General features: G+C 46.9%; 2 protein-coding genes across 2 annotated transcripts; one reads left to right on the top strand and one right to left on the bottom strand.

Moving 5' to 3' along the window:
* Positions 1-272,746: 272,746 nt before the first annotated feature.
* LOC146775972 (uncharacterized) lies at positions 272,747-274,506 on the bottom strand. The gene is made up of 2 exons (XM_085637069.1): positions 273,776-274,506; positions 272,747-272,810 (listed from the first exon to the last, which is right to left on the bottom strand). Exons 1-2 carry the CDS (start codon positions 274,504-274,506, stop codon positions 272,747-272,749), a joined length of 795 nt encoding a protein of 264 aa, XP_085493195.1.
* Positions 274,507-313,936: 39,430 nt separating this feature from the next.
* CDH5 (cadherin 5) lies at positions 313,937-540,697 on the top strand. Its single transcript, XM_085639594.1, has 12 exons — positions 313,937-314,087; positions 419,222-419,429; positions 441,875-442,163; positions 442,261-442,377; positions 443,335-443,502; positions 483,459-483,646; positions 492,370-492,614; positions 505,153-505,292; positions 510,662-510,786; positions 519,377-519,485; positions 523,818-524,063; positions 535,257-540,697. The coding sequence occupies exons 2-12, from the start codon at positions 419,244-419,246 to the stop codon at positions 535,745-535,747; spliced, it is 2,304 nt and encodes a 767-aa protein (XP_085495720.1). The 5' UTR covers positions 313,937-314,087; positions 419,222-419,243; the 3' UTR covers positions 535,748-540,697.
* Positions 540,698-576,716: the final 36,019 nt, after the last annotated feature.

Genomic DNA, 576,716 nt, shown 5'->3' with positions numbered 1-576,716 from the left:
CTCCTTAAGCATTAGCCAGCTAGAATAAATTTCAGCCTATCATTCGTGAATCAGCACAATATCTAATACCAGCAGTCAGCCATAACTTCTTCAGTCTGGACCCGAATGCAAAAAATTCTGTTTACTTAGACAGAATCGTAATTGATATGAATGAATTGTATTTATCTTTAAACTGACAAGTCCACAGGAAAGACATATAAAATGCCTCACCTTAAACCTACAGTGAATCTTCCCACTGGCATACTGTCAACAAACAATGTTGCAGTCTGTAATTTAGCTCCCTCCTGAGATTGCTCACAGCAGCATTAAAGGGCACGGTGTCAATCAAAATCATTTTAATTAGCAAAAGCAAATTCTATCCTCAGCTGCTGTCTGCCTAAACTACTGGCCTCTCAGCCATGTGTACACTAAACAGATAGCCAGGCTCCCTGGAAAACTCCAGTCAACATCCTCTCCCTGTCGGTTCAGGAGCTGCTTGTGTTTCCTTGAGAGAAATGTAATTGTAATGCCTGTCCCTGGAGAAGACTTTAAAAAATGTTCACTCATTAGTTGCTTAGCCTTCCTGAATAATTAATGAATTAACACGTTGGAAGAGCGATTCATCACTAGTCTGCATTCCATGAAATATGAAATAATATCATTAGAGCACAGTCTGTTGTGTGAGGGGGGATCCACAGAAAACAGTCCTGCAGCTCGTGGTAGAGAGGGGCATTTCACTGTGAATCTCTATAATGCATGATCTTCGGATCTAGATGCGTGGAGGGATGTTCTGTTTGTGTTTAATGTTTAATGGGCTGGACCGCCAGGAAATGTATGTAAATAACTAGAAATGTGTCTGCGTTGAACAGATGGTGCATCGAGCAATGTACTTGTTGTACAAGCCCGATGTAAACTAGATACATTTTCCACTATAGGCGAATAAACTACTTAAATAAACATTGGAAAAATCTAAGGCCAGACCTGCTCTTTTATTTTTATTGCAAGGATATGCCACAAAAAATAAAGACGAAGAAAAAATATGCTTCCTCCTAATATGGCGGCCATATTCCTCCAATACAAATGTTGCCCTTACAAAAATGAACACATAATCTTAAAAGCACGGTACGGGTGCTTCCAGTTTTTCATTTAGAGCAGGTATAAAAACCGTTTTTAGTTTTAATGCACATCGCAGAAGCATATTATCCTTATTGCTGCAAACAAGGGTACTATTGGCTTTGAACTACTGTAGCCAGATGAAATACTTCACACACACAATGATGACTAAAAAAATGATAAAGCATGGAAAGAAAAAAATACTGTCACAGTAAAGTTTTGTGCATCCACCGCTGGCAATGAAGTGCCCTTCTTTTTAGATGGATGTGCGTATGTGGTCAGGCAAAATGCTGTCACTTACAGCGCAAGAGCTCAAATGGCTCATGCTACCTGCTGCGGTGGGCAAAGCAAAATGTGACCTACAGTTGGGGAGAGGAGTTGGCCTAACCACTAGGGTGCTCGACCTCGTACCTGGGGAACTGGGTTCGAGTCTCGGTAATGACGCTAAACATCCTGTGATTCTGGGCAAATCACTTAATCTCCCCGTGCCTAACAAAAAATGAATGTGTGTCCTCATGTAACGTAACTGGTGCTTTGTAAAGCGCTCTGAAACCTGATTGGATTCGGGTCAAGTTGCGCTATATAAAACTCTGCAAAAAAAAATAATACAGTTTTATAAACCAATAGATGAAAGACATTTATGTAGCTTTTATTTATAAAGTTTTTGATTACAGGAGACTGGTACAACAGCTAATGCTCACTGTGGGCAATATCTAAAGAGAGCTCTGGCATTTTTATGCTTTTAACTCATTCTTTGCAGTTTTAGTGCTCACTATTTTGAAATATTAAATGCCCATTTCCCAAAGATATGTTTGCACATGCAGATCTACTCTAAGTATGGGCGGTGAACTCCGCTCCGTTCGCGGAGTATGTGAAGTTTTCCGCAATCCGCTTTATCGGGAGCTCGCAGAGTTTTTTCCCCTCACTCGTGTTAGTCAACGTCAAGTTGGCGAGTGAGAACGAGGAAAATCCACCTCCCAGCGAGATTTTTCTTTGTTTGCGATCGTCAACATCAGGTTGCCGAGCACGAGCGTGGAAAATCAACCTCCCGGCGAGATTTCTCAACGCGGGCAATCAGATTTCTCATTGCATGTGGTTGGTATGCTTGCGACAGCTGGCACTGAGGAACCGTCCGTTCACGTTGAGAAATCTGACGCTCAAGTAAAAATCTGCTTGAGCGGCAGAAAGAAGGCAGTGCCTGCTTGCGCTGTGCATGGTGCCGTTTGCGATGATTGCTCAGTGTGGACAAGCACCTGGCACTGAATATCACCATGAACGGCATTTATCTAACGCACTTCGCCGCTTGCGGAGCTCCACGTAGCGCGGCGGAGTTACGCGAATCTCCGTGAACTCCGCCCAGGCTTATTCTACTCATTTGCAGATCTACTACTACGCCTAGGAGTAAATCTATCCATTTCCGAGAGTAGGTTCACACTTGAATGTAGAATCCCCACCCCACCAAATGAGTAGGTGTGGACTCCAACAACTGAATTTAAGAGTGTAAAGTTACTATTAGCAATTTTCCACCTGTTTGTGGAGATCACCAAAACCGGAGCGGAAATCTCCCTATAGGAAAATATAGGAACATTTAATCAATTTTATTAGGTGAAAGAATCATATTTTAATGTAAAATAAAAATGCGAATTTTTTTTAAACAACTATAACTAACATAGGACTACTTTGAAAAAAATATACAACCCACTACCTCCTAAAATGTACTCCAAATGAAATGGTAAATTCATGTAATTTCTTAATCAATTATAAAAATACTAATTGTTATTATTATTAATTAATTTTTCATTCACTTTTTAATCAATATTTGAGAAGAATACTCTACAATTAAATCACCCCCCCCTAAAAAATATTTGTCTTTTTATCAAATTTGTAACAAACTAAGCTATAATCAGGTTTCTAATTAAACTAAGTTAAAAACAATATATTTAAATGTATGTCTAATATCAAATTAAACAAATAATAACATTTAACATAATTATACTTAATATTCTTAGAATTTTAGAATTCGTTTAATTTACATTATTTCCTACCTGGTGTTAGTGTTATATTCTGCCCCCATTATTTTCTATATTGTCTATGTTGCCATACGTTTATGTGAGTTTATGTTTCATATTAGCATGTCTCTCCTTAAACCCCTCCTTAAACTTCCCTATACCCCACCCATTTTGTAATAATTATTCTACATTTCCCCACCCTTCCCAATTTCCTACTAAATTCTATACTTACATGTGCAGAAATCACCACCACCAGGGTAGAGATCTCTGTATAGAAAAAGTAGAAGAGGTGGAGATCTCGGGCTATAGGTTTGTAAAGTACATTTTGTAGTAAATGAAAGATGAGGTTGTTCTATTGGAGAACTATGTTATGTACTCCAGAATGTCTTTTTTTTTTTTTTTACAATTTTATTTAGCAGTTTGCAATGGCATAAGGAATCAAAAACCAAAAGAACAAACATGACACACTTTAGGCAGGCATCGTAAATAGGAGTAGAATAAGACATTGTGGTGAGACGAGATATACATCTATGTTGTAATTTATGGACATAAGTACATAAGTAGACAATTAAACCAGCAAGAAGGCATTTCCAGTTGGCCTGTAAGGAATAGGCCCAACCTCCCACCCCCAGTCCCTCGGTAGTCGGCGACAAAAGCAGAATGACATTTTTTTATTAATCAGACCATATATGTTGCTGAAAGTAACGTAATACATGGGAGTAGCATGCATCTAATATATAGTTCTAATTAGTTTGCTAACAAAAGGCATGTGATAGAAAAGCTGCTACACACACACACACCCCAATAGGAAATCCATAGACTTGTTAAAACATATAAGGGCACCACAAAACACAAATGCATATAATAAAACAGACATGGCAGTGACAAGTTTACTGTGACGCTGCCAGGCCACATATCAGGACCTCACTTATCACCAAAGGTTTCCAACATGCAGTATACTAAAACCACATATTCTTCCTGTTAAAATACAGGTCTGCTTGTAATTACTGTGCACAGTTTTGAACGCTATGACACAGTAAATGGAAATGCTAGACAACATAACATATCCCTCCTTCCATATTTTTTCTTCACGTTTATCACTGAAACCCTACTGCATACACAATGTTAGAATACTAATTAATGGGGGCACAGCAGTTCTCTGTGGAAGCTTGCAGTTCACAGGGTGAGGTGGTGAATTATTAACAGCTATGCGTAAGTCCAGCAATGCTTTGTCAGTTCCACAGGGAGTTCATTAATTGTAGCCTCATCCTGGATTCTGAGTTTACCTGGGCAATGCTTCATCCTGATTAATCTGTCTGGATTCAAAGCCATGGAAGACAACTGAAGCAAGTGAAATAAATATGCTCTTGAAGCGGTAAAAAAGTGACGTGATCTGCAAAGACTAAAGCCAACAAATGTGTACAGTGCTGCAATGTAAGCCTTGTCTGTGTCCTTGTGCCATGTAAGAAGTGTTCAGAAAGGCCTACATGCTCTTTAAAATGAGCAGGGAGTTGTAGGATACAAGACCATAGTCCCAACCACAGGACTTCACGCCTGAAAACTGGTGAATGCCTAATTTCTCCATACCTGTGATTCCTCCTGTTGGAATAGAAATGCTTTTAGCTGCATTCGTTATGCATTGTATGACTTAAGTTAACATTTGCTGCACCATTTTGTATTCAGCCGCAATTTTGAGCTATGTTCGAAACTAACTTCTGTCTCACTTTGTCTGCCTCAGCAAAAAGTAGGTGCAATATTTTCCTTGTATTTCTCCAAGGTTGAGCTTCACTGCACTAATGAATAGACTGTTTGTCATCACATACCTTTCTTACTAGATAGGCCTGCTCCCACCCTTAGAGAGGTGGGCACAGGCAGAGTAACCTTGATGCTGAGATAGCATGTACCCAGTCCCAGGATTGCGGCTCATCCTTCTTTATCTCCTTTGTTCACCAGCTACCAACTGGAAAATTGCAGTCTTGGCGTGTCTTTAGTGATTCTGAAGGTGTACATTATGGGGCCGATTCCGATCCGGGTCAGAAAGCTCTCCGACCGAGCCAGATCCGGAGTGTTTTCCAACCGAGCCGGAGTCCTGCAGTCCGACCGAGCGAGTACGATGCGGCCGTATGCTGCTGGACTCGGATCGGTCAGACTCCCATAGAAGTCAATGGGAGCCGGTCGTACGACGCGTAAATGGGCTCCCATTGATTGAATGGGTACGTCTCGTAAAAGGGCGCCCCCTACTGTGGGTATGCGTCGGTGCCATCCGCAACGTACATGCCTGTGTTGAGGGGACCCTTGGGTCTCCCCCTGTGTCTGAGTCATAGGGCTGCGGGTGACCGGGGGTCCAACGCGGACCCCCAAAGGCAACTTCCCGGACGTTTTGCAAGCCGGACACTCTGGCTCGCACCGGCAGTTCGACGTGTGCATCGTTCTGGCTCGGTCGTAAATCGCATCCATTGCACGCCGCGGTTAGCTTACAACCGAGATGTACGGAGCAGTTCGGACCCGGAAACGACTCGGTCGGTGAATTTCACGTAGCTCGCATCGTACTTGCTCGCTCGTACAGCTGTACGAGTCGGGCGGAAAAGACGCGTATGGTTCGTAGTTTTTCCAGCCGGATCGCGTTCGGTGTCCTTCCGACCCGGATGGCAATCGGCCCCTATGTGTTACCATGTTGGCAGAAGTCAGTCCCTCTGCAGCAATCCAAGGAGGCTGGTCAGACCGGACTCCACTCGAGTGTATGTCTAATAAATACCTTTGGTGTGTATTCTCTACAGTCTGACCGACTCATCATTTGTATGGAAGGCTGAGAGGTGGTTGCAAGTGACCAGGGTGACCCTAAATGGGTCACTTCCTTCACCCGTCTCATTTATCAGTAGATAAACTGCATGATTTCTATTGTGAAGCCTCAGTCAGCTTTGCTACTAGAACCCACTAGTTTGTAGCCCACCCATCTTAATTGCATCAGAAATTCTTACCCACTTCTAGCAAGTCTTCTGGCATTAGTTTGTCTTGTCCAAGCCTACTGTGCAGGTCATTCCTGGCCAAGGCGGGAAAGAATGCAACATGTGCATTTCAGAAAAATAATAAGAATGCTGATTATTCTTTATGCCGCCATAGATTGGTGGAACTCTTTTTATTCATATTTTCACCAAGGGTCCTCCTGCTGTGATAGCAAGAGTGCTTTCTGCCAAACATCACTGCCACAATGGTGGTAAAATCCAACTATGCTGAGCTGGAAACTGTCAGGCCCGGCAGAGGCAGGACATCCGCTGTCCAAGCAGCTTGGAGGTCAACTACTGGGATCGTAAAGGACCCTAATACTTTTTTTCAGGTAATTTTGAAATGGATATAATTAACTAAACTAACACATAAGTATACCAGATTTTTCTGGAACATTACTTCTTAATATCATTCAAAATCAATAACCATGCAAGTATACTTGATAGAAATGTGTGCCCAAACCAAAAGACTGTGGGGTTTATTTAATATTATTTCATGCAGGGCAGCAAGGGATCTTGCTGTGCTGTGTTGCCTCAAAGGAGAGAGCACAAATGTGGCACATCTTCCAAGATAAGGTGAACTGCTGCTCCATCCTAGCCCTGTTGGACCTTCTGCTGCCTAGCGCCAACATAGGCAGCCTTGCGCCATGATGCAAGGGTGCCTACATTACAGGGCAGATTGTTTTTGTGAATGAAAAGATACCTTCCTGCACAAGAGCAATCCAAAGAAGTATATTCTTCTTACTATACGTGATGCAAAATGCATTAAGTATAGAAAGAAAAAATAAAGAGGAGAAAATAGCAAGCCCGTGCTTCACCCATGGAACGCATGCCACCTCAAAATGTAACGTAATGCAGTACAAGCGGCTGCGTTGCGTTACATTTCTTTACAAAGCTATGCAAGGTGGTGCAAATCGCCCCTCGTGTAGCTTTGTAAATCTTACTGAGAACTCTGAGGTCCCTGGGACCACTGCCTACCCCTAAACAAATATTTTTGCATGCACTCACATTTTCGCATGCACTCACAAAGGGGAAGGGGTCGCCTGGGGACCCCTTCCCATTTGCGAGTGGTTTACCACCCTTTTGTTAAGGGTGGTAAACTGCGACTGTTTTGCGACCGCAATTGTGGTTGCAAAACAGTCATACATAGGTTCACAAGTCGCTATTAGGAAGGGACGACCTTGGAATGCCCCTTTCTAATAGTGAGTCGCAAAACCTATTTTGTGAGTCGCAAATCAATTTGTGAGCCTAAAAATAGGTTTTGTTCATGGACCATAGGCTTTTTGCATGCGCAAACGGGTCTAAAACCCATTTGCGCATGCAAAAATCCGTTGTACATCTGGCCCACATATCCCAGTATTGAGGCATTCAACGAACTCTCATAAATAACATCTATTCCCTGCAATGGGACATCTAAAGTGCTCTCACAATGCACAAGTCCAGGCTGCTGAACTAGAAAGTGGTATGGTTCAAGGGGGACTTTGGGCACAAAGCTGCATTTCAATGCACAATATTCACATGTATTGGGAAGCATGCCACCGGGGCCTTCGGTCCACTGATTGAGAGCCCCTCACTTGGGTTTTGTAAGTGTGTCATTTACACTAAAACGTTGCAAAAAATAGCATCAAAGTTCGGCCATTTCTCTGAACTGTCGTCCTACATTGGCTAGAAGCCATGTGCATTATAGGGAGTTGAATTATCAGGATATGCAAATTTCATACTGTGTATCTTTCCACAAAATAGAGTTAGTACTTTTCTCCACTGAACTACAAAGTAGATTGTCAGCTGAAATTCACAAACTAAAATCTACTTGGAAGGAGCAGGTTGGAAAAATTAAAAGTTACACAAATATCATTGCTTTAGTACGAAGTTAAAAGATTATTACAATGTTTAAAAAGACTTAACATAACCAGGTTCGAGTCCCGACGTCGGCTCAATACTCTGTGATTCTGGGCAAATTACTTAATCTCCCCCTGCCTAAACTAAGGAATGCGTAATGTAAATAGTCCTCAGGTAAAGTGATGTTGTGCCATATCGCTGACAGTGACTTGCAATGCAGTCAAATTGGGCACTATCATAATATATATTCCATGCGTGTTTAGTGTGGCGGATCCCGTTATAGCTGGATGAATTTTTCGGCCTCCAGTGGTGCCTCAATTCAGCAAAGCAGGACAGAGGATGTCCTTTGACTTTTCCAAATCTTGTAACTCTAACAACAGGTACAAGCAAGATTGATTGGGGAGCAGACCTAAATGGATCCATAGCCCAGGGCAGTTGGAAGAATCAGGAAACGCACTATTAAATTGAAAGGAATTAACTGCAGTACACACTGCTCTTCTGTTTATCCATCCTCTTGTTCACCACCAGGCTGTTTGTAAATAGACAGAGAATCAGGTCCAACTTCAACCACCAAGGGGTATGCATCACTCTCTGTTTCTCCTTTCCTTGAAGATATGCCTGTGAGACGAAGAGAATCTTTCTCTTTTGAAGTATATCTTCCGGGGAAGGAGATTTGCTGGCCAGTTGGAAGTTCCCTTTCCTCTGCATCCCTTTATCGGTGTTCTCTCGTCTTTCGAGAAAACATGAAGAGGTTTGATTTGTCGTGGCTGGATCTATTCGCCACAGAGGAGAAAGCTCTCCTACCACAGTTTTGCAGTCTCAATCCTTGAACTCAAGCATGGGCACTAAATGCTTTATCAATCTTCTGGCCCTCTGGACACCTATACTGATTTTCTCCTTTCCAGTCAATTCCAAGACTATTGAGGAGGATTCAGGTGGATCAAAAGGAGGTCCACTTGGTAGTCATGTCATGTTATGTTTAATTCTATAGAGCACTCATTACCCGTGAGGGTATCCAGGCATTTTACAGGTGAGTAGGCTATGCCCTCCCTGGGGAAGATTACTCTAAGAGGTAGGTTTTCAGCTTCTTGCGGAACTGTAGAAACGATGTGGAGGCTCTAATGTGCTGTGGCAGGTCGTTCGAGGCTTTGGGGGAGATGCGAAAAAAGGCGCAACCTCTAGTTCTATTCTTGTGTAGATGTTGTACCTGTGCTAATCAATGTCTGACAGATCTGAGGTGTCTTGATCGGTGGTGGCAGTGTTTGTGGCTACTGAGGTAGGCGGGTCCTATGTTGTTTAATGCATTGAAAGTGTGAGAGTAGTTTGAATTGAGTGTGCTTGTGTATGGGGACCCAGTGAAGTTCATTAAGGTGTGAAGAGATGTGGGTGCAGTGAGGGAGGTTGCGTCTTACTGATGTGTTTGGATGGTTTGGAGCCTGTTACTGTTTTACTGGTATTCTCTGGAAGTCACTTGAAGATTTTCCGTAGCATCCTCATGATGTGGAAGCAGGTGGAGGTCACTGCATTTTCCTGGGATGTTGTAACAGGTCTCGGTCCGGAGGGATACTAAGCAACAATGAGACCAAGGATGAGGTGAAAACAAAAGATTTATTGTCTCTTAAATCAGAGTCTTGTGCACTAGGGCCCTCCTCAGGTTGGGGGCACTTTGGGATTTGCCTCCTTGCACCCAGGGAAACGAGGGAAGGAAGGCCGTCCTGACTTCTCCACACGGGAGCTCCCCTCTCTTGTTCCGGCTGCTCTCTCACCCGATTGGACGGACGACGTAAACGTCATAGGCCACGCCTCCGGGGATTCCTCCGAAGGAGATTCCTTAAAGGGCTCCACTCTTGCCTGCATGTAAGGCAAAACCGTGTCAGGGGGCCAATCAGTTCTTCTATCGTCAGTGGACGCCTGACACATGCCCCCCCGAGGTTTCCTGTTCGGGGGAACGAGGATAACGAGACAGGTAGTCGGCATTGCCCTGTTCCCTGCCTTTTCGATGAAGCACCTGGAAGCGATAAGGCTGAAGGGACAGGAACCACCTAAGGACCCGTTCATTGGAGTCTTTATTCTGCTGGAGCCAGGTGAGCGGAGCATGATCCGTGTATAACAGAAAAAAGCGTCCCTCTAGATAGTACCTTAGCTTATCTATACTCCAGTTGATGGCTAAGTACTCCTTTTCTATTATAGGGTATGCTCTCTCTCTGGGGAAGAGTTTTCTGCTGAAGTATAGAACAGGCCTTTCCAACCCTTCGTCGTCCAACTGACAGAGAACCGCTCCTATTCCCATCCCTGAGGCGTCCGTCTGTAAGATGAAGGTTTTCTGGACATCTGGTGTCAGTAAAAAAGGGGAAGTGGTTGAGGTGTCCTTCAGGGTCTGAAAAGTTGCTAGTTTGTCTCTGGTTGGGGACCTGAGGCGACTGGGGCCAGAGTGTTTCTTTAGCAGGTCTGTAAGGGGGGTGGCAGTGTCTGAAAACTGGGGGATGAAGCGTGGGTAGTAACTGACCAAACCCAAAAAAGCCCTTAGTTCCTTTTTTATGGTGGGATAAGGGGTGTCTTGGATAGCCCTCACCTTCTCGCTTTGGGGTTCGATCAAGCCCTTCCCCAACAAGTACCCCAGGTTTTTTACCTTCTGGTAGGCGAATCTGGATTTTCTAGTGTTAATGTGTAGATTCTCATTTCTTAGCTCGGAGAGAACGGCCGATAGATGGCACAGATGTTCTTCCCAGGTTTTGCTAAATACAACAATATTGTCTAGATATGCCGACTAATATTCCTGGTGATTTTTTAGAAGGGTGGCCATTAGCAATTGGTAGCTAGCTGGGGCACCATGTAGGCCGAATGGCAGCACCGTAAACTGAAAGAAACCCTCCGGGGTGGAAAAGGCAGTTTTCTCTTGATCCCGGGGGTAAAGGGGGATCTGCCAGTAGCCCTTGGTGAGGTCGATGGTGGTGATGAAACGAGCCTCACCAAGGCGCTCAATCAATTCGTCCACCCGCAGAAGGGAATATCCGTCCTGCTTGGATATTCGATTCACCGCCCTGAAGTCAATGCAGAACCGGGTACTCCCATCCGATTTTGGGACTAGGACGATTGGCGAGCACCAGTTGTTTTAGAGGGCACCACCACCCCCAGGGCTAACATGTCAGCTACTTCTTTCTTTAGGGCCGCCCTGCGTGCCTTGGGGACCCGATACGGTCTTTGTTTGACTACAACCCCCTCAGTGGTGGGTATTGTATGGGTTGCTAAAGAGGTTCTGCCGGGCTGATCTGCGAATATGTCGGAATACGAGTGCAAGAGGTCCCTTATTTCTGTTGTTTCCTGGGGCTCTAGATCTGGGCTTAGAAGGGTGTCCCCTACCGTGGTCTTGGTTGGTGAGGAAAGAGACACTGTACAGGGTGTATTGGGGACAGGGCCTAACCATCATTTTCACAGATTCATGTGATACATCTGTGTATTCCCAGGGGAGAGACGCAACACATAAGTGGTATTTCCGACCCTGCGTACTATCTCATATGGCCCCTGCCACTCTTTTCTAAGTTTGTGGGTGGAGGAAGGGAGGAAAAGTAGGACCCAGTCCCCTGGCTTAAGCTCTCTCCATTTCTTGCCTTTATCATACTGATATTTTTGTTGAGTCCGTGCCTTTTCTAGATTCTCCTGGGCTAGGGACCTCAGCTTGTGCAGCCGCGACTTTACCTGATTTGTCTACTCCAGTAAGGCTTGGGCTTCATTCATCCCCTGTTCCTTCCAACTTTCCTTCGTAATTTCAAGGAGCGTATATGGCTTTCTTCCGAACATTAGTTCGAAGGGAGAGACCCCCAGGCTGCTCTGAACAGCGCTGCGTATTACAAACAGGGCCAGGGGAAGCAACTGATCCCAGTTCTTCCCGTCCCCACTCAACAACTTTTTTAAGGTGAGCTTTAGGTTTCCATTGTACCGTTCCACAAAGCCATCAGTTTGGGGGTGGTACACAGATGTTCATATGTGTTTGATACCCAACTGTTCGCAGAACTCCTTCATAAGGCGGGAGACGAAGGGGGTACACTGGTCTGTCACAAGCTCTCGTGGGAACCCCATCCAAGAAAACACCTCTATCACCCTCTGTGCTATCGTGGTGGTGGTGGCTGTTTGTAGTGGAAGTGCTTCAGGGTAACGTGTAGTGTAATCAACTAACACAAGAACATATTGGTGACCTTTGCTGGACTTCGGGAGTGGTCCTATGAGGTCCATGCCTACTCTTTCAAAAGGACGACCTATAATAGGAAGAGGCTGCAATGAGATCTTTGTTGGAACATAAGGATTCCTTCTCTGAAATATCGCACAATCCTGGTAATATTTCTTAGTCTGGAGGTATATGCCGGGCCAATAAAAGCAACTAAGGATCGCCTGACTGGTTTTCTCCACCCCTACATGACCTGCGAGGAGATGGGAATGTGCAAAAAAAAAAGGATTTGCTCCCTAAAACTAGTGGGGACTAGCAACTGGGGTTCCACCCCTTCCTTTGCAAGACGATAGAGGAGCCCCTTTTGTTCCACGAAACAAGGGTAAGTGGGTCTGGGGTTATCTCTTGTTTCCTGCGCCCCTTGCCAGGCGTTTCTGAGAGAGGCATTGTTTAGCTGGGCCGCCCTGAAGTTGTTATCGATAGCCCAGGGTTTGGAGGACAGAAGGGTATTATGAGGACCGGTGTCTGCCACACCCACCTGTAAAGCATTAGACATAAGGGCAAAGCAATGGTTATCAACGCCCAGAATCAGGGCCTCAGGAAGGGTAGGGAGAACATCTACAATGGCCGTGATGCTTCTGCCGGACTTAAGTGCAAACGGTCAACTGAGCTGTCGGATACTCTCTGATGTCCCCGTGCACACAGCAGATGTTGACTGTTCTCTTAGGTATAAAAGCCGAGGTGGAGACTATCTCTTTCCTGGCCAGCGAATGCTTGCACCCCGAATCTAAAAGGGCTGTTACTTCTTTCTGATTTACCAGAAGACTCACATAATAGATGTGCCCGTCTCTTGGGCGAAGAGGACGAATCGGGGAGCATAACTGACGTCCATGGGTTCATCTTCCACCTTGTCCTTTCTTTTCCTGAAAAAACGGGCTATGTGGCCCCACTCACCACATTCGAAACACTGAGAGCCAGACGTAGCTGAGCTATCTGGCCTTCCAGTCCGGTTTCTGAAAGGATCCAGGGGTACCCTTGTCGTTTTTCAGTCATGTTTTTTCGGAGGGGCCCCCTTCTGGGGTTTCTCTGGCTACTTTATTAAGGGGCGACTTTGTGCCCGTGAATAGGAGGTGCCATTTCAATGGCATGCTCCAAAGTCAGACCCACGTGTTGTCTCAGCCACCTTTGGGGACCATAGGGCAGGGCCTTGAGGTATTGCTCCAGATATATTTTACTCATTACTTCTTCCATGTTGGATTCCTGGGGTTTTAGCCAATGATCAGCAGCGTCCTTGATCTTATAGAATAGTGTTTTGGGAGTGTCACCTGCGAGGCCCCGTTCTTGTCTGAACTTGAGACAGAGGGTCTCGTCGTCCACGCCTAGGCAGTCCAGTACGTATTGCTTTACGGTGCCATAGGTTGACGTACCATCTTTGTTGATGACCTGGTACGCCGCTTGGGCTTCGGCTGTGAGCCGAGGGGCCAAGTAGAAAGGCCAGCGATCCGTAGGCCATCCGCTGGCCCGAGCAGCCCTCTTGAAGTTCAGGAAGAAGGAAATAGGGTCCTCCCCTGGTACGTACTTCTGTAACGGGATTACTGTACCCGGGGGAGTGGGGCTTCTTCCTTGTCCGATACCCGCGAGAAGGTGGCTCTGGCCCTCCGCCAGCTTGACCATCTGGTCGGCCTGTAGCTGAATGGCAGCCGTAAAGGCAGCTCTGTCCATCTCGGCCTGACTGGATCTTTTCTCGATAGCCCACTCCAGCTTGGCCTGGCCTTCTTTTAGCTGGTATACCAAGTACTCCATTCTGTATCGATGGGGCTATGCCCACATTCTCCACCACTTTGTAATGGGTCACTGTCCGGAGGGATACTAAGCAACAATGAGACCAAGGATGAGGTGAAAACAAAAGATTTATTGTCTCCTAAATCAGAGTCTTGTGCTCTAGGGCCCTCCTCGGGTTGGGGCCACTTTTGGATTTACCTCCTTGCACCCAGGGAAACGAGGGAAGGAAGGCCGTTCTGACTTCTCCACATGTCCGTGGTTCAGGTACCGAAAGTAGTCCAAAACCCAAAAGGCAAAGGAAATAAAAACTGCGGTCAGTGGGAAGGCGACTTCCTTCCTTATACTAGGGAGCGGGGAGTGAGGGATGAATCACCACCACGAACACCGTTACCGTGTGATCCCAATAGTGACCTCCCTCTCATTTGTTACCTCCCCTACCCGTGCCCTGGAAACCCCTGTAGCGTCGCCCGTAACTTGTCAAGCCACCCTCCTACTGGAGGGTGGCGGGGCGGAACACGGTCTCGTTGGCCTCCTGGCTTGACGTCTTCTTCGAGGGCAGGGCTTCCTCTCTCAGTTCCTCTCCGGTCGTCTGGGCACTCCAACTTCCACGCCTCCAACTCTCCTCTTCGTTGGGATTCACCTTAGACATACGTGCGGGGGCTCGCTGCTGTCTCACCCGATTGGACGGACGACGAAAATGTCATAGGCCACGCCTCCGGGGATTCCTCCGAAGGAGATTCCTTATAGGGCTCCACTCCTGCCTGCATGTAAGGCAAAACCGCGTCAGAGGGCCAATCAGTTCTTCTATCGTCAGTGGACTCCTGAAAGATGTCATGTCAAGTTTGTCATATTGATCATTCCTAGATTCCTGGCATGCATGTTGGGTACTGACCTGCTGGCCACCAGGAAGAATCTCATGCAGAAGTCTTTTTTCTGATGATCACCACTTCAGTTTTGTCTGTGTTGAGCTTTAGGCAAATGAGTGTCATCTGCATGTAAAAGAATTGCATGCGATCTGATGACACCAATGGGGTCATGTAGCTATTGAGCAGGGGCGGACTGAGAGATTATTCTTTAGAGACTCCGCAGATTAAGGTCTTGGATTCTCAATTGTAGGGTGGCAGGCTAATTATTTGTTTTCTTCTCATAAGGAAGGAGCAGATCCTGTTGAGTGCAGGTCCTTTGATACCTACTTCATGAAGTCTTCTAATGATGGATCCGTGGGAACGTATCGAAGGCTGCAGAGGCAAGCATGATGAGGGGCACTGTTTCTCTTCAGTCAAGAATCATCTGCGATGAGAGCAGTTTTGGTGCTGTGGTTGGCTCTAAAACCTGATTTGGTGGCAACCAGTAGTTGATCCTTGCCCAGGTGGTGGTGGGTGAGTTGCTTGTTGATGATTTTCTCCATTACTTTGGCTGGGTAGGGAAGGACGGAGATTGGGTGGTAATTTGCTAGCTGGGCAGTGTCAGCTGAAGTTTTCTTCTGTAGTACATTTACCCTTCCTTTTACCTGGTCTACAGGAATATTGCCATGGTGATGGGGGAGTTCAAGATGCATGTGAGAAATTAGCTGATTGGGGAGGCGCCCATGTTGATGATGTGGTGGGGAAAGGGGTCTATCGGTGCCATGGAGTGCATGGTTCTCATGTTGTTGGCTGTCTCTTCCATGGTGACTGTTTTCCAAGAGGTCAGGGTTTTTCCAAGGTCGTGGATGGGTACGCTGGTAGTGAGGTTGGTGGAGGGTGGTGGTCCAGCTGTGGGTCAAAATTTTTGTTGATAGTTTTTATTTTATTGCTAAAAAATGTGCTTGGTTGGAGCAGAGATCGTACAAGGCAGTAATGTTGTTTGTGGTGGAAGCTAGTGCGGCAAAGCTTTTGATAATCACGATGATCTCTAGAATCTGGTGGTACTGTTCTCTATGTGTTCTACTATGGCCTTCTTTTTGGTTTTCAAATAGGCCAGTGGAAGTATCCCACTGACGCTTTGAAGGTGTCTCTGTCTGCTTTTCTGCTTCTTTGCGATTTCTTCTTCATCTTCTTTCCAGTTGTTTGCAGTGTTGCTGTTTTTGTGGTGTGTCTGGGAGTCAGAGCAGTCAATGATCCGTTTATCTAGTTATTTGACATAAAAAAATAGGTTGCTAGTAGGGTTGAGCTGGTTCATGTGCAGGGTGTGGGAACATTTTGATTCCATGAGTCTACTTCACTTGCATCTAGCCTGGCTGGTGGTGGTGGGTTTAGTTTGCCGAGGGATGTTGATTTGGAATTGGAAGATGGCGTGGTCAGGACAGGTGAGAGGCATAGTAGCCATGATTTTGATGTAGTCGAAAGGCAGGGTAGAGGATGTGTCTGGCAGAGTGTGCCGGCCTGGTGACATTATGAGTTAGTCCAAGGTTTCCCAGCCTTTCATGGAGAATGGCCAATCTTTGGTCGTTCCAATCCTCCAGGTGGAAATTGAGGACTCCAAGGAGGATGTAGGCTTTTGCATTGATGGTTAGGGAAGCGGCAAAGTTTGTGATATTGTCGGTGAAGCTGGTTCTGGGTCAAGACAGCTGTTAACAAGGGTTTCATTCAGGGTAAAGGTTGGCGAGATTCACAGTTTAAAGTGTATCCTCCATTTAGGAGGTTGCATTCCCAGTGGCTTCGGTGAAGCTGATAGTTCCTTTGAAGATGATTGCAACTCCTCCTTGTGGTTTGTGTTGTCGATCCTGTTGTGCCATCTTGTATCCTTCTTGCTATTGTGATGTCACCCTCTGACTTGGCAGTCAGGCATGTTTCTGTGCGGAAGATAATGTCCAGAGCTTCGTGGATCAGGACGTTGCATATTTCTGTGGTGTGTTTGCAGAGTGAGTGGGTGTTGAGAAGCACGCATGATAGTTTGTTGTGTTTGCTAGAAAGCATGGGGGTTGTATTATCTTTGGGTTTTGTATTTGAGGGTGATGGTGAATTGTGTGGTGGGTGTGTTCCTGCATGTGTAGTGACAGTGGGTGCAAGTTAAAGCTACATCCGTAGGGAGGGAGGGAGAGGTGCAGGAGGTGGGAAACAGAAGCGCAGTAAGGGACAGCAAAGACATGGTACAAAGGAAAAGGAGGTAAAACAGCAGAAGGACCAAGAGCATACAAAAAGGCAAAAGGTGCAAAGAATGAAAGGCAAAATGAGCAAAATGCTACGAAGTGCAAAGATTCCGTGGAAAATAAGCAGTGCAGAGGCAAACAGAGACAAAAAACAGTGAGTGAAAATTGAGCTGCCTGAAGGCAACAGAGTGAATGGGAAACAAGCAGAGCAGAGGCAAAAGAGTGAGTGGAAAATTAGCTGAAAAGAAGAAATAGAGCAAAGAGTGAGACGCACAAAAAATAAAGGATACAGAATCACAAAGAGAAGGCGAAAAGGAGATCAGAAAGAGAGAGTAAAAGTACCAAAGTGACAGAGAGGAGCACGAGCCACCAGTCTCAGGATTAGTAGAGGAGGGTGCTTCAAGGTGCAGGGGCTGGGTCCGTGAGGGCCTAGAATAGTCCGAGGACTAGTCCAGGTGAGACCAGAAGACAGGTCTTTAGTACCTGCTTATAGCTGCTATTTGTGCAATGTTGAGTCTTTGTGTACAGACCGAGTTTTGCCCAGCCTCCTGTGATCCCAATAAAAGGCTTGATTTTTTGAAGAATGGGTTTCTTTAAGGCCTGGCAGTAACTACTATTAGAGCTAGGGGTGGCATTTTTTAAAAGTTTTCCTAGATAAGAGTTGTCAGCTCTTTTTTCTACCTACGTTTTCCTCCATGTTCCATTGTACGGAGGAGATTGTTTTAGAAGTCTTTTATCCCAATCCTTTTATGAATGAGGAAACAAGAGGACACATCCTGGATGTTTTTTAATTCTTTTTTTATATAGCACGAAATGGACCTGAAGATATCAGAGCGCTTTACATGAGCATCAGTTGCGTTACAGAGGGACACATTCATTTTATTAGGCACTGGGAGATAAAGTGATTTGCCCAGAATCACAAGATGTTGAGCGTTCCTGTGGAGACTCAAACCTGGGTCCCCAGCTGTGAGGCCAACCGCTCCAGCCGTTAGGCCACAGGGGTGTTCACAGAGTAATGTTCATTTATTTTGATAGGACTGCTTCCTTCAGTAATACTATCCTTTGGTCTTTTGAGGAGGAGTCGGAGTCCTTCTTCCGCCACACTTTCAAGATGAATCAAAATATTGATTTCCAAAGCCTATGAGCTTGAAGGTAAGGAACTTCCTAGTCAGGTACATGGAAGGTCCACTATCGGGATGCCTGAATTCTACACCATATTTAAAGGTGCATCCATGTAGGACATCAGCTGTGTAGTGACATGGTCAGCTCCTCAAACGTTCACGTTAAATTGAGGGTAAAAGAATCTCTGCAGACTTTTGTCAGGAACAAGCTTTAATATATTCAAAGGTGTTTCAATAAAATTGTGGGGCCGATTACGATGGAGGTTAGAAAGCCTTCGACCTTCAGTCAGAGGTTTTCCGACCCCCATAATCGGTTTCAATTCCAACGGGGTGATTATGTATCAGCCTGTTGGAATTGAAACCAGCCAGTAATTCCGGCTGGATGCCGACAGGCTCAAGCAGCCAATCGGAACCAGCTCGTAATCCCAAAGAGTGGGCCTTTGCATCCATGGGATTACGATGCATGGTTTCCAGCCCGTCCAACATGGAAACCATGTCGGAAAGCGTGCTTGGGGGCCCCCAGCAGAGCCCCCTTGCATGTGTGGTCTCCAGTTAGGGCCCGAGGGGGCTCCTATGGTGCCCCCCTGTTGATCCCTGCACCTCGTACAGGCATGAGGTGCCTGCCATGTGGTGCAGGGATGAATGGTACCTCCAATTTCCCTATTGGAGCATGTATTATGGCCGGTTCACAGCATAATGCATCCTTCCATAGAGAAATGTTGGAATGAGACAGATAGTGTTCGGTCGCATCTTAATTAGGCAATCAGGACTGCCGACAGGTCAGTCGGTCCAAGGACCAAGATGGTTTCGGGCGGACTTAGGTCTACTCGACATCGTAATTAGAGTATACAAAATGGGGTAACCCGTAGGACCACAGGACCCGGGTAGACAATGGTACAAGAAAAATGGTCACAGGGGCTAGCTGCTTATAGTATTATGTTCATAGAACTGAATTCAAAACTCTTAAGTCATTTAAAACGTCACAACACAGAGGGATGATTCACTGTGATTTAATATTGCATCACAGACACAATCAATCAAAACATGAAAATGAACTTAATCAACATTGGTATGTATTAGTGCTCACAGCAAAAAGGAAGGGAGTGAGTGCTCAGGGAATGTTGAGTGATTGTGCAAAGGTACGGAAAGGCAATGTGGATTCAATACATCCAAATAATTTAGAACCAATCAGGTCTTCAAACAGACGAAACAAAGTACAACATAAACATAACAATCTAGGCCCAGATAAACATATCTGTTGCCCATGTTTAATATAGATATAAATATGCCGTAATTAGGTCCTGTGTGTTCTTTCCTTTATATTTCCAGCAATAATATCAATTAAATCAACTTTCAGCTTGAGTATTTTCTCGAGTAAGAATTGTACAAGGAAGATGAGCAAGGAGGTATTGACCCGGTTACTTACCGGTAATCTTCATTACTCCATGTTCAGGTATTCCTTGACACAGTCCTGAGTCCCTCCTTCCTATCTTTTCCCCAGACCGATTGATTGATTTTTGTTTTTCTTGGGCTTGTTAATTACAGTGCACACAGGAAGTTCTTTATTTGACTGCTTCTGTGTAACAGCAACAATATTGGGGAAGTGTTTTATGTCGATCTAGGTAAATAATGTTTGTGGAGCTGAAAGATTAACTCTTTGTAAGGATTGTGCAGACAAAGACTTCTACCTGGAGTTATAAAAATTACTGGTAAATAACATTGTCAGCAGCAACTGGTCTTTTAATTTCCTACTTTATTTGGAGATTTATTTTCCTTCCGGAGATAGCAAAAGCCAACTTTTTTTTGTTCAAATATTTTCGAAAGTACTTTTACAAAACTGACACAAAGAAAAGTGCAATGTATAGAAAAAAGATGGTCTCGATTCACAAAGTTAAACGTAGACATTTGGTCTAAACTTAGACCAAACATCTAAGTTTACTACTTTGGGAATTCACAAAGGACATTTACGAATACTATCTTTATGTCCGCACTCGGGCGGAGATCCGACCAAACGTCTACGTTTACCTTTGTGAATCATGCCCATAAAGTGTACATGGAGTATCTATTATTTACTGTTGTATTTCAGAAACATTTAAGCAGAAATATTATTTGGCTTTTCATTTGCACATATACTGAAGTGGACTAAATAAATAACCATATCCGAATGGGCTAAATGTGAAAATGGTTATAAAATAACACCAATGAACCATAATAACACTAATGAACCAGATAGATATTAATTCATGGGAACACAAGTATTGCTTAACACATGATATGTTAAACAGAAAAGGTGACATGTTGAAGGAGTCTACCAACGAGACTCTGACGGACGCTGGGATCTTTGTCCCCTTTCTTGTTTTCTCCTCGTTGGCTCCATTGTACGTCCTTTCCTCTGATTCAAAAATGTATCCATTTAGTCGCCCAATTATGGAGGAAGAACAGCCCTTTGCGACCCCACGTTTTGGTCAGGGTGGTTCTGGTTGTTCTAGTTAGTCTTTTAAGAGTAACATTGTTTTTCTGGTAATTGTCCTGATCTTTCTGATAACAGTACTTGGAATAGTGTGGTTCCTTAAGGAGAAATATCCCATGCACTCCTTGATTGGCACAACGCCCATTCCCCCTGAGCACGTGTTTGTTACTTTGGCCCCTCACAAGGGTGAGCATAGAAAAACATATGTTGATAACGTTTTCTTGCAGATGCTCTACCAGGCACACCATACATCACATGTTACTAATTGCTGGGTGTGCCTTCAATTTTTAAATGTAACCATGGCCCGCTTTTCAATAGGAATGTAAAGACTTTCTCACTCATCTAAATGTCAAGCAAGCATCAGAAGAACACACCTCTATATACCCTGAGACGCATAGCCTCTTCATCGCTGAACTCATTGAACTTACAATGCTTTTTGAGTGAATCAATTCGTTTTACAAAATTCTCCATTGTTTCACCAGCTCCTTGCCTTTTCTGACTGAAATGTACCTTTCATAGTCAAGATTCAGCATTGGCTTGAACTTGATGTTTAACTGTTCATTGATTTGATGGTCCACCACTTCATCACCTTGTGATATTTTCTTTATTACTTATTTTACTCCTTCACTTGCTAAATTCTTTACACATTTAATGATCTTTTTATCATTTGCTTCTTCCAGCACATGAATGAAATCATCGAAGGTCCATCTGTCGCCAACATTTTGCTTTTTGGCAGTATCAAAGGGTGGCAGTAGTTTCAGGAAGGCATCAGCATCATAATCTGTGGAATTTTCTGCTATTAGGAGTGGAGTTTGCTCAGGCAGCGTCTTCTGCCCACTTGGACTGGCACCTTCGTCAGGCACTAGAGCATGTTGACCTTTGGGTTATTGCGCCCACTCTCCAGGTGTAAGGCGCTGTCTTCTTTGACAGTGAGTGGTGGCTTTGTTTCTTGCATGGGCTCTTCAACCTTCTCACCTCTTTACATTGTATTTGGTTTCGACTGCCTTTACCTTTTCTTTGCGTCAGCAATGTTTTCTCTTTTAGCGCGTTCTTGCACTCAGCTATCACAGCCTTTGGTGCTTCTCTGTACCTGGTTGTCACTGCTTTTAGCATTGTTGTACTGTATGAATGATCACTATGTGTTATGTTGTGGCACAGTACCTCTTCTAGCCAACGAAAAAAAAGCTTTCTGTAAGGCTTTCACTTTCTTCAGAGGCCTTGTACTGACTGGAGTGGTACTTTGACTCCATGTACGTCAACTGTCGATTTTAACTTCAACTGAGGCACACGTGGCCCACGCTCGCAGTTTGTTGGACCATGGCAAACTCTCCAGGAGAGAACTCTCGGGTCTTCGGGTCACGGGTATTATGTAATCCCCTATCTTGTCGCCAGTTGTAGTGTCCTACTCCAGTCCGGGTACTTGCAAATGATCATACCACACACAGAGCTTGGTGTTACACGTCCCTATTCATCAGCGTGTAACCTTGAACTGATCATTCTCAGTTAAGAATTATATCACCCACATCCATGGACTTACGTCACTGCTTTACGGAGTCCGTCAGGAACCAAAAGGGTCCCATCATCTCTAAATCACACAACACTACACCAAGTACAACTTGAAATATAGCTGGAGGCTACAACACCTGGACACCAAATAATTTGCCTTCTATTACCCTCCCCTTCACTACTACTCAAGAATAGACTACATACTTATCTCAGGTAACTATGCACACTTAATAGACCAAACTGCAATTGCACCAAGACTTCTCTTAGCTCTCCCTCTGCAACAGTCCGTCAAGATCAGGTATCAACCCTAAACCATAAAACAAGCCTGGAACATTAAATGATGACATTTTAGCAAATTCCAAAAATATAGAGACTGTAAATACTACCATCTCAAATTATCTAAAGGAAAACCTGTCCTGGATATAAGCCCAACACTTAGATAGGAGGCCTTCAATATAACAGTCAGGGGCAAATTAATAAAAATCAGGCCAGGAATGAATACAAATAGTAATTCCGAAAAAAAATTATTAGAAAAAAAGATCAGAAACCTTCAAGACCAATACATTAACCAGAGAGCCAATGCCACTCTAAATGCACTTATAAAAAAATGAATACAACAAACTACTCAGTTCTACAGCCAGAATTTGGATAAACAAACATAAAAGTTTAAAATTATGTGAGGCCTATAAAGCAGACAAAATGATGGCATTCTACTTAAAATACAATCAGAACAAAACAAATATTCCTTCAAACGAACTTCGAAAGATAGCAGACATCTTTAAGTTTTTCTATGAAATGCTGCACTCGAATGACAGTTCCATTAAAAAAGAGGATTGTGATAAATACTTAAGTAAACTTAATTTGCCATACAAAAAGACAAAGATATAGATGTAGATCCAATAACCTCAGCAAACAAATGTACCCAGAGCTTTGAAATGAACACGAGTGAATCTAGCCTCCAAGAGCAGAGCTTGTACAGAAAAACTCAGTCTCAGAGACAAACTCATGAGAATATGTTCCTCAAATCTATCTAGGTTTTATAAATTATCAGATTGTATCAACTCAATAGCCACAAGAAGGGTGAGAGACATTTTGGCACCATGTATTTTCAATTCAATTTGAAAAACTTTATTCGACAATTGAGTCATGAAAGTATCGTACATCAAGCAGGATCATTAACATAATTTATAAAGAAAATATGACAAGATAAACTCAACACATGATTTCCCACTTGAAACTCCCTAGATTGCGAAATATTCCATGATTATAAATTGTTGATAATTCCTACACATACAATTAAAATAAAATAGTTCATTTTTAAGCAGCAATATGACTATATTAGTTCATCCTCAGCAAAAATTGGTCAGAGCCACAAAAAGATTAAGACAAAAAAATTTTTGCATGTGAGAATGGACAAGTAAAATTATCATAAAATGGTTAAAACATGACTACTTTAGGGTGCCTTATCGTTAGTCACATTCATATTAGAGTGTCTATATCGTATAATCCAGGCCCACTTGATATATTTAGCCATTGCTTTTGCAATTGTCGGGTTTGGATCTGAGCGCAAGATTCTTAGCGCCTCCTCATACCTTCGAATGCCTATGAGACGACAGACGGGTAATACCCACTTTTTACGGGGATGCTCCATAGAGGGGGCAGAAAAAGATAAAATGACTAAGAGACTCGATCGTGTCTCTGCATTTGGGACATTTATCCTGGGACCCATTAGCCCACTTGCACGTAAATGTGCAAATAGGTAGGGTTCCTATCCTAAACTGGAAATACAGTTTACGATCAATTGGTTCTTCGATCATGCCCCAAAATTGTTCCTGACCAGGATTGGCCTTAATCTCCAGGTATCTAGATGTTAACTGGGATGCTCTCCCCCTGGAAGTATTTTCAAAAATGGTCAAAGTGTCACCTATCCATTGTGCTGCACACTTTTCTGATTCTGCCCCCATAAGCTACAGCATGGTTGCTTTGCTTACAGAAATGTGAAGGAGCTAATTTATTTAAAAAGAGTACCAGCCCAAGAATAGGTATACCATTATACCTTCTGTACTTAATTATTAATATTATTTCATTTCTATTTGATTCACACTTTTATTGTAAACCTCAAAAACAGTAGTACTTTGCTTTTATCAAGATTTACATCTTGGCGGACAGGATACTCTGTTCCATATGGGATGGATATTCTGTCCACCATCTTACAAGTGCATTAAATCCTCTGGTACAAAATGATGGGCAGTGTATATATCCATTTTGAGGATCCCCTCTTCAACCTGAGTCAAATCAAATGTTATCTCCATCTGCAAACTGCAGAGTGACAAGTGCGGTTTACTCCTACCTAGTGAATTTTTTCACATTTCTAAATGCTAGATGAAAATCATATAACTATATAAATAATAACAATAGTGCAAGAAAAAAGCTTTGATTCAGTCCCTGATTTAGATCTTGGTGGAAGGGTTCCTCCGTTAGAACGGTGCAGGATAGCCCGTCCCCGAAATATAAATACCATAGGTTACAATGGGATTTATATTTTGCCGGATGGGATATCCATCACCGTTGTGACAAAATAACCTGCCTGCCAAAATCTAAATTAGGCCCTTAGACCATTTCTAGTGATTATATAGGAGGTTAAATCTTTGTTTGAGCCCATTAAAACCCACAACCATGTGTCTGTTTGTAAGGCAGTCAAGAGTTTCTGCAAGGCAGTCAGGATGGCCAAATTATCCAACTTTCACCACAATGTTGATCAAACTAAGGAGTCAAATGCTGTGGAGAAACAATAAAAGCAACACAAATTGATTGATTTTAAATAAAATTGCCTTTATCATCTAAAGAGTGCACTGCTTCAATTTTGTCAAGAACTGATTGACCCTTGCAAAATCTTGATTGCTCTACAGGTAAAACTGCAAGAAACTAAGAAGGATTTACAGAACAATTTTCCTCTGGCTCAAGGAAGGCAATTTTCCTATAATTTTTTTGGGTGACATTTAGAACCATTTTTATGAACGGGCGTAGAATGTCCCTTACATAATCATCGATCATTTCTAATTTGTAGCATTTTTGATAAAGTAGGATTAAAAGTGTTACCAAATGTTAAGGGTCATATTTCATTACTAAAACTAGAATCCATTAAGGCCTTTTAGCTGTTGACCATCTGGGTCTTCTGAATATATGATGTAACCCCAGACGAAGATGGAGGTGATACGAAAAGTGTAAAAGGGCAAATGTATAGATCATCATAAACCCTTATGCACATAATAGACACCAATAATACATTTCATACATTATGATTAAGGGGAGGATACTGCAGATCTCAAACTTTGGCACTCGTCAATAGTGCAATCAATTACCAGTATCAACAAGAGTCATTTATAATTTCAGTTTCATGGGGGGGAACACCATATTTTATCATTTCTCTTTTTTTAACTGTTTCCTATGTATAGCCAAATCTTTGTTTTTCTAGAACAGTGCATGCACCAATCTCTTTATAGGTGAGGCACTGCAAGCAATTATATTTATTGAACTTCTGACATAATTACAGCACCACAATATATATCCTTATCTCCCTTCCGATCAAATTCCTGTTATATGTTCCCTTAAATGACATCAAATAATCATCAACTCTAGAAAGAATTACATCCAATATATTAAAGGGTTTATCAGTATGTGCAGACATTTCTATCTTAGTCAAAGTATGGACTATATTTTGAACATTTATTTGGAAATTGGATGATATCTAAAATCGATGATTAGAAATATGTTCAACTTCATTCCCCCAATAGATTCCAACTCATATCTCTTAGGAATGATGTAACACTATCCACATTATTAATGTTAGGGAATGGGCAGAATTGGCGGAGTTTCATTCTGCAGAATTACAGTAAAATTCAGTAGAATTCATACGAAAAGGCAGAGTCGTGTCTATGGCCACCCCTCAGCGGTTCCGAACCCCTTGTCTTTGTCGCTGAGACTTCAGAAGACATTGTGAACTCTGCTGGATTCATCGCCAATGAATCTAACCAAATGCTTTAAGGATCATATTACGCACTTGTTTTGCACCACTCTACAGGCAGTATAATAATACTTTATTGCGTGATTTGAAAAAAAAACATTGCAAGTACAAAATTAAAATGTCAAGAAAATTTAATTTAAAAGAGACTAGTTTAGTCCTGTAAGCTGAGAGATGTGATGTTGTGCCTCTGTAGAGGGGTGACGCTTCGGTGGTTGGAAGGCCTTGGGGGTCAGGAAAGGGATTACTTGGGCCTAGAGATATGGAGCACACATACAATAATGAGCCACACCAATTGCTCTCTCTGTGGCGCCAGCTCGAGCACTGACGTCACCTTTATTTATACCCCTGGCCCGGGCCCGGCCCAGAGGGTTGCTGGTTGATAGATTGTTTGGATGCGGCCGGGTGGCTCACTACATCGCTCCCAACCAATCAGGATGAACACAACAACATAAAATAATAAACGAATAAAACAAACTAAAACAACTAACAGCGAACACAGATCTTTTGTTGTATGACAGTTCATTCATACAACCCAGTAATCAGCACATGAAGTCTCTCAACTTGTGACTCGGAAGTGGATTGGCTCTCAACCGATATGGATATCTCCTTTCAGGCAATTTGGCATTTACTCAGAGCAGACACTTCCATTGGTTCTCCTCCTTTCTCCTCTGTCTCCATCCCAGCACCTGCCGTTCCGTCTTCCACTCTTGTCAACTGCTGCTCTTCTTCTTCAGGTGCTCTTTTAGGCATGTTCCCTTTCTCCATTCCCTGGTTGCCCTCTTCCTCATAACACGGTAGCTTCTTAAACCATGACAAGTTCCTTGCCAGCGTCCTGTCGCCTCGCTTGTCCCTGACCATGGTTCCCTGCACGTCGACCACTTCCCACGGCTCTGCTCAAAGGGGGTTCTGAACTTCCATCCTGGGTGTCCATCTTTCACCACCACTCTGTCGCCGGGGCACAGATGTACCCCCTTCGCTCTTCTCGTCTGACTGGCATTGTCATTCTTCTTCTTTCTTCTTGTCTGCATCACTTCCCTATCCAATTCGCTGGGGACCCATTGTTCACTCGCCGGCACCACGTCTCTAACTTCTCTCTTCATTATTATCACTGGGTGAGCACCAGGTTGCGATGTGCGGTGTTTGCCGGTAGGCCCTCAGGAAACGATGTAAACACGTCTCCAGATCCTCCTTCTGGTCCATGCCAATCCTTAGTGCCTTGCTGATCGTCCTCATAAACCTCTCTACTTCACCTTTGGCATGGGGCCGCTGGGGAGTCAACTTCCGGTGCCAGATGTTGTAGAGCTGCAGATACTCTTTAAACTCTTGGCTGTGAAATGGTGGCCCGTTGTCTGTGTGTATTTCCGTCTGTGTCCCTAACAGTGTAAACGTCTTTTCCATTGCTGCCTTTATGGATTCAAATACTGTAGACCTCACCACATCTATCACAGGGAACTTTGAATAAATGTCCACCATCACCAAGGTGAACCTCCCATTCGGGAAGCTTCCAAGATCTATGCTTCCATTTGACCATGGTTTCCTACTGGGTGATTTCGTTGTTATGGGGGTGCAGGCCTTTCGCCTCCAGTGATGATGCATGCATGACAGCCCTTGACTTTCTCCTCAACCATCCTGTCCACCCCTGGAAACCATACTTTGGCTCTCAACAGTGCCTTCATTTTCTCAATCCCTTGATGACCTTGGTGAGCCAGGTCCACTGTCCTCTGCCACAGCTCCGACGGCAACAATATTCTCACGCTTCTGAGCATTTGTCCTTCCCCCACTTTCACTTAGCTCATCACGACATCTCCAGACACCCATTTTGGCCTCCTTCTCTGTCAGTCCGTTCACACCTTCTAGATAATTCTTCCACTTGTGGTCATGCAGGGCCATCCTGACGGTTGTGAGGCATGCGTCTGCTCCGGTGGTTTCCACGATCTCCTCCAGTGACAGGGCACGAGGACATGCCGCCTCCGTGATGTGCTTGACAAACATCTCTTTCCCCCTGTCCACCTCACTTTGCTAACTTGGTTTCCTTGCCAGGGGGGTGACGAGACAAATAATCTGCCAGATTGTTGACATCAGGTCTGTTCATGATGTCAAAATTATAGTGTTCAATTTACCACCCACCTCTCGATGCGGGCGCTTGCTTCTTGCAGTCCCTCCAAACAATGGCACCAGTGGTATGTGGTCAGTGACCACCCGGAACCTGTGCCCGCTGAGATAGATGTCAAAATGCTGGCATGCCCACCTGATGGCCAATGTCTCCCTTTCGATTTGAGCCTATCTCGATTCCACTGCAGTCAATGTTCTACTGGCGTATGCTATAGGCACCATTTCCTCACTTGCATTTTGCTGAAGAAGCACCACCCCTAAACCAACCGGGCTAGCATCCACTACCAGCTCCGTTGCGTGTCCAGGCTTGAAATAGGACACCGTTGCCCCTTGCAACATTGCACCTTTCACCTCGTAAAATGTGTTTGCTTCCTCGCACGTCCACTGCCACTTCACGTCCTTCTTGGTGAGCGCTCTTAATGGCTCTGATATAGTCTCCAGATGAGGGGTGAAATGGCTGCAATAATTAGCCATGCCTTGTGTTAATAAATAATATATAATTCAGTGCAGGTGCTACTTGCGAGGGTACTTTTACTCTCACTTTGTGTGTTTTTTGTGAAGGCATTTCCTTCTAATTATAAGTTGTGTATGAAAAAGTTTTTACAGCATGTCTGATAGAGAAACCCTAACATACACAGAGGAGTATATCGCTAAGCTCATACAAGACCAGGGTGCATCGAACTTCCTGTTGGGTGAGAATAACATCACACTAAACTCCTCCCTCAATGAAAAACTAGCTAAGATAGAGAGACTAGAGAAAAAACGAATTTGCTCCCGCCTCCATGGCCACATTCTGACCAAATATTTGCAGGCAAACATTATACCAAAGGGACTCCAGGTTCGCAACGAACCAGCTATCTTTATTGATGTCCCTAAATTTAGAGAAGGTTTTAGCTTTGTGGCGAGCAATTGCTCTAGGCACTGGATGGTGCTAGGGATAGAAACTGCAATCGAGTACGTTAAAAAACTCATACAAGATATTGCTATTCTCAAACAAGAGATCCTAGATGATAACGCACTCTCAGGTGCAAAAGAGGCCCTAGAAAGAGCGGAAAAAACTTTGGCTGAGTTCAACACCATCACACTCAGTAAGAAACTTGATAAACTCTCTAAAGATATCCGCAACCACGACAAAAAATTCACTTACCCGTACCTGTCTGATGATTACTACCAACAGGATAGCCAGGGTTTCTACACAAATAAAAGTGGGCAGGGCCCAAGACGCTTTACCAATTTCTCTGACTCCTCAGTTGGAAGTGGGTCTGATTCAGACTCAGAGAGACCTAGCACTAGTTACCAAAATAACCAGGGTGCTCATTTTTTAGGGGAAGGACAGAGACCTCAAGGCAGGGGCAGGGGGACAGGCCAAGTATGGGACTGCCCAAGGGGATGGAACAAAGGGAGGTACAACCCTCAGAACAACCAGCAGTTCAACCCCCAGTTCAATCCCCAGTTCAATCCACAGTTAAACCCCCAGTTCAATCCCCAGAACCAACAGCCCAACCAGCAGGGCAACCCCAGGGTCCGTTTTGGTCCGGAGACACTTGGAGAGATATCCACTCGCAGACAGACCTACAGATGGTAAGGGTGGCCCCTCCCACTCAACTTGAAAAACTGGACCCCATCATCAATTTATCCAATCATCAGATTTCCAGAGTTGAAAGACAATTACTGGAAAAAGGACTTTCATTTGTACCTACGAATCGACCCGACGCTTTCAAGACAAAACTTGAGCTACAAAGATTTTTCAGGAAGATCAGACTCAAATACTACTTCAACAAACATACATACAACCCTCTGCCAACAGCCACCCATTTCAAACCAGCTTCTACATTTACCCCTGCGGCCTATCTAATGAACCAAAGAATTCTGGCATACGAACAAGTGGTACTACAAGAAACCATGGACTTGATTGAGAACAAGAACTATATCAATTACAATATTACGAAAGTAGAGAGACTTTCTTTGACATCCCTCAGCAACAATCGGGCATTGTGATTAAGAGCGCAGACAAAGGTGGCGCTGTGGTGGTACAGAATACCACTGATTATGTGGATGAAATCAAACAACAACTGAGTTTTCAAGACAGCTATCTCCCCATAAGCAGAGATCCCACGGGTGAGATCAGGAACCTCATACAAGCTTTAATAGAGGATGGCATGCATCAAGGATTTCTAAGCAAACAAGAAGGAGAATTACTTATCCAGAAGGAACCCAGGTTACCAACTATCTATACCCTACCCAAGGTACACAAGCGCCTCAACAAACCACTTGGTAGACCGATAGTTTCTGGCTGTGGCTCAATCCTGGAACCCCTGAATCAATTTCTGGATCACTTTCTTCAGCCTTTTGTACTAGATACTAAGTCATATGTACGTGACACGACCCACGTGATCCAACTCCTGGAGGGACAGCCATTTGATGCCAACACCCAGTGGCTGGTCACGTTGGACGTAGCCTCACTTTATACATCTAAACCACAACAAGCTGCATTAAGGGTTGTAAGGGACTCGCTCGACAGGCGCCCTAGACCGCACTGGATCCCTACAGAATTCTTGACAACCATGTTGGAAATAGCCATGCAGAAGAACTATTTTGTTTTCCTTAAACAATTCTACAATCAATGCAAAGGAGTTGCCATGGGTGCTACATATGCACCAAGTCTGGCAAATATATTCATGGACTCCTATGAAGAAGAACATCTATACAGCTTGACCAACCCTTTTCTGGAGAACATTGAGGTCTGGAAGCGATATATCGACGATGTCATCATGGTCTGGACTAGATCAACAACTGCACTAGATGAGTTTCTGGCTTGGATCAATCAGAGGACTATGGATATTCAATTTACCATGACTAAAAACAATGCCAGCATTGATTTTCTAGACCTTACTCTGAAAGTCGAGGATGACCTTATCTTTTGTGACTTATACCGGAAACCAGCTGAAAGAAATACGCTCCTCAAATATCAGTCTCAATACCCCCGGAACTTAAGGGACAACCTCCCCTTTGGGCAATACCTGAGACTCAGGAGGAACTGCACACGCAGGGTGGACTTCTTCAGGGAAACGGACATCCTGACCACACGACTAAAAGAAAGAGGTTACCCTCTTGGACTACTCAGAAGAGCACGGAAACGAGCCTGGTACAGTCCGCGAGATGAGTTGCTAAGACCTGGTGTTAAGGAGAAGACGTCAAAGGGCCTGGTGTGCGTTACCACTTTCAATTCCAAAAGCAATGCGATCAAGAAAATTGTAAAGAAGTATTGGAATTTGGTTGCCAGTGATCTACCTACCAATTCTGAACCAGTGTTTGCTTTTAAAAGTGGCAGAAACTTGAAAGACAATCTGGTAAAAGCCTATTTGGAGACTCCAAAAGCACCAGACATCAGGGACCAGCTGGGACTACCGCCACTGATCGGACATCACAAAAGTGGGAGTTGCAAAGCCTGCCCCCTTACCATCGAAGGCGTGTCTTTTACACACATCCACAAAACCCACAAACTTCCAGCACTCACCAATTGTAACAGCATGAATGTTGTATATGCCATTATATGTCCTTGTATAAAAGTTTACGTGGGTCAAACATCCCAGAAGGTAAAAACGAGGATACTGCAACATATGAGCAGGGTGAGATGCAATGCCCCAGGAGCACCCCTAGTTGAACATTTTTCAAACAAATTGCACACAGCTACTAGTCTTAAATGGCTTGTACTTGAGAGGATACTGCCCAGTCCCAGGGGTGGTTCCATTGTTCAAGCTCTCAGGTACAAAGAGTGCAAATGGATACATTTACTTAATTCAGTAACCGAGGGGTTCAATGAACAGGAGGAGACTTCGAGACAGATGGGCCAACTTTAGTTGGCTCTCCCCAGTCCCGTTTTTTAAGGATAACTGTATACATTACATAAGGGGACCCTTACTTTATGTTTGTAACCACCCACATTCAGTAACCCCCAATAGTACCAATGTCTTTTAAAAACATGTCTTTGTTATGTTAAACTTATTTTAGTGTTAAATGTTTCTTTTTGCATGTCCAAAAAACCACAGTGTTGCTTATTATTTAATTACTATTAATACTATTGTAATTTCGAAACCTTTGCCTCTATCATTTATTGTGCTTTTTAATGATATTCTTGTTACTCATGCATGAATCACTGTATCTTTCATTGCATCAGTCAAACGGCGCCACTGAGAGCAAATACTTTTCCCAAGCCTCTATAAATCAGGCATGATTGTGTGATCCGCACCCTCATTTAGAATCGATGAAGTGTGTTTTTACAAAAAGCTGTTTTTTCCTGAATACATGCATTTGCTTTGCAGAGCTTAATTGATTCCCTTCAGCTGCTTTCAGGTGAAAACTTCCCTAGCGCCAGTGAAACCTCGCTGGTTGCTTCCTTTGAACACACCTGTCAATCATCATGAAGCTCACGGTGGGAGCCCAACCCAGCTTGCCTGCGGAGGCCCCTCCTTTAGAATCAATTGTTTCTAAGCAATATTGTATTACTATGAATACTTTACCCAACCCATTATTTGCGCCAGCGAATTTCGGGTTTGACTACATAATTCGTAATTTTGTCCTTTGCTGCTTTTGCACGCATTTACATGGCAGCACATAATTGATTGTTTTTTAGCTACAGTTCAGCTGCAGCCTTTTGACTTGCCAGTGAGTCCTTGTGATGCTTCCTTTGAACACACTTGTCAATCATCATTAAGCTCCCAGCTGGAGCCTTGGCCTAGAGTATTTAAGAGCTCATTTCTCACTTGCTCCACAACCAGGAAGCAGTGTTTCGTGAGGACTCTGTGTTACCAGTTCAAGAAAAATAATCATTCTTTGGTGAGTTTTACAATTGCCCCCTGACTATACCTTTTTTCAAAATCACTCTCCTGTTTTAGTGATTAATTTCCCCTCATCTTGTGTTCCTTTAGATCTTCTGTGCAATTCAAATCACAGTTGGTAAGATTTTAGATTTATTCCATACTATTGTGTTTTACTCACATCTGAGTCACCACTTATAATACCTTTCTATTTCACAGACATCCTGTTAGAATAAACCATACCCCTCCAATCAATTTGCCTTGACCGCCCTTGAAATTTTAGGGTGAGTCTATGTAATTCAAATTCAATTCTTAATTTAATTACTGTCAAACAGTAGGAACTTGAACACTCTTTATTGTAATACTCCTTCCCATAGGCCTCCTCCTCCACAGTCCTGATGAAGACCCGCTTGTGACACTCCACCAAGCGCCCATAGGGTTGAAACGTCGACGATCTATTGTGGCACAGATTGCAGAACATAGTTGTTACCAACTATTTAATTTGTTTAATTTACTTTTTACTGCGTTTTGAATCTGGCCTTTCAAAAACAAACAATATCCTCCCACCCTCACCTCACTGCACTATGTATTTATATCACCACTGAGCACCACTATCTCACTATTTTGTATCACTATATGAATTTGGAAGTATAAAATTCTGCAATGTGTTTTTGTTTATCGAATGTTATCAATTCTGATACATAAATCAATGAAAATCCTTTCTCTGTGTTCTTGCTCCTCTTCCCCCTTTTGTTCAAGAAATGTTTTTGCTTTCAGAAATGTATTATATGTTATGCTGAAGTAACTACGGCTAACTACAATACGCATTGTTTCTACCCAAGGGAACCATTGTTCTTTATACTTGAAAGCTCTGCATCTCCGTTTGGTTCTGCGGCACCCTTGCAGCTCTGATCGCCTCCACTTTCGCGGAATCGACCTGAAGCCCTGCCTTGGAAAATGGTTATCCAAAGAATTCAACTTTATTCATGTAGAACGCACCCTTCTCTTTGTGCAGTGTTAAGCCTTGGTCTACCAGCTTTTTCAGTGTTACTCTTAGACGTTCATGATGTTCCTCTAGCGACTTCGAGAATATGAGCACATCGTCGCTGACATTATTCACTCCCACTAGTCCTGACAATGCCTCACGGATCACATCCTGAAAGACCTCCGCCACCGAGGATATGCCGAAACTGAGTCTTTTGAATCGTCGCAACCCCACGTGCTTGGAGAATGTGGTGATGTAGCGGCCGGTCTCATCTAACAATAGCTGGTGGTAGCCAGAGTTAAGATCCACTTTCGAGAACCATTGTGCTCCATTAATGTCCACCACTATTTCATCAATTGTGGGCATTATGTGACGTTCCTTCCTTATTGCTTTGTTAGGTAAACACATATCCACACACAGGGGTGGGTCCCGAGACCTTCTCAATCACCCCCACTTTCTCGAGCTTCTCCAATTCAGCCTCGACCTGTGGCCTCAGATGGAATGGCACCCTCCTGTGGCTGAGCGCCAAGGGCTTGATCGTTTTGTCGATATGTAATTTGACCATCACACCCTTCAGACAGTCCAGGCCTGCGAACAGTGTGGGGAACTCGCCCATGATTTCATCTGCATGTAACTGGTGCACCCGCCTTGCAAACACCACCAGACCGAGATCTTCAACTGAGTGACATCCCAGCAGCGTTCCGGCACTGTTTTGCATTACGTAGAACCTCGTCTTCGCCGATATCTCTCCATGCGTTATCTCCACCTCAATAACCCCTTGAAAAGGGATCGGAGTGTCTCCGCCATACGTGAAGATTCTCGCTTTTGTCGGTCGCAGTGGTGGTTAGGGCCTGAGTTGCCTGTAGAGGTCAGCATCCAGTATGTTCACCGATGCCCCAGTGTCTATGAGTTCCGTCATCGTGTTTTACCCAATGTTTACCTGGCACATTGGAGGAGGGCACTTTTTTTGTTTGTTCTTCAGGTGTAGGATATGACAAGCACCACATCCTCCTCGTCATTGTCTGTGATCCTCATCCTCCTGCATAGATTGTGCACTTCCTCTTCATCCTCCACTGCCTTGACCACTTGTCTCTGGTACCCAGGCTTTCTCGTCGTCCCTTTGCCTGTGGGTGTCTTTGCTGCACTCCTGCACGCTTTGGCAAAATGCCCCATCTTGCCACACCTCAAACAAGGTTTTCCTTGGGCAGGACAACCCCTTGGTGGATGACTGTCTAGTCCGCAACTACTGCAGCCTCTTCCTCCTGAGCGTGCACCTCCAGCTGCACTAACTCTGCCGGATCCCTTCCGGATAGCTTCCACCCTTTCTTACTTGACCATGATAGGTTGCGCTTGCCAACTCGGACTCCATTTCCCCTGTCCTTGCATCCGTTAGCTTGTGTAATCTTCCCAGCACCAAGATATCATCCAGCAAAATGCCTGGCTGTCGCAAAATCAGCTTCCTCAGGTCCGACGACTTACAACCCTGACTCAGCTGTGCCCTGATCTCCAGCTGCTTGTCGATTCCCATGCAGGAACTTGGTAACCTTCTCAAGCTGGCAAAGAACATATCCACTGGCTCCTCATCCCATTGCTTAGCCTGCCTCAGCTTGAAGTGCTCAAAATCAGGGTTTACCTGTGGGTCAAAATAGTGGTCCAATTCTCTCACCGCTTTCTCGTAGTCATTTCTGGCACCAGTATCAGGCAAGTCTTGGAATTGAAGGACAGAGTGGTGCAGGTCACCAATTAAAGGACGAGTGGTGCAGGCCAGGACAGACAGTATGACTGTAAAGTTATATTTAGTGAGGCATGGGGGAACAAAGTCTGTTTCTCGGTGCTGAATATTGGCGGAAATACTCAATTGGGCGAGCAAACTGTGATAGCAATCTCGGCCATTCACATTCGAGAGTATCGAACACAATAGCAGACAGGTTGAGCAGGGTTATACCTTCGCAAGAGTTCTGTCAGAACCCCTTAGTGTTTTCTCAAATTTGACAGACATGGTAAGATTCAATAATATGCCTTTTTGTTGCTCCTCAGAACTCCCTTCTGAAGCTTTTCTATGCATGGGCGAGAGAGAAAGGCAAGTGGGGAGTGAATTCTCTTCTTGTTCTTAAGCCAGGGGGCTATTTTATGCATTTCCTCCCTTTTCTATGACTCTCAGGTTTCAAATGAGGGTCTGAGCACAGAAAACCTTTAATTATGATGGTACCATGCTGGCCAGACTGCTGCTGATATCTCTCCCAATAATGATGAGGGTTTGTCATGAGATGCTTCTTCCAATCTCCCGGTTACCTTTGTTATCTCCTCCTCTACATCATAGCACCCTAGAGAGGATCAAGCTGACTATCAGGAAGGCCAGACGGAATCTTCACGGAGGCAGAATGAAGCTGAATTCCCAATGCCCACCTCCCGGAGCTAGCTGCGTTGACTCAACTGCTCCAGGCAGGGGGAAAGGGGAAGTGGACAGAAAAGAGACACTCGTGCAAAACTGGCTCCCTCTTCGTCTTTCAGTAGTTGCCCAGGAAGACCTAATGCACAGAAGGGAACAAAATTCCATTCAACATTCTAACTGGTATTATTAGACAATGTGCTTTCCCCTGGACCTTTACCCTACCAGTTCCTCTGCAGGAGCTATGCCTCTCTTTATTTTTCCCAGTTCGATGATCACTGGTTTTGTTCTACAGGAAGACCTAATACACACATAAAAGAACTGGTTAGGTCTTATTCATTTCTTCAATTCTTATACTCTTCTTACCCTTGTGCCCTCTTACCAATTCTCCCAGCCTTCCTAGCCACTCTGGTTGACAAACAGACTGGAACAGAAGTTTTAGTCTAAGCTGCTTCCTAGGTGAAGAATGCTGTTCACTGTGTCCTTCTTGCGTTACTTGGATTACGCGCAAAAAGGGACAGGGTAGGGTAGACAGAGGAAGGTAAGAGTAGGTAAGTCGCAAGGAGGGTTAGGGTAGAGGCAACAGATGAAGAACGGTTTTCATTGACTGAAGTTCAGGTTCGCTCAAGTCTCTCTGCTATCTGCTTACTTGTGTGGTAGTTCTGGTGCTCTCAAATCTCTCCGGTATCGGCTTACTTGTGTGGAGTTATCTTCAAATACTGCAGCCGGTCTCCTTCACTCGACGGTAAGCCTACCGGAGTAAGGAGACCCTGGAATTACCTCAAATATCTTCGGAGACGGCGGTGTCAAGTTACTCTCCCACTCTGGGTTCAATCTCTACTTGACCAAGGATTATATTGGCTCAGACTCATTCAGAATTACACTCTCTCTAATGTCTCTACTACGCCTAGAGACCTGCTATGACCAAAATACATGAAATTGCTGAGGGAAACTTCGAGTCGAGGAGCGAGAACTAAAGCTACCTCACTCGACTGTGACTAAATTGAAGTGCGCGGCAAAACGCGCTCCGTGAGCAAACGAAGTCTCCTCTCTCGCGAGACTTCGTAACTTCATTAGTTAGTAAGGAAAATTGAGCGGCCATCTTAGAACGGAGTCCATAGCCTTTAGACACTAGTCCAGTAATTGCAGAGGGAAGGTTTCACCAACACCCGATGCTGTCCCACTGTCTTAAGCCTTGTGATAATGACATTCAGATCCTTCCTGACACTGACGGCCTGGAGCTTAAAAGGGAAGAGCTCAAAAAGAGGGGTCTTTCTGAAGTTTTCGTCTTAATATTTCGATCTTCCACAAGAACTTCTAGTGTAAGAACGTATGCAAAGCATTCGGATACTTTCAATAAATGGTGTGGATCTAGATGTTTTGCTTCCTCTGGAGGCAGATTTAGATCAAATCTTACCTTCATTCAGGTTCCATTAGGATTAAATGTTTCCAAATTGAAAATCCAATGGGCAGTAACTAGACCATTCAGAAGTGCCTGGTATAATCTGTCTTGTGAACAGAGGTTAGATCAGAGATTGTTTAGAGGGTTTAATAGAATAAGACGCGCCTTAACGCCGGAATTCACCTTTCACCCTACCATATTACCTGGAACTGCTGTGAGGGGAAAGTCACCCCCAGCGGGGGAATCCTGGTTATTCTCTTTTTGCACCGACGCCGTGAGGGGAACGGCCCAGATGGAAACAACACCACCCAGCATTCTACGCTCCCGGCGCTGCGGGGGACGTCACCTCGGCTGGCCGGAACGGCACAAAAGCCACCGGGTGCCACCGCAGCGCGGGATGCTCGCGGGCAGCGCCCGGGCGAAGCCCGGGCCAAGGGCGGGCCTGTCCTTGTCCATCACTGACCGGAGCGGACTGGACTGGGCTCACCCCCTAAATTCTGTGTTGGGGTCGTGATCTCGCCACTGTATCACACGACGCTGTTACGAGGGGAAGTTACTCAGGAGGTCATAGACCAGGAACTGTGAGTTGGTTGAGTGGGGAACGGTTGCCGGCGATCTATCCAACCCTTCCCCCTGTCCCAGCCTTGGGTTGGTGTATTACCCTTGCATTGTGTTATCACAGGGGAAGGTTGGTCTTCCTCTGCCCCGAAATATGTCTAAAAAGAGGATGGGTGATAAGGCGGCGGGGGGCACCCTTGACGATTACTTAATACGAGCTGAGTCAGCATTGAATCTTGAAATTTTAGCGGTGGAGCGTAGACTCTCTCTTGACCCTGTTTCTTCCTCTCTTCCTTGTGCACAGATACAGATGGCTTCACCTGGCTCGGGTCGTCTTAGCACAGTTGATGGTTCCACCCTTCCCCCTTTGCCTAATTTTGCCACTCTCACTGTTCAGAAGTCTTTGGTTACGGATCAGGCACATGATGATAATCAGAGTCCGGCTAGGGTCACTACAAGAGGGAGGTTGGCACACAAAGGGAATAAAAAAAAAGAAACTACCAGCAACACTAAAAAAGGACAAGGATCCAGTAAGCCCGTTGCTGAGTTATCTCATTCCGAGTCTAGTGGGATCATGGTTGATGGCCGTAATTCTGATCACAACTCCACTTCCTTGAACCAGGTCCAGTTCCAGCCTTTTTTGGACTCACTTCTCGTAGACCTTAAGGACCATTTTTCACGTCTCCTTGCCCCCGTCCTCCATAAATTGGATCAGGTAGCCGGTAGGTTGGAGACTCTGGAAGCTAGACTTGCCGGCAACAAGCTCCAAGCTACAGGGCCTCTTATACGATCCAATGGGGCGTCATTAGAGGGAGCGTCCAATGAGGCTGGTAGTGTTAGCTCAACTCGGCCAGTAGGAGCCTTGCCACCTTTACCGTATATGGGGGATGCGAGGGGCTATGATCCAGGCCTGGATGTGGCTATTGCCAGGGGTACTACCAATAATTGTGATGTGCAAAGTTGCCCTCCCCAGAGTAATAGGGCAGGTATTGAGGAGGGGGTAGTTGGGGTTTCTACATTGCCCATAAATCTACATCTTCCCCCCCAAGCCACCCCATATTCTGTAGTCTTGGCTAATGTTCCACCACTTTTGGAAGGAACATTCGAACATTGGTCAAATCTTAAGAATAAATCTCTGTACTTTCTGAGCTCTAAAATTGGGAATTGTAAGGCCCTGTTTGATGATTTTAATATGGTTAGGCGTATTAACTGGATTGGCCAGTCTAACAAGTCCCTACATGGGGACTGTGTGGTATTGAGCTTTAAGTCCCCAGCTTTGGTAAGTTATATAATGGAAGTCACTCATCACCTTCCCTCAGCACCTAACTCGATTAAAATTTTACCTTTGGGCTTTTTCTATAGGCCAGGCTTTTTACAGCCTATGCGGGCTAATTGTGTTTTTCCAACCTTTCCTGCAAGGCCCAATTTGCCCATAGTGACTTCCAATCGTTTTGATATCCTCTCATCATTGGAGGACAACGATTGATGTATGGCTGGTGTTTTATGTTCTCCCTCGCCAGCCCCCGGGTCCTTGGGTCCTACCTGCAATCAGTGCCTAGATACTACTATTGGGTCTCCTCCCCCTATTGGTTTTCTTTCCATGCCTAATGTAGATGGTACCAATCTATCATCCCCTGTTGCAACTCACACCCCCCTGGTTGTTCTAGGACCAGTAGTGGGCTCGGGGGTCGTTAATTCTTTTCTAAAAATTGGCTCATGGAACATTGCAGGATTGGGGTCAAGGCTTGATACTCCTGACTGGCCTAATTTCATTGATGAGTCTGAGATTTGGGCATTTCAAGAGACCTGGGCAGTGACTCCCTATTTCCACACAGGTTTTTTAAATTTCTCTAAGCCTGCTGTTAAGGCTCTTAGGGGCAGACCCATGGGTGGTCTAACCACTTGGGTGCGTCAATGCGAAGGTGTCACGGTGTCAGAGGTCCCCATTGACAGTCCGGACAATTTGATCACTAGGCTTCAGTCCCGAAATGGCCTTAACCTCCTTATAATTAACATCTATGTAAGGGGCCTCCCTGGAGGCAAATGTTCCCCCACCTGTCAACTTTTGGAAAAAGTTTTGGGGTCTGAACCAAAATTTGTCAACAAGGTCGTGGCAGGTGATTTTAATGTTTGTTTTGAGCCCTTGGGGGTTGATAGTGGGGACTATACCGAAGATGAAGATACCTCATGGGGTGTTCCCCTGTTGGAATTGGAACCTATAAGTAAATGGTCCCAAGCTGCACTGTTTATGAAAGGCCTGTGTTTAAACCAAGGCATGAGAGCAGCTAATGGGCGAACTAAATCAGATAGGTTGGGGAGGATGACTTTTGATAATGGCAGAACAGGGAGCCGAATTGACTACATTTTAGTCAATTTGGAATTTTGGTCGCTCATTGACGAAATGGTGGTAGTATGTAGAGTTGAGAGCGATCACAATCCTCTTGTGCTGAGTATTAATGATAACAGCTTTGTAATCCCTCAATCTACTCTTGAGGGCTGCATCCCTATTGATGTTATCCCCACAAATGATCTAAGAAGGGTGAGATGGCCGAAAATCGCCACCTGTGAAACGTCACGGGTCGCTATTAGGGAACTAATATCCAGCACTACGGCCACACTTATTCAGATGAAGTCTCACTGCGTGAGTATGAATAACATTCGGGATATTCACAACGCGCTCTTTGCCGAATTGAAAACATTTTTTGTTAAGTCCCACTCATCTTCCGGTAAAGGTAATGCACTGAGACCACGTACCTGGTTTAATAAGGATTGTAGGCAGGCCCAAAGTTCCCTGTTACAGGCCATTAAAACTGGCTCTCCCCCCACCATACGTAAGTGTAGATCTGTATATAAAACTGCCCAACTTAAGGCCAAACAAATCTGGGATGAGGACCGCTGGAGGGATTTATATCAGGCTTGTCACAATCGTAATATGGTCCAATTCTGGTATCTACTTAAATGGGGTAACAGCCCTTCGGACATTCGTCCCACTAACCAAGTGGAGCCGCAACAGTGGGTTGCGTACTTCGAGGAGCAATTTAAGGTCGGTGATAGGATGGCTAATCATTTCTTACGTCCATTTGGAGCTGAAAACCCTTTAGAATTTTCTCCTGGTGAAGTGAAGTTGGTGTTAAGATCCATCAAGAATGGTAAGGCCCCGGGTCCAGATTGCATTCCTGCTGACCTATTTATTCAGGAGCAGGATGCTTGGATCCCGTACCTGACTTTGTTGGCTAATGCTTTGGCGGGTGGTGCTGCTGTCCCAGACTCGTGGCAGAGATATTGCCGATCTATAAGAAAGGCGATCGCTCTGCCCCAGGCAATTATAGACCCGTTAGTCTTATTGACGCAGTTCAAAAAATTATAGCCCGCCTTGTACTGGGTCGTATTCAAACTTGGATGTCTGATTTTGATGTGCTGTCTCCCCTCCAGGCGGGGTTTCGCTCACATATTGGGACCCTGGACCAAGTTTTTAGGGTTGTACTCCTTTATTGGAAGGAAGTTGTTTTGGGTGGTGGCAAGCTTTACGCGGCCTTTGTGGACCTTAGGTCCGCGTTTGACCTTGTGCCGAGGGACAAGTTATGGGAAGTTCTTTTGGGGATGGGCATGCCTAAAGAACTGGTATCCCTCCTGGTTACTATTCATGAAAACACGTATGCCCGGGTTCGTTGGGGCAAACCAGGGGAGGTGACGGACAAATTTAAAGTGTCTAATGGTGTCCGTCAGGGGTGCGTGCTCGCTCCAACATTGTTCTCTCTTTTTATTAATAGGGTTACAAATTATTTTGCTAACACCCCTACTGATGCCCCTTCTTTGGCTGGTGTGAAGATTCCCCTTCTCATGTTCGCTGACGACACTCTTCTGGTCTCGAAGACGAGGCAGGGCTTGCAGTTAGCCCTGTCTCGCTTTGAGACCTTTTGCCACGAACATGAGTTGGAAATCAATGTTGGGAAAACCAAGTTTATGGTTTTCCGTGGATCTCGCCGTATCAAGGCGCAGGTGCACCTGGATGGAGTTAGTCTGGATCAAACGGCTGTGTTTACTTATTTAGGGGTTACCTTCAGTGAGACATGCAGCTGGTCTCACCAGCTGGATCTCCTCACCCTCAAACACGCCCAATTAGGTGGAGCTTTGTTGAAAGAGCATAAACTATCTCTCACTAAACCTTTAGCTCCCCTAATGAAGATCTATGGCTTTAAGATTCTGCCAGCCATCTTATATGGCGCTGAGATCTGGGGTTTCAGTAACCTATCTAAGTTGACAACAGCCCAGAATAAATTTCTGCGGTCAGCTATTGGTCTTCCACAATCCACTCCGCGAATCCCCTTATTATATGATCTGGGAATCCAGCCTATAGAGGATTTGGCAGGCTACAGACCCCTGGCGTTCTGGCGCCGTTTGTGGACCACACCTGAACTATCAATCTATGCTAATGCCCTCCTGGAGGTCAAAGGGTTGGTGGGTTCGCATAGGATTCCTTGGTTGTCTGGTATTAAATCCATGTTGACAGATCTTGGAATGGGCGACTTATGGACCCACCCAGACACTGCAGCATTTCCGTCGAAAAATGCCCTTAAGGTGGTGTAACGCCCTGAACGTCTCAGGATCGTTTAACAGACACGATAATGAGGACGCAACCACTTGTGAAGGGTTAGTTATTTAATGAAGGCAAAAATAATACAAAGAATAAACAAAAGTTATAGTCACTGGAATCCTCCAGGCTAAGTACGTTACCAGCCCACAGCACGGATGGTCCTAACCGTCCTCTGCATATACGCCGATCCCGGCGTATGCCAACAGAGGGCAGAAATGAAATGGCCGACAATGCCAATCGGTAGGCTGTGAGGGGCACGAAGAGTGTTGGGGAGAATCGAGGAGTCAGGGAAACACCCAGCCGGGGTCTCTACCTGAAGGGAGCAGCCGCTCAACCTCTTCCTCAGACTGCACCGGGACGCGGAGTCACCTCCTGGTGATGCGTCACCGATACCCCAATCAAAAGCAAGAAGACTGAACCGAGAGCAGCCGCTCGATCGATCCTGTGGACTTCCGAGTCTGTAACGCGGCAAACACCTCCTGGTGTGCGTTACAGCTGGCAGTCCCTGTATCTCTGGTCGGGCTGGGAGTTACGACTCCAACCAGCAAAAGCGCCACTGCGCTTTGACTCAGCCGAGTCAAAAAGCGAAGCTCAATGGTTGACCGGTAGAGCTTCCGGGTCCTTCACAGGTGACGATGGGGCAAGACACGGCCCAGGGAGTAACGACTCGACCTACCTCCGTTCTTGCCTTACTGGAGCACCACTCCGGAACACTGCTCTTCACGAAGCAGGTACGTCGGTGTAAACACAATATCCGACAGCGTTGTACCTCCCGGTTCCTCCCTTTATAGGGCGTGTTTTCCTTGAGTTATGTAACAGCTCTCCTGTTTACATAAGGGCGTGTATTCCTTGAGTTATGTAACAGCTCTCCTGTTTACATAAGGGCGTGTATTCCTTGAGTTATGTAACAGCTCTCCTGTTTACATAAGGGCGTGTTTTCCTTGAGTTATGTAACAGCTCTCCTGTGTACATAGCCTCTCAACCGCTAAGCATCCTGGGAGATGTAGTCCGTTTTCGCTGGTTACCGTTTTCCTCCCCTCGCATGACAGGAATACTTGACAGTACATCCTCCCTCTCAGCGGCTCCCCACGGGTCCAGCGCTGGCAGGAAAACGCCGATGGAACAAGGAGACCAAGCGCGGAGCATGAACCCCTTCAGCCGGTTCCCATGATTGCTCCTCCGGGCCATAGCCTTTCCACGCAACCAGGTACCACAGCTTCCCCCTGTGCCATTTGGACGCCCGTATGCCCGACACTTCATACTCCACCTCCGACTCCACGCATACCGGCCTAGGTGTCCCAGACGGCTTGGAGGGTGCTGGTTTGAGCAATGATACATGAAAGACAGGGTGTATCCGCAACGACTGGGGCAAGCACACCTTCACGTTCACGGGACCCATACATTTGGTAATTCGATAGAGGCCCATGTACTTGGGATGGAACACACTGTTCTTTCGAAACCTCATGTTTCTTGTGGATATCCAGACGTAGTCTCCAGTGCAGTACAGTGGCCCGGGCCTTCTCTTTCTGTCTGCCGCAGCCTTGTATCTTCTCTTGGCCTCTATTAGGACAGCCCTTGAGCGCATCAACGTGTCTTTTATGTGTGCCGACCCTGTCCGCTGTGGCGGGAATCCTGTCCTCTCTGAACGGATGTAGAAATGTCAAGAACCTGGGATGTTGGCCATAGTTGCTATAGAACGGAGATGACTGTGTGGAGCTGTGAGTGGCGTTGTTATAGGCTATCTCTGCAACCCATAGCAAGTCGACCCATTCTTCCCTGCCCTGGTCCACAAAACATCGCAGATACTGTTTGAGCTGTGGAAATGTGGATTTTCCTGATCAGTTATGTCCCCTATCTTGGACCCCAACGGTTCTATGTGCATGTCACAAGTACATGTATGTTCCCTCCAGTTCCAGTTTCCAAGACGCAAACATATGTGCGTCCACCGTCAACATGTTCTCTGTCAGATCCGCCATGAATGGGCTGGATATTCGATTCCTAAGTATGAGAGGCCACCGACTTTATATGGCTAAGTTACTCCATTTTTACAGTTCAGGCAAGTAGGCCCGATTCTGTCCTCAAAGCCTTTCCCTGCTCTCTGCCTCTGACAGCTTCAGCTTGAGCTCGCATCTGTATCCATGAACTTTGTCCTACTCCCTGTGCGGCTAACGGTGCCTGCCTCGGCCAGTTTCGCCTGCCTGCCAAGAAGCTGTATTTCACCTTCGAATTATCTACTTTGCTCTTCAGCCGATGCATTCCTGTCTAGTGATTTAGGTAAACATCTCCTTTAGCTCACAAGCAAAGGACTCGGCCTTTCCGTTCTCCTGCAAGTAATTCATAGCCCTGTTGCCATGGAAAGTTTTCTGCCCCTCGCATCTCATATAGGCACTTAGACGCTTGTACACGCACACACAGTCAGTATAGAATAGATTCTGCCCGAGAGTCCTTCCTTGTGGATAACATAGTTCTCTAAACATAGGATGTTAGATATGATTTGGGATTAGGTTGACTTGACCCCCCAGACTTCTCGTCTCCACATGTAGAGCTAAATGTCAAGTCCCCTTCACCCCCTAGTTGCACGTCAATCACACGTCATGCTGCTGCGCGCGCATCTATGTTAAGTATTATCTTATAGATCCACCTATGTATGATAATCAGAGCCAATCATGTTTCTTTTTGCTCCTTATTACGCCTAGTTTCGATTACATACTTACTATGTCATTTCTCTTATCAATTGTTACGCCTTCTACATTCGTTTCATTGTAATGTATGACCTATAAAAGTTACTTCTTGTCAATAAAGTATTGTACTTCACTTCCTGAACCCTCGTGGTGACGGAACCTGAAGGCCGCCACTCGAGTCGGCCATTTTGGAATAAAGCCCATTCAGAAAACCTCTTATACCACGGATTCTGCCTCTTATTATTCTGAGCTATTTTACTTTATTTTAGATTCCGTATGAAATTCAGTCTAGGTAAAAAGAATATTTACCACATAATGGCGCCCGAACAGGGACACTTTCTCATCTCACGCGCCGGCGGTGCGTTGCAGGCCCGGTCTCCTGCCACAGCTGGACGGACCATAACGCGTACCAGCAGGATTTCCTGTAGCTCCCTCCGGTCAAGCGGGGGCGACTGAGGCTGCGATCAACCCAGACGAGGCGGTGAGAAGTGCGAAGTATCCCGACCAGAGCCTAGCTGAGAGAGCAAGATCCGAGGTATACAGAGGCCCACCAGGTTTTCGAAGTCCCGATGTCCAGAGGGTCCACTGTCCGCAGTCATCAAGTCCCGTCCATTCTCTGAGGCCTTCCGTTTCAAGGAGCTACTCGGTGAGTACCATCGCCGGGGAGGCGTGTTGACGCGCACATAGGTTGTGCCGGTCAAGACGGATTTGGGTACACAAATCCGGTCTGCACTGTTTAGCAGTGTATATGTACTGTTTTAGCAGTATATCAAGTATTCCGAAGTATTCAGTTATTGTCAAGAATTCAGCTTGGTGATTAGTTATACAGACTGTCATCATTGTCGGTCGTTTTTTTTTAAATGGTTAATGTTTAAATGTTTAAAGTGTTCAAATGTCTTGCATATTGTGGTATGAATGATTGTTCATTGTTCACTATTGTGTTTTTTTCCGTATTAAGTGAGTTCAAGAGTAAGTATCAGATCAGTTGTCAATATGCCGCTCTTCTCGAAGTTAAGACAGATTACTACCAGAAAAGGGGTGCTTGAAGAAGCAGTTCCTATTCCTCCTAGGGACACTCCAGGGCATTTTATGTATCACAAGCATGGCTTAGATGCCATATTATTTCTTGATTTATGGGTAGATTATACCAAGGGATTGCCAGAAAGTCAAAGGTGGCCCGCAGCGGGAACCTGGGATGCAGAGTGCATCATGAAAGTGGAGGAAGAGTTATGGAAAAGAAAAGTCAGACAGTCACAGAAAGACGCTGTTGAGTTATGGCGTAAAGAATCTCATAGACGTACAGAAAAAGCACGTAGACAAGAAGAGAGGAGTAAAGAAAGTTCAAAGGAAGTTCAAGAAAATCTATTAATTGAGGAAGGTATCCGAGTGAAATCAGAACAAATAGATAGACAAAGAAATGCTCTTATGAACGGTATGTATCCCCTTCTAGCCGAAGGACTACCTAAGGCTGTTCCAGAGATGCCAAAAGACTTGCCACCCCCATTATTCCCAATTAAGGTACATCCTAAAGGGCATCCCAGAACCGCAGAAGATGTTTTTCTTTCCTCATATCTAGATGACGCAGCTCCCGAGTATGCTAACCCCGCACCACATAGATCGTCTGGCGGAGGGGTTCAACGTCAGGATCAGGTATCTGTCCCCGTGCAACAGCAAGTCCCGACACAAGCTCCGGCAAGCACATCTGTTTCATCTGTCCCCGCAATCGATTCTACAGTGGTATCGACACCTATAGTTGCTGTGTCACGTTCGACGAATCCATTCACACCCGACACCCCAGATGGGGCCACGGGAGGTGCTAGCAACACTTTTACGCCACCTAGAATAAATAAACTTGTTTTTCAAGAGTCAGCGCATTCACGTACACCCAAATTCGTAAGTGAACGTGCGCTTAAGGAACTCCTTATAGATTGTAGATATGACCCGGTGGTCGGTAAAGAGGACGAAATGGTCCTGGCATCATTACGTATTAGACGAGCCGCAGAGTATTTAGCGAGGTTACCAGGAATGACTACGCATCTAGATAAAATATATCATTTTGTTCAAACAGGGCGAGATCCAGAATGTATTAACAGAGCTATGGAATTCCAGAAAGTAGAGATACAGGGGGAACTGTTACGTTTCCTCATAAACTGTGTGATCAGAAATCAAGACCGTCCGGGGGTAGACCCGAATGCAATGCTTATTCTTACAAGATGGAGCCAGAATATATCAGAAGGGAGACATGATAAGAAAAACTGTATAATAGCCATGTGCCGAAAAATCCGTAAAGAAATAGAACGTATTCATGAAGAAAGATTGGAAACAGACGAGTTCGAGCAAGATGAAGTGTCCGAATCAGGGAATTCCGCAAGACAGTCAGAGACCATAGCCTACGTAGGCAGAGGAAGATCCTGTAATAATACTAGATGTTTTTCTGATCCCATACACTCTGTATGTCCAAATAATAGCAGAACGTATCCGACGCCTGTAATAAATCTGAAGTCTCCTGAACATTTGTTTCAAGCCGCAGATAAAATACTACGAGAACGAAGGGGTTACCACCTCCTCGACTCCATGGATGAGCAAGAATTAGCCAGATCAGCCGTTCACTGGATTGACAGTCCTGAAAAATACGGTGATGAGACCGTAGCACACACGTTTTTTAACCTCAGTGCAGATGAACAACGCTTAGCTGGAATCTATATGATTCAGCAACTCCTTATATTATATAAGAGCCAACATGCTGACCCTGGTCCTTTACCTGATATATTAACGGAACTACTCACGAACAGATGGAGAGGTTCTAGTAACAAGTTAATTAAAGAAATATTAGTGTCACGTAAACAGTATGTCCTTTTTGTAAGTCCGGATTCTTTCTCGCTGCCCCGCAAAGAAAGAACGCCGTATTATATGGATAGACAAAACCCCTTACGAGAAGTACACCCAATAAAAGGCGAAGACAATCAGTTTCACCGTGTATTTGTATACACACCCATATCAAAAATTGAATTGTTAGAAATGAAGAAAGTAGTACCCAGTCATGACAAAGACCCAGCGGGTTTCCACCGAGAAATTAAGGACATGTTACTGATGGGAGAATATACCTATCCTGATATTATGACGATATTAAAGGTGCTCTTACCTGCTGGCATTTATGAAAAACTGAAAGAAAAAGAGTGGGAAGTGGGAGAGCAAAAGATAGATTGGACAGCATTAGAAACGGAAGAAAAGGCCCGAACTGCAGGTTCAGGGCTCGGGGATAAAGTCAAAGCATTACCAGGTTTACTAGTACAAGTACTGCCACGTTTATTAACTACGAAAAAGGAAGATTGGGGTGCAATCACGGCCTGTAAACAAAAGCATGATGAAGACACAAGTGATTATTATGCCCGATTTGAAAAATGTTTTGGAATAAATAGTGGTATAAAAACAAGTAGTGAGTCGTATCCACATTTATTTGTGACAAAATTAGTAGAAAATGCATTACCTCCAGTAAAGAATAGAATATTGAAATTCGAGAGTACCTGGCAAAGTAACACTCCGTCACAAATGCTACAAATGTTACAGTATCATCACAATAGAATTAGAGATGAACAAGAGCACGAACAAAGACGCATGAAAGATACAAAAATGAAAATGCTAGTGTCTCAGACAGTACCAGCTGAAGGACATAAAAAGGGTATGACACATTCCGATTCAGTAGGACCGGTAAAAGGGACATGCAATTATTGCAAAAAGCCAGGTCATTACGTACACGATTGTCCAGTTTTAAAACATAATATCGCCATAGGTAAAACACAAGAAAGATCACGGCCACTCAGACAAGATCAGAATGAACAAGGAGCTATGCCACACTCCCAGGCCATGCCAGCCGCACAACAGCCAATACAGTTTGTGCCAGCTGCACCACCGTTGTCTGCTGCTGCCACACAGACCACAACACGACAAATGTATCAGACTGCACAGTATGAATATCCTGAGTATCAGCGTTACGCATGAACCAGCCTAGAGAGGGAAGTTGACTTACCCCTTATCGAGATTCCTGTAGATCAAGAAGGACCTTATGTACATAGTAAATTATTAGGTCAAGATAGAAAATTCTTACTCGACACAGGGGCAAGTCGAACAACTATAAAACGTAGTGAAGTTCCAGGGGCACCCCTCTCAGGCTCTCAGAATATCTCCCTTGGTTTTTCAGGAAAACCTATTGTTAATGAAGTATCACAGCCTCTTCCACTTACGATAGGACCTTTGACCCGAACTACAGATTTATTGCTTACTAAATCATGTCCAGAAAACCTGTTAGGAATAAAAACACTGAAAGCTCTAGGAGCTATAATATGTTGTTCTCCGGAAGGAGTAAGGTTGTTTTTACGTGATTTTAAAGGTCACTATGTGTCTAGAGACATGGATCCCCGACTACAGACTTTACCAGCGCATCTATGGGCACAAGGCCCTACTGATGTTGGTTGCATGAACATTACACCATACCGAGTCACATTGAAAGCAGGAGTGGTACTACCACGAATGCGACAATACAAGTTACCGCAAGATGCTGTAGTGGCTTTGCTGAAAATCATTGATGAGCTAATTGTCCAAGGAGTAGTTGTAGAAACAGACTCCAATGTATGTAATTCACCGATAATTCCGATTCTTAAACGAACTGATCCTACTGCTCCGCCAGTATACCGATTGGTTATTGATTTGCGTGAACTAAACAAGTGCATTGTGCCACAATTTCCTGTGGTCCCCGATATATCATCATTATTGACAGCAATTGATTCCGAAGCAACATTCTTTACTGTAATTGATCTCAAGAATGCCTTTTTCAGCGTCCCAATAGATCCGGAAAGCCAATATTTGTTCGGATTCAGTTTAAATGGGCGCAGCTTTAAATTCTCACGCGCTCCCCAAGGATTCACAGAAAGCCCCAGCATCTACAGCCAAGCACTGAAACGAGAACTTGACAGTATCCACATGCCAGTCAATACTGCACTGCTTCAATATGTCGATGATCTGCTGATCACCGCGAGAAGCGAACGCGAATGTGAAAAGGCTTCTCTGACAGTTTTACATTTTCTAGCCGACAAGGGGCACAAGGTGTCTCCTTCTAAGCTGCAATTCTGTGTCCAGCGAGTTATTTATCTTGGTCACTCGCTGTCCAAGGAGGGAAGGCAGCTTACACCAGATCGCATCCAGTTAATTGCTAACATGTCAATACCCCAGACACAAAAGGAGGTGCGGGCTTTCATAGGCCTCACTTCATATTGTAGGCAGTGGATCCCTCAGTACGCATTTCTAGCAAAACCACTCATTCAGTTAACCACACAGGAGGCAGCCACATCGACTGTCCTCCCTTGGACTCAGGAACATACACAAGCTTTTGAAAGCTTAAAGAAAGCTTTATGTCAAGCACCTGTTTTAGCAACACAATGTTATAGCAAACATTTTACACTCTTTGTTACAGAACGCGAAGGTACTGCCTTGTCAGTACTCACTCAGGAACAAGCAGGATCACGCAAGCCATGTGCTTATTTTTCCAGTACATTAGATCCCGTAGCTCAGGCTTTGCCCGCGTGCCTGAAATCAGTGGCAGCAACAGCTTTAGCAATCAGACAAAGCGATGCCATAGTGTTAGGACATCCATTGACAGTACAAGTACCACATGCAGTAGAAGTTCTTGTGAACCGAACACAAACACAACACTTGACCATAGCAAGACTTACCGGTTATGAACTGACATTGTTTCAGCCACACATAGAGATCCGACGTTGTAATACATTGAATCCTGCTACATTGTTACCTGTAATTGGAACAGACCCACTAGCTCATGATTGTGTTGAAATTATTGAAATAAAGACGAAACCTAGACAAGACTTGACAGACGTTCCATTGTTAGATCCAGACCTGACGTTGTATGTAGATGGATCGTGCATGAGAACAAGTACAGGAGATTTAGTAGCCGCGTATGCAGTCACAACAGACACTGAAGTTATTGAGACAAACTGTATAGATACTTTGTCAGCCCAAGCAGCAGAACTTATTGCTCTAACACAAGCCTGTATTCAAGCCACAAATAAGAAAGTTAATGTATACACTGACTCACGTTATGCATTCGGAGTTGTACACGACTTCGGCGTGCTGTGGCGAGAGAGAGGTTATTTAACCTCCCATGGTGCCCACATTCAGCACGGATCCCTCATTCATGCCTTATTAGATGCAATACATCTACCCACTGCTATATCGATTATGAAATGTAAAGCACACACGAAGGTTACTGATATCATTTCTCAAGGCAATGATTTAGCTGACAGAACAGCTAAACAAACTGCTCAGACTCGCACATTAGACATGACAAAGCCAATAGTTCAGACACCAACACAGTGTATGACAATTAAGGATCCCGCACTTGACGTAATTGACATACAGACACATGCTACTGCAGAAGAATTAAAGAAATGGACTGAACTAGGAGGGATCCAGACAGATCAGGGATGGATGACGAAGGAGAAATCTGTATGGTTTCTTCCTGACTCTATGGTCCAAGCCATTATAGCTACAATTCACAGTCCGGCGCATTTAGGGGAGAAAGCTATGCTAGATAGCATTCAACACATTTGGTTCAATAAACATTTACGAGCAGCAGCTAAACAAAAAGTCCGTACCTGTATGGTATGTTGTCAGTTCAACCCAGGAAAAAGTGTTCCCGTAGAACAGGGTGGATTTCAGACTCCTGATCATCCTTTTGAAGTGCTCCAAATGGATTATATCCAGATGGAACGATGTCGAGGATTCAAATATGTTCTTGTAGTTGTCTGCGCTCTCTCCCGATGGACTGAGGCGTACCCAGTATCAGATTACACGGCCCCGACTACTGCCAAACAGTTAGTTCGAGAATTCTTCCCACGGTACGGTTTACCACGTGTTGTATATTCAGATAACGGCCAGCCTTTCTCATCCGAATTAATGAAACATGTCTCACTTTTGTTGGGATATCAGTGGAAATTCCACTGTGTCCGACACCCCGAGGCAGCAGGTCTCGTGGAACGACATAATCAAATTTTGAAAATCAGATTGTCTAAAATATGTAAGGAGAAAGGTGTTGACTGGATAGTAGCCTTACCAGTTGCACTATTTTACATAAGAATGGTAGCACACTCTCGAACAGGGCTATCCCCGTATGAGGTGATCTTCGGAAGACCACCAAATATGTGGGGGACGCCTATACCACGTAAAATAACTGATGTTAATTGTAATATGCTGACAGATTACTTGGCTTCCTTGATGTCTGCACTACAATCTTGTCGTTCACAGGTAGCTGCAGCCTTTCCTGACAACACTGAGGTGAAACCCCATGACGTTGCTCCGGGTGATCTGGTGTTTGTGAGGAATTTCGATCGAAAGACCCAGTTGGAGCCCAGGTGGAAAGCACCGAAGCTAGTCCTGCTGACCACAAGAACAGCCGTGAAAGTTGAGGGCCGCAAGGGCTGGATACATTCCAGCCACATCAAGAAATTTCATGGACTATCCTCGGATATAGACACTGTGCCCTGCACTCCCTCACAGACTGATTCAAAACTTCCCTTTGTTGAGCAAAATGACTCTCAGAACTATAAATTAAAGCTTAGGCCCAAACAGTCGAGCAATTTGATTGTTTAAGTCCTCTCCAAGGTGAAGCGGTTGAATTGTCTCTGACATGTATCCCTTGGACCTGAGTAGAGAAAATACCCGAGAAATGTTGAAACGACAGGCGTATTGTAAATCACTGCGTAGCTACTGTATGAGGACATTATTAATTCTGTTTTTATTGAGTCTTTTAATAATTATTACGAGTGTGATTTTGCACATATATCATCCTATTTCTAGACATGTTTATAATGTTGCTGCCGAACATTCTTTTAGTGACCTACCGCCACATGAATTATCTTATAGACTTGCGCTGCGCAATAACACTTTCATTAGTATGTTACATCATTCCCATCAGACTAGTAATGCCACCAATTGTTGGGTGTGTGGCCGACTCCCTCCCTATCAGAATAACAAAGGAGTTCTGCCTTTCTTTCCACATCCGTTCACACACAATGGCTCCTGTGGAGCATGGTTTAGTTTAATAAATTCCATAGACCCAGACACAGCAGTTTATCAACAACATTGGATATGGGGAAATCTGAATCTAGTTTTATTCAAAGTCTGTCACCCTAATAAGGAGGGTCACCCCAGTAGAACAGGAACTGATCTAGAAAATGAAGTGTATAAATTAGGTAATTTTACACCTAATCTTATGATTCTGAATGTCAAATCCGAAGTTGAACTAATTCTGCCCACTATGTCAGTATTTCCAGTTAAAGGTGAATTATGCGTAAGAAAAGTTGGTTCCATACATATGGGCCATAGCAAATGCGTTACTACAGTAGAATATAGTGATCAAGGTAAATCTTCATTTAGAGCTTCTCGCCATTCTTACTTTATATGTGGTCAGACGGCATATATGCGTCTGCCTCTAGATTGGGATGGTACCTGTTACATAGCATTCCTTTTGCCACCTGTTTTCCTAGCTCCTCCTGATTATTATCGAAATGTTCATTTAGTACACAATAGAGAGCGAAGAGATCTCCCAGTTGTCGATTATACTGAGACGGCATGGGACAAGTATGTAGATTTCAATAAAGGTATCTTTCCCTATATAGGTACAATATCAAATAGTAAGCTGATACGTAGACTAACCAAGACTCTTGAAGCTGTAGTAAACGAGACTATAGCCGCCCTAGGCAATCTGACAGAGGAACAATCAGTGATGAGAATTGTTGTTCTCCAGAATCGTCTTGTCCTTGACGTCATCCTGGCCGATAGGGGCGGAGCTTGCAGGGTCATCGGATCCAGCTGCTGCATATTCATACCAGAAAATTCGCCATCTGTATATAAAGCTATAACACGCCTTCATAAGATTGTGAGCCAGATACACGAGAATCCAGGCACTTGGACGTGGTCCGGGTGGTTTTGGAGTGTGATATCAGCCTGGGGATGGAGAGTTCTATCCTTCCTAGGTATTGGCCTTCTTATGCTCTTCAGTTGTTGTTTATGCCTGCAATGTGGACCAGCGATTTGTGGTCTGTGTGCCACATCGTGCATTCCATATCAAGGTTTTCGTTCAAAATGCCGGAAGAAGAAGGAAGAAGAAATGATGCTCCATGAGCAAATCGATGGAATAATGAAGATTGATATCTCTTGAAGGGCAAGTAGGGGACAAGGAGGGAATGTGGAAATGTGGATTTTCCTGATCAGTTATGTCCCCTATCTTGGACCCCAACGGTTCTATGTGCATGTCACAAGTACATGTATGTTCCCTCCAGTTCCAGTTTCCAAGACGCAAACATATGTGCGTCCACCGTCAACATGTTCTCTGTCAGATCCGCCATGAATGGGCTGGATATTCGATTCCTAAGTATGAGAGGCCACCGACTTTATATGGCTAAGTTACTCCATTTTTACAGTTCAGGCAAGTAGGCCCGATTCTGTCCTCAAAGCCTTTCCCTGCTCTCTGCCTCTGACAGCTTCAGCTTGAGCTCGCATCTGTATCCATGAACTTTGTCCTACTCCCTGTGCGGCTAACGGTGCCTGCCTCGGCCAGTTTCGCCTGCCTGCCAAGAAGCTGTATTTCACCTTCGAATTATCTACTTTGCTCTTCAGCCGATGCATTCCTGTCTAGTGATTTAGGTAAACATCTCCTTTAGCTCACAAGCAAAGGACTCGGCCTTTCCGTTCTCCTGCAAGTAATTCATAGCCCTGTTGCCATGGAAAGTTTTCTGCCCCTCGCATCTCATATAGGCACTTAGACGCTTGTACACGCACACACAGTCAGTATAGAATAGATTCTGCCCGAGAGTCCTTCCTTGTGGATAACATAGTTCTCTAAACATAGGATGTTAGATATGATTTGGGATTAGGTTGACTTGACCCCCCAGACTTCTCGTCTCCACATGTAGAGCTAAATGTCAAGTCCCCTTCACCCCCTAGTTGCACGTCAATCACACGTCATGCTGCTGCGCGCGCATCTATGTTAAGTATTATCTTATAGATCCACCTATGTATGATAATCAGAGCCAATCATGTTTCTTTTTGCTCCTTATTACGCCTAGTTTCGATTACATACTTACTATGTCATTTCTCTTATCAATTGTTACGCCTTCTACATTCGTTTCATTGTAATTTATGACCTATAAAAGTTACTTCTTGTCAATAAAGTATTGTACTTCACTTCCTGAACCCTCGTGGTGACGGAACCTGAAGGCCGCCACTCGAGTCGGCCATTTTGGAATAAAGCCCATTCAGAAAACCTCTTATACCACGGATTCTGCCTCTTATTATTCTGAGCTATTTTACTTTATTTTAGATTCCGTATGAAATTCAGTCTAGGTAAAAAGAATATTTACCACAGAGCGTTTGGTTCAGGCGCTCGGTTTGGCCGTCTGTTTGAGGGTGGTAGCTGGTGGACAGGGCGGTCTTAACATGCAGCGCAGTGCACCAAGTCTTCCAGACTTGCGCAGTAAACTGCGACCCCCGGTCCGACACGATCACCCCAGGTAATCCATGCAGTCGTACCACATTCTTTAGGAGTAGTGACGCCAATTCCCCGGCCGTAGGGACTCTCTTGCAGGGGATGAAGTGCCCCATTTTCGTCAAGTAATCCACCACCACCAGTATTGCCGTCATCCCCTGGTCTACCGGTAGGCCCACCACGAAGTCCAGTGATATGCTATCCCATGGTCTATCCGGGGTCGGAAGTGGATGTAAGAGCCCTTGGGTTCGGCCATGGTCGGCCTTCATGGTAGCATACGTAGGACACTCCTGTCCCCACCTCCTGACATCCACTCTCATGGTTGGCCACCAGAAATGCCGTCCCATGCTAGCCACCGTTTTTTCAAAGCCCAAATGACCTGCGCATGGAGAGTCATGGCACCAGATGAATGCTTGTTTCCTTAGCCTAGGCGTGGGTATCAATAGGCACCTGCCCTTCAGGGGTATCCCGTCCTTCAGCTGCCATTCTCTGTGACTGAGGAGCCACCTCCGCCATGCGAATGACATGATCCCTCTCTTTATTCCCCTCAGGAAAGTATCGGGTTGGATAACCCCCAATACCATCCTCGGGGAAATGATGGAACGCTCGGTCGCAGGCAATGGTTCCTTAACTGCAGATTGACGGGACAGGGCGTCCGCCTTCCGGTTTTCCGTCCCCGGCCGATACGTGATGCGGAAGTTGAACCCCGCAAAGAAGATCATCCACCGCAGCTGCCTGGGAGAAAGGTGTCTTGTGGCCGTCATGAACTGTAGGTTCCGATGGTCCGTGTACACCGATACCACATGTCTTGCCCCCATCAACCAATGCCTCCATTCGGTGAAGGCGTCCTTGATTGCGAGAAGCTCCTTCTCCGCAATTTGGTAGTTGCGTTCGGCGTCGTTGAGTTTGCGGGACATGTATGCAACGGGATGAAGCACCCCTGTGTCGTGGTTGCGTTGGGACAAGATAGCCCCCAGCGCCACATCCGATGCGTCCGCTTCCACCACGTAGGGGAGATCCGGATCGGGGTGAGCCAACACCGGCGCCTTACCAAAGGCGCTTTTCAGGGCCTCAAAGGCTTTGTTCGCTGCAGGGGACCAGACAAACTCCTTGGACTTCCTCAGTAGCTGTGTGATTGGGGCCACCAATCCTGAAAATCCATCTATAAACCGCCTGTAAAAGTTGGCGAAGCCAATGAAACTTTGGACGTCCTTCACGTTTTGGGGCACCGGCCATTCTTTCACCACCTTGATCTTTCGTTCTGCCATCTCCTGTCCCTCTGGACTCAGCATCACTCCGAGGAATTCCACGGATGTGACGTGGAAGTCACACTTGCTGAGTTTACAAACAGCATGTTTTCCCTCAGCTTTTGGAGCACAGCTTTGACGTGGTGTACGTGCTCCTCCACACTGGACGAATAGATGAGGATGTCGTCGATATATACGACCACGTAGATATCCAACTCCTCTCTGAATACCTCATTCAAAAAGTACTGAAAGGCTGCCGGGGCGTTGCACAGACCGAACGGCATGACGAGGTACTCAAAAAGGCCGAACCTGGTCTTAAAGGCGGTCTTCCACTCGTCTCCGTCCCTCATGCGCACCAGATGGTATGCCCCTTTCAAATCCAACTTGGTGTAGATACGAGCTTTCTTGACCTGTTCCAGAAGTACACTGATGAGAGGCAAGGGGTACCGATTTTTTATGGTTATCGCATTCAATGCCCTAAAGTCCACACAGGCTCTCAGCTCCCCATTAGCCTTCGGGATGAAGAAGAGTGGCGAGGCGGCCAGAGACTTGGACGGGCGGATGAATCCTAGCTTGAGGAGTTTCTCCAGGTACCCCCGGAGATGCACGTTTTCAGGCTCCGTCAGGGCATACAGCCTGCCGCTGGGAACGCTGGCCCCTGGCACCAGGTCGATCTGGCAGTCAAACTGTCTATGTGGTGGTAGCACTTCCGCCTTCACCTCATCAAATACATCCTCAAAACTGTGATAAGCCTGGGGGAGAGCCACATCTTTTTCTGCCGCTGTAGCCACTGTCTGACTCCCGCTCTCATCTGCGTCAAGGGATTCCGTTCTTATTCCACAATGCAGGATGCAATACGGTGACGTCATTTCGATGCGATGTGTTGGCCAATCCACAGAGGGGTTGTGTTTCTGTAGCCACGGCAATCCCAATATGACGCCATATTGGGGCGCTCGGATGATGTTAAAATCGATTTGTTCCAAATGGTTCCTCCCATATCTCATCGGAAGGACCCCTGTGTGCTGCCCGATGGGCCCCGTCACCAATCGCCTTCCGTCTACAGCATAGACGTCTTCGGGTACAGCTTTGGGAAGAAGCACTAGCCCTAGCCTGCATGCCTCGTTGTGGTCCATAAACATGCCAGTGGCCCCTGAATCCACCATGGCCACAACGGGTATCCACTGGTCATGCACTCCCACGTGCACCGTGATAAACAGGTGTCGTTGTCCCTTAGTGACCGAGTTGGAAAGTGAAGGGATGGATGAGTGACTCCGAGATGCCCCTTCTTTGGTCTGGGAGTCCTCTAGTTTTCCGCCGGTATGTCCACCACGGCTGTTACCGACCGGTTGGCCCGATAACGTGACGTCTTCGGTTTGGCAGGGCATTCACGTACGTAGTGGCCTTTTTTGCCACAATATAGGCACAATCCTTGTTTATGGCGTGACTCTTTCTCCGTGGCTGTGAGGCTCGCTCGTATTGCGCCGATGTCCATGGGTTCTCCCTTGGATGCGGTGGAAGTTTCAGGACTTCCCACCGTCACATAGGATGGAAGGGATTTTCCTTTTCTCCCATGATCCCCCTTTCTTTCACTTAGCCTATGTTCCAGCCGTAATACCAGGTTGATAAGGCCCTCACATGTCTTGGGTTGAGGGTCAATATGAGCCACGGCGTCCTTGAGCTCATCGCACAGCCCGTGATGGAAGAGCGCCATCTGTTTCGCAACAGGCCACTTGGTTTCCGCAACCAGCCTTCGGAACGCGTTGAGATACTGCACCAGGTCGTTGGATCCCTGTCTCAACTCAAGCATTTCACGGTCCGCCGTGTACGAGTCAGCCCTTCTGTCGAATACCTTCAGGAATTCCTCGCGAAAAGCACCCCAATCACATAAGATGGGGTCGTCCCTGCTCACCAGAGGTACGGCCCATTGTGCCGCGTTTCCAGCCAAATAGGAAATAAGGAAAGCCACACGAGCCTGACTCGTGGGGAACGCCTTTGGTTTGCACGATAAATGTAGCGCCACTTGTGTGAGGAATACCTGCACTGTGTTAGGATCCCCACTGTACCTCTCTGGTGTTGCCAAGGGGATGGCTACCGGCATTTCCACTACTACCGCAGGGGTCTGGTTCGTGAGGGAGGTGCTGGGCGTGAGCGGGTCCAATTGGATAGTATCCAGTCTGGCTTTTACATCGGCTGTTTCTTGCCTAGAGGCAGCCACTTCAACTTGCACGGTTGCTAAAGCAGCCAGCACATCATCAAGTGTTGCCATGTCTGTTATCGACCGGGAGACAGTTAGTGTTATTTAAGGTCGGATATTTTGTAACGCCCTGAACGTCTCAGGATCGTTTAACAGACACGATAATGAGGACGCAATCACTTGTGAAGGGTTAGTTATTTAATGAAGGCAAAAATAATACAAAGAATAAACAAAAGTTATAGTCACTGGAATCCTCCAGGCTAAGTACGTTACCAGCCCACAGCACGGATGGTCCTAACCGTCCTCTGCATATACGCCGATCCCGGCGTATGCCAACAGAGGGCAGAAATGAAATGGCCGACAATGCCAATCGGTAGGCTGTGAGGGGCACGAAGAGTGTTGGGGAGAATCGAGGAGTCAGGGAAACACCCAGCCGGGGTCTCTACCTGAAGGGAGCAGCCGCTCAACCTCTTCCTCAGACTGCACCGGGACGCGGAGTCACCTCCTGATACCCCAATCAAAAGCAAGAAGACTGAACCGAGAGCAGCCGCTCGATCGATCCTGTGGACTTCCGAGTCTGTAACGCGGCAAACACCTCCTGGTGTGCGTTACAGCTGGCAGTCCCTGTATCTCTGGTCGGGCTGGGAGTTACGACTCCAACCAGCAAAAGCGCCACTGCGCTTTGACTCAGCCGAGTCAAAAAGCGAAGCTCAATGGTTGACCGGTAGAGCTTCCGGGTCCTTCACAGGTGACGATGGGGCAAGACACGGCCCAGGGAGTAACGACTCGACCTACCTCCGTTCTTGCCTTACTGGAGCACCACTCCGGATCACTGCTCTTCACGAAGCAGGTACGTCGGTGTAAACACAATATCCGACAGCGTTGTACCTCCCGGTTCCTCCCTTTATAGGGCGTGTTTTCCTTGAGTTATGTAACAGCTCTCCTGTTTACATAAGGGCGTGTATTCCTTGAGTTATGTAACAGCTCTCCTGTTTACATAAGGGCGTGTATTCCTTGAGTTATGTAACAGCTCTCCTGTTTACATAAGGGCGTGTATTCCTTGAGTTATGTAACAGCTCTCCTGTTTACATAAGGGCGTGTTTTCCTTGAGTTATGTAACAGCTCTCCTGTTTACATAACCTCTCAACCGCTAAGCATCCTGGGAGATGTAGTCCGTTTTCGCTGGTTACCGTTTTCCTCCCCTCGCATGACAGGAATACTTGACAGGTGGCCTATTGGGGTTTTATTAAGAATAAGAGATATGCTTCCCCCCAAGGGTCTTCAATGTCTGTTTTATTTTTATCTTTTAAGGATGAGTCTGTCTATGAAAGCTACTGGGATACCATTTTGAAGCATTTTCATCGCAAATTGTACCACCAGTTTAGAGCGGGTGCCCTACCACTGCGAGGTCTCACTAAAAGCTGGAGTCCTCTTGGTAGTGACAAGTGCCCCTTTTGTGTAGATATGATTGAATCCTTGGATCATTTTCTCTTTTGCTGCCCAACCTATTTACTCCCCCGTCGTGTTTGGCTTCGACCTGTTTGCAGACTAATGAGCACTCGTTCTGCACAGGTCGCTGGTAGGATCTTGAAAACTGACACAACAGAACCCATAGTAATAGGCGTTGCCAAATTTATTAGTTGGGCATGGGTTCTTAGGGCATTGAAACTTAGATCAGGACCTGTGTTATAAGACCCTATTTGTCACCAATATGCACTTTATTTGGATTATGAAGTTAAACGGCGTGTCCCTCATTGAATTTTATTTTGTTGTGATTACTTTTTAATTCATTAATTCATATTATTATGTCTTAAGATTTTAGAAGTTTTATCTTGTATTGTGTAATATGATTTTTTTTTTTCTATACAGGAATTGTCTCTTTTTAAATTGTATATTATGTCTTTTATGATGTGAATCGAATAAAGACTAATTGACTGACTGACAGAATAAGATCGGAGACAGAGCCATTGCCCCCTTCCTGGGATTTACATAGGATGTTGCAAGCTCTCAAGGATCATCCCTTTGAGCCACTGGAACTGAGGGACACTAGAATTCTAACTTTGAAGACTTTCCTTTTTCTGGCTATTACTTCTGCCAGAAAACTAGGGGAATTGAGTCCTTATTCCTATAAACACCAGTCCCCTAAGGTTTTCGAGGATACAATTATCTTTTTATTGGGTTCTCCATCGTGCAAAAGTTAACTCATTTCACAGAGATCAGGAGGTAGTTCTCAGAGTATTTTTCCCTCTCCTACAGAATCCGAGTAAATGAACCTACACTTATGAGACATAAGAAGAGCAATTCCCTGTTATATGTTCAGTAGCCAACAAGGGAACTAAACCTACTGTACTAACCCTTAGTAGATGTTTTAGTTCTTTGATTACCTTAGCCTGTATGGAAGCTGGGTTTCCTTCCCCACTGGGAGTTCAGGGTAGCTCAGCTAGAGGAATGTCAGCTTTCCAAGAGATATGCAGAGTAGCGACCACATCTTACCCGTCCACATTTGTGAAGCCATTTAGAACAATGCAGGAGATGGGTTTGAATTTTTGATTCAAAAGGTGTCTCCTCTATAGAATGAATTTGAGGGGAATGTGTGATTTATGAAATTCTGGGCATTCAAATTTCAGATGTCCTTGTTTTTGCATGGGTAAATCTAATATAGTAATTAATTTAAATGAAGGGGATGAAGAGGTGATGCTTCAATTACTTACTAGCACTTGCATTACTGTGAGTAATTTCCCTTATTTTAATTCATTACCTCCCTCCTCCCTGTTCTCCAGGCCAACGGATTTGTCTGTGGCTTAATATGTACATGTTGGAAGTTATGGGGAGAGGGTCTTTATATTAAAAGAATGCTGATTGGTGGTGTCTGGGAGGCATGGCCACCTCATATAGTAATGTAGTAAAGTGAGGGAAGAATTAAGAGTAATGCAATTACTGGCAAGTAATTGATACATTATTAGAAAAGGGTACATTTTGCTTGGTGAAATAGACGCATTAATAAATACAAATACATTCATAACTTGGGCATATTGACATGGCAACACATGCTCCTTCAGGATGTCCTTGCCTGCCGCCACAGAAGCACAGTATCAAAATTTCATGAACAGAAAGAATTGCAAGAGGCAAAAAGAAAAACATATTCTTAATAAATGTATTTTCCAAGCACAAATCAGCCAACATGTGTTTTACAATAAAAATGTTTGTTGGCAACTTAACTTCTTAATGCAACGTATTACTTAGTTTCTAGATGGTTTACATGATATGCATTTCCATTTCCATTTAATACTTGTATTCAATAAAATAGCAAGGCCTCCCTCGGGATGGCCTTGTGGAGAATGAATAGCAAAAGAAGAAATAAAAAAGCCAAAGCCAAGTTTATTGTAAACATGGTAGTGAAATACTTTTGCAAATTGACCGATTAACATATAAGTAATGAAAGGGTGTCTACAAGATGCCCTTCTCCCATACCTATACATCATGACTGCCAAACGTTTATAAGTCCAGGTAGCGGTTTTTCTTTTGACCCTCTCATGGGAAACATGCTCTCACTTATTGTGGGGTTGGTGGGAATGACTTTGCCATTGCCCAGCACCTTCTGAGTACTGGTAAACGTGCAAATGTGGCAACAGATGCTTCCTTTTGGAGAGCATCAATAATAAGTAGGTGGTATCACTAGTGACATCACATGCATGTGAATGGGCATTGAAAAGATTTCCTAACCCCTCCCAGGTACTTCCAATGATCAAGTTGGTGTGAAGGTCTGTAGGAGGAGCTATGAGTAGCTATTACTGCCCCCAGCTCTCTCCAGCCATGACCACCTGCTCAAGACACTTTTTTCTGTTGTTGGGAGGCAGAGAGCTGAAGGAGTGGGTAGAAGAATCAAACCAGTTCCTCACACTTTACCTCCACCACTTCTCCTGCCCAACCAACAGAAGAAATGAACCACGAGATGTTGATTGTAAAGATCTAGATTGCGATTGTTACAAGTTCCTCCCTGTGCGATACCCACTTCAGCTACATACAGCATTTTCACCTCACAAGGGTTATTTGTCCATGGAGCATTGTGAGGACAAGCACTGTTTGGATTTCAAAGCCTAAGAAAATTTCCAAACAGTTTGAGACTCCTTTCTGGGGTAGATACACATGGTTCTGTGCCCGAAAAAGAGGACAGAAAGTGTGTGGATTTTTTCTTAGGATATGAAAAAATCCAAATAGTGTCTTGTCTTGTAGTTCCTAGGACCCCTCAGGACCTGCGCGCTTTGGATGACATAAACTGAGGGCTTGGTGTGGAGACTGACTCTGGACACCAACACAGGATTAGTCAGCCGTTTGACCAGCTAGCTCTACAGTGTCACTACCATCCCCCTGTACTCTACAGTGGTGTGTGTAGTTTCTGGCTACCACTGAACATGACAACCCTGATTCTTCAGATATCGTGGAAAACAATACAGTATCTTTCGCTCAGTCACTGGTGCTTACTTGTTCCCAGAATACACATAGAATGACAATTGGAACGTTTTCAATAATTATTTATTGGTCAAGCGTCAGTTTAGTATGAAACATATTCACTGGGACAACGAAAAAAAGGAGCAGACAAATGTGATCGCTAGTACAAATATTGTAAATAGCAGATACATTTCTACCATAGTGCTAATAAGATGAATAAAAGCAGATTATATAAATCAATAGCATTGGTGTACTTCTACAATGCGTAGCCTACCTAAGTGTACATAGCCTAGATATGTAGGTGAAGCAAGTGTATGTAAATGCTAGGTGTGACGAGGCACTACCCTGTGAGACTGAGACACCGGACATAGTAAATGAAGGATTTCCTCCTTACCTTTCTCCCTGTCCCCTCCTCTATTTTCAGAGCATGACTACGGAGCAGCACTGTTTCTTTAAGGCCGTTTCCTCAAGGGATTCCTCCCCCGTTCACGTGACTAGGTCAGGTGACCTGGTCGACTTCAAAGCGGAAGAAGCAGGAAGTGTTCGGGTGGAGCATCGGAATGCAGAAACCGGAACCGAGGGAAGACGGACGGTGTGTGAAGACCTTATTTGTGACCCCTAGGCTGGGAGCCCTGATGGCATCCGTCGTCGAGGAGAAGCCCATACCGGAAGAAGGACGTCGGAACCCTTTCCAAGGAGAAGACGCAGAGGGGGAGCCGGACCCTATCTGGCGATGTGCAGAGACGAGCCACGACCCAGGGTGGTTGTGGCTTCACAAGGTACGGGGACACCTGGAGACAGTGTGGAGCAGGGCGGCCGGGGGCACTAAGGGAGGGGTGATAGGGGGGAAAGTGATGCAAGGACGCACTACTCCATGCTAACCCCATACTGCGCATAAACGCTGCCGCAAGCAAAACACTGGTGTTGGGTCACGGGGCTACCTCCCGTCACTTCCCTCCCCTGGAGCACTCCTTAGAAGCGAAACTGTCTCCTTACGGGGTGTTTTTTTTTGTTTTTTCCCCCTATGTTCTCCTGTTGACCTCAGCAAGGCCATAAACCCCCCCCCCCCGACAACCCTGAAGAAGGAGATAAGGTGGAAGTCTCCCCACTCTCTGACGGAAGAGAGAGAAGAAGACGCCTGATCACGACGAAGGCTCCCTACAATTGACGTGCATAAAGGCCATAACGCCACTTGTGTTTAAGTAAATAAAGAAACATGCACTAACTGTATCCTCGTGTCCCTATCTGCTTCTCCACGGTGCCACACGTGGTGTCAGAAGGTCAGAAGTGGGATAGTGCACCTCATAGCTCGCAGGCATGGAGAACCTAATCCAGCAGTTGATCCGTGGCCAAGAGAAGATGGAGTGGGCTGTTGAGAAACAAATGAACTCAGCCCAGGCAAAAAGGGAGATGTTTAAATGCACTATGGCCCATCAGGCAGAACATATACAAAAGTTAGCCGACGACCGCCTGGAGCTGATAACCCAGCTACAGATAAGCACAGGGAATGGTCCAAATGTGTAGCTCCAAAAATATCTGCCCGGCGATGAGCCAGACGCATTTTTGTTTTACTTTGAGAGGGCTGCTAGGGCATCAGAATGGCCGGAAGTTAAATGTCCTTTCTTTTTGGCCCCTCTTCTCACAGGGGTGGCCCAGGCTGCCTACCGGGTGGCTAATCCCAATGGCCATACCCCTTACCAAGAGATAAAGGGCATCATCCTAGACCACCTGGGAATGGACGCCGAGGCCTACGGGGTCCGGTTTAGAAAGGAGCGAGGAACCTCTGCTGATAATCCAAAAACCCTATATTTTAAGTTAAAAACCGCCGCAGAGAAGTGGCTGAAGCCGTAAACCAACACAAAGGAGGAGATCATGTCCATGATCTTATTGGAGCAATATATGGAAGCCCTTCCCTTCCCCATCCAGTGGTGGCTCAAGCAACACACAAGTCTAACGACAGAGCAAGCCGTCGAAATGGCCACCTCCTTCTATAGGGCCCAACCCCGTTCCTTACCATGGGACTCAGACAAAGCCAAACGTCCTCCTCGTTCCTCTAGAAGAAGCGATAGAAAACCCTTGAAGTCCAACCCTGACCCTTTGAAGCCCCGCCATTTCTGTCCTGATCCAGTTCCCATCAGAAACCCACAATGTTTTGAGTGTGGTAAATGTGGTCATATCGCCAGGAACTGTCCACGAAAAAAACCCCAGGATGAACCAATGGATATAAGCTGCATACCCCGGTCCATACTCTTTACCGAAGAAATGGGACCCAGTTTTTATGTACGTGTATTTGTGCGGGGAGTACAAGCGAGGGCTTTGCTTGACTCAGGCTGCCGCCAGTTGGTGGTACTACAGTCTCAAGTAGATCCTTTTCCCACCTCGACGGGAGAAACTGTACCTATTAGATGCATACATGGGGACATTCGCACCTATCGCTTGATCAGTCTGGCTATCTCTCTACCGAATGGTCAGACATTAGAGGCTAGGCTTGGGGTCTTACCCTCTCTCCCTGAGCAGATGATCATAGGACAAGACAACCCGTTATTGTTGTCGCTGCTGAGAGACAGAATGCAGCCCCTAAGACTTCAAATTCCAGCACACCCTTCTCTCCTCACTCAGGCCCCCGGCTCTCAGAAAGAAGTTTTAGATATAGTCAGACAAACAACCCTACCATACAGGTCGCCTGTGACCATGCCCAGCAATACATTCTCATGCCTAATCCAGTTTACCCCCTTTTTAAGATTAGAAACCAGCTCCTGTATAGGATCGGGAACCCTGGAGACACTCCCCAACTGGTGGTACCACAGGCAAAAGACCATACAGATGTTGCTACAACACTTTTACTGGCCCGGGATCTTTTCACACGCCACTAGATTCTGCCAAGAATGTGAGGTATGCCAAAGGAAAAACCCATACAAACCTCCGGCCGTTCCTCTACAACCGCTTCCTGTTGTGGGAACACCATTTGAGAGAATAGGCATGGACCTCATTGGTCCTCTACCATGAACCAAGAAGGGCAATCTCTATGCCTTAGTCATTGTGGACTATGCCACATGGTACCCCGAGGTTTTTCCTTTACGTGCGCCCACCACTCAGAATATCAGTGACAAATTGCTTGAGCTGTTCTCCCGGGTTGGTTTCCACCCGTGAGATTCTCACTGACCAGTGAACCCCCTTTGTCTCTAAGTTAATGGCATCGATTTGTAAGTCACTTGACATATCACATATCAAAGCCTCTCTTTACCACCCCCAAACGGACGGGTTGTGTGAGCGGTACAACGCCACCCTGAAGTTTACCTTGAAGAAACTATTGAGTGTAGAGGGCAAGGAATGGGATATGTTACTCCCGCTGGCTCTATACGTCGTCAAAAGTAAAACCCAAGCCAGTCTCGGCTGTTCCCCTTTTCAACTCCTTTAGGGTCGAGAACCTCGTAGCCTGTCAGAAATCACCAAAGAGGTCTGGGAACGAGAAAAAGAAGAGGAGACCAAATCATTCGTTGATTATACCCAAAGCCTATGTACCTGTCTTCACAACTTAAGGGAGCTCGCTGAAGCTAACTTAGAGAAGGCTCAGATTAAACAACAGGTAATTTACGATAAAGGGAAAAAGTGGCGACATCTAAAAGTAGGGGTTTGGGTATTAGTCCTCATGCCGTCCACCCTAACAAAAGCAAAATTGAGTTGGCAAGGCCCGTACAAGATTGTGCACAAAGTAGGGCTAACCTCTTACCAGATACAGGCCACACCTAAAAGAACCCAACTATATCACATTAACCTCCAAAAAAAAGTGGCTAGGACCACTTCCCAAAGACCTACACACAGTCAACCCATTGTCAGAACATGATACCACCCTACATCAGCTGTCAACCAGGAACTAAAATCAGAACAGGAGAAAACCCTACAGGGCACACTACGTCCTTTCACTTCCTTGTTCTCTGATCTCCCAGGGCGGACCTCTCTGGCCGAACACTTCATCCAAACCCAGCCAGAGAAAATCATCAAACAAAAACCCTACCAAATACCTGCTGCTCGTAGAGAGGCAATAAGACAAGAGGTGAAAAGCATTTCCGCCCTGGGAGTGATAAAACCCTCACAGAGCGAATGGTTCTCGCCGATTGTGTTAGTACCTAAACTGGACGGCTCCGTCCGGTTTTGTATTGACTTCAGAGCTGTCAATTCAATCTCTAAATGTGACTCCTATCCCCTCCGGTATGTAGATGAATTGATTGAGAAATTAAGTGAGGCCCAGTACATCACGACCCTTGACCACACAAAAGGTTACTGGCAGGTGTCCCTTAGACCACAGGACCAAGACAAAATGGCCTTTTATACACCCACAGGCTTGTATGAGTTTACTGTGTTGCCTTCTGGTTTACACGGGGCACCTGCCACATTTCAGAGGCTCATGAATAGGGTATTGGCAAACCACCTGCTACACTCATCCGCATATCTTGATGAGATTGTCATCTATAGCCACACCTGGGATCTACATCTCCAGCATTGCCGTCAAGTCCTTCAGGCTCTTCAGTCGGCAGGCCTACACATAAACGCGAAGATGTCAAGAGCATGGTTCCAGAAGGTTAAATATCTGGGGTTCCTCCTTGGGAACGGGCACATTGAACCCCAAGAGGAAAAAGTGAAAGCAATAGCTCAAACCCTTTGCCTGCCACAAAAAAAGAAGTCAGGGCTTTTTTAGGTCTTCTGGGTTATTATAGACGTTTTTTTCCCCAATACTCTGAAACGAAATGGCCACCCCCCTTACCAATCTGTTGCAAAAAAACCTCAAGACCAAAGACCTCCAACACCCCCCGCCTGAAACAGAGAAAGCATTCCATGATCTAAAAGCAGCTATTACCTCTGCTCCGATACTGTAGTGACCCGATTTCTCCAAGCCTTTCTTGTTGCAAACTGATGCTTCCGAACACGGGGTGGGGGCGGTTCTGTCACAAACATCCCCTGAAGGGGTTGAACACCCGATCCTCTTCATCAACCGCAAACTATAGCCTTGGGAACAGTGGTACCCAAATATTGAAAAAGAGCATCTCACAATTAAGTGGGCGGTGGACAAATTGAGATATTACCTGGAGGGCTCCCACTTCCTCCTGTATACCGATCGTGCCCCTCTTCTCAGGATGAGCCGGAACAAGGGGAACAACCCATGAATTCTGCGCTGGTTCCTCTCCCTGCAGCCCTTCTCTTTTGACATTCTCCACCGTAAGGGTTCTGACAATGGGAATGCAAACTTTCTTTCATGTATTTCACTGTTCCCCGATCGTGAACAGGCTGGGGTAGGGGTGTGTAACGAGGTGTGACCCTGTGAGACTGAGACACCGGACATAGTAAAGGAAAGATTTCCTCCTTACCTCTCTCCATGTCCCCTATATTCAGAGCATGACTCCGGAGCAGCACTGTTTCTTTAAGGCCGTTTCCTCAAGGGACTCCTCTCCCGTTCACGTGACTAGGTCAGGTGACCTGGTCGACTTCAAAGCAGAAGAAGCAGGAAGTGTTCGGCGTTGAGGTGGAGCATCTGGAACGCAGAAACCGGAACCGAGGGAAGACGGACTTCTTTGTGACCCCTGGGTTGGGAGACCTGATGGCATCCATTGTCGAGGAGAAACCCGTACCGGAAGGAGGACGTCGGAACCCTTCCCGAGGAGAAGACGCAGGGGGGGACCTGGACCCTATCCGGCGACGCGCAGAGACAAGACGCGGCACAGGGTGGTCGTGGCTTCACAAGGTACGGGGACACTTGGAGACAGTGTGGCGCAGGGCGGCTGGGGGCACTAAGGGTGGGGTGATAGGAGGGAAAGCGACACAAGGATGCACTGTGCCGTGCTAACCCCTTACTGCGCATAAACGCTGCTGCCGCTGAAGCTGCTGGCAAAACACTGGTGTTGGGTCACGGTGCTACCTCCCGTCACTTCCCTCCCCTGGAGCACTCCTGAGAAGCAAACCGTCTCCTTACGGGGTGTTTTTTCCCCCTATGTTCTCCTGTTGACCTTGGCGAGGCCATTAGCCCCCCCCCCTCCGACAACCCTGAAGGAGGAGATAAGGTGGAAGTCTCCCCACTCTCTGACGGAAGAGAGAGAAGAAGACGCCTGATCACGACAAAGGCTCCCTATAATCGACGTGCATAAAGGCCAAAACTCCACTTGTGCTTGAATAAATAAAGAAACATGCACTAACTCTATCCCCGTGTCCCTGTCTGCTTCTCCACCGTGCCACACTAGGGTATGTCCTAATGGGGCCAAGAATCCGCCAGGGAAATTCTAACCCCTCACCTGATGGTTCTGAATGAAGGACCCCGTCTCTGCGTTGAGGAAGACACCCCGCAAGGGATATCAGGTCTCTGCTTATCGAAGGATTAGCCTGCAGAGTCTCGGTCCAGCCTGGAAGGAATTCTCCTCTGTTTTGTAAGGGTGAGTGAGGGTCTTTTATACTCAAGTAGTCACTCCAGGGTTTCTTCTAGAATCAATATGTTTTGAAAATATTCACTAATCCTCTGCTAATCCTTTTCTAAACAAACATGATCATGTACAGCTGGTTGTTGGCCATGGATGAAAAAAAGTGGTGATCCTTATACAGAATAAATCTGCTGTGCCTGGGGACATGTTTATGTACATACGTCAGGGACAGGAATTAAGATAGGGTACTGAAAGCCTGGTTGTCAAAGACACAGAACTAAGCTACTAGGTAAAAGGTCACCTGTGTAAGAACATTATGTCATTTGGATGGGACAAAATGTATGTAATCGGTATGTACATGATGGACTATCTTAAAGGACATGACACCCACTCCTCGTCAAAAATTCAACAAGGTCAGCTAGGTAATGATAGAAAATGCTAAAAATAAATGGCATAACATAATTTATAATATAACTTACTAAAAGCACTTAAAAAGCTTTAAACTTTAAAAAATGTCCATAGAAGTAAGGTCTATATCTAAAGCATTCTTCCCTAAAAATAAGCTTTTAGCCACTACACAGAGAAGAGAAGAAAACAAAGTCAGTTCGACCTTCAATTTGGTAAATGTTTAAAAATTGTCCCAACGGTTCCCAGCACAGGAGAGGCCTGATTGTTTAAGAATTCTGCGCCGAAGTCTCAACATTACTGAATATGTCATCTGCAGGAGGCAGACCTTCCAGCACCTCCAGTATGGGATCAAGTGAGCAGAAGGGGTCATCACTAGTTCCCGCGGCAGCCGTTGGTGAAAAATTAGATGCCTGTGTGCCTGAGACTGATGCCTGCACATCCGTATTGGAGCCGATCTCCGTTCCAACAGGAGCTGAAGTGTCCCGTTGAGGCTCTAGGAACGCCATCATCAACACAGGAATACGCTGTGGACAACTGTACATATGAGCCCGCACAGGCGCCAGGTGGATGTCTATGTCTGGCGGCGCAACCGATGGAAGTGTCAGACAGAGGTCCAACACACTTCCAAATCCGCAAAAGAGGCAGTGGAATACTGGCAGAATGCAGTCAAGCCAGGCCGGTCTGAAAGACAGGAACCAATGCTTACTCAGCTCTGCAAGCCGAGGTGTATCCAGGAAGAACACCAATCGTTCACAAAACGTTCGCTCCAGAAGTGCTCTCTCCATGTCTCGAGTGATGATGACATCCATTGCGAAGCCATAGAATTGTTGTTTACTTCCAATGGCAGGTTGAGCAGAACCATCAGTATAAATGATGTATTCATACTGACCTAGAGGAAAGATTTCATTCTGGAGAAGGTATTTTTGTTCATACTGCAGGCTTGTTTTGCTCAGTGTAGGATCGTATCTGTATTCTACCTCTGTTGCAGTAAGATAATTAGCCCATTGTATCCATCGTGGATGCAGTGCCTTTGCATTTGGAATGCTGGCTTAGGTAACAGCTTCTAAGGTCAGTATCGGGGTTCCAACAACAATGCGTTTCCCCAGCGCTAGTGCCCTTTCTCTCCCCACAGCAGTTTGTACTGCATCAGTATTTTTTCTGTTGCTGCAAATCTATTTTCAGCATTTGTGTTCAAATGAGATTTGTATGCGAATGGAACTGTCTCACCTTCATTGAACGTGATGTAGGTATACCCTGATAACCCGGGGACAACCTGTATTACCAGATTGCGGATGTTTACTTGTGTATGCAAGTGTTTTGAAGCTATCATGTCAGCTTCAACTGAACATGGAGTGTCTGTATGTTTTTGAGTCTACTTGTTTGCTGTGAAATCTGGTCTGATTAGGTCGGGGAAAGGTTTTACTCTTTCTGCGTACTCTTGAATGTATTTTCTACCGAAATTTAGAAATACAAAAATGGGTTGTAAACCCTTCAGAGTCTTTGGAGGCAGGATTAGCGCGCATTTTTCTAAAAAGTTCATGGCAAGGCTTTTGCCTACACTTGAAAGCTCATATCCCAAAAATAGAACACTGAGTTTGGTGGTTTTTGTAGTTCAATTGGTAGCCCAAATTGGCGAAACAAAGAATCATGTTGTTCACCCTGCACAAGTGTTCAAGTAATTCATTGTCCGTCAGATAATTGTCATCTACGAAGGACACTGCCTCTTAATCGCAAGTTTGTAATAGCTCTAACACTCTTGCCGAAAATAACCCAGGGCTGTTCTTATAGCCCTGGGGCAGACGACAAAATTGATGCAGAGGGCAGAAAATCCTGTCACATATCTGCTTTCAGGAGCTATATTTTGGCAGAAGAATCCATTCGAGATATCGAGTGTTGTTTTGTATTTCTTCCGCACAATGTTATTCATTAATGCCGCCTTGTGTGCGTTCTGAACTGCAAATGTTTTTGTGAATGTGTTCAAATGTCTGTGATCCAAAACCAAACAATAAGTGTTGACAGGTTTCATTACGGGAAACAAAGGGTTGTTCATTGAGGAGGTGCAAGTTTCAATCACACCTTGGTATTCAAGTTGGTCTAGGATATCTTTGACCTGTTTCTTCGCCTCATTTTTAATAGGGTTCTTTCTCTGAGGAGTTGGAGTAGTTTTAAATGGGATTTTGTGGTGTTTGGATTCTACGTCCCACCCTACATGGTTGCGGTATAATGCCGGAGCTAGCGCTTGCGCCCAATCCTGCACGTATGAGTGTTTGAAGGAAACAGGAACGAGGTCAGAAAAAGCAGGCAAAATTATGCTTTCACCTTTTGGGTAATCCATTACAAATTCAGGCAGCCAATCTTTTTCTGCTAGCAGGATGTCATACCCAAATGTCAAATTTTCCCAAAAGAGACCTTTAATTTTTCTTGATGTCCCCCCTCTATTTGGATAGTAATTTTGTAGTCAATTATGTGGGACACTCACTCTTGTATCAGGTGTTTCCACCGTGATATATTTGTTCAATACTGCTGTAACCAGAAATTTCTTCAGGTTCTGGCGAGCTATTGTTACTTCTGCCGCGCTGTCTAGCATCGTTAGAGCCCATTCCCCGTTCAGAAGCTGAGCACTCAGTAACCTGGGCCTGTCTGATTTTTAAACCAGCTACTTTCTTCTTTTTGAATTGAGTCTTTGTTTTAGGTTGTTCTTCCTGTTTGATAATGAAATCTGAATTTCAACGAGTTTCCCTTTTTACCCTTAGGTCAATCTTCTGTTTTTTGTTCTGACCGTCCTTGCCTCTCCAAGCTTTTTAATGAACCCTGAAAGGAACGAAAGGAACGTGTATCAGTATCCTGATACCTGTCAGGTTTCCTAAGGTTATCACGATTCCTAAGGTTAGACCTCTTTTCAGAGGTCTCCCTTGGGGAGACACACCCCTTGATCATGAAGTGTTTCCTTTATTATTATTTTTGGATTTATTATTATGATCCAATTTCTTTCTAGAAGAAGTGGGTGCTTGCTTTGAGTTATCCTTGTCAGAAGTACTCACCACTTGTGGTTTCCCTGGTTTGGCTCCCAAACTATCTCTACCTAGTGAGGCACTGGTTTATTCTATACTTTTTGGTAAGGCACACTCCTGATTAGCAGGAGCTGTTTCCCTTAGGCGTTGGCATATAGCCACAGCTGCTGCTTCCCCCTTGATATTGCTCAGCATAATTGCTAAGACTTGGTCAAAATTACCCATCAGTTTCATCCCCAAGTCTAAGGCAGGTCCTGCCCCGTACTCCTTTTGTATCTGATTCAATACTTCAGGAATAACTGATATCGTTGGGGTACCGTGTATTCTAATGTAGACTGCAGCGCAGATTGTTCCCCATGTGGTACAATCCTCAAGTGAGGGAGCCATTCCCATTGGCAAGCAAATTGTTAACATTCTGTGTTTTTCCTGCAGACCCGTATGGGGAAATACTGCTTCGCACTGTGCTATTTTTTTAGCAATCCAGAATGGTACTTGATCCGTCTGTGATGGGAACGCATCCATTATTGCTTTTATTGTCTGTGGATTAATTATTGGTGTGTGTTGGGTCTGGACTGTGCCAGGTGGAGCAGCTCTTGCAGGTTGTAATGTGAGTGTTTGCATGACGAACTGGACAAAATGTCTGTATAGCCTGTCTCCTTCTTTGTAAAGTGCACGCACTTCCCCTACAGGATGTGGAGTGTATGCCACTAAAACCGGCCATGTCGCTCCTCCTATGCTGAGCGGACCGAATCTTACAACCGAAGTTGTGTGTTTGAGGGCACCTTTAAACCAGTTTTTATGCTGCTGGTAAGTTAACAGGACATCAGTGTCCTCGTATGGGATGTATTCATCCGGTGGATCCACTTCAATGTTTTCATGGAACAATAGTGTCTGTGTATCTGCAGGTGGGAATTTCACCCAGAAATAGAATACCTCTGATCTGAACACCTTGTGTGCCTCAATCACGAAGGTAACATGGCCACCTGTTGCAGGTATGCCATGTTCTAACAATGTCATAGTTACTGCCTATAGACAGTTTTCTGTGATGTTAAGAGCATTAACAAATTTGTCTCCTTCCGAACTTCCACTCCTAGTTTCAGGTTCAGTCATTTTAAAAGGTGAAGAAAGTAAAGGTTTAAGAGGTAGGGTTTAGCACAATATGGAAACCTTCAATCCTTACAAGCTTGTCTAAACCTTCAGCCAATACACAGGGTGTACCTACTCAGCAGAAGCGGATAATCCTTCCCACTTGAGACGTCTCTGAAAAATTTGAGTAGGGCTGTCTGAGAAAGTACAACTTAACTACTCAGATTTTACTCTTAATATAAGAACCAAACCAACGTTGGCGGCGCCATGTTGTGAAGTTCCTAGGACCCCCCAAGACGTGCGCGTTTTGGAGGACCTAAACTGAGGACTTGGTGTGCAGACAGACTCTGGACACCAACACAGGATTAGTCAGCCATTAGACCAGCTAGCTCTACAGTGGCACTACCACCCCCCTGTACAGTGGTGTATGTAGTTTCTGGCAACCACTGAACATGACAACCCTGATTCCTTAGGTATCATGGAAAGCTATCTTGTATATTTCGCTCAGTCACTCATGCTTATTTTTTCTCAGAATACACATAGAATGATGTGAGCCTTAAAAGTGCAGGACCAAGGGAGCGTCAAAGCCCGTTCCTGCATGGCATAGACTATGCAGTCCATGATGTGCAGGGACAGGGGTGCATGCACAGAGGGGGGCACAACATGTGCCCCCCTGCATGCAAACCCATGCACAGGGGCACCAGGGGGCCCCGTAGGGCCTCCTTACTTTCCTGACCACCACACTTTTCATGGCTAGCTCACCAACATGAAAATTGTGGAGGTCTGGAAAGTCGTAATATGCTTGTCAGTGCCGCAGTGTCACCAACAGCATATTGCTGCCCCAGACCACCATGTCCCTGCTGAGGGGTCATGGATCAACAGCAGTTGCGGTGGTCCCATGGCAGTCCAACTGTCAAAGTTGCAATACAGTGGTCGGGCCACGGGTCAAGCGTCAGTCTAGTATGAAACATATTCGTTGCAACAATCAAAAGACAGGAGCAGACAAATGTGATCGCTAGTACTAATATCGTAAATTGCAGATACATTTCTACCATAGTGATAGTAAGATGAATAAAAGCAGATTACGTAAAATAATATCATTGGCGTACTCCTACCTAAGTGTACTTAGCCTAAATATGTAGGTGAAACAGGTGTATGTAAATGCTAGGGTATGTCCTCACCTCACCTGACGGTTTTGAATGAAGGAGCCCGTCTCTGCATCGTGGATGGCACCCCGTAATGGATGTAAGGTCTCTGCTAATCGAAGGATCAGCCTGCAGAGTCTCGGTCTAGCCTGGAAGGAATTCTCCTCTGTTTTGTAAGGGGGAGTGAGGATCTTTTATGCTAAAGTGGTCACTCCAGGGTTCCTTCTAAAATCAATATGTTTTGAAAACATTCGCTAATCCTCTGCTAATCCTTTTCTAAACAAACATGATCATGTACAGCTGGCTGTTGGCCATGGATGAAAAAAATGGTGACCCTTATACAGAATAAATCTGCAGTGCCTGGGGACATGTTTACGTACGATAGGGTACCGAGAGCCTGGTGGTCAAAGAGACAGAAGTAAGCTACTAGGTAAAAGGTCACCTATGTAAGACCGTTATGTCGTGTTGATGGGACAAAATGTATGTAATTGGTATGTACATGATGGGACTATCCTAAAGGACAAGACAGTCTGACTACAGTCTGGTGCAGAGACATATATTTCTATTTCTGTGGAAGGTAAACAATGTTTTAGGTTATTTTAAATCCTAATCCAAACAGAGTCTGGCTCTTTGCTGGCGCACAGATATGTGCTCTAGGAAATCCTTGTTGGGAATTAGACGTGTGTTTCTGAGCCCCACCAAGCAGACAAACTCGGTTTGGATTTTTTCTTAGCCTAAGAAAAAGTCCAAACAGCTTCTGGCTCCTTGCTAACACATGGACACACAGGTCTGAGACTGAGTCAACCAGCACCTAAGGTAACCTATCAACCCCAGAAATTTCTAAACACCAGATACTTTGAGGAGTCCTGGGCAGGATGCTTTGTGTAGAAACCTCCAAAATGATGGACAAATTCCTGACCAGAGGTACCCAAAACGCCTCATTAGGGAATCGTTCAAATGTGCCTCATTTTATGACAGAGACGCCCAATTAAGATCACAACCTATGACATCAGTGACCCAACTTGTTTGCATCACAAAACACTCAACGATGAATGAAACTGTGAGAAAAATTATCAATTCCAACTGGCACATCCTCAATATTCCCTTGACACAGGAAATCAAATTGCCAAAACCTTTATATGCGCACCACCGCAATAAAAACATCAAAGACCTCATTGTTCATTCACGCTTTACCACAGGCCCAGGCTTTGTACAAAAGACCATTGATGAGGTGGGGCCCATCAAGGGTAGCTTGAAATGCAACCAATGCAGAGCCTGCAACAGTGTAATTGAAGGAGATCTGCTTACCCATAATGAGTACACTGTAAAAGCCAACAAATTTACAAACTGCAAAACCAAGAATTTGATTTATCCACTGCTATGCCCATGCGACCTAGGTTATGTTGGCGAGAATTTTCGCGCCTTGACGACACGCTTAACAGAACATCGTTCAGTGATACAAACATCCAAATTAACTGCACTATTATTTAAGCACTACCTTGAGAAAAAACATCATCATAATGAAATAAGATGGCATGTGCTGGAAAAAATTGACGCAATGCAAGAACCTATGAGCACAGACATATGCAAATGATGTGAAGTCTTTTGGATTTTTGTTCTAAACACGTACAAAAAAGGATTGAACAATGAGATCCCGTGGTAGAATGCAATTAGATATAACACCTAGTCTTAGAGCACACCCAGCCTCTAGTTAGTTTCTCTTCATCTGTACTCAGTGCTCCCTTTCCTTAGTATCTGCATTACAGCATCTTGTGCCAGAGCTTCTTTCCACTCTTCGGCATTGCGTCCCATTTGCCCATGATATTTAAGAAGTCAGTGGTGCCGCCTCTTCTGTAATATTACACACACAGGCTCAGCACCCCATCTTTACAGCTGATCCATTTTCACTTTTTCATTTTTTAGAGTCATTCCTGTTTTTAATAATGCTACATGGCTCTATTCACTTCAGGAACATGTTTCCCCCATGTTTGTGTGCTCTCATTTCCATTTTGAGCAAGCCCCCTTACTTGATCAACAGATTCGCCAACACAAATTCTCCTACAAAACTTTCTATAGTACTCCTCCACCGGGCTACTTCCTAGTACTGTGAGAACCTGTCCCTTTAATCGGGATGTTCTCTGTCAGCCTGACGTAAGCATCTGCTCTTTAAATAGCCCTATCGACTAGAACTACCTTGAGTCTCAAGACATATCCGCCGACGACTTGACCGGTCACCAAGTAAGTTCTTTGCGGCAGCAGCGCCCATTGATCTAGCCCTGTTTGGCACTGGGGCACACCGAGCAGTCCTCTGCCCCAGCCATGCCATTTACGAGAGCTCCCCCTCCCCCTTCCAGAACGTGTTCATCTTTCCGTTGGCTATGAACCTACCTGTTACGCGGTTATATTATCTCTGGCCTCTGGCGTTCTAGAGTTTCGCTACATACAACAGCTTTCCCCACTACACTGGAGCATTTCTATGCCAGTCCCATACAAGCCACATTATTTGCTTTTCTTGGACCCTCACGTTCCCCCACTTTTGTGTTTTTGGATTTTAGGGAAGAAGCATCCTTGCTGGCTCGAACCCTCCAAACCAGTATACCCTAGGTTTGATGACCACTCGCCTTGTCCCCGCATCCAGGGATTTAGCACAATGTATTAAAAAAATACATTTTGTAAGACATCAGGTCTCATTATATGCCCATTCCCATGTTCTCGTCCAGGTGAGTTGTTAATTCATCTCGACATATGACTCCTTAAGATACCCGATGGCCTTGAGTACTTGTGTGAGCCACCGCGGCATGTTTATACATCCCTTTTGGGTTTCAGGGACCGGTTCCAGAATCTTTGATTTGGCCTGACATTACCCAGTCCCTGGCACACTTGTAGGTATTTGTGATTGCATAAAATGTCCTTCCTGACACTCTTTTCCTTTTTATCCACCCTGTATTTCTTTTCCCTGTTTTTAACTCAAACTGTTTCATTGCTGTTTTTATACCATTTCCTTGCACATGCCTATACCTTTGAGGCAGCCCCATGAGGCCATCCTTCTCCTGGTGCCATTCGGTCTACGTGAGTAATACTGTACCTTGTAGGAATCACAAACTAGACTATTTAATTTCCCTCTAGTTAAATATGACATTTGCATGCCATACAAGTTCTGATCTCTTATTCCAGTCTCTAATTCTTCATTTTCTTTATCTCATCTGATATTCACGATACTACAATTCTCCCTTTAATCTGTTCACTGCTCGGGTGATTTTTTTGGTTCATTAGATTTCTGCCTCAGTATGGTGCACCCAAAATTTCAAGCTTTCGAGAGAGATGGTTTTACTTAATGTACCTTGTACTTCACTTTGTAGATAATATTTTAATGTGGTTTCCTGATGAAGGCAGCACGCTCGCCGAAACGGGTGTCGACTACTCCAAGAACCTTCGCCACATTCTCTGCTTTTGATTGTGTACCATTGACAACTGTTTTTGTTTCAGTGTGCCTAAATACTTGTAGGTATTGTTTCTATGTCTTGTGATACCGATTTGATTTAGATGAATGTTTCTCTGTACATTAATTGCTATCCAGACCTGTAAACCAATTTTGAAAGCTGGAAATTACCCATAGGCATCAAATCCTGTGTAATAACCATTGACATAATTAACTGTTATTGTCTTTATGATCATTGTATTGTGTGATACATTTTTTGCCACTTTTAAAATATTTTTTGAAAAGAATAAAAATACATATTTTTCCAACTCTTACTGGGACATTAACTTGTCCCTCAATTAGTTCCTTGATCTAGGTCTGTTTTTATTCCTATTTGACCAAACTGCTGCCTAGTGATTGTGATTTACAATTTAAGCTACCAGATGTTCTCACCCAGAATTCCTGCAAATGTTAAACACTTTAAAAAATAATTTTTTCACATTTCTGTAATGGAAAGTTCTAGAGTTTGTGAGGAACAGCAAAACTCTGATCATCATATATTTCCATAGATTTACCCCAAAAAACAGTGTGAAGTCAATTTAGTGTCAAAGTGGTCTTCACCTATTCACACTTTGGCCTATTCCTGTCCCACACAATAGGCCCACCCAAATATGTGGGCTAAGATTTTACTCAAAAGTGTGGGAACACTGAAAGGTGTGACCTTTGGTTTGTGCCTGGCGATCTGGAGTTTGCTTTAACTAGCGGTGGGCGGAATTTGCGAAATTAACTTTCGCAAATTATCGCGAAAATGTTTGAAATTATCGCAAACAAGCGGAAATATCGCGAAAATGCGGAATTTTTTTTCCCGCATGTTCGCGAGATTTTCTGCATGGTTGCGGGTCGCCAACTTACCCATGTGGTTGCTTGCGGGCGCGGCCATCTTGTTTTGAGTTGTCCCGCGGTGCATGATCGCGAGAAGAAAGACGTGATCGCGCGACGCATGACGTCACTGCGGGCGCGAACTGTCGCGAGACAGCGCAAATGGCTAAAAACAATACAAAATCTCATGGAGAACGCGACCAGATCAAGAAAACTTGTCGGCGAACGCAGGGATTCAGGTAAGGCGATCGCGCGCACGCGAGAATGTATTATTTTACAGCGCGAGCAAGAAACAAATTATCGCCAAGCTGTGGAAACCGGAAATTTTGACATTTTCGCGCTCTCCGCGGAACGCGAAAATGTCAAATTATCGCAATTTCCGCGAACTGAACGAAATTTTCACCCAGGCCTAGCTTTAACACAAAAGTAATGAAATTGTGTTTTTTAACCATACTTTAACATCTTCAAGACACTTTAGTAACTAAAACATGTGCATATTCACGCAAGCTCCATCACCATAGATTCCCCCTTCTCTGACATGTCTAAGGTTGGTAGGTTCACCTTTCAGATTGTCGACCCCAGGCACAAATTATGCAGACATACTCAAAAAATCTGCCTACTTAATTATATGTTCTGGCATCTAGTGTGTACTTCACAACTTAATCCCAAGAAAGCCCCACAGATCGTATGACCCCACGCACAGAAGGCCTAGGAGAATATTGATTTGCATTCAAACCTGGCATTAATAGGTTCCTGTAGGAGAGAAAACTGAAGGAAACTACCATATTTTTGGAAAACAATGCTGAAAATCTGACAAATATCTTGTTCAGCAGTGAAGCCAATGATATTCTGGCACACAGCAATAGAAACCATATCATGTGTTGATGTTGAACATATATAGCTATGGAATGTTTCTATTTAGCTCGGGTGATAGCTGCAACCAAAGGTCAGGTACCCTATACTAACATTTGCTTGCAGCTGCTTTCCAAATTTACAAAATACATTGCACCCACTTTATTGCCTACAAGAACCCTACACCCTCGGAAACCCCATCCATATCTAGTGTTCACAGGATCAGGAGACCCAGAGTAATAAAGATGGTGGTCAAGGACTTGAATGTTGGCCACCCACTGAAAGAAACCCTTGAATTTGTAGATGTTAAAAGGGTTGACAAAGTTAGGGGATAAGCCGTGGTACCTATTTGTTCCTGTGAGTTATTGCCAAGCAATAAACAGATGACCTAAACTGGCATTTTGGTTGCAGTTGCTTTCCAACGTTCTCAAATATACTGTACCCAGTTTATTGCTTATAGTCCTTGAGAACCTATAGAAAAACCATATGTCTGTTATTCTTACATTCAGGAGACCCAGAGGAACAAGGGAGTTACATTAATGTTTAAATTAAAAAGAAGTAAAAATATTTTATAATTAAATAATTATTAGGCACTATATTTAGATATTTGAACATTAAATTACATTCATTTTATTTGTAACTATTGAAAGAATTGTATTTAATTCAGTTTAGCATTATATTCTATGTTTTTTTAAAGTCCATACCTCCATTATTTTCTATGGACAGGTATTGCAATACCTGTGGCTGGCCATCTGTGTGCTGGATTACGCCTGCTTTATTTTTGCAGTAGTACTTTAGAAGGGCAGTGTATGAATAGTAATCTGCAGTGCGTTTCGTAGTACTATTGTAGTAATACAAACTTACTAACAAATGTAGTTTGTGCATCAGGCCCACAGTGTTAGACCTGTCAGCCTCAGTGTAGTCTTCCCTCAAACTTTTTCCATACACCCCACCTATTTTTGCTGATCTCACTTTTGGTGCCCTTAGGACTCTTATTGTGCCACCCTCTGATGTAGCCCTGCAAACATTCCTCAGGCCCGCCATTGCATTATTAACTGCCATTTTGTCCTGGCAAAATAAACTTTTTGGCAGGCCTAAACCTTCCTTTTTAATACATATGTCACCCCTAGGGTAGGCCCTGATCCGCCCAGAGGGCAGGGTGCAGTGTATTTAAAATTTTGGACATGAACTTTTAAGATTTACAAGTCCTGGCAGTGAAAAACTCCTAAATTCATTTTTTGCTACTGCAAGGCCTTCCTCTCCCTTATGATGGCATTGAGTGACTTTATTACATTTAGGGGTCGATTCCGATCCTGTAAAAAGGACCTATGAATCGTCGTACGGAGCGTTTTCTCTGTACGACTCGCACCCGGTAAACTGTCCCTACAACCTAGGAAGTACGATTCGTACAGAAAGCCTATTTCCGTACGAATCGTACAAAAGACCGTATGTGGAAAAAATACCTACGATACTGATCCGGAACAGCTTGTACGCGACATCCAGACGTATTCAGGCAGCGGTTTCTGGCCGAGCAAGTACGAATCGTCCTTATGTCACTTTTTTTACGGGAGTCAAACACAGCCGGAAAAGCAGAGTTCGACGCGAACCGCTACGCAACGGAGCCCCGGTATGCGACGTACACACCATGAACCCCATCGTACGTGTCATCCCGGTCCTCTTGGCCTACGACTTGGTGCACCGCACGCGACGCACATGCCGCAGAAGGTGAGAACAACACCCAGGGGCCAGGGGGGGTGAGGGGCAGGAAACATACCCCATACACAAACCAAAACTTATAATATGTTGGCCATACATTACCACCAGGCTCTGGTCACTTGGGGGGGCTTGTCCAGCAACCCCTGCGTACCGCAACAACGGAAGTGGATGTGTACAGTGCATACCACACGTACCCCTACAGCACTATTACAACAGTGGTACGGACCGTACCCACGCATGAATGCGTGGGTACGGTGCATACCACACATACCCCTAAGGCACTATTACAACTCAGGTATGGACCGTACCCACGCTTGAATGCGTGGGAACGGTGCGTACCACACGTACCCCTACGGCACCATTACAACTCAGGTATGGACCGTACCCACGCATGAATGTGTACGGTGCATACCACACATACCACCGCCGGATCCAGCACCAGATATCCTGCCACCTCTTGCGGACCTGTGGCAGCTGCCGACTACGCTCCCCTACAGTTCTCACTGCCCTGACGACGTTGTTCCAGATCACCCCCTTCTCGTAGGCAGTTACCTGTCAGGATGACAAAGTGACACAACATCAATACACCTGCTCCATGTCCCAGAGACACACATTAGAACATCTTTGAAATGTTGAACAGGGCATAGGATGCGGACATGAATTGCCTCATTCACAACAAGAAATAGCTCTGTGTGCAAGCGCCAATGCACTACATGGCATTGAAAGTCAACATGTGGCATGAGGGGTGCAACACACTCACTGATCATGCCACACACTGTGCAGCACATGCAACAGCAGGCTGATGGCCAGCACGTGCCAAGCAGTCACATGTCCCACTCCACTGACGCACCCTCAGCAGACTAGACAGACACACCCAGGCACAGATCACTCGCCTGTCATCGACAACAGCGGATACAACCCTCACTCTGCACATGTGCCATTTGCCAGTGGGGAGTCACAGGTGTTGTGCTAGCTCTGCAAGTCAGACACAAAGCACGGCTTACTTGTCACATCAGATGGGTAGATCTGTTGCCTCCACCATGCAGCTGTGGTGCAACACTTCACATAGACACTCACCCACATGACAAGGAACATTCACACACATCAATGTGTGCGAGGCCGTACACATCATTTGGACACTCTCACCACAGGTCCACTCAACTCATACACATGTGTGGGTCCAGTCACCTGTCACACCGGGGGGACCACTGAATCACCTCAGGACAACAGGAAGAAAAGCCACCAAGGATTTGCCAGGCTGAATGTGTCATGCACTATGCAGTGAAAGTCACTGTAAGCACTATGCAAGTGAGGAGTGCACACAGGAACTACATCATGCTCTGCATGAGAGCCATAAGCATGACCCCCCCCCCCCCGGGACACACTCTAAACAACATTGCATGTGTGTCCCACCTGGACACTATATTGACTGTCACACAACAGGTGCATAGGCAAAGGTAGTGGAGTCAGCACTCACCTGCTCCCCTGCTCTCCCATACAGGCAGGTGTACTGTGGGAGGAGGACATCCAGCAAGGCCTCATTCTCCTCCAGGGTGAATGGCTGGGCCCTCTCCACAGCACGTGACATGGCCTGAGGAAGCAGAGACAGCAGCAGTGTTGTTGACTCTTGAGCTGTGCAGGCAAGTGCCCTCTCATGGGTTCTGGCTGCCTTATATCTGTCTTGCTGAGGGGCATTAATTCTGAGGAGTACATAGTGATTGGTCTGAATCATTTGCATTGTACGTTTACTCCAATCCCTTTAAACATACACCAGTGACAGCATTTGGATCGTTCAAACTTTGAGCATCATTTCAAGTCAACAACCACTTCGCAACATTGTATTTTGTGGCCAACTGACTTTTCCAGGACACCTGATGGACAAATTTCAACTGAAAACTCGGTATCCATGACAAGCAGCATGCATTTATGGCCTAACACTTGTCCCTTATGTGTCCCCTATGTAATTTTGAAATCCACACACAAGTACTGTGCGTTTCACATGTACCCCTACGGCACCCGTTGTACAGTGCGTTTGACCCGTACGTGTACGCACTAGTAGGATGGCACAGTCAACACCCGCACCTGTCTCCTGATGCCAGGGACTGGGACACTCCATCAACTGACCTGTCACGATCAGCGTGCCCCTTTGGGAGTATGTCAGGTATGTGTCATGTGTTCCCATGAGCTTGATGTCAGTGTCCCGTCAACTGCATCTGCTGTTGGTGCAGTTGGTCCACCTTCCTTGGGGGACCCTCAGATGCAGGCCTTGACGATGCTTGTGACGCTCTGTCGGACAAATCCTCCTCCTCCTCCCTCCCTGTGGCTGGTGGTGGTCTGTGCCTGGTGGCACAGGGAGGGTTGACCATGTTGTCGGCGATCCGATGGAGTGAATGGCTTATGTCCATTTGCACCGCCAGGAGGTCAGCCAGTCTTGCCTCCATCCGTCCTTGGTGTTCTTGTTGACTGGCGTGTTGCTCGGCCTGCTGGTTCTTGATCTCTGTGAGGGTCACCACTACCTGGCTGAACTCCCTGGTGTCACGCCGGTATGCCTCCATGATGTTGTGGATGTGTGACATACCGGTCCCTTCAGCTGGCTGGTCAGGTTCTTGCCTCTGCCATCCTCCACTCCCACCACCCCTGCCCACACGAGCCTGGCCAGCTGTTGTGGGCACATCGGGTCTACGGGACCCCTGAGGGATGGCAGTGGCGGTGTTGTCTGCCTTCTCCTGGGTGCCCGCCGCACCTTGTCCCTCCTGGTCAGACTGGCTCAGTTGTTCACTGCAGGCAGGGCTCCTCGGTGTCTCCTGGGATGTGGCAGGAATGGGGGTGGTGGTTGGCACAGATGTTCCTGAACCAGGTTCTGCAGGGGCTTGGACACCAGAGGGTCCAGGTCGGTCGGGGTTATCCGCGGAGTGTTGAGAGGCGTCGCTGCCAGTGGGCTCAGGTTCCTCCAGAGCCTGTGACTGTGATTCTTCCCCCCCATTGTTGGGGGGATATTCATCACGTTGCCCTGTGTGTGAGAGACAGACAATGTTAATGCTGTTTCATGCAACATGCCTGTTTCATACACATTCAAGTTGGCACTGTTCCTCCAGGTAGTTGTATGTGCCTAGCATTCTCCTCAATGTTCACTTGTGGATGGGTATGTTGCGGGGGACAGTTTGATATGTTCTCCTGAGTCTTTGATATGTCGATTTGTGGCTTGGATGCTTCTTCGGCTATGTATTGGTCTTGTTGTGTTGCATGTCCATTGTGACAGTGGGTAAATCCATTGCCTGTCCTGGTGGTGTCTGCTTGTGTAAGGGGTGTGTGTGACAGGGCCTGCTGGTGGGTGTAGTGTGATTTGGCCCTGGGGCTCCCAGGTGATGTAGCTGTCCCCCCATTGAGCATGCTACCATGACAGTGAGTTCCTGTCCTAGATATCTGACCTTGTTGTCTTGGTGTTTGTGTTTGCACTAGTCACAGGAGGGCCTTGTGCTGCCTACACCAGGGCCAAGTGTGAGCTATCTTGTCAGTACTTTCCCAATCCCTGTGCATTGCGCATGGTGCATGGGTATGTAGCTGGGCCATATGGGATGAGGGCAATTGTGTCTGATTTATGATTCAAACATGCGTGTTGTGCCACCCACCCTCCCAGCACACCGGACATCCATTCTTGGGTTGGTGCTTCATGTAGCATGGGACATAGCATGGCCTTGCTTTCTCAATGGGGCATACACATGTTATTGGCATTAGCGTAGCTTTTGACTGTGGTTCTGGCCAGTGATGGCTTGGGGGTAGTTGCGTGCATTTGGTGTAGTTGGGGTGTGGATGCCATTACCCCCATGTTACGTAAGTTGTTTGTGTACTCACCAGGCTCTGCAACTCCTTGGAGTCCATGTACTCCCACCGGCGGAAGCATGGCCATCACCTTCTCCTCCCAGGGATGGTAATGTACTGGTCTGCGGGGCGCACCACCTCCAGTGATGTTGCTCTGGGCGTAGTCCTCATTCATTTTGCGCTTGACCGCCCTCCACAGATCGTACCACCTGGCTTGGCATTCATTCCTGGTCCTTCTGATGGGTGCAACAGCATTCACCCTATCGACAATCCTCTGCCACAGGCATGATTTTTCAGCTATGCTGGTCTGTCTGACCAATATTCCAAACAGCTGTGGCTCGACTCTGATGACTTCATTGACAAGGATCTCCAGCCCCTCCCTTGTGAACTTTGGATTCTTGTCTGTGGGCATGGTGTAGGGTGAGGGTGTGGATGGTTGTGGGTGTGTGGGTCTGAATGTGACGGTGTGGGTGTGAATGTGTAGAGGGGGTATGTGTGAAGGAGGTTGTGTGAAGGTGTATATGTTAAGGTGGATGGGTGCTGTTGTTGTTGTGCTCTGTAGCTGCAGTGAGTCTGTTGCAAAGGCTCATGGTTTGTGTGTGTGGGCCCTTTTTATTGGTCCATTTGTGGGTGTGGCTCGGTTTGAATTTTTGGTGGGTGTGTTATAAGGGGTGGTTATGAGTTTGCCCCTCTGTTTGCCTGTTTGGATGTGTCCAGGTCAGTCCTTTCCATTTTTGTGCAGTGTAGATGTGTTTTGTGGTGTTGTGCGAGTCGAATAGACCCTCCTTGTGCTGTTTTACTGTGTCCGTGGTTCAGTACGGTACAGGGGTACGAGTCGTACAGACACACACCCCCATGCCTTTGTGTATGTATGGTGCATACACCGTCATCGCTATGTACGGTGCGTACACCGCCATCGCTTATGTACGGTGCGTACACCGCCGTCGCTTATGTACGGTGCAAACACCCCCATCGCTATGTACGGTGCGTACACCCCATTGCTATGTACGGTGCGTACACCGCCATCGCTTATGTACGGTGCGTACACCGCCATTGCTATGTACGGTGCGTACACCGCCATCGCTTATGTACGGTGCGTACACCGCCATTGCTTTGTACGGTGCGTACACCGCCATTGCTTATGTACGGTGCGAACACCGCCATCGCTTATGTACGGTGCAAACAACCCCATCGCTTATGTATGGTGCGAACACCCCCATCGCTATGTACGGTGTGTACACCGCCATCGCTTATGTACGGTGCGTACACCCACATTGCTATGTACGGTGCGTACCCCACCATCGCTTATGAATGGTGCGAACACCCCCATCGCTATGTCCGGTGCGTACACCCCCACAGCTATGTACGGTGCGTACACCGCCATCGCTTATGTACGGTGCGTACACCCCCATTGCTATGTACGGTGCGTACACCCCCATTGCTATGTACGGTGCGTACACCCCCATTGCTATGTACGGTGCGTACACCCCCATTGCTATGTACGGTGCGTACAACCCCATTGCTATGTATGGTGCGTACACCGCCATCGCTTATGTACGGTGCGAACACCCCCATCGCTATGTACGGTGCGTACACCCCCATTGCTATGTACGGTGCGTACAACCCCATTGCCATGTACGGTGCGTACACCGCCATTGCTTATGTACGGTGCGTACACCGACATTGCTACTGTACGGTGCGTACACAGACATTGCATATGTACAAGTCATTCCCCGTGTACGGGACGGATGTTTTCCGTACAAATCGTAAATCGGAAAGCCAGTCCGGATCGTACTAGTACGGTCGGACTGCATTTTTACGATTCGTACGGAAAAGTGTCCGGGTACGTCTCGTACAACTTTTCCCGATCCGATTCGTACGGATAGGGCTGATCCGCAAGTACTTTTTCCCGTACGAATCGTACTTCACGGGTCGGACGTGACTTGTACGATTCGTACGGAAAAAAATACGGATACGAGTCGTACGGGAAAAAAAAATACAGGATCAGAATCGGCCCCTTAATAAGTGATAACTTTCAATTGGGAACAGGAGAACAGCTCAAGGTTGGTTTCTTAAGAATTGTAATTACAAGCCCTCTTTAACGGTTAAGCCCAAATTTTAGTTATAATTCTGAAAATCCCACTTTTGAAAAGTTGTAGTTTTCTTGTCCCAATCATTTGGTGTCTGCTGTTTGTTTCCTAGGTAATATGACTAATCATAGTTGGCAGATGGACTTTTTGTATTGTTCCCAGATGGTAAGTCAAAGAGAAGCTAGGTGCAGGCAGGATTGGCCACTCTGAGATAACAAGAGGGAGTAGCTGTCACCTACCACACTTGCACACTGTGGTCAATGTGGGGGAAAAAAAGTAGGGAAACTGTGGGCGGAGGATCAGAGGGCGGGTATAACCCAAGGATTGGCTCAGTGGGCGGGGCCAGAGGTGTGGCCAGAATGCACAAATATCCCAATTTTTAGTATTTGTTTGGCATTTCACTGCCCAGTTTAATCAACCAATGGATACACATGATTATATAAGGCTATAATGAGTTATTGACATTAAAACACATTCACAAAGTGGGATATGCTTCTAATCACAGAATGTCCCAAATATGATAAAATGTGGAAACACAAGCCATTTGTCGCAGTGTCATGGAGTTTATCATCAGCACTTCTCCCTTTTTCCACAACAGCAGTTCAAACATGAATGGCAAAATATCCTAGTTTGCAAATTTTTTCTATAGAACTATGGCTCTGCCATATTTGCCTCCTAATGCAAGATCTGACCATTTAAACTAATAAATTGTTTATAGCTCAAACATATCAAAAATTAATAGAAAGTGTGACTTGTTTTGCTGCGGAGTGGATGGCTTATTGCAAAGGTTGACTGATCACCTTTCTCACTGTTGCATTTGTATGTTACACTGGTACTAATAAGGCAAAATCTTTCCAAAGACTGTTAGCATGTGTACACATGTCAAAATAATAAAATATCAGAAAATATACTGCATTACGCTGCAGCCTTTTTTAAAATGCATAATTTAGTCAACACTGTGGCATAATTTTGTCCTCCTTTGCTGCATATTTAATTCCAGTGGCCCCACAGCAAGCAGCACATGTTAAAAGTGCTTGTGAATGAAGCAGAACTACTGTGAAGTTTGCGAACTTAATTTGGTGTGCGTACAAATTCTGCATTGCCAATCCCTGGTCAGTTGCAGCTACTACTTCTGAAACAAGGCCAATGGAGCTACCAATGGGTGAGGCAGACTGGCCTCAAGGGCAGGGCCGGCCTTAGCACTGGTGGTGCCATGTGCTTTAATGTTTGTTGGTGCCCCCCAATGACCACCTCCTCCACAGATTCCCTCACTACCACCCTTTAACAGTGCTCCTCAAGTCTCCATAACCACACTTTCTCTTAGATGCATTTAATTTGATTTACAGCGCCACTCATACCAGTGTAGGGTGTCAGAGCACTTTACATCACATACATGACACAGAGACAATCATTCATACATGTGTAAATCACTGTATAGAAAATGTTACATAAGACTAAGGACTACAAGGTGTAGGAGTCACATGACAACCATACTACTAGGCCGTATAGTTTAATAGTGATTGGTCTGGAGAAACAAACTCAGAATTTTAAAACGTAATACCATGGTTGGAGGTTCTCTTTAATAATCAGAATTGATTTCTGTCCAAAAGAACACTTGCTGCAACATTAGGATAATCAAAGACTGAGGGGGAAAACATAACGCTCTAATTTATACCCTGCAGTTTGTATGCAGCTCTTAGATCAAAGTTAATAGCTCACTGTTGTATGTTAGGATTTTAACTTATAAACAAGTAACCAAAGTATCTCTCTGACAAAAGCAGTAGCCCACTGACCTATTTATATTATGTACACTTTGTGATCTGTGTAGGAAGGTGGAATCTGACTGCATGGTTGCCCCCACTTTTTTCCTGGTCTTTTGCTGGTTTCGACTTAGTCTGGCTGGGATCCTGCTATTCAGGACCCCAGCCTATCTGCTTTCTCCCTTACAAGTACTATAGGTACACTCCAGATTGGATTCTGGGGTACCCTTATAAGTCCCTAGTATATGGTATACTATGTACCAAGGGCATAGGTACCCCAGAGGCCTACCAGGGGCTGCAGCATGTATTATGCCACCCCTGGGAAGCCTTCTAAAATGACACCACAGGTCTGCTACTGCAGCCTGGGTAAGGTGGTGCATGCACCCCTTACTGAGATATAGGTTCACTATATCTCTCCATATCACTGGACATATAAACCTATCAGTCACCCCTATGGCAGGCCTTACCAATCCTGAAGGCAGGGTGCTGGGTTTTATGTGAGACGGTGCCCATGCATGAGCAGAGCCCCTCTGCAGCCTTCGGAACCTTTATTCTGGGGTTGTTTGTGATGCAGCCAAACCATACACTCTTAAGTGCATTATAACCAACCGGTAAATGCTAACTTTGGGATGGCTGCACGGAAACATGTCGTATTTGGTGTCAAACACTTTGGAATCATACCCCCACACCAGTAACTGGTGTGGGAGTATGATCCCACCCTTCTAGAGGGAGGGACATGACAGCACCGGTATACCCGGTACCAGCTAACAGAGCCCTGGCATCACAAAATGGATGCTGCCAGCCACAGACATGAGTCTGCCCTCCTGCTGCTGGATGAAACTCCGGCAGGGAAGGCCTGGACAATAGGTTTCCTGTCACAGGGAGGTGTCACCACCTCCCAGAAAGGCTTTAGTGTATTGGGGCTGGTTGGGTGCACTCCAAGAGTGTTTTGAAGTTCAGCACTAGGGGCACATTTGGTGTCCCTGTGCATAGTTCAGCTCAAACCGGTTGCAGGGGCTACCAGCCCCTGCTCTGGTGCGAAACTGGACAAAGGAAATGGGTGTAGCCACCCCTCTTTCCTGACCCTCCCATAGGTGGGTCCCTAGAGTTTGTCCCACCCCTTCCTTGGGTATAAGAAAGGAACCCCTGGCTACAGGACTGTAGATTACACCTGGACGAAACTCTGATACTGAATCCTGGAACTTCGACGATCTAAATTGAACTAGATGAATGAAGAATCTCCCTTGGAGTAAAGGAGTTACTCCTCTGCAAGGCAGGCACCAAAGACACATCTGACCGGTTTGCAGCTCCGATGCTCCCGCCAGACTCCGAAGAATTTTGCAACACAGGAGGTGGGTTTCCGTGGTCTTAGAGGTCGATCAGTGCCCACAGCAAGTCTGAGGCCCGTATTCCTCGTGGTGACCGTGCAAACAGAACCCCTGGACACCACGCCACTTTGCAGAAGCATCGGCTTTCCAACGACTCCTGCAGGTGAGCTTTGGATTACTTATAGCCCTGACGCCGAGCAGCACTTGCACGTTAGATTGTCCGCCTACACTCCACGAGTGTTCCGTGAGCTGGCCCTTTGTGTTTTCTCTCGAGGTCCCTACGCGATCCCTAGTCAGTCAACTGGTTGGTCCCTGTGAAGGCAACTTTACCTCTAATTAGACTTACCTGATTGCTCCAGACGTGCCCGGACTCTCCATTGCTTGGGGAGTCCCCAGGACCTTGCTGGTCCGCACCGAAGTATCTTTTCTCTTCCTGCGTGGGTTGCTTTTGCCAAGGCTTGTTGTGTTCAATACGAGCACCGACACCGCAGCACTCAACATCCTTTGTCGGACAACTCAAATCCAGCTTCTGGTTGTAGTCGACGCCACCTGGTCCTCGTGGCTGCAGAGTCAAGCTTCGCCTCTTCGCACCTGAATCACCCAACATCGGTGGGCTTTTGTCTACCGTGCCCCTGGCCACTGGCAAGTGACCCAGACTCTGTCCCCTCTGCTTTCAGGTTCTTCTGATCTTCGATCCAGGCTTGGATCACACCGGACACTCTTCTCCTTCCCGGCATCAGCACTTTGCAGCAGATCGCCATTGAAATCAACGATGATCCCAGATACCATTTGACACCTATGTACCCGGCTTCCCTGGGTGAGGTAACTCGAGTGCTCAAGTGCTCCCGTGGGTGCTGGCCCTAGAACCCCCTAAGTCTAAAGGGGTTTGCTCAAAGTCCTCTCCTAAGTGTCCTTAACTTCTAAAATTCCAACCGCGACTTTCCCATAAAATAGTACGGGGCTCGCGCCTGTGTTCTCACACTGCACACGTCCCCCGTGGGTCTCCTGTGTCACTACCTTGGGTGGTTCCTTGGTGTCCCAGCGATTCTACGTGCTTTAGGCACTGTCTAGTCAATTTGTGGTTCTTATACCACTTTCTTAATATATGGTTTGGTCCGCCCATAGGGCCCATTGTATATTATGCTATTTACTGTTGTTTGACTCACTTTGCTCTCCTGAGGCACAGCCGGGAGTAGCGCTCTTCGCTGTATTTCTTTTAAAAATTGTGTATTGTGTGTATTTTTACCTGTGTGCTGGCACTCACCCCTGGCATATCTCCTCCAGTTGGCTCGGACACCCCCCGCACAGCGTAGCTTTCACTGCCTCGGGTGAGGTGTTTGAACTGCTCTTGCCGCCATTCCGCTGCGAGCCTTAGGCCACGCCCACTCCTAACCCTCTCCTTCACTGGTATATAATATGTGTCACCCCCGGCAGCGCAGCGGACGAGCGCAGCGGGCGCGACGAATGCGCGCCGAAGGCGTGCCTAAGGCAAGCCCGTCTGCGCCCGTCCGCGGCCGGCAGGGGCCCGGGGCCCATCACTCTGCCCTAATCACTTCCTACGCCCCTAGGGACTTGATTGCACTACACTCTCACTGGCCGCTAGATCTCTCCAGCCATTCAAAACTCCTCCAACTGGGGATTCTCAACGCTCGTAGTGTTTTTCCAGAGCTCAGGGCCCTTCCATCCTCCATCACCCCTGAGCGCACTGCCTCCTTCCCATCCTCTATCACCCGGCCTGCCCAGTCACCTGTCAACATGGAGCTAGCAGTTGTATACCTCAACACCCGGTCTCTTATCAGCCACCAACATGATATATACCACCTTCTGGACTCAGACCGCCCCGACATCCTGTTCCTAACTGAGACCTGGTTGAATGAGGACTCCTCCCCCGACATCCTGGCAGCTATTCCTCCAGGGTTTTATATTCTCCAAGCCAACCGACCAGCTGGCAAATCCGGAGGCGGCGTAGCCGCTATTATCAAACTCTCTCTCAGATTCTCCTCCCTCTCTCTACTCACCATTCCCCAGGCTGGCTGCCTGGTTATCAGACTCGAATCCTCGGTGTCCCCGCTTACCTGTGTTCTGGTATACCGCCCCCCTCAACCCATGCCCAATTTCCCCTCCCTCTTTGGCGATCTTCTATCCCAGCTTACACTCAATAACTCCAAACTCCTGGTTTTAGGAGACTTTAATTATTGGCCATCTGACCCACATGAAAGCCCCCACTCTCTGGCCTTCACCGATTTATTAAGCAGCCTCAATGGCCGTCAGCACGTCCACACAGCTACCCATTCTAAAGGCCACACCCTAGATCAGGTCTGGACTTACAATCTTGAAATCATATCACTCACGATCCTCCCCTGCCCCTGGTCGGACCATTCCTTAACCTCTTTCCTTCTTCTGGTCCCCCCACCGCCCCCTCGCAGTCGAGGCGCTAGCCTCCTGGCTCGTAACTGGAATAAAGCCAACCTTGACCTTTTTCTCTCATCCCTAACATCCACGGCTCCACCCGGCCTAGGCCCTCCAGACTCTCAGGAAGCCGCATTCGTCGATTGGTTGGAATCTGCCAGCAACATAGTCGCCCCCTTAAGTCTATCCGAACTAAGCGCCCTCATGACGCTCATCGCTGGTTCTCCGACAGCCTCAAATCCCTCAAACTGGGACTTCGCCAAGCTGAGCGTCGCTGGCGTCGAAACTACGACCCCTTAGAAAAAGTCCATTTCCTCAAACTATCCGGAGAATACAAACATGCAATCTCAACTGCAAAATCTGTCTATTTTTCCACAAAAATTCTCAACTCTGTGAAAAAATCTAAAGACATTTTTGCGATTGTGGAGGAACTTTCACACCCGGATAGAGTGACCATCAAACCCCTCCCCTCTCAGGCACTCTGCGATTCCCTTAACCAATTTTTCATAGACAAAATCAGTAAAATCAAAAACAGTATTTCCTCCAGGTCCCCAGCAATGTCCCCCCCAGAGGCCGCTCCCTTTTTCAACTCTCGCTCCCTGACACAGCTCCCTCCTATATCCGATGAAGTCTTTTTCCCCCTGCTCCACAAAGTCTCATCCGGTTCCCCCACAGACTGCTGCCCCCCGGCAATTCTCCGGACCGCTTTTTTGACCTGCCCTGGCCCCCCACTGGCCCTCCTGAACAACTCTTTGTTGCTCGGTGTGGTCCCCAGCCAGTTCAAGAACGCCGAAGTGATCCCCATATTAAAAAAAACCAACGCCGACCCCACGGTCCTGGGCAACTTCCGCCCCATTTCCCTCCTGCCTTACCTGAGCAAGGTACTCGAGACGCATGTGACCAGCGTCCTCAGCTCCTTTATCGAGGACTCCAATTTTTTAGACTCCCAGCAAGCTGGGTTTAGACCTGCCCACTCGACAGAGTCGGTTATCCTCTCTGTCATGGAGGAACTCCGCAGAGGCGCTGACTCCAACATCAGTCAAGCCCTGGTGCTCTTAGATCTGTCAGCGGCCTTTGACACGGTCGATCACACCATATTAGTCGACCGTGTCAAAGAGGCAGGCATCAGCGGGACGGCCCTTAACTGGGTTTGTTCCTTCCTTGCAGACCGCCATCAATCGGTCCGTCTCTTTCTGTTTACGGCAAATCAGACGAGAGTCACCTGCGGTGTTCCGCAGGGTTCATCCCTGTCACCCCTTCTCTTTAACCTTTATCTCACCCCCCTGATCCGCTCCCTCCGCGGTAGGAATGTCACTGCATTTAACTCTGCAGATGACATACAGCTCGTCTTCAATCTCGACTCCTCGGACGTAGCGGCTCAAGATTTCCAGTCCACCCTTTGCCATATCAGTAATTGGATGAGCACTCACCATCTTAAACTCAATCCCGACAAGACGGAGCTCGTTCTTGTCGGAGGCCCTTCCAATCCCTGGAATTCCACCTTCTGGCCCTCTTCCCTCGGCCCTCCCCCCCACCCTGCTGATAAAGTGAAAAGCCTCGGGGTCTACATCTCCCAAGACCTCTCAATGCTGCATCAGGTCAGTGCCACTGTGTCCTCCTGCTTCTTCCAGCTCCGGAAGATCCGGAAAATTGCCCACTTTCTGACCACTGAAGCCCTCACCTTGGTACTACTGGCACTAGTCATCTCTCGAATTGACTACGCCAACGCCCTGTACGTTGGCATCCCACAATACCAAATCAACAGATTACAACTGATTCAGAATCAAGCAGCTCGCCTTATTTACCACCAACCCAAACATAACCACGTCCGTCCTCTCCTCAAGGCCCTCCACTGGCTTCCTATTTCGGAGCGCTGCAAGTTTAAACTTGGTTGCCTGACCCATAAATCTCTGGCAGGCACCGGTCCCTCCTTTATTTCCTCCCTCTTGCATTCTTATACCCCCTCTAGGAATCTCCGCTCCTCTCATCTTGCGCTCCTTCAGACTCCCCGCTTCAAGCGCAAAAAACACGGTGGTCTCAGATTCTCCTTTTTGGCACCCTCCTTCTGGAACTCTCTACCGCTGGAACTGAGACTTTCTCCCTCTCATCCTCACTTCAGGTCCCTTCTAAAAACCTACCTTTTTCTCGGTATTTATTCATAAATTTCTCCTTCCTCGCTTTCTGCTTCTGCCTCTGGTTGAATAAAGTGAATAGCGCCAAGAAACCGTCCGGTGAATGTCGTGTTTTATAAGTAATTTTTACATTACATTACATTACATTACTGTATTATTGTGTATCTTGGACTCTAATCTCATAAAGAGATTAGTAGTGAGTGTTTAGAAATAAATACATATATTTTATATATACCTTGTGTGGATCTCCTTTCATTTAGTAATTCAAGAGGTTATAATCTGGTAAACCAAGCTGCTTTACACTCCTTCAAGACTTAGACTGGAGGCTGCTCTCCATAGCTACCACTAGGATAGCTTTCAATAAAGGTTGTCTTTAAACCCATCATCAATAAGGGTTGTTTGGACTGCTACAAGGTGCCCACTATAGCTAGTGGACGGCATATACCAGGTCAACTTCTGGAGAAGTGTAGCTCACTGGTTAGAGGAGGCATACCCTGAAGCAGAGATCAGACCCGGGACCTGGGTTCGATTCCCGACGCGGCAGGGTCCAGAGCCCAATCGTCCACGGACTCGATAATTCTCGCTTCGGTGCCCACTCTAAGCACGAGTTCACACTATGCAGCTCTGGGCAACAAGCCTGCTTAATCTCCACAACGGCCCCCCGCGGCGGGATGCCTGGCTTTCACCTTGGGGATGCCCAGTACGGGTTATCTTACAGGGAAAAACCAGGACGGGTTCCCAATGCAAGCGCCAAGATGCCCGTAGGGTGATAGCTGCGCTCTATAAGTACATCAATCAATCAATCAATCAATCAATCAACTTCTCACAATCTGTATGGTACATGTTCTTTGCAGCAGGCACATTAACCCTCTGAGCTACCTTTCCATGAATCAAAACTTCCACTAGACACCAGAGTCATCATGACATTTTTATTGTTGCCGAAATTTGCTTGAGGCCAGGAAGGAGGCAGCAAGCGCTTTTAAAACCTTAATATACTTGCAAACATAATGCCTCCACCCAAAGTCAGCACCCGGTGCGGTCACACTGGTTGCACTGCCCTAGAGCTGGCCCTTCTCAAGTGACCTGTGACCTCTGTGACAGTCACTGTCGCTCTAGGGTGTGCTGCTTCATAGGCCTGTCTGCAAGACTGGAGGTGAACTTCAGTATGGATTGTGGTGGACAAACCTTGAAGGTTAACCCAGACTTGCCACTGCTAGGGTCCACCTGCTGGTGCAAAGACACCGGGGCTTCTAAGTTCTTGCGCAGCCTTTTAAGGTCTAGCATAGGAATGTGCTCTCTCAGGAGAGTAATCTGGTGGACTGGTTATTGAGGCTGAACCTGGTTTCCCTGTTACAATTTCAGTAGCTCTGGCCATAGTGCCACATCCTCTTCCCCCACTGAACACCATACTGCCCCACTGAGAAAAACTCACACTGCCTTCAACTACAACCCAATTGCTGCCGGCTATAAATACCTGGATGAGGCTCAATTTAAATGACGCACTAGACAAGAGCAATATGCGGCCTACAAAAGAAAGTTCCAACATCCTGGAAAAAGCAAACCCTCATAGGGAATCCAAAATTTAGCAAACCATGTGAAATGTAAGCAGGATTAACATGGTTACCTTAACGCTTTTCCACTCACTATTAAGAAATCAGTGAGTGCTTTTGCCTGAAAAATTAAGGACATGACTACAGGGCCCTGAATGGACCCATTTCAATGTCCATTGCTTATATCTTACAAAACGTAAGCAGTATGGTAAAAAGACCACATCCCTGGACGCAGAGTCGCAGTACACATTTTGTTTTCCAATCCACACTTTGCAGTACCTCCAGGATTGGTGCACTAGTTGGAAGCCCAGGGAAAACAAAGACAAGAAAACAAAAATAGCGCTTCACTGGCAAACTCTGTAAAAGTGGCGCTAATGTGTTTGGGTGTGAATAAAATCAATCTGGTCAGTTTGCTACCACTCTGTCTTACTTTAGTTATTTTTCCAAATTTGTAACCTTTTATTCCAGATGCTGCACTTCGGAATTAAAATACGACATTTCCAGCAAAAATTATTTTCTTTTTTGGATCCATTTCACAGGGGAGCAAATAAAAGAAAGGAGAGGAAAGAGTGTGAAAACCCTGACTTGAAATCTCGGTTTTCTGTAAGAGAAGAACTGCTAGACAGAAAGAGAGGCAAGAAGGAAAGAGTGGGGGGGGGGTGGAAGCTGAAGCAACAGAGCATAAGTGGACACTGTATTTTTCTTCTCTGGGTAAGAAGGAAAAGACAGTCCTGTTACTTCTCTGTCGCCAGTCCTCGAACGCCAGGAACGCCAAGCTTTATTTATAGGCGGTGGTGATTTCTTGCGTCCTGGGTTGCATTTTCAAAATAAAAAAGTAGGGGAACGGAATCCCTGGAATTGAAGAAGTAGGGGCACGCCGTGCCCTGCCGATCCCCCCACTTCGACCACTGCTTGCACATCACAAAGGGCCTGACTGTGCACTCTCACAAAGGGATTTGATGCTAGTATATTTTGAGCCCATATAATCTGGGGCCAGGGCAGGGAGGCAGGGAATTCCAAGCACCTCTGAGGAGGTGGAAAGCTCTAGAAGCTTTTCCTGCGTCAAAGTGGGCACCAGGTATAAATAGTGGCACTGAGATCCCAACTCTTCTGCACTCATGTGGACCTGTGGAAGGCTCAGAGGAAGGAATGATGTGCTGCTCTCCTGCAAGAAGGACTGCCACTCTGCTGTTCTGCTGCCCTCTTGCATGAGTGAGAAGGGCTGGACTTGTATTTTGAACCCAGGACCACTAGAGTGCCGCCAAGGGCTAGTTGGATAGCCTTCTGATCAGAAGCCCCAGGCACTGAACAGGCTTCCTCCTTCTTCAACCCAGCACCTGGACTCTGCCAGCTATTAGTACTACCCTCCCTAATGGTGTCACTTCAATCCTGGACCCCTGGAAGTGGCCCTGAAGGTGCTCTGCCAGCCCAACTATGGTACAAGAAGAACTGAAGCATGGCAGCCACTGTGCGATCCATCATTGCACCAAAACTCTGCATCGGGACTGCTGTGTGCCCCGTCCCCGATGCAGGGCTTCGCATCGCCGTCAATAGCCCCCCAGAAACCGCCACCACATGACGCATCCTCACCACAGGCCTGTGCATCGGAAGCCCCTCGTCAACACCATCCCTGTCAATGACACAGGACTCCACATCACAAGCCTTGCTGCTTTTTCAGAACCAGCCAGTGCGTAGTGCATCTTGACATAGGACTTCGCATCACAAGCTCGTCGTCAACTGCATTCTCGATGTTGCAGGACCTCACATCGCAACTTAGTAGCTCCGTAGCTCCTAGGAATCACTCCTCTACAGTTAGGATTTAAGGTACTTTTGTTCAGCAGGCCTAACTAGGTCTCTGCAGCTGGCCAGTTCTCTGACCAGGGAACAAGACAGTTGGCGCTTTGTAATTTTGGTGCTATTTTCACTTAAATCTTTAAAATTGCATATTTCTGCTTCTACTTTTTGGATTTTTATTGTTTTGGTCTTAAATAATGCATTAAGCGTTACCCTATTTTTCTAAATTGGTGTGGGATTTCTTCTTGTGGTGTGTTTCACTCTATTACTGTTTGAATTGCTGCATAAATACTTTGCACATTGCCTCTAAGTTAAGCCTGACTGCTTTGTGCCAAACTCCCAGAAGGTTAAGCACAGGTTGATTTAGGCTTTGCTTGTGACTTCCCTGGACAAGGACTGTGGTTGCAGCTTGAGTAGGGTTTCACCCCCCAACCGGTAACCCAATTTCTTACAAACAGTTTTATACTTTCCATGTAGTCTTGAGCTTGATATTTATCTTATAATGCACAGTGCACCAAAAACAGTGATGCTGCCATAAATTAGTGAATTTCGTTAATATTATATAATTGATTGTACAGACTACATTTCCTAGGAAACCCCACACATATTTGGTAGTGCCCAACTCGAAACATTCATGTCAATATTTTCTAGGTGGGCAAAATAGGATTTATTCTTGTGCACATGGCGTTGACGACTAATTCCAAAAGGGCTTTCATTAAGATGTATCAAAGCAGCATCAGAGAAGCCCTGATGTATCGCATTCACATTACAGACTTCTGCAAAGTATTTCAGGTATTGTCTTTTTCTTGCTTCACCAAGAGAATATCTACCCCCCTTGGTTGCAGTAAATCAATGTTTGAAAAGAATAAATCAGTAATAAAGATTAAATTAAATTCAACTCCTGGAATAAGTGCAGCAGGGCCTTATGCAAATTTAATTACCTCAGTGTCAGAATAAGACACACATTTTCCAACAACATAGAGGAAATCATGCATTTGGGAAACCAAGAATTAACCCCTTCGCTGCTAGGCCGTTTCCCCTCCTGTGCTAAGCCTTTTTTGGGCTATTTGGGGTAGTGCGCGCTTAGGCCCCTGTAACTTTTTGACCACATTAGGTATCCACGCCAAATTTGCGTCCTTTTCTTCCAACATCATGGGGATTCTAAAGGTACCCAGGGAATGTGGATTCTCCTAGAGGGTTCCCAGAAATTAGTCAAAATACAGCAACATTTTGTTTTTTTTGTGAAAAATGGGAAAAATGGGCTGCATATGAAAGCGTCTGGGTTTTTCTCTGCAATTGGTATCAAAAAAGGGTTTGTGGGGCTGAAATCACAATTTCTCCAGCTTTTAGGGAATCACAGAATTTTGTCAGAAAACCAACATTTTTTACACAGTTTTGGCATTTTTCTGGGACATACCCTATTTTTGCTGTTTTTTGTGCTTTCAACCTCCTTCCAGTTAATGGTAGAAATGGGTACAAAAGCAATAATGGATCCTGGAAAGCTATACATTTTTGAAAAGTAGACAAAATTCTGAATTCAGCAAGGGTTCATTTGTGTAGATCCATCAAGGTTTCTTTATAGAAACTACCAGTTAAATATACGAAAAATAAAAAATTAAAAATCAGTTGAAAAAAGCAGCCTTTTGAGTCAACGTTTTCTCCTGTAACTTCTTCTAATTATGACATCTCCTTGAAAGCAATGTACCGTTACATCCGCTGGACCTTCCTGGTTGTGGGGATATATAGGACTTGTAGGTTCACCAAGAGCCCAACGAACCCAGAGTAAAAAACTGAGCAGCATTTTGTAATGGTTTTTTATTATGTTCCGGGTATATAGCAATTATTGTGGGAAAATGTATACATGGAAAAATCGGTATGAAAGACACCTATGTATTTCTGAAATGGGAACAAATTACAGAGTTTAGAAACAGTGCATATTTGCACATTTTCAAAATTGGGAATACTCATACTAGCATGAGAATTATTGGTCATTTTTCAAAATGACTTTTTTTTTTACACAATGTCTTTCATTTGGAAGGGAGAAATGCATCAGAAATCAATAGCTAATAACAGTTGCTCTACAAATCTGAACTACCCTAAGTCTCCCGATAAAAATGGTACCTCACTTGTGTGGGTAGGCATAGTGCCCACGACAGGATGTGGCTCAAAACCTAACGTAAACACACCACATTTTCTCAATGAAAAAGTACACATTTTTTGCGAAGAGTCTAGCTAGTGCCCGCGACAGGAAACGGCGCAAAACGCAACGTGGTCACACCTCAATTTTGCAGTGAAAAATGACCCTTTTTTGGCAAAGTGACTAGCTGTAGTTTTTGAACCCTAGCTCTGCCAACACCTAGGGAAACCTAGCAAACCTGTATATTTTTGAATACTAGACACCCAGGGGAATCCAGGATGGGGTGACTTGAGTGCCTCCCACCAGGGTCTGTTACCCAGAATCCCTTGCAAACCTAAAAAATTGTCAAAAAAACACATTTTCCCCACATTTCTATGATGGAAAGTTCTGGAATCTAGGTAGATCCACAAATTTCCACCCACCCCGCGTCCCCCAAAGTCCTACGAGAAAAATGGTACCTCACTTGTGCGGGTCGGCCTAGTGCCCGCGACAGGAAACGGCACAAAACGCAACGTGGTCACACCTCAATTTTGCAGTGAAAAATGACCCTTTTTTGGCAAAGTGACTAGGTGTAGTTTTTGAACCCTAGCTCTGCCGGCACCTAGGGAAACCTAGCAAACCTATATATTTTTGAAAACTAGACACCCAGGGGAATCCAGGATGGGGTGACTTGAGTGCCGCCCACCAGGGTCTGTTACCCAGAATCCCTTGCAAACCTAAAAAATCGTCAAAAAAACAAATTTTCCCCACATTTCTATGATGGAAAGTTCTGGAATCTGCGTGGATCCACAAATTTCCACCCACCCCGCGTTCCGCAAAGTCCTGCGAGAAAAATGGTACCTCACTTGTGCGGGTCGCCCTAATGCCCGCGACAGGAAACGGCGCAAAACGCAACGTGGTCACATCTCAATTTTGCAGTGAAAAATGACCCTTTTTTGGCAAAGTGACTAGCTGTAGTTTTTGAACCCTAGTTCTGCCGGCACGTAGGGAAACCTACTAAACCCACACATTTCTGAAAACTAGACACCCGGGGGCTTCCAGGGAATTATGGCTTGCATGCATCCCCCTGCAAACCTCAATTTTAGCTGAAAAAATCACTTTTTTCACACATTTTGGTGTGGGAAAGTTGTGGCATCACCGGGCTCACACAAATTTACCACCACCCAGCGTTCCCCCAGGTCTCCCGGTAAAAATGGTACCTCACTTGTGTGGGAGGCCCAAGTACCCGCGACAGGCAAGGGCCCAAAACGTAGTAAGGCGACATCAAAATGGCCTATCGCAAAACCACCTGGTTTTGCAAGGGGGGTCACTTGGGTTTTTTGCCCGGTGCTCGGCAGCCATCTAGGGAAACCTACCAAACCCATACATTTCTGAAAACTAGAAACCCGGGGGCTTCCAGGGAGGTATGGCTTGCATGGATCCCCCAACGTTTCCTTACCCAGAATCCCCTGCAAACCTCAATTTTAGCTGAAAAAAATCACGTTTTTCACACGTTTTGGTGTGGGAAAGTTGTGGCATCACTGGGATCACAGAAATTTACCACCACCCAGCGTTCCCCCAGGTCTCCCGGTAAAAATGGTGCCTCACTTGTGTGGGAGGCCCAAGTACCCGCGACAGGCAGGGGCCCAAAACGTAGTGAGGCGACGTCAAAATGGCCTATCGCAAAACCACCTGGTTTTGCAAGGGGGGTCGCTTGGGTTTTTGGCCCGGTGCTCGGCGGCCATCTAGGGAAACCTACCAAACCCATACATTTCTGAAAACTAGACACCCGGGGGCTTCCAGGGCGGTATGGCTTGCATGGATCCCCCAACGTTTCCTTACCCAGAATCCCCTGCAAACCTCAATTTTAGCTGAAAAAAATCACTTTTTTCACACGTTTTGGTGTGGGAAAGTTGTGGCATTACCGGGCTCACAGAAATTTACCACCACCCAGCGTTCCCCCAGGTCTCCCGGTAAAAATGGTGCCTCACTTGTGTGGGAGGCCCAAGTACCCGCGACAGGCAAGGGCCCAAAACGTAGTGAGACGACATCAAAATGGCCTATCGCAAAACCACCTGGTTTTGCAAGGGGGTCACTTGGGTTTTTGGCCCGGTGCTCGGCGGCCATCTAGGGAAACCTACCAAACCCATACATTTCTGAAAACTAGACACCCGGGGGCTTCCAGGGAGGTATAGCTTGTGTGGATTTCCCAACGTTTCCTTACCCAGAATCCCCTGCAAACCTCAATTTTAGCTGAAAAAAATCACTTTTTTCATAAGTTTTGGTGTGGGAAAGTTGTGGCATCACCGGGCTCACACAAATTTACCACCACCCAGCGTTCCCCCAGGTCTCCTGGTAAAAATGGTGCCTCACTTGTGTGGGAGGCCCAAGTACCCGCGACAGGCAAGGGCCCAAAACGTAGTAAGGCGACATCAAAATGGCCTATCGCAAAACCACCTGGTTTTGCAAGGGGGGTCACTTGGGTTTTTGGCCCAGTGCTCGGCGGCCATCTAGGGAAACCTACCAAACCCATGCATTTCTGAAAACTAGACACCCGGGGGCTTCCAGGGAGGTATGGCTTGCATGGATCCCCCAACGTTTCCTTACCCAGAATCCCCTGCAAACCTCAATTTTAGCTGAAAAAATCACTTTTTTCACACGTATTGGTGTGGGACAGTTGTGGCATCACTGGGCTCACACAAATTTACCACCACCCAGCGTTCCCCCAGGTCTCCCGGTAAAAATGGTGCCTCACTTTTGTGGGAGGCCCAAGTACCCGCGACAGGCAAGGGCCCAAAACAAAGTGAGGCGACATCAAAATGGCCGATCGCAAAACCACCTGGTTTTGCAAGGGGGGTCACTTGGGTTTTTGGCCCAGTGCTCGGTGGCCATCTAGAGAAACCTACCAAACCCATACATTTCTGAAAACTAGACACCCGGAGGCTTCCAGGGAGGTATGGCTTGTGTGGATCCCCCAACGTTTCCTTACCCAGAATCGCCTGCAAACCTCAATTTTAGCTGAAAAAATCACTTTTTTCACACGTTTTGGTGTGGGAAAGTTGTGGCATCACCGGGCTCACACAAATTTACCACCACCCAGCGTTCCCCCAGGTCTCCCGGTAAAAATGGGGCCTCACTTGTGTGGGACGCCCAAGTACCCGCGACAGGCAAGGGCCCAAAACGTGGTAAGGCGACATCAAAATGGCCTATTGCAAAACCACCTGGTTCTGAAAGGGGGGTCATTTGGGTTTTTGGCCCTGTGCTCGGCGGCCATCTAGGGAAACCTACCAGACCCATACATTTCTGAAAACTAGACACCCGGGGGCTTCCAAAGAGGTATGGCTTGCATGGATCCCCCAACGTTTCCTTACCCAGAATCCCCTGCAAACCTCAAATTTAGCTGAAAAAATCAGTTTTATCACACGTTTTGGTGTGGTTAAGCTGTGGCATCAACGGGCTCACACAAATTTACCACCACCCAGCGTTCCCCAAGGTCTCCCGGTAAAAATGGTGCCTCACTTGTGTGGGAGGCCCAAGTACCCGCTACAGGCAAGGGCCCCAAACGTAGTGAGGCGACATCAAAATGGCCTATCGCAAAACCACCTGGTTTTGCAAGGGGGGTCACTTGGGTTTTTGGCCCGGTCCTCGGCGGCCATCTAGGGAAATGTTAGAAATGAGGGGGCTCTGGTTGACGCAGGTGTGAACCCACAGCAAGCAGGCACCCTTTACTTCTTGTCAGGGCGAAGGATGACTCCCCAGAATAACCTCTGCTCACCCTCTAGGTGCGTGGCGGGTGCAGTCTAGGCTAAGTCTCAGGCGTACACGGTTAAGCAAATGCAAATGCAATTACACATACAGTAAACCCCTTGCATGCACCACAAACAGACACCAATCAGGAAGTATATAAAAATAAGCTTTTATGTAGATTCAGCAGATTCAAATACAAGGCCCAGTAACGTTGACTGACGGGGCCACAATTCTTAGGAATACGGTAAAGTCTCTTTGTTACGGAAAGTTCTTTGGGCGGGCACAAGGTAACTGTGGGCCTCAGCGCACTTCGTGATGAGGGGGCGATCGGGAAGCACACGGCAGATGACAGGGAAATCAGAACATTGCGGACCCTGGATCCGATGTGAGCTCGCGGTCAAGTTCGTAAGTACAGTACCTTGTTTCTTGACGCAAAGGCGGGTGCGGGATTTCAGCGGCTCTTCGACAGAAGAGCGAGGCGGCGTCAGGGGCTCCCACACTTCACGATGGGTGTCTGATCTTCAGGCTCACGACAAGAGCGGGGTGTTGCAGGTGGCGGGTGAACAAAGCGGGGCAGCCGGGCACACAGGTTACGTCCGGGCCGTCCGAGGCTTGGAGATGCTCACAACGCCGATTCCGGCGGGAGGGTGAAGGTGCGCAGCGAGCCTCCGGCGAGCGAGGTGACAGGGGCAGCCCTGCACAGCGTAGGGGGAGCGGCTCCGATCGAGCGAGGCTCTTCCCAAGGCGGGGGCGGCTAAGCAGTCCTGGTCACGGCTCAGGGAGGGACTGGGGTACAAGGGTCACAGCTCCGGCGAGGGAAAGGACACCACAGCCCAGCGGCAGGCGAGTGAAGATCAGGTAGAGCCCAATGGTCCTGGGGCTCAGTTCAGGGGGCAAGCTCCGTTCCAAGCCCTTGGAGATCGTTTTGGAAAAGCACAAGTCTTGAAAGTAAAGATAAAGCAAAGTCTTCAGCAACAGTTTCTCTTCTCCCCCTTGGCAGCAAGGTCACCACTGTAGGCCAATCCCCCAGGACAGGGACAGTCTTCCTCCTACAGCTTTCCCGGTGCCTCCTCCTCAGGCAGAGATTCTTCTTGGTCAAAAGCGGATCTAGTTTCTTAGGAGCAGGGCTCCTCCATTTATACAGCAAATCTTTTGTTCTCCCAGGCCAGGGGGTCCCTTGCCTAGTCCAGTCCGGTTTCTGAGCACTTTGTTTACACGACGTAGGCTTCTTCTTTCAGAGTGCAGGGCAGAGTCCTCAGACGCTCCACAGGGGGCGGAGCCGGCATTGAGGTGGCAGAGCACTGTCCTATTCAGAGCCTAGGAGCACTCCTCCCACCCATCTACCTGTCGATCGTCCTATTCACCACCAGGCTACCTAGCCCTGCCCATCTGGGTTCCCCCAGCCCTGTCACTCACACCAGCCAGACATCAGATACACATCACGCAGTGGCGGGCTGAAATGTTTAGGCAAGCAAAGGCCAGCTTTCTGAAAGCGGCATTTGCAAACCCGGAATATTAAAATAAACCTTGGGAAAAGATGTACCTTATTATTCCGAGTTCAGGCATACTAAACTCGATCTTCTACCATGTTCCCTGGGTCGGTTAGGATCATAGGGTGTAATAATCCAGGCCGCCCATACTGGCCTATGAGAACAGGGTAGCCTTGCAGTAGTGAACAACAAGATGGCGGTAATTCACTACTAGGACATGCCACGCATCTAGGCGTGTCCTACCTTAGGCTCACAACGCACCCTGCCCGTGGGCTGCCCAGAGGGGTGACTAACATGCAGCTAAGGGAAGGTTTCAGGGACCGGCAAGTGTGGGCACTTGCTAGTCAGCATGTCAGTACCAGACTGCACGCAGGTTCTGCGATGGCAGACCTTAGACATATTGTACCGGCCGCTTCTGTGGGTGGCACAACCCGTGCTGCAAGCCCACCAGCGGTGTTTGCATTTACATGCCCTGGCGCTCCTGGCGCACTTTACTGGGGTCTGACAGTAAATCAAACAATCCAATCATGGAATCCAACCAACATATACAATTTACATAGGGAGCACTCGCACCGCGACACTGGTTGGCAGTGGCACAGCGCGCTGAGCGGCCAACACCATAAAAACACATGAGGCACAGCGACAAAAAGAGGAAGGGAGACTCACACCAATGTGCCAGGTCTAACAGGAAACCTACCAAACCCATACATTTCTGAAAACTAGACACCCGGGGGCTTCCAGGGAGGCATGGCTTGCATGGATCCCCCAACGTTTCCATACCCAGAATCCCCTGCAAACCTCAATTTTAGCTGAAAAAAACACTTTTTTCACACGTTTTGCTGTGGGAAAGTTGTGGCATCACCGGGCTCACACAAATTTGCCACCAACCAGCGTTCCCCCAGGTCTCCCGGTAAAAATGGTGCCTCACTTGTGTGGGAGGCCCAAGTACCCGTGACAGGCAAGGGCCCAAAACAAAGTGAGGCGACATCAAAATGGCCTATCGCAAAACCACCTGGTTTTGCAAGGGGGGTCACTTGGGTTTTTGGCCCAGTGCTCGGTGGCCATCTAGAGAAACCTACCAAACCCATACATTTCTGAAAACTAGACACCCGAGGGCTTCCAGGGAGGTATGGCTTGTGTGGATTCCCCAAAGTTTCCTTACCCAGAATCCCCTGCAAACCTCAATTTTAGCTGAAAAAATCACTTTTTTCACACGTTTTGGTGTGGGAAAGTTGTGGCATCACCGGGCTCACACAAATTTACCACCACCCAGCGTTCCCCCAGGTCTCCCGGTAAAAATGGTGCCTCACTTGTGTGGGACGCCCAAGTACCCGCGACAGGCAAGGGCCCAAAACGTAGTAAGGCGACATCAAAATGGCCTATCGCAAAACCACCTGGTTATGCAAGGGGGGTCACTTGGGTTTTTGGCCCTGTGCTCGGCGGCCATCTAGGGAAACCTACCAGACCCATACATTTCTGAAAACTAGACACCCGGGGGCTTCCAGGGAGGTATGGCTTGCATGGATTTCCCAACGTTTCCTTACCCAGAATCCCCTGCAAACCTCAAATTTAGCTGAAAAAAACACTTTTTTCACACGTTTTGGTGTCGGAAAGTTGTGGCATCACCGGGCTCACACAAATTTGCCATCACCCAGCGTTCCCCCAGGTCTCCCGGTAAAAATGGTGCCTCACTTGTGTGGGAGGCCCAAGTACCCACGACAGGCAAGGGCCCAAAACGTAGTGAGGCGACATCAAAATGGCCGATCGCAAAACCACCTGGTTTTGCAAGGGGGGTCACTTGGGTTTTTGACCCTGTGCTCGGCGGCCATCTTGGGAAACCGACCAAACCCATACATTTCTGAAAACTATACACCCCGGGGCTTCCAGGGAGGTACGGCTTGCATGGATCCCCCAACGTTTCCTTACCCAGAATCCCCTGCAAACCTCAATTTTAGCTGAAAAAAACACTTTTTTCACACGTTTTGGTGTGGGTAAGTTGTGGCATCACCGGGCTCACACAAATTTACCACCACCCAGCGTTCCCCCAGGTCTCCCGGTAAAAATGGTGCCTCACTTGTGTGGGAGGCCCAAGTACCCGCGACAGGCAAGGGCCCAAAACGTAGTGAGGCGACATCAAAATGGCCTATCGCAAAACCACCTGGTTTTGCAAGGGGGGTCACTTGGGTTTTTGGCCCAGTGCTCGGCGGCCATCTAGGGAAACCTACCAAACCCATACATTTCTGAAAACTAGACACCCGGGGGCTTCCAGGGCGGTATGGCTTGCATGGATCCCCCAACGTTTCCTTACCCAGAATCCCCTGCAAACCTCAATTTTAGCTGAAAAAAAACACTTTTTTCACACGTTTTGGTGTGGGTAAGTTGTGGCATCACCGGGCTCACACAAATTTACCACCACCCAGCGTTCCCCCAGGTCTCCCGGTAAAAATGGTGCCTCACTTGTGTGGGAGGCCCAAGTACCCGCGACAGGCAAGGGCCCAAAACGTAGTGAGGCGACATCAAAATGGCCTATCGCAAAACCACCTGGTTATGCAAGGGGGGTCACTTGGGTTTTTGGCCCTGTGCTCAGCGGCCATCTAGGGAAACCTACCAGACCCATACATTTCTGAAAACTAGACAACCAGGGGCTTCCAGGGAGGTATGGCTTGCATGGATTTCCCAACGTTTCCTTACCCAGAATCCCCTGCAAACCTCAAATTTAGCTGAAAAAAAACACTTTTTTCACACGTTTTGGTGTGGGAAAGTTGTGGCATCACTGGGCTCACACAAATTTACCACCACCCAGCGTTCCCCCAGGTCTCCCGGTAAAAATGGTGCCTCACTTGTGTGGGACGCCCAAGTACCCGCGACAGGCAAGGGCCCAAAACGTAGTAAGGCGACATCAAAATGGCCTATCGCAAAACCACCTGGTAAGGGGGGTCACTTGGGTTTTTGGCCCTGTGCTCGGCGGCCATCCAGGGAAACCTACCAGACCCATACATTTCTGAAAACTAGACACCCGGGGGCTTCCAGGGAGGTATGGCTTGCATGGATTTCCCAACGTTTCCTTACCCAGAATCCCCTGCAAACCTCAAATTTAGCTGAAAAAAACACTTTTTTCACACGTTTTGGTGTCGGAAAGTTGTGGCATCACCGGGCTCACACAAATTTGCCATCACCCAGCGTTCCCCCAGGTCTCCCGGTAAAAATGGTGCCTCACTTGTGTGGGAGGCCCAAGTACCCACGACAGGCAAGGGCCCAAAACGTAGTGAGGCGACATCAAAATGGCCTATCGCAAAACCACCTGGTTTTGCAAGGGGGGTCACTTGGGTTTTTGGCCCTGTGCTCGGCGGCCATCTTGGGAAACCGACCAAACCCATACATTTCTGAAAACTATACACCCCGGGGCTTCCAGGGAGGTATGGCTTGCATGGATCCCCCAACGTTTCCTTACCCAGAATCCCCTGCAAACCTCAATTTTAGCTGAAAAAAAACACTTTTTTCACACGTTTTGGTGTGGGTAAGTTGTGGCATCACCGGGCTCACACAAATTTACCACCACCCAGCGTTCCCCCAGGTCTCCCGGTAAAAATGGTGCCTCACTTGTGTGGGAGGCCCAAGTACCCGCGACAGGCAAGGGCCCAAAACGTAGTGAGGCGACATCAAAATGGCCTATCGCAAAACCAACTGGTTTTGCAAGGGGGGTCACTTGGGTTTTTGGCCCAGTGCTCGGCGGCTATCTAGGGAAACCTACTAAACCCATACATTTCTGAAAACTAGACACCCGGGGGCTTTTAGGGAGGTACGGCTTGCATGGATCCCCCAACGTTTCCTTACCCAGAATCCCCTGCAAACCTCAATTTTAGCTGAAAAAAAACACTTTTTTCACACGTTTTGGTGTGGGTAAGTTGTGGCATCACCGGGCTCACACAAATTTACCACCACACAGCGTTCCCCCAGGTCTCCCGGTAAAAATGGTGCCTCACTTGTGTGGGAGGCCCAAGTACCCGCGACAGGCAAGGGCCCAAAACGTAGTGAGGCGACATCAAAATGGCCTATCGCAAAACCACCTGGTTATGCAAGGGGGGTCACTTGGGTTTTTGGCCCTGTGCTCAGCGGCCATCTAGGGAAACCTACCAGACCCATACATTTCTGAAAACTAGACAACCAGGGGCTTCCAGGGAGGTATGGCTTGCATGGATTTCCCAACGTTTCCTTACCCAGAATCCCCTGCAAACCTCAAATTTAGCTGAAAAAAAACACTTTTTTCACACGTTTTGGTGTGGGAAAGTTGTGGCATCACCGGGCTCACACAAATTTACCACCACCCAGCGTTCCCCCAGGTCTCCCGGTAAAAATGGTGCCTCACTTGTGTGGGACGCCCAAGTACCCGCGACAGGCAAGGGCCCAAAACGTAGTAAGGCGACATCAAAATGGCATATCGCAAAACCACCTGGTTATGCAAGGGGGGTCACTTGGGTTTTTGGCCCTGTGCTCGGCGGCCATCTAGGGAAACCTACCAGACCCATACATTTCTGAAAACTAGACACCCGGGGGCTTCCAGGGAGGTATGGCTTGCATGGATTTCCCAACGTTTCCTTACCCAGAATCCCCTGCAAACCTCAAATTTAGCTGAAAAAAACACTTTTTTCACACGTTTTGGTGTCGGAAAGTTGTGGCATCACCAGGCTCACACAAATTTGCCATCACCCAGCGTTCCCCCAGGTCTCCCGGTAAAAATGGTGCCTCACTTGTGTGGGAGGCCCAAGTACCCACGACAGGCAAGGGCCCAAAACGTAGTGAGGCGACATCAAAATGGCCTATCGCAAAACCACCTGGTTTTGCAAGGGGGGTCACTTGGGTTTTTGGCCCTGTGCTCGGCGGCCATCTTGGGAAACCGACCAAACCCATACATTTCTGAAAACTATACACCCCGGGGCTTCCAGGGAGGTACGGCTTGCATGGATCCCCCAACGTTTCCTTACCCAGAATCCCCTGCAAACCTCAATTTTAGCTGAAAAAAAACACTTTTTTCACACGTTTTGGTGTGGGTAAGTTGTGGCATCACCGGGCTCACACAAATTTACCACCACCCAGCGTTCCCCCAGGTCTCCCGGTAAAAATGGTGCCTCACTTGTGTGGGAGGCCCAAGTACCCGCGACAGGGAAGGGCCCAAAACGTAGTGAGGCGACATCAAAATGGCCTATCGCAAAACCAACTGGTTTTGCAAGGGGGGGTCACTTGGGTTTTTGGCCCAGTGCTCGGCGGCTATCTAGGGAAACCTACTAAACCCATACATTTCTGAAAACTAGACACCCGGGGGCTTTTAGGGAGGTATGGCTTGCATGGATCCTCCAACGTTTGCTTACCGAGAATCCCCTGCAAACCTCAATTTTAGCTGAAAAAATCACTTTTAACACACGTTTTGGTGTGGTTAAGTTGTGGCATCAACGGGCTCACACAAATTTACCACCACCCAGAGTTCCCCCAGGTCTCCCGGTAAAAATGGTGCCTCACTTGTGTGGGACGCCCAAGTACCCGCGACAGGCAAGGGCCCAAAACGTAGTAAGGCGACATCAAAATGGCATATCGCAAAACCACCTGGTTATGCAAGGGGGGTCACTTGGGTTTTTGGCCCTGTGCTCGGCGGCCATCTAGGGAAACCTACCAGACCCATACATTTCTGAAAACTAGACACCCGGGGGCTTCCAGGGAGGTATGGCTTGCATGGATTTCCCAACGTTTCCTTACCCAGAATCCCCTGCAAACCTCAAATTTAGCTGAAAAAAACACTTTTTTCACACGTTTTGGTGTCGGAAAGTTGTGGCATCACCGGGCTCACACAAATTTGCCATCACCCAGCGTTCCCCCAGGTCTCCCGGTAAAAATGGTGCCTCACTTGTGTGGGAGGCCCAAGTACCCACGACAGGCAAGGGCCCAAAACGTAGTGAGGCGACATCAAAATGGCCTATCGCAAAACCACCTGGTTTTGCAAGGGGGGTCACTTGGGTTTTTGGCCCTGTGCTCGGCGGCCATCTTGGGAAACCGACCAAACCCATACATTTCTGAAAACTATACACCCCGGGGCTTCCAGGGAGGTACGGCTTGCATGGATCCCCCAACGTTTCCTTACCCAGAATCCCCTGCAAACCTCAATTTTAGCTGAAAAAAAACACTTTTTTCACACGTTTTGGTGTGGGTAAGTTGTGGCATCACCGGGCTCACACAAATTTACCACCACCCAGCGTTCCCCCAGGTCTCCCGGTAAAAATGGTGCCTCACTTGTGTGGGAGGCCCAAGTACCCGCGACAGGCAAGGGCCCAAAACGTAGTGAGGCGACATCAAAATGGCCTATCGCAAAACCAACTGGTTTTGCAAGGGGGGGTCACTTGGGTTTTTGGCCCAGTGCTCGGCGGCTATCTAGGGAAACCTACTAAACCCATACATTTCTGAAAACTAGACACCCGGGGGCTTTTAGGGAGGTATGGCTTGCATGGATCCTCCAACGTTTGCTTACCGAGAATCCCCTGCAAACCTCAATTTTAGCTGAAAAAATCACTTTTAACACACGTTTTGGTGTGGTTAAGTTGTGGCATCAACGGGCTCACACAAATTTACCACCACCCAGAGTTCCCCCAGGTCTCCCGGTAAAAATGGTGCCTCACTTGTGTGGGAGGCCAAGTACCCGCGACAGGCAAGGGCCCAAAACGTAGTGAGGCGACATCAAAATGGCCTATCGCAAAACCACCTGGTTTTGCAAGGGGGGTCACTTGGGTTTTTGGCCCGGTTCTCGGCGGCCATCTAGGGAAAGCTACCGAACCCATACATTTCTGAAAACTAGACACCTGGGGGCTTCCAGGGAGGTATGGCTTGCATGGGTCCCCCAACGTTTCCTTACCCAGAATTCCCTGCAAACCTCAATTTTAGCTGAAAAAATCACTTTTTTCACAGGTTTTGGTGTGGGAAAGCTGTGGCATCACCGGGCTCACACAAATTTGCCACCACCCAGCGTTCCCCCAGGTCTCCCGGTAAAAATGGTGCCTCACTTGTGTGGGAGGCCCAAGTACCCGCAACAGGCAAGGGCCCAAAATGTAGTGAGGCGTCATCAAAAAGACCTATCGCAAAACCACCTGGTTTTGCAAGGGGGGTCACTTTGGTTTTTGGCCCAGTGCTCGGCGGCCATCTAGAGAAACCTACCAAACCTATACATTTCTGAAAACTAGACACCCGGGGGCTTCCAGGGCGGTATGGCTTGCATGGATCCCCCAACGTTTCCTTACCCAGAATCCCCTGCAAACCTCAATTTTAGCTGAAAAAAAATCACTTTTGTCACACGTTTTGGTGTGGGAAAGTTGTGGCATCACCGGGCTCACACAAATTTACCACCACCCAGCATTATCCCAGGTCTCCCGGTAAAAATGGTGCCTCACTAGTGTGGGAGGCCCAAGTACCCGCGACAGGCAAGGGCCCAAAACGTAGTGAGGCGACATCAAAATGGCCTATCGCAAAACCACCTGGTTTTGCAAGGGGGGTCACTTGGGTTTTTGGCCCAGTGCTCGGCGGCCATCTAGGGAAACATACCAAACCCATACATTTCTGAAAACTAGACACCCGGGGGCTTCCAGGGAGGTATGGCTTGTGTGGATCCCCCAACGTTTCCTTACCCAGAATCCCCTGCAAACCTCAATTTTAGCTGAAAAAAGCACTTTTTTCACAAATTTTGGTGTGGGAAAGTTGTGGCATCACCGGGCTCACACAAATTTACCACCACCCAGTGTTCCCCCAGGTCTCCCGGTAAAAATGGTGCTTCACTTGTGTGGGAGGCCCAAGTACCCGCGACAGGCAAGGGCCCAAAACTTAATAAGGCGACATCAAAATGGCCTATCGCAAAACCACCTGGTTTTGCAAGGGGGGTCACTTCGGTTTTTGGCCCGGTGCTCGGCGGCCATCTAGGGAAACCTACCAAACCCATACATTTCTAAAAACTAGACACCCGGGGGCTTCCAGGGAGGTATGGCTTGCATGGATCCCCCAACGTTTCCTTACCCAGAATCCCCTGCAAACCTCAATTTTAGCTGAAAAAATCACTTTGTTCACACGTTTTGGTGTGGGAAAGTTGTGGCATCACCGGGCTCACACAAATTTACCACCACCCAGCGTTCCCCCAGGTCTCCCGGTAAAAATGGTGCCTCACTTGTGTGGGACGCCCAAGTACCCGCGACAGGCAAGGGCCCAAAACGTAGTAAGGCGACATCAAAATGGCCTATCGCAAAACCACCTGGTTATGCAAGGGGGGTCACTTGGGTTTTTGGCCCTGTGCTAGGCGGCCATCTAGGGAAACCTACCAGACCCATACATTTCTGAAAACTAGACAACCAGGGGCTTCCAGGGAGGTATGGCTTGCATGGATTTCCCAACGTTTCCTTACCCAGAATCCCCTGCAAACCTCAAATTTAGCTGAAAAAAACACTTTTTTCACACGTTTTGGTGTCGGAAAGTTGTGGCATCACCGGGCTCACACAAATTTGCCACCACCCAGCGTTCCCCCAGGTCTCCCGGTAAAAATGGTGCCTCACTTGTGTGGGAGGCCCAAGTACCCACGACAGGCAAGGGCCCAAAACATAGTGAGGCAACATCAAAATGGCCTATCGCAAAACCACCTGGCTTTGCAAGGGGGGTCACTTGGGTTTTTGGCCCTGTGCTCGGCGGCCATCTTGGGAAACCGACCAAACCCATACATTTCTGAAAACTAGACACCCCGGGGCTTCCAGGGAGGTATGGCTTGCATGGATCCCCCAACGTTTCCTTACCCAGAATCCCCTGCAAACCTCAATTTTAGCTGAAAAAAATCACTTTTTTCACACGTTTTGGTGTGGGTAAGTTGTGGCATCACCGGGCTCACACAAATTTACCACCACCCAGCGTTCCCCCAGGTCTCCCGGTAAAAATGGTGCCTCACTTGTGTGGGAGACCCAAGTACCCGCGACAGGCAAGGGCCCAAAACGTAGTGAGGCGACATCAAAATGGCCTATCGCAAAACCACCTGGTTTTGCAAGGGGGGTCACTTGGGTTTTTGGCCCAGTGCTCGGCGGCCATCTAGGGAAACCTACCAAACTCATACATTTCTGAAAACTAGACACCCAGGGGCTTCCAGGGAATTATGGCTTGCATGGATCCCCCAACGTTTCCTTACCCAGAATCCCCTGCAAACCTCAATTTTAGCTGAAAAAAACACTTTTTTCACACGTTTTGGTGTGGGAAAGTTGTGGCATCACCGGGCTCACACAAATTTACCACCACCCAGCATTTCCCCAGGTCTCCCGGTAAAAATGGGGCCTCACTTGTGTGGGAGGCCCAAGTACCCGTGACAGGCAAGGGCCCAAAACGTAGTGAGGCGACATCAAAATGGCCTATCGCAAAACCAACTGGTTTTGCAAGGGGGGGTCACTTGGGTTTTTGGCCCAGTGCTCGGCGGCCATCTAGGGAAACTGTTAGACCTGGCACCTTGGCGTGAGTCTCCCTTCCTCTTTTTTTTCGCTGTGCCTCATGTGTTTTTATGGTGTTGGCCGCTCAGCGCGCTGTGCCACTGCCAACCAGTGTCACGGTGCGAGTGCTCCCTATGTAAATTATATATGTTGGTTGGATTCCATGATTGGATTGTTTGATTTACTATCAGACCCCAGTAAAGTGCGCCAGGAGCGCCAGGGCATGTAAAGGCAAACACCGCTGGTGGGCTTGCAGCACAAGTTGTGCCACCCACAGATGCGGCCGGTAAAATACGTCTAAGGTCTGCCATCGCAGAACCTGCGTGCAGTCTGGTACTGACATGCTGACCGGCAGGTGCCCACACTTGCCAGTCCCTAAAACCTTCCCTTAGCTGCATGTTAGTCACCCCTCTGGTAGGCCCACGGGCAGGGTGCGTTGTAAGCCTAGGGTAGGACAAGCCCAGATGCGTGGCATGTCCTAGTAGTGAATTACCGCCATCTTGTTGTTCACTACTGCAAGGCTACCCTGTTCTCATAGGCCAGTATGGGCGGCCCGGATTATTACACCCTATGATCCTAACCGACCCAGGGAACATGGTAGAAGATCGAGTTTAGTATGCCTGAACTCGGAATAATAAGGTACATCTTTTCGCAAGGTTTATTTTAATATTCCGGGTTTGCAAATGTCACTTTTAGAAAGTTGGCCTTTGCTTGCCTAAACCTTTCAGCCGCCTCTGCGTGTTGTGTATCTGATGTCTGGCTGGTGTGAGTGACAGGGCTGGGGGAACCCAGATGGGCAGGGCTAGGCAGCCTGGTATGAATAGGACGATCAACAGGTAGATGGGTGGGAGGAGTGCTCCTAGGTTCTGAATAGGACAGTGCTCCGCTACCTCGATGCCGGCTCCACCCCCTGTGGAGCGTCTGATGAGTCTGCCCTGCACTCTGAAAGGAGAAGCCTGCATCACGTAAACAAAGTGCTCAGAAACCGGACTGAACTAGGCAAGGGCCCCCCTGGCCTGGGAGAACAAAAGATTTGTGGTATAAATGGAGGAGCCCTGCTCCTAAGAAACTAGATCCGCTTTTGACCAAGAAGAATCTCTGCCTGAGGAGGAGGCACCGGGAAAGCTGTAGGAGGAAGACTGTCCCTATCCTGGGGGATTGGCCTGCAGTGGTGACCTTGCTGCCAAAGGAGAGAAGAGAAACTGTTGCTGAAGACTTTTACTTTACTTTTACTTTCAAGACTTGTGCTTTTCCAAAACGATCTCCAAGGGCTTGGAACTGAGCTTGCCCCCTGAACTGAGCCCCAGGACCATTGGGCTCTACCTGATCTTCACTCGCCTGCTGCTGGACTGTGGTGTCCTTTCCCTCGCCGGAGCTGTGACCCTCGTGCCCAGTCCCTCCCTGAGCCGTGACCAGGACTGCTTAGCCGCCCCCGCCTTGGGAAGAGCCTCGCTCGATCGGAGCCGCTCCCCCTACGCTGTGCTGGGCTGCCCCGTCACCTCGCTCGTGGAGGCTCGCTGTGCACCTTCACCCTCCCGCCGGAATCGGCGTTTTGTGAGCATCTCCAAGCCTCGGACGGCCCGGACGCATCGGCGTGCCCGGCTGCCCCGCTTTGTTCACCCGCCACCTGCAACACCCCGCTCCTGTCGTGAGCCTGAAGATCAGACCCCCCATCGTGAAGTGTGGGAGCCCCGGACGCCGCCTCGCTCTTCTGTCGAAGAGCCGCTGAAATCCCGCACCCGCCTTTGCGTCAAGAAACAAGGTACTGTACTTACGAACTCGACCGCGAGCTCGCATCGGATCCAGGGTCCGCAACGTTCTTATTTCCCTGTCATCTGCTGTGTGCTCCCCGGGCGCTGCCTCAGCACGAAGTGCGCTGAGGCCTACAGTTACCTTGTGCCCGCCTAAAGAACTTTCCGTAAAACCAAGAGAACTTGACCGTATTTCCAAGAATTGTGGCCCCATCAGTCCAACGTTACTGGGCCTTGTATTTGAATCTGCTGAAACTACATAAAAGCTTATTTTTATATACCTCCTGATTGGTGTCCGTTTGTGGTGCATGCAAGGGGTTTACTGTATGTGTAATTGCATTTGCTTAACCGTGTACGCCTGAGACTTAGCCTAGACTGCTCGCGCCACGCACCTAGAGGGTGAGCAGGGGTTATTCTGGGGAGTCATCCTTCGCCCTGACCAGAATTAAAGGGTCCCTGCTTGTTGTGGGTTCACACCTGCGTCAACCAGAGCCCCCTCATTTCTAACATTGGTGGCAGCGGTGGGATTTACGGATTTGCATTTGTGGTTTGCGTGTAGTGAATCACTGATCACCACGTAGTGAGAGCAGACCAGTAACACAGCCACAAGGCTAGCATTTGTTTTTGTTTTGCCAAGAGTCTCCGTTGTTAGAGCCATGCCTGGTTCACTTTCCGCCGGAAGGGCGGCTTCCATAATCTCTGGATTTGAAGACGTAGATTGGGAAGAAGACGCGCTTCTGAATCGTACCAATGAAGACTTGAAAGGTCTTTGCTCCAAGTTCAGGATTGCCCAAACTGGATTGAAAAAGAAGGAACAATGTGTGAAGGCGCTGAGGGCCTGGTATGAGTCAAAGGCCCCAGAGAATCAGGTGGAAGTGGTTCCACCAGAAAGTGTCCATGAGTTTGGCAGGTGCCTGTCGCCAGAAGAGTTGGCAGACAGGGCCGCAACCCGGGCACACGAGGTGGAAATGGCAAAACTTCATGGGCAGATGGATATGGAAAAACAAAGATTAGCCATGGAAGAAAAGAAACTACAATTAGAGCATGACATGAAGCTGAGGGAGCTGGAGCTGAAAGCAAAAAGTTTGGAGCTTAATCCCTCTGGTGGCAGCACACCGCCAGTACCGGCGGAACCAAGAGTTTATATTCCCAAGGATGTAGTGAAGGAGTTCTTCAGGAATGACGACATCGGGCAGTGGTTCAGAGCCTACGAGGTAGCCATGTCTTCCCACCGGGTCCCTGAGAAAGATTGGGGAGCGGGGTTGTGGGGAAGGTTCCTGAGTGAAGGGCGGGACACACTGTTAGATTTACCTGTTGATGTTCGTAATTCTTATGGCCATATGAAGGAAGCATTGATGGCTAGGTATGGGTTGACCCCTGAGTTATATAGACAGAGGTTCAGGGGTTGCACTAAGATTCCCAATAGTACGTATGTGGAGTATGTGACTTTCTTTTGCAGAGCGCTGGATGGTTGGGTAAAGGGTAGTAAGGTAAATGATTATCAAGGGCTTCTTGATTTAATGGCATGGGAGCACTTGTCCAGTAATTGTTTTCCTGAGCTACGCCAGCACCTGATCGATAGTAAGCTGACTAACCCGAGGAAGCTTGCTGAGGAGGCGGACCGCTGGGTCAGTACCAGGGTCCACAAGGGTACCGTGGGAGATTCCGCCAAAGGTGGGCAGGGTCCCCAGCAGAAGAGTGGGGGGGACAGGGGTAAACAGAAGCAGTTCCAAAAAGGGCCCCAAAATAGTCCCCAAGGGAACCAAGGGAAGGGTTCTCAGCCTCCCCCACCCCAGAAACCGACCGGGGCCCGACAGGTCCTCCTGTTCCAAAGGGGCCCGTAAGATGTTACAGGTGTAACAATTTGGGGCATTTTGCCTCTGATGTAAAGTGTCCATTGTTTGGTAAACCAGCACCCACTGGTGCTCCACCCCGGCAGGTGACTAGTGTAGCCTTGGGGGAGGAGAGGGATGTCCAAGGTGGGTGGGGTCCCGCAGAGATGTCCCTGGTCTCGCTAGGAGACCGTGAAGTGGTCCCTCCAACCCAGCTGCCTGAGAACACTAAGAAGTACAGGCAGTGGGTGACCATAAATGGCCATAGAGTGGAAGCTCTTAGAGATACAGGAGCCAGTGTGACAGCTGTCCGGTGTCACCTGGTGTCTCAGGAGCAGGTGGTCCCCAATGCATTCTATCCCGTTGTTGCCGCTGACAACACAGAGAGACACTGCAAGGTGGCTCAGGTTCCCTTTGAGTGGGGGGGGGTCTCTGGTACTCTTCAGGTAGCTGTGAGGCCCGCCATGCCTGTAGACTGTTTGTTAGGGAACGATTTGGAGAGCTCACCTTGGGCTAAGGTGGAGCGGAGTGCTCACCTGGAGATGTTGGGTATGCCGGATTGGGCGTGTGTCACCACACGGTCCATGGCAGCCAGTAGAGGTACTCAAGAGGTCCTGGAGCCTGAGAGGGAGGCCCAGGAACCGGCCTCAGAGAGAAGGGGCAAGGGGCGTGGGAAGCCGGCCCCTGAAGTTCCCACGGTCCAGGAGGAAGCAGACCTTGAGGGGGATGCCCTGGAGCCTACAGGGGAGCAGATAGCTGAACTGGGAGACCTGCCGGAGCTGACCCATTGGCAGCAGGAAGGGGGTCCCACCAGGGAGGACTTTTGCAAGGCACAGAAGGAGTGCCCTTCTCTCGTGGGTATGCGGCAGCAGGCTGCAGACCAGGCCGCAGGTGATCAGTCAGGATCACATTTCGTTTACTGGGAGAACGACCTCCTATATACAGAGCCTAAGGTTGCTGAGCCTGGGTCAGCCCGTGCGCTGGTGGTACCCCAGGACTTCAGAGCCTTCCTACTGGGGCTGGCTCACGATGTGCCATTGGCAGGGCATTTGGGGCAGGACAAGACCTTTGAAAGGCTTGTCACCCACTTTTATTGGCCTCAAATGCGCAGGAGTTCAGATACTCACTGCAGGACATGCCAGACTTGCCAGGCAAGTGGAAAGAGTGGAAGGAAGCAGAAGGCTCCACTCCAGCCATTCCCTGTGGTCGGTACCCCATTCCAGCGAGTGGGGATTGACATTGTAGGGCCACTGGACCCCAGGACAGCGATGGGCAATAGGTTCATCCTGGTCCTGGTGGACCATGCCACCCGGTACCCGGAAGCCATTCCTCTAAGGACAGTGACGGCCCCCGTGGTGGGACGTGCACTGATGGGAATTTTCTCCCGAGTGGGATTCCCTCTAGAGGTGGTGTCTGACCGAGGTACCAATTTCATGTCCAAGTACATGAAATCTCTTTGGCAAGAGTGTGGTGTAACCTACAAGTTCACCACCCCTTACCACCCCCAAGGAAACGGGTTGGTTGAGAGATTCAACCGAACCCTCAAAGGCATGATAATGGGCCTAGAAGGAGCCATGAGGCGTAAGTGGGACGTCCTCTTACCATGCCTTCTCTTCGCTTACCGTGAGGTGCCACAGAAGTCTCTGGGGTTCAGTCCCTTTGAGCTTCTGTATGGTCACCCAGTCAGAGGACCTCTAAGTCTGGTTAAAGAAGGCTGGGAGCAATCTCCCAGAAAGCCTCCCCAGAATGTATATAGCTACATGCTGGCCTTCAGGAATCAGACTAGGCGTTTCAGGCAACTTGCTGAGGCAAATCTGGAAGCCAGCCAGGAGGAGATGAAGCGGTGGTACGACCAGAATGCCACTCTGGTAGAGCTTCAGCCTGGACAGAAAGTATGGGTCTTGGCCCCCGTAGAGCCGTGTGCGCTCCAGGATAAGTGGACCGGTCCCTTTGAGGTGGTGGAGCTCAAGAGTCCTGTTACCTACGTGGTGGACCTGAAGTCTCCTAGGAACCCCTTAAGGGTCCTACATGTCAACCGCCTCAAGCCCCACTTGGAGAGGTCCCAAGTGGGCATGCTCTTGGCAACAGATGCTGGAATGGAAGAGGAGACAGAACCTCTTCCTGACCTCCTGTCAGCCAAGGAGCAAGATGGGTCAGTGGATGGTGTCATCCTCTCTTCCACCCTGACCCCTGAGCAACAGAATGATTGTCGCCAGTTGCTGGGACAGTTTTCTGACCTGTTTTCCCTGGTCCCTGGTGTCACTGATTGGTGCGTCCATGATGTGGACACTGGGGATAGTCCACCTGTGCGGCACAAGGCCTACAGGGTGACTGACAGGGTGAGGGCATGCATCAAGGAGGAGGTCTCCAAGATGTTTGCACTCGGGGTAATTGAGTCTTCTAGCAGTCCTTGGGCCAGCCCCGTGGTCTTGGTCCCGAAGGCTGCAGCGCCGGGAGCCACACCCGAACTCCGGTTCTGTGTGGACTACAGAGGACTCAATTCAGTCACTAGGACCGACGCACACCCCATCCCCAGAGCTGATGAGCTCATCGATCGGCTAGGGGCTGCCAACTACCTCAGCACGTTTGATTTAACGTCTGGGTATTGGCAGATCGCCTTGACCGAGGGGGCCAAAGAGAGGTCAGCATTTTCCACCCCAGATGGGCACTACCAGTTCCGGGTTATGCCATTTGGGATGAAGAATGCCCCTGCCACCTTCCAGAGGTTGGTCAACCAGGTGTTGGCTGGGCTGGATTCGTTCAGTGCAGCCTACCTGGATGACATCGCAGTGTTCAGCTCCACTTGGGAGGAACACTTGCGTCACCTCTGGGAAGTATTGATGGCGCTGCGCAAGGCAGGCCTCACGATCAAGGCGAGTAAGTGCCAGATCGGGCAGGGTTCCGTGGTGTACTTGGGACACCAAGTTGGGAGTGGCCAGGTGGCACCCCTTCAGCCCAAGATAGAAACCATCCTGAATTGGGAGGCGCCCAAAACCCAGACGGAGGTGAGAGCCTTCCTAGGTCTCACCGGGTACTACAGGAGGTTTGTCAAGGGGTATGGCAACATGGTTGCCCCCTTGACAGCGCTGACTTCGAAGAAGCAGCCCAGGAAAGTGATCTGGACTGACACCTGTCAGAAAGCTTTTGAGGCCTTGAAAACTGCTATGTGCACGGCGCCCGTGCTCTTGGCTCCCAACTTCTCCAAAGAGTTTATCGTTCAGACAGACGCTTCAGAGCATGGTGTGGGGGCTGTTCTTTCACAGATTAATGAGGAGGGCCTAGATCAACCCGTAGCCTTTCTTAGCAGGAGGTTACTTCCACGGGAACAAAGGTGGAGTGCTATTGAGCGTGAGGCATTTGCTGTGGTCTGGGCGCTGAAGAAGCTAAGACCCTACTTGTTTGGGTCTCACTTCCGGGTTCAGACGGACCACAGGCCCCTCAGATGGTTGATGCATATGAGGGGTGAGAATCCAAAGCTGTTGAGGTGGTCCATCTCCCTACAGGGTATGGATTTCACGGTGGAACATCGCCCTGGTACAGATCACGCCAATGCTGACGGTCTGTCCAGATTTTTCCGCCTTAGTGATGAGGAACTCCCTGGGGTAGGGTAGTTCTCCCCACTTTTCAGCTGGAGGGGACACGTGTTAGACCTGGCACCTTGGCGTGAGTCTCCCTTCCTCTTTTTTTTCGCTGTGCCTCATGTGTTTTTATGGTGTTGGCCGCTCAGCGCGCTGTGCCACTGCCAACCAGTGTCACGGTGCGAGTGCTCCCTATGTAAATTATATATGTTGGTTGGATTCCATGATTGGATTGTTTGATTTACTATCAGACCCCAGTAAAGTGCGCCAGGAGCGCCAGGGCATGTAAAGGCAAACACCGCTGGTGGGCTTGCAGCACAAGTTGTGCCACCCACAGATGCGGCCGGTAAAATACGTCTAAGGTCTGCCATCGCAGAACCTGCGTGCAGTCTGGTACTGACATGCTGACCGGCAGGTGCCCACACTTGCCAGTCCCTAAAACCTTCCCTTAGCTGCATGTTAGTCACCCCTCTGGTAGGCCCACGGGCAGGGTGCGTTGTAAGCCTAGGGTAGGACAAGCCCAGATGCGTGGCATGTCCTAGTAGTGAATTACCGCCATCTTGTTGTTCACTACTGCAAGGCTACCCTGTTCTCATAGGCCAGTATGGGCGGCCCGGATTATTACACCCTATGATCCTAACCGACCCAGGGAACATGGTAGAAGATCGAGTTTAGTATGCCTGAACTCGGAATAATAAGGTACATCTTTTCGCAAGGTTTATTTTAATATTCCGGGTTTGCAAATGTCACTTTTAGAAAGTTGGCCTTTGCTTGCCTAAACCTTTCAGCCGCCTCTGCGTGTTGTGTATCTGATGTCTGGCTGGTGTGAGTGACAGGGCTGGGGGAACCCAGATGGGCAGGGCTAGGCAGCCTGGTATGAATAGGACGATCAACAGGTAGATGGGTGGGAGGAGTGCTCCTAGGTTCTGAATAGGACAGTGCTCCGCTACCTCGATGCCGGCTCCACCCCCTGTGGAGCGTCTGATGAGTCTGCCCTGCACTCTGAAAGGAGAAGCCTGCATCACGTAAACAAAGTGCTCAGAAACCGGACTGAACTAGGCAAGGGCCCCCCTGGCCTGGGAGAACAAAAGATTTGTGGTATAAATGGAGGAGCCCTGCTCCTAAGAAACTAGATCCGCTTTTGACCAAGAAGAATCTCTGCCTGAGGAGGAGGCACCGGGAAAGCTGTAGGAGGAAGACTGTCCCTATCCTGGGGGATTGGCCTGCAGTGGTGACCTTGCTGCCAAAGGAGAGAAGAGAAACTGTTGCTGAAGACTTTTACTTTACTTTTACTTTCAAGACTTGTGCTTTTCCAAAACGATCTCCAAGGGCTTGGAACTGAGCTTGCCCCCTGAACTGAGCCCCAGGACCATTGGGCTCTACCTGATCTTCACTCGCCTGCTGCTGGACTGTGGTGTCCTTTCCCTCGCCGGAGCTGTGACCCTCGTGCCCAGTCCCTCCCTGAGCCGTGACCAGGACTGCTTAGCCGCCCCCGCCTTGGGAAGAGCCTCGCTCGATCGGAGCCGCTCCCCCTACGCTGTGCTGGGCTGCCCCGTCACCTCGCTCGTGGAGGCTCGCTGTGCACCTTCACCCTCCCGCCGGAATCGGCGTTTTGTGAGCATCTCCAAGCCTCGGACGGCCCGGACGCATCGGCGTGCCCGGCTGCCCCGCTTTGTTCACCCGCCACCTGCAACACCCCGCTCCTGTCGTGAGCCTGAAGATCAGACCCCCCATCGTGAAGTGTGGGAGCCCCGGACGCCGCCTCGCTCTTCTGTCGAAGAGCCGCTGAAATCCCGCACCCGCCTTTGCGTCAAGAAACAAGGTACTGTACTTACGAACTCGACCGCGAGCTCGCATCGGATCCAGGGTCCGCAACGTTCTTATTTCCCTGTCATCTGCTGTGTGCTCCCCGGGCGCTGCCTCAGCACGAAGTGCGCTGAGGCCTACAGTTACCTTGTGCCCGCCTAAAGAACTTTCCGTAAAACCAAGAGAACTTGACCGTATTTCCAAGAATTGTGGCCCCATCAGTCCAACGTTACTGGGCCTTGTATTTGAATCTGCTGAAACTACATAAAAGCTTATTTTTATATACCTCCTGATTGGTGTCCGTTTGTGGTGCATGCAAAGGGTTTACTGTATGTGTAATTGCATTTGCTTAACCGTGTACGCCTGAGACTTAGCCTAGACTGCTCGCGCCACGCACCTAGAGGGTGAGCAGGGGTTATTCTGGGGAGTCATCCTTCGCCCTGACCAGAAGTAAAGGGTCCCTGCTTGTTGTGGGTTCACACCTGCGTCAACCAGAGCCCCCTCATTTCTAACAGAAACCTACTAAACCCATACATTCCTGAAAACTAGACACCCGGGGGCTTTTAGGGAGGTATGGCTTGCATGGATCCTCCAACGTTTGCTTACCCAGAATCCCCTGCAAACCTCAATTTTAGCTGAAAAAATCACTTTTAACACACGTTTTGGTGTGGTTAAGTTGTGGCATCAACGGGCTCACACAAATTTACCACCACCCAGAGTTCCCCCAGGTCTCCCGGTAAAAATGGTGCCTCACTTGTGTGGGAGGCCAAGTACCCGCGACAGGCAAGGGCCCAAAACGTAGTGAGGCGACATCAAAATGGCCTATCGCAAAACCACCTGGTTTTGCAAGGGGGGTCACTTGGGTTTTTGGCCCGGTTCTCGGCGGCCATCTAGGGAAAGCTACCAAACCCATACATTTCTGAAAACTAGACACCTGGGGGCTTCCAGGGAGGTATGGCTTGCATGGGTCCCCCAACGTTTCCTTACCCAGAATTCCCTGCAAACCTCAATTTTAGCTGAAAAAATCACTTTTTTCACACGTTTTGGTGTGGGAAAGCTGTGGCATCACCGGGCTCACACAAATTTGCCACCACCCAGCGTTCCCCCAGGTCTCCCGGTAAAAATGGTGCCTCACTTGTGTGGGAGGCCAAGTACCTGCGACAGGCAAGGGCCCAAAACGTAGTGAGGCGACATCAAAATGGCCTATCGCAAAACCACCTGGTTTTGCAAGGGGGGTCACTTGGGTTTTTGGCCCGGTCCTCGATGGCCATCTAGGGAAATGTTAGAAATGAGGGGGCTCTGGTTGACGCAGGTGTGAAACCACAACAAGCAGGGACCCTTTACTTCTTGTCAGGGCGAAGGATGACTCCCCAGAATAACACCTGCTCACCCTCTAGGTGCGTGGCGCGATCAGTCTAGGCTAAGTCTCAGGCGTACACGGTTAAGCAAATGCAATTACACATACAGTAAACCCCTTGCATGCACCACAAATGGACACCAATCAGGAAGTATATAAAAATAAGCTTTTATGTAGATTCAGCAGATTCAAATACAAGGCCCAGTAACGTTGACTGACAAGGCCACAATTCTTAGGAATACGGTAAAGTCTCTTTGTTATGGAAAGTTCTTTACGCGGGCACAAGGTAACTGGGCCTCAGCGCACTCCGGGCTGAAGCGGCGACCAGGAAGCACACGGCAGATGACAGGGAAATCAGAACGTTGCGGACCCTGGATCCGATGCAAGCTCGTGGTCGAGTTTGTAAGTACAGTACCTTGTTTCTTGATGCAAAGGCGGGTGCGGGATTTCAGCGGCTCTTCGACAGAAGGGCGAGGCGGCGTCCGGGGCTCCCACACTTCACGATGGGGGTCTGATCTTCAGGCTCACGACAAGAGCGGGTTTTGCAGGTGGCGGGTGAACAAAGCGGGGCAGCTCGGCACGCAGAGTACGTTCGGGCCGTCCGAGGCTTGGAGATGCTCACAACGCCGATTCCGGCGGGAGGGTGAAGGTGCACAGCGAGCCTCCAACGAGCGAGGTGACAGGGGCAGCCCAGCACAGCGTAGGGGGAGCGGCTCCGATCGAGCGAGGCTCTTCCCAAGGCGGGGGCGGCTAAGCAGTCCTGGTCACGGCTCAGGGAGGGACTGGGGCACGAGGGTCACAGCTCCGGCGAGGGAAAGGACACCACAGTCCAGCAGCAGGCGAGTGAAGATCAGGTAGAGCCCAATGGTCCTGGGGCTCAGTTCAGGGGGCAAGCTCAGTTCCAAGCACTTGGAGATCGTTTTGGAAAAGCACAAGTCTTGAAAGTAAAAATAAAGCAAAGTCTTCAGCAACAGTTTCTCTTCTCCCCTTTGGCAGCAAGGTCACCACTGCAGGCCAATCCCCCAGGATAGGGACAGTCTTCCTCCTACAGCTTTTCCGGTGCCTCTTCCTCAGGCAGAGATTCTTCTTGGTCAAAAGCGGATCTAGTTTCTTAGGAGCAGGGCTCCTACATTTATACAGCAAATCTTTTGTTCTCCCAGGCCAGGGGGGCCCTTGCCTAGTCCAGTCCGGTTTCTGAGCACTTTCTTTACGCGATGCAGGCTTCTTCTTTCAGAGTGCAGGGCAGAGTCATCAGACGCTCCACATGGGGTGGAGCCGGCATTGAGGTAGCAGAGCACTGTCCTATTCAGAGCCTAGGAGCATTCCTCCCACCCATCTACCTGTCGATCGTCCTATTCACCACCAGGCTACCTAGCCCTGCCCATCTGGGTTCCCCCAGCCCTGTCACTCACATCAGCCAGACATCAGATACACATCACGCAGAGGCGGCTGAAATGTTTAGGCAAGCAAAGGCCAACTTTCTAAAAGCGGCATTTGCAAACCCGGAATATTAAAATAAACCTTGCGAAAAGATGTACTTTATTATTCCGAGTTCAGGCATACTAAACTCGATCTCCTACCATGTTCCCTGTGTTGGCTAGGATCATAGGGTGTAACAATCCAGGCCGCCCATACTGGCCTATGAGAACAGGGTAGCCTTGCAGTAGTGAACAACAAGATGGCGGTCATTCACTACTAGGACATGCCACGCATCCAGGCTTGTCCTACCTTAGGCTTACAACGCACCCTGCCCGTGGGCCTACCAGAGGGGTGACTAACATGCAGCTAAGGGAAGGTTTTAGGGACCGGCAAGTGTGGGCACTTGCCAGTCAGCATGTCAGTACCAGACTGCACGCAGGTTCTGCGATGGCAGACCTTAGACATATTTTACCGGCCGCTTCTGTGGGTGGCACAACCAGTGCTGCAAGCCCACCAAAGGTGTTTGCATTTACATGCCCTGGCGCTCCTGGCGCACTTTACTGGGGTCTGATAGTAAACCAAACAATCCAATCATGGCATCCAACCAACATATACAAGTTACAAGGGAGCACTCGCACCGCGACACTGGTTGGCAGTGGCACAGCGCGCTGAGCGGCCAACACCATAAAAGCACATGAGGCACAGCGACAAAAAGAGGAAGGGAGACTCACGCCAAGGTGCCAGGTCTAACAGGAAACCTACCAAACCCATACATTTCTGAAAACTAGACACCCGGGGGCTTCCAGGGAATTATGGCTTGCATGGATCCCCCAACGTTTCCTTACCCAGAATCCCCTGCACACCTCAATTTTAGCTGAAAAAATCACTTTTTTCACACGTTTTGGTGTGGGAAAGTTGTGGCATCACCGGGCTCACACAAATTTACCACCACCCAGCATTCCCCTAGGTCTCCCGGTAAAAATGGTGCCTCACTTGTGTGGGAGGCCCAAGTACCCGCGACAGGCAAGGGCCCAAAACGTAGTAAGGCGACATCAAAATGGCCTATTGCAAAACCACCTGGTTTTGCAAGGGGGGTCACTTGGGTTTTTGGCCCAGTGCTCGGCGGCCATCTAGGGAAACCTACCAAACCCATACATTTCTGAAAACTAGAAACCCGGGGGCTTCCAGGGAATTATGGCTTGCATGGATCCCCCAACGTTTCCTTACCCAGAATCCCCTACAAACCTCAATTTTAGCTGAAAAAAATCACTTTTTTCACACGTTTTTGTGTGGGAAAGTTGTGGCACCACCGGGCTCACACAAATTTACCACCACCCAGCGTTCCCCCAGGTCTCCTGGTAAAAATGGTGCCTCACTTGTGTGGCAGGCCCAAGTACCCACGACAGGCAAGGGCCCAAAACTTAGTGAGGCGACATCAAAATGGCCTATCGCAAAACCACCTGGTTTTGCAAGGGGGGTCACTTGGGTTTTTGGCCGGGTGCTCGGCGGCCATCTAGGGAAACCTACCAAACCCATACATTTCTGAAAACTAGAAACCCGGGGGCTTACAGGGAGGTATGGCTTGCATGGATCCCCCAACGTTTCCTTACCCAGAATCCCCTGCAAACCTCAATTTTAGCTGAAAAAAATCACTTTTTTCACAAGTTTTGGTGTGGGAAAGTTGTGGCATCACCGGGCTCACAGAAATTTACCACCACCCAGCGTTCCCCCAGGTCTCCCGGTAAAAATAGTGCCTCACTTGTGTGGGAGGCCCAAGTACCCGTGACAGGCAAGGGCCCAAAACGTAGTGAGGCGACATCAAAATGGCCTATCGCAAAACCAACTGGTTTTGCAAGGGGGGTCACTTGGGTTTTTGGCCCAGTGCTCGGCGACCATCAAGGGAAACATACTAAACCCATACATTTCTGAAAACTAGACACCCGGGGTCTTCCAGGGAGGTATGGCTTGCATGGATCCCCCAACGTTTCCTTACCCAGAATCCCCTGCAAACCTCAATTTTAGCTGAAAAAATCACTTTTAACACACGTTTTGGTGTGGTTAAGTTGTGGCATCAACGGGCTCACACAAATTTACCACCACCCAGAGTTCCCCCAGGTCTCCCGGTAAAAATGGTGCCTCACTTGTGTGGGAGGCCAAGTACCCGCGACAGGCAAGGGCCCAAAACGTAGTGAGGCAACATCAAAATGGCCTATCGCAAAACCACCTGGTTTTGCAAGAGGGGTCACTTGGGTTTTTGGCCCGGTCCTCGGCGGCCATCTAGGGAAACCTACCAAACCCATACATTTCTGAAAACTAGACACCCAGGGGCTTCCAGGGAGGCATTGCTTGCATGGATCCCCCAACGTTTCTGTACCCAGAATCCCCTGCAAACAGCAATTTTAGCTGAAAAAAACACTTTTTTCACACGTTTTGGTGTGAGAAAGTTGTGGCATCACCGGGCTCACAGAAATTTACCACCACCCAGCGTTCCCCCAGGTCTCCCGGTAAAAATAGTGTCTCACTTGTGTGGGAGGCCCAAGTACCCGCGACAGGCAAGGGCCCAAAACGTAGTGAGGCGACGTCAAAATGGCCTATCGCAAACCACCTGGTTTTGCAAGGGGGGTCACTTGGGTTTTTGGCCCGGTGCTCAGCGGCCATCTAGGGAAACCTACCAAACCCATACATTTCTGAAAACTAGACACCCGGGGGCTTCCAGGGCGGTATGGCTTACATGGATCCCCCAACGTTTCCTTACCCAGAATCCCCTGCAAACCTCAATTTTAGCTGAAAAAAATCACTTTTTTCACACGTTTTGGTGTGGGTAAGTTGTGGCATCACCGGGCTCACACAAATTTACCACCACCCAGCGTTCCCCCAGGTCTCCCGGTAAAAATGGTGCCTCACTGGTGTGGGAGGCCATGTACCCGCGAAAGGAAAGGGCCCAAAACGTAGTGGGGCGACATCAAAATGGCCTATCGCAAAACCACCTGGTTTTGCAAGGGGAGTCACTTGGGTTTTTTGCCCGGTCCTCGGCGTCCATCTAGGGAAACCTACCAAACCCATACATTTCTGAAAACTAGACACCCGGGGGCTTCCAGGGAGGTATGGCTTGCATGGATCCCCCAACGTTTCCTTACCCAGAATCCCCTGCAAACCTCAATTTTAGCTGAAAAAAATCACTTTTATCACACGTTTTGGTGTGGTTAAGTTGTGGCATCAACGGGCTCACACAAATTTACCACCACCCAGAGTTCCCCCAGGTCTCCCGGTAAAAATGGTGCCTCACTTGTGTGGGAGGCCAAGTACCCGCGACAGGCAAGGGCCCAAAACGTAGTGAGGCGACATCAAAATGGCCTATCGCAAAACCACCTGGTTTTGCAAGGGGGGTCACTTGGGTTTTTGGCCCGGTTCTCGGCGGCCATCTAGGGAAAGCTACCAAACCCATACATTTCTGAAAACTAGACACCTGGGGGCTTCCAGGAAGGTATGGCTTGCATGGGTCTCCCAACGTTTCCTTACCCAGAATTCCCTCCAAACCTCAATTTTAGCTGAAAAAATCACTTTTTTCACACGTTTTGGTGTGGGAAAGCTGTGGCATCACCGGGCTCACACAAATTTGCCACCACCCAGCGTTCCCCCAGGTCTCCCGGTAAAAATGGTGCCTCACTTGTGTGGGAGGCCAAGTACCCGCGACAGGCAAGGGCCCAAAACGTAGTGAGGCGACATCAAAATGGCCTATCGCAAAACCACCTGGTTTTGCAAGGGGGGTCACTTGGGTTTTTGGCCCGGTCCTCGATGGCCATCTAGGGAAATGTTAGAAATGAGGGGGCTCTGGTTGACGCAGGTGTGAAACCACAACAAGCAGGGACCCTTTACTTCTTGTCAGGGCGAAGGATGACTCCCCAGAATAACACCTGCTCACCCTCTAGGTGCGTGGCGCGATCAGTCTAGGCTAAGTCTCAGGCGTACACGGTTAAGCAAATGCAATTACACATACAGTAAACCCCTTGCATGCACCACAAATGGACACCAATCAGGAAGTATATAAAAATAAGCTTTTATGTAGATTCAGCAGATTCAAATACAAGGCCCAGTAACGTTGACTGACAAGGCCACAATTCTTAGGAATACGGTAAAGTCTCTTTGTTATGGAAAGTTCTTTACGCGGGCACAAGGTAACTGGGCCTCAGCGCACTCCGGGCTGAAGCGGCGACCAGGAAGCACACGGCAGATGACAGGGAAATCAGAACGTTGCGGACCCTGGATCCGATGCAAGCTCGTGGTCGAGTTTGTAAGTACAGTACCTTGTTTCTTGATGCAAAGGCGGGTGCGGGATTTCAGCGGCTCTTCGACAGAAGGGCGAGGCGGCGTCCGGGGCTCCCACACTTCACGATGGGGGTCTGATCTTCAGGCTCACGACAAGAGCGGGTTTTGCAGGTGGCGGGTGAACAAAGCGGGGCAGCTCGGCACGCAGAGTACGTTCGGGCCGTCCGAGGCTTGGAGATGCTCACAACGCCGATTCCGGCGGGAGGGTGAAGGTGCACAGCGAGCCTCCAACGAGCGAGGTGACAGGGGCAGCCCAGCACAGCGTAGGGGGAGCGGCTCCGATCGAGCGAGGCTCTTCCCAAGGCGGGGGCGGCTAAGCAGTCCTGGTCACGGCTCAGGGAGGGACTGGGGCACGAGGGTCACAGCTCCGGCGAGGGAAAGGACACCACAGTCCAGCAGCAGGCGAGTGAAGATCAGGTAGAGCCCAATGGTCCTGGGGCTCAGTTCAGGGGGCAAGCTCAGTTCCAAGCCCTTGGAGATCGTTTTGGAAAAGCACAAGTCTTGAAAGTAAAAATAAAGCAAAGTCTTCAGCAACAGTTTCTCTTCTCCCCTTTGGCAGCAAGGTCACCACTGCAGGCCAATCCCCCAGGATAGGGACAGTCTTCCTCCTACAGCTTTTCCGGTGCCTCTTCCTCAGGCAGAGATTCTTCTTGGTCAAAAGCGGATCTAGTTTCTTAGGAGCAGGGCTCCTACATTTATACAGCAAATCTTTTGTTCTCCCAGGCCAGGGGGGCCCTTGCCTAGTCCAGTCCGGTTTCTGAGCACTTTCTTTACGCGATGCAGGCTTCTTCTTTCAGAGTGCAGGGCAGAGTCATCAGACGCTCCACAGGGGGTGGAGCCGGCATTGAGGTAGCAGAGCACTGTCCTATTCAGAGCCTAGGAGCATTCCTCCCACCCATCTACCTGTCGATCGTCCTATTCACCACCAGGCTACCTAGCCCTGCCCATCTGGGTTCCCCCAGCCCTGTCACTCACATCAGCCAGACATCAGATACACATCACGCAGAGGCGGCTGAAATGTTTAGGCAAGCAAAGGCCAACTTTCTAAAAGCGGCATTTGCAAACCCGGAATATTAAAATAAACCTTGCGAAAAGATGTACTTTATTATTCCGAGTTCAGGCATACTAAACTCGATCTCCTACCATGTTCCCTGTGTCGGCTAGGATCATAGGGTGTAACAATCCAGGCCGCCCATACTGGCCTATGAGAACAGGGTAGCCTTGCAGTAGTGAACAACAAGATGGCGGTCATTCACTACTAGGACATGCCACGCATCCAGGCTTGTCCTACCTTAGGCTTACAACGCACCCTGCCCGTGGGCCTACCAGAGGGGTGACTAACATGCAGCTAAGGGAAGGTTTTAGGGACCGGCAAGTGTGGGCACTTGCCAGTCAGCATGTCAGTACCAGACTGCACGCAGGTTCTGCGATGGCAGACCTTAGACATATTTTACCGGCCGCTTCTGTGGGTGGCACAACCAGTGCTGCAAGCCCACCAAAGGTGTTTGCATTTACATGCCCTGGCGCTCCTGGCGCACTTTACTGGGGTCTGATAGTAAACCAAACAATCCAATCATGGCATCCAACCAACATATACAAGTTACAAGGGAGCACTCGCACCGCGACACTGGTTGGCAGTGGCACAGCGCGCTGAGCGGCCAACACCATAAAAGCACATGAGGCACAGCGACAAAAAGAGGAAGGGAGACTCACGCCAAGGTGCCAGGTCTAACAGGAAACCTACCAAACCCATACATTTCTGAAAACTAGACACCCGGGGGCTTCCAGGGAATTATGGCTTGCATGGATCCCCCAACGTTTCCTTACCCAGAATCCCCTGCACACCTCAATTTTAGCTGAAAAAATCACTTTTTTCACACGTTTTGGTGTGGGAAAGTTGTGGCATCACCGGGCTCACACAAATTTACCACCACCCAGCGTTCCCCCAGGTCTCCCGGTAAAAATGGTGCCTCACTGGTGTGGGAGGCCATGTACCCGCGAAAGGAAAGGGCCCAAAACGTAGTGAGGCGACATCAAAATGGCCTATCGCAAAACCACCTGGTTTTGCAAGGGGAGTCACTTGGGTTTTTTGCCCGGTCCTCGGCGTCCATCTAGGGAAACCTACCAAACCCATACATTTCTGAAAACTAGACACCCGGGGGCTTCCAGGGAGGTATGGCTTGCATGGATCCCCCAACGTTTCCTTACCCAGAATCCCCTGCAAACCTCAATTTTAGCTGAAAAAAATCACTTTTATCACACGTTTTGGTGTGGTTAAGTTGTGGCATCAATGGGCTCACACAAATTTACCACCACCCAGAGTTTCCCCAGGTCTCCCGGTAAAAATGGTGCCTCACTTGTGTGGGAGGCCAAGTACCCGCGACAGGCAAGGGCCCAAAACGTAGTGAGGCGACATCAAAATGGCCTATCGCAAAACCACCTGGTTTTGCAAGGGGGGTCACTTGGGTTTTTGGCCCGGTTCTCGGCGGCCATCTAGGGAAAGCTACCAAACCCATACATTTCTGAAAACTAGACACCTGGGGGCTTCCAGGGAGGTATGGCTTGCATGGGTCCCCCAACGTTTCCTTACCCAGAATTCCCTGCAAACCTCAATTTTAGCTGAAAAAATCACTTTTTTCAAACGTTTTGGTGTGGGAAAGCTGTGGCATCACCGGGCTCACACAAATTTGCCACCACCCAGCGTTCCCCCAGGTCTCCCGGTAAAAATGGTGCCTCACTTGTGTGGGAGGCCAAGTACCCGCGACAGGCAAGGGCCCAAAACGTAGTGAGGCGACATCAAAATGGCCTATCGCAAAACCACCTGGTTTTGCAAGGGGGGTCACTTGGGTTTTTGGCCCGGTCCTCGATGGCCATCTAGGGAAATGTTAGAAATGAGGGGGCTCTGGTTGACGCAGGTGTGAAACCACAACAAGCAGGGACCCTTTACTTCTTGTCAGGGCGAAGGATGACTCCCCAGAATAACACCTGCTCACCCTCTAGGTGCGTGGCGCGATCAGTCTAGGCTAAGTCTCAGGCGTACACGGTTAAGCAAATGCAATTACACATACAGTAAACCCCTTGCATGCACCACAAATGGACACCAATCAGGAAGTATATAAAAATAAGCTTTTATGTAGATTCAGCAGATTCAAATACAAGGCCCAGTAACGTTGACTGACAAGGCCACAATTCTTAGGAATACGGTAAAGTCTCTTTGTTATGGAAAGTTCTTTACGCGGGCACAAGGTAACTGGGCCTCAGCGCACTCCGGGCTGAAGCGGCGACCAGGAAGCACACGGCAGATGACAGGGAAATCAGAACGTTGCGGACCCTGGATCCGATGCATGCTCGTGGTCGAGTTTGTAAGTACAGTACCTTGTTTCTTGATGCAAAGGCGGGTGCGGGATTTCAGCGGCTCTTCGACAGAAGGGCGAGGCGGCGTCCGGGGCTCCCACACTTCACGATGGGGGTCTGATCTTCAGGCTCACGACAAGAGCGGGTTTTGCAGGTGGCGGGTGAACAAAGCGGGGCAGCTCGGCACGCAGAGTACGTTCGGGCCGTCCGAGGCTTGGAGATGCTCACAACGCCGATTCCGGCGGGAGGGTGAAGGTGCACAGCGAGCCTCCAACGAGCGAGGTGACAGGGGCAGCCCAGCACAGCGTAGGGGGAGCGGCTCCAATCGAGCGAGGCTCTTCCCAAGGCGGGGGCGGCTAAGCAGTCCTGGTCATGGCTCAGGGAGGGACTGGGGCACGAGGGTCACAGCTCCGGCGAGGGAAAGGACACCACAGTCCAGCAGCAGGCGAGTGAAGATCAGGTAGAGCCCAATGGTCCTGGGGCTCAGTTCAGGGGGCAAGCTCAGTTCCAAGCCCTTGGAGATCGTTTTGGAAAAGCACAAGTCTTGAAAGTAAAAATAAAGCAAAGTCTTCAGCAACAGTTTCTCTTCTCCCCTTTGGCAGCAAGGTCACCACTGCAGGCCAATCCCCCAGGATAGGGACAGTCTTCCTCCTACAGCTTTTCCGGTGCCTCTTCCTCAGGCAGAGATTCTTCTTGGTCAAAAGCGGATCTAGTTTCTTAGGAGCAGGGCTCCTACATTTATACAGCAAATCTTTTGTTCTCCCAGGCCAGGGGGGCCCTTGCCTTGTCCAGTCCGGTTTCTGAGCACTTTCTTTACGCGATGCAGGCTTCTTCTTTCAGAGTGCAGGGCAGAGTCATCAGACGCTCCACAGGGGGTGGAGCCGGCATTGAGGTAGCAGAGCACTGTCCTATTCAGAGCCTAGGAGCATTCCTCCCACCCATCTACCTGTCGATCGTCCTATTCACCACCAGGCTACCTAGCCCTGCCCATCTGGGTTCCCCCAGCCCTGTCACTCACATCAGCCAGACATCAGATACACATCACGCAGAGGCGGCTGAAATGTTTAGGCAAGCAAAGGCCAACTTTCTAAAAGCGGCATTTGCAAACCCGGAATATTAAAATAAACCTTGCGAAAAGATGTACTTTATTATTCCGAGTTCAGGCATACTAAACTCGATCTCCTACCATGTTCCCTGTGTCGGCTAGGATCATAGGGTGTAACAATCCAGGCCGCCCATACTGGCCTATGAGAACAGGGTAGCCTTGCAGTAGTGAACAACAAGATGGCGGTCATTCACTACTAGGACATGCCACGCATCCAGGCTTGTCCTACCTTAGGCTTACAACGCACCCTGCCCGTGGGCCTACCAGAGGGGTGACTAACATGCAGCTAAGGGAAGGTTTTAGGGACCGGCAAGTGTGGGCACTTGCCAGTCAGCATGTCAGTACCAGACTGCACGCAGGTTCTGCGATGGCAGACCTTAGACATATTTTACCGGCCGCTTCTGTGGGTGGCACAACCAGTGCTGCAAGCCCACCAAAGGTGTTTGCATTTACATGCCCTGGCGCTCCTGGCGCACTTTACTGGGGTCTGATAGTAAACCAAACAATCCAATCATGGCATCCAACCAACATATACAAGTTACAAGGGAGCACTCGCACCGCGACACTGGTTGGCAGTGGCACAGCGCGCTGAGCGGCCAACACCATAAAAGCACATGAGGCACAGCGACAAAAAGAGGAAGGGAGACTCACGCCAAGGTGCCAGGTCTAACAGGAAACCTACCAAACCCATACATTTCTGAAAACTAGACACCCGGGGGCTTCCAGGGAATTATGGCTTGCATGGATCCCCCAACGTTTCCTTACCCAGAATCCCCTGCACACCTCAATTTTAGCTGAAAAAATCACTTTTTTCACACGTTTTGGTGTGGGAAAGTTGTGGCATCACCGGGCTCACACAAATTTACCACCACCCAGCATTCCCCTAGGTCTCCCGGTAAAAATGGTGCCTCACTTGTGTGGGAGGCCCAAGTACCCGCGACAGGCAAGGGCCCAAAACGTAGTAAGGCGACATCAAAATGGCCTATCGCAAAACCACCTGGTTTTGCAAGGGGGGTCACTTGGGTTTTTGGCCCAGTGCTCGGCGGCCATCTAGGGAAACCTACCAAACCCATACATTTCTGAAAACTAGAAACCCGGGGGCTTCCAGGGAATTATGGCTTGCATGGATCCCCCAACGTTTCCTTACCCAGAATCCCCTACAAACCTCAATTTTAGCTGAAAAAAATCACTTTTTTCACACGTTTTTGTGTGGGAAAGTTGTGGCACCACCGGGCTCACACAAATTTACCACCACCCAGCGTTCCCCCAGGTCTCCTGGTAAAAATGGTGCCTCACTTGTGTGGCAGGCCCAAGTACCCACGACAGGCAAGGGCCCAAAACTTAGTGAGGCGACATCAAAATGGCCTATCGCAAAACCACCTGGTTTTGCAAGGGGGGTCACTTGGGTTTTTGGCCGGGTGCTCGGCGGCCATCTAGGGAAATGTTAGAAATGAGGGGGCTCCGGTTGATGCAGGTGTGAACCCACAACAAGCAGGGACCCTTTACTTCTTGTCAGGGCGAAGGATGACTCCCCAGAATAACCCCTGCTCACCCTCTAGGTGCGTGGCGCGAGCAGTCTAGGCTAAGTCTCAGGCGTACACGGTTAAGCAAATGCAATACACATACAGTAAACCCCTTGCATGCACCACAAACGAACACCAATCAGGTAGTATATGAAAATAAGCTTTTATGTAGTTTCAGCAGATTCAATTACAGGGCCCAGTAACGTTGAACTGATGGGGCCACAATTCTTAGGAATACAGTCAAGTCTCTTTGTTACGGAAAGTTCTTTAGGCGGGCACAAGGTAACTGTAGGCCTCAGCGCACTCCGGGCTGAAGCGGCGACCAGGAAGCACACGGCAGATGACAGGGAAATCAGAACGTTGCGGACCCTGGATCCGATGCGAGCTCGTGGTCGAGTTTGTAAGTACAGTACCTTGTTTCTTGATGCAAAGGCGGGTGCGGGATTTCAGCGGCTCTTCGACAGAAGGGCGAGGCGGCGTCCGGGGCTCCCACACTTCACGATGGGGGTCTGATCTTCAGGCTCACGACAAGAGCGGGTGTTGCAGGTGGCGGGTGAACAAAGCGGGGCAGCCGGGCACGCAGAGTACGTTCGGGCCGTCCGAGGCTTGGAGATGCTCACAACGCCGATTCCGGCGGGAGGGTGAAGGTGCACAGCGAGCCTCCAACGAGCGAGGTGACAGGGGCAGCCCAGCACAGCGTAGGGGGAGTGGCTCCGATCGAGCGAGGCTCTTCCCAAGGCGGGGGCGGCTAAGCAGTCCTGGTCACGGTTCAGGGAGGGACTGGGGCACGAGGGTCACAGCTCCGGCGAGGGAAAGGACTCCACAGTCCAGCAGCAGGCGAGTGAAGATCAGGTAGAGCCCAATGGTCCTGGGGCTCAGTTCAGGGGGCAAGCTCAGTTCCAAGCCCTTGGAGATCGTTTTGGAAAAGCACAAGTCTTGAAAGTAAAAATAAAGCAAAGTCTTCAGCAACAGTTTCTCTTCTCCCCTTTGGCAGCAAGGTCACCACTGCAGGCCAATGCCCCAGGATAGGGACAGTCTTCCTCCTACAGCTTTTCCGGTGCCTCCTCCTCAGGCAGAGATTCTTCTTGGTCAAAAGCGGATCTAGTTTCTTAGGAGCAGGGCTCCTACATTTATACAGCAAATCTTTTGTTCTCCCAGGCCAGGGGGGCCCTTGCCTAGTCCAGTCCGGTTTCTGAGCACTTTCTTTACGCGATGCAGGCTTCTTCTTTCAGAGTGCAGGGCAGAGTCATCAGACGCTCCACAGGGGGCGGAGCCGGCATTGAGGTAGCAGAGCACTGTCCTATTCAGAGCCTATGAGCACTCCTCCCACCCATCTACCTGTCGATCGTCCTATTCACCACCAGGCTACCTAGCCCTGCCCATCTGGGTTCCCCCAGCCCTGTCACTCACATCAACCAGACATCAGATACACATCACGCAGAGGCGGCTGAAATGTTTAGGCAAGCAAAGGCCAACTTTCTAAAAGCGGCATTTGCAAACCCGGAATATTAAAATAAACCTTGCGAAAAGATGTACTTTATTATTCCGAGTTCAGGCATACTAATCTCGATCTCCTACCATGTTCCCTGGGTCGGCTAGGATCATAGGGTGTAACAATCCAGGCCGCCCATACTGGCCTATGAGAACAGGGTAGCCTTGCAGTAGTGAACAACAAGATGGCGGTCATTCACTACTAGGACATGCCACGCATCCAGGCTTGTCCTACCTTAGGCTTACAACGCACCCTGCCCGTGGGCCTACCAGAGGGGTGACTAACATGCAGCTAAGGGAAGGTTTTAGGGACCGGCAAGTGTGGGCACTTGCCAGTCAGCATGTCAGTACCAGACTGCACGCAGGTTCTGCGATGGCAGACCTTAGACATATTTTACCGGCCGCTTCTGTGGGTGGCACAACCAGTGCTGCAAGCCCACCAGCGGTGTTTGCATTTACATGCCCTGGCGCTCGTGGCACACTTTACTGGGGTCTGATAGTAAACCAAACAATCCAATCATGGCATCCAACCAACATATACAAGTTACAAGGGAGCACTCGCACCGCGACACTGGTTGGCAGTGGCACAGCGCGCTGAGCTGCCAACACCATAAAAGCACATGAGGCACAGCGACAAAAAGAGGAAGGGAGACTCACGCCAAGGTGCCAGGTCTAACAGGAAACCTACCAAACCCATACATTTCTGAAAACTAGACACCCGGGGGCTTCCAGGGAATTATGGCTTGCATGGATCCCCCAACGTTTCCTTACCCAGAATCCCCTGCACACCTCAATTTTAGCTGAAAAAAAATCACTTTTTTCACACGTTTTGGTGTGGGAAAGTTGTGGCATCACCGGGCTCACACAAATTTACCACCACCCAGCATTCCCCCAGGTCTCCCGGTAAAAATGGTGCCTCACTTGTGTGGGAGGCCCAAGTACCCGCGACAGGCAAGGGCCCAAAACGTAGTAAGGCGACATCAAAATGGCCTATCGCAAAACCACCTGGTTTTGCAAGGGGGTTCACTTGGGTTTTTGGCCCGGTGCTCGGCGGCCATCTAGGGAAACCTACCAAACCCATACATTTCTGAAAACTAGAAACCCGGGGGCTTACAGGGAGGTATGGCTTGCATGGATCCCCCAACGTTTCCTTACCCAGAATCCCCTGCAAACCTCAATTTTAGCTGAAAAAAATCACTTTTTTCACAAGTTTTGGTGTGGGAAAGTTGTGGCATCACCGGGCTCACAGAAATTTACCACCACCCAGCGTTCCCCCAGGTCTCCCGGTAAAAATAGTGCCTCACTTGTGTGGGAGGCCCAAGTACCCGTGACAGGCAAGGGCCCAAAACGTAGTGAGGCGACATCAAAATGGCCTATCGCAAAACCAACTGGTTTTGCAAGGGGGGTCACTTGGGTTTTTGGCCCAGTGCTCGGCGGCCATCAAGGGAAACATACTAAACCCATACATTTCTGAAAACTAGACACCCGGGGTCTTCCAGGGAGGTATGGCTTGCATGGATCCCCCAACGTTTCCTTACCCAGAATCCCCTGCAAACCTCAATTTTAGCTGAAAAAATCACTTTTAACACACGTTTTGGTGTGGTTAAGTTGTGGCATCAACGGGCTCACACAAATTTACCACCACCCAGAGTTCCCCCAGGTCTCCCGGTAAAAATGGTGCCTCACTTGTGTGGGAGGCCAAGTACCCGCGACAGGCAAGGGCCCAAAACGTAGTGAGGCAACATCAAAATGGCCTATCGCAAAACCACCTGGTTTTGCAAGAGGGGTCACTTGGGTTTTTGGCCCGGTCCTCGGCGGCCATCTAGGGAAACCTACCAAACCCATACATTTCTGAAAACTAGACACCCAGGGGCTTCCAGGGAGGCATTGCTTGCATGGATCCCCCAACGTTTCTGTACCCAGAATCCCCTGCAAACAGCAATTTTAGCTGAAAAAAACACTTTTTTAACACGTTTTGGTGTGAGAAAGTTGTGGCATCACCGGACTCACAGAAATTTACCACCACCCAGCGTTCCCCCAGGTCTCCCGGTAAAAATAGTGTCTCACTTGTGTGGGAGGCCCAAGTACCCGCGACAGGCAAGGGCCCAAAACGTAGTGAGGCGACGTCAAAATGGCCTATCGCAAACCACCTGGTTTTGCAAGGGGGGTCACTTGGGTTTTTGGCCCGGTGCTCGGCGGCCATCTAGGGAAACCTACCAAACCCATACATTTCTGAAAACTAGACACCCGGGGGCTTCCAGGGCGGTATGGCTTACATGGATCCCCCAACGTTTCCTTACCCAGAATCCCCTGCAAACCTCAATTTTAGCTGAAAAAAATCACTTTTTTCACACGTTTTGGTGTGGGTAAGTTGTGGCATCACCGGGCTCACACAAATTTACCACCACCCAGCGTTCCCCCAGGTCTCCCGGTAAAAATGGTGCCTCACTGGTGTGGGAGGCCATGTACCCGCGAAAGGAAAGGGCCCAAAACGTAGTGAGGCGACATCAAAATGGCCTATCGCAAAACCACCTGGTTTTGCAAGGGGAGTCACTTGGGTTTTTTGCCCGGTCCTCGGCGTCCATCTAGGGAAACCTACCAAACCCATACATTTCTGAAAACTAGACACCCGGGGGCTTCCAGGGAGGTATGGCTTGCATGGATCCCCCAACGTTTCCTTACCCAGAATCCCCTGCAAACCTCAATTTTAGCTGAAAAAAATCACTTTTATCACACGTTTTGGTGTGGTTAAGTTGTGGCATCAACGGGCTCACACAAATTTACCACCACCCAGCGTTCCCCCAGGTCTCCTGGTAAAAATAGTGCCTCACTTGTGTGGGAGGCCAAGTACCCGCGACAGGCAAGGGCCCAAAACGTAGTGAGGCGACATCAAAATGGCCTATCGCAAAACCACCTGGTTTTGCAAGTGGGGTCACTTGGGTTTTTGGCCCGGTCCTCGGCGGCCATCTAGGGAAACCTACCAAACCCATACATTTCTGAAAACTAGACACCCAGGAGCTTCCAGGGAGGCATTGCTTGCATGGATCCCCCAACGTTTCTGTACCCAGAATCCCCTGCAAACCGCAATTTTAGCTGAAAAAAACACTTTTTTCACACGTTTTGGTGTGGGAAAGTTGTGGCATCACCGGGCTCACACAAATTTGCCACCACCCAGGGTTCCCCAGGTCTCCCGGTAAAAATGGTGCCTCACTTGTGTGGGAGGCCCAAGTACCCGCGACAGGCAAGGGCCCAAAACGTAGTGAGGCGACATCAAAATGGCCTATCGCAAAACCAACTGGTTTTGCAAGGGGGGTCACTTGGGTTTTTGGCCCAGTGCTCGGCGGCCATCTAGGAAAACCTACCAAACCCATACATTTCTGAAAACTAGACAACCGGGGGCTTCCAGGGAGGTATGGCTTGCATGGATCCCCCAACGTACCTTACCCAGAATCCCCTGCAAACCTCAATTTTAGCTGAAAAAATCACTTTTTTCACACTTTTTGGTTTGGGAAAGTTGTGGCATCACTGGGCTCACACAAATTTACCACCACCCAGCATTCCCCCAGCTCTCCCGGTAAAAATGGTGCCTCACTTGTGTGGGATGCCCAAGTACCCGCGACATGCAAGGGCCCAAAACGTAGTGAGGCGACATCAAAATGGCCTAACGCAAAACCACCTGGTTTTGCAAGGGGGGGGGGTCACTTCGGTTTTTGGCCTGGTGCTCGGCGGCCATCTAGGGAAACCTACCAAAACCATACATTTCTAAAAACTAGACACCCGGGGGCTTCCAGGGAGGTATGGCTTGTATGTATCCCCCAACGTTTCCTTACCCAGAATCCCCTGCAAACCTCAATTTTAGCTGAAAAAATCACTTTTTTCACACGTTTTGGTGTGGGAAAGTTGTGGCATCACCGGGCTCACACAAATTTACCACCACCCAGCGTTCCCCCAGGTCTCCCGGTAAAAATGGTGCCGCACTTGTGTGGGAGGCCCAAGTACCCTCGACAGGCAAGAGCCCAAAACGTAGTGAGGCGACATCAAAAGGGCCTATCGCAAAACCACCTGGTTTTCCAAGGGGGGTCACTTGGGTTTTTGGCCCGGTGCTCGGCGGCCATCTAGAGAAACCTACCAAACCCATACATTTCTGAAAACTAGACACCCGGGGGCTTCCAGGGAGGTATGGCTTGTGTGGATCCCCCAATGTTTCCTCACCCAGAATCCTCTGCAAACCTCAATTTTAGCTGAAAAAATCACTTTTTTCACACGTTTTGGTGTGGGAAAGTTGTGGCATCACCGGGCTCACACAAATTTACCACCACCCAGCGTTCCCCCAGGTCTCCCGGTAAAAATGGTGCCTCACTTGTGTGGGAGGCCCAAGTACCCGCGACAGGCAAGGGCCCAAAACGTAGTAAGGCGACATCAAAATGGCCTATCGCAAAACCACCTGGTTTTGCAAGGGGGGTCACTTGGGTTTTTGGCCCTGTGCTCGGCGGCCATCTAGGGAAACCTACCAAACCCATACATTTCTGAAAACTAGACACCCAGGGGCTTCCAGGGAGGTATGGTTTGCATGGATCCCCCAACGTTTCCTTACCCAGAATCCCCTGCAAACCTCAATTTTTGCTGAAAAAATCACTTTTTTCACACGTTTTGGTGTGGGTAAGTTGTGGCATCACCGGGCTCACACAAATTTACCACCACCCAGCGTTCCCCCAGGACTCCCGGTAAAAATGGTGCCTCAATTGTGTGGGAGGCCCAAGTAACCGCGACAGGCAAGGGCCCAAAAGGTAGTGAGGCGACTTCAAAATGGCCTATCGCAAAACCACCTGGTTTTGCAAGGGGGGTCACTTGGGTTTTTGGCCCGGTCCTCGGCGGCCATCTAGGGAAACCTACCAAACCCATACATTTCTGAAAACTAGACTCCTGGGGGCTTCCAGGGAGGTATGGCTTGCATGGATCCCCCAACGTTTCCTTACCCAGAATCCCCTGCAAACCTCAATTTTTGCTGAAAAACCACTTTTTTCACACGTTTTGGTGTGGGTAAGTTGTGGCATCACCGGGCTCACACAAATTTACCACCACCCAGCGTTCCCCCAGGACTCCCGGTAAAAATGGTGCCTCAATTGTGTGGGAGGCCCAAGTAACCGCGACAGGCAAGGGCCCAAAACGTAGTGAGGCGACTTCAAAATGGCCTATCGCAAAACCACCTGGTTTTGCAAGGGGGGTCACTTGGGTTTTTGGCCCGGTCCTCGGCGGCCATCTAGGGAAACCTACCAAACCCATAAATTTCTGAAAACTAGACTCCTGGGGGCTTCCAGGGAGGTATGGCTTGCATGGATCCCCCAACGTTTCCTTACCCAGAATCCCCTGCAAACCTCAATTTTTGCTGAAAAACCACTTTTTTCACACGTTTTGGTGTGGGTAAGTTGTGGCATCACCTGGCTCACACAAATTTGCCACCACCCAGCGTTCCCCCATGTCTCCCGGTAAAAATGGTGCCTCACTTGTGTGGAAGGCCCAAGTACCCGCGACAGGCAAGGGCCCAAAACGTAGTGAGGCGACATCAAAATGGCCTATCGCAAAACCACCTGGTTTTGCAAGGAGTGTCACTTGGGTTTTTGGCCCAGTGCTCGGCGGCCATCTAGAGAAATCTACCAAACCCATCCCATACATTTCTGAAAACTAGACACCCGGGAGCTTCCAGGGAGGTATGGCTTGTGTGGATCCCCCAACGTTTGCTTACCCAGAATCCCCTGCAAACCTCAATTTTAGCTGAAAAAATCACTTTTTTCACACGTTTTGGTGTGGGAAAGTTGTGGCATCACCGGGCTCACAGAAATTTACCACCACCCAGCGTTCCCCCAGGTCTCCCAATAAAAATGGTGCCTCACTTGTGTGGGAGGACAAAGTACCCGCGACAGGCAAGGGCCCAAAACGTAGTAAGGCGACATCAAAATGGCCTATCGCAAAACCACCTGGTTTTGCAAGGGGGGTCACCTGGGTTTTTGGCACTGTGCTCGGCGGCCATCTAGGGAAACCTACCAAACCCATACATTTCTGAAAACTAGACACCCGGGGGCTTCCAGGGAGGTATGGCTTGCATGGATCCCCCAACGTTTCCTTACCCAGAATCCCCTGCAAACCTCAATTTTTGCTGAAAAAATCACTTTTTTCACACGTTTTGGTGTGGGTAAGTTGTGGCATCACCGGGCTCACACAAATTTACCACCACCCAGCGTTCCCCCAGGACTCCCGGTAAAAATGGTGCCTCAATTGTGTGGGAGGCCCAAGTACCCGCGACAGGCAAGGGCCCAAAACGTAGTGAGGCGACTTCAAAATGGCCTATCGCAAAACCACCTGGTTTTGCAAGGGGGGTCACTTGGGTTTTTGGCCCGGTCCTCGGCGGCCATCTAGGGAAACCTACCAAACCCATACATTTCTGAAAACTAGACTCCCGGGGGCTTCCAGGGAGGTATGGCTTGCATGGATCCCCCAACGTTTCCTTACCCAGAATCCCCTGCAAACCTCAATTTTAGCTGAGAAAATCACTTTTTTCACACGTTTGGCTGTGGGAAAGTTGTGGCATCACCTGGCTCACACAAATTTGCCACCACCCAGCGTTCCCCCATGTCTCCCGGTAAAAATGGTGCCTCACTTGTGTGGAAGGCCCAATTACCCGTGACAGGCAAGGGCCCAAAACGTAGTGAGGCGACATCAAAATGGCCTATCGCAAAACCACCTGGTTTTGCAAGGGGTGTCACTTGGGTTTTTGGCCCAGTGCTCGGCGGCCATCTAGAGAAACCTACCAAACCCATCCCATACATTTCTGAAAACTAGACACCCGGGAGCTTCCACGGAGGTATGGCTTGTGTGGATCCCCCAACGTTTGCTTACCCAGAATCCCCTGCAAACCTCAATTTTAGCTGAAAAAATCACTTTTTTCACACGTTTTGGTGTGGGAAAGTTGTGGCATCACCGGGCTCACAGAAATTTACCACCACCCAGCGTTCCCCCAGGTCTCCCGATAAAAATGGGGCCTCACTTGTGTGGGAGGACCAAGTACCCGCGACAGGCAAGGGCCCAAAACGTAGTAAGGCGACATCAAAATGGCCTATCGCAAAACCACCTGGTTTTGCAAGGGGGGTCACCTGGGTTTTTGGCACTGTGCTCGGCGGCCATCTAGGGAAACCTACCAAACCCATACATTTCTGAAAACTAGACAACCGGGGGCTTCCAGGGAGGTATGGCTTGTATGGATCCCCCAACGTTTCCTTACCCAGAATGCCCTGCAAACCTCAATTTTAGCTGAAAAAATCACTTTTATCACACGTTTTGGTGTGGTTAAGTTGTGGCATCAATGGGCTCACACAAATTTACCCCCACCCAGCATTCCCCCAGGTCTCCCAGGAAAAATGGTGCCTCACTAGTGTGGGAGGCCCAAGTACCCGCGACAGGCAAGGGCCCAAAACGTAGTGAGGCGACATCAAAATGGCCTATCGCAAAACCACCTGGTTTTGCAAGGGGGGTCACTTGGGTTTTGGCCCGGTGCTCGGCGGCCATCTAGGGAAACCTACCAAACCCATACATTTCTGAAAACTAGACACCCGGGGGCTTCCAGGGAATTATGGCTTGCATGGATCCCCCAACGTTTCCTTACCCAGAATCCCCTGCAAACCTCAATTTTAGCTGAAAAAATCACTTTTTTCACAAGTTTTGGTGTGGGAAAGTTGTGGCATCACCGGGCTCACACAAATTTACCACCACCCAGCGTTCCCCCAGGTCTCCCGGTAAACATGGGGCCTCACTTGTGTGGGACGCCCAAGTACCCGCGACAGGCAAGGGCCCAAAACGTAGTAAGGCGACATCCAAATGGCCTATCGCAAAACTACCTGGTTTTGCAAGGGGGGTAACTTGGGTTTTTGGCCCTGTGCTCGGCGGCCATCTAGGGAAACCTACCAAAACCATACATTTCTGAAAACTAGAAACCCGGGGGCTTCCAGGGAGGTATGGTTTGCATGGATCCCCCAACGTTTCCTTACCCAGAATCCCCTGCAAACCTCAATTTTAGATGAAAAAATCACTTTTATCACACGTTTTGGTGTGGTTTAGTTGTGGCATCAACGGGCTCACACAAATTTACCACCACCCAGCGTTCCCCCAGGTCTCCCGGTAAAAATGGTGCCTCACTTGTGTGGGAGGCCATGTACCCGCGACAGGAAAGGGCCCAAAACGTAGTGAGGCGACATCAAAATGGCCTATCGCAAAACCACCTGGTTTTGCAAGGGGGGTCACTTGGGTTTTTTGCCCGGTCCTCGGCGGCCATCTAGGGAAACCTACCAAACCTATACATTTCTAAAAACTAGACACCCGGGGGCTTCCAGGGAGGTATGGCTTGCATGGATCCCCCAACGTTTCCTTACCCAGAATCCCCTGCAAACCTCAATTTTAGCTGAAAAAAATCACTTTTATCACACATTTTGGTGTGGTTAAGTTGTGGCATCAACGGGCTCACACAAATTTACCACCACCCAGCGTTCCCCCAGGTCTCCTGGTAAAAATAGTGCCTCACTTGTGTGGGAGGCCAAGTACCCGCGACAGGCAAGGGCCCAAAACGTAGTGAGGCGACATCAAAATGGCCTATGGCAAAACCACCTGGTTTTGCAAGGGGGGTCACTTGGGTTTTTGGCACGGTGCTCGGCGGCCATCTAGGGAAACCTACCAAACCCATACATTTCTGAAAACTAGACACCCGGGGGCTTCCAGGGAATTATGGCTTGCATGGATCCCCCAACGTTTCCTTACCCAGAATCCCCTGCAAACCTCAATTTTAGCTGAAAAAATTACTTTTTCACAAGTTTTGGTGTGGGAAAGTTGTGGCATCACCGGGCTCACACAAATTTACCACCACCCAGCGTTCCCCCAGGTCTCCCGGTAAACATGGTGCCTCACTTGTGTGGGACGCCCAAGTACCCGCGACAGGCAAGGGCCCAAAACGTAGTAAGGCGACATCAAAATGGCCTATCGCAAAACCACCTGGTTTTGCAAGAGGGGTCACTTGGGTTTTTGGCCCGGTCCTCGGCGGCCATCTAGGGAAACCTACCAAACCCATACATTTCTGAAAACTAGACACCCAGGGGCTTCCAGGGAGGCATTGCTTGCATGGATCCCCCAACGTTTCCGTACCCAGAATCCCCTGCAAACCGCAATTTTAGCTGAAAAAACCATTTTTTCACACGTTTTGGTGTGGGAAAGTTGTGGCATCACCGGGCTCACACAAATTTGCCACGACCCAGGGTTCCCCCAGGTCTCCCGGTAAAAATGGTGCCTCACTTGTGTGGGAGGCCCAAGTACCCGCGACAGGCAAGGGCCCAAAACGTAGTGAGGTGAAATCAAAATGGCCTATCGCAAAACCACCTGGTTTTGCAAGAGGGGTCACTTGGGTTTTTGGCCCGGTCCTCGGCGGCCATCTAGGGAAACCTACCAAACCCATACATTTCTGAAAACTAGACTCCCGGGGGCTTCCAGGGAGGTATGGCTTGCATGGATCCCCCAACGTTTCCTTACCCAGAATGCCCTGCAAACCTCAATTTTAGCTGAAAAAATCACTTTTATCACACGTTTTGGTGTGGTTAAGTTGTGGCATCAATGGGCTCACACAAATTTACCACCACCCAGCGTACCCCCAGGTCTCCCGGGAAAAATGGTGCCTCACTAGTGTGGGAGGCCCAAGTACCCGCGACAAGCAAGGGCCCAAAACGTAGTGAGGCGACATCAAAATGGCCTATCGCAAAACCACCTGGTTTTGCAAGGGGGGTCACTTGGGTTTTTGGCCCGGTGCTCGGCGGCCATCTAGGGAAACCTACCAAACCCATACATTTCTGAAAACTAGACACCCGGGGGCTTCCAGGGAATTATGGCTTGCATGGATCTCCCAACGTTTCCTTACCCAGAATCCCCTGCAAACCTCAATTTTAGCTGAAAAAATCACTTTTTTCACAAGTTTTGGTGTGGGAAAGTTGTGGCATCACCGGGCTCACACAAATTTACCACCACCCAGCGTTCCCCCAGGTCTCCCGGTAAACATGGGGCCTCACTTGTGTGGGACGCCCAAGTACCCGCGACAGGCAAGGGCCCAAAACGTAGTAAGGCGACATCAAAATGGCCTATCGCAAAACTACCTGGTTTTGCAAGGGGGGTAACTTGGGTTTTTGGCCCTGTGCTCGGCGGCCATCTAGGGAAACCTACCAAAACCATACATTTCTGAAAACTAGACACCCGGGGGCTTCCAGGGAGGTATGGTTTGCATGGATCCCCCAACGTTTCCTTACCCAGAATCCCCTGCAAACCTCAATTTTAGATGAAAAAATCACTTTTATCACACGTTTTGGTGTGGTTAAGTTGTGGCATCAACGGGCTCACACAAATTTACCACCACCCAGCGTTCCCCCAGGTCTCCCGGTAAAAATGGTGCCTCACTTGTGTGGGAGGCCATGTACCCGCGACAGGAAAGGGCCCAAAACGTAGTGAGGCGACATCAAAATGGCCTATCGCAAAACCACCTGGTTTTGCAAGGGGGGTCACTTGGGTTTTTTGCCCGGTCCTCGGCGGCCATCTAGGGAAACCTACCAAACCTATACATTTCTAAAAACTAGACACCCGGGGGCTTCCAGGGAGGTATGGCTTGCATGGATCCCCCAACGTTTCCTTACCCAGAATCCCCTGCAAACCTCAATTTTAGCTGAAAAAAATCACTTTTATCACACATTTTGGTGTGGTTAAGTTGTGGCATCACCTGGCTCACACAAATTTGCCACCACCCAGCGTTCCCCCATGTCTCCCGGTAAAAATCGTGCCTCACTTGTGTGGAAGGCCCAATTACCCGTGACAGGCAAGGGCCCAAAACGTAGTGAGGCGACATCAAAATGGCCTATCGCAAAACCACCTGGTTTTGCAAGGGGTGTCACTTGGGTTTTTGGCCCAGTGCTCGGCGGCCATCTAGAGAAACCTACCAAACCCATCCCATACATTTCTGAAAACTAGACACCCGGGAGCTTCCAGGGAGGTATGGCTTGTGTGGATCCCCCAACGTTTGCTTACCCAGAATCCCCTGCAAACCTCAATTTTAGCTGAAAAAATAACTTTTTTCACACGTTTTGGTGTGGGAAAGTTGTCGCATCACCGGGCTCACAGAAATTTACCACCACCCAGCGTTCCCCCGGGTCTCCCGATACAAATGGTGCCTCACTTGTGTGGGAGGACCAAGTACCCGCGACAGGCAAGGGCCCAAAACGTAGTAAGGCGATATCAAAATGGCCTATCGCAAAACCACCTGGTTTTGCAAGGGGGGTCACCTGGGTTTTTGGCACTGTGCTCGGCGGCCATTTAGGGAAACCTACCAAACCCATACATTTCTGAAAACTAGACAACCGGGGGCTTCCAGGGAGGTATGGCTTGCATGGATCCCCCAACGATTCCGTACCCAGAATCCCCTGCAAACAGCAATTTTAGCTGAAAAAAACACTTTTTTCACACGTTTTGGTGTGGTTAAGTTGTGGCATCAATGGGCTCACACAAATTTACCACCACCCAGCGTTCCCCCAGGTCTCCCAGGAAAAATGGTGCCTCACTAGTGTGGGAGGCCCAAGTACCCGCGACAGGCAAGGGCCCAAAACGTAGTGAGGCGACATCAAAATGGCCTATCGCAAAACCACCTGGTTTTGCAAGGGGGGTCACTTGGGTTTTTGGCCCGGTGCTCGGCGGCCATCTAGGGAAACCTACCAAACCCATACATTTCTGAAAACTAGACACCCGGGGGCTTCCAGGGAATTATGGCTTGCATGGATCCCCCAACGTTTCCTTACCCAGAATCCCCTGCAAACCTCAATTTTAGCTGAAAAAATCACTTTTTTCACAAGTTTTGGTGTGGGAAAGTTGTGGCATCACCGGGCTCAAACAAATTTACCACCACCCAGCGTTCCCCCAGGTCTCCCGGTAAACATGGTGCCTCACTTGTGTGGGACGCCCAAGTACCCGCGACAGGCAAGGGCCCAAAACGTAGTAAGGCGACATCAAAATGGCCTATCGCAAAACTACCTGGTTTTGCAAGGGGGGTAACTTGGGTTTTTGGCCCTGTGCTCAGCGGCCATCTAGGGAAACCTACCAAACCCATACATTTCTGAAAACTAGACACCCGGGGGCTTCCAGGGAGGTATGGCGTGCATGGATCCCCCAACGTTTCCTTACCCAGAATCCCCTGCAAACCTCAATTTTAGATGAAAAAATCACTTTTATCACACGTTTTGGTGTGGTTAAGTTGTGGCATCAACGGGCTCACACAAATTTACCACCACCCAGCGTTCCCCCAGGTCTCCCGGTAAAAATGGTGCCTCACTTGTGTGGGAGGCCATGTACCCGCGACAGGAAAGGGCCCAAAACGTAGTGAGGCGACATCAAAATGGCCTATCGCAAAACCACCTGGTTTTGCAAGAGGGGTCACTTAGGTTTTTGGCCCGGTCCTCGGCGGCCATCTAGGGAACCCTACCAAACCCATACATTTCTGAAAACTAGACACCCAGGGGCTTCCAGGGAGGCATTGCTTGCATGGATCCCCCAACATTTCCGTACCCAGAATCCCCTGCAAACCGCAATTTTAGCTGAAAAAAACACTTTTTCACATGTTTTGGTGTGGTTAATTTGTGGCATCAATGGGCTCACACAAATTTACCACCACCCAGCGTTCCCCCAGGTCTCCCGGGAAAAATGGTGCCTCACTAGTGTGGGAGGCCCAAGTACCCGCGACAGGCAAGGGCCCAAAACGTAGTGAGGCGACATCAAAATGGCCTATCGCAAAACCACCTGGTTTTGCAAGGGGGGTCACTTGGGTTTTTGGCCCGGTGCTCGGCGGCCATCTAGGGAAACCTACCAAACCCATACATTTCCGAAAACTAGACACCCGGGGGCTTCCAGGGAATTATGGCTTGCATGGATCCCCCAACGTTTCCTTACCCAGAATCCCCTGCAAACCTCAATTTTAGCTGAAAAAATTACTTTTTTCACAAGTTTTGGTGTGGGAAAGTTGTGGCATCACCGGGCTCACACAAATTTACCACCACCCAGCGTTCCCCCAGGTCTCCCAGTAAACATGGTGCCTCACTTGTGTGGGACGCCCAAGTACCCGCGACAGGCAAGGGCCCAAAACGTAGTAAGGCGACATCAAAATGGCCTATCCCAAAACCACCTGGTTTTGCAAGAGGGGTCACTTGGGTTTTTGGCCCGGTCCTCGGCGGCCATCTAGGGAAACCTACCAAACCCATACATTTCTGAAAACTAGACACCCAGGGGCTTCCAGGGAGGCATTGCTTGCATGGATCCCCCAACGTTTCCGTACCCAGAATCCCCTGCAAACCGCAATTTTAGCTGAAAAAACCACTTTTTTCACACGTTTTGGTGTGGGTAAGTTGTGGCATCACCGGGCTCACACAAATTTACCACCACCCAGCGTTCCCCCAGGACTCCCGGTAAAAATGGTGCCTCACTTGTGTGGGAGGCCCAAGTACCCGCGACAGGCAAGGGCCCAAAACGTAGTGAGGTGAAATCAAAATGGCCTATCGCAAAACCACCTGGTTTTGCAAGAGGGGTCACTTGGGTTTTTGCCCGGTCCTCGGCGGCCATCTAGGGAAACCTACCAAACCCATACATTTCTGAAAACTAGACTCCCGGGGGCTTCCAGGGAGGTATGGCTTGCATGGATCCCCCAACGTTTCCTTACCCAGAATGCCCTGCAAACCTCAATTTTAGCTGAAAAAATCACTTTTATCACACGTTTTGGTGTGGTTAAGTTGTGGCATCAATGGGCTCACACAAATTTACCACCACCCAGCGTACCCCCAGGTCTCCCGGGAAAAATGGTGCCTCACTAGTGTGGGAGGCCCAAGTACCCGCGACAGGCAAGGGCCCAAAACGTAGTGAGGCGACATCAAAATGGCCTATCGCAAAACCACCTGGTTTTGCAAGGGGGGTCACTTGGGTTTTTGGCCCGGTGCTCGGCGGCCATCTAGGGAAACCTACCAAACCCATACATTTCTGAAAACTAGACACCCGGGAGCTTCCAGGGAATTATGGGTTGCATGGATCCCCCAACGTTTCCTTACCCAGAATCCCCTGCAAACCTCAATTTTAGCTGAAAAAATCACTTTTTTCACAAGTTTTGGTGTGGGAAAGTTGTGGCATCACCGGGCTCACACAAATTTACCACCACCCAGCGTTCCCCCAGGTCTCCCGGTAAACATGGTGCCTCACTTGTGTGGGACGCCCAAGTACCCGCGACAGGCAAGGGCCCAAAACGTAGTAAGGCGACATCAAAATGGCCTATCGCAAAACCACCTGGTTTTGCAAGGGGGGTCACCTGGGTTTTTGGCACTGTGCTCGGCGGCCATCTAGGGAAACCTACCAAACCCATACATTTCTGAAAACTAGACACCCGGGGGCTTCCAGGGAGGTATGGCTTGCATGGATCCCCCAACGTTTCCTTACCCAGAATCCCCTGCAAACCTCACTTTTTGCTGAAAAAATCACTTTTTTCACACGTTTTGGTGTGGGTAAGTTGTGGCATCACCGGGCTCACACAAATTTACCACCACCCAGTGTTCCCCCAGGACTCCCGGTAAAAATGGTGCCTCAATTGTGTGGGAGGCCCAAGTACCCGCGACAGGCAAGGGCCCAAAACGTAGTGAGGCAACTTCAAAATGGCCTATCGCAAAACCACCTGGTTTTGCAAGGGGGGTCACTTGGGTTTTTGGCCCGGTCCTCGGCGGCCATCTAGGGAAACCTACCAAACCCATACATTTCTGAAAACTAGACACCCGGGGGCTTCCAGGGAGGTATGGCGTGCATGGATCCCCCAACGTTTCCTTACCCAGAATCCCCTGCAAACCTCAATTTTAGCTGAGAAAATCACTTTTTTCACACGTTTGGCTGTGGGAAAGTTGTGGCATCACCTGGCTCACACAAATTTGCCACCACCCAGCGTTCCCCCATGTCTCCCGGTAAAAATGGTGCCTCACTTGTGTGGAAGGCCCAAGTACCCGCGACAGGCAAGGGCCCAAAACGTAGTGAGGCGACATCAAAATGGCCTATCGCAAAACCACCTGGTTTTGCAAGGGGTGTCACTTGGGTTTTTGGCCCAGTGCTCGGCGGCCATCTAGAGAAACCTACCAAACCCATCCCATACATTTCTGAAAACTAGATACCCGGGAGCTTCCAGGGAGGTATGGCTTGTGTGGATCCCCCAACGTTTGCTTACCCAGAATCCCCTGCAAACCTCAATTTTAGCTGAAAAAAATCACTTTTTTCACACGTTTTGGTGTGGGAAAGTTGTGGCATCACCGGGCTCACAGAAATTTACCACCACCCAGCGTTCCCCCAGGTCTCCCGATAAAAATGGTGCCTCGCTTGTGTGGGAGGACCAAGTACCCGCGACAGGCAAGGGCCCAAAACGTAGTAAGGCGACATCAAAATGGCCTATCGCAAAACCACCTGGTTTTGCAAGGGGGGTCACCTGGGTTTTTGGCACTGTGCTCGGCGGCCATCTAGGGAAACCTACCAAACCCATACATTTCTGAAAACTAGACAACCAGGGGCTTCCAGGGAGGTATGGCTTGCATGGATCCCCCAACGTTTCCTTACCCAGAATGCCCTGCAAACCTCAATTTTAGCTGAAAAAATCACTTTTATCACACGTTTTGGTGGTGTTAAGTTGTGGCATCAATGGGCTCACACAAATTTACCACCACCCAGCGTTCCCCCAGGTCTCCCGGGAAAAATGGTGCCTCATTTGTGTGGGAGGCCCAAGTACCCGCGACAGGCAAGGGCCCAAAACGTAGTGAGGCGACATCAAAATGGCCTATCGCAAAACCACCTGGTTTTGCAAGGGGGGTCACTTGGGTTTTTGGCCCGGTGCTCGGCGGCCATCTAGGGAAACCTACCAAACCCATACATTTCTGAAAACTAGACACCCGGGGGCTTCCAGGGAATTATAGCTTGCATGGATCCCCCAACGTTTCCTTACCCAGAATCCCCTGCAAACCTCAATTTTTGCTGAAAAAATCCCCTTTTTTCACACGTTTTGGTGTGGGAAAGTTGTGGCATCACTGGGCTCACACAAATTTACCACTACCCAGCGTTCCCCCAGGTCTCCCGGTAAAAATGGTGCCTCACTTGTGTGGGAGGCCCAAGTACCCGCGACAGGCAAGGGCCCAAAACGTAGTGAGGCGACATCAAAATGGCCTATCGCAAAACCACCTGGTTTTCCAAGGGGGGTCACTTGGGTTTTTGGCCCAGTGCTCGGCGGCCATCTAGGAAAACCTACCAAACCCATACATTTCTGAAAACTAGACACACGGGGGCTTCCAGGGAGGTATGGCTTGCATGGATCCCCCAACCTTTCCTTCTCAGAATCCCCTGCAAACCTCAATTTTAGATGAAAAAATCACTTTTATCACACGTTTTGGTGTGGTTAAGTTGTGGCATCAACGGGCTCACACAAATTTACCACCACCCAGCGTTCCCCCAGGTCTCCCGGTAAAAATGGTGCCTCACTTGTGTGGGAGGCCATGTACCCGCGACAGGAAAGGGCCCAAAACGTAGTGAGGCGACATCAAAATGGCCTATCGCAAAACCACCTGGTTTTGCAAGAGGGGTCACTTAGGTTTTTGGCCCAGTCCTCGGCGGCCATCTAGGGAAACCTACCAAACCCATACATTTCTGAAAACTAGACAACCGGGGGCTTCCAGGGAGGTATGGCTTGCATGGATCCCCCAAAGTACCTTACCCAGAATCCCCTGCAAATCTCAATTTTAGCTGAAAAAATCACTTTTTTCACACGTTTTGGTGTGGGAAAGTTGTGGCATCACTGGGCTCACACATTTACCACCACCCAGCATTCCCCCAGCTCTCCCAGTAAAAATGGTGCCTCACTTGTGTGGGAGGCCCAAGTACCCGCGACATGCAAGGGCCCAAAACGTAGTGAGGCGACATCAAAATGGCCTATCGCAAAACCACCTGGTTTTGCAAGGGGGGGTCACTTCGGTTTTTGGCCCGGTGCTCGGCGGCCATCTAGGGAAACCTACCAAAACCATACATTTCTAAAAACTAGACACCCGGGGGCTTCCAGGGAAGCATTGCTTGCATGGATCCCCCAACGTTTCCGTACCCAGAATCCCCTGCAAACCGCAATTTTAGCTGAAAAAAACACTTTTATCACACGTTTTGGTGTGGTTAAGTTGTGGCATCAATGGGCTCACACAAATTTACCACCACCCAGCGTTCCCCCAGGTCTCCCGATAAAAATGGTGCCTCGCTTGTGTGGGAGGACCAAGTACCCGCGACAGGCAAGGGCCCAAAACGTAGTAAGGCGACATCAAAATGGCCTATCGCAAAACCACCTGGTTTTGCAAGGGGGGTCACCTGGGTTTTTGGCACTGTGCTCGGCGGCCATCTAGGGAAACCTACCAAACCCATACATTTCTGAAAACTAGACAACCGGGGGCTTCCAGGGAGGTATGGCTTGCATGGATCCCCCAACGTTTCCTTACCCAGAATGCCCTGCAAACCTCAATTTTAGCTGAAAAAATCACTTTTATCACACGTTTTGGTGGTGTTAAGTTGTGGCATCAATGGGCTCACACAAATTTACCACCACCCAGCCTTCCCCCAGGTCTCCCGGGAAAAATGGTGCCTCATTTGTGTGGGAGGCCCAAGTACCCGCGACAGGCAAGGGCCCAAAACGTAGTGAGGCGACATCAAAATGGCCTATCGCAAAACCACCTGGTTTTGCAAGGGGGGTCACCTGGGTTTTTGGCACTGTGCTCGGCGGCCATCTAGGGAAACCTACCAAACCCATACATTTCTGAAAACTAGACACCCGGGGGCTTCCAGGGAGGTATGGCTTGCATGGATCCCCCAACGTTTCCTTACCCAGAATCCCCTGCAAACCTCACTTTTTGCTGAAAAAATCACTTTTTTCACACGTTTTGGTGTGGGTAAGTTGTGGCATCACCGGGCTCACACAAATTTACCACCACCCAGTGTTCCCCCAGGACTCCCGGTAAAAATGGTGCCTCAATTGTGTGGGAGGCCCAAGTACCCGCGACAGGCAAGGGCCCAAAACGTAGTGAGGCAACTTCAAAATGGCCTATCGCAAAACCACCTGGTTTTGCAAGGGGGGTCACTTGGGTTTTTGGCCCGGTCCTCGGCGGCCATCTAGGGAAACCTACCAAACCCATACATTTCTGAAAACTAGACACCCGGGGGCTTCCAGGGAGGTATGGCGTGCATGGATCCCCCAACGTTTCCTTACCCAGAATCCCCTGCAAACCTCAATTTTAGCTGAGAAAATCACTTTTTTCACACGTTTGGCTGTGGGAAAGTTGTGGCATCACCTGGCTCACACAAATTTGCCACCACCCAGCGTTCCCCCATGTCTCCCGGTAAAAATGGTGCCTCACTTGTGTGGAAGGCCCAAGTACCCGCGACAGGCAAGGGCCCAAAACGTAGTGAGGCGACATCAAAATGGCCTATCGCAAAACCACCTGGTTTTGCAAGGGGTGTCACTTGGGTTTTTGGCCCAGTGCTCGGCGGCCATCTAGAGAAACCTACCAAACCCATCCCATACATTTCTGAAAACTAGATACCCGGGAGCTTCCAGGGAGGTATGGCTTGTGTGGATCCCCCAACGTTTGCTTACCCAGAATCCCCTGCAAACCTCAATTTTAGCTGAAAAAAATCACTTTTTTCACACGTTTTGGTGTGGGAAAGTTGTGGCATCACCGGGCTCACAGAAATTTACCACCACCCAGCGTTCCCCCAGGTCTCCCGATAAAAATGGTGCCTCGCTTGTGTGGGAGGACCAAGTACCCGCGACAGGCAAGGGCCCAAAACGTAGTAAGGCGACATCAAAATGGCCTATCGCAAAACCACCTGGTTTTGCAAGGGGGGTCACCTGGGTTTTTGGCACTGTGCTCGGCGGCCATCTAGGGAAACCTACCAAACCCATACATTTCTGAAAACTAGACAACCAGGGGCTTCCAGGGAGGTATGGCTTGCATGGATCCCCCAACGTTTCCTTACCCAGAATGCCCTGCAAACCTCAATTTTAGCTGAAAAAATCACTTTTATCACACGTTTTGGTGGTGTTAAGTTGTGGCATCAATGGGCTCACACAAATTTACCACCACCCAGCGTTCCCCCAGGTCTCCCGGGAAAAATGGTGCCTCATTTGTGTGGGAGGCCCAAGTACCCGCGACAGGCAAGGGCCCAAAACGTAGTGAGGCGACATCAAAATGGCCTATCGCAAAACCACCTGGTTTTGCAAGGGGGGTCACTTGGGTTTTTGGCCCGGTGCTCGGCGGCCATCTAGGGAAACCTACCAAACCCATACATTTCTGAAAACTAGACACCCGGGGGCTTCCAGGGAATTATAGCTTGCATGGATCCCCCAACGTTTCCTTACCCAGAATCCCCTGCAAACCTCAATTTTTGCTGAAAAAATCCCCTTTTTTCACACGTTTTGGTGTGGGAAAGTTGTGGCATCACTGGGCTCACACAAATTTACCACTACCCAGCGTTCCCCCAGGTCTCCCGGTAAAAATGGTGCCTCACTTGTGTGGGAGGCCCAAGTACCCGCGACAGGCAAGGGCCCAAAACGTAGTGAGGCGACATCAAAATGGCCTATCGCAAAACCACCTGGTTTTCCAAGGGGGGTCACTTGGGTTTTTGGCCCAGTGCTCGGCGGCCATCTAGGAAAACCTACCAAACCCATACATTTCTGAAAACTAGACACACGGGGGCTTCCAGGGAGGTATGGCTTGCATGGATCCCCCAACCTTTCCTTCTCAGAATCCCCTGCAAACCTCAATTTTAGATGAAAAAATCACTTTTATCACACGTTTTGGTGTGGTTAAGTTGTGGCATCAACGGGCTCACACAAATTTACCACCACCCAGCGTTCCCCCAGGTCTCCCGGTAAAAATGGTGCCTCACTTGTGTGGGAGGCCATGTACCCGCGACAGGAAAGGGCCCAAAACGTAGTGAGGCGACATCAAAATGGCCTATCGCAAAACCACCTGGTTTTGCAAGAGGGGTCACTTAGGTTTTTGGCCCAGTCCTCGGCGGCCATCTAGGGAAACCTACCAAACCCATACATTTCTGAAAACTAGACAACCGGGGGCTTCCAGGGAGGTATGGCTTGCATGGATCCCCCAAAGTACCTTACCCAGAATCCCCTGCAAATCTCAATTTTAGCTGAAAAAATCACTTTTTTCACACGTTTTGGTGTGGGAAAGTTGTGGCATCACTGGGCTCACACATTTACCACCACCCAGCATTCCCCCAGCTCTCCCGGTAAAAATGGTGCCTCACTTGTGTGGGAGGCCCAAGTACCCGCGACATGCAAGGGCCCAAAACGTAGTGAGGCGACATCAAAATGGCCTATCGCAAAACCACCTGGTTTTGCAAGGGGGGGTCACTTCGGTTTTTGGCCCGGTGCTCGGCGGCCATCTAGGGAAACCTACCAAAACCATACATTTCTAAAAACTAGACACCCGGGGGCTTCCAGGGAAGCATTGCTTGCATGGATCCCCCAACGTTTCCGTACCCAGAATCCCCTGCAAACCGCAATTTTAGCTGAAAAAAACACTTTTATCACACGTTTTGGTGTGGTTAAGTTGTGGCATCAATGGGCTCACACAAATTTACCACCACCCAGCGTTCCCCCAGGTCTCCCGATAAAAATGGTGCCTCGCTTGTGTGGGAGGACCAAGTACCCGCGACAGGCAAGGGCCCAAAACGTAGTAAGGCGACATCAAAATGGCCTATCGCAAAACCACCTGGTTTTGCAAGGGGGGTCACCTGGGTTTTTGGCACTGTGCTCGGCGGCCATCTAGGGAAACCTACCAAACCCATACATTTCTGAAAACTAGACAACCGGGGGCTTCCAGGGAGGTATGGCTTGCATGGATCCCCCAACGTTTCCTTACCCAGAATGCCCTGCAAACCTCAATTTTAGCTGAAAAAATCACTTTTATCACACGTTTTGGTGGTGTTAAGTTGTGGCATCAATGGGCTCACACAAATTTACCACCACCCAGCCTTCCCCCAGGTCTCCCGGGAAAAATGGTGCCTCATTTGTGTGGGAGGCCCAAGTACCCGCGACAGGCAAGGGCCCAAAACGTAGTGAGGCGACATCAAAATGGCCTATCGCAAAACCACCTGGTTTTGCAAGGGGGGTCACTTGGGTTTTTGGCCCGGTGCTCGGCGGCCATCTAGGGAAACCTACCAAACCCATACATTTCCGAAAACTAGACACCCGGGGGCTTCCAGGGAATTATGGCTTGCATGGATCCCCCAACGTTTCCTTACCCAGAATCCCCTGCAAACCTCAATTTTAGCTGAAAAAATAACTTTTTTCACAAGTTTTGGTGTGGGAAAGTTGTGGCATCACCGGGCTCACACAAATTTACCACCACCCAGCGTTCCCCCAGGTCTCCCAGTAAACATGGTGCCTCACTTGTGTGGGACGCCCAAGTACCCGCGACAGGCAAGGGCCCAAAACGTAGTAAGGCGACATCAAAATGGCCTATCCCAAAACCACCTGGTTTTGCAAGAGGGGTCACTTGGGTTTTTGGCCCGGTCCTCGGCGGCCATCTAGGGAAACCTACCAAACCCATACATTTCTGAAAACTAGACACCCGGGGGCTTCCAGGGAGGTATGGCGTGCATGGATCCCCCAACGTTTCCTTACCCAGAATCCCCTGCAAACCTCAATTTTAGCTGAGAAAATCACTTTTTTCACACGTTTGGCTGTGGGAAAGTTGTGGCATCACCTGGCTCACACAAATTTGCCACCACCCAGCGTTCCCCCATGTCTCCCGGTAAAAATGGTGCCTCACTTGTGTGGAAGGCCCAAGTACCCGCGACAGGCAAGGGCCCAAAACGTAGTGAGGCGACATCAAAATGGCCTATCGCAAAACCACCTGGTTTTGCAAGGGGTGTCACTTGGGTTTTTGGCCCAGTGCTCGGCGGCCATCTAGAGAAACCTACCAAACCCATCCCATACATTTCTGAAAACTAGATACCCGGGAGCTTCCAGGGAGGTATGGCTTGTGTGGATCCCCCAACGTTTGCTTACCCAGAATCCCCTGCAAACCTCAATTTTAGCTGAAAAAATCACTTTTTTCACACGTTTTGGTGTGGGAAAGTTGTGGCATCACCGGGCTCACAGAAATTTACCACCACCCAGCGTTCCCCCAGGTCTCCCGATAAAAATGGTGCCTCGCTTGTGTGGGAGGACCAAGTACCCGCGACAGGCAAGGGCCCAAAACGTAGTAAGGCGACATCAAAATGGCCTATCGCAAAACCACCTGGTTTTGCAAGGGGGGTCACCTGGGTTTTTGGCACTGTGCTCGGCGGCCATCTAGGGAAACCTACCAAACCCATACATTTCTGAAAACTAGACAACCGGGGGCTTCCAGGGAGGTATGGCTTGCATGGATCCCCCAACGTTTCCTTACCCAGAATCCCCTGCAAACCTCAATTTTAGCTGAAAAAATTACTTTTTTCACAAGTTTTGGTGTGGGAAAGTTGTGGCATCACCGGGCTCACACAAATTTACCACCACCCAGCGTTCCCCCAGGTCTCCCAGTAAACATGGTGCCTCACTTGTGTGGGACGCCCAAGTACCCGCGACAGGCAAGGGCCCAAAACGTAGTAGGGCGACATCAAAATGGCCTATCCCAAAACCACCTGGTTTTGCAAGAGGGGTCACTTGGGTTTTTGGCCCGGTCCTCGGCGGCCATCTAGGGAAACCTACCAAACCCATACATTTCTGAAAACTAGACACCCAGGGGCTTCCAGGGAGGCATTGCTTGCATGGATCCCCCAACGTTTCCGTACCCAGAATCCCCTGCAAACCGCAATTTTAGCTGAAAAAACCACTTTTTTCACACGTTTTGGTGTGGGTAAGTTGTGGCATCACCGGGCTCACACAAATTTACCACCACCCAGCGTTTCCCCAGGACTCCCGGTAAAAATGGTGCCTCACTTGTGTGGGAGGCCCAAGTACCCGCGACAGGCAAGGGCCCAAAACGTAGTGAGGTGAAATCAAAATGGCCTATCGCAAAACCACCTGGTTTTGCAAGAGGGGTCACTTGGGTTTTTGCCCGGTCCTCGGCGGCCATCTAGGGAAACCTACCAAACCCATACATTTCTGAAAACTAGACTCCCGGGGGCTTCCAGGGAGGTATGGCTTGCATGGATCCCCCAACGTTTCCTTACCCAGAATGCCCTGCAAACCTCAATTTTAGCTGAAAAAATCACTTTTATCACACGTTTTGGTGTGGTTAAGTTGTGGCATCAATGGGCTCACACAAATTTACCACCACCCAGCGTACCCCCAGGTCTCCCGGGAAAAATGGTGCCTCACTAGTGTGGGAGGCCCAAGTACCCGCGACAGGCAAGGGCCCAAAACGTAGTGAGGCGACATCAAAATGGCCTATCGCAAAACCACCTGGTTTTGCAAGGGGGGTCACTTGGGTTTTTGGCCCGGTGCTCGGCGGCCATCTAGGGAAACCTACCAAACCCATACATTTCTGAAAACTAGACACCCGGGGGCTTCCAGGGAATTATGGGTTGCATGGATCCCCCAACGTTTCCTTACCCAGAATCCCCTGCAAACCTCAATTTTAGCTGAAAAAATCACTTTTTTCACAAGTTTTGGTGTGGGAAAGTTGTGGCATCACCGGGCTCACACAAATTTACCACCACCCAGCGTTCCCCCAGGTCTCCCGGTACACATGGTGCCTCACTTGTGTGGGACGCCCAAGTACCCGCGACAGGCAAGGGCCCAAAACGTAGTAAGGCGACATCAAAATAGCCTATCGCAAAACCACCTGGTTTTGCAAGGGGGGTCACCTGGGTTTTTGGCACTGTGCTCGGCGGCCATCTAGGGAAACCTACCAAACCCATACATTTCTGAAAACTAGACACCCGGGGGCTTCCAGGGAGGTATGGCTTGCATGGATCCCCCAACGTTTCCTTACCCAGAATCCCCTGCAAACCTCAATTTTTGCTGAAAAAATCACTTTTTTCACACGTTTTGGTGTGGGTAAGTTGTGGCATCACCGGGCTCACACAAATTTACCACCACCCAGTGTTCCCCCAGGACTCCCGGTAAAAATGGTGCCTCAATTGTGTGGGAGGCCCAAGTACCCGCGACAGGCAAGGGCCCAAAACGTAGTGAGGCAACTTCAAAATGGCCTATCGCAAAACCACCTGGTTTTGCAAGGGGGGTCACTTGGGTTTTTGGCCCGGTCCTCGGCGGCCATCTAGGGAAACCTACCAAACCCATACATTTCTGAAAACTAGACACCCGGGGGCTTCCAGGGAGGTATGGCGTGCATGGATCCCCCAACGTTTCCTTACCCAGAATCCCCTGCAAACCTCAATTTTAGCTGAGAAAATCACTTTTTTCACACGTTTGGCTGTGGGAAAGTTGTGGCATCACCTGGCTCACACAAATTTGCCACCACCCAGCGTTCCCCCATGTCTCCCGGTAAAAATGGTGCCTCACTTGTGTGGAAGGCCCAAGTACCCGCGACAGGCAAGGGCCCAAAACGTAGTGAGGCGACATCAAAATGGCCTATCGCAAAACCACCTGGTTTTGCAAGGGGTGTCACTTGGGTTTTTGGCCCAGTGCTCGGCGGCCATCTAGAGAAACCTACCAAACCCATCCCATACATTTCTGAAAACTAGATACCCGGGAGCTTCCAGGGAGGTATGGCTTGTGTGGATCCCCCAACGTTTGCTTACCCAGAATCCCCTGCAAACCTCAATTTTAGCTGAAAAAATCACTTTTTTCACACGTTTTGGTGTGGGAAAGTTGTGGCATCACCGGGCTCACAGAAATTTACCACCACCCAGCGTTCCCCCAGGTCTCCCGATAAAAATGGTGCCTCGCTTGTGTGGGAGGACCAAGTACCCGCGACAGGCAAGGGCCCAAAACGTAGTAAGGCGACATCAAAATGGCCTATCGCAAAACCACCTGGTTTTGCAAGGGGGGTCACCTGGGTTTTTGGCACTGTGCTCGGCGGCCATCTAGGGAAACCTACCAAACCCATACATTTCTGAAAACTAGACAACCAGGGGCTTCCAGGGAGGTATGGCTTGCATGGATCCCCCAACGTTTCCTTACCCAGAATGCCCTGCAAACCTCAATTTTAGCTGAAAAAATCACTTTTATCACACGTTTTGGTGGTGTTAAGTTGTGGCATCAATGGGCTCACACAAATTTACCACCACCCAGCGTTCCCCCAGGTCTCCCGGGAAAAATGGTGCCTCATTTGTGTGGGAGGCCCAAGTACCCGCGACAGGCAAGGGCCCAAAACGTAGTGAGGCGACATCAAAATGGCCTATCGCAAAACCACCTGGTTTTGCAAGGGGGGTCACTTGGGTTTTTGGCCCGGTGCTCGGCGGCCATCTAGGGAAACCTACCAAACCCATACATTTCTGAAAACTAGACACCCGGGGGCTTCCAGGGAATTATAGCTTGCATGGATCCCCCAACGTTTCCTTACCCAGAATCCCCTGCAAACCTCAATTTTTGCTGAAAAAATCCCCTTTTTTCACACGTTTTGGTGTGGGAAAGTTGTGGCATCACCGGGCTCACACAAATTTACCACTACCCAGCGTTCCCCCAGGTCTCCCGGTAAAAATGGTGCCTCACTTGTGTGGGAGGCCCAAGTACCCGCGACAGGCAAGGGCCCAAAACGTAGTGAGGCGACATCAAAATGGCCTATCGCAAAACCACCTGGTTTTCCAAGGGGGGTCACTTGGGTTTTTGGCCCAGTGCTCGGCGGCCATCTAGGAAAACCTACCAAACCCATACATTTCTGAAAACTAGACACACGGGGGCTTCCAGGGAGGTATGGCTTGCATGGATCCCCCAACCTTTCCTTCTCAGAATCCCCTGCAAACCTCAATTTTAGATGAAAAAATCACTTTTATCACACGTTTTGGTGTGGTTAAGTTGTGGCATCAACGGGCTCACACAAATTTACCACCACCCAGCGTTCCCCCAGGTCTCCCGGTAAAAATGGTGCCTCACTTGTGTGGGAGGCCATGAACCCGCGACAGGAAAGGGCCCAAAACGTAGTGAGGCGACATCAAAATGGCCTATCGCAAAACCACCTGGTTTTGCAAGAGGGGTCACTTAGGTTTTTGGCCCAGTCCTCGGCGGCCATCTAGGGAAACCTACCAAACCCATACATTTCTGAAAACTAGACAACCGGGGGCTTCCAGGGAGGTATGGCTTGCATGGATCCCCCAAAGTACCTTACCCAGAATCCCCTGCAAATCTCAATTTTAGCTGAAAAAATCACTTTTTTCACACGTTTTGGTGTGGGAAAGTTGTGGCATCACTGGGCTCACACATTTACCACCACCCAGCATTCCCCCAGCTCTCCCGGTAAAAATGGTGCCTCACTTGTGTGGGAGGCCCAAGTACCCGCGACATGCAAGGGCCCAAAACGTAGTGAGGCGACATCAAAATGGCCTATCGCAAAACCACCTGGTTTTGCAAGGGGGGGTCACTTCGGTTTTTGGCCCGGTGCTCGGCGGCCATCTAGGGAAACCTACCAAAACCATACATTTCTAAAAACTAGACACCCGGGGGCTTCCAGGGAGGTATGGCTTGTATGGATCCCCCAACGTTTGCTTACCCAGAATCCCCTGCAAACCTCAATTTTAGCTGAAAAAATCACTTTTTTCACATGTTTTGGTGTGGGAAAGTTGTGGCATCACCGGGCTCACACAAATTTACCACCACCCAGCGTTCCCCCAGGTCTCCCGGTAAAAATGGTGCCTCACTTGTGTGGGAGGCCCAAGTACCCTCGACAGGCAAGAGCCCAAAACGTAGTGAGGCGACATCAAAAGGGCCTATCGCAAAAGCACCTGGTTTTCCAAGGGGGGTCACTTGGGTTTTTGGCCCGGTGCTCGGTGGCCATCTAGAGAAACCTACTAAACCCATACATTTCTGAAAACTAGACACCCGGGGGCTTCCAGGGAGGTATGGCTTGTGTGGATCCCCCAATGTTTCCTCACCCAGAATCCTCTGCAAACCTCAATTTTAGCTGAAAAAATCACTTTTTTCACACGTTTTGGTTTGGGAAAGTTGTGGCATCACCGGGCTCACACAAATTTACCACCACCCAGCGTTCCCCCAGGTCTCCCGGTAAAAATGGTGCCTCGCTTGTGTGGGAGGCCCAAGTACCCGCGACAGGCAAGGGCCCAAAATGTAGTAAGGCGACATCAAAATGGCCTATCGCAAAACCGCCTGGTTTTGCAAGGGGGGTCACTTGGGTTTTTGGCCCTGTGCTCGGCGGCCATCTAGGGAAACCTACCAAACCCATACATTTCTGAAAACTAGACACCCAGGGACTTCCAGGGAGGTATGGCTTGCATGGATCCCCCAACGTTTCCTTACCCAGAATCCCCTGCAAACCTCAATTTTTGCTGAAAAAATCACTTTTTTCACACGTTTTGGTGTGGGTAAGTTGTGGCATCACCGGGCTCACACAAATTTACCACCACCCAGCGTTCCCCCAGGACTCCCGGTAAAAATGGTGCCTCAATTGTGTGGGAGGCCTGTTAGACCTGGCACCTTGGCGTGAGTTTCCCTTCCACTTTTTGATGGTGTGCCTCGACTGTTTTGCTGGTGTTGTCCGCTCAGGGCACTGCGCCACGGCTAATCCGTGCCGCAGTGCAAGTGCTCCCTAGGTAAAGTGTACCTGTAATTGATGTCCATGATTGGTTCATTGGATTCACTGTCAGTCCCCAGTAAAGTGCACCAGGGGTGCCAGGGCTTGTGAATGCCAATGCTGCTGGTGGGCTTGCAGCGCTGGTTGCGCCACCCACAGAAGCGGCCTTGTAAAATGTGTCTAGGGTCTGCCACCGCAGACCCTGTGCGCGGTCCGGGACCGTCGCGCTGACTGCGCAAGTGCCCCCACTTGCCAGTCCCTAAACCTTCCCTTACCTACATATTAGCCACCCCTCTGGTAGGCCCAAGGGCAGGGTGCATTGTAGGCATAAGGTAAGACATGCCCTGGTGTGTGTGGCATGTCTTAGTAGTGAATTACAGCCCTTGTCGTTTTTCACTATTGAAGGCTACCTGCTCTCCATAGGCCAGAATGGGCTGCTGGGATCACGCCAACGCTGTGACCCCAGTGGACTCAGAGAGCATGGTAGAAGTGTCAAGTTTAGTATGCCTGAACTCAGGATGATAAAATACTTCTTGTAGTCAAGTCTATTTTAATATCCTGGGTTTGTAAATACTACTTTTAGAAAGTTAGTATTTACTGACCTGACCATCTCAGTCCGCCTCTGCTGTGTGTATGTGTTCTGCCTGGCAACAGTAAGGAGCAGGGTTGGGGAATCCCCAGAGACAGGTTGGCTGCCAGGTGGTGGGTAGAGAGATTACACCTGGATGGGTGGGAGGAGTACACCTTGACTCTTGAATAGACCTGTGCTCTGCCACCACAAAGCCGGCCTCTCCCCCTGTGGGGCGGCTGATGTCTCTGCCCTGCTGCTGAAAGGAAAGAGCAGAGTCACCATAACAAAGTGCTCCAGAACTGGACTGAGCCAGGCCTAGGCCCCCTGGCGCTAAAGAACAAAAGAATCATGGTATAAAAGTAGGAGCCTGGCTCCTAAGAAATCAGAATCCTGTTTACCACAAAGAACCTCTGCCCGACTAGAAGGAGAAGAAGACGCCGGAGGAGCTGGCCTGCTGCTTGCCTTGCTGAGAGAGGAGAGGAAGAGACTTACTGAAAAGACTTTGCTACTTTGTGCTTGAACATTCTCCAAGGGCTTGATCTGAGCTTGCCCCCTGAACTGAACCCCAGGAACAGTGGGTTCTCTGTGCTTCTTGCTCGTCCTCCAATTCGAGCCGTGTGTGCATCCCGCTGGAAAAGAGACTGCGCCCCTCATCGCCCCTCCTAGGGCCGTGACACTCAGAAGCTTGCCTGCCTCCAACCCGTGAGAGCCCCGCTCCGTCCGGAGCCGCTCTCTGTTCCCGGGCCAGGCCGCCTGCATCCCTGTCACCGCCTGCTACTGGAGCGCGCTGACCGCGCTATCACCCCTCCCGCCGGAAGCCGTCCGACGACTGTGATCTACGCCGGGTCATCCAGCTGCACTGACTGTGCCCTGTGACCCCGCTTCGCTATCCCCGGACATCTCAGGCCGCGCCGCCCCCGCTGTGGAGACCCTCCTGCGCCGCCGTGCCAAAGGGTCGCGGGCCGCGCCTGCCTACTTGCCCACACCTGCTGATTGAGGACCCAAGAACACTCCCCAAGCTGAGAGTCGCACCGACCTGTGCCGACTCTCCACATCACGAAAGAAGTTCCAGTATCGGGCTCGGGGCCCGCAACGCCTTATTTCCCCGTTCGCAGGAGCCGATCTCTGTGAGTACTGGAACTACGAGTAAAGAGACTACGAACTATCCATTTGAAGCTACGAACAACGAACATTTGCCCGCTTTACAACCTGGTGGCATAGCGAAAACGTTATTGGTCTTGTGATAAGTCTGCTGAGATATATATACCTTATTTTTACATAAAGAATCGTATTTTTATATATATCCAAGTCTGGTGTCTGTTTCTGGGGGGATTGATGTATTTACTGTGTGTATGATTGTAAGTGCTTAACCAACAACGCCTGAGGAATCGCCTTGGCTGCTCACGCCACGCACCTAGAGGGTGAGCAAGGGTCATTCGCGAGGGGTTATCCTGCGCCCTGACGTGGAGGAGAGGGTTCCTGCTTGACACAAGGGCAACCTTGCGCCAACCAGAGATCCCCGACTCTAACAAGGCCCAAGTACCCGCGACAGGCAAGGGCCCAAAACGTAGTGAGGCGACATCAAAATGGCCTATCGCAAAACCACCTGGTTTTGCAAGGAGTGTCACTTGGGTTTTTGGCCCAGTGTTTGGCGGCCATCTAGAGAAATCTACCACACCCATCCCATACATTTCTGAAAACTAGACACCCAGGAGCTTCCAGGGAGGTATGGCTTGTGTGGATCCCCCAACGTTTGCTTACCCAGAATCCCCTGCAAACCTCAATTTTAGCTGAAAAAATCACTTTTTTCACACGTTTTGGTGTGGGAAAGTTGTGGCATCACCGGGCTCACAGAAATTTACCACCACCCAGCGTTCCCCCAGGTCTCCCAATAAAAATGGTGCCTCACTTGTGTGGGAGGACCAAGTACCCGCGACAGGCAAGGGCCCAAAACGTAGTGAGGCGACATCAAAATGGCCTATCGCAAAACCACCTGGTTTTGCAAGAGGGGTCACTTGGGTTTTTGGCCGGGTCCTCGGCGGCCATCTAGGGAAACCTACCAAACCCATACATTTCTGAAAACTAGACACCCAGGGGCTTCCAGGGAGGTATGGCTTGCATGGATCCCCCAACGTTTCCTTACCCAGAATCCCCTGCAAACCTCAATTTTTGCTGAAAAAATCACTTTTTTCACACGTTTTGGTGTGGGTAAGTTGTGGCATCACCGGGCTCACACAAATTTACCACCACCCAGCGTTCCCCCAGGACTCCCGGTAAAAATGGTGCCTCAATTGTGTGGGAGGCCCAAGTACCCGCGACAGGCAAGGGCCCAAAACGTAGTGAGGCGACTTCAAAATGGCCTATCGCAAAACCACCTGGTTTTGCAAGGGGGGTCACTTGGGTTTTTGGCCCGGTCCTCGGCGGCCATCTAGGGAAACCTACCAAACCCATACATTTCTGAAAACTAGACTCCTGGGGGCTTCCAGGGAGGTATGGCTTGCATGGATCCCCCAACGTTTCCTTACCCAGAATCCCCTGCAAACCTCAATTTTAGCTGAGAAAATCACTTTTTTCACACGTTTGGCTGTGGGAAAGTTGTGGCATCACCTGGCTCACACAAATTTGCCACCACCCAGCGTTCCCCCATGTCTCCCGGTAAAAATGGTGCCTCACTTGTGTGGAAGGCCCAATTACCCGCGACAGGCAAGGGCCCAAAACGTAGTGAGGCGACATCAAAATGGCCTATCGCAAAACCACCTTGTTTTGCAAGGGGGGTCACTTGGGTTTTTGGCCCAGTGCTCGGCGGCCATCTAGAGAAACCTACCAAACCCATCCCATACATTTCTGAAAACTAGACACCCGGGAGCTTCCAGGGAGGTATGGCTTGTGTGGATCCCCCAATGTTTGCTTACCCAGAATCCCCTGCAAACCTCAATTTTAGCTGAAAAAATCACTTTTTTCACACGTTTTGGTGTGAGAAAGTTGTGGCATCACCGGGCTCACAGAAATTTACCACCACCCAGCGTTCCCCCAGGTCTCCCGATAAAAATGGTGCCTCCCTTGTGTGGGAGGACCAAGTACCCGCGACAGGCAAGGGCCCAAAACGTAGTAAGGCGACATCAAAATGGCCTATCCCAAAACCACCTGGTTTTGCAAGGGGGGTCACCTGGGTTTTTGGCACTGTGCTCGGCGGCCATCTAGGGAAACCTACCAAACCCATACATTTCTGAAAACTAGACAACCAGGGGCTTCCAGGGAGGTATGGCTTGCATGGATCCCCCAACGTTTCCTTACCCAGAATGCCCTGCAAACCTCAATTTTAGCTGAAAAAATCACTTTTATCACACGTTTTGGTGTGGTTAAGCTGTGGCATCAATGGGCTCACACAAATTTACCACCACCCAGCGTTCCCCCAGGTCTTCCGGGAAAAATGGTGCCTCATTTGTGTGGGAGGCCCAAGTACCCGCGACAGGCAAGGGCCCAAAACGTAGTGAGGCGACATCAAAATGGCCTATCGCAAAACCACCTGGTTTTGCAAGGGGGGTCACTTGGGTTTTTGGCCCGGTGCTCGGCGGCCATCTAGGGAAACCTACCAAACCCATACATTTCTGAAAACTAGACACCCGGGGGCTTCCAGGGAATTATAGCTTGCATGGATCCCCCAACGTTTCCTTACCCAGAATACCCTGCAACCCTCAATTTTAGCTGAAAAAATCACTTTTTTCACAAGTTTTGGTGTGGGAAAGTTGTGGCATCACCGGGCTCACACAAATTTACCACCACCCAGCATTCCCCCAGGTCTCCCGGTAAACATGGTGCCTCACTTGTGTGGGACGCCCAAGTACCCGCGACAGGCAAGGGCCCAAAACGTAGTAAGGCGACATCAAAATGGCCTATCGCAAGACCACCTGGTTTTGCAAGAGGGGTCACTTGGGTTTTTGGCCCAGTCCTCGGCGGCCATCTAGGGAAACCTACCAAACCCATACATTTCTGAAAACTAGACACCCAGGGGCTTCCAGGGAAGCATTGCTTGCATGGATCCCCCAACGTTTCCGTGCCCAGAATCCCCTGCAAACCGCAATTTTAGCTGAAAAAAACACTTTTATCACACGTTTTGGTGTGGTTAAGTTGTGGCATCAATGGGCTCACACAAATTTACCACCACCCAGCGTTCCCCCAGGTCTCCCAGGAAAAATGGTGCCTCACTAGTGTGGGAGGCCCAAGTACCCGCGACAGGCAAGGGCCCAAAACATAGTGAGGCGACATCAAAATGGCCTATCGCAAAACCACCTGGTTTTGCAAGGGGGGTCACTTGGGTTTTTGGCCCGGTGCTCGGCGGCCATCTAGGGAAACCTACCAAACCCATACATTTCTGAAAACTAGACACCCGGGGGCTTCCAGGGAATTATGGCTTGCATGGATCCCCCAATGTTTCCTTACCCAGAATCCCCTGCAAACCTCAATTTTAGCTGAAAAAATCACTTTTTTCACAAGTTTTGGTGTGGGAAAGTTGTGGCATCACCGGGCTCACACAAATTTACCACCACCCAGCGTTCCCCCAGGACTCCCGGTAAAAATGGTGCCTCAATTGTGTGGGAGGCCCAAGTACCCGCGACAGGCAAGGGCCCAAAACGTAGTGAGGCGACTTCAAAATGGCCTATCGCAAAACCACCTGGTTTTGCAAGGGGGGTCACTTGGGTTTTTGGCCCGGTCCTCGGCGGCCATCTAGGGAAACCTACCAAACCGATACATTTCTGAAAACTAGACTCCTGGGGGCTTCCAGGGAGGTATGGCTTGCATGGATCCCCCAACGTTTCCTTACCCAGAATCCCCTGCAAACCTCAATTTTAGCTGAGAAAATCACTTTTTTCACACGTTTGGCTGTGGGAAAGTTGTGGCATCACCTGGCTCACACAAATTTGCCACCACCCAGCGTTCCCCCATGTCTCCCGGTAAAAATGGTGCCTCACTTGTGTGGAAGGCCCAAGTACCCGCGACAGGCAAGGGCCCAAAACGTAGTGAGGCGACATCAAAATGGCCTATCGCAAAACCACCTGGTTTTGCAAGGAGTGTCACTTGGGTTTTTGGCCCAGTGTTTGGCGGCCATCTAGAGAAATCTACCAAACCCATCCCATACATTTCTGAAAACTAGACACCCGGGAGCTTCCAGGGAGGTATGGCTTGTGTGGATCCCCCAACGTTTGCTTACCCAGAATCCCCTGCAAACCTCAATTTTAGCTGAAAAAATCACTTTTTTCACACGTTTTGGTGTGGGAAAGTTGTGGCATCACCGGGCTCACAGAAATTTACCACCACCCAGCGTTCCCCCAGGTCTCCCAATAAAAATGGTGCCTCACTTGTGTGGGAGGACCAAGTACCCGCGACAGGCAAGGGCCCAAAACGTAGTGAGGCGACATCAAAATGGCCTATCGCAAAACCACCTGGTTTTGCAAGAGGGGTCACTTGGGTTTTTGGCCCGGTCCTCGGCGGCCATCTAGGGAAACCTACCAAACCCATACATTTCTGAAAACTAGACACCCAGGGGCTTCCAGGGAGGTATGGCTTGCATGGATCCCCCAACGTTTCCTTACCCAGAATCCCCTGCAAACCTCAATTTTTGCTGAAAAAATCACTTTTTTCACACGTTTTGGTGTGGGTAAGTTGTGGCATCACCGGGCTCACACAAATTTACCACCACCCAGCGTTCCCCCAGGACTCCCGGTAAAAATGGTGCCTCAATTGTGTGGGAGGCCCAAGTACCCGCGACAGGCAAGGGCCCAAAACGTAGTGAGGCGACTTCAAAATGGCCTATCGCAAAACCACCTGGTTTTGCAAGGGGGGTCACTTGGGTTTTTGGCCCGGTCCTCGGCGGCCATCTAGGGAAACCTACAAAACCCATACATTTCTGAAAACAAGACACCCGGGAGCTTCCAGGGAGGTATGGCTTGTGTGGATCCCCCAATGTTTGCTTACCCAGAATCCCCTGCAAACCTCAATTTTAGCTGAAAAAATCACTTTTTTCACACGTTTTGGTGTGAGAAAGTTGTGGCATCACCGGGCTCACAGAAATTTACCACCACCCAGCGTTCCCCCAGGTCTCCCGATAAAAATGGTGCCTCACTTGTGTGGGAGGACCAAGTACCCGCGACAGGCAAGGGCCCAAAACGTAGTAAGGCGACATCAAAATGGCCTATCGCAAAACCACCTGGTTTTGCAAGGGGGGTCACCTGGGTTTTTGGCACTGTGCTCGGCGGCCATCTAGGGAAACCTACCAAACCCATACATTTCTGAAAACTAGACAACCGGGGGCTTCCAGGGAGGTATGGCTTGCATGGATCCCCCAACGTTTCCTTACCCAGAATGCCCTGCAAACCACAATTTTAGCTGAAAAAATCACTTTTATCACACGTTTTGGTGTGGTTAAGTTGTGGCATCAATGGGCTCACACAAATTTACCACCACCCAGTGTTCCCCCAGGTCTCCCGGGAAAAATGGTGCCTCATTTGTGTGGGAGGCCCAAGTACCCGCGACAGGCAAGGGCCCAAAACGTAGTGAGGCGACATCAAAATGGCCTATCGCAAAACCACCTGGTTTTGCAAGGGGGGTCACTTGGGTTTTTGGCCCGGTGCTCGGCGGCCATCTAGGGAAACCTACCAAACCCATACATTTCTGAAAACTAGACACCCGGGGGCTTCCAGGGAATTATAGCTTGCATGGATCCCCAACGTTTCCTTACCCAGAATACCCTGCAACCCTCAATTTTAGCTGAAAAAATCACTTTTTTCACAAGTTTTGGTGTGGGAAAGTTGTGGCATCACCGGGCTCACACAAATTTACCACCACCCAGCATTCCCCCAGGTCTCCCGGTAAACATGGTGCCTCACTTGTGTGGGACGCCCAAGTACCCGCGACAGGCAAGGGCCCAAAACGTAGTAAGGCGACATCAAAATGGCCTATCGCAAGACCAGCTGGTTTTGCAAGAGGGGTCACTTGGGTTTTTGGCCCAGTCCTCGGCGGCCATCTAGGGAAACCTACCAAACCCATACATTTCTGAAAACTAGACACCCAGGGGCTTCCAGGGAAGCATTGCTTGCATGGATCCCCCAACGTTTCCGTACCCAGAATCCCCTGCAAACCGCAATTTTAGCTGAAAAAAACACTTTTATCACACGTTTTGGTGTGGTTAAGTTGTGGCATCAATGGGCTCACACAAATTTACCACCACCCAGCGTTCCCCCAGGAAAAATGGTGCCTCACTAGTGTGGGAGGCCCAAGTACCCGCGACAGGCAAGGGCCCAAAACGTAGTGAGGCGACATCAAAATGGCCTATCGCAAAACCACCTGGTTTTGCAAGGGGGGTCACTTGGGTTTTTGGCCCGGTGCTCGGCGGCCATCTAGGGAAACCTACCAAACCCATACATTTCTGAAAACTAGACACCCGGGGGCTTCCAGGGAATTATGGCTTGCATGGATCCCCCAACGTTTCCTTACCCAGAATCCCCTGCAAACCTCAATTTTAGCTGAAAAAATCACTTTTTTCACAAGTTTTGGTGTGGGAAAGTTGTGGCATCACCGGGCTCACACAAATTTACCACCACCCAGCGTTCCCCCAGGTCTCCCGGTAAACATGGTGCCTCACTTGTGTGGGACGCCCAAGTACCCGCGACAGGCAAGGGCCCAAAACGTAGTAAGGCGACATCAAAATGGCCTATCGCAAAACCACCTGGTTTTGCAAGGGGGGTAACTTGGGTTTTTGGCCCTGTGCTCGGCGGCCATCTAGGGAAACCTACCAAACCCATACATTTCTGAAAACTAGACACCCGGGGGCTTCCAGGGAGGTATGGCTTGCATGGATCCCCCAACGTTTCCTTACCCAGAATCCCCTGCAAACCTCAATTTTAGATGAAAAAATCACTTTTATCACACGTTTTGGTGTGGTTAAGTTGTGGCATCAACGGGCTCACACAAATTTACCACCACCCAGCGTTCCCCCAGGTCTCCCGGTAAAAATGGTGCCTCACTTGTGTGGGAGGCCATGTACCCGCGACAGGAAAGGGCCCAAAACGTAGTGAGGCGACATCAAAATGGCCTATCGCAAAACCACGTGGTTTTGCAAGAGGGGTCACTTAGGTTTTTGGCCCGGTCCTCGGCGGCCATCTAGGGAAACCTACCAAACCCATACATTTCTGAAAACTAGACACCCAGGGGCTTCCAGGGAGGCACTGCTTGCATGGATCCCCCAACGTTTCCGTACCCAGAATCCCCTGCAAACCGCAATTTTAGCTGAAAAAAACACTTTTTTCACACAAGTTTTGGTGTGGTTAAGTTGTGGCATCAATGGGCTCACACAAATTTACCACCACCCAGCGTTCCCCCAGGTCTCCCGGGAAAAATGTTGCCTCACTAGTGTGGGAGGCCCAAGTACCCGCGACAGGCAAGGGCCCAAAACGTAGTGAGGCGACATCAAAATGGCCTATCGCAAAACCACCTGGTTTTGCAAGAGGGGTCACTTGGGTTTTTGGCCCGGTCCTCGGCGGCCATCTAGGGAAACCTACCAAACCCATACATTTCTGAAAACTAGACACCCAGGGGCTTCCAGGGAGGCATTGCTTGCATGGATCCCCCAACGTTTCCGTACCCAGAATCCCCTGCAAACCGCAATTTTAGCTGAAAAAAACACTTTTATCACACGTTTTGGTGTGGTTAAGTTGTGGCATCAATGGGCTCACACAAATTTACCACCACCCAGCGTTCCCCCAGGTCTCCCGGGAAAAATGGTGCCTCATTTGTGTGGGAGGCCCAAGTACCCGCGACAGGCAAGGGCCCAAAACGTAGTGAGGCGACATCAAAATGGCCTATCGCAAAACCACCTGGTTTTGCAAGAGGGTCACTTGGGTTTTTGGCCCAGTGCTTGGCGGCCATCTAGGGAAACCTACCAAACCCATACATTTCTGAAAACTAGACACCCGGGGGCTTCCAGGGAATTATGGCTTGCATGGATCCCCCAACGTTTCCTTACCCAGAATCCCCTGCAAACCTCAATTTTAGCTGAAAAAAACACTTTTTTCACACGTTTTGGTGTGGGAAAGTTGTGGCATCACTGGGCTCACACAAATTTGCCACCACCCAGCGTTCTCCCAGGTCTCCCGGTAAAAATGGTGCCTCACTTGTGTGGGAGACCCAAGTACCCACGACAGTCAAGGGCCCAAAACGTAGTGAGGCGACATCAAAATGGCCTATCGCAAAACCACCTGGTTTTGCAAGGGGGGTCACTTGGGTTTTTTGCCCGGTGCTCGGCAGCCATCTAGGGAAACCTAACAAACCCATACATTTCTGAAAACTAGACACCCGGGGGCTTCCAGGGAGGTATGACTTGTGTGGATCCCCCAACATTTCCTTACCCAGAATCCCCTGCAAACCTCAATTTTAGCTGAAAAAATCACTTTTTTCACACATTTTGGTGTGGAAAAGTTGTGGCATCACCGGGCTCACACAAATTTACCACCACCCAGTGTTCCCTCAGGTCTCCCGGTAAAAATGGTGCCTCACTTGTGTGGGAGGCCCAAGTACCCGCGACAGGCAAGGGCCTAAAACGTAGTGAGGCGACATCAAAATGGCCTATCGCAAAACCACCTGGTTTTGCAAGGGGGGTCCCTTGTGTTTTTGGCCCGGTGCTTGGCGGTCATCTAGGGAAACATACCAAACCCATACATTTCTGAAAACTAGACACCCGGGGGCTTCCAGGGAGGTATTGCTTGCATGGATCCCCCAAAGTTTCCTTACCCAGAATCCCCTGCAAACCTCAATTTTAGCTGAAAAAAAACACTTTTTTCACACGTTTTAGTGTGGGAAAGTTGTGGCATCACCGGGCTCACACAAATTTACCACCACCCAGCATTCCCCCAGGTCTCCCAGTAAAAATGGTGCCTCACTTGTGTGGGAGGCCCAAGTACCCGCGACAGGCAAGGGCCCAAAACGTAGTGAGGCGACATCAAAATGGCCTATCGCAAAACCACCTGGTTTTGCAAGGGGGGTCACTTGGGTTTTTGGCCCGGTGCTCGGCGGCCATCTAGGGAAACCTACCAAACCCATACATTTCTGAAAACTAGACACCCGGGGGCTTCCAGGGAGGTATGGCTTGCATGGATCCCCCACGGTTTCCTTACCCAGAATCCCCTGCAAACCTCAATTTTAGCTAAAAAAAAAATCACTTTTTTCACACATTTTGGTGTGGTAAAGTTGTGGCATCACCGGGCTCACACAAATTTACCACCACCCAGCGTTCCCCCAGGTCTCCCGGTAAAAATGGTGCCTCACTTGTGTGGGAGGCCCAAGTACCCGCGACAGGCAAGGGCCCAAAACGTAGTGAGGCGACATCAAAATGGCCTATCGCAAAACCACCTGGTTTTGCAAGGGAGGTCACCTGGGTTTTTGGCACTGTGCTCGGCGGCCATCTAGGGAAACCTACCAAACCCATACATTTCTGAAAACTAGACACCCGGGGGCTTCCAGGGAGGTATGGCTTGCATGGATCCCCCAACGTTTCCTTACCCAGAATCCCCTGCAAACCTCAATTTTTGCTGAAAAAATCACTTTTTTCACACGTTTTGGTGTGGGTAAGTTGTGGCATCACCGGGCTCACACAAATTTACCACCACCCAGCGTTCCCCCAGGACTCCCGGTAAAAATGGTGCCTCAATTGTGTGGGAGGCCCAAGTACCCGCGACAGGCAAGGGCCCAAAACGTAGTGAGGCGACTTCAAAATGGCCTATCGCAAAACCACCTGGTTTTGCAAGGGGGGTCACTTGGGTTTTTGGCCCGCTCCTCGGCGGCCATCTAGGGAAACCTACCAAACCCATACATTTCTGAAAACTAGACTCCCGGGGGCTTCCAGGGAGGCATGGCTTGCATGGATCCCCCAACGTTTCCTTACCCAGAATCCCCTGCAAACCTCAATTTTAGCTGAGAAAATCACTTTTTTCACACGTTTGGCTGTGGGAAAGTTGTGGCATCACCTGGCTCACACAAATTTGCCACCACCCAGCGTTCCCCCATGTCTCCCGGTAAAAATGGTGCCTCACTTATGTGGAAGGCCCAATTACCCGTGACAGGCAAGGGCCCAAAATGTAGTGAGGCGACATCAAAATGGCCTATCGCAAAACCACCTGGTTTTGCAAGGGGTGTCACTTGGGTTTTTGGCCCAGTGCTCGGCGGCCATCTAGAGAAACTTACCAAACCCATCCCATACATTTCTGAAAACTAGACACCCGGGAGCTTCCAGGGAGGTATGGCTTGTGTGGATCCCCCAATGTTTGCTTACCCAGAATCCCCTGCAAACCTCAATTTTAGCTGAAAAAATCACTTTTTTCACACGTTTTGGTGTGGGAAAGTTGTGGCATCACCGGGCTCACAGAAATTTACCACCACCCAGCGTTCCCCCAGGTCTCCCGATAAAAATGGTGCCTCACTTGTGTGGGAGGACCAAGTACCCGCGACAGGCAAGGGCCCAAAACGTAGTAAGGCGACATCAAAATGGCCTATCGCAAAACCACCTGGTTTTGCAAGGGGGGTCACCTGGGTTTTTGGCACTGTGCTCGGCGGCCATCTAGGGAAACCTACCAAACCCATACATTTCTGAAAACTAGACAACCGGGGGCGTCCAGGGAGGTATGGCTTGCATGGATCCCCCAACGTTTCCTTACCCAGAATGCCCTGCAAACCTCAATTTTAGCTGAAAAAATCACTTTTATCACACGTTTTGGTGTGGTTAAGTTGTGGCATCAATGGGCTCACACAAATTTACCACCACCCAGCGTTCCCCCAGGTCTCCCGGGAAAAATGGTGCCTCATTTGTGTGGGAGGCCCAAGTACCCGCGACAGGCAAGGGCCCAAAACGTAGTGAGGCGACATCAAAATGGCCTATCGCAAAACCACCTGGTTTTGCAAGGGGGGTCACTTGGGTTTTTGGCCCGGTGCTCGGCGGCCATCTAGGGAAACCTACCAAACCCATACATTTCTGAAAACTAGACACCCGGGGGCTTCCAGGGAATTATAGCTTGCATGGATCCCCCAACGTTTCCTTACCCAGAATACCCTGCAACCCTCAATTTTAGCTAAAAAATCACTTTTTTCACAAGTTTTGGTGTGGGAAAGTTGTGGCATCACCGGGCTCACACAAATTTACCACCACCCAGCATTCCCCCAGGTCTCCCGGTAAACATGGTGCCTCACTTGTGTGGGACGCCCAAGTACCCGCGACAGGCAAGGGCCCAAAACGTAGTAAGGCGACATCAAAATGGCCTCTCGCAAGACCACCTGGTTTTGCAAGAGGGGTCACTTGGGTTTTTGGCCCAGTCCTCGGAGGCCATCTAGGGAAACCTACCAAACCCATACATTTCTGAAAACTAGACACCCAGGGGCTTCTAGGGAAGCATTGCTTGCATGGATCCCCCAACGTTTCCGTACCCAGAATCCCCTGCAAACCGCAATTTTAGCTGAAAAAAACACTTTTATCACACGTTTTGGTGTGGTTAAGTTGTGGCATCAATGGGCTCACACAAATTTACCACCACCCAGCGTTCCCCCAGGTCTCCCGGGAAAAATTTTGCCTCACTAGTGTGGGAGGCCCAAGTACCCGCGACAGGCAAGGGCCCAAAACGTAGTGAGGCGACATCAAAATGGCCTATCGCAAAACCACCTGGTTTTGCAAGGGGGGTCACATGGGTTTTTGGTCCGGTGCTCGGCGGCCATCTAGGGAAACCTACCAAACCCATACATTTCTGAAAACTAGACACCCGGGGGCTTCCAGGGAATTATGGCTTGCATGGATCCCCCAACGTTTCCTTACCCAGAATCCCCTGCAAACCTCAATTTTAGCTGAAAAAATCACTTTTTTCACAAGTTTTGGTGTGGGAAAGTTGTGGCATCACCGGGCTCACACAAATTTAAAACCACCCAGCGTTCCCCCAGGTCTCCCGGTAAACATGATGCCTCACTTGTGTGGGACGGCCAAGTACCCGCGACAGGCAAGGGCCCAAAACGTAGTGAGGTGAAATCAAAATGGCCTATCGCAAAACCACCTGGTTTTGCAAGAGGGGTCACTTGGGTTTTTGGCCCGGTCCTCGGCGGCCATCTAGGGAAACCTACCAAACCCATACATTTCTGAAAACTAGACTCCAGGGGGCTTCCAGGGAGGTATGGCTTGCATGGATCCCCCAACGTTTCCTTACCCAGAATGCCCTGCAAACCTCAATTTTAGCTGAAAAAATCACTTTTATCACACGTTTTGGTGTGGTTAAGTTGTGGCATCAATGGGCTCACACAAATTTACCACCACCCAGCATACCCCCAGGACTCCCGGGAAAAATGGTGCCTCACTAGTGTGGGAGGCCCAAGTACCCGCGACAGGCAAGGGCCCAAAACGTAGTGAGGCGACATCAAAATGGTCTATCGCAAAACCACCTGGTTTTGCAAGGGGGGTCACTTGGGTTTTTGGCCCGGTGCTCGGCGGCCATCTAGGGAAACCTACCAAACCCATACATTTCTGAAAACTAGACACCCGGGGGCTTCCAGGGAATTATGGCTTGCATGGATCCCCCAACGTTTCCTTACCCAGAATCCCCTGCAAACCTCAATTTTAGCTGAAAAAAATCACTTTTTTCACACGTTTTGGTGTGGGAAAGTTGTGGCATCAACGGGCTCATACAAATTTACCACCACCCAGCGTTCCCCCAGGTCTCCCGGTAAAAATGGTGCCTCTCTTGTGTGGGAGGCCATGTACCCGCGACAGGAAAGGGCCCAAAACGTAGTGAGAGCGACATCAAAATGGCCTATCACAAAACCAACTGGTTTTGCAAGGGGGGTCACTTGGGTTTTTGGCTCAGTGTTCGGCGGCCATCTAGGGAAACCTACCAAACCCATACATTTCTGAAAACTAGACACCCGGGGGCTTCCAGGGAATTATGGCTTGCATGGATCCCCCAACGTTTCCTTACCCAGAATCCCCTGCAAACCTCACTTTTAGCTGAAAAAAAAAACAATTTCACACGTTTTGGTGTGGGAAAGTTGTGGCATCACCGGGCTCACACAAATTTGCCACCACCCAACGTTCCCCCAGGTCTCCCGGAAAAAATGGTGCCTATCTTGTGTGGGAGGCCCAAGTACCCGTGACAGGCAAGGGCCCAAAACGTAGTGAGGCGACATCAAAATGGCCAATCGCAAAACCAACTGGTTTTGCAAGGGGGGTCACTTTGGTTTTGGGCCCAGTGCTCGGCGGCCATCTAGGGAAACCTACTAAACCCATACATTTCTGAAAACTAGACACCCAGGGGCTTCCAGGGAGGTAAGGCTTGCATGGATCCCCCGACATTTCCTTACCCAGAATCCCCTGCAAACCTCAATTTTAGCAGAAAAAAATCACTTTTAACACACGTTTTGGTGTGGTTAAGTTGTGGCATCAACGGGCTCACACAAATTTACCACCACCCAGAGTTCCCCCAGGTCTCCCGGTAAAAATGGTGCCTCACTTGTGTGGGAGGCCAAGTACCCACGACAGGCAAGGGCCCAAAACGTAGTGAGGCGACTTCAAAATGGCCTATCGCAAAACCACCTGGTTTTGCAAGAGGGGTCACTTGGGTTTTTGGCCCGGTCCTCGGCGGCCATCTAGGGAAACCTACCGAACCCATACATTTCTGAAAACTAGACACCCAGGGGCTTCCAGGGAGGCATTGCTTGCATGGATCCCCCAACGTTTCCGTACCCAGAATCCCCTGCAAACCGCAATTTTAGCTGAAAAAAACACTTTTTTCACACGTTTTGGTGTGGGAAAGTTGTGGCATCACCCGGCTCACACAAATTTGCCACCACCCAGGGTTCCCCCAGGTCTCCCGGTAAAAATGGTGCCTCACTTGTGTGGGAGACCCAAGTACCCGCGACAGGCAAGGGCCCAAAACGTAGTGAGAGCGACATCAAAATGGCCTATCGCAAAACCAACTGGTTTTGCAAGGGGGGTCACTTGGGTTTTTGGCCCAGTGCTTGGCGGCCATCTAGGGAAACCTACCAAACCCATACATTTCTGAAAACTAGACACCCGGGGGCTTCCAGGGAATTATGGCTTGCATGGATCCCCCAACGTTTCCTTACCCAGAATCCCCTGCAAACCTCAATTTTAGCTGAAAAAAACACTTTTTTCACACGTTTTGGTGTGGGAAAGTTGTGGCATCACCGGGCTCACACAAATTTGCCACCACCCAGCGTTCTCCCAGGTCTCCCGGTAAAAATGGTGCCTCACTTGTGTGGGAGACCCAAGTACCCACGACAGTCAAGGGCCCAAAACGTAGTGAGGCGACATCAAAATGGCCTATCGCAAAACCACCTGGTTTTGCAAGGGGGGTCACTTGGGTTTTTTGCCCGGTGCTCGGCAGCCATCTAGGGAAACCTAACAAACCCATACATTTCTGAAAACTAGACACCCGGGGGCTTCCAGGGAGGTATGTCTTGTGTGGATCCCCCAACATTTCCTTACCCAGAATCCCCTGCAAACCTCAATTTTAGCTGAAAAAATCACTTTTTTCACACATTTTGGTGTGGAAAAGTTGTGGCATCACCGGGCTCACACAAATTTACCACCACCCAGTGTTCCCTCAGGTCTCCCGGTAAAAATGGTGCCTCACTTGTGTGGGAGGCCCAAGTACCCGCGACAGGCAAGGGCCTAAAACGTAGTGAGGCGACATCAAAATGGCCTATCGCAAAACCACCTGGTTTTGCAAGGGGGGTCCCTTGTGTTTTTGGCCCGGTGCTTGGCGGTCATCTAGGGAAACATACCAAACCCATACATTTCTGAAAACTAGACACCCGGGGGCTTCCAGGGAGGTATTGCTTGCATGGATCCCCCAAAGTTTCCTTACCCAGAATCCCCTGCAAACCTCAATTTTAGCTGAAAAAAATCACTTTTTTCACACGTTTTAGTGTGGGAAAGTTGTGGCATCACCGGGCTCACACAAATTTACCACCACCCAGCATTCCCCCAGGTCTCCCAGTAAAAATGGTGCCTCACTTGTGTGGGAGGCCCAAGTACCCGCGACAGGCAAGGGCCCAAAACGTAGTGAGGCGACATCAAAATGGCCTATCGCAAAACCACCTGGTTTTGCAAGGGGGGTCACTTGGGTTTTTGGCCCGGTGCTCGGCGGCCATCTAGGGAAACCTACCAAACCCATACATTTCTGAAAACTAGACACCCGGGGGCTTCCAGGGAGGTATGGCTTGCATGGATCCCCCACGGTTTCCTTACCCAGAATCCCCTGCAAACCTCAATTTTAGCTAAAAAAAAAAATCACTTTTTTCACACGTTTTGGTGTGGGAAAGTTGTGGCATCACCGGGCTCACACAAATTTACCACCACCCAGCGTTCCCCCAGGTCTCCGGGTAAAAATGGTTCCTCACTTGTGTGGGAGGCCCAAGTACCCGCGACAGGCAAGGGCCCAAAACGTAGTGAGGCGACAACAAAATGGCCTATCGCAAAACCATCTGGTTTTGCAAGGGGGGTCACTTCGGTTTTGGCCCGATGCTCGGCGGCTATCTAGAGAAACCTACCAAACCCATATATTTCTGAAAACTAGACACCCGGGGGCTTCCAGGGAGGTATGGCTTGCATGGATCCCCTAAAGTTTCCTTATCCAGAATCCCCTGCAAACCTCAATTTTAGCTGAAAAAATCACTTTTTTCACACATTTTGGTGTGGTAAAGTTGTGGCATCACCGGGCTCACACAAATTTACCACCACCCAGCGTTCCCCCAGGTCTCCCGGTAAAAATGGTGCCTCACTTGTGTGGGAGGCCCAAGTACCCGCGACAGGCAAGGGCCCAAAACGTAGTGAGGCGACATCAAAATGGCCTATCGCAAAACCACCTGGTTTTGCAAGGGAGGTCACCTGGGTTTTTGGCACTGTGCTCGGCGGCCATCTAGGGAAACCTACCAAACCCATACATTTCTGAAAACTAGACACCCGGGGGCTTCCAGGGAGGTATGGCTTGCATGGATCCCCCAACGTTTCCTTACCCAGAATCCCCTGCAAACCTCAATTTTAGCTGAAAAAATCACTTTTTTCACACGTTTTGGTGTGGGTAAGTTGTGGCATCACCGGGCTCACACAAATTTACCACCACCCAGCGTTCCCCCAGGACTCCCGGTAAAAATGGTGCCTCAATTGTGTGGGAGGCCCAAGTACCCGCGACAGGCAAGGGCCCAAAACGTAGTGAGGCGACTTCAAAATGGCCTATCGCAAAATCACCTGGTTTTGCAAGGGGGGTCACTTGGGTTTTTGGCCCGGTCCTCGGCGGCCATCTAGGGAAACCTACCAAACCCATACATTTCTGAAAACTAGACTCCCGGGGGCTTCCAGGGAGGCATGGCTTGCATGGATCCCCCAACGTTTCCTTACCCAGAATCCCCTGCAAACCTCAATTTTAGCTGAGAAAATCACTTTTTTCACACGTTTGGCTGTGGGAAAGTTGTGGCATCACCTGGCTCACACAAATTTGCCACCACCCAGCGTTCCCCCATGTCTCCCGGTAAAAATGGTGCCTCACTTGTGTGGAAGGCCCAATTACCCGTGACAGGCAAGGGCCCAAAACGTAGTAAGGCGACATCAAAATGGCCTATCGCAAAACCACCTGGTTTTGCAAGGGGGGTCACCTGGGTTTTTGGCACTGTGCTCGGCGGCCATCTAGGGAAACCTACCAAACCCATACATTTCTGAAAACTAGACAACCGGGGGCTTCCAGGGAGGTATGGCTTGCATGGATCCCCCAACGTTTCCTTACCCAGAATGCCCTGCAAACCTCAATTTTAGCTGAAAAAAATCACTTTTATCACACGTTTTGGTGTGGTTAAGTTGTGGCATCAATGGGCTCACACAAATTTACCACCACCCAGCGTTCCCCCAGGTCTCCCGGGAAAAATGGTGCCTCATTTGTGTGGGAGGCCCAAGTACCCGCGACAGGCAAGGGCCCAAAACGTAGTGAGGCGACATCAAAATGGCCTATCGCAAAACCACCTGGTTTTGCAAGGGGGGTCACTTGGGTTTTTGGCCCGGTGCTCGGCGGCCATCTAGGGAAACCTACCAAATCCATACATTTCTGAAAACTAGACACCCGGGGGCTTCCAGGGAATTATAGCTTGCATGGATCCCCCAACGTTTCCTTACCCAGAATACCCTGCAACCCTCAATTTTAGCTGAAAAAATCACTTTTTTCACAAGTTTTGGTGTGGGAAAGTTGTGGCATCACCGGGCTCACACAAATTTACCACCACCCAGCATTCCCCCAGGTCTCCCGGTAAACATGGTGCCTCACTTGTGTGGGACGCCCAAGTACCCGCGACAGGCAAGGGCCCAAAACGTAGTAAGGCGACATCAAAATGGCCTATCGCAAGACCACCTGGTTTTGCAAGAGGGGTCACTTGGGTTTTTGGCCCAGTCCTCGGCGGCCATCTAGGGAAACCTACCAAACCCATACATTTCTGAAAACTAGACACCCAGGGGCTTCCAGGGAAGCATTGCTTGCATGGATCCCCCAACGTTTCCGTACCCAGAATCCCATGCAAACCGCAATTTTAGCTGAAAAAAACACTTTTATCACACGTTTTGGTGTGGTTAAGTTGTGGCATCAATGGGCTCACACAAATTTACCACCACCCAGCGTTCCCCCAGGTCTCCCAGGAAAAATGGTGCCTCACTAGTGTGGGAGGCCCAAGTACCCGCGACAGGCAAGGGCCCAAAACGTAGTGAGGCGACATCAAAATGGCCTATCGCAAAACCACCTGGTTTTGCAAGGGGGGTCACCTGGGTTTTTGGCACTGTGCTCGGCGGCCATCTAGGGAAACCTACCAAACCCATAAATTTCTGAAAACTAGACAACCGGGGGCTTCCAGGGAGGTATGGCTTGCATGGATCCCCCAACGTTTCCTTACCCAGAATCCCCTGCAAACCTCAATTTTAGCTGAAAAAATCACTTTTTTCACAAGTTTTGGTGTGGGAAAGTTGTGGCATCACCGGGCTCACACAAATTTACCACCACCCAGCGTTCCCCCAGGTCTCCCGGTAAACATGGTGCCTCACTTGTGTGGGACGCCCAAGTACCCGCGACAGGCAAGGGCCCAAAACGTAGTAAGGCGACATCAAAATGGCCTATCGCAAAACCACCTGGTTTTGCAAGGGGGGTAACTTGGGTTTTTGGCCCTGTGCTCGGCGGCCATCTAGGTAAACCTACCAAACCCATACATTTCTGAAAACTAGACACCCGGGGGCTTCCAGGGAGGTATGGCTTGCATGGATCCCCAACGTTTCCTTACCCAGAATCCCCTGCAAACCTCAATTTTAGATGAAAAAATCACTTTTATCACACGTTTTGGTGTGGTTAAGTTGTGGCATCAACGGGCTCACACAAATTTACCACCACCCAGCGTTCCCCCAGGTCTCCCGGTAAAAATGGTGCCTCACTTGTGTGGGAGGCCATGTACCCGCGACAGGAAAGGGCCCAAAACGTAGTGAGGCGACATCAAAATGGCCTATCGCAAAACCACCTGGTTTTGCAAGAGGGGTCACTTAGGTTTTTGGCCCGGTCCTCGGCGGCCATCTAGGGAAACCTACCAAACCCATACATTTCTGAAAACTAGACACCCAGGGGCTTCCAGGGAGGCACTGCTTGCATGGATCCCCCAACGTTTCCGTACCCAGAATCCCCTGCAAACCGCAATTTTAGCTGAAAAAAACACTTTTTTCACACGTTTTGGTGTGGTTAAGTTGTGGCATCAATGGGCTCACACAAATTTACCACCACCCAGCATTCCCCCAGGTCTCCCGGGAAAAATGTTGCCTCACTAGTGTGGGAGGCCCAAGTACCCGCGACAGGCAAGGGCCCAAAACGTAGTGAGGCGACATCAAAATGGCCTATCGCAAAACCACCTGGTTTTGCAAGGGGGGTCACTTGGGTTTTTGGCCCGGTGCTCGGCGGCCATCTAGGGAAACCTACCAAACCCATACATTTCTGAAAACTAGACACCCGGGGGCTTCCAGGGAATTATGGCTTGCATGGATCCCCCAACGTTTCCTTACCCAGAATCCCCTGCAAACCTCAATTTTTGCTGAAAAAATCACTTTTTTCACAAGTTTTGGTGTGGGAAAGTTGTGGCATCACCGGGCTCACACAAATTTACCACCACCCAGCGTTCCCCCAGGTCTCCCGGTAAACATGATGCCTCACTTGTGTGGGACGCCCAAGTACCCGCGACAGGCAAGGGCCCAAAACGTAGTGAGGTGAAATCAAAATGGCCTATCGCAAAACCACCTGGTTTTGCAAGAGGGGTCACTTGGGTTTTTGGCCCGGTCCTCGGCGGCCATCTAGGGAAACCTACCAAACCCATACATTTCTGAAAACTAGACACCCGGGGGCTTCCAGGGAATTATGGCTTGCATGGATCCCCCAACGTTTCCTTACCCAGAATCCCCTGCAAACCTCAATTTTAGCTGAAAAAATCACTTTTTTCACAAGTTTTGGTGTGGGAAAGTTGTGGCATCACCGGGCTCACACAAATTTACCACCACCCAGCGTTCCCCCAGGTCTCCCGGTAAACATGGTGCCTCACTTGTGTGGGAAGCCCAAGTACCCGCGACAGGCAAGGGCCCAAAACGTAGTAAGGCAACATCAAAATGGCCTATCGCAAAACCACCTGGTTTTGCAAGGGGGGTAACTTGGGTTTTTTGCCCTGTGCTCGGCGGCCATCTAGGGAAACCTACCAAACCCATACATTTCTGAAAACTAGACACCCGGGGGCTTCCAGAGAGGTATGGCTTGCATGGATCCCCCAACGTTTCCTTACCCAGAATCCCCTGCAAACCTCAATTTTAGCTGAAAAAAATCACTTTTTTCACACGTTTTGGTGTGGGAAAGTTGTGGCATCAACGGGCTCACACAAATTTACCACCACCCAGCGTTCCCCCAGGTCTCCCGGTAAAAATGGTGCCTCACTTGTGTGGGAGGCCATGTACCCGCGACAGGAAAGGGCCCAAAACGTAGTGAGAGCGACATCAAAATGGCCTATCGCAAAACCAACTGGCTTTGCAAGGGGGGTCACTTGGGTTTTTGGCTCAGTGCTCGGCGGCCATCTAGGGAAACCTACCAAACCCATACATTTCTGAAAACTAGACACCCGGGGGCTTCCAGGGAATTATGGCTTGCATGGATCCCCCAACGTTTCCTTACCCAGAATCCCCTGCAAACCTCACTTTTAGCTGGAAAAAAAAAAATTTCACACGTTTTGGTGTGGGAAAGTTGTGGCATCACCGGGCTCACACAAATTTGCCACCACCCAACGTTCCCCCAGGTCTCCCGGAAAAAATGGTGCCTATCTTGTGTGGGAGGCCCAAGTACCCGTGACAGGCAAGGGCCCAAAACGTAGTGAGGCGACATCAAAATGGCCAATCGCAAAACCAACTGGTTTTGCAAGGGGGGTCACTTTGGTTTTTGGCCCAGTGCTCGGCGGCCATCTAGGGAAACCTACTAAACCCATACATTTCTGAAAACTAGACACCCAGGGGCTTCCAGGGAGGTAAGGCTTGCATGGATCCCTCGACATTTCCTTACCCAGAATCCCCTGCAAACCTCAATTTTAGCAGAAAAAAAATCACTTTTAACACACGTTTTGGTGTGGTTAAGTTGTGGCATCAACGGGCTCACACAAATTTACCACCACCCAGAGTTCCCCCAGGTCTCCCGGTAAAAATGGTGCCTCACTTGTGTGGGAGGCCAAGTACCCACGACAGGCAAGGGCCCAAAACGTAGTGAGGCGACATCAAAATGGCCTATCGCAAAACCACCTGGTTTTGCAAGAGGGGTCACTTGGGTTTTTGGCCCGGTCCTCGACGGCCATCTAGGGAAACCTACCGAACCCATACATTTCTGAAAACTAGACACCCAGGGGCTTCCAGGGAGGCATTGCTTGCATGGATCCCCCAACGTTTCCGTACCCAGAATCCCCTGCAAACCGCAATTTTAGCTGAAAAAAACACTTTTTTCACACGTTTTGGTGTGGGAAAGTTGTGGCATCACCCGGCTCACACAAATTTGCCACCACCCAGGGTTCCCCCAGGTCTCCCGGTAAAAATGGTGCCTCACTTGTGTGGGAGGCCCAAGTACCCGCGACAGACAAGGGCCCAAAACGTAGTGAGAGCGACATCAAAATGGCCTATCGCAAAACCAACTGGTTTTGCAAGGGGGGTCACTTGGGTTTTTGGCCCAGTGCTCGGCGGCCATCTAAGGAAACCTACCAAACCCATACATTTCTGAAAACTAGACACCCGGGGGCTTCCAGGGAGGTATGTCTTGTGTGGATCCCCCAACGTTTCCTTACCCAGAATCCCCTGCAAACCTTAATTTTAGCTGAAAAAATCACTTTTTTCACACATTTTGGTGTGGAAAAGTTGTGGCATCACCGGGCTCACACAAATTTGCCACCACCCAGCGTTCTCCCAGGTCTCCCGGTAAAAATGGTGCCTCACTTGTGTGGGAGACCCAAGTACCCACGACAGTCAAGGGCCCAAAACGTAGTGAGGCGACATCAAAATGGCCTATCGCAAAACCACCTGGTTTTGCAAGGGGGGTCACTTGGGTTTTTTGCCCGGTGCTCGGCAGCCATCTAGGGAAACCTAACAAACCCATACATTTCTGAAAACTAGACACCCGGGGGCTTCCAGGGAGGTATGTCTTGTGTGGATCCCCCAACGTTTCCTTACCCAGAATCCCCTGCAAACCTTAATTTTAGCTGAAAAAATCACTTTTTTCACACATTTTGGTGTGGAAAAGTTGTGGCATCACCGGGCTCACACAAATTTACCACCACCCAGTGTTCCCTCAGGTCTCCCGGTAAAAATGGTGCCTCACTTGTGTGGGAGGCCCAAGTACCCGCGACAGGCAAGGGCCTAAAACGTAGTGAGGCGACATCAAAATGGCCTATCGCAAAACCACCTGGTTTTGCAAGGGGGGTCCCTTGTGTTTTTGGCCCGGTGCTTGGCGGTCATCTAGGGAAACATACCAAACCCATACATTTCTGAAAACTAGACACCCGGGGGCTTCCAGGGAGGTATTGCTTGCATGGATCCCCCAAAGTTTCCTTACCCAGAATCCCCTGCAAACCTCAATTTTAGCTGAAAAAAATTACTTTTTTCACACGTTTTAGTGTGGGAAAGTTGTGGCATCACCGGACTCACACAAATTTACCACCACCCAGCATTCCCCCAGGTCTCCCAGTAAAAATGGTGCCTCACTTGTGTGGGAGGCCCAAGTACCCGCGACAGGCAAGGGCCCAAAACGTAGTGAGGCGACATCAAAATGGCCTATCGCAAAACCACCTGGTTTTGCAAGGGGGGTCACTTGGGTTTTTGGCCCGGTGCTCGGCGGCCATCTAGGGAAACCTACCAAACCCATACATTTCTGAAAACTAGACACCCGGGGGCTTCCAGGGAGGTATGGCTTGCATGGATCCCCCACGGTTTCCTTACCCAGAATCCCCTGCAAACCTCAATTTTAGCTAAAATAAAAATCACTTTTTTCACACGTTTTGGTGTGGGAAAGTTGTGGCATCACCGGGCTCACACAAATTTACCACCACCCAGCATTCCCCCAGGTCTCCCGGGAAAAATGTTGCCTCACTAGTGTGGGAGGCCCAAGTACCCGCGACAGGCAAGGGCCCAAAACGTAGTGAGGCGACATCAAAATGGCCTATCGCAAAACCACCTGGTTTTGCAAGGGGGGTCACTTGGGTTTTTGGCCCGGTGCTCGGCGGCCATCTAGGGAAACCTACCAAACCCATACATTTCTGAAAACTAGACACCCGGGGGCTTCCAGGGAATTATGGCTTGCATGGATCCCCCAACGTTTCCTTACCCAGAATCCCCTGCAAACCTCAATTTTTGCTGAAAAAATCACTTTTTTCACAAGTTTTGGTGTGGGAAAGTTGTGGCATCACCGGGCTCACACAAATTTACCACCACCCAGCGTTCCCCCAGGTCTCCCGGTAAACATGATGCCTCACTTGTGTGGGACGCCCAAGTACCCGCGACAGGCAAGGGCCCAAAACGTAGTGAGGTGAAATCAAAATGGCCTATCGCAAAACCACCTGGTTTTGCAAGAGGGGTCACTTGGGTTTTTGGCCCGGTCCTCGGCGGCCATCTAGGGAAACCTACCAAACCCATACATTTCTGAAAACTAGACACCCGGGGGCTTCCAGGGAATTATGGCTTGCATGGATCCCCCAACGTTTCCTTACCCAGAATCCCCTGCAAACCTCAATTTTAGCTGAAAAAATCACTTTTTTCACAAGTTTTGGTGTGGGAAAGTTGTGGCATCACCGGGCTCACACAAATTTACCACCACCCAGCGTTCCCCCAGGTCTCCCGGTAAACATGGTGCCTCACTTGTGTGGGAAGCCCAAGTACCCGCGACAGGCAAGGGCCCAAAACGTAGTAAGGCAACATCAAAATGGCCTATCGCAAAACCACCTGGTTTTGCAAGGGGGGTAACTTGGGTTTTTTGCCCTGTGCTCGGCGGCCATCTAGGGAAACCTACCAAACCCATACATTTCTGAAAACTAGACACCCGGGGGCTTCCAGAGAGGTATGGCTTGCATGGATCCCCCAACGTTTCCTTACCCAGAATCCCCTGCAAACCTCAATTTTAGCTGAAAAAAATCACTTTTTTCACACGTTTTGGTGTGGGAAAGTTGTGGCATCAACGGGCTCACACAAATTTACCACCACCCAGCGTTCCCCCAGGTCTCCCGGTAAAAATGGTGCCTCACTTGTGTGGGAGGCCATGTACCCGCGACAGGAAAGGGCCCAAAACGTAGTGAGAGCGACATCAAAATGGCCTATCGCAAAACCAACTGGCTTTGCAAGGGGGGTCACTTGGGTTTTTGGCTCAGTGCTCGGCGGCCATCTAGGGAAACCTACCAAACCCATACATTTCTGAAAACTAGACACCCGGGGGCTTCCAGGGAATTATGGCTTGCATGGATCCCCCAACGTTTCCTTACCCAGAATCCCCTGCAAACCTCACTTTTAGCTGGAAAAAAAAAATTTCACACGTTTTGGTGTGGGAAAGTTGTGGCATCACCGGGCTCACACAAATTTGCCACCACCCAACGTTCCCCCAGGTCTCCCGGAAAAAATGGTGCCTATCTTGTGTGGGAGGCCCAAGTACCCGTGACAGGCAAGGGCCCAAAACGTAGTGAGGCGACATCAAAATGGCCAATCGCAAAACCAACTGGTTTTGCAAGGGGGGTCACTTTGGTTTTTGGCCCAGTGCTCGGCGGCCATCTAGGGAAACCTACTAAACCCATACATTTCTGAAAACTAGACACCCAGGGGCTTCCAGGGAGGTAAGGCTTGCATGGATCCCCCGACATTTCCTTACCCAGAATCCCCTGCAAACCTCAATTTTAGCAGAAAAAAAATCACTTTTAACACACGTTTTGGTGTGGTTAAGTTGTGGCATCAACGGGCTCACACAAATTTACCACCACCCAGAGTTCCCCCAGGTCTCCCGGTAAAAATGGTGCCTCACTTGTGTGGGAGGCCAAGTACCCACGACAGGCAAGGGCCCAAAACGTAGTGAGGCGACATCAAAATGGCCTATCGCAAAACCACCTGGTTTTGCAAGAGGGGTCACTTGGGTTTTTGGCCCGGTCCTCGACGGCCATCTAGGGAAACCTACCGAACCCATACATTTCTGAAAACTAGACACCCAGGGGCTTCCAGGGAGGCATTGCTTGCATGGATCCCCCAACGTTTCCGTACCCAGAATCCCCTGCAAACCGCAATTTTAGCTGAAAAAAACACTTTTTTCACACGTTTTGGTGTGGGAAAGTTGTGGCATCACCCGGCTCACACAAATTTGCCACCACCCAGGGTTCCCCCAGGTCTCCCGGTAAAAATGGTGCCTCACTTGTGTGGGAGGCCCAAGTACCCGCGACAGACAAGGGCCCAAAACGTAGTGAGAGCGACATCAAAATGGCCTATCGCAAAACCAACTGGTTTTGCAAGGGGGGTCACTTGGGTTTTTGGCCCAGTGCTCGGCGGCCATCTAAGGAAACCTACCAAACCCATACATTTCTGAAAACTAGACACCCGGGGGCTTCCAGGGAGGTATGTCTTGTGTGGATCCCCCAACGTTTCCTTACCCAGAATCCCCTGCAAACCTTAATTTTAGCTGAAAAAATCACTTTTTTCACACATTTTGGTGTGGAAAAGTTGTGGCATCACCGGGCTCACACAAATTTGCCACCACCCAGCGTTCTCCCAGGTCTCCCGGTAAAAATGGTGCCTCACTTGTGTGGGAGACCCAAGTACCCACGACAGTCAAGGGCCCAAAACGTAGTGAGGCGACATCAAAATGGCCTATCGCAAAACCACCTGGTTTTGCAAGGGGGGTCACTTGGGTTTTTTGCCCGGTGCTCGGCAGCCATCTAGGGAAACCTAACAAACCCATACATTTCTGAAAACTAGACACCCGGGGGCTTCCAGGGAGGTATGTCTTGTGTGGATCCCCCAACGTTTCCTTACCCAGAATCCCCTGCAAACCTTAATTTTAGCTGAAAAAATCACTTTTTTCACACATTTTGGTGTGGAAAAGTTGTGGCATCACCGGGCTCACACAAATTTACCACCACCCAGTGTTCCCTCAGGTCTCCCGGTAAAAATGGTGCCTCACTTGTGTGGGAGGCCCAAGTACCCGCGACAGGCAAGGGCCTAAAACGTAGTGAGGCGACATCAAAATGGCCTATCGCAAAACCACCTGGTTTTGCAAGGGGGGTCCCTTGTGTTTTTGGCCCGGTGCTTGGCGGTCATCTAGGGAAACATACCAAACCCATACATTTCTGAAAACTAGACACCCGGGGGCTTCCAGGGAGGTATTGCTTGCATGGATCCCCCAAAGTTTCCTTACCCAGAATCCCCTGCAAACCTCAATTTTAGCTGAAAAAAATTACTTTTTTCACACGTTTTAGTGTGGGAAAGTTGTGGCATCACCGGACTCACACAAATTTACCACCACCCAGCATTCCCCCAGGTCTCCCAGTAAAAATGGTGCCTCACTTGTGTGGGAGGCCCAAGTACCCGCGACAGGCAAGGGCCCAAAACGTAGTGAGGCGACATCAAAATGGCCTATCGCAAAACCACCTGGTTTTGCAAGGGGGGTCACTTGGGTTTTTGGCCCGGTGCTCGGCGGCCATCTAGGGAAACCTACCAAACCCATACATTTCTGAAAACTAGACACCCGGGGGCTTCCAGGGAGGTATGGCTTGCATGGATCCCCCACGGTTTCCTTAGCCAGAATCCCCTGCAAACCTCAATTTTAGCTAAAATAAAAATCACTTTTTTCACACGTTTTGGTGTGGGAAAGTTGTGGCATCACCGGGCTCACACAAATTTACCACCATCCAGCATTCCCCCAGGTCTCCGGGTAAAAATGGTGCCTCACTTGTGTGGGAGGCCCAAGTACCCGCGACAGGCAAGGGCCCAAAACGTAGTGAGGCGACAACAAAATGGCCTATCGCAAAACCATCTGGTTTTGCAAGGGGGGTCACTTCGGTTTTGGCCCGGTGCTCGGCGGCCATCTAGAGAAACCTACCAAACCCATATATTTCTGAAAACTAGACACCCGGGGGCTTCCAGGGAGGTATGGCTTGCATGGATCCCCTAAAGTTTCCTTATCCAGAATCCCCTGCAAACCTCAATTTTAGCTGAAAAAATCACTTTTTTCACACATTTTGGTGTGGTAAAGTTGTGGCATCACCGGGCTCACACAAATTTACCACCACCCAGCGTTCCCCCAGGTCTCCCGGTAAAAATGGTGCCTCACTTGTGTGGGAGGCCCAAGTACCCGCGACAGGCAAGGGCCCAAAACGTAGTGAGGCGACATCAAAATGGCCTATCGCAAAACCACCTGGTTTTGCAAGGGAGGTCAATTCGGTTTTTCGACCGGTGCTCGGCGGTCATCTAGGGAAACCTACCAAACCCATACATTTCTGAAAACTAGAGATCCAGGGGCTTCCAGGGAGGTATGGCTTGCATGGATCCCCCAACATTTCCACACGAGCGGACAATCCCAGACTGCGAACACAAGCGCTGCGGACCCTTGGCCCCCCCCTCCGAGGACCCTCTGGCCCTCTCCCTCTCCCTCCCCCCCCTCTTCTTCCCCCCCCTCGCGACCAGCCACTCGACACGCCTCCCGCATGGCCCGGCTCCGCCCCGCTGGGCAGCTCCTGCCTCCTCTCACACTGCTGCAGAACGATCTCCACTTCCCCCCCCCACCCCTCTTACTCTTGTCCCCACCCGAGTTTTTGACCCTGGCCCGGACCCCTACGTTCATGTTGCACGCACGGGGAGCAGTTCGGCGACTGGTTACGGTCCCTGGCAGCACCCGTGTTACACCACAGCAACGGTTGCTATGAGCATCCTTGCGAGCTATGCTGCAACCTCCTTGTCGCGCTCCAGCCTACGCCACGAGCGGGCCACCGGGACTCCGATGCCCGCAGACCAGAGCATTTGGCGGAAAACCCGGCGCCTAGCGCACTTCCTCCTATGAGCCTAGGGGCTAGTTGACGGCGCTGCGCTGCGGGCTGGTACACAGCGCCCCCCTCACTAGCAGGCAATGCGCTTTAGATGAGACACGACAAAAAACAGAAAAGCACCATCGACTCGCTTATGCGCAATGTACGTACCCAATTCCTCTGCATATGTTCAACTGAACTCCGCCGCCGGACCTCCGGGTTGTCGGCTAAATGGCTGTGTCTAACCATCTGAACGTGTGTATGCTAGTATTGCCGAACTGATGCTTTGGCGCAGGTCTGTACATTGCCAATTGATGCAACTACGGTTAATAAAGGTTTTCAAAAAAAAAAAAAAAAATGGATCCCCCAACATTTCCTTACCCAGAATCCCCTGCAAACCTCAATTTTAGCTGAAAAAATCACTTTTTTCACACGTTTTGGTGTGGTTAAGTTGTGGCATCAATGGGCTCACACAAATTTACCACCACCCAGCGTTCCCCCAGGTCTCCCGGTAAACATGGTGCCTCACTTGTGTGGGACGCCCAAGTACCCGCGACAGGCAAGGGCCCAAAACGTAGTAAGGCGACATCAAAATGGCCTATCGCAAAACCACCTGGTTTTGCAAGGGAGGTCAATTCGGTTTTTCGACCGGTGCTCGGCGGCCATCTAGGGAAACCTACCAAACCCATACATTTCTGAAAACTAGACACCCGGGGGCTTCCAGGGAATTATGGCTTGCATGGATCCCTCAACGTTTCCTTACCCAGAATCCCCTGCAAACCTCAATTTTAGCTGAAAAAATCACTTTTTTCACAAGTTTTGGTGTGGGAAAGTTGTGGCATCACCGGGCTCACACAAATTTACCACCACCCAGCGTTCCCCCAGGTCTCCCGGTAAACATGGTGCCTCACTTGTGTGGGACGCCCAAGTACCCGCGACAGGCAAGGGCCCAAAACGTAGTAAGGCGACATCAAAATGGCCTATCGCAAAACCACCTGGTTTTGCAAGGGGGGTAACTTGGGTTTTTGGCCCTGTGCTCGGCGGCCATCTAGGGAAACCTACCAAACCCATACATTTCTGAAAACTAGACACCCGGGGGCTTCCAGGGAGGTATGGCTTGCATGGATCCCCCAACGTTTCCTTACCCAGAATCCCCTGCAAACCTCAATTTTAGATGAAAAAATCACTTTTATCACACGTTTTGGTGTGGTTAAGTTGTGGCATCAACGGGCTCACACAAATTTACCACCACCCAGCGTTCCCCCAGGTCTCCCGGTAAAAATGGTGCCTCACTTGTGTGGGAGGCCATGTACCCGCGACAGGAAAGGGCCCAAAACGTAGTGAGGCGACATCAAAATGGCCTATCGCAAAACCACCTGGTTTTGCAAGAGGGGTCACTTAGGTTTTTGGCCCGGTCCTCGGCGGCCATCTAGGGAAACCTACCAAACCCATACATTTCTGAAAACTAGACACCCAGGGGCTTCCAGGGAGGCACTGCTTGCATGGATCCCCCAACGTTTCCGTACCCAGAATCCCCTGCAAACCGCAATTTTAGCTGAAAAAAACACTTTTTTCACACGTTTTGGTGTGGTTAAGTTGTGGCATCAATGGGCTCACACAAATTTACCACCACCCAGCGTTCCCCCAGGTCTCCCGGGAAAAATGTTGCCTCACTAGTGTGGGAGGCCCAAGTACCCGCGACAGGCAAGGGCCCAAAACGTAGTGAGGCGACATCAAAATGGCCTATCGCAAAACCACCTGGTTTTGCAAGGGGGGTCACTTGGGTTTTTGGCCCGGTGCTCGGCGGCCATCTAGGGAAACCTACCAAACCCATACATTTCTGAAAACTAGACACCCGGGGGCTTCCAGGGAATTATGGCTTGCATGGATCCCCCAACGTTTCCTTACCCAGAATCCCCTGCAAACCTCAATTTTAGCTGAAAAAATCACTTTTTTCACAAGTTTTGGTGTGGGAAAGTTGTGGCATCACCGGGCTCACACAAATTTACCACCACCCAGCGTTCCCCCAGGTCTCCCGGTAAACATGATGCCTCACTTGTGTGGGACGCCCAAGTACCCGCGACAGGCAAGGGCCCAAAACGTAGTGAGGTGAAATCAAAATGGCCTATCGCAAAACCACCTGGTTTTGCAAGAGGGGTCACTTGGGTTTTTGGCCCGGTCCTCGGCGGCCATCTAGGGAAACCTACCAAACCCATACATTTCTGAAAACTAGACTCCAGGGGGCTTCCAGGGAGGTATGGCTTGCATGGATCCCCCAACGTTTCCTTACCCAGAATGCCCTGCAAACCTCAATTTTAGCTGAAAAAATCACTTTTATCACACGTTTTGGTGTGGTTAAGTTGTGGCATCAATGGGCTCACACAAATTTACCACCACCCAGCGTACCCCCAGGTCTCCCGGGAAAAATGGTGCCTCACTAGTGTGGGAGGCCCAAGTACCCGCGACAGGCAAGGGCCCAAAACGTAGTGAGGCGACATCAAAATGGCCTATCGCAAAACCACCTGGTTTTGCAAGGGGGGTCACTTGGGTTTTTGGCCCGGTGCTCGGCGGCCATCTAGGGAAACCTACCAAACCCATACATTTCTGAAAACTAGACACCCGGGGGCTTCCAGGGAATTATGGCTTGCATGGATCCCCCAACGTTTCCTTACCCAGAATCCCCTGCAAACCTCAATTTTAGCTGAAAAAATCACTTTTTTCACAAGTTTTGGTGTGGGAAAGTTGTGGCATCACCGGGCTCACACAAATTTACCACCACCCAGCGTTCCCCCAGGTCTCCCAGTAAACATGGTGCCTCACTTGTGTGGGACGCCTGTTAGACCTGGCACCTTGGCGTGAGTCTCCCTTCCTCTTTTTGCCGCTGTGCCTCATGTGATTTTATGGTGTTGGCCGCTCAGCGCGCTGTGCCACTGCCAACCAGTGTCACGGTGCGAGTGCTCCCGTTATAAATTGTATGTGTTGGTTGGATTCCATGATTGGATTGTTTGATTTACTATCAGACCCCAGTAAAGGGCGCCAGGAGCGCCAGGGCATGTAAAGGCAAACGCCGCTGGTGGGCTTGCAGCACGGGTTGTGCCACCCACGGAAGCGGCCGGTAAAATACGTCTAAGGTCTGCCGTCGCAGAGCCTGCGTGCAGTCTGGTACTGACGCGCCGACCGACAAGTGCCCACACTTGCCGGTCCCCGAAACCTTCCCTTAGCTGCCTGTTAGTCACCCCTCTGGTAGGCCCACGGGCAGGGTGCATTGTGAGCCTGAGGTAGGACAAGCCTAGATGCGTGGCATGTCCTGGTAGTGAATGACCGCCATTTTGTTGTTCACTACTGTAAGGCTACCCTGTTCTCATAGGCCAGTATGGGCGGCCTGGATTATTACACCCTATGATCCTAACCGACCCAGGGAACATGGTAGGAGATCGAGTTTAGTATGCCTGAACTCGGAATGATAAGGTACATCTTTTCGCAAGGTTTATTTTAATATTCCGGGTTTGCAAATGTCACTTTAGAAGTTGGCCTTTGCTTGCCTAACTATTTCAGCCGCCTCTGCGTGATGTGTATCTGATGTCTGGCTGGTGTGAGTGACAGGGCTGGGGGAACCCAGATGGGCAGGGCTAGGTAGCCTGGTATGAATAGGACGATCGACAGGTAGATGGGTGGGAGGAGTGCTCCTAGGCTCTGAATAGGACAGTGCTCCGCTACCTCGATGCCGGCTCCACCCCCTGTGGAGCGTCTGATGACTCTGCCCTGCACTCTGAAAGAAGAAGCCTGCATCACGTAAACAAAGTGCTCAGAAACCGGACTGAACTAGGCAAGGGCCCCCCTGGCCTGGGAGAACAAAAGATTTGTGGTATAAATGGAGGAGCCCTGCTCCTAAGAAACTAGATCCGCTTTTGACCAAGAAGAATCTCTGCCTGAGGAGGAGGCACCGGGAAAGCTGTAGGAGGAAGACTGTCCCTATCCTGGGGGATTGGCCTGCAGTGGTGACCTTGCTGCCAAAGGAGAGAAGAGAAACTGTTGCTGAATACTTTTACTTTACTTTTACTTTCAAAACTTGTGCTTTTCCAAAACGATCTCCAAGGGCTTGGAACTGAGCTTGCCCCCTGAACTGAGCCCCAGGAACATTGGGCTCTACCTGATCTTCACTCGCCTGCTGCTGGACTGTGGTGTCCTTTCCCTCGCCGGAGCTGTGACCCTCGTGCCCAGTCCCTCCCTGAGCCGTGACCAGGACTGCTTAGCCGCCCCCGCCTTGGGAAGAGCCTCGCTCAATCGGAGCCGCTCCCCCTACGCTGTGCTGGGCTGCCCCGTCACCTCGCTCGTGGAGGCTCGCTGTGCCCCTTCACCCTCCCGCCGGAATCGGCGTTTGTGAGCATCTCCAAGCCTCGGACGGCCCGGACGCATCGGCGTGCCCGGCTGCCCCGCTTTGTTCACCCGCCACCTGCCACACCCCGCTCCTGTCGTGGGCCTGAAGATCAGACCCCCATCGTGAAGTGTGGGAGCCCCGGACGCCGCCTCGCTCTTCTGTCGAAGAGCCGCCGAAATCCCGCACCCGCCTTTGCGTCAAGAAACAAGGTACTGTACTTACGAACTCGACCGCGAGCTCGCATCGGATCCAGGGTCCGCAACGTTCTTATTTCCCTGTCATCTGCTGTGTGCTCCCCGGGCGCTGCTTCAGCACGAAGTGCGCTGAGGCCTACAGTTACCTTGTGCCCGCCTAAAGAACTTTCCGTAAAACCAAGAGAACTTGACCGTATTTCCAAGAATTGTGGCCCCATCAGTTCAACGTTACTGGGCCTTGTATTTAACTCTGCTGAAACTACATAAAAGCTTATTTTTATATATACTCCCGGATTGGTGTCCGTTTGTGGTGCATGCAAGGGGTTTACTGTATGTGTAATTGCATTTGCTTAACCGTGTACGCCTGAGACTTAGCCTAGACTGCTCGCGCCACGCACCTAGAGGGTGAGCAGGGGTTATTCTGGGGAGTCATCCTTCGCCCTGACAAGAAGTAAGGGGTCCCTGCTTGTTGTGGGTTCACACCTGCGTCAACCAGAGCCCCCTCATTTCTAACATTGGTGGCAGCGGTGAGGATTTACGGATTTGCATTTGTGGTTTGCGTGTAGTGAATCACTGATCACCACGTAGTGAGAGCAGACCAGTAACACAGCCACAAGGCTAGCATTGTTTTTGTTTTGCCAAGAATCTCCGTTGTTAGAGCCATGCCTGGTTCACTTTCCGCCGGAAGGGCGGCTTCCGTAATCTCTGGATTTGAAGACATAGATTGGGAGGAAGGCGCACTTCATGATCGTACCAATGAAGACTTGAAAGGTCTTTGCTCCAAGTTCCGGATTGCCCAAACTGGATTGAAAAAGAAGGAGCAACTCGTAAAGGCGCTGAGGGCCTGGTATGAGTCAAAGGCACCAGAGAATCAGGTGGAAGTGGTTCCACCAGAAAGTGTCCATGAGTTCGGCAGATGCCTGTCGCCAGAGGAGTTGGCGGACAGGGCAGCAACCCGGGCACACGAGGTGGAAATGGCGAAACTTCATGGGCAGATGGATATGGAAAAACAAAGATTAGCCATGGAAGAAAAGAAACTACAATTAGAGCATGACATGAAGCTGAGGGAGCTGGAGCTGAAAGCCAAAAGTTTGGAGCTTAATCCCTCTGGTGGCAGCACACCGCCAGGATCGGCGGAACCAAGAGTTTATATTCCTAAGGATGTAGTGAAGGAGTTCTTCAGGAATGACGACATCGGGCAGTGGTTCAGAGCCTACGAGGTAGCCATGTCTTCCCACCGGGTCCCTGAGAAAGATTGGGGAGCGGGGTTGTGGGGAAGGTTCCTGAGTGAAGGGCGGGACACACTGTTAGATTTACCTGTTGATCTTCGTAATTCTTACCCCCATATGAAGGAAGCATTGATGACTAGGTATGGGTTGACCCCTGAGTTATATAGACAGAGGTTCAGGGGTTGCACTAAGATTCCCAATAGTACGTATGTGGAGTATGTGACTTTCTTTTGCAGAGCGCTGGATGGTTGGGTGAAGGGTAGTAAGGTGACTGATTATCAAGGGCTTCTTGATCTAATGGCATGGGAGCACTTGTCCAGTAATTGTTTTCCTGAGCTGCGCCAGCACCTGATCGATAGTAAGCTGACTAACCCGAGGAAGCTTGCTGAGGAGGCGGACCGCTGGGTCAGTACCAGGGTCCACAAGGGTACCGTGGGAGATTCCGCCAAAGGTGGGCAGGGTCCCCAGCAGAAGAGTGGGGGGGACAGGGGTAAACAGAAGCAGTTCCAAAAAGGGCCACAAAATAATCCCCACGGGAACCAAGGGAAGGGTTCTCAGCCTCCCCCACCCCAGAAACCGACCGGGGCCCCGACAGGTCCTCCTGTTCAGAAGGGGCCCGTAAGATGTTACAGGTGTAACAATTTGGGGCATTTTGCCTCTGATGTGAAGTGTCCGATGTTTGGTAAACCAGCACCCACTGGTGCTCCACCCCGGCAGGTGACTAGTGTAGCCTTGGGGGAGGAGAGGGATGTCCAAGGTGGGTGGGGTCCCGCAGAGATGTCCCTGGTCTCGCTAGGAGACCGTGAAGTGGTCCCTCCAACCCAGCTGCCTGAGAACACTAAGAAGTACAGGCAGTGGGTGACCATAAATGGCCATAGGGTGGAAGCTCTTAGAGATACAGGAGCCAGTGTGACCGCTGTCAGGTGTCACCTGGTGTCTCAGGAGCAGGTGGTCCCCAATGCATTCTATCCCGTTGTTGCCGCTGACAACACAGAGAGGCACTGCAAGGTGGCTCAGGTTCCCTTCGAGTGGGGGGGGGTCTCTGGTACTCTTCAGGTAGCTGTGAGGCCCGCCATGCCTGTAGACTGTTTGTTAGGGAACGATTTGGAGAGCTCACCTTGGGCTCAGGTGGAGCGGAGTGCTCACCTGGAGATGTTGGGTATGCCGGATTGGGCGTGTGTGACCACACGGTCCATGGCAGCCAGTAAAGGTACTCGAGAGGTCCTGGAGCCTGAGAGGGAGGCCCAGGAACCGGCCTCAGAGAGAAGGGGCAAGGGGCGTGGGAAGCCGGCCCCTGAAGTTCCCACGGTCCAGGAGGAAGCAGACCTTGAGGGGGATGCCCTGGAGCCTACAGGGGAGCAGATAGCTGAACTGGGAGACCTGCCGGAGCTGACCCACTGGCAGCAGGAAGGGGGTCCCACCAGGGAGGACTTTTGCAAGGCACAGAAGGAGTGCCCTTCTCTCGTGGGTATGCGGCAGCAGGCTGCAGACCAGGCCGCAGGTGATCAGTCAGGATCACATTTCATTTACTGGGAGAACGACCTCCTATATACAGAGCCTAAGGTTGCTGAGCCTGGGTCAGCCCGTGCGCTGGTGGTACCCCAGGACTTCAGAGCCTTCCTACTGGGGCTGGCTCACGATGTGCCATTGGCAGGGCATTTGGGGCAGGACAAGACCTTTGAAAGGCTTGTCACCCACTTTTATTGGCCCCAAATGCGCAGGAGTTCGGATACTCACTGCAGGACATGCCAGACTTGCCAGGCAAGTGGAAAGAGTGGAAGGAAGCAGAAGGCTCCACTCCAGCCATTCCCTGTGGTCGGTACTCCATTCCAGCGAGTGGGGATCGACATTGTAGGGCCACTGGACCCCAAGACAGCGATGGGCAATAGGTTCATCCTGGTCCTGGTGGACCATGCCACCCGGTACCCGGAAGCCATTCCTCTGAGGACAGTGACGGCCCCCGTGGTGGGACGTGCACTGATGGGAATTTTCTCCCGAGTGGGATTCCCTCTAGAGGTGGTGTCTGACCGAGGTACCAATTTCATGTCCAAGTACATGAAATCTCTTTGGCAAGAGTGTGGTGTAACCTACAAGTTCACCACACCTTACCACCCCCAAGGAAACGGGTTGGTTGAGAGATTCAACCGAACCCTCAAAGGCATGATAATGGGCCTAGAAGGACCCATGAGGCGCAAGTGGGACGTCCTCTTACCATGCCTTCTCTTCGCTTACCGTGAGGTGCCACAGAAGTCTCTGGGGTTCAGTCCCTTTGAGCTTCTGTATGGTCACCCCGTCAGAGGACCTCTAAGTCTGGTCAAGGAAGGCTGGGAGCAATCTCCCAGGAAACCTCCCCAGAATGTATATAGCTACATGCTGGCCTTCAGGAATCAGACTAGGCGTTTCAGGCAACTTGCTGAGGCAAATCTGAAAGCCAGCCAGGAGGAGATGAAGCGGTGGTACGACCAGAATGCCACTCTGGTAGAGCTTCAGCCTGGGCAGAAAGTATGGGTCTTGGCCCCCGTGGAGCCGTGTGCGCTCCAGGATAAGTGGACCGGTCCCTTTGAGGTGGTGGAGCGAAAGAGTCCTGTTACCTACGTGGTGGACCTGAAGACTCCCAGGAACCCCTTACGGGTCCTACATGTCAACCGCCTCAAGCCCCACTTGGAGAGGTCCCAAGTGGGCATGCTCTTGGCAACAGATGCGGGGATGGAAGAGGAGACCGAACCTCTTCCGGACCTCCTGTCAGCCAAGGAGCAAGATGGGTCAGTGGATGGTGTCATCCTCTCTTCCACCCTGACCCCTGAGCAACAGGATGATTGTCGCCAGTTGCTGGGACAATTTTCTGACCTGTTTTCCCTGGTCCCTGGTGTCACTGATTGGTGCGTCCATGATGTGGACACTGGGGATAGCCCTCCTGTACGGCACAAGGCCTACAGGGTGACTGACAGGGTGAGGACATGCATCAAGGAGGAGGTCTCCAAGATGTTTGCACTCGGGGTCATTGAGTCTTCTAGCAGTCCTTGGGCCAGCCCCGTGGTCTTGGTCCCAAAGGCTGCAGCGCCGGGAGCCACACCCGAACTCCGGTTCTGTGTGGACTACAGAGGACTCAATTCAGTCACTAGGACTGACGCACACCCCATCCCCAGAGCTGATGAGCTCATCGATCGGCTAGGGGCTGCCAACTACCTCAGCACGTTTGATCTAACGTCTGGGTATTGGCAGATCGCCTTGACCGAGGGGGCCAAAGAGAGGTCAGCATTTTCCACCCCAGATGGGCACTACCAGTTCCGGGTTATGCCATTTGGGATGAAGAATGCCCCTGCCACCTTCCAGAGATTGGTCAACCAGGTGTTGGCTGGGCTGGATTCGTTCAGTGCAGCCTACCTGGATGACATCGCCGTGTTCAGCTCCACGTGGGAGGAACACTTGCGACACCTCTGGGAAGTGTTGATGGCGCTGCGGAAGGCAGGCCTCACGATCAAGGCGAGTAAGTGCCAGATCGGGCAGGGTTCCGTGGTGTACTTGGGACACCAAGTTGGGAGTGGCCAGGTGGCACCCCTTCAGCCCAAGATAGAAACCATCCTGAATTGGGAGGCGCCCAAAACCCAGACGGAGGTGAGAGCCTTCCTAGGTCTCACCGGGTACTACAGGAGGTTTGTCGAGGGGTATGGCAACCTGGTTGCCCCCTTGACAGCGCTGACTTCGAAGAAGCAGCCCAGGAAGGTGATCTGGACTGACACCTGTCAGAGAGCTTTTGAGGCCTTGAAAACTGCTATGTGCACGGCGCCCGTGCTCTTGGCTCCCAACTTCTCCAAAGAGTTTATCGTTCAGACAGACGCTTCAGAGCATGGTGTGGGGGCTGTTCTTTCACAGATTAATGAGGAGGGCCTAGATCAACCCGTAGCCTTTATTAGCAGGAGGTTACTTCCACGGGAACAGAGATGGAGTGCTATTGAGCGTGAGGCATTTGCTGTGGTCTGGGCGCTGAAGAAGCTAAGACCCTACTTGTTTGGGTCTCACTTCCGGGTTCAGACGGACCACAGGCCCCTCAGATGGTTGATGCATATGAGGGGTGAGAATCCAAAGCTGTTGAGGTGGTCCATTTCCCTACAGGGGATGGATTTCACGGTGGAACATCGCCCTGGTACAGATCACGCCAATGCTGACGGTCTGTCCAGATTTTTCCGCCTTAGTGGTGAGGAACTCCCTGGGGTAGGGTAGTTCTCCCCACCTTTCAGCTGGAGGGGACACGTGTTAGACCTGGCACCTTGGCGTGAGTCTCCCTTCCTCTTTTTGCCGCTGTGCCTCATGTGATTTTATGGTGTTGGCCGCTCAGCGCGCTGTGCCACTGCCAACCAGTGTCACGGTGCGAGTGCTCCCGTTATAAATTGTATGTGTTGGTTGGATTCCATGATTGGATTGTTTGATTTACTATCAGACCCCAGTAAAGGGCGCCAGGAGCGCCAGGGCATGTAAAGGCAAACGCCGCTGGTGGGCTTGCAGCACGGGTTGTGCCACCCACGGAAGCGGCCGGTAAAATACGTCTAAGGTCTGCCGTCGCAGAGCCTGCGTGCAGTCTGGTACTGACGCGCCGACCGACAAGTGCCCACACTTGCCGGTCCCCGAAACCTTCCCTTAGCTGCCTGTTAGTCACCCCTCTGGTAGGCCCACGGGCAGGGTGCATTGTGAGCCTGAGGTAGGACAAGCCTAGATGCGTGGCATGTCCTGGTAGTGAATGACCGCCATTTTGTTGTTCACTACTGTAAGGCTACCCTGTTCTCATAGGCCAGTATGGGCGGCCTGGATTATTACACCCTATGATCCTAACCGACCCAGGGAACATGGTAGGAGATCGAGTTTAGTATGCCTGAACTCGGAATGATAAGGTACATCTTTTCGCAAGGTTTATTTTAATATTCCGGGTTTGCAAATGTCACTTTAGAAGTTGGCCTTTGCTTGCCTAACTATTTCAGCCGCCTCTGCGTGATGTGTATCTGATGTCTGGCTGGTGTGAGTGACAGGGCTGGGGGAACCCAGATGGGCAGGGCTAGGTAGCCTGGTATGAATAGGACGATCGACAGGTAGATGGGTGGGAGGAGTGCTCCTAGGCTCTGAATAGGACAGTGCTCCGCTACCTCGATGCCGGCTCCACCCCCTGTGGAGCGTCTGATGACTCTGCCCTGCACTCTGAAAGAAGAAGCCTGCATCACGTAAACAAAGTGCTCAGAAACCGGACTGAACTAGGCAAGGGCCCCCCTGGCCTGGGAGAACAAAAGATTTGTGGTATAAATGGAGGAGCCCTGCTCCTAAGAAACTAGATCCGCTTTTGACCAAGAAGAATCTCTGCCTGAGGAGGAGGCACCGGGAAAGCTGTAGGAGGAAGACTGTCCCTATCCTGGGGGATTGGCCTGCAGTGGTGACCTTGCTGCCAAAGGAGAGAAGAGAAACTGTTGCTGAATACTTTTACTTTACTTTTACTTTCAAAACTTGTGCTTTTCCAAAACGATCTCCAAGGGCTTGGAACTGAGCTTGCCCCCTGAACTGAGCCCCAGGAACATTGGGCTCTACCTGATCTTCACTCGCCTGCTGCTGGACTGTGGTGTCCTTTCCCTCGCCGGAGCTGTGACCCTCGTGCCCAGTCCCTCCCTGAGCCGTGACCAGGACTGCTTAGCCGCCCCCGCCTTGGGAAGAGCCTCGCTCAATCGGAGCCGCTCCCCCTACGCTGTGCTGGGCTGCCCCGTCACCTCGCTCGTGGAGGCTCGCTGTGCCCCTTCACCCTCCCGCCGGAATCGGCGTTTGTGAGCATCTCCAAGCCTCGGACGGCCCGGACGCATCGGCGTGCCCGGCTGCCCCGCTTTGTTCACCCGCCACCTGCCACACCCCGCTCCTGTCGTGGGCCTGAAGATCAGACCCCCATCGTGAAGTGTGGGAGCCCCGGACGCCGCCTCGCTCTTCTGTCGAAGAGCCGCCGAAATCCCGCACCCGCCTTTGCGTCAAGAAACAAGGTACTGTACTTACGAACTCGACCGCGAGCTCGCATCGGATCCAGGGTCCGCAACGTTCTTATTTCCCTGTCATCTGCTGTGTGCTCCCCGGGCGCTGCTTCAGCACGAAGTGCGCTGAGGCCTACAGTTACCTTGTGCCCGCCTAAAGAACTTTCCGTAAAACCAAGAGAACTTGACCGTATTTCCAAGAATTGTGGCCCCATCAGTTCAACGTTACTGGGCCTTGTATTTAACTCTGCTGAAACTACATAAAAGCTTATTTTTATATATACTCCCGGATTGGTGTCCGTTTGTGGTGCATGCAAGGGGTTTACTGTATGTGTAATTGCATTTGCTTAACCGTGTACGCCTGAGACTTAGCCTAGACTGCTCGCGCCACGCACCTAGAGGGTGAGCAGGGGTTATTCTGGGGAGTCATCCTTCGCCCTGACAAGAAGTAAGGGGTCCCTGCTTGTTGTGGGTTCACACCTGCGTCAACCAGAGCCCCCTCATTTCTAACAACGCCCAAGTACCCGCGACAGGCAAGGGCCCAAAACGTAGTAAGGCAACATCAAAATGGCCTATCGCAAAACCACCTGGTTTTGCAAGGGGGGTAACTTGGGTTTTTTGCCCTGTGCTCGGCGGCCATCTAGGGAAACCTACCAAACCCATACATTTCTGAAAACTAGACACCCGGGGGCTTCCAGGGTGGTATGGCTTGCATGGATCCCCCACGGTTTCCTTACCCAGAATCCCCTGCAAACCTCAATTTTAGCTAAAAAAAAAATCACTTTTTTCACACGTTTTGGTGTGGGAAAGTTGTGGCATCACCGGGCTCACACAAATTTACCACCATCCAGCATTCCCCCAGGTCTCCGGGTAAAAATGGTGCCTCACTTGTGTGGGAGGCCCAAGTACCCGCGACAGGCAAGGGCCCAAAACGTAGTGAGGCGACAACAAAATGGCCTATCGCAAAACCATCTGGTTTTGCAAGGGGGGTCACTTGGGTTTTTGGCCCGGTGCTCGGCGGCCATCTAGGGAAACCTACCAAACCCATACATTTCTGAAAACTAGACACCCGGGGGCTTCCAGGGAATTATGGCTTGCATGGATCCCCCAACGTTTCCTTACCCAGAATCCCCTGCAAACCTCAATTTTAGCTGAAAAAATCACTTTTTTCACAAGTTTTGGTGTGGGAAAGTTGTGGCATCACCGGGCTCACACAAATTTACCACCACCCAGCGTTCCCCCAGGTCTCCCGCTAAACATGGTGCCTCACTTGTGTGGGACGCCCAAGTACCCGCGACAGGCAAGGGCCCAAAACGTAGTAAGGCAACATCAAAATGGCCTATCGCAAAACCACCTGGTTTTGCAAGGGGGGTAACTTGGGTTTTTTGCCCTGTGCTCGGCGGCCATCTAGGGAAACCTACCAAACCCATACATTTCTGAAAACTAGACACCCGGGGGCTTCCAGGGAGGTATGGCTTGCATGGATCCCCCAACGTTTCCTTACCCAGAATCCCCTGCAAACCTCAATTTTAGCTGAAAAAAATCACTTTTTTCACACGTTTTGGTGTGGGAAAGTTGTGGCATCAACGGGCTCATACAAATTTACCACCACCCAGCGTTCCCCCAGGTCTCCCGGTAAAAATGGTGCCTCACTTGTGTGGGAGGCCATGTACCCGCGACAGGAAAGGGCCCAAAACGTAGTGAGAGCGACATCAAAATGGCCTATCACAAAACCAACTGGTTTTGCAAGGGGGGTCACTTGGGTTTTTGGCTCAGTGCTCGGCGGCCATCTAGGGAAACCTACCAAACCCATACATTTCTGAAAACTAGACACCCGTGGGCTTCCAGGGAATTATGGCTTGCATGGATCCCCCAACGGTTCCTTACCCAGAATCCCCTGCAAACCTCACTTTTAGCTGAAAAAAAAAAAAATTTCACACGTTTTGGTGTGGGAAAGTTGTGGCATCACCGGGCTCACACAAATTTGCCACCACCCAACGTTCCCCCAGGTCTCCCGGAAAAAATGGTGCCTATCTTGTGTGGGAGGCCCAAGTACCCGTGGACAGGCAAGGGCCCAAAACGTAGTGAGGCGACATCAAAATGGCCAATCGCAAAACCAACTGGTTTTGCAAGGGGGGTCACTTTGGTTTTTGGCCCAGTGCTCGGCGGCCATCTAGGGAAACCTACTAAACCCATACATTTCTGAAAACTAGACACCCAGGGGCTTCCAGGGAAGTAAGGCTTGCATGGATCCCCCGACATTTCCTTACCCAGAATCCCCTGCAAACCTCAATTTTAGCAGAAAAAAATCACTTTTAACACACGTTTTGGTGTGGTTAAGTTGTGGCATCAACGGGCTCACACAAATTTACCACCACCCAGAGTTCCCCCAGGTCTCCCGGTAAAAATGGTGCCTCACTTGTGTGGGAGGCCAAGTACCCACGACAGGCAAGGGCCCAAAACGTAGTGAGGCGACATCAAAATGGCCTATCGCAAAACCACCTGGTTTTGCAAGAGGGGTCACTTGGGTTTTTGGCCCGGTCCTCGGCGGCCATCTAGGGAAACCTACCGAACCCATACATTTCTGAAAACTAGACACCCAGGGGCTTCCAGGGAGGCATTGCTTGCATGGATCCCCCAACGTTTCCGTACCCAGAATCCCCTGCAAACCGCAATTTTAGCTGAAAAAAACACTTTTTTCACACGTTTTGGTGTGGGAAAGTTGTGGCATCACCCGGCTCACACAAATTTGCCACCACCCAGGGTTCCCCCAGGTCTCCCGGTAAAAATGGTGCCTCACTTGTGTGGGAGGCCCAAGTACCCGCGACAGGCAAGGGCCCAAAACGTAGTGAGAGCGACATCAAAAAGGCCTATCGCAAAACCAACTGGTTTTGCAAGGGGGGTCACTTGGGTTTTTGGCCCAGTGCTTGGCGGCCATCTAGGGAAACCTACCAAACCCATACATTTCTGAAAACTAGACACCCGGGGGCTTCCAGGGAATTATGGCTTGCATGGATCCCCCAACGTTTCCTTACCCAGAATCCCCTGCAAACCTCAATTTTAGCTGAAAAAAACACTTTTTTCACACGTTTTGGTGTGGGAAAGTTGTGGCATCACCGGGCTCACACAAATTTGCCACCACCCAGCGTTCTCCCAGGTCTCCCGGTAAAAATGGTGCCTCACTTGTGTGGGAGACCCAAGTACCCACGACAGTCAAGGGCCCAAAACGTAGTGAGGCGACATCAAAATGGCCTATCGCAAAACCACCTGGTTTTGCAAGGGGGGTCACTTGGGTTTTTTGCCCGGTGCTCGGCAGCCATCTAGGGAAACCTAACAAACCCATACATTTCTGAAAACTAGACACCCGGGGGCTTCCAGGGAGGTATGTCTTGTGTGGATCCCCCAACGTTTCCTTACCCAGAATCCCCTGCAAACCTCAATTTTAGCTGAAAAAATCACTTTTTTCACACATTTTGGTGTGGAAAAGTTGTGGCATCACCGGGCTCACACAAATTTACCACCACCCAGTGTTCCCTCAGGTCTCCCGGTAAAAATGGTGCCTCACTTGTGTGGGAGGCCCAAGTACCCGCGACAGGCAAGGGCCTAAAACGTAGTGAGGCGACATCAAAATGGCCTATCGCAAAACCACCTGGTTTTGCAAGGGGGTCACTTGTGTTTTTGGCCCGGTGCTTGGCGGTCATCTAGGGAAACATACCAAACCCATACATTTCTGAAAACTAGACACCCGGGGGCTTCCAGGGAGGTATTGCTTGCATGGATCCCCCAAAGTTTCCTTACCCAGAATCCCCTGCAAACCTCAATTTTAGCTGAAAAAAATCACTTTTTTCACACGTTTTAGTGTGGGAAAGTTGTGGCATCACCGGGCTCACACAAATTTACCACCACCCAGCATTCCCCCAGGTCTCCCAGTAAAAATGGTGCCTCACTTGTGTGGGAGGCCCAAGTACCCGCGACAGGCAAGGGCCCAAAACATAGTGAGGCGACATCAAAATGGCCTATCGCAAAACCACCTGGTTTTGCAAGGGGGGTCACTTGGGTTTTTGGCCCGGTGCTCGGCGGCCATCTAGGGAAACCTACCAAACCCATACATTTCTGAAAACTAGACACCCGGGGGCTTCCAGGGAGGTATGGCTTGCATGGATCCCCCACGGTTTCCTTACCCAGAATCCCCTGCAAACCTCAATTTTAGCTAAAAAAAAAATCACTTTTTTCACACGTTTTGGTGTGGGAAAGTTGTGGCATCACCGGGCTCACACAAATGTACCACCACCCAGCGTTCCCCCAGGTCTCCGGGTAAAAATGGTGCCTCACTTGTGTGGGAGGCCCAAGTACCCGCGACAGGCAAGGGCCCAAAACGTAGTGAGGCGACAACAAAATGGCCTATCGCAAAACCATCTGGTTTTGCAAGGGGGGTCACTTCGGTTTTGGCCCGGTGCTCGGCGGCCATCTAGAGAAACCTACCAAACCCATATATTTCTGAAAACTAGACACCCGGGGGCTTCCAGGGAGGTATGGCTTGCATGGATCCCCTAAAGTTTCCTTATCCAGAATCCCCTGCAAACCTCAATTTTAGCTGAAAAAATCACTTTTTTCACACATTTTGGTGTGGTAAAGTTGTGGCATCACCGGGCTCACACAAATTTACCACCACCCAGCGTTCCCCCAGGTCTCCCGGTAAAAATGGTGCCTCAATTGTGTGGGAGGCCCAAGTACCCGCTACAGGCAAGGGCCCAAAACGTAGTGAGGCGACTTCAAAATGGCCGATCGCAAAATCACCTGGTTTTGCAAGGGGGGTCACTTGGGTTTTTGGCCCGGTCCTCGGCGGCCATCTAGGGAAACCTACCAAACCCATACATTTCTGAAAACTAGACTCCCGGGGGCTTCCAGGGAGGCATGGCTTGCATGGATCCCCCAACGTTTCCTTAACCAGAATCCCCTGCAAACCTCAATTTTAGCTGAGAAAATCACTTTTTTCACACGTTTGGCTGTGGGAAAGTTGTGGCATCACCTGGCTCACACAAATTTGCCACCACCCAGCGTTCCCCCATGTCTCCCGGTAAAAATGGTGCCTCACTTGTGTGGAAGGCCCAATTACCCGTGACAGGCAAGGGCCCAAAACGTAGTGAGGCGACATCAAAATGGCCTATCGCAAAACCACCTGGTTTTGCAAGGGGTGTCACTTGGGTTTTTGGCCGAGTGCTCGGCGGCCATCTAGAGAAACCTACCAAACCCATCCCATACATTTCTGAAAACTAGACACCCGGGAGCTTCCAGGGAGGTATGGCTTGTGTGGATCCCCCAATGTTTGCTTACCCAGAATCCCCTGCAAACCTCAATTTTAGCTGAAAAAATCACTTTTTTCACACGTTTTGGTGTGGGAAAGTTGTGGCATCACCGGGCTCACAGAAATTTACCACCACCCAGCGTTCCCCCAGGTCTCCCGATAAAAATGGTGCCTCACTTGTGTGGGAGGACCAAGTACCCGCGACAGGCAAGGGCCCAAAACGTAGTGAGGCGACATCAAAATGGCCTATCGCAAAACCACCTGGTTTTGCAAGGGGGGTCACCTGGGTTTTTGGCACTGTGCTCGGCGGCCATCTAGGGAAACCTACCAAACCCATATATTTCTGAAAACTAGACAACCGGGGGCTTCCAGGAAGGTATGGCTTGCATGGATCCCCCAACGTTTCCTTACCCAGAATGCCCTGCAAACCTCAATTTTAGCTGAAAAAATCACTTTTATCACACGTTTTGGTGTGGTTAAGTTGTGGCATCAATGGGCTCACACAAATTTACCACCACCCAGCGTTCCCCCAGGTCTCCCGGGAAAAATGGTGCCTCATTTGTGTGGGAGGCCCAAGTACCCGCGACAGGCAAGGGCCCAAAACGTAGTGAGGCGACATCAAAATGGCCTATCGCAAAACCACCTGGTTTTGCAAGGGGGGTCACTTGGGTTTTTGGCCCGGTGCTCGGCGGCCATCTAGGGAAACCTACCAAACCCATACATTTCTGAAAACTAGACACCCGGGGGCTTCCAGGGAATTATAGCTTGCATGGATCCCCCAACGTTTCCTTACCCAGAATACCCTGCAACCCTCAATTTTAGCTGAAAAAATCACTTTTTTCACAAGTTTTGGTGTGGGAAAGTTGTGGCATCACCGGGCTCACACAAATTTACCACCACCCAGCATTCCCCCAGGTCTCCCGGTAAACATGGTGCCTCACTTGTGTGGGAGGCCAAGTACCCACGACAGGCAAGGGCCCAAAACGTAGTGAGGCGACATCAAAATGGCCTATCGCAAAACCACCTGGTTTTGCAAGAGGGGTCACTTGGGTTTTTGGCCCAGTCCTCGGCGGCCATCTAGGGAAACCTACCAAACCCATACATTTCTGAAAACTAGACACCCAGGGGCTTCCAGGGAAGCATTGCTTGCATGGATCCCCCAACGTTTCCGTACCCAGAATCCCCTGCAAACCGCAATTTTAGCTGAAAAAAACACTTTTATCACACGTTTTGGTGTGGTTAAGTTGTGGCATCAATGGGCTCACACAAATTTACCACCACCCAGCGATCCCCCAGGTCTCCCAGGAAAAATGGTGCCTCACTAGTGTGGGAGGCCCAAGTACCCGCGACAGGCAAGGGCCCAAAACGTAGTGAGGCGACATCAAAATGGCCTATCGCAAAACCACCTGGTTTTGCAAGGGGGGTCACTTGGGTTTTTGGCCCGGTGCTCGGCGGCCATCTAGGGAAACCTACCAAACCCATACATTTCTGAAAACTAGACACCCGGGGGCTTCCAGGGAATTATGGCTTGCATGGATCCCCCAACGTTTCCTTACCCAGAATCCCCTGCAAACCTCAATTTTAGCTGAAAAAATCACTTTTTTCACAAGTTTTGGTGTGGGAAAGTTGTGGCATCACCGGGCTCACACAAATTTACCACCACCCAGCGTTCCCCCAGGTCTCCCGGTAAACATGGTGCCTCACTTGTGTGGGACGCCCAAGTACCCGCGACAGGCAAGGGCCCAAAACGTAGTAAGGCGACATCAAAATGGCCTATCGCAAAACCATCTGGTTTTGCAAGGGGGGTAACTTGGGTTTTTGGCCCTGTGCTCGGCGGCCATCTAGGGAAACCTACTAAACCCATACATTTCTGAAAACTAGACACCCGGGGGCTTCCAGGGAGATATGGCTTGCATGGATCCCCCAACGTTTCCTTACCCAGAATCCCCTGCAAACCGCAATTTTAGCTGAAAAAAACACTTTTATCACACGTTTTGGTGTGGTTAAGTTGTGTCATCAACGGGCTCACACAAATTTACCACCACCCAGCATTCCCCCAGGTCTCCCGGTAAAAATGGTGCCTCACTTGTGTGGGAGGCTGTTAGACCTGGCACCTTGGCGTGAGTCTCCCTTCCTCTTTTTTGTCACTGTGCCTCATGTGTTTTTATGGTGTTGGCCGCTCAGCGCGCTGTGCCACTGCCAACCAGTGTCACGGTGCGAGTGCTCCCTATGTAAATTGTATATGTTGGTTGGATTCCATGATTGGATTGTTTGATTTACTATCAGACCCCAGTAAAGTGCGCCAGGAGCGCCAGGGCATGTAAAGGCAAACACCGCTGGTGGGCTTGCAGCACGGGTTGTGCCACCCACAGATGCGGCCGGTAAAATACGTCTAAGGTCTGCCATCGCAGAACCTGCGTGCAGTCTGGTACTGACACGCCGACCGACAAGTGCCCACACTTGCCGGTCCCTGAAACCTTCCCTTAGCTGCATGTTAGTCACCCCTCTGGTCGGCCCACGGGCAGGGTGCATTGTACGCCCAAGGTAGGACAAGCCTGGATGCGTGGCATGTCCTAGTAGTGAATTACCGCCATCTTGTTGTTCACTACTGCAAGGCTACCCTGTTCTCATAGGCCAGTATGGGCGGCCTGGATTATTACACCCTATGATCCTAACCGACCCAGGGAACATGGTAGAAGATCGAGTTTAGTATGCCTGAACTCGGAATAATAAGGTACATCTTTTCGCAAGGTTTATTTTAATATTCCGGGTTTGCAAATGCCGCTTTTAGAAAGTTGGCCTTTGCTTGCCTAAACCTTTCAGCCGCCTCTGCGTGTTGTGTATCTGATGTCTGGCTGGTGTGAGTGACAGGGCTGGGGGAACCCAGATGGGCAGGGCTAGGTAGCCTGGTATGAATAGGACGATCGACAGGTAGATGGGTGGGAGGAGTGCTCCTAGGCTCTGAATAGGACAGTGCTCCGCTACCTCAATGCCGGCTCCACCCCCTGTGGAGCGTCTGATGACTCTGCCCTGCACTCTGAAAGAAGAAGCCTGCATCACGTCAACAAAGTGCTCAGAAACCGGACTGAACTAGGCAAGGGCCCCCCTGGCCTGGGAGAACAAAAGATTTGTGGTATAAATAGAGGAGCCCTGCTCCTAAGAAACTAGATCCGCTTTTGACCAAGAAGAATCTCTGCCTGAGGAGGAGGCACCGGGAAAGCTGTAGGAGGAAGACTGTCCCTATCCTGGGGGATTGGCCTGCAGTGGTGACCTTGCTGCCAAAGGAGAGAAGAGAAACTGTTGCTGAAGACTTTACTTTCCTTTTACTTTCAAGACTTGTGCTTTTCCAAAACGATCTCCAAGGGCTTGGAACTGAGCTTGCCCCCTGAACTGAGCCCCAGGACCATTGGGCTCTACCTGATCTTCACTCGCCTGCTGCTGGACTGTGGTGTCCTTTCCCTCGCCGGAGCTGTGACCCTCGTGCCCAGTCCCTCCCTGAGCCGTGACCAGGACTGCTTAGCCGCCCCCGCCTTGGGAAGAGCCTCGCTCGATCGGAGCCGCTCCCCCTACGCTGTGCTGGGCTGCCCCGTCACCTCGCTCGTGGAGGCTCGCTGTGCACCTTCACCCTCCCGCCGGAATCGGCGTTTGTGAGCATCTCCAAGCCTCGGACGGCCCGGACGCATCTGCGTGCCCGGCTGCCCCGCTTTGTTCACCCGCCACCTACAACACCCCGCTCTTGTCGTGAGCCTGAGGATCAGACACCCTCGTGAAGTGTGGGAGCCCCGGACGCCACCTCGCTCTTCTGTCGAAGAGCCGCTGAAATCCCGCACCCGCCTTTGCGTCAAGAAACAAGGTACTGTACTTACGAACTCGACCGCAAGCTCGCATCGGATCCAGGGTCCGCAACGTTCTTATTTCCCTGTCATCTGCTGTGTGCTCCCTGGGCGCTGCCTCAGCACGAAGTGCGCTGAGGCCTACAGTTACCTTGTACCCGCCTACAGAACTTTCCGTAAAACAACGAGAACTTTACCGTATTTCCAAGAATTGTGGCCCCATCAGTTCGACGTTACTGGGCCTTGTATTTGAATCTGCTGAATCTACATAAAAGCTTATTTTTATATACTTCCTGATTGGTGTCCGTTTGTGGTGCATGCAAGGGGTTTACTGTATGTGTAATTGCATTTGCTTAACCGTGTACGCCTGAGACTTAGCCTAGACTGCTCGCGCCACGCACCTAGAGGGTGAGCAGGGGTTATTCTGGGGAGTCATCCTTCGCCCTGACCAGAAGTAAAGGGTCCCTGCTTGTTGTGGGTTCACACCTGCGTCAACCAGAGCCCCCTAATTTCTAACATTGGTGGCAGCGGTGGGATTTACGGATTTGCATTTGTGGTTTGCGTATAGTGAATCACTGATCACCACGTAGTGAGAGCAGACCAGTAACACAGCCACAAGGCTAGCATTTGTTTTTGTTTTGCCAAGAATCTCCGTTGTTAGAGCCATGCCTGGTTCACTTTCAGCCGGAAGGGCGGCTTCCATAATCTCTGGATTTGAAGACGTAGATTGGGAGGAAGACGCACTTCAGAATCGTACCAATGAAGACTTGAAAGGTCTTTGCTCCAAGTTCAGGATTGCCCAAACTGGATTGAAAAAGAAGGAACAATTTGTGAAGGCGCTGAGGGCCTGGTATGAGTCAAAGGCACCAGAGAATCAGGTGGAAGTGGTTCCACCAGAAAGTGTCCATGAGTTTGGCAGGTGCCTGTCGCCAGAAGAGTTGGCAGACAGGGCCGCAACCCGGGCACACGAGGTGGAAATGGCAAAACTTCATGGGCAGATGGATATGGAAAAACAAAGATTAGCCATGGAAGAAAAGAAACTACAATTAGAGCATGACATGAAGCTGAGGGAGCTGGAGCTGAAAGCAAAAAGTTTGGAGCTTAATCCCTCTGGTGGCAGCACACCGCCAGTACCGGCGGAACCAAGAGTTTATATCCCCAAGGATGTAGTGAAGGAGTTCTTCAGGAATGACGACATCGGGCAGTGGTTCAGAGCCTACGAGGTAGCCATGTCTTCCCACCGGGTCCCTGAGAAAGATTGGGGAGCGGGGTTGTGGGGAAGGTTCCTGAGTGAAGGGCGGGACACACTGTTAGATTTACCTGTTGATGTGCGTAATTCTTATGCCCATATGAAGGAAGCATTGATGGCTAGGTATGGGTTGACCCCTGAGTTATATAGACAGAGGTTCAGGGGTTGCACTAAGATTCCCAATAGTACGTATGTGGAGTATGTGACTTTCTTTTGCAGAGCGCTGGATGGTTGGGTAAAGGGTAGTAAGGTAAATGATTATCAAGGGCTCCTTGATTTAATGGCATGGGAGCACTTGTCCAGTAATTGTTTTCCTGAGCTACGCCAGCACCTGATCGATAGTAAGCTGACTAACCCGAGGAAGCTTGCTGAGGAGGCGGACCGCTGGGTCAGTACCAGGGTCCACAAGGGTACCGTGGGAGATTCCGCCAAAGGTGGGCAGGGTCCCCAGCAGAAGAGTGGGGGGGACAGGGGTAAACAGAAGCAGTTCCAAAAAGGGCCCCAAAATAGTCCCCAAGGGAACCAAGGGAAGGGTTCTCAGCCTCCCCCACCCCAGAAACCGACCGGGGCCCCGACAGGTCCTCCTGTTCAAAAGGGGCCCGTAAGATGTTACAGGTGTAACAATTTGGGGCATTTTGCCTCTGATGTAAAATGTCCATTGTTTGGTAAACCAGCACCCACTGGTGCTCCACCCCGGCAGGTGACTAGTGTAGCCTTGGGGGAGGAGAGGGATGTCCAAGGTGGGTGGGGTCCTGCAGAGATGTCCCTGGTCTCGCTAGGAGACCGTGAAGTGGTCCCTCCAACCCAGCTGCCTGAGAACACTAAGAAGTACAGGCAGTGGGTGACCATAAATGGCCGTAGGGTGGAAGCTCTTAGAGATACAGGAGCGAGTGTGACGGCTGTCCGGTGTCACCTGGTGTCTCAGGAGCAGGTGGTCCCCAATGCATTCTATCCCGTTGTTGCCGCTGACAACACAGAGAGACACTGCAAGGTGGCTCAGGTTCCCTTTGAGTGGGGGGGGGGGTCTCTGGTACTCTTCAGGTAGCTGTGAGGCCCGCCATGCCTGTAGACTGTTTGTTAGGGAACGATTTGGAGAGCTCACCTTGGGCTAAGGTGGAGCGGAGTGCTCACCTGGAGATGTTGGGTATGCCGGATTGGGCGTGTGTCACCACACGGTCCATGGCAGCCAGTAGAGGTACTCAAGAGGTCCTGGAGCCTGAGAGGGAGGCCCAGGAACCGGCCTCAGAGAGAAGGAGCAAGGGGCGCGGGAAGCCGGCCCCTGAAGTTCCCACGGTCCAGGAGGAAGCAGACCTTGAGGGGGATGCCCTGGAGCCTACAGGGGAGCAGATAGCTGAACTGGGAGACCTGCCGGAGCTGACCCATTGGCAGCAGGAAGGGGGTCCCACCAGGGAGGACTTTTGCAAGGCACAGAAGGAGTGCCCTTCTCTCATGGGTATGCGGCAGCAGGCTGCAGACCAGGCCGCAGGTGATCAGTCAGGATCACATTTCGTTTACTGGGAGAACGACCTCCTATATACAGAGCCTAAGGTTGCTGAGCCTGGGTCAGCCCGTGCGCTGGTGGTACCCCAGGACTTCAGAGCCTTCCTACTGGGGCTGGCTCACGATGTGCCATTGGCAGGGCATTTGGGGCAGGACAAGACCTTTGAAAGGCTTGTCACCAACTTTTATTGGCCTCAAATGCGCAGGAGTTCAGATACTCACTGCAGGACATGCCAGACTTGCCAGGCAAGTGGAAAGAGTGGAAGGAAGCAGAAGGCTCCACTCCAGCCATTCCCTGTGGTCGGTACCCCATCCCAGCGAGTGGGGATTGACATTGTAGGGCCACTGGACCCCCGGACAGCGATGGGCAATAGGTTCATCCTGGTCCTGGTGGACCATGCCACCCGGTACCCGGAAGCCATTCCTCTAAGGACAGTGACGGCCCCCGTGGTGGGACGGGCACTGATGGGAATTTTCTCCCGAGTGGGATTCCCTCTAGAGGTGGTGTCTGACCGAGGTACCAATTTCATGTCCAAGTACATGAAATCTCTTTGGCAAGAGTGTGGTGTAACCTACAAGTTCACCACACCTTACCACCCCCAAGGAAACGGGTTGGTTGAGAGATTCAACCGAACCCTCAAAGGCATGATAATGGGCCTAGAAGGAGCCATGAGGCGCAAGTGGGACGTCCTCTTACCATGCCTTCTCTTCGCTTACCGTGAGGTGCCACAGAAGTCTCTGGGGTTCAGTCCCTTTGAGCTTCTGTATGGTCACCCAGTCAGAGGACCTCTAAGTCTGGTCAAAGAAGGCTGGGAGCAATCTCCCAGGAAGCCTCCCCAGAATGTATATAGTTACATGCTGGCCTTCAGGAATCAGACTAGGCGATTCAGGCAACTTGCTGAGGCAAATCTGGAAGCCAGCCAGGAGGAGATGAAGCGGTGGTACGACCAGAATGCCACTCTGGTAGAGCTTCAGCCTGGACAGAAAGTATGGGTCTTGGCCCCCGTGGAGCCGTGTGCGCTCCAGGATAAGTGGACCGGTCCCTTTGAGGTGGTGGAGCGCAAGAGTCCTGTTACCTACGTGGTGGACCTGAAGTCTCCTAGGAACCCCTTAAGGGTCCTACATGTCAACCGCCTCAAGCCCCACTTGGAGAGGTCCCAAGTGGGCATGCTCTTGGCAACAGATGCTGGAATGGAAGAGGAGACAGAACCTCTTCCTGACCTCCTGTCAGCCAAGGAGCAAGATGGGTCAGTGGATGGTGTCATCCTCTCTTCCACCCTGACCCCTGAGCAACAGAATGAGTGTCGCCAGTTGCTGGGACAGTTTTCTGACCTGTTTTCCCTGGTCCCTGGTGTCACTGATTGGTGCGTCCATGATGTGGACACTGGGGATAGTCCACCTGTGCGGCACAAGGCCTACAGGGTGACTGACAGGGTGAGGACCTGCATCAAGGAGGAGGTCTCCAAGATGTTTGCCCTCGGGGTAATTGAGTCTTCTAGCAGTCCTTGGGCCAGCCCCGTGGTCTTGGTCCCAAAGGCTGCAGCGCCGGGAGCCACACCCGAACTCCGGTTCTGTGTGGACTACAGAGGACTCAATTCGGTCACTAGGACCGACGCACACCCCATCCCCAGAGCTGATGAGCTCATCGATCGGCTAGGGGCTGCCAACTACCTCAGCACGTTTGATTTAACGTCTGGGTATTGGCAGATCGCCTTGACCGAGGGGGCCAAAGAGAGGTCAGCATTTTCCACCCCAGATGGGCACTACCAGTTCCGGGTTATGCCATTTGGGATGAAGAATGCCCCTGCCACCTTCCAGAGATTGGTCAACCAGGTGTTGGCTGGGCTGGATTCGTTCAGTGCAGCCTACCTGGATGACATCGCAGTGTTCAGCTCCACTTGGGAGGAACACTTGCGTCACCTCTGGGAAGTGTTGATGGCGCTGCGCAAGGCAGGCCTCACGATCAAGGCGAGTAAGTGCCAGATCGGGCAGGGTTCCGTGGTGTACTTGGGACACCAAGTTGGGAGTGGCCAGGTGGCACCCCTTCAGCCCAAGATAGAAACCATCCTGAATTGGGAGGCGCCCAAAACCCAGACGGAGGTGAGAGCCTTCCTAGGTCTCACCGGGTACTACAGGAGGTTTGTCAAGGGGTATGGCAACATGGTTGCCCCCTTGACAGCGCTGACTTCGAAGAAGCAGCCCAGGAAAGTGATCTGGACTGACACCTGTCAGAAAGCTTTTGAGGCCTTGAAAACTGCTATGTGCACGGCGCCCGTGCTCTTGGCTCCCAACTTCTCCAAAGAGTTTATCGTTCAGACAGGCGCTTCAGAGCATGGTGTGGGGGCTGTGCTTTCACAGATTAATGAGGAGGGCCTAGATCAACCCGTAGCCTTTCTTAGCAGGAGGTTACTTCCACGGGAACAAAGGTGGAGTGCTATTGAGCGTGAGGCATTTGCTGTGGTCTGGGCGCTGAAGAAGCTAAGACCCTACTTGTTTGGGTCTCACTTCCGGGTTCAGACGGACCACAGGCCCCTCAGATGGTTGATGCATATGAGGGGTGAGAATCCAAAGCTGTTGAGGTGGTCCATTTCCCTACAGGGTATGGATTTCACGGTGGAACATCGCCCTGGTACAGATCACGCCAATGCTGACGGTCTGTCCAGATTTTTCCGCCTTAGTGATGAGGAACTCCCTGGGGTAGGGTAGTTCTCCCCACTTTTCAGCTGGAGGGGACACGTGTTAGACCTGGCACCTTGGCGTGAGTCTCCCTTCCTCTTTTTTGTCACTGTGCCTCATGTGTTTTTATGGTGTTGGCCGCTCAGCGCGCTGTGCCACTGCCAACCAGTGTCACGGTGCGAGTGCTCCCTATGTAAATTGTATATGTTGGTTGGATTCCATGATTGGATTGTTTGATTTACTATCAGACCCCAGTAAAGTGCGCCAGGAGCGCCAGGGCATGTAAAGGCAAACACCGCTGGTGGGCTTGCAGCACGGGTTGTGCCACCCACAGATGCGGCCGGTAAAATACGTCTAAGGTCTGCCATCGCAGAACCTGCGTGCAGTCTGGTACTGACACGCCGACCGACAAGTGCCCACACTTGCCGGTCCCTGAAACCTTCCCTTAGCTGCATGTTAGTCACCCCTCTGGTCGGCCCACGGGCAGGGTGCATTGTACGCCCAAGGTAGGACAAGCCTGGATGTGTGGCATGTCCTAGTAGTGAATTACCGCCATCTTGTTGTTCACTACTGCAAGGCTACCCTGTTCTCATAGGCCAGTATGGGCGGCCTGGATTATTACACCCTATGATCTTAACCGACCCAGGGAACATGGTAGAAGATCGAGTTTAGTATGCCTGAACTCGGAATAATAAGGTACATCTTTTCGCAAGGTTTATTTTAATATTCCGGGTTTGCAAATGCCGCTTTTAGAAAGTTGGCCTTTGCTTGCCTAAACCTTTCAGCCGCCTCTGCGTGTTGTGTATCTGATGTCTGGCTGGTGTGAGTGACAGGGCTGGGGGAACCCAGATGGGCAGGGCTAGGTAGCCTGGTATGAATAGGACGATCGACAGGTAGATGGGTGGGAGGAGTGCTCCTAGGCTCTGAATAGGACAGTGCTCCGCTACCTCAATGCCGGCTCCACCCCCTGTGGAGCGTCTGATGACTCTGCCCTGCACTCTGAAAGAAGAAGCCTGCATCACGTCAACAAAGTGCTCAGAAACCGGACTGAACTAGGCAAGGGCCCCCCTGGCCTGGGAGAACAAAAGATTTGTGGTATAAATAGAGGAGCCCTGCTCCTAAGAAACTAGATCCGCTTTTGACCAAGAAGAATCTCTGCCTGAGGAGGAGGCACCGGGAAAGCTGTAGGAGGAAGACTGTCCCTATCCTGGGGGATTGGCCTGCAGTGGTGACCTTGCTGCCAAAGGAGAGAAGAGAAACTGTTGCTGAAGACTTTACTTTCCTTTTACTTTCAAGACTTGTGCTTTTCCAAAACGATCTCCAAGGGCTTGGAACTGAGCTTGCCCCCTGAACTGAGCCCCAGGACCATTGGGCTCTACCTGATCTTCACTCGCCTGCTGCTGGACTGTGGTGTCCTTTCCCTCGCCGGAGCTGTGACCCTCGTGCCCAGTCCCTCCCTGAGCCGTGACCAGGACTGCTTAGCCGCCCCCGCCTTGGGAAGAGCCTGGCTCGATCGGAGCCGCTCCCCCTACGCTGTGCTGGGCTGCCCCGTCACCTCGCTCGTGGAGGCTCGCTGTGCACCTTCACCCTCCCGCCGGAATCGGCGTTTGTGAGCATCTCCAAGCCTCGGACGGCCCGGACGCATCTGCGTGCCCGGCTGCCCCGCTTTGTTCACCCGCCACCTACAACACCCCGCTCTTGTTGTGAGCCTGAGGATCAGACACCCTCGTGAAGTGTGGGAGCCCCGGACGCCGCCTCGCTCTTCTGTCGAAGAGCCGCTGAAATCCCGCACCCGCCTTTGCGTCAAGAAACAAGGTACTGTACTTACGAACTCGACCGCGAGCTCGCATCGGATCCAGGGTCCGCAACGTTCTTATTTCCCTGTCATCTGCTGTGTGCTCCCTGGGCGCTGCCTCAGCACGAAGTGCGCTGAGGCCTACAGTTACCTTGTACCCGCCTACAGAACTTTCCGTAAAACAACGAGAACTTTACCGTATTTCCAAGAATTGTGGCCCCATCAGTTCAACGTTACTGGGCCTTGTATTTGAATCTGCTGAATCTACATAAAAGCTTATTTTTATATACTTCCTGATTGGTGTCCGTTTGTGGTGCATGCAAGGGGTTTACTGTATGTGTAATTGCATTTGCTTAACCGTGTACGCCTGAGACTTAGCCTAGACTACTCGCGCCACGCACCTAGAGGGTGAGCAGGGGTTATTCTGGGGAGTCATCCTTCGCCCTGACCAGAAGTAAAGGGTCCCTGCTTGTTGTGGGTTCACACCTGCGTCAACCAGAGCCCCCTAATTTCTAACAGAGGCCATGTACCCGCGACAGGAAAGGGCCCAAAACGTAGTGAGGCGACATCAAAATGGCCTATCGCAAAACCACCTGGTTTTGCAAGAGGGGTCACTTAGGTTTTTGGCCCGGTCCTCGGCGGCCATCTAGGGAAACCTACCAAACCCATACATTTCTGAAAACTAGACACCCAGGGGCTTCCAGGGAGGCACTGCTTGCATGGATCCCCCAACGTTTCCGTACCCAGAATCCCCTGCAAACCGCAATTTTAGCTGAAAAAAACACTTTTTTCACACGTTTTGGTGTGGTTAAGTTGTGGCATCAATGGGCTCACACAAATTTACCACCACCCAGCGTTCCCCCAGGTCTCCCGGGAAAAATGTTGCCTCACTAGTGTGGGAGGCCCAAGTACCCGCGACAGGCAAGGGCCCAAAACGTAGTGAGGCGACATCAAAATGGCCTATCGCAAAACCACCTGGTTTTGCAAGGGGGGTCACTTGGGTTTTTGGCCCGGTGCTCGGCGGCCATCTAGGGAAACCTACCAAACCCATACATTTCTGAAAACTAGACACCCGGGGGCTTACAGGGAATTATGGCTTGCATGGATCCCCCAACGTTTCCTTACCCAGAATCCCCTGCAAACCTCAATTTTAGCTGAAAAAATCACTTTTTCACAAGTTTTGGTGTGGGAAAGTTGTGGCATCACCGGGCTCACACAAATTTACCACCACCCAGCGTTCCCCCAGGTCTCCCGGTAAACATGATGCCTCACTTGTGTGGGACGCCCAAGTACCCGCGACAGGCAAGGGCCCAAAACGTAGTGAGGTGAAATCAAAATGGCCTATCGCAAAACAACCTGGTTTTGCAAGAGGGGTCACTTGGGTTTTTGGCCCGGTCCTCGGCGGCCATCTAGGGAAACCTACCAAACCCATACATTTCTGAAAACTAGACTCCAGGGGGCTTTCAGGGAGGTATGGCTTGCATGGATCCCCCAACGTTTCCTTACCCAGAATGCCCTGCAAACCTCAATTTTAGCTGAAAAAATCACTTTTATCACACGTTTTGGTGTGGTTAAGTTGTGGCATCAATGGGCTCACACAAATTTACCACCACCCAGCGTACCCCCAGGTCTCCCGGGAAAAATGGTGCCTCACTAGTGTGGGAGGCCCAAGTACCCGCGACAGGCAAGGGCCCAAAACGTAGTGAGGCGACATCAAAATGGCCTATCGCAAAACCACCTGGTTTTCCAAGGGGGGTCACTTGGGTTTTTGGGCCGGTGCTCGGCGGCCATCTAGGGAAACCTACCAAACCCATACATTTCTGAAAACTAGACACCCGGGGGCTTCCAGGGAATTATGGCTTGCATGGATCCCCCAACGTTTCCTTACCCAGAATCCCCTGCAAACCTCAATTTTAGCTGAAAAAATCACTTTTTTCACAAGTTTTGGTGTGGGAAAGTTGTGGCATCACCGGGCTCACACAAATTTACCACCACCCAGCGTTCCCCCAGGTCTCCCGGTAAACATGGTGCCTCACTTGTGTGGGACGCCCAAGTACCCGCGACAGGCAAGGGCCCAAAACGTAGTAAGGCAACATCAAAATGGCCTATCGCAAAACCACCTGGTTTTGCAAGGGGGGTAACTTGGGTTTTTTGCCCTGTGCTCGGCGGCCATCTAGGGAAACCTACCAAACCCATACATTTCTGAAAACTAGACACCCGGGGTCTTCCAGGGAGGTATGGCTTGCATGGATCCCCCAACGTTTCCTTACCCACAATCCCCTGCAAACCTCAATTTTAGCTGAAATAAATCACTTTTTTCACACGTTTTGGTGTGGGAAAGTTGTGGCATCAACGGGCTCACACAAATTTACCACCACCCAGCGTTCCCCCAGGTCTCCCGGTAAAAATGGTGCCTCACTTGTGTGGGAGGCCATGTACCCGCGACAGGAAAGGGCCCAAAACGTAGTGAGAGCGACATCAAAATGGCCTATCGCAAAACCAACTGGTTTTGCAAGGGGGGTCACTTGGGTTTTTGGCTCAGTGCTCGGCGGCCATCTAGGGAAACCTACCAAACCCATACATTTCTGAAAACTAGACACCCGGGGGCTTCCAGGGAATTATGGCTTGCATGGATCCCCCAACGTTTCCTTACCCAGAATCCCCTGCAAACCTCACTTTTAGCTGAAAAAAAAAATAAATTCACACGTTTTGGTGTGGGAAAGTTGTGGCATCACCGGGCTCACACAAATTTGCCACCACCCAACGTTCCCCCAGGTCTCCCGGAAAAAATGGTGCCTATCTTGTGTGGGAGGCCCAAGTACCCGTGACAGGCAAGGGCCCAAAACGTAGTGAGGCGACATCAAAATGGCCAATCGCAAAACCAACTGGTTTTGCAAGGGGGGTCACTTTGGTTTTTGGCCCAGTGCTCGGCGGCCATCTAGGGAAACCTACTAAACCCATACATTTCTGAAAACTAGACACCCAGGGGCTTCCAGGGAGGTAAGGCTTGCATGGATCCCCCGACATTTCCTTACCCAGAATCCCCTGCAAACCTCAATTTTAGCAGAAAAAAATCACTTTTAACACACGTTTTGGTGTGGTTAAGTTGTGGCATCAACGGGCTCACACAAATTTACCACCACCCAGAGTTCCCCCAGGTCTCCCGGTAAAAATGGTGCCTCACTTGTGTGGGAGGCCAAGTACCCACGACAGGCAAGGGCCCAAAACGTAGTGAGGCGACATCAAAATGGCCTATCGCAAAACCACCTGGTTTTGCAAGAGGGGTCACTTGGGTTTTTGGCCCGGTCCTCGGCGGCCATCTAGGGAAACCTACCGAACCCATACATTTCTGAAAACTAGACACCCAGGGGCTTCCAGGGAGGCATTGCTTGCATGGATCCCCCAACGTTTCCGTACCCAGAATCCCCTGCAAACCGCAATTTTAGCTGAAAAAAACACTTTTTTCACACGTTTTGGTGTGGGAAAGTTGTGGCATCACCCGGCTCACACAAATTTGCCACCACCCAGGGTTCCCCCAGGTCTCCCGGTAAAAATGGTGCCTCACTTGTGTGGGAGGCCCAAGTACCCGCGACAGGCAAGGGCCCAAAACGTAGTGAGAGCGACATCAAAATGGCCTATCGCAAAACCAACTGGTTTTGCAAGGGGGGTCACTTGGGTTTTTGGCCCAGTGCTCGGCGGCCATCTAAGGAAACCTACCAAACCCATACATTTCTGAAAACTAGACACCCGGGGGCTTCCAGGGAATTATGGCTTGCATGGATCCCCCAACGTTTCCTTACCCAGAATCCCCTGCAAACCTCAATTTTAGCTGAAAAAAACACTTTTTTCACACGTTTTGGTGTGGGAAAGTTGTGGCATCACCGGGCTCACACAAATTTGCCACCACCCAGCGTTCTCCCAGGTCTCCCGGTAAAAATGGTGCCTCACTTGTGTGGGACACCCAAGTACCCACGACAGTCAAGGGCCCAAAACGTAGTGAGGCGACATCAAAATGGCCTATCGCAAAACCACCTGGTTTTGCAAGGGGGGTCACTTGGGTTTTTTGCCCGGTGCTCGGCAGCCATCTAGGGAAACCTAACAAACCCATACATTTCTGAAAACTAGACACCCGGGGGCTTCCAGGGAGGTATGTCTTGTGTGGATCCCCCAACGTTTCCTTACCCAGAATTCCCTGCAAACCTCAATTTTAGCTGAAAAAATCACTTTTTTCACACATTTTGGTGTGGAAAAGTTGTGGCATCACCGGGCTCACACAAATTTACCACCACCCAGTGTTCCCTCAGGTCTCCCGGTAAAAATGGTGCCTCACTTGTGTGGGAGGCCCAAGTACCCGCGACAGGCAAGGGCCTAAAACGTAGTGAGGCGACATCAAAATGGCCTATCGCAAAACCACCTAGTTTTGCAAGGGGGGTCCCTTGTGTTTTTGGCACGGTGCTTGGCGGTCATCTAGGGAAACATACCAAACCCATACATTTCTGAAAACTAGACACCCGGGGGCTTCCAGGGAGGTATTGCTTGCATGGATCCCCCACTGTTTCCTTACCCAGAATCCCCTGCAAACCTCAATTTTAGCTAAAAAAAAAATCACTTTTTTCACACGTTTTGGTGTGGGAAAGTTGTGGCATCACCGGGCTCACACAAATTTACCACCATCCAGCGTTCCCCCAGGTCTCCGGGTAAAAATGGTGCCTCACTTGTGTGGGAGGCCCAAGTACCCGCGACAGGCAAGGGCCCAAAACGTAGTGAGGCGACAACAAAATGGCCTATCGCAAAACCATCTGGTTTTGCAAGGGGGGTCACTTCGGTTTTGGCCCGGTGCTCGGCGGCCATCTAGAGAAACCTACCAAACCCATATATTTCTGAAAACTAGACACCCGGGGGCTTCCAGGGAGGTATGGCTTGCATGGATCCCCTAAAGTTTCCTTATCCAGAATCCCCTGCAAACCTCAATTTTAGCTGAAAAAATCACTTTTTTCACACATTTTGGTGTGGTAAAGTTGTGGCATCACCGGGCTCACACAAATTTACCACCAACCAGCGTTCCCCCAGGTCTCCCGGTAAAAATGGTGCCTCACTTGTGTGGGCGGCCCAAGTACCCGCGACAGGCAAGGGCCCAAAACGTAGTGAGGCGACATCAAAATGGCCTATCGCAAAACCACCTGGTTTTGCAAGGGAGGTCAATTCGGTTTTTCGACCGGTGCTCGGCGGTCATCTAGGGAAACCTACCAAACCCATACATTTCTGAAAACTAGAGATCCAGGGGCTTCCAGGGAGGTATGGCTTGCATGGATCCCCCAACATTTCCACACGAGCGGACAATCCCAGACTGCGAACACAAGCGCTGCAGACCCTTGGCCCCCCCCTCCGAGGACCCTCTGGCCCTCTCCCTCCCCCCCCCTCTTCTTCCCCCCCCCTCGCGACCAGCCACTCGACGCGCCTCCCGCATGGCCCGGCTCCGCCCCGCTGGGCAGCTCCTGCCTCCTCTCACACTGCTGCAGAACGATCTCCACTTCCCCCCCCCACCCCTCTTACTCTTGTCCCCACCCGAGTTTTCGACCCTGGCCCGGACCCCTACGTTCATGTTGCACGCACGGGGAGCAGTTCGGCGACTGGTTACGCTCCCTGGCAGCACCCGTGTTACACCACAGCAACGGTTGCTATGAGCATCCTTGCGAGCTATGCTGCAACCTCCTTGTCGCGCTCCAGCCTACGCCACGAGCGGGCCACCGGGACTCCGATGCCCGCAGACCAGGGCATTTGGCGGAAAACCCGGCGCCTAGCGCACTTCCTCCTATGAGCCTAGGGGCTAGTTGACGGCGCTGCGCTGCGGGCTGGTACACAGCGCCCCCCTCACTTGCAGGCAATGCGCTTTAGATGAGACACGACAAAAAACAGAAAAGCACCATCGACTCGCTTATGCGCAATGTACGTACCCAATTCCTCTGCATATGTTCAACTGAACTCCGCCGCCGGACCTCCGGGTTGTCGGCTAAATGGCTGTGTCTAACCATCTGAACGTGTGTATGCTAGTATTGCCGAACTGATGCTTTGGCGCAGGTCTGTACATTGCCAATTGATGCAACTACGGTTAATAAAGGTTTTCAAAAAAAAAAAAAAAATGGATCCCCCAACATTTCCTTACCCAGAATCCCCTGCAAACCTCAATTTTAGCTGAAAAAATCACTTTTTTCACACGTTTTGGTGTGGGAAAGTTGTGGCATCACCGGGCTCCCACAAATTTACCACCACCCAGCGTTCCCCCAGGTCTCCTGGTAAAAATGGTGCCTCACTTGTGTGGGAGGCCCAAGTACCCGCGACAGGCAAGGGCCCAAAACTTAGTGAGACAACGTCAAAATGGCCTATCGCAAAACCACCTGGTTTTGCAAGGGGGTCACTTGGGTTTTTGGCCCGGTGCTCGGCGGCCATCTAGGGAAATGTTAGAAATGAGGGGGCTCTGGTTGGCGCAGGTGTGTACCCACAACAAGCAGGGACCCTTTACTTCTTGTCAGGGCGAAGGATGACTCCCCAGAATAACCCCTGCTCACCCTCTAGGTGCGTGGCGCGAGCAGTCTAGGCTAAGTCTCAGGCGTACACGGTTAAGTAAGTGCAATTATACATACAGTAAACCCCTTGCATGCACCACAAACGGACACCAATCAGGAAGTATATAAAAATAAGCTTTTATGTAGATTCAGTAGATTCAATACAAGGCCCAGTAACGTTAAACTGATGGGGCCACAACTCTTAGGAATACGGTAAAGTTCTCTTTGTTACGGAAAGTTCTTAGGCGGCACAAGGTAACTGTGGGCCTCAGCACACTTCGTGCTGAGGCGGCGACCGGGAAGCACACGGCAGATGACAGGGAAATCAGAACGTTGCGGACCCTGGATCCGGTGCAAGCTCGCGGTCGAGTTCGTAAGTATAGTACCTTGTTTCTTGACGCAAAGGCGAGTGCGGGATTTCAGCGGCTCTTCGACAGACAAATTATTCCGGTCCGCGGGTGCAGGCAAACGTCCTATCTACTCCAGCTACGACGTAGCTGGAGTAGATAGGACGTTTGCCTGCACCCGCGGACCGGAATAATTCGTTTTTCCCATTTTCATTTCATTTAGAATCGCATAGTGATCTTCATGATCACAGGAGACAGGACGATTGCCTGTGACCCTTCACCACACCGATCTTTTAACTTTTAGAAGACAGGAGTCGATTCCCTTAACTGGGAAGCCCAATTTGGAAGAATTCTTGCAGTACACCATTGTTACTGCGTGCACACCCGCCCTCTGAATCACCCCGGGCCCTGGTAGGCTGTCCCCATTGTCTTTGTCCGGATGAAGACCCGCATTGACTAAGACAGTAATGCCCTCCTGGGTTGAAACGTCGACATATCCCCTGGACCAGCTGAAAGTCTCTGTATAAAGACCCATTTATTCAGTCTACAGAACTATTCAAACAGCCGTTGTATTCTGGCCTTTTATCCAAGAAACGTCAATATCACGAAAGTCACTTTGTATATATTACGCACCTCACCACAGCACTGAGCACCACTTGTCACTTTGTCACAAATTACAGTTTTACCTTTTGTCGTGACAGCCATGCAAATTCAATGTGGGGATTTATAAATGACGTAATTTATAAAACTTTTCAAATACCCCCTCCTTTGGTCTCTATGTGTGTTGCTTATGAGAATTTGTCCTTCATGTGAATTAACCTATGATTGATCCAATGTTTTAAGAAATAGTACACACCCGACAGAACCAATTGTTTGTTTTGTATATGAACGCCCAGGTTCTGAGGGATACTGGGTCACCCCATTGTTACTATAGCTTTCTAAAAGCGGCATTTGCAAACGCGTAATATTAAAATAAACCCTGGGAAAAGATGTACCTTATTATTCCGAGTTCAGGCATACTAAACTCGATCTTCTACCATGTTCCCTGGGTCGGTTAGGATCATAGGATGTAACAATCCTAGCCGCCCATACTGGCCACTGAGAACAGGGTAGCCTTACAGTAGTGAACAACAAGATGGCGGTAATTCACTACTAGGACATGCCACGCATCCAGGCTTGTCCTACCTTATGCTTACAATGCTCCCTGCCCGTGGGCCTACCAGAGGGGTGACTAACATGAAGTTAAGGGAAGGTTTAGTGACTGGCAAGTGTGGGCACTTGCCAGTCAGCATGTCAGTACCAGACTACACGCAGGTTCTGCGATGGCAGACCTTAGACATATTTTACCGGCCGCTTCTGTGGGTGGCACAACCAGTGCTGCAAGCCCACTAGCGGTGTTTGCATTTACATGCCCTGGCGCTCCTGGCGCACTTTACTGGGGTCTGACAGTAAACCAAACAATCCAATCATGGTATCCAACCAACATATATAATTTGCATAGGGAGCCCTCGCACCGCGACACTGGTTGGCAGTGGCACAGCGCGCTGAGCGGCCAACACCATAAAAGCACATGAGGCACAGCGACAAAAAGAGGAAGGGAGACTCACGCCAAGGTGCCAGGTCTAACAAGCCCGGTGATGCCACAACTTTCCCACACCAAAATGTGTGAAAAAAGTGATTTTTTCAGCTAAAATTGAGGTTTGCAGGGGATTCTGGGTAAGGAAACGTTGGGGGATCCACGCAAGCCATACCTCCCTGGAAGCCGCCGGGTGTCTAGTTTTCAGAAATGTGTGGGTTCGGTAGGTTTCCCTATGTGCCGGCATAACTAGGGTTAAAAAACTACAGCTAGTCACTTTGCCAAAAAAGGGTCATTTTCCACTGCAAAATTGAGGTGTGACCACGTTGCGTATTGCGCCGTTTCCTGTCGTGGGCACTGGGCCGACCCGCACAAGTGAGGTACCATTTTTCTTGTAGGACTTTGGGGAACGCGGGGTGGGTGTAAATTTGTGAATCCACGCAGATTCCGGAACTTTCCATCACAGAAATGTGGGGAAAATCTATTTTTTTGTCAATTTTTTACGTTTGCAAGGGATTCTGGGTAACAGACCATGGTGGGAGGCACTCAAGTCACCCCATCCTGGATTCCCCTGGGTGTCTAGTTTTCAAAAATGTATAGGTCTGCTAGGTTTCCCTAGGTGCCGGCAGGGCTAGGGTTCAAAAACTACAGCTCGTCACTTTGCCAAAAAAGGGTCATTTTTCACTGCAAAATTGAGGTGTGACCACGTTGCGTTTTGCGCCGTTTCCTGTCGCGGGCACTAGGCCGACCCACACAAGTGAGGTACCAAATTTCTTGTAGGACTTTGGGGAACGCGGGGTGGGTGTAAATTTGTGAATCCACGCAGATTCCGGAACTTTCCATCACAGAAATGTGGGGAAAATCTATTTTTTTGTCAATTTTTTACGTTTGCAAGGGATTCTGGGTAACATACCATGGTGGGAGGCACTCAAGTCACCCCATCCTGGATTCCCCTGGGTGTCTAGTTTTCAAAAATGTATAGGTTTGCTAGGTTTCCCTAGGTGCCGGCAGGGCTAGGGTTCAAAAACTACAGCTAGTCACTTTGCCAAAAAAGGGTCATTTTTCACTGCAAAATTGAGGTGTGACCACGTTGCGTTTTGCGCCATTTCCTGTCGCGGGCACTAGGCCGACCCGCACAAGTGAGGTACCAAATTTCTTGTAGGACTTTGGGGAACGCGGGGTGGGTGGAAATTTGTGGATCCACGCAGATTCCGGAACTTTCCATCACAGAAATGTGGGGAAAATTTGTTTTTTTGGTTAATTCTTTACATTTGCAAGGGATTCTAGGTAACAGACCATGGTGGGAGGCACTCAAGTCACCCCATCATGGATTCCCCTGGGTGTCTAGTTTTCAAAAATGTATAGGTTTGCTAGGTTTCCCTAGGTGCCGACAGGGCTAGTGTTCAAAAACTACAGCTCGTCACTTTGCCAAAAAAGGGTCATTTTTCACTGCAAAATTGAGGTGTGACCACGTTGCGTATTGCGCCGTTTCCTGTCGCGGGCACTAGGCCGACCCGCACAAGTGAGGTACCATTTTTCTTGTAGGACTTTGGGGAACGCGGGGTGGGTGTAAATTTGTGAATCCACGCAGATTCCGGAACTTTCCATCACAGAAATGTGGGGAAAATCTATTTTTTTGTCAATTTTTTATGTTTGCAAGGGATTCTGGGTAACAGACCATGGTGGGAGGCACTCAAGTCACCCCATCCTCGATTCCCCTGGGTGTCTAGTTTTCAAAAATGTATAGGTTTGCTAGGTTTCCCTAGGTGCCGGCAGGGCTAGGGTTCAAAAACTACAGCTAGTCACTTTGCCAAAAAAGGGTCATTTTTCACTGCAAAATTGAGGTGTGATCACGTTGCGTTTTGCGCCGTTTCCTGTCGCGGGCACTAGGCCGACCCGCACAAGTGAGGTACCAAATTTCCTGTAGGACTTTGGGGAACGCGGGGTGGGTGGAAATTTGTGGATCCACGCAGATTCCGGAACTTTCCATCACAGAAATGTGGGGAAAATGTGTTTTTTTGGTCAATTCTTTACGTTTGCCAGGGATTCTGGGTAACAGACCATGGTGGGAGGCACTCAAGTCACCCCATCATGGATTCCCCTGGGTGTCTAGTTTTCAAAAATGTATAGGTTTGCTAGGTTTCCCTAGGTGCCGGCAGGGCTAGGGTTCAAAAACTACAGCTCGTCACTTTGCCAAAAAAGGGTCATTTTTCACTGCAAAATTGAGGTGTGACCACGTTGCGTATTGCGCCGTTTCCTGTCGCGGGCACTAGGCCGACCCGCACAAGTGAGGTACCATTTTTCTTGTAGGACTTTGGGGAACGCAGGTGGGTGTAAATTTGTGAATCCACGCAGATTCCGGAACTTTCCATCACAGAAATGTGGGGAAAATCTATTTTTTTGTCAATTCTTTACGTTTGCTAGGGATTCTGGGTAACAGACCTTGGTGGGAGGCACTCAAGTCACCCCATCCTGGATTCCCCTGGGTGTCTAGTTTTAAAAAATTTATAGGTTTGCTAGGTTTCCCTAGGTGCCGGCAGGGCTAGGGTTCAAAAACTACAGCTAGTCACTTTGCCAAAAAAGGGTCATTCTTCACTGCAAAATTGAGGTGTGACCACGTTGCGTTTTACGCCGTTTCCTGTCGCGGGCACTAGGCCGACCCGCACAAGTGAGGTACCATTTTTCTCGTAGGACTTTGGGGAACGCGGGGTGGGTGGAAATTTGTGTATCCACGCAGATTCCAGAACTTTCCATCACAGAAATGTGGGGAAAATGTGGTTTTTTTGTCAATTTTTTACGTTTGCAAGGGATTCTGGGTAACAGACCATGGTGGGAGGCACTCAAGTCACCCCATCCTGGATTCCCCTGGGTGTCTAGTTTTCAAAAATGTATAGGTCTGCTAGGTTTCCCTAGGTGCCGGCAGAGCTAGGGTTCAAAAACTACAGCTAGACTCTTCGCAAAAAATGTGTACATTTTCAGTGTGAAAATGTGGTGTGTTCACCTTAGGTTTTGAGCCACTTCCTGTCGTGGGCACTATGCCTACCCACACAAGTGAGACTTAGGGTAGCTCAGATTTGTAAAGCAACTGTTATTACCTATTGATGTTTGATGCATTTCTCCCTTCCAAATGAAAGACATTATGTAAAAAAAAAGTCATTTTGAAAAATGACCAATAATTGTCATGCAAGTATGAGTATTCCCAATTTCGAAAATGTGCAAATATGCACTGTTTCTAAACTCTGTAATTTGTTCCCATTTCAGAAATACATAGGTGTCTTTCATACCAATTTTTCCATGTATACATTTTCACACTATAATTGCTATATACCCGGAACTAAAAAAAAAAACATTAGAAAATGCTGCTCAGTTTTTTACTCTGGGTTTGTTGGGCTCTTGGTGAACCTACAAGTCCTATATATCCCCACAACCAGAACGGTCCAGCGGATGTAACGGTGCATTTCTTTCTAAGAGATGTCATAATTAGAAGAAGTTACAGGTGAAAACGTTGACACAAAAGGCTGCTTTTTTCAACTAATTTTTAATTTTTCCTATATTTAACTGTTAGTTTCTATACAGAAACCTTGATGGATCTACACAAATGACCCCTTGCTGAATTTAGAATTGTGTCTACTTTTCAAAAATGTATAGCTTTCCAAGATCCATTATTGCTTTTTTACCCATTTCTACCATTATCTGGAAGGAGGTTGAAAGCACAAAAAATTGCAAACATAGGGTATGTCCCAGAAAAATGTCAAAACTGTGTAAAAAAAGTTGGATTTCTAACAAAAATCTGTCATTCCCTAAAATCTGGAGAAATGGTGATTTCAGCCCCACAAACCCTTTTTTGATATCATTTTCAGAGAAAAACCCAGACGCTTTCATTTGCAGCCACTTTTCCCCATTTTTCACAAAAAAAACAAAATTTTGCTGTATTTTGACTAATTTCTGGGAACCCTCTAGGAGAATCCACAAAACCTGGGTACCTTTAGAATCCACATGATGTTGGAAGAAAAGGACGCAAATTTGGCGTGGATACCTAATGTGGTCAAAAAGTTACACGGGCCTAAGCGCGCACTACCCCAAATAGCCCAAAAAAGGCTTAGCACAGGAGGGGAAAAGGCCTAGCAGCCAAAGGGGTTAATAGGGAGCTGTCCAGATAGGAGGTTTATATGTTTTGCTTACAAACAGTATCTTAACCAGAATTCACACGCAATGTACGGAGAAAAGAGAAAAATGTCATTTATGCAGAAAATTAAAATTATTTTAAAAGGGATATACCTATTAAAACTAGAGAAGGAATTCTTATCCCTCCCCTGAAAACGCCGGCATCATACATTATGATGAAAAGAGGCTTTCATACCTGTGTCTGGTTAGAAAATTGGATAGAATACACAAAATATGATGGAATATTAGCTTTCCCCGAATTTGAAACATTTAACGGGAGAATCTTACATACGCACTAGAATGAATGAATTAGAACCCAGACCTAGATTTGCCCAGTACGAGCATTAGAAGAATGGGAAACTGAAGCATATGAGTGCGATAGATCACGAAGTAACAGAAACTTAAGTAGATATTATTCAAAATTTCCCCACGACACTCGAGATAGTCAGATGAAACAGTGGAGACAAGCCATGGTGGCTGAAGTATTATATCCTGTACTAACGACAGAGGAACGGACAGAAGGTAAATGAACAGAAAAAACAAAGCACTTAACAATGGCAGGTAGTGGAGCATCAGAAGAGGATTATTTAGAAGATATTTTAATGAAAAATCCTCCGCCTTATCAAGAAAGCCTTAAAAGAACTACCCCGAGTGCCCCAGTTTTAGATACACCTTTAGTTCCGCAGGTTGTACATGACAAAACAATGGAAACGGTACTTCAAGAAAGAGAAAGGGAAGCGATAAACAAAAATAGAAGTGAATTAATACAGAAAATTACCCAGTTAAACATGCATCCTGAAGCTTTGACTATACCAGTGACTATAGGTCCTGTTGTCCCACTGTACGGGGATAAATCAAATTGTCCTAAAACACCCGTCATGACTACTTCCATCATTGAACCAAGAAAAGAGAAAATAATAATTGATGACCAAGCTAATGAATGTGAGTCAGTGATTTCATCAATGGACTTACCGATAAGAGGGCAAATAAATGACACACCGAGAAGGGACACTCCAGGTTGCTCGAAAGAAGTACAAATAGAGACATCCACAGGGACGAAAAGTGCCACAATAGTAACCCCAGAAGAAATAGAAAGATGGGCACAAGAAATAGAGAAACCAAAACCACCACTGAAAATATTAGACATTTTCAAATTAAGGGTTGAATTAGAAGAAATGATAGCTGGAAATGTAGGACTGGATAGGTTAAACACCTATAGTGAAGAAGAGTTGCTGTTCATTTGCAGGAGCATGACCAGAAATGCGAAATTATTTCATGAAAAATTGACAAATTTGGCCTCTGAAATGGGAATTGAAATAGGGACTTCAAAGGTGTTGCAGAAACCCTATAGAGCAGAATTTTCTGAAAAAGATTTGGAAAACATGAATATGTCTGGAAGAAAATTGCAGATAAAGGAATTGATGACAATATTTCAAAAATGGGGAGATTTAGATAGATGGAAAGTTAGATGGACAAAGAAAAAAGAAGAAGCACAGACAAATCGATCGACATCTGAATATTTGATGAAAGAAACTGAGAAGACAAAGATTATACCCAATGAGAGAAGTTCCAGGAGGGGAGTATGTACATGTCCCATGGACCCGACATGATATTTTATCATTTACAAATGATTTCCCTAAATTGAGAGAAAAGCCAGTGGAATGGTACAGGCAAGTTGAGAGGTTTGTGAAGGTTTCGAAGGTTTTGTTAAAAGATTTGGATGGTTTATTTGACATAGTGGTGCCTGCTGATTTGTCGACCGAATGTACTCCAGTCATATGAACTTTTTAGGAAGAGATCTACTGTGCAAAATGAATGGCACCATATTTTGCACACTGGATGGTATTGCAATCCAGACCCCAGACGAAGACGGAGTATACAAAATCACGCTAGCCAAACAAGGAACAGAAGCAGATTAATTATTTTCTGTGATGACAAAGGATGAGTTACCAAAAGAGGTCAAAACAACAGTAAATCCTGAAGTGTGGGATTTTACAGGAAAAGAAGTGGGATTAATTAAAAATGTAGATCCCGTGAAAGTGACTGTAAAAGAAGGTGCAGTTTACCCAAATAGTCTCCAATACAAAATGAGCCCTAAAATAAAAGCTGGTGTTGCAGCAGTAATCGATCTAATGGTCGAGCAAGGCATTTTAAAAGAAATAATGAGTAGTCCTTGTAATTCACCTATAATTGCCATCAAGAAACCTAATGGAAAATATAGGGTAGTACAAGATTTACCTAAAATAAACAAGGTTTGTTGTGCCATGTTGCCCTATAGTACCTAACCCTGCGGTGATTTTGTACCAGAGGCAGGATGGTTTACCGTAATTGATTTATGCCATGCCTTTTTCTCTATTCCATTGCATCCTGATAGTCAGTTTTTATTTTCTTTCAAATTTGAGGATTGAATTTATGTTTGGAATCGCACTCCTCAAGGGTATACTGAAAGTCCTTCGATTTTTAATCAACTTTTGAAAAAGTGTCTTGAAACATTAGTGCTGCCTAGGAAGTCAGTCTTGGTACAGTATATTGATGACCTGCTGGTCGCATCGAAAACAAGGGATGACTGTGTTACTGATTCCATTTTTTTATTGAACTATCTAGCCAAAGGTGGACATAAAGTGTCCCCAGAGAAAATACAGTGTTGCCAAACAGCGGTTAAATATTTGGGACATCAGATAGAGCGAGGACTAAGAAAGGTGACCTCTGAAAGAATAAAATAATAAGTCAAAAGAAATTGCCACAAAACCAAAAAGAAATAAGGATGTTCCTTCGTGTCGTAGGATATTGCAGACAATGGATTGTAGGGTTTTCCCTATTGGCAAAACCCCTGATACAAATGACCAAGAAGCGAGCAAAGGGCCCAATAGAGTGGCATGATCAAAGCATGGAAGCCTTTGTAAAATTACGAAAATGTTTGTGTGAAGCACCTGCTTTAGGTATGCCTGACTATTCAAAAGAATTTGACCTGTTCTGTTGTGAGAGAGATAATTATGCACTCTCAGTCTTAACACAGAGACATAGTCTAATGCGACGACCGGTGGCATATTTTTCTGCTACTTTGGACCATGTAGCATCTGCATTGCCTGGTTGTCTAAAAGCTGTAGCCGCAACGTGCATGAGTTTGGAACAGTGAGTCCATTGTGATGGGACACCCTGTAAAGATGTACGTCCCGCATGCAGTTGTAATTCTTTTAACAAGAACCCGAACTCAGTATCTTACCCCTAGTAGAATGACAAAATACGAGGGAATTATACTAGGGGCTGAAAACGTGACCATAGTCAGAAGTACCGTTCTTAACCCAGCTACCTTGTTATCAGATCCATACAATGAAGAGGTGAAGGATGAAGTCGAACATGAATGTCTTGACGTGGCAGAACTCAGTACCAAACCCCATCCTGACATACAGGAGGAACCCTTAGAGAATGCTGAACATGAGCTCTTTGTAGATGGCTCATGTATGCGCCATGAGGAAGGTGGACTAAGTGCTGCTTATGCTGTGTGTACATTGGCAGAAATAGTCGAAGCATCCTATTTACCAGGAGTCAAGTCTGCACAAGTAGCCGAATTGATAGCTTTAATTAAAGCTTGCAAAAATTGGATAAATTGGAGAGTAACCATTTACACTGATAGTCAGTATGTTTACGTGGTTATGCATGACTTTGGCAGCTTTGGATGCAGCGAGCCTTCCTGACTTCTTCAGGGTCTCCCATTAAAAACTGAATATTTGTGAAAGAGTTACTTGAGGCAATACAATTGCCAAAACAAGTGGCAGTGGTCAAGTGTGCTGCACATCAGTCAGGAAATTACCATGTGACGGCAGGTAACCGATATACTGACCAGGTTGCCCAACACTGCGCCAAATACAAAATAGCAGTGAACAAGAAAATTGAAACATGTGGATTCAGCTACCAACTTATGCTACCTTCAGGATTAGAAACATGGAAAGAAGTAAGAGAACTACAAGATGAGGTGGAAACAAGAGAAAGAGAGGACTGGGAAAAAGTTGGTTGTCAGAGAAGGGTGGAAGATGGTGTATGGGTCTATTTGGATGGCAGGCCAGTAATGCCAGACTGTATGCTTGCACCAATGGCTAGGATGTATCATGGAGACACCCACATAGGCAGAGATGCAAGGATCGGACTTTTCAGACAAGATTGGTTTAATGAAAAGTTCAGGAATGTCGCAGAGAGTCTTTGCCAGAAATGCTTAACATGTCAACAAATGAATCCAGGTAAGAAAACCATAGTCAGTATGGGAAGAATGGGAAAGGCAGAAGGTCCGTTTGTAAGGCGTCAAATAGATTTCATTCAGTTGCCTGTTTGTCGAGAATTGATATATGTACTTGTCATAGTTTGTTTATTTTCAAAGTGGGTGGAAGCGTAACCAACCCGAAGAAACGACAGCCTGACAGTGGCCAAACTCCTATTGAGAGAACTCATTCCTATGTTCGATTTTCCAGTAACTATTGAATCAGATAGAGGGTCTCATTTTAATAATAAAATAATTCGGTTAATTTGTGAAGCATTTAAAATTGAACAAAAACTGCAATGCGCATACCGCCCAGAGGCTTCTGGAGTGGTAGAACAAGTGAATGGCACAATTAAGTCAAGATTGGGAAAAGTGTGTGCATCCACCCCACTGGACTGGCCTGATGCTTTAACTCTTGTTCTGATGGGACTCAGAAGTATTCCAGACAAGAATACCGGATGGAGTCCCCATTTGTCGCGATTTGCACCTCACGAGGCCAGGGCGCTGCGCGCTACACTCACCACTCCCCCAGGGACTCCTCCATCCAGCGCGCGGCAAGATATGGCTGGCGCGTGAAGGGAGGTCGCGGGTGGCGCAAAAGACCGGGACAACGACTCCCGTCATGCCTGTGGCCAGCGACCCGGAAGTGGTCCCCGGCAGTTCCGCCGACATCCCGATAAAGCCCTCCCCTTTGTCAAGGATCGGGGTATGACAATCCGGAAGGAAACTACAGTCGTGGATGGTATTCCCCGCGGGATACCTCTCATCACGACGGACCCTGGAGCATTTAGCCTTTTTGCGGACATCCCTGCAGATTCACAGCCCGGAGGCAGTATTGAGGACTCTGCGCCATAACCGTTCCCGAAGCGGGTTGCCAATAACACCGCCACCCGATCAGTCTTCTGAAACCTTGAAAGCGTGAGTAGCAAACCCTCTGGGAACTCTGAGGTCCCGTTTGCCCACTCTGATCTACTCCTGGCGCGTAAAACACTCTTCAATGCCAGGAAACGCGCTCAACACTGCAGCACAGTATACATTTTGAAATTACCAGACACCGAGTGTTATTAACGCTCATTGAAGCCATTTGCACGAATCTTCGCTCCTGCTCAGCCTTTCCTCTGGCGGGGAGCCTTCGTGACCTTGACAAACGCCCAAGCTCTGACCAAACCGAGGGGAGAAGAAGAGTGTCTCCCACTTTAGACACCACGTCACGCTCCTAGGACCCTTCACTTGATATAAGTACCACGCCAGCTGCTAAACTCTCTTGTAAGTATCCGGGGTGGCAGGGTGAAGGTTCTAGCCTGGAGTGCCTGTGATACGTGGAGGGTGGGAGGCGTCGTACTTACTCTCTGCTTCTTGTGTTCCCTCTATAGTTTACCTTGGGAGAGTGCCTTGGCCATAATCCTGACCCACTACCAGCGCAGGACCAGAGACACACCACGGCGGAGCAGCGTTTCTTATTTTATCCACTTCCCTTGTCCCCGGGGGGCTTTCTCAAGCAGTAGTGTCTCCATCCCTCTGCGAGAGTTTGCGCCTCAGGGTAGAGGGGGGATCAGCTACGCCCCATCGCTCCCGACAGCTTCTTTCCGAGGTTAGTGACAATTCCTTGGTCCTAGTCACTAACGTCACGACACCATTAAATACTCATGGGAAGAGCAATGAGACAGGCATGCATATTAGGACACAAGCTGTTGAATATATCTGATGATTTGGTGCTAGAGTATTGCAAAGAGTTGGCTGACCAAGTGCGTTCTATCTCTCACCAGGTTGGAGAAGACGCAGTCGCCAGGCAGCCGAACCAAGTGCATGATCTGAACCACGGTGATTGGGTAGTTGTGAAGAATCACACTCGAGAATCGTGCCTGGCACCAAGGTGGGAAAAACCACATCAGGTTATATTGGTTACAACGACAGCAGTAAAATGTGCGGGCTTGCTAATTGGATTCATGCAAGCCATACTAAAAGAGTATCAGCACCTGATGAAGAGAGACCTCAACTGACTCAAGTAGTTGGGGATGCTGAAGATTGTACAGCTGAAGGATCCAGAATAACATATCCTGAAGTAGCTGACCAAGAACAACCGAGCACCAGCCAGGATGATTGGATCCCAATAGTAGAGATACCTGAAGCAATTGTAAGAACAAGAAGCCAAACCAGATTAGTCAGGAAAAGTGAGGACCAAAAAGGAGCAGAAGAACGCGCTCAGGAAAGTTAAAATACAACAGTTAGGGAACCTGAGCAGGACCAGTCAAGGAGAGAACAATCTACTCAGACAGAAAAAACTGAAACCACAGCTCCTGAGTCTGAGGAGGGACAGATAGGCTTAGAAGAACACGTTCAGGCAGCAGAAAGCCAAAGTGCAGTAAGACCTGATCAGGACCAGACAGGAAAAGAAAAACAAGTTCAGGTAGAAGAAGAAGAAAAACAAATTGAGATAAAACCTGAACAGGGTCAGATTAGGGAAGAAGAACACATCCAGGCAGATGATAAGGCAATAAGCTCTGGACAAGGTCAGATAGAGAGAGATTCTGAAGAGGAAAATAACCAAGTTGTGCCACAAACCAACGAGAACAAAAGAACACTTGAAGAAAGTGAGAGTGCAGTGCAAGCCAAAAGAATCAGAAAAGGCGATAATTGGCCTAGTGTTATCAAGAGAGTGAGATACTGACTCAAAACAATAAGTGAGGAACCGGACCAAGTAAACAAAGTAACCAGTCAGTCTGAACCACAAATTGAAAATCCCAAACGAAGAAGCACAAGATTGAAAATACTGAACAATAAATTCAAAGGTCCTGAATAGACGTACGTTATTCTTGAAGACTTCGAGAATCTGGAAATAAATGAAGGAAGTGATGAAGAATTAAATGCAGAGCAAATTGACGAAGAAGTGAGACCAACCTGAAAGAAAATGTTGGTTACCCAGAGATACCAGCGCAGATTAAAATGATAAATTGAAGAAGAGAAATCATCTTATCCAAAAGAAAATGGCTGACAATAGAGCTGCTGGAAAACCGAAACGAAATTGTGTAAAGAAATGTTGTAGAATATGAATATGTTGCATATTTTTAGTACTTGTAATTTGGTTAGCACTAACAATTGCCATTCCTTTTATAATGGCTACAGTAGAAAAGAATAACACGCACACACATGAGAGAGTAGCTAACCTTAAAAGAACTAGGGTAGCCTTAGAAGCACCAGATGAGAACAAGACAAGGCGAGATAAAGTAGATTTAGAAACACATATCACACACTGTGACAGACAATGACACTGCTTTAAATGTATTTACAAAGTTATTAGTACAATACGTGGACACTATGGAAGTTAGTGATTGTTATGTGTGTATGAAGTTACCGGCATCAGTAGCAGAAGGTGTGACATATCATCATATTCCATTAACATATGGTATATCTTGTAGTGTATTAGCAAGTTTATTTTGTAGAACAGGAAAACTACAAAATTATTATTCGAATGTAGACGTGATATTTTCCGAGGTTCCTATGCGAAAGAGCATGAACGCAGTTCTTAGTACTAAAATGCACAGTTTATGGGTGAATATTTTCTAACAATGAAGACAATAGACAAAGCTGAAGCACACAAACACAATTTAACATGTAAATTACACGAAGAAGAAAATATATTTTTGAATTTAATTGAGCAAAGGAGACAGGACTTCCAGAGAAGGGCTTCTGAACCAAAACCAGATACCTCAGTGGGCTGAGAAAGACCAAATTTATAAAACTGGCAAGACTCATGCTGCTATGTCCCTGGACTTTGAAGAAAAAAAAGGGAAGATCTGCCTCCATAGATTAAAGACTGAATATAACAATGTGTTTATTGGTTCCAGTGAATGTGAGCATAATTTTTGATTATTAGGGGATGGGGACTAAAAGGTGGAACAGATCCAGTATTTCCTGGAATTTATTATGTATCTGTAAATAAAGCTTATTTCAGATTGCCTGATCATTGGTACGGGAGTTGCTATTTTGGAAGAATTTTTCCGAAAGTGTATCATGTGAAAAGAATCACTGGAAGCAATGAAGACGCAAAAGAACTAACACGTATAAAAAGAGCTAGTTTTACTGAAATAGTAGGTGACATTTTTGGTGCATTGGTACCTTCAGTGGGAGTAATTCCGAATTCTCGTAAAATTTGTCAACTTTCTACAGTAGTGGATCGGTTATCTACTGACACTGCTGGAGGGTTCTTGATGATCAATACAGAATTGGTTGCGGTCAGATCTATGGTTTTGCAAAATCGATTTGCTCTTGATATATTCTTGGCAAAAGAGGGCGGAGTCTGCAAAATGTTGAAAGTGCAACATTGTTTCACTTACATTCCTGATAAAAGTGTTGAAATTGGAGGATATATTAAAAATATTATGAAATTAGAAGAAAATTTGAAACCACTGGAAGTTGACAGTGTATGGAGGATAAGGGGTTTTCAAATCAAAAGGGAAAAAGAAAAATTAAAGAGTTGAAAAAGAAATCGAAATGGTAAAGTGCTAAAGTTGGCATCTGAATTAGTAATAGAAATTGGTGGTGGCATAATTGGGATCTGAATTAGTAATAGAAATGGGTGATGGCATAAAATGCCATCAGAGAGGGGATTGATGGATCAAGGTTTTGTAAAGAAGAAACTTGCTCGCATGCAATCCTCTCAAATAACGTATAACACCGTAATCAATCTGTTTGTGAATACTAATAATTGCATTGCACACCTTTCACTGAAACTAGGGGATGCTTGCCTATGTGTATTACTAACCAGTAACCCGAGTGTCACTAAAAATGGCCGACAAAAAGCGGGAATTTCACTGCGCATGCGTCTACTGTATCTACGTAGCATGACATTTTCTATGCTTGGAGGGAAACCTTTGCAGCTGCGCAATAGCTTCTAAAATGGCCGCTTGAAACTCACATGTTAATGCGCATGCCTTGCTTAAACTAAACCTTGCAAGTTCTACTAAATTGCTAATGCGAAAGATATATAGAAGTAAATGGGATTAGAGTAGAGAAAAGTGGTATACAGTGAATTTTTTTTTTTTCGTATTGGAACATGTCTTTCTCTGACTTTATTATTAGTGCACATTTGGGCCTCAGAGGGTGACTGAAATCCCTACCCCACCTGACCTATGTGCAAGCGCACTCAACCCTGCCCGGAACTATGACGACACCGTTGAAACCCAGCCAAGGTCGCACTGGCAAGAATCTATTGGGAACTTAACCCATTGACCCGGACAGAGGAAACAAAAATTACAATTTATATAAAATGTATTGATCATAATGTGAAATGCGGGTGGGAATAAAGCTTTAGGAAAGTAAATTAAGGGGCGGGAACATTGAACAATGAACCTAAAGTAAAATATTACATTTAGCATGGTTTGATGAACTCACCTCCTTGCCTTGTCCAATCAGAAATAGGGGATTTCACGATATTGAAACATTTGTGGGTGGTACACGAACACAGAATAGTATAATTGAGGTAGGTTAGTTAGTTAGATGTCAAATCAGACACGACACAGATGTTGCCACAGACTCTGTCAGAGACGCTGTCTCAGACCCTGCAGATGCCAGAGACCCTGCTCGAGAGACCGAAACACTGATCGATAATCCAATCATCTAGAAGGGGAGTCGCGGAAGAAAAATCCAAGAGAGTAGAGCCAGAGAGGGGTGTGACGCTGGCATTGCACTTAGAAGAGGTCACCTTCCCGGCCTGAACCTGTCCTGATCCTTTGTCTTCCATCTGTCCCGTTGGACTCCATCTGACCCATCTATCACCTTAGGTAAATATAATTCTATGAAATCCACCTACCTGTTCTCTTTTTCTCCCTTTTCATGTACTGTCATCACAATATTAATGAGATTTATATTTGAACTAAACTTGATTTCTTTCCTGAATGAACCCGAAGTTAACATGTATTTGATCTTTGACTCACAAAATTTTAATTAGATAAACTTTTAAAACTCTTTGAGTCTGTGGCTATTGGAGAAAACCTTAAATGTTATTTCTACCTATTCTACTAGCTACTAGATTCATTGACCAGAGGGAATTTATTGTTAAGGAGATTGAATTGGTAAGATTTGGGTAAAGATAACAAAATCTTGCAGGTAAAACAAAATTGACTCCGGTGGTACGACTAGCTTATTGTATGAATGTTTATCGGCCCTGGTGAGTATATAGTGTGTGAGCAACCCAAGCTGGTAATCCGCTGGATCAACACTCCATCTGCTCAGTGCGCATGAGTGCCTCTAATTTCCCTAAATTGAATGAAATCTTGTAGAGACTTTGGCCTTATTTAGAGTCTGATAGACGGCCCACCATCATGCGAGGGTGCCGGAGGTCTTACCTCAGTCACCGAGGCAGACTACCACCTGCCATATTTAGAGATATCCAATGGAAAGGTGGAGATCTCTAAGCCTTTCCAGAGCCGTCACCAAGGCGACACCTCTGACGGCACTAAAGGTTTGCTGAGCAGCCACCATGTTTCATGAGGCTGCTCAGCAAAAGTTTGTGTTTCACAAAAACAGACTCCCAAAGCAGAAGTGTATTTTTGTAAAACAAAACACTAATGACCCTAACACCCTAGGAGTTTACTTCCAGAGAGTGGAGGTCAATTTTTCTTTTTTTCTACTCTGGACTGCCGACAGAAACATGATTGTCTACCCAATCTAAATAGAGCAGGATCATCAGTTTGACAGGAAGGGTATTTGTGGCAGAGTACCCTGTCCACCAAACACTAAATAAACAACTTTTGTTTCTTAAGATGAATAAGTACCAAATTGCAAAACACTCTGAAATCACAAACATTATTTATTTTACAAGTAAACTCACATCCAAATAAACTTCTATATGAATCATCTCGCTATTTTGAATCACTGAAGTGATCTCTAGAAGTTATGTTAATATAATTTATACAGCACACTAATCACCCTAAGAGGGCTATCTTGGCGCCAAGCCAAAAATAGATGCCAAGCAAGGAACAACTGTTCTAAAACAGCACTATCTTCAATAGTTTTCCAATACAGAGCAGCAAGATAAGAAAAGGCTCTGCCTCCTGTATGCTTCCTTCTGACATGTTGGACCGCAAACAACAAGATCACAGCAGTCTAGGAGGGCAATAATGAATAGGTCTGGACAATAGAAAGCTGGAAGCTTTTTAAAGATTTTTCTTTTTTTTCTTTCAAAATAGCTTTATGCGATTCTATGTCATAAAATCATAAAAGCAAAATGATAAAAAACTATTAAAAGAAGCAGAAACTGCAATTCTCCAAGTTCAAATACAATCAACGAAATAATATAAAATACAGTTAGTATAAAAACATAAATACATAATATAATCCATATATATATATATGTAAATATACAAAGAAAAAAAAAAGAAAGTGCAGGGACACCGGTTATTCACGATTTCTTCACATGGTGTTCCGAGACCTTATGACAGCTTTTAAAAAGGAAGAGGTAGCCACGATAATAAATTCATTTTCTAGTATCTGTAATCTTAAAAAAGCTATTCGACATTGTTTTAACTTCCATCTTCTAAGAATGGGCAATAAAAAAATATTCCTCGGTGCAACATAATATTTACAGAATAAGGTGCAATGCATTGTGGTCAATCTAGAAATATCATCGCATGGGCATATAGGATGGTGTTTAGTCCAATCATTAATATCAGGAAATGTAACCATCCTAAAGAAAGACCCACTGCGGAAACAGGCCAAAAGCATACGAGAAAAACTGCTTTGTACCACTATTAAGTAGGGTTGTAAACCTATACAAGTGGACATCAAATGATTTGCCATGACCTATTTCTTTTCTCTCTCAATGAGCCAGCGTTTGTTCTCTAGGTAGTTAAAGCAGTGTGTCTTAAGGGATATTCTGGAAACGGATTCCAAACTACTGGGATTATAAAAATATTCATGGTATCTTATGTCATGTGTCATATTTTTTATATAGCTAGTCCAAGGCAAATTTGCCACCCGTCCAACTTAAGACAGTCCATAATTACATCCCTATTGAAGCCCGTCTCAACCGATACCCATAACTTGTGCCATAAAAGGAGAGGGGTAATCTTTATAGTGTCAGAGATATGTGCTAGACCAAGTTCCCTGTGACAGCAATAAGTGGCGGTCGAGCTAGGAACCGCCAATAAATAACGCAAAAAAGTATTTTCACAGCGTTGTATTTGGGCCGAGCATTCAATACCCCATATGCGCCTATTGAAATGCATTTAGATTTATAGATGGCCAACAACTCTGGGACATGAGGTATTCAAGATATTACGATATGATTAGCGCAGTATATCTAATGATAGTTTGCCTCGTTATGGTGTATTAAACGGTTCGAAATCCCCGATTATGTTTAGTATGACAAAAAGGGCCGAGAAACCGAACTGCCTCCATCTTGGATTGCGGCTCTCTCTCTCACTTGGGAGTCACGTGGTATTTTCCGCACACCCTCTGCTTCCCCTTCCCTTGCACTTAATTAGGAGACAGGCTGAGTTGCTGAGAAGCAAGGTCACATCTGCTAAAAGGGAGTATCAGGCAAATTCCTCTAGACCTGGGACGTGAAGGGAGTCACCCTTTCGACCTTCTCTGTAAAGATAGTAACCCTTTGTATGTGTAGCCGAAACTAGAAATAGGGATGAGCTCATTAGGGGCGCCAGGACTAACTGGTACTTTTCCACATATAAGGTTTTGTATGCTGTACTGATAATGTATAAAAGTGTGTTACTGTCAAGGAGCCAGCAGTCTTCCTCGGTGCACCTGATGGGTGAGGATCGACGAGGCTCCTCTATATAGAGTTCTGCGGTGGCTAATAAACGTTTGAACCTTCCACGTTGCCAACTGCTCCTTCTTGCATAATATTGCGGGCCAATGGTAAGTGTGGCCCTTGGAATAATTATTTGGACACAACAGTTGGCGACCACGAAGGGACCCCGTGAAAGGGTCTCCCCCCCCCCCGTATTCGGGTGGTGGAGTTGGGGGCGTCCTGATCGGTTGGCGGGAGAGGAGCCTGAGGATTTCTCCCACCCGGCACGACTTTTCGGTACTTCCCCTGCTGCTAGTTACCCTTCACCGGGGTCCTACGGGCTTAACCCAGAAACTGGATCGATTTGGTCGGGAGGAGTTGGCAGCAGAGAAAGAACATTCGTATCTGGGTGCACCCGGTGAGTATTGATTTGATTTTGACGCACGCGTTGTAAACGGTGCATTATTGGTTAAGGCACGCGTTGAAGACGGTGTGCTATTTGATTGATTTGAGAGCATTCGTTGACAACGATGCATTTTTGATTTTGAACACGGATTGCATTTGTTTGAAGCTCGCGCTGGACAGCGGTGCATTGATTTGAAGGCACGCACTGGAGGGTGGTGTCTTGCTTGATCGAGGTTAGCATTACCGTGGTTTGACTCGAAGTACGTACAGGTTGTATTTGATTTGAGTAAAAACGGCACGCCGAAGGATTATAAAACAGATTGTGCGTGGAAGGACCCGCGACCTAGACTGGGTAGCCACAGGGCATACTCCTGACGGGGCGAGTCCTCGTTTGGGGCTGGCCTTAGTGGTGAGCCAGGAGGGTGGCCGGAATCCCGCGTGCAGTCTGGTGTTTGGACTGTGAACCAGAGTCGACGGGCTTGGTTCTCTGATACTGATTGTATGTTGTGTATGATTCGTGTTGATTGTTGTTTGTGTATACATGTCTGAAAACTAACAAAAATGTCTTGTTTTAGTAAATTGAATTGTTTTGGCTGCTGCTGTCGAACAAGTGACTCCAGACTAGCTGAGAGCCAACCTGCCCCGCCGGAGAGCAGTCCTAGCCATTTTATGTATGTCAAACATGGGATCTCTCCGTTGTTGTTTTGCACTCTGTGGCATAAGTATACCAAGGGCAATGAGGAGTTACGCTGGCCCAAAACGGGCTCATTTGATGAGAAGAAAATTGCGTTCCTACCGGAACAGCTGTTTTCTAGGCGAAGTAGGCAGGCCATGTTTGACGCTCTAATTGCATGGCAGAAAGAGGCCAAACAACGCCGAATGAGGGAAGAGAAAGTAGCCAGAGCCAAGGCAGGACAGAATGTTACTCAGAAAGCTATGGCCTATGACCGAGACAGAGTAGAAAGGGGATTGGATTGCATGAATCGCGAATTTCGACTAAAGGTGGATAAGAGCTATGTGACCCGCCCGAATGCAGAAGATGAGTTAGAGGATTTATTGGACACCAGGCCACCACCCCCTTATGTACCGCAGAGGAAATATCCGGAGGTATCAGGGGCCTCGGCCCCGGCTCCAAATATGTCCCTGGGGGCCTCGGCTTCGGCTCCCCCGGCCACTACTACCCCTCCCTACCTGCCGAACCTCTCCCGGTTACCGACATCTGTGTCTGAAGTTATGGCCATACTGCCTAATTTATTGACGACAGCTGCAGCCGGGACCCCTCAGCTGTCGCCGGGGTCAATGCCTTCCCCTTCTGTTCTGCCCTCCTCCTCCGCCAGTACCACGCCAGTAACAGCTGTAACTACTCCGATACGTCTGGCCAGTCTAACTGAGGGTAGGAAGTTGTTCACTCGTTCGGCCCTGGGAACGGAAGAAAGGGAAACTATTGCTACACAAGCATCCCAGTGGATGCGACATCCCATTTATACGCTTGCCGATATTTGGAGTACTATGAGAGACTATGAACCGGTGATGCAACAGCATGCTCTGGAGCATATGGCCAACCGTCTTATTTCTGTGTGGGAACAGGTACACCAGGAAGGGAAGGCTCCGGCTATATTATATGATATTCTTGATCAGGTCCATAAATCTCAGTTGACACCGGAGGAGGTGTATGGGAAGGTACAGGCTTTGGTCTCTTATAGAACTCGTTTGCAGTCTGCCACTCCCGCCGGATTCTCCCAGTTCCCTATGCAGGAAGTGCACCCTATCTTCCATCCAGAAGTTGCCGCAGTAGTGGATGCCCACGGCGTCGTTACCCGTCCGGGGGTAGACGCCCAGTTCCAGGAACAATGGGTCTATACCCCCTGGAAGCGGAGTGAGGTACTATCCCTAAAAAGCCAGTTGCCAGATCCTAGAAAGAACCCCACCGCATATTACAAGGAACTGACCGAGGCCGCCTCGTCAGCAGTAATGACGTTGGCAGATATTGAATTATTCTTTGCCTTATTGGTACCGGTGGACATTTGGCGCCAGGTACATGACCAGGACCATGTTACGGAATTTGGTGGGACATGGGATCAACTGAGAACCTGGGATAGAGATCGTAAACCAGGGAACAAGCCCAGACCTGAGATACTGATTTTGCCTGAGAGAATAATAACTTATATGCATTCATTGATCCCACCCAGGAAAGTGGATTGGGACAAGCTGACGGCCTGTAAACAAAAGAAGGACGAGAGTGTCTCTGATTTTTTCACAAGGTTTGAGGGAGTGTTCATTGACTTCAGCGGACAGGACTTGGCAACGGAGGGGGGTTTACGTTTATTTGTTAATAGATTTGTAACCAATTTGCTACCTGAGGTATCGGCCCGGTTACAGGCAGCTGAGAGTACCTGGACGACCACCACGCCCTCCACGATACTGAGCATGGCTCAGTATTATGAGCATCGGGAGAATGAGAGCAAGGATAAGACAGAAAGAAAGTCGAAAGAGTTGAAAACACGAGTGTTACTGCAGCAAGTGGAGAGGGGTAGAGGAAGGGGACGAGGGTTGCAGAATTTCGCTCCAAGAGGGGCGGGACCGACGCAAACAGCTGGGCGAACAGATCTGGGCATAAATCAATGTGCTTTTTGTAAAGAGGAGGGGCATTGGAGAGCACAGTGCCCGTTGTTGTATGAGCAGAATACTGCTTCAAGGGGCCGTGGACGGGGAAGGATGAGTGGGCATCGAGGTGGATACACGAGACAAGAACAGGCAGCCCGAGGTGAGAACAGTCAGAATTATTTCGACCAAAGCCAGGGTAAACAGTACTACAATGATGGACGTGTAACGGACGAAGACACCGGGTATACTCAAGCATAGGACAGCCAAGGGCAGAGTAAGGGGCATGTGTCAATCCCGATAGATCAAGCTGGACCTTATGTCCATGCACGATTGTTGGATGCATCAGGTACGTTTTTGGTTGACACAGGGGCTATGAACAGTTCTGTTTCACGTGTCCTGGTCCTGGGGGCCGCTCTGTCTGGCCAGACTAATGTGTCCGTGGGGTTCTCTGGAACTCCGGTGGTGAGCCCCATTTCTAAGCCACTTTCCCTTACTCTGGGACCGGTTACGATAGAATCACCTTTCCTCCTCACCTCCCAGTGTGGGGAAAATCTCCTGGGTATGGATATATTAAAAAGATTGCATGCCTGCATCTATTGCTCCCCCGATGGAGTTTACCTGACCATTCGGAATATCTCTATCCCCTCCGTTCAATGTTTTTCCAAAACGGACTCACTACCTCCTGAGCTTGCACAACTCCTGAGGGATCTTTGGGCCCTGGGGGACACTGACGTAGGATTCCTACAAATTCCCCCGGTGTCCATCACCCTGAAACAGAATGCCAAATTGCCGAGGATCCCACAGTACAAAATAGCCCCCGCAGGGGAACGCGCTTTACTGGCCATTATTTCTGACTTGATTAGAACCGGGGTGGTGGAGGAAACGGCTTCCAATGTCTGTAACAGTCCCATTCTTCCAATTCTTAAACGAGCCCCCGTACCCCAGTCCCCTGATTATGCTGATACCTACCGATTTGTGATTGATTTGCGAGAGATAAACAAGATTGTGGTACCCCAATATCTGGTGGTACCAGACATTAATTCCATTTTGACCATGATTCCTCCCACTGCAACATTTTTCTCGGTGATTGATTTGAAGAATGCCTTCTTTAGTATTCCCATACATCCAGATAGCAGACATTTGTTCGGTTTCTCATTGGGGGGCCGCAGCTTTAGATTCTGTCGCGCCCCCAGGGGTATACCAAAAGCCCTAGTATCTACAGCCAAGCCCTAAAAAGAGTATTGGATTCTTTACAATTGCCACCAGGTAATGTTCTATTGCAGTATGTTGACGACCTTCTTGTGGCCTCTGATACAGAACATGGTTGCCGCGATGCCACGGTTACTTTGCTACGGCATTTGGCCACTCATGGTAACAAGGTGTCGCTCTCTAAATTTCAATATTGTCGACCGGAGGTGACCTATCTCGGTCATCTCCTGTCGAAGGAGGGAAGACGGTTGACTTCTGAGCGCATCGCAACCATAACTAACATGCCTGTTCCTCGCACGCAACGTGATGTCCGCGCTTTGCTTGGTATAACCTCCTACTGTCGCCAATGGATTGCTAACTATTCTCTCTTGACTAAACCTTTCTTGTATCGAACTACGAAGGATGTGCATGAGCCTTTACCTTGGACCGATGAATGCCAGACTGCCTTTTCTGCTCTGAAAACTGCTCTTTGCTCTGCTCCTGTGCTTGGCACCCCTGACTACCGGAAACCTTTTGTGCTCTACGTGCATGAGGTGGACGGTTGTTCTCTTTCAGTGTTGACACAAGACTTTGGTGGTAAGCAAAGGCCTTGTGCATATTTCTCGGCGGTTTTGGACAATGTCGCCAGAGCACTTCCCAGTTGTCTGAGGGCTGCAGCGGCAGTGGCTGTAGCGATCAGACAATCGGAAGGGCTAGTCCTGAATACGGATCTGACAGTGATGATGCCTCATGCTGTGGATGTATTATTAAACAGGACACAGACGCAGCACTTAACTAGTGCGCGTCTTACAGGGTACGAATTGACCCTGTTTGCACCTCATATAACGATCAAACGATGTGTTAACTTGAACCCTGCCACGTTGTTGCCCCTCCCTTCGGGGTATGGTGGACAAGACATACATGATTGTATTTTTCGAACTGAAGAAGAAACCAAGGGCCGGATAGATCTAACTGACACCCCACTATCTGATGCCCAAGGAGAATTGTATGTTGATGGGTCTTGTTTTAGATTACCGGATGGTACGACAGCTGCGGCTTATGCGATCACTACCCTGCAAACGGTAGTCGAGGCAGCCAAGATACCATACCGGTCGGCCCAGGCGGCCGAATTGGTTGCATTATTCAGGGCCTGTGAGTTGGGGAAAGGTTTGAGGCTAAATGTCTACACCGATAGCCAGTATGCGTTCGGTGTAGCACATAGCTTCGGGAGGTTATGGGCGGAAAGAGGATTCTTGACATCTCATGGCGAAAAGATAAAGAATGGACCATTAGTTGACCGATTGCTGGCTGCATTAACATTGCCTAAAACCCTGGCCATAGTGAAATGCAGTGCACACAAGGTTATAGTTGATGATGTAGGAAGGGGAAATTCCTTTGCGGATAGAATCGCCAAAGAAACAGCCCAGTCTGACACCACTTCCATGTTTGTAGTGACAAGAATGATAGAGGCAGGGGTTTTTAACAACACCATAGACAGTGTGAAAGAGCTACAAAAGGAGGTGGCCCCGGAAGAACTGACATACTGGCAAGAACAGGTGGGGAGGCTTGATGAGAATGGATGTTGGACTGACTTGTCAGAGAAGTGTAGATGGTTACTGCCAAACGCATTTGTAAATGCAGTAGTAACTATGGCGCACGGACCTTCACATGTAGGGGTTCAGGGCATCTGTGCCACATTGGATCCTGTCTGGTATAATGTTAATATCCATAAGACAGCTAGGAACCTGGTTCAGCATTGCATGATTTGTCTCCAGCATAATCCTGGGGTTAGCATTCCCGTCTTGGCGGATAATTTTGCGCCGCCCACCCTGCCTTTTGAAGTACTTCAAATGGATTACATACAGCTAGAACGAGTTAACAATCTGAAATACGTGCTGGTGGTGATCTGTACTTTTAGTAAATGGGTGGAGGCGTATCCCACAAAGGAAAATTTTTCCCTCGATATGGGTTGCCACGGGTGATTTGGAGTGACAACGGGACACATTTTAATGCTGACTTAGTTAAGTATGTATGCAAGGGTCTGTCCATTCAGCAGAAGTTTCACGCAGCCCGACATCCTCAGTCAGCGGGTCTGGTTGAGAAATATAATGGGATTCTGAAATTGAAACTGGCTAAACTTCAGGACACGACAGGATTAAAATGGCCTGATCTCCTGCCCCTGGCCCTGTTGTCCGTAAGAACTACTCCCCATTCCCGGAGCGGTATCTCCCCTTATGAAGTAATTTTTGGCAGACCTGCCAACGTGTGGGGAGTACCCCGGCCCAAATCCTTCAGGGACATCGACCATCCTATGTTGACTGATTATTTGTATGCTTTGACTAAAGATCTCCATTCCATTCATCAACAGATATCTGCCGTACTGCAGCCCCTGCCGGAGGGACCTGGACACAGCGTGGAACCTGGACAGTGGGTCTTGGTTCGAAACTACCAACGAAAATCGAGTTTGGATCCGCGCTGGTCCCGACCGTACCAGGTGCTCCTGGCAACGCGAACGGCGGTGAACGTTGAGGGTAAGCAGCGCTGGATCCATATCTCCCATCTTAAGCGAGTTCCTCTCCCATTGCCAAGGGAGCAGCTTGACCAGGAGGAAGGCCTGCCAACTCAGGGCGAACCCAGCACTGGAGAACGACTTTCCCTGGACACCCGCAGAGAGGTTGACGGGCGAGGGGAGAGTGCTGTGAGCCTGAAAGACCCTTTTTGCGGCCACTCAATTGCTCAAAGCGAGGCGTCTGGTCGGGAGCCCAGCTCCTCGTCTGATCCCACTGTGCCTGTTTTGTTTGTGAATACTGAAACCCCTGGCCGGGATCGATATCACCTGCGGCCCCGGAAATAGGGAATCCCAGGTCTAGCCTTGGCGAGTGAAGTTGGAGGCCTCGGCAAAGGACCTGGGGATTGGTAGAACACTGGTCTGAACTCGTTGAGAGCATGGAACTTTCAGTAAAGCTCTGTTCAGAACGAAGGTAGAGACATTGGTCGGTTGGTGGAGGCCCAGGTGGAGTTTCCTTTCAACAAGGGTTGCGTCAAGTGCGACCCCAACGCGAGAAGTTTTTATTCTTTTTTTTTTTGTTTTTCTGAACAATAGGAGTCTGCCTGTGAGGCTCTATACGGACACAGGAAAGAAGCACCCTCCGGCAGGTCGGACTGCTCATAGCCCTTTTCCCGAGATTATATTGGACTTTTAGTGAGAAAATGTACCCTTTTGCTCGTTTTGTCCCTGAAGAAGGGCGGCCCATAGTACCCCGTACCATTCCCCCGCATTTGCCAATGTTCTCCTCATGGAGCTTGCGTGTTAAAATTGTTTTCATTTCTATATTGATTGTATCATTTGTACTATGCTTAGGTTTGTTTATATATCTAGAGTTTCGCCATCCTGTGCACACCTTGATAGTGTCTACCCCTGCTCCTAAGGAACATCATTTCCAGACTTTTGCCCCCCATAAGGAGAGACACCGACAGACATATGTACATAATGCCTTCATTGAGATGCTACACCAGACTCATAGTTCCACAAATGTTACTGATTGTTGGGTCTGTGGTCTTCTCCCGTCAGTGATGCATAAGCAAGATTTGTTCATATCAATGCCCTTGTCTTATTTAGGTAGTTGCGAAGCCTGGTTCAAAATGTTATCCATGCTATATGAACACTACGCTATAGATGAACGTCGATTCTCAGAGAAGGATTATGCCTTGATTTTAGCCTATATAGAGACACACCAAGGTTTTACTCCTAATGCTGAGGGGACGGATGGTACCCTTGATCCTACCGCCTGTATGAACGTATACACTGATCATGAGAATGATACCTGGTTGAGGGATGAAGTGTTGGATTTCATGACTTTTAATTTTACTGAGTATTTCAAGTATTTCCAGGAGCGAAATGTCTCAGATGAGAAGATCATTCCGGTCCCGGTATTGAATACGTCTTCCTCCTTCTGCGTGCAGGGTACTGGACATTTATCCGTAGGATATAGTAGATGTAATTACACTTATAAACTACAGACTTTCAGTAGTCCCCCAACACTCACCCCTCCCAATGTTTATTTCGTGTGCGGTGAAAATGCATACACTTGGCTACCCAGAGGATGGGCAGGTCGATGTTACTTATCTTTTCTTTACCCACCGGTCTACATAGCTCCTTCTGATTATCATAAGTCTCATTCCTTAAATCGGTGGAGCCTAAAGGCCGAAGCTGCCAGTAATGATGCCACTGACCAGACTGATACTCCAGCCCAACACTTCGTGGACATCATAAAAGGGGCGTTGCCCATATGGGGACCCATCCTCAATAGTAAAGAAGTTAGGATGCTATCTAGAGTGGTAGAAGGGGTGGTTAATACTACTGCAGGAATATTAACTAATATCACTGTGGAGCTCCAGGCGACCAGGCTCGTGACCCTCCAAAATCGTCTTGTTTTAGATGTTATCCTGGCTGATCGCGGAGGAGCTTGTAGAGTCATCGGCAGCTCCTGTTGTGTATATATACCTGACTCCGCCCCTTCTGTCCATTTAGCCATTCAGAAACTGCATCGGCTAGCTTCAGAAATTCACACCGAGACTGGTACTTGGTCTTTGTCCGGGTGGTTTCGGGATTTGGTGACCACCTGGGGATGGAAGTTATTTATGATTCTTTTAGGAATAGTGGGGTTCATTTTCACCTGTTGTCTTTGTCTACAGTGCGGGCCTGCTTGCTGTGCATACTGTGCCGCTCAAGTTCGCCGATCCATCCCTAGGCCCGAGCCCGTCCAAACCAGAATAGATACTCAGCGGGCTCAGAAGGAGACGCACGACTTAATGCAGATTGATGAGGGTATTTTCGAAGACTGACCCCGTTATTAGCTATGCTGCGCTAAAAGGGCCGTTCTGAGGTATTCAAGATATTACGATATGATTAGCGCAGTATATCTAATGATAGTTTGCCTCGTTATGGTGTATTAAACGGTTCGAAATCCCCGATTATGTTTAGTACGACAAAAAGGGCCGAGAAACCGAACCGCCTCCATCTTGGATTGCGGCTCACTCTCTCACTTGGGAGTCACGTGGTATTTTCCGCACACCCTCTGCTTCCCCTTCCCTTGCATTTAATTAGGAGACAGGCTGAGTTGCTGAGAAGCAAGGTCACATCTGCTAAAAGGGAGTATCAGGCAAATTCCTCTAGACCTGGGACGTGAAGGGAGTCACCCTTTCGACCTTCTCTGTAAAGATAGTAACCCTTTGTATGTGTAGCCGAAACTAGAAATAGGCATGAGCTCATTAGGGGCGCCAGGACTAACTGGTACTTTTCCACATATAAGGTTTTGTATGCTGTACTGATAATGTATAAAAGTGTGTTACTGTCAAGGAGCCAGCAGTCTTCCTCGGCGCACCTGATGGGTGATGATCGACGAGGCTCCTCTATATAGAGTTCTGCGGTGGCTAATAAACGTTTGAACCTTCCACGTTGCCAACTGCTCCTTCTTGCATAATATTGCGGGCCAATGGTAAGTGTGGCCCTTGGAATAATTATTTGGACACAACAGACAGGTCTTCCACCTAGTTTTTTTGCAAAGTTACTAACGGCTCCTATGGCTCTCGTCTGGGTCAACTTTCTGCTATTCGTGGTTGCTGCCCAAGAGCCCCTCCTATCAACGGTCAGGCCTAGGTATGCTTTTTAAAGATAATATGCATCAGAAAACGGATTTTAAAGATAATCCTTTTACAGACTGGTAGCCAATGCAGAGAGCGCAGAAGAGGGGAAGAAGCATGTCCAGTTGGAAAATTGCATATTAGACGGGCAGCTGTGTTTTGCACCACTTGGAGCTTAGAAAGCAACTTTGATATGCTGAGGCCAAAAGTGCATTGCCATAGTCCAAACGGCTTATGGCCAATTGGTTAGGTGGCCAAAAGAGAGACAGTCTAATCTGAGCCAGAGACAGATTTTTCTATAAGATTTAAGATTGATTCATGTTTCCTATTTAACACATGCTGAAGCCCAGCTGTCTGCACATATTTTCCAAGTAATTTTATAGATCAAAGAATTGAAAACACGAAGAGGCAGACAAATTCATTTTAAAAGATAATTGAGACCTCCTTGAGGAACCACCTGGAGTTCTATTTGTCTGATTCTTTAGTGTATCGGCCACTGCATTGTCCTCTTTTGATTTTGCTCTTTGATAAGGAAGCTTCATATCTGAAAGATCATAGCGGAATAGTGGTATGCTGTTAAATGTAGTATCTTTTTTTAAGTAAACGGCTCTTCTTTATATTAGAAGCGTGTCTTTCATCCACCTTTTTGGAACTTTGCTAAGAATGATTGTTCTATCAAAATTAATCATATCATTTCGACCTGCAAGAGCGAATGATCATTCAAATACTTATTCATGACATAATAACTTAGTTCAATTGGGACTGGTCCATTGTTCATACCTTTAATTTCATTATGAAGTTTGGAAGTCTGCTCCTGTCTAAATGAAAATAGCTCCTTAACAGAAGTAGATATGGTGGCATTCATACTGACATCGAAATCAACAATATCGAGAAACAGAAATATTGTGTCAAAAATAATGATTTCACAAATATAGTTTCCCAATACTCATAATGGTAAGCACAAAAGTATCAGAAAAAAATATTGTTTCACACTAATATTGTTAAAAACATACAATAATAGTGTTATATATATATGTGTGTGTGTATATATATAGAGAGAGAGAGCGAGAGAGAGAGAGATTGAAATACTAAATCTGAAGTATTTTAATATATAACATTAATATAATGTAAATAAATAAATCTAAGTAATATTTCTTACTATGGGGCCAAGTACGATCTCGTTCGGAAAGGCTCCAAATCGGAATTGGCAAATCCGATTCGGAGCCCTTGTTCCCGACCGATTTGTCCCCCATTTGGAGCAACCAAATACGATGCGAAGATCTTGTCAGCGTCGACCGATTCGTTCCCGAACCTGTCAGTCCGACTCATTCACAGCCGAATCATGGCATGCAATGGACCCGGCTTCCAAACGAAGGAGCGAGTACGATGCATGAGTCAGACTGCCGTATCGACTCAGTCTCAGCGAGACAAAATGGCTGTGGGAATCGGAATTTGGGGGACCAAACTCGTTCAGTCAGACTCTCTCAGTGCGATTCCCTAGGAAAGCCCTCCGGATCTGAGTTGTACGGAGGGCTTTCCTAACGAGATCGTACTCGCCCCCTAAATATAAACATATAGTTATATAAACACACACGTAATTGTGTGTGTATGTTTATATATACATATATGTAATGTAATACTATTATTAAAAATATATATTTTACATTACATGAAGTTTTTGGGGGTTATTTGATTTGCTACTATATAAATCATATATAAACACACACACACACACACACACACACACACACACACTCCTTCACGGTGTTCAATTTCAAAAACACCAAATGCAGCATCACAGCAAGTAATACTGGCACCAGGGAGGTATTGATTCAATGTCTTTATATTTCTCATTTGCGAACTTCATTATGTTCACAAGAGCACTGGGTCTATTATAGTGAGCGATATATATATATATATATATATATATCATAAGAAATCAACTGCAATCCTTTAAATAAATTAGCATATTAATGAACTATAAGAAAACATTTACTAAAAATATTATAAGTATTAAAACCATATATAATCTATATAAAAATTATATTATACTAAACAAATAATAATAATAGATATATTTAAACAATATTAAGAAAAGTATTGAAGTCTGGTAATAATAGATATACTATTTGCACTTTAGTTTGTGCAACAGTAGTTAAAGCGTAGGCTTTCAGAGGGGTTACATTTACTATTCCCACTTCAAACAGGTCATCAGTAGGGAAAGTATTGGTCTTAGGTCGGATAATACCTAGTGTTCTACATCGAGTCTATGCAACACTTGAGAAAGGGTATGTGCTGGTTCCCTTGTTTGGATCTCCCGCCCCCTTTTTGGTCTTGAAAAATGATGCGGACTGCTTTAGGAAGGGATACTTTTTGTCGTTTATTGGTCAGCGTTTGTTAGGGTCACACACGCTGTATGTAGAATCTTAGCAAGTCTTAAGGCCACCGGGAATGGAATAGAAGCTTCTTGCTTGACTACTGACGTCGTCTAGGGTATTAGGGTCCTTCTTCTGCCAGCGACCGGCACTCAAGGACACCCAAAAGAAAAAGGAAAAGAATAGAATACTCTTAGGCCGGCTTCTACGGCACAAAAAAAGGGGGGTGGAAGTGCACACCGTCACCAACCCTGCTGTCTGTGCTGTGCCTATCGTGTAGGGGAGTTTGTGCTCTACTCAGGTGTGCCCCTCATGCGCGTCCACAACCCCTGTAGTATTGAAGAGCATACGCCCGTCACTTGCCTGCTTCCACGACCCCCATGGGCCGTGGCAAGGGGAGACCCAGTCTCCTTGGCGTCCAGGAGATCAGTGGTCCCGGGGGCAGCGCTCCTTGAGCTGTCTCTTTTGGCGGCGTCTCCCTCCCGATCCGGAAGTCGATTCTCCTGGGTGGTCCCTCTGCACCAGGCGAAGGTCTCGTCCGTTCCGCACTCTCTCTCGCTCGCTCTCCACTCTTCACCGTTTTCCGCTCCTCCTGTCCACTCGTCGTGCGCGCGCTCCTCCTCTCTGCTGTCCGCTTTTGTCGGCACGTCCGCCCAGCCACCGGAGTCCGCTAGACCGCTGACTCCATTTCCGGGTGTGTTGGCGGTGGCCATCTTGGGTTGGTCGCCGCCGCTGTCGGATGGTCGCGCACCATCACACTGCCTTCCCCTCTGGAATGGACGGTCGGGCCATTCCAGGACAGGGTACCGAGAGAGATAGTCCGCATTCGTCTGGAGTTTCCCAGGTAGGTGTATGGCCTCAAAGGTGAAGGGCTGTAATGAGAGAAACTAACGTAAGATTTTGGGGTTTGAGTCTTCATGGAGGGCTAACCATGTGAGAGGAGCATGGTCGGTTAGCAAAAGAAAAGAACGTCCCAAGAGGTAGTATTGAAGGGATTCCATAGCCCATTTGAGAGCGAGGCACTCTTTTTCGATTGTGGCGTACTTAAGTTCTCGAGGGTATAGCTTCTTGCTGAGGAATAATAAGGGTCGTAAATCACCCAGTTCGTCTGGTTGGGACAAGACGGCACCAAGGCCTCTTCCCGAGGCATCTGTTTGGAGGACAAACGTCTTCTGAAAGTCTGGGCAGACGAGGACGGGGGCAGTACATAGGGCTCTTTTTAGCTGTTGGAAACTTCTTTCTTGGGAATCAGACCAGGGAAGTTGATTTCCTGTGTGGGCTTTGGTCAAGAGGTCGGTGAGAGGACTGGCGATGTCAGAAAAGTGTGGTATGAACCTCCTGTAATATCCCACCAACCCAAGGAAGGAACGAACACCCTTCCTACAGGATGGTCGGGGTATGTTGGAGATGGCTTCGATTTTATTTACTTGTGGTCTTATACACCCTTCATGTATGTCATACCCCAGATATTCGATGTGGTTGGTGCAAAAGGTTGTCTTCCGGGGGTTGAGTGTAGGGCCGGCTTGTTCTAACGTTTTTAGGACGGCTTCTAGATGTCGTAGGTGGGTGTCCCAGTCAGGGCTATATACTACAATATCATCTAGGTAAGCAACAGCGAATTGTTGATGCTGCGCTAATATGGTGTCCATCAAGCGTTGAAAAGTAGCGGGGGCCCCGTGGAGACCAAAGGGTAGTACTTTAAATTGATAGAGGCCTGAGGGTGTGGAGAAAGACGTTTTTTCTCTGGCTGTAGGAGTCAACGGGATCTGCCAATAACCTTTTGTCAGGTCTATGGTGGACATCACTCGGGCATCCCCTAGTCTTTCAATTAACTCGTCTACTCTCGGCATGGGATAGGCGTCGAATTGGGATACCGAATTCACACGGCGGAAGTCTATTAGAAGCGGATGCTGCCATCCGGTTTTGGTACAAGTACAATTGGCGAAGACTACTCACTGTGTGAAGGCTCGATTATGTCGGCCTGCAACATGTCTTGTACTTCCTGATTTACTGCCTTTCTCCTGGCTTCTGGGATGCGATATGGCTTTAACTTAACCGGTTGGGAGGTTTTAGTGATTATGTCATGTTCTACTAAGGTGGTTCTTCCTGGAGTCCCTGACAAGACGGAGGAATATTTAGCACAAAGGGACCTGATCTGATGTCTTTGTTTTTCCGTTACCTGGGCCCCTAGCTGTATGGGAGTTTCTTCTTCCAGTCGTTGGGGAGGAAAGGTGGAAATGTGGTGGATGGGGGCGTCTGCGGTTGAAGTGTCAGATTGGGGTTCTTCCCATGCTTTGAGCAGATTAACATGATATATTTGACCAACATCTCGTTTATGCGGTACGTCTATCCTGTAAGTGACAGGAGTCACTTTTTGTAGAACTTTATAGGGGCCTTGCCAAGTGGCTAGGAGTTTTTTTTCAGATGTTGCCAGGAGGATAAGTACCCGATCCCCGGGTTTAAATTCTCTGAGTTTGGCATGGCGGTTGTACTGTTGCTTTTGTCTCGTATGTGCTTTTTCCATGTTATTGTGCACCTCTTCCCACAGGGATGACAAAGTCTCTTTCAGGGAGGAGGAGTACTGAAGCAGGGGTTTCCCTTCATCCTCTTCCTTGGTCCACTGTTCTACTGCCATATCTAGGAGTGTTCTGGGATGCCTTCCGAACAGAAGCTCGAACAGAGAAAATCCAGTCGAACTTTGTTAATGTGTCCTGATGGCAAACAGGACCAAAGGTAGTTGGCGGTCCCAATCTCTACCGGCTCTATCTATACTTTTTCGTAGAATAGTCTTAATAGTCCGGTTGTACCGCTCCACCAGACCGTCTGTTTGAGGATGGTACACTGATGTGCGTATTTGTTTCACCTTAAGTATGGAGCACAGCCGTTTCATTAACCGGGACATAAATGGTGTCCCTTGATCAGTTAATAACTCAAGAGGAAACCCCACCCGGGAAAAGAAAGACACCATGGCATGGCTGACAGCTGTGGTTGTGGTGGATGATAGAGGAATAGCATCGGGATATCGTGTTGCATAATCCACGAGTACTAATATGTACTGATGCCCTCGGGCTGACGGGATCAGGGGTCCAACCAGGTCCATCCCTACTCTTTTGAATGGTACGTCTATGATCGGCAGGGGTTGCAGTGGTGCTTTGGGTATAGAAGGAGCGTTTATTAACTGACATCTGGGACAAGCTGCACAGTAACGGGCTACCTCTTGGTATATCCCGGGCCAATAGAACCTATGTAACAGATAGCGTAAGGTGTGTTCTTTGCCGTAGTGTGCACCTCCCGCTTGGCCATGTGCTAGACACAACACCTGCTCCCTAAATGGACATGGAACTAGCAGTTGTTCTTTTCGGTTACCCCGTTTTTGGGAGACCCTGTAAAGGAGCCCATTGTTCACCCAAAAGAAGGGGCCTACCTTGTCTGGCTGGTCTTCCTGAGCCTGTTCCCAGGCGTTTTGTAGTGTGGTATCCTCTCTCTGGGCCGTTCGGAAGCTTCGTCCGGGTCCTTGAGGGGTTTCTGAGGAGGTAAAAATAGGTGGGGATATGTGAGGAATCGCAGGACGGACCTACCGGTATAGCACCCTGGGAGGGTACTTTTAACTGTCCACGCGATCCTCCCGATAGTCCAGGAACACGGGACTACCAAAGACTACGTTACCCATGCCACCCCCCTGTCTCTCAACAGCAGGAGATCGCGGAACCATTGGAAGTGGGCGGGATTGACTGCGGAAGTGATTACCAAGAGCCAATGAAAGGCAGCGGTAGTGGAGAGCTAAGGTTGCAGACCAGCGGTGGAGAAAGCGGTGGAGAAAGCGGAGAACGACGAGACGAGCACCAGAGAGAAAGCGGAACCGGGACGACGGCAGCGGAAGGTGGAGACGAGAAACAGGACGACTGGAGAGAAGGCGGCGACGTCGTAGAGCCGGAAGAGCAGTGGTGCGAGGAGTGGTGGTGTCCGACGGAGGATGCTGGGGAGCGGCCGCAACTCCGGAGAGTTGCAGCGGAGCCTGTGAGTACAACCGTCCCCAGGGATCCAGAGGGGGGGGACGACTGGAGAGTGGGGGAAGCCTGAAGGCGACAAGGGTGTTGCAGGTAATACTTTCCTGTAGCTTTAGCCTGAACAGAATGTGTCTTGCCCGTAAAGTAGAACGACCTCAGCATACCCTTAATCACCATTTCTGGATAGCATCGGCGTATCTGCTGCAAAGAAACCGCCTAACAGTACTGAACCCGATAGGGTCGCTGTTGTTTTCTGTTGTTTTATTGTATTTTCTTCACGTCGTCCACTATCACTCACACCTTTTGTTTGTTGGAAAGAGAACCAGAGAGAACACTTCCTGGTGTGGTGACGGGCTTACTACATTAAAAATACAAAACCGTATAAACAGCTCACATCTGACGGCTCCTTCTTTCTTTCCTCCTATGAGCCTCCGGGAAGACATCGGCGTGAGCGACAAAGAGGAGTCCGACGCCTCCGGTACAACAACCCCTTCGGGTCCATCTCCTGGAGCATCGAGCGGAGAATCAGAGAAAACTGTACTTTCACGAACTGTCGTTACCCCTAAGGGAAATAAAAGTTTATCCTTTGGAAAATACATACAGCCTCCGCGTCTGCATATCAAACCCGCCCTCCCACAAGTGGTGTCAGAAGTGGGATTGAAAGGCGTCATGGAGGCTGCCCTGACCAAGATGGCAGAAAACCAGGAGCACCTAGGAAAAGTAATGGAACGCTTCCTGACTGTCGTGGAAGAAGACTGGGGAAAATTACAACAAGTGCTTACGGGTCAGAACCAAACTCATGGGGCTGCTATGGATAAAATTACAGAGGTACTACCACCCTTCCCTCTGTGGTTTTGCCACGCTACGTAGCAGGGGAAGATCCAGACTATTTTTTTACCAATTTTGAGCAGATGGAGACCGCAGCCTCCTGGCCAGTCGATAAGTGGGGCCAATATCTGGGTCCCCTCCTGTCAGGTGATCTACAGGCCGCGTACCAGGCCGCCACGGTGCAGGGGGTGGTTCCCTACTCTGACATCAAACGCTGTTTCATGGAACGGCTGGGAGTGGATGATGAGACATATCGGCGGAAGCTACGACAAATGAGGGAGGGACCCCAAGAAACCCCCCGAGCCTTATACTTTAGGGTAAAAGACATGGCCGACCGGTGGTTGAAACCTGCCACCACCGAGAAGGAGGGGATTATGGCAAAAATATACTTAGAGCAATATTTGTCCTCCCTGCACCCCCCTATCCAAAAATGGGTGAGACAACAGGCCAACCTCACCCTCGAAACCGCAGTGGAAATCGCCAGCGCCTTTAACCGGGCCCAAGTGGTACAGAGGGGACGCGAGGCAGCTACTGGGAAACCTATGGCCCATGGGGCCCAACGTCCTCCGCGACCTCCATTGATAAAATGACCAGACCCCATAACCATTGTTCCCGGAGGAGCAGCCCCTAGGCCTCCAACAATGGGACCCCAGTGTTTCCAGTGTGGTGGCATGGGACACATCGCCCGGTTTTGTCCCCTGAAAGAAGAACCAATGGAAATAGGGATGGCTCGTAATTATTACTGCTCTCCCTTTGAAAAAGGGAAAGCCCCCTATCGATGCAATGTATCCGTAAACGGCCAATCAATGACTGCCCTAGCCAATACGGGGTGCTTACACAGCGTAATACGTCCCCAAGAACTGGGGAACCGAATTGGTCCCATTGATGGAACGGTATCCATTCGTTGTGTTCATGGGGACACCAAGCCATATCCCACAGCCCGAGTACGAATTCAACATCCACACGATTCCGGTACCACCCTCACTGTGGGAGTGATCCCACGATTACCGGAACAAGCAATACTAGGGAATGATTACCCCAAACTGCCTCAGTTATTACACGGGACCGAGGCCCAGGAAGAAGAGTGGTGGTCCTCCGCCCCTTTTTCTCAGGACACTGATAAGGAGTGGCCACCTTCCAAGGAGAAGAAAAGTAGAAAACAACGGCGAGCCGAAAAGTTCAGAAGCCAGTTGGCATTACCCGTCCTTCTGGAAGAGAATCCCTGGGAAGCCGATAGGAATTTCCATGCCGCACAGCGAGAGGATCCGGTATTACAGGAAGCATGGAACCAAGCCGTGGACCAAGAAGATCCACTACGCGTAGGTCCCTATTTCTTTAAGAAACAGGGGTTGCTATATAGGAAGGGATCCCCCAACCAGAAGGCCCAGTTGCTGATCCCAGGTCCTTTCAAAGAAAAAGTACTGTTTCTTGCCCACAGCCACTTATTAGGGGGTCATTTTGGGGCGGAGAAAACGGAAAAAATGATAACGGAGCAGTTCTATTGGCCAGGGATCTATCAACAGGGCAAGAAATATTGTAGAGAATGTATAGTGTGTCAAAAGAACAGTAGATACCATCCTCCCCGAGCTCCACTACGACCCCTCCCTATAATAGACGAGCCTTTCCACCGCATCGGCATGGACATCATAGGACCCTTGTTGCCCTCCCGCAGTGACTGTCGATACGTTCTTGTCCTAGTGGACTACGCCACTCGATTTCCGGAGGCAATACCCTTGCGTCGACCCGATGCCTCAAACATATCAAAAGCCATGATCAATGTCTTCTCAAGGGTGGGCTTCCCCAAGGAGATATTGACTGACCAAGGGACCCCTTTCGTATCACTCTTGATGAGACAGGTCTGCTCCCAGTTAGGGGTCAAACAGATAAGAACAGCGGCGTACCATCCGCAAACCGATGGTTTAGTAGAAAGATACAATGCCACCATTAAGACCACACTTAAGAAACTGTTGGCTCTTGAAACCAGAAAATGGGAAGATATGTTGCCGCTGGCCTTATTCGCCATTCGATGCAAAGAACAGAAAAGCACCGGTTACTCGCCTTTCGAGTTATTATATGGCCATAAACCCCGTACCTTCCTAGATATGGCCCAAGAAAGGTGGGAACAAGAAAAAGACCATTCCAAACCCCTTTCCGAGTATGTATCATCCTTGCGTACTCACTTAAGCCAGATCCGGGCTATAGTGCGGAACAATTTAGAAGACGCCCAGAGGGCACAGAAAAACCAATACGATAAGAACACGAAAGAGAGGACGTTCCAAGTGGGTGATTTAGTATTACTCATGAAGGCCACCTCTGATCAAAAGCTGTTAGGACAATGGCAGGGTCCCTACCGAATCATGGAAAAAGTAACCCCTGTGACTTACCGTCTTGAGCTCGATCCCATTAGACATACGACCCAAATATACCATGTCAATACGCTAAAAAATGGGAGGGTCCTTTACCTAGTTCAGTGAATGTAGCGAGTGTACAGTCTCCCTTGTTCGACCAGTGCATCGTCCCCAATCTACCTCCTACCTTAAGAGATGACCTTTCCCATGTCCTACAACCCCTGAAAGACACTTTTTTTCTCACTCCTGGCCGTACTACACTGATAGAGCACTCCCTAAAAACGGCCCCAGGAAAACGGCTCGATTGAAACCCTACCGCATTCCCGAAGCCCGTCGTCAAATCATAAAAGAAGAGGTACAAAAGATGCTACACATGGACATAATTGAACCGTCCATAAGTGAGTGGAATTCACCTGTTGTGCTCATACCGAAACCTGACGGATCGGTACGATTCTGTATCGACTTCAGGGAAGTCAAGAAAATATCGGACACGTACCCCCTGCCAAGAGTTGATGAGATGGTGGAACGAATAGGCAAAGCGAAATACATTAGCACTTTAGATTTGTGCAAAGGCTATTGGCAGGTCCCCCTGAGAAAACAGGATAGGGAGAAAACAGCATTCTCCACCCCGGAAGGCCTATATCAATTTAAGGTGTTACCCTTTGGTCTGCATGGGGCACCCGCAACCTTCCAGAGAGCAATGAATATAGCCCTACAGCCCCATGAGGCCTATGCCGGTGCCTACATAGACGATATAATCATATATAGTGACACGTGGGAACAACACCTATCACACCTTTCTCAAGTGATCCTAACCTTAGGACAGTACGGTCTTAAAATAAATCCCGCCAAAAGCCATCTCGCAGCCCAGACGGTTCAGTACCTGGGGTATCTATTGGGGGAGGGGGTTATCAGACCACAATCCACTAAATTAGCTGCAATCTCCCATATACCCATACCCAAAACCAAGAAAGATCTTCGAGCCTTCCTGGGCTTACTGGGCTACTATCGCCGGTTTATCCCTCAATTTTCCCACTTGGCAGCCCCTTTAACTAACCTGCTCCAGAAAACGGTAAAAACAGAAGAGGTATTGCGAACCCCACCTCCGGATGTCCTACGTGCCTTCACGGCCTTGAAAAACACACTAACCTCTGATACCGTTTTGATTAGTCCGGATTATTCGCTCCCCTTCATCCTGCAAAAAGATGCCTCGGACCAGGGATTAGGAGCAGTTCTGTCCCAAGAGACCCCTCAAGGAGAAAAGCCCATCTTATACATTAGTCGAAAACTCTTCCAGCGAGAAAGAAATTACGCTACTATAGAGAAAGAAGCCCTGGCCATTAAATGGGCCATAGACACTTTACGATATTATCTAGACGGTCGCAAATTCACCTTGTATACCGACCACGCCCCACTTGAATGGTTAGCACGGAATAAGGGTCACAACGAAAGAGTCCTGCGATGGTTCCTATCCCTCCAACCCTATCGGTTCCACACCAAACACAGGAAAGGGAGCGAACAAGGAAATGTTGACTATCTGTCCAGGTTTCCCCAATAATGGACTCTTAGTAGAAAGACAGCAAGGGAAAAGGGATGTGAGGAATTGCAGGACGGACCTACCGGTATAGCACCCTGGGAGGGTACTTTTAACTGTCCACGCGATCCTCCCGATATTCCAGGAACACGGGACTATCAAAGACTACGTTACCCATGCCACCCCCCTGTCTCTCAACAGCAGGAGATCACGGAACCATCGGAAGTGGGAGGGATTGACCGCGGAAGTGATTACCAAGAGCCAATGAAAGGCGGCGGTAGCGGAGAGCCGAGGTCGCAGACCAGCGGTGGAGAAAGCGGTGGAGAAAGCGGAGAATGACGAGACGAGCACCAGAGAGAAAGCGGAACCAGGACGACGGCAGCGGAAGGTGGAGACGAGAAACAGGACGACTGGAGAGATGGCGGCGACGTCGTAGAGCCGGAAGAGCAGTGGTGCGAGGAGTGGTGGTGTCCGACGGAGGATGCTGGGGAGCGGCCGCAACTCTGGAGAGATGCGGCGGAGCCTGTGAGTACAACCGTCCCCAGGGATCCGGGGGGGGGGGGACGACTGGAGAGTGGGGGAGGCCTGAAGGCGACAATGGTGTTGCGGGTAATACTTTCCTGTAGCTTTAGCCTGAACAGAACGTGTCTTGCCCGTAAAGTAGAACAACCTCAGCATACCCTTAATAACCATTTCTGGATAGCATCGGCGTATCTGCTGCAAAGAAACCGCCTAACAGTACTGAACCCGATAGGGTCGCTGTTGTTTTATTGTATTTTCTTCACGTCGTCCACTATCACTCACACCTTTTGTTTGTTGGAAAGAGAACCAGAGAGAACACTTCCTGGTGTGGTGACGGGTTTACTAGATTAAAAATACAAAACCGTATAACCAGCTCACAACTGACGGCTCCTTCTTTCTTTCCTCCTATGAGCCTCCGGGAAGACATCGGCGTGAGCGACAAAGAGGAGTCCGACGTCTCCGGTACAACAACCCCTTCGGGTCCATCTACTGGAGCATCGAGCGGAGAATCGGAGAAAACTGTACTTTCATGAACTGTTGTTACCCCTAAGGGAAATAAAAGTTTATCCTTTGGAAAATACATACAGCCTCCGCGTCTGCATATCAAACCCACCCTCCCACAGGATAATACATGCTTTCTTTGTAAATACAGGGCACGTTCTCCTCTTTTCTCTCTACGTGTTTTTGGTGTTCTAGGGGGTGTAGCGTGCATCTCCACATTGTAGAAAGGGGCATCGGTTAACCACGTCACTGGAGTTCGGGAGGGGGAGATGGCTTGTAGATTTTCATGGAATCTAGGGAGATCTGTTCCCAGTAAGACTGACTCTGGTAGATTTGATACCACCCCCACTTTCCTCAGCATGGACTCTCCCTCTATGTCCATCAGAACTTCTGCAAGGGGGTACAGTTTTTTTTCGCCATGAACACAAGTCACTTGTATGGCTTCGTTGTCCCTGAGTTGGGAGTCCCGTATAAGAGTCTTATCGACAACGGAATGATGGCACCCTGTGTCTAGAAACGCTAAAACCGGTTTCCCATTAATGTGTATCCTTTTCCTATATCTTTCGGGGGGTTGTCCTGTCACCATGACACGCCCCCGAGTATACCCTACCTCCATAGGTTTCGGAGGGGAAGGACGGGAAGGGCAATGTCTCGCTATGTGTCCCCACTCGGCACAGTGAAAACATTGTGGCCCTGGTGGGGTCGGACCGGGAGAGATTGGTTTCAGTTGGGACCTCATGAAAGATTGACCTCGGGGCTCTGGGAAAGGCAGGGATGGTTTGTTTGGTATTTTTGGGGCTCCTAACTGAGTCCTATTTGAAGGGGCTTTAAACTCAGGAGAACGATGATATGCACACGCCAGATCAACGGCAACTGCCACAGAGAGATTGGGATGTTGTCTGATCCAGGCCCTGGTGTTATAGGGGAGGGCTTCCAGAAATTGTTCTAGGTAGACTTTTTCTGTGATGTCATCTGGGGAGGATGAGGTGGGTTGTAACCATCGATTACCCAGATCCCTAATTCGGTAATATAGAGCCCTGGGATTATCCCCAACAGTCCATTTTTCTTTTCTGAACCGTGACCGGTAATACTCTTGATCACAACCTAGTCGTTCTAGGATAGCCCTTTTTATATCCACGTAACTGGTAACACCGGCTGGATTGGCAGCTTGGTAGGCAGCCTGTAACTCTCCTGAGAGTAACGGGGCGATATATTGACCCCATCGCTCGGGTGGCCATGCAGCTGTGGATGCGACCCTTTCAAAATTTACAAAGAAGTAGTCCGGGTCATCCCCTTGCTGGAATTTCTGGAGTACTGATCCCGGGACATTGGGGTGTACTCGGGCGCTTGCTATGGCATCCGTAAGACGCAGTACTGCAGTGTCCTGTACCTGTTGGTTTGCTGTTAACAGGGCTGCTTGATCCTTTAAGGCAGCCTGTAAAGCCTCTCTCTCGGTTTGAGCCTGTTTTGTTTGCTCCTCAAAGACTAGCTGCAAATGGCGCTGTCCTTCGGCTAACTGGGTGATGATGGCCTCCATGACAGGGTACTATCGTTTTCCAGACAGTTAAATATCCCACTTCTGACACCACTTTGTTCTGGTTCCCTTGTTTGGATCTCCTGCCCCCTTTTTGGTCTTGAAAAATTATGCGGACTGCTTTAGGAAGGGATACTTTTTGTCGTTTATTGGTCAGCGTTTGTTAGGGTCACACACGCTGTATGTAGAATCTTAGCAAGTCTTAAGGCCACCGGGAATGGAATAGAAGCTTCTTGCTTGACTACTGACGTCGTCTAGGGTATTAGGGTCCTTCTTCTCCCAGCGACCGGCACTCGAGGACACCCAAAAGAAAAAGGAAAACAATAGAATACTCTTAGGCTGGCTTCTACGGCACAAAAAAAGGGGGGGGGGGGGAGTGCACACCGTCACCAACCCTGCTGTCTGTGCTGTGCCTATCGTGTAGGGGAGTTTGTGCTCTACTCAGGTGTGCCCCTCATGCGCGTCCACAACCCCTGTAGTATTGAAGAGCATACGCCCGTCACTCGCCTGCTTCCACGACCCCCATGGGCCGTGGCGAGGGGAGACCCAGTCTCCTTGGCGTCCAGGAGATCAGTGGTCCCGGGGGCAGCGCTCCTTGAGCTGTCTCTTTCGGCGTCGTTTCCCTCCCGATCCGGAGGTCGATTCTCCTGGGTGGTCCCTCTGCACCAGGCGAAGGTCTCGTCCGTTCCGCACTCTCTTTCGCTCGCTCTCCGCTCTTCACCGTTTTCCGCTCCTCCTGTCCACTCGTCTTGCGCGCGCTCCTCCTCTCTGCTGTCCGCTTTTGTCGGCACGTCCGCCCAGCCACCGGAGTCCGCTAGACCGCTGACTCCATTTCCGGGTGTGTTGGCGGTGGCCATCTTGGGTTGGTCGCCGCCGCTGTCGGATGGTCGCGCACCATCACAGGGTAGGTTTTACTATTCCCACCCCAGACTGTGCAACAGTAAGGAAAGCACTGAACTTCGGAAGCCTAAGATTTATTATTCCCATTTCAGTCTGTGAAACAGTAGGGAAAGCGTTGGACTTCGAAGGGGTAAGATTTATTATTCCCACTCTTGTCTGTGCAGCAGTAGGGAAAGCGTTAGAATTTGAAGGGGTCATATTTAAAATTCCCATTCCAGTGTGTGCAGCAGTAAGGAAAACATTGAACTTCGGAAAGGATACATTTACTATTCCCACTCCAGTCTGTGCAACAGTAGGGAAAGTACTTCAAGCACATTACATATTTGAATAGCCCTATTAATTTACAAGTACAAAACTCTTAATATGAACATTATTAACTAACCCTATATATATATATATATATATATAGATATATATATATATATGAATAAAGCCTTACGCTGCTCCAGCATAAGAAATGAGTCGCACTCAGGATTCAAATTGGCGAAAAACAATTTTATTGACTCTGACGCGTTTCAACGACAACCGTCTTTGTCAAAGAGTCATATAATATATATATATTCACTGAAAAAAACACAGGTTTCAGACATGTTATAGTTAGGAATTAGCATTTAGAAATTCACTGAAAAAACCAAAGGTTTCAGGGGTGTTATAGTGGACATTACACCCGTACAAAACCATAGAAATTCCTCCGTTATAGTTAGTTGTACTAACTATAACTCACGCGCCCGGAATCCACTGCTGATGATGTCCATATTACATCATTCATGACATGGTCAGTGACATCACTGAGGACATCTCAAATGACATCACTGATGACATCATCCAGTGAATGTGGTTTGCTTCCATATTTAAATAAGTATTATATATATAGGAATCTGCATTTAAGTCTGAGTGGATGTATAAGTGTCTGGATGGAGGATTAAGTACTACTGTGATTGACTGTCTAAGTGACTAATTTAAAGTGTCTCACTAAATATATGGGATAGTGACTTAACTGTGTGAATATCTGTATCACTCTGTCTCTTGTTGTGTAAACTACTGCATAAGTTGGTTACTAGCTATGTGAAGCTCTACATTAGTTTTTAATTAGTTAAGTGAGTATTTGCATGAGAGAGTGAATGTGTGTGTAGTTGGATGGAAGGTGTGTGACTATCCAAATATGTGTAAATAGTTGATTTAGTAGGTAGATGAGGTTAAGACTGTATGTGAAAACAGTTGTTTGGGTGAGTGAATCTCTTTATGGGTGTGTTGATGAGTAAATATATTTCTCAATGATACATGTCCAACAAAGTAGAAATATAAAAGGCAGTGTATGTGACAGTTGTTGTATATAAATAAAAATACATAAGACTCAGTGATTGTCTGAGTGACTGTATGAAAAATTGTATACTTATAATAGTGATTTTATAACACACTAAGTATGGGTTACTATCTATATGAATAAATAAAGTGGTGTTTGTATAAGTGTGTAGCTGAGTAAATGTAAGTAAGATCCATTGTTTGCATAAGTGAGTAGGATGACTGCATAAGTGAATAGGATGTGTGCTGGTGTGTAATGTCGATATAGGTGTATAAGTACATTTAACCCTTTCGCTGCCAGGCCTTTTCCCCCTCCTGTGCCAAGCCTTTTTTTGGCTATTTAGGGTAGTGTGCGCTTAGGCCCCTGTAACTTTTTGACCACATTAGGTATCCACGCCAAATTTGCGTCCTTTTCTTCCAACATCATGGGGATTCTAAAGGTACTCAGAGTTTGTGGATTCTCCTGGAGGGGTTACAGAAATGAGCCAAAATACAGCAACATTTTGTTTTTTTTCGGAAAAATGGGAAAAACGGGCTGCAAATGAAAGCATCTGGGTTTTTCCCTGCAAATGTTATCAAAAAAGAGTTTGTGGGGTTGAAATCACCATTTTCCCAGCTTTTCGGGGATACCAGACTTTTGTCAGAAACCCAACATTTTTTACACAGTTTTGGCATTTTTCTGGGACATAGCCTATTTTTGCTATTTTTTGTGCTTTTGACCTCCTTCGAGTTAATGGCAGAAATGGGTACAAAAGCAATAATGGATCCTGGAAAGCTATACATTTTCAAAAAGAAGACACAATTATGAATTCAGCAAGGGGCCATTTGTGTAGATCCATCAAGGTTTTCTTATAGAAACTAACAGTTAAATATAGGATAAATTGAAAATTAGTTGAAAAAAACAGCATTTTGTGTCAATGTTTTCACATGTAACTTCGTCTAATTATGACAGCTCTTTGAAAGCAATATACCATTACATCCGCTGGACATTACTGGTTGTGGGGATATATAGGACTTGTAGGTTCACCAAGAACCCGACGAACCCAGAGCCAAAAACTGAGCAGCAACTTGCAATGGTTTTTTATTATGTACCGGGTAGATAGTAATTATTCTGTAAAAATGTGTATATGGAAAAATCGGTATTGTTGGACTTGGCCCTTTTGGCAGGTTCACCCCCGAGACTTTTTGCTTTCTATTGGTAACTTGGTGTAGTGATTTTTGGTTTAGGCGCACTTTACCGCTGTGTCTCAGGGTAAAGTGCGTGCGTGTGTTGAGGTTGGCCTGCCCTCCCATAAGAATGCATGGGGGAATGTATGTGTCCTGGTAGTTCCTGATGCGTGGGGTGTGCAGGCCCGAGTTTGGTATGTGCGGACTCGTGTGAGTGAATGCTGCGCGATGATGTGTGCGGCGTGCATGTACCTAGTGTGGAAGTACCACTTCTAGAAGTGGGCACTTCAGTGTGCAGTATGAAATGTGTGGCTTGTCTGGCGATTGGCTGGTGGAGGTCATGTGACGGGCTAGGGATTCCCCAGAGTCAGGAGGAGTCACCCAGTGGTGAATGGGGAGTTAGCATGCTGATGGCTGGGGAGGAGTATACCTGGGTCCTGAATAGGACAGGGCTTTCCCCACACAATGCTGGCGCCGGCCCCTGTGGTGCGTCTAATGACCCTAGCCCTGCCAGTGAATAGGGAGAGGGGCTGAGCAAAACAAAGTGCTCAGGAACCTGTTGTAACTGGTTCGCCCCTTCCCTGCACCTTCAGACAAAGACTTTTACTGTATAAAAAGGGGCTGTGTCCCCTTACAATGGGTGTTCTCTTGCAGGATCAACTTGGGGGGGCCTGCTGCTGCTGGGCGCCAGGAGAGACCGCCACTGGGGACTGCCTCCCTGCTGGAGGGCCCTGTGAGCTGGCCCCTGGGCCCAGTCTTTGCCCCCTGCCCATGGAGGGACTTTTTATTGCTGAACCTTTTTGGCTTGTAGCGCCTGGGAGCGCTCCTTGGACTTTATAGCGCTGGGCGCTGCTTGGCTATATAGCGCTGTGAGCGCTTTGATTCTTGAGCGAGAGCCCACCCCGCTTTATTGGAGGATCGATATCCCTGGTGGGTGCCCACCCCGCCAGGGACCTTGCCGCTCGTTTCTGGCCCTTCCTGCTTTGAATCTGAAGGCGGGAGCCCACCCCGCGCTTCAGAGAAGGCCGGTAGCGAATTCACCGCCGCAGCCCGGAGTCCTGGCCGCGTCATCCCCCTGCTGCGCTGGGATTGGTCCAGCGGAAGGGGGTGTGGCCCACGTGATCGGGGCCTCCAGGAAGAAGCCGCGTCGTGAACACGGGAAGCGGACGGGAGCCTACCCCGCGCTTCCCGGAGCAAGGAGAGTGAAGAGTGCGGCAGGAGCTGGTCCGGAGGGGGCACGAGGCACATTGTCGGTGCCTGCCCCTCTGCGAGGAAGCCTCGGAGTCCTTCACCCCCCCACGGGAGCGGAGAGAGAAAAGACAACGCGGGAGTCCCCCGAGCAGCCCGGTGAGTGTTTAGAAGGGCTGGGGGACTCCGCGTATGTGTTGGGGGTGCGGGGGCAGTGTCAGAGCCCCGTGAAGGCTCCAACGTTGCCGGGCATAGTGGCTGCATACTAGGGCGACCCCGGAAGGCAGTGGGTCGCCCCCACGTGTTACCGAGCCCCGAGAGGCTCCAACGACGGGGCCTTGTAGTTTCGAGCCCACGAGGCTCCAAACGGGGGCATTTCTTTGACTAGAGCCCAGAAAGGCTCTAGGGGACGTTCTTTTTTTAGCTAGAGCCCAGAGAGGCTCCCCACGAGAGCGACAGATTGGTGTTCGCAGGGCACAGTGGTGCCCACGCTCAGTTCTACAGCTGCCCAGCACTTAGTGGGCAGCTGCCACGTTTAGGTGGGGGACATTTCTCGTTTGGGTCTGCGCAGCTGGCGCAGCTTTACTGGACACAGGGCGTCTTAGCCCTGACAAGGCCAGTTGGCCTAGGGACTGCCACAGGTGGTGGCTCATGTGAGTTTCACGCTAATGTTCCTACCTGCACCTCTGAATGTATTTTTGATGCATCATGTGTTTCCTTTTATGGCACCGCTGAATGTAGTTTCTGCATCATGTGTTTTCTTTCAGAGCACCGCTGAATGTTTTATGCATCATGTGTTCACCTGCCCGGCACCTCTGAATGAGGTTATGCGTCATGTGCCATGTTCTGCACCTCTGAATGTTTTATGCATCATGTGTAATGTGTGTTTTCCTCTACAGGTATTGTGATACTTAGGTGGTTGTGATCCCCTGGTACCGGTGGTACTAGGGAGGTTCTGAGTCCCTGCGTGATAGTCTCCTAAAGTGGTTAGGGTTGCGTAGGTGGTACTTTCTTGTTACCAGTAAGTACTGGTTGTGTGCTATACATATTATTTTTGTGCTACAGTAATCTTATATATTTTATGTGCTAAGTTCTAAAAGTGCTAATTCCTGACAGTGGTCCAGGTGGCCCTGTCTTGTACATATCCCTTGTAAATTCTGCCCGTGCCTGTTGGCACATTGTAAAGTGTGTGTTTTTATCTAATGTGTTGTGTATAATACAAAGGCTATTTTTATAGAATACCTTGTGTGGAGTTTCCTTTGTGGTGGGCCTTGGGTGTTGTTGTTGGGTGCGCGCGCAAACGCTTTACACATCGCCTCAGAGATAAGCCTGACTGCTCGTGCCAAGCTACCAAGGGGGTGAGCAGGGGTTATCTTTGGCGTGTAACTTCCTTGCCCTGACTAGAGTGGTGGTTTCTGCCTGGCTTTGGCGCAAGCCTTAGCCAACCAGAAATCGCCAGTTCTAACATTGGTGATCAGCGGTGGGATTTGGACTTGCGTTTGCGCTGTACCGCAGCAGCGACTGGCTACACTACAAAACTCTGCATTAGATAAATCACATTTTAGGGATTATTGTTTTTAAGTTCCAGTATTTCCTCTCCTAAAGGTGTCCTTTGTGAATCATGTACTCCTGTCTTAGCTCAGACACTCAGGTTCCTTGTGTTAACCTCTTCTCAGGAACGTCCGCCAAAATGGAGCCTGCTTTTAATTTCTGTGGTCTGTTTAGATACAGTAGGTTGGAGTTGGTAAGGTTCTGTGAAGAGAGGGACATAGAGGTGGGTGAGTCAGATACCCAGTCCAAACTGAGGGACAACCTGATCCTATGGCAAAAGGATGAGTGGGAGCGAGAGCGCAGTGAGGAAGATAGGGCCCGGGCCGCACGCCGAGAGGGTGGTGGGTCTGAGGGGAGCCCTGAGGAATCTGAAGAGGAGGAAGGTTACCTGACAGGGACGCCAGTAGAAAGTGAAGACCCCATAGATAGGGAGTCCCTTGCTGGGTCCAGTGTCAGGAGCAGCACCCCGTCCCTTTCCCTGTCCCCAGAGGAGTGGGTAGATAGGAGGGAAGAGAGGGAGCATCAGCTGGCCATGGAGAAGCTCAGGGTAGAGCATGCCCGGGGGTTGGCGCAGCTGAATATAGAGGAGAAAAAGCTGGAGACCGAGAGGGTCTTAGCGCAGGAGAGGATAGAGGAGGCTGAGAGGGCCTTCACCAGGGAGAAATCAGCGCTGGAGAGTAGACTATCCCCTGCGCGCAGTCTTAGTTTTCTGGGCTCCCCAGGGAGGATTGAGTCCAGTGGTGGCAGCGAGATAGATTTCAGTATAGGAAGTCCCAGTTCCCCCAGTCTGGTACCTGTTTCCCAAGAGGAGGAGTATAGGTTGAAGTTCAGGGGCAGTAGAAAACCGTCTCACCAGTCGTGGGGGTTGTTTGTGGATGACTGTCATGATGCACTGGTGGACTGGCTGATGGTCAACACGGAAGAGGATTTGGATATAGTGCTCAAAATGATTGTCAAAGAGCAGATGCTCAGTAGTTGTTCTCCAGGTTTGCGCCAACACCTGTTGAGGTATGACTGCTTTTGTCCTTGGAAGCTGGCAAAGGAAGCAGAGCGCTGGGAAAGCGCTAAAGGTTCTCTGGAGTCATTCGGGAGTGAATCCAAAAGTAGTGGTTCAGGGGTCTTCCAGCCCAGCGTGGTGGAAGAGGCTCAGTGTAGCTCAGCTAGGTCCCAGGATAGCGAGGAGGGTGTAGGGGCTTACGGCCTGGCTCAGTGGAGCGGGAGTAAGTGGGTGACCGAGGGTCCCCAGACGTACGAAACCCTGCCTCAGGACTTGGTTTGTTTCATGAGGGAACACCAAGTTGGGGACCTAGGCTGTCCTGTTAGCCCATTTGAGGAGGATCACCCAGTGAGTAGAGGACCGGGAGCGCCTGTAAACAGGGCTCCTGTGGTTCTAGAGTCTGGCAGTACCGCTCCGGTAGGGAGGGTACAGGATTCCAGCGTGAGGAGTGTGTGGGGTATGAGTTTCCCAGGGGATGCACCAGTGGACCAGGGACTAGCCAGTTGGGCTAGATCTCCTTGGGGGGACCAGGGTGGCGCCACTTCTGTTCTGGGGGATCTTCACGCACTGTCAGGTGGACAGGGGACGGGAGATCTGCGCCAGACAGACAGTCACACGACACATGGGTCATGTGTCAGCCTCAGGGGGATGGTGTGTAAGTCCCCAGAAGTCCTGGAGTGCCAGGCAAGTATTCCACCGAAGGTTTTAGACCAGAGGTTGGGAGGCCAGGTTCAGGAGCAGCCTGACCTGAAGGGTAGGACTACTGTAACGAGTGTCCTGACCGGTTCTTCTTGCAGAGGTACCGCCACAGTTGGTAGGGAGTAGGACTCTGGAAGGGGGTGCAGAGGGTGGGAGAGCCCACCTCTGACCCCGGTGCAACCTGAGGGGTTAAACCCTAGGTTGGGAGACCAGTTCTCAGGGAGGGGTCCTGAGCTGGTTGGTGAGTTATGTTACGGGGTCACCTCTCAGAGGAAGAGAGGGCGGAACCCTAGGAGAAGAGGTAGGGGGAGGAGAGCCTCACCCGTGACTTTTGGTCAGCCTGAGGGTACGGACCCTAGGCTGGAGGATCAGTGGCAGTTTAGAACTGCCCTGATGAGGGGTAGAGTGGAAAATGGTCACTATGTGCCAGGGGTTACTACACCCCACTCTGTGGTTAGGCAAGGACCAGTGGCGCCTAGGTGGTCTAGGGCCTGGTCCTGGCCACGGACAGCTGAGGAGTACCAGGGGGGTAGCCCAGTTGGTCCGCCGAGTTTTTTCAGAGGAAACCATGTGAGTTCAGAGTGGCGTAAAACCGGAGAGTGTCCCTGCCGTTGTGGGCCTGCGTCCGTGTTTTATCGCCCCAAGCAGGGAAGACCATCACGGTGGTGATTGGTCTACCCTGCGTTTTGGCTGGAAGGGGGTCGTGTTGGACTTGGCCCTTTTGGCAGGTTCACCCCCGAGACTTTTTGCTTTCTATTGGTAACTTGGTGTAGTGATTTTTGGTTTAGGCGCACTTTACCGCTGTATCTCAGGGTAAAGTGCGTGCGTGTGTTGAGGTTGGCCTGCCCTCCCATAAGAATGCATGGGGGAATGTATGTGTCCTGGTAGTTCCTGATGCATGGGGTGTGCAGGCCCGAGTTTGGTATGTGCGGACTCGTGTGAGTGAATGCTGCGCGATGATGTGTGCGGCGTGCATGTACCTAGTGTGGAAGTACCACTTCTAGAAGTGGGCACTTCAGTGTGCAGTATGAAATGTGTGGCTTGTCTGGCGATTGGCTGGTGGAGGTCATGTGACGGGCTAGGGATTCCCCAGAGTCAGGAGGAGTCACCCAGTGGTGAATGGGGAGTTAGCATGCTGATGGCTGGGGAGGAGTATACCTGGGTCCTGAATAGGACAGGGCTTTCCCCACACAATGCTGGCGCCGGCCCCTGTGGTGCGTCTAATGACCCTAGCCCTGCCAGTGAATAGGGAGAGGGGCTGAGCAAAACAAAGTGCTCAGGAACCTGTTGTAACTGGTTCGCCCCTTCCCTGCACCTTCAGACAAAGACTTTTACTGTATAAAAAGGGGCTGTGTCCCCTTACAATGGGTGTTCTCTTGCAGGATCAACTTGGGGGGGCCTGCTGCTGCTGGGCGCCAGGAGAGACCGCCACTGGGGACTGCCTCCCTTCTGGAGGGCCCTGTGAGCTGGCCCCTGGGCCCAGTCTTTGCCCCCTGCCCTTGGAGGGACTTTTTATTGCTGAACCTTTTTGGCTTGTAGCGCCTGGGAGCGCTCCTTGGACTTTATAGCGCTGGGCGCGCTGCTTGGCTATATAGCGCTGTGAGCGCTTTGATTCTTGAGCGAGAGCCCACCCCGCTTTATTGGAGGATCGATATCCCTGGCGGGTGCCCACCCCGCCAGGGACCTTGCCGCTCGTTTCTGGCCCTTCCTGCTTTGAATCCGAAGGCGGGAGCCCACCCCGCGCTTCAGAGAAGGCCGGTAGCGAATTCACCGCCGCAGCCCGGAGTCCCGGACGCGTCATCCCCCTGCTGCGCTGGGATTGGTCCAGCGGAAGGGGGTGTGGCCCACGTGATCGTGGCCTCCAGGAAGAAGCCGCGTCGTGAACACGGGAAGCGGACGGGAGCCTACCCCGCGCTTCCTGGAGCAAGGAGAGTGAAGAGTGCGGCAGGAGCTGGTCCGGAGGGGGCACGAGGCACATTGTCGGTGCCTGCCCCTCTGCGAGGAAGCCTCGGAGTCCTTCACCCCCCCCACGGGAGCGGAGAGAGAGAAGACGACGCGGGAGTCCCCCGAGCAGCCCGGTGAGTGTTTAGAAGGGCTGGGGGACTCCGCGCATGTGTTCGGGGTGCGGGGGCAGTGTCAGAGCCCCGTGAAGGCTCCAACGTTGCTGGGCATAGTGGCTGCATACTAGGGCGGCCCCGGGAGGCAGTGGGTCGCCCCCACGTTTTCCCGAGCCCCGAGAGGCTCCAACGACGGGGCATTGTAGTTTCGAGCCCACGAGGCTCCAAACGGGGGCATTTCTTTGACTAGAGCCCAGAAAGGCTCTAGGGGACGTTCTTTTTTTAGCTAGAGCCCAGAGAGGCTCCCCACGAGAGCGACAGATTGGTGTTCGCAGGGCACAGTGGTGCCCACGCTCAGTTCTACAGCTGCCCAGCACTTAGTGGGCAGCTGCCACGTTTAGGTGGGGGACATTTCTCGTTTGGGTCTGCGCAGCTGGCGCAGCTTTACCGGACACAGGGCGTCTGAGCCCTGACAAGGCCAGTTGGCCTAGGGACTGCACAGGTGGTGGCTCATGTGAGTTTCACGCTAATGTTCCTACCTGCACCTCTGAATGTATTTTTGATGCATCATGTGTTTCCTTTTATGGCACCGCTGAATGTAGTTTCTGCATCATGTGTTTTCTTTCAGAGCACAGCTGAATGTTTTATGCATCATGTGTTCACCTGCTCGGCACCTCTGAATGAGGTTATGCGTCATGTGCCATGTTCTGCACCTCTGAATGTTTTATGCATCATGTGTAATGTGTGTTTTCCCCTACAGGTATTGTGATACTTAGGTGGTTGTGTTCCCCTGGTACCGGTGGTACTAGGGAGGTTCTGAGTCCCTGCGTGATAGTCTCCTAAAGTGGTTACGGTTGCGTAGGTGGTACTTTCTTGTTACCAGTAAGTACTGGTTGTGTGCTATACATATTATTTTTGTGCTACAGTAATCTTATATATTTTATGTGCTAAGTTCTAAAAGTGCTAATTCCTGACAGTGGTCCAGGTGGCCCTGTCTTGTACATATCCCTTGTAAATTCTGCCCGTGCCTGTTGGCACATTGTAAAGTGTGGGTTTTTATCTAATGTGTTGTGTATAATACAAAGGCTATTTTTATAGAATACCTTGTGTGGAGTTTCCTTTGTGGTGGGCCTTGGGTGTTGTTGCTGGGTGCGCGCGCAAACGCTTTACACATCGCCTCAGAGATAAGCCTGACTGCTCATGCCAAGCTACCAAGGGGGTGAGCAGGGGTTATCTTTGGCGTGTAACTTCCTTGCCCTGACTAGAGTGGTGGTTTCTGCCTGGCTTTGGCGCACAAGCCTTAGCCAACCAGAAATCGCCAGTTCTAACAGGTATGAAAGACACCTATGTATTTCTGAAATGGGAACAAAATATAGAGTTTAGAAACAATAGATATTTGCACATTTCTGAAATTGGGAATACTCATACTAGCATGAGAATTATCAGTCATTTTTTAGAATGACTTCTTTTTTACACAATATCTTTCATTTGGAAGGAAGAAATGCATCGAAAGTCAATAGATAATAACAGTTCCTTTACAAATCTGAATTACCCTAAGTCTCCCGATAAAAATGGTACCTCACTTGTGTGGGTAGGCATAGTGCCCGCGACAGGAAACGACGCAAAACGCAACCCTGGTCACAACTCAATATCGCAGTGAAAATTTACCCTTTTTTGGCAAAGTGCCTAGCTCTAGTTTTTGAACCCTAGCTCTGCGGGCACCTTGGGAAACCTAGCAAACCTATACATTTTTGAAAACTAGACACCCAGGGGAATCCAGGATGGGATGACTTGACTGCCTCCCACCAGGGTCTGTAACCCAGAATCCCTTGCAAACCTAAAAGATTGTAAAAACACATTTTCCCCACATTTCTGTGGTGGAAAGTTCCGGAATCTGCGTGGATCCACAAATTTCCACCCACCCCGCGTTCCCCAAAGTCTTACGAGACAAATGGTACCTCACTTGTGTGGGTCGGCCTAGTGCCCGCGACAGGAAATGGAGCAAAACGCAACGTGGTCACACCTCAATTTCGCAGTGAAAAATTACCCTTTTTTGGCAAAATGTCTAGCTGTAGTTTTTGAACCCTAGCTCTGCGGGCACCTTGGGTAACCTAGCAAACCTATACATTTTTGAAAACTAGACACCCAGGGGAATCCAGGATGGGGTGACTTGACTGCCTCCCACCAGGGTCAGTTACCCAGAATCCCTTGCAAACCTAAAAAATTGTCAAAAAAAACACATTTTCCCCACATTTCTGTGGTGGAAAGTTCCGAAATCTGCGTGGATCCACAAATTTCCACCCACCCCGCGTTCCCCAAAGTCTTACGAGAAAAATGGTACCTCACTTGCGTGGGTAGGCCTAGTGTCCGCGTCAGGCAAGGGCCCAAAACCAATTGAGGAGACATCAAAATTACCTATCACAAAACAACCTGGTTTTGCAAAGGGGGTCCCATGAGTTTTTGGCCCCGGGCTTGGCGGCTATCTAGGGAATCCTACAAAACCCACACATTTCTGAAAACTAGACACCCGGGGGATTCCAGGGAGGTATGGCTTGCGTGGATCCCCCAACGTTTCCTTACCCAGAATGCCCTGCAAACCTCAAATTTAGCTGAAAAAATCACTTTTTTCACACATTTTTGTGTGGGAAAGTTGTGGCATCACCGGGCTGACACAAATTTCCTACCACCCAGCGTTCCCCCGGGTCTCCCGATAAAAACGGTGCCTCACTCGTGTGGGAGGCCCAAGTACCCGCGACAGGCAAGGACCCAAAACGTAGTGCGGCGACATGAAAATTGCCTATCTCAAAACGACCTGGTTTTGCAAGGGGGTCACTTGGGTTTTTGGCCCGGTGCTCGGCAGCCACCTAGGGAAACCTACCAAACCCACACATTTCTGAAAACTAGACACCCGGGGGATTCCAGGAAGGTATGGCTTGCGTGCATCCCCCAATGTTTCCTTACCCAGAATGCCCTGCAAACCTCAAATTTAGCTGAAAAAAAATCACCTTTTTCACACATTTTTGTGTGGGAAAGTTGTGGCATCACCGGGCTGACACAAATTTCCTACCACCCAGCGTTCCCCCGGGTCTCCCGATAAAAACGGTGCCTCACTCGTGTGGGAGGCCCAAGTACCCGCGACAGGCAAGGACCCAAAACGTAGTGAGGCGACATGAACATTGCCTATCTCAAAACGACCTGGTTTTGCAAGGGGGGTCACTTGGGTTTTTGGCCCGGTGCTCGGCGGCCACCTAGGGAAACCTACCAAACCCACACATTTCTGAAAACTAGACACCCGGGGGATTCCAGGGAGGTATGGCTTGCGTGGATCCCCCAACGTTTCCTTACCCAGAATACCCTGCAAACCTCAAATTTAGCTGAAAAAATCACCTTTTTCACACATTTTTGTGTGAGAAAGATAAAAACAGTGCCTCACTCGTGTGGGAGGCCTAAGGACCCGCCACGGGCAAGGGTCCAAAACGTAGTGAGGCGCACTACGTTTAGGACCCTTGCCTGTTGAGGCGCACTACGTTTTGGACACTTGCCTGTCGCGGGTACTTGGGCCTCCCACACGAGTGAGGCACCAATTTTATCGGGAGACCCGGGGGAACGCTGGGTGGTAGGAAATTTGTGTCAGCCCGGTGATGCCACAACTTTCCCACACAAAAATGTGTGAAAAAAGTGATTTTTTCAGCTAAAATTGAGGTTTGCAGGGGATTCTGGGTAAGGAAACGTTGGGGGATCCATGCAAGCCATGCCTCCCTGGAAGCCCCCGGGAGTCTAGTTTTCAGAAATGTGTGGGTTTGGTAGGTTTCCCTAGGTGGCCACCCAGCACCGGGCCAAAAACCCAAGTGACCCCCTTGCAAAACCAGGTCGTTTTGAGATAGGCAATTTTCATGTCGCCTCACTACGTTTTGGGTCCTTGCCTGTCGCGGGTACTTGGGCCTCCCACACAAGTGAGGCACCATTTTTACCGGGAGACCCAGGGGAACGCTGGGAGGTGGGAAATTTGAGTGAGCCCGGTGATGCCACAACTTTCCCACACAAAAATGTGTGAAAAAAGTGATTTTTTTCAGCAAAAATTGAGGTTTTCAGGGGATTCTGGGTAAGGAAACGTTGGGGGATCCACGCAAGCCATACCTCCCTGGAAGCCCCCGGGTGTCTAGTTTTCAGAAATGAGTGGGTTTGGTAGGTTTCCCTATGCGGCCGCTGAGCACCGGGCCAAAAACTCAAGTGACCCCCCTTGCAAAACCAGGTCGTTTTGAGATAGGCAATTTTCATGTCGCCTCACTACGTTTTGGGTCCTTGCCTGTCGCGGGTACTTGGGCTCCCACACAAGTGAGGCACCATTTTTACCGGGAGACCCAGGGGAACGCTGGGAGGTGGGAAATTTGAGTGAGCCCGGTGATGCCACAACTTTCCCACACAAAAATGTGTGAAAAAAGTTATTTTTTCAGCTAAAATTGAGGTTTGCAGGGGATTCTGGGTAAGGAAACGTTGGGGGATCCACGCAAGCCATGCCTCCCTGTAAGCCCCCGGGAGTCTAGTTTTCAGAAATGTGTGGGTTTGGTAGGTTTCCCTAGGTGGCCACCGAGCACCGGGCCAAAAACCCAAGTGACCCCCTTGCAAAACCAGGTTGTTTTGAGATAGGCAATTTTCATGTCGCCTCACTACGTTTTGGGTCCTTGCCTGTCGCGGGTACTTGGGCCTCCCACACAAGTGAGGCACCATTTTTACCGGGAGACCCAGGGGAACGCTGGGAGGTGGGAAATTTGAGTGAGCCCGGTGATGCCACAACTTTCCCACACAAAAATGTGTGAAAAAAGTGATTTTTTTCAGCAAATATTGAGGTTTTCAGGGGATTCTGGGTAAGGAAACGTTGGGGGATCCACGCAAGCCATACCTCCCTGGAAGCCCCCGGGTGTCTAGTGATCAGAAATGTATGGGTTTGGTAGGTTTCCCTAGATGGCCGCCGAGCACCGGGCCAAAAACCCAGGTGACCCCCCTTGCAAAACCAGGTGGTTTTGAGATAGGCAATTTTGATGTCACCTCACAACGTTTTGGGTCCTTGCCTGTCGCGGGTACTTGGGCCTCCCACACAAGTGAGGCACCATTTTTACCGGGAGACCCAAGGGAACGCTGGGAGGTGGGAAATTTGAGTGAGCCCGGTGATGCCACAACTTTCCCACACAAAAATGTGTGAAAAAAGTGATTTTTTCAGCTAAAATTGAGGTTTGCAGGGGATTCTGGGTAAGGAAACGTTGGGGGATCCACGCAAGCCATACCTCCCTGGAAGAACCCCGGGTGTCTAGTTTTCAGAAATGGATGGGTTTGGTAGGTTTCCCTAGATGGCCGCCGAGCACCGGGCCAAAAACCCAGGTGACCCCCCTTACAAAACCAGGTGGTTTTGAGATAGGCAATTTTGATGTCACCTCACTACGTTTTGGGTCCTTGCCTGTCGCGGGTACTTGGGCCTCCCACACAAGTGAGGCACCATTTTTACCGGGAGACCCAGGGGAACGCTGGGAGGTGGGAAATTTGAGATGGACTTCAGTATGGATTGTGGTGGACAGGCCTTCATGGTTAACCCTCAATTGACACCACTAGGGTACACCTGCTTGTGCTAAGACATCAAGCCTTCTAAGGTCTAGTGGGGCCTTCTACGGTCTAGCATGGGAATGTACTCCCTCAGTACAGTGGTGTGGTGGACTGGTCATGAATGCGGAACCCGGTTCCCCAGTTCCAAATTCCACAGCTCTGGCCATAGTGCCACATCCCCACTGAACACCATACTTGCCCACTGAAACTCGCACTGCCTTCAGCTGTAACCTAATTGTGCCCGCTATAAACACTTGGATGTGGCTCAATTCAAATTATGCACTTGATAAGAGTAATATGCTGCCTAAACAAAGCAACCACTCATAGGGAATGCAAAGCATGTGAAATGTAAGCAGAAACAACATGGTTACCTAAACGATCTCTCACTAACTATTCAGAAATCAGCGAGTGGTTTCACCTGAAAAGTTATGGACATGACTAGAGGGCCCTGAAGGGAACCGTTTCACTGTCCATTGCTTACATCCTTACAAAACATAAGCAGTATGGTAGACCACATCCATAAACACAGAGCCATGGTGCACATTGTGTTTTCCAATTCACCCATCAACCAGGTATTGCGGTACCTCCAGGAATGGTACACTCTCCCACCCTGGAAACAACAATGCTGTTCAAAGGAAGACGAGAAAACGAAAGTAGCCCTTCACTGGCAAACTCTGTGATGCTGGTGTATTTGGATGTAAAAAAAAACAATCTAGCCACTTTTCAACCCCTCTGTCTTACTTTATTTTGCCCCCCCTGGAAACAACAATGCTGTTCAAAGAAAGAAGAGAAAACGAAAGTAGCGCTTCACTGGCAAACTCTGTGATGCTGGTGTATTTGGATGTAAATAAAATCAATCTGGCCACTTTGCAACCCCTATGTCTTACTTACGAGACCATCTCGTCATGGGCACAGAAGGGGTTAATAGTGTTCTATTGATCTTTCTCAGCATGTATGAGTAAATCTATAGGTAAGTGTTTAGATGGGTGAGTAGATCGCCAAATCACTGGGTGGGTCTTTAGAAACTTGTGTATGTGTGTTAATGGTTTAAACATGGTACTCTATATTTTTTAGTGATTGATGGAAGGTTATACTAGTGTATGATGAGGTGTACCAGATTGTCACGGGATGATGTCATCAGTGATGTCATTTGAGATGTCATCAGTGATGTCATCAGTGATGTCACTGACCATGTCATGAATGATGTAATATGTGACATCATCAGCAGTGGATTCCGGGCGCGCGGGTTATAGTTAGTACAACTAACTATAACGGAGGAATTTCAATGGTTTTGTACGAGTGAAATGTCCAGCTAACTATAACACCCCTGAAACCTATGGTTTTTTCAGTGAATTTCTAAGGTTTTTTAAATGCTAATTCCCAACTATAACATGTCTGAAACCTGTGTTTTTTTCAGTGAATTTCAAAGGTTTTTTAAATGATAATTTTTAAATGTACTAATATTTATATATTTTCTTTATTCTGATTTTCTATTTTTTTAACTGTTTATTTTTACATATTTTTTTTATTACATTATATATTTTTCATATAAATGGAAATAAAAATGTTTTTTTAAATATTGAAAGTGAAATATTGTTTTTTTGTTGAACGTATAAGTGCAAAACTATAAGTGTGCTGGTTAGTTAGTGGACTGCATGCATAGTGGATAGGGGTTTGAAGCAGTCCATGTGCTAAGGCCTGGCTCAGTGCATGAGTACTTGGGTACTGACTGAATGATTAGAGTTCTGCAAGGAGACTGCCTGGGTGAATTTATAAATGTTAGAATTACTTTTCAAGATCAGTACTGGGCTCAAAGATGCAGCACTGAGGTCTCTCCTGATAACAGGTGAGTAAATCGGAATTCGTAGTTCGGCTGATTTTAGAGTAATGTTTTAAAGTTTCAAAGCTCCACACTTAGAAGAATTTCCAAGTGAAAGCAGTCAATGTTAGCCTATGGAAGGAAATTCAAGTTACTGGTAAGTACGGTTAGAATTACTTTTTAGGATCAGTACTGGGCTCAAAGATGCAGCACTGAGGTCTCTCCTGATAACAGGTGAGTAAATCGGAATTCGTAGTTCGGCTGATTTTACTTTGGTCCAGTATATATAGAGCCACTTTCCTACACCATCCCCTCCCTTCACCACTGTGTAAACGCGCCCTGTGTCCGTTTTAATTTGGGAGATTAAGTCCCCTTGAATCCGGAGTGTCCCTAGGGTCCAAGTAGCCCACTAGGTACCTCAAGTAAGCGCCACAGAGCTGCGTTGCAGAGAGGTGTAAAAAGGGGCACGGCCTGGACTACCTCTCTGAAACACAGTGCAGTGGCGCTTACTGGAAGCACCGGGTGGGCTAGTTAGCCCCCTGGGGCCCTCAGGATTGAAGGGGAATTATTTCCCCATCTTAAAACGCACCTGTTAGAAATGAGGGGGCTCTGGTTGACGCAGGTGTGAACCCACAACAAGCAGGGACCCTTTACTTCTTGTCAGGGCGAAGGATGACTCCCCAGAATAACCCCTGCTCACCCTCTAGGTGCGTGGCGCGAGCAGTCTAGGCTAAGTCTCAGGCGTACACGGTTAAGCAAATGCAATTACACATACAGTAAACCCCTTGCATGCACCACAAACGGACACCAATCCGGGAGTATATATAAAAATAAGCTTTTATGTAGTTTCAGCAGAGTTAAATACAAGGCCCAGTAACGTTGAACTGATGGGGCCACAATTCTTGGAAATACGGTCAAGTTCTCTTGGTTTTACGGAAAGTTCTTTAGGCGGGCACAAGGTAACTGTAGGCCTCAGCGCACTTCGTGCTGAAGCAGCGCCCGGGGAGCACACAGCAGATGACAGGGAAATAAGAACGTTGCGGACCCTGGATCCGATGCGCTCTCGCGGTCGAGTTCGTAAGTACAGTACCTTGTTTCTTGACGCAAAGGCGGGTGCGGGATTTCAGCGGCTCTTCGACAGAAGAGCGAGGCGGCGTCCGGGGCTCCCACACTTCACGATGGGGGTCTGATCTTCAGGCCCACGACAGGAGCGGGGTGTGGCAGGTGGCGGGTGAACAAAGCGGGGCAGCCGGGCACGCCGATGCGTCCGGGCCGTCCGAGGCTTGGAGATGCTCACAAACGCCGATTCCGGCGGGAGGGTGAAGGGGCACAGCGAGCCTCCACGAGCGAGGTGACGGGGCAGCCCAGCACAGCGTAGGGGGAGCGGCTCCGATTGAGCGAGGCTCTTCCCAAGGCGGGGGCGGCTAAGCAGTCCTGGTCACGGCTCAGGGAGGGACTGGGCACGAGGGTCACAGCTCCGGCGAGGGAAAGGACACCACAGTCCAGCAGCAGGCGAGTGAAGATCAGGTAGAGCCCAATGTTCCTGGGGCTCAGTTCAGGGGGCAAGCTCAGTTCCAAGCCCTTGGAGATCGTTTTGGAAAAGCACAAGTTTTGAAAGTAAAAGTAAAGTAAAAGTATTCAGCAACAGTTTCTCTTCTCTCCTTTGGCAGCAAGGTCACCACTGCAGGCCAATCCCCCAGGATAGGGACAGTCTTCCTCCTACAGCTTTCCCGGTGCCTCCTCCTCAGGCAGAGATTCTTCTTGGTCAAAAGCGGATCTAGTTTCTTAGGAGCAGGGCTCCTCCATTTATACCACAAATCTTTTGTTCTCCCAGGCCAGGGGGGCCCTTGCCTAGTTCAGTCCGGTTTCTGAGCACTTTGTTTACGTGATGCAGGCTTCTTCTTTCAGAGTGCAGGGCAGAGTCATCAGACGCTCCACAGGGGGTGGAGCCGGCATCGAGGTAGCGGAGCACTCCTCCCACCCATCTACCTGTCGATCGTCCTATTCATACCAGGCTACCTAGCCCTGCCCATCTGGGTTCCCCCAGCCCTGTCACTCACACCAGCCAGACATCAGATACACATCACGCAGAGGCGGCTGAAATAGTTAGGCAAGCAAAGGCCAACTTCTAAAGTGACATTTGCAAACCCGGAATATTAAAATAAACCTTGCGAAAAGATGTACCTTATCATTCCGAGTTCAGGCATACTAAACTCGATCTCCTACCATGTTCCCTGGGTCGGTTAGGATCATAGGGTGTAATAATCCAGGCCGCCCATACTGGCCTATGAGAACAGGGTAGCCTTACAGTAGTGAACAACAAAATGGCGGTCATTCACTACCAGGACATGCCACGCATCTAGGCTTGTCCTACCTCAGGCTCACAATGCACCCTGCCCGTGGGCCTACCAGAGGGGTGACTAACATGCAGCTAAGGGAAGGTTTCGGGGACCGGCAAGTGTGGGCACTTGTCGGTCGGCGCGTCAGTACCAGACTGCACGCAGGCTCTGCGACGGCAGACCTTAGACGTATTTTACCGGCCGCTTCCGTGGGTGGCACAACCCGTGCTGCAAGCCCACCAGCGGCGTTTGCCTTTACATGCCCTGGCGCTCCTGGCGCCCTTTACTGGGGTCTGATAGTAAATCAAACAATCCAATCATGGAATCCAACCAACACATACAATTTATAACGGGAGCACTCGCACCGTGACACTGGTTGGCAGTGGCACAGCGCGCTGAGCGGCCAACACCATAAAATCACATGAGGCACAGCGGCAAAAAGAGGAAGGGAGACTCACGCCAAGGTGCCAGGTCTAACACGTGTCCCCTCCAGCTGAAAGGTGGGGAGAACTACCCTACCCCAGGGAGTTCCTCACCACTAAGGCGGAAAAATCTGGACAGACCGTCAGCATTGGCGTGATCTGTACCAGGGCGATGTTCCACCGTGAAATCCATCCCCTGTAGGGAAATGGACCACCTCAACAGCTTTGGATTCTCACCCCTCATATGCATCAACCATCTGAGGGGCCTGTGGTCCGTCTGAACCCGGAAGTGAGACCCAAACAAGTAGGGTCTTAGCTTCTTCAGCGCCCAGACCACAGCAAATGCCTCACGCTCAATAGCACTCCATCTCTGTTCCCGTGGAAGTAACCTCCTGCTAATAAAGGCTACGGGTTGATCTAGGCCCTCCTCATTAATCTGTGAAAGAACAGCCCCCACACCATGCTCTGAAGCGTCTGTCTGAACGATAAACTCTTTGGAGAAGTTGGGAGCCAAGAGCACGGGCGCCGTGCACATAGCAGTTTTCAAGGCCTCAAAAGCTCTCTGACAGGTGTCAGTCCAGATCACCTTCCTGGGCTGCTTCTTCGAAGTCAGCGCTGTCAAGGGGGCAACCAGGTTGCCATACCCCTTGACAAACCTCCTGTAGTACCCGGTGAGACCTAGGAAGGCTCTCACCTCCGTCTGGGTTTTGGGCGCCTCCCAATTCAGGATGGTTTCTATCTTGGGCTGAAGGGGTGCCACCTGGCCACTCCCAACTTGGTGTCCCAAGTACACCACGGAACCCTGCCCGATCTGGCACTTACTCGCCTTGATCGTGAGGCCTGCCTTCCGCAGCGCCATCAACACTTCCCAGAGGTGTCGCAAGTGTTCCTCCCACGTGGAGCTGAACACGGCGATGTCATCCAGGTAGGCTGCACTGAACGAATCCAGCCCAGCCAACACCTGGTTGACCAATCTCTGGAAGGTGGCAGGGGCATTCTTCATCCCAAATGGCATAACCCGGAACTGGTAGTGCCCATCTGGGGTGGAAAATGCTGACCTCTCTTTGGCCCCCTCGGTCAAGGCGATCTGCCAATACCCAGACGTTAGATCAAACGTGCTGAGGTAGTTGGCAGCCCCTAGCCGATCGATGAGCTCATCAGCTCTGGGGATGGGGTGTGCGTCAGTCCTAGTGACTGAATTGAGTCCTCTGTAGTCCACACAGAACCGGAGTTCGGGTGTGGCTCCCGGCGCTGCAGCCTTTGGGACCAAGACCACGGGGCTGGCCCAAGGACTGCTAGAAGACTCAATGACCCCGAGTGCAAACATCTTGGAGACCTCCTCCTTGATGCATGTCCTCACCCGGTCAGTCACCCTGTAGGCCTTGTGCCGTACAGGAGGGCTATCCCCAGTGTCCACATCATGGACGCACCAATCAGTGACACCAGGGACCAGGGAAAACAGGTCAGAAAATTGTCCCAGCAACTGGCGACAATCATCCTGTTGCTCAGGGGTCAGGGTGGAAGAGAGGATGACACCATCCACTGACCCATCTTGCTCCTTGGCTGACAGGAGGTCCGGAAGAGGTTCGGTCTCCTCTTCCATCCCCGCATCTGTTGCCAAGAGCATGCCCACTTGGGACCTCTCCAAGTGGGGCTTGAGGCGGTTGACATGTAGGACCCGTAAGGGGTTCCTGGGAGTCTTCAGGTCCACCACGTAGGTAACAGGACTCTTTCGCTCCACCACCTCAAAGGGACCGGTCCACTTATCCTGGAGCGCACACGGCTCCACGGGGGCCAAGACCCATACTTTCTGCCCAGGCTGAAGCTCTACCAGAGTGGCATTCTGGTCGTACCACCGCTTCATCTCCTCCTGGCTGGCTTCCAGATTTGCCTCAGCAAGTTGCCTGAAACGCCTAGTCTGATTCCTGAAGGCCAGCATGTAGCTATATACATTCTGGGGAGGTTTCCTGGGAGATTGCTCCCAGCCTTCCTTGACCAGACTTAGAGGTCCTCTGACGGGGTGACCATACAGAAGCTCAAAGGGACTGAACCCCAGAGACTTCTGTGGCACCTCACGGTAAGCGAAGAGAAGGCATGGTAAGAGGACGTCCCACTTGCGCCTCATGGGTCCTTCTAGGCCCATTATCATGCCTTTGAGGGTTCGGTTGAATCTCTCAACCAACCCGTTTCCTTGGGGGTGGTAAGGTGTGGTGAACTTGTAGGTTACACCACACTCTTGCCAAAGAGATTTCATGTACTTGGACATGAAATTGGTACCTCGGTCAGACACCACCTCTAGAGGGAATCCCACTCGGGAGAAAATTCCCATCAGTGCACGTCCCACCACGGGGGCCGTCACTGTCCTCAGAGGAATGGCTTCCGGGTACCGGGTGGCATGGTCCACCAGGACCAGGATGAACCTATTGCCCATCGCTGTCTTGGGGTCCAGTGGCCCTACAATGTCGATCCCCACTCGCTGGAATGGAGTACCGACCACAGGGAATGGCTGGAGTGGAGCCTTCTGCTTCCTTCCACTCTTTCCACTTGCCTGGCAAGTCTGGCATGTCCTGCAGTGAGTATCCGAACTCCTGCGCATTTGGGGCCAATAAAAGTGGGTGACAAGCCTTTCAAAGGTCTTGTCCTGCCCCAAATGCCCTGCCAATGGCACATCGTGAGCCAGCCCCAGTAGGAAGGCTCTGAAGTCCTGGGGTACCACCAGCGCACGGGCTGACCCAGGCTCAGCAACCTTAGGCTCTGTATATAGGAGGTCGTTCTCCCAGTAAATGAAATGTGATCCTGACTGATCACCTGCGGCCTGGTCTGCAGCCTGCTGCCGCATACCCACGAGAGAAGGGCACTCCTTCTGTGCCTTGCAAAAGTCCTCCCTGGTGGGACCCCCTTCCTGCTGCCAGTGGGTCAGCTCCGGCAGGTCTCCCAGTTCAGCTATCTGCTCCCCTGTAGGCTCCAGGGCATCCCCCTCAAGGTCTGCTTCCTCCTGGACCGTGGGAACTTCAGGGGCCGGCTTCCCACGCCCCTTGCCCCTTCTCTCTGAGGCCGGTTCCTGGGCCTCCCTCTCAGGCTCCAGGACCTCTCGAGTACCTTTACTGGCTGCCATGGACCGTGTGGTCACACACGCCCAATCTGGCATACCCAACATCTCCAGGTGAGCACTCCGCTCCACCTGAGCCCAAGGTGAGCTCTCCAAATCGTTCCCTAACAAACAGTCTACAGGCATGGCGGGCCTCACAGCTACCTGAAGAGTACCAGAGACCCCCCCCCACTCGAAGGGAACCTGAGCCACCTTGCAGTGCCTCTCTGTGTTGTCAGCGGCAACAACGGGATAGAATGCATTGGGGACCACCTGCTCCTGAGACACCAGGTGACACCTGACAGCGGTCACACTGGCTCCTGTATCTCTAAGAGCTTCCACCCTATGGCCATTTATGGTCACCCACTGCCTGTACTTCTTAGTGTTCTCAGGCAGCTGGGTTGGAGGGACCACTTCACGGTCTCCTAGCGAGACCAGGGACATCTCTGCGGGACCCCACCCACCTTGGACATCCCTCTCCTCCCCCAAGGCTACACTAGTCACCTGCCGGGGTGGAGCACCAGTGGGTGCTGGTTTACCAAACATCGGACACTTCACATCAGAGGCAAAATGCCCCAAATTGTTACACCTGTAACATCTTACGGGCCCCTTCTGAACAGGAGGACCTGTCGGGGCCCCGGTCGGTTTCTGGGGTGGGGGAGGCTGAGAACCCTTCCCTTGGTTCCCGTGGGGATTATTTTGTGGCCCTTTTTGGAACTGCTTCTGTTTACCCCTGTCCCCCCCACTCTTCTGCTGGGGACCCTGCCCACCTTTGGCGGAATCTCCCACGGTACCCTTGTGGACCCTGGTACTGACCCAGCGGTCCGCCTCCTCAGCAAGCTTCCTCGGGTTAGTCAGCTTACTATCGATCAGGTGCTGGCGCAGCTCAGGAAAACAATTACTGGACAAGTGCTCCCATGCCATTAGATCAAGAAGCCCTTGATAATCAGTCACCTTACTACCCTTCACCCAACCATCCAGCGCTCTGCAAAAGAAAGTCACATACTCCACATACGTACTATTGGGAATCTTAGTGCAACCCCTGAACCTCTGTCTATATAACTCAGGGGTCAACCCATACCTAGTCATCAATGCTTCCTTCATATGGGGGTAAGAATTACGAAGATCAACAGGTAAATCTAACAGTGTGTCCCGCCCTTCACTCAGGAACCTTCCCCACAACCCCGCTCCCCAATCTTTCTCAGGGACCCGGTGGGAAGACATGGCTACCTCGTAGGCTCTGAACCACTGCCCGATGTCGTCATTCCTGAAGAACTCCTTCACTACATCCTTAGGAATATAAACTCTTGGTTCCGCCGATCCTGGCGGTGTGCTGCCACCAGAGGGATTAAGCTCCAAACTTTTGGCTTTCAGCTCCAGCTCCCTCAGCTTCATGTCATGCTCTAATTGTAGTTTCTTTTCTTCCATGGCTAATCTTTGTTTTTCCATATCCATCTGCCCATGAAGTTTCGCCATTTCCACCTCGTGTGCCCGGGTTGCTGCCCTGTCCGCCAACTCCTCTGGCGACAGGCATCTGCCGAACTCATGGACACTTTCTGGTGGAACCACTTCCACCTGATTCTCTGGTGCCTTTGACTCATACCAGGCCCTCAGCGCCTTTACGAGTTGCTCCTTCTTTTTCAATCCAGTTTGGGCAATCCGGAACTTGGAGCAAAGACCTTTCAAGTCTTCATTGGTACGATCATGAAGTGCGCCTTCCTCCCAATCTATGTCTTCAAATCCAGAGATTACGGAAGCCGCCCTTCCGGCGGAAAGTGAACCAGGCATGGCTCTAACAACGGAGATTCTTGGCAAAACAAAAACAATGCTAGCCTTGTGGCTGTGTTACTGGTCTGCTCTCACTACGTGGTGATCAGTGATTCACTACACGCAAACCACAAATGCAAATCCGTAAATCCTCACCGCTGCCACCAATGTTAGAAATGAGGGGGCTCTGGTTGACGCAGGTGTGAACCCACAACAAGCAGGGACCCTTTACTTCTTGTCAGGGCGAAGGATGACTCCCCAGAATAACCCCTGCTCACCCTCTAGGTGCGTGGCGCGAGCAGTCTAGGCTAAGTCTCAGGCGTACACGGTTAAGCAAATGCAATTACACATACAGTAAACCCCTTGCATGCACCACAAACGGACACCAATCCGGGAGTATATATAAAAATAAGCTTTTATGTAGTTTCAGCAGAGTTAAATACAAGGCCCAGTAACGTTGAACTGATGGGGCCACAATTCTTGGAAATACGGTCAAGTTCTCTTGGTTTTACGGAAAGTTCTTTAGGCGGGCACAAGGTAACTGTAGGCCTCAGCGCACTTCGTGCTGAAGCAGCGCCCGGGGAGCACACAGCAGATGACAGGGAAATAAGAACGTTGCGGACCCTGGATCCGATGCGCTCTCGCGGTCGAGTTCGTAAGTACAGTACCTTGTTTCTTGACGCAAAGGCGGGTGCGGGATTTCAGCGGCTCTTCGACAGAAGAGCGAGGCGGCGTCCGGGGCTCCCACACTTCACGATGGGGGTCTGATCTTCAGGCCCACGACAGGAGCGGGGTGTGGCAGGTGGCGGGTGAACAAAGCGGGGCAGCCGGGCACGCCGATGCGTCCGGGCCGTCCGAGGCTTGGAGATGCTCACAAACGCCGATTCCGGCGGGAGGGTGAAGGGGCACAGCGAGCCTCCACGAGCGAGGTGACGGGGCAGCCCAGCACAGCGTAGGGGGAGCGGCTCCGATTGAGCGAGGCTCTTCCCAAGGCGGGGGCGGCTAAGCAGTCCTGGTCACGGCTCAGGGAGGGACTGGGCACGAGGGTCACAGCTCCGGCGAGGGAAAGGACACCACAGTCCAGCAGCAGGCGAGTGAAGATCAGGTAGAGCCCAATGTTCCTGGGGCTCAGTTCAGGGGGCAAGCTCAGTTCCAAGCCCTTGGAGATCGTTTTGGAAAAGCACAAGTTTTGAAAGTAAAAGTAAAGTAAAAGTATTCAGCAACAGTTTCTCTTCTCTCCTTTGGCAGCAAGGTCACCACTGCAGGCCAATCCCCCAGGATAGGGACAGTCTTCCTCCTACAGCTTTCCCGGTGCCTCCTCCTCAGGCAGAGATTCTTCTTGGTCAAAAGCGGATCTAGTTTCTTAGGAGCAGGGCTCCTCCATTTATACCACAAATCTTTTGTTCTCCCAGGCCAGGGGGGCCCTTGCCTAGTTCAGTCCGGTTTCTGAGCACTTTGTTTACGTGATGCAGGCTTCTTCTTTCAGAGTGCAGGGCAGAGTCATCAGACGCTCCACAGGGGGTGGAGCCGGCATCGAGGTAGCGGAGCACTCCTCCCACCCATCTACCTGTCGATCGTCCTATTCATACCAGGCTACCTAGCCCTGCCCATCTGGGTTCCCCCAGCCCTGTCACTCACACCAGCCAGACATCAGATACACATCACGCAGAGGCGGCTGAAATAGTTAGGCAAGCAAAGGCCAACTTCTAAAGTGACATTTGCAAACCCGGAATATTAAAATAAACCTTGCGAAAAGATGTACCTTATCATTCCGAGTTCAGGCATACTAAACTCGATCTCCTACCATGTTCCCTGGGTCGGTTAGGATCATAGGGTGTAATAATCCAGGCCGCCCATACTGGCCTATGAGAACAGGGTAGCCTTACAGTAGTGAACAACAAAATGGCGGTCATTCACTACCAGGACATGCCACGCATCTAGGCTTGTCCTACCTCAGGCTCACAATGCACCCTGCCCGTGGGCCTACCAGAGGGGTGACTAACATGCAGCTAAGGGAAGGTTTCGGGGACCGGCAAGTGTGGGCACTTGTCGGTCGGCGCGTCAGTACCAGACTGCACGCAGGCTCTGCGACGGCAGACCTTAGACGTATTTTACCGGCCGCTTCCGTGGGTGGCACAACCCGTGCTGCAAGCCCACCAGCGGCGTTTGCCTTTACATGCCCTGGCGCTCCTGGCGCCCTTTACTGGGGTCTGATAGTAAATCAAACAATCCAATCATGGAATCCAACCAACACATACAATTTATAACGGGAGCACTCGCACCGTGACACTGGTTGGCAGTGGCACAGCGCGCTGAGCGGCCAACACCATAAAATCACATGAGGCACAGCGGCAAAAAGAGGAAGGGAGACTCACGCCAAGGTGCCAGGTCTAACAGCACCACAGGGCGTGTTTTTACACGTCACCTCGGGCCCCATCCCCTCCCTTCACCACTGTGTAAACGCGCCCTGTGGCCGTTTTAATTTGAGAAATTAAGTTCCCTTGAATCCTGAGTGTCCCTTGGGTCCAACTCGCAAAGTAGCCCACTCGGTACCTCCAGTTAGCGCCATTGCAGAGAGGTGTAAAAAGGGGTACGGCCTCGACCATCTCTCTGCAACGCAGCACAATGGTGCTTATTGGAAGCACCTGGTGGGCTAGTTGGCCTCCAGGGGCTCTCAGGATTGAAGGGGAATTATTTCCCCAACTTAAAACATGCCACAGGGCGTGTTTGCACACGTCACCTCAGGCCCATCCCCTCCCTTTGCCCCTGTGTAAACACGCCCTGTGTCCGTTTTAAGTTGGGAGATTAAGTCCCCTTGAATCCTGAGAGTCCCAAGGGTCAAACTAGCCCACTAGATAGCTCCAGTAAGCGCCACAGAGCTGAATTGCAGAGAGGTGTAAAAAGGGGCATGACCTCTGAACACCTCTCTGCAACGCAGCTCCCTGGCACATACTGGAAGTTCCTAGTGGGCTAGTTGGCCCCCAGGAACCCTCAAGATTGAAAAGGAATCAATTCCTCACATTAAAATGCACCACAGGGCGCGTTTGCACAATGGTGAAGGGAGGGGGCGGGCCCGAGGTGACATGTCTGCAAACACGCCCTTTGACGCGTTTTAAGTTGAGGAATTAATTCCTCTTCGATCTTGAGGGTCCCTGGGGGCCAACTAGCCCACCAGGTACCTCCAGTATGTGCCAGGGAGCTACGTTGCAGAGAGGTGTTCAGAGGCCATGCCCCTTTTTACACCTCTCTGCAATGCAGCTCCGTGGCGCTTACTGAAGGTTCCTGGTGAGCTAGTTGGCCCCCAGGGACCCTCAGGATTGACGAGGAATTAATTCCTGAACTTAAAATGTGCCACAGGGCGTGTTTGCACACATGTGAACTCAGGCCCCGCCCTCTCCCTTCACCACTGTGCAAACGCGCCCCGTGGCACGTTTTAAGTTGGGGGATCACCCCCCCTTGAGTCCTGAGGGTCCCTGGGTTGCAACTAGCCCACCAGCTACCTCGACTAAGCGCCACAGAGCTGCGTTGCAGAGAGGTGTAAAAAGGGGCGTGGCCTCCGAACACCTCTCTGCAGCGCAGCCCCCTGGTGCATACTGAAGGTTCCTGGTGGGATAGTTGGCCCCCAGGGACCCCCAGTATTCAAGGGGAATTTGTTCCCCATCTGCAAACGTGCGTTTGCAGAGTGCTGAAAGGAAGGGGCGTGGCCTCCCGCACGATGCCGGTCTTTTTTTTTTTTTTTTTTATGAAGGGGGACTGTGTAGCCCCCCCTTCTTTTTCTATTTTTTTGGCCCTGGGGACCCCATCCCCCAGGGCCTGCCCCCTAATTTTATTTTTAAAACTTTAAAAATGTGGAAGGGGGCCGTGTGGCCCCCTCCCGAGGCCTTAATCGGCCCCGGGGACCCCATCCCCCGGGACATTGCCTTTTTCTTTATTTAATTTTTTTTTCTTCTTTTAATTGGGGTGGGGGGCCGCGTGGACCCCCGTCCCGGACCACTTGTAGCCCCGTGGACCCCATCCCCCGGGGCTGGCCCTCTCTGTTGGGGACTGTGGGGGTGTCCCCAATCCCCCCACGGTCCCAGCCAGCTCCCCGCGTCCTTCGGGAGCCGGCATTGCTTTTCCACATAGGGAGCTGCTAAGATGCAGCTCCCCGTGTGGAAAAGCAATTTGATTTGAATTTTGAAAGAGAGAGCAGGTTTCCCTGCTCTCTCTTTCAAAATTCGAACTAAGTTTGCTATGGCAGGGCGGGAGCCGTGAGGCTCCCGCCCTGCCATAGCAAACTATAGTGTCCCGGGGTTAGGCACCCTGGGACACTGCAGGAGCCGGCCCTGGGGGGTGGCGGTCCCCAGGGCCATCAATGGCTCCAGGAGGGGGGCCACGCGACCCCCCTCCTCACATTTTCAAAGGGGAGGTGGCAGTCCCCGGGGCGTGTGGGGGGGGCTTGATCCCCCCCACACAGGGTATTTTTTATTTTTTTTAAAAGCCTGTGCCCCCCCGCAACTATAAATGCTTTGCCTCAGGAGGGTTTGGGCCCTCCCACACTTTCTTTTTACCATGCCCCCGGGACTTGCTCCCCCCGGGGGCTATTTAACGTTTTCTTTATTTCGGACGAAATTCGCGCTGGGTGCGCGAATCTTGCCTCTTTTTTTTTTATTCTTTTTTTGGCCCTGGGGGTCTTGAGCAGGCCTAGGGGGTCAGAGTGTTTCTACCCTGCCCCCTTTTTGCGTTTTGCGTGTTTGTTTCTTAGGTTTCTTGTGCCTCTGTTCTACCGAGGCACAAGATGGCTGCCAACACTTCCTGGTTTGGAGTGTTGACAGCCAATTAGCATACAGCTCGTGATCGGGAGGGTGCGCGCTGGGTGCGCGGATCCTCCGAGGCCATAGATATATCTATGATTTTACTTTTGATTTTCTCAGCAACTACTGAACGGATTTACACCATTTAACCAAAAGGCACGAGTGTGAACCAAGGGCTACCTCTTTGCCAAATTTCGTGTAACTTCGTTCAGCAGTTCGGGCTGCAGCTGCGATTGACGGTTCCTATGGAAAATTGCATGGGGAAAACACGTTTTGGGACCCCCCTTTTTTCTCAGCCCCTGCTTGACGAATCACCCCGAGACTTTCAGGATAGGAGCGGACCGGAGCACCCCACCAGTTTTGAAAGTTTCGTGAAGATTCGTCAACTGGCGCCAAAGTTATTCCAAATAGAATGTTGCAGATTTCCTATGGATAATAGGTCCTAACTATAACTACCTACTGGCGACCGCCAGTAAGTAATATATATAAATATATATATATATATATATATATATTTAAAAAAACAATTAAACAATCTACATGATTATCAAACTATTTAATAATTATCAATCGAAAAAACTTTATTTATTACTCAACTAACTTGCCACACAATATCTCCAAATACCTAGCAACCAACACTTAAAAATAACTAAAATAAATACGTATAACACAATTAACGTAATTAATAACCAATTAAATTATAAAAAATTACGTTTTATTGAATTATTAACTTAATTACTTTCCCACCCTATACCCCTACAAACCCAGCAGCCTGCACCTAATATACAATCTAAAAAATATAATAAGTACACAATGTACATAATTAATATTCAATTAAATAATAATAAGTTAATAATTAATTGTTAATTATACTAAACTAACTTCCCACTCTATACCCATAAACACCTAGCAGCCTGCTATGAGACTATAAATTACTATTAGTATTAAATGATAAATTATAAATCACTTAAAATTACCAACTATAATTAAACATGTTATTAACAATTATACAAACATTAACACATAAAATTAATATATGAACTAAAATACAAACATAATTAAAGAACAATCGTTTTTTTTTACAACTATATCATTAAAAACAACATTAATAACAATATTCATTACAATGATATGACTTACCTGTAAAAGGTGATATTCTTGACAACAATATTTGTGCTTCACAATAGGTTTGTGTCATGATATTTTTTTTCCGATGTTTTTGTAACTCGATATTTAAAACTTGATATTTTGTCCAAATACCATATTGACGGTATAATGTTTGTACATATGATGAAGATAGCCTCAAAAGTCAGATTTTTCTTTACTTGTCCAAACAGAGCAAGAATAGTGATCTGACCAGCATTTGTATGTCAGTTTCAAGTGACAGGCATTCAGATACCAAGGGTAAAGAGCTGGATTTTTCTGGCATTACTAATGGAACTTTGGTAAGGATGAGGTAAACAGCTTTGCTCCTATGGTACTGGAACAGAGCTTCTTTATCATCACGTTCAAGTTGAAAAGATACCAAAAGAAAATGATTACAACAACAATGACCTAAGCTGAAGCAGCAAAAACAAATACGGAGACAATCAACCAGAGTTCATGGCCTTCAAACACAGACAGATTACCCGTTCAGCCACATGCCTTGCACGATTCACACATTGACAGGTTACTGATGCTCCAAGCCACCTAGCATATCTTTCTAGTGACTGTGAGAGAGTAGTGAGAGAGACTCGTTGGGATAGGATATGTGAGTCCAGGTGGATCAATCCCCTTACGACAACCAGTCAACAATAAAGTGCTGTCTACAACAATAAATTGCATTCTGTTAACACTTACAACAGGCACTTAAGGTAGCCAGTATTATCGTGAGCAGCAATTCCTTCACAAAACAATGTTCACACTCTATTTCACCAAGTGAAGGCTTATAGCAGTAGTGGGCTGGCAGGAAAGTCTCTCTGGGATTAGATGAGGGAGCCCAGCTGGATCACTGCAAACAGTCAGTGCAGCTGGATCACCACAAACTGTCAATGATAAAGTGCTGGTGCATATATCTCATAATCCCAGACCATTGACTGGAGAGGTTTATGTCAGTCTTACATGCTCAAGCCTTAGCATGCAGAAGTGATAATAGCACAAAAATAATTTAGCAATATAATTGTGAAAGTAAGGGGATCAAATGATTTCGGGCACCAAGGAGACAGCATCTGCAATAACTTTCTTGAAGGCAGTCAGCAAGAATTATCACTTAATTATCAGATCTACATGTATCCAGAAATCAAATGATATTTCCCCAAGCAACAGCAGTTTCTGGAAAAATACACATTTTGCTTTCAAATACAAGACTTTCATTTGAATTGCCTCAAAACCCTGTCAATTCCCACAGTCACTAGTATTTATTTTTTATTTAAATTAAATATACATTCAATTTTCTAATGTAAGCATATCCTTTTCCTCCAGTACTTATAAGTACTGCTGCTACAGGTGGGGAGATTCTGCCAGTTAATCCCACATCTAAACATCGCATGCCAGGAATACCCTTCATATGCCAAGGATTCCACCATTGTACACTTATCATATTTATGAGAGAAATTGACACGATGTTTCCGAGGGTGTCCAAGATATGCAATAAAGGTCATCATCATACTAGAGCCAGGATTATGTTAGAGTGGCATTTTATAACTCCAATGGCACCCTCAATATGTCAAGAATGTCAAGCATTATGCTTGCGATGGGGCACCATCATGCAAAAAGATGGCAAACCTTTTCCAAAGATGATCACAATTTTACCATGGCATGCCTTACTCCAGGGGTGGACACCAGCAGGCTACAAAATGCCCACAATATGCCACAGATGCTCATCATTATATCAAGGATGATTCCCAACATTCTAGATATAGCTGTGACTTGTGGTAAGGCAACCATATATCATGTGTGTACTCCTGTCCAGTGTAAAACTACCATCTGGGAGGACCATTGCTTAATTGGATGGACAGCACATAACACACGGACTCTGACACTCAAACCCACCCCACCTCATTGCAAACATCAGTCTAGTCTCATACCTACCTTCTGCTGCAAAGAGTCTCATCGAGATGTTCATAACTTTCTGCCCATCTGGAAAATGGGCTTTACATCAGAAATGGGAACCAAATGGACATTAATGAATATTAGGAAAGTAATTCTCAGTGTCAGAGACCAGGGCCAGGATTGTGCCTTGATCTTCAGTGATCTGTCCATTGTATTTAATAAGAGAGTATGCAATAATCTACTAAATGTTTTGTGAAACTGGGGAGATTGCACTTAACTAAAAAGGTAAAAAGTAATTCCTATGTAACCATAAACAGTACAGAAACTTGCTCAATTCTTCTACAAAATAACTGAGACAAAATGCAGGCAACCTCTTTGGAACTCTCGTGGCAGCAGCAACAACAGCAGCTTCCACACGTATAATAAGGGTACACATTGCAGGATATGTAATGCTCAGAGACTGCCTCTCCCACATTCAACAATGGGTGTGTCACAACTGGCTAATCTTCAACAGCGAAAATCTGGGATACTACTTCCATGAACTGGAAACCCTATGGTGGTAGGTTCGGCTAGCCTGCTGTTAAAGGCACACCCAGATATTCCGAATGTCAATCTGAATCCTGGGTTCATATTTGACTCAGATTTACCATTAATCCCACTAAAATGTTTCACAACTGTTTCTGCAATCATGGAGGGCTCCCTACAACATATTGCTTTAGTTCTTGCAGTGGAACTTCCTGGGATTGACCACTGCAATGAAGTTTATGGCTGGTCTTGCACCAAAATAGGAGAATGCCTCAAAGTGTGCAAACGCCTACTACCTTCCTCATTCTTGTCTTACGGAAGATTGATAACATTTTTCATACAGTGACAATGCTCAAATGGTTGAGCAAAGGCTTACATAAAAGAAATTCTGCCCCATTCATAGTTAACTGCACACTGGTGTACCATAGTTCCTGCACTCTCAAGGCTCAACAGTTTGGAACTCTCCTCTTTTGCCGCGTTGCCTCGTGGTGCATTTAGGAAGTTCTGTAGACACCTAAAGACCCACTGCCTCTCTTTAGTATAAATAACTCAACCTGTGTTTGCCTTTGGTCCTTCTTTAGAGTTTAAGAAATGGGTTACTACTTCACAAATGTGAAAGTGATCCTGTACACCTTATTACAAGTGCTATTGGATATAATGCACTTGCAAAAAGGTGGACGGGTTACCTGTCAGGTTTGTGTCAGAGTAACCCATCCACCAAATTCTGAACCAGGTGCTGTGCTACTCCATAGCCTTCCCCACTCCTGCTCTATTGCACTCTCAATCAGTCATATCTCTACACCAGTGCTATACTGCTGAAAAATCAAATAAATGTGGCATTGTAGTTAGGATATATTTTTATTTTGTATGTTTCAGGGCTACTTGTGCCACACATGTCGACCTCAATGATTGTGGTTAGGTTATGCACAGGAACAAATACACTTCATGGTTAATGATTTTGTTAACAACCCTGACAATCTCAGTACTAGATAAGCTCATACTCCACAATGGGGAATAACACAGGTGTGCCAATTCCACTATTGTCCTGGAAGTCATTTTCACAAACAACAAGTAAGTTGTTTGAAGATCTGACTAGTTTCTTATTGGGGGTATGAATGGTGAATGACACTATTAACTATAACGTTCATTCTGTGACCTAAGATCAAGCCCTGCAAGAACAAGCAGGGTTCAAAAAATTGCTGTCAAGCAGGAAAAGTGAAGCTTGCTTTTAAAACAAAGACCTACCGTCAATGTATCTACTCTCCATAATGTTATGGAGCAATAAAAGGTTTTTGCAGACAGCGCAAGAAAGCTGCCTCTGGCGGGAAATGTATTAACCTGAATATGTCGAAACAAAGGGCAGACTCTAAAGCCTTGAAGGTTTGGGGGAACCCAGGGTTTTACCTGCTGTCCTGAGCCAAAACAATATAATATTTAGGGCAAGATCACCTAGCAGGACACATGAATTCCACTCAATGGTCAATAGCTGGTCAATGGCCCATTGGTGCAGTAAATTAAAGTACTTGCAGTTAAGAGGATCCAGCAGTCTCTTTCAACCATGACAGTAAAGCCTTGGCAACGTTCCTACTGATTCTTGTAAGCCCCTCCTTGAACTTTGGGGGTTCAGTTTTGACTGGCATTGATTATGGTACATTCAGTTTTGTTGAGACACTATGCAATATTTGTCCCAATTTTTGAAAAGGTGACAAGTTAGCGTATCCCTCTTCCATTCCTGTGGAAGACTCATGTCAAATCATGAGGCTTCCTCCACATTCGTGCCAAAGGATTCATTGAAAGTCGATAACATTCTGGTGAACACATGGGGTTTTCACCCAGACTGTTCATGTCCAAAGTGCACAGATATCAAAGCATTATTGAAATGAATATTTTTCCATCTGTCTTTGAGCATGTTAGATATGGCATGATCATAAAAGTCATTGTAGGAATGCAGATATTGCCATCAAAATAAAACATTGAGAGTAGATTTTATTGTCTATTCCTTTACCAAATCTATGATACACCAACAAACATTTTCTTCCATTTTTTCAAAACTGGGTTTTAAGCCCTCTTCAGAGTTTTTCATTTGCTTTCTGATCATTCTGATAGTGCTTTACCTTGGGCAAAGTCAGAGAATAAATCTCTTTTCTAAATGGATAAGGAGCGGTTTTAATCCCCTATGGATTTTTGTGCTCCACTGCTGGGCTTGGTCCTCAGAATATTATATTCAGTAAATGTGAAGCACATTAGGCTCTGCAACCAATAGACAAAATATTTAAGTTTCAAAACATAAAGGTTTGTTAAAAGCTAACTGTTTGCAGAAGGCTAAATTAGATTAGTATACAATTTTAATCAAAATTCACATGCCTTGATTAATATGCAATTCACATTAATTCAAAAGCTTATAAATCAAAGGTAGAACCAGCATGGGTTCACCTCAAAAGGGAAAGACAAAGGAAAGTCAGTCCTCTCTCTGAGAGAGTACTCTAGGAATATTCTCTGTACAAAGGGACAGGGAACTCCGAGACAGGCGAGGAGAGGGAGGAAAAGAACAATATACTCCCCTCTCACATTTCTCCTCTCCTCTGTTTTCAGTCCCCCCCCATCTACCGCTTACCCTGACTATTATCCAGAAGACAAGAGACCCTTTAAGGAAGACTCACCTAGCTGTGAGGGTGCCTCCATCATCGGACTCCGTGCACCAATCACAGCTGAGGTACACCAAATGGCTTGTTTGAAATCACAGCTCTACCTGACGTGATTGATGGAGTTAGCGTCTCGAGACGAAGAGAAGATCGGAGACAAGAAGATGGCCAGGAGAGATTGTGTGGTGAGCGAATTTGCCACAAGAGAGACAGAGTAAGATCCCGGCCTGATCAAAACAACTCTCTACATCGTGGACCCACCGAGGAAACAGAAAAAGGACCGAGGAGAAGAGCAGCCATAAGAGATTCCCCGCCACGTTCTTGGAGGGATGTGGCTTTCTCAGGTACGTGGGTGCCTCCGGGGTTTCTTGGTGAGGAAACCATTTGGCTGACCAATAACTTAGAAGCGGAACGGGCGGGAACAGGGAAACACAGGACCCGGTCTTCTAGAACTCAGAATGTTTGTTTCAGGGTCACGGGTGAAGGCACATTATGGGTGAATATTTTTCTTCTTTCGCCCACTACCTTCCCTGTATGTAAGAAAAAAAAGGAAAACATAGACCATTTACCTGAGCCTTTCTCATTTCCCCATGGACATGGCGGTTCCTTAAGACGTGGCCTTCCCAGCAACGACGGTGACGAGGAAGAGTCCAGGAAGCAAACAAACGGAAAAGCCTAGGAGAAAGGCAGAAACAATAACACATTAAAAAAGCCTCCTTAAAGGAAATAATCCTGATTAAGGCAAAGATAGAAAATAAACCCAACAGAATAAGAGCAGAGAATTATTCTCTGAGTCGTTTTTTTCACATAGAGTTCCACACTCTCCTACTCTGCTCTATTCTCAAACTGAAAACTCATAACTGAACTAAAACACACAATCATTTTACACAGCTACAAACAGTTGTCACAAGACTGATCAATTAGCTTAAAGTGTGGTGGTACAATTATGTGCTTGTTAGGTTCCCAAGATTTCTCAAAATACAGGTTTCTCCCTGTGTCCTTCAAACTCGCACTGTCTGAAACAGGATAAGATGCATGAAGCAGGCTGCACACTGCAGGTGTCTTCTTGAATGTCATATCCATTGTAACATTCCATGATTATCACAAAGAAAAGAAAACGTTTCTTCACATGGAAAAGAAAGTAAAAGAACATTGAGATCGACAATTAAAACTTGAACTCATCTAGAATTAAAAGTTCAAATCAAACAAAGAAAAAATGGCAACCAACGTTAGCCATTTTACAGTACAGGCCTACATTAACTACATTTCACACAAAAAAACACCTGAGTGAGATTTAATTATTTTACAGCATATCATTTTTTCATCATTACCAGTTTGTTCCTAGACACACACAAAGAATGTTTGACGGGCTGTCCTCACACACACTGGTGTTGACTGGAAGCCATGTAAATATCTTGTGGAGCATGAATGGGGTGTAGAAGCAGGTGGATGATACTGTTTTTACCTGTTTATTCATGGATAGTTTGGTGTCCAAGATGATGGCGAGGTTGGGGGCGTGGTCTGTCAAGGCGGGGGATGGGTTGAGTATGGCTGGCCGCCATGCGCCATCCATGGTGACGTGTTGTTCCCAAAACAGTTTTCCATCATCCAGTCCGCGACATTCATCATACAACTGTGGAAGTTGGCTCTGCTGTTGGAGGGGTCTACTGAAAGCAAGTGGATGAGCTGGGTGTGGTCGGCATAGGAGATGATGTTGAGTTTGTGCGATCTGACGGTGTTGGCCAAGGGGTCATGTATGTATTGAAGAGAGTGGGGCTGAGGTATGATCCTTGGGGAATGCCGCAGATTATCTTCTTGGGTTCCAAGGTGAACGGTGCGAGACAGATTCTCTGGGTTCTTCCGGTGAGGTATGGGGCTATCCATTTGAGGGCGTCTCCCTGGATTCTGATGTGGTGGAGTCTATTGATCAAGATGTGATGGAAGACAGTGTTGAAGGCAACTTACAGGTCCAGAAGGCTACGGGCTGCTGTTTAACTGGGGTCCAGGAGGGCCCTGATGTCGTCGGTGGCTGTGATCAGGACTGTCTCTGTGCTGTGGCTGGCTCGAAATCTGGATAAAAGGGTCCAGGAGGTTGTTGTGTTCCAGCTGTTCGATGAGTTGCTGGTTGATTGCCTTCTCGAGAACCTTCCCAGGAAAGAGGAGCAGGGGAATGGGCCGGTAGTTTTTTTGGTTTTGCCTGGTTAGCAGATGGTTTCTTCAGGAGGGGCCTCATCGGCATGTTTCCAGTCCACAGGGGAGGTGGATTAGGTGATGGAGGTTTTCAGGACTTTCTTGAGCTCGTCGCCAACGTCTTGCTCCCAACTTTGAAGACATGGTGAGGACAGGGGTCCGAGGGTGCTCCCGAGTGCACGGAGTTCATGATGGAGATTGTGGCTTGAGTTGTGAGAGGGTCCCAATGCATGAGTGGATGTTTGGGGTAAGAGTTTGTGGGTGTGAGCAGGCTGATGCTTTCGGTAATGGGGAGTTGGGGTTTGAAATTTTCATAGATGACCATGATCTTGTCATGGAAGAAGTCTGCTAGGGTGTCACACGGCTCTTGGGACATGGTGGGTGTCATTCTCAGCAGCTACCGTGTTTGAGAACTCCTTTGCGATGGTGAAGATCTCCTTGGGGAGGTTTGTGCTTACTTCTATGCAGTCTGCTAGGGTGTTCTTCTTTGTTTCTATCAGGAGTCGGTGGTACTGGTTGAGTGCTGCCTTTAAGATGGTGTGGTTTCCTGTCTCTTTCCTGGTGCGCCACTTCCTTTCAAGTCGCCTGCATTGACCTTTGGGTGATTTGAGCTCTGCCGGGAACCAGCTGATCTAAACCAGCTACCTAAACAAATAAGTAAGCATTAGGTTTAATAGACCATATATTTTCTAATCACTCGATCAACTAACCAATCAGATGGATTGGTACATAGTAACTATCTAACATGGGTTTTGTCTGCAAAGAGTGGGATGATTTTAACAAGACTGCAGCAGCACTTTGCACAGAGATGCATGGCGAAGACAAAACAGAGTGAGGCCTGATTATACTCATCAGTGACAACTAAATGTTATGAGGCAAAATATGGGTTCGATGGAGGCTGTTTCAGAGGTCGCAAGAGGCCTATGCCACTTTGAGTTTTTGAGGACCCCAACCATAATTATAGTTTATCAAATGCCCTCCTGGCCAGCCCTCTGAAGGCCCCAGGCAAGAGTAAATGTACAATACGTATCAATGTGAAACAAAGAGAATGTAAACCAGATTAGAGCTTATATTTATTTCCTAACAAAGAAAGCTGAAGTTACTCTAATGGTAGTCTACTGCTTGCACAGAGCAGTTTTTCCTCCTCGTCTTCTGCTCATCCTCCCCTTCACCCCCCACCGCTCCCAAGGCTCTCCCTGATGAAAAAGGTAGTCTGCAATCACCCCTCTGCCTTTATCTGGTTTCCTCCACTCTCATCATAGCTGTTGGCATCAGAAAAGTATGGAACAATAACAGGAAGCCTCTGCAGGGTGGGAAGTAGGCTGACTCCCAGCTGGAGGGCCGTGTAGATCCTGGAAGCGGCTCACTCCCTGCCTGGCTCGGTGAACGCAGGACAGCCATAGTCTGCTCTTTATTTCTCTTCGAAGTGGATCAGGTCTGTCGAGGCGCTGTGAGAAGCCAGAAAGTTCTGTGGGCTCGAGCCGCTGCGAGGGCAGCCCATCCCGTCGATCAGGTAAGAATTTATTCCAAATTAAAAAAATGTTTTCATGTTCAGTGATTATTTTCTATACACTGCAAACACCTGATTAATATTTCATGTGCTACTATATTCACCGTTTCACTCAAGCATGTCCTTTATGGTATAATTGACTCTGCTGGATTTTAAACACTCAGACACGTTGCAGGGTTAAAAAGACCCAGTTTATACCGGAAGCTGAAATTTGCCTGTGGTGGTAGACAATGAAACAGTGTGCCCTTGAAAAGGAAATGGTTTCGGTTGATTAAAAATAATTTTCTTTATTTAGTTAAATAATTGTTATTGGTTTACCACCGAATAAAACATTGTCACTTACGCATGAATAGTACAATATGTACATACCCACAAATTGGTGCAACGAGACGAGAGGTACTTCCGGACAGACAATTGTCATACGTGGCCTTTTCGCTTCGAATATGTATTTTTATTAAATCAAACTTAGTTCCTGTTTTTATTGCCCTTTAAACATTTCCACTAAGCGTGTACCATGTTATATGAAGAATCAGGTTCGTGCGTGTGTCCGACTATATTAATTCTTTCAGATTCTTTGTATGTTTAAATATGACTATTGTATGTGGACCCGGAGCAGGTGGGGTCTGAAAAAGAGGGCTCTGACATCACTCAATGTATAGCAGACCGCAGCTAATCGCGAACAGCATTTTTGGTGGGCGTTTTCACACTAAGCTGGCATGGAACTTTCCATTCCCAGACAAAGATAATGCGAAACAGCTCATAACACTATCTACTACTATTGATTCCTCTAGAACTTTCTAAAGTACGAGTGGAATGTTTTATTTGAAAAAATAGGTTCTCTCTAGCCCTGGTGCTTGAAGATATAGTCCATTGTACCACTGCATGCCCGCTGCTGAGGCAGTGCAGTACACTCACGTAATAAAGGACATACAAATCGAAATATTGAATATAAAAAATTAAAAACCGTCAGAGGACTGAGGGAGAGGAAAGTGGGCAAAGAGCTTCTTTTTTGGCAAGATTCTGAGAGATTCAGCACAGTAGAGCAGGGAATGCAGCACATTTCAGGGGACAGTTTTAGGTAGGGTATGTAGGTACTGTATTGTACTGCATTGATGAATGAGTATAGCGCTTTATACCACCGATGAGGCTGTGAAGCTCTTTAGTTCACATAGACTCCCTGGGGCCCTTTCAGACAGCATGTCTGAGGGCTGTAGTTCGGCCTCCATGGGAGATGTTGGGTATATTGTGTAAGGATCGGTGACGTGCTCCAATCACGGTGCAGCAGAGTAAAAGGTGCACGTATAGACACGGCCATGCATGCATTTAACTTCGATTGTTTTTAGGCGCTGTCTGTATCATACCATTATATGAGTGGAAAGAGACAGGTTTTTGACTCTCGCAAAATTTGAGATGGCTGGTTGTCAATGATTTGTATTTTTGCCGGATTCATTCCCCAAGTTTGTCCCTCTTTAGCAACAAGTTGCTTCCGCCAGGGCGGGGCTCATTGCATGAAGCGGGGGAGAATAGTGTGTCCACCCTAGAGCACACAATGGCAGTAGAAGTGGAGTTTGTGTTGAATTAAGAGCTCTCCAGTGCCCTGTATGGCCCCATGTGCGGAATCTCACTAGAGAGGCTTGCAGTGCTGAACACCAAAGGGCTATTGGGAGAGATTCAGAATCATAAATATGAAGTAGAATTGCACATGTCTGTAGTAGTACAAGGTTCATTTCATGCGTCATAGATGCACTTACATGTCTGTATTAGTCTAAACTATTTATATTGCAATCGACTTTTCTAAAAAGAAAGGAATGGGGTGATCTGATGATCCAGTCTTATTTCTAGCAAGAAAGGTAAGGTCCTATGATGAAGCATAAGACACACAATTGATGGACGAAATGCAGAACAAATCAAAACATTCACCCCCAGTCAAGAGATCTGGGTTAAATCCATCATTTTTTTGCTCACCATGCCACCCCAGTTTAGACCTGGCCATATGCAATTCAGTCATGACACTGTGCCTCATGGGAACAGTCCAGCCCGAACTGCCAAGCCAGGTCCTCTCTGGACCGGAAACAAGCATCCTAGGACCGGCTTCGGGGTTTCACTCCTCTTCAGCCAGGATAGCTTGATTCCAGTGGCAAAGTGAGCCCGGGAACCACGTCTGGGCATACCTGGTGCACTTAGGGTGAGAAAGCAAAAGACACACAATTGATGGACGGAATGCAGAACAAATCAAAACATTCACCCCCAGTCAAGAGATCTGGGTTAAATCCATAATTCGCTTGCTCACCATGCCAACCCAGTTTAGACCTGGCCATATGCAAATCAGTCTTGACCCTGTGCCTCATGGGAACCGTCCAGCCCGAACTGCCAAGACAGGTCCTCCCTGGACCAGAAACAAGCATCCTAGGACCGGTTTCAGGGTTTCACCCCTCTTCAGCCAGGATAGCTTGATTCCAGTGGCACAGTGATGAAGCATGCCACCAAGGGGTAACCCTGGTGAGTGAGGGTTTTACAAAAAACTAAAGATTTTCCCAAGACAATGTACATTTACCTTTCTTGCTAGAACTAACACTGGGTATTTTGTTTCTATATGTTAATCTATTTAGAGGGCGGCCCCAGCCTATATCCTCTCTCCCCCCCCCATTTTTTGTTTATATAGTGATCTGATGATGCCCAACCCAGAAAATGCACACATTGATTGTTCCATTATGTATAGCCTATTGTAGAGGACGTGCATATAAAGCACTATATTGTCCATCTCCCTGCTAAGTGCTGGCTTGCTTGCTTCCAGTCCTTTATGCAGAGATTAATTCAATCAACAGGAGATCTCCCTTCTGCTACAAGGGTGGGGCGTAACACAGGCCCCTGCATCCCCTGCAGTGCGGGACCCTTAAGCTCCAGGGGGCCCCCTCAGCACTGCACTTAAGCCGGAGAGCTCCTGATGGAGTCCGGAGGGGGTCCCTCCACGTACCTTGCAGGAGGGCCCCTCAATTATTGTTACGCCACTGCTACAAGGAAGCCAGAATTTGCACCCTCATTTCACTCCAGCCCTCCATTTGTACTCCCTTCTCCTTAGAGATCCAGAACAACTAAATTGCTGCATCTGTTTGTTACCATGGATATTGGCCCACCCACTGATGGAGTTGTACGATGTTGACTTTTTGAGTTTGAAGGGTTTATGAATGTTGCAAGGGAGAGAAGAATCCCACAAAAAATAGTTTCACAGGACAGTTTTACTTTTAAAGCCCTGTTTTACAGGTTCGATTGTCAGTCAAAATCCCCAATCTTTTTGTACTCCAGAAGTTTGTGACAAATAATTTTGTTCAGATGTTTCCCCTGTAAAATCTACAATTATGGAGAGGGGGAGATGGGGGAGATGGGGGGGATGGGTGGTAGGAGGAGGAGAGATATGTAATGAGAATGGCGCAGCGAGAGGGTGAAGTAGAGGAAGAGGAAAGGGAGAAATAGAGCTGAAGTATTGAAATAAGTAAGGTAGGGAGATATGTAAGGTAAAAAGAGAAAGGTGAGCTAGCCAGAATAAAAGTTACAGAGAGGTTGAAAGATCAAGAGAAGTGAGGTCCTGTGCACACGTGTTAGGATAATGGTTTAAGTATACCCGATAAGAAATAGAACAAATATCAAATATTCCTTGTTTTTGAAATTATGAAGGTCGACATCAGGTGTATAACAAGCAGGGATTTCTTTATATGTGTTAATTAAGACCAATACAGAGTGAAAACAAACCAGCCGACACGTGTTTCGTCACAACGTGGTAAACTTGTGACTCTTCAGGGCTGTATGTAATGCGTGGCGATTCAATAGGCATGGAGCATGTGTAACATTTTAACTTCCGGCCTCCATCCAGTTCGTTTCCCACACACTGGAGAACACGCCGATCCCGCACACAAGATCATTCTTACACAGACCTTTTGATGCCAAGACTTACCCGTCTTGTACTTGGTTCCCCGCCCACCTGTGGGACATTGGGAGGATGCCCCCCTTTCTTCCGCCCCTTTTCTAATACCCGTATTGCGACCCGGTCCAATTTAGTACCGGCTCCACACCTATTGAATCACCACGCATAACATACAGCCCTGAAGAGTCACAAGTTTACCACGTTGTGACGAAACACGTGTCGGCTGGTTTGTTTTCACTCTGTATTGGTCTTAATTAACAAATATAAAGAAATCCCTGCTTATTATACACCTGATGTCGACCATCATAATTTCAAAAACAAGGAATATTTGATATTTGTTCCATTTCTTATCGGGTATACTTAAACCATTATCCTAACACGTGTGCACAGGACCTCACTTCTATTTGATGGTGCGGGTCTCGACCCACACACTTGCAGGGGTTGTTTCTTTGGGTTTGTTACCCCTGACCTGTTAGCAACGTACTTACCCAGTTTCTAGTGACACCCACGACGCACATGCCTGAGCGCCATTTCTTCCTCAACTCTAGCGAAACCCTCCACTATTGTTACTATGAAAGATAAAGAGGTTGGTAGTGAAAGAAATAGAGGTAACGATTTAGAGTGAGGTACAGAGGGCTGGAGAGAGGAGAAGAAAATATAGAGAGAGCAATGAGTACACAGAGGAGTGAGGTAGAGAGAGGTAAGGTAGAAAGTGAGATGTGTTAGAAGCATTAAGATGTAGAAGTGGACAGGTAGATAGGTGAGGCTGTTAGAGAAACATACAGTGATGCACAAAATGCACTCAGTATGATCTGATAGGTAGGCTGATTCATTGTGTGGCTTTAGAGCTGTGGTCCAAATCCTATTGTCCGCACTGGACAAGAAAATCATGTCACACTGGTCATGATCGCTCTGGTGTGTTATGTGTTATCTGAGAAAGTAAATAATGGTACAGTGTGCAGAATAGTGTTGTCACTAGAGGTGGGTGAAAAATTCCTCTCTGCCGGCAGAGTTCGTGGAGTATTGCCCACTCCGCGTTCCGTTTGGAACCTGGAGTTCCAGCAAAACTCCACCAACTGCTGCGTGGCCTAGTTGTTTTTTGTATGAGGCGTACAAACATTAAGTTGGCCAGCATGAGCAAGAATATGCATCCCCTAGCATGATTTTCGGGCTCTAGAATGTCTCCTGGTGAGATTTCTCAATGTGGGCGGTCACAGCTCAGCACTGCTGTTCATGTTGAGAAAACTGATGATTGAGTAGAAAATCTACGAACTCACGAAGACTCATCGTGTGTCATACGATATTGGCTCTCATCACACAGTCCAACTCCAAAGAACCAATATCAAATGGTGCTACACAAGGTTTCCAGAGAGTGGGTTTCCAGCTCATGAGTTGTGGCTCTGCGTAGGATTTTTGAAACCCACTCAGGCCATTGAGATAAGCCCCAGAAGAGATTGTTTGTGTTTTGAGGGAGGGTAAGAGTGGGTCTCACTAAGTGGCCTATATAAAGCCCCACCCTCTCTCCTTGGCTCCACTCATTCTTCCTCCTCTCTCATGTGGTGAACATTTTTTTCAAAATATAGGTCTGTATGTTTCTTCAGTTATACATATGGTAAATCATTTTTGTTCAAAGTTTGCAGTTGGTATCAGTGCAATCCCCCCATTTTGCATGTGGAGTTCTCTTTATTATTAATTCAGTGTTTTTATATAATTGATTCTATGACTTTTGATACAACTTACTTGAAATATTCACTGCTACCCTTTGGTGGAAACTGAGACAGATCCAGCAGAATTGGAATGGGACACTTTCCTCGAATTTCCAAAAACTCTTTGGCCCTGGTGGTGACTGCCCTGCTGTGTGGTGTGCTATTCATCACACCAAATAAAAAGCAGCAACCCGGGGAAATTATCAGTGCAATAAATAGCACTTACAAGTTTTCTCATGTCACAGGGGAGTGACAAGCTAACCATCATGCTTTCTGCACCAAACTCTGCACGTCCCTCAGTTTACCGGGCCTTTTCAACCTGCTAAATTTTTGGCGGGTTTGACCTGCAGAAAATTAACTTTATTGCACCCAATAAATACTGGATGTGGTGGACCTTGCACCCCTTGCACATATGATATCTGCGCAAACAGGATCTGAGCAGGCATTTCACAATAACAAGGCACTCATACTTGTGGCCTAAATCAACATATAGGGCTTGATTCACAAAGATAAGTTAGAATGTTTAGGTAGTTTACATTTTTAGTAGGTTTACTACTCTCGGTATTTACAAACGTAGAGGCATATTTACAAGCCCCTATCACCACCAAAATATCACATTTAGTGACATTGTGGTGGCGATACGGGCTTTGCCTTATTTACAAGGCAGCGTTCAGCCACTTAACATGGCGGAACCCTGTCTTGTAAATAAGGCACCCTTTCATGCTATATTTAGCGTGAAAGGGGTGGGCAACGGGAGCTGCGGTGGGCGTTCCACCACAAGACCCATTGATTTTGACGCTGACCCATATTTACAAGGGTGGTGTAAATATGGGGCAGCACCAAAATGAAGACCAAAAAACATCTGGTTTTACCCTGGCGAAATGAGGAGAAATGCGTTATTTCTCCTCGTGTTTGCTATTTATATGTGTGCTGCATTGTGCAGCATACATAGAAACAGCAAAACGCCATGGATTGTTTATGTGCAGGAAGGTGTCCCTTCCTGCACATAAACAATCTTTTAAAACAAATAACACATTGCAAATTCTGTGTGTGCTGCATTCTGCAACACACACAGAAGTTACAAAACGCCATTGGTGATTGTTTATGTGCAGGAAGGGACACCTTCCTGCACATAATCAATATTTCTGCTCAATGATGCAAAAGGGCCTGCGTTGGCGCTAGGCAGCTGCAATTAGTGCAAGCGCAGGGTGAAATGCAGGGCTGCTCCGTATTCTTGTACAGTTGGGCAGAGAACACCACACATATAACCAAAGAAAAAACATACACTTTCTAATACCTTTTGTAGTATGTTTTGTACTCCTACAAATTGTACTACAAAGTGCAATTTGTGAATCAGGCCCAAATTGGTCAGTATGGCTACTGTCAATTCCATGGAGAAATTTATACTGGCGCCCACTGGTAATTTGGGTTCTTTATGTTTCTCAATAAAGTTCTAGAAGGTGGAATCCTAGCATTAAAGCTCCAGAGTATTGGAATAATTGAAGTAGACACACTTGCAAAAGTGTTGAGTTGGAGGCAAATTGTTCCAGGGAAATCTGAGAAGAAAATGCAGTTAACCCCAAACCTGGCCTTCCAGCATTAATGTCTGCCACAGTGGCGTAGCTAGGCCTTAGACCGCCCGTGGGGGCCCTTGTGTTTGCCGCCTGATCGAAGAGCGGGAGGGGTGCTGGCGATTCATATGGCTGCAGGTAAGATCGGGGGGGGTTTGTGTAGTGGTGCTGCTGTGATACTTGCGGCCGCGATGGCCACAGTTAAGAGCAGGGGGGCTGGGGCCGCTGCCCCCAAAACTCATGCCGCCTGGGGCGGTCCAACCCTGCCCCCCCCAGCTATGCCACTGGTCTGTATGAAGAGCAATGTGCAGAAATAAATATACCATGCTGGGCAGTGAATACCATAAGTGCAGAAGCGACTGGCCACCTAAATAGTTGGTGGGCAACCACTGACCAGCATTGCCTGGTCATCGCCAAAGCTATCAGTCATGGATCTTTATAAACAGAGTTCATAACGAACCACAACTGAGAACTCTGGCATTGAGGCTGAAGGCAGTGTGAGTGCATCAATGGGTTAACAATAAATTAAAATAAAAAATGACTCACCCTCCGGTCCCCCTTCTTTAGTCCCTCGGCACTGAACTGCAGGCTGCAGTAGTTCTCCACACCAATCTGAATGCTGCTCTTATGCTGCTGCTAATGTTAGCAGCATGAGAGCAGCACCAGGATTGGCTGGAGGGGGGCTCCCTTGATGCTCCAGCAGGCACTGGGGATCTGTGCCTGCTCTCCACCTAGCTGTCTTGGACAGCTGAGTGGAGAGGTTTACCCTGCACATGTCAGCCTGGCCGCCTTAAGGTCGCCAGCCAAAATGACATGCTCAGTGTAAACTGGTGGAGTGAGCACAACTCCCATGCTGCCAGTCAGCAGCATGAACCCCGCCCCCAAACATGGCTTGGCTGGGGAAAGGGAAAAATAAAATGGTAATAAAATCATTTTAGTACCATTTTATTTTTCACCTTTTGTGGCGCTGGCTGCAGGGTGGCGACGTGCCTCTGCACTAATCGGCGGGCCACTGCTGCATAAGTGAGTGATTTGAGAGAGCGGATATTAGCTCAGGACAGTTAAATACATGGGCTATAGCTAAATAGAAACTGGGCAATGTTGGTCTGTCAGGATTTGACAGAAAGAGGTTGTATGACGTGTGGAGTAACAGTGGTGTGACAGTGGGAGTGCAGTCAGTCAGTAATGAAGGGCACAGTTTTGGGCAACACTGAGATATGTGAACAAAGTGGCATGGGCACAGTAGAGGAAGCAGAGCCTGTAGTGGTATAAGACAGTGAGGGATGCTGGACAGCTAAAGGTAAGAAATGGTGAGTGGATGCAAAAAGTGGGATTGTGCAGGAATGTTTAAGAAGTTAATCAGGAATTCGTGTTGGACAGTGAAGGTTGCAGGACAGCTACGGGTGGAGTAGTTAGACAAAATAAGCCTTGCTATCATCATCAGCAATGAAACTTTATTTTGGCCAATTTGACCATAAGAGCATTTATACAATAGCATACATGATTCATGATAAAACCAATAAAAGAAATACATTCATCATATGGCATTGTATAAATAACACACAAGTGTAACCTGCAAACAATCTACATTACAATCAGTCCAAATTCATTGGCTACATTAAAGTGCGTGTGCAGTATGTGTGCACAAATTACACTGTCAAATTTGATAAGCCCATGCTCTATCTCACAGTTCAGCCATTAAGGCAATTTTTTGTAAAGTGCTTGTATCTATCATTATAAAAGCTGTAAACATTATCATAGACCCGTTGACAGACCTACGCACTAGTGCACTATACATCAAATTAAAAATACGTCAACAAAGTGGTTAAAAAAGCTCATAAAATTCAAAGATAATACCTCCAGATAAAAAAGTGTACCAAGGATTAACCAGTGTCTGTAGGGGTCAACTTCAAGAATACTCTACGTGTGCACCACATGGAGAATAAAAAGCCTGCTACTGAAAATGCTATAGGGTGGCTTGCATCATATTTCAATATCCTGAAAGCCTCTGAGCAATACCTGGTTCCCAAGTTTATGCATATCTAAATCAGCCATCGTTTTCTCACTTTCTCATATTCAGGGCAGAAAAAACACACATGGTATTCTGACTCTGCTGCATTTTTACAGGCCGGGCAACCCAAAGTTTGTGGGCACGCCCATTTGTTCGTAAAAGCACACAGTGGCAGTACCCCGTGCCTGAATTGTAAATATAACTTCCTTGCGGCAACCGGCTTGATGACGTCCAAAACCGACTCTAGCCTGTACTACTCTTTGATTTCCAGAAATACTACAGTAAGCTTGCCCATTGAATGGCTCCTCTGTAGTTGAGCCAATTTGTTCTCCCAGTAACAATCCTTTAGCTCCTTCCTTGACACTGTGGGGCATGTTATTTCTGGACTATCCCACAAATTACCCCGTCCCATAGTCAAAAAAGTGTTCCGGATAAGGGTCAACCATGGTAACCTCCCCGCCCCCTCGGTATACTTAACACCTCTCTTAGTTCTTCCCTATACTCAGCCAGTTCTGGAGTGACCTACAAACGTAGCCAAAATAAGAGACGTCTGAGTGCAACTTCATTCCGCGATTGACCTGATCCCCAAATCTAGTCGAAGCGGTATGAGAGGGGAGCTGCGAGGGAGGCCAAATAATTGCCTGACAAAGGTGTTTTCAGCTTGTGTAAGACTGTCAGAATGACTGTGTCCCCATGTTTCTGCCCCATATAAAGCAGCACCTCTGGCTTGAGCCTTGTATATTTCTTGTACCAGGCTCACCGGTTTATGGCTAGAATTTCGAAATACCTTGGTCAGGCCCCCCCATTGTCTGGGCTAGCTTCAAACTAGTTTTTTTAATTTGTGCCCCCAGTCCATTTTTTCTGTAATCATAATGCCGAGATACTCAAAGACAGACACCCTCTCTAGGGGTCTGCCATCCAAACAAGGGTTTGGTCGGGTATTATTGCCTGAGTTAAACACCATAAATGTTGTTTTTTGTAGGTTAAGTTCAAGCCCCCTTTCCTTACAGAAAGCATCAAATTTATTGAGAACCCTCTGTATACCCATAGGAGATTTTGAAAGTAACAGGGTATCGTCAGCAAATATCATAGCCAGGATTTTACGGGTCGCCAACTTAGGTGCATCTGTATCCTTCTCTGTTTTTAAAAATTCAACAAACCCATTTATAAAAAGACAAAAAAGGGTCGGGGCAAGGACACATCCCTGGCGGATACCTCTATCTACAGGGATGGGAGTGGTGAGTTCCCCATGATTGCCAAACCTTATTTGTGCGAAATTTCCTTTGTGTAACCACCTCAGGATTTGGCACAAATACACCAGGACCCCCATCTCTAGTAGGGTTGCCCACAACTTATCTCTTGGCACCAGATCGAATGCAGATTTTAGGTCCACAAATATTAATTAGAGGCTGCCACCCTCAATACACACGGTCTTCCCGTGTAATAATTGTAGCCTAAACAGCTGATCCAATGTGGACATTTTTTCTCTGAACGCTGCTTGGAATGGGCTGAGAATATTGTGCTCCTCCATCCAGCTCTGTAGGTGACAGAACAGCACTCGTGCAATTTTTTTGGGCTAATGTCAAGAAGGCTTATGGGCCTGTAATTTGTGGGAAGCAAAGGAGATCCATTTTTGTAAACTGGTATGATTTCAGCCCCAGCCAAGCTAGCGGGAATTGCCATACCTTGCAGGACGGCATTAGAGTCCAGAAGTAAGGTACCCAGATGGTATGTTCGCTTCGGAACAGATCCCCGGGTATCTTGTCTAACCCTGTGGCTTTTGCTGATACTATTTTGCTTAGTGCACCAGTTACCTCTTTGAGTGTTATCATCAGGATATCTTTTTTCTCCTTAAAGGTAGTCGTGTGCGCTATGGGACAGTTGGCATGTAGGGGTCAACGTTCATTAACCACTGTGTCAACCTCTATCTCTACCCTCGAGTGGAGTGACTCAAAATGGTCCTTCCACTCATCTGTCCCTAGATTTGGTTCCATCACCGATTTTCCTTCAGAACTACCCGTGTCATGGGTGCCCAAGGAGCTTCTCAGAGTATCCCACTTATCGCTTTCCCACCCTTTTTTAGCCTCATCGATAATATTTCGATAGGCCACTCTATTGATTTTAATCAATTGTCTGTCCTTGGCCTTGATAGCAGAGATCAAAGCTGTTTTAGTCTTTTGACATCTTTCGTTATACCAAAGGTGTATGGGTTTATTGTTGATTCTAATTTTTTTGGTCGGAAAGAAGAAGTCAGCCATGGTTGTTGTCAGTCTAGTATGATTTAGGGCGACGTTCGGAAGTTCAATTGAGGTACCGTCAGCTAAAACAGATTGCATTGAATTTGCGAGAATCGTAATGACGGTTTGGTATAGGGAGGATAGCTTTTCTTGTGATTGGCTTAAATCCGTCCATCGGACTCTCTTCCTACAGCTAGTAAGGGTCAGTCTACCATCAGCTGCCACATCCAGACCTGATGCACTCCCAGGGCTTGGCATGGACAACTCTAGGATTAGGGCATTGTGATCACTATTGTGACGGGGCTCAATCTTAAAATCTACTACCCTGTGCCAGGATTTTAAATCAACCAGAATGTTATCTGGTATATATGCGAGTCCAATCCTATTGAAGGTGTATTTGTCTGGTGTATAGGACTTTGTGCTACTGTTACATGCCCTCGGTGAATGTTTTAATGCTAGAGATTTCATCTGGAGCACCAGAGGGGTCCAGACTCTTACTAATGGACTTATAGTCTCTGGGGTAACCCAATGTTGATCTTCTTCACAAGGGTTATCTTCGTTCATGCCATCTAAGGGCTCATATTGGAAGTTGAAGTCCCCTCCAAGAATTACCAGGCAGTTATCAGGGACAGTAGCAAGAAAAGTCGTTATCTCATCAAGTGTCCTTGACTCTTGGCTATGACTAACGGGTCTTGAATAGACATTTATTAGGGCAATTGTAATTCTTGATGGAAAGTTAAGAAGGCCACTTAGAATGTCGTTTGAGGATGCTTCTAACTGTTTTACAGTACATCCCAGATGTACACCCACCCAGATACAAAGCCCCCCTGAGGGCCTCCCCTTTCCCCCCGATATTGCAGCTATGCTATACGATGCGTAGCCTGATTTAGGGATGTCCCCCCCTTGCCCAGGTTTCTTGAAACATGCAGACCTCGTGTTGTTCAATGAATGTCCCCCATTCAGGATTATCTGTCTTGGAGGCTAGTTCAGCTACATTCCAAGATAGAACCCGCAGCCCTGATGGATGCGGCCGCTATCTATGACAGCAGGTATAGGGGAGGGCGGGTGCGGGGTCTCACCAGTGCCCAAATCCGCCTTCTGGGTAATCTCATTGGATGAATTACGAGATTGTCTATTAGTTGCGGCCATAGTACATCTATCAATTTCTTCCCCTGTTGTCCCACAAGACCTGCCACAAGTCTCACCCCCCCTTGATGGCATGCTCTGGTCTATGACCTCCCCTGATGATTTGGACAGTTTTCACCCGTTGCTCTCTCTGATGGTAGGATTCCTTCAGCCAGTATTTTTCAGGATCAAGTCAATCTACTCCCTCTAAAACACCAAATCTATTTGCTGTTGGAATATTAAAGAGTAGGTGCCTGGGTTGATCATAATCTAGATTGGTAGATTGATAGGCCCAGTTCAATGTTCTCCCCTGCCAGCCAATCTGCCTTCTAATTTGTCGGGGTCTCCCTGGTGCGTAAAAATAACCCAATGGAATGGCCCTTATGGCCCCCTCCTGTCTCCAGTCATCCCTGCTTAGAATTGCTCGGACTACAGTGGATTTCTAAAATGTATCACTATGCAATCCCCCTGCATAACCTTGGGTCTCCAGCCCACCCAGCCAACTTTGCAAGTTGTTAGGATCTCTCCTGCATCCTCATAAGGAAATTGCTTATGATTGGCTAGCCAAAACATGCATTTATTTTTTAGTTCCTGGTGTGATTAACTATGCCCCCTCCCAAGCTCAGGAATACCTGTCAAAACAACAACATATGGGGTTGAGGCATGTGGTAGGTTAATGCACGGCAGGGGTAGATTTTCTTTGTTAGCTTCTGTAAATTTAACAGATCCTATCCCATCCTGTTGTCTATTCTCTTGCCACTGTCTATTGTTATGTGATTGTGGGGGTATTAAGTTGGCCCAGTTAATACTTGTAGTACACTGGCTAGCTTGATTCGGAGCGATGATGATAGTACAGCCATTCTGTACAAGTGGAGAGTCAGCCTTATTGGTACTAGGTGCAGCCTGAGCTTCTTGAGCACTGACAGTCACTTCCCCCATGTATTACCCCTATATTGCCTGCCTGGGCCTCGAGCAGCATAGCCAGCTTATCAACCTTTTCTACCAGCATTTTAAGCTTGTCCTTTACAATAGCCCTTACTTGGATTTGTAAATCCACCACTAGATTTGAGACCCATTGTCCATTACTATATGGCTGGATGATCCTCCTTCCCCAGTGTCTATGTTGTCCATAATTTCTTCTGCACCCTTCTGCTGTTTTACCCCCTTTTTTCGCATGACGTGTTGGCGCGGCCCCCATATGCAAATCAGTATTGGCTAATTAATCTGCAGTTATCTGGGTCCTGGGGGTATCACTAACCAAAGTTCCTGAAGCATGTGTGGCATGCAGATCTATCAAAGGGAAGTCCAAGTTTGGGGTTAGTGATAGCCTTCTTTCGGTCAGTTCAATTTCAGTTGCCACCACTCCTATTGCTATCTGTAACATCCTATCAATGGAAGTGGGTTGGGCTTTGAGCTTTAATTTCGGGAGTGTCATTTGCTTCTTGTCAATGCAGGTTCGCTTTCCCATTTTTCTACTTGCTTTGTTAGCGTAGGTGTTGTAGGGTCACCACTTGTATTCCAAAACAACAGTAGAACAGAAACACTTGTCTAAATCATATACCGGTTCACCAAGGATGAGATAAAAGAATAAGTGGAATGGCTCGCCAGCACAGATACATGTGATGCAAAGTGTTAAAACACTAACCTTAAGCCAAGCGATATCCGAGGACCAAGATCACTTATTTCCAGAGCATGAACTAAGGAGGGTGGCCCAGCCCAGCCTCGATCGGCCACGGACCGGCCTGCCCTTGGCCCAGGCTTGGCCCGCGTGCATCCTGCGCCGCAGGGGAGAGGCAGCACTTTAATGCCGATGGAATTGAAGTGCCTCCCCCTCACACGCGGCACCTGTGCGGGAAGTGTTGCACCCTGGGTCTTGTGGTCCCCTACCAGGGTGATGGCGGCAGTGGAGGTTCGAGAGCACAGGATCCCTGGGACTCCTGTCCCACCAGAGAAAGAAGCAACAAGGCACCAACACTGGGCACCGGGCAGCAGAGCAACCAGCAGAAAGGGCACAGCAGTTCCTTGGTATCAAGTTTCAGAACTATTGCTATAGAAAAGTAACAAGTATAGCATCTTCCGGATAGTCAGCATAATTAACTAGCGATTTTAAAATGACCATTATCTGATCATCAATATTTTGTCGGACAAAAATTTAAGGCAGACATACTATTGCAACTTTGTAGCAGCAGCAGTTTCTTCATAAGGGTAGAGGACAGAAAGCGTGAAAACTAAAATGGTAATAAAATTATTTTAGTACCATTTAATTTTTTACTGGGCCACCCCGAGCCGAGTGCGAGGGCGTGGTGGAGCCCATAGGCCATTACTGCTAATCGGCAGCAGGGAGGAGTGGCCACTTCTGTTTGAAGTCTGCGTGTTGGTTTGACTGGTAGTCTTGTGATGGTCAGTCTGAAATGTGCACTTTAAACCTCTCCAATACGAGCCGTCTTGGGCAGCTGGGTGGAGAGCAGGCACAGGCCTCCAGTGCCTGTAGGAGGACTGAGCCAGCCCGCTCCAACCAATCCTGTGCTTCTCTAATATTGCTTACTATTATTAACAGCATGAGAGCAGTATCTGGATTGAATAAGGGAGTTGGCTGTGGGGGTTCTTGTGCTCGGAGCCACGGACTGGAAAACATCAAGGACTTTCTGCAGACTGCTAATCGGTAAGTAAACATTTAATTTTTCTTTGTTAAGTTATGTAAATAATGTAATGTAACTGATGCTCATGTTAATCTCTCCAATACCTTCAGGTTGAGTTCATGAAGCACACCTTATTAAAAAAACTTCTGGTATAGTGCATACTTTGAACACTCGGTGCCCCAACATTTTTAGATGTCTGCAACTGCTGCTGCTTGCCAGACAACAAGGAAATAGATGGTCACAAGGTGAACATGTTAAGGTGAATGAATGCAAATGGCAGAATATAATAGTGTGCAAAATATGCAAGCATTAATGAGACAAATGTAAAACTGCAGAGTGCATCTTTGGGTTTGTAAGGGAATGTCTCTTTTTGCATCTTCACCCCCACGTTTGTGGACTGATGCTGCTGTTTTTTCAATTCTGAGATTGCACTGAGACCTTCTATCCAGACCTTGGTGCCAGTGTTCTAACCCCTTACAAAGCATATGTTGAATTGGCTACCCTCAATTGGCATGTGCTGACTTACTTATAAGTCCCTAGTATATGTGCCCAGGATACCAAGGGTGTGTAAGACAGAGTCCCCACCCAGGGCTGCAGCACTGTGTGTGTCACCCTGTGAGTGACAAGGTACAAAATGGCTCCCAGCCTGCCACTCCAGACTGGAAGGGCAGTGTTTGCACTGCCAGTTCCACTTTGCCATTCAAACCAATGGCAAAGCCACCACTTCCCTTAACAATATATGTAAGTCTCCCCTAAGAAAGGCCTAAAGAGCCCAATGGCAGGGGGCTCTATATTATTAATTAGGACATATGTTTTAATATACGTCTTAGCAACAACATATCTAAATTATCATTTTGCTGTGGAAAAGTTAATAGCCCCATTGGCTAACACAGAGTTACAGGCTGTCACCCCAGCCTGGCTAACTTTTGAATCAGACTACCTAATTGGGCACAGTAGGGTATCAAATTATGGGATTAAACCCAGGCTGATGTCCATGACGACTTTAATGTCACAATGAATGTAATCCACCTTTTAGAAAGTTGCCACTCTGTGACCCAGCTGGTCCAGTAGCCTTGCACGGGCACTGCCCAACAGACAGCTTTCTGCCCTGCAGGGGAGTCACGTGAATGACTCCCAAGTGTAGGAACAATAGCAGCCTGCTGAAGGGTGAGGTGTTACAACCTCCTTCTAAAGATGCCACTTAGGGTGTTAGCCCACAAGGTGAGCTTCAAAAGGGAAGCCACCTTTGGTGGGTGAATGGTGATCACACTCGTGAGAGGCTGCTCTTTGTTCAGGTAGACAGGCTGGTGACAGGTACAGAGAGGGGAAACCCGTGCCCAAACTGGTTTTCCTGTGGGCATGTAGCCCACAGGTAGCCACATCTTTAGGGAAGACTACCAAATGCCTAATAGCTGAGGTAGGGTTCCAACATCTTGGGAGTGCGCAGAATAGTGTACTCTGGTATTGTTAGGTGCCGCACATTGCTGGGAAGTCATCACCAACAGGGAAGGGGCCTGGTAGCCCATAGGCTAGTGACCCTGTTGTCCTTTCAGAGCACTTTCCCAGGATAAATATGGCATCCATGGCAGCCTGAACCTCAGATCAAGTCAGAATTAGAAAAGGACCAAAGAAGGACCGCCCTGCTGGCCCCTGGACCACACAAAGGAAGGCTGAACCATCTCCTGGGCTGTAGCTGCTTCACCTTGGGCTAGCAAAGCTGTGACATTGCCTGTGGCTTCTGGCTTGGGAAAAAGTCATGCCCCAGCCCCAGACAAAAGCAGTGACTACAAGGGTCAGTTGCCTGACCCCCTGGAACCAGCCCCAAGGACAAAAAAGCTGAAGTAGCCCAAACCAGCAAGTTAGTAGCCACTTCAGAAGAAACTTCACTGGCTGCTGTAGGGCACACCAAGAGAGTGATCCTCAATGGCCAAAAGTTGCACCCAAGTCAGCCAGAGTCCAGATTGGTTACCCAAGATGGACAGCTGTCTTCACCAAAGGATTTTGCTGTGACCACTGTGTTAATAGACCGGTAGTCCAGCCAGGGCTGGCCTTCCACTGTCTTGAGGAGGACTCAGTGTGACCTGGACCTCTGTGGTCTAATTTGTCCCACATCACTCATAGACCAAGAACCACTACAAAGGCAACCCCGTTGACCGCACAGCAACCGGAGCATCTTTGAGCATCTTTTCATCCTGCATCAGGACCTCTCCATTAAAGTCTATGGCGGTCATGTTGTAAAGTATGGTACTGGACTGGAAAATGCTCTGGTGGCCAGGTAACTGTCCAAACCTACCCCATTGCCCCCACCCGACCTCCACACTGTCAGATTTGGTTGCCCAAACCGGGCCGGAGTAGCCCAACTAACTTTTACAAACTTTTGAAAAGTTTACAAACTTTTGATTGACCAGTGTTTGTTTGCTGTTGAATTGAAAAGTAATCAAACCTTTAAAAATTCGTATCTCTGGAACCCTCTAGTGGATTTTGCCCATCTTGCACTCTAAAAATTCAAAACAATATACTCTATGTTTATAAATTGGTGTTGTGTTTCTTTGTGTCACACGGCTTTCTTATTTTGTTGTTTTGATACTTGTAAATGCTTTACACTAAGTTCCTTTGTGCAAGCTTTGCTGCTGGAAGCCAAACTCGGGGTTGAGCTTAAGTTTGTTCAAATGAGCCTGCCTGGCCCCTAGACACGTTCCTGTGAGTGTATTTCATGGTACTGCTGCACAGCCATACCATATAAATCAGCCAAATACTCACAGGGTTATTTTTGATTGCACAAGCAACAATTTTCAGTTAATGTGTTGTTATCATTTTCAGACGGATATAAAAGCTATTGGTTGGCCTCATCAACAAGAATCCAGTAGAAAATCTGTGATACAAAATAAGGGGGCACTTTCATTAGCTAGTATTACCTATATATCGAGATAACCATCAACAAGTATTGAGATATTCCCAAAAGGATCTTTATTTTATAGATTCCTTCCCACATCCACATTGGTGACATGGGTGCCCATATTTGACACGCTGTCACAGCATTGAATATTACTATTTAGGGGACACTTTGGAGGGCAGCGCATGGGTTATGCAAGGACAGATTGGTCTGGCCTTTAGCCTTGCTATGCTTGCATTAAAACCTCAAAAACTGGACTCTAAGACACCTCTGGTGAGAGTACCAAAAATATTAATATGTACAACAGTAGGTCTTTTAAGTAGAAAACAAACATACAAAAATCACCATGAAAGACCTCCTTGTATAATAGGAAATGAATGTAACTGCTTGAAGGGCTCATGCTACCCCTGTAAAATATCAGTGTTTTGCAGACCTGCCAATTCCTCCGTTACCACTGTCTGCCACATAATACCACAGCCCCTTATAACTCACCTGATAAAGAGCTGATATCACACAATGAACACGCGATGCACAGAGTGGGTTTCCAACTCGAGCGTGAAGGCTCTGCTGAGTCACAATTTCAGAACCTGTTTTGCATCTTCCCCATGGATATGGAAGGCTGTTTCAGATGTATTAGTTTATGATTGGGCGGGAGAGTAGGACTCCTCCAGAGGGAGTAGACGTTACGAAGCCCAACCGTCTACATGGCCACGCGCCTTCCATGGCTGCTCCTTGTATTTATTGTGTGGGCGACATACTGAGAAAATGGGAATTGACAGCGATGAAAGGACAATGGCCACTACTACATATCCACTTGTACATCTGTGTGCCTGTCAGATATGGGGCAATATAAAAGTGGACTTGCCCCTCGAAGGCATCTTGCATTTCTCTACTTGGCAATTAAATTTCAAAGGCAGCCCTTTAATGAAAAAATGAATTGATCTAATCTTTTATTTGAAAATGTTTTCCATACTAAAGTAGAAATATTCAAGAATAGAAAATGTACAATACCTATGTAGCCGATTACAAGTCACCCTAGTGCCATTACCACATGGTATTGTCACATCCACAAAAGGTGACTGACTACAAGTGTGAGTCCCAGAATGGGGAAATATGGTCACAGGTTACTGTGATATTTACCACTTGCTTTTCCAGAATTTATATTTTAGCAAGTGGAATGTGTGAGTGGACAGGTAAGTGATAATAATGGTGCAATACTCCGTCAGGTAAAATATGGACTCGTGAGAAGTAGTATTCCCAGAGAAAACCTGCAGACATTCCTCTCCACACAACCTATAGTCGGCTCGCGGGCCTTCTACAGCAAAGTAATTGAGTTTACTTTTAAATGGATGGAGCTCAGCCCGTGTCCCGGTGGCTAATGCAGCAGTTATGCTGCTGAAAGGTCAACCGGATGAATGTGCCGGTCACACTTCCTGCTTTTGTTCGAACGGAGGAATTAAAAACAGGATATGAAGAATGGCACGTATAGCGCCCTAAACAAGGAGGTCTGCAACTTATTTAAATATTCACTCCTCTCTACGAAATAAAACAAGAGAAAACTTTAATAGCAAAACCAACATTTAATCGATTTAATGTAGAGGGGACACCAGGGTTTGTTGTTACGACAGGAGGAAGTTACAGACTTTTAAAAGTGTTCTCAATTCGTATTTTTACTTAAATTAATTGACATCAGTCTCAGGCTGTTTTGAAAGGGCAGCGCCACATATTTCTATTCTTTCCCTCCAACGGTCGGGTTAAAATAATCCTTTCTCCTCACTGCAATCGTGTTTTGCTTTTGCCATGGGCATATGAAGAGAGATTTTTACCAGCTGGCCTGCATTTCTCAGCAGACCTGCCAACATTGTCTCTTCCTGCAGTCATAAAGCCTGTGGTAGTGGAAGTATTTCTCTCTTCTAACCTCACAGATGAAAATACTCTGTTGTCTTCTTTCGCCCAGAGCCTCATCTTTAAATCATACGGTCTGTCTTCCATGTCATCTGTTGGATCTGTAGTGATTGTCTTGCAATCTTATCTTTCCAAACAAACTTTATCAGACAAAAACATATCATTCCTGTCTGTAATATGTCAGTTTGAGATTCTTTTATAGAAACATAGCATTTAAAAAAAGAAAATATCATGTGAACTGTATACATCATGAAAAGCCATCATAATGATCTAATGAATTCATTCTAAATCATTCAGACTAAAAACAAATGTCAGCAATGTGTTAAATCAGTAGAAATTCTTCATGAATTATTTAGGCATCGGTTTTGAGTGCATCCTGAAATTGTGCCCCATGCACAAACACCTGTTTGCACGTGAATTGCAATCACAAGTGGGGTGATAAAGTTTGTGTCCTCCTGATTTTCCCCCACTTTGAATTTCGACAGGTTAAACCCACTAAAATTGAATTGAGAAAAGAATATCTGGTAAATACCAAAACAAGCAGATGTAAATTCATGTGTTGTATCCCATTTTTAGGGGCAAACTCGTGATTGCTGCTATTTATGGTACTCAGTGAATCCCTAACCCCAAGGTATCAAATTCATAAGGTGCATTAAATAGTACAATAAATAGTAATACATTCTCTGGGTCACTTTTAATCGAGGCCTTAGTCTGTGAATCAGAAACTAGGACTTAGCAAATATTGTGGAAGTACCTTAAACAGTAAGGCCCTGATTACGAGTGGGTCGGTAAATTCCGATCCAATCGTAAATTCCTGTTTTTGCATGGGCCAGAAACTATAAGTTTGGTTGCATTTAACACATTTGATAATTTTCGGATGCATTAAATACCTCAGATGTCGTAAAATTTTGGCAGGTTAAACCTGCCGAAATTTAGCTAAGGAAATTGTCCAGTATTTACTGTACCATGCAGATTTTGGTGCTATAAACACTTAAATCTGCATGTTATTCCCCACAAACTTATAATAGATGTTATTTCTCGCACACAATAAATAGCGTACCCCAGGCAGGGCCGGGCTGGGTACCAAAACCGGCTCTGGCAAAGAGCTCGGCAGCCCCCACCCCCCCTTCCATTTTGCTGGTAGTATTATTAAGGAAACTGAAGAACATCTGCTCTTTTTTGGCCCCAAATATGCCATCACTCGGCATAGGTGGCTCATTCCTCTGTGCAGTATTTTATCAATTACTAATCGGTCAATGCCCTACGGATCTGCGATTTTGATCCCGCCCCTGTGGTTGTCATAGTGGTTGCTAAATATCTTTTTGCTGCATGGGTGATTAGGCTAAAATCACTACCAAAACTGTTCTAAACAAGATTATAGAGGATTGCTTTTTATTCCCATTTTACTATATTAATTATTGTAACTATTTATGAATTTGATCTTATTCTCTTTTACACTTCTATGAAAATTTTGACTCTGTTTTAAAAGGTATTGCTTATCCTTTTTAGGTCTCGCCTAGCTATTGCGTAGCAATTGCTATGCAAGACTATAGTAAGGGGCTCCCAAAAGTGCTCCCAAAAAAGGATTGCATGGCGAGCACGCGCACAATCACGTGCAACGTGCCGTCATGCAATCCATTTGCTATCGTACTTCAAAGGGTCCGCTCCCCGCTTGGAATGTGCTCCCCCGCCAAGCGTGCGCGCCACGCTCCGCCAGGCTTGTCTTGTTGATTCCAGCTGTCGTTACCCCCAATTTGTATAAACACACGTTTTCAGCATATAATTATTCACATTACATCAGGGTTTTCCAACTCCATTCATTCACAATCACAAGATAGAGTTTCAAAAGTAATACTTAAGTAAATTGTAGCATTTTTAGGGAACACAAGCAGCTGCAAGGAAATCTTGCCGGTTTGAGAAATAAAGTGCACCAGTGCACTGACCTAGGAGGCTGCACTACGGGCAGGCCAGTCACCGTCTGCTGGAGACATCACCGGCACAACTAAGCTTCAACCTTCATTTATTGAGACATCTGGTTATATCGACACCAGGACACAACCTGCATGTCACATGGTTGAGCTCTGGTCAGCCCACTCATTCCATCACCCTGCCAGTTTTCATAGTGCTACGAATCCACTACCAACGCAGCTATCAGCGGAAGTGCATGTGTTGTGCTCGTGCGGCCACATATGTGTAGGAGACTTTGAGCTTATTTGTGGGGTTCGGACCTAACCACAGAACATATGTTCGTTATGGATTTTGTGCCTAGTAGTTTAATGCATACTGTGCCACCAGAATCACACCCGTCCCCCGCTTGGTGAACACGAGCCTCCATAGCTACGCCACCTCGGGCCGCTCCGGGTGCAGAGAAAGGCTGATTCGTAGACCAATGTCCCCTTCAGCATAAGTGCCGTTCCCTGCGCCCACCACCGTGAGATCGCCAAAACTGTGCAAATTCGTGTATAACTCCCCCGGGCGAATACCATACAGCCACATCACACCTCCGAGACTCCACTGGGCAATTGCCTCAAACCACGAACAGGAGGGCCAGATTCTCAAACAACTAGGCCAAACGAGTGGACAATTCCCGCCCTGTGAATGCCGGGCGTGGCGTGCTTACAGCACAATGGCCCAGCCATAAACAGTCCGATGGGCGACCCCCTTGCTCTACATTGGTCTATGCTAGCCAAAAACGTCCAGCAACTATTCACCAAGTAATTGGGCACCAGCATGCTCCAGTTACAGCACGAAAATGCTCCAACCAAGACCCCCGACGCAATCCATCAATCTCCCCGCCTTACAAAACAAGCATTTGTAATGCAATAGGTCTCGCATTTGTGAAATTTTAAGCTATTGGCATTGTAAATGACAATGCCTTTTATTTATCTGTTTTTAAAATCAACACATAGATAAAAGCTTTGTCATTTACAATGCCAGAAGCTGAAAGTTTCGCTAATGCGAGACCTATTGCATTGCAAATGCTTGTTTATATTGTGACTGTCGTGATGATTAATCTATGGGATGTCATTTTCTTAATTGATTCTTTTATGTATTTGATGGCGAAACTTGCTTTCAACCTGCCAATAAACGTTGAAACTTTGAAGTATAGGTTTACTATACTGAACTACACATATAAGGACCTTTACAGTAACATTACGGTATGTAGAAGAATAACTCTATACTTGGCTATATGAGCTTACCCCCTCAATTATTTTAGGATTCGATAATTTGGCAAACATATTGTGGTAGTTCTACATTGCCAACTCTAGTCTAGACAACAACCATTTTCTTTGAACAAATGGCAAATGATCCTCTGCGAGGAGAGCATAGCATATCTCTCCGCAGACTTTGCAGGGTGTAGGACTGCCTGCTAAGTCTAAATACGGCCCTAAATCGTGAATCAAACACCACTCTTGGGCAGGGTATAGTTTCTAAGCCATGCTGTATTAAATACAGATAAATACATTTTTGGACATAGGAAATTAGATTTGCCCAGGGACCCTTGTGGCTTGGTTCAGGAATTAGAAGTCTGGTCTATCGACTGTATGGAGATGCAGATACATTTCTGCAAAAAATGTATGCTTTACTGAGGTTTTATTGGCCCATCTCCAGCGTGAGGAAGTGCTTTTTTGCATGGTCACCCCTATTTTTTGTGGATTGATGCTGTTGACTTTTGACTCTGTGCTCTGGGACACTGCTAACCAGGCCTCAGTGCATGTGCATTGACCCCAAAATCTTGGTAAAATTGACTAACTCGTAAATGGTACATTTAACTTTCCCATAATGCCATAGTATATGCCATAACATATACTACCCACAATACACTCATGCAATGGAAAGTTACATTTTCCCTAGTTACTACTGTTCAATCCTTTAGTGTGACCAGTTAAATGTAACTCCGAGCTTACTATTATAGCTCAGCAGCTGCTGTTTAAAACCTGCAGACCGACCTGTCAAAATAACTTTTTCCGACAGGAGAAATCATTACTTTCAAATATTAATATGTCACCCAATGTAGGCTTTGCAGCCCACAAAGCACTCTGTATGGTATTTAAAAGAGAGAATGAAGAAATGTAAAGTTAACCTGTCCGTACAGTGCACAGAACTCAAAACCTATTTTCACTGTTGCAAGGCTGGCTGCTCCATCAATAAACACTGAGAAGCAATATTAAATACTAAATATGCTCTCTCTCTCGCTCTAGATTTACACAAGCTAGAAATGTGATTAAACCACTATTTTTAATTTTCATTAAAATCTTTACTCAATGGTGCAGTCAGATTTTTTAATCACATATTAAGGAAAAACAACTTTTAGAATGTTATCTGTTCTCTGCTTGAAGCGCTTGCAAGCTAATTTGCATTACCTCTTCAGCAGTAGCCAGTTAGTGCTTATCCCTGATGCTCTCAGATGAGAAACAATGGCATGGGTGTGGGAAGCTCTTTCTCTTCTCCTGGCAAGAAGACCAGTTGGGGTGTACCCAGGAACTTAAATTACGTCAAATTGACCTTTCCTGTTATAAGCAAATGTTAGGTGACACCCGAAAGGCCCCAATTTTTTTCCTTCCAGTCAGGCAAGCACCAAACACAGTAGGGGGAGGGCAGTGCCTCCTGGTCTGGTTGGCTGTGCACAAGTAGAGACAGTGTTGCCTACCTTTGATTTTAGAGGTAAGGGGCACTGTGGAATTGTTTGGAGTAGTGTAAACAGGAACTGCTGCAGAAGTGAGCGGGGTTACTCCTGGGATCATTTACCCAGTTGATTAGGGAGGAACCAGGAGTCACCCCCACCCATTAGCTACTGCCAGACCTAAATGTGTCATCCCAAGGGTTCTGCTTTGGAAACCTTTCTGGGCCTTCTGAAGACAGAAGGAGGATTGCACAAGCTGCTGTAACCCGTGAGGAGAACCGGGCAGCCTTCCTCGTGACCCAGGACAAAGAAGGGGACTCAAAGGATCAGCTGACTGACCTCCTGTATGGCAACAGGGCTACATAAACCTACAGGCGACATTTTTATGAAGTACCCAGCTGACTAATACAAGCTGGACCTGACCTGGACCCTGCTGTGGCCTCTTTGAGAGTGAGTCTTGACCCCCTGTTCCAAAGGTCCTGAGAACTTTGGCTGCATCTAACTAAATTCCTCCTACCACTCCCGATAACCTGGGATTTAAAAAATGTTTGGACTTCCAGACCTCTAGAGGAATGGTACAAACTACCTGAGAGTATCTAACCAAAGCGCGACCTAGCTGGGCTGGGAAAACGTGTTTCTTCCTTTGGAGCTTCTCCGCAGCCGCAAATCTGATTCACCGGACCCTCAGTGAGAAAGTATACCACTTCTTGGAAGTCAACTTTGGTTACAACCTCAGTCTTGCCCCCTGAAGGATTCTGGGATCAAAAAAAGAGACAAAGTCTGAGGTAAAAATGTTGACCGGGTGAAGGTACCAAAAGTATTTGACCGGGGAGAGGGCTTCCCTGGGAGTGAAATTTGAATTTATCACTCTCTGTGCTTTTGCCACCAATACCAACAGCTTCAGCCAGGTCAAACCTGGTTGATGTATTCAACCTGGTCTCCATCACCAATGGCCTGAAATCGCACCTAGCTCCTGGTTTACCACAACCATAGCCTACCATAGCCACTTTGTGCTTTTTCCACACAATACTTCCTCACATTGTTTTTTTTTTTTTTTTTTTTTTTTGAAAAAGTTTTTATTGAACAATAATTCGGTTACAAGTATGGGCCTACAACCACCCGGGCCGGCCGCTAGGTACATAAGGAAATACACACATATCAAGGCTACAATCAGTTCCCAGGGCACTGCCCCGCAGTGGCTCAAGATAGTTCTCGTAGAACAGCAAGCGTCAGTCCAACAATAACAAAAACAAAGGGAAAGACAATAAAAACAAAAGGCGAGTTATGAGGGAAACCAGTGCGGGTCAGGCTCCCCCCGGGAGACTCCAGTCAGGACAATTGAGCAATCCGCTAAAGAGAGGAGTACCGGGAGGCCGGGGACGGAGGGGGGGGGGAAGGGGGTCAAGGGAGATGAACGTCCAAATGTAGTTGTTACAAAAAGCGCCAGGAGCCATCAAGGGTCAGGGGGACATGGCGATATCAGTGTCTACCAGGGGGGGCGTACAGATGCCTCCGCGATATGCGTTCCATTGCCCCCAAATTCTACCCCATGCCCCCGGCTTGCCACGGGCCACATACACTGTCTTCTCCCTAAACATACACCAGTCCATATTCTCCTTCCATACTGACACGGTGGGCGGCCGTTGAGCGCCCCAAAGTTGCGCTATATCCCTCTTGGCAATCATGTTCCCTAGGGCCGCCCACCGAGTCTGAGCCGCGCTGTAGTCATTGGGCTCCCACACATTCAGGACACAGCGACGCACCTCCGGCAGCAGCACAACCCCAGTGACCTGTCCCATAACCGTGTGGACCCGGCGCCAGTAGTCCGCCACCTCGCGGCACTCCCAAAGGATATGAAGAAAGGTGGCGCTGAGCCCACAGCCTCGCTTACAGAGCCCGTCGTCGGAAAATCCCATCGAGACCAAGCGCGGACCCGTCACATACACCCGGTGGAGAATCTTGAGCTGTACCAACCGGAGACGAGCCGGAATGGCAACCTCCTTGGGGGACGACAGTGCAGACTGCCAATCTTCGTCGTCCAATTCGACCCCATCCCCAGTCCAAGCCTCCCGAAGGCGCACCAGGAGGTCCGCCCGGTGATTAATCAATTTTTTATAAATTAAAGAAATAGTACTATCAGGGACATGTCCGTCAAGTATGCGGTCCTCGAGGGGCGAAGAAACAGGGATCTTGGTCCCCTCCCCGAAGACCGAGAGCAGGGCGTGTCGAACCTGGGCGTAGCGGAAGAACTCCCTGTCGGTCAGCTCGTATTCGGCCCGGAGCACCGCGAAAGTCTTGACCGCGCCCTTGTGCCACAGGTCTCCCACTTTGCTGATACCAATCGTGTCCCACTGGTCAAACCCCTTGGTGGTCCACAAGCTGCCCAGGCGGTCGGAGGCAAACAAGGGAGTAGCACATGTTAATCGCTCACTCCAGCCCATGGCCGCAGTGGCAGCCCTCCAGGTCCGCACAGCAATCTTAGTAGGACCCGTAAGAGTCCGGCCAGCCAGGCGAGAATAAAGTGCCCTGTTGTAGTTCCCGCCGGGAAGCAGGAACTTGTCCATCTCATACGCCGGATTCAAGCCGGGCGCATAAGTGGCGTGGTTAATGGCAGATAGCTGCGAGGCCCAATAGTACCTGCGAATGTCAGGAAGCGCGATGCCCCCATCATACCAGGGGAGAGTGAGCTTGGCAAGAGCAATACGCGCCCGCCCGTTCCACACCAGTCTCCTCTGCAGGCTCTCCACCTCTCGAAAGTAGGCCACTGGGATAACGTCGAAGGAGTTCTGGAGTGCATAGAGGAACCTGGGAAGGGACATCATTTTAAACAGCGCGGCCCGACCCAGCGGGGACAGGGGCAGCCTGCACCACCGGGCCGTGTCCTCCCGCAGTCGCCGAAGTGGACGCAGGAGATTCTGCTCATAGCGAGCCACCGGGTCCAGCGAAACGTATATCCCCAGGTACTTAAAGCCGCTAAGAGATATTTGAATCGGGAGCCGAGGCGGCAGGAGAGGAAGACCCCCAGAGATGGGATAAACGCAGGATTTAGACCAATTGATCGTGAGACCCGAATTGTTCCCAAAGGAGGTCAGAACGTCAAAGAGGACGTTGAGGGACTGCCGCGGTGAGGTGAGATACAGGAGAATGTCGTCCGCATAAAGCGAGACCCGATCTTCGAAGCCCGGGCCCCACCGGATCCCTCTAAGCGAGGGCTCCCAACGGAGCCAGGCAGCGAGTGGCTCCAGGGCGAGAGCAAAAAGCAACGGGGACAACGGGCACCCCTGCCTCGTGCCCCTGCCAAGGGCAAAGGGCCGAGAGACCCGCCCATTCACCACCACTTGAGCCATGGGTCCCGTGTAAAGGAGCCTCACCCAGCCAATAAATCCCTCTCCAAAGCCGAATTTATCCAAGACGGCCCAGAGGAATGGCCACTCAATAGTGTCAAATGCCATCGTGGCATCCAAAGAAACCAGCACGGCCGGTTCGGAGAGGAACTCCGCCCTGGCAAGGGCACCGTGCAGACGCCGCAAGTTAAGAGCGGTGTTGCGGTGCGGGATAAAGCCGCATTGGTCCGGATGAATAAGGTCGCACACGACACTCAACAATCGATTGGCCAGGACTTTCGCCAGGATTTTGGGCTCCGCATTGAGCAGTGAAATAGGCCGGTAAGAAGTACAGCGGTCTCGCGGCTTGCCCTCCTTGGGGATAACGACTATAGTGGCCAAGCGCTGGTCGGCCGGAAGGGAACCCGCCGCAAGAGAGTCGCGGAACATGCGGCTGAGGTAGGGCGCAAGCTTATCAGGACGCAATTTGTATAGCTCAATGGGCAGACCGTTAGGACCCATAGCCTTGCCCGAACGAAGGGAACGAATCGCGGTCGCTATTTCATCCGACGATAAGGGGGCGTCCAGCCGCTCCCGGTCCTCAACGGACAGGCCGGGCAGAGCAATATCTCTCAGTAGGAGGCGAGAGTCATCCTCATCCCTGTCGGTCACCGGGGAGTACACCGCCCGGAGGTGGTCAGCGAAGCATTCCACAATCTCATCCGGCTCAGTCACACACACACCATCCGCAGCACGCAACTCGGGGACCACACGATTCACTCTCTCCTTTTTGTCCAGCCACGCAATCAACTTTCCCGCCTTGTCCCCCGCGTCATACAATCGGCCCTGCTGCTCCCTATACATAGTTTTGGCCGCGTCAGTGACCAGGGACCTATATTCGAACTGTTTCAGGCTAAGGGCATGTAGCCCGTCCGGAGTAACATTCGCCTCCAAGGCCGACTCCAGCCCCGAGATGTCAGTCTCCAGCTTCACCACCGCCTCGCTCCTAACCTTCTTGGCCACCACTATCTGGGCGAGGGCGTGTCCGCGTATCACAGTTTTAAAGGCTTCCCAAAGGGACAACGCAGACGACACCGACCCCTCGTTTTCACTGAAGTATTGGTCCATGGCCTTAACCAGGCTGTCACGAGTCACAGGGTCCCGCAGGTACCAGGGGTTAATGGGAGCTATCCGCCCTGCGGACCGCGACCCGGTGTCAAAGAGAAGCCACAGCGGAGAATGGTCGGAGATACCACGCGCCAGGTGTCTGACCTCTCGAATCCGACCAGTCTGCGCCGCGGGCATAAGGAAGTAGTCTAACCTGGAGAGACTCCCATGCGCCCCCGAATGAAAGGTGAACTGACACTGGGTCGGATGCATTAGTCTCCAACTATCCACCAAGCCGAAGGTCTCCAACATCCCACCCAGCCATGACTGGGCAGCGGGGAGGGTCCTCGGTGGGTGACGATCCAGTTCACCCGAAACAACAGAATTAAAGTCCCCGCCCATGAGCAGGAGGCCGTCCGGAAGGTCAAGCAGCATTCGACCCAAGTCAGTAAAGGTGGAGTTCTGGAGGCCCGGGGGGACGTAGACTGAAACCAGGGTAAGGGGCTGCCCCTCCCACCTCCCAATCAAACACACATAGCGCCCTCTGTCATCCGAAACTATCCTCGTGATCTCCACCGGAAGGGAGGTTCGCAGGAGAATGCCCACCCCCCTGGAGCCAGTTGTGAAACCAGAATGGGCTACGAGGCGGTATCCCCCCCTGTTCATCGCATGGCAGACATTGCCGACCAAATGCGTCTCCTGGAGAAACACCACATCAGGAGTCAAACGACGCAAATATTGCAGTACAACACCCCGCTTAATACGGTCCCCCAACCCATTGACGTTCCACGACATAAGCCTCAACCCGCCTCCCCCCATCCCCTCCAATAGATCAAGAGGCCCCCAGCCCGCAGCACTGTTCCCAAATATGGATAAAAATCAATACCTCGCCCTGTAAACAAAAAACACACAACAAAACAACCCCTCTTCCCCCCCGACCCCCCCCCAAGTCCAACGCCCCCCACCCTGCACCCCTGCGGGCCAAAGACCCCCCCCAACTTGCAGTGTGCCTGTCGCCCCACTAACCCCATTCTACAAAAAGACCCCGGAGGAGGAAAGGGACCCGAACCCGCCCGCACCCCTCACGGGTCCTGGTAAGACACAGTATGCAAAGGAAGTAAGACCCAACTGTACAGTGCAAAACCGCAGAAGCAAGGACCAAAGGTCAGTCTAAGGGGACCCGTCACCTGCGGTGCCCCCAGAGGGCCCGGGCCGGCCGCCCCCGTCCGGCAGCGAGTCCAGCCAGTCACTTGCGGCCACAGGAGAGTCAAAAAAGGCTGTCCGCTCTCCATGCTCCACTCGAAGTTTCGCCGGGTAGATCATCGAATACTTCAGGCCTAGCTCGCGGAGACGGCGCTTCACCCCTTGGAATCCCATCCGCTGTTTCTGGACCAGTTGTGTGAAGTCCGGATAAAAGTTGATGGTCGAGTTCTCGTAGCGGACCGGGCCACGGGTCCGTGAAGCCTGCAGAATAGCATCGCGGTCCCTGTAGTGGAACAGTTTAGCCACGATAGGCCTCGGGGGGGCCCCCGGCCGCGGCCGGCCGCCCGGAACTCGATGGGCCCACTCCACAGCGAAGAATTTGCTTAGGCCAACCGGGGACAGCTGTTGCAGGATAAGTTCCTCGACCACGAGGTCCACCGGGCGGCTGTCGGAGGACTCCGGTACCCCAATGATGCGGATATTGTTGCGTCGGGCCCGTCCCTCGAAGTCCTCAAGCCGCCGGGCCATATGGTCGTTGACCACTCTGATGTCCCCAAGCGCGGCCCTCAGGTCCGACACCTCCGCATCCAGGGTGGAGGTCCGTGTATCAAGGGCCTGGACCCTCTCGTTGGTTTTAGAGAGGTCGGCCCGAATCAGGGTGACGTCGATCGCGACAGTGTCGATCTTACGGGCCAGGGCCTCATATTGCGTCGCGATGGTTTCCCTGATGCCCTCGATGGCGCCCATAATGTCCTGTAGGGAAGGTTCCGCAGAGACGGTCGTGCCTCCCCCTGCAGCATCCAGGGAGAGGCCAGCAGCGCCAGTGGACCCCCTGCCCTGGGTATAGCGGTCCATGTTGTTGCTCTGGACCGCTCCCCCGCGCAGTGAAGCCTTGGTCTTGCGCCCCTCCGGACCCCCTTTGCCCGCCATGTGAGCGCAGTCTCTCAATGGGACCTCCGATCAAGAGGTGTGCCGGGCGCCAGCGAAAGGACCACAAACTGACGGTGTAGGGGTCGGAGGCGTTAGGCCCACCAGTAGCAGATGGAAGCAAGCCTCGGGCAGAGGCCCAGGAGGCACCTCGCCACCCTGAGCACGCACGCCAGCTGATCTCCTGAAGGCCAAAACCGAAACCGAAAGTGCTGAATCGGCAACTGGCACCGCGCTGAGGCCGCTGTTGTTCAATTGCAGCCCGGCCCCACGGGTCACCTTCACCCCGGCCACCTCCGTCGGGTGGGTCCCAAAAGTTCCGACGACGACAACTCAGGATTCCCAGGTCCGATTAGAGTTTTGAAAAGAGATATATGATCAGCTGGTCTTCATCTCCCAGATTCCATAAACCAAATCAGGATAGTCTCAGGATATATTCCGAGGAGCAGAAAGGGTCCGGGGAGCCCTGTGCTCACGCGACCATCTTGGATGCGCGCTAGGCTCCTCCCCCTTCCTCACATTGTTAAACGTTCCTATCTGTGGTGCCCCCTATTGGATTTTTGTCATTTTATTTATTAACTTTGACTCTATCTTTATAAATTGGAGTGGAATTATTATTTTGTTGGGTTTTGGACTTTTTAACTGCTTTAGTACTTCTAAACACTTCACATATTTTCTCTAAGTAGAGACTGTCTGCTCTGTGCTATAGCTACCAGAGGTTGAGTACAGGTTAAAATCGCTGAAAACTTCAGCTGGACCTAACAGGTTAGTGACTTTATCACTTGTGGTGAACTACTATCCACCCGGACTAATAATTCACTTTCTCACATCCAACTTTCTAGATGAACAAACTCAACCCCCATGAACCGCCACATACCCTTTGATATGCCCTAATAAAACGCATTAAAAAGTCCATCTGTTCATCAAAGGAGACCTCACCCAATTCCTGGTACTCAATTTTGGAACACACTCCCATAAAAAGTGCACCACACAATGCAATTGTACTGGATCATCCTTAAAACCTGGATCTTCTACAATCTGATTTTTTATAATCACTAGACATCCTTGATGCTGTTCAAAATGGAAATATGGTGATGTGATTCAGGTTACAGTGTGCTCTCTCTCAATCACACAGTAGTGGTCTTCCCCTATGGTCAAGTGAATCAAAGAATGAAGCTCTATGAAAAACAACAGTCCTAAGTAGATTTACTACTTTTGGGAATTCACAAACATCCACACTATTAAGCTAGGAAAGATGCACTAGTTGCAGGAATCCTGTCATTCTAATGGAAATAATCCCACTGCTCCCATTTCCAGAGTGCATTACTGTATATAATGTACAATTACACAATGGGAACTGCAGTCTGATGTGCAAAACAGATCCTTTTTCTTTTGTTTTTAATTTTCCACTGGGAAAACATTTTGTACTCATGGATACTCCCTTCTCTTACACCATTCCGTGTTTACTACTATTTCTATGCACTCTTGACATAGAAATCTGAAGTAATAAAAGATTTTCTCCTGGAAGGTGTCCATCTGTGAATTTCTTACGGGTACAACTGCTGACATTTTCAGTCGTAAATTGGTTTGTGGCTCATAATGTCCTTGAGAGGGGGGTCCTGTTAGTATTACACACTTGCAGCCCTTCTTACTTCAGTTTAATTGAACGGATGACAGCTTTCACTCTGGCTACAATTTAACTCGCTGGGCTCAGTTAAAAAAATATTTGTGGCAGAAAAAGGACCAGTGCAATGCAACGATCCAGGTTTACCAAGTTGTCTTTTTTTATTGTCATTATTGAGATGAGAGAAATGTGCATTATTTACTTTTGTGTAGTTATGCAAAATTTCAGCAAAAGGATGCAAAATTACATTTAATTACTCAAAATGGAAATCCTTCATTTCATGCTATATTTTAGTGCAAATTGTGTTCTTGTGACAATCTGACTCGAGCAGTGGCATAGCTAAGGAGGGGCAACAGTTTGCCCACGGCGGCACATTTTTGCAGCGTCGTCAAGCGCAAGGTACGTTTTTTCTCCCTCGTCATCTGTCGCCTCTCTCCCACGCTCGTCACTGGGCAGCAAACTAAGATCGCCCCAGGCGGCCCAAGCTTTGGCTACGCCAATGGACTCGAGGATGCATTTTGTACTAAAATAAGAGCGAAAGCACAGCGAACAGCAGGTCTGTTATTTCCATGCATTTGCAGTAAATGCAATGGCATGGTTACAGTAAATATTTACTGTGAATGGTGTGCCATTACGCAAAGTGGTGTAGCGGTATCATTTTGAGAACTTCACGTAACAAGCATAACATGAAATTCCTGAAATTACACATATTACATGAATTATGCTAGGGTCATTTAAATTCCACCCAGGCCTACTCACACTGGCTGTAGTATCACTTTGCTTTTCAATACAAATGAGGGCATGAAGCCATTGAGTTTATCACAATATAAAGCATGAAAGTCTTCCAGCGACAAGCCCATTTAACAAATCTGTCTAGCTGAGAGGTGGAAATTAGCACTTGCAGTATGGATTTAATATTCCACAATCAGCTCCATTTTACTGTTTGGCCTCCAGAGAGTCTGGTTTATTATTGAAAAACATTTCATTCTCAATGGCCTCATGGCCATTTAATCAGTTTAGGCCCCATTTTCTTAGCACGAGAGCCAGGGCAGCGGCTTTTTAATACTCTGTTTTCCTCTAATTAGGGTCTTTTGGCTGTATGACGTCTCTGTGTGAGCGGAATGAGCAGCACAGATCATTTGTCATTCCAGCAGTCACGCACATTAAATATAGTGTCAAACTTCCATCATATACAATCCAAATCTATGCAGATGCTTTGGATGCCCTTCTCTTCTAGAAGACGGAAATAAAGTGCAACAACGTTTAATAAAGTGCTACAATGTTTAAAGAAAGGGCTACAATGTTTATTAAAGTGCAACAAAGTTTGATAAAGTGTTACAATGTTAAATAAAGGGCTACAATGTTTATTAAAGTGCACAAAGTTTAATAAAGTGCTACAATGTTTGATAAAGTGCAACAACGTTTCACTATTATGGAGACCTACGTGTAGAAAGTATTCTTTCTTGTGATGTAAAAGTAGAAAAATGCATCACAATAAACTGGTCCATCAAAACTTGTTACTGCCGAAATACTATTAATGTATTAAAAGCAATGCATATTCTAACGTGTCGCCCAAGTATAGAAAAAGTAAGATGGCAGTATAGTGATAATTGTCATCTTCCAGACAACGTATCTCGGTCAACTTCTAGGACTTATCAAGACTTTTCAACTTAGTGAATGGTATCTATTTTACTGGTTTGTGTGAAGGCATGGGACAGTCTAAAGGCATGGGACATTGTAAAGTCACGGGACATTGTAAAGTCATGGGACATTGTAAAGTCATGTAATAGTCTAAAGGCATGTGACTGTGTAAAGGCATGGGGCAGTGTAAAGGCATGGGGCAGTGTGAAGGCATGGGACAGTGTAAAGTCATGGGATAGTGTAAAGGCAAGTGACTGTGTTAAGGCACAGGACAGTATAAAGGCACGGGGCAGTATAAGGGCACGGGGCAGTGTAAAGGCACGGGGCAGTGTAAAGGAACGTGACTGTGTAAAGGCACGTGACTGTGTAAAGGCACGTGACTGTGTAAAGGCAAGTGACTGTGTAAAGGCAAGTGACTGTGTAAAGGCAAGTGACTGTGTAAAGGCATGTGACTGTGTAAAGGCATGTGACTGTGTAAAGGCATGTGACTGTGTAAAGGCATGTGACTGTGTAAAGGCATGTGACTGTGTAAAGGCATGGGGTAGTGTAAAGGCATGGGCCAGTGTAAAGGCATGGGGCAGTGTAAAGGCATGGGGCAGTGTAAAGGCATGGGGCAGTGTAAAGGCATGGGGCAGTGTAAAGGCAAAAGGCATGGGGCAGTGTAAAGGCATGGGGCAGTGTAAAGGCATGGGATAGTGTAAAGGCAAGTGACTGTGTTAAGGCACAGGACAGTATCAAGGCATGGGGCAGTGTAAAGGCATGTGACTGTGTAAAGGCATGGGGTAGTGTAAAGGCATGGGCCAGTGTAAAGGCAAGAGACTGTGTAAAGGCACAGGACAGTATAAAGGCATGGGACAGTCTAAAGGCATGGGACAGTCTAAAGGCATGGGGCAGCGCAAAGTCATGGAATAGTTTAAAGGCATGTGACTGTGTAAAGGCATGGGGCAGTGTAATGGCATGGGACAGTGTAAAGGCATGGGACAGTGTAAAGGCATGGGACAGTGTAAAGGCTTGGGACAGAGTGAAGGCATGTGACTGTGTAAGGGCATGTGATAGTATAAAGGCATGGGACAGTGTAAAGGCATGTGACTGTAAAGGCATGGTACAATGTAAAGGCATCGGAGAGTGTAAAGGCATGGTGCAGTGTAAAGGCATGGTGCAGTGTAAAGGCATGGTGCAGAGTAAAGGCATGGTGCAGAGTAAAGGCATGTGACCGTGTAAAGGCATGTGACCGTGTAAAGGCATGTGACCGTGTAAAGGCATGTGACTGTGTAAAGGCATGTGACTGTGGAAAGGCATGGTGCAGTGTAAAGGCATGGTGCAGTGTAAAGGCATGTGATAGTATAAAGGCAAAGGGCAGTGTAAAGGCATGGGGCAGTGTAAAGGCATGGGTAAATGTAAAGGCACGTGACTCTGTAAAGGCATGTGGCGGTATAAAGGCATGCGACACTGTAATGGTATGTGATAGTGTAAAGGGATAGGGCAGTGTCAGTGTAAAGGGATGAGGCAGTGTAAAGGCATGTGACTGTGTGTAAAGGCATGGGGCAGTGTAAAGGCATAGAGAAGTGTAAAGCAAAGGACACACAGATGATGGACAGAATGCAGAGCAAATTAAACATTCACCCCAGTCAACAGATCTGGGTTAAATCCATCCTTCTTTAGCTCACTTCGCCACCCCAGTTTAGACCTATCCATATGCAAATCAATCTTGACCCTGTGCCTCATGGGAACAGTCCAGCCCGAACTGGTAAGCCAGGTCCTCCCTGGACCAGAAACAAGCATCCTGGGACCGGTTTCGGGGCATCACCCCTCATCAGCCAGGCTAGCTTGAATCCAGTGGCACAGTGAGCCCGGGACCCACGTCTGGGCATACCCGGCGTACTTAGGGCGAGAAAGCAAAAAACACACAGATGATGGACAGAATGCTGAGCAAATCAAATATTCACCCCCAGTGAAGGGATCTGGATTAAACTCATCAATTGTTCTTTTTGGGATAGTGTAAGGGCATGGGGCAGTGTAAAGGCATTGGATTGTGTAAAGGCATGTGACAGTGTAAAGGCATTGGATTGTGTAAAGGCATGGGACTGTGTAAAGGCATGTGACAGTGTAATGGCGTGGGACAGTGTAATGGCGTGGGGCAGTGTAAAGGCATGGGACAGTGTAAAGGCATGGGACAGTGTAAAGGCATGGGACAGTGTAAAGGCATGGGAAAGTCTACAGGCGTGAGATTGTGTAGAGGTATAGGACAGTGAAATGGCATGGGATAGATTAAAGGCATTGGATTGTGTAACGCCATGGCATAGTGTAAAGGCATGACAATGTATAAAGGCATGGATGGGACAATGTAAAGGCATGAGACAGTGTAAAGGCATGGGATTGGGACTGTTTAAAGGTACAGGACAGAATAAAGGCATGGGACAGTGTAAAGGCATGGAACAGTGTAAAGTTATGGGACAGTGTGAAGGCATGGAAGAACTCCTAATTTAAGTTTTGTAGTATGTGATAAACCCTCTATGATTGAACTCTGCAGCTATCAACATATATCACTATATCATTAAAAAGTCCACATTTAATATTTCACTTCGTTACAAATACCCTATTTTTTAGAGTTATGTATCTTTTTAATAATAATACTAAGGATCGCTTTGTGCTCAGAAAGGTGTGAAAACGTTTGAAAATGGGACAGCGTTGCTGCAGTACATGATCCGGTTCAATGTTCTTGCACAGTGCAGTGTTTTTCTGGTTTATACTGATCTAGATTGAGTAAGGAACATGGCCATTTTTGTTAACCCCATTCGGCAGTGAATAAAATGTGCTCTTTTTTCTGTTTTTGCATCGGTTCGTTTCTACATAGTAACTCACCTTTTTACATGTATCAACATCTTTTAAAATTCGGCTTCCCCTTTTAAAGTGAATTTAAACAGGTATGCTTGATCTAATTCTCTCTTGGGTACTTTTCTGCACATTTTGCATGGGTTGCATGCTTTTCTGGGTACTTTTCTAGTTGTGCACCTGTGAGTTTTGGGATTTCTGTGTGCCTAAGTCAGTTTGACCATTGTAAATTTCAGCGGCGGCTTCTCTATTAAGGCGCAGAAGCTGTAAAGGCATGGAACAGTCTAAAGGCATGGGACAATGTAAAGTCATGAGACATTGTAAAGTCACCAACCCTTCTGGGGCCACAAACCCTTCAGAAGGGCCCAATTCTCCCCAAAACCAATGCATATTTGTGAGAAATCGGACACTCAGGGGGCCTTCTTTACATTCTGCAGGAGGGCCCCATCATTTTACGTTACTACCCTGATAGTAGCATCGATCAATTTTTCAAAGCAAATGTTTTTTTGGGGTATGGAAGTTGAGGCAAGTGGAGCGAGGAACAGCACTCACACCATTAAATCATGCTATTATATGAAAAGTGGGCATAAGGGGGCGTAAACAGCGCAAACACCCAAACACCTCGAAGATACCAAACAAAGCTAGAGCAAGCAAACCACGCAGAGCAGGTTTACATAAATTATACGCACCTAATGAAATCATGTGCAAATAATGTGCAAAACAAAATATATAGTTCCATTGTAATAACTGTAATTTTTGTGAAAATTAAACATATTACATGAATGATCAGTGGGCGGCCGAACTTGTGAAAGAATTGAACTGGAAAATGTGGCATCAGTACAAATGATATGGCCCTGCCTGTGCCCCATGGTGCAATGCTAAATCGTGTGACGTCATGCAGGCATGGTATTATTTGAGTTTGGAAGGCCAATTGCATCATTTGCTGGAGACAAGTTGTAAACACAACTCTGTACAACTTTTGGCCGTCAGTGCTGTCCAACTCTGCAGAGTTTTATCCTGCTCAGTTTGATTCTTGGTAAATGCATCCAAATTATTGCATTTCATGCAGCTCTTAGTAGCAAATGCATGATTACTCAACTCCCCAATATTTAGTGTATCAGATTTAAAAAGGATGAAGGGCTGAACCGTTCAAACATATCTCCTTATCTATATTAGGTTACTTTCAATTCCCTGGACACATAATGCAAAATAGCTCTCTTATTGACTATACATTTCCAAACCTGGACAGCCACCCTCTGAGAAGCACAGGCAGTGTCTTCCGCCACTTTGAATGGCCTCACTTCTTTTCTGTCTACACACACGTCTTTGGTCAATCTGTACTTGAGAACCCACTCATTGAGAAGTCGCACTCATTGTTCTCCACCTTAGGTTTCGTCTTTTGTGACTTTCAAGCGCGAACAGACAATGCTTCCTAACAAATACACTATTTGCTAATAATTTCCACTTTGGGATATTACAATGACACTCCTCAAAAATATAATATAGGAGTACATCGAGGCATGTATCTATGTTACACGTAAATTACAGCCTTCAAAAAGATCCTCGTTGAACGAAACACGTGTCGGATGGTCTTCAACAAGTTTTGATCACTTCCACAAGTTCCACTATCTGTTTACCATAGGAGGAATATTTAATTCAAATGTAGAGGTGGTGTATTTTGACTTCTTCCAATAGATGTTGTAGTTGTTATGACTAGTCAAATAATTGAATTTATATCCACAAGTTTCCCAAATTGTTTGGCTACTTTTGGAGGGCCATTGTTCTCCTGCAGCAAACTGTGCATGGTTTATGTACCTTGATATTTTTTAGGAAAAAGTAATATATGTTATTGATTTGTTCTTCAACAATTTCAAGCTTACCATATTGAGTCAATAAAGATACATATTTAAATTGTAACGTCTGAATGTCTTGTAAGCACTTTTGTATGTCGCTGAGGGTGCACACATATTGACACGCACGATTCAAATACAGACACGGTGAGCTCTTTAGCAACAAGGGTTCACACCTGGCTTTAGCATCCCTAACTTTAGGACTGATCTCATTCTTTACGGCACCAAATTTATTCTGGGTAGATTTATGAGCGTGGCTACCTATACCACAGTTGTTCTCTTTTTGTAACTGGGTTAGACCTGCACATCGACTCCACGGTATGAATATTGTCAGTGTGAGTAGATACAAAGTTACGAATTTTGACTTTATTCTTCACTGTGTATGCTCACCTTGCCAAGATGTAGGTAGTACATCTTCTGGAGTTGATATAAGTTCTGGTCAATATTATTGACTGCAATATCTGACATACAATGAGCACAGTAAATAAAAAATCCTGCCCTTGTATGACTGAGAGCAGGCCTGTGATTCTCATCTCCCTGACTAACCAGCATTTCCTTTTTCCGGGAAACAATGGGAGCTAGTGTACATGAGATATCCTGCTTTTCTTCAAAGAAACCAATCATGGACAGGAAGGACCCCAGACAAAGCACACGTCAGCCAGGCCCCATGTCTGTGCCAGTCATGGGCCAGGCTCTGTCAAAAGCATCAAACCTTAAGTTTAAAAGTAGCATACAATCATGATCCGAGCAAGGGTTAAACACTTTGCAGAATGTGATGACTTCATCTAAGTTGCTAAAATGTCCAACCACTGAAGGATGGAAACAACAGGAAAGATGTAATGTTTTGATTTATTTGCCAACTAACTAAATCAAACGTTCTTAAGTGTGACACACCTAAAGAAGATTTAACTCACATCCGGTGACCCAAGCCTGTAGTCATATCCGGTGATCCAAATAATGTCTCCTCTGAAAAAATATATTACAATATTTGCACTGAGAAGCAAAGCTAAAATCTAAGACTAAATGCTAAACACAGCTGCATGTAACAGGAGGGGTAAAGAGGCGGTGACATGGGGAAACTGAAAAGTTGACAGGGAATAGCTCAGCAAGCTGAGAAGTCTCTGGCGAGATCTGTGTGAAAGATTGACGCACTCAAAATTAGAGCGAATTTCGACTGGGTAATAGCGGTTAATGCCATGTCAACTGCTATGGATAAAAACGCTATATAAAATTAGAATGTTGCTATTAATATTTTAATAATAATCATAATATGAGAAGGAGAAATGAACGAACGAACTTGGAATGGGAAACTTACAGACAAAGCAGAAGAAATAAAAAAATGAAGAGGACAAGCAAACATGCTAAAATACAGGGAAGGCAAGGCCAGCACAGTATAATTGGGTGTCTTTAAATTTGAGTCATTCTGTAACCAGATCAAGTGTTTTCTTGAGATCATGCATCAGTAGTCAGCAAGTGTGACTGAAGAGTTTGAAAGATTGAGGGGAGACTGGCCCGGGGGATAAAATGGAGTCTTTGTAATCCCGGCACTTTGGTTTTAACATCAGTTTTGGCACTGGCCAAATATCATGCAAGTCTGCCAAGTCACATGATCTTTCAGTGATTTTACATGCAATCTAAGAAAGAGAATTGCTAAAGCTTGTGATGTTGACAATATATTTGCCTTGTGGAAGATAAACAATCTGCAGCCATAATAATGACAACTCTAGGGTAATTTAGGGTTGAAGATGTCCTCTTCTTTCATCAAATGTCGAAGTGAAGGTGTCTTACACTTTGAGCTAATGTACAAGTGATGGTGTCCGCTTCTATGATGGAATGTAAAAGGCCATGTGTCCTCTTTTTCTGTCAGGTGTGAAGGATCAGGTGTCCTCTTCCTCACTCAGGTGTGGAAGTGAAGGTGTCCCCTTCTTTGCTTGGCTGTTCAAGCTGAGGTGTCCTAATTTAAACTCAGTTGTGAAAGTGAACATGTCCGCTTTGCTCAGGTTTGGAAGGGAAGCTGCCTTTCTCCCTCAGGTGTGAAAATTAAGCTCTCTTCTCCTTTACTCAAATGTAGTAGTGAAGGTGCCCTCTACACTTAGGTGTGGAAATTAAGGGGACCTATTATTCGCCCAGGTATGGACGTGAAGGTGTCCACTTCTTCCATCAGCAGGTTTTCTCTTCTTTGTTCAGATTTAGAAATTAAGATATCCCATTGTTCGTTCAGGTGGAAGTGACGGTGTTCTCTTCTTTGTCCAGATGTTGTAGAGATGGTGTCCCCTTCTATGCTTTGGTGTGGAAATGAAGGGGTCCTCCTCTTCCATCAGGTGTGGAAGTGAAGGTGTCCTCGTCTTCCATCAGGTGTGGAAGTGACAGTGTCCCCTTCTATGCTTTGGTGTGGAAGTGAAGGGGTCCTACTGTTCACTCAAGTGTGGAAATTAAGGTGTCCTCTTCTTCAATCAGGTGTGGAAGTGAAGGTGTCATCTTCTTCCATCAGGTGTCGAAGTGACAGTGTCCCCTTCCATGCTTAGGTGTGGAAATGAAGGGGTGCTAGAGTTCACTCAAGTGTGGAAGTGAAGGATTTGTCTTCTTCCATCAGTTGTGGAAGTGAAGTTGTCCTTTTCTTTGCTCAGGTGTGGAAGTGAAGGTGTCCTCTTCTTCCATCAAGTGTGGCAGTGAAGGTGTCTTCTTCTTTCATTAAGTGTGGAAGTGAAGGTTTCCTCTTCTTCCATCAAGTGTAGCAATGAAGGTGTCTTCTTCTTCCATCAAGTGTGGAAGTGAAGGTGTCTTCTTCGTCCATCAAGTGTGGCAGTAAAGTGTCCTCTTTTTCCATGAGGTGTGGAAGCGAAGGATTCATCTTCTTCCATCAGGTGTGGAAGTGAAGGTGTCCTCTTCTTCCATCAGGTGTTTGAGTGAAGGTCTTCTTTTTGCTCAGATGTGGAAGTGAAGGTGTCCCTTATTACTCAAGTCTCTTTCTTCGGTCAGGTGTGGAAATGAAGGTGTCCTATTTTTTGCTCAGGTGGAAGTGACGGTGTTCTCTTCTTTGTCCAGATGTTGAAGTGACAGTGTCCCCTGCTATGAATAGATGTGGAAATGGAGGGATCCTACTGTTCACTCAAGTGTGGAAGCGAAGGTGTCCTCTTCTTCCATCAGGTGTTTAAGTGAAGGTATCCTCTTCTTTGCTCAGGTGTTGGAAATGGGGGTCTCTAGTTGGTAAGGATTTGCACCTTTGTCCAAAGAGGGACCCTTCCTTCTAGTCAGGATAAGGGAGTTACACTCCTAAAATAACCCCTGCTCACCCCCTTGGTAGCTTGGCACAAGCAGTCAGGCTTATCTTAGAGGCAGTGTGTAAAGCATTTGCACATAACCAACAGTAATACAGTGTAAGCACTACAAAAGGACCCCACACCAGTTTAGAAAACTATCCAATTTTTTTATATACTTAAGACGACCAAAAACGATAAAAATCCACAATACAGTATTAAGAAATCTTCAGTTATCAACATAATCTTGAAATAGAGTTCCTTGAAGTCGATAGCTCCGTCCGGGGCTATCACGGCGTTGTGAACAAACATATCCAAACAGTTCTGGCTGACCGCGGCACTGCGGGCCAGCTACAGTTTTGGGAAGACCCGCAAAACAGTACCTTTAGAAATGCAGGGTGTCAGCGACCTCTTGTTGAGCTTCCGAAAGCATGGTGTCTGCAGGCGTCGGTTCCGGGGGTCGGTGCAGGATTTGTCGGGCCCTCGAAGTCACATACATTGCAGATCGAACTCCTTGTGGTTGAAGTCAGGAGCGCTGGCATCAGCGGGCGTCGGGTGCTGTGGTGCAAAGTGCAGCGGTGCGGCGTGTGATGCCATCAGGTCGCAGTGCGAGCAGTGGCTCGATGGCGGCGTCAGATGGTGTCGTCGGTGAGACCTTGGTCGTGGTGCGGAGTGATGCAGTGCTCGTCGCGTTGCTGGCAGGTCACGGTGAAAGCAGCGGTGTCGTCGTTGCTGAAGCAGTGTCGTTGGCTGACAAACTGGAGCTGAGTATTTCAAAAAACAAGAGCGACCCATATGTCCTCGTGAACTGGGTATTTGCAAGAAGCAAGAAACAATGCTCACAAGGAACTCATTTTATACACCATTATCAATAGATCAAGCAGAATTTATTCGCAATTGGTTAAGTCAAAATAACCTAAAATATATTGAATCACGGCAATAATTGATTACCAAATCTAATGATTCTAATATAATATACAGTTGAAGCCCAGGAAGAAGATATTATTTACTTCAGCCGAAGTAAATACGATGTATTTCTTATTCATCAAATACAAAATGTACATTTATTATTACACTACAAGCACATATAGTGAAAAGGGTGAAGAAGTGAGTCCCAGTGAAGTGATCTTAACCTAAAAAGTGAATTTCAGTGGAATTGAGAAAAGGTCATTAAAAGCAACAAAGAGGAGCTTCCAGTAAGGTGATGAATCTTTCTCGCCCTCTCTTTGTAATGTCGACGGCGTTTCGACCCACTCTGGTTATGAAGTCTCTTCAGGACAGCTTATCTGGAGACTAATATGAAGAGGAAATCAGTGCGAGTAGTGAATATGTAATATTAGCGGGCTCGGGCGTTTAATGGCTTACCTATAATTTGTGTATATGGCTCTAAGTGTTGTGCCCACAGCTGGGAACAGGAACCTCTAGACGATGCAGGGTTTCGGCTGTATTATACCAATTTAATTCAGGGCTTACACATAAGAAACAAGGTAAGTTTCAAATTGTACACGCATTGATTCATGCACATTAACCTAAAACTAACTTAAACTGATTATTTAACTCCTAATGAAGTCCTGTGTCTATTGAAAGACTGATTCTGATTAGAAAAATATAGATATGAAAGGGCATGTAGTAGACCACAAGAATATGGTCTCCTAAATTAAATCAAGACTGGCATATTCACTGATACTAATATGATACATGGTATCTCACAGTACTGCAATGATGGCACATCTTTCATCAAGGCCACGTTAATGCAACTGCTGCTCAGTATAGTAGAATTGTATCTTTACAATGAGGTTTTTTAAGTAATTTACTAATAGGTAACCATCAGGTTTGCAATGCCGCCTCATATTCTGTCAATAATAGCGTGTCTTTTAAAGACCATAACTATACACTATCTTGAGTACAACCAAAATGTAACCTCAAACGAATTATAAAAGGAACAGCCACTCATGGGTACATAGTACAAGATAATTCTAACTGGGTCATTGATTGAGCAGTATCACTTTCTCACATTATCCTATCCAAATAGGGTTAAAGTAGTCTCCAAGTCTATCAGGGACCTTCCATCAAGATACTCGACCGATTGATGCTTAAGTAAGTACGCGCACACTTCACCTGTAGCATGTTCACCCCCTTCTTATTTAGAACATCAAGTAATTATTATTACGTGTCATTTCAGTTCGTCACTCCGTGTATCCTGTCTTTCATGACAAAATTGATAAATTAAGGAGAAGTGCTAACTTTAATGTGTAAGTGGCGTCTATATTCAATTCTCCCTTCTGCAACTTGTACTGTACTGTAATACCGTTAATTATGAGTAGGTGTCGACTCGCCTGACTCCTCATTAATTGGTTGTTTAATGTTTGTCTCTTGCAGTGTATGAATCATCATACGCTCATTACGTATTCCGTATCTTCAGAGTAACGCCAACTCTAATGCGTAAATGGCGCTCACTTTATCTTCTATTGCTCATTATTTGGATAGGAAAATGTGAGAAAGTGATACTGCTCAATCAATGACCAAGTTAGAATTATCTTGTACTATGTACCCATGAGTGGCTGTTCCTTTTATAATTCGTTGGAGGTTACATTTTGGTTGTACTCAAGATAGTGTATAGTTATGGTCTTTAAAAGACACGCTATTATTGACAGAATATGAGGCGGCATTGCAAACCTGATGGTTACCTATCAGTAAATTACTTTAAAAACCTCATTGTAAAGATACAATTCTACCATACTGAGCAGCAGTTGCATAAACGTAGCCTTGATGAGAGATGTGCCATCATTGCAGTACTGTGAGATACCATGTATCATATTAGTATCAGTGAATATGCCTGTCTTGATTTAACTTAGGAGACCATATTCTTGTGGTCTACTACATGCCCTTTCATATCTATATTTTTCTAATCCGAATTAGTCTTTCAATAGACACAGGACTTCATTAGGTGTTATTAATCAGTTTAAGTTAGTTTTAGGTTAATGTGCATGAATCAATGCGTGTACAATTTGAAACTTACCTTCTTTCTTATGTGTAGGCCCTGAATTTAATTGGTACTATACGGCCGAAACCCTGCATCGTCTAAAGGTTCCTGTTCCCAGCTGTTGGCACAACACTTAGAGCCATATACACAAATTATAGGCAAGCCATTAAACACCCCGAGCCCGCTAATATTACGTATTCACTACTCACACTGATTTCCTCTTCATATTAGTCCCCAGATAAGCTGTCCTGAAGAGACCCCATAATCAGAGTGGGTCGAAACGCCGTCGACATTACAAAGAGAGGGCGAGAAAGATTCATCACCTTACTGGAAGCTCCTCTTTGTTGCTTTTAATGACCTTTTCTCAATTTCACTGAAATTCACTTTTTAGGTTAAGATCACTTCACTGGGACTCACTTCTTCACCCTTTTCACTATATGTGCTTGTAGTGTAATAATAAATGTAAATTTTGTATTTGATGAATAAGAAATAAATCGTATTTACTTCGGCTGAAGTAAATAATATCTTCTTCCTGGGCTTCAACTGTATATGATATTAGAATTATTAGATTTGGTAATCAATTATTGCCATGATTCAATATATTTTAGGTTATTTTGACTTAACCAATTGCGAGTAAATTCTGCTTGATCTATTGATAATGGTGTATAAAATGAGTTCCTTGTGAAAACTGGAGTTGAGGGCGCCGGCGTCGGTAGGCCAACGCTGCGCTGTGGGATGAGGGCGGTGCATCATGTAACTTTACAAGCGTACCCTCGAACCATGGTGTGAGGGTCGTCGTCCTGGGATACCAAGGCGGGTCGTGAAGCAAGGCGGTGCGGAGCCCACAGGTTGCGGTGTGAGCAGCGGCTCGGTGGCGGTGTCAAATGGCGTCGTCGGTGAGACCAGGGTCGCGTTGCGGCGGTGCCCTCTGCTGTGCCCTCTGCAGTGCCTTCAGGACACGGAATCGGCAGCAGCATCATAGACGGCGTTGGTTTGCTTATTCTTCTGTTGCACCAGAAAACACAGAGTCCCCAGTGCTGAGGGCAGAAGAACTTTGCTGTTTCTGAGACTTCTTGAACATGGGGCAAGCTCTACCTCAAGCCCTTGGGGATACTCAAAGAAAGAAGTTGTAGAAAGTTCATTCCAGTTCTTTCACTGCCCAAGACAGAAGCAGCCACTGCAGGCCAACACAGCAAAGCACTCAGCAAAGTGGTAGTTGCTTCTCACAGCTTCTCTAACTCTTGTTCTTGGCAGTCTTCTTGGTCCAAACGAGTTCTAAAGTTTAGGTTTTGGGACCCACTTTTTATAGCCCCAAATCTATTGTCCTCTCAGGCAGAGAGTGTCTGTGCCCAGCCAGAACCAGTTCTGTCCTCTCTGGTGCAGCTTCCTGGCATGAGGTGGAGACAGTATTGTCAGAGGCAGACAGGGCCTATTCAGGTGCAAGAGAAATCTCCTCCCACCACTCTAAATGCAGACCAGACCAAAGGAGACTTTATCAGTTTCCTGAGCACGTTGAACCATGAGAATGAACCATTTATTAGCGTTTTTCTTAGATAAATGTTACAGCAACATGATGTATTGAATGATATTTATAGGATGGTTTCCTCGTTATATGTGTTTAATTTTCATTATAGATATATCCCTGATGAAGGGCACAATGCCCGAAATGCATTGGATTGATTTATGGATTGCTGTATGAAAAGCATATTGATTGGGTATATACATACCACACTATTCATTTGATTCATATCGTAGAAAGGATTTAAAGAAAAGAAAGTACAATATAAATATAGCAAACTACTCCAGGACAACTTGTTTTCATTACCGTACTGAATTTATTACAGCCATGCATTGGGTTTTATGATTGTGCCCAGGGGGATTCATCCCAAGGCATTGGGATTGAACTATTATTCAGTATGATTCACGCTCAAGATCTGAGAGCGATACTCCGGGAGCACGTCCAATAACACATCAACTTATTTGGAACCAACGTTCACAAAGAGGCAGTGCACAATCTATTTTATTTGCCCTTTTAGAAAATTGGCATTTCCCTGCCTAAAGTTTCTGGGGCCTTTCCATGAGTGGCTAACTATCCTTGAGCTATTGATGGCTTCCCCACTGGGAATTTGTATTAGGGTCAGACAGTGATAAGGGACCTGGGTGTAGAGGGGAGTGGGTCTTCCGGACAGGATGGCTGGAGAGAAGGTGTGCCCCTACCCTACTTGCACTTCAAAGGGTAGCCTGGGGAACTGTACCCAGCACTTCCTGACTTCAAAAGAGGCATACCCTCTCACTCACAGATGCAGCTCACACCTGGACCTGCCTGCCCTTCGTTTTAGTATTCAGGCTGGAGCAAAACCCAGGGTAAAGCGAAGAACTGAACAAAACCAGTTTTCCCATTTCAGAGTTAGACAAAGGGTTGTCCTCCACCCACAGGCAGGCACTGGACCAAAAAATGTCAACCCCAGAACCTCAAATCAAAATGCTCCTAGACCTAAGAAGATTCAGAAGAAAGACTACCCTGTTGTTTGAAAAGGAAGATTGGACCTGCTTGCCTTGAACTCAGGACCCCAGAAGCTACTCCAAGGGTCCGTTGGCTCCCTCCTGTTTAAGCTAAAGGACACAACAAGCTTCAAGAGGTTTTCCCTGCTTTCCAGCTGACATGACCCAAATGTACCTGACCTGGTCCCATTTGCTGGCCTGCAGAGGTGGATTCAGAGTCTACTTCTCCTTGCTTAACTGAAGGTTTCACCAGATCCAATGCAGAGCAGCACAATGCGACACAGAGCATCACAGCACCACGCACCCCCGCACCAAGGACAGAAGGTTCAACTCAGAGTGGGCCAAACCTGGTCCCACACTCAACCAGTACTCCATCGTTGTTGGTCTGAACTTGTGACTTTGTGCGGTCTGGCGAGATCAGATACTTTCAGTTGGTACTTCACGCCTTTTGGCTCTAGCTTTAAGCTTACATTTTTTTAAATTATTATCTCCAGTTCTACTGATTGAATTTTTGTTGTTTTGGTATCATTTTATTTATTGAAATATTTTCTATTTTTCTACAAACGTTTTGGATTATTCTTGTATTGTATTATTAATTTATCACTGTTTTTGTGCAAGATAAATACTTGACACATTGCCTAGAATTTAAGCCCGTCTGCTTTTGTGCCAAGCTACCAGAGAGTTTTCAATGGTTTATTTAATGACTTTTGTGGTTCACTTGGCAAGGATTGTAATTATTCCTTCAAGTAAGATCTCACCCCGTTCAACTAATTCAATTTCTTACAACATCTCCTTTAAAACTACCACACCACGTCAAAGTAACAGCCCTCTTCCATTCTCAAAATCTGGGTCACTCATTGACAATCTCTGAATTTGACCTTTGGGCTAGGTTTGTATTATCCAAATTACACCCTCACACAAACATCTATATATGTAAATTGTAATTTTTTTGTGTTTTCACTTGGATCATTTCTGTATATTCACCCACCTATTATTCTATTATGGATAAATCAAACTAGTAGATCATCTGCTTTATGAGACAAATTATGGCAGAAGTGTGTTGAACAAATGCTAACACAACATAACATGTGTCTGCCTCAAAGATTTGAGTAGTGTGAAATTTCCTGTCCTTAGCATTACATTTCATGACATTGACATTTTGCTTTCTCCTCTGGTCTTTGTTGCATTAGTGCATTTAAACAGTGCAGGAGAGAAACACACTGCCTCTCTTCCATCACTGGTTCGCCCAATGCATTCTGGAAGATGCAGTCCCCTATAGAGTTCATACAATTAATTAAGTTTTTTGCCAAAAAGTTTTGGCAGAGAAAATGCTGAATATCTTTGGACAGTTTTTTTGTGCTAATTGGCGGTCATTGGCAAGAGGCAATAAAATATTTTGGGTTCCTTGGGGAACAACTTTTAATATATTTGGTTCTGTGAAACTCCAAGAACACAGGTGCAACACCATGGTGTGTCAATTCAGCATCCTTTAAACAATGTAAACAGTAGATTGGGGAACATACTGCCTGCCTGCATCAGTTATCCTGGCGCATTCTGTAAAATGCAGACCTCAATAGCGTTCATCCTTTCAATCAATCAATCATTGCATTAGTGTTTGAATGTCTGAGTACAAGCTGTGCTTTGTAGATGGTAACATTGTGGTGGTAGGAAGCATCAAACATCGCCTGTTTCCTCTGACTCAGTGTGATCCGGAATCATCTGATATCCTTTGGAAGTGTCAATGCTGTGTGTGCAATATAAACAGTATTTTTCCTTTCACCTCGTCCTGTGCTAAAATTATTTCGGGGAATGGAAATGTGCACCTTTTGTTGTTCTTGCATGGGCTGCACAGTCATGGGATCATGTTTGCAATATTGCATTTCCACATTGTGCAGAATCTGAATTCTCTTTCCATTTTCTCACTCAGTGTTGAAAGGTATCACAAGGGAACTTAATCCCCCAGCTTTACCCATTAGCTCTCCACAATTACGGATCACATTTAGGAACCTGGCAACAAATATGCCCCTGGTTTGGATTCTCTCATCAGATGCAATTGCCAATGAAGTACAAGTCCCTGGGCTCACTACAAACCTCCACGTGAAGACCTGCTCTGTCTTGAGACCAAAGCTAAGGAATGCACATTCATTTTCTGAGTACTGAATTGATCACCAGACCTTCTCAACATCCATTAAGATTGGACTTTTCCCAGTATCACTTAAGTCAATTCTTTTGATAACTTTTCTGGTTGCAGAAAAAGGCGTTGAATCTATTAATGAAACAGCATTATGCAAATATTTCATCCATGCAACCATCTACTCAGTCCAGAAATGGTGTCTGATTAGTAAAGGAAGAGAACAGTTTTTCCTCACACTCCACATACTATATTGCCCTATGTTTGACATGCACCCACAAATATGGGCATCAAAACCAAAAAAGTGCAAAAAACTTTACAGCGGCACTAGGAGAATCCCCTACAACACAAATGGCTAATGTTAAAAACACATATTAGACAAAAAGGTCTGCAGTGGGCCCATGGCATCTTAAACAGCCTCCAATAGTGGAAGACCCTGTTATAATTTACACAATGAACGCATGTTGCACTGAAAAGCAAATTTTACGAGCCTTACATTCACGATGACCTACAGAACACACTGGATACTGTGGTCTTTGATGCTGTCACAATTGAAAATGAAAGGATAACCATAAAGAGGTAATAAGTGCTATATTATTGCTTCAAAACAATAAAATACAAAACAGTTCATGACCCAAACATACAAAAATCTTTTTCTCACCACTTTGAAGATGCTGCCAACTCAGTTCATCATTACTTTTCATGGAACATTATTTGCAGACACGTTCAAGCACAGTCAATGAAAGTCCAAATTACCTTTTTATCAGATAACTTCTCTTTCAGATATCATTCACTTGGTAACCCAAATGCCTTTACCACTATGACCCATCTTAGACATGGGTACCTTAAAGACCATCCTGTTGTCCTTCACCAAACAATTTTCTCTTTTGCACCACCAACCTCATGTCACCAATTGTCCACTTAACAAACACTCTGGGTCCAAAGAATGGAAGAAAAAAGCAGGCTTGATAGCGAGATTAGATAAGGATGGTTTCTGCGCCTCTCTAATCTTGGCGCAATCTCAAAGCTCAACTATCTTCACCCAGAGGGGTCTTTGTCTCTAATGGAGGCTGGAATCACAAATCCAGTAGCATTTTATTGAGAGCTGAAGCAGATTTTGCCCCACAATAATGACAGAAAGAAATCAATTGCAAACCATGAAGGTTTATTAACAGATTAAGAATATTTAATCCTCAAATCATTTCCATAAAATAAAATCGATTTTCTCTTGGATACATTATGCACTAATATAATCCAAGCAATACGGTTAATCATAGGGAGATTTTGTGTATTGAAAGCATCAAGTGTAAAGTGAAGCAAAGACTGATTTCCAGAAACGGAACCCCTAATTCTAATATAAAGTTATTGGTAGGATGGGGAATTTCTCAATCAGTTGGTATCAGCAAATATAGAATTGAAAGAGGAACCAGATAAAGGTTCCAGTTAGAATCAGAATAACACTGACTCTCGAGCAGGGGCAGTTCCTTAATTAGGGCTTTGAGGTCCCGGCCCCCCACCTTAATTCTTACCTTTTTTATTTTTAAACTACGAAGTCCCTGTACATTCTGAATCTCTGACCCTCACTTTGCGTGAGAGTCGGGCAAAATCAGGCACTTTAGAAAGGCTTACGTGCCTACTGTTGCATTTTTTACAGGATTTACCTAATATAAGCCCTGGTCCTCTGTGCCCTGCAACAAAGTAGGGTCACTGCCCCTATGATGCAGTGCCGCCTTGCCGATTGAAACAGCCTAGGAGGTTTAAGCTTTGGGTTTTCTGAGGCTCTTTCTCAATCAGTGAATGTACACACTGTACGGCCATATACCCCACCCTAACTGGTCATATGGTAGGATGGGACAGCAAGCCTCCATGGCCCCATCCCATCCTGGGAGCAGGCTGGCAAGATCTGGGGCATGCTTTCCTCATGATGAAAATAAGGAATCAAGGTGAGCAAAGCACAGAACTGTTGCCAGTAGTGGCAAGTAAGACTCAGGGCTACAGCAAGATTGGCATTGAGAGCAAGATTTTGATACATCGGTAATGGGTTATTCCGGTGCTAAGCACCGTTAGTTACAAAAAAGAATACTTCTAGTTTTGCAGCTTTGTATGGTGCGAATTCAGCACAAGTGCAATGGAGTGCTTTACAGGAGCACCAAATTACATTACACATTCATGTTGTTATTTTTGCCACTGGAGAATATGTGATGTGTATGGAATCTCACATCATGGTTCCCTAGTTTCAAAGTCAGCATCTCTGCGGGTTAGACCAAAACTTCTCACTTTCTCTTCATCAAACGAGTACCTTAATGTGCCTCATTCCTTGACCTTCACTCACGCTGAAAAAAATGTGTGATGGTGACTGCCAATACAATCGAGAACAAACATTTGAAGAGAAATTGAAGAATGAAGGGAAACGCTTTGGATGTTTTTGAGACCCATCCGTGCTCGCCATTTTTAGGTCTTGCCTGACCCAGCGCATGCACTGATCTGGCGAGACTTATTGAGAGGGCTCCAAAAAGTGCTACCAGGCCAGCCTAGAGCTACAGTGCATGTGCGCGGACGCGCGCACCGCGCATGACCGCGATTACTTTCACTTTTGCGGCCGCACGGCCACTTTGATGTTTGATCGAGATCACTTTCCCGGCCGAACGGCCGCTTGCCATAGCCAATAGGTCTTGCTTTTGGGACCTTATAAGTATTTAGTTATGCAACTGTTGCATGGCTAAACACTTATAAGGTCCCAAAGGCGAGACCTATTGGATATGCCAATGCTTGTTTAGGTTGAGTCTAGGCAGCGTGCTTGTGCTATCTGTAAGACCTGCTGTAGTCGAAAAAGGACTTTGTTCCCGCCTGCTGATAACTGTTGGTTCAGTGCAGTGTCGCTCTTCGTTGCTGCTTCTTAAGTGGTTCATGCAGCGATATGTCACTTCATTTTTTGGCAGAGGAGCACCGCCTAGGTTCAGTTTCCTTCTGCTTCCATTCTTCATCTGTTGCTTCAGAGAATTTGTTTTTCTCATTACTGCAGCATGGCATGCCAAGCTTTATTTAGAAGTATGGCATGCGCGCTTTTCTTTTGTTCTGTACAGTGTGGCGTGTCTCACCTTGGAACATACTTTAAATTTGAGCGCTGCGCTCGTGAAAGAGGTGCTGTACTTAATCATTTACTTGCAGCTCACGGACACGGTGTGCTGCAAGCATTCGCATTCCTGCATGTGCGGATTGGGAGGCTCAGAGCACAGTGCAGCTCACCTTTGAACATACTTAAACTGTGAGTGCTTTTCACGTGTTTAGAGCACGACGCGGCTTGCGAAACATGCTTTAACTATGCACTAGAAGGGCAGTGCACTTTACAAACTGTGCGGGGGGAGTAATCCCTCTAACCCACAAATACACATGCTCGTAAAATAGTACCTGGGTTGAGCCACCCCCATACTTGGTGGGTAGTATTCCTTTCAGGTGGTGTCTGGGCAGTACCTTAACACTCAGCACAGCTCCCATTTCACGCTATGAGTGTTTAGTTATTGCAGCATGGCAGGCTGAGCTTTATTTTAAAGAATGCGACTGCACCTTCCTTTTGTTCTGCATGGCACGGCTCACCTTGGAACATACTTTAACTATGAGTGCTTTTCATGTGCACTAGAAGGGCAGGCCACTTTACAAAGTGTATCCTTGGGCAGTAATCCCTCTCACCCCCAAATGCACATACTTGCAAATGGTGTCTGGGCAGAGCCACCCACATAGTGGGCAGGCAGTACTCCTTGCGCGTGATGTCTGAGAAGTACCTTAACATTCAGCAGGGTGCCCGTTTCACGCTATGAGTGTTTAATTATTGCAGCATGGTTAAGTATGGCGGCTGCGCCTTTCTTTTGCTCTGCGCTGTTTGGCTCGCCTTGGAACATACATTAACTCTGAGCGCGGCGCTCATGAAACAGAGGCCGCAGTTTATCGCTAATTTGCAGCTCATGGACAGGGTGTGCTGCAGGCAGTCGCATTCCTGCATGTGCAGATTGGGAGGCTCAGAGCACAGTGTGGCTCCCCTTCGTACATATTTTAACTGTGAGTGCTTTTTGAGCCATGCTGCGCAGGCAGATCTCCTTGCACGTGGTGTCTGGGCATTACCTTAACTCTCTGCGCTGCGCCTCTTTCACGCTATGAGTGTTTGCTTTTCCAGGATGTTGTTACTTTTATTTTTTCAGGTAGCCGCAACGTCATACCAATGGCAATAGCGCTATGCAAATATAATCACTCCACTGCAAATAAAAAAACAACAGTAAAAAAACTTGTAATTTTCAACGCCAACCGCTCTAACTTTAATAGTTCTATTGCATTGCAAATGCTTGTTTTCCTTCTTGTTGCTCTGAATGTCCAGTTTAGTACTCAGGAAGAGTATTCTGTGGGGAACCAGCTGCAGGCCTGGCACTTCCCACAGACCAGTAAAAGACTTATGGGATTCGGAAGTTGGGAGCGCTCTCTGAAGTTTGATTTTTGCTTGGCAGGCATGACTCCTGGGCACATTCACTCGCCACAAGGTTAAATGTTTTTAAGAAAATGCTGCACAGAAATTAGTACACTGGACAAATGTGATGCGGCTTCAACGGAAGTCAGGCAGGCGTTGATCTGGCCTGATCGTTGTTCATTTCTGTGAAACATTTTCGAAACAATTTAACTTTATGGTGCGTGAAAATCACATGGTGAGAAGTTGTGCCTTTCGTCACAAGCCCTTGCAGTTTCTAATTTGTTGGACAACTTAACTGGGTGGAAGAGGTGGAAGTGCACTCCCTGCCTGTCTCTGTCACGAAATTATTAGTAGGAGTGCAGGGGTGCGTTTTAATCATCTCCCCGACAGTGGTGTAGGAGTCAGCGTGAGTCGTGGAGGGGGCCGGGCAATGAGCATGAGTAAAGGTCCTGCAGTCAAAGGCAAGAGAAGGGCCTTACAACCCTGAGGTGCGGCATGTGTACACCGTCTCTGATTGCATGTGCAAGCGGGCCTTCAGGAAGTGACTGAAGGCAGAACTCCCACGTTTTTGAGGCACATGCCTGAGCAGCTCATGCAGTTGAGGTTTGCATTCTTGATCTCGTAGTCCTACTATTTTGCCTGTTATAAAATTGGGACTACAAGTCCCAGAATGCTAAGGAAAAACCTGGTCTGGATGAGCTACTCATGCATGGGCCTGGGATAGTTTAGAACTTGTGAGCAGGACTTGCTGTTTTCCACAGGATCCAGTGCTTTATCTAAACAAAATACTCCCAGGTCTGACAAACAAACCAGCATACCGAATATCACCAAAAAACACAAACACCTCTGCTGTCAGTGACCAAGCCAACTGAATGCCCCAAACCAAGTCATACAGCATACAGAGCTCCTAAAGTGTAATTGTCTTGAGCTTTCATTTGAATGTGGCCACGTCCAACACAAAAATGGGCACATTAGATACTTTTTGGCTTTCGTTACAACAGGTAATCGCTACATTGCAGCACATGAGATAACTGGATCTGTGTAGAGGTTTCCAAACAGTGTCTGAGCAGAGTGCAGTTTCATGAATCTGAAAAGCACTGCAAGCAGTAACAGGGTGGGTCAAACTAGTCTGTACATCCAAAGGCGACTGCCTATAACATTCTGATGACTAGACTGCTGCCAGGGACAAAAGGGGTACAGAATGTAGAGCAGGACTACAACGTTTTGCGATAACGCTATTGTTAGTTACTGTTGTTATTTAACCTGAGTAAAGTGCTTAGTTTTCCATTGGTAAGGCTTTCCAAGTGCTATGTCCTTATCCGTTGCTACAGATTCCCATGTGGCTACTTAGTATGATTTGGGGGGTGAAATTCCACTAGACAATGGTAGATTGTTGTCAGACTACTCTGGACAATCTGTTGACCAAATAGATAAACTTGCTGCTGTACAAAGTATCAACAGAGCTTGTAAAGTAAATTATCTATTGATTAATATATATAAATATTTTGGTCGTTTCTGGTCCTGCACCCTATTTCATCCTGCTTAACACCCTGGTGTATAGGGAAGCCCTTCTGAGAGAGAGCTTTCAGATTTCCTCGCTTATTTTGCCCCAGTTTTCCCCTCTATGCCTTCTTAGATCTGTAGTCCTTATTTTATTAATCTATCAGCAGGATTACAAATCAAGAAAGCAAAAGAGAAAACCAGGACTGGATGAACTGCTCACAAATGGAACTGGGAAAATTGAGAACTTTGCCTCCCTCAAAATCACTCAGTCACAGTAAAGTCCTTGCATGTGTTCTTTCAAAGTCTGGCATGACTCTTGGATCTGGATTTATTAGTTCATCTTTTTTTGTTTTTCCCTGACCTATACACCTTTAACATATTCGTGGAAGAAGATGTGTGTTTGCATGTTGCTGACTGTTCACTCCATGGGCCTCCGCAGCACAGACTCTGCAAGTCTCAGACTCGAGAGAGAGCCTCTCTTGCTGTCTCAGATTTAGTCTTTAGAGTGTGTCGACACATTCTCCTGGGTAACTTTGTGAACAGTACTAAGCATTCCAACGCTGTCACATGGAGGACTGTGCCTAGAAGTGAGGCATCCAGAGGTTAACTCACTCGCAGCCGGGCACTCACTCTCACTCTCAGCCTGTCTTGCTCTCAGGCACTGTCGTACGAACGTCTTGACACAGTACTATTCTCAGTACTCGGGGCACCCCAGACAAAAGCGCCAGGTTGTCTTGGAAACAGTAATCGGTGTCTCGAGCAGAGTCATCTGTTGGATGTCTCGCTTCTGAGCAAAGTTCCCTGGATGTCTCTCAGACACAGCCCTCCAAGTGTCTCAGACTCTGTGACAGCCTCTATAGGTGTCTCAGTCCGCGTCGTCATTATACCTCAGGCACAATCACCATGGTGTCTTAGGAACAGGACTTGATATCTCCTCCAGATTTCTCCACTCCAGAAACAGAGCTACAGGTGTCTCAAATCTTAGTCTGGGTCCTCAGGGCATCTCAGGCACAACTACCATGGTGCCTCAGGCACAGTCTTCATGGCTGTCCCATTCGGAGTCTTTGGGGTGTATTTTGGAAGCAGTCCCAGGCATATTTGTCTCCTGGATGTCTCACTCCTTGGTACAGTACTCTAGAAGTCACAATTGTGGCCACAGACACAGTCCTCTTCTCTCTCTTGCACCATTCTGGGTGGGCCTCTATAAGAGACCTTGGTGTGTCTCAATCATAATTACCAGAAAGGCTCAGAAACAGCCATGGGTTTCTCAGGCACTGTGATCTCCTGGGTGACTCTCTCTCAGGAACTATACTAGGGGTAACCGTCATGCTTCCCTTTGTCTGTGCTGGCCAGGGAGATAGCCTTGGGGTTCAATATGAGATGTGCTCAGTATCTCTTGCAGCCTCTTTCATCTCTTCCAAACACCTTTGGGGCAACTGTGCTGAGTCGTTCAGGCACATTTAGTTGGGCTTTTGCCTTACCAACTTTGAAGTTCACCCCCGGCCACTGCTCTCGGGAATATGTCTGCGAGCCAGAAAATAAGTAGCATTAATCTTGGCAAAGAGAGAAGATGTCGCCCTAAAAAGGTGGACTGCGCAAATGATCTAGCAAGATTTGTGCAGTTAAAACACAACATTTTGTCCAAAAGTTACAACCTTCAGGTCTCTCGCCAGGTGATGATCAATCAAAGCCCCATGTTCTAGCCGTGCCTGGTTCTGCCTCCATCTCGTGGGGTGGTACAATACCAAATCTTTCTCCCACCATGACCTTTACGATACCACTCAAAGGAGCATCGACTGCTCAGCTTTCTCCTCATTACAGGTGCTCAGGTTTCAGTCCAAATCAACTCACCTAACCATCCTAATCACTATACTACGACCTTCAAAATGTAGGCTAGCAAAGAATAACTTTGTTAATTAACACACACATTTTGTGTCTTAAACAGAAAAATACTATGCACACCAAGCAGAATACAGCACTTAATTCAAAATGGTGTGGGGCACCTAGGCTGCTCACGCTAACTTTAAATGCACAATGGCTAACTAAAGTTAATCAAATATGTATGTGGTTCACTCTGCTAAATCCAAATGTGAATAACAAGACACTAATAAGTGACAATTTGAGTTTATAATGAATAAAGGTGTAATTCGTGCCTACTAGGGTTAATGCAGGTTACAGATTTACATGCTATTAAAGCACAAATAAGAAATTCGATTTTACATCATCACACTTAAGAAGCGTCTCATTAAAACTGCAGGAGAGAACGCTCGTTCGCCCCATCCCCACACACAACACACTCTGAATGTTCAACAAGATATGGATGAATATGCCTTCCCTTTCAAAGATAGGTCCTGTCACAAAGTTTGATAGAGAAAGATACTACATAGATTTAAATACAATATACAGGTGCATCAGGGTCTGGGCCTGACAGCATCCAACACCATTTACAGCTTTGTTGACTGAACTGGCTTGAACGCCCAAAAATGCATTAGCCTGTGTCTCATTACCAGCATAAGCCCTTCTCTCATGATGCTTCCTGGCTACACTCAGTGGGTACACCACCCTCTCAGAAACTTCCCCTAGCAAGCATTTCAAAGCCAATAGCTCTGGCTTTTAAAATGTATAGCATGAAAGCACAGACATCCACATGTGCTGTTTACATGTATTGTGTGCAGAAATCCTGTTGTAGCACATTAAAGCTAGCTCTTTTGGATAAAATATCAAAGTATGATTGCTTATGGTATAAAATGCACATAGCAGACAAGGAACAGAAAATGACAAACAGGGGGATTTTGTGAGTACACACTGAAGATGCACAACAGTTCTTCATGCATTCCAAAGGAAGGACTTCCTAGAATGTGGAATGATACACCAAACAGGCGACTACATGTAGTGAAAAAGAAATGCTAGTTTTGATGCAGACAAAGCCCACTCTATGTATACTTTAAAGGATTGGCTACAATAGGTCCCTTCCCTCCGCCATGTACTAACTGTGTATCTTTTCCAGCTTTTGGGTGGAGGTTATTCCTCATCATATCCTGCCATCATAGTGACACAACACTTGTAATTTCTTGGAGCGTCCTTATTTCCTCCCCACAAGTTTGGCGCCCATAAGCCAAGTATGATCTCACATTATCTAATCCTTCTACTGTGTTGCTAGCACGGCTATTGCTTTGGTATCTGTTTGCTGAAGTTTTATACCGGGAATCTACTTAACTCGATCCTTTGGATGACATCATATTGTAAAAGTGTCTCCTCACACACTGCAGGCAACAGGAAAAAGTGAGCCAGTCCACCACGCTCTTCCTCTTACTGGACACATCTTCTATTTTTGTCCACTACTTATGCTAGCCATGATGCCTCACGCTGTTTGAGTAATTTGCATACCAATCGCACATCCTTCAACAGATACTGTGTTTTATTTTGTGAATTCAAAGTAAATAGGCTCAGCTAAATGGGTAACCTATACTTTATTAGTTGAGTTCGGTCATCTCTAAAACATTTGTTTCTCTTTTCCTGTAAGAGTTTGTGTTCACCATGCTGCCCTGTTCTGCTGTTGGTCCCCCACATACTTCCTATCCAGTTCCTGGGGTAGGACGTGGTGTACAGTGCCCTGGCTGTGGACCTGGGTGGAAAACATGCTACATAGTCTAGTGTCCTCTTCATGACATTTCATCTTGCCTCTGGCTGAGCCTCACAAACTCCATTCAGGTTCTTATAGTACACATTCTTGATTGCTTTATTCGCCCTTTTTAATTGCTGTGGTCACCCTTTAGCGAGGGTTTCTTTACAACCCCTTTGCCATGCTCATTTCTTCAATAATTTGATTAAGATATTGCCCTTTTTCCAATTACAACTCCTTTTTCCTTCTCGGATCTCCTAAGCTGCTACTGTGTCCTTTTACCTCCTTTCCCCAACCATCTCTAATCCTTATATAGTCTCATCTATATTCCTTCCTTCCTGCCATGGCCCTCTCTGTTACTTCTAATCCTGCTACCTGCTTCAACTTCAACACCTCTTCCATTCAATCCACCACGCTTCTCTGCATTATCCATCTCTCTAGTACGGTCAATTAAATCATTATGAGCCTTCCTTTTGCACCAGGATTTTCTTCACATATTCTTACCATCCCAATCTCTGCCCTTTCCAGGATGAGTGGTGCTCAGTGTACCGTAGGTGAAGGGGATACTTCATGACCAAATGGACTGCAAACTAGGGTGACCACCTGAATATTTCCAGAACTTGTCACCTACCAATAATTACTAGCAGGCGTGTTGGTCCAATAAGGTCTGTTAAAGCAAACCTAGACTACAATACTAAAACTTAGAACTGAAAAGAGTGCTTGCAGTGACATGGTGTAAGGTGAGTACCCCATGGACGTCATTTAGAGGTTGTCAGGGATCAAAGTTGTGACCCTTGGCTTGCCCCTTGCGACCCCTGGCACTGCCATTGTGACCCCTGGACTTAAAGGTGGCAAAACCAGTGACAGGAACACAGAGGTAGCTCGTTCTTCGGCTGGGGCTCCACTTTCCTTGTTTTCTGTCCATTTTTGTACTGCACTAAACATTATTCACTATTAGTGTAATACAAAATGGAGTGCAATTAGCTGGAATATGGCTCTCCTTGTCTGCTGAGGTAAGCATAAAATCCTCTTAAATGTATGTTGTGAGCATGCTTGTGGGTTAGAGTGTGTTTATGTGAAAGGCAGTGGATGCGTGTGTGAATGTGTGAGTGGAAGCAAACATCAAACGGCATGTGATGTCGCGTCCGCTACCCCCGGCATTTTCGTGAATTGGCACCCATGTATTACTCTGCTGCAAGCAAACAATGCCTAGAATGCTTGAGACATTGCAATTTGACCCGGTGTAACATAAGGCTGTTGGGCAGAAAAATGTACATTTCACTTACTTACTTGTAATGCATTTGGGTAAGATGCCACATTTTAACTATCTTGTGCACATGTAATAGTGACATGCAGAAAACAAGCTTTGACAAAACCAGTTGGTCTGGCGCTAACTGTGGGCCTTTTGGGTTTGTCAATGCTTGTTTTACTCTGTCATGGTTTTTGCAAAACAGTTATTGTTGGGGAAGCTGCCAGGCCTTCATCAATCTAAAAAAAATCATTGGCTCAAAGCAAAAATATTATTTGGTTTTCAAAAATGTGAATTGTAAATTGTAATCCCTTAACTTGGGGAGAGAATGTGGCCTAACGGCTAGGGCGGTCGACCTCGGAGCTGGGGAACTGGGTTCCAGTCTCGGCAGGGACGCTCAACGTTCTGTGATTCTGGGCAAACCACTTAATATCACCGTACCTAACAAAAATTAATGTGTCCGTCTGAAACGTAAACTGGTGCTCATGTAAAGCGCTCGGGGCCTAGTTTGCGCTACATAAAACTCCACAAAAAAAATTATAATAAGGGAACTACTGGGTGTGCAATTGTGCTGCTTGTGAAAGGATAGAATGAGGACACTCACAGTGAAGTTAGCCAATGGTTGAAGTGGCCTAGCCTACTGTCCCGTGCTGTAAAGAGCAGAAGTAAAATGTGAATGTCACAATAACAGACCAATGGATGAAGAGGGCTGGCTGAAGGTCTTGTATGTATATTATACATATCACTTTAATGCCAGACCTAAAATTTACCATTACTCAGGGCTCGAGTCGGGGTACCACGCGGGTGGACGGCGTCCCCCCACTTATTTTACCAGGTTTTTCCGGGTGGACGCCGTCCCCCCTGCCCAAAAGCTGGACAGCATTGTGTGAGCAGAGAGCCCGGGTGGGAGGGAAGTTCGCCGTAAATTACCAAAGATATGCTAATATGTGTAATTGGAGACTTTAAGAGGCACCGGTGGTGTGTGCAGGCTGGAGTGATTGGGAGGCGGAGCGAGCAGGCGTTGGCGGTTAACGCTTGGAATGTGTGTCCTTCTGTATCTTGTGCACTTTTGAGCACTTCGTTGTGCAACTGGGGCACCCCCTCGGGGGAGTGGGGGGGAGGGGGGGTTGCAAAGGACATCGAGGAACAGACCAGGGGTAGCAGTGCTGTGAAATGCCCCGTCATCTAAAGGCATATGAATACTCATGAGATTCCTGTTGTGACGTCACTTCCGGTGACAGCGTCCCCCCACTTCTTTTCATGGGATTCCTGTTGTGACGTCACTTCCGGTGACAGCGTCCCCCCACTTCTTTTTTTAGGACTTGTGCCCTGCCATTACTAGAAGTATGACATAGACAATGCCAGAAATGCTAATCATACGTGCACACACATTATAGGAAACGTCTCGGTGGACTATGTATCTGATATGTTGCACTTGCATAATCATGCGTAACGCGTCATGAAGCGTCCCCGACTCCCTGTAGAGTCATCGTTACATGATTCAGGAAGTCTGGCGACTCCGTGAGTAAATGTGAGTCGAGTACAGGAGATGACGCGCGCACAGACCTCATTAATATGCAGCGCTGCAGTGTGCGCCGCCGTCTCCGGGGACAGCGAGGCGGCCATCATCAAATCTCCCGGCGTTGCTCAATACTCGTACTGGGAATCTCATCTAAAATGCCAGCAGCAATCTTTCTAATGGCCGCTTCTGTGGTAATTGATCCAAGGGGAAGGAAAAAGGCTTCGCGGCGTCCCCTGGTATATTAATTGAAAACATTCAGCTGCCTGTTGGTCCACTGACACTTTCCCTAAAAACAGGCAGGCCACGATATTGCAATCGCTTTTTTCGCAGACTTCTTTAGCATTTAAGGGTGAGCAATGTCACTGAAGCAGATTGGTTTACCCTGATAAGTGCAATAAAATACAACCGAGAAAAGCGCTTGCATTTAGTGGAAACAGTCTGTCTTTGTTGTTCACTGTTGAAAATAAGTTTTGACTGTGCTTTGTTTTAAAAATGGCTTCTCCTATTCTGTATCTTTGGCAGACAACCTGTTGTTTATATAAAACTTGATAGGCACTAATTATGACCTGGGGGACAGTAATTTCACATTTGAATTTACCTTTACTGCATGGTAAATCCACCCCAGTACGATTTTAAACCGATTGGAATGGAGAATTACCAAGTGGACAGATTTTCCATGGCGTAAAATATTGTTTGACCCTCCTCCATCAGGAAAAATATTAGACAATAAGTGTTGGCTGCTGCTCATCTTACTTTTCTGGCCATAATTACCAACACAAAAATTTGGTGTGGATATTCACTCTACCCGGTTCGGAATATGGGTACTCATATGTAAAAGAAACACAAAAATGTCAGCAGTGCAAATTATTTGACTCTAAACAGAAATCAAAACCTTTACTAGAGTTAACACCACAGTTTGAGGCAAAAATAGATTATTTGTTTAATTTTTGCACATTTGAACAGAATGAGCCTTCCTGCAGCGCTGCCCTACGGCAAAAGGAAAGGGCAGAAATGCGCCGTATCTATCAGATATGGCGCATTCCCGTCCTTTTCCGCTGCGCTGGCGCACAAGGTGCTGCAATGTGGCAACGCAGGCACCTGTGCGCCATGGTGCAAGGGTAACCTTCCTGCACGAAAACAATCACAAGAGGCTTTTTCCTCAAAAGAAAAAACAAGGAGAAATAAAGGTTTTTCTCCTGGTTACGCCTCCCTTGCCCCTCCCCTGGGAGGTCTACGTTTTTGCTGCTGCCTCAGAGTTTCGATTCCTCATAAATCTGGAGCAGTGTGAAAAAGTAATGATTGTTGCTGGAAACTCTTACAGCAAAACCCATTCCACACCCCTTTAACGCAGAAAACTATTTTAAACGGGACGATATTTAAAAGGCCGCATTAAGCGAAAAAATATTTGAGTGTGACTGGACTCTGCTTAAGGAACGTTGCTTCTTTTACTATTGGGTCCCATGGTGATGATAGAGGAAGCATTCTGAAAATGGTAAAGTAACCCTCTATGCAGTGTCACCTCTGTATGCGTCTCTGCAGGCTTGAAAATAATGTTGTACTTGATTTGTAAAATAATGTTTGGGGTTAAATTGAGGTTTATTGATCCTTAGGTTAAGTTACTGTCTCAACAGGCTATTTTAATTCTCTTGGGGTTTTGCTTTCTAGGCATTATTCACCCCTCTCAAGCTTAACAAAATATTAAAAGCTAACAACAATATCTCAACTGGATTCAATGAGGAAGACAAATATATAAGCATGTATTGTACACAACATTGCAAAAGGAAGAAAGGGAGACTCCTAATTGTTTGTATAAATGTGCTCATGGCATCATATATTTAGAAAACACGGTTTATCCATTACAGTTTCAACAGCACTGTGAGCATAAATTGTGGTGGCAATCAAGGAGGCAAAATGCACATTGTGCTTGTGACAAGAATGTGACGGCGCAAGTGACAAGTGCAAAACACAGCGGGCGGTGCAGAGTGACAAGGTGTCAAAAAGCTATCTACAGTGATCAATGGTTCAGCACGAATAGTTATATACAATTAATGTGCAAAGTTTCTAATTTTGGAAGAACCAAAGAGAGAAATGCGCCGTAAGTTGCGCTGAGGGAGAGGTTGAAGGCGTTTCGGTCCTATTCATTCAGGACCATCATCAGGACCGGATTGCCAAAGTTAAGAAGTGCTGCGTAACGGCCAGGACTTAGCAGGGCTGAATGGGACCTGGTAGTAGTGCAGCGAGAGGTCTGCTCGATTCCGTGGTAATGTGCTATCAGTAATTCATTGATAGCTGTGTTTGCAGTGTCGGAGCCCCAATCGACTGCAAGGAACCATGGACAGGGTGACTCGTTTGCTAATGGAAACAATCCAGGAGAAACCACGAGGCAGGGTTGGGTCCCCGATCCACTGTAATGGTCCACCCGGTGATACCGTATTTGTGGTTCAAGGGCCAGCTCGAATCAATCAGAGATCTGGCAAAGCGCAGAGTGACTCAGACACTGCACACGTCAGTGGCGGGAGTATTTTGTAGTTCGAATCCCAATCCATTAGCCTCAGCGGACTATGGACTTAAGTAGGCTGCATGTCCCGTGGCAGGAATGAGCCAACATGGCCACAAGCTTTGATAAACATCAACGGCCCCAGCCATTAATGACTATTAGTGCCACTTTGTTCTGAGTATTAACAGGCCCAGTCATTGTAAACCCAAAACGGACACTGATTCAATAAGCAATAATTTCTCAAGGCTCAGGGAGTTTCAATATTGTCAGACAGTAATGAGACTCACTTTCCATAGACACTAGTGATTAACAACGTGATCAACCATATCGGAGCATCAATATTGGCCACATGTTTCCGTAAGACTTGATATTGTCTGCATCTCAGGCCTATAACTCAGGTTCAGGGTCTTTAATGATCATTATAGCCCTTGACAGTGGTCTATAATGCCATTAGAACATTATACTAAGTGAGGGTAGAGAAACAGAAATATTATTGCAGCAGAATGTCTGTATCAGCCATTATTGTCCCTGAGTCGCCCTGTTGTCATCAGTGGAGCGCTCAATATCCCAATATTCTAATAAGGGTTAGGTGATCTGGACAGATATGAGCATCAATGGCTCAAAGCAGTAATGAGCATCAAAGGCAACTCAGAGTAGTGAACATCAGTGGTGCTCAGCAGTAATGTCACTAAGGGTCATCAATGGAGCTAGGTACCTACGAGCATTAGTAGCCCTAGTATCCTTCCGGCCTAGCACATGGGCCAGGAGGCTAGATAGTGACCCCAACTTAGCTCAAGGTGCAATCAACACATTTATATTGTCCCGTCACCTCTACGTTTCAGAAAGGTAGGCAGGCATTTGTTTTTTATGCCCGCTTTGGAACAGTATAATTCGAGGTGCCTTGAATGTCCAACAGAAGAGTGTGCCCATTTTAGGCTCTCTGGCATTATTAAAGGGGGCACAGATGCTTGCTCTTACCCTTCTGTAATATGGTTTGTGTGGGCACTAAATGTGTGGTGGTGTGATCTCAATGGGACATTTCTTCACTTGCAACTGCACAAGAATTTCCTTAGCACCATACCATATTACAGATGAGGGTGCACTGGCAAAGAGGCATTCAGCAGGCATTATGAGGTGACGCACATTCAGTGTGTCCCAGATGGCGCCCTCGGGAGAGGCACTGGGGCACCCCCTCACAGATGACTGTAGTCCCTGACTGTGTCAGCCTGCAGAGGGATACCGGCTTCCTTCTAAAGCAGAGGCCAGAGAAAGGCAGACCAGCAGCTTGAAACAGCCACTGCGACTTTCACTAATGCTCTGTTCATACTGTATTGACCTGTTCACACCTGCATTATGAACAGCTCATAAGGCGTATTGTGCCAGTCTGCACTTGGAGTACACACTTACGAGTGTACCAAGGCGCAGAGTGGGTCAGAGTGTCCTGTCTCTAATTTGGCCCCTGGTCTTGCCCAGGGGTGAAAGTGATATTTTTTCCCTTTCTCACAGTCTTGCTCAAGGGCATGAGTATTATTGCATTTTATGATGCTGGAACAGCTCACAGTGGACGCGGTGCCCTGTTGTTAATTTATCACCTGGGGCCATATTACAGATGCAGAGCATTTTCCTGGATTGCCGCTGTCCCTGGGAGGCAGAGGCTGCAGGAGGACGGAGTGGGAGGGAGTGATGGAGGAGGCTGGCTGAGGATCTGGGAGGAGAGCACATTCCTCACCTGGAGCAGGGAAGAGCAGGGGTCCCGCCGAGGCCGAGAGACACACAACGCAGCAGGCTGGCACACACACACCACAACTTGCACACACGCTGACTCGTGCTTACACACACACCGACACTCACACACAACTTACACTCACGCAGACACTCTCCCACACACAACATGCTGACACGCACACCATAACTTGCACACACACTGACACACTCATGCACACACTCAGTCATACTTCCACACACATACAACTTGCACACACGCTGACACACACAAACACACCATAACTTGTGCACACACTGATTCTTTTTCATAGACCTCAAAACATTTGGCAGAAGGGCATTCATTATGCCAGATATCTGAAGGGGGAGTGACCTTTCACAGTAGCAGCTTCAGCGTCCCGGTGGGGCCCGGTGCTCAGCCACACGGCATATAAGCGTGTTTCCAGGAGAACCGGTGCAGGACGGCAGAGTCGGAGCTCCCTTCAGGACAGCAGGTGCAATGGTACCGGTGCTAAGGGGTTTGCAGGAATCACTGCGTGGGCTTAAACTATCATAAATGGGTCAAAGTGAGGGGGGGATGTGGCATAACAAAAAAGAGCTTCCGACTGGGGAACCAAGTCTGAACAAAATGGGTTTGAGTCTCGGTGTCCGCTCAACTTCGTTATTCTCGGCAAATCACTTAATTTGCTTGTGCCAACCAAAAACTGAAGGTGTCCTTTGGAACGTAACTGGTGTTCATGTAAAGGGACGAGTCCACGCGATATAAAACTGCAAAAAAGGGCTAAATTTCCATTGCTTGCATTAGGACCCAGGGATCCATGCTAACCAATACTGCAGTGTGTTAAACATGTTATAAACCCCCCCCCCCCTCCACGCGGCCTCAAATAGTCACAATACACAAAAAATAATTTTCTATATCTAATGACCAAACAAATCAATAGGGGATAAATAGTGTCCATAGCTGGTGGCTTCTGCCTCGCACCCCAGGGCACCTGGGCAGGGTGGTGGGGAGGGCCATGGATCTGAAAGGCCCCCCTCTATCCATTCGTCAAACATTTGGATAAGGGGCTCTCACAGGGGGCATTTGTGGCGCAGTCCATGGACAGAGTGCAGGCCCCGGATCACCCAAAGGGGGCTGTCAACAGCCAGCAATACCCCCGCCCATTGGTCAGCAAGGCCGCAGAGATGTGAAGGGCATGGCCCACAGGAGCGTGCCCAGGGGGCCCAGTTTCTGCAGAAACAATGGGATTACCAGAGCGCGAGACTTCATTAGCCAGCCTGGTGTCAATTGACTCTGGTCTGTTTGGGAGTGAAACGCTGCTCCAAGGTGTAAAACGTGCACTCTACTTTCCCCAGAGAGTGTGCCCTCTTTTCAGTTCAAAAAAGCACATGGCATTCAGAGGGGCAAACAGTCCTTGAAGCTGCTAACATTTCGTGCCAGGGTGGGGACTTGGTGAGCTGAAGAACTCTAAACATTAGCACTATGAAGTGGCCGTCTTAAACAAGCCAGCGCTTTGCAGATCAAATAATTAAATACATTAGGCCGAGTTAAATGATGTAGATGTGGTATGCCCCCGTGTAAAAGAGATGGGCAATCATTCAGATGACAATTGCGGGTGTCAAATGTCTTTCTAGAATCTGAAGTTACCGGTTGTGAAAGCCATTTCAGCAAATGTTTTGTGGTTTGAGGAGCAGTGCCTCTGTGTGCTTTGTGGAATCGGGGACTGTCTGACTGGAGCAACAGGAGATGTAATGCATGAGTCACGAGCTGTATTTACAGAAGCCATTTTATACAGAGAGACCATATAAACGCCGCTGAATTACTGTACTGAACAAGCGCTCACCATTGTGGAAAGGCAGCCGCTTGTTTATATTTAGTCACAAGCTGTATTTACAGAAACCATTTTATACATAGAGACCATATAAATGTTGCTGAATTACTCTACTGAACAAGCGCTCACCATTGCGGTGTTGCAGGGATTCTGCACATATGCAGAACTATGCGCAGGAAACCAGGACCTCAGTGTGTAGTGGTATACCAAAATACCCACCTCGGTACCCAGAGCCCCTATCCGACTAGCTACAGTGTCTCATTCGTTCTCCTTACTACAGCGAAGCTACCAATGATTAGACATCCTAGAACATGTTACTCCCTCCTCTCTCAGGATACGTGGGAACAAGAACACTGTTTCGTTCAAACTCTCGTACTTGTCCACAACATGAGTAAATAGAGTCAAAGTATAGTTTAAAATGTTTATTTTAACTAACGTGCTCTATAATGCAATACATGAGCCAGTACTAGCAGCAAAATGCATAGGATCAAACAATTCAGCATAGTTACACTTCCATATAGGACAAAAGGAGAAATCGTATTATAAGGATAGTGGAAACAGGACTACAGCACCTTGCCACCCTCCCCTTGCTAGAAGCTAGTTTATTATAATTATAGAAGACCTCCAGGTTTTGTCAGGGGACCCCATACCTCAGAGTTCAGATGCAGGAATCTACACCTCCGGACAAGCCCAGCTCTTCTAGCCTGGAAAGCGTTTTCTCCAAGTGTGTTAACCTGCATGCACAGCAATATTAAAAGCACCAGATTTCCAGGATTGCAGCTGTGTTCTATGTTATGGCTAGGGACGTGAGACTGACCAAAGCAATTCAACAGAGCTCATTGTGTTTTTTTACCTTGAACACGCTGAGCAGACGATGAGATGAGTGTTCGAGTGAATGCATGAAATACAGACAGTTCTCATGTGAAAGCGAGCAAGCAAAGTGTTTACTGGGAATGTACCATGTAGTAACGTGAGCAAAAAGCGGCAAAATGGCGTCCAACTTATGCTAACTTAGCAATGTCTGTGAATGTGTCCTTATCCTCACTACAGTGGAAAGGCAGCCACTTGTTTATATTTGCATCGCGCTTTCAGTTTAAGTGAAAGTGCGATGCAAAAATAAACACGCGGCTGCCTTTAACAAAGAAGAGTGAAACAGATGTGTTCACACTTGCATGCCTCCTTGAGATAAGAAATACCCTCACGACAGCCGTAAAGCAACAGTCCAGATGAGCCATCCTAAAAGGAGACAGGGTGGTAACCAAGAGGCATCCTTTTCAATGGGAAGCCAGCATTTAGCATAAACGCTAACACGACCCAATAAAAATGATGGGCGGGGCTTCAAGTTCCCTTCTGAAATCTCCTCTACCACAATATGTCTCACAGAACGAGCAGTGCATGTGCGCTGCAACGCTAGGTGAGACCTAAAAAAGGGAACTCAGACCTGCCATTGCAGGGCATGTGCGCAGTTTGTTAAACTGCCATGTTGTTCTGTCAAGTGCTATCACTTGCCAGACCTTACCCTTCCCTTTCTAGGCACATCAGACACCCCTGTGGTAGGTCTAGCGTACCCCCTGGACAGGGTGCAGTGCATGTGAAAGGTAGGATATGTACTAAGGTGCGTGTCATGTCCTGACAGTGAAATAATCTCCATTTCGTTTTTCACTGTTGAAAGGCCACCTTGCCCATAGGACAGAAGGGGAAGGCTGTGTAATATGTTATCCAGCCTATCTTCCCAAAGGCTTAAGATGGAAAGGTGAAGTTTAGTATGCCTGAATTCACAATGTAATAACACATCTTTTATGAGGGTGGTTTTTGCATTGTGTGTTCAGAAGCCACTCTTTTAGAAGTGGCTGCATTTTTGTGCTCTGACATTTCTGTGTGTCTCTGCCTGGCTGTGGATTGACTGTCTGGATTTGAGAGCGATAGGATCTGGGGATGACCTGCAGTTTGCTGTTTTAACCAAGGCAAGGCTAAAGGGACTTTGCTTTGTGCTGTGCCCCCCTGCTTGAAGGACTTTGCTGTGTGCTGTGTCCTGAATTAACTTATCCCCAAGGGCCGGAGGTGAGCTGGCTCCCTGTTCGGAAACACAGGAACACAAAAGTTTCCAGGAAAGTCTCAGCGTCGCTATGTGCATGTGCTTTATGCAGCCTGAGACCTTCAGGAGGATCGGCCTGTGATCGGGGGCACCTGGAGTCCAAGCAAGGATCAGCGACGCGGTGTGCGTGTGCTTTGTGCAGCCTGCACCCCTGTGTGAGGATTTGCCTTGTTATCGTGTGCACAGGAATACAAGTGAGTCTCATCGCCGCTGTGTGCGGGTGCGTTGTGCACCAGGAGACCTTTGTGAGGATTTGCCTTGTTATCGTGTGCACCAGAGTAAAGTAAGTCTCAGCGACACGGTGCATGTGATCTTAGTGCAGCCTGAGACCTGTGTGTGGAGTGCCCAATGATCGTGCACACGGAGTGAAGGAAGACTCAGCGACGCTGTGTGCGTGTGCTTTGTGGTAGCCTGAGATCTTCGAAACTGAAGCGGCCCGGACCGGCAGTCTGGGAGGAGCCGAGTTGCCGGCCCGAGCCACCGTTGCCATTTCACAAAGCTGCATTGGAGGCCCATCCACTGGACGAAGAGAGGAGAGTGAGTTTGTGCCCCTCAGGTAACATGTGTCGACCCCTGGGGCGGGGCACGGGCTCGGAGGGAGATGCTCTCGGCCTCTCTCTCGTGTTGACAGCGCGAGCCTCTGCTTCGGCTCGTATCGCACCCCGTATTGCCAAGGGAGTGGCGGTAAAGGGGCCGGAGTGCGAAGCTGCACTTTGGGATTACAGCGTACTGTGTTGGGGGCAACTGTGAGAGGCTGACTGCAAGTCAGAATGAGAGGCGGAGAGACCGCCGAAGGCTCGGTGATCGGGCCGGAGTGTATTACGCATTATTCCATTTCTGCATAACGGAGTACCTTATTAGAGTATTACGCATTGCATTATTCCTGCTTAACGAACTACTTGATTAGTGTATGACACATGGCATTTTTATCTGCATAACGAACTACCTGACGGTCGTGTGATGCATTGCCTTGTTTCTGCATTATTCCTGCATAACGAATTACCTGATTAGTGTATACGCATTGCCTTAATTTTGCAAAACGACATATCTGGTGGTTGTATTATGCATTGCATTATTTTATCTTGCAAATTGTCTGATTGTTGCGTTACGCATTGCATTCTTTTCATTGCAGAGTGTCTGATTGCTACGTTACGCATTACAGTATTTTTACATTGCAAAAGTGCCTGATGAACTGTATGACATGATATTAGGAGTACAGGAGAATGTTTACAACTGCTCATTGACATCGCCAGAACTTGCAAGGGCTGGCTGGCCTAACAACCGGCCAGGAGAAATATTACACAACCACATATGTTGGTTTTATATTGTGTGGTCTTATCGTATATCTTTTTACATCAAGTTTATACTCGTTTTATAAAACTCGTGCGGAGTCTATTTGTGGTGTCATCATTGGATTATTGTGAGCGTGGTTGCGAAAACTTTACACATTTGCCTTGAAGATAAGCCTGGCTGCTCGTGCTAAGCTACTGAGGGGGTGAGCGGGGCTATCTAAGAAGGTGATCTTCTTTTCCCTGACGTTGGAACGCGGTTCCCTACTTTGCCTAAGGTACCTACCTCAGACAACCAGGGATCCCGGGTCTAACAAGCCAGATATACTACACATGGCGGGAGACCATAGGAATCTGTGTACAGTGAGAACAGTCTGCTTCAGGGTATTGTATGATAGAAGGCTGTGCATTGTAGGGATTGTTGCATGAGAAATTGGCAAATCAAACAGCATTTGGTAGATGGATGCATTGGAGATTAAGGGTAGGGTCTGGCTGAAACCCAGGCTATATGCCCAACCTTCACAGCACTGGGCGTGGTGCACTGAGCAAGCGATGCGCAGGAGGTGGATGGGCAACCAACAGGAAATGTAGGCTGCCACAGGGAGATTACGCGATTTGGCAATAATCACAAAATATGGAAATTAGGCCGAGGCTCGGGAAATGATGTGGCATGTTCTTGGGAGAGGACGTTGTGTAAGGGCCACAGCTGCCGACTATGGAGCTGGGAAACCTGGTTTGAGTTTCGGCGCCGGCTTTACATCCTTGATTGTGGGAAAATCACTTCATCTCCCTGTGCCTACAAAATGAATGTGCCCTTGTGTAAAGGAATTGCTGCTAATGTAAAGCACTCCAATACCTGTGGGTGGTGTTTGTGCTATATAAAACACCACCAAAAAAGTAACTGGTGCTAATGTAAAGTGCTCCACTACCTTCAGATAGCATTGGCGCTATATGAAACTGCACAAACCAACTTAAGAAATCACATTGTTAAACTGGTCTACAGTAGTGAACAGGAGAAAATAAATCGCATCGGCAACCACATTAAAAGAAGAGGCATGACCATGCATGCCAGGAACAGATGGTGACAAAGAATATGAGCAAATGGGAAGCCTGTGGGCAGGCTGAAGATCACAGATTAAACACATGTCAATTTGAGACAGCGCATGCACTGCACAGTCGAGACCTAAAAATGTGTAGGGGAACTGTTATTTGCCGAATTTCAAACAATTTGGTTTTGTAGCAGAGCCAAGATTGCGTAGCAGATCTACGCATTACAATGTGTACCTTTCCCGTTATCTCATATGCTACTGCATGGATCATGGATTGGGGCACTGTCCTCCTGGGTTAATATTCACTGTGATGGGTATCACAGTACCCATGTACTGCCAGCATTTAGCCTGATTCCAGTTAATTTCATTAATACAAAATATGTGAACAGTGAAATATTTTTAAAAAGTGACTGCACAAAAGCATACAATTTTGTTCCATGGGGAGGCAGGGGTTACAAAATATGTACTTGATGTACTATGGTCAGGTTTCAAGATAGCCAGTGTTTTGTGCACACTGACTGGTTCATGATGAAACCTTAATTTTGCCCCTGAAAGTTACTTTTAAATGTAATACATATGATATGATGTGCAGGCTATCATTATGAATCTCAAGAAGGTCAACTCAACCTTCCATCATTCTTAGGTTGTGTTTTTTGGGAGGGATTTTATCCTTGATATATCATATACCAGAAAAACTTACTTACAGAATCCCTGTCTGCTGTTTGGGAGTTACAAGTGAAGCAGTGTCATAATAATGAAAATCCAGACTCAGTATGGATAAGTTAATAAGAGGATTCCCTGATAAAACAAGCATTTGCAATGCAATCGGTCTCGTCTTAGGGACCTTATATGTATTTAGCTATGCAGCACATTAGCCTGGGTGCTGAAACATCTATTGTTCTTTAACATGGAGGGAAAGTAAGCACCAAACTGCGTGACACACTAGGTATGGGAACACATGGAGATAAATATTGCCTTTCAGCTGGAAATGGCATAGTCCAAAGCTCTGTTTTTAATATAAAATCAGGGCCTTCGGTGGTCATATCAATGAAAATACAAGATTTGAAAAAAATATTATTGTCTACGGGTGCTCATGGAAGACAAGTTCTATGGACTGGAATATAGATAATGCTAAAGTGATTCTGGTATTTTACTGACCTCTGCTGGTCGTTTTCTATCAAGAAAGTTAAATAGAGGCAGTTGCCAGAGAAATAAAAAAAGAAAGTCCCTCAGCAGAAAGTAATTCTGGTATTTTACTGTCCTCTGCTGTTCTTTTTCTATCAAGACAGTTAAATAGAGGCAGTTGGAACAGAAAAAAAACTCCATAAGCGGAAGCAGACACGTCCTAGGGCTGATCTCCAGAGCCTACAAAGTACATAACCATATAAGTATATCATTAGAATATACTAAAGTATAGACAAGAGGTCTCGAATGCTCGACCTAAAAATACATCCTTTCAGTCTATGATGAGGCATCTGTTAGACCTGGCATCTTTTGGCATGGTTTCCCCAGTCTTTTTGCTTCTGACCTCCTGTTTTTGACTCACTGCTGACGAGTGCTTAAATAAGTGCAAGTGCTCTGTGTCTAAAACATGATAGTAATTGGTTTCTCCATTATTGGCGTATTTGATTTACTAGTAAGTCCCTAGTACAGTGCACCATGTGTGCGTAGGGCCAGTAACTCAAATGCTACTAGTAGGACTGCAGCACTGATTGTGTCACCCTCATGAGTAGCCTTCCAAACCGGTGTCAGGCCTACCATCGCAGCACCTGTGTGTGCAGTTTTAAACTGCCATTTCCCTTTTAGTGCATGCAAGGCAAGGGTAGGGCCTCGGTAGCCCCATGGGCAGGGTGCAGTGCATTTAAGAGGTAGAACATGTAATTTTGAGTTTTACATGTCCAGGTAGTGAAAAACTGCCAAACTCAGCTTTTACTACAGCGAGGTCTATCTCTCCCATGGGTTACCATTGGAGTTGCCTGGTAACATCGTACAAGTGTATCTTTCAATTGGGAATAGATAGAACATTGGAGTTTGGTGTCTCTGGACTCACAGTTTGAAAACACATTTTATAATGAAGGTGGTTTTTAGATTGCAGGGCTGAAATTACCACTTTTAGAAAATCAGCATTTTATTACTTAACCATTCTGTGCCTCTGCCGGTCTCTAGAATACACGCCTGGGTTGGATGACAGTTGCACTTTGTAAATTCACTTCCGATAGTAACACACAAAGGGAGCTGAGGTGTGCCTCGCATATCCTGATGGCCCCTCACCCGGCTGATGGGCCTTCCTGAGCTAGAGCGGTGGGAGGAGCTTGCTCTTGCACCTGAATAGGACTGTGCCTGTCCCCACACAAAGAAGTCTCCATCCCCTGTAGTGTGTTTGGAGCCAGAGCCAGGAAGGGTGGGGTCTTGTACAGTATACACACCTTTCTTTGAAGTAACCCTACTTCAGAGGGTAAAATGGGTATAAGTACTGGACCTCTGATACCATGTACTCTGATCGCTTCTGGACTGAGGACATTCTGCCAGGAAGAAGAGCTGTTGTATTGCCAGGAGGGACGGTGGCTTTGTTGTTTTCTTTCCTGTGTTGGCCTGCTGCCTCTGTCCTGGGAGTGAGAGGACTGGACTTTGCTGTCTACATCCTGCTTTCTAAAGTATCTCCGAGGGCTTGAGTGGAGCTTGCCTCCTGTTGGAAGTCTCAGTGCCATCAACGACTTCACCTGTAGTACCTCTTCTCACCTGCTGAGAGCCTTGCTTGCCAAGTGGTGCCAATTTCAGTTCCTGGACCCTAGGAAGTGAGTTTCCGTTCTACAAGAAGAAATGCTGAGCGACTTTGGAAACCGGGGCCTGTCTGCAGTTCTGACACCATGCCACTGCCGGCACTGAAGCCGTGGTTCCCTTTTGACGCAACGACTGTGACTTACAACACAGGCTCCGACAACGACACAGCGCCTCCAATAAACCGACAATGTGGGAGTTCTGAGCACCGCACCACCAATTTACATGATGTCGCACTCCAACACCGCAGCTCTGGCCCAATGGTTTGACCTTGATGCTGCAAAACTGAAGCTGTGCGGATTGATCGCCATCTTCATCATCTATACCGCACAGCAGTAAGGAACTGAGGTCTCGCACCTGCAAGCAACACATCACCTCCCCTGTGCCTCGCATCTTCCCTGGGCATAAGTGGCTCAACGACCATGCACCTCCTTCAGGAACTAACGCCTCACTTGATACAGTGATGTTTCATGTCCTCTGTGCAACGCACCGTCCCCAAGAGCCAACGTGCCAACGACCCAGCACAGCCGCAAGGAACTGTCACATCAGCTGCTTTCGCTACACCTCACCTCCCCTGCACCTCGTATCTTTGTTGAGTTTTGACATATCCAATGCACTGTGCTGGGATCTGCCCAACTCCTGTATCTGGCCCAGATTCCTTTGCGGTCGGAAAGCAACTTGTGGATTTGTCCTGGTCAAGCATGACCCAATAGCCCCAGCCGGAGCTATTGTTTTCCTAAGAACTCTAACTTTACTTTAATATTGAAATTTTCATAACTGGATTTGTGTATATTGGATTTTTGTTGCTTTGGTCTTGTTTACTCAGATAAATATTGCCTATTTTTCTAAACTGGTGTGGAGTACTTTTGTGGTGTTTTCACTGTGTTACTGTTTGTGTGTGTACAAATACTTTACACATTGCCACTGGGGATAAGCCTGTCTGCTCTTGCCAAGCTACCAAGGGGGTGAGCACAGCTTATTCTTAGTGTACCTTACTCATCCTGACTAGAGCGAGGGTCCCTACTTGGATAGGGTGCACACCACTGCCAACTAGAAGACCCTGTTTCTAACAGCATCCAAATCAATGTCAGATTCCAACCTTGTATCGAAGCATCAGGTAGAACAATAGTGTGCTTACCATCTAGTGGATGCCCTGGCTAACAGTAATCCTAGCACTAGTACTTGTGAAGTTTGTTGAAGGAATATTCTGCATTTTAATTTTAAAAAATCAGCTCTATGTCTGTCTTTGAGCATATGTCCAATCTTAAAATTTGATTCAGGAAATTCTATGTGCAAATAAGTTGTGGACATCCATAAGGGAGAAGTTAATAATAGCTATTTAAAGGTTCTGTGACATGTGTCGGAACAGCGATGTAGGAACTTTGTGTGTTTTTTACCCCAATGATTTAAAAACTCTGTTTCTCCCTGTCCAGTGGCTTACTCGGTGCCATGTAACTATCAGTGGGACCACTTCGAGTGATCTCACAGAGGTCAAAGGGCATGTCTTATAACGCAGCCCCTCAGAGAAATTCAGAAGTTAGCTCCCCTGGCCTGTGGCAAGAGTGCGCTCCCATACTCCATGCCCTCTCGGCAGGGCCGGACTGGCCATAGGGGGCCTGGGCATTTCCCAGTGGGCTGCTAGGGTGGGGTCCGTTTTTGTAACCAGAGGCCTTCAATATCGGCCCCTGTAACAAAGTCTGTTGTCGGCTGTAGCAAACAGCTTGGCCGCACCCCGTCCCCACACCTGGGGGCCGGCCGAGCAGGTTGCCAGGGCCGGTTTCGGTTCCCAGTCCGGCGCAGCCACTCGGTCTTGCTCAACAAGTTCTGTGCACAGGGTTTGCCCTGCAGGGAGGCTCTCTGCGCGCCCCCCATGCCCACTGCTCTGGCCCCATGCCAGCAAGCATGCTCCATACAGAACGGGGTCTGGGCACTTCAGTCCCAGTACCAGCAAGTCACAGTACATGGCCTATGGCCATATTCAGTTGACTTTGGGAAAGAGTTTGTGCCAGACCCTGTGTCACCAGGCTAGTTGCACAGAGCCATTACCAGCACAGCAGATGTATGTGAGATGAACCAGATAAGAGTTTACCATATGTTTTTTTGAGCACTCGAAGCTGGAGCTGTATTCTCATCAGCAGGAGTGCAGGTCCTCCTTGTAGTTGGTTCTATGGCTACACTTTATGGCTTGAAAAATGTTACCAAATAGACTCAAATACAAGTGTATTTTTCATTAAATGGTTTATTAAAAATACGTTGAAATAATCATTATTACTAAACATTGCAATGTGTGAATTTAATAAAATGTTACTGCCCATGAAATCCTGCACATTACAAAGACTACGTGGCCATAAGCAAACGAGATCCCTAAGGTCGGCCTCACAAAGGCTCTGCACACCCCGCTTCAACAAGGCCCGCCTAGGAGGTAGATCCTTCACCGTTGGGGCAGCTAAGTTGTTTAATTCCTTGCCTGGTGATCTCCGCAACATAGAGGCAGAGCCTCTTTTCAGGAAAAAAAGTCAAGACCTGGCTCTTTAGGGCAGATTAACGGGTCCGAGGCCTTGCTTCTTGGGTCTCCATTCACATACTGTCGATCGCTTAGCGCCGGGACACCTCTGTTTGAGGTAGCTGTCGCTCTTTACAAGTGTCTGTATTATTATTATTATTATTACTGAAATTAGCCTGTGCAGGTTTGATGCCAAAGTACTCCCTGCCAATTACTGTGTTACTACTAGGTCTATTTTCCTATTTCCCGTATGTTTTGCAGTAATAAAGTCATGCAGATGCTAAAGTTGGATCATTTACATTAAAGGTGCGTCTGCGCATTGGTGAGAGAGGATATTAGGTTCAGCTGTATCATCAGCTGTGTTGCAGTCTGACCTATGGAAGTACAGTAACTGGTACATCTGCTGCGATCTCAGATGGAATAAGTAGTAACATGGTGACATGAAGTGGCAGATTTACCAGGATTTTGCGCTGTGTTTGCAACACAAAAGTGACGCAAATTGGCGCAGAATCTTTTTTCCCAATTTACTTTCCAGCGCTAAACATGTTTAGCGCTGGAAATAACGGCAAAGTAATGCGAAGCAGCGCATAGCACTGCTTAAAAGTACCTTATGCCATGGGTGCGTAACCAAGGGTGGGGTATGGGCGTTCCCATGCAACCACCAATGGTTTCTCACGCTAAACTCAATTTGCTAAATAAAGTAGATTGAGTTTAGCTTGAGAAAACTGCGCCCTTTTTAAGTAGGTGCAAGGAAGGAGAAATGCTTCATTTCTCCTTCCGTTTTCGACTTTGCATGTGTGCTGCACTTTACAGCACACATACAAAGTGGGAACATGGTTAAAGTGTGTCTGTGCATAGTATTTTGAACTGCAAGGGTTCCTTCCAGTAAAAAACCTATACTAGACTCACGGAGACACCCTTGCACCATGGCGCAAAGGTGTCTCCGTGGCGCGCGGCAGCTGATTTCAGTGCCGGCACTAGTGAGAGGGGAGGAGAGTGCCTTATTTTAGTGAATATGGCGCTCTCCTCCTCTCTCCTTTTCACGCAGCGCAGCACAGCTTTTGTGGCTGCTGCAGTGCGCTACGTCAAAAAATAGTAAATCTGCCCCTTCGTGTTAGATTTGTGTGGATTCTTTGTGTTCCTGAGGTGATGAATCCGATGTTTACTTGGATGTTTGAAAAAGTGGGATGATCAATTCAAATCACTTTTCTTCTACTGTGGAGGGCATATTCGAGTTGGGTGGGTCATTGGAGGGATGGAAGGATGGATGGGGTGGAAGGATGGATTGGTGGGGAGATCGACAGACAGATGGAGAGACACATGGTAGAATCTACTGCTAAACAGCACTCTTATGGGGCAAGTGCATTGCAGATATGTTGAATAAGGTGCCAGAAGATAGCAGATGTGTGTAGAGGATTCTGTACATTTCCGTTTTTGACTTTAGACTATATGCTGGCTTTATTTTATATTTCACAGCCTGTTATGTTTATGTTTAATTTGGTTTCATATTTCATCTCAGTTAGCAGAATTAAATGAAAAATATGTGAAACGTTTTCAGGTTCCCCTATCTCATTGTCGCTATTCCCATTCCGGTTAACAGTTCCTACTGCTTCCGCTCCGTATAAGGAGACGTCAGGTACGCAGCGACGTCAGCTTTGATATTCCTAACCAGACGTTCCATTCACTTGGACAGGGCAATCCTGGAGTTTGCTGACTCATGACTTCCATAATTGGCAGGAGCGGGAGGAATCTCTTCTTTCCGCAGCCGTGTGTCAGGCGCGTCACTACCCATTACACGCCCTGCGCTCGGACGCCCTCTCAGGAGGGACTCCTTGCTCTCCCACTAACACTGCTCTGATGATGCGAGACTGATCTCAGACACTCACTACTGAGCTCCCCGTCTTTAATAATAACCCTCCCAGCTTATTCTTTCCAGTCTTAAGAGCAATTTGTTTCAATTTACAAGGGAAAAACAAGAAAGGTGAGTGTGGTGCATCACTAAGGTGATAATATCCTAGGGAGCAAAAATAATGCTTCCTTCATTATCACTCCCCATGCAATTTTTCCCAGGCAAACCTTTTGAAATTTACTAGTGACAGCTGCCTCTGAAATGTCAGAATATTCAGAGCTTGGTGCCATAAACTCCTAGGCCAGATGAATGAATATACTAGTCCCAAACGTGGTCACAAATTGTGCACCAACTTTTTGAGACCCTATTCTGATTTTGCAAAATCACCTTTTGCAGGGGTCACAAAACAACCTGCCTAATATTAATTAGTCTGGTCAGATTTGCGGCCCTCTCACGATTGGCTACAAACACAGGTATAGTGCCCTGCAAGGGACAGCAGACACAGTCCTGAGTGTGCATTTCTCTTACATCCATTGTGTGCAAATTAAGCCTTATCCTCCCAAAAAGAGCTGCAATTCATCGGTTGTCACATAATTTTAGGAAAATGGTGGTAAAGCGGTGCATTTTGCACAACAAAAGCTGATTCAATGAAAAAAGTCTGAACATTTTAGCTGATGCAGGCAGTTCAGAAAATACAATTTCACATTGCCTGTCGTTTACCATAGCATTGACACTTCCACATTTCATTACCATTCTGCTCCTTTCAATCATATTTTTATTCATATGGTATAAAATAGCCCATCTTTGGAAGCAGCAGGGTTACAAAACGTAAAAGCGACATCATCTCAGCAGTACTTACAAGAGATGGTAAGATTTACAGGTTCACAGTGTAGTGCTGTCTCTCAGGTTCCTAAGATCCTACAGGTTTGGGCATAACTGTCAATAGTCAGGCAGATACAATGTTACTGGGGCCTAGCGCTGAGGAGGTCTGACTAGACCCTACATATAGCTGCCTTTTTACCACCAAGAAAAGAATGAGGGCCCATTTTTCTGTGTGTGTTTAGGGCCCATAGCATCTTCATTACCTTACTCGGGAGCAGACAGTCTGTGCCAGTTTTGCCATGTAGGTTTTTCAGTTAGTTATTTACAATTATTGAAACATTTGCTTTAAATTATATTTGAAAATGCAATCATTTTGTCCACACGCCTAAGATTCATGGTGTATGAAAATAAACATTTTCTTATCTTTTTCATTTGGAAAATTAAAACCGGTTACCCACCAAACAAAAGCTCGTCATTTTGATTTGAAAATAAAAACAGATTTGTCTGAGCAAAACCACCTTTCCCTTTTTAATACATGCATGTTTATTGCCCAAACATTCATTTATTACTTTCACCGATTAGTCAAAGGAACTGCTGGAATACATTGATTCTGCTTCATATGCCCATATAACACCATAGCCTGCCATTAATGGCAGGGACATGAGAAGGATTACCACCATTATGAGAGGATCTGCATTTGAACACGATGCGCACGTTCACATCAAGGATTGCCCATATATACACCAAGGATTACCACCAATATGCCATGGTCAGATTATTACCTAGGATGAAAATCATCATGTCATGATGGCCCCTATATGCCAAGAACTATCACCAATATGCCATGGTCAACACACTCAGAAGCATGCACACACAAATGCACTGCCAGACACACATAATCTGTGATATACAGATTTTCTCTCTCGCATGCTCCCGCACAGCAACATTAGTTTAAAAATATATATTTTACTTCCCTTCCTTTCATTGGACCTAACGATGGGAATGATAAACCCTGCTGAAATCAGGGACTCTACTTTTCCATGGAGGGTGATCACAGGCGTTCTGCGTTGGATCAAGTGCAGGAAAGAGGAAGATGGATAGAGTAGCTGTGGTGGGATTAAAGAGAGGAATGCCTGTCAGACTGAAGTCACCACTGCCTGAATATTGCTATGGGAAAGCTGTGGGACTCACCAGTTTCCTTCCTCATCTACATTGTAAAACACATCCAAGACTGTTCTCTGTGCTGATGGCAAAGAGGGGAGAAGGCACACAAGACATGCTGTCTGTTTTCAGTCACACGGCTTGTCTCGTCAGATGGAGAGTAAAAATTACGAATAGTTTTTTCATTTCATGAATTTTAGATGGATAACATTCTATTTTTTTTTTAAAGTTTTTATTTGTAAACAGGCTGACAAGTAAAGCATACATTAATACATGTATTTGCAGACATAAAAAAAAAAAAAAATTATATCATGAATTGTGGCAATCTTTCAACACAGGACCAGAATACAGAGCTATGGAAATGGGTTTATAATTAAAAACAGTACTAAACAGATGAAGGGAGCCGTGTTATTCCATAAAGATTCCTCAATTCTATTCGTGTTTGCTCAAAGAACGTATCCCTCTTAAGTTTGCTAATGCTAACTCCATCGAGTGAATCTCAGTTACCAATGCCCACCAATCCCATACCATGGGTGAATCAGAACAGGTCCAAGCTCTGGCCAAGGTTAATTTAGCACAAGACATAAGAATTGAGGCCAGGGCGGCCTGTGGGAAGAAAATGGGATAGTTATCTAACAAAACCGAGGCAGCAGTGAATGAGGGTAGCTGAATAGACTTGAATTTTAGGACCTTCTGGATGTCCCCCCAAAAGGCCTTAAGAGTAGGACAGGAGAACAACATATGTACCAAATCAGCGGCCTCGGCAGAGCATTTAGGGCATTTTGTTCGATCGCTATAGGAATTATTAGAGGACCATCTAGAGATTATTTTGGGCGTATAGTATAGCATACAACTCGTTCTGAACTGTTGAAGCCTTAAACTCGATGAACGTACCCGCTTATTAATATTTGACAGGGAACACTCTATCTCTCTCGATGCGATATTTGAGCCTAATAGCCTACCCCACTTATCAGCTAGTTTAGAACAATCGTTTGATTTAAAACTAATTAGGAGGCTGTAGGTGTCACTTATTACTGATTTGTTTTTTAAAGAATATAGACAGGTCCATATATCGCTATCTGAGACCTCCAGAAGTTGTTTTTTGTTAATCAAATAGTCGTGCATCTGTAAATGTTTGTTCCTCGTAGTTTCGGGAAGATCGTATAACAATTTAAGAGTGTTAAAGTCTAAGAACCCATGCGTGCCATATAGATCCCCTAAGACACTAATACCTAACCTAGACCAGCTATGAGCAATGTTGTCGTTAAAGATTCCCGGAAGACCCGGGTTGCCCCACAGCAGCAGCTTTGAGTGGAAAAAAGTAGTTTTACAGAAGGTTAATATGTTGCCCCAAATCTTTATTAGGTCTCTAGCAGTCTTAAATTTGACTCTTTTGAAGTAGTTTAACATAAAAGAGTGAAAGAAAAGTGCTCCTCCTCTGTTTAGTAAAGAACGAATACGCAAAACAAAAGCAGACCAAAAATACAACTTAAAATCAGGAAAGTTAAGCCCTCCCATATTCGTATTGTTTTTCAAAAGATTCAACGACCTTCTCGCTTTTTTATAGCCCCAAATAAATCTACTAAGTGCGCCGTCTAATTGTTTAAAAAACATATTGTTTAAAGCCAATGGAATGGATCGAAATAGATACACAAATGTAGGCAATATCTTCATCTTAATTAGATTAATTCTTCCAATTAAGTTCAAGGGTAGTCTATGCCATTTTTTTAATAGTAGAATAGTAGATTTGGTTAATTCGTTGTAATTTATATTATTGATTTCCTGAATTTTGGCCGTTAATTTAACGCCTAAATATGTAGCACTTTTGCAGATCTCGGGAACCACCGAGACTGGAGTATAGTTAGCAATAACCTGGGTCTTTTGTAGGTTAAGTTTATACCCAGAGACGCTCCCAAATTTACCGGCCTCAGAGACAATACCTTGTAATGCCTCCACAATATCTTGTGAGTAGACCGCGATGTCATCGGCATATGCTGTTATTTTTAGCACTTGTGAGCCGAACCTAAAAGGTATGATTTGGGTTTGGGACTGAAGAGCAAACAAAAAAGGTTCCAATGAACGGGCAAATAAAAGAGGTGATAGAGGGCATCCCTGACGGGTGCCACGTAATATTGAAAAATCTGGAGAGGTCAGGCCCCCATAACAGGTACAGGCCGTTGGGTTATCATACAGAGCCTGTATGCCCCGCAAAAATTGCCCCCCAAACCCCATTTTAGACAAGACACACCAGAGATAGTCCCACCCCACTCGTTCAAAGGCCTTCTCAGCATCTAATAAGATCATGCCGAGTGGGGTTGACTCTATCTCTGCTACATCAAATGCCGTAATAGCCATATTTACATGCATTGTAGTGTCTCTCCCGGTTATGAACCCGTGTTGCTGTGGATTAATGATTTTGGGCAAAATAGGAGACAATCTTGATGCCAGAATTTTTGCAAATATTTTTGCGTCAGTGTTTATCAAAGATATGAGTCGGTATGACCCTCTCTCCTCCTTTGGTTTGTCTTTCTTTAAGAAAAACATTATTTTCGCCCTATTCCAAGATTTGGGAGCTTTTCCGTTGAGCCCAACAAATTGCAATACCTTCAAAAGCAGAGATTCCAATTCGGCTAGACACACTTTATATATCTCCAAAGGTATTGAATCCTCCCCCGCCGCTTTCCCTACGGGTAGTAGGGATATAGCCTGATGTAATTCTGCCATGGTTATGTTATCAGACAGTGAGTCCGTTCCTGAGATGACCTGCAAGTTTGTTATGTGTTTATCCACATAATCCCGAATTATATCTAGATTAGGTATACTTTCTGGGGTGTATAATTTTCTATAATAATCAGCAAATTGTTCTACTATGTCTAACGGCTGATTGTAAATTTTATTGTCGTCACCCCGGATACTTGTGATCAGAGTGCAAGCTCTGTCCTCAGCGACTTTATAGGCCAAGATTTTACCAATTTTATCCCCACCCTCATATTGTGCAATTTTAAATTTATGAATGCTAGTGCTACTCTTCTGGATGAACTTTGTTTTTACTTCGTTTTTTAGAAATCCAAGTTTAAGGCCTATTTCTGTAATCGTTGGTGATTTTAATTGGAGTGCAGAAGACAGCAATTCTTCTTGAGTAATTATTTTGGAAATCAGCAAGGCATTGCACTTTCTGCGTTCCAAATTTTGTCTGATCGTGTAGGCCTGAGTAAAACCCCTAATACTTGCCTTACAAGCATCCCATACCATGCTGCATACAGCTGAATCCATATTAATATCTATAAATTCTATAAGGTGCAATTTAAGCTGCGTCACATACTGTAAGGCTGAAATCAAGTGTCTAGGAAAGGAGAATGGTCTAGGCAAAGTCCTAGTGTGTGGTGTAGTAATTATAAGAATTATTGCGTTGTGATCCGAAGAGATTTGGGGGCATAAAACCATAGTGCTGATCTTTAGTAAGTTATCGCTTATTAGTGCCATATCCAATCTTGAGCACAGTTTATGGGGTGCTGAATAATATGTGTAACCCGGTAATTGTGGGTATAAGTATCGCCAAGCGTCTTTAATGTTATGAATACGAAATAGGTAAAAAATGGATGACCTAGTTTTGCGCATCCTTTGAAAACTACCGGACCTAGTTGTATCTATTTTATAATCCATAATACAATTGAAGTCCCCCATAATAATAAGTTCTCCATCCCAATCCAAAAGTTTAATAATCAACTGATCGAAAATCATCGGTTCATCTGTGTTAGAGCCGTACACCACGCATAAGACATATTTAAGGTTCTCAAAACGGAGCTGAGCTATCGCCCATCTACCGTCCTTATCGCAAAGGGTCTGTAATGTTTCAGTCCTGAAACGTTTATCTTTGAGAATGGCCACTCCTCTAATGGAATGTCCGAGGCTAGAACAAATCACAATATCATAACCCAATTGATTAAGTAATTTCTTATCCTTCCCAGCAATATGTGTCTCAGAAAGGAGAGCGATATGAGGATTATGTAATTTTAGTTCTTCTGTAATTAGAGATCTCTTGTTTCTACTGTTCAGCCCCGCTACGTTCCAAGCTAAACACTTTATTTCATACATTTGTAAAAAGTAAAAACCTTACACCCAACTCCAGATAACCTGATATATTTCCTATTACTTATGCATGTAAGCGAAAGAAAGAGAGAAAATAAAACTAATATGACCTCACAAAATTCTTCCCCGTCAGCCTGTGAACAGTTTTTAATGGATTTTTCCCACCCCCCAACCCCCCCTCCCTTCTCCCCCCTGGCTCTTGCCCCAGCCGGGGAAAAACCACCCTTGAGTAACGGCTGCCGCTGGAAAGGCAGCGCACGAAGCAGGTCGCCTTAAGAGGCCCCATCCATCCCTCCCTCTATTTAGGAAATCCCTCCCTCTATTTAGGAAAAAAAAAAAAAAGGAGAAAAAAAAACCCTTAATGGGCGCATTTTCATATTCTCAATAGTAAAAAGAGCCCAGAGACTTAACCAATGTTTCTAAGTAGACAGTCCGACAAGCACCTTATTTGTACATAGTGAGACCCCTCACCGGCCACTGGTTTTAAAAGGCCAAGCCTTGAAATTATGAGTTATATTTAAATACATCTTGGTTAAAGCCGAGGCTTCATATTATTTTTCAGTCTGGCTCTTGCCCACATTAGTACTAGAAATATACGCTTCCGCTGCCTTGACATCATTAAAGAAGTGAATACGTCCATTTTTAATGACCTTGAGGCGGGCGGGTTCCTGTAAAAACGCCTGACCCCCACTAGATTTAATAGGATCAATCAATTTGCGAAGCATCCAGCGTCTATCCATTGTTTCTTTGCTTAGATCAGAGCGAGCGAAGATAGAAAATTCCACTATAACTATAGGGGCATTAGGGCGTGCTCTCTGCCAGACTGCTTGACGAAGTAAAAAATTACCAAACAAAATCAAAAAAAGGACGTGGAAACTGGTTTTCCCTATTTCTCATAACCAAAGGCAGACGATGAGCACGCTGGATTTGTGAGTCCCAGTCCCAGTCTGCCAGGTCTGGGAAAGCTTTCTGAAGCAGCCCCTGTCAGGCCAGGCTCCGCAGGATGCAGTCGCGTTGAGAGAGAGTCCACATCCTGATATTACCAAGTCCCTGAAGTGTTAAAAAACAGGGCCTTCAAATTATCAGGCGAGGGAAAGGAAAGGGAAGGGACAGCGGGGAAAGGATCCTGAAACGACAAAGGCACAGAGTAAGATACGGGAACTGCAGGCTACACTACACTCCTCTCGCTAGTGCTGACATGTCTATACCTGTAAATGAATTAGCCTGGGGTCCTGGGGGTGAAAACATGCCCTCCCAGCATGCATGCATCTGAAACGATAGGAAACACAAGTATCACCACCTGATATGTTCGTGGTTAGCATACACTAAAGACTGTTCCCATCCCCTCCTCCAACATATGCACCATTACCCTTCCTTGTGCTGTGAGAGGGATGGTAGGGTCTCCTCTGATATCCGTAGACTCTTTCCCAGCAAGGTTACCTCCACCTCACTTGGAGTTTTTCAGAGAACACAGAACAGGAATTCACCGGAAATCCGGGCAAGGTTCAAAAGTATAAACAAAGTCGCAGGTTATCTACAAAGTTTAGCAACCCCTCGTACTGGGACCTGTATTTGATGAGTGCAAGTAGAAACGAATAACCCAGGCAAGTGCAAATGAAAGGGGGCGCTCGGAAATACGCGGTTGCGACCGCCGCTGTATTCCGCCGCATTTTCCAACCGCAGTTCGGTACCCGGTTGGGAGAGAAATCAAAGGGGAAGTGTACCTTCGTATTGGCAGCGCTCGGAATCGTTTTCTTCCGATTAGCTGCCGACGTGAAACGAAGTGTGTCCGTACTTTCCGTGGACACCGCCACAGAACGTATTCACAGACTCACCGTCTGCTTCAGGGAAGCGGGACGAGCGGTTGACTTCTCCGCCTTGGCCCACGGGACTCGGGAATCACGGCCAGGAACCTCCAGCTAGAAAGCGACTCCCGGCTGCTTCTAACTTCTGAGTCAGTGTTCTCACCGTCGCGAGAGGTCAGGGTGACTTCAAATTACGCGCGCCGTGTCGAGCGCCCCTGGCGCTTAAATCCTTTCTTCCGGACTCTGGCCTTCTGGGAGTTGTAGTCTGCTGAAGGCTCGGAAGGCGCTTCGGCACCACGGAGGAATCCTGACAGTAGGTCCCTCCCCCTAGCGCCTCCTAGGCCCAGGTTTGTGCGGGAAACGGCGATGAAAGGACCGGACAGCGGCCGGGGCATGCACATTAGTAGAGGGCTCCCATGAGTCATCCTCAGCTGAATAGCCCTTCCAGGAAACCAGATACCATAGCACTCCCCTCCTGATCTTGGAGTCCACAAGCTTGCGGACCTCGTACTCCATGCCGTCTTCTGTCACCACTGGAGGCAGGGATTTTCTGCGTGCCCCGATGGCTGTTTTCAACAGGTTACAGTGAAACACTGGGTGGATGCGGAGTGTACCTGGCAGTTTCAATTTATAGGTCACCGGGTTTATTTGTCGCAGGATGGTGTAGGGCCCGATGAACTTAGGATGAAAGATGCTGCGCAATTTAAAACGTATGTTTTTCGTGGAGAGCCACACCTTGTCCCCTACTTGGTACTGCGGCCCCTGGGGACTGTCCAGTAGACGTGTGCCAAGCGTTGTTATAGGCCAGTTCGGCCATCCATAACAAGTCTATCCAAGAGTCCTGGGCGTCTTCAGCGTAGCATCTGAGATAGGTCTTTAAGGTTTGATTCAATCTTTCCGATTGTCCGTCTGTCTGGGGATGAAAACTTGTCGATAAGGCGGGTTCTATGTGCAACGCCTTGCACCATGCCTTCCAGAATCTGGCCACGAACTGGGGGCCCCTATCCGAAACAATGACTTCGGGCAATCCATGTAGTCTTACTATGTTCGTTGCCAGCAACTGAGTGGTTTGGCTGGCCGTTGGTAAATTGCTACAGGGGATGAAGTGTCCCATCTTAGTGAGCCCATCGATCACTACTAGGACGGCGGAATACCCTTTTTCGTTTGGAAACCCCGTGACAAAGTCCAGGCTTATGTTTTGCCAGGGATACCGCGGAGTGGGCAAAGGGATGAGTTTGCCTTTCTTTTTCCCTGTTTCGTGTTTTGCTCGGGCACATTCTTCACATCTAGACACCCAGGTGGTAACGCCCGAGCGTAACGAGGGCCACCAGAAGTACCGTTGTAGGAGGTGGATCGATTTCCGAGTTCCTGGATGTCCTGCTAGTGGGGCTTCGTGGCACCAGGTAAAAGCTCTTCTTTTCAACGCCGTGGTGGGAAGGAACAATTTCCCCCCATAGAAGGGTAGCCCTTGCTTCAGGGAGCGCTCCACCCCTTCACTGGCCCATTTCTCCCAGACGGTCCGGGGAGAGTGGTTTCTTATCTCCTCCAAAAAGGCTTCTGCTCTGAGGACACACACCACCTTCGTAGGGCTGATGATAGCCTCTTCTTTGGATTCTTGGCCAGGGAAGTCGCTCAATCCTAGACGAGACAATGAATCTGCCTTGCGGTTTTCGGTTCCGGGTCTGAATGTGACAACAAAATCATATTCGGCAAAAAACAACATCCACCTCATTTGTCTCTGAGATAAATGTCTGGCATCCTTCATATATTGCCGATTTCGATGGTCTGTGTAAACGGTGATGGAGTGTCTGGCCCCCCACAGATAGTGTCTCCACTCCTCAAAGGCTTTCTTTATTGCTAAAAGCTCTTTTTCAGCCACGGTGTAGTTCTTTTCAGCGGAGTTCAACTTTTTTGAGAGATAAGCCACGGGGTGCAGTTGACCAGTCCCAGGATTTCTTTGGGACAGGATGGCTCCAACAGCCTCATCCGAGGCATCTGCTTCTACGATAAAGGGGTGCTCCGGCCTGGGATGTGCTAACACCGGAGAGGCCGTAAAGGCAGCCTTCAGGATCTCAAAGGCCTCCTCTGTCTCTGGGGTCCACAGAAAGGTATGTCCTTTTCGAAGCAGTCGTAAAAGAGGTACTGCAATTTGCGAGTGTCAAGAATTCCTGTCATGCGAGGGGAGGAAAACGGTAACCAACGAAAACGGACTACATCTCCCAGGATGCTTAGCGGTTGAGAGGTTATGTAAACAGGAGAGCTGTTACATAACTCAAGGAAAACACGCCCTTATGTAAACAGGAGAGCTGTTACATAACTCAAGGAAAACACGCCCTTATGTAAACAGGAGAGCTGTTACATAACTCAAGGAAAACACGCCCTATAAAGGGAGGAACCGGGAGGTACAACGCTGTCGGATATTGTGTTTACACCGACGTACCTGCTTAGTGAAGAGCAGTGTTCCGGAGTGGTGCTCCAGTAAGGCAAGAACGGAGGTAGGTCGAGTCGTTACTCCCTGGGCCGTGTCTTGCCCCATCGTCACCTGTGAAGGACCCGGAAGCTCTACCGGATAACCATTGAGCTTCGCTTTTTGACTCGGCTGAGTCAAAGCGCAGTGGCGCTTTTGCTGGTTGGAGTCGTAACTCCCAGCCCGACCAGAGATACAGGGACTGCCAGCTGTAACGCACACCAGGAGGTGTTTGCCGCGTTACAGACTCGGAAGTCCACGGGATCGATCGAGCGGCTGCTCTCGGTTCAGTCTTCTTTGCTTGTGATTGGGGTATCGGTGACGCATCACCAGGAGGTGACTCCGCGTCCCGGTGCAGTCTGAGGAAGAGGTTGAGCGGCTGCTCCCTTCAGGTAGAGACCCCGGCTGGGTGTTTCCCTGACTCCTCGATTCTCCCCAACACTCTTCGTGCCCCTCACAGCCTACCGATTGGCATTGTCGGCCATTTCTGCCCTCTGTTGGCATACGCCGGGATCGGCGTATATGCAGAGGACGGTTAGGACCATCCGTGCTGTGGGGTGGTAACGTACTTAGCCTGGAGGATTCCAGTGACTATAACCTTTGTTTATTCCTTGTATTATTTTTGCCTTCATTAAAATAACTAAACCTTCACAAGTGGTTGCGTTCTCATTATCGTGTCTGTTAAACGATCCTGAGACGTTCAGGGCGTTACAGCGAGAAATGGAGGATGAATCGCCTGTAGTAATTCGCGAAGCCCAGAAAACACTGCACTTCTTTCACGTTGGTAGGGGTTGGCCATTGTTGGACGGCCAATACCTTTCAGTCGGACATGTGCAACCCCTCAGGACACAGTATTACCCCTAGGAACTCTACGCTTCTTATCCCAAATTCACATTTGCTTAATTTGCAAAAAAGGTTGTGAGTACGCAACCGGGAAAGAACCTGGAGAACATGAGTGTTGTGTTCATCTCTAGAGCCGGAATAGATGAGGATGTCATCTATATAGACGACCACAAAGATGTCTATAAAGTCACGCAACACATCGTTGAGAAAATACTGGAATGCCGCCGGGGCGTTGCAGAGGCCGAACGGCATTACAGTATACTCAAAGAGGCCATACCGCGTTTTGAAAGCGGTCTTCCACTCATCTCCGCTCCTAACACGCACTAGGTGGTAAGCCCCCCGTAAGTCCAACCTCGTGTATATTTGGGCCTCACTCACTTGGTCGAGCAATACAGAGATAAGTGGCAAAGGATATCTATTTCTGACAGTGTTTTTATTCAATACTCTATAATCTACACAAGCCCTCAGATCTCCATTGGCTTTAGTTATGAAAAAGAGGGGGGAGGCAGCGGGTGATCTAGAAGGTCTTATGAATCCTATGGCCACATAGTGATCTAGATATTCCCGTAAATGCTTAGTTTCGGGATCGGATAGAGCATACACTCTACAGGCTGGTATGGTGGCTCCGTCCACTAAATCTATGCGGCAATCATATTCACTATGAGGGGGTAGTTGCTATGCTTGTTTCTCGCTAAACACATCCTCATAGTGGGTGAATTGCCGGGGTAGGGCCACTTCCTTTTCTGCGGCCGTGGCCACTACATAAGAGGGTTTCGGTGCCATTTCCTGTGCAGGGTGGCCCAGTTCCAGATGTCCTTGACATTCTTCCGAGGGGAAACTGACTGTTCGTGCTCGCCAATCTATGACGGGGTTATGGTAACTTAACCATGGCATACCCAATATCACCTCATATTGGGGAGCTCGAATTATGTTAAGAGACATCCTCTCTCTGTGCTGTCCATTTGCTAACTGATAGGTCAACTTTACGCACTCAGTCTGTTCCACCACCCTGACTTCAAAGGTTTCCCGTCTACTGTTAACACTTCTTCAGCTACGGGCTTACGCACCTTTGGCAGCCCTAAGCGGATCACTAGGTCGTGGTCTATAAAATTACCTGTCGCTCCTGAATCTAGCATGACTTGAACGGGGCTTTGCTGTAAGTTGCTACCGAGGTGCATAGGTAGCATGAGCTGTGTTTCTGTGTTTTTTGGCGGAAACGTGGCTAACGAAGGGAGCTCTAAACCCTTCCTCCCTTCCTTATCTTCTTTGGTTAAGCCCGGGGGGTCTGGATTAGAAGAGAAGGACACCGCCACCCGCTTAGTCTGGGACCAGGCGTCCGAAGCCTTGGGTTTCACCGGGCATTCTCGCACATAGTGCCCCCTCTTGCCGCAATACATACATAACCCCTGGAGTCGTCGGGTTTCACGTTCATCTTTGGACAATGGGGGGCGAACGGCCCCTAGCTCCATGGGTTCAGCCGCAGTGTCGGGAATGGGCATGGGTCTACGAGGAGGTCTGTCGGCTCTAGAGTTCCCTTTCTCCCACTTCTTTCTCTCTCCCCCTCGTTCCAACATTCTCCCGTCTAATCGTAACGTCAGATTAATCATGTCGGCACAAGAGGTCGGCTGTGGGTCTATTTGGGCCACCACATCCTTTAGTTCGTCTCGTAGACCTTGATAGTAGAGAGACATCCTCTTTTCCTCCGGCCAGGAGGTTTCGGCAATGAGACGATTGAAAGAGGTCAAATAGGTGACCAAATCCCATCTCCCTTGTGTGAGCTGCAGAAGCTCTCGGTCTGCGCTAAAGGTCGTGGCTCTTCGGTCAAACACTTTTTCAAATTCTGCTCGAAAAGCCCCCCAGTCCGATAACACTGCGTCATCGTTTCGAACCAACGGGACCGCCCAACTGGCCGCGTCCCCTATCATGTATGAAATGGCGAACGCCACACGGGAGTGATTGTTGGGAAAGGAGGCCGGTTTGCACGAAAAGTGCAACATTACTTGTGTTAAGAAGATCTGGACCTTAGAGGGATCCCCGGCAAATCTTTCAGGGCTAGCCAATGGAATAGGTGGGGGCACGGTGACCTGTATTTGGGAGGGTCCTGGGTTGACATCAAAAGGGTTTCTCGTTAGTCTCTCTACCTTATCTCTTAAGGCGGCTGTTTCCGCCTTGGAAGAGGCCAGTTCTTGTTGCACCAAAAGGAGTGCCTGAAGAACGTCCTCCTTGGACGCCATTCTCTACCCATCTGCACCGGGGGGAGCCAAATACGTGGGCGCGTAATTCTGTCAGGCCAGGCTCCGCAGGATGCAGTCGCGTTGAGAGAGAGTCCACCTCCTGATATTACCAAGTCCCTGAAGTGTTAAAAAACAGGGCCTTCGAATTATCAGGCGAGGGAAAGGAAAGGGAAGGGACAGCGGGGAAGGGATCCTGAAACGACAAAGGCACAGAGTAAGATACGGGAACTGCAGGCTACACTACACCCCTCTCGCTAGTGCTGACATGTCTATACCTGTAAATGAATTAGCCTGGGGTCCTGGGGGTGAAAACATGCCCTCCCAGCAAGCATGCATCTTCTGAAACGATAGGAAACACAAGTATCACCACCTGATATGTTCGTGGTTAGCATACACTAAAGACTGTTGCCATCCCCTCCTCCAACATATGCACCATTACCCTTCCTTGTGCTGTGAGAGGGATGGTAGGGTGTCCTCTGATATCCGTAGACTCTTTCCCAGCAAGGTTACCTCCACCTCACTTAGAGTTTTTCAGAGAACACAGAACAGGAATTCACCGGAAATCCGGGCAAGGTTCACAAGTATAAACAAAGTCGCAGGTTATCTACAAAGTTTAGCAACCCCTCGTACTGGGACCTGTATTTGATGAGTGCAAGTAGAAACGAATAACCCAGGCAAGTGCAAATGAAAGGGGGCGCCCGGAAATACGCGGTTGCGACCGCCGCTGTATTCCGCCGCCTTTTCCAACCGCAGTTCGGTACCCGGTTGGGAGAGAAATCAAAGGGGAAGTGTACCTTCGTATTGGCAGCGCTCGGAATCGTTTTCTTCCGATTAGCTGCCGACGTGAAACGAAGTGTGTCCGTACTTTCCGTGGACACCGCCACAGAACGTATTCACAGACTCACCGTCTGCTTCAGGGAAGCGGGACGAGCGGTTGACTTCTCCGCCTCGGCCCACGGGACTCGGGAATCACGGCCAGGAACCTCCAGCTAGAAAGCGACTCCCGGCTGCTTCTAACTTCTGAGTCAGTGTTCTCGCCGTCGCGAGAGGTCAGGGTGACTTCAAATTACGCGCGCCGTGTCGAGCGCCCCTGGTGCTTAAATCCTTTCTTCCGGACTCTGGCCTTCTGGGAGTTGTAGTCCGCTGAAGGCTCGGAAGGCGCTTCAGCGCCACGGAGGAATCCTGACAGCCCCACTAAGTAAGCCCTGGGATCAGAGCCCTCAGACCCTTCTGGTATCCCGAAAAGTCTCAAATTTGAGCGTCTTTGTCGGTTTTCCAAATCTTCAACCTTTAGTTGAAGCGCTGACAGCTGAATATCATGTTTGTCGACTACAGCAGTCGTTTTTGTACTTGTCTCCTCAATCTCAACCACCCGTTGTTGAAGTCCAGCGATATCCTGCGAGATCCCCCCCAATTTAGAGGTAAGTTCTTGCAACGAAAATTGCATTTTGCTATTGTCTTCCCTCAGTTGAAGGTAGTGTTCCTGGGCTTCGGTCCGTTGATCGTTCAGAATCTGAAGTATTATATCTACTGAGGAGAGATCAGTCATTTCTTGCTCTTGTCCTTTTTTAATGATACGTAAATGTTTCGTTTGATGGGTTGGAGAAAGTATCGCCGCAATGGTAGGACTCTCAGTGGGAGGGGGGGAGGCATGGCATATTGATGGAGAAGCTTGGATTGCATTGGATTGTAGATTTTCGCCTACCCGCGCTAAAAGATAGCCCATATGTTCTTGGGTCAGAAGCAGTTCTCGATCAGTTAACCCGTCCGATGACAGGTTAAGTGGAGCAATTAAAGCACTGTTTTCCTGTGTAGAACTACCGGCAGAATAGAGCGTTTCTATAGTAGGTAGAGGCTCTGCATATTCTAAAGAATCTATAGGGCTTGCTCCTGATAATCTCAGCGTCATGTTTTTAACTAGACCTTTTGCTTCGATCCATTTTCTTAAAGGGCTTTTGTCTGAATGAGTCTTCTTTAGGTTTTGAATGTTGTTTGTAATGGGCCGATTTGATATGACGACAACCTTGCCTCCTCTTTTGGCCCTAGACTTGCCTTTAAGTTTGCGTCCTCTACCTGCGCGGGATTTTGCCTTGCTGTCCGAGTAAAAATCCTTCTCTCGACTCTCCCCCACCTCATCCTCTGTACCACTCCCAGCATCCAAGTCCTCAAAGGAATCTTGCTCGATGGATTCGACAAGGTCAGTATGTTCCATAAGCTCCATAGCCTCGGTGGGCTCAGTGACTACCACATGTCCCACTGGCAACCCTCCTCTCCCAGAGACATGCACATCTGCCTCACATGCCCCGGCGTTCTGCAGCACCCGTTGAGCGCCTCCAACCGGCTCAGCAGCCAAAAGTAAATCCGATGTCCCGGTACGTGCCCCCCCGGCTGAGACCTGCACAACTGGGCATGAGCCGGGGCACGGAACCTCAGCTGCCTCCGCCGTTGTAGCAGTGGTTTGCTGTCCAGCCTGTGTCCGCTCCGTCAAGGAGCAAATAGAAATCGCATCAGACGCCACCGTAGTATTATAGGTAGGCGGTTTTGGTTGTTTAGCCCCCTGTGTATTGCGTATTTTAAACTTGCCCGAGTGGATCTCCTTAGGGGCGGGGGGAATTTTCACAGGAGTAGCTTCTGTGACATAAGAGAAGCTATCTGTTTCCCCCCCAACTGGCACTCCCTCTCTTGCCAAAGGTTTACCCATCGTCTTAATTATATTTCTGCCAGAGCTCTTGAAGTATGAGCCTGCAAGTAAAGTAGGTGGTCTCAGTACCTGTTTGCCAATGTTTCCTCGGTCCTGCAGCAGTGACTCGGTTGACGATGACAACGGTGGCAATGGAAATGGCAGTGGAAGTGCTTCGTTTCCGTCCTCTCATTTTCCGCGGCAGAGCGTCCATCGTTCGTTTGTACGGAAATTCCATCGGCTCCAGCCGGAGCAATTAGGGGTAGCACAGCTGTTACCGCTGCTGCCGCTCGTACCGTTGGAGCTGAGGGGGCCACGGCTCCTGTTGTTTGCTTGCTGTTCCGCGTCATTCGAGGTGGGTTTTTTGGAGACATTCTCCTTAGCTGCCAGGTCTGAGAGATAGAATGAGAAAAGGCACGGCGGTTGAGGCTAAACCAACCGAGCCCAGAGCTCCCGTGCAGACCTTGTATCGTCTGCCGAAAAAGCCAAGCAGTTTCCGGGAGCTTTAACATCGATAAGAGCTGTCGCATCTGAGTTCGGTTTCTTTTCGGCTTCTTTTTTCCTTGCTTAAGGAATTTCGTAGTCTTCCTGAGATTCAAACGATCCGGTTAAAGCCTCTGCACCGCAAACATTTTCTCCGAGGGAGGGAAAGAGAAGAGCCTCCAGGTGAGCTACTCAGCACAGACCCCTACTCCGCCATCTTGGGTCCGCCCCGTGACAATACAACGGATGATAACATTCTAAATGAAATACGACATACACAAACGTTACTCTAATAATTGATGCACTGTGATAAACATTACAATTAGAAATGGCACAGTACCATCATCATGCTAGAGTCAAAAAACTTGAAATGGAAGTGGTATTGTCCACATGTCATATCACTCCAACAATTAAGATGCCAATCAAACAATAAAGGTTCACACAGGATCTGCATACAACACTGCAGAAGGCCAAGAGACAATTATCACGGCACAACTTTGAGGGTGTGACAGAATCCTTGTATGTAGGTGAGAGAATAGTAGAGGTATCCAACAGTAATCTCACACCCAGAGAAGTAATATCTACCTCTCCCCGCTATCACTCACCTTTGGCCTCAGAAGACAGTGCTGTAAGAGGTTAAGTAATTCCAAGGATGCAAGGAAAGTCTTTGAAGTGGTCCTGCAGAAGCCATTTGAAGAAGCACCACAAGCAGAAAACGTCTGAGATGTTTTCAGTGTCTGGCTTGACGATAGACTGACTGCAGAGTCAGGCATACAGGTGAAGAGTTGTGCTCGTTGAAACACAGGTGAAAAGCACAGCCAAAGCAGAAATGTTCTCTCATTCACAGGAGGAAAGTCAAGCACCTGGTCATGACCTAGGTGCGCTTTTTATAGACTCAATTTCTGCAGCAGATCGTTGAATCCCAGGATCCTCGAATCCTCCTGTAGTTCTTCAAATCCGGCGGTAGCCTGCCACTTAGCTAGGGCTTATGGTCAAGGCTTTTGGGGTGTTTTCTTTGGGAAAGGATTGGCTGCGCTTGTGATTGGGGGTCACAACTGTCAGCACACACCTGCCACAAAATCTTGTGTGGCATGACATCCTGAGTGGCAATGCCCTCAGGAACGGGGGGCAATGAAGTCCAGGATCGGAGGGTCGATGGGATTGGGGGTGAGCATCTATGACATGACATGACAAGGTCAACTTCAATGCCTCTTCCAATGTCTGACAGGGTTGAAAAATCCCACACCTACTCATTTGCTCATTTCCAGTTGGTCGGAGAGCTCTTTGATGGTTAGTGTAGTTTAGCAGACACGCGTGCTGCCTGGGGAATGTGCAGTTTGTCTACTATTTGCAGTGGGTTGTGCCAGAGATCCGTATGTAGAATACTATGTATTTACATGCAAATCTAAAAATGGATTGTCATCATGGCTCAGTGTTCAACCACATCTTTGTTCTCATGTCATGATTGGCAAGGGCTAAGAGCAGACATTTGCATAGTCAGCATGCATGAAAACACAGTTTCTTAGGCCTCCTTTGTCATACAAGCCGCTGTCTGTGCCCCAAGTACGGCGCCTCTGTGGCAGCTCAAAGCAGGCGATTAGCAATGTCCCACAACCTCTGTAGACAAGCCATTACTGATTACATTTCACGAACCCCAAAGAGCTTATGATCCCTCTTATTTCTTGTTTCTGAACAAGTGAACTATGCATCTACCCTTTGATCAGGGGCTTGGAGATCCACATATGTACCATCTGGGCCCTTGTAATAGTTAGGAAGCCCACCTGCACACAATGAAGAATTCTCAATCACTCCCCTGTGACCATCCACTACTACTCGTTCATTTGTAACCAGGTCTGCTGGAATTATGCAACAGGGGAGCACTACATTATGTGGCAGGGTTGACTAAATTATGCAGCAAGAAATGCCAAATTATAGCGTATAATGTTGCACATTTTTGATAGTATTACTTTGCAATCTTTACACATGGTAGTACTGTCTGGGCAAATATTTCACTCCATTTGTGTGTTTCTTTTTGATTTGCCAATGTGACCGAACCATGATCATACCTTGCTGAATCTGCAGTTCTATTAATTATTATGCATAATTTGTGTATAAACCCCCCTGGTTTTGAACTATTGTGGGCGACTTCCCATTTTTCTCCTGAGACTGTCCCATTGAGTTGAGATTTTCTTCCTCCCTGAGATACTGTCAGTACTCTTTATGAGTTTGACATTTTGAATTTAGAGGGCCTTAATTGCTTAAATAGGGATTTTTAATATGATTTAGGATTATGAATTTCTGCATCTGAGCCTTTATGGAAAATTCATGTATCTCCCTTTATCGTTTTGCTAGTAATTCTGTGATAAATCCTTCTACCTCTATATTTGGTCTAGAGCTGTTATTAATGGTTCCAGTTTCTATTTTTACTTTACTCTGCTAAACTTGAAGCTTATCTTGATGAGGAGTGTTGTCTCTTATGAAAAACTTCGGAGCTGAAGTGCCCAGGTAAAAATCAGGGTGCATAATTATTGGGGTTCAGACAATTTTTGGAAATTGGCTCCCACAATCCACACCTGCCTTTAATTGTTCATCAAAGTGATACCAAAGGGGATGTGTTTGTTCGCCCTAAGTTGGCAGGGTATGCCCAGACGTGGGTCCCTTGCTCACTTTGCCACTGGATTCAAGCTAGCCTGGCTGATTAGCCAGAAACCGGTCCCAGGATGCTTGTTTCCGGTCCAGGGATGACATGGATCGGCAGTTCGGGCTGGACTGTTCCCATGATGTCAGAGTGATTTGCATATGGCCATGTCTGAATTGGGGTGGCGGAGTGAGCTAAAGAATGATGATGGATTAAACCCAGATCAGTTGACTGGGGGTGAGTGCTTTCAATGTTCAACACTCCGTCCATCATCCCCTTTAGTTTTGCTTTAATTTTTCATCAGGCACTGCATCACTTCTGATTGATTCATTCTTAAATTAAAACCCAAATTTACTACTCTTTGTGCAGTAGAGCGCTGGGTGAGAAAAACAGTGGTGTGATGCCATAAAATTTATAGAGTCACCTGCCAATGATGTCATTGGCTGCACTCTCACAACAAAGGCTATTTGGTGTGATGCACAGCCTTACGCCATCGCACAAAGATAAGCCAGCAGTGTTGCACATATGATTTGTACCGGAGGGACACACTACTGTACAATTTGCTACATGAAACTAGTGACAAAATGGCAAGCTGCTTTAGATGTTTGCTTTAACGCAAGCAAACATCTAACATCTATGTATCCTATGCAAACATCTGTTTGACCCTCATTTGCACCAGAAATTACCAGTGGGTTTGTCCTTTGCGATGCAGTGCTGTTTTTGTTGTTGCACAAGGGTCAACTTTTTACTCTACAAACCTTTAGTGCAGGAATGTTGCTCGATACTGCTGTTTGAGTTGCTTAGCATCGCATGCATGCCTATGCTATTTCATATTAAATTCTGACCTTAGTGTAGTGGTATCACCAACCCCACACTTTTCTCATTCTACAGAAATTTGCATTGATCAAACTTGCTTTTGGGATTACACGGTCAAGTTGGATTTTACATTTTTTACAGTAAAACATATATAATCTATGCTGTCTTTAAGCATATAATTGACTATTACTTTAGTGGAAATCTAGCACCTATATCTTCATGGCAAGTAAATTATATTATGTTTTGTAATTCAAACTGTTTTTCCCTAGCGCCCATATGCTACATCTCTACCGTAAACAAGTTCAACTATTTCTCTGATACATTTTTTTTTTATGTACTTATGCAAAGTTTGGTATTAATGTTGTCCTCAGGTAGACATGATAATTAATCAGGCTGGCTGTCACAGTAAATTGAATGCTAATCAGCACAAAATATGTTCTTCGGCATGCCATTCCGGGCAAAGCTGACCCAGTCTTCCATAAATTAAGTATCATTACATTGGGCAATAGTAACATCTGTTATTTATATCAACTAGGAATAGAAAATGGTGTATGAAGTGAGAGATAAAAATAAGTGGTTATCTTTCCCTCATTAAGTCTCTTAGCTTGGCTATTTAAGTAGCTTACCCTTTCAAGAAGGTGGAAGTGTCTTTCACCTTCCATGTCATTTAGAAATTTGATAAGCCTTTTTTGTTGACTCTTTTACAGCTTTTTAATGTTGTCGATAGTGTCTTAAACCTTTCCTGTATATTTCCTTCATTAGGTCTGTAGATAAATGGGTTCCCCCCATTAAGTCCACCCAGATTTTCTGCTTTTTGATAACACATTTTATATTGCGGGTGAGTCTTGCTCACTGTACTTATATTATAACTGGACTGCACGTGTTTAACACCAGTATCCACCTTTTACGATAAGGCTGCTGCATCACAGTTAGGGTAAGGGACACTGGGCTGGTTACACATAAACATGTGTGCCCACGTGTGTATGCATGTGTGCAGGCTGCACGTGTGAGGCTACCATTGGGCACAGCCCAGTAATTGCACACAGGTATCCTGGCACAGAAGGGACTCTGCAAGGATAGATTTTGACCTGGGGCAGGGCTTATATTATCAGTGGTAATTCATAGATAGGGCAGAGGGGGTTTACTGGATTATCTGTAGTGTCACTGTATTATACACATAGGTGATTTCTGCCTTGAAGTGCAGTTTCGCTCCACTTAGGCCTACACTGTCCAGTGAGGTGTCAAACTGAAGTGAAACATGCACGCAGAGTTTGAATATGCAGGTCAGAATAACCTGCATGTACATCTTATAGGTTGTCCGGAATTGTCATATTTCTCTGGCTCGGCTCAGAATCTGATTCCAGGACTTTTGTCTCCCAGCTGGGCCAAGTAAATAACTCCCCAGATGAGGAAACAAAAGCCTCCCTGACCAAAAAGAGCAATTATCGGTGTTAGACTCAGTTCCTTAGAAGGAAGGGGTGGGGATGAAAATCTACACCTGGTAAATAGTTGCCACCCTGCTCCTGGGTTGGGGACAGCCCAGGTCCACGAAACCAAGGATGAAGGCCAGATAGTTGAATCCAACAGAGGAGGCGTTCCTTTTTATTGTTTTGGAGGGAATGTCTCGGGCAATGATGTCAGCTAGAGGTGGAGCGGCCCTCAAATGAGCTCTGTACATAAAAAACTTGGTGGCACCATATTGGATTGTCCCAGAATGCTGTGCAGGAGGGTTGGGGTGGAGGAATGATGTGGCATCCCAGTATTAGCCAGGGGTCCCTGGCGTCTAGAAGTTTCCACCCACACTTAAAATCCCCTACAAACAGGAAAGATCCTGAACCTGGAAGGCGATGATGACAACATAATGGACAGCTGGAAGTACAAGCCACCTGATGCTGCTGTTGAACAAAGGACTGTCTGCAGTTGACTCCCAGGACTAGATGGGTCTCTCCAGAGACAGTGACGCTTGTCCCTTCACACCCACTGAGGACTAGTTGAGAGAAGATAAAGACTTTTGTGCCCCAGTAGGAGGACAGGAGTACCAGGGGTGGAATTATTGCATCTGAGCATAGTTACTGATTCCATTGGTATGTTGGTGACTTTTAATATGTGTTAATGTTCTACTGAAGTATGTTCTACTGAAGTAGTGTCCCCTTGCAAAGCCATTAGGCCTGCTATATTTGTGATGTTCCATCTGATATAGGTGGGGGTACTGTGATTTTGGGGATCATGACCCTCTATGGGTCAAAGTTGATTTCAGAAAGTCCCCAAAGGTATTTCCTTCTGCCTGATGTACATATTTGTAATTTAGTGTTCAGTATTCAGTAGTGTGGGTGCAATAAATTTACTTTGTCCCTTTTTAAAGTAAAAGCTCTGACTGGACAATGATTTATTGAGTGTTGATTTTGCATGACAGCGAATTGGGGTACCTAGCCCACATCACCTACCCTGAATAGGCCTTGGTCTGCTCTGCTTTGTTACCCTGAGAGAGTCAAGTGCTACAGTAGGGTTCTTAGTTTGAGTGAGAAGGTAATTGTGGATCTATTACCTACACAGGCCTCATTTCCTGCACAAATAATAACCCAAATTGCTTACAAAATCTAAACTGTCCTTTAAAATTCAAAATAACAAATATACCCATTCAATTAGCACACATTTTAATTATTTCCATTTTTAATCCTATTATTGAGTCCAATCCCCTTCCCAGACATTTGTTCAAATATAATTGTATTATGGCTGTTCTACCACAAATTCTCCAGTTTATCCACGCTGCTGCTAACGTTCTTGGTGGTTGTTGCTACCTGATATAGAGTAACTTCTTTGTCTAGTATCATATCTGTGATTTAATGCTTTTTGCTCTTTTAATTTGAAATCATATCCATATTTTTGGTACTATGGCAAGAAATAAAGATTTCTCATCATGAATCTTTGTTTAAGGAATCTTGATTTTCAAATTAAGGTGATATCAACCACAGTATGGGTATACACAATTTCCATTCTCCCTTATGTTTCACAAAAATGAAGATCTCTTCACTATTCTCCACCCAAAAGTGTGGAATAAGAACTGAAATATAAAGAATTTTCTATATGACTATATAATCAGCTGACCTTGGCGCATGGGGAAATCGGAGGGAGAAGTCGCCAATGTTTTAACCAGCACAGAGATGACGATGCATGAACACTGATCTAATTTCCATGATCTCCTAAAGCCTGAAGGGTAACATTAAGACATAGGGTCAAACATAAGAAAATATGTAAGTTTAAAAGGTGCTACACATTTTTGAAGATAAATAACACATAATAACAAAAGTAAAGATCAAGATAACTAGACAATTGATGTGCATGTATCAGTATTATAATTTTTAGCTTACTGTAGGGGCAATGCTGCACCAGCAGATGGGTGTCAGATGTCTCCTAAAAGTATTTTTTTTAAAGCAGATGTTGCTTGTCTTCTGGGGAGTAGGGACAGCAAAATGCCATTTATGTGATGGTGGAAAAATACTTGCACCAAGCCTGCATTTCAGAACGTCAATTTTTTCTCTCACAATTTCAGAAGGTGCTCATATTCCTGAACTGTAGATCTGGAATTAAAACAAATAAGACATTTTGAGAAATAATGTACCTGAAAATTGTTCCTAAAGCAGAGTAAAATATGTGATTATATGTGGGATAAAGTACTCTCTACCGTAGATAAGGATAAAGCAAATCACCATGGAGTTCCATAACCATATAGAGGCAAAAGGATGAGTTCCTTATTAAGGTTAGGGAAGTCCAAAGTGACTTGCAATATCCTTATCAGAAACGGCAGAGGGTACTTTATTGCTTATAATACATGGTCACACAATCGCCTATCGCACAAACCACTTAAATTGGTGCATAGCTGTTTCATATAAAGCAGAGGGAGCATGCTTGTAAACATGAAGAATACACATAGAATCCCTAGCACAAAATTAAACACAACAAAAAATTGGTTCGATATTTATTGTAAAATGATATTTGAATCAATTTAATGAATCTCAGTTTTTGAAAAAAGGGTGCAGTTGCTCAGAATGTGTGGAAACAATTTAACCCTGGGCGTAGTTTGCGTAGTAGCGCTACGCGTAGCTACGCGAAGTGCACTTCGCACTACGCGCAACACGCATAGCGCTTCGTGAACTGCGTAGTGCGCTGTTCGGGATGATTGCACAGTGCCGGATGCTTGTTCGCACTGTGCAATCATTGAAAACGGCATCTCGCATAGTGCGAGCTGTCGTTTTCTGCTGCTCAAGTAGATTTTTACTCGAGCGGCAGCTTTCTCAACGCGGACTGGTAGTTTCTCATTGCAGCGGTCGCGAGCATACGCGACCACTCGCAATGAGAAACCTAACCTCCCCGCGTTGAGAATCTCGCCGGGAGATTTATTTTCCATGCTCGCGATCGCCAACTTGATGTTGCTGATCGCGAATGAGGAAAAAGTCTCGCCGGGATGTCATTTTGCTCGCTCGCGGTCGCCAACTGACATTGAGGCGCATGAGCGAGCAAAAAATGCCAACTACGGTACGCGTTTTTGCACTGTGCTACGTGCAATTCGCGTAGCGCGAAGTAGCACAAACTACGGGAGCGTAGCATAGTTGGACACCCAGGGTTAGGAAACATGCAGAAAGATTAAAACTTTTCTATAATTACCTAAGGAGTACAAAAAATAAATATGGTGCCCTAAATATCTCCTTTCTGTTTGTCACTATAGACCTAGAAAAACATAGCAGAAGAAAGAAAAACCCGGTTTCATTTTTGTTCTTTAAATGGCTGCTTCAATTATATTATGCTCCATGACCTCACATGCGTTTCCCCTTGGCTGCTGGCTCTGGCAGCAGGCTGTGTAACGTGAGAGCTTAACTGTAATAAGTTATCACAGTTGAGTTCTGACATCATTTCTTTATAGTAAGTGACTGGGTGCATCACAAGGTGCCTATTATAAAGACATTATGTGCTATTTGTTTATAATAAAGCATTGTATTTTAGCACTATTTTATCATTTCTTTGCAGCACATGCTCTGCAAATTATGTATTGTTTCTCTTTTTATCATGCGTGTTGTTTTGGAACACGTTGTTCATTTTCTCCTAATCTTGAGTCTTCTTCTTTAATTTAGGCTGTGTGAACGAAGAAATAAAATGGGGACCTGGGTTCCCCTGCTGATCCTGAGCCTGGTTTATTACTATTCAACTATAGTTTCTGGTGAGAGGCAGAATCATCCTTCAGCAGACACCCATGCTAAGCGGTCTAAGAGAGAATGGATATGGAACCAGATGCACTTCAATGAAGCTATTATCGTGGACGAGCCATATCTCATCGGGAAGGTAAAGTCTACGAAAGGATTGGAGATGCTCTGAAGATGATTTTTACCAGGGGTGTGGGGACGTGTACTGTTGGCTTTTGCCAACTTGGTAAATTGTTATTTAAACTTTGCCATATTTTCAAAAAATGGCTAAAGTTTCAAATTAGAGTGGGTAAAAAAATATGTAAAGAGTAGGTTTTGTGGCTAGAAAATCTGAATTTTCTTTTTTTTTTTACAAAATAATTCACCTGCATAAAGAAGTTTTTGAGATCCATAACTTTTTTGTAGAAATGTTTACCAGCAGGCAAAGCTTTGAGAAAATGCCAAACTTTGCAACTTTTAGAAGTTGCAAAGTTTAGTTTCTTCGCAAATGTTGTGCCTAATTTTCACTTTCAGAGTGTTCATTAATATAAGCAAAATTATAACCTATTGTGGGGATTCAAGTATCTAACTAATTAAAGCAAGGATCTGTTGAGCATTTCTTGTCTATCGAGTTTTTCAAAGTGCAGTCGGTATTGATGTTTTTGTCTCTCTGTGATAGCTTTGATATTAGATATGGTAGTACATTACACAATTATAGTTTCCAATCTTCCTGTATATTTAATGTCTTCATGAATTTATAACTTCATTGATTTCCATATCTTACAAAGGGACTAATCCTTGACCTTCAAAGCACTGGCTAGAGCAGGTTATAGAGCTGACAACAGTGGGTAGTCAAAAGCAAACCTAAAAAAACCATTGAAAATACAATAGATTTTATTTTAGATTTGTTTGATCTGATGGTTCTGTGACTTAATAAATTTACTGCAGGCATCTGTTTGCTCTCATGGTCACAGGTTCGAATCCTACTGGGTCTATACTGCCTTCTGTTCTTCTGAATTGAGTAATATTAGATTGGATGACAATAAATATTGGCTATATAGTGCCAAGAAGCTCTTTGGAGTAAAGTCTTTCTTTAAAATTACACAAGCTTGTTATCTGTATGAGATGAATTGCTGCATACCCAAAACAGACCCACATATTGCAATGGAACAAAAAGCCAAGATCTAGTGGTCATCTTTCCAACCCATTGAACGACTTTGGGAAGGGCTGCAGCATTGACACTGCTACCCTCCCAGTAGTTGATGATGCCCTCAACATTCTAAACAGCGGAGAGCCTGGTCTCCAGATTCTATTATATTTATTTGCAGTATTTGTTACTATCGATCATGAGGGTTGACACAGGTTGGGATTCGAGGACACACTTTTGAAATGGTTCTAGTCATAGCTCTAAATCTGTAAAATGGAAATTGATATGAACACTCAGCACATGTTGTACCATAGGATTTAAAGCTTGCTCCACTATGCTCAACCTATACATGAAGCCATTGGGCGCCTCCCAATTGACTGTGGAACTAAGTACCACTAGACATCTAATGACACTGAACTGTGCCTTAGAAAAAAATCTGCAGATGTGCCTTTCCTCTCAAAACATTTTGATAAAGTGATTTCCTGGATAACAACATAATCTCCGCCTCAACAGCCCCAAGACTGTTTTTTTAATACTATCTTCATCCTATGGAACTCCTCTTCGATATGCTGTGGTATTTCCCTGACAACATCTGGAATTTCCCCTCTAGTGGTTAAAAATGAAAAGTCTTTTGGTTTCATTCTAGACAAGGAACTCCCTCTTGACAACCACATAAAAACTCTGTCAAGGGAGCCCAGTATTAACTGAAGGTATTAAAGAAAATGAAACCAAGAATTCTAAAACCAAACCTAAAGTCTGTAATCCAAGCACTGATCCTAAGGGGTAGATTTTCAAACATTTTGCACTGGGTTAGTGTCACAAAAGTAATGGGCTGGACTGTTCCCATGAGGCACAGGGTTAAGACTGATTTGCATATGGCTGGGTTCAAACTGGAATGGCATGGTGAGCAAAACAACGATGGATTTAGGCCCAGATCTCTGTACTGGGGTGAATATATGACATTGTTCTGCATTCTGTCCATCAACTGTTATTTTTGCATTTGTCACCCCTCATGGGACGGGCATGCTCAGACGCGAGTCCTGTGCTCTCCATGCCACTGGAATCAAGCTATCCTGGCTGAAGAGGGGTGAAACCCTGAAACCGGTCCTAGGATGCTTGGTTCCAGTCCAGGGAGGACCTGGCTTGGCAGTTCGGGCTGGACTGTTCCCTTTGCGTGCAGGGTCAAGACTGATTTGCATATGGCTGGGTCCAAACTGGAATGGCATGGTGAGCAAAAAAACATTGGATTTAGGCCCATGTCTCTGTACTGGGGTGAATGTATGACATTGTTCTGCATTCTGTCCATCAACTGTTGTTTTTACAAAAGTGATGCTAACCAGCAAAAAATGTTTTGGGGGAAAATTTACTTTCTAGAGAAAAACTTGTTTTGTGCTGAAAAGTACCCTAAAAGTAGCGCAAAGCACTGCTTTGCTGTACTTAGCACCAGGGGGCGTTACATGGGTAGTACATGAGCGTTCCCATGCAATCACTCATGCCTTTTGACGCAAAACCCTATCTACAAACATTTGTAGACAGGATTTAGTTCCAAAAGTTAACGCCACTTCAAATGAGGCCCTAACAAGAGAAATGTTTATATTTCACCTTTCTTTTCTGACTTTGCATGGATTCTGCACTGTGCAGCACACATACACAGCGTAAAAAAGCTTTAAAACTTGCCTAGGCATTGCATTTTGTACTTTGTCTCTACCTGTACAAAGCCGATGCTAGACACACACACCCTATCACTATGGTGCTAAGTTGTGTGCGTGGCGCTCAACAGCTGAAATCAGGGAGAGGAGAGGAGAAAGGCAATTCTCTGAAGATATGGCGCTCTCCTGCTCCCTCCCTGTCACGCAGCACAACCTCTTTGGGCGCTGCGTTGCGTGTTTGTTTTTCAAAATCTCCCCCTAAGTATGATAGATTGTGGAAATGTTCTGCTAACTGTTCTCCCAAGTCAACATTAGCCCCACTAAAGGCTAGTCTTCATGTGACCCACGTCTAGTTGGCAGTGCCAGCTGTAAAGAGCTTACTGTCCCTGATTGAAGTGATCTTCTATGGCTTCAATTCGAACTAAAAAGCCAGTTCAAACGTTCATGTATCAGTAATGAACTTCAAATGAACTTAAGCATATTGCACTGCTTAGTGCCATTGCTCCCCTTTACTCAGGGACGTAGGTTAGAGTAAAAGCTGGTAATGGAACTTGCTTTCATAGGAAAAAGTAGTATTCCAGTGGCATAGGGAAGGAGGAAGGTGGAAAATGCTGAAGAAATTATTTTCCACTTGGATCTAAGGTATGAAGGGGGCTAGAGGCTAGGGTAGGGCTAGAGGCTAAGGTTGGAGTACAAAGGCGAGGCGAGGCTTCAGAATCCCAGCAAGGTCGGGTGTGGTTTGCAGCACTCTCATGAGCTCACTCTCAGTTTTCCTCTTGCCCTGGGTTTTTACAACTCTATGACTGTGCTCAAAACCAGAGGATAAAAGAGGAACCCAGAAAGAAGGAAAGAATATAGAAAGCTATAAAGTATGTTTTTTTGCGCAAGAGACCATTGTCACGAGATACGATCCATAGTGAGAGCCTGCGCCGCAAAATGGCGTATAAAAAATTGAGATCATAAACAATTTTCATGAAAAGATTGGGAACGGAACAAGCAATACGGAGGAGTGCCGTAAAGACGGCCCAACTAGGAAACTCTGTAGTGAATCCTGGAATAACTAAATATTTCACAAAGCAAAGTACAAAGGAACAGGGGAAAACACAAAGCTAACAACAAAAAGTGTTGACAGAAGACGAAGAAAAGAAAGTAGAGGACACTAATAACCTCACTCAAAGTAAAAAAGGATATGAGGAAGATTTAAACAGTAACTCCAGAATCTTGGAAGAACTAATCAGTAACTCCATAAACGTAGAACTAGCAAACTCAGAAGTACAACAAGGTGGCTCCAAAACCGCTCTAGATTTAGGTGACCAGAATTAACGGCAAACTTTAGAATTCGATGTCACCTGCCCAGATATAAACATCAAGGACTTGGTTTTCTGCCAGGACTTAAAGGCTCCAAAGGAGCCACCGATAATCCAGAATAGTACGCCACAAAATAAATTTGACCCAGAAGGGACCCTTTCTCATTCACCAGATTTTTCACTTTTAAAGACCATGGAATCCTCCAATGGATATCCTCCGGTGTCTAAAGCCCTATTTACACTCCAAAGAATTTTGGAATCAGTTCTCTCCCATCTAGGGAACATTTTGGAAAACTCCGATCAGATGCTTGATACTCAATTAGGAATGTTAAAATATCTAGTAGAAAAAAATAAAAAAGAGGAAACAACAATTAAAAACACAAGCAGTAAAAGGAGAAGAACCAACTGCCGAAACCCTCCTTAAACCAAAAGTCTTTCTATCAACAGGAGAACTATCTCCGCCAAAGAAAGAAACAGCGACTCAAATGGGCCGGAGTACACAAAAAGCAAATAAGGGAAAACATGAGTGCAATCAAATATACTCCCTTAGAAAACTTTTCAAGGAACCTAACAAGGTCGATACTCATCAGCCGGTCACCGCATATTATCCAATTTTCACCCAACAAAAAACAAAAGCCCTATCAAATCTGAATATCACTTCAGTGTCCAAACAAAAAGTAATAGAAACCTCTGCAATTCCGTCCTTAGTCTCCCCCGGCCCAGTAATATCGAAATAAGAGAGGAGATTTATTAAGATCAGTCGGAAAAGGGCAAAGAAAAGGGCGATAAGAAGGTTTGCAAAGCAGAAGGCCCGGAAGACAAGGTTTTCAAATACCTTACCATCTGCACTCATGTCCTCAGAAAAAGAGGAAAGACAAGAAATAGTACGAAATCTGACAGAAAAGGGGCAGAACTCCACAATTAAAAAACAAAGGGTAAATTCCAATCAACTCAATCCTACGGCCCCAAGTGTTTTAGCTACAGCGACAGGAATAGAGTCGCCGGCACAAAAGGACATCCAACCAAGGAACCTATCTATAGGGAAGATGACTATTCAGTCACAGAAGACTCTACCATGCCGCCTGGAAATTACAGATCCATTCCCTTTGGGCGATGTCCCGCTTAACCGAGAGAGAATAAGAAATCTACTTCAAAAGATACAGCCGCTACAGTCTCTATCAATAAATGAAATAAAATTAGTAGTCTTCCTGGAAAGATCTAAAACCACGACAGCCGTCGTAGAATTTTGGTCTCCAGTGATACCAGGAATAATATTAAAAGAAAGTGAGATTCTATATAAATACGGATTTGACTTGGCACTTGAAACAAATAATGAAACCCAAAGATATGATAAACCTGAGGAAATTAATAACATTGAAAATCATCTTTTGTTCCAAAGGCAAAGTGGCACAAATAACCCTCTAAATTTCTTTAAAGAAAATATATCTGTTTCGTTGACGAATGGAGAAAGGAGAAGCTGGAACAAAAATACACAAAAGAAGGAAATTACAACCAATGAAAATAAATGGGCATGGATTGCGGAGAATCTAAACCGTAACGAACAGGGTCAGGAAAACAAACAGGCTCAGGAAAACAAACATCCCTTTTAACAATGGTTTGACCATTTCTTCCTGGAATATAGCTGGAAATACCCAGGAGAAATTAGCACTAATTATGGAAAACCGACCAGGGATTGTGGCCTTACAAAAAACGTAGTCAATAACAACTTTTGACCACCTTGATTATTTCATGTATGACATTCCAGCAGAACCGGCTCAATTGGGGGCACGCAAAAGGAGGGATAGCAATTCTCTTTAACGAAGACCTTAATTGGGATCAAGAAATCATCCCAATGTGTTCAAAGAACATTCAATGTATCAAGGGCAAATTCGGGATCGACCCTATGGAAACTCTGAATATCCTCCTCATTTTTAAAGTTTATATTCCCCCAGGCTCTAAAATGGATGCACTAGCGATAGAAATATTTGAGGGACTAGAAAAGGTGGTACAAGGACAAGGTTTTCCGTCAGTTTTCCTAACAGGTGATTTTAATGGGAAAATATCTAATGACTTTTTTAAAAAATGGGTTAATGGCGAACAAGAAGAAGCTTTGGCAATCCCAATTCCACAATTTCTCACAGGAAGTAAAGCAGATAAAAGAGGGAAAATTCTATTATCCTCACTTCCAATGCTGAACAGAGTAAAATTAAATGGTAATATAGAAGGTGATATTCCGGCATTCTGCACAACAAAAGGCAATTTTAATACTTCAATTCTCGATTATATGATTTGTAGCCTCGATTTGTTCGGATCATCCTCACACCTAAATATCAATTTTGTGTTAGGAAGCGATCACGCAATATTACACTTAACAGCAGAGTTAAGACTGAAACCTACATCTCCAGGGCACATCATGTATTTACAAAATACAGTACTGGTGAACAAGGTTCAAGGGCGGCTGCTATGGAATTCGAGAACACTTAACAAAATTATTTCCGTAATTGAGATGGCACAACCATTACAGATCATTCACTCAACAAATCCGATATCTAATTTTGAAGCAGTCCACCAATAAATTGGTACAATCCTTGCAGGATAATCTAAAACCACAAATGCCAAGATCAGCAAAAAACAAAAGACGGAACCTAAACATACGTGCAATTGAATTAAATAAACTAATAGGGCACAATTCCTTCAATTCTCTGAAATAAGACAACGCGAAATTAACAATTTGAAAAACCGCTGCAGGAGGGATAAGGAAAAAAATCATTAAAAAATACAGGATAAAAAATGGGTGGACATACAGATAGCAGAAAAACAAAATAACAAACGTTCCTATTGGAATATAATTGCCAAGGAAACAGGCCCAAAATAATCACTACAAGCTATTCCAGTCCCCACATCAGAATGGGAAATAGACTTAACCAACGTATATAAATTAAACGAGAGGACAGAAAGTTCGACTCTAATGTCAAGCAAGCTAGGAGGAAAAATTTCAGATAACGGAGCTCCATCTCCTCTTCAAATTGAACACTATGTAAAAAAGGCAAGAACGTCGGCAGCAATGGGTACGGACCAAATTCCAATTAAGGAACTCCAAAGCAACCCTAAAGAGTGGAGCAAGTTTTTAGCACCCCTTTTTTTCCATAGCTTTGAAACTGGCGAAATTCCAAAATCTTGGAAGGGGAGCATTGGTATTCCAATCTATAAGAAGGGCTCCAGGTTGCTCCCTGCAACTACCGGCAGATAGCTCTCCTGGATGCAACTGGGAAAATCTTTGCGGCAAGTGTTTTAGAACATCTCAAAGAGTGGGCATTTTCAACAGGTTCGATTCCCTTAAATCAAGCAGGGTTTAGACCAAAACACTCTGATACCAACAACATTGCAGTGCTGCAAACAATAATTGATAAATATGTCACCTTAAAGTCTCAGGTTGTGTATGTAGTCTTCGTCGACATTACGACTGCATTTGACAGGGTGGATAGAGCAATGCTCTGGAGAAAACTTAGAAATATGGGAATTCCGGATAACCTCTTTCATTTAATAACATCATTGTATTCTGGGACATGGTGTCAAGTTCAAATGGGGAGGGAGAAGGGTCTTACTAGCCCAATAGTTACACCTAATGGCCTTCGGCAAGGGTGCCTCCTAGCTCCCATACTGTTCTCTCTATATCTTAATGACTTGCCGGAAAGCTTCAAACATGTTAGCAATTTTCCACCTAAAATCGCATCTTATAAAATGCAGACCATGATGAATGCAGACGATGTAGTCATCTTAGATCTAACTCCATTTGGCCTTCAAAGGAATTTGCAAGCACTTACTAAATACACTGACGAAAATTATTTAATACCAAATATCACTAAAACAAAAATTGTTCCATTTACAGGAAGGAAATGATATGTTAAATACAACTGGACTTCAGGGGGAAAACCGCTGGAAGTTGTAAAGGAATACACATACCTAGGGAGAATTTTTTCACAATCTTTGCAAAACTTGCCTCACCTGCAGAACTTGGGCCGTAAAGTTGACGTCCACGTGGGGGCACTCCTACGATTTTACTCCTCCACTGGCCAAAGGCACTTTTCTTCTCTTCTTCAAGTATATAGTTCTAAGATCCCACCAGTACTATCATATGCACTTGAATATATTCCATTAAGCCAATGGAAATAACTGGAACTGAAAGAAGGGAAAGTCCTTCGGAAACTGACTAAGATGTCACAAGCCATGCCGGTACAAGTTCTTTGTCTTGAACTTTCATTAGTCAGTTTTTACGCCAAAGGCATTACTAATATCCTAAAATGGGCATATAACCTTATCCATGCGGACCAAGGAACCCTACAATCCCTACTAAAAATAGAGACATTTGAACAAGGATCGCCGAATTATGTATTCAGTAGAAATGTATCTATCGCTTTAAAATATCAAATGTTACTATTGACCTGTTGCAATCTTGGACTCCCGCTCACTTGAAGCTTTTTTAAAAACATTTAACACCAAGGTTAAGCTTTGATCTTGACATCGAACACTGCTCCAAATTGCTATTGTATAAACAATATGCTGAAACAATTGTATATAAGAAAATGCAGCAGTATATTCGTTTTAATTCAAAGCATGGAGTCAGGCGAAGCATTATATTGATCCGCCGTGGGATACTTCCTCTAAAATCATTCACCTTTAAATGGTTCTTAAAAGAAAAAGCTAGTAGTTCCTGTGATCTGTGTAATGGCGGGGTGCAAGACTTGGAACATGTGTTATTCATTTGTCCAAATCTGACTGTTGTAGAAGCTAGAAAGAGGTTTATACAACCAATTCGAACAAAATGTGAAATTAATTCGGTTCAAAAACTGATTTCTCTTTGTAAGGCACCGCCTAATGAATTTGTGTGTTACAATATGTTTACATTTTTTAAATCTATTTTAACTTTGTACTAGAATGACATTTTACTATTTTAAATGTAATTTTATTCTTTAAATATGTGTTGTTCTCAGTCGGGAACTAAATCAAATAAACTTAAGATTTGAAACAGGGAATGCAAACTATTAGGCTGTACTAAACAGTTCTCCCTTCTGATGTTTGAGGTACCTAGTCAAAAGTGTCTGCGGTGCAGCAGCACCATTAGCAGCAACTGCCCTGAGGCCCAAGGGTCCAGTTTTAGTCTTACTCGCTCGTGCGGTACTGCTTATTCAAAGGAAGGAGTGTTCCCTCCCTCTCCTCTGGGGCTCCCAAATCCAGATCCTGTATGTTGAAGTCCGGCCAGTTGCAAAGGATAAGGCAGCCCCCGGTGGTGCAGTCTCTTCTCGTTGCTCAGTGAGTGGACCTGCTCCCACTCAGTGGACCCAAAGTTGCTTTTCCTCCTAGTGGGGAAGGGGTACTGGTGTGATCCTCTGGCTCCTGACCGGAGCTCCAATGAGGGTGCAATGTTTTAGTGAACCACAGGGACTTCATCAGGCACAGATTACAGCATGCAGGCTCGACCTGCTGCTCACTGCTGGTCACCGAAGTTCTTTGGTCCAGGGCAAAGGCCCGTAATCTAGGTCAAAGTGATACTAGCAGCCTCTCCTGGTATGCGGGGATGCCACAGTGCTCACAACCAAGGTGCAGACTCTCCTTCTTGATCGCACTCACTCCATGGGCCCCTCTTGGCATACAGTGTCTCCGATCTCGGCAGTCACAGGTCCTGCGCACATGTTCCAAACAGTTCACTGGTGACCCTTTCTGGCATACAGGGTCACCACAGCACAGGAGTACGGCTTGGTGCTTCCTGCCCATCTCATCCGATATGGTTCAGAACAACACAGCCCTCCACTGGCATACGACGGTCGCAGAGCCGATTTTGAGCATTGGCAATGGCCCAATTGATGCATAGCCTCACACCTCGCTCAGGGAATTCTTGTGCAGGGCTCCTCATTGGACTTGACTCCCTCCATTGATCGCCTCTCCTTTACAGGGCACACTGGTCTTAGCGAGCAGACAGGCGATACTCCATGGCAGGTGATCTTGGTGTCCTGGGTGACGTCCCCCTCACCCAGCATGGAGACTAACAGGCCTTTGCCCCCAGTCCTGGTCACAGACAGAAGTGGTAAAGAGCTTCCCCTTCTCACGTCTGGCTGCTCAGCAGATGAGAAATATTTGGGGACTCAATATCCCCTTCTTTTAGTCCTTTTCAAAACACCAAATGTAATTTAGGGTCTGGGTCTTTGAATTTTTATGATGGGGTTCTGCTTCTTTTGAAGTGGGCACTTCTCCTTTACATCTTCCTTCAGGAAAGAGGTCTTTCACAGCAGGCAAACTCCGAAGCTGATTGTCCACAACATAATTCATAGGAGTGCCAGAGTTTACCCCTATATGTCAGCCACAGATATATGCGCATCGAAGGATTAATCCCAGACCTCCATCCCAACTCTTTATGATTCTCTTATCAGCCCCATCTCCCTTCCTGAGATGGTTCCAGGCCCCTTCCTTGTGATCTATCACTGTATCAAAGAGCAGTCCTTTGAGATGTAAAGGGAGTCTCTTCTGTCCCTCCAGTCCCCGACCAGCTCACAGAAATGCAGTAATATACATATCTGTCGGAGGGATTCCTCTCCTCCTCACGTGTTCATCATGCAGGCCTGGGCTTCCCAAATTCTAACCCAGGGTCCTCCATACAATGTGCCACTGTAGGCACAATCACTGAGTGTACATTCATAGCACACTTTCTGATCAGCACTAATACTATGCATTGAACCCTCACATATACCATTGCATCCAGCACACACATTCAGTCTGCACGCTGTTCAGCACTGAAGTGTTCTTGTCTCTGACCAGGGTGTGTTCGTTAAAAACACATGCAGTGCCAGCACACACATTCACTATGTGCGTGCTGCACAACTCTTCACTCTTCATGTGTTGTACTTTACACAAGCACACATACACCCAGCACATGCTGTCCCTGCACACACAGTGCACAACACTACCACTACATCTCTCATGTAATGTATTCCTCCCAGGCATACATACACCCAGCACATTTAGTAACTACACATGTACTGCACAGTGCCACACCATCCTTGTACTGTACCCTTCCCAGGCACACGTACAACTAATGCAGTCACTACTACTGCGCTGAGCAACACTCAACATCTGTCTGATGTAGTCCAAGGGTGAGTTAAGCACACAGCAGCAGAACAGTTAAAAAATGTGAATGAGCCTGTAGGCCTCACTCCAGTAACACTGTGTAAAAATGTACTGTACACTACAATTGATCACTACATGGTAGGCTGCCACCACCACATTTATGCTGCTTAACTCCTGGTGAAGACTTCCACCACTATGAAGGTAGCGCTTTAGCCTATGTCATGGTGCACACGATCCGTGTTGGCCTAAGACCAAAAAAACAGCATTAGGAATCCTGGCAACAGTATAGTTGAGCATTCAGGATAGGGGTACATTTCTCTTACTATACAGAGGACTTTTCTGTCTTAACAGTATTGATGAGGCAGGCAGGTTTCAGTCAGGTAGCCTCTGGAAGAAAGTGCCTCTTTTTGTATGATAACCTCCCAGATTTCTGGATTGGTGCTGCTGCCTTTCAACCCTGAAGTGTACTGGGCTCTGCTGACAAGGCCCCAGTGCATGTGCTCTGACCCCTCAAATCATGTATACAATTGGCCAATCCCTCATTGGAATAATTTACTTACATATAAATCCCAATTGTATGGTGCAAAGTGTACCCAGGGCTAGCTAAGGCAAAGATCATCAGAGGAGTGCATCACTCATTGTGCCAGCACTGCAGTGCCAAAGTGAAAACATGGCTCTAAATCTGCTATTGCAACCTAGTCAGGCAGCTTTTAATCTTTCAACCCAACATGGCAAAATAAACCCTGTTGCCAAGTCAAAACCTTCCTTTTTAATGCTTGTAAGTTACCCATAGGGAAGGGCACAGTAGCTCTCAAAGCAGGGTGCTAAATATTTAAAAATGGGCATGTTAATTTTGTGATTTACAAGTCCTGATAGTTTAAACTCAAAATCGTCATATTTACTGTAATAAGGTTGGTAGTCCCATTGGCTAATATGGGGTTACGCTAGCCCATTTGCTATGCGTTAACTTCCATTTGGGACCTCCAGTACTCCAAGGTATCAAATAAATTGTCACATTAAACTCAACTTAATGCTGAAGTTGGATTTAAAGTGACATTTAATCTAAAAGTGACTTTGGAAACTCCTTACTTTCTTGCCCCAAAGTTCCAGTAGCAATGTCTGCTTAACTACGGCAGTTGTGACCTGAGACAGTCTGCTGCCCTCCTGTTAAGAGGAGTGAAGTCTCCCAGGACCAGGGAGCAAAAGGTCTGATAATGGAAGGAGGTGTCAGCTCCTCCAATAGGATTGGTAGAGGGCTGTGGCCATAGATGGGCCAGTGTCAAAGAAGCTACTGCCTCTGATAGGCAAAAGTGAGGCAAACTGTTGCTTGCCTCTTCCTTCGTATAGGTAGACAGGCTGACATCTCTCCTTAATGGGAGGAAAACCAGTGCAAAACCAGTTTTCCATGAGTGTGCCCATGACTGTGACCAAGGGTAGAAGAGTCCCGACATTTTAGTTTTGGGCAGAGAGATGCACAACGGGATTGTTTAGTGCCAACACCACAGGAGTTGATGTATTAGTGGGTAGGGTAGCACTGTGGGAATTGCAGGCCCTTTGGTTAGTGAATCCTACCACCCAAAACTCAAAAATGGTATAAAAGGGGAATCCCTGGCTACTTTTTTCAGAACACTACTGGTCTCGTAAAGGACAGAAGGACTGCACTTGCTGAACCTGTGAACCTCAGACGGAAAGGCTGCACCACGGAAGACTCCACCTGCTGCACCTTCTGAACCAAGACAGGACTCTTGAAAGAAAAGGGCCGTGCCTAATCTCAACTTTGTGTCACGAGACCCCAAGGGCGGGACAGGCTCCTACTTGTGCTAAGGACCAATGAGTGGACTCCAAGGGCTAGTTGGGTGCCTCGAAAAACAAAACGAGGGGGGGACTGGGAGAAAATGGAAAGAGAGGTCCAGACCCCGAGCTCCAAGACTAATGTTATAATCACTGGAGGGTGACCGTAACTGAAGAAAAAAAAGCTGGCCCATTTGGCCGCTACGACTGGTGAGAGAGACTATCTCATAGAGTAAGTTGGAAGTGAGACATTATTAAAGCAAGGGAATTCCTCCTTTTGGAAAAAGTGCCCTCACACACCCATGCGGATGTCATGCTTCATCATCAGACTTTACTCCTCGTGGCGGTGGCGCTGCAGTCCCCCACGGGCCTCGCGAGAGGGCTCTTTGTCGGAGTTGTTTTCGGAGAAACGCCACAGTGGTGAGTGCAGGTGTGTGGGGGGAAAGAGATGAGTGAATTAAGAATACTTCACTGGCACCCCAAAAAACTTTATTATATGAAGTATGGTTAAAACAGCTGACAAGAGAAGGCCTCTTGATTAACTTTATTAGAGGGGTGAGTATTTTCCTTATTGTAAGGTGAAAGTGATAGTGGAGAGGGTGGAGAGTGGATCAGTTAGGTCGACATGTTTCACGCCTTTAATAGGTCCCTAATGGATCCTTTGGCATTTTATCAGGACCGTGCTAATAGTGAAAGAAGTTAAAAATAGGAATCTGAGACGACAACACTCTGTAATCCCCATGTTACCTATATTCAGGTTTACTGTCTGGGGGCCAATGCACTCTGAGAGGAACGCCCACTAGGAGTTCCTAAATCCAACCCCCACAAGTAGAAAGGCTGGCCTCATCGGCGTGGAGAGCGGAATGGGGAGGACTACGGAGCCTCCCCAGGAACGCAGTGTTTAACCTGCCCTCCACTGCTCGTAAACCGGTGCCTCCCAGGTTCGGGACCCTTGGCTGGTGCTATAGGGTACTCAATCTCCCCACAAAACTGAAAATTGAGAGCCAAAGGCAAAAGCTAAAGTTTTTTGGACACAAAGTCTGAGACTCATAGACTATCACTCCTTGCCATTCATGGGTAGGGTTAAACGCCGTTGAGAACTAAGACTTTAAGAATATGCTGGCCTTCACCTGTCCTTTGACATGGTGCCCAATGCCAGTCTCGAGCTGCACAGGACCCCGCTGACCTTACTGTCCATAGGAAAAAAAACAGAAATGTTTCTAAGTGCAAAGGTAAACTTTTGACCAATACCAGCCCGTTGCCCGCATCCAAACCAGACTTCTGTTCCGTTGCGGTTAGCATGAAACTTTGACTTTGCCCCAGACTCTAATGTTTGAGGCTCCGAGACTAACGCTAAGAGTAAATCTTTTTGAAATGTTTAAAAGTTTTTAGAGTGAAAAGCAGTGATTTACGAAATACTTTACACTTGTTTTTCTTTAAGTTAAGCCTGACTGCTCTGTGCCACAGCTGCCCAGGACTATGCTAAGGATTGATTTAAAAAACCCTATCTGGACCAGACCCAAATAGTGGCGCTATTACTTGGTGAGGCCTCTCAACCACCCCAAATAATAATCTATTTTTCTCAAACTCTCTATATCAATACAAATAGTCACTGCTTACAACAAATTGGGCTATCCAGAAGGTAACAGTAAAATCCTGATCTATGTTCTGGGCCACACAATTAGTTTAAGTTCCTCCAAAGAGCTTTAATGGAAGCAATGTGCCATGATGACAAAGGGAAGAAATTGAACTGTGCCAGCTGTTTGAAAGAAAGATTAGGTTATAAAACAATTATAAGTATTTGCTTACTAAATGAAAAAAAAAGATGCAATGATTGCATCTTTCACAATGCTTATTGCGGGGCAATGATTACAGTGCGGCAAACTTACTGAAGACATACACCTGTAAAAAGGTTTTTGCTTCTTTATTAGAGAACTACCACATCTTCTGTTTATGTCATAGAATCTACAGGGTTTTAGAAACAGAGGACATTGAAGCAGGTCTATATCTTTGTATCTTCCTGCACCTTTCGATTAGGAAGTCACCTACTCTCAACTTCTTCAGGGTTAAAAATGAGCACATGGCTTTGTTATGTAAAAAGATGCACAAAAGAAAGCATAGACTGCATGTAAATTCTCAACAAGTTCTTTCTAGAAAGTCCCACCTTACTGCATTGTTTTCTTTTCCAACCAAGTTACTTGTTACCTTGACACGGTTTTATTTGCTCAATAGTTTCACACCTGGCATTGTGAAGTTTCATTTTCCTTCTCAAATGCAAACCATTCCCTCATTGAATGCTCAGTCTACTTATATCTATCTTGTACCTGTTGCATTGCCTGACAATTCAAACTCTTTATGTCTGCTTCCCACAAATTGTACTTTGCCTATGATTGTACTAATAATGCCTAATGTGCTATGCTGAAATGACGCACAAAGTACAGAGCTCTCAAGTTTCCTAGGTCCATATGTGAGTAGCTCCTCCAGTCGTGGCTTTCGCTGTGCATTCTTAGACTTGTAGTGCTGACTTTACAATGAGCTAAATAGGACTGCAATCCCAGAACACAAGGCGAGAACCTGAACTGACATAAGAAAAGTCACGGGTGGAGTGCTTTGAATAATCTTAACCACTGGTAAATGATGGACTGAAATTAACCAAATCTATTTGATTGTGGTATGAAATCAGACTACCACATGCGGTGGCATAGCTATGGGGTGGTCCACCCCAGGCGGCAATGGTTTTGGGGGGGCGGCGTAGGTGAGCAAGTCATGTCTGTCAACTACCACTATCCACTACCCCTGAGAACAAGTGGTCCATCGGATGCCAATGCATAAGAGTTTGTTTCTTAATAAAATTTGAAGACAAATCCAATAAATAAACTAAGAATTGACAAAGTTAAATTTTCATTTATGGACAGTCACAAGTGTCCAATTCTCAAAGAGTTTTCCTGTGAGTAAGTATTAATTTTTGCTGGTAATACAGAAGTTGAACCTAAACCATCACGCAAATTATGCCCAATGTAATTAAATGTTGATTTTCGCAAAGGTATTACCGGATACCGAGTTCCACTAATTGTCTACTCACTTTCCAATTTTATAATTATCAGTTAATCACAGTGCAGGTTAGATCTTGGCTGTTTTTTCTTTTGAAAAAGCTCAAAATATATGACAGTTATTCTGCAATATCTTCAATTTAGATGTTTTATTCTAAAGGGAACTAGGCTAAATTGTTAAGGGTCAGACTTCAAGTAGCGGGGAAGTCACTGAGGGCAAGCGCCAACATCCTGTGAATGCTTACATTCTGAGATTAATTAGATTAGATTTAGATTAGTTTAGATTAGTTTAGATTATTTGTTCTTTAAGTTTTTGATCACCATCCACACAAGATAGAGTGGAATAATATTAAAAATATCATAAAAAACAGTGTGGGATTGTATTTTGGTGCAAATGTTATGCAGCACAGAGATAGTCTGCCAACTTCAGCGCCATCTGCAGGCCCTCTGGTCAGTCTGAGACAATGAACTCCGGCAGAGCATTAAATGTGCTTCCCAAAAGTAGACAGTGCCAACGAAGTGGTCGATGGTCTACGGAAGTCTTCCGACTGAATGCAGATTTTACTCCTAGAGTGAGGAACTGAGAATTAACTGGGGCCATCGTGTGTTGAGTTCTCCTTTATAGGGAGGTGGTGCTTTTTCCTGAGGTCACAACTTCTTGCCAGGTATTTTCCTGTTTGTCTGGTCTCTCCTCACAGATGTCGCTCAGGAGGAAAAACATGCTGCCTGATAACATATGGTGAGTAGGGCGTGTACATATAGTGGAAAATACTATTTATATATATTTATTTGTTTATTTATTTAGCACTAGATAATTTCAAAGCATTATGGTGCTCAAGAGAACCAGATAAACAGTAGCCTGAAATAAATGAGTGACAAACTGGACTGTGCCCAAAAGGAAATCTGCAAAACAGGAAGTTTGAGGGAAGCTTTGCTGACTGTAAGATTATATTCAAAGCCTTCTAACATAGACGAGTAATTGAAAACAAATATTCAGCATAGGGTTTTTTCTTGTGACACCTATTCATTTACAACAAAGAAATTGAACTTTCTGCGAGCACGTCACTCTCGAGGTTTAAATGACAAGTTAAGCTAATGATTCAATCACGGCTCATTTGAATAACAGAAGCTGTCACTTTCTTTTATGTGTCGCTTGTTTCAACATGAAAGGGGCTGGCTCATTACTGACATAACACGGTGTTCTGGTACGAGAATGAACATGAGCTAAAATCCATGCAGTAGTTTACCTTTAAACACAAGATAAACTGAATTGCACCAGGTAATAAACGCAGCTCAGTCACCATTCTGATCATCACAAAAATTGCCCACAGGCATGTCGGAAGTGCTTGTGGGGCCCGGACCGTAAAACTAAAACGGGGCCCTTGATAGAAGGAGGAAGACATCTTTCAAAGGTGAAAAACATTTCCTGTAGGGAAGGAGAAAACACCTTAGTTCATCATCCAGCCCCATTTTGTGGAATTAGCTGTGTTACAGGCCTCGCCACTAAACAAGATGGCAGCTTTGCTTTCTAGTCTATGAATACATTTGTTGCCACACGAGTGTGGGGTCGTAAATAATAACTGAGCCTGCGAAATAATGAACCACTTCCCTTCTAACAGACCTAATAAGGAGAGACGTATGCCAACAAGCATACGTCACTAGTCAATGGCTGGAACATGTTTAAAGGCTTCCCACTCAGAGAATAGCGGGTACATGGGCCACTGAAAGCCCCGCAGGGTCTTCCACACCACAGCTCTGCAAGTTCCATGAACTATTATTAGAACATTGGAATGTTGGGAGCTCCATTGAAGACAATTGAGTGCTCCCTGTTTCTACGGGCCGGTAAAGGCCTCCAGAGCAGCATTCCAGTGTCTTACAAAGGCCTCTCGGAGCTCGAGGGGATTTTTAAATCCCCTCGAGCTTCGAGAGGCCTTTGTTTTATTTGTTAGAACGTTCTGCCCTCTAGTGGCAGAATGTTCTAATTGCCTTATAGCCCTTTGTAGCCTTCGGCTCGGGCCTTTAACGCGGTAGAGGGCCTTTAATAGCCGGTATAGCCTCCTACGGCGGGCTATAAGGCTATATTGTAGTGTGAATCCACCTGGACTCACGCACCAATGGGACCTTACGGGACCTTACTTGCAAGGATGAAAGCCACAAAGGTGCTTGCTACAGCTTGCAAATGTCTGTGTTTGCTGAAATAACAAGTGACATATATATAAAGACATACCGGGGTAGAAAATATGTTGAACCTGATTCTTTTGACAGAAGCAGCAGGTGTAAACTCTACACTGATTGGGTGCTTGTATGAGGCAAGACAAAAAGTAGGCACTGTTTTTTTTACACCTGTAAACTCCCACACAGTTCCTCAATCTCATATTATGCAAAATTCACAAAATTCATTTTCATTTTGTAGGTGAGAAATCTCCTTGGGGTTTGCCCACAGGAGAAACGTTTAAACAGAAAATGGCTTGTGGGTGCATTAGAACTGCAGCTGAGATGCATTTGTTCACGAGCCAGTCTCCTGTTGGTATCTCATGTGACTTCTGAATGTGAGCTGTGATCTTATGTTCAAATTTCATGCAGCATAGCAGCCAAGAAAAGTTTGCACAATAGGCAGAATTGTGCATATCTTCTCTTCAATTACAGGTCGATATTTTTGGATTTAGCACTTGGTATACAATTTGATGATCACGCTGATCGGCGAAGAAGCAGCAGTACTGCAATGTAACATTTCCTCTGTTTAGGGTTGTTTGACTATCTTGTCCACGTGGACTTGTAGCATGAACTACATGTTAGCATTCTATACCCGGAGGTGGTTTAGAGTCCTTACAATGCTTTGCCACCGCACACAATGAGTGCATTGTCCTTGCTGCTCCATGGAAAGGCGTCTTTAAGTAGAGATTGTAAACTTCATTAGATCAACAGGTTCTATAGCACTTCTCTCAGTTGCCTGCTAAGCAGTAAATCTGTTTTAGGACGCGATCAGAGATAGGTACTGATTAGGAAGCCAATATCTCATAGTAATTCTGTACTAGAAAATTATCTGCTCTGAATTTCAGCAATAAGATGCCTATTATCACCTGGGGACCTGCTTCTTGCAACATGAGGTGCTTCACCAAACTTTACAACATATTGAGGGCCAGACTGGCCATTCTGCCACTCTGGCATTTCGATGATAGGCTGCATGCTAGGGGGCTTCTTTTAGAGCAGGCCAGACTGCCATGACCCAACCATGAAAGGCCCACAGATGCATTCCCATCATCCCTTCAAGCAGTGTGGGACTGGTTTTAACATTTTTACCAGGGCTGATTTTGTCTACCAGCCCAGATCAGGACATATTGAAGCAAACAGAGCTTAAACAAATTGACACTCAACTGTTCCACAATGGACAAGGCCCACCCTGCTCTGAAAAATTATCACAATAAAGTGGATCCCTCTGCACGGATGCAATGCATTTGGCCAATTTGCAAGATTAACAAAAGGTGCTACAGAAAACAAGCATTTGCCAAGCCAGTAGGCCTCGCCTATGCAAGAGCTATTAGCTTTACCAATGTGTTTTATTTAGCCATGGTGTACACCAGCGTGACTGCTGTTCAGCATGGCTAAATGTTAGTGGCGTAGAGGAGGGTGGCATAGAGTGTCGTAGAGTCGAATAGCTTAGAGTGGAGTGGAGCAGAGTGTCGTAAAGTGGAGTGGCATGTATTAGAGTGGCATAGAGTTTAGTTGTGTACAGTGGTGTACAGTGGAGAGGCATGGAGTAGAGTGGAGTGCATTGGCAGAGTATAGCAGCAATGCAGCGTCGTAGAATGCAGTGGCATAGATTACAGTGTTGCATAGTAGAGTGCAGTGGCATAGAATACAGTGGTGCAGAGGGCAGTGGTGCAGAGTGGAGCGGCATAGACTACGGTGACGTAGAGTGCAGTGGCGCAGAGTAGAGCAGCATACGGTGCAGTAGTGTAGAGTGATGCAAAGTATAGTGGCGTAGAGTGGTGCAGAGTAGAGTATAGTGCTGTAGAGTGCAGTGGTATAGAGTGGAGTGCTGCAGAGTGCAGTGGTGTAGCGGGAATTGGCATAGAGTGCAGTGGCATAAAGTAGAGTGGCATAGAGTGCAGTGGTGTTGGGTACAGTGGTACAGAGATGAAGCGCAGTGCCGTACAGCGCAGTGGCGTAGAGTAGAGTGCAGAGGTGTGGAGAGGCGTAGAGTGGACTGGTGTATAGTGCCTTGTTGTAGAGTGTTGCAGAGTATAGTGGCATAGAGTACAGCAGCATAGAATTCAGAGCTGTACAATGCAGAGAGTAGAATGCAGTGGTAGACATTAGAGTGGTACATACTACATAGTAGAGTGCAGTAGCATAGATTGCAGTGGTGCCGAGTAGATTGGTGCAGAGTTTAGTGGCATAGAGTGCAGTGACATAGAATACAGTAGTGTAGAGTGCAGTGGTATAGAGCAGAGTGGCATAGGGTGCAGTGGCGAAGAGTTGTGCAAAGTAGAGTGGCGTAGAGTGGTGCAAAGTAGGGTATAGTGGCGTGGAGTGGCATAGCGTGCAGTGGCGTAGAGTGGAGTGATGCAAAATGCTGTGGCATAGAGTGCAGTAGTGCAGAGCAGAGTGAGAGAGACTTCAGTAGTGGAGAGTGTGGTGTTGCAGAGTAGAGTGTTGTAGGGTGCAGTGGTGCAGAATGGCATAGAGTGCGTAGAGTGGAGTAACAAATAAGAGTGGTGTAGAGTAGAGTGATGTAGAGAGCAGTGGTGTGGACTACAGTGGTGCAGAGTAAAGTGCAGTGGCATAGAGTGCAGTGAAGTAGAGTGCATCGGCATAGAGTGCAGCGGCGTAGAGTGTTGCAGAGTGAAGTGGCATAGAATGGAGTGGAGTAGAGTGGCATAGAGTAGATTGTTCAGAGTAGACTGAAGTAAGGTAGAGTGAAGTGGCGCAGGGTAGAGTGAAGTGGCGCAGGGTAGAGTGAAGTTGCGTAGAGTGCAGTTGTGCAGGGTAGAGTGCAATGACCTAGAGTAGAGTAATGGCACTAAGTGGTATAGAGTGCAGTGTTGCAGAGTAGATTGCAGTGGCATACAGTGGATTGGCATAGCGTGCAGTGGCGTAAAGTGGAGTAGTACAGAGCTAATTCAGATATGTTCTGAAATGCTTACACACTTCATTTAAATGCTGTGCACTAGAAGAAAAAAATCTTCCCTCTACCCACAGTATCCAGCAATATTCTCACCTAGATCCTCGACTTTGAAGCAAGAGAAAGAAAAGTAAACACCAAGCTCCCTCGGAAGACAGCCTGAAATGTGACCACTGTCTTTGAATACACAGCAAATATGACAAGCTAAGAACAAGATTTACAGGCCTGTTCACAAAAAGGAGCACTCATGGAAGCATACAAGGAGAGGTAGTTCGAAAAGGCTTTACTCCTTGGGATGGACGAACTGAACCTGGACAGCCTAAAACAAATTTTGTCTGCAAATAGAAAGACAGAAAATGTGAGTTTACAATCCACAAAGCCGATAAGCAACAGGCGTAATGCATTCCCAGGGAAGCTTTCTGAATGTCCACAAGATGACTGTGGTCTGGTTATATGACATTACCACGCCTTCCTTCACCCTGCACGTCTTTACATCGCAGATTTTATAACGCATACCACTACTATGCATTTACACTCACTCACATTAGAAAAACCTTCACCACGCATTCCATTGACATGAATACTCTTATCACACTTACTGTTTCTGAAAAATCCTGTCACAGTCTAACACGGCCACTTACTGTTCCAAAATTTTACATTAATTGTTAATACATTTTTAATTGCATTTGTCGTTTACTGGTTTGGTACTATTTGAAAATGTGTTTTTGGGGAGAGAAGCCGTTTTTTCTAATTACCCTCAAATGCGTGGCTTTGTCTTGCGTTGTAAAGATTTACATGCCAACAATCTTTACGGTGTAAAAAATGCTTATAAAATTTAATATGAAGTAGAAATTTCAAAGTAAAGCCTGTTTCCCGACTTTAGCAAAGCAGACAGATGCGTTGTCTGGTAGGCTTCAACCTAAAAATCGGTCAATGTTCTGTAGTGTGGTGACTGAACAAACATATGACAGCATTCAAGCTTAAAAATGGGCCAAAAAACCACCAGGTTCTAAGAAGTCAGTAGGGACTTCTTCTATTGTAAGCACCATTTAGTATTATAAGAGCTGCTCTGTAGCATAATGAAATACACATAATAACGCAAGAAATAGCGGTTTCCAACATCGCTGCATCAGTGTAGTTGAGACTGAGACATATCGGAGTTATATCTATCTGTCAATCAGGGTGGCCACCTAACGTCATGCCATTATGGACAAACTTTACAGTTCTGGTCTTTTGCACGTCAGCTTAATGCCTTCTGGGTAATGTAGTCTTGGTTTGCTTCCAATGAACTAATTAGACATACAAATGTAAAAACAACAATCTGAGGTCAAAGATTCAGAATCACTGTCCATGGTCACCCTTCAGTGTCAATATACATCTAAATGCATGCATTTCTTGTTTTATTTCTGCCTTGCAGCTGAAAACAAGCACAAGCAACCCGAATGCCCGCTTTGTCCTGCTGGGCGAGTACGTCAACAGCATCTTTACTGTCAATGCCGTCACAGGAGATGTGTTTGTAACTAGGGAGCTGGACAGAGAGACCAAATCCGAGTATGAGCTGAAGGCGGTCCTTGTAGACGGGGATACCAATGTCACCCTGGAGGAGCCTTCCTCCTTCATCATCAAAATCATCGATGCCAACGACAACGCACCAGAGTTTGTCCAGAAAGTATTCAACGGGTCTGTGCCGGAAATGTCAGCTGTGGGTATGTTCATGCCAGTACTTTATTTTATTTTTTTCAAACCCGCTTCAAAAATATGCATAATCATGTTTTAACCTTGTATTGTTCTTCTACCCAATAGGGACATCAGTCACACAGGTGACAGCCGTAGATGCCGACGACCCAACAGTTCGAGGCAACGCACAGATTGAGTATCACATTATCAAAGGAAACGAGTATTTTTCCATTAACGACAAGGGTAAGAAAAAGCCAGTTTTATTCAGCTTGTTTTTTCGTTCAATTAAAAAGGTGGCTGTTAGGGATCGTCAGAAACCAATAGGAAATTGTGGAAACGATGCCTGTTTGAAATGTGTTGTTACACCTTGTGTAATTCCTAAATTACATGTTATGCATTTTGTGAAATTCTACTCAACTTTTGCCTGTGGACAGAGACGTTTACCTCGAACCAGTTTACTTCGTGACTTATTTTGGCCTTGCTGGAGGAAAAGTTACTCGAGATACCAGCAACATGTATTTCTTGTAAATAAGTCATTTCGTGAAAACGGTAAGGTTTGCAAATAAAACAATTGTACAACCCTAACTGAAAACTAGTTTGGGGAAGGTGGCTTCGAAAATGAAGCCAGTGTGACCACTTAAAATCCAGTCCTAAAACATTCTGCTGCACATGTTGAATGTTGGGCTTTATACAGCTGAGTTTTTTTATATTGTGTGCATTTTTGTAGCATTTTTCTATCATTTGAATTGTCCTTTGGGGCTTTTGGTACTACACTATCCAAGAGTATCTGTTGAATTTCAGTATTTCTGTAGTAAATAGGAAATCCCAAATAGTGAGCATCTGCGGTATGGTACCGGAATATTGTGTACTAAATATAATGTAACAAGAATATCGTGGTGACTGAGTTCAGTACAGGATTACCACATGTATGTTCCTTGACAATAACCATATCTTCAAGGTACGAGGATGTGGAGTTAAGAATAGTAAATATATACTTACCAATATATATTTGTCTTCACAATATTCTGTTTGTCCATATTTTGCTACAATATTCCTGTAGTACATAAGAATCTGACACACATCCGAGTACCTGCCTTTCTAGAATTCCATTTCAAGCCCTGGAAAAGTGTAAATGTCAGCAGAGGAAAACATTCTGTGAATTTGCCACTTACAGTCCATTATTGTTTTTTTTCTCATTAGGTGTTATTCTAACTGCGGTCCCTAATTTAGACAGAGAAAAACTATCTACGTATCATCTTATTGTGGGTGCCAAAGACTCTCCGGGCCTTATGGGCGGTCTTTCAGGAACAGCTTCTGTCGTCATCACACTGACTGACATCAATGATAACTTTCCGATATTTACAGAAAGTAAGTACTTTTTAAAATGTGCAGAATGAAATTGCACAGTTGCAATTCTGTCTAGTGTTTTATGAGGGGTTGTTGAATTCAGTGGCACTGCAAGACAAGTATCGGCAAAACCAATGGGTCTTGCCGGTGAAAAGTATTGGTTTTGCCAATGTTTTTTACCCCTAGATGTTGGCACATCCCTAGCATTCTTTGTTGAATAGATTATCTTAAGGCATGACACCATTAATTCAAAGATGTCCATCTGTGATAGCTGTGCATCACCTGAGGACATATTTGAATATATTATGCTTAAAAGAAGTAGCCAAACAAGGGAACTTCATTTCTCATCATCCATCTGCACACATCTTTGAAAGAAGTAGCCAAGCAAGAGGACTTCATTTCCCATGACCCATCTGCACACTCTCAGGGCCGACTTAGTGGCAGCTGCAGGGTTTACACTTCTGACTTGCCAAATGCGTGCCGTCTGTGGCCGTCAGGACCTGGACCATGCCCAGCGCCGGGAATCATGGTCCACTCCCTACCCACCACTACCTTGCTGTGCTCTTATGCACTCTCTACTTTGGTTCCTGCAACCTGTGTTGCTTCCAGCCCACAATACACAACACGGCGGAAACATTCACATGCACCTCCTGCAAGTTCTTGTGCACTGACCCACTCCCACCACTGACACACCAACAGCACCCATCATGCCACTTGCTCTCAGGCACACAAACCAGCCACCCGTTCAGGCTCAAACAAACCAACCACACATCGATCTCTCATGCATGCTCCTCAACACCAGCTCACTCACCAAAAATTCCACAGAGATATGGGACCTCCTGCACACTCCAGATCTCCTCTTCTTCGCAGAAACATGGATGAAGCTAGTCTCTGCATCAAACATCACTACATTCATCCCCAACAGCTACAAGTTCACCAGGCTAGAAAGTCAGCACAAGTCCAGATGCAGTCACCATCATATTCAAAGACACCATCAGCTGCACCACCTACACAAACACCCCCATCTAAATAGTACGCATCACAGCCAACTTCTACCTGGGCAGAACCCTCATACACAGACAACCCGGAACCTGAAACCAATATCACTAGCGGCATCACAGAGTTCGATGTACTTATCATCAACACCAGCACCTTCATCCTCCTCGGAGACCTTAACTTTCACCGACAAGACCAGACAAATCGAAATTCTACAGCAGCCCTTCTCGTAAATCTCATAAACCTCAGCCTCACCCAGCAAGTTACCGAACCCACCCACACTGCCAGAAACCTGATGGACATGATTTCTCCTCAATCAGCAGCATCACAGTTGATAAGCCAGGACCTATGACCTGGACAAACCACACCCTCATCAGTTTTAGCATACCCATCTCGCACCGCCACAGACCTACCACCACTGTACCTACCCGCCATAGTGGAAAAGCGTCACAGAGGACTGGACTTCCTCCCTCTCTGAGCACACCAGCAACTTGCCAAAAGCCATCAAGATCCTCAACAGCTGGATCACTGTGCGTACACCCTGGTTCCCCTAACAGCAAGAGCATGACCACAGGACAATGATGAAAACCCACTGCAAGCAAATGGAACACAAATGGAGAGCAAGATAAGACATCACAAAGAATGACATCTTCAAATCCACCCTAAGACACTACCACCAGCAGATATGAAACACCAAGCGCACTACTCTTACAGACTGCATCAAAGCCACAGCAAACAGCAGCTAGAAAATCTCCACTATCAGCAAAGATTCACTGTGCCTCCTGCCACCTTCAGGACAATCACACTCTTGCAAGACTTTTACAACAAGCTCTCAGTATTCTTGTATACTAAAATCACCTCCATATGCAGCAAATTCGACCCTCAACTGGACCCCGTCACCATCGCAACTCAACTTCCCATCACAGCTAAAGAATGAACCCTGACCTTGTGGCTCACCATTACCACTGTCGAAACCTGAGCTACCATGAAGATCACCCGTTTGGGTGCCTCATCTTGCCCCTGACCCCACCATTCCTTCACTAAACGACTCCTACAAATCAGAGAAGCACTAACACCCATCCTCAATGTCTCCATTGACTCAGTCATGATCCAGGACACATGGAAACATGCCACGATCACACACCTGTTCAAGAAACAATCTGGAGACCCAGCCATGCCTCCAAACACGCTCTCCAACTACAGACCCATCTCTTGCCTACCATACCCAGCCAAGGTCTTAAAGAAACTAAACAACCAATGCCCCCTCCAACCACCTCAGCAACCGCCAGCTCCTAGACACCATGCAAACCAGATTCAGGCCTAACCATAGCACAGAAACGGCATTTGACACAGTCTCACACCCCATCCTCATCAGGCCCCTGCCTATGCTTGTCATCCAAGGACCCGCTCTCCGCTGGATCTGCTCCTTCTTAATGTTATGTTAGCAATTTTGTAAAGGGCCTGGTTACTACAAACCGAGTGTCCCCGTGCTAGGATTCCTGCCCTAGGATGGTCAACCTCTAACTACAGTGAGATTAATGGCTAGAGCAGAAGTTGTCGGCATGACACCTTACTCTTCGAAAGCCCACAATGTCATCTGTGGAGAGTCTCATGGTTCATCGCTCAGCCCACCCTCTTCAAGGCATATATGATCCCTCTAGCCAATGTCATTTGTACATGCAACATTAGCATCGTCTCCTATGCCGAAAGACCAAACTCATATCCTCCCCTTAAATCTCTCAAACAAAACCCCCAACACAAGAAACAAGTTCACCTCCTGCATGACCAAAATTGATAGCTGTATGAAAGCCAACTGTCTTTAGCTGAACATGAAGACAGTAGTAGTGATCTTTAGAAAGATTACCTCATCATGGGACACCAGCTGGTGGCTAGCCAAATTCCGAACCATGCCCAGCACCAGCACCAACGCCATGAACCTCTGAATCATCTACAACAGCAAACTGGATATGACTGCACAAGTCAATGCCATCACTGCATCCTTCTTCACATCCTGAAGATGTTGAGGAAGATCTTCAAATGGTTCCCAAGCAACACCAGAAAAATTGTCACTCATGCCCTAGTCACCAACAAGTTGGACCACCAGAACACCCATTATGCCGGGATCACCAAGCAACTCACCGGAATGCTACAAACCATCCAAAACTCGGCAGCCAGACTCATCCTCAACCTTCCACATGGAACTCACATCATACCACACCTCAGGAAGCTACTTTAGCACCAGATATTCAAAAGCAGTTAAACTTTTCACACACACATTCAAGGCAGTACACAACATAGGCTCCAATTACTGGAACAATTGCATCTCCTTTCACCAACCACCCAGACACCACCTCTCCGTGCAAGCCCTACTCGCACACATCCCATGCATTCACAAAAACAGATTAGGAGTACCCATGTTCTCTTACATCACTCAAAGCGTGGAACAACCTCCCACTCCACATCCGAGACTCCTCTTCTCTTCTTGAACTCTTCAAGAAGCTGAATACCATGCTTTCCAATTACCCAATCTACCCCAGGCAGGGCTAGGCAGACACATATGCTCAGAGGCTCCCTGTGTGGATGATAGCACTCTTTACAAATACACATAACATATTCGTATGCTTTATGGAAATACATTCAAATATGGCTGCTACAGATGCATCCCTATCCGCAGCAGGCATCTCAAATGGATGTTCTTAAATTAATAGAAATTACATTCAAAATGATCAACGCAAATGCATGTGCATATTTGAATTGACTTTTTTAATGTAGAAGAAAATGTATTAAACAAGGCCTAAAACAAGAGGTACCAGGGGTAAGTGAATACTGGGCAAATACTTTAATAGTGGGGTGATGGGATGATTGAAGACTGGATTGAGAAATTGAGGGAGAGAAAATAGGGCCAGATATACCCACATTATGAATACTGATTTACTAATTGCGATTCTCTCCAAATCGCAATTAGGAAATCTGTATTCCTAATGTATGAAACTCACTGAGTTTCTTTGAGGGATTCCTTGCGGGTTGCCCATTGACCTACCTCATGAATAATAATGAGGTAGGCTGCAGTGTATGACCCATTAGGAGTCACAGGCATGGTGGCCTGCTGAGGTCAGCAAACCACCATGTATGTTACTACTTTTTAATCAAGCAATCCTTTTTTTTTTTTAAATGCGCCCGGTTTCCATAAAGGGAAACGGAAGGTGTTTAAAATTAAAAAATATGAAACGTTGAAGTTTCATTTCTTAACACTAGGAAGTGGTCCCTGGGACCACTGAATGCTCTTATAAAATATTTGTATTTACATTCTCAAAGGGCAAGAGATCCTTCCCCTTTGTGAATGGATTACCACCAGTTTTAAACAGGGGATAAAGTATTACTGTTTTTCGACCGGAATTCGGTTGCAAGACAGTAATGCATACCATACCAATTCGGTATTTGGGAGGGAAGCCCTAAACAAGCCCCAAACAAATAATGAATCGCAAATGCAAACTGCGATTTGGTAACAAGTTACCGAATCACATTTTGCTTTTTGTATATTTGAAAAAACATTTTTCCGGTCGGAAAAGGCCTGATATTCCAAATCTGGCTATTTGCGACTTGAACATGCTCTGTACGTGTCGTCCATAGTTCCTTAGACACACTGCAATGCCAGGACTGAAGTCAGCAGTAGAAGGATAAATTCTATTCGATCAAAGAACTGCAAGACCAAAATGCCACTGAGTGGGACAAACAAAAAAATAGGTGATTTGAAAACAGCACCCGGCCTTAAAAATGGTTCGCTGTTCTAGGAGCAGCCAATGCAAATCTCATTAGAGAGGTGATGTGACTTTGTTAAAGACAAACTGTCATACCCATAAAAGCTTACATCTGAAACAGGAAGAAGAGCCATGCGGAGGCATAAGAACGGTGGTGCAAGCCTGGATTGAAACCTAGCGATGGTTGTCCCCAGGGCTCTGTGTTCCATACAGATCTTTAGTCAAACAGGTAGCTGGAAACGTCATCCACCCTGTCCCACCCTCTCTGTCAGTGAAGGCAAACACAAAGCTCATCAGTCCCTGAGGTGGCATTTGTCTGTAAATGGCAGATGCACATCGAGGCACAGATCTCACCGCAAAGTAGGAGAAAGTAGGAAGGATATTGAGAATGGTTTAGGGTGAGCTTCTACTTCCAAAAGTGTGAGGCCTTCTTCCTGCTAGAGCATTGGTTGTGGGACCACTCCGCCTCTGCACTAGTTTGCTTGTTCAGTTCCACTTTTTTCATTTCATGTGGTTAATATTCTCTTTGAGGCATTATGGCTTTGCAATACCACTTTTAGCATTCCAAGTACTTTGCCAAACTCAGATCGTCGTTTTGTTTTATTTAGCACGAACTAGACCCGAGAACTAGGGTATCAGAGCGCTTTACATGAGCACTAGTTTTGTTACAGAGGGACACATTCATTTTTGTTAGGCACAGGGAGATTCAGTGATTTGCCCTGAATCACAGGATGTAGAGTGTCGTTGCCGAGACTCGGACCCGGTTCTCCAGCTTCGAGGTCGACCGCTTTAGCCCTAAGGCCGCATCCTCTCCCCAAGTGGCAAGGGGAGATTAAGTGAATTGCCCAGAATCACAGGATGTTGAGCGTCGTTGCCGAGACTCGAACCCGGTTCCCCAGCTTCGAGGTCGACCGCTCTAGCCCTAAGGCTACATCCTCTCCCCAAGTCTTTGTTTCAGTTAAAGAAGCATGCTCTACTAGATAGTGATGAATTCATTCTACCGTCCTCTTTGAAAAAGCTATTGCGCAATCTATCTCCCTAGACAATTTGAAGCATTCTAGTCCTACAGTCGCCTTTATCTCACAAGCAAAATATTGAGCACAGCACTGTGTGGGTAAAGGGTAAAAAACTGTGCAGCACCATATTTAGTGAGAGCTGCAGGCCAGTGACTTCAGAACCAGGGCAAATAGATCAAATCGGAACCAGCGAAATAAATCAACGGGCCTTAGAAAAAAGAAATTTAAAGGAGTGCATTTTAGAAAAGGATCTAATTTTGATTGATTTTTACTTTATTCTGAGTATATGCCGATTGGCTTTTTGGCGCAGAAAAAGTCTGTCATTAAATACGTCCAAAACGTTGTTTAAATGTGTCTATTTGAGGTCAATGATGCCACCAACTGTGCTCGTGCTAAAATCAATTTAGTGCAACACTAATGCGGCATAAAAGTGAACCAGGGCTGCATTGCGTTGGATTTGTACTCAAGGTAGACTTTCTGGTATAAATTTCAACACAAAGCCAACCTTAAAAGGAAAAGCTATGTCAAATTCCACATGAATTACATGTTAAGTGTAGGAATATCACTCCGTATTTTCCTTGCTACTTGTTTGCGCCTGGTTTCATTTGACATTAGGTTTTCACTCAAAGCCTAGTCAAACTATTGTAATAGAACTGGCTTTGCCTGAAAAAGTTAGGGGCATATTTACTAGAGAGGTGGAGGAGCATTGCGTTAGCCTCCTTGGCTTAACGCCACGCTCCGCCACTTCTGAATCACAGGGCTGCACCATATTTACAACAATATGGTGCAGCCCTGCGTTTCGCCCTGAGCTGGCGCTAAATATAGAATTTAGATGCCTTGCGCCAACGCAGGCATACTTGCACCATAGTGCAAGGTTGTCTGCATTGAGGGGAAGCTTGTCTATGTGTAGGAAGGTGCCCCTTCCTGCATATAAATACTATTTAAATGGTGTTTTGTCACTTCCATGTGTGCTGCTTAATGCAGCACACATAGAAGTTACAAATGTCATTTGTTTTTATTGTTTATGAGCAGGAAGGGTCACCTGCTTGTACATAAACAATCAATGAGCTTTTTCTGTTTCTTTGTGTCCTGCACAACGCAGCACACATGGAAACAGCAAAAACTAGGAGAAATAAAGCATTTCTCCTTGTTTCGCCTGTTTAAGACCAGGTTTTCCGCTGCCCTTGTAAATAGGGGGCAGTGTCAAAATCGATGGGTGTTGCAGTGCAATGCCCACCACAAAACCAATTGCCCGCCCCTTTCACACTAAGTACAGCGTGAAAGGGTGCCTTATTTACAAGGTATCGTTAAGCCACGTTAAGTGGCTTAATGCTGCCTTGTAAATAAGGAGAAGCACATATCGCCACAGGAACAACACTAAAAGTGATGTTCCCTTGGCGATAGGGCCTTGTAAATATGCCCCTTAGTGTTTACATTGTTATAGCTCCATTATGCTTCCATCTAATAATGGAGAGGGCAAGACAGTACTTTTATTCCACTGGATATTTCCCCAGTGGGAAGCCCTTGAGACCAGTTTTAAAAGCCCAGGGCCAATGCTGCGGTCTTGGCAACTTACCACAGCTCCCAGAGGTTAATTGCAGCAGGCGTGGGAAGGCTTCAAGAAAGAGTGTGAAGGAGGGGAAGGCAGAAAGGGATCAGAGAGGACGAAGAAAGAGTAGAGGAGGACAGAGAGAGAATGAGTGGATAGAAAGAAAGAGATTGCACAAGGAGATGAAGGGAGCGGGCTGGTTTGAGTATTTTTGCCAGAGCTGCTTTTGATTCCCCAGTCCAACCATCATAATGGAGTGTGAACAACATCTCCATTACTTGAGTATGAAATGCCTTAAAAAACAAGAGACAAAAAGTGTTTGGCAAAACAGGAACAGTTTGTTTAATTAAATGTAGCGGCTGGGAGAATAGTTACAGGCACAGGGTCTGAGGACTATCTCAATTTACAATCAGTTGGAAACCTTCTTAAATACAGTTTTGATCATGTTGAAAAGTTCTACGGTGAACCTTATATGTTGAGAAATGTTCATTGTTGCCTTAGAGTCATGAATTAATGGTCAAAAGGTTACTACAGGAGTGCCTCCACCTTGCGTGGACACAGTGTAGCCAGTGGTGCATGTGTCCAGGTGTCCGGCATGGGGAGCGCATGATCACTACCTATGCTAGCTCCTGATTGGCTATGTGTTCCTAACTCATGTGGCATCTGATATATGGTGTTTTTCTAAGCACATGTAACCCTCTGTTAATGTGTGCTTTACTGGGGGCAATCTATCCTGACCATTGTGTTGTCGCCTATCTGTGGTATTGATCAAGAGTTTCCTGCCCGCGTGTTTGTCCGCCAGCTATGCACCCTTCTACCTCTGCCCAATCAATCGGTGACACTGGGCCTGGGTCTCAGAGCTTCGCAGACTATGTATTTGCAAGTCAGGGTTGATGTGGAGTTCACAATGGGCGATTTTGTTAATAGGGACATGATTTCTTTTTCATGAATGTATGCATTGTTTTCCATAATTCTACCCAATTTGAGGGCTGCATTTTTGCAGCAGGTAATCCCCAATACTATATACCCACATGTCAATAGAAGCACAATGATAACTGGCAACAGTGATTTACACAATACGGATAACCGTCGTGGGAGCCAGGATAACCAATTGGAAAACCACTCCTGCTCAGGGGCACCTCCCTCCTCAAGCATGTTGCTATGTAAATTGTGCAATGCTTGGATGGCAAGTGTCAGAATTCCTTTGTTCAGGACATTCCCTGGGTTAAATGTGCAGCAGTCCACACTGATTTTGGCACACACCTCTCACTCCAATGCGGTCATTACGTCCAATACATATCGGTACTTCATCACCATGCTGCAGATTGCTCACAGTTCTTCCTTGATCAAATTGAGGCCAAGCTCAGTTCTGTTCATCATTTTAAGCATCTCCCACCTGGTGATCTGGAGCCAGCGGGCATTAGCTTTTGTCTGCAACTTGCACATCTGTGCACAGTCTGAATTCTTCCAGAATGTCTTTGAACTGAGCCCAGCCAAAATAGTCTGCAGATATGTTCTCACAAGTTGGGTGCGGCAAGGTTGTCTTTTTCTTTTGGCAAACTTTCTTTATCGATTTTATAAGGTACAGAAATATTCATGACGCTGTCGATATGACTGCAAGCCAGCCGCATTTGGAAGCTAATGACAGGTCCAGTGTAGTAAAAATCAATGGCTGACCGAATGCAAAGTATACATGTAAGTAGAGGCAATATAACAATAATCTGGTGTTGCTATGTTTAGTAATAAAAGTACCTTTCCTGTAAAACAAAAAGCATCCAGGCTGGTAAAACATGTGAAAATAGATTACAAAGACAAACATAACTTGCATGGAGTGTGTAGTGGAAGCATAAGGACCTAAGAGTGGATTATGTTGTATGGGTAGGGATTATTTTTATGTGTCAGTGTAAAATTTATAATTTTCAAGTGAGGAGTGGATGTTATTATGTTTGGAAAAGATGAAGCACCTGTATTCAGGTGTGGAAGGAAAAGAGCGGGATGTCCTGTGAAAGATAGCGTACCAAGTGTCCCCATATATAATCAAAACCTTTCTGAGTGTGGGCTAGAATATTGGTCATTCGCTCAATTGTGAGGGCCTGCAGAGTCGAGCGTGCCATTGAGACATGGGTGGGGCTTTGGGTTTCTTCCACGCTTTGGCCTGGGCCATCTTAGTCACCCCCAAACAAAGCCAAAGAATAGAGCAGTCCCCTAAAGTTTGGTATTTAAAAAAAGAATCTTGGACACCTAAAAGTACAAACTCTGGCCTGGAATCCAGTATGGCTGAATAGTCGGCCAATCCCACCAGACATGCCGAAAGTCTCCCAGCATCCCACAGCTCTTCCAACACCTATCTGACGTATTCAGGATATTTTTGGGAGTTTCTCTTCTCCGGATACAGGTACCAATCATAAAGGATTGTGTAATGTGCCTCCCGTAGCCCCATAGAGCGATTTAAGTTTAGAACTATCAGAGTAACGTGTGTGCCAATGTTTGGGCTCTATGTTGATCTCTAGTTCTTGTTCCCAGAAGGATACATGGCATGGTGCAGGGTTACATTTGGTGGACAGCCAGAGTACATATAGAATGGAAATGTATCCCCCGGTGTCCCCGGATGTGTGGGCGAAACGCTCTGTGGGGAGTAGGTCTCTAAGAGAAGCAAGTTGCACCATTAGCTGTAGCACCCAATGTTTCAATTGAGTATAGTGAACATTTTCAAATGGAGGTAGGTTGAAGTTGCGGCTGCAATTTTCAAATCGCAAAATATACCACTCATGAAATACATCAGAAATTGTTAAATAGCCTCCTTCTCATGAATTATCGAAAGGGCCTGGGAGCATTGCTGGGGGGAAGGCCACATTGTAATGGATAGGTGTACACGGAGAGGGGAAGGTCATCAGTTCGTATGATTCAATTACAGTATCCCACACCTTAAGAGTGGTGACCGTGAGGGTGCTCAGATAAGCATTATGGGGACAATCTTGTCTTTGTTTCCATAAGACATCCCAAATTGTCCTGCCCACTATTGCCCTGTCCATATATAGCCGATGACTATCTGACTATCTAAAGGACGATTCAGATATAACTATGTTGGGCTGCTCTGTAGTAAGATAGTAAATCCACTAAGGCCATTCCTGCATCCTCCTTTGGGATGGTCAAATGTTTGTTGGAGAGTCTGGCTCTTTGTCCCTGCCATATGAAGTTAGTAATCATCGAGTGAGCCGCAGAGAAAAATTTGCTATGCACATCAACTGGAAGCCCTTGAAACAAAATACAAGGAGAAGTGCCGTCATTTTGGCTGTGTTTATGTGGCCAATCCAGGTGAGAAATAATGGAGCTCTTCGTATAGGGTCTAATTTCAAGCGCCGTAACGGGAGGATAATTTGCTTTGTATAAATCCTCTACTCTGGACATGCGTGGTATCCCCAAATAAGTAATTTCTTTTTTAACCCATTGAAAGGGGGAGGCAGATTCAATCTCCGACATCTGTCGGTGGGACAGTCAGATTAAGCAAAAAGAACTTTTGAAGGTTGACCCGTAAGCTGGTCACTATCTCAAAGTGTTGGAGATCTGTCTGATGAGTCGAGAGTGATGAACGGGGAGAAGTAACAGCCAGCAATACATCATCTACAAATAGAGATATCTTGTGCTCTACAGAGTCAAAATGAAGCCCCCGAATAGTGGGATTAGCTAGGGTTCAATGCTAAGGGCAAAAAGTAAGGGTGAAAGGAGACACCACTGTCTTGTCCCCCTAGTTAGTTCAAAGAACTCAGAGGCTGTGCCATTACTAGGGAATGGAGTCCTCACCATCCGGGGATGAGCTTAGTATAGGCAAACTCACAGCATTGCAACTAATAATACATCAGCGTAGAGGTGCCCCATTGCATATCCAGAATGTGCAATATTAGCATTCGTGCCCATTGGAAGCGTTCCTTTACCTCTGAAACATAATGAATACAGTGTTAGCTTCTGAACAGTCAAGGGTTGCCATTTCCCTTCTAACCAAGTGTACCCCCCCCCCACTTCGCTGACCCGTATTTCCTGACATGGGGTGGATATACTCTCAATCAATCCTCCCCCATGTGACTTATTCCCCTTTTTATCCTCAAGCTAAACGACCCTACACAGGAACTCTGTGTCGGGAGACCACTTCGTGATAAAAAAGACCACCCCAGATATGCTAAGGGTCACCCTTGGACTAAAGATGGATGCAGGAGTGGACATGTTTATGAACTGAGCTGGGGGTATGCTACCTCCAATAATCTCTTCTCTGGGAAGTCTTAGGCGGAACAGTGTCTTCCTCTGTGGTGCCCTTTCTTACGCATCCTGTCCAACTCAACTTTGATATCATTAGGTTCAGTGAAGAGGTATAACGCTGTTGGGTTTGTGTCATATCGGGTCAGGTTTACAACTACCCTTTGAGGTTCTATCCTGTTGGGATGAATCTTGGACCTTATCCTACATAAGTAAAGGTGAGTAAGGAATTTTGCTTTTTCTGGGGCTGCCTCTTGGGACAGGTAAAGCCTATCCGCCCCTACCGCATGTGAGATTAGCGAACAGACATAGCATGACCTGGCTGATTCTTGGAAGCTGACTGAAGTAATGTGTTGGTACCAAGTGTTATGTAAGAGGGCGCTATGTAGTGTGTAGGATGCTAGTTTTCCATTTAGTGTAATTGTAGGTGACATACGAGAGGTCCCTATGCAGGTGCTGTAGTTCCCCATTTGTGAGACACTTTTGACCTGGCAGTTCCTCAAGGGATTACCCAAAGTAGACAGAGGGTACATATGCACAGAAATACACTTAACTTTTGTCGGGATATGGCGTTTGATGTGGGATTCCCTTCGGAGCCATCTGTACTCTTCCGGTGGCATGTTTCTTTTGCCCAATTGGGAAATGTTTGCAAAGTTTATTTCATGAATGTCATCGCTAAGGAAGGGCTCAACTACACGAAGGAACGGTGCACCCACTCGGGTGTTAAGCAGGCTGTGGGTTTTTCCTCCTTCCATTGGCATAAGTGTGGAAATTGTCTTTTTTCTCTTTCTTGCATAGTGAAGGTTGATGACATGTAGCGTTGGTGCACTCTTGTTATCTTCTGTGCTACCTGGTTTTGAAAACACTCTTGTTTATGGTTAACTTAGAAACATTACATGTGTTCCGTAATTAATGGTGTTCGGAGTCCTTGTTAACCTAGGGGTGCAATCTCCACACTCCACTAGTCGCGATCTATTGAGGCACTGGAAGGTGACCCCTGTTGGGCATGTTAATTGATTTCGGTGAGTAAGGGTGGTTATTAGTTATCTGGATGGATTAACTCTTTTTTATAAGCTGCTGAGCCCCCCTCTAATCCTAACGTGATGCTTAGAATGGTGGCACATATGTGTGGGGGTGGTCTAATGGGAATAGGGGCGGATAGCATCATGTTTTAGCTGGAGTTCCATGAACATCACTAGTTCTCAATAAACGTATCTTGCCTGGTGAGTGCAAGGAGATGCTGTTGTATTTTTCGGTCTACATGGGTGCAGGAATATGAGATGAGGGGGCGTGTTGCTGTTAAGTGATGCTGGTTTTTGTTTTGCACGTGTCCTGGGATCACATGTTTGTGTAGCTCTCTGTTCCCAGTACCAGAATTTCTTTGAATTTTGATCCTGCCTTGGTATTTGGAACCTTCTTTTAGGGCTAGCTTTGGGTGTTTTTTTTTTGTTTTGGACATTTCCCTGAATATTGTGTAACTTATTGCTTTGCTCGTCGTGCGGGGGAGAAGGTCGGGGGCCGCTCTGTGTCTCCTTTTTTTCCATTCATGCCAACTTGATGTGTCCGAGGTCGAGGCTAACTGTGTGCCCTTGTCAGAGCCTGCAAGGTTTGGAGCACCATTAGTCACTATGGGGCAGATGTATGAAAGTATGTTGAGTTAGCAAATGGTGTAAATCGCAAAATTCGTCAGTTGGCTTATGCAAAATGGCCTTTCCTCATATGTGAAAGGCTTCAGGGTACCCAATTTAGGTAATCACAATTTTTAGTGATTATATAAATTGCAAACGCAAATAGGGAAGCGCAATTTGCGATTCAGTAATGCACATGAAGAAGCCTTTCCTAAATGCGAACAGTGCATTTAGGAAACGCTATTACCATCAACTTCAAGTTGATGGTATCCATGTGTGAATTTAGAAAAATGCTCAAAAATGCATTTTTCAAAGTGCCATGTAACACACACGTCCATTAGGGTATGTGTGCGCTTTACATGTGCACAATTTTAATTTTGGGAGTGCTCAGGCGGGCCTTAGGCTACCGGGCACCCTTGACTTTGCATTTGCTAATTTGCAATTACCAATTAGGTAATCGCAAATTAACTAATGCAAAACCATTCACACCTATGGGCCTTTTGGCCCATAGGAACAAATGGAGTCATATTACCGAATAGCGATTCGCTATTTAGCAAATTACTATTAGGCAATTTTAAGGAATCGCAAAAATGTTACTGATTCCTCAATACATTGCATTCGGCGATTAACAAACAGCTGTTCGGTAAAAATCGCTATTTGGTAATTGTAAAATCCTACTTTCATACATGTGGCCCTATGCTTGGTATGGAAGTGCACCACCCAGTGGCCTACATTTGTTTGGAGGAAGCCAGAGTGGATATTTGGGATCCCTCTTCCCAGGAACTCCCCTCTCCCTCAGACCACACCCCACTTAATCTCAGGGTGCAGGCGGGCCCGTTGTTCCTAGCTTGTGGCTGGTGTCTGTACGGTCGGGTGTTGCCCAATACATTTTGGAAGACTTTGGCAAGGTGAGCAGACTTTGGAAAACAAAAACAGAACGGTTCACGAAAACATAGAAGAAGGTTGGCTAAGCTAGTATTCCAAATTGTAACTCCAACAATGAAAACCAAGGGTCTTGTGACCAGAAAATTGCAGAGGTCTGCCAAGTGACAATGAAAAAGAAAACCGAGACTGCCTCCGCAACTCTAGGATGCCTGGTCACCCTGGTGACCCCCCCCCCCCCCAAATGGAGATTAGAACTCGACATCACGTTGAGACCTCGCCCCTTATTGGCTCCTTGTGTGTGCGCTGTGGAGTCTTTTGGGGGTGCACCGTGGAGTCTTTTGGGGTTCTACCATCCCAGGCGCTGGGGAATTCTGGTTTCCAACCTGAGGGTAGCTTTTTTTTAGAACTAAAAAGGGGGTCTCCATTGGTGTGAAGGCTTATGGCTTTGAGGGCGCTGTTGGGACTACACATCATGATGGAAACATTGGCCCTAGACCTGATGAATGGGGAACCTTTAACTTGGTCAATGGAACACATCCCTTTTAACTTTGGCTGCGGGACCTGGGTGACAGCTTTTTAAATACTTTCTGGGTGTAGCCCCGCTCCCTCGTCATACTGCCTTCGCCCTGGAGAATGGCCAGCCAACCCCGTCCTGGGGGATCAGCAGCAGAGTGGGGCCTTGTCTCACGGAGACGCCCAAGGTAACCTGGTTACTCCACGCTCCCGTGGGGTCACCATCGTTGTTGAACTTTAGTGAGGATACCCGGTCCACAAAGCTCTAATTCGCTCTGAATTTCTGGACACGAGTAAAAAAAAGTTTTGAACTCCCACTTTTATCTTATTTGTCCTTTTTGGTTTGGTGCAGTTTTTAGGGAAAGAGGGTAAGTGGGTGGTAGTTATTAAGCACTAGGTTTTAGGTTGATGCAGTAATTCCTACTTATACTGGGGTTTATCTTACTGAGCATTTTGGCTTTGTGGTTGCATGAATGCTCTCCCTCCCCATACTGTCATCCCTCCCTTCCGGGGTTGTGGCCCTGGTCCCTGTTGTGCTGAGCTCCCTGTCTGTGGTTGCTCCTGCCACGTGTTTGTCCAATTACCTGATCCCTGCTGCGGTGGAGTGGTGGCAGCGGACATCCATTAGGCTGAGTGTAGGGTGAACTCTGATTCCCCTGTGCTTGGTGTTGAGGAGGGACACTCATGGGGTTTTGGAGTGAATGGTGTTTGCTGCTTTTGCTGCTCATGGTATGCCTTTAACCGGCATCTCTCTGCCAGGTGACCTGGCCTACAGCAATAGTAGCACTCCCTAGGGTCTGGTTGCTTCTAACCTCCCTGGCCTCCACTGCCATAGCCAGTTTGGAACCCTCTGGGGTTTTGCAGGGGATCTGCCATTGCGACTGGTGCCATTTGCACACTTGCAGCCATTGCTGTCCCCTTGAGGGCAGTCTTTCCAATTTGTATTGAACCAGTTTATATATGTAAGTATATTGGCTTGTATATCCTGCAAGGCTTTGGTATCTAAACAAACTACATTGTCCAGCCCACTCTGTATCTTGGTGGGTAATCTTTTTAAGAATATTGTAGACAAATGCAACTTGTGGGCTTGTATCGGTCCGTGGCTGTCCTGTCTCTTTTCCACATCGTTCACTCATTCTACTCCGGAAATCTGCTATGCTTTCCCCTGGCTTTATAGTCTCTGCCATTAACCCTCATACATCTGGGCAGTCAAGGAATATATCTCTCAGGGCTGTCCATGTTCGGTGCCTGAATGAATTAAACGTGGCCCCTTCATGCTCGGTATTGCTTAGAGTAATTGCTGTAATGCAAGCTTGGTTGAACACAGTGTTGGTCTGCTCCCTCATAAGGCTACTAAGCAGGCTCTTAATGTCACCTATCACTAGGGTGGGTCCTGCAGTGTTCTTCTCGAAGCATGAAATCCATTTCCGTGCCCCATCCAACAATGGCGGTAAGTTTGTTCTCAACCCCTCTTTGTCCATCTGGGCCCATGGCACGTATACAATCCCCACCTCGTCCTCTGTAGTAATAGGTACATTCCTATTTCAGATGACTCTACAGGCTTCTCCCCAACATTGCGTTCCCATCTTTTTAGGCTTTCCTGCATGTTGAGGAGGTTCCACTTGAGGTCTCCTCCTCCATGCCAGATGCAATCTTTCGCTATAGACATGTCTTCTGGCTCAAATGATCCTTACCTCGGCCGAGCCCTATCATACTGGTCCCTCTCCTCAGTCCAGTCTGCTACCAGGCCACAAAATGGATATGCAAAACTCTTGCCTTCCTTTCCTGCTACTATCTCCCTGGAGGGTAGGTCTACCCTTGCGTGCACCCATGTGGAGTAGTTTGCATCCTTGTCACTGCTTCCCTTGTGTGCATGCAAAACACCATCTTATTTCTCCTGTTTCTCAGGTGGGTTAGTACTAGGTTGCCTTGGTCTTTTATTTCATGGTCACCCCCTCTCTTTGTCGATCAAGCGGTGAGGCTCTCTGATCCCTGCTAGAAGCCTCTCATTTATTTCTGCCTCTGATTCTTCCCAGCTCTGCACCGTGTACTTACTCCAGCTTCCCTCATAGGTAGGGTGCACTGCCCTATATTCTTGCTGTACTTCCTGGTTGTGTGTGGTCTCTCTCTCTAGCCTCAGATCACATCTCTCTTGCTCGCCCCTCATCTAGTTTGCCTCCTTCGCTCTGAGCTGCGCACTGCTGTTTTTTGGCCTTTCTTTGCATTCAAACTCGCTGTTGTCTCCTTGGCTACCTGGGCAAATCCTGTAGCCTCACCCTCGTCATCGGTTCCTTGGGGACTGGAGTTCCCTTCCTCTCCCCCGCTCGCTGTATCACTATCAAGAACCACCACAAACCTCCCTGTAACTCGATTATGTTTGCCTGAACCAGTCTAAGTGTACGTTTTCTTGCTGTTGGGGTATTATGTGTTGGGCGTTGTAGACAGTGGAATAAGCTTTTGGGGTCCTTTTCAAGGAACTTGGGTTGAACTGGAAGCATCTGGCCTTGCTAGTCTTTTTGTTCTCTCGTGCTTTGGCCTAACTGTCCTCCTTTCAGAGGAAGTCTTTTGGCTTCTATTGTTGTCAGATTTGAATATCCTAAAGCAGGGGGAGCTGGTGTGAGCATCTCCATTCCTGCATATGGTGGGGGAGGAGCTGACGCCTTGCTTGCTACCAGCATTGTAGAGCAATTGAAGTCAAATGTTCCCTCCTTAGGTCAGAGAAATGTGTGCGCCTTTGTGTGTGCTTGCCATTCTTGCCAAAACGTATTAAGTTTCTTTAACTCTGTGAGAAACCTGGTTTCCATTTGCTTTAATTGGGAATCAATTACAATCGTAGTAGTTTTGTGAAGAAATACAACTTAAATCTTTTGGGAGCTTTTGTTTATTCTAAAAAGGGGGGAAAACATACATGGTGCATTCCTACAATTATACGTACTAACAGCTCAACGCTTGCAATGTCTTCAATAAAACAGTTCAAATGAGCATATACGAAACAAGATAAAAATGCATACATAGTATTGTAGCACAGGGTGAATATGCAATGGGTTAGCCCAAAATCTTCATCAATTCTCACACAATTCAGTTTTCAAAGGACAATAAATTCAATTACATTTACCACAAAATCTGCATTAATTCTCATGCAATACAGTTTTCAAATGACAATAAATGCAATGACATTGTATACAATACATTTCATCGATGATCGACAGAGAAAAAAATACTTTGTCCCCCCCCAATAATGGATGTGTTTCAACACATTTTATCCTCTACCAAGAGAACACTAGTGTGGAAATTGTTCCTAAGTGAACTGGATAGTCTGTCACCATCCGCTCCTAGACAAAGGTGGTAGTAATAGATATGGAATAAGGAATAACTCGAGAATCACAGGACCACACAAGTTACGCTTAGTTTCCTAGGTTCACATTTCCCCTAAAGTCTGAATCACATCCAGTGTCGCACCCAGGGATCAAGCCTATCATCTGTGTCATGCCCAGCCACTTCTCTCTCCTTACAGATACCAATGGTATTATGAAACCAGTAGCACTGAGAAACTCTTACCTGAAAACTAAGAGACTGAGGTGCCAAATCCGTCCATACGGGATAGCTATATCACAAAAATAGCGTCCTGGGAGCCATAAAGGGCTATATAAATAAATAAATATTCACCTTACCTAGCCTGCAAACTATTGGGAAAAAGTGACTTCCATTGCACCGCCTCCAAGGCCGCTTTACGACTGATGCAGTTGGGACATATATAAAAAGTTATATGCCAGATTCTGTCAGTGGCAAGGTGCTCAGGATATCTTTTTACGCTTCACCCTAGTTTGCCATATGCCAAATGCTTAAAAAAAAACACAAGGTTTCAGGCTCGGGTCTGGTCTCTTACCCTCTGTGAAGGCTGCTTTAGGACAGACCTCCGACCCACTGATTCAGAAGAACTTCCAATCAATTGCGGTGTCTGCCCACCTTTGTTGTTGAATGATGTGAATCCGTCCGGGTGCTATCACCTTCCTTTGGCTGCAGTCGGGTATGAGGTCCCAATCACTCCTGGCTGGCTCTCCAAAATGTTACTTGAGTACGAAATACCTTAAAAAACAAGAGCCGTTTAGCAAAACAGGAATAGTTTAATTAAACGTAGCTGTCGGGAGAACAGTTACAAGGCACAAGTTCTGGGGACTGTTTGGATTTACATTCAGTTGGAATCCTTCTTAAAAACAGTTGTCATCAGGTTGTAAAGTTATTCCTGGGAAACCTTATATGGTGAGGAATGTTGGTTGCTGCCTTAGTGTCATAAATGAATGGTCAAATGGTTTCTACAGGTGGGCCTCAACCTTGCGTGGACACAGTGTGGCTAGTGTTGAATCCGTCCAGATGTCCGCCATGTGGAGCATGTGATCACTATGTCTGCTCGGTCCTGACTGGCTATGTGTTTCTAACTCGTGGCAACTGACTTTATGGTGTTTTTCAATGCATGCATGGCCACTCGGGAAATGTGTGCTTTATTGGGGGCAATCTCCCCTGGCCATTGTGTTGTCACTGCGCCTATCAGTGGGATTGATCAAGAGTTTCCTGCCTGCGTGTTTGTCCACCAACTATGCACCCTCACACCTGTGACCGATCAATCAGTGATCCCCTGCCTTCTCAGAGCCTGTCTGACTATGTATTTGCAAGTTGGGGTTGATGTGAAGTTCAAAATGGGCGATTCCATTAATAGGGACGTGATTTCGTTTTCATAAATGACTATTATTTTCCATATCGTTTTCCATATGAAAATCACTGAAACAGGAGGGGCAGATGATCATTACAGTACAGTGCATCAGTGCTCGTCCTGTTGCATTTGTCTGCTATTTTGGATCATAACTTTTAATGGACAGTGTACAAAAATCACCAAATATTAAAAGCTCCTGAAGAAATGGTTGACTTTCTTTACAGGCAAGGTAATGTTTGAAGATGAAGCTCCACATTCATATTTAAAGCAGTTTTATAAGCGCTAACTAGCTTTGGAATATTTATCTTAATTTGCACCTTTGCATTATTAGCACTCCAAACCTTCCTTTCTCTGGGCCACTATTATCAGTGTATAAACATCCAACTCTAGCTTTGTGCATTACCAGGTAATTTTCTTTTAAATCTGAAAAATGTGGAAAATAGCCCAGAGCAAGAACCTAACATGACACTAAATTGAGATCCGGGACTATACACTGAAAGTCAGTTTAAGTAGATCACAAGCCAGTTTAATTTTGTGTCTGTCGTGAAATTGTTTGCATACTGAAACTGATGTGTAATCTTGAAATTTGTATAATTAAACACTTTCATCTTAATAAACTTTATTTTGGCATTTGTTATAAAGGCAAACCCAGAAACTGTAAATGACATATCAAACACTAACAACGGAGCACATATAAAATGAAAAAAGAAGTTTTAAAATATTTGTTAACCCACAGTTAACAGTAGCAGCACATAAGAGGAGCATAATGTAAAATATAAAATTATTAAAATGTTAATAATACCCAAGACTAGCAGTATAGAGGGAGAACATCTCAGTAATTTAAAGATGTGAGAGTGGGTTTCATCTGGGAGCTCCTATTATAGTTGCCAATTGTTACGCGGTCTAAAAAGAAATCATTCATAACAGCAAAGTGCAACTCGGACACACAAGACTTTAAGGTGCTAGATACTGGGTGTCAATGTGGCAATCTTTTTCTCAAGAATAGCATTAACAGGGGTGCGCTGCCACTTCCCAGTAAATGATCGAAGAGGCAAGTCCCAATTTGGAACTTGATGTAAAGTGTCTTGGCGCTCCGGAGGCTCAATTGTGTCCATGTACCTGTCCAAGAGATAAGTATCTTTAAATTACAAAAAGGTAGAAGTTACGATATCTGCCCCCCCCCTATACTGGTGCAGTCTGCCAGGTACGTGTCTCCAATACTGCTCCTTAAATATTCTTTCCCAGATAAATATAATTGGTGATTTTCAGTGGCTTTTAGTGTTTAAACTGTTACTTTTCACCTAACTATAACGTCATTACAACCTTGTTTTTTTGATTAATATATATATATATATATATATATATATATATATATATATATATATATATATATATATATATATTCACTGAAAGAAGCCAAACGTGACAGGGGCATTGTAGTTAGGAAATAAAATTTTTGAAAAACCTTAAAAATTCACTGAAAAACCAAAGGTTACAGGGACGTTATACTTAGTCTGACATTTCACTCGTTGAAAGTCAGAGAAATTCAACAGTTATAGTCAGGGGTGGGCGGAACTGGCATAGTGGTACTCCGCAGAATTTCACAAAGTTACTGGAAAACTCAGTAAAATCCTGCAGAGTTCCGTGGCCAGGTAGAGTGCCCCCCTGCCCTTCCCCCACCCCTGCACCTACCGCTAACACCCCGGCCACCTGCCCCTACTAAGTAAATTCCCGGCCCCCTGCCCCCCTCGTGCTAAACCCCCGGCCCCTGCCCCCCTCCCGCTTACTAAGGCCTAAAAGAGTAAAGACTAAGAGACTTACCTTCCTTCCAAATCGATATCCTGCTCCTGCTGCTGGGCCTGGCTCCACTCGTCTTCCGCTGCTCCAGTTGAATTACAGGAAGAACAGCAGTGTGCATGGTGTACTGCATTAAGGCATGCCTGAACCTATCATGCGCACTGCAGTTCTTCCTGTAATTCATCCGGAGCAGCGGAAGTGGAGCCCGGTCCAGCAGCAGGAGCAGGACACCGATTTCGGAGGACGGTAAGACTCCCACTGCACTGGTGAACCACGCTCTGCTGGCGGAGTTTTGGGAAACTTCGCACTCCAAATGGAGTGCGGAGTTACTAAAACTACGAAAACTTCACTGGCGGAGCAGAGTTCACCGCCTGCCCTTAGTTATAGTTAGCTGATCTAACTATAACTCTCGCCCAGCTTATGAATTCACTTATTACATGACTCATGGCATGGTCAGTGACATCACTGATGACATCATCCACAGAATCTAACGCACCCCAATATAACCTTTCATACAGCCACTCCAACTTACACCCTACCATTTTCAAAACCATTGGGACACCCATACCAGTACTTACTACTAACACACCCACTCACTGATTCATAGGTCCACACACATATCCACTCAGTTACCCATACAGCCACTCATACACCAACTTACTCTCTAAAACAGCCACTGATACATCCACCCATACAGCCACTCACACACTGTCAGTCACCCATAGAGCTACTCACACACCTACTCACTCACCTGTAGAGTCAATCACACAGCCACTGACTCACCTATACAGTTATACTATAACGCCCCTGTAACCTTTGTTTTTTTCTGTGAATTTCTACGGTTTTTTAAATGCTAATTCCTAACTAGAACGTCCCTGTAACCTTTGTTGTTTTCAGTGAATTTTTAAGGTTATTTAAAAATCTCTTTCTTAATTGTAAGGTCTGGTCTGGTGAGACTTATTGAGAGGGCTCCAAAAAGTGCTACCAGGCCAGCCTAGAGGTAGAGTGCATGTGCGCAGGCACGCGCGCCGCGCTTGACCGCGATTACTTTCATTTTCGCGGCCGCCCGGCCGCTTTGATGTTTGATCGGGACCTTATAAGTATTTAGTTATGCAAGTGTTGCATGGCTAAACACTTATAAGGTCCAAAAGGCGAGACCTATTGGCTATGCCAATGCTTGTTTAAGTTAGCCTCTAAGATTTTCAGATTTTCTTTCTATAATTGGATATTGTATATTATATTTATATTATATACCAGTCATTTTTTGATTTGCTATGGGTTTATCAGAAAATGCATTAATAACTGGTTTTATTTTTAAGAATATTTTGAGTCCGCACAACATTGTTGCAGTTTCTGCGGAGAATCTGTGATTAGCTAATGTATTTCTCATAGTGAAAAATAACGTTAGAGCCACCCAAGAGCCCAAAATTTTGTTCATTTTCCTGTAAAATATTTTTATTTTTAGAATGTTTAAAATTTGCGATATAGTAATGATGGTCGCAAATACATCACGACAACGGAAAACTAAAGCAGACATTTAACAGCCACCAGCACATCCAAAAATAATAAGTGAAAAAATCCATTCTAAACATTGCTCCACACATATTACTATATACATACTTCTTTAGAATCCATCTTTAAGACCTATTTTCCGTTTTCGTGGTTATTCGGGAAGTTGCGACAACATCGTTAATCGCGACTATCGCGCCTTTTCCATATAGTAAAAAACACATATATGCAGACATATTTCACACACTAGGTGTTTATTACTATACATTTCAAACTCATGTTTTTCTTGTGTATTTCTAGACCAGCCATCTCTAAAACCTATTTCCGTTTTCGCGCTGAGGCCAGAGATCACAATGACGTCAGTACTCGTGATCTCTGCGGATACGTCGTGAAAGCAGAAAGCAAAAGAAGGAATTCAATAGCCACCACAACATGAAAAAAATATAACAAAATAATTAATTCTAATCATCACACTAAAAATATCACAATCTAAATTAATGATTCAATTATTTTTTTAAAAATATTTCCATCAATATTCACGGTGTTGCCGCAATACTCACGACGTCCTCGTTACGGTGCATGGGAGGCCGCGCTGGCGGTCGCGTCATTGGCGCGAATATCGCGCACAATCCAAAAAATCTATTCTGGACACAAAATTTGTGTCACTAACAAGTAAATTACTTAAGCATGGGGTCAGAGTACATCGTGACCCCTTATGTTTTCTTTCACAGAAAATATTAGCTCTGGGAACTGTTCCCGATAGATAAATCGCAGCCGCAACTTTCTGTTCAGGTTGTCTCCATCCAATCACAGCATTCCTGTTGGCGCGTGCATTCACGATTAATCGCGAAACTGTGGCGAAATAGCCACGCCCAGAGATATCACTATAATTTTAAACTTACATTTCTCAAAAACTGCTGAACGGATTTACACCAAATAACCAAAAGGCACTTCCTTGAACCAACATCTACCTCCCTGAAAAATTTAGTTTAAGTCCATTCAGCGGTTTGGGCTGTAGGTGTGGCTAAAGGTTCCTATGGGAACTAACATTACAAATGCACCCTTATTTCGCACCCAAATTTCTCAGTCCCCACTGCATGGATCACCCCAAACTTTCCATGACACACAGAACCTACCTTGACACTTTTTGGGGAAAATTTTATAAAGATTGGTCAAACAACGGCAAAGGTTTAGCCAAGTCATAAAATGCTTTTCCTATAGAAACTAGGTCCTAACTATAACTACCTACTAGTAAGTAATATATATATATATATATATATATTCACTGAAAAAACCATTGGTTTCACACATGTTATAGTTAGCTGGACATTTCACTCGTAAAAAACCATTGAAATTCCCCCTTTATAGTTAGTTGAGCTAACTATAACTCGCGCGATCGCAATCCACTGCTGATGACGTCACATATTACATCACTGTATTCACTAAGATACTGTTAATAAGTCAGTTATACAATTAATTTTACAAAAAAAACATCCATTTAGACACTTATTTACCCATTTATTCTTCCATTAACCTTTAGATATACATATATAAAAAATATTTATTTTTCAGAAAGACACATTCACTGGATGATGTCATCAGTGATGTCATTTGAGATATCATCAGTGATGTCATGAGTGATGTCACTGACCATGTCATGAGTGATGTAATATGTGACGTCATCAGCAGTGGATTGCGGTCGCGCGAGTTATAGTTAGCCGAACTAACTATAACGGGGGAATTTCAATTTTTTTTACGAGTGAAATGTCCAGCTAACTATAACATGTGTGAAACCTATGTTTTTTTCAGTGAATTTGCAAGGTTTTTTAAATGCTAATTTCTAACTATAACGTGTGTGAAACCTATGTTTTTTTTGGGTGAATTTGTAAGGTTTTTTAAATGCTAATTTATGTATGTATTATTATATTTTTTATATATTTATTTTACAATAAACTACCTATGTATATAGTTATAGATTGACTGTATCCTGTAATATGGAATGGCTCAGCTCTTTTTTTTTTTATTTGGATAAAGTTGAACAGCATAGTTAATATTTTCCATAAACTTAAACAGTTTAAAATGTTTAAATGCCCCCCGCGATTTAAAAAAAAAAAAACAATGTTTTTTTCATCTTTCGGGGTCCTTCAGGGACCCCCTGACAAAGGCTAGGGGGTCAGGAACTCTCTACCCTGCCCCCTTTTCACGTTCTCCACCTTTCTTTTTCACTGCGACACAGAAAATGGCGTCCAACACTTCCTGATTTCGACCGATTCGAATGTTGACTGACATCTAACCACCAATCAGAATTACGCTCGCGCACATTTGGTGCGTGCACCGTGCGTGCACCGTGCGCGCATATAGATATTTATGTACTTTTAACTGCAATTTTCTCAGGAAGTACTGAACAGATTGACACCATATATGCAAAAGGCACATGCCTGACCTAAGGACTACCTCTTTGCCAAATTTCAAGTAATTCTGTTCAGCCGTTCGGGCTGTATCTTCGACTAAAGGTCCTATGGGAAAATGCATGGGGAAAATGCATTTTGGGACCCCCCTTTTTTCTCAGCCCCCGCTTGACGAATCACCCCTAGACTTTCAGGGTAGGAGCTGAGCGGAGCGCCCCATTAGTTTTGAAAATTTCGCGAGGATTCGTCAACCGGCGCCAAAGTTATTCAAAATAGAATTTTCAGATTTCCTATGGGAACTCGTTCCTAACTATAACTATCTACTGGCGACCGCTAGTAGATAAAATATATATATATATATCTCCTACTGGCAGTTGCCAGAAGGTAGTTATACTTAGGACCTGTTATCCATAGGAAATCCGCAACATTCTATTTCGAGTAACTTTGGCGCCGGTTGACGAATCTTCGCGAAATTTTTAAAACTTGTGGCCCGCTCTGGTCCACTCCTATCCTGAAAGTCTCGGGGTGATTCGTCAAGCGGGGGCCGAGAAAAAAGGGTGTGCCAAAACGGGTTTTCCCCATGCAATTTTCCATAGGGACCATTAGTCGCAGCTACAGCCCGAACTGCTGAACGGAATTACACCAAATTTTGCAAAGAGGTAGCCCTTGGTTCACACTCGTGCCTTTTGGTTAAATGGTGTAAATACGTTCAGTAGTTCTTGAGTTATTAAAAAGTATAAAGATAGATATATCTAGGGCCGCGGATCCTCCCGAGTACGAGCGTTATGCTAATTGGCTGTCAACACTTCAAACCAGGAAGTGTTGGCAGTAACCGAGGCACAAGAAAGCAGTGAAAAAAAACACAAAAAACGCAAAAAGGGGGCAGGGTAGAAACAACCTGAACCCCTAGGCCTGCTAAGGAAGTCCCACAAGGACCCCCAAGGCCAAAAAAAAAAAATATATTTTTTTTAAATCGCGGGATGCGCTTAGGATCCGCGCATCTCGCAGTAAAAAAAAAAAAAAAGGATGCGCTGGCTTCCGCACTTCATTTTTAATTAGACCCCGGGGGGTCCAAGTCCAGGGGGCAATATGCATATTTGAAAGGGGGGCACAGAGGGGCCCCCCAGCCCCGGGGACCGCCACCCCCCGGGGCTTTACTGAATTATGGGGGTCTCTCAGCTCCCCCCAGCCCCGGGGACCGCCACCCCCGGGGCTTTAATATACATAGGTGGGGGGGCTCAAAGGCCCCCCCCAAGCCCGGGGACTGCCACCCCCCGGGGCTTTGTGATAATATATGCAGGGGACTCATTGCCCCCGCCCCGCAGCCCCGGGCTCTGCCACCTCCTGGGGCTTTAAAAAAAAAAAAAACCTGTGTGGGAATGCTTGAGCCCCCCCACATGCCCCGGGGACCGCCACCTCCCTGGGGCACTAAATATTTAACATAGGGGGTCCGTTACGGACCTCCAAGCCCCGGGGACCACCACCTCCCGGGGCTTTAAATTAAGTGGGAGGGGGGCCGCGAGGCCCCCCTCCTGGAGCCTTGTCATGGCCCTGGGGACTGCCACCCCCCAGGGCCAGCTCCTGCAGTGTCCCGGGGTGCCCACCCCTGGGACACTATAGTTTGCAGTGACAGGGCGGTAGCCTCGCGGCTCCCAACCTGTCATTGCAAACTGCTTTGCTTCAATGAAGCAAAGCAGATTGCTTTTCCACATGGGGAGCAGCATGTTTGCTGCTCCCCAAGTGGAAAAGCAATGCCGGCTCCCGCAGGAGGCGGACAGCCGGCTGGGACCGTGGGGGGATTGGGGACGCCCCCACGGTCACCAACGGAGGTGGCCAGGCCCTGGGGTATGGGGTCCCGGGGCCAGAAGTGGCCCGGGAGGGGGGCCATGCCCCCCTCCATAAAAATATTTTTAAAAATTAGCCATGCCCCGGGGATAGGGTCCCCGGGGCCCGGAATTGGCCAAGGGAGGGGGGCCACGCGGCCCCCTTCCCGTAAATACATTATTTTTAATTTAAATAGGGGGTCAGGCCCTGGGGGATGGGGTCCCCAGGGCCCCAAAAATTAAAAGGAAGGGGGGCCACAGAGACCCCCTTTCCAATTTCTTTTTTTTTTTAAATAGACACGCGATCGTCCCTAGGCCCCGCCCCCTCACAAAAAGACTCTGCAAACGCGCCCTGTGGCGTGTTTTAAATTGGGGAATTCATTCCCCTTGGAAACTGGGGGTCCTTGGGGGCCAACTAGCCCACCAGGAACCTCCAGTATGCGCCAGGGGGCTGCATTGCAGGGAGGTGTTTTGAGGCCACGCCCCTTTTCACACCTCTCTGCAACGCAGCTCTGTGGCGCTTAATGGAGGTAGCTGGTGGGCTAGTTGCACCCCAGGGACCCTCAGGATTCAAGGGGGGTTAATCCCCCAATTTAAAACGCGCCACGGGGTGCGTTTGCACAGTGGTGAAGGGAGGGGCCGGGGCCAGAGGTGACATGTGTGCAAACACATCCTGTGGCGCATTTTAAGTTTTGGAATTAATTCCTCTTCAATCCTGATGGTCCCTGGGGGCCAACTAGCCCATCAGGTACCTCCAGTAAGCACCATGGAGCAGCGTTGCTGAGTGTTGTAAAAAGGGGCATGGCCTCTGAACACCTCTCTGCAACGCAGCTCCCTGGCGCATACTGGAGGTACCTGGTGGGCTAGTTGGTCCCCAGGGACCCTCAGGATTGAAGAGGAATTAATTCCCCAAATTAAAATGCGCCACAGGGCGTATTTGCACACATGTCACCTCAGGCCCAGCCCCCTTCATTCACCATTGTGCAAACGCGCCCCCTGGCGAGTTGTAAGTTGGGGAATTAATTCCCCTTCAATACGGAGTGTCCCAGATGGCCAACTAGCCCACCAGATATCTCCAGTATGCGCCAGGGAGCTGCGTTGCAGACAGGTGTTTAGAGACCACGCCCCTTTTTACACCACTCTGCAACGCAGCTCTGTGGCCCTTACTGGAGGTACCTAGTGGGCTAGTTTGACCCTAGGGACCCTTAGGATTCAAGGGGACTTAATTTCCCAACTTAGAACGGACATAGGGCGCGTTTACACAGTGGTGAAGGGAGGGAACGGGGCCTGAGGTGACATGTGCAAACACGCCCTGTGGCATCTTTTAAGCTGCGGAATTAATTCCCCTTCAATCCTGAGGGCCCCTGGGGCCAACTAGCCCACCAGGTGCTTCCATTAATCGCCGCTGCGTTGCAGAGAGGTGGTCCAGGCCATGCCACTTTTTACACCTCTCTGCAACGCAGCTCTGTGGCGCTAACTGGAGATACCTGGTGAGCTAGTTGGACCCAAGGGACACTCAGTATTCAAGGGGACTTTATCCCCCAAATTAAAACGGCCACAGGGCGTGTTTGCACACGTCAGCTCAGCCCCCCCTTCACCAGTGTGCAAATGCGCCTTGTGGCGCGTTTTAAGAGGTAGTTTTAATCCCCCTGCCCTATTATGTACTAGGGGCTTACAGAGGAGGTCATTCTAATCACAGGGGTACCCCAACGCATAGTGTTCCCTAGTGTATGTAGGTGTTTTAACTGTATTCTAAGTGTCTTTTAGCATAGCACTGGCTCTAGGACTGGTTAGTCAGAGTCAGTTACCACCAGTACCCATCTGAAAAAGTTGAGGGTACTGGATGATTTTGCAACAAGGCCTCTTTCTGCTCCTCTGTTTGTTCTTTCAGCATGTCTTCCTTCTTCCTGCACTGTTCTTCGTCTTTGTGGACTTCTTTTGCTTCTTTCTGCATTTCTTTTTCTTCTTTCTGTGTGTTTTTTCTTCTTTCTTCACATGTCCTACCTCTGTAGGCGTAGTTAGAAACTAGCATTTAAAACACCTTAGAAATTAACTGAAATAAACATAGGTTTCAGGCACGTTATAGTTACAAATTAGCATTTAAAAAACCTTAGAAATTCACTGAAAAAACCATAGGTTTCAGGCACGTTATAGTTAGGAATTAGCATTTAAAAAACCTTAGAAATTCACTGAAAAACCATAGGTTTCAGGGGTGTTATAGTTAGCTGGACATTTCACTCGTACAAAACCATAGAAATTCATCCGTTATAGTTAGTTCTGCTAACTATAACTCGCACGCCCGCAATCCACTGCTGACGATGTCACATATTACATCATTCATGACATGGTCAGTGACATCACTGATGACATCTCAAATGACATCACTGATGACATCATCCACTTGACAATCAGATACACCTCATCATACACTAGTATAACCTGTCATCACTCACTGTAAAATACAGAGTACCATATTTGAATCCATTGACACACCAATACAAGTTTCTAAAAACCCACTCGGTGATTCCTAGATCTACACACACATCTAATCACTTACCTATAGATTCACTCATACATGCTGTCAATGATCAATAGAACACTATCAAATATACTTATACACCTATATCGACATTACACACCAGCACACATCCTAATCACTCATGCAGTCATCCTACTCACTTATCCAAACAATGAATCATACTTACATTTAGTCAGCTACACAATTATACAAACACCACTTCATGTATTGATATAGATAGTAACTCATACTTAGTGTGTTATAAAATCCCTATTACAAGTATACAGTTATCCATACAGTCACTCATACAATCACTGAGTCTTAGGTATAGTTATTTATATACAACAACTGTCACATACACTGCCTTTTATTTTTCTAGTTTGTTGGACATGTACAATTGAGACATATATTGGCTCATCACCACACCCATAAAGATATTCACTCACCCAAACAACTGTTATAACATGTAGTTTTAACTTCATATGCCTACTGAATCAACTATTCACACATCTTTGGGCTGTCACACCCCCCCACCGAACCACACACACATTCACTCTCCCATACAAATACTCAGTTAACTAATGTATAACTAATATAGATTTTCACGTAGCTAGTAACCAACTGGTACAGCAGTTTACACACAACTGACAAAGTGATACAGATATTCACACAGTTTAGTCACTATCCAATATATTTAGTGAGACACTATAAATTAGTCAAGTAAACAGTCAATCACACTGCTAATAAATTCTCCATCCATTAATATATATATATATATACACTCATTTTTCAATGCAAATTGCTATACATATATAATACATATTTAAATAATGAACCAAACCACATTCACTGGATGATGTCATCAGTGATGTCATTTGAGATGTCACTGACCATGTCATGAATGATGTAATATGTGACATCGTCAGCAGTGGATTGCGGACGCGCGAGATGTAGTTAGTACAACTAACTATATTGGAGGAATTTCAATAGTTTTGTTCGAGTGAAATGTCCAGCTAACTATAACACCCATCAAACCTATTGTTTTTTCAGTGAATTTCCAAGGTTTTTTAAATGCTAATTCCTAACTATATCAGGCCTGAAACCTATGTTTTTTTCTGTGAATTTCAAAGGTTTTTTAAATGCTAATTCCTAACTATATCAGGCCTGAAACCTATGTTTTTTTCAGTCAATTTCAGAGGTTTTGTAAATGACAATTTTTAATGTATTAATTATTATACTGATTTTCTTGATACTGATTTACTACATTTTTTAAACTATTTATTTTTAGATATATTTTTTTAAATTACATTATACATTACATTTCAAAACATACTTTCTCAGAATGAATTACTTTAGTTTAAATACTTTGCAAATAGGCAATAGACTTTTAAGTACAGTAGTTACAGTTGTTGCAATGGGCACCACAATTTCAAACACAATGCAACATTGAGCTCAATGTGAATTTCTAGTCAAATGCAATTAGTTACTTTATGGATTACTTTTCTAACCACAGGACTGGATCCTAGATTCAGTCCTTGGACATCTCCTGTAAACAGTTGAGTAAAAGCGTTTTGGTTACAGTAGTGATTTTTAAGGAATATTATTGTATTATAAAAGGTGACACAGACATTTTTTCACATAGAATCACCAATGTTATCCTATCGCAGAAAATTCACTTAGCAGGTAAGTAGTGTTATCGTTACTTTTTCTTACTCAGTGGTGGATCCTGGATCCAGCACTGGTGAATCTCCTGTAAACAGTTGCAAGAATGTGTTTAAGTCATACAGACGATTTTTTAGGAATATTTTTAGTTTGTGAAAATAGACACTTAGAAACTTTTCTGGTGAAAACCACACAATGGATTCCTATGGAAGGAAATACAAGTTACTGGTAAGTAAGCTTAGAATTACTTTTCAGGGTCAGTGCTAAGCTAAAAGATGCAGCCCTGGGTTCTCTCCAGATAACAGGTGAGTAAATCGTAATTCGTAGTTCGGCTGATTTTAGAGGAATATTTGTACAATGGTGAAGGAAGGGGGCGGGGCCTGAGGTGACGTGTGCAAACACGCCCTGTGGCGCGTTTTAAGTTGGGGAATTAATTCCTCTTCAATGCTGCGGTCCCCTGGGGGCCAACTAACCCATGAGGTACCTCCAGTATGTGCCAGTATGCGTCGGGAAGGGGGCCGCGTGGCGTGTTTCTTTTTGGCCTTGGGGGTCCTTGTGGGACCCCCTGAGCACTCCTAGGGGGTCAGGGTGTTTCTACCCTGCCCCCTTGTCACGTTTTGCGCCTTTTTTTTTGTTTTTCTTGTGCCTCGGTTCTACTGAGGCATAAGATGGCTGCCAACACTTCCTGATTCAGAGTGTTGGCAGCCAATTAGCATACAGCTCGTGCTCGGGAGGGTGCGGGGAGGGTGCGAAGATCCTCCGAGGCCATAGATATATATGTACTTTTAACTCTAATTTTCTCAGGAACTACTGAACGGATTTACACCATTTAAGCAAAAGGCACGAGTCTGAACTGAGGACTACCTCTTTGCCAAATTTGGTGTAATTCCGTTCAGCAGTTCGGGCTGTAGCTGCGTCAAAAGGTCCTATGGGAAAATGCATGGGGAAAACGCGTTTTGGGACCCCCTTTTTTTCTTGGCCCCCGCTTGACGAATCACCGTGAAATTTTCAGGAAAGGAGCGGACCGGAGCTGGCCAAAAGTTTGGAAAATTTCACGAAGATTCGTCAATCGGCGCCAACGCTATTCCAAATAGAATGTTGCGGATTTCCTATGGAAAATAGGTCCTAACTATATCTACCTACTGGCGACTGCCAGTAGGTAAAAATAATATATATATATATATATATATATATATACACACATATATATATATATACATATATATATTTTTTTTTAATCTCTCAGGAACCACTGAACGGATTTACACCATTTAACCAAAAGGCACGAGTGTGAACCAAGGGCTACCTTTTTGCCAAATTTGGTGCAATTCCATTCAGCAGTTCGGGCTGTAGCTGCGACTAACGATCCCTATGGAAAATTGCATGGGGAAAACACGTTTTGGGACCCCCCTTTTTTCTCGGCCCCCACTTGACGAATCACCCGAGACTTTCAGGATAGGAGCGGATCGGAGCAGGCCACAAGTTTTGAAAATTTCGCGAAGATTCGTCAACTTGCGCCAAAGTTATTCCAAATAGACTGTTGCGGATTTCCTATGGATAATAAATCCTAACTATAACTACCTACTGGCGACCGCCAGTAGGTAATATAAGTGGTAAACAATATTTCTTTGGTTGCTTCCTGAAGAAAAAATAGTATGTGCATTCTGCATCACATTTATGTACACATTCTTCTAAATCAGACCTGAATAATCTGCTTCCTGTAAATGTCATGCATAGAGTAACTGTAACTTATATATATATATATATATATATATATATATATATATATATATATATATATATATATAATCATTATCAACAATTATAGATTATTATTTCCAGTACTGTTTTGCTAATGTCAGGAATGCACCCATCCTGCAATGGAATACGGAACACAGGATTCAGAAATGAATCCACCAATCTTCCTGAATAGAGTTCTCTGGAGGCAGAGTAACATAATTACTTCAAGAAAAGGTCTGGTGGGGAAAAATAGATTTTGGGGAGGAAAGAGAGGGAGAAAATTGCTCGCCTGCCTTCTGACACCACAGGACGATCCCTCAGTACTTGCACAGGTAATTGTGGCAGAGGGTAGTGTCGGGGTCTGGGCAGAGTCCTAGTTTTACAGACAGCAGATCAATATTATGGCAGGAGGAGAGTGGCCCAGCATTGGACCAAGATGGTCGCCTAGTGCCTCGGATCCGCCCTCAAGTCCCTTCGACACACTCATCCTGAACTTCATCCTGCACCAGTGACACCTCGCCAGAAAAAAGTGACCAATCGGTGCTGCCGGAGGCAACTCCAATCTTCCTGCAGCATTGGGAGCCAAAGATACAGGTCCTGAGATTTGGGGCCCGTGGGACCCACGTTGGAGGCCCTGCCCGCCGGAAGCGCTGCATCGCGGGGTGGACGGGCTGGAAATCGCCGGCCGGAGGGGGCCATATAGATTGGAAGCACCGGAAGCCTCTGTTAGGTGCCGCGGTAGTGTTACCATCCCTGTGGCTGTGCCCCCCCCTCCTGAGGCAAGAAGCGCTTGTGCTCCTGCTGTGGTGCATCGACCGGGGGCGTGATCGGGGCCTTGAAGGTGGGCCCCCTCGCGTGGCAGCCTGTATTGCCCGCCCGGCTGCCTGGCCTCATATCCTGCAGGTGTGTCAGCTGTGGGAGAGAGATGCGATCGGCAGCTGGTCCCCCCCCCTGGGGGCCTGTGCTGGTTGGGACCCCGTGTGGCGACTGGCATACACTGCTGGAGGTGGGGATGACGACCGGGGCGAAACCCCCTCTTACTCCATTGCCCTCACTGTGTGCTGCTGCTGCTTGTGTGGGTGCTCGATGGACACTATGGATGCGCCCCCACAGCTTTGATCCATCTTGGGACCCGTGTTGACTGGGACTTCGGAAGATGGTGCCTTGATTGACTCCTAGCCCTCCATAATCCTGTCTGCACGTGTGGGCCTGGATGTGCTCCTGGGGCCTACTAGACTGCATTGCGGACCTAAATTACCCATTGGGAACTACATCACTGCCCTGGCGTCCTTGTCGCTGCTTGCCTTGAACTTACTTGTGTTGCTTGCTCCCGCCCGGGGGTGATCTACTCGGGATCGCGGAGTGGTGGCTGGGATTTGAAGACCGCACCAGGGGTAGGGAGCGAGGCATCGTTCGCTGTACAACCGGTGCTATTCAGGCAGCTCTTCTCTGGAGTCCCACTCATCCGCCCCTGTGACCTAGACAGGACACCAGAAGGACCTTGTCTGCCCCTCGCTCTCCTCCTTGTCCCCCTCACCTCAGCTGGGGTGGTACTGGCGACGACGAAGATGGGGGTCTCTCGAAGGTGAAGGCACAATGACTGGTAAACAGGATGCAGATAGGGGCCCGGCCCAGGGTCCCAGAACCTCCAAGCAACTTCAGTCCAACAAGCTGGACCGCTACGCCCTTCCTAAGGGTTCGCACTCTGACTCACGCCTCGTTTCTAAAGCTGTGGGTGACTCAGAGAACGCCGCTCCAGAACTCACGCTGGTGGATGTCATGGCAGCTATCAGCAGGATCAAGTCTTCCGTGGACACGATCTCCATCGATGTCAATCTCATACGGCGGATCTCATGAAAATAAATGAGAAAGTCAAAACCCTGGACATCAAGACAGCAAGTCTTACGGAGGATGTGTCCCTGCTCCAGCGGGAGGTACAAGATCTCAGATCCTCCTGTGTGGTGACAGCGCGCAAACTGGATGAATACGAAGGCCGCTCCCGACGCAACAACGTCCGCATTCTTGGAGTGCCCGAAAAATCGGAAGGACCTGCACCGGACCTGTTTGTAGAGGACCTTATTTTGAACCACCTCAAACCCAAGGGATTGGGAAAGTTCTTCACTATTGAACGTGCACACCGGGTCCCCGGGTGCCAACCCCAGCTGGGTGCGCCACCGCGCCCCCTTATCGCCCGAGTTCTGAACTTCAGGGACGCAATCCTGCAATATGTGAGAACTGCACCCCCACTCCGCTACGAGAATGCCACCATAACCTTTTTTCCTGACTTCACGCAGCTAGTACAGAGACAGCGCCGAACGTTTATGGCAGTAAAGAAACAACTTAGAGAGAAGGGACTCAAGTACGCCATGATGTTCCCGGCTCGCCTCCGGGTGGAATCTTGGGGACAAGCATGGTTCTTTGACAGCCCGGAGGTGGTGGCGGACTGGCTGGACAGTCGAATTGGTAAGGACTCTGAGGGCGGCGATGAAGATGGCAGGGGTTGAGAGACATTGGTAATCTCGGTTCTCTTTGTACACCTTGGGTTATTTAATGAGACCTTGGGGATTAGTCACTAGATGGGATCCAGCTGGGCTCCTTTCACAGCTGGGGGAAGACTCAAAGGTGGACTCTCTGGAATATAATGATATTTAGTTGTGTTGGGGGGACAGATTACTGGCCCATCTCCTTTTTTCTACCTTTAGTTGTTGTTTGTAGTTTTAGAATTGGGCGACAGGCACTCTGTTAGTTGGCATGGGCAGTTTCGTGTCCATGGGGCAGGGTTACAGGGAGGGGGGTTGTTGGTGGGTAGGGTTATGGGTGGGGGAGTTTGTTATGGTTTCTTTTTTGCAGCATCGACGTATGAATACAGGCACAACAAAGGCGATACAGATTGAATATGATTCTCATGTATACACACTGGGGGAAGAGTGTTAAAATTCTGAGCTGGAATGTCAACGGGCTGGGGGACAAAATTAAACGGAGTGTAGTCCTTCAGTATATCAGGAAACAGGGCCCGGATGTTGTGCTCCTCCAGGAAACTCACCTTAAGGGCCACACCTGAAGAGCACTGGACCGATACGGTTACACGCTATTGGCACATTCAGGCTTTACTACCGGCTCAAGAGTGGTGGGTATTATGGTCCGGAAAGCACTTCTCCCTTAGTTTGGAATCCACCTGGACACTCGATAGAGGTCGTTACGAGGGTATATATGGCTTCTGGGAGGGTGGAATCTTTACGCTGCTCTCTATTTATGTCACACCTGGGCTCCAATCAACAACATTCCAGGACATCCGCACTACTCTATTGTCACTGCCCGAGGGCCTGCTGATACTGGGGGACAACTTTAACTCTGTGTGCTCGGAGACCTGGATCGACACCCCCCGCGCGACCTGGGACCCTCCTCCCATGGCTTGCCAGGCTTGCTGGAGGCCATGGGTTTGACAGATATCTGGCGCGCGTTCAACCCCGAAACGAGGCAGTACACTTTCTACTCAGGGGCCCACCATAGCTCCTCTCGTCTGGATTACATCCTGGTCCACAGCTCCCAAACGTCACATGTTGGGGCGGTCCATCACCTGGTTATGGGCATTTCCGACCACTCACCAATTTGGGTTCACTTCATCCTTGATAACTCGCGAGTAGGTCGCATCGCCCCTATTAACTCCTGGCACCTCTGTAACCCTAAAATACGGAAAGAGCTCCTAGTTGCCCTTGATAGATATTTTACAGAAAACATGGGTACGGTGTCCTCTAACCTGACACTCTGGGAGGCCTTTAAGACAGTCACCAGAGGGGAGGCCCTGTCCTTGATTTCGGGACACAAGCGGAAGCAGCAGAAAGAGGTCTCTGACATGGAAGCAGAGATCTTGCGGCTCGAGGAGGAGTTGGTGGACGGCGACTCCCCGGAGGCGCGCCACTTGCTCCGGCTTAAGCAGTTAGAATACAAAACCCTTGTCACGGAAACGGCTCGCACCATGGCTCAGGAAAAGCTCGGGAGACTCTGTGATATGGGTGACAAAGCGGGGAGGCTGCTAGCTTGGTTGGACAGGCGAGAATGGGCGAATAGATTGGTCCCGACCCTTCGAGACACCCACGGAGCTGACATCTCGGATCCCCAGGCCATAGCCTCTCAATTCGCCGCCCATTTTGAGGCGGTTTACAGGGCAGAGATGCCTCACACTGAGGAGGAATCTGCGGAGCTCTTGAGGGACATTAGAATGCCCATACTCGCTCCGGCAGACAAACAACTGTTAGACAGTCCGCTGACCGCGGATGAAATAGCTTCGGCCATCAGGTCACTTCAATCTGGGAAGGCCTCTGGACCCAATGGGATACCCATAGAAATGTATAAACACTGCTCGAACAAGTTATCGGCTTACCTCAAAGTTATGTTTGAGGAGAGCAGAGAGTCGGGAACGCTCCCTCTTGACCAGCGTATCGCTAATATAGTAGTTATTCACAAAGACGGGAAAACAAAAACAGACTGTTCCTCATACCGGCCTATTTCCTTACTTAATGCCCAGCCAAAAATCCTTGTGAAAGTCCTCGCTAATCATCTTGTAAAGGTCATATCGTCCCTTGCCCACCCAGATCAGTCTGGATTTCTCCGCGTAGAAGCACGGCGCTAAATCTTCGCTGTGTACACAGCGTGCTGGGTAGGGCGAACATGATCCGCGAACCGGCAGTCTTGGTCTCCTTAAATGCCACCATGGCCTTCGGTATGCTTGAATGGCCCTACCTCTTAGCCGCGCTCCGTAAGCTGGGGTTCGGGGAGGAATTCATGGGCTGGGTTCGCCTCCTGTACAAGGCGCCTCTGGCCAAGGTCGTAGTCAACAATAAACAATCAGACACTTTCTCGCTTGGCCGGGGTACCCGTCAGGGTTGTCCGCTCTCCCCCCTTTCGTTCACCCTGGCATTGGATACGCTTGCAGCTTGGATTCGACAAGATCTGTCAGAGGATTCAGCTGGTCGGCGGATTGGGAGGATCGATTCTCCTTATATACCGACGACATCTTACTGTATCTCACCAACCCCCGAGTATTGTTAGATATACTGGCATTATTCGGTAGATTCTCCGGGTTTACAATTAACTGGACCAAATCCCACCTGTACCCACTGTACGGTGGGGTGTCAAACCTACCACCCAACTGCCCAATCCAAATTGCTACATCAGGGTTTAAATACCTTGGTATCTTTGTTTCCCTGGACTCCGTTCTCCGATATCACAATAATCTCCTCCCCCCCCCCTCCGACGACTGCAACTGGATATAGCTAGTTGGAAGACTCTCCCGCTATCCCTCTTGGGGTGGGCCGCACTTTTTAAAATGATGTCCCTCCCCCGCTTCCTTTATGCTCTTCAGAACTCTCTGGACATTGTCCCCCCTGCTTATTTTGAAGAGATTGAGCGACTACAGAGGGAGCTTCTGTGGAACGGGTATCCACGCATTGCCCTTAACAAGTTGACGCTGAAATGGTACGATGGAGGTATCACCCTCCCCAACATTAAGAAATATTACTGGGCGCACACCGGTCAGCTATCAATCACGGTACCTATGGGTCCGCTGAGGATCCGAGCTATCGAATGGACAGGTGGCTGCTCCCGGCGGGAATTACAACAGACCGCTATACTCCAAACCGACTCGACCCCCACTATCTGGCCCCACTGGACACTCAATTGCAGTCTGGCTCACAGCCACTAGATCGCTTGGATGGGAGGGAAGGTTGACTTTGGCAGCCCCCCTCTGGGACTCCTCCCAGCTGGGACACCTATGGTAAATGGGACATGATAGGGATCTCTCGCGTTCAGGACATGTGGGAAAAAGGGGACATAAAAACATTCGCCTCCCTACAGGAACAACACGATTTAGCCGGCTCAGAACACTTTTGTTACAGACAAATTTGTCACGCCCTGCGCTTGATCTTCCCCAAAGGTTCTACCCCCCCTGAGGCCTCCCCACTGGAAAATAGGATACTGGATGGGTATCGCCCCGAGAAATCAATTTCCCTCATTTATAGCAAGCTTATAAATAACATGGAGGACCCTCTCATACAGCTTTGACAGAAGTGGACGGCAGATGGTGTTGAGCTGGATGACGAGGACTGGCAGGAGGCTGTATCCTCCCCCATGGTGGTCACTATCCCCGCCAGACTGCGACTGGTGCAGCTAAAAGTACTACACAGAATTTACATGACAGGACCGAGACTGGTGTTGATGGGGAATGCTGTAGGGGATGTGGTCAGCTGGGTACCTTTCTACATATCATTTGGGAATGTTCGCTCATCCAGGCCTACTGAAGTGCAGTTCATTGGGTGGTGGGAGAAGTCCTGGGGAACCCCTTGCTCCCAGAGGTGCACGGATGCTTGCTTAACATATGGGAACCCACCGACTTAAACGTATGCCAAACTCAATGGGCCACTCTTGGCTTCATGATCGCCAAAAAGGAACACTGCGCAGGCTTGGGGGGCGGCGGCCCCTCCAGTGCTTAAAGACTGGAAGGTTAACACTGACTGGTGCATGTTCCGCGAGAAGACAGTTCATGTGGCCAGGGGATGTCCCAAAAAATGGTATCGGATATGGGGATCGTGGAATCGATACAGAGGGAATATTTGTACCCCTCCACTACATACAGACCCGGATGACATACCCTCACCCTGAATTACCCCACAGTGTAGGTAATGTTATGATGATATTACCTTTATACATGCCTGAATAAGAAAAATATTACATTATTGTGATGTATCATATATTGATCAAGTCGATGATTGTTTAATAAAAAGTTTTATAAAAAAATATATTATGGCAGGAATTAAGTACCATTAAAATATAAAGCATTGTGAAAAGGTCATAAATTACTTACCGGATCCTTGAGATGGATTCACACTGACAAGCACTGTTTACCAGGAGAGGGGGCCATACAACATTCTAGAAGCTGCCAGGACCCATCTTGCTACTTCTGACCCCACGGAATGGTAACCTTTAACCTGGCCTTCACCTACAACTGACTGCCTGGTCCGCCACAGTTTTCAATCTCTCTCATGAATTTCAATGTGTCGGTATGATTCCAGAGGGTCTTGCACTGATGTCTCTTCCTTGTTTCCCTTGATGAAATCTTGACAGCTACATTTTATTTAAAATCTTCTATAACAGAGTGAAAAAGAACAATTTTCTTGAGTGTTGGTTGGATATATTCTTTTAACGTTCACCTTTGTGTTTGCAGAGCGTTTTTCCTTCAGTGTTCCAGAGAATATTCGGCTGTCGGATGAAGTTGGCAGATTGAAAGTGGAAGACATAGACGAGCCACAAAACAGGAAAACCAAATTTAGCTTTGTTAATGGAAAATTTGAAGATACGTTTTCAATTCTGACAAATGCCATTACTAACGAAGGAATTATTGGATTAAAAAAGGTATTACTTATCAACTACCCTCAATAGTGTCTGGAAATAGTGCATGTTTAATGGAAACAATTTCATTAGTTACCAATGTTAACACATAAACGGTGAAAGGGGTTGAGAACGTGGTTTGGGGAGGCACATTGGGAGATTGGTCACATACCACAGTATACCAAAGAGGTCTCAGTTGACCACTAGATTTGTAGTTTGGTGGTCCTGGTTGATTAAGGGTTCCTTAAACTGGGTCTAAAGGGAAAAATACAGTGGACTGTAAGAAATTTTGTTACTGGTTGGCTCGGGTGTGGTACGGGGTCAAGCCGCAACCACAATCCTCGTCAGGGTGAGACTCAAGCAAACCCCAAATTAACATGTGCTCCACGCCCTGGTAGCTTGACACAGAGCAGTTAGCCTTAACTTAAGCGCGACGTGTAAAGTATTTGTGCAATATTTCAAACAGTAAAAACATCGCACAAAAATATCCCACACCAGGTTAGAAAAATAGAGCAAAATGTAATAAATAAAACGGGGCCAAAACGACAAAAATCCAATCAGTAAAGCCTGAGAAATTAATTTTTTAATGTTGATGTGTAAAATAGTGCCTAAAAGCACAAAGCACAAACCACGGCTTTCTGGTCGTGTTGAACTGGGTCAAAGTCAATAGATCAGGCCGACTGTGATGGAGCGCAGGCCGGATACAAGTCCCAGGTTAGTCCAGCTGAAGGTTTACCTTTGAAAGTTTGTGCCAAAAGTCCTGTTCGCTTTGCAGAGGACCGCGAGGAGCAGGGAGATGTTCACAGGATGCTGTTGGCAAAGTGTGAGAAGCCGCCTGGCTGCACAGGTGGGTGTTGCTGGAGTTTTGCAGTGGTGGTCCCCGCGATTGGCTGATGCTGCAGTGCAGAGAGTCATGCTGACAGAGCTTTGAGCTGATTTGTGGTGCGAGCGGCAAGATCTTGGTGCAAACGGGCCTGTTCACAGTTATAAAGAGCTCAAAAGCTTGATGTCAGTACCCGTGAGCCACACCAAATGTCCAGGACCTGAGAGGCACCACTTGAGGGTCACTACATTGCTGCCGCTGGGTCCAAGGGCTGGTGCAGGATGCTGGGGATCCTTTTATACCCCTGATGCTCAGATCAGGAGGCCAGCAGACTAGACTTTGGAGCACTCTGGGGTCTCGGATGCAAGATTAAGTTTCAGGTCCAATTCTAACTACAGGGGTTTGCAGCCCTTTGTGTGGAGGAAGGACACAGCCTATTCAAGGATAAGTGGAGCTGTACCCAGCTCCTCCCTCCCATCCTGCCAGTGATGGCCCATTCAGGGACACTTGAGCTCCCTATTGTGTGTGGCTCTCTAGGGGGAAACACAAAGCTCAATTGTCAGCTGCACCCAATCATGTGACCCAGGTACATGCTACAGGCACTAAATGGCTATGGCAGGGAAATGCCAACTTTCTAAAAGTTACATATTGAGAATTACAATTTAAAATCTGACTTCACTATAAGTTAGGGTTTTGAATTACAATTCTAGATACACCAAACTTTATCTGGTTACATAGTTCCATTTGGAAATTTCACTTATAAAAAGTAATAAGGTAACTCCAATGTTATCCTCTGGGAGAGGTAGGCCTTGCAGTAGTGAGCTTTATACTACTTGGATATGGAAATCCTAAAAGTACATACCTTTTTTTTTAAATACATTGCACCCTGCACTGTGGGCTGTTCAGGGCTGACATATGTATTAAAAAGGAACTTTCTTTTGCCAGGTCAGAATAGAAGTTTAAAGCTGCACAAATACAGGATGCAATGGCAGGCCTGAGACATGTTTAAAGGACTACTTAAGTGGGTGAGTGCTGCAGACCCACTAGTAGCATTTAATTTACAGACCCTGGGTACATGCAGTACCTCTTTACTAGGGACTTCTAAGTAAATTAAATATTCTAATTGGTTGTAAGCCACTGTTACCATGTTCAGAGGAGAAAGCACAAGCACTAACACTGGTTAGCAGTGGTAAAGTGCAAAAAGTCCTAAAACCAGCAAAAACAAGGTCAGTAAAAATGGATGAGTGGCCGTGTGGCTACGGCACTCTGGTATGGGGAGGGTGACCGCCTGGGTTACTCAGACTGGTATGCCTTGCAAACCCTGGTCCTCCTTGAGCTGGAGCTACTGGATGAAAAGCAGGAGCTCCAGATCACTCACACCAGGCTTATGCAAACAATGTTATCCTTCTACGCTAAGCTTTATGAGGTCACACCAGTACATGATGCAGTGGGGCAGACTGAGTACCTGAACACTGTTCAGCTGCTCTGGCTGAACAGTGCTCACTGGGTTTAGGTTCAGGGAAGAGATTGTGAAGGTCATCCAAAGCCTTCCAAGCAACAAAGCAGCGGGGTTGGGTGGGCTAACCACTAATTTCTATAAAGTATCTGCTTCTGTACTAGCTCCTCACCTACTAGCTATGTATGATGACTACTTGAAGGTAGGGGCATTACTGCCCTGCCTGAGGGAGGCAATCATAGTGTCGCTTCTTAAACACAACAAGCCAGCGGATCGATGGGACTTATATTGGCCACTTTCAATAATCAATGTGGACAACAAAATCTTCACTAAACTGGTGGCTAATCGCCTCCTCCCGTTTATGCCCACTATTATGCGTCCGGACCAGTTTGGCTTTGTACTGTGCTGGTCCACTGCACACAATCTCTGCATATTATTCACACTCATACATACCCTGGACCCTCAACTTACTGTTGCAGCCGCCCTTTTAGACTCCACAAAGGCCTTCGATTTGCTTGTATGGCCAAACCTGTTTTCTGCTACTTGTACGAATCGGCCTCAGTGCCCGCTTTCTTCAACAAATTCAGCTACTATACACTCTCCCTATCACTCATGTTTGGCTTAATGGTATTCTGTCTGGACTTCTCCCGATTACCAGCGGGACCCACCAGGGGTGCCCATTATAACCACTCTTATTCACCATGGAGATGGAGCCCTTTGCGGCCCAGCTATGGCAACACCATGCCCACTGTGGTTTCGGATTCATGGCTAGGGGTCTTGTGGTGTTGATGTATGTAGAAGATTTGACGGTGTATATTTGGAAACCGCGGGAGAATCTCGCCCCAATGATTCATTAGATTAAAGGCTTCGGGGGGTATTCTGGCCTCCAAGGTATTTGGGCTAAATATATTATTTTCCCACTTACAGCCATTTTCTTCTGAATACCTGCTGCAGTCATACATTGACCCAGTCCGCTACTTAGGCATCTGGCTCAGCTGGACCCCAGACGAGCTCTGGCAGGCTAACTACAGTTGTGCCATGGCATGGCTTGAGAACAGGATCCCAACTTGGACCGGCTTGACACGATCGGTGACTGGACGGTTAGCTATCGCAAAGATGGTAGTCCTGCCTAAGTTACTGTACCTCTTTGCAAATGGGCCCCTTCCACTCACAGCCCAGTTCCTGCACTGGCTGCACTCCAGTCTCATAGCGCTTATCTGGGCTGGCGGACAGCCTAGGATCTCATGGGGCATAATCCCTTTATCACTTGAACAGGGGGGCTTGCGCGCGCCCGACGTGGCTCTGTATGCACTTTTTTTCGCCCAGGCACAATACACTCACTTTTGGCTTTTCCCCATGAAATTCAAACCACACACTGCAATTGAGGCGGATTATGCAGCGCCCCCACCTCTGAACACGGCACTTTATGTGCTGTACAAACCACCACGAGGGGTGTTAGACATGGTGGAGTTCATGCGCTGGGCTTGGGATGGTATGAGAATGTGCACTGGACTCCCTTGCCTCTAAGCACCGTCCCTGCCTATTGGGAGCAATACCCTTTTGCCACCCCTATAGGACGAGGAGTCCCAGACAAGAGCCTGTGCCCATCACCTAGCTACCTTTGCCAATTTAAACCCTTGAGACCACTTTCTACCCCCTGCTGGTGCTGTCGGACCAGCACACCCTGCCTTATGATACATTTTCCCTTCAATGCACCTCCTCCACGCTACAAATATTTTAGCACATCCTTACCACTCCTTCATCGTGCAAATAAGTGTCTATATGCCACTATGCAAGCCACAGCGCCAATCCGGGTGCCAGCGGTAAGCACGCAGCCTAGGAGACTGACACTGACCCTCCTATCACAGAAGCCCAGTGGCTCTACTGCTGTGACCAATCGGTGGCTCTCTCCCATAATTATAGACTGCGGCTAATACATTTCAAGTTTCTCCACCGGCTCTACCACATTCCGATACAGCTCATTAACATGGGTTTGGTGACATTGCCTTAGATGTGCTGCTTCTCAGGCTTCTTTCTTACACTTGGCATGGGACTGTCCATCAATTGCAGACAACTAGGCTGGGGTATTCACCACCGTAGACAATATTACAGGTCACTCCCTACCACAGACCCCTTTGGTCGGCATTCTCGGCTACATAAAGGACGTCCCCGGAGGAAATGGCTGACTAACAGCCATGCTCCTAATCCTGGCCATGCGATGCATGGCCGTGCACTGGGTAAGACATCCAGCCCCCACTGTGGAGGTTTGGTTACAAGACGCGTCATACTGTCAGGAGCAACTATCTACTTAATGGGAGCTCATGCCGCTACGCGATCGTTCCAAGGACGTTTTAAAACCTCTGCTAACTTTGCTACAACAAAGAGACATCCCCCCCCTGCCTGGAGCCAGTGACCTAGCACCCAGAGATACCCTCCTCCACTCAGGCTCTACACAGGGTTGCCCCTGAAATTGCAATTGATCCCACACATCCACACTCTGACACAAGTGAATAGGTAGCTGGGTAATTTTTCTGTTACCGGTTTCATAGAACTGGCCTTGTCATATATGGAAACTCTTGAGGTCCAGCCACTGAGTATGTATTACTGAACTTGTGACTCCATCAAGCTGTGCTTCCCTTCCATTTCTTCCCCCTTTCCACTTTCTTGCTAATGTTACAGCAATGTGTTTACTGTAAATGCGAATAAAGAAATTGTATTATAAAAAAGAAAATGGAGGAGGAAGGGAAAACGTTTGGGGGTGACCCTGCAGAGAGGGCCAGGTCCAACAGGGACCAAGAAAAGATTGGTGTGGAAGAGATAGGTATTACAGTCAATCCAGAAGTTTGCCCTTCCAGCAAAAGATAGAGGCACCCTGGGTTTTTATTGGTTTGAGGATATAATACAGAGTTTGCCACTTACGGGACTGGATGGCACAGACACAGGTTTTCCACTTTTGTTTCATTTTATAAGGTATGGACCGAAAGCAAGTGAACTAAAACTGGAATATCATACACGCCAAGTTCAGTTTTAACTGTTATTGACTTTGACGGGCAATCAACCTGAACATACTAAAGAGGTTTTCACTCCAGGCAGTGTGCACGACTGACCAATATTTTCCTGCGTCCATATTTAAAAAAAAGGATTTATCTCTCAAGCAGAGAGGGTCAGAACAAAGCACAGTATATCTTGGATTTTCAGTGTCTGAATTATATGCATGTGGGGTCTCGAATGTACATGCTGTTTTTCCCTACCATGACCAGTCACAATCATACCAGCTTACATATTAATTGTACTAGCATTTACTCATCTGAACAACATATCAAACTGTTAAAAAAGCACTGCCCACAAGAAGTTTGCTTTCTGCAGAAAATCTTTTTCTAGCCTTACCTGATTGAAATATTTCACCAATGCATCAAATTACACAAATTAGGTTGCATTGTTAGCGTTAGCCTGAACTTGGAAAGACAATTTGCAAAACCTTTCCGCCAGTTAATGTGACTAGGATTGCCTCATTTATCATAGGAATTCACTCACTATTTATCACAGAGGTACGTTCACTATCAGGTGATATTGTACTGTCTGACTCATAAATGCATTCCTTTGGATTTTGAGTGTTACAGACACAATCTTTAATTCAATTTTATCTCAAATTTTGCATCCCTTTTATGCATGCTATACTCTTCATTCCTTCAGTAGTATCCCTTCGTACACATACAGAAGCCCCAACCTCATTGTGAATGGACCATTTCCTACTATTCATTGTGACTGATATTCCTCCTCACACAGACACTCTTTCATTTATTTAAACTCTAACAACACTTTCCTTGGGTACTCTGTCTACACTCATACTAGAGGAGACCTGCATAAATTCAAAGTAACATTGACTGTGAAGGCCAAATATCCATGCTCTTGCTTTAAATGTCTTCATTGTTACTGTGAGAGCTCTGATGGAGTGGGGATCCCTGAATCTCAATCGTCTAGCAAAGTTGTCAAAGAGGATCCCCCACTGGTCATATAGACCTTTGATTGTTGTTTTAAAGTGTAAGTAACATCAGCAATACATTTCAAGTACTGTGAAGCCAATGTGACTCTACTGAAATGATAGAGAGGATGTTGTCTCAAGAAGATTTTGGACAGAGTGCTGAAACCTTTCAACCACTCACACCCAGTCAAGAGATCTGGGTTAAATCCCTTGTTCTTTTGCTCACTGTGCCACCCCTTTTTGGACCCAGCAATATGCAAAACAGTCTTGACCCTGTACCTCATGGGAACAGTCCAGTCCGAACTGCCAGGCCATAATTTAAGCATGAAAGAAACTTCTAGTAGACTCTTGATATCAGTTCACAGCAAACAGATCAATCAGGAACAATCATTCTTGGGGAGCAGGCAAACTCTCCAGTTTCTGAACACCAAACAAAAGAGCAACCATCTGGAAGACCTTGAATGTAACATTGGTACATTCTGCCTCGTACAGGAGGATTCTCCCACTGTCTCAGTCTCCATGTCCGAAGGCAACTTATCATTAGACTCCAGCTACCTATCAGTCTATTACAATACGCCTATTTGGGCTAACAAACACACAATAAGACACCTGCAGAGAAGAGAAAATCAAGACTATTTCAATTCATTTTATCAAAATTAAATATGTTACTCAGGCATGGTTGCAAGTTAGGCAAACTTAGCATCAAAGAGGGCTATCAAACAAGTTCAATTTACAGGATTAAATGTATTGATTACATTTCAAATATATGTGTGGCTCTTACTAATAGTAAATGTAGCCACCTACTGTTAAATAATTAATACAGTGCACACATAAATGAGGCACAAGTTCATAAAGCAATACATTTGTGCTCCACCAGCTCTGTGCAGGGGTACCCTATCCCTCACTTAACCTTCTGGTCAGGGATGCTGTGGTAGGCCTGATGAGGCATAACCTGCCATTTGTAATCAATGTAAAGAGCTTGCTCCCACCTACTTCCTTTTCATTATTAAGGCAATCGATTTCTCACACATATTTTGTGTTCAATTTTGGGAAACTGCATACACAATATATTTATTGCTAATGTAATTGGCCTGCAAACAAGTATCCTTCCATCCCTTAATTTGGTTATAGCTTAGCTCTCATAATCCCTTCCATTCAATTTTATTGTACTCTCAAATTACCTGGCCCGCTTACACCTTACCTTTCATTTATTGGTGCAGTGACAGTCATCCTTCGCTGTAAAATAGACAATTCACACAATTTTTCCTATGCTAAGCCTGCTTGCACATCTACTTCTCATAGTTGCTGTGATAGGCGGGTTCGCATCATTGTTACTTCAAGAGCATCCGTGTACATAGTCAACATTTAATTGCGATTAGGAGAAGGTTAATCTAACATAACTTTCCTTGGTTTCAAGTTCTGTGGTACCTTTGGAAACCTCTGCTTTATTTTTCAATGTTTTTGACAAAATAGAAACATCACAGATAGTCACTTAAAGAATTTAGACCAGTGGTTCTTATCTTGTGGGCTGCCGAATCCTGGGGTCTGCAATGCTTACTCAGGGAGTCTGTGACTGTTTAGAACATGTAATGATATTAGCAGATTAATAATGTGCATACAGATAGAAAAGCAAAATTAAAAACTGAACGTTTTCAAATACTCTGTAAACATGAAGGAATTTGAGATTGGAGGCTAAACATTAAGTTGGACTCCTTATCTTGATTTGAAGGAGAAAACAGAATCTAGTATGAAGAATATGTGGCCTCAATAGATGCAGCACCGGAATGCACCAATAAAAAAAGAGCAGGGAGTAGGAACAAAAAAGACAAAGTGATCTGCTGGAGTCTAGAATATTGCTTTGTATTTTACAAATAAAACAACATTTTGAAAACCTTCAACCTTTTCAGTAAACTTCAAATCAAGTTTTTTGCCTGATTCTTTGGTTGTGAATTAAATAAAATATTTAATAATTTGTGTATGTATTTGATGTTCAATTCTTTCAGTATTTTTGTATAATGTTTTGAGGTTTGAATCACAAAAACTGTATAGCAGGGGTAACTTGCTCCCAGTAATGATTCAGCGGAGATCCACAGATATCAAAAAGTTAAGAACCACTGATTTACAATAATTCAGTGCTATATAAATAATGTATCTAGTTAATTCTTAATTAAGTTGTACATCACTCATTTGTAATTATTCAGTTTGTTTGTCCAGTATAATGCCCAACAACCTCTTTTGATCTTCTGTCTTTACCAAACATTCAAATTTCATTGGAAAGGGTTGTAAAATCTCTTTTGAATGCTATTCATCTGCTCCCTTTCTCCAACCACTTGTTTATATCATTTTCCTAAACCTGTTACCTAGTGCCAATATGTTATTATTCCCACCCAATCAAAACCATCAGAGTCACATGTTCATCTAACTTGATTCAATTTTTTTTATCCTAAAACTGAAAAATGCAACATCAAAATTGACATCTTTTTCAGCCTTTGGACTTTGAGAAAATACAGCAGTACAGATTCAATGTTGAGGCAACTGATCCAACAATCCATCGGGGAGGAGGTCCAAAGATGAAGAGCTCCACAGAGATAATCATCGATGTCCTGGATGTGGATGAACCGCCTGTTTTTAGTCAACCATCGTATCATTTTGAAGTCAAAGAAAATATGCCAAGCACAATTATTGGCTATGTTTCTGCAAAAGATCCTGATGCAGCAAACAGAAATATCAAGTAGGTAAAACCTCTAAACCACTGGTTGAGATTTGTGCATTAAAGTACAGCTGAGAACCATTTTGAATTTCATAGTTTTAGGTGTTCATTACCAATATATATACCCAAATGCAGAAATGTATTAATTTATTATTTATTTAGTATTTAAGTCTTGGCTGTAGTGAAGTATATGTGCTAGCATACCTTTCGGAAAACTGATAGCAATACGGCATCGGAAAATAGATGCAATCCCTGCTCTTTCAGGGATTCTTGTCCTTTTTGGGGCTTTTATTCAGTTCTTGGATACTTTTGAATCTTTAGCAATATATTAACATATTGGATTGGACTAAATGGATTGGAATTAACTGGACTGTGTTGATTTGTATTTTACCATGTCAACCAACTTTGCAAGATGGCAATAAGTACAGGATGATGCACAGAACTGATGCAACAAACTAAATAAAATACGCTTGCAGTGTACATCGATTAAGTTACAAATTGTGAATGACATTTTAAATGCAGGGTTCAGAGGTTTACAATTGATATTTTCCACATTTGGGGTACAACTTTTTAGTCTGCATTTATTACACTTGAAATAATGCTAGAAACAAGCTAGCATTGTGTTGGAATCCTTTTGGCTTATCTTGCTCGCGATACAAGTTGTGAATAAGTCAAATTCTCAGGGTTATAGAATGCGACATATAAATGTAAATAAATCCGTATTTGTAAAGCGCAAACTACTCGCCCTTACGGGTCTCAAGGCGCTGGGGGCCGTTGTGGAAATTAAGTGAGCTATTGCCCAGAGTCACATGGTGCTGAACTGAGCTGCTGCCGGAGCCGGGGATCGAACCGTGAACCCTGTGCTCCAAAGTCAACTGCCCTGGTCGCTGCACCACACCTCTCCACAACATATATGATGTGTCTTGAAGTTATGGGAGTAACATCCAATAGACTTCCTAGGCCTCACAAGAGAACTACAGACTTTTCAGATCAAAGGAAATTTGACATGCATCTTTGACCCTTCCTATTCCTAGAGTTAATATCTTATGGACAGTATTAGATTAAGAAAAACCTGTCAGAGAGCTCTTATCTGCAGTGATTGTATATTGCTCCACCTCAACCCCCAACATTAGTATGCACACAAGTATTGGTATTTTACTATACACTTTTATTTATTACATACTGTTCTTCATCAGATCATGTGAACAAGAACAGCCACAATCATTATAATCAACTTAGTGGACAAAATAGTAGACGGGTGAATGCTAAATACATCCCAATTATATTTCCTTACCTATCCCTACTTAATTATTCAAAACTCTTCCTAAGTTACTAATAGCTCATAAACAAATACCCTATTTTGTATCTCTGTGCTGTGCCATGTCTCTACCTTTATGCCACTAGGCCTGAAGTCAGGACTCGTCTGTCAGAATCCATCTAGCAACTAGTCCATCTATCATGCCCAACCTCAAACACATATCTTTTTCACATATGGTGGTCTGTGGAGCAAGGAGGGGCTTGCTCTTCCAAGCGCCTGTATTTGCCAAAGAGCACAGTTAAACCACACCCTCATTCTGGTTTCCGGAAGCTCTTTTTTTGTATTGTTCTGATTTCTTTGATAGGGAACTGTACAAGGTCATACGCCCATAAATAATTCCTAGCTATTGTGTAATGCTAAATGTTGCAGAGTGGAATAATCCCTCTTATGGCCTATTTTCGTAAGCAAAAGTGTATTTTTAGGCCTTTCTTGCATCTGCAAACTCCATGCACAATACCGGATCATTTTAATATACAGCAAAGTCTGTGGTGTTTGATAAATAACAAAAAACAAAACCCCATTTTACATTCCTTCTTGTGTGAGTTTTTCCACATGTGACCATTTTTACTCCCATCTTGTATGCAAATGAATCTTTCACATCTTTCACATCAAAGTATCAATTATCTAAATGTATGAAAAATACATGTGTAAATATGTTCTATCACTTGTGGACCAGGGTCAAACCTTCATGCTTTAGGAAGTACAGCCCAATATCTTAGACCAATCTTTTTTTTTTTGGCATCATTATTCGGTGAATTTTGTCTTTTGAGTCTTCTCTTGCATTCATACTGCCAATACAGTAAGACGTTGTATGTAACATTATCAAAAGACATAAATATTCTTGCCACACGTGTCCTACTGTTCTGGTTGCATGACGGTCGTATCAATATAGTTGTAACTGGTAGTAGGTGTGCCGTTTTTTCATTTGAATTATTAATTATGTATAATATTTTATTAATTATCATTATCATCGCAGATCCCAGGTCTCAGGTGGGCTGATTGGTTAGAATAGGAATTATTTTCTCAGCTAGTCACAAATGTAAGCCGTTGTTCTGGTTGGCAAACCGCATAAGAAAGAAACTTCAGTGGCAATAAACATTGACTGAAACAATTCTTGATTGAGTTATGGTATTTTATTCTGATTTGTGATAGAGATACATATTTATTACTGTACCCCATATTGTTATGTTATGTTATGTTATGTTATTTATTCATTTCTATAGCGCACGGCTACTCAAAAAGAGTGTCCCGGCGCTTTAATGGAGAAAGAGATAATACTGCAACATAAAAAACATAACACTAAATAGAACTAACAGGAGAATGGGCCAAAAATTCACGGAGAACCAGCTACTGAGAAAACAACCAAGTTTTAAGGCCTTTCCTGAAAGCTAATAGGCTGCTGGCTCCCCGCAGGGCCAGTGGTAAAGAATTCCACAGCTGAGAAGCCAGCAATCCAAACGAGCGGCCTCCGAGACGCGCTTTCTTGACCCGGGGGACGACAGCAAAATGCAAGGCTTCCGACCTCAGAGACCTGGTTGGATGGTAAAAAACCAGTCTCTTTTGGAGGTACTTGGCTCCCTCCTTATGAAGAGCTTTATAGGCCAAGGTCAGCGCCTTAAAAGCGATCCTCTTGCGAATAGGAAGCCAGTGTAAAGTTGCCAGCAGGCCCGAGGCCCTGGATCGCCTGCTAAGGCCAAAAATTGCCCTTGCAGCGGCATTCTGTACCACTTGAAGCCGCTGCAACAAGTACTCTGGAAGGCCCAGGTAGAGAGCGTTGGAATAATCCAACCTGGACCCAATCAGAGCCTGGACAGTCAGCGTCCTGTGTTCCACGGATAACAGAGGAAGAAACCTCCGCAACATCCTGAGGACGCCAAAGCAAATGCCCGACACCCCCAGGATCTGGGATTTCAAGGTAAGCCTGTTATCCATCTTCACCCCCAGATTCTTGGCAACCTGAGAGGAACAGGACGGAGGGAACATATCCCGAGGCCACCAGGCCTGCCAATCTGGATCTGTATCACACCCAAAGAAAAGTACTTCGGACTTGTCGGAATTGCACTTAAGGCTGTTTAGATGGAACCAATGAAAAACAGCCCCAAGGCAATCCCGAATGCTCTCCCCATCAAAGTCGCCTCCTCTCTTACAAGAGAAGAGGAGCTGGGTGTCGTCCGCATAGGATACGATCCGGGCACCATGCGACTCCACCAACGCCGCCAATGGGGTCATAATGATGTTAAAGAGGGTCGGGCTCAAAATAGAGCCCTGAGGGACCCCGACTCCCAGAGGCGGCATCACGGCGGAATCCGGCGGGGCCCAGATCGACTGCCGACGGCCGGCTAGAAAAGAAGAAAACCAGTCGAACACCGTCCCCCGTAGGCCTATCTCGAAAAGTCTAGCGAGAAGACCAGCATGGGGAACGGTGTCGAATGCCGCCGACAGATCTAACATCACCAGCATGACTTTGCCCCCGGAGTCCAGAACCCCTTTAATGGTTTCCGAGACCTCCAGGAGCGCAGTCTCAGTACTGTGATGGGGACGAAAGCCCGATTGGGTGGCATGCAGGATCCCATTAGATTCAAGAAAGTTGGAAAGCACGCCATGGACGTGCTTTTCCAGAATCTTCGTAAGGGCCGGCAGCAAAGAGATGGGCCTATAATTAACCGGGGCCTTCGGATCCAAACCAGATTTTTTGAGCAATGGAATCACCATTGCCTGCTTCCAGGACTGCGGGACCACACCGAGCCTCAGCGAAAGATTTAAAAGCGGATTAGCCAACGGGTTGATCACCTCCGCCACTTTCGCCAAAAATTTAGCAGGGCATGGGTCAAGAGGAGAGCCCGATTTTAAATTGCCCATAAGAGCCAGGGAGTCCGGAGCCGAGATGGAGGGAAACACACTCAACGTCGCCCCTGGCCCGGCCTGTGGCAGTATGGTGATGTCAGGTTCAGTCTGGCCGGCAGACACTGGTGCCAGGAATGACTCCTGAATGCGTAGGATCTTGCTCGTAAAAAAATCAGCAAGGTCCGTGGCCCAGGTGCCAGATGGTTTTTGGTCCGAGGCGTTAGACCAAGATGAGGTGAATTCTCTCACAATAGAGAAAATCTCTTTGCAAGAGTTTGAAGCCGCATCGATTCTCCTGGCTAAATAGGCTTTTTTTTCTAAACGGATGTCCCGGTGGTAAGCCTTAACCACCGTTTTGTATGCCAACTTGGCAACAGTGTCATATTGTGCCCGCCAGGCTCTTTCGGCTACCTTGCACTGCTGCCGCGTAGCCGACAGTGCAGCGGTAAACCAAGGCGCAGAGACCCGTTTTGGTGTCGAGCGTGATGTTACTTCCGGGGCAAGATCGTTGAGCCTATCCAGTAGCCAATCATGCAAGGTCTGCGGGTCCCTGTCTAGATCACCTGAAAGAAGACAGGGATGGGCCTCAGCTGCCTGGGCCAGCATCTCCGGGGTTACACAATGGAAAGGCCTATAGACACGACCCTGATGATGTACCGGGATGGCCACAGATTTAACTATGCCCTTGATCACAAATTTTACAAGGAAGTGGTCAGACCATAAGACAGGAGTGATCTCAATACCCTCGAGAGGCACAGACGAAAAGACCTGGTCGAGGGTATGCCCCTTCTCATGCGTAGGCTCCTGAAAATAGGGAATGAGCCCCAGCGGGGTTAGTGCCTCCGAAAGTTTGGCGGCCGCCGGGTCGGATGAATCATCCATCCGGAAGTTGAAATCGCCAGCCACGATGAAATGTTCGGCTTTCAGGGCCAGCTCCACCAGCACCATATCCAGATCTTCAAAAAAGGTGCCGGGGGAGCCAGGCGGTCTGTAAACAAGCAATCCCTTAAAGGATTGGTGGGGGGACAGAGTGATAGAAAAGGCTAGGCTTTCCGAGCCGCGAATGTCAATAGCTGGCAGGATCTCACAAGGAGTTCCTTTCCGGACCACTAGCGCTACTCCGCCTCCCCTACCGATGGCTCTATCCTTTCTGAAGATGTTATATTCGGGCGGGATTGCCAGGACGACATCAGGATTAGAGAAGTCGCCCCACCATGTCTCAGTAAGCATGAGACATAGTGGTTTATCTACATCCAGAAGCTCATAGATGTCCTGCGCATGTTTGCAGGCTGACCTGGTGTTCAATAGCATACACCCGAAGCCCATACTAGAGCCATTGGTGCTCGGCCGTGAAAAGAGCGAGCGGGTCGGGCGCCAGCCACAAACCGGGCAGCGGGTTTTCCCATGATAACGGCCAGGGAACACAGTACGACAACCATTGCCGAGAGGACGAAATGAACGAAGATCGCCAGAGGAATAGCGCAGAAGAGACCCCGGGGAATTCATCCCTGATGGTAGAGTCACACCCGCCGCTCCGCCCGCTTCCGGGACGCTGACGGGCGCAGACGGGCAGGACTCTGGCTTGACTCCGGCGAGAGTCCGGCGCTCCCGCTGCGCGTCACCGCTGCGCGCAGGAGGCGAGCTTTAAGTAGGGCTCACCTGTGTTACAAAAGAGCGCTAGAGCGCTCCCACAAGTGGCACACTCGCTCCACACTACCCCCAAGATGGCGCCCAGCGCCAAACACGAAGGCTAAAAAGAAAGTGACATAGCTCCGCGAAAAGCGCGGTGGGGGGCCCAATTTAGAGTGCAAGTGAGAAGGCACACAAAGAAGAATCTAAAAACAAGGTAAATACAATTTAAAAAGCAAAATGCAAAAGCAATTATTTAAAAAGTTACAGCAGCGCTGATAGTGTAAATTTCAGCAGAATAGCGCGCGTGCGTGCTACTCCCTCTCTCCAGGTCGAGCTACTACCTAGCTCGCCTTAAGTAGGGCTCACCTGTGTTACAAAAGAGCGCTAGAGCGCTCCCACAAGTGGCACACTCGCTCCACACTACCCCCAAGATGGCGCCCAGCGCCAAACACGAAGGCTAAAAAGAAAGTGACATAGCTCCGCGAAAAGCGCGGTGGGGGGCCCAATTTAGAGTGCAAGTGAGAAGGCACACAAAGAAGAATCTAAAAACAAGGTAAATACAATTTAAAAAGCAAAATGCAAAAGCAATTATTTAAAAAGTTACAGCAGCGCTGATAGTGTAAATTTCAGCAGAATAGCGCGCGTGCGTGCTACTCCCTCTCTCCAGGTCGAGCTACTACCTAGCTCGCCTTAAGTAGGGCTCACCTGTGTTACAAAAGAGCGCTAGAGCGCTCCCACAAGTGGCACACTCGCTCCACACTACCCCCAAGATGGCGCCCAGCGCCAAACACGAAGGCTAAAAAGAAAGTGACATAGCTCCGCGAAAAGCGCGGTGGGGGGCCCAATTTAGAGTGCAAGTGAGAAGGCACACAAAGGAGAATCTAAAAACAAGGTAAATACAATTTAAAAAGCAAAATGCAAAAGCAATTATTTAAAAAGTTACAGCAGCGCTGATAGTGTAAATTTCAGCAGAATAGCGCGCGTGCGTGCTACTCCCTCTCTCCAGGTCGAGCTACTACCTAGCTCGCCTTAAGTAGGGCTCACCTGTGTTACAAAAGAGCGCTAGAGCGCTCCCACAAGTGGCACACTCGCTCCACACTACCCCCAAGATGGCGCCCAGCGCCAAACACGAAGGCTAAAAAGAAAGTGACATAGCTCCGCGAAAAGCGCGGTGGGGGGCCCAATTTAGAGTGCAAGTGAGAAGGCACACAAAGAAGAATCTAAAAACAAGGTAAATACAATTTAAAAAGCAAAATGCAAAAGCAATTATTTAAAAAGTTACAGCAGCGCTGATAGTGTAAATTTCAGCAGAATAGCGCGCGTGCGTGCTACTCCCTCTCTCCTATTGTAATGCCACTAAAAAGTTGCAACTGATACAATTTCTCCCAATTAGTCAATAGAGCCCAAATAAACTTTAAGTATCTTCTAAATGTTTAGGGCAGTGAAGATTTCAGACATATTATATTTCTTAAGGCATATGTAGCAATATTTCTGGAGGGTTCATTTAGACTTTGGCAGAGAGAATATAGCAAATGCAATGACCTACCCTGCCCACCAAACGCTTGGTCATTAGGACATTACACCTCATGCTCTATTTAGAGTGGAAAGTGTAATGTCTGTCTTTTCTGTTTGTCACCACCAGTTAAATAGTGACAGTAGTATAAAGGAAAAAATAATATTGATCCCCCTACCCCCTGGGAGCGAATTCATCAGGTGTGGAGTCATTAGAGGGGTCATTAGTTTATGTTTTTCAAAATTAAACTTCTGCTTTGTTTCTAAAAAAACAAAAAAGTTGTATGAATGACAGTCTGAACCGAAAGTGTCTATCCACCAAATGTTTTGTAGGCAGTTCCTTTCAATGTACAGAGACGACAGCTGGGATTGATGGCTGAGGCATTGTCCTCTGCCACCTTGATAGATGGAGTACCATCCATCAAACTCACAATTCAGTCCTAAATTCCATTTGTAGATAACCCCTCCAGTTATTTCTACAATTATACTACAATACTGCATGTTATGTGAATTTCTCCACTTCAGCGAATTATTATCTATAGAATAAACGTAGGTGAATATGCTTTGATAATCAGAACTGAGCTCAGTTTTCATTACTGCACCAACAGAAACTCCCGCAACATATCTCAGACCATTAAATGTTTATTTCAATCATATTTTTGTGAAACAAGAAACTTGAGACCTCAAAACAGTCTTATTTAATAACCACATTTGATAGCCCATTTTGGGATCCAACATTTATCGAACTACTTGTTGGATAATTTTCAATGTGTGCTGCTTTTCCCTCACTCTAGAGCTCTACAGCTGAAAACAAAAAAACAGTGTGAGGAAGGGGAATGCAGAATCCCACAATTGAAGCCAAGCCAAATCTAACATTCTTGGGTAACAAAACTTGAATTCCTACAGGTGTGTCTCCATACTTATTCATTTGGAGTCGCTTTGGGTGATCAGATGTGCAGTGGCTGAGCATAGGATCCTTTTGGCTCATAATAAGGTAATATTTTTGCAGATATCAGGTCCTTTTTCCAGTATTTTTGGTGTTTGCTTCAAAGGACTTTGAATTTGATCCTTGAATCCCCCAGGAGCCAATGGGGTGCTTCAAAAGCTTGTTTTATGGGACATCTTTCCCACTGGTTCAGGCCTAATTATCAGCCTGGTTTTAGAGTTTTGTATCCTAATAATGACGTTCTTCAGGAGGCCAGTGTAGACAATGTTGCATTAACCCAGACTTGCTATTACTAGCTGTTTCTTCAGCGCTACCTGATAGTCTTTTTAGAGAAATCAAAGAGGACTAATGAAAGATGCAAGTGGATGTCCTTGACCATCATCCTGACTTGAAAAACGAAAGAGCTCAGAATTAAAAATCTGTCCCAAATTCCTTGGTTAATGAGATGAAGCCATGGTTATGGATGCAACAGAATGGGTCATCATCAGCTCATCTTATGGCTGAGATTTCAGGCTAAATTCCTTTGAGGCACAAGAAACTTTTTTCCCCAAGTGAAGGTGTGGTTCATGAATGTGGCAATGTTAGTATGTTTCCCAGCTGGAACTCGATGTGGGCGTCAGTGTTTTATGGAAAGTTTGCCTGATTCTGCTCGAGGAACAGAGTCAGAGGGTGCATTTAAATAGCACTATGTAAAAAAAATTCAAATGGTCCAAGTCATAATTTTGGCTTTATTTATGGAGGAAAGATCAAATCCATTCCTGGGCACCTGATAGTCCACCCCATATCTTGGCAATATTTTCAACAATATACAGTATGATGGTCCATGGTGTTGTTAGAACCTAAAGGATCAAGTATTATGATGGCTGATCTCTTGTTTTCATTGAAGAAAAACAGGTCCAGCTGTTGCTTTAGTGAATAAAGAGTAGTGGACTGTATTTTCTTGTTATAATAATGGACTAAGATCCTTGCCTTTAATTTGACTACACCAGCATCACCACTTCCTAACTAAAGCCCTGCAACCGTTTGTGTCTCTGAAAGCATAATGCTCAAGGCATGAAAAAAATCATCATACAACTTTGATGTTTTGATAGAAGTAATGAATATCTGCCAATGTACGGATTTTGTTGGTGCTCCCAAGTGCTGTGCAACATGTCAACTATCAATGAAACTCCAATGCCAATAAATAAGTTGCATATGGAAACTCTTAAGATATAAAACATATTACATTAGCACTGATTTTATTTTCCAATATTAAGTGCCATCCTACCTGTAATTACTCATCTTATCATGCACTACAACTTCCTCAGCTTAACACTGCTTTCTTTTTAATTCTTGCCTACAGCAAGCTTTATCTATATTTTTGTGGGAGACCTATTGGCTTCAATAGAATACACAGATGGAGCTTGGTTCAGCCAGTTGCTCATGAGTCAATAGCTTTCAAGTCTGTCTCTGCTTCTCAGAAGATGGTTTGCATCCCTAATCTTGACTTAGTCCCACACAGAGGAGCATTGCTGACGCACCATGGTTTAATTGGATAAGAAGCTGTATCTTTGGGATCTTGCATTGTAATGCATGGGGGCTATTTTTATCCCTCTCTTTCATTTTTCTGATACTCTCCTACAAGTTGCTGTTTGTCATCCTTTAACCTCCTGTTATTTTAAACTGTATCCTTTACTCCCTGCCTCTGCTTGCCCTTCCATCAAAGGCCAACCATCTTTTAATGGATTTTAAACTGTTCCAAGATGGCCACCCATGTGTGTGCCTGTGCAGTGGTCACATTACCATAGGTTTCCCAATAAAAATGGGAAAAACCAAAAAATCCAACCTTTGGCAAAGTAACTAGGTCTATGTCCCGTCCCAGTATCACAGGCAAAATCGATTGCCTTTGCCAATGCTTGCTTTGCTTTTAAATTCCATTTTTCTTTTGTCAGCCCTGACATCTTTCCTATAATGGTTCCCTCTTTCTTTGGAGTATTCATTACAAGAGACACGACTTTGCATGAATCCTATCAAATTACTGCAATTCGTGTCCTATTATTTTGAAAATATAGCATTAGAAACTTTTTGGGGGGATCTTTTAAGTATTTATACTTTTGGTAAGATGTCAATTTGAAATCCCCCAAAACGAATACATAATACTCTATCTTACATGATGGTGCTTTGGTTTTGGGACAACGTGTGCCACATGGTGAACACAGGATGATTCCCAAAAGGCAACAACTCATGGTCACCAGCGGGTGTTGGTATTCCTGTCATGGCCCTCACTTTACATTACAGAGAAACGGCTGCTGGAGTGATATCTGATTTAGATGCACAAAGCACTCCAGGCAACAGCATGAGGTACATTTCACTGGAGCCGCAGTGGTGCTTTTAACGCCCAGAGACTATCCGCCCAACTCACAAATCCCTCAGCAGACATGCCCTTCCTAATTGTTCCCAGCAAACTCTTCTTCCTCCTGGAGCCTCCAAGATGCCGGATCTACCTGCCTTACTATTGTTTCTCATCAGTAATAATGGGGTGTCCCAGTATCATGCAGAACCTGGGGAATTACAGCAGTATAAAGACAGAGGCTCTAGCATGAAAATAATAATTGCTTTCTATGAGTAAATCTGTCCACAAAGATTTTAGTTTTATCAATCAATGATGCACAGAAGCAAACTACTGACCATAAGTAGTACTAAACATGACAAATGACAACCACAATGTTTGCTTGAAAATTAATGGACAATATATTAGAAAGTCATATATTGTATGTGATGATACATCCACAAATACTAAAGGACAAGACTAAACACACACTGTGAACAATGTTTGTGACATACATATGTGCCTCATAAATAACACAGGTGCTAACACAATACACAATCAGAACATTAAACACAATTAACATATATACAGAAATTTGCTTTAGCGTCCAGATGCATTAGATAACCCTAAAGAGACATATGATTTTCATCCTGTCATGTACATGTCTATTTGGGCGTGGTACGCCTGTTCATATTGTGTCGATGTTTCGACCCCCAGACAACGAGTGTGGTTAGACAATATCACCATGGGGTCTTCATCAGGACTATAACCACGATAGTCCACAGCCTGCTATCGAAGTTTTTCAAAGAAAAAAGAAATTGCGTTCTCTCATCTCTCATTTAAGTCAGGACCTTACTGAGCTGATGAAAACATCAAACATGCTTCAGGTATCATGAAGAAGCCAAATGTGCACCTCCGCTATGGTAGATTTGCTTAGTTTCAAAGTAGATCACCAATTAATGGGCATCCAAGATCCAGGAGCACTAAGTGCTTCCCAGGTTCCGCCGGCGTGCTGAGGAATCCAGTAATGCTCGGTCGACCTTCTCTGGTCATTACTGCAGTAGTGACTAGGAATGTTTATATTCTTGGAGGAGGATAGACAATATATAAAACTAGCTGTCAAACTGCTTCCATGAGGTGTTTTTTTTTGCACTTTATGAGAGAATTGATTTATACCAAATTCTTTAATTCAAACAGTTGCGAAATCTTTTTTATTAGAGCGTTTTAGTCACAAATATTTCTATGAAATGACTGTTGAAGAGGCACATGCACTTTTGTAATTTGTCCATGTGAGAATATATTAGGTGTCTGTTTCGGTATAAGTTTTATGATGGACTTTTTACTGGAATTAAATGTTATAGTAATGTTATGCTTATTGATTTATTGCATGAGGGATTTATGCGTATTGATTTAATGCATGGGTCTAAGAGTGTCTGAATACAAAGTGTTTGGAAGCAATTAGCAAAATTCCAAATAAGATGAAACTTTTTCTCATGGGGACTCAAATTGCCTGATGCTGACTAAAGCACCACAGGATATACCCAAGTATCATCAGAGTTACAGCAGTTCCACCCCGCCCCCCCCCCCCCCCCCGCCCACCCCCTTCCGTCCAGGGTTCGAGATTCTCTACAATGATAAAAGGGATAACACAGAAAGCAGCAACTTATTAAATCTGGCTTAGATAGCACGTTCATAATTTAAGTTTTCAGGGAAGAGAACTTCACCTTTCTTCAATCAGATGCCATTTGATTAGTTGTTGTGGTTAATAATGCATATCTTTTAGGCACCAAGAGATCATTTAGTTTGACTTCTGTGCTATATAACTAGCCATTATATTATTTACCAATATTTTAAAAAGTGGTTCCATGGTTTTCAAGGTTGTGCAAATTACACACTGTTTCTTCCGTGCATGGTTGTTAGAAATTAAAGTGTGCTACAAACAGCATCCAAAGCGCTAAGTATTGAATTTTGTTTTCTGTAATCTTTGAAAATCTTGCAGACACATCCTAAGAAGCCGTGATGATGGCCATATCATAGTTCAACCTTCAGGAAACATTGTCAGTAGAAAGCCCTTAGACAGAGAAACCAGCGCTTGGAGAAACATAACCATTGCTGCCCAAGAAGTTGATGTGCATAACAGTAAGTAGTTCCATGCAAGGCAATCTTCACTCCTTCTAGGCTTTTTAGAAGCTTTTTTGGGATCCGGGTCACTAACATCCAGCCCTAGTTATCTGATAGCATTAGCCTTTCGGTCAAAATATGAATAATGTGTCCAGATGCACATTTTGAGGCAGCTTCACCTTATTTCACCATCTAGTGATGGCTGGCATTTGCTTCTATGATATATAAATACACTTGGAAGTGACAGACTGGGGCCTTCTAAAGAGCGGTGTCTGGGACCAAAGACCCTGGCTGCTCTCCCGTTTGGGACACCCCTGATTCATTCCAGGATCCATGCTACTTACCACCTTTACCCATTCGGTCTTTCTTAATTCCTCTTTTTTTGCCCTCCCATTTGTTATTTTCCTTTTTATGTATCTAACACCCAGTTCTCTTTTACCTTCTGTTTCTCCCCTGTGCCTCAGTTGCCTAGTTTCCCTATTATATTCTATACTGTCGAATAAGGTGACTACTTGGTGAAGGTGATCTGAAGACAGGGCCGCCTTCTTCGTCAATGACAAATAATGAAAAGGTAGATCAGACACAAAACCAAGAAGCCATCCCTGTCCGGCTGGGGTGACAACATGGCAACTTGTCAGGAGATCACATGATCTAGGATCTCTGTACTAGCTGCTGGTGCACTAAGTGTTCTTGGTTCATATACGTACAGTTAAAAGAGTTAAGAGACATGCCTTTAGTTTCCTGAACAATACAGTAAAAAGAGACCTCGGATATAGAGCTCAGAGAAAATCAGCTTCTTGTGAGCTCCAGGGAGCTTTCCAGGTTGAAGGTGCATGTCCATGGTCATCAGGTGGGGAGGTGCTGAAATCAGCCTCCACTTGGGTGGAACACATTATAACAGACCTTTGAATATTAAGTGTGAGATCCTTACCCTCATTAATAAGACATTGGGAGGAGGCATGACTTGTGCTTTGTGACTTGTGAGAAAAAGGGTTGAGGAACTTTTTGAAAGTCAGTGAGCAAGAGTTAGGTGGAAGAGATCGGGGAGAACTGGTGTGTTTTCGGCCCTTACCTCCAGGCGTTGTAGGTAGTGAGTGGCACTGAGCTCAAACCAAGCAACTGAGATCACATGAGTGTGAATACATTAGCTACAGCTAGAGGAGCCAGTGGGAAGTCTTGGGGCCCTGGACGGGGCTACAGAAGACTCCATATCAGAAAATAACAATCAGATATTGCTTTGGCTTCTATCTCTTATGATGTTGTTCCTCACCTCAGATCTAGTTTAGCAAGCACCAACAGAAGAAGTAAAAAGCAGAAGCTGAGGCAGAACCTGGGACAGAAATCTCGAGTATGTAACTGAGGAGTCTTTCCTAGGTGCAAACAGAAGGGAGTGTGATGGAGCCAGTCATAAGTACATTGGAGACTCAAAGGGACTCAAAGAGAAAAAAGCTTTGGCAAAGCCAATAGGTTTTGCTGGAGACACTTATTAGCTTCGCCTGCTATCTTCTAAAGTAATAGTACATGCAGGCGCGGTGGCATCATGAAATACTTTTTCGTAAAGAAAAAGAAAATGAATTCCTTAATAGTTAGTGTGCTTGTGCATGTATGAGCATTCCCCACCTAAGAAATGTTTTTCTTGTGCCTTATGAAAAATCATTCAAAAATTCAAAGTCCTGCGCAGTGTCTAGCTTTGAATGATTTTCATTGAAACAGACGAGAAAACATTCCTAAGATGGTCATTGTGCATGTGCACAGATACACTGCAGCAATACTTGAACGGTCTTTCTTTTGGTTTAGGAAAAACCATGCCATGATAGATTTGCCCACATGCTCTCAACCTATTATGGAATTCTTTTTTTTTAAACATTTGCATGTCAGGCAGCCCTCTTGGAAAGGTGTACAAACAATGCATGGGGGCCCCTCCAATAGGGTATTCACAGTGACCAAAGCACCAGTGAGCAAGAAAGCACAGAGGGGGCTAATTCTTTATTAGAACATTGGAATGTTGGGAGCTCCATTGAAGACAATGGAGTGCTCCATGCTTTTACGGGCCAGTAAAGGCCCGCAAAGCAACATTCCAATGTTGTTTTCAAAGGGAATTTAAACCCCTCAAACTCCGAGAGGCCTTTGTTTTAATTGTTGGAACATTCTGCCCTCCAGTGGCAGAAAGTTCTAATAGCCTTATAGCCCTTCGTGGCTGGGCTATACCGGCTATTAAACTCCCTCTCCCTTGTTAAAGTCCCTCACCTTCGGCTCGGGCCTTTAATAGCCAGTATAGCCCTCTACGATAGGCTATAATAAAGCGAACAAGAATGGGACGGGAGGGAGGAGAGAGAGAAAGACAAGAATTACTCATGCATTGCAGTGCTAGGTTCTGACATCAATAGAGGAAGGGTACAACTCATCCAATCACAAACAGTCAATCTGAAATAATAGGGAGAAAAGCCATTAAATCCGCTGCAGGGAAATGAGATAGACAAGAATACCATCACATTATGAGCAAAGGGCCTTCTGTTTTGCGAGCCGCAAATAGCACATTTTTGCGGCTCGCAAAATGGAATGCACTAATGTGTCTCAGACATATTTAGCAATTCCCAATGGGGTCGCAAATGAAATGCCTCATCAATATTCATGAGGCAGGTAGCAATTTGCGATCCATTGGAATGGGCAAGAACTCAAGGATGGTGGCCTACTGCGGACAGCAGACCACCATGTCTGTGTCTGCTTTTTAAATAAAGCAACTTTTTTTTTCAAATGTAGCCCGCCTTACTTAATAGGAAAATGGTATGTGTTTAAAAGAAAAAAAATGAAAATATTTATTTTCATGTTTTGAGGGCACGCAGTGGTCCGTGAGACATCTGGCCCTTAGTTCATATTGGATGCAATATGTCTGTTGTCAACAGATAGCTAAAGCTGAGTTTAGGCAAGACCTAAAAAGATGCCAAATCAGGGGGAAGTTCAGCACCGAGGAAGGTGCTGTCTTTTACAGAAAGATAAGCGCAGGTGAGACAGCTTTATTCGACTGAAGTCTGTAGTGAAATTGCAGAAGCAACTACCAATGTATTCACAAAACCAGGCCGAAGTCTTCCAGAATCATGTCTCTCAGCATAGGAGGGTTGTCAATTACAGGTACCGCAAAAACCACCAAAGGTGCCCGCTGCTTCAGTTAGCATGAATGCAGGAGCTTTTTAACCTGGATGGGTAGAGCCACTTCTGAGTCCTTGGATTCGGTGGATCTCCAGCAAACATTCAGAGAGGAAACTGATTGGGTAACTGAAACCGATCCATTGCAAAAGGTGCATCATAAGCATAGCAAAAAAATAAGTCAGTTTTAGAATTTGCAAAAGTCTGAAGAAGTGACAACGTACTGTTTTCCACGCAAAAGTCTGTATGCAAATGAAAAGTCACAGATTACATGGAATATGGACAGCAAGATTAATGAGTAAATCTGTACGGCTGAAAGACCATGGGGCATATTTACAATGGAATGGGGGAGCGTGGCATTAAGCACAAAATGTTAACGCCATGCTCCGCCACTCCAAAAACGCTGGAATGAGCCGTATTTACAAAGATACGTCACATCCCTGCATTTTCCCTACCGCTGACGCTAAATTTAGCTGCCTAGTGCCAACGCAGGCACACTTGCACCATAGTGGAAGTGTGCCTGCGTTGGGGGGGATTATTGTTCATGTGCAGGAAAGTGTCCATTCCTACACATAAACAATCACGAATGGTGATTTGAAACTTCTATGTGTGCTGCATTGTGCAGCACACATCGAAGTTGCAAATCGTAATTTCTTTAATGATTGTTTACGTGCAGGAAGGGACAGCTTCCTGCACTCAAACAATCTTTCATGGCGTTTTGCTGTTTCAATGTGTGCTGCACAATGCAGCACACATAGAAACAGCAAAAATGAGGAGAAATGAAGCATTTCTCCTTGTTTTGCAATGTTAAGACCAGGTTTTCCCTGGTTTTAATTTTGGCTCTGCCTCCTATTTACGCCACCCTTGCAAATAGGGGGCAGTGTCAAAATCAATAGGTGTTGCGGCGGAACGCCCACCACAACACCCATTGTCCACCCTTTTCACACTAAGTATAGCGTGAAAGGGTGTGTTATTTACAAGGTGGCGTTAAGCCATGTTAAGTGGCTTAACACCACCTTGTAAATAAAGTGAAGCCCCTATTGCCACAGGAACGTCCTTAAAAGTGATGTTCCTGTGGTGATAGGGGCTTGTAAATATGCCCCCATGTGTGGTTCACAAAGCTGTGTCCACTTGCCTTTTTCTCGCTGACCGTGTTTTCTTCCCCAGTGGCCTCAACATCTTCAATGCCATCAGAGAGGGGTCACATTGTGTTTTTTAACTTCTGTAGCAGAGCACATGTCTCAACTAGACTGAGGCTGTGCATAAAAGTTACCTCCTTCTGAAGTGGAACTGAACCCCGTCTCTTCACCAGGCCAGGGAGAGACCAAATGTTGGTGTCAGTGGATTGATATGCATAAGCAAAAGTTCTACAACATAGAGGTTGCTTTGTTGGGGTTAAGGCAAATTCGTGGAGATGTCCATAGTGGTTCTACCTATGTCTTTTTTTTGAACATGCAATCAGAATTAAATCCATGCACCAGGTTTAAACTATGTTAGCAGCATTGTCAAAGTCCCCCCTGTGTGACAGGAATTCTAGAACCTAATTAAGTAAGTGTTCACATTACATTTGGGGTCATATCTCAGCCCCATAAGAGCCTAGCAGTTTCAGGTATCATTTGCATGGTTTTAATTGACATCTTTTCCCACTGCAAATAATGACCTATTCTTTTTATAAGCTAACAGGCTGATAAGATATTGATTTGATTTTCTTGTGTATGACTGCTATATCATTCTGAGTTTCAATCCACCACCATCTCGTGGAGTCAGTCTTGATTGCTTTTCTACACTCCAATTGGAGAATCAGAAGTGCTATAAAATGACTTGGTTAACCCAAACAAAATATATCCAATCCTAAACCCTGAGAAAAAACCTTATACAGCCACTCAACTTCAAGAGAAACAAAATCAGTTGGCACTCACCAGTGTAATGTAGTTGGCATGCTCTGAGAATAAGAATTCCCAAGGAGTACTTACACCAAACAACCTGAATATTAAAGCACTTGAAAACTAGGAGAAAACATGAACTGTATTGTGTATGAACATATTAGATGTCATAAAGAGTGTAAAATATACAATGAAGGGTCACCAGTTCTCAAACATTAGTATAATTTTCATGCATAATTTTTAGTCCCATGTTTATTTGTCTACCACTCCAAAACAAAAAATAAAACCAGGAAAATAATACAATTAAAAAAACTCAAGTCACAGGATGGAAATTCATTACCACCACTTGCATCGTTTCAGATCCCATACCAGGTAAAGAATCTCTCACACATGTCTCTATCAAGGTTCTTGATGAAAATGACAATGCTCCTGAATTTGCCGAGCTATATGAACCCAGAGTGTGTGAAAATGCGGCTCCTGGAACGGTAAGTCCTCTGCTTTTTTTACTCACAAGAATATTTCTGTCTATTCAGGATGGCTACAGGTCAGGTGAGCAAGATGGCAGACAATGCGTCAGCTTCTCAATAAGCACCTCGGGACGAGGGACTTGAGGTATGGATTTGTCCCTACACTGACGTATATCCCTGCAGTGTATAGTGCTCCACCCAGGTTCCCCCTGACTTGTAAGAAACCGTACTTTCCTCTGAGTGAGTCCGGAAGAAAACTTTTGTGGATTGTAGATTTGCCCACCTACTTCAAAACATCAGCGATGCAGCTCACACCAGATTGTGAGGCTCCAGAGGTTTACATCGTCGATGAAAACAGCAGAATGGAATGTCATTGCAACAGTTGTGAAGTGCAGGCAGTAATCTGCAGTGACAACGGATGGAGATATGTGGAGGAAGCGAGCCGACCCATGGATGAGTAGTCATAAGGTGACCCCCTAAGCATCCAATCCAGATGGGCTGCTGACACTCGCCCTGTGGACTCATATTTCCAGGCACTAGTCTCCTAGACCTGTAATAAAGGATTCACCCTCTCTCCACAGCAAAGTGGAGTGCTGACAGAAGAGTTCAATTGAACTAAGGGCAAGAAACTACCGACAGCAGCAGCCACACTTGTTTTCCATTGGAAATAGAAAAGAACTGAACTGGCAGTTGAAATTCCCTCTGTCTGCCAACAAACACACAGTAATTTGGAATACCAGTCCCTCATTTAGATTGTTGCGATTCTCTTTGAAGTAGCCCATGTGCAGTCGCATTTCTTATATAGATTGATGTGATTCCACTTGAAATACCTCCATGCCCAGTGCAACTACAACCTTCCAATTATCAATCGAGCATGACGTTAAAAACTAAATATTTATAATGGTCTCTGGGAGCATGGGAGCAGCAAATCTCACTCTCCACCTTGGGAATAGATTCAGTAATCACACAGCAAAATGATAAGTCTCTTCTTTCTTCATACTAGGGATGACCCTCCCTGCTTAACATCCTCATGAAAATAGAAATTGACTCACATTCCCAAGTTAATCTCCCTGTTTCATGCATAGCAACAGATGTAGAATTTCTTCATACTGGAGATGACCTTCTTTGACCACCTTTCTGCCTGATGGCAGAAGCCCCACAGCATGAGGATGAGGCTTACCACTTCATATTTATTCTCTCCCATCAACTCTCCTAACAAGTATTCACATTTTACTCTGGGGGAGTAAAAATCACTCTAATCAATGTTTTTGTAGTCACTTACCAATTAATCTAATTGAGGGTTATAGAGCTTTGCTTGCTATCATCTCCACTGAAACTGCGCTAAATCCCTGCCAGTGCTACACTCCATCTGCATTTTCCTCAGTATAACCCACTTCAATGACTGCTCTCTCTCTAAACACTGCTCTAAATTAGGAACCAACTCATTTAAAATCACCTCTCCACTAAATCTTTCCAAATATGCAATGAAAAACTTCAAACATAAGATTCTTAGAGAATTGCCCAAAGCTCTCATTGTCGACCAATGCCATTGTCCTCAGAATGACTCCCTTAAAAACGGATCTTATACCCTTCCCACACAACACCGGCTAGTGCCTAAACTTTCTACACAGGTACTTTGAAATCTCATCACCATCCATAATCTGCTATGGACAAAAGCTTAAAGTTTCACCTTCTATTCCCTACAAAGAAAGGCTCTTTATCTCCATTTTCACCAATGGAAAATTATGGTTCAATTTAACAATTGAAATCTGGCCTTATATGACTCTTTTTCAACCTCTCAGCCCAATCTCTGGAAGCCTTCTACTGTCAATCTTCAATTCCCCTTCTCCCAATCTGCCCAAACCTGGCAATTCCTCTATTGTCTCGCAGCTCCCCTTCTGCACTTTAACATTTCACTTCCAGTCTCCCCACTCTCACCACCAATCTATCCCCTACCATATTCCCTACTCCCCTCGTCCTTACACCGTAACCAGTCTCGCACACCCCACTCATTCATCCTCCTTTGTTTCTCAACTAACAGCACTCCCACAACTGTCCTCATGGCCCCCACCACCTTACATATGACACCCATCCACCCACTCTTCCTATGACCAACCTTAACGCTCACCATACCACATGTCCTCTCCACCCAGACATAATACTTCAGCCTGCCCTCTTCCTGGTGATCTCTTTATTGCATCCTTGAGTATGGTCACAACCCCGACTTCAGCCAGTGCCATCCTTTCCTCCTCGATTCTCAGTACACATTCAGTTTTCTTCCCATCCTCTGCCATATCTGGATCGTCTACCAGACCCCTGCCATTTGACACCTATCTGCTCCATTATCTAGCTCCTCAAAACAAAATCTGGAAATCAGGCCCTTAACCTCACCCCCAATCTGAACTTTTACCTTAACCTACCTCCCCTTGCACCATTACTCTCCCTCTCTCCTTATCTCTTATCCTCTCTATCTCTTCCATCTGATAAACTTGACATGTATATACCACAAATATATTGTCAACCATAAGACATCCGAAGGAACCAGATAGATTAATCCAGAATACAGAAGTCTCTACTAAAAACCACCATGAGATTTAACAGCACTCATACCCACATTTTGTTGCTTGCTTCACCATCCAGAACGGCAATGCATCTGGATGGGCTCAATCGTGAAGGGATCATTGGTATTTTAGGTATGAGGAATCTTGCAAGTAAATTATATAATTACCTAGAAGGAATCCCCAATGATGTCCTTATTGGTGGGGTCTTCAGATGAGGTTAAAGAGAGACATGATGCATAGGGGTAATAATTACTCTAGCATCGTAAATCTTTAGGTCTACATGTTATGGCCAATTTTAAATTCCCATTTACGACAAATGGTTTTCCTCAGGACCAAAGATCCCTGCCTACAGTAGCGGCTGAAACGTATGGGGGGTGGCATGGCAGAAGGTCGGGGTAAAAAAAACCTCTGTCGCTGAGTCTCTCCACAGGAAGCACCCAGGCTCCACTGAGACAAACACAACGCTGCAATACATGTGATTGGTCTGAGCGCCGTGGTTTGGCGCTCAACCAGGGACAGGGAGCCTGGGCATGTTCTCCACCTGGGCTGGTATGAAGTCTGGGTGGAGAAAATGCAAAGTGCGCATAAATGTTTGCCTGGCCGGAGACGGCCGGCTAGACATTTATGCACACTTTTAGAGTGCCCACCACTCCTCCCCCTACTCCTCTGTGAGCAGAGCAGCCCCACCCCGCCAAGCTGCTGCAGCAGGAAAAAAATAAAATGATAATAAAAATGAGTTATTATTTTATTTTTTCTTTATCTACACTGCTGAAAGCAGTGGGCCGGCGCTCCTCCAGCTTAGCGGGGGAGCCGCCTCTGCCTGCCTAATATAAATTCCCAAATAAGCTTTGTAGGTCACTATTGTGGAGACAAATTTATAACATACACACAGTCATGCATAAATATGTACTCCAGGTGGAGTAAATTAAGGTTTTATCCATGGTAGTGTAGGGTAGAAGAGAGTAGGTTGTTCTTTTAATCAAACTTGCATCAATAAGTGTGACTGGCTGTTGCACTTGAGCCCCTCCAGGATGCACTCTCCATCAATTGCATCTCCAAACCCCTTCCTTCTTCTTTGTGCTGCCTCCTACATAATTGCTGATCTACAGTTAAACCCTGCTTGGACCTTTCAAACACAATTGTGCACTTCAACCTGGATATCATGGTGCTGACAGAAAAGTGGCTCAATGATTCTTCAATGTCCTGGACCTTCTTTACCCCCAAATAACTCCATACTCTAATGTAACCATGAAGTCATAATAGTGGTGGGTAGCACTAACTCACATGAACACGCTAAATTGTAAACAACCTCCTACAGAGCACTTTCACTCCTTCCAATGCTTTTCTCTTAAACCATTCCAAATATCTCAAGTCTCAGAAAGAATGTCATTTACCACCCCCTGGTGAAAACAGCATACTCGTTGAGGAATGCATGATATTTATGTTGTCAAGAATAATATTCTCTGAGGCCCTGTCTTCCTTTATGATTTCAACCTACACTGGGTTGAAGGTTGAAGAAAATAAATCTGTTAGTCTGTTCTCTTCCTTTCTCTGAGACAGTGACCTCTTACAGCACTGTCTGATGGCCACACACTACAAAGGCTCCATTCTCGACCTGATTATCTCAAAGGAATCTATCTGATGCCTGCCTACCCATTTCTGGTGGACTGGTCCAACCTCCTGCAAATTCCTTTCACTTTAGCCTTTCCACTCCAGAAATGTTCAGGGCAATTTAAAAGAGGAAAGACATAGTTCAGTGATACTAAGAACATTGACATCAACACCCTCACTATCACAGCTTGTGATACTCTTCTCTCCCCTAGCTCCCAACAGGACATTAATGCCAAAGCAGATGAGCACAATAAGTGCATGGGAAACCAGATTAATAAATATGCTTTTCTAAAAAGCAAGAGGAAAATTCCTAAATGTTCTCTCCCCTGGTTCCCAAATGATCTCCATGCTGAAAGGAAATTCCTGAAACATCTATCTCCTTGTAACCTGGCTAGTCCCAGTATTGACAAAAGACAATACCAGTTGATCATCTTCATCAAGACATGTAGCCACATTAAATCTATACTACACAGCTCAAAGCATCCTCCAAAACATCTATTGAGCATACCTAAACAGTCTAACAATCATTCCCACACTAGTACAACCACCAAACCAACAACCAAAGGTGAACAATATGCACATTTCTTTACCAAGAAAGTTACCTCTATTGAGCTTTCATTTCCATTAAGATCAGACTTACCACGTACTGAGCCGCAAGGCATAGTAGAAACAGTTGCACTTTGACTTAGTCTCTAACTCAAAGCTACTTCAAACTGTTACTATGGTCAAACGTTCCAATCACATCTCCAATGAATTATCTGAGTATATGAGCAAAGAAATAGCCAAACTGCTGATATCATACTGGACTGCACTGGTGAATGTTTCAGTACTGCAAAGTGTTCTACCTGACAGTTTTAAAATTGCCCACATCTCCCTCATCCTGAAGTAATCCACAGCTGATACTGACTGCCTGGTTTCAACACTTCCTTTCTTAGGAAAGGTGTTTGAAAGCGGTGTTGCCTCAAAACGATACCCCCATATCCAGGCTAAAAACCATCTCAATTCCTTTCAATTTGGATTCAGACACAGTTGTAACACAGAAACTATCTTCTGCAAATTGTGGATGACTATAAACATCCATATACAGTTCTTTGACATATGATGCCTATGTATTGTTAGAATTCTTTTTACACATACCTACACACAGATCTTTGATATGTGATGCCTACATATTGTTAGTCCTGACGGAGTCTGTTGGTGTATTTACCTCTTAAGACGAAACACGTGATGGCTAGTGTGTTGAGAAAGCAACAGAAAATTGCTGAACGTTTCATATAAATAACACAAGAAGACTGAATACAAAGGAAGTCGTTATCAATTACTTTGGAGTGCTTGAGATTTCTTTTCATTTTGTGGACTTTGTTCTTATTGAAGAAGATTTGGTGGCTCTTCTTCATCTTCAAGCACCCTTGATACAATTTGTATGTATAAATTGTCACTATTTAATCAGATATTGTATACTGTGTGTGTGTTTCAAATAACCCAGCCAACATCTGCCTTTGTATATAGGATTCAAACGTGGATGGGCAACCACTACCAGAAACTCGACAAAACAAAAATTGAATTTTAATTCATCTCATCACAGAAATCCAACCTCCCTGTTCAAGAGTGGCTTGAATCCTTCTGTACCCTGAAATTCAAACCAGCCATTGTGAAGAATGCCATATCTCTAGGGTTCATCCTTAACCTTCTGAAACTAATCTTGGCCATGATCAAAGGCACCATAGGCTAGCTTAGACTGCTCTGGAATATCTCACAGTTCATTCTTGAACAAGACCTGAACACTGTATTCCAGGCGCTTGGCTTATTCAGACTGGAATGAGGGAACTCACCCCTTAAGCGCATTTATCACCCCTCACTCTCATCCGCTTCTGACAGGAAACAATACATTTAACCACATCCCTTCTATTCGGCCCGAAACCTCAAAGTCTCCAGTGCCCAGCAAGGATCAACAAATGCTGATCACTACATGAAACAGGCATTCTCTGGCAAGGATATGAGGTTGAGGTACTCCTTTGCACATCCCATCGCACAACCTCAAGTCTTGCAACGTTCAAACAGGAACTTAAGATCCTCATACTCCAAAGACACAATGGATAAAGCTGTTCTCCTCCCCATCCCCCTTCACTGAAATATCCAGTCTATTCTGACCCAAAGTGTTGATCTGTTATACCTTGTAGGAAACGCCTGCTTTCTTTTTTGTTGTTGCTTATCTAGTGTTTTATTTTTATTGTAATAGATAATGTATTTCTTTTCCTCTTGTGAGGCACTCTGCTGCCCCTGGGCCTAGGTCGCACAATACAAAATTGCAAAAATAAATATATCAATATTACAGTATGCTCTCGTAAGCAATTCTAAGAGCTTTTCATGGTCGTGTAGAAATGCACAGATTGCTTGTTCGAAAGAGAAAACTAAAACTTTGAAGGGGGATTATGAAGGACTAAGTGAAGTTACAAATTTGTTTTGCAAGGCTTGCCAAATTCTATAGCAAACGTCGCAACTTTTTGAAGGTCGTCATGTTTTTTGCTTTGCCTGTTTGTATTGAAAACTGGAATATTTGGGACAATTCATAAGTTTGTAGCCTTATCGAACACAAAAAAATGGTTCTGCATATGATATCCACCAAGGTTTCCAACCTTTTACGGAGATCAATACCAGCCAGGTACTTAGTGGTGTTCTTCTGCAAATATCTCTGGGCAAAAATATCTCAGCAAAAGTTAACTTACAGAGAAGAAAACTCTCTATACATTTGACTTTAAACGTAGAAAAGCTCTGTAAAATTATCTTGCAATAGGGTGAATGAAGATTGACACCTCAACACCTTCACAATGGGCAGCAAAGGTCACACTTTAATATGTTTCACTGGCTCAAAAAATAACCAATTTGCAACCCAAGCCCTTGAGGCAAATGGATGAACCAATTATTCAGACTAGTGAATCAATATATATTATTGCATAAGTAGCCACTGATTCCTGGCAATTTGTTAGTTATTGTCATTATTCCAGATTTTCCTTGTTACAACCTTTGCATTCCTGAGGCACACTCCTATCCCAAGACGGCATGTAGATGCCTTCTCAAACCCTAATCCATGGTTCTTGGAACTCACCCGCTTCCTCGGTCTTAAGAACATATGAAACCCTCCTGCACCCTTTACCACAGCAGTACTACTGTACCTAAAAGAGAGTGATTGGAAGAAAAATCCATATTTTAACACACAGTGTGCAAAACTCTCTTCCACTTCTTTTAAATTTCCAAAAATGGGGGTAATCTGCAGTCTGATTTCAGAAGACAAGACATACTGAGGCATAATATCAAAATTCCACATCTAGAAAAATTGGTTAACACAAAGAAAAACTTTGTGAGCGCATCATTTGCCCAGATTTGCTATGGGTTTGCATGGCTACCCATGCGACACAAACTAGTGCCAGCTGCAGCATCGACCAGCTTTCTACTTCTTAAGTGTTTTGGAGCCAAACACCCAGCCTTACACTTTCCTAAAACTGCTTTGCGCCATGAAGGGCTGATCACCTGGCAATGTATGGAAAGAGGAAGTGCAGAGAAATGTATGGAAAGGGCCAATCCCCTTGTGATACATGGATATTAGGAGTGCACAGCACAATTCCCTAGGCTTGACACAATGCCATATCAACGAAAATAGTCTGACCTGGCTCTTAGTCAAAGCCTTTTAGAAAGTTAAAAAAGGAGCAAGCAAAGGGCAAAGAGGCTCATCGTATTATGTATCTACGCAGACGACTCCCAGATTATCTTCTCTCTCTCCAAAGCAAGTACCGGTGTATCATCCCCCCTTCAGCTAGGATTAGGGAAAATCGCTTCATGGATGTACACCAACCACCTAAAACTTAACGGTGAAAAAACCGAAGTCCTAAACCTTGGTAAAAACAAAGATCTCTGGGGCCCACTACATTGGCCCAGCGAGATGGGAGCACTTCCTCTGCCTTCCAGCCATGTTCGCAATTTGGGCGTACCCATTGACGACTCGCTCTGGTGCCGGGCAACCCTTCTTGGGTAGCTGCCGCGCCTTACAAATTCAATAAATAAATAAATATAAAATATCTAAGGGTTATATGTGTGCTTTGTACAGAAGCCCACATCTTATAGGGCTACTACCAGTGCAGTAATCTTCTGGTAGCAACTTCTACTGGAGGCTGTACCCGGAGGACAAACCTTTCGCTAGACATTGCTGGCATGCATTTGTATCATAGCGCAAGGCTCAGCTTCACTCGCTGGAGCATATGGTGATAGGATACTGTATGTGCCATATTATCTCATTTTAAGACATTATGGACAATTATTAGTTGTTACTGTATGATATGCAATGATGATGAAACCAAAGTTAAGTATATGATATTTTCAGAGTAAAAAAATAAATTATTGCATTAGTGTTTTTCTTTAATACAATGTTTGCATTCTTCCAGGTCATTCTAAATATTTCTGCCATTGATAAAGATGAAATGACACCACAAACTAGATTCAGATATACACTAGCATCGAAGGAGAGTAATTTCACAGTTCAAGATAATGCCGGTAATGTATACTGGTGCGAGAGACTTGATATGATATTGTATGGTACTATTGTTAAACATCCAGGATGCACATGACAAAAAAGCATTGTAAAATGAAGGAGATGGGTGAAAAGGAAACAGGAAGTGAGGATTAGAAGGAGACAAAGAACAATCTTTGTCCTATTCCAATCCCTATCTCCTGGTTCACGCCTTCTATCCTTGGAGAGAAAGGGGTATTGGGAGTTAAAGTGTTTTTAGAAGCGGGGCTGCTCCTCCTGACCTGTCTCCCACCTACCTACCTCCCACCAACAGAAAAAAAGAGGATTGAGCCGGTGGCATGGCAAGGAAGTAGCTGGGGGAGGAATACCTGAATTAGCCCTTCCTATAGATCCACTCATCAATTTGATTCTTTGATGGTGCTGGTACTGTCGGGGGAATCCGCTGAGGTTAATCTGTTATCTATGGTTAATCTGTTATCTATGGTGTGTCACTAGTGATGTCACCCACATATAAATGAGGCAGCCTGTATGGAAGCAACTGGCTACCTCATTCAGGAGCTTTCTGGTGCCCAGAAGGGCCTAGCCAGTGTCAAACACCCTAAGAGCACTCCAGTACCAGGAGGAGTAAAATGGCCACCATGCGTAAGGGGACATTCGTTCAAAATACAAATAGATATGTAATCAGGGGATACTAGAGACACCCTTTAATGAAGTATATATACATCAATATAGCAGCCAAGGAGTTAAGACCACACATCTCTAGGTCTAGTTAGACAACCGGTTTATAGTAACCTATTACGATAGACTGTACATTAGTGTTCATGTACAGTGCATAAATATGAATGTGCTACCGCTGTTTAGATATTACTGCCCTTTCTGATTTTGCACCATATTCCTATGCCTTTTTAAGACAATTCACCTGCATAATCTTAAATGTGATGTCTTCAGATCCTCAGTGCGCATACTACTCTTTACTACAAACACAAGCTGGGAGAGAGGTCCTTAAGACTTATTCTTCTGTTCTACCTATCAATTACTAAGCACACAGTAACGAAGAATAGGACTTTGCATATCTTTCCATAGAGATTTGGGAGAGATATGCCACAGTGAATTGCAAAATCTTTACCCACACAATTGTGGAATGCTTCACCATCGGGCATTTCCAAACTTGAACTCATATGGGTTCAAGTGGGCTACCACTAAAATTCTGGAGCGAGGGGGTTTTGTGTTGTTTTAGAGGGAGAGAAAATCACCCAGTGACAGAGAAAAGAAATGTTAAAACAGTCTTCAGTATCCCTAAGTATTGTTAAATTGTTGGTACCTTGACTGAATTAAAAGGTTACTAGAGAAAGATTGGGGCTATTAATAATCAACCTTCTAACTAGGTCTGCATGTTTTGTCAGTCTACTCAAGCCCAGTGTGTCTGCAGCTTTTTTGAGGACTGATTCTTTTTAACTGACTCTGGCTAATAACAGGAAATATCTTTGTTCAAATCTGGCATGCTAAAAACTCCTATCAATGCGGATTCCAATACCAAAAAGAACAATAAGAACCATCTCATAGTCCATTTTTGTCCTGGTTATGTATTTAGTCCTTTGCAAAATTTTCTGCTAATATTTCAACTCTCTACCAGATGTGAAATAAAGTCAATTTCAGTCCTTGGCAACTATAGCATACAACATAGTATCCCAGCTGTTTTTACTGCATCTACTGTGCCCAGTATAGTACCGTTTATTAGCCCTCTTTTGAACTCGGTTATCTGTAAACCTCATTAATAATGAATAATAGACTATCTGGGGGAACTATCAACACAAGCATCTTCAATTTCAAAATGGTTACAATATGCGGAGTAATACCTATTTATTAATGTAAACTATATACACAAAGTAAAAGTTCTTTTACCATTCCCCATAGTTATGGTTCTGCCATAGTCAATCACAAACAAATCTGTGCTTAAACAACCGAGAACTGGTGTTGTAAATGTATTATTAATAATTATTTTTCAGAGCCAACTTCTTCTTTAAATAAAACTTTATATTTTCTAAACACACACTTAAATCCTCTAGAGACTCCTTTCCCTCGTTATTGAATATGTATTTTATGTTGTACTGAACCTTTATGTTCTTATTCCCAAGATCGAATAAAGTTAATTGACTGACTCATTTCCCTCATAGAAGAATCCAACCTTCCATTGATAATTCCAGAACCTATTTTAGGACTTAGTGGAACACTTAAGATTATAAACAAGTACTGATTAATCAAATTGTTGATTGTTTCTAATATTATATTTCTGTATAGCTCTAAATTAATACTTATTACAATAAGCCTGCTCCCTTTCCTATCTAACTTCTAACTTTACAGTAACCCAATCAAAGAGTATTTTGGCTCCCATCAAGAAGCCCTGCATGATTGCATAGGTTTTAAGTGGTCATCTGCAGCTTGTTCAACAGGTATTTCATCAGGTTTATTTTCACACTTTGCCAGCTTCCCTTACGAAAAATAAGTTTAAATGTGGCCAGAGCAATTTACAAACGCTTGGTCAACTGATACAAAAGGCTATAATTTTCAAAGAAACTGATTTTAATTCCAGAGCAGCATTTTGTTTCTTAGAAAAATCCACTTACACATTTTGACCGTCATTCTTCAAACCCAACTTTGCTTGAAAGGACATAAAACGCTTGCTGTGCTTGTTCACTGTTTAGCTTGCCAAAGAACTCAACTAGATCTAGTTTTTTCCTCCTTTCCCATCCTTCTGTTGGTATGTTCTACCGTATACTGCCAGGTTTCTGTTTTCCCATTCTATCAGATGGCCTTTGTGGCACATTTCCGATTTCTGCCCCAGTAGCTGCTTATCAAATCAGATGAAAGAAGCGTTACACAGTGAGGAATGTAGTTGAATAGGAATACATTATTTGATAGATAGGACAATTCATAGTATTTGAGGGGGCAGGGTAAAAATGTAATGCACATATAACACTGAATACTTCTCCCTTCCCCTGGTGGCAATACTTGCTAGCCAGGACTGTAGATGTTTCATCATCTATCTCTTCTCGGAGTAACCCCAATAATGGACCTAGTAATGCCCCAACTTTCCTTTCTTCTTTCTCTCCTTTCCAGCTCTTTCTTCCTGCAATGCTACCCTCTTCATTTGGCTTTTATACTAAGTTGCAGCATTCTGTTTTCATGATTCTTATTGTCCCCAACTTGACCATGATTAGAAATGCCAAAAGGTCTGGCTTATAACAGAAAGTGCCCTTTCAGTTACTGCTGAGTTAGTCACTCGGTAAGTCAACATGCATACACTCTGTGATTGATTCTTACGCTCCCGCATCCATCCATGCTGCACTGACTCATTTTCCAATCACCTACTTACCCTTCAACAATATAACACACACACACACACACACACACACACACACACACACACAACTCTATAAGCATATTCAAGATTAATGAAAGATGCAAAGGTATAAATAAGAAAACCTGCTGCAGTCAAAATGTGGCAGGCATACACTTCCACCAAAAATCAAAGCTAAATATAGCAGTAGGTGGCCACAAGTTGGATTATCTCTCTATTACGCCCCCCCCCCCTCTACTAACGCTATGGACATCAGGAGTCTGAGAGACGATTAGTACAAGTATAACATATTCTGATTACATTGATGGAGGTGTAAATGGCATTTTGTCATGTATAAAAGGATACTCAGGTATATTTGTTCTGCTATTGTGCATGATTGTTGTTCCTCTGGTATCTTTGGATGGTTGAGTTATGAGGATTTGTTTGTCATGCTGGAAGTGAATCTTCTAAACAGGATTGAACAATGTACAACGGAAGCTATTTGTTGCACAAAAAAAGAGGGTCTCTAGAGACTCTTGATGGACTATATTCGGATAGAGAGTCTCTGATTGGTTGCTGTTGTTTCTCTTCCTTTCCAAGTGTTCATGGAAAAAGAAGTATTTTGATGTTATATGGCTGTTGTACAGAATAAAGTGGAGAAAGAAAAGCATCATTCTCACCTCGGTGTTCTTAATTGAATTGAAACATTCCATTACTAAAGCTGGGAAATTGTACATTCTACACAGCCTGAGTTCCTGGCTGTGATAAATGGTATAGACATCTTCCAGAACTACACTTCTATATACATACTGTAATGACAGGGTCTATATTAAGCCTTATTTTCTTATGGTTTATTTACTTTCCAATAATATGTTAATTGACATTTGTGTATTCAGTACCTGGTTTGTGAATCACATGATCCCAGTGGAGATGTGCACCTTCTCTCGGCGAAGGAGAAAGACTTTGCGTATCAGGTCACTCTGTGCTCATCAGGTCATTTTTTTCTCATTTTGTGCAGATAACACAGCGAGCATCATTGTGGCATACGGAGGACTGAGTCGTGAAGAAGCCAAATTCCACTACATGCTCATCAATATCTCTGACAATGGCAATCCAGTTCAGAGCAGCACGAACACTCTGACCATTGGTGTCTGTACCTGCAACGAGAAAGGAGAATTCAGCGGCTGTGACAAACCTGCTAAACAGGTTGGAGTCAGCGTGCAAGCACTGGTTGCCATTTTTGTCTGCATCCTAACCATTTTAGGTAAGTTTCATTACATGCACTCACATATGGTTTTTCATGCTACTTTTTCTGCTTTCTCTGGCAACTGAAATTACTTTTATGTTTGCAAATGGCCTCAATGGTGGCATAGAACGTCTCCAATGAGTGGTATTTCGACCTACACAACATGTTTCATTTTGTTCCATGAAACTACCTCGAGGTACCTATAATGTGAATATTTTAAAAACGTTTGCAGAGGTATAGCGCCATGACTTCAGAACATATACCTAGTGACCCTCTGAATATTCAATACCCTTGGGGGTACTTTTAAGCTATGTCATCTCCACACTCTAGATGTAGATAGGAGAAGAATACAGCAGAGGTCCATCTCACCACATCCTGTGATGACTACTAGAAGAATGGTATGGCTGCAGGCCCTGTAGATAGACGTGTTCAGTCCCTTCTAAACATGGTAGGCTCCTCTCTTTCTTGCATCTGGTACACACCAATGTGAAACCACTCTGAGAAGACATCCCCCCCTGGACCTAAAATATTGATGGAGGCTGCAAGAATTATCTCTGTGGAAAGCGTGTTGCAAAAAGGTAACTGCATTGTAAGATATCCGTTGTTTGGGCAGTTATTACATCTCATTCAGATGAGATTGAAGAAGACAGGAACAGGAAGTGAAAGAAGGTGATCTTAAATGGAGGTTTATCAGGAAGCCTCTTAGGTCCTGTTTTAATATGCTTCACACAATGGTGCGCTGCAAGAACATTTACAGTCCTGTGTAGCACAAAGGGCAAAAAATAGTGCAGCCTTAGTTTTAGCCACCGATGAGGTTGGTCACAACAAAAAAAGTCTAGTCTGCATGATGCTCAGCCTTCACTCTGGCGGAAATGCAAGCCAGTAGTGTCTTGTGTAAAATTCATATCAAGGTGCACCCTTTACTGCAAATTCCTATGTGTAGGCAACAGCCCAGGAGTCAAGCATGTAAGATCTGTGCTTAAGTTTAAAGTCCACGTTACATGTAGTTATTATATCAAGTGATGTACGGTTTGACACCTTGATAAGGATCGGTGTAAAGCGAGATCTCGCTACCTTAGTAAATCTACCTTTGGGCGGAATGGAGCAAGACATATGTTTTGGAGCAGATGCACCCCCTTTGCTGAAGGTAACAGGGAGTTGGCGTAAATCGGTTTTGGCACTGCACAAGGGTTAACTTTCAGCACAAAATAGCTTTTGCGCACAAAAGTAAACATTACTGCTGTTAGCACTGTTTTGCAGCACCTTGCCTTGTGCAAGGGCTGGTGCAAACCTTCAGCAAGTCTGGGCCTTGGTTTTCCTCCTATCTTTTTATAGTCGACCACCATAAGGCTTGGTATTTTCCCATCAAGTGAAACTGCTGTGTACGAGGCGTTAGCTATGCCAATGCTGGATATATGAAGCAGACCCAGAGAAGGACAATTCAAACGAGGGTTCTAATGAAAAGCATGTTTAACTTTAGGATTTTTATTTTTTATTTATTTGTATTTATTTTTTATTTATAAAGTTTTGTATAGCGCGAACATGACCCTTACGGGTATCAGAGCGCTTCATAATTTTGGGTGAGAGGGATACAGTTTTGGGAAGCAAAAACATTTGTTCATTACATGATAATTCAAGATTTCTTTTATTTATTTGAGTTTTATACAGCGCTGGCTAGACCCGGAGGTATCAGAGCGCTTTACATGAGGATCAGAGTTAAACGCGGCGGTTCATATCTCTTAACACCCCAGGGCCCTTTTCTCTCCAATACATACCCATTCCATAGCTGTTGCTAAACCTTTAATTGCCTCCTCCAACTCCTGTATGGACATTATTTCACAAACCCCTATTTGGTACAACAAGCACCTAAAATTGAATAATAGAGTTCTTTCGTGGAGAGAGTGGATTAACAAAGGAATTATTATCATTGGCCATATGCTCATAGCTGGCTCTCTTATGGATTTTTCTGAGATTCAGGAGAAATATGACAAATCTTCTTATCATCTCAAGACTCTTCTTCCTCCTCTTCTCTCTCAGGACTCTACCTCTGTCCCAGCAGGTCAGCCCCCCTCCCTCACATTGGATTTTTACTCTCATATAAAAGCATCTGGTATTTACAAAATTCTGTCCCGGCCCTCCAATTTGAGAACTAAGTCCAAGGTGGAACGCTTGTGGGAATCGGACCTTCACCAACAGTTGTCTTTTCAGACATGGGACAACATGCGTGCAATAATATAGTAGGTGTCTGAAACCTACACAGGGGGTTAGGGCGGATACAGCAATGGGTGAAGAACATTCAAACATATATAAGTACAATGCTTGCTAAATAATGGTATTCCCGGGTATATAATCATGTCCAAAGTCAATCAAGATGAGCAAATAGAGGGCAGCAATGTAGTCTACTAGTCAAGGCCTATTCAGCAGGAACTTGAGCATTAGGATATATTGTGACATCCAATTTTTTAGTTTATTTTTGGGTTTATTCTGCCTCTTTAGAATAGCGCATAAAAAAATTCAAACAACATACACATTAGAAAATTAATATATCCTTTGATAATTCACACACTTGGATGCATACAATTACTCTCACCCGCGAGTACAAAGTAGCAGATATCATACATGAAGATGCATGTGTTAGGTGGTTATGTAACAAATTATCTCTGAAGTAAAGTGAGTATTCCTCATTTTTAATACTCCTGCTAATGCTTTGCTGGTGCCCTGGTTGTAGGGTGAACATTCTTCATACAGGGCTGCTTGGGTTGTGCATCATCATTGTATATATTTATTTACTACTGCACCTAATGAAGGGATACCAATTCAGCAAAATTCCAAGGGTGACGGAAGTGACATCATATACCTTTTGATTTGAATGATATCTCAATACTTCTCAACATGGTCAGGTCACTTTGCAGCTGGCAGCTCATCATATGCTTTGAGTATGAATATATTAGTGCATGTCAGTATAGAAATGCACTGTGAAAACCCTCCAAACCTCTTAATATGGGGAAAATAGTGTGAGGTTAAGGGGGAGTCTTGCAAACAGTTCAGGACTGAAACACCATTGCAGCACCTCAACATCAGACATTCTCTCACATCCACATTCCTTCTTCTTTCAGTCTACCACCTAAATATTCGCTCTACCTCCAGTGTATAGGCATGTCTTTAACGTCACGTACACCATAACTCTGACTCCTTCTCCCATCCTATCGCTCCATTTAACCAGCTAAGTCTCTATCGTGACTTACCTCTTCATGCACCTTACTCTCTACAACTGCATACCTCTACCTTTTCCTCTGTCTGCTTTCCCTTGCTCTCTCCTCTCTTGTTCTTTCTCTTTCTACGTTTTTAGGTTTTGCCTGTACATTGCTTGCTCTGGGCTTGTGAAATCTATTGTATTTAATATATCTTAAAAAGGACTTACTTTCTTATTGGTCCTTGTGCTTGTCAGTTTACTTTTCCTCCTTTTCATTGGTGGTAGGCATTCTATTTCCTGTTGTTCCATGTGTCTTTTTCTTATCTGTCTCCCGTGGCCCAAGTACTCATTCTCATTCACTGCTTCTCGCTTTGATGGGTGGAACTACTTTAATTTGCTTGCTGCACACACAGCTTTTATTATTTTTGCTTAAGGCTGCACAGCATTTACTGTTTACATTTTGTTATCTTTCCCCGGCTGCACGCATTTAGAGCATGCTTCTTAACAACTTATATCTCGTCCTGTCAGCACTCATTTCTTTTTACATTCTTGCCTCAGGTGCCTTGTTTTTATTACATTCTTACCTCTGATGCCTTGGAACTAATTATCTAGCATCACCGCATGTCAGAGCACTTCTGTTGCTGTGAAGAAATGTTCTTTGTAAGGTGCACTGTTGCTCTGAGCAGCGAGTGGCCATGGCTGACTGCGAGCTTGCACACGGGCGAGTGGAGAACACCAGCTCACCATGCACTGTTAGCGGCAGCTCCATCATGCCCTGCTGTAAGTCGGGTACATTTTAATGCCTCAAATATGAATCCCTTCGTTTTTAGGGCGCTTCATACAATAAGTGTAGGCATTAGACTATGTAACTCTACCCTGTTTACAAACCACGTAATAACGAAAGGCCGAGTTGGCCCTGTTGAGAATTCAAGTCCGTAAGCTGAGGATCACAGGAAGGTTCGGCGCTGAGTTTTTACTCACTGAGCCGTATTGCCGGTGATTGGTTCAACATAATCTCCACCACGCTCTTATATACTGTGCCGGACATGTGCGAAAGCAGAACAATTGGGTTGCATATTTGTATTTGACACGTTTAAATAGTTCTGTTTTTCTTGCTCATCCACCATCAATAGTTTTATAAGCCACAGAACGTGCAACCAGAGTCCACGTGATTTAAGGCTGGTGTGAGCTCCTAAACGAATGAGCAATGCCGATTTGCACACACTCACTTAAAAACTCTATAGCAGTAGGAACATCCTTCTCTCTGTTCGCTCCCTCCCACCCTCTCATCACAGCTTTTGAGCCTTTTTAATGTGGTTCTTTCTGCTTTCTCTCTCATTCTCCAACTCCCCGTTTTATTTCTTCCCACCTTTCTTCTTTCTTTTTCTCTTCCTCGTTACTCATATTTCGCTATCTCCTTAGTACTTACACTATATTTTTACCAATGATTGTTATTTATTTATTTCCCTGTTCTGCAGACCACATGTCGTGTGCTGTGTGCCAATCAACGCTCTCCTGGTTTCCCACACACTTATTACATTACAAACACGTTCACTACTACTATTAAGACAACAGCTGCATTCTGCTCCATTACTTTGGCCTGCGAAATTACTTAAAGCATTTTGCTCCAGCGCAGCAACAGACGAAACAGACTGCTAAACAGACTGCTAAACATTGCAAAAAATACATCATGTTGATATGGCTTGGAATATATATTACATATTTCATAATTTTTTACAAAGAAAACTTGGTCCGTGAATATCGTTTGTTAAAAAAATGGATTCAGATATTTTCACAATTTTCTGTTGATGTAAGAAATGGAACATATTCCGGTCGGCGGTCCCGTCAGCGTAATTATGATGGGACCGCATAGGGTGCGGTCGCAAGCTCCCTTTTTTGTATGGGAGCCTGTACTGCGGGTGGAAACCGGCCCAGCATAAGCTCCCATACAGAAAAAGGAGTTTGTGTTCATCTCTGCACCACGTGGCTGGCACTTCACGTGCCTGCCACACGGTGCAGGCATCAAGAGGGGGGGCAACATAGGTGCCCCCTTGGCCCCCAACCAGAGGCCGCTGGCTGAAGGGAGCCCTGCTAGAGACCGACAGAGTTTCTATGTCGAAAAGCCCAGCATGGAAACCCTTCCAGAAACCGACATCATAATCCAGATGGCATAAAACGCCATCTATATGGATTGCATGCTGGTTCTGACTGGCAGACGGGCTCCTTGAGCCCGTGGGAAGCCAACTGGAATGTCTGGCCATTTACAAAACAGACAGCCTCCATTGTAACGAGGCTGTCGGAATTGAAACCGACAACCTCAGTAGGAAAGGGTCCATCCTATGGTCGTAGATTTTCCGACCGATATTGCAATTAGCCCCTTAGTGATTTTTCTCACGAGAAAAGTTGAAAAAAATAATGCACCTGGTTAGATACTCACAAATTAGTGTGCTTCATTTGTTACGTTGTGTAAAATTTTAGTTTGAAACTGTTCTATTTTCATAATTTGCTGCTTACACCAGCAGCAAAAGACATTTGCTCTATTTGTCTTCTTCCGTCACAGCCTCTCCCCCTCATTACCCTTGGCTCCAGTCTCTCATTTTATCTTGATTTGTTAGCATGATTAATGGTTGACTTGTGCTTACAAAGTGGGGCAGATTCACGGGCATTGTGCATGCTATACAAACTAGTATGTCATTTCTGAAGCCTTCACAAGCTAATTGCTTTTTGTCTGCCACCTCACCCCTCTTACCCTCTTCCTCTCCTTCTTTCACCACCTCCTGCTCTCTTTGCCACATCTCTCCATCCCCTCCCCCATCCCCACAATTTGCAAATTTACTTTGATGCTGCTTCTATTGTACTCTTAAATTCCAATTCAAGAAGCACAGAGATAGGTTCATGCAAAATTTAAAGTATGCCAGTGAAATTCACAGCATTGGAATATTTAATTTTATGCAAAATTCACAACTCTTTTGTGCACTCAAACTCTGCATTTATCACAGGCTTATAATGATGGACATTGTGATTAAATATTGACGTACAACATTTTCACCAACTAGGCTTACGGTTAAGCAATACATTTTAGAATTCACTTCGGAGATTATAAATGGCCCATTTTCTCTTAAGGCAGGAGTTAAACTCCTGCACGTGAACACATTTTGTGATCTGGGGCAAATCACTTTTTGTTATTGTACCACTATTACCTAATATCACCACTTCATAATAACATAAATAATAACACAATATAGTGCCTTTCTTAAAAAACAAGTCATAACACTCGAACAGACTTTCAGTAACTTATAATAAGCATAATATTCATAAAGCTTCAACTTACAACAAAACACAATTTATTATTAAACACATAGGTGAAACCTAATCCATTTACATTACATTACTACTCCTCTGTTTTCATATCTTTGCTGAGTCTTTCGTACTTCCTTTCTATGCTTTTATTTCCCTTTCCCTTTCCTTTCCCTTTACTTTACCACTTTCATTTCTTTTTTCTTTCTTTTCCATTTATTTCTTTGATCCTGTTGGGCCCGAATCACAAAGGTAAACTTACACTTTTGTGTAAGGTTACTCTTTTTAGGTATTCACAAACAAACAATTTAATAGTAACTTTGTGACTGCGGAGACTCCGCTGCCAGGGCGGGAAACTCAGCACATAAAAAGATAGTTGTGAAATGAAATATTTGGTGTTTATGAAACAAATTATTTTGGTTCACATCTCATCACCTTGAAAATGTTTCTAACGTTATAGTCATTCTTGTGTTTTCAACTGCCTCAATAAGGACACATTCTTTGTATTATTTGTTATTGCTACAAGTAAAATTAGTTGCAGACACTGGAAACCGTTCTGTTCCTCACCTTTTTTACGCCTAAACAAGGCCTTACATGACTGATCCATCAAGGTACAAGGCCACACTTAATTAACAATGGTCGGGGTTCATAAACTCGAGCTTGAACCCTCCTAACATGCTCCTTTTGTGTACCTTTGTTTCCGTCTAGGACACAATGGTGACCGGCTCACTGTAAAAATAAAAAAGATTAATGTGCATCTGTAATGGGGCCCCTGCTCATAAGGACAGCATTTTGTTTTCTAGTTTTACATAGTGCAAACTCGACCCGAAGGTAGAGCGCTGTACATGAGCAACAGTTATATTACACAAAGAAGTATTCATTTTTTGTGGGCACAGGAATATTAAATGATTTGCCCAAAATCATAGGAGGCTGAGCCGAGGCTGAGCCGACCCCGAGCCTTGAACCTGTTTCCCCGGTTCCAAAGGCAGCAGCTCTGGCCGTTATAGCCACATCATTTCCTCTACATTGCACAGAAAGTGGGTAAGGCAGTATATTCTCTCAGAAGTAGGATTCCAGGTAGCAGAGGACTGTCCCTTACATTTGGGCCCTGAAGGTATACAGAGCTGCGAACCCTATGGAGCGCACTGCGTCTACTTCCTGTGAAACGGATATCAAGGTGACTGCCAGGGCTCACCGCTGGTATGTCTATGTCTATGTACTGTTTCTTGTTGAGCGCATATATCACCTTAAGGTCTCATAGCGCTTTGCCGAGACTCAGGAACAGACAGAGGATGGTAGGGAATAGGACAGTTTAAAATTTAAAATAGACAGGTCTTAAGGGACTTACGAAAGTTTTTATGATCTGTGCTGCCATACTTAACTATTCAAACCTTCGGAATTGTTAGTAAATATTTATTTGCAGAGCGGAGAGTCCTTGGTGGCTGATACTTTTTCAGTTTATTTGCCAAGTACTGGGGACCCTGTCCATTTAGGGTTTTATGAACAAGACCGCCAATTTTAAAATCTATTCGCTTCTTGATTGGCAGCTAATGGAGAGTCCTCGGGCTGGGTGCAGAAGGAGAGCGGGCAGGAAGGTTCAAAACCACTCTAGCTGCTGTATTCTGCAGAACCTGGAGCTTATTAAGGAGTTCTAAATTTATGGATGCCAATAGAGCATTCCCATAATCCAGGCGATTGACAATCAGACCCTGAATCAACGGCAGACGGGCAGGCAGTGGTACCCATTTACATTTTTTACGAAGGGCGTACATTAGCCCGTAGCGAGTGCGTGTTACTAGATTGACATGATCACACATAGAGAGTTGATTCTCAATCATAACGCCGAGATTACGGGCAGTTACTTTCAGAACGGGACAGGTACATAAGGTAGAAGGCCATCAATCATTTGTCCACAGAGACTGTGCATTTCCAAAGAGAACAACTTCCGTTTTATTTGTGTTTAGCTGGAGGTTGTTAGTTAACATCCAGTTGTTTATGTCCAGCATGCATTGCCCAAATCTGTGTTTAGTATTGACAATATCAGGTCCAAGAGTAATTAGCAACTGCGTATCATCGGCATACGACAGTGTGTCGAAGCCGTGATCCTTGATAACTTTGGCCAGGGGAGATACATTTAAATTAAAGAGCGTAGGGCTCAAGATGGATGTCTGGGGGACGCCCCTGTTAATGGGTTGGCTCTTAGAAGTGAAAGCCCCAATTTGAACTCGGGAGGTTGAGTCACTCAGATAACACCTGAACCAGGCCAATGCGGAGCCCTCCGACACCCGCCTCTCTCAGGCGCTCCATAAGGATGGAGTGGGAAATGGTGTCGAAGGCGGCCGACAGATCTAAAAGGACTAAAATGGCAGATCTTCGATTGTCCAGAGAGAGTTTAATGCTATCCACCACTTCTAGTAGGGCTGTTTTGGTACTATGAAAAGCTCGAAACCCCGACTAAGAGGGATCTAGCACTTTGTTTTTTTCCAGATGTTTAATTAATTGACCATTTATCAATGACTCCTGGATTTTTCCAAACAAAGGGTGAAGAGCTATTGGGCGATAGTTGTTTGGGTGTTCAGGATCTGAGGGGGTTTCTTTAGAATGGGTCTAACTATGGCCTCCTTCCACCTTTGTGGGTACCGAGGAGTGTAATAGTGAAAGGTTAAAGAGCCTAGTTAGACTGGGAATGATAATTGGACTGATTTTTGATAGAACCTGAGAGGATACTGTATCAGTGGTAGAACCTGATTTTACCCTTTTATGTGCTAGGGTGACTTCTTCCAAAGAGAGTTCAGGAAATTCATTGAGGGTAAAGGCCACAAAGGGGTTGTTTTCTTCTGATCTCGGAGTAAGCGGTTGAACAGTGTTGTGAGGAAACTGGCTATAGATAGAATTTTATCTACAAAAAAAGTAGATAAAGAGTCAACCCACTCCTGTGAGGCAGCTTGTGGGGGCTGCATAGAAGCAGGATTTGTAAATTCTTTGAGAATCTTAAACAGTTCTTTGTGAGCATTGGAAGCTCTATTTATTCTTTCCCCCAAGTAAAGTTTTTCTGCCGACGCAAGATGGGTTAAATAACGCCTATGTAAAAGTTTATAGTCGTTCCGATCAGTAGAGCTTTTTGAATGTCTCCATTTAGGTTCAGCCTTACTGGCTGCTGATTTGTAAATTATTAAATCAGGAGTAATCCAGGGTAAGGACTTGTGAAAACGTTTTACTTATTTCTTTGGGGCAATTTTATCAAGGGCCTGACAAATAGCGACGTCTAATAAATTGGCTGCATCATTTGGGTGGTTGGTGTTAAACATCAGAGGGGCGATAAAGTGTGCAGAAAAAGATTCCAGATCTATTTTATTCCAGGTTCTACGCCATATTGGTTCTGATACTGAAATTGTTTGGCAGGAAGATGTAATCAGTATGTTAAATTTCAACAGGTAGTGGTCAGACCACAGAACAGGCAGAGGTGGATCAACCATTACGTTAGGGGAATTTGTAAATAAAAGATCTAAAGTGTGGCCAGCTGTATGAGTGGGACCATTCACTGTTTGTTTGAGCCCTAGGGTACTTAGACTGGAGATAAGATCAATTGAATGTGGATCATTAGGAAGGTCAATGTGATAGTTAAAATCGCCTAACAAAAGAAAATTATCGGTAGTTAACATGTGGGGAGCGATTATCTCCATGAGGCGACTAGAAAAGTGAACTTTGCTGCCATGAGGGTGGTATAGTATGGCCCCTTTCCAAGATCCCTTGGATGAGCTATTCATTTTAAAAATACAAATTTCTACCCAGTCTACGCTGAGAGAGTCAATTATGGGGATTCTGATATTTGCTCTGAATGCGATAGCTAGTCCTCCACCCCTCTTGTCCTTTCTATCCACTCTACTCAACTGATAGTCCTGGGGAAAAGCTAGAGAGATATCTGTGGTAGAGGACTCTTGAAACCAGGTCTCCGTTATAAAGAAGATGTCTGGCTTCTTAAAGTCAAGCAGAGTCCAGATTTCTAAAGCATGTTTGGGGAGGGATCGAGCGTTACAGTATAACCCTGTTATATTTTTAGAGTTAAGCTTAGGGTCATTAATGTCTGGCCTGTTAGGGTAAGGGATATACTACTAACGTGACTCCCGCTGGTATCCGGTATGTGGGGGAAGTTAATATTTTGTTCAAAGGGGGGGGGATTGTTCAGAGAATGAAGCTCCTTACGTGTATATCATATGATGGTACCCCTGGTGACCTCTACATGACGTCCATGATGTAAATTTTGTTATACCTTTAAATGTTTACAGAGGTTTACTAGCATTCATTCTGATGTGGAGCTGTAAAATTGTTTCAAGGAACTAAAAAACAACAACTGTTGATCTCTGTTAATGGAATTTGCAAGCTGAAAATTGCTGTCAACACTGCTACCAGATTTTGCTTAAAAGTAGAGGATAGTTAACTAATCTACTCACTGGCTGGAGCACCCGCTCCAGAGGTCTGTCTACCAGAAAAGCACAGGTACTCTTCCTTATATATTTCTGAAGTCATTAAGAGTACCTTTGAGTTGGGTAAAAGTAACCACTATTACCTGAGGACAAATAGACAATTCAGTTTGTGCTATTTACTACATAATTGGTCATGTTGGTAGAAAATAGTTTTCCTCAATTACGATCGAACATCAGAAGATATAGAATTGTTTGTCATAACCAGTGTCAACTAACTAAGTAACCTTTTTTCCTTAGTGATCACCCTGCTGATAATACTGAGCCAGAGATACAGGAAGGATGTGAATATTTTGGGGAAAAATGTGGCTGAAATTCATGAGCAGCTCGTCACCTACGACGAAGAGGGTGGTGGAGAAATGGACACCACAAGCTACGACGTCTCTGTGCTCAACTCTGTCCGCAGGAACGTCATGACGACCCGAATGGAAATGGCGCCGGGTCCATGCTTGTACGCCAAGGTTAAAAAGCCTGCCAGAAATGGAGATATGGCCTTCATGATTGAGGTGAAGAAGGACGAGGCGGACAACGATAGCGATGTTCTCCCCTATGACACCCTGCACATTTTTGGATATGAGGGATCTGAATCTATTGTGGAATCTTTAAGCTCTTTGGAGTCAGGCTCCTCGGACTCAGACATAGATTATGATGTTTTAAATGATTGGGGGCCCAGATTTAAAATGTTAGCAGATCTGTATGGCTTGGAACAATCTGACCTCTTTGAGTATTGAATAGACATGAAAGGTTTTTTTTTTTTAACTAATTTTTATGCAATGTGATAAAACAAGGATATGTAGGGTCCTCTATAAAGTATTTTCATTAGGATGAATCTTCTACAAAATGTACAAAATCCAAAACGTCATATGAAAAGTAGGGATTGGGAATGACTTGAAACTTCTCTGTGATAAAGGACATTAGTTCCTAGGATCATAACTGTGATAACAAGGAGTGAACACATTCTGAGGTCATGTTCACAGCTTAATATTGTTTGTAGTATGACAATATTCCTGTGCCTCTATTAGCTAATTCTGTTAAATCGTATTTATGATTTCACAACTGTCCAGAAAACAATTATTTGCTCCTGACTACATTACAATCAAAATCACATATGCTTAAATTAAAAATCTGATAGATTGGGGGGATTTAGGTCACCCCAAAAGGGCAACAATGTGATTTCAGCCCTTATTTCGTTTTAGAACATTGGAATATTGGGAGCTCCATTGAAGACAATAGAGTAGCGCCTGGTTTAAACCTTCTGCTCGTACATTTCAATGTTTGTCTTTATGTTACTGCCTTTTTAATGTAGGACATCGTACTCTTAGGGGATGGAATGTTCTAATAGCCTTATAGACCTTCTGCCTCAAGCTACACTGTTTGTTAAAGGCCCTCTCCCTTGTTATGCCGGTTCAAGGCCTTCAGCAAGCGGTATAGCCCTCAGCAGCGGGCTATAAGGCTATATTATACACTAGAACATACCTATATTGGCAATAATGTCCTGCTTGATTGTCAAATTAATATGAATATTATTCTGTAAAGTTTTGCTACTTCATTTGTTTTCCTCAGGGGCTTTTTCACTCTCCTTTGCACTTTTATTAAACCTGGTTATTACGATTGAACTAAACATGCTCCAATGTTAAAAGGAAGAGGCATATGTGGAGTGCAGATTTAGGCAGCACAAACTTTCCATCTCCAGCACATTTTTTCGCTCGACTACCTACAATCAGTTTTTTTTGTTTTTAGTAGACTCCATTTATAGGTGGCCTCCTCACTCCATTAAACTCCAGGTATTGTTCAGTTGCTGCATGGTGACATTGGTTCCTTCAGAACTGTGTGTCTTCTCATCTGTACCACCTTCCACCACTGACTGATCCCAAGAACTGCCTTACTGTACCAATTTTTGTGTCTACAAACTTCATTACCTGGATTCCTTTGACAAGGAGGTTGAACGTATCATAGTGAATTTGAAGTTGGCGTGTACGCGACTGAGCTTCTGAAGAAAATATTTTATTTGTAATCATGATTGGAAGATTGTTTCCTAAAATAGTTGTCCAAGTGTCAACCTTCTTCAACCATAAACCAAACTCTCAGAAGGCATAACTTCAAAGATAAGCACATGTTTCAAGTCGCATGGCCACTCCCATAAGATTGTTTCTTGGTCTATTACATAAATCAAGCTGTCTGGATACCTAGCCTCACCCCTGAATGAAGCTATCAGAAGATCCCTATTCTACTGCAGATCAAGCTGACATAATGTCCTCCTTAGGCAGCAACCCAACTGTATACAACTTCAGGATTCTACCATAAACTAAGTTCTCTGGATAACAGTCACCTACTACAAACCAAGATCTCTGGATTCCAGGCCTCTGCCACAAAACCAGTTGTCTGGGCTTGCTTCTTCCATAAACTATATTTTCATGATAATTGGCTTCTCTCAGACACCAGTTGATTTGATGTTTGACCTTCACCAAAACCATGTTGGAGGATTACCTGGCTCCTTTTAATAGGCCAAGTGTTCAGGATGCCTTCTTGCTATCATAACCCAAGCTCTATTATTGACTGGCCTCTATCTCAAACAAGCTGCTTTGATGCTTGGATTTTACCATTTGCCAGTCAATGTGTTTGACAAGCTTTGAAACTGTGTTATTGGCCTCTAAGATGAATCACGATCTGTAGATGCCTGGCCTCAACGTAAACTAAACATTAAGAACGCCCAACTGCTTTTGTAAACCAAGTTCACCTGGCATCTTGCCTCGATCACAAACCAGTCTACTGGGATGTCTGTGTTCCTGAATAAACCAAACTCCCAGGATGCTTGGCTTCTTCGATAAACAAATCTTTCTATATAATCACCTTCTGCTATCTGCCAAACCTCAAATGTGTTTGAATTCTAACAAAATAAGTTATTTATATCTTTCCAACATAAGCTATTTTTTTTATATCTATCACAAATCAGGCTCTGAAGATGCTTACTTGCTACCTGAAATCAAACCTCAAGATGCAATAACCTACCACATTCTTGCCATCTGCCAGAGTGCTGGCTTACTTCTACCATAAAGCAACCTCTCATGATGCCTGACCTTTTGCATGGGCCAACCTCTTGAACAGCCTGGCATCAGGAGCAGGCAAAAGATGCCACCAACAGCATGGAGAGGATGCATCTACATGTTGCCCCACCCAGATGCACCATAGTAAAATTCATTGAGCTAAAATTGTCAAGAACAGAGAAATAAGTCTTTCAATCCATTTGTTTACATATATGACTGTGGAAGAGAGGAGTTTCAGCATAGTAAGTTTCATCATCAACTGTTGTCTCTCATTATGTTAAAGGAACATAATCTACTGTATTGTCTCTGATATGTTATCCCTTCACGTGATGGGTGATAAGGGACGGCAGATCATCAAATATCATGACACAGAGAAGCAACCCTGGGGGTTATTATTCTGCTGGTCCACAGGACATTTGCCGAAAGAGGATAATGGACAATCTAGCCCTATTAGGTTTTTATCACTAATTACACCCTCCAAGCACCCTGACAAAATCCAGATTGCCAGGATGACATCCACTTTTTGTATAAGCCAAGCTATCAAATGTGTGTCTCCTTCTACCCTAAATGTAGCTCTAAGATGTCATAAACGACATCTGACATTCACCACTGTCTCAGGATGGATTGTGTTTACATAAAGCATGCTGCCAGCTTGCTTGGCTTTTGGTACAATGAACCACCAATTCTTTGTATTCCTGCCCTGTCAATTCACAAATCAGGTTCTTGTGATACCTGTTTCATTGTGCATAAACAAATCCCTCAAAGTTCTCAGATATCGATTTATCTTAAAGAAAGTATAACGGTGCCTTGACGAGCAAAAACATACCAATAAACAAGTTTTCTGAAATTCTAAATAAGAATCAACATCTAAGAAGACCTGCGGCTTGATGTATGAAGATTGTAGTCGGTAACAGTTGTCTCAAAATGCGCACCGACTTTTACCAAGTCCATTCTGTTTTTTCAAACTTACCATTGTACTAATAGGGTACTTTGCTGGGGACCACTGCATAGTCTTAAAAAATGATTTCTCAGCATTCACAGAGTAGAAGCGGACCCTAGAAGATCCCTTTCCATTTGCAAATGCCTTACCGCTACCTTTTAATCGTCAGTAAAGTATTAATGTTTTGCGGCTGAATTTTAGTTGCAAAACATTGATACATTCCACTGTGATTCATTATTTAGAAGGGATGTCCTAAACATGCCCTTACCAAATACCAAATCGGTATGTACACTCAAACTCGAACCACAATTCGGTAACGTTCGCAATGTTTGTTTCTTACATGCCCAACTGCCTTTCTATGATTGTGACCAGCCCAATTCTGCGAATCGGGTAGTTTGCAAATGCAAAAAATCTTAATACATCTGTACCCTAGTTACATACATTATAAACCAAAGTGTATAAGGATGCCTGGTTCAGATTTTTTCTGGATCACATATCCTAATAACACAAGCCATGCTTTCCTTGTTATAAAATTGTATCTCAAGCAAAGCTCACAGTATGATAAACTACTTGATGCACAAACTTGGGTGCTAGGGCCAAATTTAAGCCAAAGTATAAGGGTTGACCTCATTGCACCATGGACCACAGTATTACTGTTTTAAAATGTCTTGATCTAGAGAATTAAATGGGTTACTAGTTGCTGGAAGCAAACAAAAACCCACACAGGATGTCCCCTATCTCTCTTATATGTCATCTTGACAGAGCCTCAACTTAATTGTCATTATATTTCATTCAAGGGAGGCACAGGGAGCATGCAATATATCAAATGTGGCCGAAACTGGGTGGGCCTTGCGTGGTCCTATTAACAACTTCCTTCTCACATTCACTAACAGTTTCAAATGCCCTTGTTACCTTTATCAGTTTCATCCTGTTGCCATGTGTTTTGAGCTATGCTGATTACTGCACACTCTGGTGCAAATTTAGATTAATGCAGTGATAGCAATTCGGTGAAGAAACACAGTAAAAATGAAACAAATGTTATTTGCCACCTAAGGGAATGGTGGACAACTATTATTTTTCATTTCTTTGCACTGAACGCAAAATCGGGAGAAAATGCTGAGTGGGAACGGTTTTTTATGCTGCGGAGCACAACATCCAGAGATTTATGAACAACGCCAAAACAGGTTTTGGATGGAGGGTGGACAATCGGGTGTATTCGTTTTATTTTCAGGTGCGAGTTCTGCTTTAATCACATAACACACAGATAATCTTTATTTAGTGCAGCCCTTGCATATTGTTTTAAAGAGTTTAATATTCAGCTATGGGAAAAGCATTAGTATACTTATAAGAATATTTGATGTTTTTATAGATTTGTTACTAATACAACACAGAAATACATTTGCAAAATACGTCAGACAATGAGTGACAGGAAAGCTGGATTATTGTATTTTAATGCGTGGAAAATTCGTTGTTTAAAAAAACATATTCAACTTTGTTATATTCTTCTTTCTTACGATTCCCACATTTTTTTTGTACAGCTTTTATGCAAACTGATCAAATGGTATTAATTCTTTCACAGTGGCAGGCATTAGTGTGTTTTGCACTAGTCTCTATTTCAAATGTATGTATTTTCTTTACTTTATGCCAAAGAGCGTATTTTTCTACATTCTAAATAAAAACGTGACAATGGTCAGAAATAATGGTGCATACATTTGTTTTGTAACTCCTTGTTTTGTGCGGTGTTTAAAAAAATAAGTCGTCTAGAGAGTTTTTGTTCTGTGTAACTGGGAGAACTGTGGACCCATTATACAGACACTTTCTAGAGGGCAAAGCGGTATTCATCTCGTGCAGAGCCGCGTGACATCCCTGCACCCTGGCAGGCTGGTCAATTAAAGGTAGCCAGGGAATGCAGTTGATGTTGAGGTGTTAAGAGTGGAACAAGCGGGCTAATGGTCAATGCAGTGAAGTTATCAGAGGTCAAAGGATGCTTGAAGGCCACTTTTGCTACCCATGGCCTTTCAATGTATTGATGCCTAAGCTGTACAGGTCGTAGCGCAGATATTGCTTCTATAGCTTACGGGTAATGGCATTACTCCTAGTCCTTCTCCCTCACCTGCTCTATAACTTCATAGAGGACAGAACATTTTGACCAAGAACATTATCAAGACATTCCAACTCAGCGATCCTATACAGTCTAACAAAAGTGGAAGGAGTAGCCCACATAACTGCCCTACAAATCTCAATATGGAAGCACCCTGTAGTTCAGCCATTGTAGTAGCCATGCTATGCGTAGAACGTCCCTAAATTCGTGAAGGGAGAACTTCACCTTTCACCTCATACGCCAACATAATTAAAGAGCGTATCCAACTGCTCAAAGTGCAAGTAGCTGACTTCTCCCCTTTCTTGCACGTCCAAAATATACAAATAAAGACTCCCCTTTCTGAAAGGTTTTCACCTTACAAAAATACACTAGGAGAGACCCCTAACATCTAAACAATGCAAACTGAGATCCTCCAAGGATGGAGCAGGCCAGAAAGCTAGAAGAACCACTTCCTGCTGAGAATGAAAAGAGGAATTAACTTTGGAAGTAAAAGAAGGAACCAGAACCAAAACAATCCTTTCCTGGAAGATTTTACAAAAAGGATATTTGCAAAAAAGAGCCCCCAATTTCCGTAATCATATAGCAGATGTTATTGCCACCTAAAAAACATTTTGAAGGTCAGAATCTTTAACTCAAATTGATCCAAAGGTTCAAAACGGGGGCCCACTAAAACATCCAAGACCAACTGAAGACTCCAACTCTGGAAGCTTTGAGAAGACCTAGGAAAGAGATTAAACAAACCTTGGAAAAACCTAGGCATCTGGCTCTCTTTATCCCTCAAATTCCGTCATGAGTCTCGAAAAGCCCGAATAGCAGCCAATTGTACCTTCGGAGTTGCGACTGTTAGGTCTAGGCTAGCATCATCCTGCAAATATTGCATAACCAGAATGAGACTAGCAGTAATAGGATCTACCTGCTTCTTCATACACCATCCAGAAAAAGCCCTCAAATGCCTAGCATATGAGTGGAGATTCGAGGACATAAGTGATGTCTGTAAACTAACTGTCAATCGTTCAAGTACACCCAGCACAGCTAAACCCCTACGCTCAACCTCCAAACCATCAAGTGTAACTTCTTCAGTGAACCCAGAGGAAGAATTGGGAAGCTGAGAGGGGACGGGACAACAGGTGGTCTCCAGACCTGACCCTTCTTTATTGATTCCACTAGTGGAAACTAATTTACCCGTGGCCAATGGGATGCCTCCAGTATCACCTGTGCCTTGTCCCTTCTGACCCTCAACATAAAAGATCTGATCAGAGGAAAGCGAGGAAACATATAAATTAGAGTGAAACACCAAGGACACATTAACCCAATCTATTGCCCAAGTCTGTTGATAGCTCCCTCTCGTGCAAATGTTCTGAAGCATGGCATTCTCCGGACAAGCAAACAGATCCAGCCCCTGCTGACCCCAAAGTTGGATAATGAGGCTGAATGGAGGAGGGGAAAAAGATGCATGAAGAGAAGAAGGAATTTCCCTGCTCAGGGGATCTGACCTCACATTCTCCTCCCCCCGAATGTAGATTGCATTCAGGGATAACTCGGACCTCAGAGCCCATTCAAAAAGGTCTCTTGTGACTCAGTTCAAAGACCTGGTTCTGGTCCCGCCCTGCTTGTTGATATAGGCTTTTGTTACCATATTGTCGGTATGAACCACTACTGCTTCTTCCAACAGTAGAGGATAGAAATGTAACAGGGCTAGGTGGACAGCATTCACATCTGTCCAGTTCAAGGATCTCAGAGAGTCTTCTAGAGACCACAAACCCAACACCTGCTGAGCGGTCAACCAAGGCCCCCAACCTGAACGGCTGGCATTCCGTCTCATCACCACCGGAACAGGAGGAGATATGGGAACCCTTTTTATGAGATGATCGTTAACCAGCCATGATGGGTCCCTCCAAACCTGTTCTGCCATCCTGATGCAATCCAAAAGACTGTGAGATACTGGAGACCAATTGGGAAAAAATCCATCTGAGAAGCTTGTGCTGGTAATACCTGGCACAAGGAACAAGACAAACCATGGATGCCAAGTGGCCCTGGACACTTAACCAGTTACTGCCTTTGGTGTTGCCTGATCCAACAATGCCTAAACATGGGCCTGTAGACTGTCCAGCCTTCTTTCTGAAAGTCCTATGATGCCTCTGTGAGTCTAAAAATGTGTTCTTATGAACACTAAGTCCTGGGATGGCACCAGGAAAGACTTCTCCCAGTTTACTAGAAATCCTTGATATTGAAACATCCAAAAAACCCTTTGCGTGTGCTGTACCAGCTGGGTTCTTCCTGAAGATTTCACAAGCAGGTTGTTAGAAATGGGGATCTCTAGTTGGCAAGGGTTTGCACCTTGTCCAAGTTGGGACCCTTCCTTTTAGTCAGGATAAGGGAGTCACACTCCTAAAATAACCCCTGCTCACCCCCTTGGCAGCTCGGCATGAGCAGTCAGGCTTATCTTAGAGGCAGTGTGTAAAACATTTGCACATAACCGACAGTAACACAGTGAAAGCACTACAAAAGGACACCACACCAGATTAGAAAAATATCCAATATGTTTATATACTTAAGACAAGATCAAAAATGATTAAAAATCCACAATACAGTACTTAGAAATCTTCAGTTATCAAAATAAACTTGAAATAAAGTTCCTTGAAGTCGATAGCTCTGTCTGGGGTTATCAGGGTGTTGTGAACAACAAATTCCAAACAGTTCTGTCAGGTTCTTACCGGATAGGATTCTGCAGGAGCGCCACCGAGTCCCCACGCTGCTGTTGCGAGGTGTAGAAGCTAATTACCAACCGTCCCTTCTCACACCGTGTGGCTATCAAACCCTAGAACACACGGGTAAGGAGGGAAAGAGGGGAGACAAAACAAGGAAAGGAGGGTAGCATCCAGAGAACTGCCTTCTTTGTCGTCACTGTGGTTTTTAGAGAGCGGAAGTCTGAAAAAGGCACAAAGAACATATAATGATGAGAAGTGAGGTGAAGGTCCCTAAAAGCCCCCTCCCACCTGTCCTGGCTACCAATAGGAGGCTCGCCTACCTAGTGGACTGGTTGTGAAGGGAATCCTAAGAAGTTTACTGGAACTGCCCCTGGTGTTATGTGAGACACATCTTTGATTAGGATCTAAGAAACCATAAAAGGAACAGGATAAGGATGACATGCTCGTAGTATGGGAACTAACACCCCCTCCCTCAATACTCCCCCGGCACAGTACCTTGAGTTGTGAAGAAAGGAGCCTTGTATGTAGTCCCAACGGCCAACTGTAGTGAATATGGCCAGCTCTCCAAGTAGGGAACGCAGGAAAGCGGGTCTCTGGAGGATGGGGCAGATAAGGAACGAAACAGGAGAGGAAGCGTGGAAGGACAAAGGTGCAGGAGCAGTTAAACCCGGCCGGCCCACGAGACAAGGTCCGGTAAGGTGGGCGGAGTACACTACTGCCTGCTGAAGTATGCTCGACAGAGCAATGGAACAAGGCGCCAAACGGCGCGAGACAAAAAGGAGCCCCCGAGCCGGAGGAACCAGGCTCGGGTGTCAGAGCTCTGACAATGAGGGTTGCTGTAAAAATAGAGCAACTGTGGAATCCTCAGAAGAGGATGGGCGAAGGACACGGGAACAAAGCGACTACCGAGGTAGTCCAGGAAACTCAGAACGCTGGAGAACAAGTATCGCAACAGCCTGAGGAGCCCCACTGGAACGCGAAGCTCCGAGTAAACCGGAAGTCAGGCTTTTCAACTCGCCTGACCATGTTGCGCCTGCGCACTCAGGAGCGGCCATCTTGGACAGGGAACGGAGTCATCCGGGGGTTGGAATCGGCAGGCGTGACAAGTTCTGGCTGACCATGGCGTCGCGGGCAAGTTAAGGTGTTGGGAAAACCCGCAAAACAGAACCTTTAGAAATGCAGAGCGTTGGCGACCTCTCGTTGAGCTCTGAAAGCACAGTGTCCGCAGGCGTCAGTTCCGGACGTCTGTGCAGGAGTCGTCGGGCCCTTGAAGTCACACGCATTGCAGATCGAACTCCTCCCGGTTGCAGTCAGTAGAGCCGGCAACGGCAGGCGTCGGGTGCTGCGGTGCGAAGTGATGTGGTGCTCGTCCCGGTGCTGGAGGGTCATGGTGCAAGCAGTGGCGTTGTTGTTGCTGAAGCGCTGTCGTTGGCTGACGAACTAGAGTCGATGGCGCCGGCATTGCTAGGCCAAGGATGCGGTGCGGGATGAGGACGGCGTGTCGTGTAACTTACAAGTGGTGCCCTAAAACCACTGTGCAAGCAGCAGCGTCTATGTCGGCGTGGAGCGTCGTTGTCGGGGACACCATAGTGATGGTGTGAGGCGATGCGGAGTGCAGTGCCCACAGGTGATGGTGCAAACGGTGGCTCGGTGGCAGCGTCAGGTGGCGTTGTCGGTAAGACCAGTGTTGAGGTGCGGCGTTGCGGCGGTTCCCTCTTCAGTACCTTCAGGACACTTAGTCGGCAGTGGCATCGTAGAGTTGCTGTTTCTTCTGTTGCAGCACAAAACACACAGTCTCCAGTGGTGATGGCAGAACAACTTGAAGTCTTTCTGTTCCTGAGACTATGTGGTGCCCCATGGGGCAAGCTCTACCTCAAGCCTTTGGAGAAACTCACAAAAAGAAATTGCAGAAAGTTCAGTCCAGTCCTTTCACTGCCCAAGACAGAAGCAGCCACTGCAGGCCAACACAGCAAAGTACACAGCAAAGTGGTAGTCCCTCCACACAGCTTCTCCAGCTCTTCTACTTGGCAGTCCTCTTGGTTCCAAAAGAGTTCTAAAGTTCTGAGATCGGGTCCCCAATAATTATACCAATAAATCCTTTGTTTTTGGAAGGCAGAGAGTGTCTGTACCCAGCCCAAACGAGTTCTGTTCTCACTGGTGCAGCTTCCTGGCAGGGGGTAGAGACGGCATTGTACAAGGCAGACCAGACCCATTCAGGTGCAAGGAAATCTCCTCCCACTACTCTAAATGCAGCAAAGGTCTATTCAGCCCATCCCTGACCCATCCAGACTCTCTGAAGCCACTGCTCCTCCCCAGCCCCTGTCATCCCACAGCCAGACAGTCAATCCACAAACCCAGCAGAGGCACACACCATGGCAGAGCGAGAAAATACCTACTTTCTAAAAGTGGTATTTTCAAACACAGAATGTAAAAATCACCTTCACTAAACGATGCATCTTTAGATTCTGAGTTCAGGCATACTAAACTTTATTTCTCTACCTTGTTCCCAGGGGCAGTTATGTTTATAACATGTTACAAACAAACTCCCCAATCTGTCTTATGGGAACAGATAGCCTTGCAATAGTGAAAAACGAAATTGGAAGTAATTCACTATCAGGACATACCACACACACCAGGGCATGTCTTACCTTTCACATACACTGCACCCTGCCCGCAGGGGTACCTTGGGTCTACCTTAGGGGTGACTCACATTTAAGAAAAGGGAAGATTGGGACCTGTCAAGTGGGTGCCCTAGCCCTGTCGACATGGCAGTTACAAACTGTGCGCAGACTCTGCAGTGGCAGGTCTTAGTTACCTTTTCATGGCTACTCATGTGGGTGGCACAATCAGTGCTGCAGGCCCACTAGTAGCATTTGATTTACAGGCCCTAGCACACTCAGTGCGCTCTACTAGGGACTGATTAGTAAATCAAATATGCCAATCATGAAAACACCAATCCATAATAACAATTTCACAGAGAGCAAATGCACTTTAGCATTGATTAGCAGTGGTAAAGTGCCCAGAGTCCTGAAACCAACACAAACAGGTCAGAAAAAAATAGGAGGAAAAAGCAAAAAGTTTGGGGATAACCCTGCAAAAAGGGCCATTTCCAACACAGGTCATCTAGATAAGGATGCATGAACACCCCTTCTGAGTGAGGAACTCAGTGGGGCCAGGACTTTTGTGAACACTCTTGGAGAAGTTTTGAGACCAAACGGAAGAACACAGAATTAGAAAAGTTATTCTCCCACTGGGAATTAAATTAAAATTAGATTACATTTGTAGATTTATATAGGGCGCCTTATCACCCATGAGGGCAGGGCTTTAGTGGGCTGGGTCTCACCGGGTCTGAGCACCGGCAGTTTTTTTTAATGGGGCCTTGAAACTGGTCTCTATCGGGCTCTGTTTTGTGCCCTGGCACAGGCGGTCTGTTTTCTTTTGCAGAATGCAGTGACAGCAGGCACATCGATGTGCGCATGGTGAGCGTTGTAGAAGAAGGGAAATCCTTTAAAGAGAGTCATTTTCTCTCTGGATTTCACTTCTCTTTTTAAAACTCAGGAGCAGCAACATTGTCGTGGTGTCATCAGGGCTACCAGGGCTTTAAGTGGAAGTTTGTTCAATATTATATACAAGCCACAGTTGCTGCTCATTTTTATGCAACTAGCAACCTTTGATAAAGCTAATAGTCCCGACTTGTAGGTATGATGTGACTTGTATCATACCTGGACGCAATGACAGGAACAGCAAAATACATGTCGGGCGGCACACTGTGCTAAACACAGATTTTTAGCTTGCGTGTTTTTAAGCCACACCCTTAATTACATTGACCACGCCCTTTTGAGAGACCCCCCAGTTTTTTCATCCCACTTAAAGCCCTGCATGAGGGTATACAGGCACTGTCCATGGGCACCGGGAGATTAAGTTATTTGCCCAGAATCACAGGTTGTTGAGCCAGTGCAGAGAGTCGAACTGGGATCCCCCAGCTCCTGAGTTGACAGCCTTGGCCGCTGCACCACACCCTCTCCCTTTGAAGAAACTTCTGGTCTGGTGCCACATTTAGGACATGAAGGTAGGCATCTTACAGATCCACAGATGCCAAAAGAATCTCCTAGACGTATCATTAGTAGAATTGATTGAAGTGACACCATCTGAAAACAAATTGACTTGATCCATAAATGTACACATTTCAAGTCCAAAATAGGACTAAATGCCCTTGAAACTTCTTGAAACAAGAACAGTATCGAGTAGGTCCCTTCTCCTATCTCTGAGGGAGGTATCCTGCAGATTGATCTTTTTGATAACAGGTCTCTGACTCCATCTAGCACAGCGTTTCGCTACGATGAATGACATTTGGGTATAAAGAATTCCCGTATTCGGGGTTCTTCTTCCAAACTCTATTGCATATCCATTTGACACTGCCTCCAGAACACACTGATCCATCACGTCCCACCTCCAACCCTACTTGAAATACTGTATCCTGCCCCTAACCAGCAGGGAGCTTAGAAAAGGCTAGTTGTCAGGAGTTCTTCTTTGCTGGACCTTTCTGGTCAGTGACATGGCGTATAGGAGAGAACTTAGGCTGGAATATCCTTCGCCGAAATGATGAAGAGCGTGTGTCACACTTCAGGGAAAACTTAGAGGATCTATTACAACTTCCCCCCACTGAAGAACATCCTTTGTACGGTAACGTATGCCTGCATTCTTTAAATGCATTAGAAGTTATGGAACTCAATTAAACCCCAAAAAAGAGACTGCCCTTCAAAAGGAATCTCCGGCAGAGAAGACTTTTAACCTGGATCTGACTTTCACTGCCTAAACCAGAGATCTCCTGGCTGAAATCAAGGCACCTGTGGGCCTAGCCCAAGAGTGGATGATGTCAGAGGAAATTCCTGCAAGCAGCCTTGCCTGTTGATGTGCTGAGTAGTCTGAATAAATGCTAGCTTTAAGCACCAGGTTTTCTGCTGTAAATGCCCTCTTGAGACTTGAATTTACCTTTTCATCCATTGCATCAGTGGGTGGACAATCCTCAGGGTTGATAGCCGTTTTACCAATTAGTGTAGTCAGAATAGAATTCCAGCTTTACAGAATGAGGAAGAGCGTCTTTGGCCTCCAAAAGATACAGCGTCTGCAAAAAACGTGGGAATTGGGTTTTATCGATCTTCTTCCACACTCCCATTGTCATGTCTTTTACTCAACCATGAAGGGGCACTGACAGATTGATCTGGAAGGTTTAACATATTGATGAAGTAGAGCCCCACCATCCTCTCCACCTCAAAAAGAAGGAAAACCCAAGTTTTCCCTTACATGAGCCAGACCGTCCCACATTTCTTCACAAGACACATATTTTCCTCCTTAAGAAGTAGATGGAGTCTCCAAGCCTGATGCTATAGAATCAGTATCTGGCACCACAGATTTCACTTTAGAATAATTAACAGACTTAAATAAATGAGCATGCATTGCTCTGGCTACCACAGCCTCAATCATGTCTTGGACCTCTTCTATAGACATGAGCAGTGGAACCTCAGCTCCAGGACTCATTGGCCTTGCTGGCCTTTTAGCTGAGACAGTACCCTCCCTTTCAGAAGAAGATGTAGTAGATAACACTTCTCTTTGCAGATCTGTGCCCCTCTAACCTCATAGCAGGATGAGGGAGCAGTAAGGAAACCCTCCTATAAAAACTAGTGGTTGCATCCTCTGGATAACCAATTTAAATAGGTCAGCACAGTACTCCCAAACTCACCAATAGGAATCCATGACAAACAATCCATGAAATAATTAAATGGGGCCTAAACAGGCTCATACCGACTTTGTAAATGGTGAAAAACTGCCTGGCGCCACCTTGTGAAGTCAAGCTCTGCCAGACTGGGCATCATTTTGAGTGAGCTCCACTCGCCGCGAGACCCGAACCATGAAGAAACACAGCCAGCCATGAAGGACAAATCAGGTGAGTCTGATTCTAAAAAAAAAGGAACAGGAGTGGGAGGAGCTTTCATTTGGAAAGAACAGCTTTTCTTTTTGGATACAGGGAAGCCAAATTGGTATTGGTATTGAAGGAATGCGAGGGAGGGATGCCGAGGTAATGGCCTTTACATGGGTCCTTGCACAGATCTTTGACGTGTGCACCATAACAGTGTTGCCCTCAAGGATGAGGACATTTATAAAGTGCACATTAATGAATTAGTCTCTGGCCCCAATGACACCCCTCAACTTGAAGGAGCAAAGTTACCATGTGATGAGTGAGGCTACATGGCCCCACGGACACCTGCTGTCAAGTTTTGGAAAAGGCCATACGCCTTTTCTGTCAGAGTTCTCCTAGCAACAAGAGCACAAAACGTCCATAAAGTTCCATAGACTAGAGTATTTCCTCGAACTGAAATGCAAACACTTAGGAGTAACTTCGAGTTAATATTCTATGGGATCACTTAACTCTTAAATCTCTGTGCTTGGGAAACATCTTTCTTGCCATATGTCTAAGCTGGGCACTCAGTGTCTATATTAAGTTGAAGTTCCCAGGTTCAAACAAGGTGTTAGACCAGCCATCCTTAGGTTGGACTAGTGGTGCAAGGCCTTGATGGGGATTTTTACACGTTTGGGTTTCCCCAAGGAAGCTGTGTCTGACAGAGGCACAAACTTCATGTCTGCATACATGCAGTCCATCTGGAATTCCACACCTTACTACCCCCAGACAAATGGGCTTGTTGAGAGATTCAACAAGACACTGAAAGGCATGATCAGAAGTCTGCCTGAGGGCCTGAGGAAAATGTGTGATATCTGTACGGTCACCATGTTAGAGGACCTCTCAGTCTGGTGAAGGAAGGGTGGGAGAAAGCTCCCAGGAAAGATCCCCAGGATGTAGTTAGCTACATGCTGGCCTTTCGTAGCCAAATAGCTAAGTTGTGGAAACAAGCTTTTGACAACTTGGAAGCCAGTCAGGCTGTAATGAAAGAGTAGTATGACCAAAATTCCACCACTGTGGAATTACAGCCTGGACAGAAGGTGTGGGCCATGGAACCCGTGGAGCCCAGTGCCCTTCAGGACCGTTGGACTTATGAGGTAAATGAGAAGAAAGGTAAGGCCTCCTACGTGCTGGACCTTAAGACCCCCAGACAACTCCACAGGGTGCTTCACATCAATTATCTCAAACCACACTTTAAGAGGTCTGAGCACACCTTGCTGATGGTGACAGATGGGGCAGAGGAACAGGAGAGTGAGCCTCTCCCTGGCCTCTTAGCCTCAGAGGAGAAGGATGGATCCTTTTCCCCACTCTGACTCCTGAACAACTGAGAGACTGCCACCAAGTGTTGGGACAGTACTCCTCTCTGTTCTCCCTTATTCCTTGGATTACCCACCTGTGTACCCATGATGTGTACACAGGTGACAACCTCCCTGTCAAGGATACATCTTACAGGTTGTCAGATAGGGTGTGGGGCAGCATCAAGAGCAAAGTCTCCAAGATGTTGGATTAGGGGGGTGATAGAACCCTCCAGTAGCTCTTGGTCCAGGCCTGTGGTTCGGGTTCCAAAAGCTGCCCTACCGGGCACCTCAACTGAACTGAGATTCTGTGTGGATAACAGAGGGTTAAATTCTGTAATCAAGACTGATGCTCATCTTATCCTTAGGTCGGATGAGCTCAGTGACAGGTTAGGGGTTGCCCAGTATTTAAGTCCCTTGATCCGACTGTCACGATTGCCGGCATCACTGACACAAGATGGTGGCTTGGGAACACGCATGCGCAAGGAGGTCAGGGAGGCTCAAAGCCTGACTCTCCCCTGACATCGCGCTTTGCGTTCTAGTGTTTCCCCATTCAGGCCGTTGCACACTTCCGGTTTGCGTCGCGTTCCTCACCCCCTTCGGCGGTCCCTGTTTGTACCGTTTATCGTTCCTGGGAGTCTCCGTTACCTATGCCTGCTGTCCTCACCCGGGTCCCCTGACGGCGTTCTGGTCCCTCTACCCCTCGTACTTCCTTTGCTTTGTGGACTGCCTGGTTTTCTGCCCTGTCATCGAGCCAGACAACAGAGGGGGTTGGTTCCGCTGGCAGGCCGGACAGTTGCTTCTTGGTTTCGCCCGTCGGTCGGACTCCGTTAGTTCTGCTGACCGGCCGTACTTCTGGTTGTTGGTTCCGCTTCTCAGCCAGACCCCCTTACACTGTTGGTTCCGCTCCTTTGGCCTCCTGAAACCCCGACTCCAGCTGGTCTCCAGACCCTCTCCCTCTGCTGTGTGCCGGGGCTCCATTTACTTCCAAGGCTTCTATTGGATACAGAAAATAAGTTGGAAACCGAAGATTAAGGTAACAACGCTTTGCGCTTCTCTTTTATGTTTACTACTTACAAGCTATTCCACGCATGAAGACAGGTGATTTTGCTTCCCTTAATGCTCAGAATTTCACTAAGTCACATGTACCTTGTGGATGCTTAGTATTGCAAGAAGTTAAGAATACCACAGGTCATTATTCCACGGCACATGGTTGATCGAAACTGGTGAGCAGTGATTTATATGTTTATGAATTTACTTGTGAATTAGTATTAAATTCAAATGTTCATAAGATTGACTCCTTTCACACAGCACAGTTTCTTGGACAACACTTCCTCTTTCCCCAGCCCCAGTCAGAAGAAGGGAACCCTAAGGTAATTATAGAGAGGCTTAGAGTTGTTTGCAAGGAAGAATACTCGATTGCCATCTAACACTGCCCCTTCTTTTCCAGTCTTGTTTAATATGAAAACCCCTGTGGAAAGTGAAAGACGTCGAGGGATTTCTTCCCCCTATTTTCCTTGTTTTGTCTCCCTTCTTCCCCTGATTACCATTGTTGCTTAGGGTTTGATAAGCACAATAGGTGGTTAGGGGAGGTAGCGGACCTTTCTTCAGTTCCTGGGCGCTTCTGCAGAGACACAGGTGAGATCCTGACACCGACATCTAGGTACTGGCAGATCGCCCTAACAAAGCGAGCCAAGAAGAGGTCAACATTCTCCACTCCAGAGGCTCACCACCAGTTTAAGGGGATGCCCTTTGGATTAAGAATGCCCCTGCCACCTTCCAGAGGCTGGTAAACCAGCTCCTGGCTGGTTTAGAGGCCTTCTCAACTGCATACCTGGATGACATAGCTTTCTTCAGTAGCAGTTGAGAGGGCCATCTCTTTCAACTCCGTAAAGTGCTTCAGGCCCTGCAAAAGGAAGACCTGACTATCAAGGCCAGTACATGCCAGATAGGACAGGGGTCTGCGGTGTACTTGGGACACCTGGTGTGCAGGGGGAATGTGCAACCCCTTCAGGCAAAGATAGAATCCATCATGGCCTGGCAGCCCCCAAAACCAAGACTGAGGCCAGAGCATTCTTGGCCCTCACTGGATGCTATAGGAGGTTTCTCAAGGGCTATGGCACAATTGATGCCCCCTTGACAGAGCTGACTTTGAAGAAGCAGGCCAGAAGTGAGATTTGGACAGAGGCATGGCAAAAAGCATTTGACTCCCTGTACCAAGCCTTGTGCACAGGTCCTGTGGTCATGGCCCCTGACTTCAGACAGATGCCCCATGGTATGGTAGAGGGGCAGGCAGTACTCTCACAGCTCAATGAAGAGGGCCTGGGCCAACCTGTAGCCTTCATCTTCAGGAGATTACCCTCAAGGGAACAAAGGTGGAGTGCACGAGAAGCTTGTGATGTGGTTTGGCACTGAAGAAGTTGAGGCCATACCTGTTCAGGACTCACTTCCTGATTCAGACAGACCACAGGCCCCTCAGGTGCCTCATGCAAATGAGGGGTGAGGGGATGGACTTCAGGATGGAACACACATCAGAAGTAGATCACACCAATGTGTACGGTCTGTCCGGGTGTTTCTGCCTCAGTGATGAAAATTCCCTAGAGGTTGGGTAGCTCTCCCCAATTTCAGCTGGGGGGACACGTGTTAGACCTGTCATTCTTAGGGTGGTCTTCCACCAACCTTTTGTCTGCCACTTTTTGCTTTATCTTTTTGTTGGGCTTAGGACTCTGAGTACTTTACCACTTCTAACCATTGCCAAAGTGCATGATGTGCTTCTCCCTTGAACATGATGATATTGGTGTACACCTGATTGGCATATTTAGTTTACCTTTCAGTCCCTTGTAAAGTGGTACCCCATGCACCGAGGGCCTGTACAATAAATGCTACCAGTGGGCCTGCAGCACTTGTTGAGCCACCCACATATGCAACCTTTCAAACCTGTGCACAGTTTACTGCCACTTAGACTTGACATTTAAAACCTTGCCAAGCCATCAAACTCCCTTTTTATTACGCACTAGTCACCCTAAGGCAGGGTGCTGTGTAACTAAAAGGCAGTATATGTACTTTTAAGTCTTACATGTCCTGGCAGTGACAAACAGCTACATTTGTTTTTCACTACTGTGAGGCCTACTCCTTCCATAAGCTAGCATTGTGGATTCCTTAAATTACCTTTTAAGCTGTAATTACTGATTGGAAAGGAGTAGCTACTTCATGTTTAATATCTTTGGAATGGTTAGGATAAATCCTCTTTAGTGGTAGAGTTGGATTTAACATTACCATTCTAGAAATGTCACTTTTAGAAAGTGGACATTTATCTGCTCTTAGCTCTGCTCTGTGTGCATGCAACCTGACAACAATACACGTCCGGGCTAGGTGACACCAACACTTTCTGCATACTCTCTAGATCGCCACAACACAGGAAGGGCTGGGTGTGACAGGGGATACATCTGCATGCATCTGCATAATGATAGTCTTCGCGGGCAGGGAGAGGTAGTTCACACCAATATTTCGGAATAGGTTGCGTCCTGCCCTCACACAAACGGACGATTTACCCCCTACTGGTAATCTGGAGCCAGGGCTGGGCTGAAAGGGAACCTGGTACACTTCAGAAGGCTATTTTAAAGTCACCCCTACTCCTAAGTCATTTTGGAGTTTAAGTAGGAGGGCTCTGGCTCTATCGAATCAGTACACTACTGGACCTGAAAGAATCTCTGCTGGAGTGAAGGCTGCTGTGCTGAGGGATTGCCACTCTGCTATGCCAGACTGTTCCAAGGAACTGCGTCCCTGCTTTGTTAAACTGCGCTGCTACCTGCTGACCTCTGCCCCAATAGAGGATTAAGGATTAAGCCCCAGAGTGACTCCAAGGGCTTGCTGGCTTGCCCTATGTTCTCCCTGAGGTCTCAGGGACATCAAAGACCTCGCCATACCAAGATCTGCATACTTGGAGCTGCAGTGTTGCCTCAATGCTGCAGGTTCAGCATGCTGTGATTTAACCCAGACAGGCCTTGTGGCTTCTATTCTGCTGCGGAGGCCGTTCTGTACTCCGAATCGACTTGTGCCCTGAGACAAAGTGACCGGCACCCGCCAATCTGCATGCCAATCAGAGTCTCTTTATCTTTTCCTGCAAAGCCGACGTTTGTCAAGGGAAATCCCTCTCCAGCATGGCCTCCTTCCGACAAAAAGGGCAATGTGACAACTGGCACTGAAATCCAGAGTGTCGGGTGAAATCACCACCTGTTGGTTCTTTTGCATTGCCGCTGTACCTAGGGCAATGCCCTCAGCTTGGCCCCCTTCAGCATCGACACTCAACCAAGGGAATCCCGACGCGATCCCCCTTCGGCCGAGTGTTTGTGCAGAGTGACGCCGATGGAGCCTGCACGGACTCCCAGCTCCAACCAGGGGGGCCTGAGTGCGACACCATGCCCTGAGGCCCATCAACAATGCTGTCAGCAGGATTTAACATGTACCCTGTGAGTACATGTTAAAAAAGTACTGTTACTGAGGGTAACAGGGTTTTGCCTTTGTTCATCTTTGACCGGACCCAATTGGTCCCGCAGTTGTGCGCCACTCCCCATAGCCGCTGCATTTACCATATTCCGATCTAAAATGAAGTGCACCTGCTTCTAAGACTGCAATATTACCTATAGTGTGAGCACACTCGTATATTTGAAAGCGCTGCTTTTTCCTTGATCCATTTCAAAGCGATATCTCTGAATCTACTGACTGGATCTTTGTCTTTTGAGTCTTATTTAATTCAGATAAATAATTCATATTTTTCTAAGCATGTGTGGAGTCTTTGTGGTGTATACATTATGTTACTGTGTGTATGTTGCACTAATACTTTACACATTGTATCTTATGATAAGCCTGCCTACTCTGTGCCAGGTTACCAGAGGGTGAGCACAGGTTATCCTAGGTGTGTAGCTAGCGTACCCTGACTAGCGGTGTGGGTTCTGCCTCGCTTAGGTGCATACCCCAGCAAACCAGAAGCCTCATTTCTAACAAAGGGACAAGTCAAGTTTTGGTCCTTCTAAAGTAGAAAGAATTTGGTTGAATTGTGCTCTGATTAGGTTTGCTTCCCTATATAAAACAGTCATTGGAAAGTGCCTCTTCAGGCATTTATGGGTTTAGGCATAAAGTAACTTATCACACATGCACTCTGTTATTCATCCTTGCACTTGAGCATCCCTTCATCCACCCACAGACTCAAGTTTCAAGTTTTGTTAATTCTGTTTAGTCCTTTTAAAACCATTACACTATATGATAAATATAAAAAACATATAAAAAACATACATAAAACCTTTTGTACATTAATTTTAGAAAATTTTTAAAATAAGGATTTATATACAACAAAATTCATAGTGTCATCTCATTAAAAATTCATAATAAACTTCACATATCTCTCATGCGACAGAACATTGGCAAACAAAGTTTCTTTACAGTCAGAGTAAGATACAAAGCGACTCCTTTTTTTCTTTCAGAGTTTATGTATAAGAGGGGATTATTGTTTCCCGTCAAGATCATTGTTTGTGGTTAATTTCAATATTGTCTTGATCCAGAATTTTCTTCTTAATAGGGTTCCATCTTTTAGCATTTTATTTAGGATTACTAAACTCGTAGTCAATTTGTAATCCAACTGAACTTTACATGTATACTTTTTATGTTATTGATCCTTTATTTGGGCTATTTCTTTTAAATTGACTTTTAAAAATGTTACCCCTCTGCAGACAAGTGGGAGTGAAATGCCTCCCAGCCAAGTTGTTACCACTTGCCTGCAGGTACGGATTTTTAATATTGTAAAAATTGTTTTCAATAGTTTTTTCCTTTCTAGTGCAAACTTTGGACACACAGAGAGAATGTACGCTAAAGACTCTTTCTTATATTTACACAGCCGATATTCTTGATTTTGAAACTGATATTTGTAATTGGGAGCAAGATCTTTAATTTCCCACATGCTGAAACTGAATTTCATGAACTGTTGTTTTATGTTCTGTGAGAAATGAGCTGAAAGGTATTCCTGCGGCTGCCTCTTTTTGTAAGAATTGATCACTGTCCAGACGTGACGTCCTTGTGTGAGAATATTCTTGTCAGTTGTATGAGACAAAATTTTGGCTATGGCTTTAGTTGCCTGATAAAAGGCTGCTTTTCCTATACTCGCCGTCAAAACTTCGTGCATGCCTAGTTCCTCTATTGCTTGCAATAAGTAATCTCCCCATGATCCTTTTTTATTGATCAATTTGTGTTCTTCTATTTCCTGCCAGCACAAGTTATCAATAGTTTCTCTTTTAGATGCGCGCAGTCTCCAACATAACTTAACAAAGGTTGCTTTGCTTTGAAGTATTTGGTTTATCAAGACGGACTTGAGCCGGAGAAGCCGATTTTGATATGTTAAAAACTGATTTATATACTCTCATCTGAATTTTGTTTAGGATGGATGCTTCACGACCCTTCATTTCTGTGCCGTGCGTAACTGTGGGCATTAACTGGGCACGCATTACGGATAACAGGTGGGCAAAGGACTGTCAGCTCAATTTCCTTTTTAATAGCTTAAAACCATAAATTAGCAATTGGGCTTTTGCCATCATTGCTGCAGAGTGCTGTTTGTACTTCATTTGATGTTCGATATTGAATCCTGGGTATTTATATGTTTCGGCTACCTCGACTTTTTTCCCTTCCAGGAACCAGGAGTATGACTTATATTCACAGTCTACCAGTTAAACTACTTTCGTTTTTTGCAGATTTAATTCTAATCTTTGTTTGTCCATATAAATTTTTAGAGCTTTCATGCTGCGTTGTAGTCCTATTGCCATTTGGCTTAATAGGACGATGTCATCTGCATACTGAAGATATCTTATTTCGTTGTTCGCCAGAGAAGGCGGGTGGCTGTTATCATTCTGAAGTGCTTCTGCAAGGTCGGCAAGATATAAATTAAACAAGCTGGGGGCTAGCACACACCCCTGTTTTAATCTGTTCCTTGTCTCTATTTTGTTGGTTGCTCGTCTGCCATCTCCAATTTTACCCTGCGCCCAGGTTCCTGTGTATAACTCGGTAATAGCCCTCAGCAAACTGCTGTTAATGCCCCATTTAGCAAATTTTTGCCATAGGAGCTCGCGAGGCACTTGATCGAATGCGGACTTAAGGTCCACAAAACTGGCAAAGAGCCGGGTCTTCTTGTTTTTTGCCTTTTCAGCTAAGAATGTTAATGCTGGTAAATTTGTTGATGTTCCCATCCCGGCCCTAAATCCTGTTTGGAACCGCGGTATAAGATTTTTTGTCCTCTGTCTATGAATGCTATCTATGGTGCTCCAAGAGGCGTAGAACTTCACTTCTACGTCAAATAAGGCTATGAGCCTCTAATTTGTTGGTGATGCCGGATATCCACTTTTAAAAATCGTTTGAAAGATGTTTCCTTTCCAAGAGTCCAGGATTCAATTTGTGCGGTACAACTCAATGAATTGGGAAAAAGGTAGTGAGCCCAATCTATCACGTCTCCTTTAAATAGCGCGTTGGGGATTCCGTTCGGTCCTGCCGCACCTTCTGCCTTTAATTTCTTAATGATTCTCATCAATTGATCTATGTCTGGTATTAACAATGTATTTGCGTCGTGTTGTATATTATTCGCATTTTCCTTCTCTTAAACTGTGTCATCTGTCTGGGTTTCATGGAATAAACCTTCTCGCATTATGGTATCTACATCTCTGCTGCCTTTGTTAACCTTAGGCTCGGGATCAGCATACATTCCTTGAATGTGAGCTTCCCATGAGGCAGCGTCTATCCCCGCATTTCGTTGTCTGTTCTTTCCAATAGCCTATCCATTTATCAACTGCCCACATTTTTTACTATTCGCGTGTTTACTTGCCATCATGAGTTGGTTCCACAAGTCAATTTTCGATCTCGTTTTTGCTTTCCAGCAATTTTTCTTGTATTGAGTTCTTTAATTTTGCAATCTTTTTTTATCCGGTTGGATACCTTGTTTAAGCTGCTTCCTGATTTTCCTAATTTCTTTTTTCAGATTAGCTTTTTTTGGTTATGTAATTCTCCGCTGTTCCAGACATGGGATCCAAATATATTACTGTGTGTTGTGCTGAAATTATTCTTACTTAGTTTATTTTTTGCTTGAAATTTTTCCAATAATGTATTCTTTCGAATTTCCCTTGCATTTTGCCATTCACCTTCTCCTAAATGCATATTTTCTTGTGAATTTAGTTTGCTTTTTATTACATCTATAGAACCTGCACAGGAGTAGACCTCCATCATCAGCGTTTCGGGCCTCGTGCCTCTCTATTTCAGGTTCTTTAGATTATATACTTGAGGTCCGTAGTTATTTCTTTAATTGATGGTATCAAATCCATTTTATACTTTATCCTGATGATTTGTAGAAAATGGTCGCTCTCAGTGCGAGGAGAATTTGAAATTGGCATACCTGAGGCTTTCCAAAATCACTTACTAATGTGTGGTCAATAGTCGAGGTTTTACTACCACTTAAAAAAGTGATTGACGCAGGTGAGTCATCTTTTGTGTTTCCGTTCAGATGGCTTAGCACTAATTGTTCTAGTTGCGTTCTATATGCATTCTCACTTTGACCAGTATTTTTCAATTTCTTAAACAGACCTGTATTAAAGTCTCCAGTGATGATAAACAGGGCTAATTTGTGTTGTCTCTGTACTGTCTTTATTATTTCAAGCAACATTTTTATGTGACTCATTCTCATAATCACCCACTTATACAACCACAATAAAAACACACACAAATTCAATAACATCTGCAAGATAAATGAATAGAATAAAAGTATAAAAAAGAAAACATGCTGTCCTAAACATGGCAGTCATATGCCGGCAATAACAAATAAAAATAAACATAGTAGCGGATTGCTGTCTTGCAATAGTATTGTACTTGGTATATCATTGTTTTTAAAGTTTATAGCATGTCTGCCAAGTTTAGAACCAACATGTTGGCCATCTTGGAATGTGAAACAATAATGAACTATGGACAATACTATTCCACAATGGTTGCCCGGTTTACAGACTGTGGCTCGTGGGATGCGGTGCACTGCATATGAAATGAACAGGAATCAAGAGATCTGTTAGCACTGCCTGAGGAACTGTATTATGCTGTAAAATGAACATAAAAGAGAAGGGAAGAAATGAAGGAAGACTTATAAAAGAGAAAATGGAAAACTAAAGGGCTCTGCAGTAGCCCTTGCACTACAGGGTACTCACTTTGAGGAAGAGCTGCACGTGATTAGACCAATACTATCAATCACAAGACATGAGAGATAATGGCTGAAGTGAGATGACCCATTGCCCCATGCTCTATGCGGCAGTGGATGGGAGCAGATGTAAATGGCACTCATACAGACCCAAGCAGGAGAGGGGTGGCCCAAAGCCCTTTCACGTATATATTTATATGTATGTGCTTGTAATGAATGTTTTGATGACAAATCCAGGCAAACAACTCAGCCCCTCAGGCCTTCTGAAGGGATTCTATCAAGAAAAATTGTATACCCCTAGGACTTTTCAAACTGTGTAATTTACCCCAAACTCCTTACCTATAAATGTATTCAGTGAGATTTCATTTAACAAAATACATGTCTTGAGACTTGAACACTGTGCAGTAGCACTCCAACCCTTAAAGTTCTATTGGACTGAAATGTGTTTCATAATAATTACATAAGGCCTACTGACTTAGTCATAACATTCCATAATAAACAGATCAGTCATGTGTCATCTTAAATAACGTATCCCAATGAACTAGCCAGGCATATCACCTTTATCATTGGCTTGTCGCCATAACTAAATCAAACTTATTGTATTGAGCATAAGCTTTCAGACAAGTTAACCATTAGCATACTATATAATGTTACAAATATGTACACAATCACAGTTGTCAACACAATATAACATTCCTCCTAAGAGGGCCTAATAAGGATTCTAATAGTACAAATATTCGATACCCGGAGTTTGCTAGAGAGGTGGGTCAACATCAATATCCGAAATATATATATGTTAGTTTGGAAATCTATGATATTTAATGTAACAAAATACATGTCTTCAACCTGTGCTACAACGTGATAAAGTGTAGAAAGGCCTCCCACTCCACATCAGTTACATTTGGCAAAGCAAAATATTACATCAACTACAAGGCCTAACAAAACTTATAACAGCAGAAGCCTTCCAGTTCCACAGTATCTCAGCGGAGACAATCAAAAGCAAAATCCTTCCATACTTTGTGAGATTCCATGTAACAAAATACCTCTCAGCAGGCTTCAATACAAAGTAGTAAAAACCTACTCTTAAATGTCCACTGACTTTAACAAATGCTGTTCACAATAAATAGGTCCGGTCATCTGTTGTTGTCATACCATTAACAATAAACAGATCAGGCCCAATACCTTGGTTACTGGCTTGACTCCACAGCCGACACAGTCCTGTGGTGTGGGGCATAATCTTTCCCACAAGGCAAAAAGTGCAATACAAGCACTCTTTTCAGTAGAAGCGCACAGCTTCTTCCCAATCAAATGCTGTACTCAAGAAAACTAGCATGTGGACGAAGAATAAGCCCCTCTGTCAGTAGTAATTTGAAAAGCTATTATTTGGTCATATAAAGACGGGCGCCATCTGTGCTGTCAAGCCAGACCTAAAACCACAGTACAGCTATTAAGAGCTTCATTGTATCTCACTATCTGAGAACAGTGAAATAAGAAGCAAAATATCAATGCTAGTTTTAAATGGGGTCCAAAAATGCTGGCATAGCCAATGTGTTAAAATGTTTGTTTGACACAAACATTTATTTTTTCATAAGGGTGACACACATTCAAATGTTTTTTTTTTTTTAAACAGATTTTATTGGTCAATTTGCATAAATATCGCAGAGCTCTGAACTCCAGAGTCACCTGCCAAAGCAAACAAAAGGCAGACATTACAGCAAACTACTTTTTTCCTCCTCCCCCCGGAACAACAATGCAAACATAGTAGCCTTTGACGATATTACCCTACCCCCCAGCCTCCCTCCACACCCTCCCCCCCTCAAAGGTCACACTAGTCCATACCCCCCCTACTGCAGCATCCAAGGAACACTCCACAGGTCCCAACCCAAGCCCGTCACCGCACCTGCTCCTGCCCTCTCCTCCCCATAAGCCAACCTCCGGACTTAATCCAATGGCGAAGGCTCCTCCATTACCGGAGGTTCCAGCCAGAGGCCCCGGTACTCCGCCCATCTCTTCCATATTTTATAATGTTTGCACGGGCACCCCCTGGCCACAAAGATGGGCTGTTCCAGTCCCATGCAAAAGTCTAGACCATTTTTAAAGGCCGCCACAGAGGGAGCCCTCGTCGCCTTCCATGCCCTAGCAATATCTCGTTCGCCAAGGTTAGGCCCAAGAGCAGGAAATGACGTTTTTATATATTTCCCCCCACCCCTTCCATAACATGCAGCAGCGCCAGCTTTGGTGCTCGGATAAGCTCCCATCCCAGAACCTCTGAAAGACAGGCGAAGACTCCCCTCCAGAAGCGGTCCAATTCCGTGCATTGCCAAACTGTGTGTATAAATGTACACTCCGCCCGTCCATAACAAAGACAGTCCGGAGAGGCGATCATCCCTGCCCGCCACAATCGTGTCCTGGTGAAATACACTCTGTGTAGGTATTTGAATGGGACTAGGCGTAAGCGAATTGCTATGGCCGCCCCCGCGGGGCTGCCAGAGCCTCCGTCCAATCCTCCTCCTCCAGTCCCTCAACATCTGCCTCCCAATCCCCCCGAAGTTTGCGTAGTGTAGGGGAGCAGTGTATGACCAGAGACCTATAGATGCGCAAAATCTTTTTGTCATGCAAGACCCCCATAAAAACGTTGACCTCGACTGGGCTAAATTCGGGTATGGACTCCAGGCCCTGCAAGCTAGGGGACAGCGCATGGCGCAGCTGAAGAGAACGATAAAATTGCGCCTGTGGCATACGGAACTCCTCCTGAAGGTCCCGAAAGGATTTTAGAGTCGTGTCCCTCAGGACATCACCCAGGGTGGAAATACCGATAGCGTCCCATTCCCGAAACCCCTGAAGGGCGGTTGCCATTTGGGGCAACCGCCCATTATCCCACAAAGGAGTCTCCTGGGTCAGGACGTTCCACCAACCCATGCACCGCAGCGCCTGCCTCCAAACCGTGAACACCACTCGAGTGACTGGTGGCAGCTTGCACCGCAGCCTTACCGAGTATAATATTGTATGCAGGGCGTGGTTCCCCATGAAAGAGCGTTCCAGGGCGTACGCCGGATCCCCTCTTTCCCCATACCACCACTCATTGAGGACCAGCAGGTGCGAGGCCTGATAATACGAGAGGAGGTCTGGGGACGCCAGTCCCCCGCTATAAGTAGATAGGAAGCATGTTCGTATGGCCACCCGCACCATCCCCCCTCCCCACAGAAACTGTCCCAATACGGAATTTACCCCCCGGAACCATTTAGGCGGAATCGGATAGGGGTGATTCTGTAACTGGTAAAGAAGTCGGGGGAGCGCGACCATCTTGAAGATGGCCGATCGACCAAATAGTGTCAGGGGCATGCGGGACCAGGTCTGAATGTCCGTCCGAACACGATCCCACACAGGTGTCACGTTACGCTCCCAGGCCACCGCCGGTACCTCCGAGAGCCCCACCCCCAAGTATTTCAAGCCACCTGCCGCCGACTGGACCTCAGTCGCCCACGAGCCCACCTCCGTCCAGCCTCCCAACACCCACAGCGTGGATTTGCAGGGATTCATATATAGGCCCGACGATTCTCCGAAGATGCGCATTTTCTGCAGAAGCCGTGGCCCCGTCCTGTCAAGTGCCGTCAGAAAAAAGAGAACGTCGTCTGCGTATAACGCTATTCTATATGAGAGACCCGTGGCCCATTCGAATCCCCTCACCTGGGTATCTACCCGCACCCAGGCAGCCAGAGGCTTCATGGTGAGAGCAAACAGTTAGGGCGAAAGGGGGCACCCTTGCTGCGTTATTAGCAAAGGTAGAGGAGGTGGCCCCCGCCACCCGCACCGATGCCGTCAACCCCGTATATAGAAGTTTCACATAGGAAAGAAAACGTGGCCCCAAATTAAGTCTAGGAAGCAGAGCAAATAGATAGACCCAGCTCAGAGAATCAAACGCCCTGTCCATGTCTGCCAAGAGTATTGCCGCCAGTTCCCCCAATCGCTGGATCTCCGCAATCGCCACCTGCGCCCTTCTAATATTATGCCGGGTGGCCCGCTGAGGCATGAACCCCGCCTGATCCGGATACACGAGTGATGTGATATCAGGCAGCAAACGATTGGCCAACACCTTCGCCAGAACTATGGCCTCCACATTTAAAAGAGATATGGGGCGGTATGAGGCGTGATGCTCCGGGGGACGGCCAGGCTTATGGAATACCACCACCTCTGCAGTCTCCAATCCGGAGGGAGACAGCCCCTGTCCCGAGCCTCCTCCACTACCGCGTGGTAATGTTGGGCCAACTGCACATGGTACCGACAGAAAAATTCACTCGGGAACCCGTTAGGTCCGGGAGCCTTCCCAGGGCCGTCCCCAATTCTTCGTCTGTAAAAGGGGCCTCCAACCCATTCCACAGCTCGTCCGATATCGCCCTGGGGGGCAGATCTATAATACATTTCTCCACCATATCTGCCAACAGACATTCCCTGGGGGCATAGAAGTCCGCAAAGTTTGTAGCAAAGCTCTCAGCAATTGATGCAGGATCAGTAATCCGGTTCCCCTCAGCGTCTAAGATGCCCGGTAGGGCTTGAGCGTGAAAAGTGCCCTGACACAAGCGATGCAACATCTTGCTAGATTTATCCCCCCATTGGTACACTCTACTGCGCGTCACCAGCCATACCTGCCATGCCTCATCCATCAGCAGGGCTGCACACTCCTGTTGAGCCCACAATAACCGGCGCACTTCCAGAGCACTCCCTGATTCCCGGCTTCGTCGCTCTAGAATTTCTATATTCGTCTCAGCGCGGGTCAACTTTTCCCTATGCTGCCTGCGAGCCGCTGCGCACCATGAAATATCTACCCCTCTCATCGTGAGCTTCACCGTCTCCCACAGAGACGCCGCACTAGACACGGATCCCACATTTGCCATCAAATACTGAGCTATGGCCTTGCCCATATGCGCTGCATATTCGGTTTTCTGAAGATTCCAAACTGCCAGGCGCCAACGAAACGGCTGCCGTCCCCAGCCTGCCTCCAGTTGTATGAGCACTGGGGAGTGATCTGAGAGTCCCCGTGGCAGAATCGCCGCCGCCGCCACCCTTCCAGCCATGGCCCGGGGAACAAAGATGTAGTCCAATCTAGAGAAGGAATGGTGGACTGCCGATATATATGTATACTCCCGAGCTGCGCCATGGGCCCGCCGCCATGTGTCCACCCAGTCCAATCCTGTCACAAGAGAATGTAATTTGGTTGGGAGATCCCTCCCACGACCCTCCACGCCCCCTGTCCTGTCCACACTTGTGTTCATAACATCGTTCCAGTCCCCACCCACCACAGACATTACATCCGGCATATCGGCCCACAACGTTTGTAGCCGCTCAATTAGGTTCCATGGCAGCGGGGGAGGAGCATACACACTACACAAGATCAAAGGTTCCCCACCAACCCTACCCCGGAGAAATAGGTAACGACCCTGCCCATCAGTCCACTGCTGTTCGTGCGTGTAAGGGACCCTGCGATGTATTAGGATAGCCACCCCACGTGACCCTCTCACAAAGCCTGCGTGAATGACCAGTTGGAACCCATACCGCTGCAAGCAGAGGGCCTTTGTGCCCAATGAGATTAGTCTCCTGCAACAGCAGAATATCTGCCTTCGCCCACTTCGCATGACAGAGTATGGCCCCCCACTTTACCTTATCCAAGATCGCATGTTCCAGCTCAGGATACAGAGACCTCCCTGCGTCCCCAGCCCCCCACCAGACATGTCAGCCATGGGGGATTGTATCATTGTCCCTCATTATCACAGAGCCTCGGGAGTGTGTGTATAACCTGCAGTGGGCCTGTAGTGGACGGGCGACCTGAAAGCAGCAACAACAACCCTTCCCCAACAAACCCCCCACCCCATACCTAAAAAAAAAACCTTGAAGTATCTGTCGCGGAGGGGCTGACCCCCACCCCCCAACGGGGGGATGCAAGCCTCCCCGACCAATGGATCCCCAAGTCACAGGCCATAACCTCCAGACAGGGCTCCCGCCAGTTCACATCCGACGGTAGATTAAGCCCAGTTCAGGACATCCCGGTTACCAATAGTCGAGGTTTTACTGCGCAGCACCAGTGTTCTCCATTAAAGATACAATGACTGTCCCCCAGGGGCTGGACCCCCACGACCGATGGCGCTACCGGACCTCGAGCGCCGCCGGGACCTTGATCGTCTGTCCCCTTTCTGCCTCCGGTCACGGGGGCTCCCCCCCCGTGCTGCTTCCCCCGAAGACGAGCCTGATTCCCTACCCGGTGGCGTGGGAGGTCTCACCCGCACCGTTTCGTCCGTCCATCTGAAGACCTCCTCCGGAGTATCAATGAAGTGTGTATGGGACCGAAAGACCACTTAGAGATGGGCCAGAAAGAGCAGAGCGTATGGGAGTTTAAGCTCTCTCAGAAAGACTGAGCGGCCATAAAAGACTGACGTTGCTGCTGGACCGGTCGTGTATAATCAGGGAATATCAGGATCCGTGAGTTATTGAAAAGGAGGGGTTCTTTGGCCATAGCTTGGTTCAGGATGGCATCTCTGTCCAAGTAATTCAAGAATTTGGCGATGACAGGCCGCGGGCAGGCCCCCACCGTGGGCTTTTGCAGGAGAGCCCGATGAGCCTGCTCCACCACAAACCATCTGGACATCGCATCGGGGGGGAGCCAGCCCTCTAGCCAAGCGGTGGGAAAACGCTCCATGTTTCCCTCCTCGCAGCCCTCCGGAAAGCCAACGAATCGTAGATTGTTACGTCGGGCACGTCCTTCCGCATCTTCTGCTCGGTGCAGGAGGCCCTTTTGGATGGTCTCCATCGCTGCCACCTTTCTTTTTAACTCATGCAACGTCATCTTCCACCCCAGAGATACGCGTCTCGGCCTCCATAATCCGGCCCACCGCATTGCGTAAGTCTTGCTGCAGCAACGTAACATTCGCACCAACAGCCCCTATCTTTGCATCTAACATGTCTCTGGACTGGGTAATGGTGGCCATCGGGCCGCGTTGTCTGGCACCGCTCCTGGTTGGCCTCCAGTGGCTCCCGCCACTGCCCCTGGACCGGTAAACTTGTCGATAGGCCCCTGCCTGGCCGTGCCACCGCCACCCTTGTCTCTGGTCATGGTGATGCCGTGTGCACCTAGGGCTGGCCCGCCCCCACTCAAGCGATGCACTATCCCAGAGTATAGCTGATCCCGCGGCCCGATCCGGCCGCGAATGCGCCCCGGTGACCCCCAGAGTCCACTCCTCCGACCCTCCGAGCACTCCAGATACGAGGGGCCGCAGACCCTGCCTAACCAGCTCCCGCAGCGACCAGGGGACGGGCGGATCTCACCCATTCGCACCAGCTAGGATGTTGCGTAGGCGGCGACTGGCTCCCCCAACTGTCCGTCCCGCACTACCGCAGCTCAATCCAGAGGGACCCCCTGAGCAGGCCCCGACAAGGGCGGTGGGGTGCCAGCAAGCGACCCGATCCTCCGTGCCAGCCCCGCGACCCAATACTGCCACCAGGTCCCAATGCTTAACCCCCTTCGCGGGGTATCGCCACAGGGCACAGGGGCCTCCCTCCGGATTCCACACCAACGACACCGCAGGCCCAGGCAATTGCAACTATCGGCGATGCCAATTCTGTGGGTCTTTGAACCCCCAACGCGGACCAGCTGTCTCTCCGCTCTCCCAGTAAGGCTAGCTTTGCAAAGGAACAGAGGGTGTGCCACCACACTGCAGACAGACCCCCATGCGGATCCTCCCACGTGGCCCGATCCAGCCGCCGATCGCCGTCTGCTCCACTGACCATGAGGTGGGGAGGGGGAAGAACCCGGGCTCAGCCTCCACTGCCACACCGGAGCCAGAGGCAAAGCATCCAACAAGATCCCCGTAGCCCCACGCGGCCCGACTGCGCCACCGATCCCCCCGCCACACCAGGATAATGGGGCACTGCAACACGGAGGCTCACCGCCCCCGTCGCCGGCCGCCTCCGTCCTCGAGGGCCTCCGAGTCCACGCCGGCCCAGGATCGACCGCCTCTCCCACCTTATGCACTCCTCCTTACCGCCACGGCCCGACCTGGCCGCCGGATCACTCCTCCTCGCTGGGCCCCACCACTCAATCGGAGGACAAGCCTCCCGTCACAGGACCGGTCTGCCCTCTGCCACCGGGTGCGCCCTCCGGCCTGGCCAAGCTCTTCCGTCGGCCTCTCTCCCACAGCAGGGACGCGGCACGCCACCCCCCAGGCCTCCTGTGCTCTGCCAGGACTCTCCCGCGTTGCGGCAAGATCACGGCGCCACCTCGGCTCCCGGCTCCCAAACTTCACCAAATGGGGGAGAACCGGGTGCTACGCCTCCGCCTCACCATTCAGTGCCACCATCAAGTCCGGAATGCCAGGATATATGTCGGATGTGTGTCGGGCTGGCGGAGCTGGTCTAGAACTCGACCGCCATGTTGGCTTTCCAAGCCAAGGCCCCCATCCAAATGTTGGTTTAATGAAGCACTGCCTAGTTGACTATTACATGAACATCTTGGCAACTATAGTTATTGGATGTGCATAGGTCAATGAATTACACATTGTATACAGTACATTCCATATACATAAACCCATCTTCAGCGATTATGGTACCTGGTCTTCATGGAGAGCAATCTGACAAGTTTTTATCAGTGCTCTGAATGAGGTGAGAGGTTATGCCAGAATTCTAGTCCCCAAACTGCAACGTATTTGCGTGCCGGGCTAGCCATGGTTCAAACTCATCTGTGCACCTGCAAAATGGATTGATACGCCTTGCAACTGTCCTGAATGGAAGTCAGGTGAGGTCGGGATTGCGCACGGCTAAAAAAAAAATCAAACTTGGGGCAGAAAACAATCACACAGTTTTCAAGAATGAGGTCAACTATAGGTACAAGACTCTTCGAAAAGCTTTTAAAACAAGCTGTTCTCTGGAAAGCGCCTTGCAGCTCTAATGGAATGTTTATCGAGCAGAGTGCAAATTGGCTGTGGCAGGAAGCAATGCAGTACAGTCAGTGGTGTCCAATGGGGGCCAGGCCTCAATCTCTTCCTTCCCCTGAAGGGACAATGTTCTCTGCACTATTTTCAGAAAATAAACTTCTCACATGGGATCATCTACTTAACTAGATATTTACTCATTTTATTGAACACATACAGGATGTTTCTTACACTCACACAAGATGGTGGCTGTAGAGGAATCTCCTTGATGAATGCATGTGAAGTCCTATGCCTGTGGGAACCACTGGCCCAACATGATTGAGTCTTCTCACTCCCCACCGAAGTCTCACTTTGCCTTTTCTCCACTGCTGTTGCCCTTGTTCTTGACTAATTGATGACCCTCCAGTTTTTTCTCCAAACTATGCCCTTTGACTTCTGTCTTCAGGAAAAACAAACAGTGATGCAGAGCTCTGTCTCATCCTTAACAGTGCATGGAGCAAGCACGATGGCCACCATTGGCTTTTGTTGGTGTATCTGGTCAGTTGTGGAGGACAGACTAGATGAGAATGAAGCATCATTCATAAAGCACAGTTCAGTTGCTCCTCCAATCCTATCACATTAGCCAACTGTGATGAATCGTTGTTCAGAATAACACTTGCCCCCACCGCTTCTTTTCATAGGATTCTTGTCTATAGGCCCCCTGGGTTTTGTGGATCATTTCTTGAGGCCTTCCCTGATATTCTGGCCAGTCTCATGATCGGAAGATGCGCCTTCACTGTACTTGGAGACCTTAACATTCACCTAGATGACACCAGGAACCCGTCAGCTCACAGATTACTCCTAGATCTGGAGGCAATGCAACCCCACAACTTGTGGGCTCAGTCATACACGAAAGAGGCCATCTTCTTGATCCATGAGGCCCTTTTTATCTCCCTCCCCAAGCCTGACAAAGATACAGCAGAACTGGGGTCATACAGGCCAATGGCATTACTTAATACAGATTATAGAAATCTGGCTAAACTACTAGCGGCCACTTGGCTGCTTTAATCCAGACATTGGTCCATCTGGACCAAAACGGATTTGTACCAGGACTTAATAACTCCTTAAATCTTAGACGCTTTTCCCTGGTTAAGAGATATTCGCTGTAATGCTGGGCCCTGGCAGGATGCCTTGTGCTAGATCTCGAAAAGGCTTTCAATTCACCGCAATGGTCATTTCTTTTTGTGGTGCTGCAAAGGTTTGGCATTGGATCCTGCTTTATATGCCTGGTGCAATTGCTATACATGCAGCCCCTATTCAGGGTCAAGACCAGCTCAGTAATTTCTGAGTCAATACCGATCACTTGCGGCACCCGACACGGATGCCCTCTTTCACCCCTGTTATTCTCCTTAGTGATCGAACCATTGACTGTGGAGGTCCACAGACGGGGCACGGACTGGAGTACACAACTGGGTGATGGGCTACATGAGGTGTGCCTTTATGCAGACAGCCATTACTGTACCTTTGGGATATTCACGTCGTTCTAGACAAAAGTACTGCATCATTTTGCGGGGATGTCTGCCCTCCGTGTCAACTGGAGGAAGTCCTGTTTATTCCCCTTTACGTCTAATCTGTTTGACCCAGGCCTTGCCTTTTACGGGATGACAGGGCCCTGGCAGCATGGCACGTTCCGTTATTTGGGTATTCATGTATACCACTCCTCAAATGATTTATTTGATGGTAACCTTACATGAACGGTATCATCTATCCGAGCCCAAATGGCATTTTGCAGGACACTGCCGTTGTCAGTTAAGAGTCGGGTCACTCTGCTGAAAATGGTGATCTTTCCTAGACTCCTATACTATTTTTCCAATCTGCCCATTTGCATCGGGTAAACGTTTTCCGAGATTTTGAAAAAAGAATGCAGTAATTCATTTGGAATACTGGGCGCTGCAGAGTGACTGACAAAACTGTATGCGCCCCTTGATCGGGGCGGTTTAGCAGTACTAAACCTGGAAATATACTACTTGGCGACCCAGTTACAATGGGTGTCTAAGTGGCTCTCAGGTCTACAACTTACTGATACAGCTACCAAGCTGTGGCCCTAGTAAATGCCTCAAATCGATCATCTGTTCCATTCAATCACCCGTACTATCATACCGGACCCCCTGTTGGCAGTTGCATACTGCTGCTATGACGGAGCCTCTACCTGACATGATCAGTGACACATTATGTACCAATGCTACCCCTTTTGGTTATGCCTAGACACGCAGCCTTTATATCTACAAAGGGAAACAACAGTTCCTGTGGACTCATAAAAATGATTCAAGCAATATAATTTGCACAATCGCAACAAAAAGAGGGTAGAATAATGTCAGAGGGCAAGGAACCACCAAACATTTGTACAATTATTACTTGTTTTATAAACACAACAGACTTATTATATACAATGTTTAAATTAACAGTAGAACAGATATTTGTGCACTGTGTCCCAAAGTGAAAAATGGAACCTAATCGTAAGTGACAGGGTGTATATTTATATACAAGGTTTCCATAAATCTTAAATGGTGACCATTCTTGTATAATTTCTTTGTAAACAGCAACTGTATATAATAATACACGCTGGGCAATGGTTCGCTCTTTCAGCTTGTCGACGGCGTTTCGACCCTCTATCAGTACGGGGTCTCCTCAGGACTAGTGATGCAGGGACATCTGGATTGCTTAATGCGCAGCCTTGTGAACAAGTGATGTGCCACAAGTGAGTCATTGTACCGTTCTTGAAGCTGACTCACGCAGCTTGGGAATACAGATGCTGTGATTCATCATGCACAGAATATCATCCAGACCGACACAGTGCATTGTCACTGTTTCCAGAATTTACCAGGGATTAACCATACAGCTATGGCTATAGCGAGTTGATGTAAAGAGCCGGTCGGCCAAATCGTACCCCTGACTGCCAGCCTTTCCTCACACTGAGTACCCGGACGGGTCCTCCTGTGAGTAATACCCTTTCACTTCTCACTTGTGGCACATCACTTGTTCACAAGGCTGCGCATTAAGCAATCCAGATGTCCCTGCATCACTAGTCCTGAGGAGACCACATACTGATAGAGGGTCGAAACGCCGTCGACAAGCTGAAAGAACGAACCATTGCCCAGCGTGTATTATTATATACAGTTGCTGTTTACAAAGAAATTATACAAGAATGGTCGCCTTTTAAGATTTATGGAAACCTTGTATATAAATATACACCCTCACACTTACGATTAGGTTCCATTTTTCACTTTGGGACACAGTGCACAAATATCTGTTCTACTGTTAATTTAAACATTGTATATAATTAGTCTGTTGTGTTTATAAAACAAGTCATAATTGTACAAATGTGTTGGTGGTTCCTTGCCCTCTGACATTATTCTACCCTCTTTTTAATGCGATTGTGCAAATTATATTGCTTGAATCATTTTTGTGAGTCCACAGGAACCGTTGTTTCCCTTTATATAACCATTGCCCTGGTTCGTTAGTGAGTAGGGTTCCCCTGTCCTTTTTTCTTTTTTGCCTTTATATCTACAGCAGAGCTTGTTCTGTGGCATGCAGCTGGCCTACATACATTAGGATTTACACAACAAGGGTACTTTACTCTCTTACGGAGATCTAGCAGTTGGCACTAACTTACCACCAGGACAATTCCTACTATACAATTCACTTCTGGCAGTGCTGACTCATGCATGGGGCAACATGACAACTGAACTGCAGTCTCACTTAGTAATACAATATTTACAGGCTATAAGAACAAGTAGCTACCCAATACACTGGTTAACTGCTTCATTGTTGACTTGTATAACACCTCTGCATACACAGTTGCGAGCCCGTTGGGAAGCTAATCTTACTCATCCTTGTACAGATAAGGAGTGGAATGTGATACTATCAGGGCCTACCAACATTACGCAGAATGTGAAATTCTGGTTAATATAATTTTATATTGTGCATAGAGCATATCTCACCCCCCCCCCCAAATAAACCAATACTTTCACCATACAGATCCTGCCTGTCCCCGATGTGCACTTGCCAACGCTGATTTGCTCCACGTTATGGTATTGTTCCGCCTTACATACCTACTGGCAGGAAATCACAACTTGGCTATCCTCTTGCACGGAACGTCAGGCATTACATGCATGGGAGGTGTGTGCACTTGGTTAGTTCCCTAGAACCAAAATACTTAAGATAACTTCCCAATTCCTTGACTTGGGCTTCTTAACTGCTTTGCGGCTTATCACTCCATGATGGAGGTCCCCAGACCCTCCCCCAATTAAGGCCAGGTTGTAGTCCTTCCTTGTGTGGGCACAAGCACAAAGTATAGTGCTGCACAGGGAGGACACACTGGGGTTGCGCAAATATCCGGTGGCCTATTATTGGGACACAATACTAGCAGAAATCAAGTCATCGATAGAGGGAGTTGATGAGGGTATTCACGATTAATGAGATGGTTGGGGTTGGCAAAATGAAGTGGAGTTCTCACAACCAACTGGGACATTATCGAACTGATCTGCCTCTCCGTCAGTAGAGGACATGCTGGAAGATATTACTGCTCTCACACATATGGCTACAGATGTACATTACCATTGACAGATGTGGGTTGGGGTAAAGAGACAAATGCGAATCACTGTACTTATTGACTCCAGTTGTTAATTTTGTTCAAGATGTTTTACAAAATAGAATCTTGCAATGTATGCTGTGCCAAGAAACAGTATTGGTAATTACATTACAAAACATATATATAATGACATGCATACGTAAGCGGGAAGGAGACGATTGCTTTTCTGTAATCCTGGCTTTACATCGAAAATGTCAAATGTTGACCTTGAAATGTCAGTTGTACACTCTGTATTGATTAAGTCCAGAATCACATCTCCTGCTGTATTGTAACTGCAATTGCATTAATATAGCCCTTACTACTCCTGATGAGGCGTCAAGGTGCTTTTTCGGCGAGTTGCACGCTACTCCGGAACCCATTAAGGATTAGTGGTGAATTAGTATAGTAAAGTATAAAAGTAATTTGAGTCGTGGATATGTTAGCCAGTTATTTGGATTCTAAAGGATAGTGGAGGGATAGAAGAGGGAAGAAAGGTTTGCATTTTTATAGCGCTTGCTACCCCTTAATAGGTGTGGGAGCGCTTTTTCGGTGAGTAGTGATATGTTAGTCAGTTATATTGTATGGCAAGGGACAATATAGTTCACAAAATGCAATAAAGAGATTCAAACAAAAATAACACAAAATAAATCATTGTCCTGACAGTACTTATTTTTCAGCAAAGGAAAAGTACTTTTATTACACGCACTACTAAATACTACATATTAATTTACAAATATATACATAAGGCAGATCAAAAATATCTTTGATTATATTATGAAATCACATTTAACCCCAAAGGGTCATGAGCTTCGAAATCCCAGTGAGCACCCCTCCTATACAAGATAACACATCATAATATACATTGAGATCACTTTAAATAAAACAGGCCTATTGGCATTATCAAGGGTTCACTATATTACAGAAACAAACCACATGTTAAACACCAATATTGTGTGAATAAATGCAATGATCAATAATAACCAAGGGTGAATGGGATTATTAGTGCAAATAAAGCATGGCAACATTCATCAGTAATGTCTGTCAGAATGATTATGTTATTACATCATTTTAAAATAAACATAACATGTGTCTGTGTGCTTTTATACTTTCAGGCCAAATAAAGTGCAACCATAAAAACAGGCCCTAGAAGGCGTTTCACTCCATGTACCCTCCTTGAACACCTTTAGGCCACATAAAATGCAGCCATTGAACCAGCCCCTAAAGAGTGCTACAATCACAACTGTAAAGCAAAAGCTCCAGTTTTGGAAATGCTTTAAAAAAAATTATATGAAAAGCCCAGTAGACCATAGATTCCTTGACTCCGCAAACGTAGGGTCAGTTTAGCAAAGATTACTTCTGGGAGCTGCTGTAACTCCTACAGCCAACGCTTTCCAAGTGTGTTGGTGGTGCCCCTGTTGTCCTGGGGCCACAATAAGGCAATACAAATATGCAAATTTGGAGACCGCAGGGAAATATAGGGCACTCCAGCCTGGAACAGTGAATATTTTATGAACCTTTTCTTTGGGTTTTTTCTTTCTTTTCAGGGTTGTCTGGTCCCACCCGAGCACCCCACATGCCTTCATTTGTTGGCTGCAGCTAAGAAGGCCCACCCCTGGCAATCCCTACCAGCTCCCTGCCCGTCCGGTACTCCTTGTTGCCAGTGGTGGAGCCAGCAGCAGTCAGAGTTTTGTCTTGAGTGTCTGCCCGCTCCCCCCAGACACGGGCACAGGTGGCAAGAGTGAGGCTACCACTATTGGTAGGGGTGTGACAGTGCTCCCCCATTGTCTTTTGCAGTGTTAGGGGTCAAAGTTGAGATCCAGGGCCCCTTCCATGCGTCGGCAATCCAATCACGGGGAGAGGGTCCCCACACACCACTTCTTCCCCAAGACAAATAAATTAAGGAGCTTGCGCTGACCCCGGGTCCACACTGGGGGTTATTTACGTACTCAATCTTCACTGGGGGGACAAAGTTACCAATCTTAAAATGGCCATAACTCGGGCCTCGTTGAGCTTGTTTGGATGACCTTGGGCTTGTTCAGATAACCTTGGGCTCATTTTACTCCTGGTGCCGAGCTCTAGCCACCAGAAACAGTTTCAGCAGACCTTCTCCAACACTGTTTTCTTCAAAGAAAGCTGGTTCCACTGACTCACTGCTCCAGCTCTCCTCCTCGTCTTTGTTCCTGGGTGCAGAAGTCCAAGGCTACCCACAACTGGTCCTCAGGGGGCCTAAGAGGGCAAGCCTCAATGGCCCTTGGAGAGACCTACTGGTCCAGGGTTCAATGGTGGAAGGCAGAGTAATTAGTCCTTTTGGGCATCAAGAGGTTTCTACTTCCAGTTTTCCATGGCTGTTGAAGTCCCAGGGTCTAGTATCGAAGAGCATAAAAATGCAAACAACCTTTTCTCTCCCTTATGCAAGAGTTTTTAAAGGGTGGTGGAAGATTCTACAAGTCAGGCACCCAGGCCAATACCAGGGCACCACATCAGCTCTCCACTCCTGTCCCAACTCTCCTTCACAGGATGCTGGGAGTTCCAGATGGCATTATACAGGAGTTACTGGTCACATCTGCTCCAAGGGTTTTAGCTCTGCCCTTCGCTGATGTCACTGCCAGGTCCTTTGCCACCAAAAGTTCAAAGTGGCCCCCTCCTGTGTCGACTCCAGTTGTCTGGGCATCCTCCTTTGTTTGGTGGGCCTGGGATTTAACAAATACAGATGATTTTTTATCCTGATTGATAATAGTTAGTGCTTAATTTGTAAAACAACAGTCCATGCTGCAGTCCAAGCTTTTCTTTGGACCCTGCCAAATGCTGGTGTTGTCAAATACCAAGGCTTTCTAGTCGTGTTTCTAAGTCATGCCTCTTTCACCATCCTACAGTCCCAGCCTTTATCTCACTCTTGCAGATTCTTTTGCATCCCTGTCATCTTT

Source organism: Triturus cristatus, chromosome 12 (assembly GCF_964204655.1).
Source record: "Triturus cristatus chromosome 12, aTriCri1.1, whole genome shotgun sequence".
NCBI classification, from domain to species: Eukaryota; Metazoa; Chordata; class Amphibia; order Caudata; family Salamandridae; genus Triturus; species Triturus cristatus.
This window is presented reverse-complemented; position numbering and strand designations above follow the sequence as displayed.

Excerpts from the sequence above, each read along its gene's own strand:
- LOC146775972 (XM_085637069.1), bottom strand. The coding sequence starts at position 274,506 with ATGGAGGCCATCATCACCCAGTTAGCCGAAGGACAGCGCCATTTGCAG. Across the intron at positions 272,811-273,775 it reads GCCCCTTCAAATAGGACTCA|TAAACCCGTCACCACACCAG; the intron begins GTTAGGAGCCCC and ends TTTTTAATCTAG.
- CDH5 (XM_085639594.1), top strand. The coding sequence starts at position 419,244 with ATGGGGACCTGGGTTCCCCTGCTGATCCTGAGCCTGGTTTATTACTAT. Across the intron at positions 419,430-441,874 it reads AGCCATATCTCATCGGGAAG|CTGAAAACAAGCACAAGCAA; the intron begins GTAAAGTCTACG and ends TCTGCCTTGCAG. Across the intron at positions 519,486-523,817 it reads CACAGTTCAAGATAATGCCG|ATAACACAGCGAGCATCATT; the intron begins GTAATGTATACT and ends CATTTTGTGCAG.